Source organism: Crocodylus siamensis, chromosome 11 (genome assembly GCF_052110815.1).
Source record: "Crocodylus siamensis isolate JL-2025a chromosome 11, ASM5211081v1, whole genome shotgun sequence".
Classification (NCBI taxonomy): Eukaryota; Metazoa; Chordata; order Crocodylia; family Crocodylidae; genus Crocodylus; species Crocodylus siamensis.
Window position 1 is genome coordinate 31,109,462 of NC_143405.1, and position 576,716 is coordinate 31,686,177.

General features: G+C 45.7%; 3 protein-coding genes, 1 long non-coding RNA gene and 1 other non-coding gene across 12 annotated transcripts in view; 3 read left to right on the forward strand and 2 right to left on the reverse strand.

Moving 5' to 3' along the window:
• Window positions 1-57,113: 57,113 nt before the first annotated feature.
• On the reverse strand, window positions 57,114-58,472 carry LOC149855707 (uncharacterized). The gene has a single exon (XM_090022023.1). The coding sequence runs from the start codon at window positions 57,962-57,964 to the stop codon at window positions 57,266-57,268; it is 699 nt and encodes a 232-aa protein (XP_089878149.1). The 5' UTR covers window positions 57,965-58,472; the 3' UTR covers window positions 57,114-57,265.
• Window positions 58,473-74,245: 15,773 nt separating this feature from the next.
• On the reverse strand, window positions 74,246-77,517 carry LOC149855708 (uncharacterized). 2 transcript variants are annotated; one of them, XR_016438488.1, is made up of 3 exons: window positions 77,477-77,517; window positions 76,429-76,565; window positions 74,246-75,802 (listed from the first exon to the last, which is right to left on the reverse strand). It is a non-coding gene; the product is annotated as an uncharacterized LOC149855708 (long non-coding RNA). The 2 variants fall into 2 exon arrangements; XR_016438489.1 differs by lacking the exon at window positions 77,477-77,517 and adding an exon at window positions 76,871-77,391.
• A 131-nt stretch (window positions 77,518-77,648) lies between these two features.
• Window positions 77,649-297,799, forward strand: IARS1 (isoleucyl-tRNA synthetase 1). 2 transcript variants are annotated; one of them, XM_090022999.1, is made up of 35 exons: window positions 77,649-77,773; window positions 81,667-81,767; window positions 87,066-87,191; window positions 88,824-88,980; window positions 89,440-89,559; window positions 95,234-95,316; window positions 110,836-110,953; window positions 111,975-112,122; window positions 117,064-117,151; window positions 117,791-117,851; window positions 126,105-126,200; window positions 132,915-133,037; window positions 135,029-135,120; window positions 159,336-159,434; window positions 177,793-177,919; window positions 182,872-182,945; window positions 184,715-184,909; window positions 192,918-193,004; window positions 195,198-195,281; window positions 222,789-222,936; window positions 231,277-231,397; window positions 235,557-235,648; window positions 235,998-236,075; window positions 237,764-237,885; window positions 241,428-241,530; window positions 241,728-241,811; window positions 242,990-243,164; window positions 252,419-252,531; window positions 253,025-253,120; window positions 253,985-254,161; window positions 264,879-264,990; window positions 269,275-269,400; window positions 279,260-279,403; window positions 280,481-280,633; window positions 297,174-297,799. In XM_090022999.1, the coding sequence occupies exons 3-35, from the start codon at window positions 87,073-87,075 to the stop codon at window positions 297,254-297,256; spliced, it is 3,798 nt and encodes a 1,265-aa protein (XP_089879125.1). In that variant the 5' UTR covers window positions 77,649-77,773; window positions 81,667-81,767; window positions 87,066-87,072; the 3' UTR covers window positions 297,257-297,799. The 2 variants fall into 2 exon arrangements, with proteins under 2 accessions (XP_089879125.1, XP_089879126.1); XM_090023000.1 differs by lacking the exon at window positions 77,649-77,773 and adding an exon at window positions 78,053-78,275.
• On the forward strand, window positions 84,398-84,532 carry LOC149855710 (small nucleolar RNA SNORA84). Its single transcript, XR_016438616.1, has one exon. It is a non-coding gene; the product is annotated as a small nucleolar RNA SNORA84 (small nucleolar RNA).
• Window positions 297,800-391,750: 93,951 nt separating the features above from the next.
• ATP2B2 (ATPase plasma membrane Ca2+ transporting 2) overlaps window positions 391,751-576,716 on the forward strand; it is a 1,084,469-nt gene continuing 899,503 nt past the window's right edge. For all 6 annotated transcript variants that reach the window (XM_090021539.1, XM_090021533.1, XM_090021535.1 and 3 more), the window contains exon 1: window positions 391,751-391,936. The gene's annotated coding sequence lies outside the window, so the exon portion shown is untranslated. The remainder of the gene's footprint in view (window positions 391,937-576,716) is intronic.

Sequence of the window (576,716 nt, forward strand, 5' to 3'; positions counted from 1 at the left end):
GCACGCCTCTTGTTGTGATGTGCCGGTCATGGTTGAGGAAGCCAAAGCCTGCCTTGAGACACCGTTCCTGAAGCCACCAGTTGGTCTCTGCAATGCACGTTGCATGCCGTCTTCCATGTCCATGGCTGAAACCAATCTAAAACAAACCTGACAGACTTAACTTATTTAGGTCAAACCAGTTAATGAAACTTCTGTTCCAGATACCCTCCAAATTCAACTTAATTCACAGTCATCCTGCATCCCAGGATGCTGTTCAGCCCAAGGCCTCCCGGCTTCAGCAGAGCAGGGCAGCCCTGCCTTCAGCTGTAAGGGGATTTCTATTCCAGCAGCTGGGAGCTGGGCAGATTCCCCGGCCCTGGCCCCTTCTTGGCTGGGCTCCCAGCTAGGGTGGGGTGAGTAAAGCTCTCACTGCAGGCTTCCCCCTGTGCTGGGTGCAGCCCAGCTGGGGGTCCAGAGCTGGGAGGAGGTGTTTTCCCTCCCACTCCCTCCTCAGCCAGCCTGCTGTCCGAGGCAGTGTGGCTGGGTGATCGCCCTGGCTCCCAGCTCAGATCGGGGGCGAGTAAAGGTCTTGCTACAGGCTCCACCTCTGTGCTGGGCACAGCCCAGCTAGGGGTCTGGAATGGGGGAGAGGGAGGGAGAGGCTGGCTGTTTTTCCCCACAGCTCCTTCCTCAGCCTGCCTGCTGGCTGGGGAGGGGGCATGGCCTGCAGATTGCTCCAGCTTCTGGCTCAGATGGGAGGAGTAAATCCTCCACTTTGTGTTCCCCCCACCCTGCATAATGTACAGCCCAGCATTATGTTTTTCACCCCCACTTCCTCCTCAGCTAGCCCACCAGCTGGGGAAGGGGTGTGGCTGGGTGATCGCCCCAGCTCCCGGCTTAGGCAGGTTGAGTAAGCCCCCTCTACAAGTTTCCCTGCAGCCAGGGTGACCACCTGGCAATGCCCCCTCCCAAGCCAGCAGGCCATTTGAGGAGGATGTGAGGGGGGAAAAGGGCCCTCCCACCTGGCTCTGGACCCACAGCCATGCTGTGCCTGGCATGAGAGGGGAGGGGTAGCCCATAGTGGGGACCTGTAACAGCATGGGGTCCTAGGTGTGGCCGTGAACTCCCCTAGCGCCCCCTAGCTTGCCAAGGTGATATTAAAAGCACCCTCACAAGCTCGCCCACCACGTCTTTGATGTTAATAATGTTTAAGGGAGGCTACCCTCAGTCCTCTCTGACATGGTGCCCTGATGTATCCCATTCTGTGTTCTGTCTTGGGTGGCTCAGTGCACCCCAGCCTTATGGGCTATGCATGGCTCCAACCACCTCTGTACCACAACCCAAGCCTCGCAGATGTACTGGATGTTGTTTGGTCAGTTTCCCTTTCTGCGCCCCACACGCGCCCTCTGGCTTGTCTCGCAACAGCCCGCACTGGGGCTTCTTGCATTTGGGGCTCAGGTGGCTGTAGCTGTGCCTGGCCCCCAAATCCCCTCCTCGGGTCTTAAGTTTCCTGTGGGCTCAGGTGGCCTCGGCCTTACCTGGCCCCCAGTCTGCGCCCCTTCTCAGGGCTGGGGTCTGTGCACCCCTGAATGTTGTGCCCTCACTGGCACCAGGATCCCCACACTACTGTGGAGTCCCTATGAGGCCTCCTCCAACCCCTAATGGCCTCATCTGGTCCTCCAGTCTAACAACAACACTAACACAAGCCCCCAAGCTATAACATAAAGCTAAACCATCTGGTCAGAACAACATCCAATCCCTACCAGGAAATACTCCAACCCATAGCAGCAACCAGGGTATGCTCATGCAGTCAGGCTTCTCCCCTCTCTCTGCATTGGCCGAGCTCCCTCTTTCTTGGCTGCCAGAGGGGAACTGCCCTCTTGGCCTCCTGCCTGGGCTTAAGAAGGGCTAAGCCCTGCCCCTTCCTTCCTAGCAACCAGCACCCGTGCTTCCCTGGTGACTGGCAGGTGAGCCTCCCCCTTCTCGCCACTAGGGAGCCTCTTCCGAGCCATTTCTGCTTTCAGGCACAGGGCACCTAAGTGCTCTGCGACAGGACCATTTTACCCTCCCTTCTCAGCCAGCCTGCTGGTGGAGGAGCAGTCATGGCCAGATGATTGCTCCAGCTCCCAGATGTGGGGAAGCTCACTGCCCAAATCAGGAGCTGGGGCAATCACCCAGCCATGCACTTTCCTTGATTTGCAGGCCAGCTGGGGGCTGGAGCTTGGCAGGAGTGGGGTGTCCCCTTCCCTCCTCAGCTGGCTAGATGGCCAAGGAGCGAGCATGGCCAGGTGATTGCTCTGGCTTCAGCTCTGGGTGCAGGGGATTGGGGGAAAGAGAGGGAGAAACACCCTGCTGGGGCTTTCCCCCTTCCCCCCAACACCAAGGAGGCCCTGTCTGGGGGTCCAGTGCAGGATCGGGGGGTTCTCCCACACCCCTTCCTCAATCGGCTCAGATCTGGGGGGGAGAGGAAGAAATGCCCGGGGGGTGGGGGCTTTCACTCTTTCTTCTGCATAGGGATACCCAAGCTGCAGGGGGGCGTTCCCCCCACATGCCTCCTTAGTTGGCTGGAGGCTGAAGAGGGGTCATGGCTGGGGAAATTGCCTGTCTCCTGGCTCTTTGCGGTGGCCCACACGCTGGGAGACATGATCGAGCATCCCCCGGCTCCTGGTATGGGCCACTGCAGGGGTCTGGCTGCCTTTCAGGTTTGAAAAGTGAACATTGGTTCACTTTCTTACCTGTTCAATCTAGGCAGTTTACAGAAACATGCAAAGATTGAAATGATTCAGCCTCAGGCTTTCTGACTGTCTGTACTTAGCCTTAGAGGGAACACACAGCCAAGCTCAGATAGGAAGTTGACATTGCGATTTATATTGCACTTTTTTGAGTCACTAATAAAGTAAGAATCTTTTTAATCTATTCAAACTAAACTGAAAGAGGTCAGTTTTGAACAGAAATCAGTGTTCACAGAGTCTTCTGCCCCTAATTAAATAAACTACAAATACTATTTTTAGCCTAATTGATGCAACTTGCTCAAGTGTGGAAGGCCCAGTGTTGGCAGTTGGGGTGGAACAGAGTAACTGACAAAGGAGGAAGCTAATTTCTCAGTCATTCAGCTCCCTGGCTTTGTTGTGGGTCCTATGAACAGCATCCCTTCTCTTAGGAAGAGAATCAATTATGCGTTCTTAGAACCTTTCCACTTCCATTTTTACAGTTTCAGCTTCAAGTAGAAGTGCACAAGCCTGCTCAAATTTGTATATAACATATGCAAACACCTACTGTCCTTCTGCATACACTTATGGTAGTAGATAGGCCAGCATAATGATGTGGACCTACATATATCTGAGATGGTAATACAGTATCTAGTCTACCATTTCAAGCACTATTAACACTTACACATCCAACTTTGCTTAAGGGGCCTACCTCCTTTTCTGTACAGCATACAAGTTACTCCCTTAAAGCTAGTAGAAGTTATTTATTTTCTATCCGACAATAATTCAGACCCTTAGAATTTACAGTTTCACTATTAAGCGTATACATATTTTCATTTTTCTGATTTTATTTTCATAACTGAATCTCCTGCCAAAGTAACTTTAAACTTCAATATATTTCAAATACCTACACCAGAAAAGTAGTCTGCCTTAAAGTTCCACTTGGTGTACATTCTAAAGCAGGTCTTGGAGTCATGCAGGCCTAAAATAGATTTGATCTTCTGCCAGACTTTGTGCCAGACTCTCTTTTTCTGTCCCAGATGATGGAAGTGTTGTGTTATGCATTTAAACTGTGGCCAGTAGAGGTTATATTTGGACACAAGAAGGCTATGTGACCTACCTTACTTTTGCTCATTTTGCTGTTCTTTGCTTTCACATAGTATCATTTAAACTTCAGTGTTACTGAAGTCAAGTGCCTTTATCCCATACAACTGATTCTGTGAGGGACTTTGTAACTGGCTTGGACTAAAGAAATCTGACTTGTTTGTGCTGTTACGCAAGAATTTTTACGTGCATGAATTTTTAGAACAAATCAGGTAATTTAATAAGAAATAAAAATAAAAGGAGCAGATTTTCACAAAGCTTCTAGTATCAAATAACTATTTGTGTTGGAAACATCATTTTACTGTATTTGGTGTATTATTGGCTTACCAAACCTGTCACCTAAGAGGGCCAATTCCAGACACTTGCATCCAGGTTTTCTTTCTCTCCACCCTCAACAGTGCAAACAGTCTATTGCCAAATATGTGGGACTGTGTGGGGAAAAGAAATGTTTAACTACTGCAGTAATCACTTTTCAGAAATCTCCTTTAAGTATGTAAAATGCATCAAAAAATGTCACAGTAAGTATGAATTTGTTCTAAAAATGAAGACTTTTTTTATTCTTGTTGCTCCTAATTATCTTTACTGCGCTGAGAAGTTGCAAAGCTGAAGAACAAGTCCAGTCCATAGTAGGAGTGGTACAGACAAGAACTGTCACTGTCACTTTGCACAGTGACAAAAACTGCATATCTCTGAAAGGTAAACTTTTAATTGTTTATTTCATAAACATTTATCAGCCCATTCCTGTTAGCATTCTCCAAATTGTGCAGCATTAAAGAAATACAGAAGATGAAATAAAAGGGCAAAATCAGCCCTGACATGTACAGGCACATCTCTGATTGACTTAAATATGTTTTGCATTTATGCCAAGGCTCCATAGTTCTAGTAGACAAGACTGAAAGCAGCCTGTACAGGGTTAGGCTACAAAGCAGTGGTATAGCCCAGGAATTGTCAACTGGGGGTAAGCATACCCCTGGGGGTACTTGGGAAGGCCCTAGGGAATATATGTGGGTGGGCAGGGATAAAGCGCTGCCACCCACCACCCTGCACTGCCACCTCCCAGGAGCAGGGCCAGGGGGAGCGGTGAGGGCAGCAGCATCCCTCTGCGGGCTGCACAACTGCCACTCGGCTGGTCGGATTGTGCGGGGGCGGGGAAGCTCACAGGAGGTGGCTGCCACTGCCACCCACCACTGGCATAATTGCTTCATCAAAGTAGTCAAGGACTTCCAAGGTGTATGTTGCAATTTAGCACGGTGATAACTTGCACTAGTACAATGCAGCTATATAGGACTTCGCAGTGGCTGAGTAGACATCTTAATTGTCCAATCACAGAAAACTGGGTGCAGGGAGAGGATTAGATAGTGTAGCCAACAAGATTTATGACAAATAGAAACTTCTGTCTAACGTTTTCCCTAGTTTTTCACCTCCTATATCTGGCTGTTGCCCTTGGAAGCTTCACACTGTAGACTTCAGTGACATGAAGGTGTGGGCTGACATGGCACAGGTTGTTTCAGGACTAGATCTTCTTGGGCTCTGCCTACCTCAGGGCATGGACAGCTGTACTTCCTAGTGACTTTCAAAGGGGAGGGGGATCTACTGCTCAGAAGTGCACATCAGTTGTTACAGTTTAACTGTTACATCTGTGGGAACCTTAGTAATCCAACTTGGTTAGATATCCCTCACTTTGACTGTGAATGGAAAATAAACAAACAAATAAACCAAAATCCTTTGTCCTCTCCAGACATTTGGAGTATAGCTACCTTCCACTCATACTTCTTTCCCATCACAGCAGCCTGGCTCCTTGCAACAAGCTGTTACTGTTTGCATCCCTGCACACTATGGTTAGGGACACACATTCAAAAGGTCCAAGCCTGTAATGGAGCCACAGCCATCGGGGGGGGCCTGGCCCTGCAGCCTGGCCCACCTTGGCCTTGCTCAGCCCTGGCTAAGGCAGCCGCTTGGTGGGGCGAGGTGGGGCGGGGTGGGGCAGGGCGGGACCGGGGCCACCCTGGCAGGTGCAGGTCAGTGATGGGGATGCAAACAGTAACAGCTTGTTGTGAGCTTAGCTGGGGAGCTGCTTTACCTGTCAGGGAGCACAGCCCAGCTTGCGTGGCTGGCAGCTGGGTGGGCAGCAGCTTATCTGGGCCTGCTCAGAGGCACCATGGGCCCAGAGCCTGGCAGCCCCACAAGCCCCGGTGGCACCTCTAAATCATCCCTGATAAGCCACTGCCTGGCCAGCCACCATCCATGCATGCTGGGCTGCGCTCTCTGACCGGGAAAGCAGCTGCCCATCTGCATTCACCTCCCTATCACTGAGCTGCACAGCCTGGCCATGCCCCACCAAGTGGCTACCTTAGCAGGGGCTGAGCGAGGCCAGGGCATGCCTGGCTGGGGGGCCAGGGCCACCCCTGGCAGCTGTGGCTCCATTACAGCCACTCCCTGTGCCCTTTCTGGGCAGGGGAGTACCACAAGAGCCTTCCCTCCCTGCCCTGTGGCAGCGGAGGGGCAAGAGCTCCCCTTCAGCACTCCATGGGGGTGATGTGTGCCCCTCTGGGACCAGGACTGGGGCCGGGGCTAGGGCTTGGTAGCCCGAGAGGCAACTGTCCTGGCATAGCCCCATTAAGGTGAAGGGAGCAGGGACAAGGGTTAATCCCTCCCTCTGTCCTTTCTGGTCCCTTCTGTTAACCAATAAAAACTTGGATTCCAGACTAGCCTAGGGCTTGACATGACGCCTCATTCAATGAGTGACGAAGAGGCTTTATTTACTACAAGTATTCAGTCAAATGAACTCAAAACAAAGCAGTTCAGTAATTAGCTATAAGGTGGTCATTTCTCACCAAACAGACAAGAGAGATGATCTGTTTCTTCCAGCTTCTCAAGATAGCTGGGGCACAGCAACAGCTATTGTCAGAGAGATTTTTGATTCCTGAAGTACGCACTGTTAGCAGTTTCACTTCCTTCATGTACCCTTAGTTTAGCACCTTCATATATCTTAACTTCAAAAAAGCCTTTGATCTGGTATCCCATGATCACCTCTTGGCCAAACTGGCCAATTGTGGCCTTGAGTCCACCATGATCTGCTGAGAAATTGGCTCCGTGGTCAGACCCAGAGGGTGGTGGTTGATGGAAGTCAATCGTCATGGAAGTCACTGTGACCAGTGGGGTCCCTCAAGGCTCTGTCCTTGGACCCATACTCTTCAACATCTTCATTAATGATGTGGACATTGGAGTCAAAAGCAGACTGGCCAAGCTCGCGATGACACCAAACTTTGGGGCAAAGCATCCACACCTGAAGGCAGGCAGGCGATCCAGGCTGACCTGGATAGGCTCAGTAAATGGGCGGACGAGAACCTGATGGTGTTTAACACCGAAAAATGCAAGGTTCTCCACCTTGGGAAGAAAAACCTGCAGCATCCTTATAGGCTTGGCAGTGCTACACTGGCTAACACTACGGAAGAAAGAGACTTGGGGGTCATCATTGACCACAAGATGAACACGAGCCTGCAATGCAATGCTGCGGCTAGTAAGGTGACCAAAACACTGGCTTGCACCCATAGATGCTTCTCAAGCAAATCCCGGGACGTTATTCTCCCTTTGTACTGGGCCTTGGTGAGGCCGCAGCTGGAGTATTGCGTCCAGTTTTGGGCTCCACAATTCAAAAAGGATGTGGAGAAGCTTGAGAGAGTACAGAGAAGAGCCATGCGCATAATCAGAGGTCAGGAAAACAGACTTTATGACAGCAGGCTGAGAGCCATGGGGCTCTTTAGCCTGGAAAAGTGCAGGCTCAGGGGTGATCTGATGACCACCTATAAGTTTATCAGGGGTGACCACCAGGATCTGGGGGAACGTTTGTTCACCAGAGCACCCCAAGGGATGACGAGGTCAAACCATTATAAACTACTGCAAGACCATTTCAGGGTGGACATAAGGAAGAATTTCTTTACTGTTTGAGCCCCCAAGGTCTGAAATAGCCTGCCATTGGAGGTGGTTCAAGCACCTACACTGAAGTCTATGAAATCTATGGAATACTCAAATGTTGATGGGTGTTATTGTTAACTCAAGTTTAGAGCAATTTCATGTTCAGGCTAAAAATCTTTTCTGACAGTCCCCAACCTGCACTGCTATGACTAGGAGCTATACCTGTTAGTTGCCACTAGACTCTAAAGCAGGGGTCAGCAACCCCCAGCATGCGTGCTGAGCATGGCACATGAGCCCATTTTCCTCAGCATGCATTGGGGCTGGAGCTGGGGTGGAGAGGCAGCAGCTGTTTGCAGCCTCCCAGCTGAAGCCAGCCCTGCCTCTAGGTAGCTGCTGCCAGCTGGGAGCCTAGGATGCTCCCAGCAGGCGGCTGGGAGGCTGCAAGCCCTGCTGGGAGCAGCCTGGGCACCATGGCTGGCAACAGCTACCCCAGAGCCTGGAATGGCTGCAGCCAGGAAGCTGCAAACAGCTGCTGCCTCCCCACCCTGGCCCCGGCCCCAGTAGGTGCAGTGCCAGCACCTGCTGCCTTCCCAGAGCCGGGAGATAGCTGAGGCCAGGATGGGGAGGCAGCAGCTGTTTGCAGCCTCCCGGCTTCAGCTGGCCCAGCTTCTGTGTAGCTGCTGATAGCCATGGAGCCTGGGCTGCTCCTAGCAGCCAGTTGGGAGGATTGCAGCAGGGCTTCCATCCTCCCAGCCAGCTGCTTGAAGCAGCCCAGGCTCTGTGACTATCAGCAGCTACCCAGAACCTGGGCCAGCTGTAGCCAGGAGGCTGCAAACAGCTGCTCTCTCCTGGCCCTGATCCCGGCTGTCTCCCAGCCCCAGCTGCCTTCCAGCCCCAGCCCCAGGCCCAGGGTCTGGGGAGGCAGCAGGTGCTGGCAATGCTCCCTGCTGTGCTGCCCTCACCGCTGCCTCTGCAGAGCAGCATGTGGAACCCAGGGCAGCAGGGCACAGCGGGGGGGACGAAGAAAGCTGCCTGTACTTGACCAGGAAGGAGGCTCTGGCTGGGAAGGTGCCCGGAGGTGGGCCCGCTTTCCTTTCCCTTGTCCATGCGCATTTCCAGGCAGAGCACCAGTTGGCAGCATCCACTGGCTTCATGAATGCCTTTGAGGACTGGTGGGTTCAGTCCAGGGAGCTCTGCTTGGTGTCCCCCTCAGGCATACTTATTTTCACATTTGAGCCACACAACACTCATATCCTCGTTTTTTTATTAGTTGTCCCAAGAATTTAGTTGTTCCATTCGTCCATTAGCCCCCATAAAAAGAGGCTACTAGTTAGCCAGGTGGGCCTTGCCTCTGGTAATCAGATGGACAAATAGACAGGTGGGGGTGGGCTGGGGAGCTGGGTTGGTGTGGGCAGAAGCATGTGGCTGGAAGGGACAGTGTTTATTGATGGGGACTGGGTAGTGAAATGGGTGGAGAGGAAATGGGTGGGGATGGTAGCTGGGGGCTGGGTGGTAAAATGAAGGAAGTCAGCTACTGAAGCCATGAAAGGGTAAAATAAAAAGAAGTAAAAAAATGTAAAGAAATAAAGAGGAAAGAAATTAAAGGAAGTCTCACATTTTAATAAATTGGGATTGGGATTGGTTCACCCCAGCTCACTGAGATTCCAGTCTAGCTCCCTACCTTGCTCCTCCACCTCCACACCTCAGCCCTCCCTCCCAGACCAGTCTGTGCCCCTGTACACTGCCCAGCCAGGTCAAACCTCTGTATGTTTAAAGTTTAGGGGATAGAAATTTTGTCCAGAGAGAATAGGAGGGTGGGGAAATGGAACAGTGCATCCTGGGATGCTGGAAGATTGTAAGTTAGTGCCTGTGCCACTTCCCAGAGAGAAATTGCCTAAGGCATGCAATTTTATAGCACAGAAGTTGCAAGTTTGAGGCCATAGCAGAAGCACTCATAGAGTAACCCTGTCAGCTTCCAATGAATCTGCAAATTCTGCTGAATACCTTGTCACAAAGACACAAAAAAGGAAAGTACAAAACTAGAGAATATAATTTAGTTATACAGTTTGGAGATTGATAGATTTGTGGTATTTGTCTTTTAGACAGCTACCTTTTAGCTAGAACTATTGAACTTACTGCATTTTTTCACAGATGAGATTGTGCTGGTATTGTGACTAATTACATTGTAAAGAGAGATGAGATATGGTTTGAGTTCACTTGTAGTAAAGTTTTAATTTACAAACCAACTATTCTTACAACCAAAGTTTTCAGTACTCTACTTTGAGCATACATTTTAGATACCGTAGCTTTTAAACCGCATTCTGCTTGGATTCTGTATATTAAGAATAAAATGCAGAATGGAAGAGCAAGTTTCTGTGTCCTTAAAAGAAACAATAGTAAATTCTCTGGAGGCAAGAGGATTGTTCTTCCAGTAACACTGTAAATCAGTTTTCACCAACCAGTGGATCTACCGGTAGATCTTGGAGCCTCTTGTGGAAGATCTCGGAACCTCTTGGAGTCGATCCAAGGCTGAGTTGGGGGACTGAGTACCCGCATGCATGCACATGTGCACCCCAGCCCAGGAGGTCAGTCTGTGGGGGAGGGAAGGGGCGGGGGCTAGATCGAGGCCCCCAAGGTGAGGGACAGTGCCACAGAAGCAGGATCAGGAGTAAGTTGCGTGGGGCCCTGGCTAGGTGGGACTTACCTGCTGGGGAGGTGCAACCCCCAGATAGTTTTTCTCCTTCTGCCTCAGTCTGCCCATATATCAATGTTATATTGATAAATTTACAAGTTTAAAGCAATTTGGAAGCCTACTAGTGTCTCAATCAGTATAATAAAATAAGTTCCAAATACATATGTATTTTGGCATTATTTTTAAAAACAGAAAATCAGAGCTCTCCCTTCCACCTTCGCTTACCATGACGTTGGTCCAATTGTGGCTGCCCCCCTGCTGCTTTGTGGTGTGGAGCATCCCTCTGATATGCTGGTGCCCTGTCCCTGCCCATGCTGTTGCCCGCCCCTATCCTTCCAGTGCCCCTCATTCCCAACTCACAGTTCCCTGTCTTTGCCAGTGCTCCTCACTCCTGACCCACAGTCCCCCACTCTGCCCAGCCCTGCTGGTGCCCCTCACTCTTGACCCGCTGCCCCCAGGCTCCAGCCCCGCAGTGCAAGGAAGGGGGGTGGGTGTGTAGTGAAGGGGGGGATGTGGGCATAGGTAATGTGGGAAGGGCACAGGTGGGGGGTTGGGGACCACATACCCCAGCAGATTTATGCACTGACAGCAGGGCAGAGGGCTGCATCCTGGTCTGGTCCACAAAGTTCCAGCCTGGTTTGGCAACCAAAGCCACAGCTCTGGTCTGGCTGCCTCCATGACCCAGTGGGTGGAACCTAGTGCAGGAGGGAGTGCCACACAGCCTTGGTCACCAAGGTGAGGCACTCCCTGCCCAGCAGCAGTGGGAGGCACAGCTCCATGCTGCTGAGCCTCATCTTGGTGGTCATGGTGGCATGGTGCTTCTTCTGATGCTGGCTCCTGCCTGCTGGGCCATACAGGTGGTTCCTGCCCAGAGGTGGTCCAGCCAGGCAGCATCCCTGAAACCCACTCCCCACTGTGGGTGCAGAAATCTTGGGGGGGGAGTTGTGCCTCTCCACCCCCCTAATGCATTGCCTGTGCTCCCATAGACTTACCTGGAGGGAGCTGCAGGAGCTGCTCTCCACTACACTGCCTGGCAGCCACATGCATATGTGCACATGTATATGTACACGGCACTTCCTGTCCACTGTGTACTGCTCCCCCTAACCCTAAGCAACCCCTTACAGGATGGAACTCTGCACCCTGCAAGGGGAAACTGTGGTTTTCTGTAATTTTCTCCTTTAAAAGAGAAATTCTGCATTTTTCTCTTTTAAAGGAGAAAACCCACTTTTTACCACATTTTTCCATGCCAAACAGAAAACCTGGATCCCTGGTCATAACCTGAATTCTTCATTCTTGGTAACTTACCAGTTGATCTCAGCTGCTGTAGTGAAAAGGGGAAGCATCTTCTAGAATAGCCAAATGTCCTCAGACTTGATAGATGAGGAAGAATATGACCTTGAAACAGGATTATAATATGCTCTGCCTTGTCATTTTTACCAAGCAGGGAGAATGCTGCATAGTAAGCATGATCAGAGTTAGGTTGTGCAACACCGTCTTCTAATAATACATCAGCAGAAGTATGGTGGCCAGAACCAGAGAGGTTACTATCATGAGCAGTAAATATATGCTCTTGGAGACATCCAGGCAATTGTTTAGCAGTTAAGATTAGCTAATGCAAAGCTTGCAAGTTTGCAACCCACAAGTGGAATTTGTCTGTCACAATTTAACCAAAGTGTTGAATGTAGCTGTTTGCACTGATCATGGGCCCCAAAAGTAAGCAAAACTACAAGATTAGCTGATCTAACAGGTTTTTTAAAGGTCAGCCATAACAAGATCTGACCATCTAACATAATTAGCACATTCCAAGGAATCCAAGGAATAAGAAACCAAGGGGTTGAGCTTGGGGAGAGTAATGCTAATTTGAAACCTCAAAGTAATGTGGTATAATTTGCTTATTGGGTGAACCCAAGTTCAGGAGGTAAACATTCATGATAATTTCTAACACCTTTTGATCCCATAAGGTAACAGCTATAGGGCAAGATTTTGAGTGGCTCTAAAGCCAACAGATTAGCATAAGATAAGGCATAAAGGAATGTGCATGTCAAGTAACCAGTTTGAAGGACGAGACAGAAGGACCATCACTGTACCAAACCTGGACCCTGGACTCACAGTGTGAGCAAGGACCAGATCCTGACCAAGGGACCTTCCCGGTGACCCCTTGGACAGAATTGATTGGGGATGCCTGACTTCGCTGGAACAACTTGGTGCACACCTGGCGTAGAGGGACTGCCAATAAATTGCCAACTCCCTGTGGGAACTCTTTGTCATTCTTTCTGTTATTATTCACTATTAGCTCTTTACTACTGTACTATCTGTTTTTCACATTAACCTTTCTGTTAACTGTTTTACGCTAAGCTATAAGTAAATTTGCATTTACTTCACTCCCGACTCACCTCCTCAATCCCAAACCCAGCAGCCTAACGGCTGATACACTCACAGCGCCTAGCTGGCCTGTGACACAAAAACATGAAGGCAAATTATGAAATGGTCTGTGTGAATAGTGTGGATACTAGATGTTTGATTTTCCTACTACACTGTCACTTGGCTGAATACCTGGAGAAAATTCTTTCACTGCAGATTCTGGAAACCTATTAGATTCTAATATTACAGGATAGCAAGGTTTTGACTTTTGACAGTTTGCAGTGATAAAACTATGACAGATGTTTCTAACTTACTGATGTTTCCTAATAGTCTGATTCATTGAGAAAGACCAATTTCATGGATAAAAACTGCCTGGTGAATTAATGGAAATCATCCATGTACATGGAATGTTCTTCCAGGAATACATGATTAGGAAAGTCCATTATCACACTAGATAGCAGCTCTGTTTCTGATAGGCAAGTTGTGGAGTGGTGGCTTTCTGGTTCTCATGGAATTTTTTACATTCCTTCAGATTTATATTATATATATAGGGTGACACCTGATCTGCATTAGACCCTGGAGGGACAAATAGGGCCAATTGTTCCCCTGTCCCTCCCCTCTAGTTCTACTCAGCATCTTGTGGGACAAGTTGTGTTAACAGGACTGACAGATTCATCTAGACCTCTGTGAGTGATACAATTGAATATGACAGTGAGAAATGCCTGTACTTCATTTCTGTTTCAGATCTGGCTTTTCAATGGGACAGAGATTTATTTTGGCATTTTGAATCACTATTTCATTTAATTTAAGTCAAAACTGTTTCAAGTTTCGATGCCGCTTCAATGTTATTTAAGTGTTTTGGCCATAGGCTATAATGGGGAATGACTAAAATGCCTATAACTTTGTCATTTCCACTGGCGATGCATAGGGGATGCATGAGGGTGCATGGAGGTGCACATGCACCCCCTGAGAGCTCTGGTGCATCCCCTGTCAGGCCACACTCTTTGTTTAGGTGACAGGAAGCAGGGCAGGTGGGAGTGCCAGTGTCCCCCTTGTGAGCGCCGACCAGGGAGTGGGGCCACCAGCAAAAGCGGCCGCGGGACTTCTGGAAGTGGTGTGGCTCCTTTTTGGTGAGTGAGATTGGCTATGGGCCACCAGCCTCTCGAGCATCAGGAATGTGGAGTTCCACGGAGTCGCCACATCCTGCATGATTTTGTGCTGCAGGATGTTCAGCTCTGCCTGTTTCATCTATAGCATTGTGCCCACCTTGATGCTCCTGTGGAAGTAGCCTACCACCTTTCTGCATTTCTCCAAGGTGTTCCTGACAATAAGGTGGAATTTATGTGCCACACAGCAGATGCCAGTAAAGTTGGTATCTTGGACCACCTTGACCATATTGGCCCCATTGTTGGTAACCATGAACCTGCAGGTGAGCTCGCCCTGCCCCAGAAGCCACCCCAGCACCAAGCGGTTCATGGCCTCCATGTTCTTGGCTGGCATGTGGGACTCATCAGTCACCTTGGCTTGAAGGAGAGCCCACTGATGGCCTGACTGGTTGCACCAGTGCCCTCTGAGGGAGAGGTACGTGTGAACTCCACCCCAGTTGCTTCAGATGTCCAAGGTGAAATGTAAGGCTACCTGTGGACCTGCCTCGCACAGCTCCTCCCTCAAGTACTGCCTGAATGAGTTATACGAGGAGGGCACCACTGTCCTGCCGAAGGTGGTGCATGTGGGCACTTTGTATGATGGGGCCACAAGCGCCATGAGCCACCTGACTGCTCAACAAAGGAGAAGGGTTGGCCATTGCAAGAAAGCATCCCCAATGCTCTGGGTGACCTTGCTCACCTTGGGAACATGTCTCCCTGTGTGCTCGCCTTTCCCCCATTGTTCCAAGGTGGCCTGCCTTTACTTCGGGAAGATGGGGGCTTTCACCTGAGAGGGGGACTTCTTTTTGGGCACACTCTCACTGGTGCCAGGCTGAGGATGATTAAAAGAACAATCACAGGATGTAATATAATATTTAGGATTTCTGTAGCTGATGAAGCCCTCCCTGTGAAGACAGCACACCACTGATGAGTCTTCATTTGCTTCACTTGCTCTGCTATTTTTAGAATTTCTGACCCTTGATGCAAAATAGCTAAGCTATGTTGTCGCAGAGCCCTGCCCTGCACCTGAGAGCAGAAAACAGCTTGGGACAGACCCCTAGTGGCAAGAAGAGGGAGGCCCAGCTGCCAGTTACCAGGGCAGCCAGAGTAACAGGTGCTGGTTGCAAGGACAACCACTGGGGAGCCAGCTGACAGGAAGGGGCAGGGCCTGGTTTATATAAGCCCAGGCGGGAAGCCAGGAGGGGCAGCTCCCCTCTGGTGGCCAAGGGAGGAGGAGCTTGGCCAGTGCAGACAGAGGGGAGAACCCCAACTGTGTGAGCAGCCCCTGGTCGCTGCTGGGGGTTGGAGTGTTTTTCCGGTAGGGATTGAATGTTGTTCGACCAGACGGTCTAGCTTTTTATGTTATAGCCCAGGGGCTTTGTGTTTTTGTATTTGCTATTTTAACTGGAGGACTGGGTGAGGCTATTAGGGGTTGGAGGAGGCCTCATAAGGGTTCCACAGTAGCGTGGGAACCTTGGTGCCAGAGAGGGCGTAGCATTTGGGGTGCATTGACCCCAGCCCCAGAGCAAGGGGGTCAGTGAGAAGCTCCAGAGCAAGGGGGCAGTGAGAAGCCCCAGAGCAAGGGGGGGCTGCAAGAAGCCCCAAGGGGGTAAAGGAGAGGGCCAAGTCACAGCAGGGCACAGGTCAAAACCATGTCAGGATCATCTGCGAGGCTTGGGCTGTGGTGTATGGTAGGAAAAGGAGCCACATGCATCATAAGACGCTGGTTTGCCTGTGTAAAGAAGAGAGCCCTTGGGCTCATCTGGAGAAAGGAACAAGCTTTGGATCAATTACATCGAATGGTACATGGCCTACTGGACCAAGCCATAAGGCAACAGACCCTGTTAGCCGCCGTGATCAAAAGCACCCAACCCCGGCCGACGATGCAGGTAGGACTGTGCGGCTATGGAGCCCGAGTCGACCCCGAGGTGGGAGACGAGCCACCCACACTGTTAACGGAAGTAATAGTAGAGGGGAAAAGAGTTGTAGCTATACTGGACTCGAGCTCACAACAGATGGTGGTGTGGAGCGACGTACTACCAACAAGGGAGAGGGGAAGAGTGGACCGTGCAAGAATGCAGTGCTGGTGTGGGAACACCCTCTTTTTTGACAGGGTGAGGGTCACTCTACAAGTAGGCAACAAGACGTGCCAGATGCTAGTGGGGGTCTCAGAACATTTACCCTACCCAGTAGTATTGGGGTGCGACTGGCCCGAGTTGCTAGAAGAGATAGTTGGGGTGAGGCGCAAGGAGACCGTGGAGGATTTCGCATGTGAAACCGAGCAGTCTCCCCACGAAGAGGAAGCTGAACAAAGGGTGGATGTTGCCCATTTGTGGGAAGACGAGCATTTTCAGCTGGAGCAGACTTGAGAGACGGACTTTCAGTGGGTGCTGCAGGAACACATTGCTCAAAGAAACAATGAGGTATTGAGGCCAGAAGTGATGAGGAGAACCCCGAGGTTTGAGGTAAGAAACAGCCTCCTATACCGGATTGAGCAAGGGAAACCAGAAGGAGGGGAGGTCGCCCAGCTGTTGGTCCCACAGTGGTATCAACGGGTCTTACTGAAGGTGGCTCATGAGCTCCTCATGGGCGGGCATCTGGGCCGGGACAAAACAGAAGCACACATTCGGGCAAGGTTTTTTTGGCCAGGACTGATGCAGGAAGTCACAAGATATTGCGCTTCATGTCCCGTCTGCCAAAAAGTAAACCCAAGACCGCCTCCAAAGTCTCCTTTAATTCTGCTGCCTCTGGTAGAGGTCCCCTTTGAAAGGGTAGCAGTGAACATTGTGGGGCTACTTCCCCGGAGTAGCACTGTGAACCAGTATATACTAGTGCTATTAGACTATGTGACTAGGTACCTGGAAGCAGTACCAATGCGGACAGTGTCCACGCTGAAGGTGGCAAATGAGCTGTTGAAGATATCCTCCCGATTAGGACTCCCTAAGGAACTACTGACTGATCAAGCAATGAACTTTACATCACGCTTGTTCAAAGGAGTGAGTAAAGACTTTGGGATAAAACATCTGAAGACAACCATATATCATCCCCAAATGGATGGGCTCATGGAACGTTTTAATCAGACACTGAAGCAAATGCTGAAAAAGTTCGTGGTTGAGAGCCCGCAGAATTGGGACAAAATGATACCGCCTTTGTTGTTTGCTGTAAGAGAGGCACCCCAGGCCTCGACTGGGTTTTCACCTTTTGAGTTATTGTATGGCCAGCAACGAAGAGGGATTCTGGACCTAATTAAGGAGAGTTGGGAGGAACAGCAGAATAGAGACCAGAATGTCCTCCAATATGTGATCCAATTGCGGGAACACCTTGAAGTGGCCTGGAACATGGTGGTGGGAAATCTCAGAGAAGACCAGCAATGACAAACGTGGCATTACAACCAAGGCACCTGGGAAAGGAGATTTGACGTGGGGGACCGCATGTTGGTTCTACTGCCAGACAGTGAGAGCAAGTTACTTGCCCCATGGCAGGGACCCTATGAGGTCGTACTCCAAGTGAGGCCCATAGACTATAAGGTGTACCAGACTGATAAAAAGAAAAAGAAGCAAGCATACCATGTCAATATGTTGAAGAGGTGGGAAGACCGGGAGTGTATGTATTTAGCCCCCCCATCCTGAAGAGTTGGAATTGGGACCTACGTTAATGGAGGAAAGTGGGCTGGGGAACATAGAACTGGCTGCATGACTGTAGGAAGAAGAGAGAAGACAGGCTGCCAAGTTGGTCAAGGAGTATGAAGACGTATTCCAGGAAACCCCTGGAGAAGCCCGGGGTATGATGCACTGGATAAAAACTCCTCTGGACCACGTAATACATGAGAATTGGAGGCAGATTCCCCAGCGACTCCAAGACCTGATAAGAGCGGAGATTACAATGATGCTAGAGAAGGGTGTTATTTGTGAATCTTGCAGTGACTGGCAGAGCCCCATCATGGTGGTACCTAAGCCTGATGGGAAAATCCGCCTCTGTATCGACTATCGGAAGGTAAATGCAGTGGCTAAGTTTGACACCTATCCGATGCCCCGAGTGGATGAACTGGTGGAGAGCATTGGGCAAGCTAACTACATCTCCACGTAGACTTGACCAAAGGTTACTGGCAGGTCCCAGTGGCCCCCAAAGACCAGGAAAAGACAGCATTCACCACCCTGTGGGTTCTTTTTCAATTTTGACGAATGTCGTTCAGATTGCATGGAGCTGCGGCCACGTTCCAGCGGTTAATGGACAGAGTTTTGGCTCCCCACGGGGGTTATGCCACGGCGTACATTGATGACATTTTTATATACATGGAGGGCTGGGCTGAACACTTCACCACACTGAGACCAGTACTGTGAGATTTAAGAAGGGGCGCGGTAGGGAAAAAGGAAACGCAATACCTGGGGTTCCTAGTAGGAAGCGGGAAAGTGAGACCTCTGTTGAGTAAAGTGGAGACATTGCGGAGATATCAAGCATCCCGTACTAAAAAGCAAGTGAGGGCTTTCTTGGGACTGGCCAGTTATTATAGAAAGTTTATACCTTGCTTCGTGAATGTAGTGGTACTGTTGACGGACATGATAAAAGCAGGGGCTCCAACCAAAGTGGAATGGACATCAGAGGCAGAAGAGGCATTCCAAGCAGTGAAGGACGCGCTGTGCCTATAACAACTCTTGTATACTCTGGATTTCAATAAACCTTTCCTGGTGCAGACCGATGTGTCAGATGTGGCTATCAGAGCCATGTTGGTACAGAAAGAAGTAGAAGAAGAATACCCTATAGCTTACATAAATAGGAAATTACACCTACCAGAACAGTTACGCCATGGCGGAGAAGGAGTGTCTGGCAATTAAGTGGGCTATTGAGACACTACGATATTACTTTTTAGGGTGGCAGTTCACCTTGGTCATCGACCATGCGCCCCTTCGCTGGCTGCAGAGCTGAAGACGGATAACACAAGGCTGATGAGGTGGGCCCTTAGTCTGCAGCCGTATTGTTTCGAGGTAAAGCACTGCCCTGAAACTTGAAACGTAAGCGCCGACTTCTTCTCGAGACAATACAAGGAAGAAGTGGGGCCAGGGACAACAGGGGGAATGCCAGATAAGGGAGACAAATAGAGAGGTGACAGGGAGGCAGACCCCCAACAACTGCAGTGATGCACATGCCGCCCCTGTCAGAGAGGTACGCTGTGGCCAGAACCATCCACCCGAACTTGAAGAATGTAGACAGAAAACAGGCCTAAACGGCACCCTACCAAGGTTGGCTAGTGTGGGGAGAATACCTGTGGTGGGTAACTCCCAACAAATCCCACATGTTGCGCCTTGGGTAAAAGGCGAGTAGGAGGAGCCTGAAAACTTCTGCCTCCTGTACCTGCTTTGCCAGATGCCCGGGAAAGGGCTGAGAGGAGAGCCCCAGATGGATGGAATACTGGGTGGGAATAAAGACTCGGCTCGGTGAGTCGGGAGTTAAGGGGGGAAGTGTGTCGCAGAAAACAGCTCAGGAGAGACCCCTAGTGGCAAGAAGAGGGAGGCCCAGCTGCCAGTTACCAGGGCAGCCAGAGTAACAGGTGCTGGTTGCAAGGACAACCACTGGGGAGCCAGCTGACAGGAAGGGGCAGGGCCCGGCCCATATAAGCCCAGGCAGGAAGCCAGGAGGGCAGTTCCCCTCTGGCAACCAAGGGAGGAGGAGTTTGGCCAGTGCAGACAGAGGGGAGAACCCTGACTGCATGAGCAGCCCCTGGTCGCTGCTGGGGGTTGCAGTGTTTTTCCGGTAGGGATTGAAAGTTGTGCGGCCAGACGGTCTAGCTTTTTATGTTATAGCCCAGGGGCTTTGTGTTTTTGTGTTTGCTGTTTTAACCGGAGGACCGGGTGAGGCTATTAGGGGTTGGAGGAGGCCTCATAAGGGTTCCACAGTAGCGTAGGGACCTTGGTGCCAGAGAGGGCGTAGCATTTGGGGTGCATTGACCCCAGCCCCAGAGCAAGGGGGCAGTGAGGAGCCCGGAGAGAGGGCTGTGAGGAGTGAGAAGCCCCAGAGCAAGGGGGGCTGCGAGAAGCCCCAAGGAGGTAAAGGAGATGGCTAAGTCACAAGAGGGCCCAGGTCAAAACCACATCAGTACCATCTGTGAGGCTTCGGCTGCAGTGTAGGGGAGGAAAAGGAGCCACAGATAGCACCCCCTGGCACCAGGGCGCATAAAGTGGGCAGCCTCCTGCTAATTACATCAATCAATTAATCAATTAAGATCAAGGCATGGCAGGAGAGTAAGCAGGCAGTTGGCCCATAACAGGAGGGCTGAGTCACCAATAGAAAGGCCCCAGTAGCGATACTCCTGTCACATATATGTTTGTGTTTCTTTTTGTGTAATGCCAGTTAAATGATTGATTTGCTCATTTTTCTGTAATAGATCATATAAGGTTGTCCAATTGACTCCTAAAGAAAAATTATATTCCAAGACATTATATGCATTCACAATAATTTTTTATCTTCATGAATTGGAAAGAAGTATGTTAATGAGGGGTTTGAATCATAGTTACATTACATATACATTGTTGCAGAGGGAGACGAAATGTTTCTTCCCTGCCAAGAAATTTCTTCAAACCCTGTTACACATATACAGCCTTTTTCATTATAATATATTTTTGTCGTTTTATATAATTTTTATCTTGCACTCACCATAGTAAAAGCAGGGAACAACTGTATCAATTACAGTGGATCCTTTTCTGCACCGTGAAGTTGTGGTACGTGTGGTTTACTCATATATGCCATGGCAGGTAATGCCAGGATCCCTGGACTAGTCTCTTAGGTAAATGACACCCCTTTGTTTGGAAGGTGTTACATGTAAGCATTATAACTAATCTTATAAATACAAGTTTAATAATCTTATCTAAATATTTATTATAAACATATAAAGTTATAATATTTCTACTTACAATCAGTCATATTCAATCCATGACAAATAAACACACAGAAATAAAAAGACAACAAATACAGATTAACATTGGCTCTCCTTTCTTGGTATCTAACAGCCATTGGTCTTTTAGTCCATCGGTGTCATTGGGCATCTAGTGGCTTTCAAACAAATTTAAAACATTAAATTTCATACACCATTGAATAACTTTAAGTCGGATAAATGTACCCATTTTAATGTTTCCCCCCAATTGTATTTCATATACCACTGGACTAAGATAGTTAACGATAGGCACCGGTCCAATCCACTTGGAATTCAAAGTATGTTTCTTTATACCCAATTTTAAATATATTACTTGGCCACCAGTCTCCCATAAAGTTGACTGGGCGGCCTTTTGCTTTGGATTTTCAGGTTCATTTGTTCCATTGCCTGATTAATTCTATATTATCGCTTCTCAGCCTCTTGAAGGCTCAGATCGAAAACATTTACTCTTCAATCTGTTCTTATCTTCTTGCAATTGTTTTAACCATTGAAAGTAATCACTTTGAGTTACTGTAGGATGTTCATTGGGGTATTTAATATCCAATATTGAATATCCAATGGGGTATTCAGGATCAATTATTAATTTCATAGAATGTCCAAAGAGAATTTGATAAAGTTGGTGTCAGAGCACTCATAGTGCTCTGCCACTTTAAAAATTGGGCGAGGCAGTAGGCAGGTACAGCCCAGTTTTGATGAGCGGCCATTTTAAGACTTAGGCCAGCAGGATTGGGGGCAGTAGTTTTCTGCCAGAAACTGAGAAAGCAACATCTGCCAGAGGAGCTGCTGCTCTGAGAACAACTAGAAGGTAGGGCAGGAGCCTATGGGGATGGCTAGAAGCCTCCTGGTCCTGGGCATGACCTAAAATTTCACCCTGCCAGGACAGAGAGGCCTGGTGGGGCAGGGCCAGTAAATGCTAGGTTTGAGGACCATCCCAGTGAAAGGTGGGTCGGGGAACCTTAATAACCCCTGCCCCTCTTGGTTGGTTACATGATAACATCAGAAAAAGAGTAGTGGGGCCAGGGACATCTATAGGGGACACCTAAGCCCATTGAGGGTGTAAGACCCCAAAGGGGAGCAGTGAAGGCCAGGTAAGCTTCAAGAAGCGCCTGAGCCTAAAAGTGTGGAAGACCACATAAGACGAGCAGTTGAGGCCCTGGTGAGAGGCATGAGTTGTGGGCCAGACACACTGACGAGCAGCATCTGAGTCTGTGGAGGTTGTTCAACCCCAGAGCACAGGGCCTAGCAGAGACTGGCAGTTTGTGAAGCCCTGTGAGTGAGGGGCATGAGTTTGGGCCCTGAGGGCAGGGGCTTGAGTCATTGGTGATGCGTAGGGGGAGGTGGCAGAGGAGGAGCCGGGAGGAGAACGGGGTGAGGCATCAGCCCCTTGATACCCGGCTATGAGATCAGAGGCAGAGTCAGCATAGGATTTTCTGAACCACCCAGTGCTCGCTCAGATGAGGGTAGCAAGAGGTGCCCCAAAGGCTCTGTGCTTGTTGGCCGGGGAGTGAAGAGTAGCAAGCCTGAGGACTCTCCAGGTGAGGGCAGGGTGAATGTGGTCCCTGGGAGGGAAGGGGCGGTATGAGCAAGGCCCAGGAAGAGTGGGATTGATGTAAAAATCGCGGTTCGTTTCTCGGGAGGCGAAAAAAACCTTCAGCCACAGACACACTCTATTAGCAACACAAAAGGTATATATTTGCAAATAGGGTCAGAGAGAGAGACAAAAGATCAAACACTCTGCTGCCCCCGAGGGAAACTGCCCAGCTGGCTTTATCCCCTCTCTCCTGACCACGTGTGCAGAAGGAGGAACTTTTACAACTCATTTCCGATTCATACAAACATGTATGTGAATACGTCAAATCATGCGTGGCATGTGTATTATAATTAACTACTTAAGTATGCGGGGCGGATAGGCTTATATGTATTAATTCATTGCGCATGGGTAGAAAATATTTGAGGTTACAAGAGTTTGAATTTTCCTTGCTTCAAGGCTAGAATTGCAATTTACTCTTATCTGCATGAGAAAAGCTGAGGAGTATATGCTTTACTGTAACAAAGAGATAGTAACTTTGCAAAACAAAGAGAGAGTGATACCTTAATACAAAGAGCTCTCAGTAGCTCTCCCAGTTCTCTCACCAGGGAGGGCTGACAGCTGCGCTGTTTTAACAAGACTTATTGATAATGCATTTTTAATAATATTTCTAACAATATCCCCCCTCAAGATGCTTTCTGATCTTTACTTCATTTGGGCATATCAAGATAATTACGAGGAATTTTTCTGAGGACCATGACTTTTGCTACAGTCTGTGCTTTCAAAGGAACTGCTGCGACCTGCATTTCTTCTACTGTAGTGGTTATCAATCTAGTGAGACAAGGAATAAGGCAAGGGATAAAAATTAAACCAGTCAGAGCACACAAAAGCACAAATCCTACTTTTTTCCACCAGGGTCCTCCAAATAATTGAAACCACCAGTCTTTACTCCATGTGGGTTCCCACGTTTGTATTGGTACGTGGGCTATTTTCCTAATCTCTTTGGCAATCTCTAAGACTGCTTTTCCGTTGTCGTCTATTTGGAGGCAACAATTAGAAAGGTTGAACTTTCCACAGACTCCGCCATCCTCTGCGAGTAAATAGTCTAGAGCCATTCGATTTTGGTATATGGCTTCCCTCATCTGGGAACTTTGTCGAGCCAGCAACTCGAGAGCAGTGGCAGTCTGGTTAGTAATTACTTCCAAGACGGCCTGCAACTGGATGATTCTATTTAGCATATAAATTGGTGTCCGGTAACCCCAACTTCCATCATTAGCCCATGTAGCTGGTCCATAATACTCAATAATCCTCTGAGGAGGCCACTCATCCTCCTTCCACTTTTGGGAGCCACCCTGTGTCAAACTTACATCAATACTTCTCTTGGCCCTTTTCCAATCATCATACAAAGAGACTCCCAGCTTATTTCCGACCTCAGATGGTAACAAAAAGAAAGATGGTACAATTACTCCAACATAGCAGGTTCTTGTCCACCCTCGTGGTAGTACTGTATAGGCTTTCCTTCCACAAATACAATAATGTCCTTTCAGGGCCCTGTTTTCCCCTCCCAAGGCTAGGGGGTCACGGCTGTGGAAAAGAAGGGGATAGTATTTGTTGCCCGTCTGCCCTAAAGGTTCAGTGTAATAGTTACTCCGTTTAAACTGACATTTCCATACGCCATCTTTATCCCTATACTCGCACTTGGTTATTTCATTTGTGTCATTTAAGGAACTCCAATATGTATTAAACTTTGCCACCGTGCCATTCGGGTGTACCCATTTCCAACTATAGACATAGGTAAATCGTTCACCTCGGGCCTTTTCATATGCCTGACATCTGGTAGGGTTAGAATCGAAAGGTACTATTCTTGTCTTTTTGGTCTGTTGCATCTGCGGGGAGATTGGGATGCTAACAGCAGAATTCCATTGATCAGCATACTTGGTGCATATTTGGGCCCATTTCAATGTCCATGTACACTGACTATGTCCCAAACTTCTCCCCGTACCATTACTGCTAATACAGTACTCTCCTAATGCCACTTGGGAAAGATCCCAGCTGCGGTTTTCATCCCATTCTTAACCAGTACTCTTAACATCCGCCTTGTCACTGACCAACCATTTTGGGGCCAAAGGAAAAGCCCTCCAAGGCCACTGTTCTCTGGCCTCTTGGAGCCCCCCACAGGCCCAGCAGTTGGTAAGATTAAGAGTACTTGCAATTCTTTCCATCATATCAACATACAAATTTGTCCCTGGGGGAGCAATTTGGGAAAGCGAGGGTGTGAGCCAGCGGTTAAGGCTGCTCAATTCTGCCCCTTTCATTATGCAGATAACAACAAGGCACATTAAGATTCCCACCATATTTTCCCTTTTACTTTCTTGTCTAATTTTCTGAGCTTTGATTAAGCCGTCTCAGGTGCATTTGGAGATCACCAGTAGGTTCACAACTCCACTTGCTGGCTTCTTGTTCAGAAGACGACTCAGCTTCCGGAGTGAGTTCGTCTCGGGAGTTGATGTCCTCTAATGCTTGTGGATGTCGCTTCACACGGGTATGGTGTATCCAACGATCATGGCCAGTCATCTTTACAGCGGTGTGGGTTGTTAGAAGTACCTGGAAAGGGCCACTCCACCTCTCAGTCAAAGGCTCCTTTTTCCACCGCTGCACCAAGACCCAGTCTCCCGGGGAGAAGTCATGTACCGGTACATCTAAAGGCAGACGTTGAAAGGAGGCTGCATACCTGTGAAGAGAAAACAAGACAGACTGCAAGGCAATAACATACATATGAAGCTCACTATTACCTAATTCAAAAGTTACATTCTCTCGCATCCCAGGAGGTAAGACTTGAGGCGGCTTGCCAAACATAATTTCATATGGGGTCAATCTGAGGCCCAGTCGGGGAGTGTTTCGAATGCAAGTAAGAGCTAGCGGCAATGCTTGAGGCCGCTTAAGGCGTGTTTCAATACAGATTTTGGTGAGCAAAGTCTTTAAAGTCCTATTCATGCGTTCCACTTGTCCTGAACTTTGTGGTCTCCATGGTGTGTGTAGTTTCCAAGTAACCTTGAGAGCTTGTGCGACTTTTTGAACCACTTTTCCCACAAAGTGTTGTCCTTGATCCGACTCGATGGACTCAGGCAGGGAATACCGGGGAATGATCTCCTGTAACAAATACTTCACTACTGTAGCTGCAGTGGCAGTCCTGGTGGGCCAAGCCTCGACCCAACCAGAGAGCTGGTCTACCATGACAAGTAAAAACCCGTGATGTCCGGACCGTGGGAGCTCGGCAAAATCAATCTGCCATGCCTGTCCAGGGTACGCTGCCCAGGGTCTACCTCCCATTGGCACAGGGGGTTTCCTTCGAGGGTTTACTTTCTGGCATGTGATGCACTTGGTAGCAATGCGCTGAGCTTCTACATATAGCCCTGGGGCTACTGCTTGGCGGATCACTAGATCACCCATGGCCAAACCTCCCATATGGGTTCTTGCATGGAGCTGTTGCAGCACCTCCCGAAGCAATGGCCTGGGTATCATGACTTTTCCTCCTGGTACTATCCACCACCCCTGGGAGTTCTTTTCTGCACAAGCTTTCTGTGCAAATTTATCTTCTTCAGGGGAATACTGTGGGACTAAATCCTGAACGTATGGCCATATGGCATGGGACATGGCCTGCTTGGATACCTCTTCTGCTTCTCCCCCAATAAATGCAGCTTCCTTTGCTGCTGCATCAGCCTTTGCATTTCCAAGCTTATGCTTTTTCTCAACAGCCTTCCCATGGGCCCGCACATGAATGACTGCTACCTCTTTAGGCTGGTGGAGTGCCTCTAGTAGTTTGATAATCTGGGGGCCATTAGCAATCTTATTCCCAGAGGCAGTAATGAAACCCCTTTCTTTCCACAATAGTCCGTGCGCATGGACTGTAGAAAAAGCATAGCGAGAGTCAGTGTATATATTAACCCGCTGGTCTGTCCCCAGCTGTAATGCTCGGGTGAGCGCAGTGAGTTCCGCGGCCTGTGCCGACCATGAGCTCGGCAATGACTCCCTCCATACTACCTTATCCAAGGTTACCACTGCACATCCTGTTCGTCTTTTCCCATCGATGACAGAGCTGGAGCCGTCCACAAAGTATTCAACATCTGGGTCTTCAATTGGGTCCTCAGCAAGATCAGGTCGCACCTGCGTGGTCTGATTCAGGACCTCAAGGCAGTCATGCGTCGGTTGCCCTGGCTCCGGCAGCAAGGTTGCAGGGTTTAAGGCTGTAGTATGTTTGAAAGTAAGTCCTGGATTAGAGAGCAAAAATATCTCATACCGTGATTGTCTGGAGGGGTTAAGAAATTTCCCTCCCTCAGTCCCTAGGATCTGGGGAACTCCATGAGGAGTGAGTATTTCCATATCCGCACCCATGACTATCTTCTGGGCTTCTTCAACAACCACTGCTGTGGCTGCCACAGCCCGAAGACAGGCTGGCCACCCGAGTGCAACTGGATCTAGAACCTTTGAATAATATCCCACGGGTCTCCAGGTCGGGCCCGATGGCTGTGTCAGCACCCCTGATGCAACCCCTCGATTCTCATGAACATACAGTCGATATGGCTTTTTACTGTTTGGGATGGCTAAGGCAGGGGGCTGGGTTAATGCTGCCTTCAGCAGATCAAAAGCATGCTGCATTTCTTTATTCCATTTCCATTTAGTGAGACTCTCCTTAGTCAGGGATTCGTACAGTGGTCTAGCCTTCCCACTGTAATCTGGTATCCATAGTCGACAGAACCCAGTTAGCCCTAGGAATGCCCGCAGCTCCTTGGGTGACTTAGGTGGGGTTAGACCTTGAATCGCCTGTATGCGATCTGCACTCAGGGCTCTGACTCCTTTTGAGAGCTTATATCCCAAAAATGTGACTTCAGGCTGACATATTTGGGCTTTCTCTCTAGAGACTTTATATCCTTTTTTCCCCAGAGTGTTTAGGAGTGACCTGGTGGCTTCCTCGCAGAGCTGCAAGTTTGGGCTTGCAACTAGCAGGTCATCCACATACTGGAGGAGAGTCACTGCGGGGTGTGATCCCTTCCATTCCCCCAAGTCCTTCTGAAGGGCAAGTCCGAAAATATGGGGAACTGTCCACATGAGTTGGGCTTTATGGAAAGTATCTGGATCCTCCTGTAACTGTCTTATAGTTTTTAGCAAAGACTTTATATTATTTTCTCTTGTCTGTATAACTGCCGCGCGGCACTCTCACATTTATGTAACCTTGAAGTAGACTGTTAATCAAAATGAACGCTTTGTACTTCTCTCCACTGGCATTAAGCTACACATGCGCATTCTGTAAATTTCATTTCTTATCTAAAAGTGTCATTTTTGCAGAAATGAAACTTATGTAGAAAATCTGCCTAGCAATAATTATGTAAAAGAAAATTATCCTATCTGTATACTATAGTTAGTGTCATAGAGGCAGTCCAACAAACATTTATAAAAGAGGCAAAAAGCAGGAAGCAGCAGAGACGACAACTGGAAAACTCTGTGGGCCTGATCACCCCGCAGACCGGTTCTCAGCCTCCCCGCCTGGGCGTATCCCAGCGAAGATAAAGGCCTCAGAAATCCGACAACTGACAACGATTCACTGTGTTACAGTATTGCTTTGTGTTTCCCAATTATGAGCCGTTGACCAGTTCTGGGACTTAAGGAGCTGGCAGCCGCACCTAGCTTTGGACTTGTTCCACTGTTGGAACGCAAGGGCTGGCTCTGGAACCTCGTGAACCAACGGACACCCTATAGACTATCCCATTCATGAGCTGTTGACCAGTTCTGGGACTACGGAGTCGGCAGCTGCTGGCTCTGGAACCCCATGAACCAACAGACCCCTTTAGTATCCAACATACTGTAACTGAAGAAACATCGGAGACTCCGCTTCTCGACTGCCTCTCATCGTAGCTTAGACAGCATATCTACGCTCGCTATACTTGTATTTACTGCAACTTCGTTCCAACCGGCCTCCCCTCTTACTTGTAAGAGGGTGAGGCCAGGTGAGTGAATAAATCTTTTTATTTTACTCTATATCTACTCCGTAATAACTTTTATGACTAACATTCCATATCAATGAGCCGTTGACCAGTTCTGGGACTTAAGGAGTCGGCAGCCGCACCTAGCTTTGGACTTGTTCCACTGTTGGAACGCAAGGGCTGGCTCTGGAACCTCGTGAACCAACGGACACCCTATAGATTAAGAGACACTAACTACTTACTCTAAGTCGTCTACTTGTGCCAACTCGGCGAACCTCGAGGGCGGCTAAGAGCTACCTCAATTCCGCCCCACAAGCCGCGCGCTCGCACAACTCCGCAAAGCCCGCGGCTCCCCTAAGCGGTGCCGGAGCCGCTAGCCCGGCATTTCGCCACACCTCCCATTCAAAAGCAAACAATTTTTGACTCTCTCGGTGAAGGGGAATAGAGAAGAAAGCATCTTTCAAATCTAGCACTGAAAATATTTTAGCTTCCCCCGGTACTTGTGTCAAGATCGTGTGAGGGTTCGGGACTACAGGATGATCTGAAAGGACCTTCTTATTTACAGCTCGTAGGTCTTGGACCAGTCTGTATGAGACCCCATCTGCCTTCGGCACTCCAAGGATGGGGGTGTTATAGGGTGAGGACCCTTCCACTAGCCATCCGTACCTCTTGTATTTCTCTATTAACGGCTTGAGTCCAGCTCTGGCCGCTCGGCTGAGTGGGTACTGCTTTACCCGAACGGGCCCCTCCCCATCCTTGAGTACAATCCTTACCAGGGAGACGAACTTAGCTCGCGCAGGGGTTCCATCAGCCCATACCGAGGGGTCTACTCCAATCATGTGATCTTCTGGACTTACTGCAGGGCATCGGTCCTCCAGGAGAGCCATCTGATAGTTCGAGCTCTGCTTGACAGGTAGCTGGACCACCATCTGATCGTCTCTGAAAAATATCTCAGCTTGCAATTTTGTGAGTAAGTCCCACCCAAGGAGTGCAACCGGGCAACTTGGAGAATACACAAAGGAGTGCTCGAGCAAATGGTCCCCCACCTTGGTGAGGAGTGGTTTACAAACAGGGAGTCGGGTTTGCATTCCCTCAATCCCTTCTACAAGTACATGCTGTTCACTAGTTCCTGCACAGGGGGGGTTTTCTGGAATCATTGAAAATGTAGCCCCAGTATCCACCAAGGCTTCAAAGTTTTTGCCACCAACCCTAATGGTTACCATGGGATCTTCTCGGGCTCCAACCCGAAGGGTAGTGGTCTTAGATCCCTGTCCTCTTCATTCTGAATCCTCACCCTTGTCTTCTGCCCGCATGAGGTGACCTCTCGGTTCCCCCTCTCTCTTCTCCTTCAACTTCGGGCATTCCCTCTTCCAGTGTCCTTTCTCTTTGCAATAAGCACAAACATCTGCTCCCACTCTTTCTCCCTTCCTCTTCTGTATCCCAGCCTTTCCAGGGTTCCCTCCAGTTATAGCAGCTGCTAGTGCTGCCATCTGTCGCTGAGCCTTTTTATCCTCCTTGCGCTCCTGCACTTGCTCACGATTCCCATACACCTTATATGCAATTTCCACCAGCTCTGAAATCGGTTTCCCAGCACCTCCCTCAGTTTTCTGTAACTTCTTACGGATATCAGCAGCAGATTGACCAATAAACATAAGATTTACCATGCGCTGGTTATCCGGGGCTTCTGGATCCAGATCCGAAAACCTGCGAAATGCCTCATACAGCCTCCCAAGGAAAGCTGAGGGATCCTCCTCTCTTCCCTGTCTCACCTCATACAATTTAGACAGATTGGTAATCCGAGGCACTGCCTTTCCCATTGCTTCCACTATAATTCCCAGATACCGTGCACTCAGCTCTCTGCCCTCTGCACTATGATTATCCCATCTTGGCTCCTCTACAGGGCAGGTATCATGCAGAGTACGACTAGCAGCACCTTCTGACTCAACTCTAGCCACCGCAATACGTTCCGTTGTCCCCAACACTAATCTCCTCTCCTCCGGGGTTAGGAGGGTCTGGAGCATCATCTGGACATCAGCCCAAGTGGGTCGATGAGTCTGCCCAATAGATCGGAACAGGTCCCTCATCTTTTCAGGGTCTTCACGAAAAGAGGGGCTCTGATTCTTCCAGTTAAATAAATCTGAAGTGCTAAATGGGGTGTAGACAAAAGTTGCAGTGCCTCCTTCCCCAATAACCTCTCGCATCGGACAGTTCAACACCGGCTGTGACTCTACAGGCTTGCGCAAATAATAACCCTTATTTCCTGATTCAGATGAGGCACTTGGCTGAGGCTCACGCTCTAACTCATTAGGTATGCATTGGTACATTGGTGGTGGTCTCTCTAAGGGAGGGGGCGGTGGTGCAGAAGGACTGGACCCCGAGGAGGCATCTGACTCATCTTCGCTACCCGACAGAGCAACCGGAGCGCGGGTCCGGTACTCAGCCAATTCAAAATCCCCCCCCTCATTAGACTCAGGAAGTACAGGCGCCCCCCCCCCGAGTCTTTTTCTTAACAAGCATCACATGAGACTTTACTAAGTAATTCTTAATCCAAGGTGGCTGATTTTGAACCACCCACAACCAACAATCAATATAAGGAAACTGATTCCAATACCCATTCTGCATAACAATTTCATGGATAGCTATCACTTCTTTTAGCACAAAGGATCCTTTCGGGGTCCAGTGGACCCCAAATGTTGGCCACTCGAGTTGACAAAACTTAGTTAAATCACCTTTTTTCATTTTTATTCCATAATCGGCCGGCTTTGCAAATTTATTAAAATGACGTAATAAGACTTTTAGAGGGGTATCAATATTGTTTTCTACACGAGAGCGACTCGTACCCATTTGCCCACAAAAATGCGCCCAAGGCACACCAAATACCAAAAAGATCTCAACAACAGATGATTTACAATGAGAGCTGAGCCTAGAATTTCTCAGCAAACTTACACATCCTTTGTTTTAGATCCGTACACCAGATTGGGCAAAGGGAATTCGTATACTCACTTAGATACCCCAGAGATCTCTCGATCCAAATTCCAAAGTGTGTCTGCCTCTCCAGAAACTCAGAATTTACATGGGATACTTCCTTTAACTTCCCGGATATTCGGACTTAAACCTCAAATTCCAGGGGCGAGTCCAAAGTCGGCTCGGTGCGCACTTCCCCTGGTACCGGAGGCGCTCCGTCACTGAATTCCGGGGTAGTCCTCGAGAAGCCCCACGTTGGGCGCCAATTATTGATGTAAAAATCGCGGTTCGTTTCTCGGGAGGCGAAAAAAACCTTCAGCCACAGACACACTCTATTAGCAACACAAAAGGTATATATTTGCAAATAGGGTCAGAGAGAGAGACAAAAGATCAAACACTCTGCTGCCCCCGAGGGAAACTGCCCAGCTGGCTTTATCCCCTCTCTCCTGACCACGTGTGCAGAAGGAGGAACTTTTACAACTCATTTCCGATTCATACAAACATGTATGTGAATACGTCAAATCATGCGTGGCATGTGTATTATAATTAACTACTTAAGTATGCGGGGCGGATAGGCTTATATGTATTAATTCATTGCGCATGGGTAGAAAATATTTGAGGTTACAAGAGTTTGAATTTTCCTTGCTTCAAGGCTAGAATTGCAATTTACTCTTATCTGCATGAGAAAAGCTGAGGAGTATATGCTTTACTGTAACAAAGAGATAGTAACTTTGCAAAACAAAGAGAGAGTGATACCTTAATACAAAGAGCTCTCAGTAGCTCTCCCAGTTCTCTCACCAGGGAGGGCTGACAGCTGCGCTGTTTTAACAAGACTTATTGATAATGCATTTTTAATAATATTTCTAACAGGATGAAAGAGACTGGGTGAGAGCTGGTGGAGAGTGAGAGGCCTCTGTGAGATGGAGACCCTAGCAGGGCAGAGTGGAAGAGACTCAATGCTGTCTCTGCCTTAGGCTGGAGCTTAGCACAGCTGTGAGCAACAACTGTGAGGCTTGGGATGCAGTATGGGAGTGATTATAGCTGCATACATAGGCCCAAGAGAACAGGGCATTCAATGGGCATCCTCCTGCATAATTACAAGTATAATTGCTTAACAGCAAGGTGTGGCAGATGAGACAGGCAGGCAGTGTGCCCAGAGGCAGTGGAAGACCAGCACTGTGGCTGACTGGGGAGCTCCCATGGTCTCCACAGCTGGATTTTAGTCCACAGCCTGTCACTACTGCGAATTACAAGGGTCATTTTTCAGGCCAGTCTTTACCAGTATGGCTTACTACTTTTTGTACTGCTTCCTTCATAGTGTGATTCATTCTTTCCACCTGTCCCAATGATTGAGGATGGTAGGGAATATAATGTAGATGCAAGGTAGAGAAAGACTGTTGGAAGTGTAAGTGTGTACACTCTTACTGGTAACGGGGGAGGGGGTGGGAATAGTGAGAGAGATTTTTTGCTACCAGGGATAGTATAAAAATCCTAGAAAGGAAAGTGTTAACAGCTTTTTAAGAAAAAAGAAAGGGTGTTTATGGAAACTCAGTGTCTGGGATTAAGGCTCTTGGTGCAATTGATAGGGTTGATCAAGATAAGTAAGTAAAGGCATTTCTTAAGGTGCAGGCAGAAAGAGTTAAAATGTGGTAAGATACAGATATGTGTCTTGACTGAGGAACCATACCCTAACCAACAAAGGCAGCGTAAATATTTACTAAAAGCTAAAATAGGATTATAATTCATAGTACATAGTTTCAGTCAGGTAGTGATAGTACAAATGCTTAGTATGTGGATTTGGTCTGTTCAGAAAGCAAAGGAGAAACCTGGAAACTGACAATAAACCTCCAGGCTTTGAATGCAGTAAGAACTGTTGGAGCTCATGGTATAGCAAAACACCCTGAAATTCCAGAAGCTATAGCAGGATGGATAAATTGATTTTTAGTACTGAATTTAGCTAGTATAGTTTTTGGTTATTTCCTTGGTACAAAAGTGCTGGTATAGTTTGGAATTAATATTCACGAGAACAATAGTATTGTTTTATCCAAATATCTTGAAGATTTTACTATGTCCCAGCAATAAAAATGTAGATAAAGTTTAAGTAAGAATTCTGAAGGAGAAATTCTCCCTTTAAAGGAAAAACTCATGTTTAAAATAACAATGTAGTCAAAATTGTAACAAGGGTATTGGCATCCAACAATCTTACAGTTTAAGCTGCTTGAATCCTCCCCTCCTGTTCCTTTCCCTTCCCATTCCCCCATGTTACAAATATATATGTTCTTTCTTTTATCTACTGTAGCTGCTATGATAACTGCTACGGTATCATAAAATATTCAGGGTTTAGAGTAGCGGGTGGGTGGGTGTTTGTTGCCACCCACTTGATTGGCGATTGCTGTTGGTGGTGGTGGTGAGCTCTTCTGGCTTTCTACTCCCTCCCCTTTTTTTCAGACTACATTTCCCAGGATTCCCAAGCTCATTGATCTTCATACAGTTTCTCGCGGGGGCTCCCATTGGAACCCTCCCATTCCCTGCCCGGGTATGTGGTCAATCTGTTTTTGCAGTGCCACATACGGCTTTTGGAGGTATGTTGTGAATTGTTTTATAATGTTTTTGGAATGTGTAACCCAGGCAATACTCCAACAGATACCCGCTCTCCAATTGAAGGGATCAAAGCGGGTGCACAAGCGCTGTGGGAGGTGTAGGGACCCTCCTCCCCCTATAGAGCAGAGCCAGACCACCAATGGGGACTTAACCATATACCTTTTAATGAGAGAACAGTACTGGGAACATAACAGGTATAAACTGAGGGGTATAGGGTCCTGCTGGTACCTGCAGGTCTCACTCCTTCAGGCTCTTTGAAACTCTTTCCTTCTGGTCTCTTGCTGGTTTCTCCTAAGTCAGCCATGCTGCCCCATTTATCCCCCTCCAGGTGACCCAAGGGGCCAATCAGGGCACATGGAGGGTGAATCTCTGGGGCCTGATTGATGAGGAAAGGGAATCCCAAGCCCTCCAATCATCTTTTACCCTTTCAAAACCCCTGGGCTAAATCACTACCAGCTAGCCTGTCACATGTATTTCATCCTCATTCTCCATTTTGCCCCTCTCTGTCAGCAGTGGCCTCTCACCCATCTGCATCAAGTGGGGGGCAGGGACTGTATGGTGTTTTGTGGTCTGGAGCATGGTGTAGCTGCTTTTTCAACACTTCACCCTGGCACCCTGGGGCATTGAGGCTATGCCTGCCGGGCTTTATTTACCCTGATGATATGGCTCTGGTGTTGCAGCCAAGCCTTAGGGCCCTTAAGGACAATGAGGTTGTTCTTTCCCCGCGTGGCCAATCCCATTCTTGCCTGCCACATCTTGATGTCCCATCAATGGGGGGTCACCTAGCGGGTCCCTTGCTGCCTGGGTCCGACCCAGCAGATGTACACGGGGCTCCACCACCCCTGTACCCCGGCCTCACACCACCTTCCTGAGCCGACTCAGCAGAGTCTTGTGGCCCGTCACGCCTGTCCAACTTCTTCCCTGGCCCCTATCCCTTACACATCTAGGGTTGAGCCCCTCTGAATTCAGAGCTGGCTCCAGGCCCCTATCCCTGGGGCTCTAAGCCCAGTCTGACCCTGCGTCTGCCGTCCAGGCGGCGATCCCGCCCCGATCACAACCCTTTGTCCAGGTCCTCGGCGCCCTTCCGAGCTGGTCGTTCACCTGGGTCTGGCGCGTCCTCTGCAGCTGCTCCCACTCACCGACATCCTGTTCAAGCCCCACTCGCCATTCGCCAGTTACCGGAGACTGCCGCTGGCCCTCTCTCCCTGGAGCTCCTGGCTCTAGCTCTCTGGTCCCCTCAGGATGCTGTCGGGGACCGCGTTCCTTCCACGCAGCTGATGAATTCCCCTCTCCAGGGCTATCCTCCCCTTCCGCCGCAGCTGCTGCCATTTTTATCTTCACCGGCTGGCGTCTGGTGCTGATGTCACTGGCTGGCTGCAGCTGTACATAGAGCCAGCTCACGAGCCCTGCGGGTTCCCCGGGAGTGTCGTTCCCTGCCACAGGTGAGTCGCCGGCATCACCCTGTTCCCCGGGACAGAGGCTTTTGCACATCCTTTCATCCTTAGCTTAGCAGCCACTGGTGTCATGATGTAATCAATTTTGCAAACAAAAAAATGTTTTGCCTGCTCCTTTCCTGGTAATGTAGGCTACTCAAAATTTTTGCCACTTCAGGGAAAACAGGCTGTGCGTCTGTAATACAATTATTTTGCACAAGCAGTCAGGTAGGTATTGATTTTTTGCAACATTCCAAGCCATTGAGCAGCCATCCCAATGTACAATGGCTTGATTTACCCCATCACCATCTTTTTTGTTGTTAACTGGGTGCTTCATCACCTTTGGGTGTTTTGACACTTACAGGTAATGACTTCACCATCCTTGGAATTTCCCCAGATCTTCATGCAAGCACAGCCTGAGTATAAAGGTACACCTCCACCAAAAAGAATTTGCCATACCTCTTTCAGAAATTGCTTGTGCTGTTGACTGCTTCGCCATGTCTCAGAAAGGCAAGACCAGCAGTATGGACCAGCAGCCCAGGAGGTTGATACCTCCAATGCCTGTGGACCTGACTGGGCCTGGGAAAAACTGGAGGACTTAATCAACATTTGGTCAAAGCAAAGGATCATAGACAGACTGGAAAGTAGGAAGAATAAGCCTGTTTATGTCAAGATTGCAAAAGCCATGCAGGCTCAAGGGCACAATCGTGACTGAACCCAGGCCAGGTACAACATCAAGTCCCTGAGATCAGCGTTTTACAGAGCCAAAGATGCAAACTCTCATTCTGGGGCAGGTCACACAATTGGCCCCTTCTATGACAAGCTGTCCGTCATTCTCTCCAAGGATGTGGGCGACAACCAGGTATGGAGACTTTCAGCACTGGGGTTGGGCAGGAGAAGGCAGCAGCAGCCCCTCCTGAGGGTGAAACCATGAGCATGTCTCAGCTGTACAGAGACTGCTCCCTGATGACCATGAGTGGCAGGAAGAACCGTTGGTCACCATACTCTTAGTGCACATAGCCCCTCCGTTCCAAAGACTAGCACAGTTGATGAAGCGGAGGAAGTGGAAGGTCAGGAAGAAACCCATGTGGCCGATACATCATCTACTGTTACTGACTCCTAAGAACTTGCTGGAGCTGGTAAGTTTTATACAGTACAATTGCAATTTACGTGGGGGTTACGTTCCCAGGTCACTGCGTATAGTTGAAATCGCATATAGCTGAAATTGCCGGGCTCAGCGGCAAGCACCGAACAAGGTGGCCAGCTAAACGTCAGCCCCCCAGCCCCCCAGTCATGCTGGCACATGCAGGCAATACCATGTGGTGCTGCACAGTGTCACACTACACACTGTTTCCCAGCCGGCACCCGGCAGCCAGCCCCAGCAGCTGAGCGCATAACACTGAATTTGTGTAAGTTAAATACATGTAAATTGAGACTTGCTTGTAAAGTGCCTCTTGCCACTGTCAGGCAGCACCCAGGTTCGTGCTGGTTCAGTTTGGGGGGTGAAATTCATGTGTTGCTATAGGTGGGTTGCCATGTTCTTTCAGTGGTGGTGCATCAGAAGTTTGATAGCTTGTAATGTAACAGGCACCAAACTAATTATTTGCTTTAATTAATTTTTTGCAGCTAGCATGTGCAGTGGCAGGTGCGGACCTGTTTCTGAAGCGAGTACTTGTAAGTTTTGGGCAGTACGAGTGGTGCCCCACTGTTATGGGGTCTGTTTCTGTGCCTGCTGGCATATTGTGCACTGCATGGTGGGGATGGGGGCGTGTAATTTCCTTCTCTTGGGGGGAAGGTAACCATTGCTTTTTTCTTTGTTTATCAGCCACTTCAACCTATGGCCATCCGGAACAGTGCCCCACTTGCAGTACAGCAGAGCGCTGCAGAGATTATCGCAGCAAACAGAGACAGTCCGGCGAAACCTCACTCGAGGTTTTGGCAGACTCCTCAGTGGCCAGAGTGGAACATGCAGCTGCCTTGTGGAATGAACTCCTTGAGTTGCTGCTGCATAAGGATGATGCTATCCTCGAGGAAGTGCAAGACACAATGCAGAATTTGAAAGACATGGTTGACGAGTTCTGTGTTGAATTACAGAGTTCACAGGACACTTTCAATGATGCCTTTCAGAATGTGCAGGAGTACCTAAATAAATGGGTGCCACGCCCAAAAGGGAAAAGTTGGTCTGCTTGACTTGCCTCTGTGCAAGACGAGCAGAGAATTACAGCCAAGCCTGTTCCCCCTAACTCAGTGGGGTTAGAGGAGGGCTGTATGACTGCCAGCAGGGCCAGGAGGGTGCCACTGGGTTTCAGGAAGTTGTGGGCAGTTTAGGGTCATGGTGGGGTGAAGGCAAAGAAACACAAGTAACTAGTGTGTTGCAAACAATAAAACCTCATGGCTTCCTGTGTCTGCCTCCATATCCACCCTTACACTGCTTGGTTGCAAAGGTGGATTTCATTCATTGTTTGGGTTCATTTCTCTGTTCATTTTTCCTGTCACTTGCTGCATGGTGCTGGGGGGGAGGGGTTGGCAATCTTTCTTGCACAGGTAAACAGGGGAGCTGCCTGGGTGGATTGCAACACACAAGTGCTGGCCTGCACACCAGCGTTTTGCAAAGACTGTGCCCACTCTGCAAAGTCATTTTTGAGGCCATACTTACTTACTGCTTTTGATTTTACCTCCCTTAGTTGGGAAAAGGGAAGCGGTGTGTCACCCCGCAGCAGCCTGGCTTGCTTTTTTGCAAGCCACCAGCCACTTTGCAAAGTCGCCCACAGGGGCGTATGCCTCTTTGGCTTACCCTTCACAAACCTTCCTTGCATTTTCCCTAAACAGAAACTTTGAAAATGAGCTTTTTCAAGATTCTTTTCATACTCTTTTCCGGCCAGGTGCCAGGCACTGTCTCCTTTGTTTTGGAACACCAAAACGAGGCGGTGGGGGGGGGGGTGCAGTGTGGGGTTTAAGACCTGCTTTGCTTGCACACAAACTCATGGACTTTGCAAACTTTTCTGCCTTGCTTTCATGCTCTTTTCCAGCCTGGCACTAGAGAGTCTGGGATTTTTTCCACAACAAAACAGGGCTGCCAGTGGGGTGGGGAGTTGCCCTGCTCAAGCACTATAAATTGGGGGGGCAGAGGTCAGGATGAGCGTTCACTATATTAAGGAGGGAGGTTTGAGGCGGGTGAGGAACAGCAGCACAGTGGGGGCACAGAAGGACTCATCCCAGTCATGAGATTTGCCCCTGGAGGGCACAGTAATGTGAATCCAGGGTTCAAGACGACAGCAGGCTGACCAAGTGGGGTGCAGTGAAGCTTCAAGTGCTATTTGATGCCTGCACCTCTGTGATGTGTGACTTGCAAGAGGATATGGTGATGTTAGAAATATTATTAAAAATGCATTATGAATAGTGTTGTTAGAACAGCACAGCTAGAAGCTCTCCCTGGTGGGAGGAGGAGGTGGAGGAGAGACTACCAAGGGCTCTTTGTATTAAGGTATCACTCTCTTTGTTTTGCAAATTTACTATCTCTTTGTTACAGTAAAGCATATACTCCTTAGTTTTCTCATGCAGATAAGAGTAATTGCAATTTTTAATGATCCTGTCCTTGAGAAAGAGTGAGTTTGAACTTTTGGTAACCTAAAGAGCTTTCTAAGCATGCGTAATCAGCTAATGCATATAAGCCTATCCGCCCCGCATACTTAAGTAGTTAATTATAATACACATGCGACGAATGACGTGACGTCATTTCATATATGTTTGTATGAACCGGAAATGAGTTGTAAGAGTTCCTGCTTTTGCACACGTGCCCAGGGGAGAGGGGATAAAGCCCACTGAGAAGTTTTCCCCGCGGGCAGAGTGTGGTCTTTTGTCTTCGCTCTGACCCTATTTGCAAATATATCTTTTGTGTTCCTAAGAATGTGTGCCTGAAAAATTATTATTCGCGAGCCTCCAAAGAAACGAACCGCGATTTTTATATCAGTGATGTGCTACATGCCACCTTTGGTAAGTGACACCTGACGCTTGTCTGTGCCCTGAGGGTGGCAGGGTAGTTCCTAGGGGGCATGAATACAAGTGACTGCCCTGAGCACAGTGGTTTGGGGGCCCTGCAGAGATGAGTGGAGTGGATGGGGTGACTCCTCAGTGTTGCTGGCCAGCCTTGCATCCAAATGTTCGTCAACTCCCCTCCCTCGCCACTGCCACCGCAGCATACAGGACCAGCTCTGCATGTGTGTGCGGGGGTGTTATTTGCCCAAGGCCCTGCACCAGTGGCATACCATGGGTCTCTGGGGATCAGGAGACAAGCCCAGAGTGCTGCTGTCCTCACTTCCACAAGCACCCTGGACAAGCCACCTTCTGTGGTGGTTTTGGTAGTGGGGTGGGGGAAGGAAGGGTGAGCAGCATGGAGTGATGGTGCCCCCTTCACACCTGCCAATGGCACCTCTTCAGTCTGTGCTAGGGTGGCTGTGCCACCTGCTGCTATTGGTACGCCACTGCCCTGCACCCTAATAAGGTCATCTCTGGTTGGCGGGGGGGAGCATTGTTTTGTTCCGATTTATTGTAAATGGGGCTGGTGGAATTTTGTGGGCGTGAAGGAAGGTATGTGAGGTGCACAAAAGGCACAAATACAATTCTGATGCTCTTTCTATCCTCCCATCCTCTGGTTTTTAGATCCTCTTCCATTGCTAGCTGCAGGCTGATTGATCCCTGTTGGGGTGACAAGAGGCAGAAAGAGAAAGGAAGAAAGAGAAGATGAAGAGGATGATGATACTTCCTTCAGGATTTTCTCAGCACTGAACTATTATGCATTATAAGTATAGTTGACTTTCATCCTGACTTATACAGACTTTTAATATACTATAACAGGTAATACTAATAATAGGAATCAATAATACTATTAATTCCAATAATAATATATTAATAAGAGTTTGTTGTAATAGTAATATTAATGATGATTTATTCATGGTCAATAATAATTGTAATGGTTCAATTCCTTATCACAGCATTTCAAAGCAGGTAGATCTACCTTATCACCCTGCACACATCACATCCTGGGTCTCCACCATATATACATAGACAAAGTATGGTATAGACTTACGTTATAGAGACTTAGACTTATAATTACAGTTTGATTCCTTATGATGAGAAAGCAAATACTGAGTGTAAGGAAAGTGATTATACACCCTCCCTGCCTCTTCCCCCATGGCACTTGTGGGGAAGAAGTGCCCACCTTCTGGTTCAAGCTCCTCCCTAGGTCCCTCTGTTCCCATGGAGAAGAAATGTATATACCCTCCTGCTTTACATACTACCCTTACTGAACTTGTATTACTTCCTCCTCCTGGTTAGTGGCCACAAGTACTGCTGAGGCTTCTTTTCTGTGTACTACTTGAATTGTGGAAACTTTCTTTGCACGCTTTGGCCCAAGCATCACCTTGAGTATGGTAAAAGTTGTACAAGTTCAGTTCATATTATTTTAGCCCTCCTCCTGGTTGCTGGCCCTGTTTACTAATGAATGTATTATGGAGTTGTAATTAGAGGATTGTTGCTGGCCAGAAATGCGGAGGTTTTCTTCTTGGTTGCTGGCCAAGATCTCTGGCAAATTTCCTCCCAAGGTCTGAGTAGTAGGCCCAAGCCTGCAGGCTCTTTGTTTCACTTGCCCACCTCTGCACGTCTCTGGTGCACCCTCATAACTTTTGAATCGTTGCTGGCCGCAAAGGAAGCTGTGCTCCTGAGCTATGACCACTGCAGTGGCAGAAGATGAGGCTTCTTCACTGGCTTTGGCTCAAGCATCAGCTCAATTTGCACAAGTTCTGCAGGCCTATTTCATATAATCTTCTTGCCCTCCTCCTGGTTACTGGCCATGTCTTGCATCAGCATGGGCTGGACAAGTTCTGCAAGCACATTTCATTCATTGCTGCAGAGGGCTTGAGGCACAGGTGGGGCCTTCTGCTAAGGAAGCTGAGGCATGAGTTTCTTTTCTGAATTGTAGAGGCTTTTTTCTTGGTTGCTAGCCAAGACCTCCGGGGTCCAGGTAGTAGGCCCAGGCCTGCGTGTTCTTCACTCCACTCGCCCACCTCTGCCTTATACCTCTCTGTTGCACCATAGTAACTTTCGAATTGTTGCTGGCCACAAAGGAAGCTGAGCTTTCTTCACTGGCTTTGGCCTGAGCATCAGATCAATTTGCACAAATTCTGCAGGTCCATTTCATAGTCTTCTCACCCTCCTCTTGGTACTGGCCATGTCCCAGAAAATTTGGATTGTGTACATGTCTTCTGACACCCACCCACCACTCTGTCTCCTTGAGTTTCTTCTCTGACTTGCGGAAGGAAGAAAGATTTTAAATAAGGATAATAGAAACTAGTTTAAATAAAGTAGAAAGTTGTCTGTCCGTCCCCCAACCTGAGGGGGCCCCTCCTTCCCTACCTAAGCTTTGTGGCCAGCAAAGATTCCAAAGTTACAATGTAACAGAGAGTAACATGCCCCAACTCAACCAGCAAGCTGAGTCAGGCCATACATCCCCACCTGGGGGAACCTTCCCTCTCTAACTAAGCTTTGTGGCTAGATTTGTTTAGTCTTCTTTCTTGCAAGAAATGCTGACTGCACACTAGCACTGGCCAAGCATTCAACCTCCCTCCATCTGATAACAGTCCACCCTGCAACTTCCTAGTAACACCGTGACTCCATGAAAGTCACATGATTGTCATCTCTCCGAAAAGCACCCTGCTCCCCCACCTCCCCACGCCCCCATTGGAAATGCATGCCAGATCAAAAATAAAACACTGCTAGGACATGGCCAGTAATGAGGCTGGTTGCCTGCCTCCCTCCCTTTCACTCTCCCACCATGCAATCCTCCATCCATATCATATCGAGGGATTACTCAAGGGACCTTGGGAGCTTATTGTGAATTGGTGTTTTATTCTATTGTATTGCATTTGCTGGCAATGGCTGTACTGCAAAACAATGTATTCACCAGTTGACTACCAATGGCATTGTTGAGTAAAAAAAAAAAAAAAAAAAAAAAATGTCTATACTGTTTTAGCTTTATTGTGATTTCTCCATTTAATTGATTGCAATTCAATTTATTGGGAAAAAATAAAGACAAGGACCAAAAATTTGTACTTGTCCTGAAATCAAGCAGGAGCATGGACTTGGGAGTGGGGAGCGGTTTGCAGCACGTCAGGGGTGGGAGTGCAGTAGCTTCACAGGCTGGACATAAAGCTGATCAGGGCCCATACTTCAGATTGGTTGGCCTCCCCTCCAGGCACCTCTCAATACTATGTCTGGGGATAGCCATCTGCTGCATAACACTTCTGGCCTCTCTACAGGGTAGTGGCTAGCCAATTACCTGACCGGGTCTAAGCTTATCCTGGCCCCTTCCGGGGCAACTCTATACACACCCAGCTCCCAGCCCTCTGGTTATTCTCCCTCCCACTGGGGCTCCTCATGTCCGGGATCACCCCTCACCTGGGTCATTCTTAACTCACACCACAACTGGTGCTTCAGGGTCTCACAGGGACTCTCACTCCCCACCTGGAGCAGCAGGTCATTGTGTTCTACCCTAGCTCTTATTTTTGACCCACACTTGGCCTCCCAGTGGTGGAGGACTTACTGGGGTCAGGACTTGCCCCTCTCTGACTGAGCCCCCTTTACTCAGCCTCTGGCCCAAACTACAGTCTCAGGCACCCAGAGACTTACCTTGGTCTACTCCCCTCACATGGGGCCACCCCCTCACTTAAGGCTCCATACTGCCCCCTTCACTGGGGCCATGGGGCTTCCCTCCCCAGTGGGCTCAGGTGGCCATAGCCATGTCTGGCCCCAACTACCTTTCCTTGGGGCCCTACACCCCACAGGGCTAAGGTGGCTGTAGCCATGCCTGGCCCCCACTCTTGCTGCTCAGGATCTTGCACCCCACAGGGTGCAGGCAGCTGCAGCTGCACCTGGTCCCACTGCCTCCAATGTTACATAACCCACCTGAAGGTGAGGGCTACAGTTAAAGCACCCTTACCTGGCTTTCACCGGGGTGGTAACTGGCCTGGCATTTTCTGGGGGCTCCTGCACCACTGAGAGCCCCACCAGGCCAGTCACTCCCAGCAGGATGCAGTTGTAGGGCATGCCCAGGACCAGGAGCCTCTAAACCATCCCCTACAGTTCCTGCCCTTACCTCCTGGATGTTGCATGGAGCCTTGCAGCCAAGCAATATTACTGCCTGGCCTGCCAGCAGCGAATTGCCCTGTTTATATAGGCAGCCAGAGATCTAAAATGGCCACTGCAATCAAGCACCTGCTAGTTGCTTGGCTCCACTCTTAAAGTGACAGGCACCAACAGTGCCCTGCCACATACCTTCCCCCTTAAAATAGTTCCTGGGGGAGGTTTCCACTGCTGCTCCTCCAAAACAGGCTCCTCTCAGAATGCACAAAAGCCCTCAAGTGGTGAGCACCCCTAAAGGTGCTCCACCACACACCTCCCTGCTTAGAATGACATTTCGGGGCTTCACTTGGCTGCCTTCTCTGCTGGCTTTGTCCCAGCCTACTGCAGCCCCTGCCATGTGGTGAGCACCCCAAAGGTACTCCACCACATAATGGCAGCCCCCCATCCCCCTCAGCAACCATGCATATGAAATGCATTATAACGCATTAAAGACTTACTAAAGTCTTTAAAGACTTGCTAAAGACTAACGGACCTGGGAGGTCCATACATGAAGAAGTTTTGCATATTGCCTGCTTGCCACTGGGGGTGGGTGAGGTTGTTTAGTCTTTTTTCTTACCAGAAATGCTGGCTGCACTGTACCCTAACTAGCACTTAAAAAGCATTCAACCTCCCTCCCTCTGACAACAGTCCACCCTGCAACTCTTTGCAACTCTCTACAGTAATGACATGAGTCCATAATGCCTCCCCCTCCAAGCACAGCATCTCCATGCTGAGGCGGGCATGGTCTCCAATATCCAACCCAACCACCCCCCACCCCAAAGAAAACGTGACACCTATATAAAGCAAAAGTAAAACACTTTACTGAAAACGCTGCAGTTTTAACAACAACTATATACAACTTAACAATATAAAATATATACAAAATATATATTAAAAAACCCCTGAAGATATTTTCACTTTACTCCTCTTCACTATCTTCACTCTACTCTCCTTGTCACTGGGCTGTGGGCTGGTTGCTGCCCCTGGCAACTTCTGCCCATGACAGTTTTCTGTGAGGAAGGAGGAAAAGGAAGAAAAGGAAGGGCAGGTGTTGGTGCACAGTTGAAAAACCAGACTTTTGCCCCCACCCCTCCACACATACACAAGGTGGTGGGACATATTACCTAAATATCACCTGGGACACTGCATAACCTGGGTGTTGGGTGTGACAGGCAGCATCCTGCCCCTGGACTTCTGGTTGTGGTTCTGAAATGGAATGTGATGAAGTTCAGAAGGTTTGCAATATTGAAGGAAGTCATGTAACTACTCACTCCAAAGTTTCAAACTACCATTATGGAGATGCTGCAGCTGTTGTTGGGAGCTATGTCCACTGCAGTGACAGCACATGATGGGGGTTGTAGGTGGAGGGTACATGGGGGGACGGGAGGACAGAAGGGTACGTGTGTGGTGGGGAGGGCATACATTATAGGTGGCAGGGGGGGTAGAAGAATTAAGAAGGGGTAGAAAATTAAGGGATTATTTGTCTCCCCCATTTAAAAAGAATAATTGGTCTGAGAGGACCTGTCCTGACCTGAACTGCGTACTGTGAGGGAGAAGGGAGGAGTGACGAGTGAAGGAGGGTAAAAAAGAACACACAACAGCACTTATCGCTAAAGGCCATGTGGCAGTGACGATCACGTTGCCCACTCAGGGGAGATTCTAGGGACCTGAAAGAAGGGCTCTGAAGATTAGAAGGAGTGCTGGAGTGGGTGCTCTGGGCACAAATACTTACCTCACAACAGACCCGAAAAAAGGGAGCAGGACACGGGAAGATCAAAGGCACCCCGATTCATTAGTTCCTGTCAGTTTTGGTTGGCTGGGAGCGGGAAGGAGAGCAGTTAAAAGCCGCACCCAACAACAACTGGAAGGAGGAGAGAGAAAAAGAAAGAGAGACATGGGAGAAAGACTGGAGTGAGTCTTGTGAAGAAAAAGAGACAGGGACAATGCCCTGGGAGGGGTAAAAGGGGGAGAGTAGGAAACTGTCTCCTTCTGAGACTTGGAGGAATCTCCATACTTACCAGAATGGGGAAGTAAGAAGAAACAGATGGTGGGATCCAGCAAAGCATTAGTTGTTTCAGCCTGAAATCCTGCATGAACAGAAAACAACTAATCACAAGTGGCTGTGGGGCAGGACAGGGGACCTGGAAGAAACCAGGGATGCATGGTTCTGCAACCAGCCAAGCTTAATGATAAGAATAAGTCTAGAATAAGAACGGAAATAGACAGTCAGTAGCCCCAGGGTTAACCAGGTCATGTAAAAAGGTGGAACTAAGCATGGGGAAAAAAAAATCCTATTTTGGCCAAAAGTCAACAGCCATTACGAACAGCAAGCATCCCTCTTTTTTTCTTTTACATCAAGTCATGGCAGGTGAGATGGGGTGGATGTGCTGAGTAAAAACCTTAATTAAAAGATCTGCTGTGACCTCGAAGCTAGCACGCTTCAAATCCAGAGAGCTAAGTAAGCAAATAACTTAATTGGGTTAACCACACCACTTACAGGCCAGAACACAGCACTCCCTCGTGGTGAAGGGGATTAATTAGAAGTCTTTGGAGTCTCTGGCTGTTTGCATGAACAAATCCACAACTGGAGCAGCGTAACTGGAGAGCACGGCAAATTAACACATCCCAAAGTAGTGTTAGTTCAAGGTGCTAAATGGACTTTAGAGTGGCGGGAAATCCTGGGTCATGCAAATACAAATGCAGTTGTGTTGATGTAAACAGGAAATATCGTTTTGTCTACACACGCCCTTAGATGTTAATTAATAAGGTCCTATACTTTCTACAACCTCCTATTCAGATACCACCTTTACTTTCACACTTGAAAATCCAATGACCTCAAGCCACACAATCCCTATTCTCTAAAAACTTTGCCAATTTCAAACCATCCTAAGCTTGCTGGTTTTCACCCATGATGACCTTTCATTTCTAGGTTTGCCATTCTCAAACTGCACACTGCCTCCCAAACTAAGGCCGTTCCCAAGACTGAACTTCCTAAACTTATTAATCTCAGTGTATAGGTTCACTGGTCACAACCCACACAATATATCTTAAAATCCACAGTCATTAACCACATATCACGGAGTCACGTAGGTGCCCTGTGACTGTGAGGGTGATTGGCAGAGCTGCCAATCACCCAGGCAGCTCAGGTGCTGGTTACCAGGGCGACCAGGCGGGTCACGTGGCCAGAAGGGGGCAGGGCCAGGCCTTTATAAGCAGCTTAGGCCGGAGCCTGACTCACAGTTCCTTTCTGGCTGCTGCAGGAGCAGGAGCTCTGTGGCTGAGCTGAGTGGCCTGAGTTAGTGGTTGCAGCCTTACCACACTAACCGGCTGCGATGATGAGGGGAACCAGATCGCCCTGACGGGAGGTAGGACTGAGAGCCCTGACGGGGCTTGGAGTTATGGTTAGGCGTATGGAGCCTCTGTGTTTATGTTGCAGCCAGATGGCTTGAGTTTGTTACAGTTTGCACTGGAGAACCGGGTGAGGCTGTAGGGGAGCGAGGAGGCCTCATGGGGGCTCCCCAACAGCTTGGGGGTTCCCAGTGCCCAGTAGGGGCACAGTTGCCAGCAGGGCACTACTGTCGGTGCCGAAGAGGCACCGTATTGCGCCAGGGAGGTGCGGGGTTGCAGACCCCAGCCCATAAGGGCGGCGTTTGCCCAGTTGGGCAAATGGACCCAGAGAAGGGTCAAGGGGACAAGCATGGCGGTGAGTGCCTGTGCCCCTAGCGCGAGGCGCGCGGTGTCAGCCCTAGAGAGGGCAAGGCCCCAGAGCGGGGCAGAAACGGAGCGCGAGGCGCGCGGTGTCAGCCCTAGAGAGGGCAAGGCCCCAGAGCGGGGCAGAGACAGAGCACGAGGCGCGCGGTGTCAGCCCTAGAGAGGGCAAGGCCCCAGAGCGGGGCAGAGACGAGGCGCGCGGTGTCAGCCCTAGAGAGGGCAAGGCCCCAGAGCGGGGCAGAGACGAGGCGCGCGGTATCAGCCCTAGAGAGGGCAAGGCCCCAGAGCGGGGCAGAGACAGAGCGCGAGGCGCGCGGTGTCAGCCCTAGAGAGGGCAAGGCCCCAGAGCAGGGCAGAACAAGCGGCGAAAGCGAGCCGGCCCAAGGGCGCCGGGATTAGGGCGGCGAAAGCGAGCCGGCCCAAGGGTGCCGGGATTAGCTAGATGCCGGTGAGAAGTCGGACTCAGGGGGCGCCGGTATTAGGCGGCGCTAGCGAGCCGGACCCAGGGGCGCCAGCGATTAGCTGGATGCCAGTGAGACCGGCCCAGGGTGCAGGGAGCGGGCTGGAGATAGGAGCCCGACCCAAGGGGGCGCCAGGTGGGCGAGGGGCCCGAGAGAGAACGAGGGCACCCGAAGGGCGAGGGACTATACAAACGTCCCCCAGAACAGCTGCGAAGCTTGGGGCATGCTGAAGGGGAGGTTTGGAGGCACGCATAGCCCTTAAGGCGGGACGCATATAGATACCCCATTCTGGAGTAGGGACAGGAACACCAGTACCGTCCACTAGGGAAACAAGCAGCCTCCCATATTACTTATTGGTCATCAAAGTCGTGGCGGGCGAGATTCTGAGGGTGCTATGTTCACCCTAACGTGACGGTAGGGGGCGCTAGGGAGTTCACGGCCATCCCTAGGCCCCGCTCCCTCACACCACACAACACCAGAGAGACACTGAAATTCTGCCCTCCTCTGCCCCCAACAGTCAAAACGTACTACAACCAAGTGCTAGTCCTGAATATCAAAGAAAATCCTAAATTCTGCTCCCCGCCCCCCCACTTCGAAAAAGCTATAACCAACTGTTAGTTATGAGCTTGCCGGTCACAACCTGCATAAGCTTTATACCCAGGTATTCAATCCTATAAACTTTTATATTCTTCAAAATCTACTGATACCAGAGAAGAAGCCTAACATTCTTCACCTATTACCCGGCCAACTATAATGACTGAGGGTGGACCACCAAAATATCAACAACCACAGCATATAACCCCTCCAGCATCCTCCACCAATTAAATGTTGCACAAATTACTAATTAGCTCAAATGATGAGTGAGACCTTATGAGGGGGATAAGGCAAGATGCCATGTTTATTGATTAAAATATTCAAAAGAGTACTCATACATACAGACAGAATCACACTTACAATTACTCTGCAGATGTTATAGTTACCAAAATCTGTTGCTCAGTACTATACACTAGGTGGCTAGCCTAGTTAGCATGAGATCGGGAACAGGAGATACAGATGCATCTGTGTTCCAGTGAAGTTCACAGTGTGTTACCCCACCTGTTGCTGCTAAGTCTCTCTCCTTTATAGGGGTTGACATGCTGAAAAGCTGGCTCTGTGCCTCATGCACCTCCCTGACCCCCATAGTAACCTCATAGCAATGGTTACCTCAGAGAGGCACTTGCCTCAGTAAGCGTGTCTGTGCCAAATAAGGTAATGACATGAGGGCCGAACGGCCGAACATGACTGGCTTAACCGTGTCACTCTCTGTATAAAGACCTCCTCCCATCGAGGCTCGGGGAGAAGCTTGGAGAACCGACATGGACAACTGACTGTTAAGTTGTATGCAGCAGCCTGATCAACTGTTGCTCTTTCCGCTCGCTGCTGTCTCCTGCCACCACTCCCCCTTGGCGTAAAATCCCACCCCGCTATCGACCGTTTCAGCTTGCAAGCCATTGTAACCATTACGCTGCATTGTCAAGTTCAAATACAACCTGGGTCTCCGTCAACCAGGGGACGTAAGTCAATAAATTCGTTCTCTGTTCAAACTGTTACGTGGCTTCTTCACCTCATAAGTCCAGATCCAAACAAACCTGAGGTAGCTCAGCTCCTCAAAGACTCAACAGGGGTTATCAAGTTGGTGTTGGGTGACTGGTCTGCCTTTCCTGATTTTGTGGCTCCTTTGTTTGAAATCTCAGTTTTTTTCCATCCTGACAAGCAGTTAGGCCTATGCATCATTGTCTTTAGGTGTTGCTCTTCAATCACTGTGTTTTACAACATCCTTCCGTTACTGCTGGTGTGCGCTGTATCCAGAGTCTACAGCTTTGAGATGTCGCAGATCTTGCCTTTTCTGTTTACCTTTATTCTTTGCCTGGTACAGACTGTGTTCTTCAGCCACTTCAACATGATTCACCATTTGGTAACTTGTTTGCTGACATATAGCTTACTCTGCTTTTACCATTCACTCTTCATTCATTCATCCATACAACCAAATATATATATAAGAACACAATAACAAAAATAAAGATACAATAACACATTTAATTAATTATATATACACTTTCATTCTTTGTGAGCAAAGACAGCTGCATCCAATGGGGGGAGGGGAGGGAAGAAGAGAGAAAACAAGTGGGAAAGAAAACGGGAAGGAGAAAAGAGAAAAGGAGAAAGAAGGAGAAGGGGAAAAAAGGGAAAGGGAAGAGAATGAAGTGGGGTAGAGGCCAGGTTATTTGAGTAGGTAACTTATAAGTGACTTATAAGTCTTACCTTTGCTTTGAACAATCTGCTGCAGCAGGGTCAGGAGAGTGATGAGGACTGGATATGGGAGGTTTTTGTTTTCCTAACTGTGCATTTCTTCATTGCTTCTGCTGTGCATTGCTTTTCAAAGGCCAATGCTCCGTTCTGGATTTGGGACCTCCAGGATGGACAGTGACGAGTGATTTGTTCCCATGACTATGGGTCGATGCCAAAACTCTTTAGGGACACCATTAGGGTGTCCTTGTACCGCTTCTTGGGTGTGCTGTGAAAGTGTACTCCATTTGACAGTTTGCCATAGAAGACTTTCTTTGACAGGTGAGTATCAGGCATTCTTGAGAGGTAACCAGCCCATCTTAGCTGTGCCAGGTTCAGCAGGGTGTTAATACTGGGAGAGTTGATCTTCTGAGCACCTTGATGTCCAGAATCTTGCCCAGCAACTTGATGTTTGGTGGAGAGGAAGGCGTGTAGAGGAGGTAGAACCCTAGGAGCAACTGTGGTGAATCAGTCCCATCTCTGGGACAGGGGATAAACACCACTGAACCCCTCCTTTCATTTAAAATTCCATCAAGTCGTGGCAGCAAAATAAGGGGCCCAGCTCAGGGAGCAGGAAAATACTCACAGCACCAAATGGGAGTACCATACACTATTATTTCAGAGGGTCCAGAGGAGGGCCACCCGAATGATCTGGGGACTACAGAGCAGACCCTACAATGAGAAACTGTGGGACCTGAACCTGTTCAGCCTTCACAAGAGAAGGCTGAGGGGGGACCTAGTGACAGTCTATAAACTCACTAGGGGGGACCAGAAGGGTTTGGGAGAGACCTTGTTTCCCCTAGCACCCCCTGGCATAACAAGGAATAACTGCCACAAGTTGTTGGAGGGTAGGTTTAGATTAGACATCCATAAGAACTATTTCACAGTTATGGCAGCTAGGATCTGGAACCAACTTCCAAGGGAAGTGGTGCTGGCTGCTACCCTGGGGGTCTTTAAGAGGAAGCTTGATGTCTACCTAGCTGGGATCATTTGAGCCCAGTTTTTTTTCTCCTGTACTGGCAGGGGGTCAGACTTGAAGATCTATAAGGTCCTTTCCGACCCTACTTCTATGATTCTATTTTCTTAAGAATTTCCTTAATTGAGATCAGAACTTTGATATTCCTAATTTATGATCATTGAGTGCCTGTACACGAGCATGGAGGCTGCTCCAACATGCTGTAATTACAGTGTCTGAGCATGGCATTTACTGTGCTTCAGCAACCTTCTGTGTCTTGTGTATTAGTGCATCATTTTGAAGCATGGGGATGCTAATACGAGATGCTGTCATGCTTTAGAGTGGCTCTAAGAGCTGGTCTAATTAAAGAGACACCCCTCCCCCATCCCTGGAGCATGTGTAAAAGTGTCCATTGAGACAAGAGATCTTAAAATTATTTTCTTCAGGGAAAGAAAGTTGGTAAGCCTATGACTAAAACTATTTGTATTTGAGAATCTACCAGGGTTCCTTTATGCAACAATTAATAAATTGCTCATCAAGAATGATGGGGGGAGGAGGGGCACTGGGGACAGAGCCATATATCTGGCCCCACAACCCCCCTCTGCTGCTCCTCATCTGGCCCCGCTCTACCCCCAACCCGTTCCTGGTGTTTCAGGTCTGACGCTACTCCCCCCACCACTTTGGGTCTGACCCTGCTCCGCCGCCCTCGCATTGGGTCTGACCCCGCTCCCCCCCTTGCCACTTTAGATCCAAACCTGCTCCCCTCCCTCTCCCCTGCTTCAGTCTGACCCCCATTCCCACTTCGGATCTGACCCCGCCCCACCCTCACCTCCATGCTGCTTTGGTCTGACCCTGCTTCCTCTCTCCCCCCACCACTTGGGGTCCGACCCTGCTCCCCCTCTCCCTTCTGCTGCTTTGGGTCCAACCCCACTCCATCCCCACCCCTGCCACTTCGAGTCTGACACCACTGCCCCCCTCCCTGCCACTTCAGGTCCGGCCCCACTCCTCCCCTCCCCCTCACCACTCCAGGGCCACCTGGTCCACATCTGCCTGGCTCCCTGCTTCCCTCCCTCCCTGACCACTGCCTCTCCCTCCCTGCTGGCTGTTCTGGGTGGTGTCTGGACCAGATGGCAGGGGGGCACTGTCTCCATCCCACTTCACCTTCAGGCAGGAAGGCATGGGGAAGCCCCACTGCTTGGACAGCTGGGGCATATTCCCCGCCACCAAACTTCCCTGGCAGAAGCACAAACATGGGCCCATGCAGCCTGGGCCACCCAGCCAATTGCCATCCAGCCTCTCAGCATCGCATGCGCAGTTGGCCAGAAGCATTATGGACAGACACACAGACAGACAGACTAAGCCTTTTATTATATTAAAATCTTTGCGCCTGTGGTCCCCTCTCATTGTGGAAGAGAACAAATGTGTATAACTCACAGGCGGAAAATATTTTCATAGGCTATATAGAGAGCATACCACACTTGCATAACCACTAACAGAACTATAGTGTACACACACAGTTGCTGGGGGGAAGGAACTAGAAAACTGGTGTGGCCCTCTGCCAAAACAGAATGAAGTGTGTTGCAATTGGTAGTGTAAATAATACTGGTTTAAATCATTTTACTGTATCTTGTGAAGCCAATTTGAGGAGTCACTGAAATGCAGAAGGAATTAGACAAAAGAGGACATTATGGCAGCTAAGTAATTCATGGCAGTAATAGCTGGAGATGGGGAAAGGCCTGAAGCCATGTAGAGGCACAACGGCTAATACTGGCAAACAGAAGCCCAAGATGACCAAATCCTTTAAGGGGGGTAGAAAATTCCTTAATAAAAGGTGGTATTTTTGCATTGCCTGAGTAGTTAAAACACCAAAATGTAATGTAAACTATGCAACTAAACATTTCCTATCAGTATGCTTAGTGCTGAGCAGGGATCTGTGTTTTCCATTTCCCACAGAAAACTAGGGGGGAAAAAAGTGGCTTTTCCCTTTTAACAGAAGAAAATCCCAGATTTTTCATTTTCATAGATTTCATAGACATTAGGGGCTGGAAGATGTCTCATGAGATGATTGAGTCCAAACCCCCTGCCACGGACAGGAAGTCAGCTGACATCCCAGCAAGAGAAACATCTAAACGCATTTTGAACGAGTTCACAGTAGGTGCTTGGACCACCTCTGGGGGAATCTGTTTCAGACCCTGGACACTTGGACAACAAAGAAGTTTTTCCTTATGTCCAGTCTAAATTGGCATTCCCAAAGTTTGTGGCTGTTAGACCTTGTTACCCCTTGGGGGGCCCTGGTGAACAACTGTTCTCCCAGATCCTGATGCACCTGCCCTTACATACTTATAGGAGAAACACATCAATTTTCTCCTTTTGCAGAGAGTTCTCTGCAGGCTGGCAGAATTTCAGCCTGCAAGAGACTGGGGGGAGCGGGAGAAGGGTAGTTAGACATGGGGCGCCATGTACATGTGTGTGCTCCCACATGTACATGGCTGCCAGACAGCCTGGAGAGCAGCTCTTACAGGTAAATCTGGCATGGGTGGGTGTAGGGGGCGGGGATTGAGGGCCCTGTAGGGAAGAAGGGGGGGTGTTGGGCAGGTCTAAGGCTGGGGCTGCTGCCCAGCTGGGGTGATGTGTGGTGCTTGGGGAGGAATGTGCAGCCTTAGGTCCTTGGCGGGGAGTGGGATGGAACTGTGGGTGGTTCATGCAGGAGATGCGGGGGTGGTGGGGCTGGCTCCCCACTGCTGTGTATGCTCCTGAAAGGGTCATAGGAGTGCATGTGCTCCCCAGATCTGTATGCAGGGTGGGGGTAGGAGCATGGGCAGGGGCAGACTGCCCACTGTGGGCTTGGTCTTCCTGCTGCCCTCCCCAGGGCCTCCACAACCCAGCAAGCAGGGGCCTAGCAAGGCAGGGCAGAGCAGGGGGGGAAGCTCCTTGTGGGCAGGGGGGACCTCGCCATGGAAGTGTGGAGCTCCCAGCGGTGGCAACAAGGTTCTCTGCTCTGCCCTACTCTGCCCTGCTCTGCCAGGTCCTGTCCACTGTGCTGTGGAGGCCCCGGGGGGAGTGCCAAGCCTGCAGTGGGAGGTCTGCCCTCACTCCTCCCTGGGCTTTGCTCTGGCCATGCCGCCTATGGGGCAGGCAGAGACAGGCTCCACATTCCACTCTGCCACAGCAGCTGCCACCTCCCACAGGTGGCAGCCAGGGTTTGGGCACAGCTGTGTGGGACAGGGACTGCAGACCTGGGTCCCTGGCCACGTAGCTCTGGCAGGTGGGGGCTCGCTCCAACAGGACTGGAAGGGCTGTGGGTGGGGAGTGAGGGGCACCAGCAAGGCCCAGGGGCCTGTGGTTTGCGAGTGAGGGGCCTGGTGAGTGAAGGGGGCTGAGGGAGCTCTGATTTTCCATGATAAACCCAAAATCAAATGACAAAATTTATAGGGATTTAGAATTTATTTTATTATAGTGACTGGTAGGCTTCCAAAGTACTTTAAAATTGTAAATATATCAATAAAACATTTTTTTCAATTGATACCTTGTAGCCTTCTGTGCCATTCACCAGTGTCTTGTTCGTATGGGCTTTTCTGGTTTTGCCGTCACTTGAGGAAGAGACAGCTTGTTACAGGGTTAGATTCTGGAATGTCCCCCAGGGGGTCTTTCCTGACATGTCTTGCTGGAATAAATTATTTTAATTGGGTGGAAGATGGTATGTTCCACCTTTCCTGGTGCCTTCCTTCAATCTTCCTGTCCGTCTTTCTGCTTGGGGCTCTGCCTCTCCTACATTCCACCTAATGCCAACCAAAGGTGTCATTTCCTGTTTGCTAGTCCTGGTCTGGTATAGACTCTGATGTTCTGGCCCTCTGAATTTATGCTGGTCAAATTTGGATGTTGCCTCATCTGGGGTTTCCCAGGCTGCACTTGGTCCCGCCAAAGCTTCTCCCTCTCTTGGATCTGTACTTGCCACAGTTCAGATGTCCTTTGTTTCAGATGAAATTACAATATGAAATGTAAATCCTATTAACTGATTGCTCTACACCATAAAATAGAGCAAATATTTACCTTGACATTGCTTGCTGAGTTCTAAGCATAGTCTAGTCAAACAACAGGTTGGAAAAAAAAAGAGTATGTTGGGGAGTTCAAATGATTCACTTAATATGTTGCAGCAGATCTGGATTAGTTAGTAAAATATAGGGAACTTCTGAACACAAATTTCTTATTGTTGCTAACATGAGCTGTGCTTTGGGTCAAGAGCAGGGGTGGGCAATTATTTCAGCTGGAGGGATACTTAATGAGTTTGGTGGAGTTGTTGAGGGCCACACAAATAGAAGTCTTTTAAAAGACAGTCTTTCTTACTCTTGCATATTGTGTGTGGGGATGGGCAGGGGTAGGCATAGGATGCGGGTGTGCGCTTGTGTGTGGGGGGCAACCTGTGTGCTAGGTCCCAGGAACCAGCTGGGGTGGGGGTGTGTGAAAAAGGGTACATGCTGCAGAGCTTGCCCAGGCAGTGTGGTGCAGTTTGTCCCCTCATCTGGCCTATGGCTGTCTCTCCAGTGCTCTGCACGGGGCCGAGCCCTACCCATGGCAGCCTACGCTCCCTCCCCATGCCCACCAAACAGTCCCACTCCAGCCCCAGCCCCAGCCCCAGTATACAGCTTCTTGGCACGGTTGCTGTTACAGCTGCCTGGGTACTACTTAGCTTCCCCCCACCCCTCCCCCTGCCTCCAGCAGCTCCTCCTCCTTCCCCTGCTGCTTTGCTCAGGGCAGCAGGTAGTGCGCAGAAGCGGCAGTGGCTGTGGAGATGTGTGCTAGACACCACATGGGGTGGGGGGGAGCTGCAGGTAGATGGCTCCTGCCCCAGTGCACCAGGCTCTAGCTTCAGGCTGCCTTCTACCCACTACCCATCTGGTGCAATGAGCAACCCGAGTGGGTGGAAGGTAGCTGTGAGATGGAGCCCTGTGTGCTGGGGCAGGAGCTGCCTGGCTGCAGTTTTCCCCCTGCCTGGCTGGGTGTGTAGTGCCTGGCCAGATTTGGCTTGTGGGATGTATTTTGCCTATCCATAGTCAAGAGGCTGACTGTACAGAGATGCAGTTCCTGCCTCACTTACCCCCAAAAAGCAACCTAATAGTTTATAACTCTGCCTTGTGAAATAAGCAAAAGTAAACAGCCTTTTGCCATGAAATAAATACCTCAGCTCAGGTATTAGTACTCAGGTAAATAATTTGAAAACGTTTCTTGTACTTAGTGTGACTGTCATTAAGGCAACCTCCTCTGTTCTTATCCAAATTCAAGGCATGGTGTTTATAAATATTAACAGATTAGTTTCAAATCTGCCTGTTGCACAGGAAGGATGTGCTGGGATGGAGCCAGTGGTGAACCACTGTTTCTAATACAGGAACTGAAGCAGCAGGGCTGCAGGCCTGGGCTTTGTTGTTACACTTTCACAACGCGTTTTCAACAGAATTCAAGTGTTTGGAGACTCCCACACCTCTCAGAGGTCCGGGACCGGCTCCACAACTGAGAGGTAAAGGCTGCCAGGTCCTGGCCGCTGAATAGCCCTCGCGTGCCTCTTGGCAGACGCCTTTCAAGCAGCGCCCTAATGTCTAGCGCCGGTGTACGGAGCCAGCCGAGAGAAGGCACGGCGGGCGCGGACCCGCCTGTGCCCACGCTCCGCCCAAGGAAGGGGGCCCTGAAGACCTACAGAGTCGCTGGTTTCCCGGCCTGCTGCGGCGCCCGCCGCGCCGGCCCCGAGCTCTGCCAGCCTCCAGCTGCGGCACCGCTTGGGCCTGTTCACCCGCCCCGCCCTGCCCGAGCAGCCGCCCTTCCGCCTTTTCCTCGCCGCCGGCCCCGAGCACGACGGGAGCCAAAAGGGGCGAGAGGCGCTGCAGCGCGGCTCGGGCCGCGTCCTCTCAGACCGCGGCGCTGCGGCCGGACGCGCAGTCCCGCCCCTTCGTTATCGCCGCGCTGCGGCCCGCGGCAAAGCGAGGGCCCCACTCCCGCCCCCCCGGGGCGGCCGTTGAGGGTGAGCCGCGTCCCCGCTGCAGTCCAGCTCCTCCCGCGGGGAGCGGAGCTCAGCGCCACCCCAGGCGCCTCCCCACCTTGCCCTCCCCCGGTGCCGACCCCCGCGCACAGCCTCCCCCCGCAGGACGAAGGACGCGGGGCCCGGGCGCCGCAATAAGCGTCCCTTTATTTACAACAGTATAAAACGCTCCGACCCCGCCTGACAAAAACGCAGGCGGGCGGGGCTGAAATAAATACCGACATAATGCCCCCCGCAGGTACGGAGGAACCCGGGCTGGGGGGGTCCTGCCACCCCGTCAGGCGATTCTGCTGCAGAACTCGTCGAAGTCCCGCTCCATGAAGAGCTCGCTCTCGATCACATCGTCCTCGGAGGGGAAGTACTGTAGGCTGTCCTCCTGGGGCGCGCCCGCCGGCCCGGCTCCGGCCCCGGCCCCGGCCAGCGGCGGGGCAGGTGGCGAGCGCGAGCCAGGGGAGCCGCCGGCGCAGTCCATGAGGGCGCCGCGCGCGTTCTCCAGCACCCCCAGGTAGGAGTCCATGTCCAGCGGGTCCATTTCGCAGTCCGAGCCGCCGCTCTCCGTGCCCACCGAGTCCGAGCGCAGGTGCATGAGCCGGTACTTCTCCCGCATCAGGAACTGGTTGGTGTTGCGCGGGGCCCGCATGCCCGGCGCCCGCTTGCCCATCATGTTGACGGGACGCAGGGACAACAGCACCCTGGCGCGGGCGGGTCGGTAGCAGCGCGGGTAGGGCGCCGGCGGCGCGTAGTAGCCGGGCGCCCCTTGGGCCAGCTGCTTCCTGCAGAAGCCGGGGTTCCTGCCGCGCCGGCCGTGGTGCCACCGGGACCTGCTGCAGCCTCTCCAGGCCGGTGCCTCCTTCAGCTGCCGCCGCGGCTCGTAGGTTTCTCCTGGCACCTCGTCCTCCTTCCCCGCCTGGGCGTGCTCCCAGGGGGCACTCCGGGCGCCTCTGCCGCACATGACCAGCTCTTCTCGTCTCAACATAGCAGCCCGCCTCTCACATGCTCCGCGGAGCCCTGGGCAGCTGCCACGAGACCCGGGAGGCACAAATTCAAGTCGCCGTCGTCTTGGTGCGTGTCCGCCTGGGCTGGTTTGTTGGCTGCTGGTTATTAAAGTCCTGTGGGTTCCCCCAACAGAGGGGCCTTACCGCTGCTTCTACCTTTTCACAATCCGCGCTGTTTTTTTCTTGACCAGAGCCCTTCTACAGTGCATAGCCTGGCTGCTCTTCTGGAGGCTGAGGGGCAGCTTGGCCAACTTCAGGCTGCTGCCCTGGAGAGGTGATCTCGCCTTCTCTCTTCCTTGACAGATCGCTACTGGTCTCAGGCCTCTCGAAAACAGCGCCTGGCTACTAACTTGGGCGCGCAGCCGAGCGAGGGCGACGGAGAGGAGCTGAGAAGGCGCGTTCGTGTCAGCTGCCAGCGCCCCTCGCAAAGCAGCAAGAGACCCACGCTCCCACCCCGCCCAACCCCGCCCGCGCGGCAGACTAGCGGCTCTCTTCCGCGCCCCCCCACTACTTATAGGGCCCGGAGCAGTCCACCAGACGCCATGGCGGCAGGGGGGTGCGGCTATTGTCCCACTGGCATGACTTTCCTTCCTGAGCTCTCCATTATGGCGCACAGCCAGAAGGCTACAGGCCTCGAGAGACGAAAGCGGCCGCGGCGCAGATTGTTCCTTTCCGTGTTCCCCCTCCGGGTTTTTTTGGGGGTGTGTGTGCATGTGTTCCCGTGTGTGGACGCTTTGGCTTGGCCCAAACCGCCCAGCGAGTAATGGGATCCAGCTCGTATTCACAGACCGCTCCTACGCTCCTAAATTCTACACGCGCGTGCTTAGCTATGGCGGGATACGTAACGTGCGTAACTGCCTGTGGAAACACAAACAAGAGCTAGCTTCAAACGGGAGGGTGCGGGGGCTGTTCGCCCTGCAGTGGCCGGGGCAGCGGGGGTGGGGACTTGCGCTCTCGGCGCAGCGCGCTACCTGCTGCGTTTCACTGCGGCACTGGTGGGGGCGTGTCCTGCCCTTCAGAGTTAGAGGGACCGCGCAGCGCGCAGGGCGAGCCGGCCTGTTTCCCCACGGTGCAGCGTGGCCTCGGCCCGCACAGCGCCCGGGCAGAGCCGCAGCGCGGGGCTGAGGCAGGGGCGCGAGCTGTGGGGCGCAATGAGCACGGTTTGTGAGGGGGGCGGTGGCAGCTGCGCGCCACGTTCGCTGTTCGCGGGCAGGAAGAAGCCCTCTGCCCCGCCTGTCCCCTCCGGCACCGCGTGCGTACGGGCCGAGGGAGCCGCCAGCCGCCGCGGGTTTGTCGTAGGGCGGGGGCGGCGCCCCGGCGGCTCGGCCCGCGGGTCTCCAGCGAGCTGAAGCAAAGGCGGGGCCTCCTCAGCCTCGCCCACCCTTCGCCCGTAGGCTGAGGAGCGCGGGGCAGGCGGGGCCATAGCTGGCGTTCGCGGGTTCTGTAGGCCAAGGCCTTGAGCTTGCATCTGGTCTTGGCCCTTATTTAATAGCAGGCCTGGAAAGGGGGGTACTGGAAGCTTGAGGGGGGAGGGAGTAAATAATTAGCCTTTCACTAGAGCTAGGAAATTTTTCTTGTGGCAAATTTACTGACATGTCTCCAGTTGTCCTATTTTTTTCAGTTTGCAAATACAGACAGGCCCAAGGCCTACCGAGTGCCCTGAACAGCCAGAACCTAGGACAGGGGTTGTCAACGGGGGTGGAGGCAGGGTGTACCTGAGAAGCCCTTAGGGAGTACGGGACAACAGGCAGAGATGGAGTGGAACCACGCACCACCCCGTGCTGCCACACACAAGCTGCCTGCCCAGCTGGACGCAGGGGAAGCTCACATGTGGCTGTGTGCCACCCCCAGCTCTGCGTCTGGCTGCTGGGGGTACACTGACTTAAAAAGGTTAAAAACCTGTTGTGAAAGGACACAGGTTGCAAGTCCTTTGTCATTCTCTCCCAGAGCAAGCTAGTGCTTCCATCCCCAGGGTGTTGGTCATACTGGCTATTTCTGGCTGGGTAGCATTTCAAGATTTGCTAACCAGTTCTGCATTTATATTTGCATTTCTCAGGAAGCTCTTGCTTCTTTACTGTTTGTGGCTTTTAAGATCAAATTGTTTAGGATGAACACAACTCCTGTGAGTACACTCAAGCAGCAACTTTAGTTGTATTCATTACTGAATTACAGAATGAGGACAGTGGGATTGTGAAATGCACTATTGTTTGTGGTGTGGAAAAGAGTCCAAAATATACAGGATCTAGGAGGAGGGGCAGAAGGATGGCAGGTGATGATGGGAGAAGGAAACGGAAGCTATAGGGGAAGGAAATTTAATTAACTAAGGGAATTCATAGGAAAGTAGGGCTGGAAGGGACCTGCACAGGTCATCTTGTCCCGTGGTTCTTAAACTTTTTTGTACCAGGACCCATTTGTAAACATTGATGGCCAGTCCTGACCCAGTAAATACTTCAAGTAGAAGACAGCCCCCTGGCCCTGCCGGTGCCCCTCCTTCCCAACCCACAGCTCCCCACCCCCCAGCCTAGCTGGTGTCCCTCACTCCCAGCCTGCTGCCCCCCACCCCTAGGCCACAGCCCACCACTGTGTGGGGCAGGGGGTAGATATGTGGTTCATGGGGAGGCTTGTGCCCCCCCAGCTTTGTGTGACCATGGTGGGCATGGGGCTGCAGTCTGGCCAGCCCAGTATGGGCAGGAGCTGCCTCAGCCCAGTGGGTGGGGCCCAGAATGGGAGAGTAGTGCTGGGTGGTGAGATACATTGCAGCTGCCGCTGCCACCAAGACCCCAGTGCCAGCCATGTCACCAGCAGTGAGAGGAGTAATGGATAGAGGGATGGGGGAAGGAAAGAGAGGGTGCACTGCCTTCGCCTCCTCCTGCTGCTGGCCGCTTACACACTGGGTGACAGCTAGACCCTGCCACCGTGGCCCAGTTGCCGCCACTGCTCCCCTCAGGCTGCTCACATTGCCCATCACCCCACCTCCACTCTGGGGTAGAGTTGTGGCCTGAGGGGAACCGCAGTGGCAGTAGCTGCCTCAAATGTCTCAGCAAAACAGAAATCCCCAACTTTGGGAAGGCTGACTTCAAGAAACTCAGGAGACTGGTCAGCCAGGCACTAAGGGTCCATGGCCCCTTAGAAAGCAGAGTCCATGAGGAATGGTTGTCCCTTAAGAGTGCAATCCTTGAAGCGCAAGGAAAGTCCATTCTGTCCCACAGGAAATGCAGTTACTGGGCTGGGGAGCCCCTTTGACCCAACAGAGAGCTTTTGGACCTCCTGAAACTAAAAAGAGAAGCCTACACCACATGGAAAAGAGGAGTCATTGCTGAGGAGGACTACACAGCACTAACCTGCACCTGTAGAGAGCTTACCAGAAAAGCCAAGGCAGAAACCAAACTCAGGCTAGGCATGGGAATCAAGGACAACAAAAAGTCCTTCAGATATGTGGGAAGTCAGAGGAAAAACAAAGGCAACAGACCTCTGCTAAATCAAATGGGGCAGCTGATGTCTGATGCTCAGGAAAAGGCCAGTCTCCTAAACTTTGCGTTGGTCTTCCACCTCTCCCAAGGGGTTATCCTGTCAGATAGGACACAAAACATCCAGGGGGTGGGAGATGGGCCCACAATTGGCGTAGATCAAGTAAGGGAACACCTTGAGAGGATTGACATGCACAAGTCTGTGGGCCTGGATGGAATGCATCCGAGAGTTGACATAGCTGGCAGACATCATAGCACGCCCTATGGCGAAGATATTTGAGAACCCGTGGTGCTTGGGAGACGTACCAGAAGACTGGAGAAGAGTCAATGTGGTCTCATTCTTCAAGAAAGGAAGGAGGGGAGACCCAGGGAATTACAGACCAATCAGTCTGACATCCATCCCTGGAAAGATCCTGGTGAAAATTATTAAGGTTTCCATCAGCAGCAGGCTAACGGAAGGCAACTTTCTGAGTGCCAGCCAACATGGCTTTGTTGCTGGAAGGTCCTGCCTGACTGACCTTGTCTTCTCTTATGACCAGGTGACGCATTGCCTGGACAAGGGAGATGAGGTTGATGTCATATATCTGGATTTCAAGAAGGCCTTTGAGTTGGTCTCCCATGATGTCCTCATGGCTAAGCTGGAGAACTGTGGCCTTGACCATCTCATGGTCCAGTGGCTGGGGAACTTGCTCCGAGGTTGGACCCAAAGAATATTAGTTGATGGGAGCAAATCAACTTGGCGCAAGGTGACCAGTGGTATCCTTCAGGGCTCGGGCCAGTACTCTTCAACATCTTCATTAATGATCTGGATTTAGGCGTCCAATACAGACTGGCAAAGTTCACGGATGACACTAAACTACAGGGAAAGATGGTCACACTGGAGGATAGGCTGGAGATACAGGTTGACTTGGACAGGCTCTCAAGGTGGGCAGACCAAAACCTGATGTCATTTAACGCAGAGAAGTGCAGAGTGCTCCACCTTGGGAGCAAGAACCAGCATTATACTCGTAGGCTTGGCACTGCTACACTTGCTAGCACTATGACCAAAAGAGACTTGGGGGTCTTGACTGACCACAAGATGGACATGAGCCACCAATGTGATGCAGTAGCCAGCACAGCAAACCAAACTCTGGTATGCATCCAGGAATGCATTTCAAGCAAAACCAGGGATGTCATCCTTCCGCTCTACTCGGCCTTAGTGAGGCTGCGGCTAGATTACTGTGTCCAGTTTTGGGTCCCTCACTTCAGGAGGGACGTGGATAAGCATGAGAGAATCCAAAGGAGAGCCACCTGCATGATCAAAGGCCAAGAGAGCAAGCCTTACGAGGAGAGGCTGAGGGACATAGGGCTCTTCATTCTGAAGATTCTGAAGAAGAGAAGGCTCAGGGGGGACTTAGTGGTAGCCTATAAGTATATAAGGGGGGGTGCACCAAGATCTGGGAGAACAGTTCATAAGGGATCCCCAAGGGATAACAAGATCTAATGGCCACAAACTTCTGGAAGGCTGATTTAGACTGGACATAAGGAAAAACTCCTTTACAGTCCAAGTATCCAGGGTCTGGAACAGACTCCCACCAGAAGTGGTGCAAGTACCTACTCTGGACTCATTCAAAAGGTGTTTGGATGCATATCTTGCTGGGATCATTTCACCCCAGCAGACTTCCTGCCTATGGTGGGGGTGGGGGGGGGCTGGACTTGATGATCTTGCAAGGTCCCTTCCAGCCCCTAATGTCTGTGAAATCTATGAAATCTAGCTGAGCTATGAAAGTGGGCTAGAGTTGTGGCTGCAAGTAGCTGGTGGTGGGAGGAGGTGAGGGCAGAGTGCTGCCCCCCCCCCCCGTCCATTACTCCTCCCATGCTGGGTCCTGTCCACTGGGCCGCAGAGGCAGTTCCTTCCCGTGCCAGTCCAGCCAGGCTACAGTCCTGTGTCTGCTGTGGGTGCACAAATTTGCCACCCCAGTGCCCCTGATGTATTGCTTCTGCTCCCCTCCAACTCTCTGAGGTGTCATCTATGCCCCCTCCCCCACTCCATAAGCTTACTTGTGGGGAGGTGTGGGAACTGCTTTCCACGCTACCTGGCTGCCATGTACAGTCTCCTCCCTTGATTGCTCTGAGGGCCTTATGGCTAAGGGCAGGCAAAACTCAGGGGCATCTGAACTCTAAGCCTCCGGGCTTGGGCCTGCAAGTAGGATGCCCGCCAAAGGATTTGGAAACATCTAAAACCCCAGGTGTGGGTGGAGGATGTTTGCCAGTAGTAGGGCCACTGATGGTTCTGGACTCTTGGATTTGGAATTAGTTTTGGCTAATTTGGCTTTGGATACAAATTATTAAAAAAAGAAAAAAAAAGTGTATACATGCACATGGCACCCCCTACCTGATCGCCCTCCTCACATTCTCCGCAGCCCTGTCACAGGCCAGCTGGGCACTGTGAGTGTAGTAATTTAGTTGCAGGCTGACTGGGTGCTGCAACTATATCAGCCACTGGGCTGTTTGGTTTAGGATTGAGGAGGCAGAGTTGGGAGTAAAGCAATGGCAAATTTATTATAGCTTACACACATAACAGTTAACAGAAGGATAAATGCGATAAGCAGATAATGCAGTATTAAAGAGCTAATAGTAAATAATAACAACAGATAATAACAACAGAAAGATAGCTCAATCTGTCGCAGGCCAGCTGGGCACTGCGAGGGAATCAGCCACTGGGCTGTTTAAAATAGACAGACATGGGTTGGCAACTTATCGATAGTCCCTCAATGCCAGGTGTGCACTAGGTGATTCCAGCGAAGTCAGGCTTCCCTGATCAACGCTGTCCGAAGGATTACCGGGGAATGTCCATTGGTCAGGATCCAATCCTCACTCACACCGGGAGTCCGGAGTCTGGGCGTGGAACAGCAATTACTGTTTTGTTCCTTCCTTCCTGCTGGTCACCTGATGCATGCACTTTTTATACCTAGTCTTATGCTAATCTGTTGGCTTTAGAGCCACTCACAATCTTGCCCTATAGTTGTTACCCTATGGGATTGAAAGGTGTTAAAAATGATCATAAAAGGTTACTACCGAGACCCGGGTTTATTCAATAAGCAAATTACAATGCAACATCTTTAGGTTGGAAATTGACATTGCTCTACCTAAGCCCAACCCCTTTAGGTTTCTCTGAATATGCTTTCTTGGGATGTGCTTTCCTGGAATGTGTTGGGTATGCCAGGCGGTTGGATCCAGTTTTTGTCGTCAAGGCTGAACCCCAAGCTAAAAAATGTTAGGTCAGTTAAGCTTGCATCTACAGCTTTGCCTATGGGTCCCAGTCAGTTCCATGAACAGTTAATTTATCATTTTGGTTAAACTTATGACAGAGAAGTTACATTTGTGGGTTACGAACTTACAAACTTTATATTAGCTAATATTACCTGTTTAGGCAAAATACCAAATGCCTCCAAGAAGCACATATTTATTGCTTATTAATCCCTCTGGTTCTGGGCGTCACACAGCCCCTTGCAGGTTGAAACTGTGCCAGCCTGCAAGAAGAAAATCTGTGTTTTTCCACAGCAAACGGAAAACCCAGATCCTATTTATTAGTATGTACAGCGTTAACATATGTTGAAGCACAACCAGCATCTATTTTTTCAAAAATGTATTCAAAATGTGATCCATTTTTACAGTTTGTTCACAACCTTTTCATGTATTCTTGCTACCAACTTTTGGTTCGTGACTCACAGGTTGAGAAATGCTGATCTAGTCCAACCCTCTGCCAGAGGTAGGATAATCCCCTATCTAAACCATTCTAAATAAATCCATTGTCTAACTTGTTAGCAAAACTACACAGAAAATCTGGACACAACCACAAGGCATATCACTACAAGTAAAGCAGGGTGACCATGGTGAGCAATATTTTGCTGTGGCAAAGTTTTTTAAATTAATTAGAGAATCACAGAAGAAGATTATATTGCCTGCTGCAGAGGAAGGCAAAACAACCCCACAATCTGTATCAATCTGACCATGGGATAAAATGCCATCCTTACCCATAATATGGCAGTCAGCCCAACCCTGACTTGTGGAGCAAGATACTTGAGCCAGAAATGTCCAGGTTCAATCCCTGACAGGAGCACTAGCACACCCTGGTCAAAATCCTCATCTTTAGCTGCAGCCAACTCGCAAGGGTTCTGAGGAAGGTGGACAAACCCCTCTGATACATAGCAGCAAGGGCAGAAAATAATTAATTCCTGGCCCCTTTTGTGGCAATGAGTAAAGCCCAGAAGCATAGGAAATACCCATAGTAGAACATAGTTATATTTACACTTATAGACTAGGGACAGATATTCAAAAAGCTTGAGCCTGAATTGATTCAATCTTTACAGGTTAGTTTAACCTGTCTAGGCTAAACCAGTGTGTAATCGTACAGACATCCCCTCTTGACTGAGATAATGCAGGCACATATCTGCAGTGGCTCAGGGTAGAAGCCGGGGAGCGCTAGAGCAGCCCTCCTTTCCCTTTTACAGTGCTGAGTTGAGGGGGGCATGGCCAACCCCCGGGAGGACGCTTTGATTAGAGAGGGGTTCCCCCACTTCTGACCAGCCCAGCAGGGAATTGATAACACAGTGTTTATTCCCACCCCCATAAGAAAACAACAGAAGGACCTTAGTAGCTACCTGTTGATTCTGCCTTTGTCCTGTCTGCCACAGCATGTACTGTAGCCAGCATGTGGTCTGGTAGATAAAGCTGTGTATCTGTAAGGCAGAGGGGACAGAGGAATCCCTGTTTAGAGGGCAGGGAGGGAGCAGAAGCTAGGCAGACACCTGCAGTCTCTGCCAAAGCTGCAGCCAGAGAGCAGAGGGGAGGGACCAGCCCTGCTGTGGAGTGGAGAGCCCTGCCCAGCCCAGAGAGCATGCTGGGATGCTGGGGGCGTCTGATTTAACTTAAACTGGCAAGGGGTCTGGGTCAGACAATGCATAAACTGGTTTGACCCAAATCAGTTAAGTCTGATACTACTTTCTGCCAGGTTTATCTCAAACCGGTTTCAGCCATTTTCAAACTGGTTTATGTGCACTGAACATCTGTTCTGTTACAGGTTTAAACCAGTTTCTGATCACTGAAACCGGTTTATGTGCAATGTTGGTCCCTAGCCACGGTGTCCCTGACCAATGCTTATCCAATCTCCTCTTGAACACCTCCATTGAAAAGGATTCCACAACTTCATGAGGTAGTTGATTCCACTGCCTCACTGTTCTAACAGTGAAGTTTTTTCCTAATATCCAATCTAAACCTAAAAGGTGTTTTTCATCTTCATTATGGCTGCCCTTCAAAACTGTTCCCTCTTAAGCTGTGCCCCAGGACACAACTGGGAGCCACATGTTCTTGCTGCTAGCGGGGATGGACTTGGGCTGCTAGGCATGCCTGCCACACCCACCTGGTAAGTCCCACACTGGGGGGAAGACCCTGCCTACCCTGCCCCTGCCCCTGCCTCCTGCCTCCACCCCTGCCTTCCCCTCCTGCCCAGCCTGGCCACGTTCCCCTAGCCCCAGTTCCCTTCCCATCCCAAAGCACGCAGACTTTATTGAACACTCTTTGCACCCTCAGTTGGGGGGTGGACATGGGCCTCACAGGCAGAGGAATGTGTCGATGTCGGCAGTGAAGCTGTCATCAGCTGTGGGGGCAGGGACATGTAGTGCAACCATGGGTAGCCCTCTAGGTGGCAGCAGAGGTTGTGGGGCAGTGTGGCCCTCCACACCATTGAAGCATCTGGGGCACTGTGGCAATCAACAGCATCAGGATGTGGTGGGTTGGGTACCCCTTGGTCCATGAAAACAGCTCCTCTTGGCATGCTTGGGACACTCTCAGTAGCGGTATGCTTGGGCTACAGAGCTGCATGGGCAGGGTGCCCCATGGCACCTCTCAGATGGGCTTCCTGGGGGGAGGGGAGGGACACCACCAGCTCTGTGTCCCAGTCAGCTGTGAACCTTTCCCCATCCCCACCCCACTGCCCCAGCCCCGATGCTGTGGGATTGGCAGCAGCGCAGGAGACAGGTTGGCCTGCAGGATGAGAAGTGAGAAGTGGCTCTGGAGCCACAGCAGTAGGTGCTGCCTGGAGCCACGCCTTGCCTGGCCTGGCCTGGCCTGGGAAGGGCATGGGGAGGCAGGCTGCCTGTGACCAGCACACAGCAGTCCACCTGCCTCTGTGGCATGCGTGGAGATAGAGGTTAGGCTGGTGGCTACTGCCAGGGCCTGCCTGCCCAACTTACTGTACTTTGTGGGTACCTGTGCACATATGACCCCCAATCTGAGGCCGGGTAGCACACAGTCCCTGGGTACTGAGCAAGTTATCTCAGAAATGTTGCCAACTCTCACAAACAGCCTCATTCTCACAAACAGCCTCTTTCTCCTGGCTCTTCAGGACCTGCAGCTACATGAGGGGGAGAGGCACCAGTTAGCAATTGAGATGAGCCTTCAGGGTCACTGCCAGTCTTGGCAGTGCATATGTAGTCTGGCAGTCTGGGGCCCTGCATATGTATCAGCTCTGGCAGCACAGGACCCAGGACCAGACTTGGCTGCTGGACTGGTTGGTCACAGTGGCTGAGGAGTGGTTGGCAGACTTGTAGGCCTGGTGGATGGAGGACATAATCTGTGAGTGGGAGAGGGATACATGTGATAAAGAGAGGGCCCAGTAGAGGGACCAGGCAGTCCAGGAGTTCAGGGACAGGCTCCTGGCCCTCAAGGAGAGGCACCAGGAGGCCCAGGAGCATCAGGATGCTTGGGTGGTCTGGGCAGTGGAGGCCAAGGAGGAGGACTGCCAGGTGCTGGACACCATCCTGGCCCTGGTGGTCACCTTCATGCTGCCCACTGCCCAGCCACTGGTAGCAGCCCTGCCTGCCCCCTGGCAGCAGCCCACCACCCAGCAGCAAGCCCCCCAGTGGACCTGGGCTGAGATGCAGAGGCACCTCCACCAGCTAGGAGCCCCTGTCCCAGTCCCTCCCCCTGCCCTGGGTCCCCTGCCAGCCAGCCCCACTCTAGGTCCAGCCCCACCACTCATCTCAGCTCCATACTGGCCCGGAACAGGAGCTGCTTGCAGGGGAACCAGCCCCATGCGTGGGCCCTCCTCGCCTGGCCCGCTGGCTGCAGGAGGTAGATCTGGCTGTCCTGACAACAGTGGCTGTCATCACCCCTGGGTGAGCCCCCTGCTTGTTGGCCTCACACACGGGGGTGTGGCTAGAGGCTGGGGTGCTGGGTGCCTGTCCCCTAGGTGCCCCCAACCCCACTAGCCCCCACCCTGGGAAGGCACACACAGTACTGGACAGGGACTTCATGGGGAAGAGGGTGCTTTATTGGTGGTGAGTATGGTGAGTGTTGGAGGGACTCTGTGGGGAGGGGGGCACAGGGGAAAGGCTCTGGTATGGGGGAAGTAGGGGTCTGTGTTTGAGAAGGGGAGTAAAGTGCTTTGCTGAGAACTGTCCACCATGAACATGGTGCTGGGGGTGCATGCTGGGGTCCAGGGCCAGCTGTCCAGGTGGCCTATGTGCAGCCACCAGTCCTGGCTGGCCAGATGGGCCCACAGGCAGTGGGGCTCCATGGATGGCATTGGTGGTGGTGTTTAGGTGCATGTTGGTGTACCTGCCAGGGTCTGGGCAGCAGCAGCGCAGTGGCAGGGGTCCTGGGATGCTGTGGTGAGCCTGGGTGGGTGGCCATACCATGTGGAGGGGCTGCCAGGGCCGAGAGTGTCCTGGGGTCACTGTGATAGTGAAGCAGGGCAACCAGGGTGGCCAGCAGGAGCCCGGGGTGTTGAACATTGCTCCTGGGGCCTGGGAGTGGAGCAGCTATGGTGCATTGGGCAGAGGCTCTGATGACAGAGCTGCTGCATGCTAGCACAGCACTTTGCAGGCTGCTCTGGGCCAGGAATGAAGGTGGCCAGGGAGCAGGGAGCAGAGCTGTCTTTTAAAGACAGATGGCTGCTGGCCGCAGGGAGGTGCGGCTGGAGCTTCCAGCTCCCCCTGGCTGCTGCAGGAGTGGAAGCACACTGCTGCCAGGAGCAGCAGATCTGCTTCCAAAATCTTGCATGTGTAGATGCCTGCCCAGGGTGGGTTTATTTCAGAGTAAATTACTCTGGAGTAAACCCATCCCTCAGCATTTGCACGTGTAAAGGTGCCTTCTGTCTACAACATTTCTTTCACCCACCCAAGCAGTTACCTCACCTGTCTATCATGACTTAATAAATATTATTGCTCAGGGTTCTGAGATCTCCTCTGCCAGTTTCTTCAATATCCTGGGACGAAGTTCATGAGGTCCTGCTGACTAATTCATTCAGACCCATCAAAAACTCTGTTTCTTTTGTTATCTCATCCCTCAGCATGTCCCCTTTCTTATCCAAATAATCCAAATAATTCTGGTTGCAGCTTAATTTTTTTTGTGAGACTGAGGCAAAGTAGCTGTTGTGTAGCTCCACTGCCCTTTGCATCTTCTGTTAAGAGTTAATCCTGGTTATTTAACAGTGGACCCACATCTTCCCTGTTTTTTTCTTTTCTGGCCAACATACTGATAGAACCTCTTCTTGTTGTTTTTAATCTCACTTGCCAGGTGTAGTTCATTTTTTACTTTTGCCTTCCTGATTTTGTCTGTGCAGGTTCTTGGTATTTTCTGGTATATTCTGGTATTTTCTTGATGATCTGCCTATTTTTCCATAGCCTGTATGTTTTCATTTGAGGCATCCTAGCAACTCTTTGTGCAGCTACATTGCTTTCTTACCATTCTTCTTGTGCTTGCATCTTGTCAGAACAGATTCTTGTTAGGCTTCCAATACTGTACCCTTTAGAAGCTTCCAGACCTTCTGGTTGCCTTGATCCTTACCATGGCACCATGCCTATAAATTCCTTGAGTCAGCTGAAATCTGCCTTTTTAAAACGTAGTCTTAGTTTTGCTGACATCATGCTTTCCCCATCTCAGAATTCTGAATTCTATCATATCATGATTGATTCCCCCAAGTTTCCCATCACTTTCATATATTTCACCAATTCTTCCCCGTTGGTCAGGACAAGATCCAAGATAGATTAACCCTGAATTTGTCTCTACAGAAGTTAGGATCTGGCTTGATGTTATGTTTGGTTACATTGTTCTTTTAGCAGATGTCTGGAAAATGGAAGTCTTCTATCAGTACCATTTCATAATTTTTGGATAATATTGTCACCTTCCTGAAGAGTGCCTCATTTACCCCTTTTTCCTGTCTTGGTGGCCTATAATAAATCCTCATCAATATATCAGTGATGCATCTTTCAGCTTTTATCTTCACCCTTCTTATCTGCTATCTTCTTTCTCCTGAACCAGGGAGTAAGTGTATATGTTTCTGACATGCAAGGGCATATTACCTTTTCTTCCAATTCTGTCCTTCTGAAACAGAATGTAGCTCTCAATGCTGACATTCTGGCTGTAAGAGCTGTCCCACCAGATCTCCATGGGCGTTTATAGATGTTACGTTTCTCTATGTTTAACGTGGACTACAGCTGTCACTATATACATGTGGATGTCTGTAGTCCTAATTAAAATTGCCTCTAGTCCTCATTAACTAATCCTCAGATTAGCAGTAGATACCAATCAGATTGTAGTTCCTTTTACAGGCTGTGACTTTACCTCATTTTATTTGTTCCCCATACTTCTCACATTTATATACATACATCAAAGACATTTTACATTTCAACATACTTGCTTCTTTTGGAACACTTGTTGCTATCCTGTGGCTCTTTCCTGGAGTTGAGCTGCTTCTTTTGGTCCTTTCCCCTTTGGATTGTTTGGTCTGCTGTTGGAAGGTTTCATTCACCATCCTCTGTGGAACCTAGTTTAAAGCCCTCCTTACTAGGTTGGCCAGATGACATCCAAAGATTCTAGGGGTGCACTGATAGAGATTTTTGGGGCCAGTACCAATAGCTGATTTTTACAGAGGCATATTGGCCAATATTGATCAGATTGCCAATACAACATGGAGAGCTGCATGCAGATGTTAAGTTTGTCCTGGTGGAAGAGGAGGGGGGAGGGAAGGGGCATAGGGGGCAGATCAAGGCCCCTGTGATGAGAGAGGGAGTGGGCTGGGGCAGACACTACCTAGCCAGGGTGGGGGATGGAACTGCAGCTCATATCGGGGGGGTGGGGGGGCAGCTCCCACCACTACACACACCCTTGGAGGGCATGGGGGGGTGTGCCCCCCCGGATCTGTGTGGGGCGCGTTGCCGCTGTGGCCTGGGGCTGTGTCAGACTCTTCCCGGTAGGGGCCGGGCCAGGCTGCACTCTGGGTGGGTGGTGGCAGTCCTGGGAGGGGAGCTATGGGGGAGGGGAGGGGCTGCATCCACCCCAAAATTTCCCATAGCCCCCCCAACCCTCTCCTTACAGTGCTGCTGCCACTGCCTGCCCCTAGCACAGCCCAGCCTCCCCGCTGGGAAGAGCCCAATGCAGCCCCAACCCCAGTTGCAGTCCATAGTGGCAGCCACCCCACACAGATCTGGGGGGCACACATCCCCCCCCGTCCCTTCCTGGGGTGCATGCAGCAGTGGGAACCACCCCCTCCAATACCCCCCAGACAAGCCACGGCTCTGTCCCGTGTCCTGCCCTGCCCCACCCCACTCCCTCCCTCACCATGGGGGCTTTGATCTGCCCTCCCATGCCCCTTCCCTCCCCCCTCCCCATCCACCACCACAGAGTTACCAGCTGCATGCAGCTCTCTAAGCTGGTGGGTTGTTCTCCTTGCTGCCTATGTGCTGTGTTGCTGCTGCGTGCATGCACGGCCATTTATCTGCCACATTATTGGCCAAATCAGGACGATTTCCAATACAGTCAATTTTCTTTATATTGGTGCCGATATGATATCGGACTGACATAATGGTGCACCTCTAAAAAATTCTCTTTGCAGTTCTGGTTAGATGGATCATGTCTTTTGATAGTAGTCCTCCTACCCAGAATATCTGTCCATTGTTGAAGAACCCAAAGACTTCACGTTATCACTTTACCAGATAAGGATAAAGTTGACTAGAAACGCACAATATATGCAGAGTTTAAAAAACAACTTACATGTATTCTGAAGCTATAATAATGTTTTAACCAATAGTTGTTTATTTTAAAAACCTTTCAGAAAAAGATCTGACAAAATGGTATTTTCTTTAATGGCAAATGGCAGGGTAGATTTACACCTTACAGAGTAACTAAATCAGAGCTGTATAGTGTAAGCTTTTGCGAGCCCTGAGCTCATTTTATCAGATGCGGTAAAAGGACATGCATAGAGCAATGTGTCAAATGGAGAGAGTGACCCCTGGGTCCTGCTGCCCCTGGCTTGTCAGCTTTGACAGGCTGCTGGGAGCAGATAAATATTAATTTTCTAAAATTTTAAGTGCCCCGTGGGCCGAACAGAATGGCCTGGTAGGCTGGATTCAGCCCGTGGGTCGTATTTTGCCTGCCCCGATCTAGTAGAAGCGGGGGATCAGCTGGCCATTCTTAAAACATGGAATGGATCAGACCTTCATGAACTAGATCAAGTCTCTGTGGGCTGCAGGTTGCTGAGTTCTGCTCTAGATGAAAGTACTATAATGTGGGTATCTAACTGGTTGGATCATTATGCTCAAATAGTAGTCATCAATGGCTCAGTGTCTGACTCGGAGGAAGTATTGAATGGGGTTCCCCAGAGGTCTGTCCTAGGCTTAGTACTATTTAACATTTTTATTAATGACTTAGAAGGGATTATGTGTACACTTAATAATCTTGTGGATGATACCAAGCTGTGTAGAGTTGCAGACACTTTGGAGAGTAGGATTATGATTTAGAATGACCATGTTAAACTGGACAGATGGACCAAAATCAACTGAATTAAATACAGTAAGGACAAGTGCCAAATCCTGCACTAAAGATGGAATAGTCAAATGCACAAAGATGAATTTGGGGATGACGGGCTAGGCTGCACTACTGCAGAAAAGGACCTGGGTTTTATATAGTGGGCTACAAGCCAAATATGAGCTAACATTGTAGTTGGGTTGCAAAAAAAGACCAATAGCATACTAAGTTGTATTATCAGGAATATCACCTGTATATCATGGAAAGTGATTCTTATACTCTACTTAATATTTGGGAGGCCTCACCTGGAATACTGGATCCAGTTCTGGACACATCTCCTGGGGACAGAAAGCAATCTCCCAGCCCCTGCTTTGCAGTCTCCTGCTCCCTGACTGTGAGCAAATTTGCTCCTGGTTGGCCACCTACATGTTCCTTACTGTGCAGTTATTACTTGGCACTTAATTTGCTACTTGCATTTGCAGGTAGCAAATTAAGTGCTGAGTAGAGCAAATTACGCTCATCTGTACCCACTCCTGGTCCCATAGAGCAAATTACAGCCCAGCCCCGCTCACCCCCAGCCATTTCACTCCCTTCCTGCCCCTGCCCTGCTCCAGCACCACATGGCTGCCGGCTGTATTGCTGGACTGGGGAGTACAAGGCCGCGCCGGTAGGGTGTATATGTGTAATTTTGCATGTGTAGGTAGGGATGCTTACTACACAACAGTTTGCTGTACAGTGTCTCGTGTAGCCCTGCTCAGCGTCTGTCTGTATACAGGCAAGGTACTTTGGGTAGATGTGATCTTTTATTAGACCAACTGAGCAGTTGGAAAAAAGTTCTTAGCAAGCTTTTGGGTGCAGTCACCCTTCTTCAGGTATAGGGATTCTCTGCTGTTCTGAGACTCCAGAAAATGAGAGAAGCTAGAAGTGTGGCAGGATGACATCTTTTAGCTTCTTTCATTTCTTGGAGTTTCAGAACAGCAGAGACTCCCTACGCCTGAAGAAGGGCGACTGTGCCTGAAAGCTTACTAAGAACTTTTTTCCAACTACTCAGTTGGTTTAATAAAAGAGATCACATCTACTCAAAGAATTTTGCCTGCCTGTGTCCTTAGACCAACATGGCTACAACCAAAAACCCAGCATTGGTATACAGCGTTTTCCTGGAATATGTAACTCCTCTGTGTTAAGAACATTATCATATCTATTCTTAACAATTTCTACAGGTGGCAGGAAGCATTCCCAAGTTTCACAATGGTGTTTTGGCTGCTACTAAGAACATTCAATATTAAAAATTTCCCATTTTCCTTTGTCCTGTGGAAATTTGTTTGCAAGTTGGTTTCTTTTAACTTGAATACAGAACTGTATACATTTTTAACAATTCATAATCTTATAGGAATTTCTATCTCAACATATCAGTGAAGAAGTATTTATACTTTTGTTTGATGTCACTTGGACTTCTAAGATATTGCTTTGGGAAAATGTCTTGAGAAATATTTGCTATAAAATTATTTTTAAAATGCTGTAAGGTATGAGGTTCAACAAGGAAAAGTGCAAAATCCTGCAATTCGGAAAGAAGAATTCCATCCACCACTACAGCCTGGGGACTAACTGTAGAAAAGGACTTGGAGGTTACAGTGCACGATAAGCTGGATATGAGTCAGCAATGTGCCCTTGTTGCCAAGAAGGCTAATGGCATATTGGGCTGCATTAGTAGGGGTGTTGCCTGCAGATTGAGGGAAGTAATTATTCCATTCTGTTCTGCACTGGTGAGGCCACATCTGGAGTACTGTGTTCAGTTTTGGCCCCCTGCTGTAGAAAGGATGAGGACAAGTTGGAGACAGTCTAGTGGAGGGCAGTGAAAATGGTGCGGGGGCTGGGGCACATGACTTCTGAGGAGAGGCTGAGGGAACTGGGCTTATTTAGTCTGCAGAAGAGAAGACTGAGGGGGGATTTGATAGCAGCTTTCAGCTGCGTGAAAGGTTGTTCCAAAGAGGATGTAGGTAAACTGTTTTGAGCGGTGAGAGATGACAGAACAAGGACCAATGGTCTCAAGTTGCAGCAAGGAAGGTTTAGGTTGGATATTAGGAAAAACTCTCTCATTAGGAGTGTGGTGAAGCACTGGAACAGGTTACCTACCCCTTTCATTCAGTAGCTGGAGAAGACAGCTTGAGCAAGGGAACATTGTTTTAAAATCACTTTCTGAATTAAAATCTTATTTCTGTATATAACTTGATTCAAAGCAAAACTTCTAAAAATGCTTGTGAGAAATACAGTTTGAAACTTAGTTCCCCGCCCCCCCAAATGCATCTATGTACACACAATGTGTGTGTTTCTTTCCTCTTCCACATTGGGAAGACCAAGGTGCTCCATCAGCCTGCCGAAGCACAAGCTGCCCCTCTCCTCCAACAAATTACCAGTGCAGAACCCCTGGAAAACGTTGAGCATTTCCCATACCTTGGCAGTTGCCTCTCTCAGTCAGTTATTCTTGATGTAGAAATCAAACATAGAATTTGCTGTTCCAGCATATCCTTTGGAAAGCTGCTTTGCTATGTCTTTGCTGACCAAGATCTGCAGATAGAAAATAAGATCCTGGTCTACAATGCAGTGGTTATCCCTATACTTCTCTACAGGTGTGAGATGTGGGTGACATATCAAAAACTATCTTAAATGCCTGGAACAGTTCCATCAGTGTTGCCTCAGGAAGATTCTTCTCATTACATGGGAAGACCACTGCACTAATGTCAGCATTCTTTCTTCAGCTAACATAACCAGCATTGAGGCAAAGATCATGAAACATCAACTCTACTGGGCTGGCCATTGTGTGCAGATGGCTGACACTCATCTCCTGAAGTGAGTCTTCTTCTATCAAACTAGTCATGGTAAACAGACTTGCAGAGGACAGAGGAATTGCTACAAGGACATCATAAAAGCATACCTTAAGAAGGGTGACATCGACCCTACAAATTGGGAAGTGCTGGCTGGTAACAGGTCTCAGTGGCACTATACCATACATCAAGCTACAACCCACTTTAAAGAGAACCATGTTGTTCAGGAAGCTGAGAAATGGCAGAGGAAGAAGGAAAGCGCACAACATCCTGGTCAACAGTTGTTTCCCCCACCAAGGCATCACTTGTCATACCTGTGGAAAAACTTGCAGAGCATGGATTGGACTCCTCGACCACCTTTAAACTCACCTGTAATCCCTCCCTCTGCCTGCAGACATCATCCTGGTATCAAGGGATAGATAGTTGATAATGACAGCCAGTGACTCTGGAAGGGCAGTGGTGGTGATTGTGGTGGGACTGCTGACAGCATACCAAATGGCCACGTGCTGTTGAAGACAGAATGCAAGTGGTGGTTGGACAAGTGCTTGTAGGGTGAGTGGGGCAGTATCAACATAGCCTTGTGCTCCTTGCCCTGGATTGTGACAGCCCCACCTCAGTTAGCTCCACCCCCGAATTTCCTCATCCACCAGTAGCATTACACGCTGGATGGAGCAGCTGTTTGCTTTGACGCAGTGGTTAACATTTGACCCTCCTAGTTTAAAACACTATGTATAATCTCTGCTGCAAATGAGTTTTGAGTATTTCTATTTACAGTCATAAATTGTACAAGTAATGAACAGCTTTTACCCACATAGTTCTGTGTAAAGTAACTGAAAACATCAATGGATAACGCCAATTGCAGCAGATGCTGTAATAGCACTATCGATATTATAAAACCAGTGAAATGCAATTGAGTATTCCAGTTGTTACTGTCTGCAGTCATTTGTCAGTTTTAGGGAGAAGGCAGAGTGCGTGGAAGACCCATTTTATCTATTGGTATGGAGTACAGCAACAGCACAAGATATCAACAACTTATACATAAGGGCATGGAGGAGTAAGGCCGTTTTAGATGTGACAGCCATTGCAAAGTGCTGCCCGTAGCCCGGTGCGGGTCTTCAGTGCAACGACTGACACGATAACTATGCCATCCCGAGCCGGCTGGTACAGCGTGGGTTTCGCACGCGCATGCGGGGGGCGCCAAGAAGTTTCCATCAGTGCAGCAGGCAGTGACATCCGCCTTGTCCCGTGGAGACCGGGACCGCCCGGGGCCCGTTTTCTTGAGGAATGGACCCTTTCTCCCAGAAGGCCCCACCCGCTTGGCCGAGCACCCTCTCCCGGCCCCGGTCACTAGCTCAGAGGCACAGCCAAGCCAAGCCCCGCCCCCTCCCCTGGCCAATCAGGAGGCGCCGATTCCTACCGCCCCTCAAAGAAACAGCCGGCGCTGCGGCGCTCTTTGCCCGGAAGTGCCCAGCTCTGAACCCCATCCCACCCCCTGGCACGTCACCAGGAGCCATAGTAACTAGCCAACCAGCTTCTCCAATGGTGCGTCGTCTTTTTGAAGCCTGTGTACGAGGCGCGCTGATTGGCCGCGGCATGCAGGTGTGCCCCGCTGCTTCCTGTCATGCTTTCCTCTGTTGGTTACATCATTTGGTCCGGCCGGGCAGGGCGATCCTGGGCGGTTTCCGTCCGCGTGTCGGGCCCGCGCTGAGCTGAGGTTTGTCCCGTGACTCGGGGCGGGGGGAGGTACCGCCGGGCGGCGCGGGCAGGTTCGGGGCCGCCTGTGCGCGGCGGGTCGGGCGCGCAGCTCCTGAGCAGCTGCTGGGGTCGGGCCGGGCGCGGCGGGAGCCCGGCGCTGCGGGCGGCTTGTGGCTGGCCCCGCGGCAGCCACGTGTGGGCGGGGGCGTCGGCACCGCGGAACCTGCCCCGTTCCCCGCGCGATCGTGCTGGTGGGGGCCTGGGCAGCGAGGCGCTTTCGCCGAGCGACTCATTGCTTATTGTGGGGCTGGGCGCTCGCTCTCGCCGCGGTTCGCACTCGCGAATTTGCCAGGCGGGCAAAGGCCGTTGCCGCTCCAGGGTTGGCACCGATGTAGCGAGGGAAGCGGCTGTGTAAGGCGGTTGATACTTGCTTGGCTTGAAAATACTGGGTTTACCACCGCTCCTGGGGCAGCGCTCCCGCCCCGCGTGCTCTGCGGTGGGAGAAGGTGCTGCGGGAGGTGGTAGGTGCTCTCCCCTACTCTGTCATAGCAACTGTAACTCCAGCGGTTTGGGGATCAACTATAACTTGCCATTTACTGATATTTGGGACTATTTTGTGGGTCACTTACACTCACTGCAAAGCTGCCTGTCTCTCCTGCTGATGGAGACTTTCTGCTCAAGCTGGAAATATAGTGGAAATGGTGCAGTGACGGTTTGTAATGTGCACAGCTTCCTGTGCCTACCCCTTGCCAGGCACCTTTGTGCAGCTTTTTAATAATTTTTTTTTTTTCTTCTAATATTTATTTAATAGGTTACTTTCTTCTAATATTCCTTTAATTGCTGTTGGAAGCACTTCAGTTAACTTTTGGAAGAGCTATGGACTTTGTCATTTCTGCTTGCTTTTCATCTGAAGTGGTTTCCTGCAGGGATTAAAACAAACTCAAGTCAATGTGTTCATTAGTTTAAATCTCCTAATTGCTATGCCTAAAATATAGTTTTCCATAACTTGCTATGGAAAATTGAGATGCATCATTTTCTCCATAAGCAGCTCTACTGTGCGTTTCATTAGCAGAAATTGTAGTATAGATATGGTTCTGGTATTTCTAACACCTGTTTTAAGTAAGGTAAGAAGTTTTGTGTTCTAAAATACAGATAATGCTCTTGCTGCCACCAGCAAAGCTGCTCTGATGGAGAAAATACATTTTCCAGTTCTCAGACAGTGGACACAACTTATATAGGTTGAATTTTCATGTAGACAGTATGGTTTAGCGGTGCTCAGCCTTTTTCCCCAGCAGGCCGGATGAACCTGGCCCACAGATGGACCAGGCGCTGCCCAACTGGTGGTCCTGATTCAGCACCTAGAGCAGGTGCATTGTGGCCCCATCTGGCTTGTGGAGGAGACGGGGCAGCCCAAACCCAATCTGGCTGCGGGATGGCGGCTTGGCCTTGTTCCATTGCTGGGGGCGGGAAAGAAGGAGGGAGAGGGTGTGGCCTAACCTGCCTCTGGCCTGCTGTGCGGGGCTTAGGAATTTGGAAGCAGAGGAGGGCTGTGGTATTGTCACTGCTCCCCCATCCCCAAATTTCCCAACCCGTGGAGAGTCCTGAGGGCCAGGTGCCATGGCTCTGCAGGCTTCATCTGGCCCTTGGGCTGGAGGTTGAGCACTCTTGGTGTAGATCATTCTGGTTGGAAAATCCAGGCTTAGAAAGCTTTCTGCAACATAAATCCTCTCTTAACAGTTGTGCAATGAGTTATGGAAAAGGAGAACAGAATAACTCGGCTGCAAGAGATGGTTCTCAGCATATACATCAGGTTTAGATCTTGGAAAATCTGTCTGATTGAGTCCTTTGTAGATCAGTGGTTCTCAGCCTTTCTAGACTCAAGGCATCCCTTGTTATACTCAAAACACCAACTAGAAAATTCTGGCTCTGATTTTTCTGCAGTCAAAAAACGAGTAAAAACTAATAGAGCCCTCTTTTGCTGCAACAAACTCAGAAAACGTGCAACAAATCTGAACACTTTTAGGACTGTGGAGTCCTATTGGAAATTTATGGATTTATCTTGTTAATCGTGTTTATGTGTCTAACTGAGAATTGTGTGGCATTCTCTGGTATCTTTAGGAAGATCTTGGGTTACCTCAAGGAGAATTGCTGATGTAAATAAACTGTTGTAGTTTTATGTGCTGTGTGAACCTTTAGCATAAGATGTTCAGTCTTCAGTCAGCTTTTCTGTGTGGAGGTCAAGAATCTTGAGGCAATTTTTTAATTTTGTTGTTGAAGAAAGTTGTCCTGAATAATTATATAGTTAAATTGTGCCCTGCTTGCACATTGCCTGCCTCTCTTTGTTCCAAATGCAGCTGTTTTGCAATGTTTAACTGTGTTGCTGTACCTCAGGGGTGGGCAAAATATGGCCTGTGGGCTGAATATAGCTTGCCAACTGACTGGATCCAGCCTGCGGCTGCCCCCACAATGCTCCACAAGCTCCTGAGGCCCACCTGTTTCTGCTGGGGCACCTCAGGCCCTGGCCAGCACACAGTTTCCAGTGGGGCCGTTCCCAGCATGTGTGCAGCCAGCCAGATGCTCCTCTGCTCCCTTTACCTTGGGTGGGAGCCATAGGGCTGAAGTGCCCACCCCCTGTACATTTCCCTGCTCCCTGCCGCTTGACCAGAGTGGTCCAGCGGGGGGGAGGAGGAGCAGTTGCTGGAGGCAAGGGGAGCACAGCAGCACCTGGCTGCCTGAAGCTGCACTGGGAACAGCCCCACTGGAAGCTGCACACTGACCCCACCCAGCGTGCAGCTTGTGGTTGGGCTGCTCCCAGTGTGGCTTGCAGTCAGCCAGGTCCACCTGTGCTCACTTCACCTCCTAGTGACAATGTGAACCTGGCTGGCTGCAGCAGTACTGGGAACTGCCCTGCCAGAAGCTGTGTGCTGGGGGGGCCAGCAGGTGTGGGCAGGAGCATGGCATGGGCTGCCCCAGGCAGGCTCAGTTCTGGTGGAGTGCTGTGGGGGCAGTCACTGACTGGAGGAACTCTGTTGCATGTGCCCCCTACCCCCTTCTCCCTCCCCTCTGGCTGGCTCCCAGGCAGTTTCCCACCTTCCCTACTCCCCCATAAACTACCCCCCTCTACAAGGCATGGCATGCAGGGAGTAGATTCCACCTGTCTCCACTCCTGAACATGGCTTCCCACCCACCCAAAGCCCCATAGGGAGTTTTGGTGAGCTGGCTTGTGATACCTCATCAAAACTCCCTATCTTGCCCTCGGGCCCAAATAATTGCCCACCCCTGCTGTGGATAGGTCTGGAGAATGTGCTACCTGCCTCAGTTTATTGCCTACAAACAATGGAAGATGGAATGCACTGGAAAAAGTCTTATATTTTTAAAAGGATCAACTTATAAGTAAATTAATAGGGTTCTGGAGGGAATTTTAGGCTTGGGGTTTGTTTAAGATAAGGCCCAGAACAGCGATTGGGAGAAGATTTACAGCAGCATCAAGGCTTGTATGACATTTGAAGGAATATGGGACCTGATCACAAGTCCACTGAAGATAGCTACAGGCATTAGATCAGTCCTTTGGGACTGTTCCATATATGAATATTCCATGTATATTTTATTTTACCACTGAGTATGATATTTTATTTTTCCCTCATTTTTAAAATCCTTGGGTGAAAGCTGCGGCATAAAATGGTTCTTACATTTTTCTGTTTTATAACCCACAAAATAGGTAAAGTGTCATTTTGTGATCCCTTCTTTTACAAATTAATCTTAATAATTTCCAATAACTGTCAATTTATTGTGCAACTGAACTGATGAATTAATAACAATATAACATGAAAATGTATTGGTAAAGTCTCGTTCTAAATAGCATTTAGTAGATTTCTTGTTTGGATGTTCATGTAACTGTCTTTCCTTTTTTAGGTGAATAGGTGTCAGCTTATGTGCGATTGCAGTAGCATCACCTGTGCAGACTGAACAGCACTGTCCCCAGTGAATGTTGTTTGTTTAAAAAAAAAAAAAAAGTGAGTGCACTTAAAGTTTGTTCCCTAGTAGCTTTTTATTTACTACTTTTCAACTACAGAATTATCCAGTAAAGTGTAGAAGGTATAAGGAGTATATTTGTATTGATGGCATGATTCTTTCTGTCTCTTCCCATCTTTCTTTCACTTTAATTTTTAAATAGCACTTGTTTGAGTCTGACATTCCACATGGAAATACTGTCTCATCAGAAATGTTTGAATTCCATCAAGACTAATCTTCCTAAAAGTGTTTCTCTCATCAAAAAGAAAATAATTAAATAAATTATTTCTGCCAGCAAAGTTGGTATGATTAGGCTCATCAAATGGTACACATTTTTGTGTTGTTTTTCTGTGTAGTGTTTTAGTTACTTCAGAATATATTTCATAAACTGTTTTATTTGTGGATTTTGAGATTGGGGACATTGGGCTATGGTCAGTTAGTGGTGGAAGCAGCAGGAGGGCTGAGCAGATTCTTTTCTTCTGTTTTGATTCTTTATTTCTGTAGCAATTTTAAAATAATGCTATTCTGTATATTTCAGGAATTTTTTGCAGATAGAAACAATCTACCTTCAAAAGAGCACCTTACGTATTAAGTCAGTTTAATTTCTGAAAAAGTGTGCAGATATCCTAGATTTATCTCTTTGGAGATGTCTGTGCAGCAGGTTTGATTTCATGCATTCCCTAGTTTTGGCTGTTAAATATAAAGTCAAGAGGCAGATACTGGAGGTGAAGAGATGCATCAGTCCAGTACTGGATCAGTACAGATATAAAAAAAATTTGCTGTATTGGGTATCTGCCTGATGGGGCCGATAATTTGGCCAATAAATGCCTGTGCCACGCAGAGCTGCAGTGCAGCACAGAGCAGAGCCGGCAGCATGGAGAGCTGCCTCTAGTTAGTAAGCTGGAAGGGGAGGTGGAGAAGGAATTGGCATGGCGGGGCAGGTTAACACCCCCTGCGGTAAGGAAGGGGGCAGGCACTGCTGGGGAGGGTGGGACAGAGGCATGGCTCCCACCACTGCTTGCACCCCCAGAGGGTGGGTAGGGCGGGTGTGCCCTTTGGATCTGTGTGGGGTGGGCTGCAACTGGTGTTGCATGGTTCTTCTTGGCAGGGGCTGAAATTGGAGTGGGCACTGGGAGGGGCTGCAGCCACCCCAAATTTTGCCACAGCTCCACTTCCAGCCCTGTACCACCAGGCGCAGTCCAACTCCATGTCCTGCGTCCACCCACACACTGGGAAGAGCTGAGGCTGCCCTGGGTGGCTAGTGGCAGTGCTGGGAGTAGAGCTGTGGTGAAACTTGGGGTGGCTATAGCCCCTTCCAATGTCGACAGTGCTTGCTCTGAGGCTCTTTCGGTACTGCACTGGGTTCTTCTTGGTGGGCGTGGGCTTGGAGCGGGCAGTGGGAAGGGGCTGCAGCCACCCCAGATTTCACCGCAGCTCTGCTCCCAGCACCGCTGCTACTGCCAGCTGTCTGGCACAGTCTCAGGTCTTCCCAGTGTGTGGGTGGAGGTGGGACGTAGAGCTGGGCTGTGCCTGATGGTACCAGCTCTGAGAACAGAACTGCAGAGACATTTGGGGTGGCTGCAGCCCCTCCCAGTGCTACCAGGAGTCCCGCCTCTCTCAAGAAGAGCCCTGCACAGTGCTGGCTCCAGCTCCCCTGGCCCTGTGCAGATGCGGCAGGGAGAAGGGGGGAGGCACATGCCCCCCTGCCCCCCACCCCAGGGTGCAAGCAGCAGCAGGAGTTGCCTTCTCCCCACTTCCCCTCCCCACCACAAGCTGTACTTCAGTCCTGCATCTCTGCTCCCCTGGGTAGCGCCTGTCCCTGCTCCTACCCTCACAGTGGGGGCATTGATCTGCCCCCCCCATGCCCTTTACCTCCCCCCTCCCCTTTCACTACACTGGATTTACCACCTGGAGGCAGCTGTATTGAATATCGGATCAGTATTGGCTGACATGCCTCCTTAAATATTGGCTATTGGCCCCCAAAATCACTATTGGTGCACCCCTACCAGATACCTTTCATCATTGATTCTAGTTCAGGCTCTCCAGTTTTTATGTTTAGGACTAGAATTGTTTCTTCTACTTTGTGTCTCTGTCATGTAGCATGGGAATGACTTTTTCAACAAATTGATGCATTCTTTATATAATGTATCTTTCATGCTTAGGTGCAGCCTCTTGACTATTACACAGCCTAATCAGGGGGGCATTGTTACCTTCTACATGGTTGTTACTCAGAGACTAAGATTTATTAGGTCAGATTATGATTCTACTGTTTTCATATTATGAAAGGTACTGTTCTTGCCTTTCTCTCTCTCTCATTAAAACAACTATGTTTAACACAGTAAGATTTATTTCTGCTCCCAGCTCATTCAGTTTTCAGCAAGCGTTAGAGCTTGACACCTTTTTAGCCTCACTTTGCTATTTTAATGTTTTACTTACCTGAAGTTGACACACATGGCTACTGACCCTTACTGTAACTCAGACTTTCCTAAATTCCGTCCTTGGGAAGCAAATCTGTAACGATCAGTAACTACATCATTGCTCATCCAGGAACTGTGTAGTTTTTGGTTTTTTGTGGGGATGGGGGTGGAGAACTGAAATAGTAAACTTTGGTCTGCTGTATATGTGAGCTTGTGCCCTGTGGTTACTGGATGCTGTTGCATAGGTACAGTTCTCCAGTTAGTAAAAATGGGCCAAAAGTAATACTGTGATTTGTGCATGGACTCTGTTACATTTCGGCAGCCTCCATAGCCCGGTCATAGATACACTTTAGTACCTTTTGCACAAAACTTTAAAAATATTTACTGTATTTACTCCCTTCTTCCCTTAAGTCAAAGGGAGTTGTGAACTTTGGGAGAAGGAAGTAAAGATCCCTGGTGCTTCTTTTTTGCTCCTAATGAGGAGAAAGTAGTGTGTTTAGAAAGAGCCTGAAGTTAGGGCAGTTACCATAGTTGGGTTATATTCCGAAATTAGACACTAATCAGCTGTGTGGGTCTTTTGGAATTATGATCAAAATCCTGAGTTCTAGCTCAAATTGAGCTAGCATGTAGTTAATTAATATTAGTAACATGTTCCTGTGGTGGAAATTGTTGTAAAAGTGTAGAGTATTATTATTTATAAAACTTAAAGTCTTAACTGCTGGACTTATTCTTAGAATACACAGAGGTTTTGCTTTGTTAAGGTTCTGTTATCTGCTAACGATTTCCCCGGTGAGCTGAATACCAGGAGATAGGTTTGTATGTGATGACAATGCCAGGGCTTAATTTATGTCATTAATCTAAGCAGATTTGCTAAGGTTGCATTCAGTCCCATCAGCCAAATCATTAATGAAAATATTAAACAATACAGCATCTGGGAGAGACCCCTGGGGAACCCTACTTTGTACTTTCTCCCAACTAAAGATTGAGCCATTGACTTCTACTCTTTGAGCAGGATGATCTAATCAGTTGTGTATCCATTATATACAGTGCTTTCCTCTAGTCTGTATTTCCTTAGCTTGTTATTGAGAATATCATGGGAAACTGTCACAAGCCATAGTAAAGTCTAAGTATATCAGATCTGGTACTGTTCCTTCATTCATATAACCTGTCACCTTATCATAGAAGAAAATCAGATTGGTCAGGCTTGACTTTCTCTTGATGCATCCATGCTAGCTGTTCCTAATCACTTTGTTTTTCTCCATGCGCTTCACAATAGATAGCTTGAGGACCTGTTCCATCATCTTTCCAAGTATGGAGGTTGGCCTGACTTGTGTGTGATTTCCCTGGATCTTCCTTCTTCCCTTAAATGAGCACTATATTTGACATTTTCTAGTCATGTGTGATCTTGTCCAACTTCCACAAGTTAATGGATCTGAAATTACCTTGGCTAATTCCTTCAGTACTCTTAGGTGCATCCCATCTAGCCCTGTTGATTTGAAAGCTAGGTCCTGTATGTAATCCCTAACCTATTCTTCTACTTTGGGCTGTTTGTCTCCTTCCCTATCTTTTTTGCCAGCTGTACTTTTTCATTTGGTGGGTGCCCTTGCTAGTGAAGACTGAAGTAAAAAAGGCATTAAGTACTTCAGCTTTCCCTTTATCATCCGTAACTAGATTGTCTTCTGCATTCTGTAGGGGACTTATGATTTCCTTTTCATTTACCTCTTTCTTTTGACATACTTAATCCCTTTCTATTGCCTTTTGTGTCCCTTGCCAGCTGCATCTCAAATTGTGCCTTAGTTTTCCTAATTTTGTCCCTGGAGGCCCATGCAATACTTTTATACTCTTCTTTAGTATATGTATCTATTATGACCAAATTTCCACTTTTTATAGGATTCCTTTTCGAGTATCAACCCTTGAAGAGATCACTATTTAGCAAGGCTGGCTTCCCATTGCACTTATCATTCTTTTGCCTCATTAGGTAGCTTGTTTCTGCACCTTTAAGAGAGTCTCCTTAAAGTACAGTGAGCTTTTTTGGGACTCCTTTCCCCTCAGACTTTTCTCCCAGGGTATCCTGCCCACCGGTTCCCTGAGTTTGTTGGAGTCTGTTCCGAAATCCAGTAGTACTATTCTGGTGCTCTCCTTCCTTCTTCCCCTTAGGATCTTGAACTCTTTATCATTTAATGATCATTGTCACCCAAGATACCTTCTACCTTCATGATTTTCAACAAATTCTTCCCTGTTTCTGAGCAGCAAGTTGAAGCGTTTTCCCCTTAAGTTAGCCACTCTACCATCAAAAAGTTATTCCCAACTAACTCCAAGAATTTCATAGATTCATAGACTAGGGCTGGATGGGAACTCTAGTTTATTTTTAGGTGCTACTGAGAACATTCAACCTGGCTATAGGATAATGTATTTATAATGTGTAGGAGGAGCTGGACCTATAAAATGGAAGAGAAGTCAATGACCAAGGAACTCAGTTTCTCAGCAACCTTAAACCTATTTAACATCAGTTAACAGCATCATTCTCAGTATATACTGTAAGCTCACAAAATATACCTGAAAAGGCAGCTAGTTCCAAGCTGACCAGGGAACTGTCAACAATTAACAAGCATAATCAAGAGGAAACAGAGAATAATTTTACTTTTTTCTCATTCTTCCCATGTAATAATGGTTTATAAGATGCTTAAAATGTATTGCTTACCTTTGCAACTCTTTTGAAACAAGCTCTTGAGCTCTGACACAGAACTTAAGAATGTACATCACAAGCCCACAGGAGACCTTTTTGTTTCATAAGTACATTGGAAGCTGTCTTTGTAAAGCTCTTGATCCTCTGTGTTTTTAAACTCAAAACTTTTCATGTATGATAACTTTTGGTTCTGGCAGGGAAAGAATGGTTCAGCAAGTTGCAGAAAATATTTGCTTTCCATCTGAGGAGGAGAAGATATTGACGTTCTGGAGCCAACTTAATTGTTTTCAGGAATGCTTGAAACAGTCAAAAAATAGACCTAGGTAAGAAGCTGTTTAAATGATATGTTAAGTGTGTATGAAACTTAACTTAGCTGGTTTAGCTGTAGGTCTTCCCCCTTCTTCCCCAATCATACTACAGCTTTGGCTGCTTTGTAAAGCTTGGTCTTAGTGAGCACCACCATCAACAGTGGCTACTATTCCATTACTCCTGCTGAAAAAGGAAGGGATGCATGCTTATCATAGCACAACTGTGATTCTTTGTCCTGAGGCTTACAGGTTTCCCTCACTTTATGCTGTATACATGTTCCTGGAAAATGGTGCATAACTTGAATTCACATAAAGGGAACCCACTTTACAATGTAACACATAGAGATATGTTCCAAGACCTTGACTGTACTGACCCCCAGACCCATTTCTACCACTTCTAGAAGCCTATTTTGGTACTCACCAACAGCAGACAGTACACACAAGCACAGGGTGGTGGTGAATGTTGCCATAAGGGGGATGGCAGCTACATAAACCTGTGTTGCAGACAACAAGCGAAGAGCAGAGATTTATACAGGAGACTGTTTTTTGTGTGCATCACTCCCACAGTGCACCACACAAGCAGCTGACTGTGGGCTTCCACCACACAGATCACATAAGAATGAATTTACCTCGCATATAACACATTTTCTGGTATAAAAAGGGTCACAGCATAAGAGCGAATTCGCACATACAGAACCTGCGTAAAGCGAGGGGAACCTGTACAGTTGAGGCACGTTTCAAGGCTGTAGCTAGTGTTTTCTTTTCCCAAACAATCCATCAGAAGCAAAAAGTTAGCTTCAGTTTTAGCTTTGGTGCTCCTTAGAACTCCTAACTAGGAGCAGAATGTAGAGCAGGTGTGTCAAACATACTGCCTGTGGAGCGCCACCATCCAGCCCTAGTTCTGCCCCTGGTTTGGTGTGGCATGTGCCCATGGCATGGGGCCAGTCCACAGGCCAGATCAGGGCCATAGATTCCCACTTCCCCTTTCCCTACCCCAGCATACCTGATCCAGTGGCCACTCTAGCCCCTCTGGGATCTGTGCTGCATGCAGTGCAGATCCCAGAGTGTCTGGAATGGTTGCTGTGTGCAGTACAGTCCTGCTGGAGCAGCTATCCCATTGCACATGGTTGCCACCCCAGCTGAACTGCGCCAAATAGTGCCTGTTCTGGGATGTGTGCTTCACGTGATGCCTACTTTAGTGGGTTGGGGACCTGAATTGCATGTGCTACTCACAGATGCTACATGCAGTGTGGGTCCCTGAGTGGCTGGAGCCAGGCGCTACATGCGGTGCAGTCCCAGAACTGCCAGACTGGATCGTGTGTGGAGCACATTTCAGCCAGAGAGAATGCTGCATATGGCATGGCTGCTGCACTGGCCAGACTGCCCTGCATGTGGTACCCATTCTGGTATCTATGCAGCATGCAACATAGGTCCCAGACCGGCTGGATCAGATATGCTGGAGGCGCGGCGGGGGGGCGTTCATGGGTCCTATCTGGACTGCAGAGTGGCTCCACACCATAGTTCTGTCCTGCTGAGCTGGATGAGTTTGACACCTGTGATGTAAAGGTCTGATCCTTATGTTTTGTAAGAACTGAATCTTTTGTTTTGTTTTTTAATTAATAATGTCTACAAGCTCTTGTTTCATAGGTTTACCTTCTATGATGGTCCTCCATTTGCTACTGGGCTTCCACACTATGGCCACATTCTTGCTGGAACCATTAAAGACATAGTAACCAGATTTGCCCACCAGAGTGGTTTTCATGTTGACAGAAGATTTGGATGGGATTGCCATGGTTTACCTGTGGTATGTACAATGAATGATCCTGCATGTATTTCTGCTGCCTCAATTCTTAGATTCTAGATGGGCATTGTTTGTTTTTTGTTTTGCTTACCCTTCTTTCTCTTTCGTGTTGTTTCTTTTAGGGGTTCCCCTAAAATCTTGATGGGGACTTTCTGTGAAGTTGCTGGCTTAGAATTAAAAGGCCCATGCCTAAACTCAGTAGAGAGCTTGGGTACAAATTACAGCTCTTACATTTCTTCTTGTTTTTATTGCTAGCACAGTGAGATGGGATAGGGCATTTTACTTGTATTTCAAAATAGCCATGTTGTTTCTGCATGAGTAGTTTGTACTTCCAGACTTGTCAGGTGCTTGGGCTCTGTACCTATAACTGCTGAAACTTGATGGAAAATATGTAAAATTTTGCACTGGCACTGTAAGGTTTTGGGTTTTTTGTTTGTTTGTTTGTTTTTAATTCCCTTCTAGGAGTATGAAATTGACAAAACACTTGGCATCAAAGGACCGGAGGATGTGGCCAAAATGGGGATTGCAGAGTATAACAGTCAGTGTAGGGGAATTGTGATGAGGTACTCCAAAGAGTGGGAGGTAAGCAGTATGTTTTATAAGTATTTTGTCTGAATGTCTAGAGTTGCATCTTACTAAGTTTTAATTAAATTTCACTTCATTGGAACTTTTTTCCTGTGCCTTGGAGAGTGGGAGAAGCAGAGGAAATGGAGCATTGACAGAAGAACTCTCCACGCTCCCTGGCACATGACAGGACTGAGATGAAATGCTTCAGCTATTGGAACTCCCTTCTCACAAGGACATGGGACCCTGGCATCTGAGCTTTAAATGGAGTCAAATGCACAGAATTGCAGCATGGGGTCCTAAACTGCAAATTACCACAAGCTCCAGGAACAAACAGTGAACCTGAGCTGAGCAGAGCCATGGCTGACTGAGAACTTCAGGCCTGGCCCTCCCCACTCTGGGCAGGGTTGTGGGTTTCCCACCCTTTTTGCAAATGGCTCTTGCAGACTGGAACTCAGGCAGCCTGTAGAGCTCTTTGCAAAAGGGGGAAATCCATGGGTTTCTCTGCTAAAAGGGAAAATCCACATTTTCTCTGATTTTTAAAAATGGGAAATCCATGGTTTTCTCCATTTTTCTGTGGGAAACAGAAAACCTAGATCCCTGGTCATGGTAATGCAATGTTAAATCAGAATGTTAGGATATTCCCACAAGCCCTGCCCTTCCCTCCATGCCTCCCCCCACCCCGCGCCGCTTTTCTGCCTTTTTACCTCAGGAGCCCTGCACTAGCCATGCTGCACTTACCCTGCAGCACTGGAATCCAAAGGGAAAGGCAGCAGAATGGAATTTCCCCAAGCAGGGGTGGCACTGGGGCGGGGTGGGCGTTGGGGAGGCTATAGCCACCCCAACATTCCTCTCCCTTTTAGCACCCCTGTACCCACCCCTCCCAGCACTGCTTCTACCTCCCACCCCATGCACCTGAGCCTGCCCTGTTCCTGCCTGCTCTGAGCCCAGCCCAGCCCCCCACTGGGAAGAGCCTGGCACAGCCCCTGGCCCTGAGCCTGCAGTGGGCAGCCTGTCTCTGCTTTGCACACAAATCTGGGTGGGAGCATATGCTTCCCCTGGGGTGAGCACAATAGCGTGGAGCTGCCCACCTTCCCATATCCCCTGGATGAGCCACCTTTGGCTCCATCCTGCTCCTGGCCCTGGGGTCCCATTCACTGCCAGGGCTGGGCAGCCCCTGCCCCTACCCCACTTCTTCCCTTACTGTGGAAGCCTTGATTTTTTGCACCCCCCCCCACTCCTTCCCTTCCATGGATTTACTTGCTGGGCTCTGCTCTCCAAGCTGCCAGGCTGCATTTCTGGATTGGTATTGACTGACCAGGCTAGTTTAATAATCAGCTATCGGTATTGGCGAAGAAGGTCTTTATTGGTGCACCCCTGTTCTTTAACGGTGCCTTTCATTATCAAAGGGAGCCTCAAGAATGAGAGGGCTTGCCAAATTGTGATGTATGGGTTAATGGAATTTTTAAAATGTCAGATTCCTCCGATACATAAGATGGTTTTTTGGGGGAGGACATTTGGTTGTTGGGGTGTTTTCTTCTGTTTTTAAACTCAAATAAAATATATCAGAGCCAACATCTTGGATGCATGTTATAGTTAGTTACTTCCCTTGTAGTACATCTTAGCAAACAGATTTTAAGTTTTGAAGATTAATGAGTTAATTGCAATTAAAATTTTTGAGAGAGAACATTAGGCCTATATTACAGTCTTAGTCAGGATGTACTCTTGGAGCTTGTCTGCATCTTCTTTTTTTGTACATATCTAATTGTGGAGGTGAATGTTAGTATCCATGTATCTTTGATTTAAGTTATGAGATTTTTAACAGTAACTAAGTTATTTTTTGCAGTGGTACAAAAAGGGAGGACAAGCTGAATAATATGAATTACTTTTAAAATTATCTCTAAGCTTTTGCTATTACTACAGATATTTAGGGTGGTGGTGGCTCTTAGTTCCTGCATACATCCATTTTAATCAGTGCCTTCTGTAGTAAAGTTGGAATAAAGTACCAGCTGTACTTAGTTTACCGATACAGGCTCCTGCAGCTGGAGTGTAACAGCTGCTGCTCAGTCTGGAGCAGCATTTTACCCCCACTGTCACCTTTGAAACCACTCCAAGTGAATATTTGTTAACGTCCTAGGCCGGGGTGGCTAACCTGTAACGTGTTTGACATGGGCAGCTTCTGGGAGTGGCATGGCAGAGCAGGGTACACGTTAGCAGGCAGGGCAGGAAGCAGAAAACAGAGCAGCAGATTGGGTATGGAGTACAAGATGGAGTGTGTTTTACATGCGCTTTTACTGCGCACGAATAAACTCTGGAGATTATTGCTCTAGAATTGGTGCACCTGGGAGCAAAAGTTTGAACATGCATGTGGGAGCAGTTAACTCCGGAGCAATCAGCTTTGGAGTTTATTCATGTGCAACACGTGGAGCTGGGTCAGAGCAGCCTTGGCTGGTAGGAGGCCCTGGGGGCTGCTCCCCAGCTCAACATGCTGCATAGGGGCTGGCTAGGACCCAAGGGTGCTTCATTGTGGGGCTAGCCCAGGGGCGGGCAATTATTTTGAGCGGAGGGCCGCTTAACCTTTTGGGCAGGCTGTCGAGGGCCGCATGGGTAGCCCCGCCCCATGACAGGTGCCCCACCCGTGACAGTTGCCCTGCCCCCTGATCACTATCTGGGACCAATGTCCCAATATCTTGGAACCAGTGTCCCAGGGCCAGCACCAGTGGGGCCTAGAGCAGGGCACAGGCTGGCAGGGGTCTGTGGAGCTGGACTGGGCTGCACCAGCAGGGATGAGGGAGCTGGCTTGGCTCCATAGAACCTCAGCCAGCTGGGGCCCTGTGCTTCTGCCACCCTGCTCTGGGCCCCACCGGCACTGGCCCTGGGACACTGGTGTGGGCCCTGTACTCCCACTGGTTCCCTGCCTGCTCGCACTCAGTGCCCCCTAGCCCCGCGGTACAGGCAGGGAGCAGCGCACAGCCCCGACCCCCTGCTTGCCAGTAGGGAAGAAGCTGATGCTGAGCATGGGGAAACGTGTCCCCTTACCTGCCCACGTAGGGCAGTCTGGAGCAGGCAAAGGTAGCCCCAGGCAGGCTGCAAGTGGCTGCAACGCGGGGTGCTGGTCATGGGGTGGGCAAGGGGACACTTTTTTCCCCACGCTCAGTACAGCTTGTAACCCGCCCCACTGCCAGCCTGTGCTGAGCTGGTGCTGAGTTGGGGGGGCAGGGGGAAGCAGCCCTTCCCTGCCCCATGCCCAACGCCCTTTGCTGCAGCCACTTGCAGCCTGCCTGGGGCTGCCTGTGTATGCTTCAGACAACCCTGCACGGGCTGTGAGCGCCTGCAGCGTGGGGCGCTGCTGGGTGAGGGGCCGCTTTTCTCCACGCAGGGAAGGACCCAGGGAAAAGTTGGGGGGCGGGGGGAAGAGGCCCCTCCCATGCCCAGCCTATGCGGGGCTGTCTGGAGTGTGCACAGGCAGGGGGGCTTCTGGCTGGGGGTGGGGCCGGGTGGGCCCCGTTGTTGTGGGAGCCTGCTGGGCTTCCCCTGGGTCCTACTACCCTTGGTTTCTGTCATTTTTGACAGGAACCAAGGGCAGAGAAATATTAATTTTCCAAATTTTTTAGGGCCCCCCTGGGCCAGGCCTGTGGGCTATATTTTGACCACCCCTGGGCTAGGGGTGTATTTACAAGTACTATCCTGCTGCAGAGCAAATTAGTTTAGTTTACTCCAGCCTAGTAGGGATGGACATGTAGATGCTGAGACATTTATTGCACAGCTAATTAATCAACTGTGCAGTAAACATCTCGTGTAGATGCACCCAGGGAGAAGCAGAAAGAGCAGCATATTGTGGAGGGGAATGGAAGTGGCACCTTGGGCATTTCTTATCTTGTGACATGCCTGCCAAAAAGGTTGGCCCTCCTGACTCCAGCCTTCTAATTCCAATATCTGTTTTAAGCCAAAGTGTGGACAGTACCTCAGCTTTTCTTGGGTACCTGAGAGTCAGTCCTGTAACTTGTCCGAGAGATAACTCTTGATCCTGGCTGCATCAGGAGCTACATGGGCACTCAGTGTTAACCAAAGAGCCGCCATAAAAAACTTCCAAGGGAATTGTGGCAAACACTAATGCAAAAGAAAAAAAAATTACAGTACTTGTCCCACAACTGCATGGGTCTTGCATTGTCCATACTTACAGGAAAGCTGCACTTAACGCACACAGTAAAAGAAATAAAAACCTCTTAGGTAGTGGTTTCTGTAATGAGCTGCAGGAGAGGAAGTGGAAGAATTAGTTGCTTGTAGCCTGGAAGTTGAGTTTTGAATATTTATAGGTTAGAACTTTAATTTCCTATTGGGCTAGTAGGAGTGGTGGCAGTGACAGTCTATGCAGTCCTGTCTGGGTGAGAGGAGTGTTTTAGGTAATCAGGAAGGCATTTTGGTAGTTTCTTCTGCTTTCTAAATAGTGCTTCTTTTGTGTGGAGCCACCTGGCTCAATCTTGGGTCTTCTTTCCTTGTTTTTGAGGATGTTTTATCCATCTTCTAACTTGCTGCATTCTTGCCTGGGAAGGCACATGAATCGGGTTTTGTTTGTCTTATTTTGTGTCTTTTCGCATTCTGCCTTACCTGCCCTTCAAAGCTTTCTTTAATGTTGTATCTGGGGCAGAAGCCATTGATTAAAATTGTGCAAATTGCTAAATGAGCAGAACAGGGCTTATCCTTCCAAAGATGGAAAATTATTGATTTATTTCCTAGATTGTTATTTCTCAAATACAATGAGTATCTTTGGTTCCCCTTTTTAATAAACTGAATTGCATCCTTTTAGATTACATTTTGCTTTCTGCTTCTCAGCTCAGTTTTGATTATCATAGACTTTTAGCAGCTGGCATTGCAGTGTGTTAGTTTGTGTTTGGTTCTGAGATTTAATCTTTCAGATGGCAGAAAAAAATGTTTTGTATTAATGCTGTTTAGAGCAATAGTCACTAAACCTAAAGTGGAAGTCAATTAAGTAAATCTATGTAGAGAACATAATAATCAGTAGGATGTGGTCTGTCTACTGGCAAATAGTAAAACTGATTATTCGTATTGTCATTAGAATGCAGGAATTCTTTGCCTTTCTATGGACCACATTTGTTGGAGAATTGATTTTTCTGAGGCCTTTTTCTTCTGTTTTTTAAACCCAAATCAAAGACATCAGACCCAACATTTTGGATGCATGTGATGGTCAGTCCCATTGTAATAGATCTTAGCAAACAGATTGCCATAGCAAAAAACATGAAAAGCCAAACCTTTAAAAGATTTGACAACCACATTTACTGTTGCCAAAGCAAAGTTTTGAGGTGAATCCTGAATTCCCTGGGTTGAGCAAAGTTGTGACTGGTTTCTCTTCAAGTCGCATAAATCTTTCCCCCTTCCTGCGGGTACTCTAGCATACCCTGCACCTATCTTGTTGCACGAAGGGGATATTTTTATATTGCATGGTTTTGGATTTAAGGAAAGGCCTTAATTCATGACCTTTCTTTTGTACTCCATGCTAGATCAAATACTTTACCCTGAACCATTGTCAGGCTTAAATATTTTGTGGGCCTGGTACACTGATGGGGGTAGAACATGTGCTTTTAAACAAGTTGTTAAAGTAATAGATACTGGGAAATATAGTGTAATTGTTGTTTTGAGTTGTTTTTCAAGTTGTATGTTCATATTTTAACAGTTCAATGTTACCAGATTAGGACGCTGGATTGATTTTGAGAATGACTATAAAACTCTGTATCCAGAATTCATGGAATCTGTATGGTAAGTTCCTTTAGCTCACTAAGCTCTTTAAATATATAAATGTTTGAAATTTGCTTTGGTCATTGTAATCGTATGGTCAGCTATATTTCTTTCTGAGAGGAAAATGTTTACTGTATTCCTCAGAGATTTTTCTTTTCTGTTTCTAATTTACTAATTGCCAGTGACTAGAAATGTATAGAATAGGCTAATTTGAATATTTTGCCCCTGCATTTAACAAAGTAGCTTAGATTTAATGTAAATCTTTCAAGGAAGAGACTTAATAACCAGCCTTCTCTTTGTTTGTTTTATAATAGGGTTTTCAAAGAAAGCAAATAACTCATGCAAGTTGTTTTGGCTTTGTAGTCTCATTTAGTAATGTATTCTATACAAACCTAGATCTGAAGAATTACCTGAAAAATGTTCCAGTCTGTGTTACTGTAGCCGCTTCCCCACACAAATGCCATTCTTGCTTTTATTTCCAAGAGTCGTAACCCAAATGCCATTGCCCTAACTGAAACTCATCTGTAAGGCTGAACCTGGAGACATTTAAACCCATTCCTTTTAATTTTGTGTTTTCGGCTCTGGAATTTGGGAACTTCCTGTGATATTTTTATTTATTTTTTTTTCCCCCATGTGAATGACGTAAGTAGGATCATTCTTAGTAAGGTACTTGGCTACGCTGCTATCGCCACCACTTGAACTTACTTGGGTTTCTCTATATGGCATTGCAGTGTTCTGTGTAGACAAACCCAAATGCTTTGTTTGAAGAAGTACACCTTGTGGTAAAATGGTTGTTGTACATTTTTGAATTTGAGTATTTTGTTCCTTTGTAGTTGTGTAGTTCTGTGACTTAATGCATTATGTCACAAATGATGTAAACTTGGGTAGAGATGAACCTAAGTGCAGTTGTTCTTTGAACCATTAAAAAAAAAATGGAGCCCTTTAGCTGCAAGCAGATGTTGCATCCCCCTACTGTGTCCCTGGCTAGAGTGTTTCAGAATCACTATGTGTTCTCCAGCTAGGGGGCATGACAGGGCTGCTGCATGTTGTGGTGCTGTCCCTCAAGGCTTACTCTATCCTTTTTTGAGTGAGGAAATGTCTGGATCTAGTTGGAGATGTGCTTAATATGGATTCAGTTTGTGATTTCTGAAACACCTTTTCTTACTGCCATTGTAAATTCCCCATGTGACCTTATGCTATTGAATGTGCCGAGCTCTATGGCATATATATCTGTGAATTTTAATATTCTTTAGGAAGAATTTAGGGATGAGCCCTCTTGTCTTCACAGGCAAAACAAGCTAGGGTTTTGTGTCCTAGTCTGTATACTGAAAGGCTACTGCATTAACCACTGTATCGGCTAAAGGCCCCAGGGACATACTGCTTATTATATAGGGAAGGACTTCACATAAAAATGGCTTCTATGTGCCTGATAAATTGTGTGTACATCTGCTCTCAATGCTTGGACTTGAGATTAAAGACTGGAGTGCAGTGGGTGCATATGTGAAACTGCTGATGTTACTTTCCTTCAGGATTTCAATGTTTATGCTCTATTAAAAGGCAGTAATGCAAGACCTTTAAACTTCCAATCTGTTAAAATATCTTTTTTCATACTACTGTAGAACTCTTACAGTTGTATTACAGTGCTGGGTGGCATTACAAGGTAACTGCTGTTCTTATCCAAAGATGGCTTCAAGAACACATTGGCCTGATTGTCCAATGGTTAAAGTGCCACTGTATTAGAAATTTGCTGTTCAGTGTAACAGACATGCATTAACTTGAGGTGAAAACTGCTGATGTGTTGTAACTTTAAATGTTAGTTACCTAAGATCATTTTGTACAAAACAGTTCAAATGAAGAAAGATGGCAAACATGCATACTAGTGAAATACGGCATGCTTATTTAACTAATTTAAGTGAAGTTATTGGTATATTAGGGCTTTTTTAGATGGTCTCTTGGCCATTTGAGATATTCCATCCCCAACAGGTTTCCCAACGAATAGAAAAGCGCTGTTTGTGAGATTAAGTTGAATTAAGGAAACATAAACTGTGTGGAGTGCAGCAGATTGGGCATAAAGTGGAAAGCAAAGTGGCAGATCGGCGGGGGAAGAGGGCATGTAGAGGGTGTGGGGCTGACTTTTATTTAAATCCAAGGTGAGGTTTAACATGGGGGGGAACCCCACATTTTGGATTTGAGTGCAAGCTGGGGAGCAGGCAGCTGCTGCGGCTCTGACTCCAAGTCTGGCCCTGACCTAGAATTGGAGCTACAGCCACTCTTTCTAAAGGGAAACGAAAACCATACTGTGGGTTAGCTTTCAGATCAGCAGCTCTAAGAATTAGTATTTGATCATTTTGGAATGTCACTGCATGATGAAGAACAACTTCACCTGAATTAGAAAACTAGTGGACGTGGTATTTGGGGCTAGGGAGCTGCTGTGTAATTCAGGATTGACTGGCAGGCAGTGGGAAATAGCTAGGCTTGGCAGAATTTTATTTTTATTTCAGTGACTAAAATTGATGTTTATTTTTAAGTATTTATTGCACTATTTATTGATTTTTAAAAAAATAAATAAATTTTCTGAGTTGCGTAAAACTAGGGGCACGGTGGGCAGACAATTTAGTAATGATAGTGTACTGTTGAGAGCTTTCTAAAGTCGCATGTCAAAATATAAAAAGTAAATATCCATAATTCAATAATGCTTTGAATCGTTCTGTTCATTTGGTAGTACATTTGTACAAGCCTGGTACCTTCGCTGTCACAGAGCACAGTGTGAGGGCAGGAGCTGGGATGGAGGATAGGCTGGAGTTGCTGGTGGCACTTGTTCTGGGAAGAGGTTTGTTGGGGGACTCCTGACTTTCAAATGCTGCTGAATTCCCTGAGTCCTGCACTGTGCTAGGAGGCAGCAATCACCTTACCTGGGGCAGGAAGCAGCTTCGCATAGCCCTTTAGGGGGTAAACCCTGCCTGGCGGGCACCAGCGGAGTGGCATACCGGCCCCTTGACAGACATGGCTTCCCTCCCCTCTGGGCAGTGCAGGGGCTGCAGGGGCCCTGGGGCACCCCTGTGTGCCCTGTCCGGAGCATACAGGGGCTGGGTCGGGCAGAGTGGGAGTTTGGTGCTTGATCCCTGGCTAGGACCCGGGCAGAGCGAGCAGCCAGCAGCACCAGGCTACCGGCAGCTAACAGCCCTGCCCCTTTGTGGCAGAATCCCTCCCCAGCCCTTCAGACTATGATCCTCAGCTCCTGCAGCAGCTGCCTGTGCCATTGCGAGAGGAGCAGTGTGTGGAGGGTGCAGCTGGGGCTCCCCCTACCCTAGTGTGTGTGTAGTGCACACAGCATTCCCCATCCCAGGTTTTTTGTTTTATTTTTTTTATATCCCCTTTTCATGCATTTTGATTATTATTGATGGAAATATTTTTCTGTTGATTTGTGAGTGTGAGGTGAAATCATGTAATGATAAAAACAATACTGCCAAGGATTCAGCTCCTTTCTATTTACCTTATAGTCCTTGGGGAGTAGTCTGTATTTTTTGCCTTAGGAACTGCTTCACAGAAGGCTTTGTAGTCAAAATATAGACAGAGAAGGTAGCTTTTCTAAGAATGTCCAGGAAGACCAGATGGGAGGTGACTTCCTTTTCTGGCTTGATTGCTCTAGCAGTACTTCCTAAACCCAGTTTTCCATGTCTCTGGGGCAAGATTTTTTTAAGCTGGCTACCAGGCCACTTGGAGGAGGGCTGACACATGAGGAAAAGATGTTGCCACTGGAACCCTTATTTATATAATCTTGACTGAAACTGAAATTTCAGAAGTCTTGCATCTTCCTGAGGAAGAAGCAAATGGGGATCTGGGAATCCTTATTAGAGAAGAGGCTGGGTTCTTCATAGGCCAAAGAGCTGAGCTGGTGCTTCTGACAGTCTTTTCAGTCTTCATTTTTCACATCCTTTCATTTAGTGGCTGGAGAAATACCTGTGTGTACACACTTTTGACCACTCTTCCAGCAGGAACTTATTCTTGTGTATTGCTATGCTTTCCCAAGTTTTAGCATTCAAGTCCATCTATGCGAAAAGTGAGGCATATCTAGGCTGTGTGATATAGTCCTATGTGAAGATACTGGAGCTAACTTGGGCATTCAGAAATAGTGTAACTGATATAGTCCTCTGGTACCCTTTGCCTGATATGCAGTTTTCAGAAGCAGGGCATATTACCCCAGTAGAACAGTGTGTTAATACAGCAGTATCTAGTATCTGAGCTATATTGTGCTAAGTAGGCATGCTAATCATGTCTAGACTTGTATGTGAAAACAGAAATTTATTCAACTTTTCCTTAGCCTTTAAGCTTATGAGGATAGGGACTGTGCTTTGTTCAGTGACTGATTCCTAGGCACTAGAGGAATACAGATATTTAATAACAACTTTTCTAATTTCTAGTCAAGTTTTCCTGGCCTAGTTTACCCCTCTGTAACAGGAGCTCCTCTTCGGGGTCTGTCTACTGGAGACCCTGCCTACCTGTTATAGGCCAAATCCCTGCCTTCTCTTCTGCCATGCCTTCTTGTTAATTGATTAATAGATGCAATTAAGTGGGAGGCTGCCCATTTCTGCCTCGGTGCCAGGGTGTGCTATCTGGCTCCATTCCTCCTTTATACTGCAGCCAAAGCTTTGCTGATGATACTGACGTTGTTTGGTCTGGGCCTTGTTATAATTTGGCCCCCTTGTCCTCCCCGGGCTCTCCGCAGCCCAGTCTTGCGCTGTGCCCCCACTGGTGCTTGGGCTCTCCGCAGCCCCGATGCTGCCCAAAGTAGGTCCCTGCACATGCCAGTCAGGCAGCTGGGTCCACCCTGCACCCCTTCACCTCCTGCCAGGACCTGGACCAGCGTGCGGCCTCGGCTCCCCACCAGGATGCACGCCACGGACCGCTCTCGCCCAAACCACCGGTTAAAACAGTAAACAAAACACAAGCCTCTGGGCTATAACATAAAATCCAAACCACCGGGCTATAACATCAATCACCCTACTGGGGAATACTCCATCCCTCAACAGTGACAGAAGTGGTTCCTGCGGACAGGCCTCCCCCCTTTGGTTGTTTTGGGAGAGCTCCTTCCCCCTTGGTGGCTGGCAGGGAACTGTCCTCCTGGCCTCAGGCCTGGGACTTGTATGTGAGCCAGGTCCAGCCCCTTTCTGCCAGTTACCTGTAACAGGTGGGTGCTGCCGGCTCTCTCTGGTTGCCCTGGTAACTCACAGCTGGGGCTCCCTACGTGCTGCTAGGGCTCTTTCCCTAGCAGTTCCCACACTTTATAGGAGCCGGGCACCTAAAGTGCCCTGCGACACCCACCAAGATTTGTCAGCAGTCCTTTGAGTACATCTTCATATACATTTCTGTAGTGGTGACAGTCTCTCCTTTTTGCCAGCAGATTCACACCACCTACATCACTACACTGAGTAAGGCTTCTGCCACTGCCCAGCAGCCAGTGAAACATGTGCAAAGACACTCCTGCATCACCTGACCCCAGTTGTCCTTCTTGCCTTGTTAATGGGGCTGGACCCAATGATCTTGCCAAGGTCCTTTCCATCGCCTTACAATATATGAATCTATGAATCTTTTGACTACTCAGTCCCTTCAACAGAAGGTGCCTTCTGAGGGCACAGTTTGCATTTTCCTGTTACAGTTGCTGAGTGGATGACCAAGGAACTGCTGGAAGCACCTGGTTGTGCATGTGCATTTGTGGCTTGACAGTAGCAGCTGCTGTTTTCCCCTTGGACTTTTACAGCAGATCTGGGTTAGTGTAGCCAGAGCTCTACTAAAGATTTTTCTCCTAACAGGAAGTTGCATAGATTTGTATCCCCCTGTTGGGCGTACTTATTTCTTAAACTTGATAGATTTCATAGATTTTTATAGACATTTGGGCTGGAAGGGACCCCGAAGGATCATCGAGTCCAACCCCCTGCCCCAGGAGCAGGAAGTCAACAGGGATCATAGGATGGGTGCTTGAACCACCTCTGGGGCAGTCTATTCCAAAACTTCGGGCTCGGACAGTAAAGAAGTTCTTCCTTGTGTCCAGCTTGAGTTGGTCACGGTGGAGTTTGTGACCGTTCGATCTTGTCATCCCTTAGGGTGCTCTGGTGAACAAATGTTCCCCCAGATACTGGTGGTCACCCCTGATAAACTTAAGGGCCACCAGCTCACCCCTGAGCCTGCGCTTTTCCAGGCTGAAGAGTCTCATTGCTCTCATCCTCTTGTCATAAGGTCTGTTTTCCTGACCTCTGATCATGCGTGTGGCTCTCTGCACTCTCTCAAGCTTCTTCACATCCTTTTTGAATTGTGGAGCCCAAAACTGGACGCAGTACTTCAGCTGTGGCCTCACCAAGGCCTTGTAATGGGAGAATGACGTCCTGGGATTTGCTTGAGAAGTTTTGTTCCTCAATCAGGGTCTTTTGCTGTTAAAATATTTAAATTCATTTTCTTCCTCTTCTTCTGTCTCATGATTCTTCTCTTATAGCACTGTCAGCCTCTAGGACAAAACAAGGATTCCAGAGGCATCAGTTTGAGGCCTACTCTGAATTTGTGCTGACAACTTGTCCCTATTTGACCTAGCTGTAAACTGGTACTGGTCATCAGGCTGAGGAATCAAGCATGCTGGCCACATCACTCATCTGCTTTGCAGGATGTTTTTCAAACTGTGTTGTGATAATTCATCTCTTTTTCTATTTTGGTTCTTAACAAATATATCCCACAAAACCTGCTTCCTGAGATTTGCTTTACAAGCAGAGAGATGCTTACTTTGTAAGCTACACAGGAGACTTCATTTTCTTTCTGGACTCTAAAGTACTGTTGTCCTTAAGGACTCTCTAGCCTTTCAACAGTGTTGGGTATTTGAATATGAACTGGCTTCTTTTATGCAATTTGTAGTCTAAATGGAAATAATGGAGTTCAGTTTTATAGAATTGTTACCTAAAGTCCAAGAAATGTTCTCCTTTTTTTCAATTAGGCAGGGGTTGCCTGTAGCACTCCCTTAGCACGCTTAATTGGTTCCTGAAAAACCAAGCCTTAAGCAAAACCAGAGTTAAGTGAAACTGAAAGTTTTTGATCAGCCAAGATGGCGACCGTGAGCGTGTATAGTACTCAGCGAGTTTCATTAAGTGGAATCAGGTATCAATTTGAAATTAGCGCTATTTCGTTAATGCTCAGCAAAACAGTATTAAACAGGGGTTGCCTGTACTTCATTTGTCACTACTGTAAAGATGACATTTATGTTTCCTTCTCCACATGCACCGTTCCCCCCCCCCCCCGGTTTATGGTGGATTTTGCAGTTGTCAAATTCCAGACTCACAGTATTGTTTGTGACTTGAGTCAGGGGTTGGTCATAATGAACAACTTCTTACTTTTAAGCGAGAAGCGCTGATCAGTCTGAATAGCTTGTTTGTGTCTGGTGACTTGATCTAGCTTTATTTTTTAACTGCCTTTAATAGAAATAGGTAAGTTTTTGAATTATTCTGGTACTGTAGTCATGCCGTTTGTGAAGTTAGAAGCCTCATTTTAAAAAGTTTTTGGTACTAATAAGAAATTTTTAATTTTCTTGAGAGCAAACAATCATAAATGGTAATTGCTTGTCAAGTAATGAGCCATTGTAAGCAGGATAATAAAGTACAACTGTGGGATGTCTCCAAAGCTGATGAACTTGAGGAGAAATCTATAATTATCTAAAGTGCTCTATTGAACTACTTTGTGTGTGTGTGTGTAGAAGGTGTATGCTGAACAATATCTTTGCACCTGGGAAGGATGTTCAGGTATGCAGTGCCTGGCAGGATAGCTAGTTGGCTTATAAATGCTGGGTTAATCTTGGCTTTCAGAGTCTCAAGTTTGGGGCTTCTCTGAAGTGCAGATCAGTGGCAGTGTTATAGTTATCTAGATTAAGGATTAATATGATCTGAATTTAGGAAGATTTTTTGTTTTGTTTTGTTTTTTTTTGGTTAATATAGTTCCTTTTGAAGTTCAGACTGAATCTAGTTATGTTTGGGAATTAAAGGAGCTGTGAAATTTGAGGCTAAGTACAGATGGGCAAAAAACCGTAGGCTGAATCAATTCAGTCTTTGCAGGTTAGTCTAAGATGCGTAGATTGAACTCATAAGCAAATGAATAGACATTCACTTTTGATTCTGGAAACGCAGCTATATGCCTGCGGAGGCCCAATTCAGAAGCTGGTGGGGGAGTGGCCGGCAGTAGACCACACTTCCATGCTCAGCGAGAGCAGACAGGTTAGGTCAAGGCTAGCCCACTTACACTGTGAGGAGGAATTTACTGGGAAGGTGCAAAGCATCCTGAGAGAGGGGACTGAGAGTTAACTTGAATGTTCAGGTGATCTGGGCAGAAGTTAAATAAACCAATTTAACCCAATTTGTTAAGTCTGATACTACATCCATCCAGATTTATCTTAAACCGGTTTCAGCCATTTTAGAGAATTTGACATGTTGATTTGTTAAGATCTTATCTCTTATTTTTACAAACTAGATTGAATGTAGGAATTTAGTAGTATCTGTGCAACTAAATTAAGCACCTCAATTTTGAGAGAGAACATTTTGTAAGCTAAGGGAACAAACAGACTGCATTTTTTTTTCTTTTCATGCAGAAGTGAGCTGTGATAATTAAAGTTTTTGTCTCTCTCTCTAAATGTCATAAATATTTTGCTTGACATATTTTCAAAATGACTTTCACAGTTAGTCTGCATAGGAGCATAGACTAATTCACCTTGCTGTCTTTCTACAAGTAGTATGCGGATTTTGATTTTACATTTAAGTGAACCTACACTAATTATTTTAACGTTGGGGAACTAGGCTAGCAAAAATGTTCTTAATAATTGCATCTTGTTTTTGTAAACTCTTGGTTTTATTGCTAGAAAGCCAGTCTGAAATATTTCAAGATGATCAAATAGTTGTGTGTATGCTGGTGATGCAGAGGACTGCATGTAAGCAGAGATCACTTACGATCCTGAAGGGCAGCCTGTTGGAAGCAAAAAAATGTTTAGTTGGGATCAAAAGGAGCATTAAAAATGCAAATGGATAGTTAATGTGAAAGGTGATGATCTCTGCTGAGAGCTTTGAATGGTAATAGGGTCTGAAAGCTAATCTCTGCTCAGCAGTGAAAAAATGTTTAGTCCTAAACTGCAGGTAGATGAAATTGCCACAAGAGCGTGGTGTTGGCTTGGCTTTATTTTTGCAGCTCCATCTCATGGTTCTCCTGATGCATTTTTTTTTTTTTGGTTACATTTTCATCTAAGCAATCATTAAATATTCAGAGATGCTTGCACTGACCTGTTTTTGTCCTATACTATTAGCAGACTATATTCTTTAAAAACAGAGGAAAAGTAGACCAGGTTTTTATATCTGGATATGCATTTTAAATGCTTTCCATTTCGGAAGGTAAGAACAAATGTTGAAGAATAAATTAAAATAAAGTAAATCTAGTTGTTTTGTTATCATTTGTCTGCATTAAACCAACCATAACCAGTATTTTAAAGCATTTAATTAAATGTTTTTTTTCTGTTTTAATTGAGCTACTGAAATACTTGCATATCTATTTCAACTTAGATGTTTATATTAATAGGGCAAACCAGATGTTAAAGACTGAAATGTCTTGTGGGTCAGCTCTGTGCTGTCCCAACCTTAAGAACATTTTTATTTTATAACAGAATTTACATGTACTTTGTGGTGTCTGGAAAAAACATGATCCTCAATATGTTTTTGTACAATTCTTTTGACTTTGGGACATGGCAAAAGGAGATGGGAGATTTGAAATATAGAGTTCAGATTATGTGCATGACTAATGACATATTTTTTTCACGTCTTGAGGCAAACTAAGCTGTTCACAACAGGTTTCAGTAAGATTTGTTGACTTTTCCTTGATTACTCTCTGTGAGGCTCAGCTGCTATACTTTGAACCTTGGTGTGACTCAGATTTCTCATTGGAATATTTGTTTTTCTTCTCTCTCTCTTTGGTAGAAGAGAAGAACAAATATTCCAATGAGAAATTTGAGTTATACCAATGATGAGATATATCTATATTTATAAGACCCTATGCATAGATCTATATTTACATATCGAGATCTACGGAGATACATGTACAGTGTGTGTATGTCCAGGTATCAACCACCCTCCCTCCCCCGCACCCCCAGAAAAAAAGCAGGGCAGGGCATGTCCAGGACTGTGCCATGAGGCAACTGGAGGCTTCGGTCCTCCAAAGAGACACTCTGGTAGTTAGCCATTGTCTGTATGCCTGCCTCTTGCATGATCCACTCTGATACCATGCAGGGCAAACAGCGATGCAGGCTGCAGTGACCTGGACCTGGGTTGCGTATCAGGTAAATGGTGGGGTGGGTGCTGTGAAAGTGTGGAGGACCATGGGGGGGGGGCAGCTTGGGAGGGGTGGGGTCCCCCACAGGGCCCACATGCCCCGCCCCCCAAAGGCCCTTGGAGCCCTGCCCATGCCCAGAGCTGCTTTTGCCTTCAGCTAGTGCCAGTTCTCTGGTGGGGTGGGGTCTATGGGGGACAGGTAGACCCCCAAGTAGAGCAGTGAGCCCATGCTCCAGCACATCCTGTGGAGTGTGGGTGGGAGCGAGCCCACCTGCCACCTGTCACCCACTGCCAGGCCAAAGCTCTTGACCCAGTTGACTTGGGCAGAGGAGGCTGCTAAATACAATGCCTGGAAGGCCTCCACCTGCACCAGGTTGCCTGAGTCCTGGACTGTGAGGAGTATGTTGTTGGCATACGCTGACAGGACCAGCCGCACTGCCGGTTCCCGGAGTGTCAACCCCACCACCCGTCTCTGCAGGAGAACAAGGAAGGGCTCCGGGAGCAAGGCATACGGCTGGCCTGACAGTGGGCAGCCTTGATGCGCTCCTCTCCTGAACAGGATGGGCTCCATCAGGGTCCAGTTGAACTTGACCAAACACTCTGCAGAGGCATACAGCACTTGGAGAGCCAGCATGAAGCGGGGCCTGAAGCCAAAGGCCCACAGCATGCCTGTGAGGTACCCATGATCCACTCTGTCAAATGCCTTCTCCTGGCCCAGAGATAGGAGGGCAAAAGACAGCCACCTCAGCACGCTAGCTCCAGGAGGTCCCAAACCAGGTACAGGTTGTCAAAGATGGAACATCCAGGCACCGTGTATGTCTTGTTGGGATGGATCACGTTTGTAAGCACAGACGGCAGGTGCAGCGAGATGGCCTTCACTGCCCACATCCTCCAGCAGACTGGCATTGAAATGCTAGTAGGCTGACCCTGGACATGCAGGGCCTAGTGTGGCCTGAGTCCATACAAGGTGGTGATGGCTGAAAAGGGTTGGCTGGATGCCAGAGGAGTGGGCCTGGGCAAAGTGCAGCAAAGAGATATAAACCTGGTCCAACTGGGAGTGGCATGCCTGCTTCTCCCCCACACTTACATAGGTGAAGACAAGGGGGTCTGTAGGGTGACAGGCACACCAGATGTCCACCAGGGAGTAGTCCATCAGGATCTCCCCCAGGATGCCCATGGTGGCCTGGTTCTGCTCCCTGCTCGACCGGTCTCGCACATCAAGGGTGATGTTAAAGTCCCTGCCAAGGACGAGGCACTCACGAGGGTATGTGGCCGCCTGGCGGAAGAAATCTGCCAGCTTCAGGTCCCTCACGGGGGTGTAGATGTTCAGGACAAGGCCCTGCACCTGGACCCAGAGGTGCAGCAGGTGGCTTGGTACTACCTCAGTGTCCTGGAGAACCTCTGGCTGCAGGCCTGGAGAGAACAGGGTGGCTACTCTGCAAGAGGTGGCTGAGAGGCGACTAAAAAAGAACCTGACTAGCCAGTGAGTCTACAGCTTGTGGCTAGAATGGAGAGGCATCAGGGTCTCCTGCAAGAATATCATGAGGTACCCTCCCTCCTGAAGGAAGGAGAGCACCCAGCACCTCCAGAGACCCTTCCTGCAGCCGTGGACATTGAGGGTCACGATCTTAAATGACCTTGTGGGTGGGGGGTGTGGAGTAGACAGTTCAGCAGGGCCACAAACATCTAAATGCCTGGTGTGGGGCCTGCAGTCTTGCGTAGCATCCTCCCATACGTATAGAGGGCGTCTATGAAGCTGCGGACCTGCCTATAGATCTGAGTGTTGCAGCTTTTAGGTCCCTTGCCTTCCCCCACCAGCACCCTTACAGTGGTGAGGACGCTGTCAAAATCTCCGCAGCAGTCCAAGGCTAGCTGTACCTTGCTGGTGGATTGGCAGGTGTAGTCAGTCAAGAAATGCAGTAGCTCACCCCCGGGGACTGCTGGGACTGAGAGGTCCACAGGCTTCATGGAGGGTCTCCCCAGGGTTTGGGGCTCAGCGAGCTCCTTAGGGATCATCTGATCATCTGAACCCTGCAGTCTGCTAAGACCCTGGACTCTGGTTGGGATTGGGAGAGCGCTGCAGCCCCTTGGGACAGGGGTGGGGGTAAGGATGGGGGTGGGGCTCTTCACAAGATGGTGGGGTAAAGCTGGAGTTCCGGGGGGGAGGTCCATGTAGGGTCCCTGACAAGATGGCCTGTTGATCAGAGGACCCCCCAGTGCAACCCCCTGTGGTGCGGGACAATGGGGCAGGCTGGAAGTGTGGTTTTTCTGGGAGGGGGAAGGAAGAGATCTGTCAGGTACCAGCATGGCTTTGGTGTCTACCTTGGGGTCCTGGAAAAGGGGACCTCCCTCCTCAGGGCTCACTGGGGTGAGCCCCAGGGCCCCTGTCTCCCCCAGATTGTCAGAGGGGGAGGGCTCTACTACTGGACATTCTTCTGGGTCAGCCTCAGTGCCCATGGTCCCAGAGGGCCAGTGGAGTGAGGGGCTTCCTGCATGGGCTCCTGTTCAGGAGTGTCCAGCAGCCCTGAAGCCTCATCTTCTGGGATAACATGTTTAATCTTCCCTGGGGGTGGGGTGTCAGATGCAGCTGCAGAGGCCTGCAGAAGCTGAACCGCTCCTTTTCCCCATGTGATGGTCTGGGGAGGGTGGCGGCGGTGGGGAGGGGGAGGGGGGTCCTCTAGGTCAGGGCTCTAGCTGTGCCCAGGCTTCTCTCTTGGCTTTGCACCTGGAGGAAACCTGCACCCACTCAGCCATAGGGCAGTCTTCAGGTGAACAGGCTTCAGTAGAAGGTGAGGGTTAGGGTGGTGGGGCAGTTACAGTGGGGACATGGGGGGGGGGTGTCCCTCTCCCTTTCCTTCCCTGGCTGCTGCCCCTCTCCCTGGGACTTTGACATACTTGGTTGGGGGGTGGTCATGAGGATCTGGTAGTTGTGGCTGGGGTGCCAGGAGGGCCCAAGTGGGGAGGGGCACCCCTTTTGCCAGTGGGACCTATGGACACCCTTCCTGCCTGACCCATGGGGCACCCATGATGCAAGTGCCCCAGGGCATGGCACTGGAAGCACCATAGGTCCCTCAGCATATAGATAATCCACACTAGGGCCCTCTTAAAAGGAATTATGAGGCTGCCCTTGGCCTTCAGCTGCACTCCTGCTGCCAGCTGGATCATGACCTGACAATGGAAAGAGTGCATGTGTCAGAGGCTGGGGTCTTGGCACCCCAGCAAGAGGGCCACCACCGGGGAGATGACTCTCCCCAAGGTTGGGAGATGGGGGAGCAGGGCCCAATTGGGGATATAAGGTGGGATGGAGCTGAGGACCAATCTGGTCCCCAGCTCTTCTAGGGGCTTGAGGAGGTATACACCACGAGCCCCCTCTCCACTGCCTTTTGTATGGCTGCTTCTGAGGCAAGGAATAAAAAAAACACTTGCCATGAAAGTGGGAGGCTGCCACAAGCTTGGGGGGCCCCCACTACCTGAGCCAGGAGGGGCCTGGCCAGGGGAGACCCTCTGGTCCTGATGACTCCCTGCTGGAGTCTCGCCTGCCCCTGCAGGAGAGTTCTAAGGCTTCTCTACCCCTGGAGGAGGTTGTTTGGACTCTGCTGGCATGGGGGGCTGCAGGGACATGCATCCTCTTGGGGGCTTGGCTGGGATCTGCTCCCATAGTGGGGGCTGCAGGAAGTTCTGTGAAGGAATCTCTCCCCCCCCGAAGATTCCTGCCCTGCCATTGCTTCACAACAGGGAAGGGAAAGGAGTGGGGGAAAAACAAAACAAAACAAACAAACCCCAAAAAAGTACAGTGGGGCTGGTGACTAATGCGGGCAGGTTGGGGTTGTGGGGGAAATATAGGGGAAGAGGGCTGAAGCTCACTGAGCTACATCCCTGCAGGAAAAAAGCTGAGAGGGCTGTGCTTGCGGAATGTGGGGGAGGGGGGGAAGCATGCACATGCACGCACACACATGTGGATGGGCTGGCGAGACTCGAGCTGGCTTGCTCAGCCCCACAACAAACACCAGGGCAGGGGGAGTGGACCACAGGACTTGTCACATAGGGTAAAATACACAGGGAAGGCTGCTGAGGCAGATGTAAAAGATGGCTGGAGCGGTGGAGGGGCTTTGTTTGTTGGAGATCAGTTCAGGAGCCCCTCAGGCCTCCAGCTAGGTGCTTGACAGTGGGCAAGGAAATAAAGCAGGATCATTTGCAGTTAGGCAGCTGTGTGGGAGGACAGGAGCAATCAATCAATTAGGGAGTAATTCAGTGCAGGTGTGGTGTTGAGTGGTGCAAGGTGGTGTAGTGGGGAATCTCCCTTTCTCTTGAGAGGGGGCAGCAGCAGTGATGGTAGGAGCCATCCACTTCAGCCACTTGGGGTGTGCGTCTGCTGAGAGTGGAGGTGAAGGTGGGGGGTGGTCTGCCATGGGAGCTGGGGCAGGCAAGGCACCTTTAGGCTCCAGCGGTGGTGGTGGTGGTGGTGGGGGAGGAGGGGCCCACAGGCAATATAGGCTCCCTCCCCAGGCTGTTGTGGGCTGGGTAGGTACAGAAGATGGGGTGAGGTGCAGTGTAGGGGGGCCCTCCTCAAGGGGGGCAACAACATGCAGCAGAGGGTCCCCTTTTGGGGAGGCAGCAACAGCAGCAGACCAAGGCAGGAAGGGGTGCAGCCAACTTACTCCCAAAAGCTCTGAGACCAAGCCAGCAGCCAGTAGTAGCCAGAGGCAGGAAAGGGCCTGGACATCTCCACAAACTCCTGAGACCAAGCATGCAGCAGCAGCAGCAGCAGCAGCCTGGGACAGGAAGCAGTATGGCCAACTTCTTCCCAGAGGCTCCCCTCCCCGCCCCCGAAGCTCCTGAGGGCAAGTAGCCCTGAGCTGCTCACCAGGCAGGCCTTTATACTGCTGGGGCCAGTAGCTGGCCCCAGGCTCTAGCGACCCCTGGCTGCAGATCTGGGAGGAGCCGGGCAGGGTTATTTTGCTCCAAGAGGCACAACTTGCCCCACACCAAAGTGCATGTCTGGGCACATGTATTGAGGCAAAAATCCCTGGCTCAGACTTGTGCCACTCTTGTCTGAGCTGCTGCAAGCGCAAGTGCCTGTATGTATAGATGTGCCCACAGAGTTAAAAATACCTCTCTTACTGAATTATCATTCTGTGAGTTTTTGTTTGGTTTTGTTGTTTTGGAGTACATTTTTAACAGCTGTAATATGTTTGTTTACTTTTAGGTGGGTTTTCAAGCAGCTGTATGACAAAGGTCTGGTTTACAGAGGAGTTAAAGTTATGCCTTTCTCTACTGCATGTAACACTCCTCTTTCAAACTTTGAATCTCATCAGAACTATAAGGTATGTCACTACATATCATGTTAATTTGACTGTTGAAACTGCTATTTTGCACTAGAGTTTTTTGTTTTACGTTAAAAAGCTTAAGTTGTTGAATTGGGTGATATACCAGCAGATTTCATTCTGATAACATAATGTTGTTGAAGAGTTGAATTGCTTATGTATAACTCTGGCTTTTTTTTTTTTTTTTTACTGTTCCTTTAAGTCATTATTTATTGGTGCCTTTGTAAATAAGTCATTATACCTTGCTGCCAAGAAACATTATTTCTTGCTGCCAATAAATAAACTTGACTATTTAAATCTCAAGTTAAGTTGCCTGTAAGAACAAAGCTTTCTTAGTGCTGACGGGCAGTTAACCAGGTAGAAAAATAATTGTGACATTCTTGTGACATACAAAGATGAAACCAATGTTATGTCAATGTTGGCAGTTTTTGTGGCCATTTTGTGCTCAAGAACATTTTAGCTCTTCTTTGTATTTGTTAATGACAATTGCTTGTCAGGGGAGAATTTTCTAAAATCATCGGTCCGTCCGTCCGTCGTTCGCCCCCCCCCCCCGATATAAGGTAGAAAAAACTAATAATTTACTCTAGATTTGTAATAACTAACAAACTGCTTATTTTCCTATAGTGTTACCTCAGTTTCAGATTTTAGGTTATCTTAAACTGGGATTGTCAAAAGCATCCATAAGAGTTTGGCTCACAGCTCTCATTCAGTTTCTACAGATTTAACTAACTGCCAATGATTCCTGTGACAATTCCAGCTTCTATACGTTGTGGCTGTTTTGGGTCATTTTGTGATTTGGCCAGTTTGTTCTACAGTAGGAAAGTTGGTCCATATCTGCATTCAGTCTTCCTGCCACTTATTGAGGCTGAAACAGGTCTAATCAAGTCAAATTGGAGGGTGCTAAAACAGCCAGGTACATATGTATGACAACATACTGTCACTGCTTTTTCTTTGGAGTATTTTGTCCTTGACTCATAAGACCAAACCTCTTGTTCCTTCCCCATCCCTTTTTTTTGTAAAGGATGTTCAAGATCCATCAGTAATTGTAAGCTTCCCACTGGATGAAGATGAAAACATCTCTCTTGTTGCTTGGACAACTACTCCTTGGACTCTACCAAGTAATCTGGCCCTCTGTGTTAATCCAGAATTGCAGTATGTGAAACTGAAAGGTAAGTACTAACTTGATATGAAATGCAGTGAAAACTTAGTTCCTTTGGTCACAAGTTCACATACCCAAGTCTCTGTGATAGAAGGTTTTATTTTATTTTCGGCATATAGCATTTCACTGGGGCTCACTGACTGAGGCTTGGAGAATGGTTGGATAATTTACTGCATGGCTGGAGTTTCTACTTTGTGCTCTTGGATTATAAATTACCTATTTTACATTTTACATTTAAAGTACTGATAGTTGCAAAGTTAACGCCATTTTCTAGCAAATGAAAGGCCTTAGTTACCTGATCTCTTACCTTCCTTCGGTTACCCCCCACATCCCACTGTATAAAGTGATTTTTTTTAACTCCATTTTCACTCCTTTCAATTTTTCTACCCGACCTCACTTCTGACTGTATCGGGCCAAACCTGCTTATTATCTTCTGAGGAGAATTGGAGCACATTAGGTTGGCTCAAATGGGATTTTAAGGTAACCCCTTCCTCAGGGAAAGAGTTGTACTACAGCACATTCCTGTAGTTTAAAAGGGGAACCCATGTACAATAGGGTAAGTCGTATGTATGTCTTTTTTTCCTCATTACTTTTGCCATCTTTTTAAGGTTTGCAGTTCCATTCTTTCAGTAGTTAAAGGAATGCTATCTTGATCACTTATTCCCTTGTATCATTTTCAGAAAGGGATTTTTTTTACTACAATGTCCATACTAGTAATGCTGTTTTTACCATGCTTTGTTCTGAAAAATGTCAAAATAGATTATGACAGAATTTTACTATAGCTAGTTTACATAATACATTGTAAATCAGTGAATATGAACTTGAAGAAAAATGATTGCCCCTGCATTGAATTTTCAGAAATTCCAGGACTATTCACTTTTTTCTAAAATTGTGTAACAGCATAAAATGATTCAGCTTTAACCCAGATCAAATGCCATAGTTAAAAATGATAAAATTTCTTCTCCAAAAACCCTTTAAATTTAACTACTACTGTCCTCAGCATGCCATATGTGAAACATAATGTGCCTTAGAGTGGGTAATTTTTCTATATCTTCAGTTGAACTATTTCTCTTTTAAGACAGCTTTTCTGACCTTTCCTTCTCATATTAAAGCACATAGTGATCTTGAGACAGTCAGTCAGCTCAGAAAGAGTTAAGAGTACTTTTAGATATGACATGGGGTGCACCAATAGAAATTTTTGGGCTGATACTGATAGCTGATTTTTAAGGAGACATATCAGCCAATATTGATCCAGTTTCCAATACCAGCCCAGCACCTTGGAGAGCTGTGTGCAGCTGGTAAGTGGTGTGGTGGGAGAAGATAGGGGAGGCATGAGGGGGAGCAGGAGGCATGAGGGGGAGCAGGTTGAGGCCCCTGCGGTGAGGGAGGCATAGGGCAGGGGCTGGGGCAAGTGCTGCCCAGCTGGGTCAAGGCGGGGTGGGTGCAGGATGGAGCCGCAGCTCAGCTGGGGGTGGGGAGGGGAGCATCTTGGCAGGCACGGGGTGGGGGGCATGTGGCTCCAGATCTGTGTGGAGGGGTGGGGTGAGCTGGGGCTAGGGCTGCACCAAGCTCTTTCTGGCTGGGCTCGGCCCAGGTGGTAGTGGCGCTTGGGAGGGCTACGGCGAATTTTGGGGTGGCTGCAGCTCACCCCTGTAGCCCCATGCCCAGTGCCACCACCACCTGACCCCGGGAAGAGCTTGGCGCAGCCCCAGCCTGCCAGGTCCTGTGCAGATCTGGGGCCAGATGAGTGGTGGGAGCTGCTGGATGAGCTGCCAGACCAGCAGCTCCCAGACCAGTGGTGTGAGCTCTTCTCCCTCCCCGCACTCCTTAGATGAGCTACGGCCCTGTCCCATGCCTGCTCCACCCTAGCCCCATGCCTCCCTCACCATGGGGGCCTTGATCTGTGCCCCCACCCCTTCCATCCCCTTCCCTTTTCCCCCCTCCCCTTCCACCACACCACTTACCAGCTGGAGGCAGCTGTCCACGTTGCTGGGCTGTGTTCCTTGCCGCCTGTGCTACGCTGCAGCTGTGCATGTGCACGGACCATTTATCAGCCAAATTGTTGGCCTGATATCGCTGCTTTCCAATACAGACATTTTTCTTTATATTGGTGCCGATCCAATATTGGACCAATGCATCGGTGCACCTCTAGATATGGCACTTGTCTGCTGTCAGTTATTTTGTACTGAAATTTTTCTTGCCACCTGACTATTGGTAAAGGTGTGACACTATACACAACGTACAGTGGGGAGAAAAGACTTCCCCCTCCCTTACCTCTTTTAAGATAAAAATATGCAAAGAGAAAGCATGTTTTTTGTTGTTGGTGCTTGTAACCCTTTCGAACAGTTCATGTACATAATTATTTTAACCCAAAGAGTGTATTACCTATCATAAAGATTTAACGGATTAAAAGTAATTCTTCAGCATAATCAGAGGTCAAGCAAACTTGTCCTTGTATAGAATCATCTTTTAAGTAATCAGAATTTGTGAATCTACTACCTAAATCCCTAAAGTGAATGTGTGATATGAAAGTAAAATGTTTTATTACAGAATTGTTCTCAAACTGTTCCTAAAGTACCTATGGCAGAAGTTGGCAGCTGCCTCTGCCATAATGGCAAAACACATTAGGCTTTAAGAAAAGATGCTTGCTTCTTTGTCACAGTTTAGGACTCTAAGGACTTGATCAGAAGAGGTCTTAGAAATTTCTAACTAAAAAAAGGTGTGATATAGTCTGCTGGAGTCACAAAACTTGTTTTTTGTTCCTGGCTCTGCTGCTGCTTTTTAGTGTGAATTTTTATATTGTATAGATATGTAAAACAAAAGCAAGGCCACATTTAACTTTTCTATAGCCTTGTTTCATATTTATCCTACTTGGCTTTCAGGAGTTTGGCAGCTTCTCATGGTTCTGCACTGCTATACTTAGCAGTTCTGTTGCAGAAGGCCAAAACGTCCCCTGTAAGGCACCAGCCATTGAGGGTACAATGGCAGGCAAAAAGTGCGGGGTGTGTTTTTTGGGGTATGGATATATTTGGGATTGTTGTTAGTAGGACAGTTGTGCAGACTTGGGCCATCTCTTGGTTATCTCCATTTGTCTGCTGTTATAAAGTACTAGCTAATTGCCTGTCAAGAATGACACGGGGCGGGGAAGGGACTGGGATGTAGTGCTGCCACCTAACGCCCCATGCTGCCGCTGTTCTACCTCTTGCAGGGAGCGGGGCGGGGGAGCCGAGGTCAGAAGCAGTGGCCTCAGCTCCCCCACCCCCTGTCCGGTCCTTGGTGCAACTTTAGAATCATGGCAGCATTCCCCCACACTTGGTGCACTCTGATTTGGCTGTTTCCATCAACCAGTCAGAGTGTGAGTAAAGCATTACAGATAGACAGACAGAGACAGACTTAGGCTTTTTATACTAATAGAATTGACATGTTGATGAAAAGTATTGTATAAGAAATTATTACTGTTGTTTATACTAAAAATAACTATATGAAATCTTTATGACTGGTTAGTGGTAATTATGTAGTCCCAAATATGGCAACTTTGCATAATCAGGTGGGGGTACTGACAAATTGACTGTCTGTCTACAGGAGTAGCTCTCAACTGCTTAATTTGAGGTACCCCTCTGTAACTTTTGTGAACTGAGTGGCACCCCTTTGTAAAAACAAACTTATTACAGTGCCTTAGGGTTGTATACTTGACTGGTCAAATAAAGGTCAGTCAAGTAACTGGTCAAAAATTGTAAAAAAATTGCCAATTGATTCAAATAATACACTGAAAATGCACAAATTTTCAATTAAGAAATGTGTTAAAAAACAATAACAATCACATTCCTGTCAAGAAAACTACAAAAATGTTGTGTGTCTGTCTTTGTGTATTTTTTTTTTGTAAAATTGCTATAATTTTTGACCAGTCAAAAATATGCAATCAGTTGACAATATTTGACTTGTCAATTGACTGGCTTTCCATAGTGCTTACCTTCTTGCAGAGGGCCAGGCAGTGGGAGCAAGGAACAGGTAGGCATGGGCTGAGCCAGAGTAGGTACCTATCTGCTAATCTGCTTGCATGTCTTGGCACCTCTGGGTTTCCTGGCACCCTGATTGAGAAACACTGGTCTACAACCGTGCAAGCTGGAAAACCAGCAATCTATTCTGATAGTGAAAATATTTTTAAAGTAAGTATATGGAGGTTAGGTTAAGGTAATGCTTCCTGTTGGCTTCTGTTTTTTAGATACAAGAATAAAGTAGCTAAGAGTAGTTTACCATTTAAAATAAATCTTCAAAGTGCAGTATAATGGGATAGATGGCAGTTGAGCAGGAGCAGGTGAAATAGTTTTGTCCTTCTAAAGGAATAGGGAAGAGAGCAGAACTTCCTGCTTATGAGTGTCAGCTGCCTCATGCATCTGCATCTGAGGCAGCTTGCACCATAATGAAACAATTATTGCGGTTTTAATGTCCATTTACTGTAGGATAGAATGCAGATACTAAATGTTTATAATGATATAGCTTTAAATACGGTGAGTGCCCTGTATCCCCCTTTTCAGTTGGTATGGTTTATCATCTGGCCATACTCATGGCATTAAGTACTGATCCACAAACTGTTACAGTTTTTATTTTAACTTCTCTTAGCTGGTTTGCCCTCTGACTTATCTGTTCATGCTGCAACTGTTCAGTTGCCTTTTACCATAGCATAAATATGGTTAGGAAACTTGCTTATTTGTTAAGGCAGTCCTGATATTTAAAGACAAAGTCTGATTAAAAAGGAGCAGAACAGCATTTGTAATTTTAACTCTTTGGAAATCATTTTTGCCAATGTATGTAAATCTCTCTTTTGGAAAAAAAATGGAAAATGTGAGTCTAGTAAGCATGGCTAGACCTGAATGTGGTATGTTCTTGTTTTAAAATGCCAATTTTTGTAATGATGAAAAACGGGTATTCACTGAAGTTTTTCTTTTGTTAGATAATGCCACAGGGAAGATTTTTATTTTGATGGAAGCCAGACTGGTGGCACTATACAAATCTGAAAATGAATACAAGATCCTTGATAGGCAAGTACATTACTGTGAGACTTTTATTTTTTAACTTCCATTTTTTTAATAAAAATGGATTGTATTGATCTGAATCCATGTCAACTTTGAGTTCAAGACAATATCCCCAATGATTACATTCTGTACATGGAAAATTACAAATTTGTTATAATTTTCAACATGCAGAATCCAATTATTGGGGGATCATATTAAATTTATCTGTCTACTCTCATCAGAGATTAATGAAAATATTAATTAGAGGGAGCAGCCTGGTACCATCCACACCACTGTGTGTACAGCAGTGGTGGGCTGGTCCCCTCCCATTGCACTGCCCTGTCCACAGGAGCAGGGACAGGAACCAGAAGCCCAAGGTAGGGAGAGGATCCTAGAGAACCTGGGCACCTGTAGTTACAAGAGCAATGGGCAGAATGGTGACTGAATTGGAAACTTGGGCCATGGGTTAACTAACTGTGGGCTGCCAGTTGGTCCTTTTTTGAGCTCTTGGTTAAGTATAGAAATAGGAAGGGGAGATTTGTACCTGGAGAAACTTGGCTTCTGGTATGAAAACTAATGCAAAATGAACAGTCGTCTTGAGTTTAATCTTTACCTAGTGCAACTTAAAGCTTATTAATATTAACACATGTGCATCTTTCTCTGTAGGTTTCCTGGCATGGCTCTTAAAGGCAAGAAATATAAACCACTGTTTGATTATTTTATTAAGGTAAGATGCATCAGTCTTCTGTGTAAACACAATTATATGACCACATTAAAAACTAAGTCACCGTAATATTAAATTGTGTGTGCATTTTGCTCCATATATCCTCTTTTTATGAGAATAGAATACATATTGGTTTCCCCTCCATTTAACATGGGGGACAGAGGGGGAAGACTCATTTCAAAATCGCACATGAGGGCAATAGTGGGGGAAGGCAGCTGCTGTGGCTCAGGCTCCAGCCCCTACCTTGGGCTTGGGGCCATAGCCTCAGTTGCTGCCTGTTTCCACTTCTCTCCCTGCTGCTTTTGTACCCTGCTATTTCTCTCCATTTTCCCTCCCCCATACAGCCTATGCTCCTCTGTCTGCCCCCCCCCCCGCCCTTTCCTTTACTCTGTGCCAGCAGGTTCCATGCATGCTGCAGTTGAGGCCACTGAGCACAGCCCCAGCCCAGCCTACAATAGTAGGCATCCTGCACTGGGGCTGGGGCCGGGGCCATACTCAGTGCCCCAGGCTAGAACAGGGACAGAGTCTACTGGTGGGAAGCAGAGGCAGTGAGAAAAGTGGGGGAGCAGAGGCTGTGAAGGGCAGGACAGAAGTGGCAGAGGGGTGGGCACAAGGAGGGGGCAAGCTGCTCCACCTCCCTATACCTCTGTACCACTTGTCTCCCTATAGTGGTGGGATGGGTGGATTAAAGATGACTCTCCAATAATTAGATTCTATACATGGAAAATATAACAAATTTATAATTTTTGTATGTATAGAATCTAATTGGTGGGGGTCATCTTAAATCCAGGGTTGTATTTGATTTAAGTATATACAGTACTGTACTTTTGAACCTTACTTTCCTTTTATATGAAAGCCTTTTACTTGGATGGTATTTACATATTATGCTGGCCATATGTTAAAATAATGTCCGAACAGTTGTGATGTTCGTTTCAGTTTGGAAAATCCACACAATGCTTATGTCTGAGTTTTTCTTAATAACCTTCTGTCATACCAAGAACTTGAACATAGTGTCGTGCTAAGCTCTTGTTCTCATTTCAACAGAACACTATCATACTGCTAGACATGCTTTTATGTCTAGCCTTTATCTTACTTGCTCTTTACTCTGAAACTTCTTGTGTATCTACAGTAACACCATAATGTTAACATCTCTAGATGCCTACAGTCTTCAGCAGGGCTGGTTTTGTTCACTCTGGGGCCAGTTCTGTTCAATATCTTCATCAACGATCTGGAAGACGGCATAGAGTACACCCTCAGCAAGTTTGCTGATGACACCAAGCTGTGGGGAGTAGTAGATATGCTGGAGGGTAAGGCTAGGATTCAGAGAGACCTTGACAAATTGGAGGATAGGACCAAAAAAAATCTCATGAAGTTCAACAAAGACAAGTGCAAAGTTGTGCACTTAGGATAGAACAATCCTGTGAACCAGTCTGGGGGCTTACTAGCTGGGCAGCAGCTCTGCAGGAAAGAACCTGGGGGTTACAGTGGGCAGTAGTAGGTTGAATAAGAGCCAACAGTGTGCTCTTGTTACCAAGAAGGCTAATGGCATACTGGGCTGCATTGGTAGGAATGTCACCAGCAGAGATGTGGGGCAGCACATTATTTCATAGATTTCATAGACATTAGGGCTGGAAGGGACCTCGGGAGATCATCGAGTCCAGCCCCCTGCCCAAAGGGCAGGAAGTCAGCTGGGGTCATAGGATCCCAGCAAGGTAAGCATCCAATCTACTCTTGAAGGTGTTCAATGTAGGTGTTTGAACCACCTCCGCTGGCAGACTGTTCCAGACCTTGGGGACTCGGACAGTAATGAAATTCTTCCTTATGTCCAGCCTGAAACGGTCTTGCAGCAGTTTGTGACCGTTCGACCTCGTCATCCCTTGGGGCGCTCTGGTGAACAAACGTTCCCCCAGATCCTGGTGGTCACCCTTGATAAACTTATAGGTGGCCATCAGATCACCCCTGAGCCTGCGCTTTTCCAGGCTAAAGAGTCCCATGGCTCTCAGCCTATCATCGTAAGATCTGTTTTCCTGACCTCTGATCATGCGTGTGGCTCTCCTCTGGACTCTCTCAAGCTTCTCCACATCCTTTTTGAATTGTGGAGCCCAAAACTGGATGCAGTACTCCAGCTGCGGCCTCACCAAGGCCGAGTACAAGGGGAGAATGACGTCCCGGGATTTGCTCGAGAAACATCTGTGGATGCAAGCCAGCATTTTGGTCGCTTTACTAGCCGCAGCATCGCATTGCAGGCTCATGTTCATCTTGTGGTCAATGATGACCCCCAAGTCTCTTTCTTCTGTAGTGCTATCCAACGTAGCACTGCCGAGCCTATAAGGATGCTGCAGGTTTTTCCTCCCAAGGTGGAGAACCTTGCATTTTTCAGTGTTAAACACCATCTGGTTCTCGTCTGCCCATTTGCTGAGCTTGTCCAGGTCAGCCTGGATCACCCGCTTATCTTCTGGCGTGGATGCTTTGCCCCAAAGTTTGGTGTCATCGGCTAACTTGGCCAGTCCACTCCTGACTCCAATGTCCACATCATTAATGAAGATGTTGAACAGTATGGGTCCCAGGACAGAGCCTTGAGGGACCCCACTGGTTACAGGGCACCACGATGAGTGACTGCCATCAATTACAACCCTCTGGGTCCGACCACGGAGCCAGTTTCCCAGCCAGCGGATCGTGGTGGAGCCAAGGACACAACTGGGCAGTTTGGCCAAGAGGTGATCATGGGATACCAGATCAAAAGCTTTTTTGAAGTCAAGATATATGACATCAATCTCTTCTCCCTTGTCCAGGTGATAGGTCACCTGGTCATAGAAGGAAATGAGATTGGTCAAACAAGACCTACCCGCAACAAACCCGTGCTGGCTATCCCTTAGAGTGTTAGCCTGGGCCAGTCCCTCAAGGATGGCCTCCTTAATAAACTTTTCTAAGATCTTCCCCAGGATGGAAGTCAGGCTAATGGGCCTGTAGTTAGCCGGATCCACTCTCCTCCCTTTCTTGAAGATCGGCACCACTTTGGCCTTCTTCCAGTCTTCGGGCACTACACCAGAGCGCTAGGAGTTTTCAAAGATCCGTGCCAGGGGCTGGGCTATGACGCTCGCCAGCTCCTTGAGTACCCTGGGGTGCAGATTGTCAGGGCCGGCTGACTTGAAGGTATCCAGCTTCTAAAGGTGTTCCTTCACGAGGTCAGCATTTATGGAGGGTAGGGGATCCCCATCACCTGGATCTCGCTGTCCCATAGCAGGCATGGGCGTCCCATGTGACTGATGAAACACTGACGCAAAGTACCTATTTAATAGGTTGGCGTTTTCCTGGGCGTCAGTTGTCAGTTGCCCCATCTGGTTTAGCAGGGGTCTAACGTTGCCCTTGCTTTTCCTCCGGCTCCCCACATATCTGAAAAAGGACTTTTTGTTGTCCTTGATGCTTGAAGCTAGTTGGAGTTCAGTTGCAGCCTTGGCTTTCCTGGTTTGCTCCCTGCAGGACCAGACCAGCGCAGAATAATCCTCCTTGGAGGTGAATCCAGTCCTCCATCCTTTGTAGGCTTTGTTTTTTAGCTGCAGGAGGTCCGCTAGGTCCCTGGAGAGCCAGGAGGGCTGCTGTGCCTTCTTGCTGCCTTTCCTCCGTGTTGGAATAGATTTAGCTTGTGCACTGAGGATCGCTTCCTTGAGAAGCAACCACTCTTCTTGAACTCCCCTCTCCCTGGGGTCATGGTCCCTAAAGGCCTGACCGACAAGCCTCTTGAGCTTGTCAAAGTCGGCTTTTCTGAAGTCAAGGACTTCTGTGTTGCTGACTGACTTGCCAGCTTTTCGGCGGATGGTGAAGGTGATCAGCTCGTGGTCGCTGTCACCCAGCTTCCCATCGATCACTAGGTTGCCGATTAGGTCGTCCCCCGTAGCCAGTACCAGGTCGAGCAGCGCTTTGCCTCTCGTTGGCCCATAGACTTCCTGAGTCAGGTAGAGGTCATCCATGCACGAGAGAAAGCTTTGCGACCGCTCGGATTTTGCTGAGTGATCTTCCCACGAGATGTCCGGGTAATTGAAGTCAGCCATGACAACCAAGGTCCTGGAGCAAGCGGCCTCAGTCAGTTCCTGGGCGAACTCGTGGTCAAGCTCAGGACTTTGAGTGGGAGGTCTGTAGTAGACTCCCACCGTTGTGTCCCCTGTGCCGTATTCCCCACGAATTTTTACTCAGAGGGTCTCTAGCTGTCCATGCCGGTCGCCAACATCAGCTTGCAGGGACATGTAGCTTTCCTTCACATAGAGAGCTACACCCCCGCCCCTTTTGTCAACACGATCCCTCCTGTACAGGGTATAGCCCTCTATATCCGTGGTTCAGTCAGGAAACAACCTGGGGGTTACAATGGGAGTCCTGCACATAGGATGGAGCAATGTCACGCACCACTACAGGCTGGGGATTGACTGGCTAAGCAGCAGCTCTGCAGAAAAGGAGCTGGGGGTTACAGTGGATGGTAAGCTGAATATGAATCAACAGGGCCCCTGTTTCCAAGAAGGCTAACAGCATACTGGGATGCATTAGTAGGTGTGTTACCAGCAGATTGAGGGAAGGGATTTTTCCCCTCTATTCAGCACTGGTGAAGCCACATCTGGAGTACTGTCCCCAGTTTTGGGGCCCCCACTACAGAAAGGATGTGAACAACTTGGGGAGAGTCCAGCAGGGGGCAGCAAAAATGGTGAGGGGGCTGGAGAGCATGACTTCTGAGGACAGGCTGAGTAAATTGGGCTTATTTAGTCTGGAGAAGAGAGGACCTGAGAGGGGATTTAATAGCAGCCTTCAACTACCTGAAGTGGGATTACAAAGAGGATGGAATTAAACTCTTCTCAGTGGTGGCAGATGACAGAACAAGAAGCAATGGTTTCAAGTTACAGCAAGGGAAGTTTAGCTTAGATATTAGGAAGCATTTTCTCACTAGAAGGGTAGTAAAACACTGGAACAGGCTACCTGGAGAAGTTGTGGACTCTCCATCCTTGGGCACCTGGCTAGGCAAAACCTTTGCTGGAATGATCTAGTTGGGGATGGTCCCAGGGAGTTTGAGCCAGGGAGTTGAACTAGAACAGGGACAGGCAATAATTTTGGGCAGAGGGCTGCTTTACCAAGTTTTGGCAAGCTGTCGATGACCACATCGGTAGCCCCGCCCCTTGACAGATACCCCCTCCATCACCATCTTGTAACTAGAAGTCCCGCTTCCTAACCCCTGACCTTGCCACCATAAGTTCTTCCCCTTGCCCCCTGGAGTACTCCTTTCAGCAAGGGGATTTGCCACTTCAGAGCCAGAAAAATACCAAATTATTTTCTAAAAACTGAACGTCTACAACATTCATTAATTTAATTTCAGAAATATTTTTGTCCTGACTTGCATGCGTTTTTGTAGTGTACACAAAGGTGTACAATCATGCCTCCTTCCATGCATGTGTGGCATGGCAAGCGACAGCAGTGTAACTAGGGTGGGGTGAGTGCCTTGTCAGTAGGGGTGTGATATGCTTCGGTTGCTGATTCGATTCAGAGAAGATTCAGCGGTGGCCAAATCGTCAAATATGAATCAAATCAGGAGGCCCATTAAAAGTTCCGAATCAATTTGAAAAAGATTCGGAAAAGATTCAGCGATTCAGAAGGCAGTCTTCTGGGGAAACAGAAACTGAGAAGGGGAAGGCAGGGGAGAAGTGGGGGAAAGACTGCTCTGATATTGACATCTGTAGCTGGCCAGAGACTGTGATCTTTCCTTGAGTTCCCTTCCAATCACAGTGCTCTGGAGGAGGGATGTAGAAACAGCATATAAGGCTCTATGCGAAGCCTCTCTCTGCCTTTTGTGAGTTGTCTGTCTGGAAGCAAAATGTGTGAAGGGATTGGATACACCTTATTAACTACCATTGCCTAGAATCTTATCCTCTACTTTTCTTATGCAATCCATTCCTTTCAACTTATTCTTCCCCCAAAATCCTCTCACTTGTTCATGTTATTTTTTCCCCTACACTCTTTAAGAAGAAAGCTGTGTTTTCCCTGGCAGTGTCTCATCCATCACTGTGCAGGAAAGTGTGTGTGTTGTATTTTACACACACACACACACACACACACACACACACACACACACACACACACACACACTTTGCAGGAAAGTGTGTGTGTTGTATTTTACACACACACACACACACACACACACACACACACACACACACACTTTGCAGGAAAGTGTGTGTGTTGTATTTTACACACACACACACACACACACACTTTGCAGCACAGGAAACATTATGAAGTGTGCTGGAAAGGCAGGTGCTAGGTCTTCTGGGAAAGGAGGGAGAGGGGCTACAGGGGGTTAGGGGAAGAGCTGTAAGTTCCACACCCCCCCAACACAGACACACCCTCTTGCCTGGCAGCGATGACTTCTGCTGCTGGTGGGAGCAGTACCTGTCCCTGTCCCTGCACCTGCACCACCTCCACTAACACCAGAAATAACCCCCAGCACCAGCATGACAGTCTCCTCCATCCCAATTTCAGCTCCCAGCATGAGCCTCCCAGTGCCAGAGGAGGAGCTAAATTTGGGGAAGGAGAGGGAATCTAAGTTTGTGCTCTACACCCCTTCAAGTTCCCTAGAGGCAGGTCTTCTTCTCCAGAAGGCACCTCAGAGGAGGTTGTGGGGCGGGTGGCTCGGGTTCCCCTGTTGTTGTGCCTCTGCCTGCTAAGGAGGGGGATAAGGCAGGATCCCTGCCCTCAATCCAGAAGCGGGGTGGGGTGGAGGGGAGGGGATAGTGCAGTGTAGGATCATTTCAAGTTGGCAGATGATCCCAGGTATGCTACCTGCCAGCACTGCCAAAGGCAGATCAGCTGTGGCAAGGACGTGAAATATTTCACCATGGCAATGCTGCTACATCTCAGGAGGCAGCACCCTCTTGCCCCTGTTCCTCCTCAGCCTGGCACCAGTGGGAGCGTGCCCAGAAAGAAGTCCCCCTCTCACTCTAAATCCCTCCCGTCTCCACGAAGCAGAGGCAGGTGACCCTGAACTGGTGGGGGGAAGCCACAGACAAAGGGGGGGGTGGCGGTTGTTGCAAGGGAGAGCAAAGTCATCCAGAGCACTGGGAGAGATTCAGGACTGAGAGACTGGAGAGAGAGTGGCTCTCTTATGAGAAATGTACCCCCATTCGTAATCGGGTATTCTTGTTTGTAATAGATGTCTGGTGTGCATTCAGTCTGCTACACCTTTGTTCTTTGGTCTCTCCTACATATTCTCAATCAGGGTATTTGGTGCACTGGATGAGATATACAACGTTGAATATATCAGTGTTATTTTTAAATAGGATTATTTTATTTATGTATTTATATTCTAATATAATAAAAGACTTAACCTGAGTATGTGTCTGTGTGTCTATATTGCTTTTTGGCAACTGCGTATGTGCTGCCATGAGGGCAGGTGGCGATTGGCTCCTGGTCCTGCACAGCCCAAATTTGTGACACTCCTGGTGAAATCTTTGGTGAAGGTGATCATGTCCAGGCCGCCTGAGCAGTGGGGCTTCCATGGGGGGGGGAAGGGTAGAGCAGGGCCAGATGTGGGGCGGGTGGTAGACCAGGGCAGATCCGGAGTGGCAGAGAGCGGGGCCAGGCCCCGAGTGGTCAGGGAGGCGGGCAGAGCGGGGCTAGACCCTGAGTGGTGGTGGGGGGAGAATAGAGCCAGACCCAGAGCAGCAGAAGGGAGTCAGCAGTGGGGAAGGGCAGGAGAAAGCAGGGCCAGACTCGGAGCTGTGACAGCGAGGGAGGTAGAGTGGTGCTGGGTGGTGGGGGGGCATGATGGTGGCAGGGGAGAGGGCCGAGGGCTGCACATGGGGCTCCGTCCCCGCCCATGGCCTGTCATTCTTGATGAGTAATTTGCTAGTATGTTTATAAAAGGGTGCAACCTTCTTTCCCGGTTCATAGAATAATCCTATTAATTTGTAGTATCCTAACCAGAACATATTACATGAAGTCAATTAATGTACAAGCTTAAAATTTATTAAGTAGCCAGTGAAGTCTGTGTTTTGGTGTTAGATGTTTGATGCTGTATAAATAAAAATATTAAGTTTGGTATCTTTGTTGAGAATCAGTGAGGAATACTGTATTTATCTCTTGAAAATGTAATTATAAAAAGGAATACTAGCTAATGCAGCTGTTTTGACTGAAAAGGTGATCTGTTAAGATAACGAGAACAACTTTAAGAATAGTCTTTTGCTGATTGACAAACAATATAATGCTCTATATTTTATATTTTAGTGCAAAGAGAATGGTGCTTTTACTGTGGTGATAGATAACTATGTAAAAGAAGAAGAAGGCACAGGGGTCGTGCATCAGGCCCCCTACTTTGGTGCTGTAAGTAAGAGCTTTTTTGTATTTTGTTTCAGATCATTTTTCTCTTATTCTCCAAATGCACAGCTTGCAGTGAGAAGGGTAACCAACTGTTCAACGCACTGTGTTCTGGTGGGTTATCTAATGCAAAGAGTAGAGGCAGTTGGCTCTTGTATGCTAGCAAGTGTAGGTTAGATGTTCCTAGTTTCTGATCATTACTAAGAACAGTTGAGTAAGTCTACTGCTAGACTGGGAAGCCGATGTGTTATGTAGTAAATGGGATAAAAGCAGCACTGCAGTTCATATCTTGGTTCTTTGTAATGATTTAACTTTATTAATCTTTATTTGTTTGGAGTACATAAAAGGAATTTATATGCTCCTGTGTTTACTCTGTTCTTTGGGGGCAAACAAGGCACTTCCTTTTTAGTCTGTTCAATAGGAGTTTTTCCCTCCATCTCCCCCCTCCTCTCCCTTCCCCCCCCCCCGGTTTGCTTCGGTCCTGGAAGAAAGGAAAAGAAAATAAATATTCCTAAGATTCTCTTTACCATTCTTTCTAATTTTCCTAGATTACGCCTGTGCTCAATACAGTTCAGTATCCTGTCTTCCACCTATAGCCATCACCAAAAGCCTGACAGGGAATTACAGTAATCCCTGGTAGTCAGATTTAGCCATTATGGGGATAGGCCAGGGGTGGGCAAAATGTGGCCTGCCAAGCCATTCTATCTGGCCTGCGGGGACCCTAAAAATTTTAGAAAATTAATATTTATCTGCCCTGGGTTGCCTGTCATGTGGCCCTTGGTGGCTTGCCAAAACTCAGTAAACGGCCCTCTGCCTAAAATAATTGCCTGCTCCAGGACAGGCCAAGCATAGTTTGCAAGCCTTACACAGCTCCCATGTAGCTCTACTTATGGTTCCTTAAGAAGGAGATGTAGTTACGTAGAAAATGAAAGTTTTTATTTTCCTGTTTATTTTCTGTTTTTGATTTTCTTCAGTCCTCATTCATTTGGATAATCATATGGGTATTTTGCTAGAACAGATCTATCACTTGTGTTGAGATGCTCTGTACAGATCATTAATTCTGGAGCAGTGGTCTCCAACCTTTTTAAGTCAGAGATCACTTTTTGAATTAAAAAGCAACCCAAGATTTACCATGTGCTGCCACTTCCCCTCCACCATCCCCCCAGGTCAGTCTGTGGGAAGCGAAAGGGGGTGCAGATTGAGGTAAAAAAATTATTGGGGGGCATGCCCCCCAGCAGGTAAGTCTTTAGGGGGAAGGGGTGGGGGGAAGGGAAAGGGCTGTGGCAGAGTGAGGGCAGATTGAGGCCCCAGCTGTGAGGGATGAAGAGGGGCATAGGCAGGAGCAGGGGCTGCAGTGAGTGGGGTCTTGGCCAGGCTGGGTGGTGGAACAAGTGGAGGCATGGGACGATATGTGCCCCCAGGCCTCTGCTTGTCCCCCACTCCTCCCAACCCCTGCTCCTACTTGTGCCCTGTTCCCTCCCTGACTGCTGGGGTCTCAATCTGCCCCAGTCCCACAGCGGTGAGAGAGGGAGTGTGGCTGGAGCAGGGGCAGGCCCTGTATGGGCTGGGTGGGTGGGTAGGGGGTGCACAGCCTGGGGGAGCAGCTTGGGACCAGTGATGCAGGGCTGCGTAGGGCAGGCAGCGGTGGCAAGGACACCCTGGTGCAGAACTCTGCTCCCTGTGGAGCCAGGCTGCATGGCAGGGCAGTGCTGGACCCTGCTGTGTGACCTGGCTCCGCAGGAAGCAGAGATCTGCACTGGGGCCTCCTTGCCGCTGCTGCCTGCCCTGTGCAGCCCCACGTCACTGGAGCTTGTGTGACAGGGATCAGAGATCCGCAGGGGGGTCTCTTAGCCTGCGTGGAGGGCAGCGGCCCTCCCCCGGATGAGCCACCCATGGCCTCATTCTGTACCCTACCCAGCTGGGAAGTAGGGCTATGTGAAGTTTGCAGCCCATTTGAAACAGATTAGGTGGAAACCAAAGAGGAAAGTGATCTGAAACATTGAAATGCATCACTGTCCGCTGAAATACCTGAATCCAAAATTGAATCGAAATGCAGCCGTTTTGCACAGCCCTAATAAATGCCTTAGTCCTATTTTGAGTCTTTTGGGGGTCCTGAAACCCCTGAATTGGATGTCATCCTCTTGAATGAAATACATTTTCATGCTCATTTCCTCTTTTCTTGCCAAGTTGGACATTTTTATCAAAATACTATGCAAAAGAACATCCTGCTTTTTAAATTTTAATTACATACATAAAATGATCAGTGGGTAAAAGGATTCTCAGTTGGTTTAATTTAATAACTGTCTAGCTGTGTACAAAGAAAAGCAGACTGAGAATAAGGTGTTGTCAACTGAAAAATGAACTTGCAGAGCATGCTAATGTGCCATTAGGAGTTCATAGTATTTAGTTATAAAGGTAGTTTGAAAGTCTCACAGGACCTGTTAAAACCAAGAGTTGACCTCCCTTTGCATTGCTTGCATTGTAGGCACAAAAAATGTAAGCAGTAAAGTGCAACTGAAAATCTTCCCTTACCCCATCTGTAGGTTTTGAAATAATTAGTAGTCAATTAAAACAAGACTTTCTAATGGAATCTATCAGTTTAATTTATAACAAATAGTGTGTGTGAACAGATGACTGATTAAAACTTTATACAGCAAACCATGCACTAGTCCTGGAGATTGGTATTTTCTATTGCTTGGCTGTGGAGCAGCTAAATTTCAGAGAGAATGTGGAAAGAGAAAAGAAAGAGAGGATAGAGCAGTATACCTCTTAAGAAATATTTTGATCATCTCTAATACTCCAGATCATGTTACATTTTACATAATATATTGCCCCTGAATAAAGACAAATCCTTGATATGGAATTAATAACATGGTTTCCGTATGAATTATTGGCATTCTTTACCACATCTTGAAGTGTATTATTTTCTATTCTACTTGTGAATAATAAAAAATAAACTACATTTAACCTAAAACAATAACTAGAATACTTTGTTTCTGTTTGTTCTAGAGTGTATCTAGATCCCAGACCAGTTTGCTCTGTCTTTTCCCGATGCAAGCTAATGTAGAGTCATCAAATAACTCACAATTGCCCTATAAACAAAATACACTTTCAAATAATTCAGTGTATCAGAACGTATATGATGCTAAAACTCACTAGCTTCAGTAGCTCTTCTTCAGTCACATGGGTTTATTTTTCCACTAACAGCATAGTAGATGTCTTGTTTCAAGTAACTAAGGTCTGCTTCCACCCATGTCTTAGTAAGCATGTAAGTTTTTGCAGGCCTTAACCTAGCTCCACGTTTTCAGTAGTTTTGGCAAAAGCCTCATAGCTGCTAGATCACCTTGTCAGTGAGTGACAGAATGGAGTGGCTTTCTGATGTTTGTGCATGAGAGCCTTTGCTTTTGCCTATTCACGTTGTTTAGGGATATCACGTTAGAAGCAGGTTTCAACTTGTATTTGTAGATGGCTGTTTTCTTTGTGAAGTAAAAAGTCTTAAGCATGAAATCAGTTTCTCTTAAGTTACTTTATTTTCATTGTCAGTTTTGTTTAAGAAAGGAAACATAACTGCTAGAAACTGCTTATTTTCACTATATGTATATTTTTGCTAGCTTCAGTCATTTTGCTTTTTTAATCTTTTGAAGTCTGTCAAACAGCTTCTGTTAGTGTCCTAAGCATGGACTTTTGTTTCCATCATAGATAGACATAATCACTAGTTTAGTTGTTTTTAAAAATTGTTCAGGTGGTGGGTCCAGGCAGAGCTACACTAGTTCCAATGACAGGTAAGTCTGGAAAGCTTAGGTTCAAGCCTGAGTCCTTTGGAGTAAAGAAAACCAAGAAACCTGGAAAAATGAGAATAATTTTATTGTCTGAGCTTGTGATGCAAATAGAATGCTGATCTCTTGGTCCAGCTCCTTTAGTGCTGTGTGGTCATTGTTGTTCATGTTCTATCATAGCTCTTTTCCTAAGCTTTTTACAGTTCTCAGTGATAGCTGGGATAGGGATAGTATACCCCAGGGGTGGCCGTGACCACTCTCTGGTGGCGCTATGGCTTCTACTCCATTTGATCCGAATGTGACAGGGCCATTCCCCAGGGGTGGTCATAATGCCATTCCCCTGGGGTACCCTCCCTGTTCCTCTTCCTTGCCACGCCTTTATGGAATTATTTTCTGTTGTAGAAAGGAGGCTTCCTCAGAATCCCTGAGCAAGCCCTAGCCTGCCTTGGCCAGTGGGTCTCTCCCATACCCAGCTGACCCCCCAGTCCTGTTCTTCAGGCCGTAAGTGGGGCCCTCCTCAGCCCTGTCAGTGCTTCAGGACAGTAGTCACTTTAAAAGCTATTTGTGGCCTCCTTCCACCCCTGCAGCTACACCCATTCCTAGCAGATGTTACCCTAGATCCACACATTAGTTTATACAGGCTTTAGCCCTCTGGTTATTCTTACTGTTGACTGCCAGCCTAGGCCCACTTCCTCTGGCCCAGCTTCTGAGTCTGTCTTGCCAGGCCCTTGGCTCGTCTTGGTCTGCTTGGGCCTTTGGCCCTTCCCGCTGTGCAGCCTTTGACCCTCTTGGCTGGAGTCTGCCGCCCCAGCCCTCTTGGTTGGAGGCTGCCCCATCTCCCTGTTGGGGCTTAGGTCTTTGGCCTCTGGAGCCTGCCCTGGAAAGGGCTGACAATCTGGAGTGTGTCCCAGACAGCCCCGTGTGGCCTTCTGTCCTTCCCTTCAGCCACTATCCAGTCCTCCGCTCTAAAACAAAAACATCAGTATAACAGAAATATAAGCTAACTGCTTCTACCACGTTCCCAGCCCTAGGTCAATACCTACTACAAGCTATACTTCCCTGTGCTAGGCTCACTCTCACCGTCATAAGGGCTTGCTTAAGGGATGTCTTAAGGGCTTGGTTCCTGCAGGCAGCTTTCCTGGGGAGCATGCAGGGTCTGGCTCAGGCTCTGTGCTTATATGCCTCAAAGCCCCCTTTCTGCCATTCAGCCACACATGGGAGTTTCCCCTTTTAATTAAGGGCTAGCTTGTGCTCCTGCTGCTATACTCCAACATTGCCAGGTTGGCTTGCTGCATTCTCTTAAAATTACAGGAACCCCCTTGGCTTTCTCTTACAATAGTCAAACTGGCATCACTCCAGTTTTGTTACCTGTTACTCATGTTAACTTTACAGTCTGGCTGCTACAAGTAGTAGTAAGATATGATGGAAGATTAACTGGAGGGTAGCCTTGGTTGTGCGATTTGCCTCTTAAGCTAGTACACTAGTGAGACAGAAGTATAATAATGATTGTGTTTGTATATTCAACTTGATCCCTATACAACAGATATTTGAAGCGAGTTTTCTGCCCCCACAATTTTTAGGGGTGCACCAATAGAGTTTTTTGGGCTGATGCCAGTGACCGATTTTTAATGAGCCATATTGGCTGATATCGATCTGATTCCAATATGCAGCTGGGCAGTTTGGATAGCAGCATCCAGCTGGTAAGTCTGTTGTGGGGTAAGGGGTGGGAGGAGGGAAGGGGAGTGAGGGGCAGATTGAGGCCCCTGCAGCGAGGGAGGGACTGGGGCAGGGGCTGGCACAGGCGCTGCACAGCTGGGATGGGGAATGGGATGTGTATTGTCTAGGGGGTGCGGGGTTGGGGGGGGGACCACCACTGCATACACCCTGGGAGGGCATGGGGGGTGAGGTGTGCCCCTAGATCTGTGCACGGGGCAGGGCTGGCTGCCACTGTGGGCTGGGCCGGGGGGCTGGGCTCTTCCCAGCAGGGGGCTGGGCCAGGCTGTGCTCGGGGCAGGCGGCGGCACTGGGAGCAGGCCTATGGTGAATTTTGGGGTGGCTGCAACCCCCCAACCCCCCTCTCCAGCTGGACAGTGCTTACCCCAGTCTCACTCCCCTCCCTCACTGCGGGGGCCTCGATCTGCCCCCTTCCCCCACAACGGACTTACCAGCTGAAGCTGGCTATTCACCATGCTGCTGAGTTGCGCTCCTGGCTGCTTGTGATATGCTGTGGCTGCGCGCATGTATGCAGCATTTATTGGCCACTTCATTGGCCACGTTGGACAGAAAAATGCTGATTGCCAATACGCTCAATTTTCCTCATATCGGTGTCGATCCGATATGGGATTGATGTATCGGTGCACCTCTAATAATTTTACTTGAACTTTTTTCATGATATATCCTATTTATATTTCTGTTGATCAGAAGTTTTAAAGGCTTAATGTCACTGAAGTCATTGGGGAAATAACATGAGTTAAATGCTGAGAGCATGAACCTAGAATCGAGCATCTGTTACACATTTGAGAAATGGAATTTAAAAGCATATACTTTCATCAGATACCAATATCATTTCTCTATTTCATAAAATAGCATTAAATCTCTTTCTCTCTAACTTTATTTTTGAAATGATGGTCTGAAGCTGTACAAAAGAGAATCTTTTTCCTTCCCTGTGAAGCTGGCACAGTTCCAAGTGTTAGAGAACAAATGTCTACCAGGCAAAAAACAAACTCTTCATTCTTACTGATGAGGTATAATTGCTTAACGTGGCACCTTTTTTATATTTTAATGTATATATGTATTTTGGAGTAGTGAATACTAAAAGATACATGATATTTTTTGTACAGTTATGATGTACCTTTTATTTTAAATCTTTTAAATCCTTTCTAGAGCGGAATATTGACAGTCAGTGTGAGGAATAATAAGATTTTGTACTATTTGCTTTTTTTAGGATGATTACAGAGTCTGCATGGATTTTAATATTATTCAGAAAGATTCGGTACCAGTTTGTCCTGTTGATGCTTCAGGCTGCTTCACGGCAGAAGTGACCGATTTTGCCGGGCAATATGTGAAGGTTGGTGGATTTGGGGAAATATTAGATCATTTTTTCTTTTTGATTTAGTAAGTGGTAGAAACTTGCCTTTTTCAAGTGTTTTTTATCTTTAATTTATGTTTGACTGTGTTTCAAAAGATTCTACCAAAAAAAACCCTAGGCTACAATGAAGAATTGTTTGGCCAGATTACACAAATGTACATTGCAGTGCTCAGTAGATACATAACATGAAGTGTTTAGCAGTGGTGCAAATCTGCTAAGAGAGTTGAGAACATAGGCATAGTCCCTGCTTTGTACTATTCCATTTGTGGGGTGAGCCAAGACTTTTAATAAGAAATCTCCCACTCATCTTGTTGCTACCCAAAAACATTCTAAAACAGAAAATTACACAAAAAGTGTCAAACCTTAAGATCTTGCTGCATATAAAGTGCATTGCTTTTTGCCAGCTAGGGCTTATAAGGAAGAAAGAGCAAATAATTTCCTTTTGAGGATCTCCTAGTTTGACAATGTCAGTACTAAGCCTGATAAATCTAGAAATCACTTTCATAATGTGGTATTCGCCTTTCAACATGCGTCATTTATAAAACTTCCAAAGACACTTTTCTTTCAGGGTATGTTATAGCAAGTCACATGTTCAGTAGGCTGTCTTGGAATGTGTCTTTGACTCTTGGCCTAAATTTGAAATAATTGTTTTTTCTGAGCTAACTAGTTAACGAGGTGCTACAGAAATGCTTTTTGTTGCTTTGTGGCCCTTAATTTAAATTTAGAATCACTGCAGGGATGGATCCAAAGGAGTGTGGTGGTGCCATTGCACCTCTTCAGCTGTGTGGCGTTGGCACTGTGAGCTCTCAAAGCTCACTGGCCTGTCAGTGCAGCTCCTGCTGGAGCTCTACACATGCTCTGACCCTTCTGAGCTCATCAGCTCATCTGTACAGGCTCTGACCACAACCCTTGCTTTTAAGTAGCTCCAGAGCCCTGTGGGTGGGTACTGCCATTGCTCATCCCCTCTTTTCCCCTGTTGCTGAATTCAGTGGGAGAAGGTCCCTGGAGGGGGTGGGGAGAGGAAGTGAGAGCTAATAGGGGCAGCGCTCACCCTGGGCTTTGGAGATGTGGCAAAATAGGGACTCTGGCCAAAGCGAATCCTTTGGCAAGCTCAGAGGACTAACTATTGGTGGAACTCCTGCAGGAACTGTTTATACATGCACCTCATGACCAAAGGGCATGTGACTGTGCAACCCCTCACTCCAATCCTGGATCTGCTTATGATTTAACATGTAATTGTCATACCATGGTATATTGCAGCTCCAGTGAGGAGAGGTTTATAGATCATCTAAGAGGCCATTTTATAGCATCAGGCCTCAAATCCAGAAGACATAATGTTCTGCTATCTAAAATTAGACTTCAAACTGCCTGCCTGGCAGGTGTTAGAGGATACATAAGTGTCTGAAAACTATCACATACAGAAAAAAACTAAGGGTACCTACACACATGCTCTGGGATGGTGGTGGGGAATAGGCTGGAGAGGCTCTTAGGAGCCATGGATTAAAAACAGCAGTGTCTTGTGTATTTGGCATCCCATCTTGCAAAATGGTGATGGGGGTGCTTTAATTAAAGCTTGTTCCCCCACCACCATTTTGAAACATGGGACTCTGACTACATAAGATGCTGGAGCATTCTAGTTGGAACACTCTAGCAGACTCAATTATTCTAATAATGCATCTGAGCACATGCATAAATACCTTAAGGTTCACATTAGGGTTCTAGGTACACATCAGAAACTTGTGAGCATGTTATCTTTCAAGGGTATTGGAGTGTTTATTATAAGATATCCAGAATAGATCCAAATCTTTTAAAAATGTTTAAAATCGGTGACCAAACCATGATGTTTTCATAACACTGTGTAGATTCTGGCTTTTTTCTTTCCACTTTTTAAATAACTGAAGGCCTGCCCCTCAAGGAAAACTGCCATTATGAAAATTGTTTGGTAACTTTCACCCCCTCTCCTTTCTTAGGATGCAGATAAGAATATCATCAAGGCTCTGAAAGAGAAAGGTAGACTGGTTCACATCAGTACGTTTAAGCACAGCTACCCTTTCTGTTGGAGGTAAGAACAGAAGTGCATCTGGCTTTAGCTCTATAGAGGAGCATGAGAGCTGTAATGACCAACTAACTTGATGGTTGTTTTCCTTTTTTTTTCCTTTCTTTTGTTTTTTGGTAAGGTATGGAAGTAGAAGTAATAAAGTAAGGCTGAACTGCAAGTGAACTGGAACTGAATTAAATCTGCATAAAATACATTTCAGTTCTTGGGCTGATTTTCATCTTCTAATATAGTTCAGTCATTTAGTTCCAGAGAGTAGATGTCTGACCTTTTTACTATTGCAGCCAGATCTTAGAAAGGAAGTGCAGGTTTAAGTGGCTTCCTTTCACAGTTCTTTGCTCCAAACTTGAGGTAGTACACAAGCAACATGTTTGGTCATAGTTTTGCCAAATTGGCAGAATTATGCTGGGAAACTCAGCTTGGTATCAGTTTTGCTCTGTCTTGTTTTAGATGAGGTGTGCAGTTTCTTATATGAGGTGCATTGGTATTAAACAGATTAACATCTTTTAACAAATCAAGGACAATTGGTCTGTTGGTGAAAACATCAACTTATGGATGAGGTGATATTTTTGATTGAGACCTTTAAAACATTTTCTTGAAGTAATATTTTCAAAATGTTTTACATTCTTCTTTTTATCTTTAGCCAGCACAAGCTTCTGGCAAATAGCTTTGTTCCATTTGCACTGCAATTGGTCATCGTTATTTTACATAAGTTGCGTAAGTTTCCTCAATTATACTGATATCTTTGGAACCCATGAAACCCCTGTAACTTATGGTCTCCAAAATTAAGCCCCATACTTCTGGTATATATTGTTCATTAAAAATAAATATAGCTGTCAGGTTGATCCACAGAAATGTTTGTTAACCTGTTGAACGAATTGATTTTTTTACCCTGTTTCGTCTGATCCTGATCCTGTGGCAGTGGTTCAAAGGCATTAGTAGTTTTCTCATTGATTTAAAAAAATAAATAAATAACCCCCCCACAGAGCCTATGATTTTAAGATATTCATGGATTTCCTAAAAATAATGTTTTTTTTTATTAAACAACACAGGCTATAGCCTTCTGTATTTGTAACTGAAAATTGGTCTGTACTAGTTGTGTGTTCAAACCCTTTGAAGTTCAAGTTGACTTAAAGACTTAGATGTATATATCACACCTATCTTAGTGTATAGTTAGACAGTTTTTTAGAGAAGCATACTTAACCTGTGATCGAAATATGACTTCTTTCAGTTTGTAATGACTCCTAGAAATAAAAAAGGACTGGGGGGATGGGGGTGGACCTTGGGTAGCAAGTTCAAAGGCAACGCATTCACCTGATCAGAATTGTGGTGTATTGCTACCCTAGCTCTTTGCGCTTGGTGCTTTTACCTTCTTAGAGGAACTGGACATGGTACATTTCTCTTCTGAATACTGTTATTACTAGGGTTGAGTAGATTTGTAGAGATCTCTGATTCACTCCTAGCTCAAATAAATATGTTTTGCATGTTAGATCTTGGGTGATGGAGTAGATAGTAAAGTATGTTTTTCCCTGCCCTAGTAGAAGCCTCCGTTAATTTGAAGTTGGTTGGAATTGTTTGAGTTGCTGCTCTGTTTCTTTTATACTGATAGCAGAAAGCTACACAGAGTTAATACCTTTATGCCAGTTGTTCCTGTTGAAGATATGTATGGGGTTATGGTAGTGGTGGTGGTGAGGAGTGACTGGAGATAAACATGTAGGGTGCTTCAGGAACTGGTAAATTTAAGGACTCAATGTTAATATTTGCTCCTTGCTAAATTTCAGTCACCCTGTTAGACATCAGTTTCTAGCTATCTGTGTTATTGTGACTTGCATCCACTTATGTTTTCAAAATGTGCAAATGTAAATAGCTACATACCTGCCTGGCCAGTGCATAGCCATCTGTGTATGCTCAGTTTCTATGTTCATGCTCATGTGGTCACAGTGCAAGGGTAATTGAATGATGACTTCCACATATGTAGTAGCAACATCATTTAAAAAGCTAGAAAATTGTCATGTAGGCTCACAAAGTGTAATAGAATTCCTGCCCATGGTGTTGTCTGTCTTCCTACTTCTAGCTGTTAAATTACACTTATGTCGCTAAAAATTCTTGTTTAAGAGATTGTTGTATTTAGAAGAGAGGCTATTTTTATAATGTCTTTTGCTGTAAGGCATTCTTACAGTTGTACAATCTAGCTTGTCAAAGAGAAGGTTAAGGTGCAACTTTCAGGCTATGGCTACACATTACACTTAAGGGCCTGGGACAGATGTTGCACACAAACTGGGATAAGTGATCAGAAACTGGTTTAAACCTGTACCAGAACAGACAGACAGTGCACATAAACCAGTTTGAAAATGGCTGAAACTGGTTTGAGATGAACCTGGTTGAATGTAGTACCAGACTTAACTGATTTGGCTCAAACCTGTGTATGCAATGCATGTCCCAGACCCTCTGTGGTTTAAGCTAAATTGGAGACCCCCCAGCATGCTCTCTGGGCTGGGCTCTCTAGTTGGAGCAGGGGTGGGGTGTGGCCAGACGCTGGCCTGCCATGGCCCATGAGGCAAATTCCTCCTTCCATCCCCCCTCATTTCTCCCCCACCCCAGCTGGCAAACCCCGTGGGCCTCTATGGCTTTCCTGAAGCCCGGCAGAGATGGAATTACTTTCTTCCTCTGTCCATCTTGCCTTCAGCCAGGGAGGGGGGATTAATTCCACAGCAGTCCAGAGCTGGGGAGAGAGGCAAGCTAGTCCCTTGTGAGCCCAGAGCTAACCTGCAAGACCAGACTGAGAGATATAGGAAGTGTTGGCAAAGATCTGACAATCATCATCACACGTGCTGGAGATGGAATTAAGGGAAGTTGCATACAGCTTCTGGCTGGAATTTGTTGACCAAAGAATGCAGACAGCTACATTTACATTATAAAGCAGACCCTGTGAAACCTAAACAAAGCCTTTCTGAATTCCTGGCTGTAAGGAGACACTCTACTCTTAGGATTAGTAAGACTTATGCAAGGCTTTCTCTTGTCTTCCTGCTTTACATTTTAAGTTAGACTAAGTTGTGTATGCTGTGTTTTATTGGGCTGTACCTTAGCTTAGGCAAAGATATTTTTGTAGTTCCCTGTTGTATGCATTGCAAATTGCTATATTCAATACATGCTTGCTTCAGAGAGGATTTTTTTCTCATCCCCACATGTCAGTCTGGCAGCAGCTTCCTGCCCCGCAGGCTCGTGGCTGGCATCTTGTGTGTCCTGCTAGCCCCAGTTGGTGCCTGGCCATGCCCCCTCTGCTTCACCAGGGAGGGGTGAGAGCCTTGGAGGACATCTCTCTTCCCTCCCCTTCGGTAGTGGCTGGCAGGCATGCTCCAGTGTGCCCTGGCTTCTGGCTTGAGCCACTACAGGTACATGGCTGCATTTCCTGGTTTAACAAAGAATGTCTGTTCAGTTTTATTAATCAGTTTAAACTGAGCAACTTAGACTAACTTGCAAAGAGTGATTCAATTCAGGCTCAGGCTTTTTGAATGTCTGTCCCTAGCCAAGGTGTGATTAACCAGTTAATCATATATTAACTGGTCACCTGGTCACATATTAAATCAGTGGTATGATTAAAAAAGGAATAAGCTACAGAGTTATTCTACAAAATAGGTAGTAATTTGTAGGTGCTTCTTATCATGCCATTAATTGACCATGTGGCCAGGAGCCCCATCAACTGTTTGGCACTCCCATCTGGAAGGCCCCAGTAGTGGGACCTTGCTTCTTGCCAGTGCTGGGGAAGCCCACTGATTGTGATCCCAGGTTTTCTCTGCTCCAGTAGTAAGGCAGAGCAGGATCTGATTTGTGATCCCACAGTCAGCTCCTGCCATGCACTTGTGGCATAGCAGGAAGCGCGTTTGTGTGAATCACACATCAGATCCCAACACATCTTTACCTGTCCATGTAGAGGGGCTCCAAATGTATAAGAACCCGTATGGAAACAGAAATTTACTGATATTCAGAGACCTTCAGAGGGCTCTTGAGTCTAGTAGGGAAAGGTACAGGCAGTCCTCAGACTTACGACACAATTGGTTCCTGAAAACCACATCTTAAGTCAAAACGTTGCAACTCAGAACCGATTGTCCCATAGGAAACAATGTTATAAATGGGGGATTAGTTCCTGAACCAAGGCCCAATTATCTTATTTTCACCAAAAATAACCCAGAATTTGGTAATCAGTCAATTATAGATGAGTAATATAGCTACATTCATGTATTTATATGTAAATAGCAATCATTGATTTGGAAGGATTTCTTTGAGGTGACTGCTGGACTTTTTGAAGAGCTCTTGACTCTAGTCTCTTCTCACGAGTCTTGGTTGCAGGTTTTTCTGGAGTCTTGTCTGCTTTTTTAAAGAAAGTGTCCAAGGAAGTCTGGGCAGGTGTTTTCCAGAGAGATGGGCGACGCATTGAACTTGTTTGCTGGTGTGGCATCACATCGCATCAAGCGTTGTAAAGTCGAAACTGATGTCAAAGTTGAAACAGGGTGTCAATTTATAAATGTTGTAAGTGAGAAATGTTGTAACTCAAAACATTTAAGTCGAGGACTGCCTGTATAACGAGGTTCATTGGCTGGAAGGTGAAACCAGATAAATTCAGATGCAGATTTTTCAATTGGGAGGGCAATTAACTAGTGGAATAATTCATTAAGGGCTATACAGGAGATCAGACTATGATTGCGATGGTTCTTTATTTATCCTTATTACGTATAGACAGATGGATAACCCATACTATCAGAGATAGAAGGGAGGTGATCCAAAAGACAATGATAGGCTACTTTTGTAGGGAAAAAATAATCCTGAAAACTTTTGTATTATGATCACTATATGGTGTTTTGATTCTGGGGTGTAGCTTAAATTTGCATTTGCCTAGATTTTGTTTCATTGAGCAATTACTGTTTAATATTTTCCAAGTTTTCAACAGATGAAGTGGAGCCTTTATTGTTTGGCCCTGAGGAGTTACAGATTGTTCAGGAAGTTTAAGAATCTTGCATTTACCAATTGACTGACAGTGCCAAAAGTAATTCAAGTGGGTTTTGAGGGCAACTACCACTTTGCTCTGACCCAGCATACAGATCACTAAGATGGTCTGAAAGTTGGGAATTCTACTACGATGCATCAGCTCTGAGTACTATAAAATTGAAGCTGTAAGCACACTAATTACAAAAACAGTCCTTTTTACAACAAAATGATTTTCCTTTGTGTTAAAAATGCGGTAATATGATAAACCTTAGCTACTTCAGTGTGTTGTATTGCCAGGTACTTTTGGGTTAAATTTGGTCTGTACTTTAAAATGGGTGAAGTCTTCTGGGACTCCTAAAGGTCTATATATTTAAGGTAAAGTCCATTTTATTGTATGGATCAGAACTATGGGGTGCTGACCCCATGGTTTATTCAAAAATGGAAAACCATTTTTAATGACTTTTTAAAGTGGCTTTTATCTCTACCAAATTCTGTGACAGGTGGGGAGCTCATGCAGTCTGAAACAGGGCTTAGTGTTCTCACTTCACCTCAATTAAGACTGGGTAAAAATTTAGAGACTTTATCCTTGACAGATACCTGAAAAGTGCATTTTAGAAGCCTCTCCTCTTCCAAATAAAGCCTTATTTGAGTAGTTGAATAACATTTTTATTTTACATTCTCCTCTGGACAGATGTCCTGGGAAGCCATGCTGACAGTCACTGACCCAATATTACCCCTGTATTTAGAACAGGGGTGGGCAGTTATTTTAGGTGGAGGGATGCTTACTGAGTTTTGGCAAGCCATTAAGGGCTGCATGACAGGCAGCCAGGGGCAGATAAATATTAATTTTCTAAATTTTTTTTAGGGGCCCCATGGGATGGATAGGATGGCCTGGCAGGCCACATCTGTCCTGCAGGTCAAATTTTGCCCACCCCAATTTAGAACAAGATATACACTTATGAAATAAAAATGCCAGCATATAGGCAGATATTATTGATTGAATATTTTCCCAAATTACTCCTTTTTTTTAGATTAATAAAGCACTTGGCCTACAAACCTACCTATATGAAGTACAAAATTCACTTCAATTAGAGGTACAGTTGTTATGGCATATGGGCTGCTTGCAGGTGTTAAAAAACCAAACAAACAACAACAAAAAACTGCTTTATTTAAAGTTTGTGGGTTCCTGCACTGAACCCAGCACATGCCTAGAAGAGGCATTACATGAGTTGGACCTGGCTCGCCCAGTGTCTGTATATTCGGACATTTTAGTGGGGCTTTTTGGCACTTTCATCTTGTACGCGGTTGTGCCAGTGTAAGCTGTGCTGTAAGATGTGAGCTCCTACCATTGGGACCAGATTGTTTGAGCTGTGACGCATCTTGCGTACAGGGCTTATCCCTCACTTTTCCTGCCATGCCTTGATCTTGAGAATTAGTGAGAGGGTCTTTGGTTATATGTGAGAACCCATATCAGCTGCACATGCAGATGGCTTTTGTGGCTGCTCCTACCCTTTTACCCCTTCCACATGACTACCAGATCCTAAGCTGGGGTCTGTTCCATGGCCCCTAGGGTAAGGTGTTCCCTGGTTTTAAGTCAATGAGTGAGAAAATTAATTCGGTCAAAGAAACCCTGCTGCAATTCACCAAGTCCTCCAATGATGAATCGCAATCAATCCTTCTAAAGAATGAATAGTTTAAATCAATCCCAAATAAATTTAAGCAATTCAGTCAAGCCTGGTGGGCATTCATTAAGTCCTCCAGTCAATGGGCAAATCAGTTCTCCTGTGGAATAAATAGGTCATATAGTTTCAAACCAATTCATAAGCAAATTAATCAGTTCAATCTGAATACCAGAATGACTTTGAGTCACTTATGCACTCAGAACTTGCATGCAGCTACCTCCACTCCCAGGTCCAGTGTGGTTATCACTGGGAGAAGTGGATCCTGTCCTTCACTCCTGGCTAACTTGTCATGTCGTCCTGATCTTGCAGCTTCTGTTGCCCCTCTCGGAGATCTGGACCCTTAATGCCCATGGCACATCCAAGCCTTCAGTCAGTGGAGCCATTCCCTTCACCTATGTGGGAGGCACCAGCTGAAATCTTGCTGCCGTGGAACTCCATGGGCTGCCTACATGCTTCCCGATCTCTCTTCTCTGCCAGTGCTGGGTGCCTGAATACGAGGTCAGCCCTGGCACATCTGTCAGCGCACACTGAGCAGGAACTTACACAGCAGGGCTGCTGCTGGTTTGCCACCATTGTCATTGTTTTAGTGAAAGTTGTAAATGAACTACTCCTCCTGCTACTACTATACTTTAGAATATTGACAGCACCTAAGAATGCATTATAATATCTTCGTGTTTTAAAATTTTTTTTAATTTTTAAGGCAAGCCTCTGAAATGTTTGCAGCATTTGTAACATGCATAAGAATAATTAAAAGTGATTTCATTGGCAAAGCTGAAAAAATGGATAAAAATGGATGAAGGAGGATAAGCAGTAAAGAATATTTTAATTTTTAAAAGCCCAGTTCAGTTCAGTCTGGCAGGTAACATTGCTTTTATTCTCTCTCTTTCTCTCTCCTTCTCTCTCTCCCTCTCTTCTCTCTTCCCCCACCTCTCTACCCACTTCCACCCTCCCCACCACACACACTCTACCATCTCTCTAAGAAACATTTTTGATCCTGTTTCCTTTCTAAAATAGTTTAAAATGGCATAAATCTTACTCAAATATTTTGGGAACAGCATTGATACAAGTGCCTAGATAAATCAAGATATGTAGAGAAGTGCTTTTCCCTTCTCGTTTTTATACCATGAGGGCCTCTGGCAGCTGTTAATATAATAGTGTGATTGGGATCAGAGGAATTTTATGCCCAACTCCAAAAATTGTGTCCTCCTGTGCCCATCTAGCAAGGCAGGATGCACAGTTTTTTGGGATTGGAGTTTAAATTCCTCAATCCTAATAGTGTGACTGACTGCATGGGGAACCTGGCACTGAGACCCAGTCCCTAGTACTTACTATGCTTGCTATGCATCCCCCTGCTTGCTATGCAACCTGACATGAGGCTCCCCATGCTGGGAGGCATGTGTGCTTTTTAAGGTCCTGGGGCACTGTGACTGTGAGTGTGACATTGGAAATAATGGTCCCAGGACCCTATGCATATGTCCACTTTCTAAATGTCCCAGGGTGCTGTAAGCCTATGATAGAGGACAGATCACCCAATCTCAGGGTCACACTGCCCTGGCATCTTTAACCTGGGATTGAACTAGATGCCCTAGGTCCCAGCCCTTCAATTTGACTCATTAGGCTTGAAGCTAATCGCTTTTGGAAATTCATTTTTGCTGTATGTTCTTTGTTCAACCAGGAGATCTTACAACACCTTCAGCTCTCCTGTGAGAGATTAATTTTCATTTCTACCTAGGAGAAATTTTGCAATCTTTGCATTCTTCTATGCTTGAAGAAGGATGAGTGTGCCTGAAAGCTTGCATATAAAGAATTTTTTTGCAAATATCTAGTTTGTCTAATAAAAGATATCCCCTCTGCTACAAGTTCTGATTCCTTAACATTTGTTAGCATCTGCTAAAAACATGTGCCCTGCTACAACTTACCCCCCTTTTGTCTCCACAGTCATAGAGGAGTAAGCCTAGTGTTGCCAGGTAAATTGCCTAAAGGGTTCCTTTGCAGATGTCACATAGTTTTGGGAATGGCTTAAACGTGTGGCAGCTTTCCAAGTAACAACTGTACCTCCACTTGCCCTTCTCTTAAGAAATACACTACTACGGGGCTGTAACTCCTGCTAGCCTTTTCTCTTACAGAGTGAATCATCGATATTTTAACTTTGACATATATGTGAAGTAACCTTTATCACCAGGTATTAAAGGAAATGAGAGAGGGTTTTTTTTTTTTTTTTTTTTAGGGGAGATGGGGAGGGAGAAGTGGGGGTGTTTCATTATTGGGCCTCATGAAATATACATGCACTCGTTGGCTTTAACAAGATTCATTGGTGGAGTTTCGCCTGTTTTCTTCAGTCAGGCAAGAAGGATGGCTCACTGCAGTATTTCCACAGAAGCTGTTTATTTTGCGTTTTAATCTCAGCAGTAGTCTGAATGTCATATCAAGTATGAGTCTGAAATACTTCAGTAGAAGTAGGCTGGATGTTTAAATACTTCAAGATTGGGTTGTTGATGGTAATGGCTTCATTTAGAAGATAATAGTATAGCTAGCTTTCTTCAGGGTATTTGCTTGCAAACTTGCATCAGATAAGTACATTCAAAGGTCCAAGGCAACGGTGTCAGTCATCTAGCTCATGCAGAACTCTGTGGGCCCTATGTGCTGGATCTGGCCCTCAAGGCTGGTGTGGTAGTGCCACTGTGTAGCAGGGCACTGGTGTGCCTGTTCCTTTAAGGGAGCAAGTAGCCTGAGAGGCCACTTGCAGGTGGCAAAGGGTGGTTATTAAGGACTCACGTGAATGGCAGCAGGCCAGGCTGGAGCTATATAAGCCTTGAGCCTGAGCTAGCCAAGCAGCCTAGCCCTGGGAGCCATGAAGTGAGGAGTCTGAGCATCAGGTCTCCTAAATACTGGAAGAAAGCTACTTTGTAGTATTGGGAACAGGCAAGGTACCTGGGGCAGAGATGGGCCTAGTTATGTGGGCAGGTAGCCTAGAGAAGGCTATATGTTAAGCCTAGAGAAGGCTTGAGTGCCTGTGTAACAGTAACAGGCACCACCTCAGGTATTCTAAAAGGGAGAAGACTATGCCATCTTTCAGGCTGTTGATGAAGATACTGAACAAAACCAGCTCAAGGACTGCTCCCTGGGGTACTCCACTTGAGCCGCAGCAGGAAAAGTGGGATGATATAGAGAGCCAGGAGCCCAGGTGCTATCCATGAAGCCCCACGTGAGCTCCAGCAGGGAAATGTGGGGGTCAGGCCAGGTGGATTGGCTCCAAGGGTGAGAATCGGAGGACAAAAGGGGGAAGGGGGCTGAAAAGAAGCACAGCAGAGACAGTGCAGATCAGCAGAGCAGACCCTGCAAAGACTTATGTCAGGAGCCCCACCATAACACAGCAATCACAGGTACTTGCCGGGGGCTGGGAGATGGTGGAGGCATCTGCACCAAAGAGGGATGGAGCATCCAAGGTGAGGGAAGATGGGTGTGGGGCCCTGTCTGTAGAGAGAGAAGGTGGGAGGAGCCAGTTTACAAGATGGCTGGAGTGAGGGTGATCCCCCTCCACTGTGAAGGTGACCCAGAAAAGCTAAAGGCTGAAAGGTGGTTTAAGGGACCCTGGGGGTGTTCCCACCAAGAGGGGAAGGAAGGTACTAGGACCCTGAAAAAACAAGGGCCAGCCAGCCAGGAACACTGGATGGGCTGTGAAGATAATAGCCTGAAGGGGAGAGCCACAGGAAGAGTGCTGGTCAGTTGCAGGAAGCTGTGGTCAGATTCTTAAAGGAACCATTGAGGAAGGACAGTGTTGGGACCAAGCCTGAGGAGAGGAAGAGGGAGAGTCCCATAGGGGGTGCATGTGTCCAGAACATCACAGGTGTGGTGAGGACAGGGTGTAGGGGTTAACGGAGCCCTGTGAAGAGACCCATGGTCAGGACCTAGATGTGTAGCAGGGAGTCCCTGATTAGTTTTCCTTCAATCTTATTTACTTTCCATCAAGCCATGGTAGGAGAGTGAAGAAGGAATGAATCTACCACCTGGAGAGCGACTGCATCATTAAGGCTGGCTGCACAACTTTTACAGCCTGCCAGAGGGCAGGTGCTTGCTATTAAGTTTGTACTAGTTGTTTAGCTTGGAGCCCTTCAAGGGCAGGCAAGGACAACTCAGAGGGCTGGCAGCCCACGAGTGGCTGACAGTGGAGCCCAGCAGGAAGTGTAAGGGTCTAAAGAGTAAGGATCCAGAAAGCCACGATCCCCAAGCCCAGAAAGGGCTGGGAGGGTGATCAGAGGGTCCGAGAACAAAGCAGGGCTGAGAGACCAAGACCCAAGAAGGTCCAAATTTGGGGAAGAGCATCTGAGTGTGGAACCTGGAAGTTCAGGAGCCAGGGATTAGCTCACATTTGGACCAGAGGGTCCGTGGGCATAGCAACAGAGTGAGAGCTGGATGAGGGTCCATGAGCCTGGGGAGAGGGGCTGAGCCAGACCAGGGGTCTGAGAGCCCGGAGAGAGGGGCTGTGCAGAGGGACCAGGAGCCTAGAGAGGGAGGGCTGTATGTGGGACTAGGAGTCCAGAGTGAGGGGCTATGCATGAGACCAAGGGTCTGGGAGCCCGGTGGGAGCTGAATGTGGGGCCAGGGAGTCTAAGGGCCCAGGGAGGGCCAAGTGTGTGAAAGTAACAACCTTAGGGTAACACCTGCGAGGCTTGGGGCATGGTGTAGTGGAAGAACAGAGCCACACAATTAGCCCTTAAGGCTATAGGTGCCCTGCAGGGGTACAGACAGGCTGAGAGGGTTCATTGAGTATGAGGACCAGATCCAGACTAACGGGGTCTGGGAGGGACCTGTTTATGCGTCGATTGGACTCAGGCTCATTCTAAGGCCCATGGACAGCCTCTGTTACTTAATCTCAATAACAAGGTGTGGTGCGCAAGCAATCAAGGGCCATTAAGGACTTCATTGGAGATGGGCAGGGGCTGCATAGCTACCAGGGGGCATCATGCCCTGCATGCAACCCCTCCCCACAGGGTGTGGACCTGTCACATACTGCAGGTAGGTATTCTGGACTAGCTGCCTATACTGCTTGCAGTGTGTACCCTGGCTCCTGTCCCACATGCCATTGCAGCATCTGGTGGTCGTGGTCTTGCACATAGTACAAGGACAGTCTGGGGAGCATGCTACATGCAACATATGGTACTAGTTTGGGGTGCATGCTGCACGTGGGGCCTGCAATGGTTTGGCCCCGAGTGCTGGATCTAACGTGAGGTTGGTCCATGGGTTCTATCTGGACCAGCCCCAGATGAGTGCGTAGGACCAGTCTGATATGGGTGTCACATGCATTATGTGCCCTCGGCCCTTTGCCACATGCATTCTGCTCCACGCAGCACATGTAGCTGGGGCCTGTGCTTTCTGAATGCAGTATGTAGCACCATGGGATGGATGATAGGGCTCCGTGGGCCAGGTCTTTGATACCCATGGTCTAAGGCAAACTAGTTTATAGACCTTGCTCATGTGCTCGGATCAGTATTTTTAGGAGAGGCATTCCTGTGCAGATTTGGGATTAGGAAGAACCTAATCTTAGAATTTCTAGCCTGCTGTGTAACCTTGGGCAAGTCATTGCTTTTGTGCTTTTGTGCCTGACTTCCCCCACTGAAGGCTGGGTTCATAATAACAATACATCACTGTAAAATACTTCTGTGAAGAGCATGTTGTATAAGAAATTATTATTGGGCACCAGAGTGCTCGTGCTGTCTGTCTGTAGCTCATTTTCATAAAATTTCAGTACTTTTAAAACCAATACTGGCTAACCAGGGCATTTTTTCAGACTATAGCCTAGTAGACTTTTCTGAGAAATTTGCTTTGCTGGATAACTTAAGGGTTCTTTCAAAATACATCCCCCCAGCATTACAACACTTTAAAATCCCAGTCCATTTTAGCTAGTCTTGACCCTCCTCATATAGGCTGTACTTCAGTTGGAATAGGGGGATGTATATGTTTTGGAAACGATTGCCGTCTCTTCATTGCTATGTCTTAACCTAAGCGGAACTTTATTTATACTAGGGTGTTCAAATGCAGGCACTCTTCTTCATGAGTAGTCCTTGTTTAGCAGGTAGTTGTAGTTCCTAAAGAAAAAAAAAAAGTACTGTTGACTTTACTGATGAGGATACGTAATTCTTTCTTTGCGGGGTAAAGTTCTTAGCTAGAACCTGGGTACTCTAATTAACAGTCATTTTGCTACTGTGAGTTAACTTCGGTATGTGCATCCCTATTGTAATCCATGTTTTAAAGTGATCTACAAAGGCAAAAGTGCATGTTTTTTTTATTTATGAAGAATGTGTTTAAAATACAAATAATATTTGTGTTCATCTTTTCACATAAGAGGTACAAGTGTGAAAAATCCTCTGGATGGCTGTGAATGAGCAAGTTTGACAAAACTATGTATCAAGGAAAGCTGACCTTGGTCAAAAAGAGAGTGATGCTTATTTAAACTATTCAAATTTTGTAGCATATTTTTGTTAACAGCTGTTTAACTAAATTTCGCCTATGAAAAAAATCTGTTGGTTTAACATTTCTTTTGAAGGTAAAGTCTGTAAAACCTCCCAGCTCACATTTTAAATCATCTGAGAAGTTCTTCAGTGGAGGACTTATTTTTCAGGAAAAAAATCAATATCAATAGAACAATGAATAGTAGAACGTAGATTTAATTCAAAAGGTAAAGGTACATAAGGCCTTGGGAGGAAAAAAGTTCTTAAAAGATCTAAGTGAGGGAAATGCTGCAATGCACAAGCAGTCCAGCAAATTCCTGGAGTGCAATAAGGATAACTTTTTGATTCAGATAGAGGCCAACCAGAGTAGAAGTTCTTTTTTTACTTGCTGTTAACACACAGGGGGGAATTGGTTGAGAATATGAAAGTGGAAAGTAACTTTGGTGACAGTGGTTACAAAATGACACTGACCTGATAGGCAGGATCCCCTGGGAGGCAACTGTGAGAGGAAAAGGAGTATAGGATTGCTGGCTGTACTTTAAGGAAGCCCCCTTTAAGGGCACAGAAGCAAGCTACCTGATGATGCAGAAGAATGGGAAGTGCAACAGGAGACCAGCCTGGAAGTTTTTCAAGTTAATACTCAGAAAGGAATCTTATATAAAGTGGAAACTTGGTCATAGTATGAGAGTATCGCATAAGCATTCAGAGAGAATTGGAAGCCCAAGGCACAATTTGAGATGTAGCTGATGAGACAATAAAGGGATTCTACAGTATGTCCAAAGTAAGAGGACCAGAAAAACCATATGGTTTGTGAAAGGCAATCATGTCATAGATGAATTGGGGAAGTTTGAAGTATTTAATGCCTCTTCACTTCAGCCTTCAAAATAGGGACAGCTACAAGATGCATGCAGTTGGCAGCAGAGATAGGAAAGGAGACAAACAGCCTAGAGTAATTGCAGGCCAGGTTAGGGATTACTTAGAGAACTGAGTTGATTTCAAGTCAGCAGGGCCAGATAGAATGCATCTGAGGGTACTGAAGGAATTGGCAGAGGTAATTTCAGAGCTACTGGCTATATTTTTTGAGAACTCCTGGAGCTTGGATGAGATTCTAGATGACTGCAAAAGGAAAAATATAGTGCCCATTTTTTAAGAAGGGGAAGGCAAATCCAGGGAATTATGGACCAGTCAGCCCTAACCTCTGTACTTGGGGGGGGAAAAAATTATGAAGCAGGTCCTCAAGAAATGCATTATGAAGCAGCTGGAGAGGAAAAAGGTGACCAGGAAGACCCAGCATGGATTCACCAAGAACAAGTCATGCCTGATCAACCAGATTTCCTTTTAAGATAAAGTGGATGAGAGGAGAGCAGTGAATCTGATATACCTTGACTTTGAGACCAGTGTCAAAAACCTTGTTAATCTTCTTATTAAGGAGCTAAGGAAATACAAATCAAACATAAATACTGTAAGGTGTGTCGGGGAAAACCGAAGGATCGGGCCCCAAGGTCACGGTGGGCCAGGGTGGCAATTAGATACGGACAGGTGGGATTAGTGGCGTAGAGTCTGGAGTTAGGGACTCGGAGCGGATTGAGAAAGAACAGGTGAATTTATTTGACTTGCGCTTCAGGCGTAGGCAGAAAGGTCTTCAGTTACAGCTTTGAACACAAACAAATGATTAACAACAAAGGGGTCTGTTGGCCCACGAGGTTCAGTCCGAAGACCTAGTCCCAGGGCTGGTCAACAGCTCATAAATGGGGATCACAAACAATAAAACGAACTGTAACACGGTGATGATGAACCGCGTGATGCCAGTCCACAGCAATGGACAATCGGGTGGTCGAATGAGAAAGCCGAGGTCAGGAGCCAGAAGATGAAGCAGCGGAGACGTCAGTTGGAGGGATGAGCAGAGTTGTAGTTGGTGAGGAAAGCCGAGGTCGATGATCCAGAACCGGGTTAAACAAAGTCCAGAGGGTGATCCGAAATCGTAAGCCGTTAATCAGTTCAAAAGGTAAGTCAGGAGCCAGATGAGTACACAAAGCAAGTATCAACGGAGCCGAAGGAGAAGATCAATAGGTCCTGAAGCCTGACTCAGAGAACAGTCCCTGCAGCAGCAGCCTCTGTCTCTAGTGCACGCGATCTCCCCCTGAGGGAGGGGCTCACAGAACTTTTATATCAATTTGGTAGCCAATCAACGTGCTCTCCGCAGAGAAATTTCTAGTCCGATTACCTCATGTCAGGTTCTGACTGAGCATGCTCTCAGTCAGGAGCTGACACAATCTGAGCATGCGTCTGTGGGGAAAGTAGGTCAACAATGATTGACAGCTCCGCAGGTCACCCAGGGGGCAAGGACTGGGTGAGCCTTGGAAATTTCCACTCACAGCTTCAAACCGCGCATGTCAGTTTAACCTCTTCTGTACTGGCAGCACATACTCAAAAATTTCCATGACAAGGTGGATATATAACTAGTTGGATCATTGTACTTGGTGACTAGTACCTCAGTGTCTAGTTGAGATGTGGTATCAAGTGTGATTTCTGGGGGTAAGTCCTGGATCTGGAATTGGTCAGCATCTTCATTAATGATTTGGGTGATGGGATTGAATGTATGCTTAGCCTATTTGTAGGTTACATCAAGTTGGGTAGAATTGCAGACACTTAGGCAGGTAGGGGTAGGATCCAGAATGACCTGGATAGACTGGAGAAATGTCAGCTGGGGGAATGACTGGCTAGTTTCTGGTACTGCAGAGAAGCACCTGGGGGTTATGGTGGACTGTAAGCTGCATATGAGTCAGCAGTATACTCTAGTTTAAAAAAAAAAAAAAAAAAAAAGACAACAGCATTCCGTGTTGTATTAACAGGAGTGTCATTTGCAAAACTAGGGCCTTGAGCACTAGTGAGGCCTCACCTGGACTGCTGTGTCCAGCTTTGCATCCCCAAACTTCAAGGACATGGACAGTTTGGAAGGAGTCCAGTGGAGAACACCCAGTATGATCAGGGTCCTGGAAGACGAGACTTATGAGGAAAGGCTGAAAGAACTAGGCTTATTTAGCCTGAAGAAGAGAAGACCGAAGGGGTCTTTTGTTACCAGACTTAATGTTAGACTTTAGGTAGTGGCACTGAATTCATAAATGCTTGAACAGGAGTAGTGTGTTCCATGGGTGACTGGTGCTTCTGAAGTCAGGGGGGGCACATGCCCCTGCAGCAGCCAGTCAGTAACGGGGAGGTGCGTGCATACATTGCCTTAAGGAAAGGTGCATTAAGTTTAGGGACGTATAAATACATGTGTAGACATGCCCATTAAGCCAAAAAGACAACAGGAAGCCTTGCATAGATCTTACACAATCCTGAGGGCAGAGTGGCTCTTTCTAGCTATACATTCAGAAAGTCCTTCTGGGGGATCTGCACATTGTCTTGGATAATGAGAAAGAGGTCCCACAGACCTCACCTCCGCCTGGGCTTTTGTAGGTGAATCTGCACCTCCTCCTTCTCCTTGGGTGCTATGCTTTTCACGTTCCTCAAATGTCACATACCCCTCAAGACTCTCATGCATTCAGTGCCTCTGTCTCTACTCAGATATTCCAGTCTCTTACCCTTTACAGGTTTTGGTTTGAAATGTAAATGTTTCTTCCCTGCTTTCTTTGGTTACACCAGCCCAAGCAGTCTGGAACCCTCCCCTGCCACCTTAGGTCTGTCACATAGTCAGAGACCGTATTTGTGATGATTGTGCCAGGTCTTTGGCAACACTTCAAATACCTGAAGGGCTATTACAGAGAAGATGGAAGTTGGACTTTGCTGTGTCAGTACAGGGGACAGGACTAGGAGCAGTGTCCTCAAGATGTAGCAGGGGAAGTTTAGGTTGGGGATTAGGAGGAACTTCCTGTGTGTGAGGGTGGTCAGGCATTGGAAAAGACTACCCAGAGAAGTTGTGGGATTTCTATACTTGGAAACTTTCAAAAGCAGGTTTGATTGCCACAACGCTAGGATTATTTAATCAGGGATGATCTTGCCTTAAGCAGGGCTCTTGACTAGATGACCTTGTGAGGTCCTTTCCAGCCCTACTTTCCTATGGTTAGGGGCCTACTTAAATCACAATTGCATGAATTTCATGGGCAGTCTCTACAAAATCTGCAGGAATCCCTGCCCCGCCCCCACAAAACGAAGAAAACCGTACTAAGAATAAAATACTGGCTCCCCAGTGGGATCTAGCAGTCTTCCTGGCTGCACAGTCTGGCACAAAGTGGACTGTTGGCGCAAAGGTGAGCAGGCAAGATGGCTGTCATTCCTGCCTCTTGCTGCTGATTGGCTGTGGGCTTCCTGTTGTGCAGCCCTGCCCCTCTCTTTATCAATCAGTGGTGAGGAGTGGGGCTGCATGATGGACAGCTGTCTTATCCAGTCAGTGTGGGGAGGGGGCACTGGGGCTACATGGTGAATCAGTGGCATGGGTGGGGGGGCACAATAAGTCCATGAAAATAGAAGCTGGCCCCACAATCTGTCTGCAAAATTGGCAGGCTGTCTCCTTGAGTTGGGTAGACCCCTCCCTATTATCCTCTAAGCTTTGGATGACTTAGTCCCCCAGCTGGCTGAAGTTGGTGACAAGGTGACAAGCTGCTTGTGGGAACTTTGGCTCTGGTTAGAGTCAGATCCTATATTCAAGCAGGTATTGCAGGATAAAAATTTCACTGCATTACTTTGATTATTTTCCATATATTTCTGTCTCTTCCAACATAGGGTAACTTTTTTTATAGAGGTGTCCTGATACATTGGTCCGATATTGGAGTGGTACCAATATAAAAAAAAGTTGTTTATGTTGGATATTGGCCCGATGGTCACTGAAAAATAGCATCTGACATGGGTCTGTTAAATAACTAGACAGATCCTTGTGGAGTTAGTCTGAGGTATATGAGCCAGGTCTTTCCAAATTGATGAATTTACATTTTAAAAGGAGAGACCTTAGCATGAATATCACCTGGCAATTGAAGGAAGGACATTAATCATGGTGGGGAAATTAAGTGAGGGATGGTGTCTTTAACGTTTGTCTGAAAGGATGTAAATACTCCCCAAGTCATAATTGGGTCAGGAAAGACTTCTAGTTCAGTAACCACATACACGCTTGCAGGGCAGAAAGCTATATGTATAGTATGGAGTCCTCAAAGATCCAATGGATAATGTATGTAAATGACTAGATAAGAAACCATACTTAAGTCTTGCCTAGAGACCAAATTCTTGTGTGTTGTTTTTCTGGGCATGGGAAAATGCTTTAGGCCAGAAGTGGGCAAAATACGGCTGACAGGCCAGATCTGGCCCACAGAGGGACATTGTCCAGCCCACAGTAGGTGCCTTGATCCTGCCTGGCCAAGGTGCCATCCAGTCTGTGCCATGTCCCACTGCCCCTGTGCGTGCAATGGGGTTGGGGAGGCTCTGCAGCTGGACTCCATTTCTAGGCAGCCCAGGTGGCGGTGGCTTCTTCTGGCTGCTGCTACCATTGGTGCCAGCCCCGTGGAGCTGGTGGATATCTGCATGCACAGCCCTAGCCCTGCCCTGCACCCATTCTGGACCAGCTGGGACCCACATGCAGAGTCTGGATCCCAGCTTGCTTTGCGCCTGCTCTGGACCACCTGTCCAAATAAGCAGTGGTGGTGGCTGGGTAGAAGCTGCTTCTCTGTGTAGGGGGGAAAGCGGCTGCTTCCTCCTTGCTGCTGCCGGTCCCTTCTTGCAGCCACCTGGAGCCCGCGCCTGTGCCCGGGCTACCCTGTGGCTCTTCTCTATTGGCCCTGTTACCACTCTGGGTGGCCTGGAAGCAGCTCTGGTGGTGGTGGCAGGTGACTGTGGCCATGAAGGAGCCACAAGGCAGCTTCGGTGTGGGCTTCAGGCAGCTGAAGCAAGAAGGGCCTGCTAGTGGCGAGGAGGTGGATGCTTTTCTCCTGTGCCCAACAGAAGCTGCTGCCGCTGCTCAGCCTGGGCAGGCAGTCTGAAGCAGGCGTAGGATGGGTTGGTGTCAATACTCTGTCTTGGATGGTTTGGAGCTGGTCTGCCGCAGTTGTGGGGAGTCTGGAGTGGGGTGGGTCCAGGACTGAGTGCTGGTGGTGGTGCCAGTGGTAGAGGAGAGCCACAGGGTGCACAGGCTCTAGGCTGTTATGGGGGGTGGTGGGTGCTGACTGGCCCTGACAACTCCCCAAAACTGTCTATGTGGCCTGCAGGCCCAAATAATTGCCTGCTCCTGCTTTAGGCCCTCAGCTAGTGGGCTGAGTAGAGCTGCATTCTTGGGTTTAAAATGCAGGGTCAGATCAGATTATTCTCTTATTTTCTTGTTTGTTTGTTTGTTCGTTCGTTTTTATATCTCTATTTGTATCTCTCCTTATTGTTACTGATTTTCTTATGTATGCTTTCATTTTTATAATAATTCCTTTTGTTTTTATATCATGCTTATTGTCAATGATAACTGTGATTTCGGAGCATTTGAGTACACAGGCAGGCCTTTTCGCTAGAAGAGGGATCTAAAATTTCTGAGTGCAATACTGAACAAGGGTGTGATTTTTGGCAAAATTCCATCTGAGAGCTGGCAAGACACAGGTGAAGTGAATAAAGCTTTGTTGTTGAGGTGACCTTTGGAGCATCTCAACTGGTCCTCAGTGGTCAAGCAGCAGGTAGCAGAGAAGGGTTTGAGGCTGAAGGAGATCCGTGAAGGTGAGAGAACACCCCAGGAGCATATCTGAAAGGCACACCTGACCATATCTAGAGTCAGGGTATGTCACAAGCCCCCCAAGTCTGATCCTTCAGGACTCTTAATAGTAACTTCCATCGAGCCCTCTTTTTCGGCATTATTTGGAGGCAACTCCCAGTCCACCTTATATTGTCCAGCGTAACTAATCATTTCTTTGGCGTACTTTAATAAATCATTTGATATCTGTTTGGGACAGAAATTTCTCATCTGGAGTGCAAAGGCAATCTGCGGTGCTGTGAGATCCTGTTAAGGGTGATTTCATAGACATCAGGGCTGGAAGGGACCGTGAGAGATCGAGTCCAGCCCCCTGCCCAAAGGGCAGGAAGTCAGCTGGGGTCAGAGGATCCCAGCAAGATAAGCATCCAATTTACTCTTGAAGGTGTTCAATGTAGGTGCTTGAACCACCTCCGCTGGCAGACTGTTCCAGACCTTGGGGACTCGGACAGTAAAGAAATTCTTCCTTATGTCCAGCCTGAAACGGTCTTGCAGCAGTTTGTGACCGTTCGGCCTAGTCATCCTTTGGGGCGCTCTGGTGAACAAACGTTCCCCTAGATCCTGGTGGCCACCCCTGATAAACTTTTATAGGTGGCCATCAGATCACCCCTGAGCCTGCGCTTTTCCAGGCTAAAGAGTCCCATGTCTCTCAGCCTATCATCGTAAGGTCTGTTTTCCTGACCTCTAATCATGTACGTGGCTCTCCTCTGCACTCTCTCAAGCTTCTCTACATCCTTTTTGAATTGTGGAGCCCAAAACTGGACGCAGTACTCCAGCTGCGGCCTCACCAAGGCCAAGTACAAGGGGAGAATGACGTCCCGGGATTTGCTCGAGAAGCATCTATGGACGCACGCCAGCGTTTTGGTCGCTTTACTAGCCGCAGCATCGCATTGGAGGCTCATGTTCATCTTGTGGTCAATGATGACCCCCAAGTCTTTTTCTTCTGTAGTGCTAGCCAACGTAGCACTGCCGAGCCTATAAGGATGCTGCAGGTTTTTCCTCCCAAGGTGGAGAACCTTGCATTTATCGGTGTTAAACACCATCTGGTTCTCGTCTGCCCATTTGCTGAGCTTGTCCAGGTCAGCCTGGATCACCCGCCTATCTTCTGGCGTGGATGCTTTGCCCCAAAGTTTGGTGTCATCAGCGAACTTGGCCAGTCCACTCCTGACTCCAATGTCCACATCATTAATGAAGATGTTGAACAGTATGGGTCCCAGGACGGAGCCTTGAGGGACCCCACTGGTCACAGGGCACCACGATGAGTGACTGCCATCAATTACAACCCTCTGGGTCCGACCACGGAGCCAATTTCCCAGCCAGCTGATCGTGGTGGAGCCAAGGCCAAACTGGGCAGTTTGGCCAAGAGGTGATCATGGGATACCAGATCAAAAGCTTTTTTGAAGTCAAGATATATGACATCAATCTCTTCTCCCTTGTCCAGGTGATAGGTCACCTGGTCATAGAAGGAAATGAGATTGGTCAAACAAGACCTACCCGCAACAAACCCGTGCTGGCTGTCCCTTAGAATGTTAGCCTGGGCCAGTCCCTCAAGGATGGCCTCCTTAATAAACTTTTCTAAGATCTTCCCCAGGATAGAAGTCAGGCTAATGGGCCTGTAGTTAGCCGGATCCACTCTCCTCCCTTTCTTGAAGATCAGCACCACATTGGCCTTCTTCCAGTCTTTGGGCACTACACCAGAGCGCCAGGAGTTTTCAAAGATCTGTGCCAGGGGCTGGGCTATGACGCTCGCCAGCTCCTTGAGTACCCTGGGGTGCAGATTGTCAGGGCCGGCTGACTTGAAGGTATCCAGCTTCTCAGGATGTTCCTTCACAAGGTCAGCATTTATGGAGGGTAGGGGATCCCCAACACCCAGATCTCCCTGTCCCATAGCAGGCATGGGCGTCCCGTGGGACTGATGAAAGACTGACGCAAAGTACCTATTTAATATGTTGGCTTTTTCCTGGGCGTCGGTTGTCAGTTGCCCCATCTGGTTTAGCAGGGGTCCAACGTTGCCCTTGCTTTTCCTCCGGCTCCCCATATATCTGAAAAAGGACTTTTTGTTGTCCTTGAAGCTAGTTGGAGTTCAGTTGCAGCCTTGGCTTTCCTGGTTTGCTCCCTGCAGGACCGGACCAGTGCAGAATAATTGTCTCTAGCTGTCTATGCCGGTCCCCAACATCAGCTTGCAGGGACATGTAGCTTTCCTTCACATAGAGAGCTACACCCCCGCCCCTTTTGTCAACACGATCCCTCCTGTACAGGGTATAGCCCTCTATACCCGTGGTCCAGTCATGGGTGGAGTCCCACCAGGTCTCCGTTTCCCAATGACGTCATAATTCTTTGCACTGAGCAGGAGGATGAGCTCCTCCTGCTTGTTGCCCAGGCTCCTGGCATTAGTGTACAGGCAGGCAAGTGTTCCCTTGGGGGCTCTTGCCTTGCCCACAGATTGTGCCAAGGCTGGGGCAGGGGTGGGCTCCCTTAAGTGCCTTGGTTTGCTGGCTTTGCAAGGGTTGCTCAGCGGGCCAGCAGTGGGAGTAGTCCCCCGCCATCCCCCAGCGGGCTTAGTTTAAAGCCCGGTGGAGCAGGTCAGCCAGCCTGGCTGAGAAGAGCCTCTTCCCCAGGTGGGAGAGGTGGAGGCCATCTCTTCCCAGCAGCTTGCTGCCTCTTCCCAGCAGCTTGCTGCATTGCCTGTTCCCTTCACGAAGGGGTAAAAGCTCTCCTCCCCCAGTCCAGTGCCTTGTGCCTGCTCCAGTTACTTAGTGGTGCCTGTGAATGTCCCTTCAGCCTCTGTGCTGCCTGCCCCTGCACTCCCAGCAGTATGCTTTGCTGTGGGCTGGCAGATGGGCAGACATGGTATCAGAGCTGCTGCTTGCAATCAGGCTTGTTACCTCAATTCTTCCCATGCTCCCAGGGCCAGCAAGAGGGCTGCGGAGCAGTTGTCATCATGTGAGACCCCACAAGAGCAGCGTCAGCGATGGGACCTGTCTTTGGCCCCTTGGGTATAGCTTGGGTACAGAGTGGGGCAGACAGTGGAAAGGGCATAGCAGAGTTAGGTCCTGTTCTCACTGTTGTCACCTGGCACCAGCTAGATCAGTGGTTTTTAACCTTTTTAGCCTCCAGGCACTCTGCTGTATCTTTGTAGCTCAGTGATTTTTTTGTTTTGTTTTGTTTTGTGTTGTTTTTTCAACTGGTGTGCTGTGAAATTCAGAAAAATTATGGAGCAGTGCTTTAAGGCTAAAAAGGATGAGAACCAGTGGCTTAGGAAGTGCTGCGTTCCCTTTGTTCAGCTATCCTATTGAAAGAAGATATCAGGTTAGTGTTGTGACAGTTTGTTTTTGGTATATCCATTTTGCTTTTTGTCTTTTCTTTATGGTCACATCTTTTAATTACTCTTTCTTTCAACATGTATTCCAAAATTGTACATGCTGTTGAGGTCAGACTAACAGGACTGTAGTTGTCTGGATCATTCTTTCCTCCCCATCTGAAATAGACTGTGACTTCAGTTTTCCCCAGTTGTATAACACTACCCCCCCCCACCGATTTGATGGATGTATTAAAAATACTTGCCACCAAATCTGTTATGTGCCTGTTTTTTTCAAAATCCTGGCACTGAAATTATCTAGTTCTTCTGCCCTGTCTGCCCTATGTATTGTAGCCCTCCTTCTTTATTTATAAAGGTGGAGAACCTTTTCTCTTTAATATCCTTTGCTAGGTGGATCCAGCTGGACTCCTGGCATTTTTCACTTTATTCCTACATTGCTTGACCTTGAAATTTTAGCTTTCTTTGCTGATTAATCGTTTTTCCATCTTTGTAGGCTCTCTGCTTATTCCTAACATGCTCTTTCAGGTTTTTATTAAGTCATTGTTGTCTGGAGCCCTTTCATACAAGTAGCAGGTACCCCTATGTTGTATTTATTTAAATCTATTAATTGAAATGCAACATATATGTTAGTGTGCTTCCTTTGTGTGATACCTTTTTAAGGTTGAGCTCATTTCTGTGTGGTCAGATTACTATAGCATTAACTTGGTTGGAAGGCTTAAGAATATTACACTGATTCTACTGTTATTAAAATAAGCAAAATGCAATGTAGTAAATAGGAATATAAAATTAAAGTCCATAAATATAGTTTGAATTTCTTGCACATTTTTAGATTAAAACTTACTAAACTGCTGCACTTTTCTGAGGGTCTCTAAAATAAGGAATAACAAATACAGTAACTTGCAAATTACTTTCTATCTTTTAATGTAAAAAAAAAAATAGCGTATCAGTACATTAGCTAAAGAACTATTATAGTGTGTATGGAGAGAGAGGCATACAGGAATTGCACACTCAGGGAAAGGACACGTGTTAACTCATTTAAAATGCATATCTCTGAAAGTTTGTTCTTTTCCCCCTTACAGATCTGATACCCCTCTGATATATAAAGCTGTGCCAAGCTGGTTTGTAAGAGTAGAGCACATGGTGGAGAAGTTGTTGGAGAATAATGCTCAATGCTACTGGTAATGTATCTTTTATATATTTTCAGTTTAAGAATTGCTTATTATTAATCTCTCAATTTTTTTATTCAGTAATATACAGTGATACTTAGTAATACACAGTAAAATTACTGTTTATTTCTTTTATATCCTAAGTTACTGAAATGGTGACATGGACAAAGCCCAGAGCAGATTCCCAATTTGAGGTTTGTTTGTAAAACTGGAAGTGGGTGAGAGCATAGAAGTGATGTTTTTGGTGCTAAAAACCAGAGGTTGATAGAGGTTAATACCCTCTGTTTCAGTATAACATTCCAGAAAACATCTACTTTAAGATGGAGCTAGTGTTAGGACATACCAATTACTTAATATAATGCATTAAAGCAGTGTACAGCAGCACTTTCGGCTGACAGTCCAGTATCAACCTGAGTTCTGAGGTAAACCAGCACTAGGACCTAGCTGCTGCTGTTTCCCCCTTCTACCCTCCCCAAATGCTGCTGAAGCCAGCCCCAAAGCTCTGGGCCAAACCCTGTGGGATGAATCTGGCCAGCAGGCCATAGTTTGCCAAACCCTGCATTAAGGTATCTTGCAATTATTTCAGCACCACGTTATAAACCGGAAAAGCCCAAATAAAGTTTAAATCCAAATGTGTAAAAGCATGGAAAGGTTCATTGAGAGCAACCAGACAACCGTAACTCTGTCCTTTAGTGGTACATATGCAATAAGCATATGGTTATGATTTAGGCATTTTATTATGTATAATCTCTGGTAGGATGAAATTGTTTTGGAAAAAAAAGTCTCCCCCATATTATGTTGGTATAGGACGGATATGGTTATTTGAAATGGTGTACTTTATGTATTTCTGAAATGTCAAGAAGTTAAGTGAAAACTGTGATAGATAAAAATGGGATGTTTGGTTAAAAATCACTTAGGAAATGAAAGGAGTGTACTTGGTAGCCGAGTTAGTCTGAGACATGCAAAAAACTAGAAGTCTTGGTTCCAAAATAATACCTTTTATTAGACCAACTGGAAAATGGCAAGAAAATTGTCCTTTTCTGCAAGCTTTCGGGATCAAAGTCCCTTCGTCAGGCTCTGGGAAAAGTGTAGGTGGTACAAGGAACAGACTGCCCCCAGAGGTGGTACAAGCACCTACTCTGGACTCCTTTAAGAAATGTTTGGATGCTTATCTTGCTGGGATCCTGTGACCCCAGCTGACCTCCTGCCTTTGGGCGGGGGGGCTGGACTCAGTGATCCTCCAGGGTCCCTTCCAGCCCAAATGTCTATGAAATCTATGAAAAAGTCCCCATAGGTAGGAAATAAGCTTCATTTTTGCAAAGAGGGAGCTGGAGTTGGAAGTCTGTCCCTCTGGGTCTACGAGAGTGTCTTTGTGAGCTGCGTTGAGTAGCTCTTTGATGTGTTGATCAGGTAGAATTCCTTCCCTGAAGGTGTCAGATGACAGGCAAAAAACCCCCCAAACCTTCCTTGTTCTGCAATGAAGTTTAAAATCCAAAACCGGCTAAAATTCGGTATCTTCCATGTTTCAGGGATGTACTTGGTAGCCGTGTTGGTCTGAGGCAAAAAGACATACAAAAAACCAGAACTCTTGGTTCCAACATGGCTACTAAGTACATCCCTGAAACATGGAAGTTGCTGAATTTTAGCCGTTTTTGGATTTTAAACTTCATTGCAGAACAAGGAAGTTTTGTTTTTGGGGGTTTTTTTGCCTTCCTGCTTGCCATCTAACACCTCCAGGGGAGGAATTCTACCTGATCAACACATCAAAGAGCTACTCAACACAGCTTACAAAGACACTCTCATGGACCCAGAGGTACAGACTTCCATCTCCAGCTCCCTCTGTGCAAAAATGAAGCTTATTTCCTACCTCTGGGGACTTTTTACCTTCTTGTACCATCTACACTTTTCCCAGAGCCTGACGAAGGGACTTTGATCCCGAAAGCTTGCAGAAAAGGCAGTTTTCTTGCCATTTTCCAGTTGGTCTAATAAAAGGTATCATTTTGGAACCAAGACTTCCAGCTTTTTGTATGTCTTTTAGGAAATGAAACAAATTATTTCTACTTTTCCCTGTAAAATGATAAGTTCTTTTTTGAAAAAATATTGAATACCCATTTATTATATTAACCAAAACACATGGAATTATGAGAGATGCTGTTGTTCTGAGAGTCTTGGACTTTATGCATTTTGGAATATGCTGAAAGCACTTGGGGACTTCATCTTGTCCACTGATTCAGGCTGTTTTTCAAAATGTGTTTCAGTATCCCTCTCCCCCCTTAATTTCAGTGCCTGGTTGAGAGAAACAGATGAACTGCTAGTAAATTTGCTATCAAAGAACAGGGGGTACAGGCAAAATTAGAAGAGCCCATTTTGGGTGTACTTGGTGCTACTTCAGTTGTTCTCAAGTGCTGCAATATACTTTGCTGATTGACTCCTCAAAGAGAATCAAAGCTTCTGTGTTGCATGCTTCAGGGCTCTTGAAATGCAGCCTTTCTGAGGGGGTGACTTGACTTTAATGAACAATTTGTGTCATCACAGTGCTCCTGAGTGGTTGGTACAGGTAGCAATTAAAATCTGCCTAAATACTTTTTGTGTAGTTCTGTTTACATGGAAGCCTGTTTTGGTGGTGGCACAATTAGAGAATGTTAATTTGAAAGACAAATTAAGCAGCTTCTTGATCTAGATTGTCCAAAATGCTTCAAAGTTGGCTCATTAGTCTGTAGTAAGCAAATGAGCAACTTGGATTTATAAGAAGTCTCTGTAGTAAGCATAGCTTTCGGTTTTCAACAGCGGAGCATGCTAATCCTTCTGGGAAAAAATGTATAGAGAAAGGTGAAAGCATTTGTCCTGTGCTTTTCTTGCTTCTGGAAGAAACCTCTATTTTTTTTGATGAATACATTATTTATGAGCCAAATGTCAGTCTGGAAAGTACAGTTACTTTTATTCATAAGGGAACAGTTTTCCTGTGGTAAAGACAGCATTTGTTTTTGTTAACTTCCATTCTTGGTATGGAGAAGGCAAAACTTGAAGGCATGTATACAAAGAATGTCATTTCCCATAAGAATTTAGACACTGCTTGAACCGATTTAGTCTTCACAGTCGGGATTTAACTTAAGCCTGCTCTAGAGGTTTTGAATTGGTGGTAAATTTCATCTCCAAATATGGAAGAAAAACTCTTGGAAAAGGTATACTAGTGGCATAAGTCCCTGATAGAAAGTGCTGTCTTTCTCAGTCTCTCATTATTCCTTGCAACCCACTTTCCAAGTGATCTTCTCAACAGGTCATTGTAATTATTCAAGCAGTCATTTGTGTTGTTTGAGGGGAAAATGCCTATTGTGACAGTGCATTCCATTATTTAACTGAACACCTTTTTGCAAAAATAATGTGCAAGTTGAAGCCCTTTCATTTTGTGGTAGTCATCACTGAAGGAAACCTGGCCTTTTCAAACACTTTGTAAAATGTATCTGTTCCTCCGTCCAATGTGTGGTTTCGTAGTAGAAGAAGAAAGGGATGGAGGGGGAAAAATCATATGTACATGGTGTAGTTGTTAAAAAAACAAAAACAAAAACCGATTCTTATGTTAGCAATGTTGAAGTGAACTTTTAAACTCTCTTCGAAAAGACCTGTTCATTTAGTGTGTCTGTCTACATAACTACATGAAGTCTTTGGGCCTGATCTCATAGGTGTGAATAACCTATTTTCCATTACTTCAGTTATGAATATGCTCCACTTCTCAAAACCAAGATATATGCTGAAGTGAATTGGGTATATTGATAAGGTCATGGGAGTAGGGCCTAACTTTTTACATTCAGATTTGGGATCTCAAGGGCTTCTTCATGTCCTAAAATAGGAGAATTGGAAATAATGCCTTTTTAGGCTGAATTAACCTTTGCAAATGAGTTTAATGACTCTGTTTCTTTTTTTAATATTAAAAAGACTGTCCCTTAAGAACAGCCTTTCTCCTCTCTATAGATGTTGCTTTTGATAAAATAGATTGAATATAGTTGGACAAAATTTTATAATTTAATTGAATTCCTAATTAGTTTTTTAATGAGAGAGCTAGCTTTAAAATCCCACTGGTACAAAAACATTTGTAATAAGCTAATTTGAAAAAAAATCTGCCAGTATCCTAAAAGAAATAGTAAATAGAATGATACTTCAGAATGTAAGTACAAGCTCGGAGCTTTCCAAAAAAAATTCTCCACCCCCTTGTATGAGTTGGGTTGATTATTCATTTTACTGGCTGTTGAAGAAAAATTTCCACTGGAATTTTTTGAAGTGGAATTGGACTGTTTTCTGCCTTGTCAAAGGTGTCAGAGTAAGTTTGGGCAGAACAGGGAAAGCCTAAGAGCTGAGATCCAAAAGCTCTAGGAATCTACACTAAACCACCACATGCTCCTATAATAGTCTTGAATTGCTAGAATTGAATTTTCCATGCAACTTTGGGTAAATAATTTAATCTAAATACCTTAGTTTCCCCACTTGTAAAATGAGGCTACTTTCTTAATTTATAAGAGAGTTCAAAGTCCAACTTACGTTTGAGCTGATGAGCAACAAAAAAACTTATAAAAAAATAAAATACATTATTTTAACACTTTTTCTCACAATGGAATTTTATAGTTGTATATTGATAAACACAGGGGTGACGCATAGGGGGTACATGCAGGTGCACGCGCACCCCTAAAAAAAGGCACTGCTGACAGTGTCAGCAGCATCTGCGGGCGATTGCCAGTCGCCACCCCACCAGTGACACTGCCAGTCACGTCTGCAGGTGGTCCACAATCCCCACTAGCTGTCGCTGCTGGCAGCAGCTGTTGGCAGTCGCTGACCCTTGATTGGTGCTTTCCACCCCCCCACTGCCGCCATGCCCTCCCTGCCAGCTGCCAGGGTCATGCGTCATTCATGGATAAACTTGAAGGAAGTAGATGTGCAGATTCAACTGTTGCTTGCAGATTTCAGTTGAAAGTATCTTTCTTTCACCTGTTATTACCTACGGGTTTTGCTAGAATGAAGTTTGGCCAAAGGTGTGTATTTTGACTACTTAGCACAATTGCTACTTTTCAGGCCTACCAAACCTGTGACGTAAAAGATCCTATTAGAGGGGAAAAATTAAAATGATGGAAGGAGAGACATAGGTGTGAAAAAGCAAATAGTTAAAAAACAAACAAACCTAAAAACCTTTTAGATCCTAGAAGAGATAAGCATGAGAACATTCACTCATTTGAAATAGTGGTATTTAATGCCTGATATCTTAGTTGATGCCTTTAAAACCACCATTTATCAATCATGTTTAGTATTTGAAAATTCTTAGTAAACATGTGCTTTGCTTTTTCCAGTTCTTCTAATATTTTTCACTTGGAGTGCAAGTGTGTAGAAGTCTAGGAGTGTCCAGCTTCATATTTGGCTTTTAAAGCATTTTGGCACTGAGCATTCTAAGAGAGGTTTTAACTCACCAGGTCCAGATACTTAATTTTTCCTTGGAGAGTCCCTGCTCTCCCAGGAGAAGCCACAAGGGTGCAGGCATTTAAGAGTTTTCTCTCAGAGCAAAAATGGCCACTCATGGAAAGAAATAACCTGGGAACAACCAGAGCTAAATCACTCTCTGGAGAGTTTTTCTCTTGGGGCTGTTTGGTTCACCTTGTGCTGCTGCTAGTTGCCCCTGGGGAGTGCCTTACCTGGGGGCTGGGGAAGCTGTAGCTGCATAACTCCTGCAGCTTGGAGCCGGACCAGCAGCTGCAGTGTGGCTCCGGCTGGCCAGGCTCCAGTTTTGGGCAGCATGTGCCTCCTCCATGTGTGCCACCCTACTTATTTTCTGCACGGGTCTTTCTGATCCCTGGTTCTCCAAAAACCCCCTTGCGCAGCAAGGTAGCAGCAGAGGAAACGCCTGAATGTGTGGTGTGTGGCACTACAGATGGGTCTGTGGTGCCATGTACCATGCAGCCATGCTTGTCTGGACACAGCCTGGGAGGTTGGCTGTCGGTACACATTCTCTTCAGGGTGAAGCCACAGCAATCTTCCAGTGTCCAAGGTGCTTTTTTTCCCCCCTCCTTGCCCCCTTGGGAGACAGTATGTCACTCACTGGACTGTCTTAACTCCAGTTGAGCAGGGAGCAGAGTAATGTCCCTGTTGCAATGCCCGCATTTTGTAGTAGGGAGATGGGCTGATTTTGAGTAGACGAGGTCAGCCAATTAGGGCTGCCCTCTGCACTGTTGCTATCCTGTCTCCAGGCAGATTTAGAGAGATGATACAGAACGCCAAGTTCTGTGCACAGAGGCCAATTGGTTGCTGAACATCAGTAGTGCAAGCTCTCTGCTCTTCAGAGGCTTAGCATTCAAGTGTCTGTTCAGGCATCTCCAGCTAAGGTTTTGTTTTTTGTTTTTCCTGCCAGGAGAACAAATGAATGCTGGACCCAGTGATCTGTAAGGTCCCTTCAGCCCCTAAAAACTATGAAACTATGAATTCTCTCACATCATTTGATCATGTATTTGGAGTCATAGGTCCTTTCGCTCCTTAACCCAACCCATTTGTCCCCCTTTAACAGTAATCACCCTCATAAAATGTGTGATCTACTTGCATATTAAGTTATACAGTTTGTTAGAGTACACAGAAGAGGTTGCGGGTTTGGAAGAATGGCCACCAAACCTATTGCAATCTGTTGTGAATGAGGGAAGTGTATGTGTTTCTTGTTGGCCTCTTACTTCAGTGTTTCCCAACCTTTTTGTGCCCAAGGAATGCTTACATTAATCAAAACTTTCTGCAGCACACCTATTAAGGCATTTCCCATCCTCATACCTATTGTAGCTCATTGCCATGGCAAAATTCTGTGGTACACCTGTTCATTTCTGATGGCACACTGTTTAGGAAACACTGTTTTGAGCTTCTAAATCTCTTGTTGGATTCCTATGGGTAAGAGGCTAGAGTACCGAATAGTGCACAATGCCTTAAATTGTAGGAAATTGGAGAGAAGATTATCAATCTAGCAGATCTGGTCCCAAAATCTGTATTCAGAACTATTTCAATGAAATATTGAGAGCAAAATATTAGTGCAAAGATTAGGATTTTTCCGATAATATTAGTATTTATGCGTATCCTGCTCGCATAATGATTTTGATAATTGAGATGTATGTACCTTGATTACCTTCCTCATTGCTTTTCTGCCCCTGCTGCAGCAGATTGTTCAAGGCAAAGATTGGGCTTATAAATCACCTACCTACTCATGTGACCTAGCCTTCACCCCACTGCCCTGCCTTTCCCCTTCCACTTTCTTTTCTCTTTTTCTCTTTTCTTCTTCCCTGTTTATTTTCCATTTCTTTTCTCTCTTCTTCATTCCCCCTGCCCGCTGGATACAGACATCTTTGCCCACAAAGTACAACACATTAATTCCTCAAATAATGAAACATACCATTATCCAGAATTGTCAGTGGGTGCAAAGGAACATAACTTAGCAGGTAGAGGTGGAGTTACTGACATGTATGTCAAGATCAGCCTCCTTTATGGTGGAATGGTGTTACGGTATTTCTGCTCTTCATTTTTCATTCATGACTCAAATTTTTCTACAGTAAAATTTATCTTATTGTAGTTTTTATGTGTAATACTTAAACTGATCTTTTAAAAGGATTAAAAATGGGGAATACTGAATTCACTTTTGAGGGGTTTTCCTGGATTTTCTTGATTCTAGAAATAACAAGTCCCACAATTCCTCTTTTGTTGTTTGTTCAGAAAAGTTTTAGTTGATCATAATAAATGGATGCTTTTCACAAGGTTTTTCTTTCAGTGCAGAAGTTGCCATGTTTTTTAGTTTTATTTATTTGATAACTGTAGAATATTTTTAGTTTATCAGCTTTTAATTGTGTGCTTTTTGAAATTTTTAATATGATCTCTGTATTGTCTCTCTGCGTGCTTGCTTTCAGTAATTTAATGTATCTTGGATTCATGTAATCTTGATAGAAATTAGGCTTCTTTTATACTAGTCAGTTTTATAAGCACACAGTAAAGTCCAGACACTAGATGGTAGCATTTGTTGGGAAGAATACAGATTTTCTTTTTTATATCTAGACTGGGACGTGAAGAAAGTCCTACTGCAAAAGTAGTCCCATTAGCATGATATATGAGTGCTTTATTACTGGCTGTATTTGGATACACAGCAGTTAATGCTGAACTTTCAAGATTTGTCTTCCACAGTTGTGCCAGTGCATTTTATTCCAGTATAGTTTATCTGAAATTCCTGTTCAGATGCTTGAGCAGAGGTTGGCAGTTCTGGCAAATATTCAGCAAATACTTTTCTTCCTTTAAGGATGACCACCAAGCTCTCTGTTGTTTGCACCTAAGATGCTGTTTAAACCAAATCTTAATGTATTAACCTATTATGACATCAAGTTCCTGCACAGTTGATTTACCATATCGGCATATAAGTGTTGAATATCATTTCCCTCACAAGACTAAATCTATTTGGCTGCTTACAGATGTTTGAACCCCCCCCTTAACATCCCCCCCCCCCGAAACAGTGTGTTACTTCAACCCGGCTCTGGGTATCTGGGCTTAGTGCCATTTTTTTTTCAGATGTCTGCAAGCAGCCTTTTTTTTTATGTTGAAATACACCAACAGCACGACACAGTGTGAAAATAGTTCTAAATGTAGCAGTTGGCACATTTAAAGAAAATGTATGTATGTGCTTCAATATGACTTCAGCATGCAATTTTTACTACCATTGGGTCAATTAGGAATGTTAATAGCAATTAGCACAGTGTCTGGGTTATGTAAGGTAAATATCATCTTTTCTTTTTCTCTGAATGGTTTTGTGTAAGTATCATAAAATTGGTGAAGAGAGATGAACTTGATCTTAAGTTATCAAGCTGCTATATATTGTTGACAGCATGGTTGTGATGCGGTCTGCAGCAGCATTGCAGTCATGCTCTGAAATGTTTGTTGCTATGGGAACCAGAATAGGAGAGGGTGAAGGGAAATATTGCCATACCAACTGATTGAATATACTATTAATTTAACAAAGGTAGAGTACATATAGGCAGAATGCAGTTTTCTGTTCATGGTGGCAACCCTAACTTTTTACATAGGGTAAATGATGTATGGGCCAGAATAACATTGGCCATCTGTGAGTTGAAGAATGGAAAGGCTTTGGTCCTCGGAATTCTGCACATCTTTGCAGAAGATGGAGTTTTTCTCTTTCTTCCAGTTACTATCAGTTCCCCCACTAAGCAACTAAATTAGGTATATGATATCGGACCTAATTAGTGTCGAAAGGGCATGAGTAATCATCTATTTTTCTTTTTGAATTAGAACCATTAAAAATCAATTTTGAGGCTGACTGAGTGAGGATTATTAGAGGATAAATTAACATAAAGAAGATTTGAGATTTTAATTTTTAAAGCCTAGTTGTACACTTCCAAAAAATCTTGTAATAAATTGTAGACCTAATTTTTTAATTATTATTTTTTATCCAAAATGTTTTTGAATTCAGGTGTTATGAGTAAAACTTCATTTTGTACAATTGAAGGCCTAATAATATTTACTTGGTAATATGTGCTGCTCTGTTAGCTTTTTTTTTTTTTGTGGCTTCAGGCAACTTCTTACATTTTGGTTTCTGTTTTTAGGGTGTGTTGGGTGGATATTATGTATCCTGCCAAATACTAGCAGAGGAGTTGGACCAGGAACACACTTGCACTTGAGGTCTAAGCTTTAATTTGAGTTCTAGAAAAGGAACAACATTACTGCAGTAGCTCAATTCTCATTTATGCTCTTTTTCTTAAACTTATTAAGATAATTCTCTTTTTTTATTTCATGTTTGAAATTAGTTGAACTTTAAACCAGTTACTATTTAAAAAATGCAAGTCTTTCAGGTGGCACATAATCCTCAAAGACTTGTAAAATTAGTAATTGTCAAGGGAAACCATATTGACAAGGTTTTCTTACTGTGGCTTTCAGAAAAACATGGTGAATAAAAATAAATGGTTGGCAACAAGTGAGGGAGAATTAATATACACTCCATTTTAAAGTTATATAATCAGACATGTAATTTTAGATAACATTTAATATTGTTTTGTGGCAATACAGCTGTATTTGTTATTCTTTACTTAAATATTTACACTGGTGTCTAGAAAGACATGGAAATAATAGTTACAAGGCAGTAGTTCTGTATTCCATATAGAGAGGAAGAAAGAAAGGTGAACGAACTCATTCAGTGCTGTAGTTCACATCTGTGGAGTAGAGTAATGAGTTTAAATCAATATTTTGAATTGCAATTTGAGTACTACAGAATGCTTTGGACTACAGTTAGAAGACAGGAACAGCTGTCATAGTCCGCCCGTTGATTAGTTTTTATTTCCTTATTTTGGATTTGCTGGTATTCCTCTACCCCTTGTCTATCTCTCTTTGGGGGTGGAAGGATTAAAAACAAAAAAAACAGTACTTTTTCTAAATGGTATTCCTCCCCCAAAATACTTATGCATAGGGATGCATAAGTATCCCTGCTATCACCAGGAGTGTTGATTATCTATTTTAATTAGTGTAGTGTTAATCCATACTTCGTGACTGAAACTCTTCTATCTTATATCTGACTGTTATCTGGTTTATATCCTTGAGATCTGTCGTACTTGAAAGATAAGGAAAATATTTTTCCTGTGGAGCTTAGCTGACTAAGATAGCATTTGAAGGACTTTATAAGTCTTTGCACTTTCTGCCTTGCTTGTTTCCCAGCTGGAATTTTTGGCATTAGACTCTTCACTTCTGAAAAGGATTGAGGGGGAGGGAAAGGCAGAACCAAGGCAGTGAAAGAGGGAGAACAAACCTGTGTGGAACCTTTTAACACAGCAGGAGTAAGGCTGTTCTTCAGTTATAATTTAATTGTGAGAATAGAAAAAACAAACAGTCAAAATGTGCTTGAGGGTTGGAAAAAAAGCTGTTTGTTAAAAGGTTTGAGGATGGAGAACAGGAGAGATTTTTTTTTGGTTTGGTATATGCAAACTGGAGTAGGTCCACTCAAAATCTTTGTAGATTCAAAATCTGATTTAGCTAAGTCATATCACTTGTTCAGTTTCTCTACTGAAATTCAGTTCTTCACAGCTGTTCAACTTCTGAAACAGTATACAAGTGGAAATTTATGTAGATATCAGATCAGTACCAATATAAAGAAAATTTGCCGTATTGGATATTGGCCTGATGGGGCCAGTAATTTGACCGATAAATGCTCGTGCTACGCACAGCTGCAACGCAGCAGTCAGGCAGCCAAAAGAGCTTGGCAGTGTGGAGACCTGCCTGCAGCTGGTCAGTTTGGTGTGGTGGAAGGGGAGGGAAGGGGTTTGTGGGGGGCGCAGATCAATGCCTCCTGCGGTGAGGGAGGGGGCAGGGGTAGGTGCTGCCCAGATGGGGCAGGGGAGTGGGGCAGCTTCTGCCACTGCTTGCACCCTGGGAGGGCGGGGGGGGGGAGCGCTGGATGGCTGGAGGCAGTGGTGCTGGGACTGGAGTGGCAGTGAAATTTGGGGTGGATGCAGCATCCTCTCAGTGCCGCCAGCACCTGCTCCAAGACCGGGGGCACCCCCCTGTGTCCTCCTAGGTTGCAAGCAACAGCGAGAACCATTCCGCCCTGCTGTCCCTGCCCCACCTGGGCAGTGCCTGCCCATGCCCCTTCCCTCACTGTGGGGGTGTTGATCTGTCCCTCTCCCCGCACCCATTCCTTTCCCCCTGCCTTCCCCCACACTGGTCTTACAGCTTTTTTCCAGCTGGTATCGGAAATCAGATTGGTATTGGCTCATATGCCTCAAGTATCGGCTATCGGAATCGGCCCCCAACATCTCTACTGGTGCCTCCCTATTTAACACACTGTCTAGGTTGCCAAGAAAGTAGAAATTGCTGTTATCCAACAGTGCTCTAAAAACATGAGTCAAGAGCTTCATAACCTGCTGAGATGGCATTCTTCTTAACCTTGTTAAATGTTTAAAAAAAATGAAATCCTAACTGTCATATTGGAGAGAATTTTAAAGGTGAAAAATGATGCAGAAATTACATGATATCTGGGGAGATTAAAAAAAGCTGTTTCCAACAGATAGCACTGGATGGGAAATTGCAGCTGGATCACTTCTAGGTCCCAATCAAAGGCAATGATTTATGAGGTTTTAACTTAAATCAGAAGTACTTGATGTTCTAATGTGGCCATTTTTATGTTGGGAAACCTAAACTGTCATTGTCTGAGCTGTTAGATGTAAGTTGAGGTATGCTGGTTATTGTATCAAGTACCTACTACATCATTTTGTTATGACAATCATCATCATGATCATTATCATCATTGTATAGAATCATAGACTATAGCTAAAGGATTTTGGAGCATATATAGGTTATATAAATGGTTGAAATTCAGCACAGCTGGTATGTTGTGACTTGTGAAAAGTGTCAGTATTAGACATGCCAAAGAATATATTGTGACTTATTTCCTACTACAGTAAAATCTCTGTTATCCAGCATCCCCGGAGTAAGGGGATTGCCTGTTAAGTAAAAACTCTGGTTACTTGAAATAGCCCAGCAGAGTTTTCAGATATTGTGGAGTTGGGGTGGTGGCGGTGGCTGCATACAGAGCAGCAGCAGCTCAGGGTGCTGGGTGGCAGCAGCAGCAGCTGCATGCATGCTTTCCGTTGCAGTTTGTCTCTGTCCTCCACCTCCGTGTCCCCCCGCCCCCCCCCCCCCCACAACCCATGTCCATCTGGCTTGCTGGAAACTCCAATTAATGGAGAATTTCTGTTGGTTAAATACCAGATAGCAGAGCTTTTACTGTATAATGTTCTCTTTGTGGCTGGCCTCTTTTGAGAGATGTTAAGTGAGCATGCAGCAAGAGCAGTGCTAATGTGTTCAAGTCAGGGCATATACATTGGCATAAACCTATAGAAGAGCTAACTTAGCTCTAGTACAAAGATATAGAACTATACCAGAGGTAAGTATAGATGTTTTGCATGTGATTGTACCGTAGCTTAGTAAATGGTATACATAAGCCTTAATCTTTAACATTAGCAATATTAGCCAATTTTCACAATACTTTTTTTGTGACCTCAAAGACACAGGTTAGCTTAAGGCAGTGGTTGGCAGCCTTTCCAGCCTGTGGGCCAGAATGAAGCAACTTCTTCCAGCTGCAGCACAGGTGATGTGCCCTTTTTCACTGCTGAAGCCCCATGTCTGCAGGCCAGATCCAATAGCTCTGTTGGTTGGATCTGGCCCGTGTGTTGTATGTTGCTGAACCCTGGTGAGAAATATGGATGGAAGGATGGCTTATGGAGTTGTGTAAACAAGACTTGAAGCTGATGATTTGCTGAACAGAGATTTAGAGGGACGCCCAAGAGAAGTGATCCATCTCCTACTGCTGCAGGATGGAGGGGAAGGAAATAAATGAATGAGGCCTTATTTATCTGTCCTTTTAAGGACAGATTATGAAGAACCAACATCAGTCTATCTTTCCCTCCCAAGACACTAGCAAGAGCAGGGAAAAGGTCATTGACCTTCTGATAAAGCTAAGATAATGCGTAGGTGGATTTGGGTGTTTTTTGTGAATGGAACAGTAGAGCAGTTTTCTACAGGGTCCATTTTGATTTTTTTTTTTCCTGGTTAAACTGTACTTAGTGGACTTTTCCTTTATGTAATTGCAAGAGTATGTGGCTAGAAGGCCAGGCAGAAAGCTTAAGAGTTTTAACTCAACGTAGCTGATGCTAGTTACAGCATGAAGGACAAATAGTGTTATGGTATGTTTGGAATATTTAGTGTCCAATATCAAAAGTAAAAGATTGAAGTAGAAGATGCTCTTGGTATTTTCTGACATAAAAAAATCTGAGGTATTAGCCAGTCAATTCTGTTGAAGCCAAATAAAAGGGATAGGGTTTCAATTTAGGAGTATGATGGGTGATCGGGAAGATTTTTGCTTATTTGTTTCCATTGACGTAGTTTGTAGGCGTTTTCATCCATTTCAATTGATAAGCTTTACAATATATGTACAGTGTACAAAGGTGGTTTTGTTATATCCAAGTCTTTGAAAAGTGAAGTTTTCCTTAAGAGCAAACACATTTCCTTATTTATTTGCTAAATACTATAGGGATGAATTCCTATTGTGCGTCAGTCCATAGGTTACAGTCCTTATTTTATTTTGTTCTATCTTTTGCACTTATATGCTATTGACCCAAAAGGGTAACAGGCTTTTGCTATAAGTTAATATTATCCGTTGAATATAAATTTCTTTCTCAAGTTACGCTGGAAATCAATACTGGGCAATGACATTTTCCCTACAAAAAGGAAAATGTTCATGTCTTTTTGTAGGCCAAGGAAAGAGACTATTTTTAAATGATTTAAGCTTTCCTGGAGGTGTAACCATAGGGGTAGGGATGGGGGAAGGAAACAATGGGGCAAGGAGACTTTAATTTTTTTGTTTGCATTTTGAAGAAGAAAACCCTTAGAATTTTAATGTTACCAGAGGATTATTTTAGCTCCTAGCCATGGTAAATAACACTCATAAATTTCAGCTAATTGTGGTGTCTAACAGCTTCTGAAAAATGGAAACTAGTTTAAAAGCACTGTTAAAAGAAGTTTTCCATGTTAGTTGGTAAAATGCTAATGTTCTTAATACGGTTTTCACTGGTGAGTGAAGAGAGGGTTTGTTAAGGTCACCATGAAGTGTATCAGCAGTAAGTCCCAGCTCTAAAGTAATAGTTAGAGCCTGCTTAAAATTCAAAATTTCAGTGCAAGCAAGTTGATACCAAATAAAAACTTAAATGCTAAGTTTCTTTAAGCTGTTTCAGCCAGAGTTACGTATATTCCTATTACAAATAAGAAACTATAAATGAGGTCATGGAAGGTGACTTTTGGAGTCTGATAGAAAAAAAAAAAGACAAAATTACATACTGAAAGAACAAGTTAAGTGCTACCAAAAATGTACTATATGCAAGGTAAATTCACTCTTAAGTGATTGGTGTGGTGGAAGCCCACAGTCAGCTGCTTTGTGTGGTGCATTGTGGGAATGATGCACACCAAAATATAGTTTCCTGTGTGGGTCTGTGTTCCTCACTTACTGTCTGCAATGTGTTTATGTAGTTACCATCCTCACTGATAGTGCCCTGTGCTTGTGTGTACTGTCTGCTGTTGGTGAGCACCAAAATTGTCTTGTAAAAGTGGTAGAAATGGATCTGGGAGTCAGTACAGTCGAGGTCTTGGAATATATCCCCCCTATTTTGTTACGTCGTAAAGTGGGTTCCGTCTGTGCCAGTGGTCTCCAACCTTTTTAGGTTGGAGATCACTTTTGGGATTTAAAAGGAACTCGATGTAACCCCCCCCAAGCAGGTAAGTCTGTGGGGAGGGGAAGGGAAAGGGCTGTGGGGGGGACAGATTGGGGTCCCAGTCCTAGCCCCAACTCCCTCACTGCTGTGGCCTCAATCTGCCTCTCCCCCCAGCAGCGGTGAGGGAGGGAGCACAGCTGATGTGGGCAGGGGATGGAGCTGCGAGTGCCTTCTCCAGGGATATGGGGAGGGGGGAGATGCAGCCCTGGAGGGCATGGGGGTGCATGTGCCCCCAGATCTGCCTGCAGGGTGGGGCGGGATGGGCTGTGTGCTATTCCTGCCAGGCTGTGCTCAGGCCAGTTGGTGGTGGTGCTGTGAGCAAGGCCATGGAGGGGAGCCGTAGCCCCTCCACCCCCCGCTCCCAGAGCCACAGCCACCCTCTGTAAGTGCAGCATGGGGCAGGCCTGGTGGGAACAGCCTGGCACAACCTTTTCCTTCCTCCCCGCCCCCTCCCCCCCAGGACATAGGTGTCAGGGGGCTGGTGGGCATGGGGGAGGGTGGGCTGCAGGTGTGGGCTGGGAGGCTACAACAGACTGTTTTCGCCAGGCCTGGCCTGCTCTGTGCTCGGGGTGGGTGGCTGCGGCTCGGGAAGCAGGGGTTGAGGGGAGCTCCAGCCCCTCTCTGTGGCCTTGCTTGCAGTGCTGCTACTGCCACCAGGCCTGAGCACATCCTGGCTGGAAGCAGCCCATCCCACTCTGCGGGCAGATCTGGGGGCAGGTGCCCCCCAGAGAAGCTGTTTGTGGCTCTGTCCCCCATCCCACGCTTGGCTGTGCAGGGCCTGCCCCTGTTCCAGCCCCACTACCTACCTCAGAGCTGCAGCCACTGGCACTGCCCCAGGTTTGCTGAGACAGCCCCCACATCTGTGTACGGCTCCCGCTGCTGGCTGGGCTTTGTGCCCCGAGCCCTGCTGCATGCGCCTCCCAAGCCGCCTCCCCTTCCCTTCTCCACCAAGTGACCTGCTGAGCTGGGGGAGGTGGTTCGTGACCACTGCTTTATGCAAATTTGAGTTATGCGCTGTTTTCCAGGAATGTATGTACAGCATAAAGTGAGGGAAACCTGTATGGTGTTTGATTGCATTTGGATGAATAACCCCATCAGCAATTGTACTTCTTGATATGATTGTTCAATTTGAGCAATTGCTGATAACAGTTGCTCAACTTGTTTGCCTCAGTGCCGTATAAAAAGAGCAAACCTGGGAATGCGTATGTTTTTTAACCAATTACATAAACACACATGTATAATCGAAATTCAGACTAAGGTCTTTGAAGTATATCATAATCTAGTTTCTCTCATTTCATAAATCTTAAAGCCTTCGGGAGTTGAAAGTCATCAGCAAATCTTTGTATTGATCATCAAGTCTTGCAATTTCTGCTTCATTAACACTTTAATACGTGAAGTCTCTTAGATCAAGAAAAGGAAAATTTTGGTTTGTTTTTTCTATACATCTGGATATAGAATGTTTTACTTTCTGTACATGCAAAGGCTTTTTTGAATTGCAGACACTTGGGTAATATGTCAATAGTTACTTTGCTGCTTCTAGTCTGAAATAGTTGGGTGAGTGTTGGGGAGTAGTGCTAGAGGAGCATCTGCACTGTGGTGTTTTTGTGGGACACAGATAAACTTAGGGATAGTAGAAATTTTAGAAGTATCTATGGTATATTTTTAAAGATGTTTGGCTACCAAGTTTCTAACCGCCTTTTTCTCTTCAGAATTTAGGCTCTAGGGTTATGTAGGTGTTTTTAAATATTAGTCTGAATGTAATTTGAAAGGCCAGGCAATTCTGGGCAGGTTTGTATCTACAACTTTATGCTGCTGATTATTTTAACAATCTAATTTGTTTATGTATAACATTTGTCTTAAAACAGTATATTTCAGTGCAACATTATTATTTTTAATAGCTTTTGGTAATACTGAAAGATTCTGAAGCTTGGGGCTAAAAACTGACTTTGCATTAGTGTTCATTCTGGCTGATGGGAATCAACACCTGGGAGAGGCATTAGCCCTTTGCACTTTTTCCCGGGATGAAAGACAATTAACTTAAATTAGCTTGTCCAAGAAAAAGTGTTATCCCAGATACTTCACTGATACTTGGATTGAATTAAACAGTCTGTTCATTTTCACAGAAAATGAACAATCGCTAGTTAACTAACGTTCTGTTTAGCATATCCAAGTAGTCTTTCTTGGAGGCTTTCATCATCTTTGAATTCTGTGAATTTGTAGTAGTATAACAACTCCTAAAGCCCATTAATGACTTGAAACAAGTGAAGTCTAAAAGCAGTATTGCCACTGGTTACACTTCTTTTTGGGGTGGCGGGGGAAGAATTAGTGGCTGTGCTGAGTGTAAGGGAAAGCCATTGCTTTGTTCGAGAATCTGTTAGTCCAGAACTTTGTTTGTTCTCGAGAACACAAATTGTACAGCATCTTGTACAAAGATGATGTAAATGGTACCTTGACCCTGAAAGTAGAAACTGACTGAATGCTAAACAGCTGCCCACAATGTCCGTATGTAGCATTGTATGATGGCTCTTGATACAAGATGCTAATGCATGAGAAAAACAAAACTCTAAACCATTGATGTTTTGGGGAAAAATTTGTATTTAGTATCAGCTTATTTTTATTGAAGACATTTTTATGGTAGAGGAGGGATAATGCTTTTTAGTCTTATTTTGAAAAGTTATTAGCAGGAGTTAAGGCGACCCAGGGAAGCAGTAAACATACCAGTTACCTTCTGCACAAGTACAATACATATTCATATGTTTAGTCAAACTATATACAGATCTTAAGAAAATTACTTTGAATAATAAATACCCTTGCACTCATACAATCCATTTGAAGATCTAAAGGAAGGACAAAAATAATAATAGTTTTTTTCCAAAAGCCAAAAAGAAAAAAATTTAAGTTCCTTGCCAGTTTTATATCTCTGTAGTCCAAGCATGCCAAATTCTAATAATTAATCACTTCAGTTTAAAATGGTGGTATGAATATGGCAGTTGCCTATTATCCTCCTGGAAGCCTTTGGTCAGATTTAATAAACAAATTGTTTTTAATATTCACTGCAGGGTTCCTGACTTTGTAAGAGAGAAGCGTTTTGGAAACTGGTTGAAAGAAGCCCGTGACTGGGCTATATCCAGAAACCGATACTGGGGAACACCTATTCCTTTATGGGTCAGTGATGATTTTGAAGAGGTATGTAAGGCCTGTTATGTTTGTCCAAGGGAGTTCAGAAATAAATGGCTCCAACCACAAGTGTGGGAAAGATGCTGCCAAAATGTATTATACAAGCAGTCTTGGGACTTGGGATGCAATTGGTTTCTGAAAACCATGTTTTAAGTTGAAATGTTGCAAGTCTGGACCAATTTTTCTATAGGAACAAATGTTACAAATGGGGAATTGGTTCATTTACGACAGTTGATACTGTGTGCAGCTGGTAAGTGGTGGAAGGGGGGAGGAAAGTAAAGAGGTGTGGTGGAAGGCAGATCAATGCCCCCTGCGGTGAGGGGTGCAGATCAATGCTCCCTGTGCGGAGGGGTGGGTGGCAGCTTCTGCTGCTGTGCACTGCTTGTCTGGTAGCTCGACTAACGGTTCCCGCCATTGGTCCAGGAGGGCTTGAGAGGGGGTGTGTGTCCCCAGATCTGCATGGGGTGGGGCAGGCAAGTCCAGGGCTGCACTGAGCTGCACTGCAGCCCCCCTTAGCCCCCGCTTTGCTGCCTGCCCTGTCCTGATCTGGGAGCATACACCCCCCCACCCCCTCCCGCTGCTCGCTCAGCTGGGTCAGGCACAGGGTGGAGCTGCTGAGCTGCTCTGGACAAATAGTGTGCAGTCAGGATGCCCATATGATAGAAATGGAAATGACAGTATCCTGAGGTGTCCATTCCTTTTTAACTTCCTTGCTGAAGGAAACTTACGTTAGCATTTTGAAACAAGGCAGGATAACCCACAAGAAAAACATATGTAGGTAAGGAAAAAAAACCTTTTGTTCTATAAAAGTTGCACCAATGTTCAGATCTGTTGGCAGCCTTTGGACCCAGTGCCACAGGTGCTGCACAGCAAGCAAGTCCCAGTCCAACCCAAAGAACCTCATGGGGCCGACTGAATTTGACACTGCTACCTTACCTTACATATACAAGTTATGTGTAAGACTGCAAACCTTCAACCTCAGAAAGCTGAGCCAAAGGAGGCTCTGATTTTAGAACCATTATCTTGATGGACTTATATTTTGATCTTTTACAATCAAAATTCACGTTTTAGCTCAGTTATAAGAAGTGACCACTTGGATTAATCCATTTTGCCTGTCTTTTTAGAAATGCTTTAGGTTCCTGTATGGTGTCTTCTAGTTTTTACACAATTTACTTATTCTGTGCTTTGGGGATACTAGTGAAGCAGGCCACTTCAAGAGTAGTTTACTACAATAGAGAGAGAAACTCTTAGGCAGAATAAATTGTGACGTGACCTTCCTCTCTAGCTAAAATCTTTCTTTTCTTGAAATATAGCCTGCTGTATGTACCCTTTGGGAAAACTCCTTAGGGGCATATTCTCAAATGATGGTCCTTGGACCCAGTGATGGTTTGTGTAGAGCTGTTTGGTCACACTGCTAACAGTGTGTCCCTGCAAGTAGTTAGCTAAATCAATTTATGACAGTTAACAATATGTTGAGTGCTTTCTTGCATTATTCTTCTTTTTGCAGTGATACTGCTAGGTAGGCATGTCATGGCTATGTCTTTGTGATCAACTTGCTGTCACAAGTGGTAGGAGTGAACCTCTCAAGCATGCAGCAGTGCTCCCAGTGGGCTGCCTACTGAGTCAGAAACAGTGTATGTAGTAGCCTCTGTGTAGCACTTGACTAGGCTAATTAGCACTGTCCATTAACCTGCCCATGTGAACACGGTTCAGAAGGCAGCCTTGTGGAGCTGCACCATGTACTTGAAGGCATTGCTTCTGGGGTTGAAAACTTCACCATCTGGATGTAGCCATGTATTGTCAATGGGAGAGAGACGCCTTGAAGTAGTTGGGATCAGGGTCCAGGTGAGGTAGCATAACAACCTCTTTTATTAAAATGCTGTCTGCATGATCAAAATATAAGTCCATCAAGATAATGATTCTGGCTCAGCCTTCTGAGGTTGAAGGTTTGCAGTTTTACACAACTCGCATATATAAGGTAAGGTAGCAGTGTCAAATTCATTCCGCCCCATGAGGTTCTTTGGGTTAGACTGGGACTTACCTGCTGTGCAGCACCTGTGGCACTGGGTCCAGCCCATGCATAGCACATGCCAGTCTGGGACTCATTGTGTACGTGGCCCACAGGGTTGACACACGGGGTGTGCACTGCTTGTGGTGTATGGGCTGAACCTGGCACTGCAGACGGCACACTTTGCAGCTTCTTTGTGTTGCATGCAGCTCTGAGTCTAGCTTGTGCTGCAAGCTGTGTGTACTGCATGTGGCATGTGCTGCACAAGGGGCTGGCATGGGGTGCATGCTGTATGTGGTGTTCTGTTAAACCAGCCCTGTGTGCTGGCTTTGGCAGGGCCTGATCCAAATCAGCCTTAGAGCCAGCATGCAGAGCCAGTCCAGTGGGGTATGTAAGGTACGTGGCTCCAGGTCAAGTCCATGTGCTGCAGGTAGCATGTGGGCATGCAGTCAGTGTGTGGGGCTGGTACAGCAACATGTCTCTATATGCTGGGCCAGATAACATGTCTCTATATGCTAGATCTGGTCTGGAGGCCATATGTTTCACACCACTGAGCAAAGTTAAAATAAAAATGCAGTCTGCACTCTAAGAAGGTTTTGCATTAAAATCATTAGTCTTGCACTAACATTTTTGAAGAACGTTTTGGTTTATAGCTGAAAAGGTCTAGACATGGATGGCACTACTTCTCTATATTGACCTCTTGTAATGTTGCATGGAATCTCTTGATTTCTTCATTTCCTTGTTTTAGTTTTGTACTTGTCTAACCTGGAAGACAGAGTTTCATTCCCTTTTGATTTTAGTGAAAATATTTTCCAGAGTTCAGATATTTGGGGTAGAAATGGTAGAAGTGCTCTTACTGACCTCTTATAATTATTTTAGAGAATTCACCTAACCACTGGCTAGAGATGGTATTGCAGGTCAGTAGTTTGGTATGGCTGCTGAGCCCTTTCAAAATTAAAGCTAGGAATGTTTTTATATTTAGTTAGGTTTAATATGGAAAGAGTTGCCTACAAATTAAATGCAGCATTTAATACTCTCTTTTGTTAAATCAAGCAAATAAGTAAAAAGAAAAATTCTAACCTTAATTTTACTGTGGCACAGTAGCCATACCAGACTACTGTGAATTCCCCCCCCACCCCGTGGAAGAACTGGTTCAGTGCAGGTGTTTGTACTGTGCGTATTAAAACCAGAAGAGATTATGTGGCTTCGTTATTTAATACGTAGTGAAGTGAATTAATTGATATTATGCAGTGAAATGTAATTTATAATTGGTATTATACATTGCAAATCAATATGTAGTCCTCAGTTATTTCAGTTGCATTTACTGGCATAATTATCAAGTAAAGGTACGTAACTGAAGGTGTTTAATTACTCTATCATTATAAATTTAAATTCTCTAATTTCAACTTTCCACAAAAACGACTAAATAGTAGCAAATCGTATTTCAAATATGAATTGAAAAATAGATTTATGCATCATTTAAAAGCAAAACCAAGGAAAACAGTAATTTTAAAAAAGCTATTTCATAGCAGCAACTTAATTTCAAACTCTCTAGCATGTAGGAGCTTAACTTCTGTTGTTTAACCAGGAAAATGTGCTGAAGTCTATGAAGTTTTTCAATATGTGTTTAAAGTATTTTGAGAACCGGAGGTGGTGTTTAATAATATAGGCTGGCAGTTTAATTCAATTGTGAACTTCTTTGTCCTTAAAAAGTAAAATAAAGGCCTCCACTCACAATAGCAATGAACGATGACTTACAAATATAAAACAAAATATGCTCTAGCTTTTTTAGCTTCTCGGAGCACATAAATGTATATGTAGGGTTATCTTTAGCCATAAGGGTTATGATTCATGTCCCTAAAGCACAAGAGGTCAGTTAATATAACCTTGAAAGATAGCTATGTGAAAGGTGTCTAGCTCACGACTCTCATGCTCAGCTGGGCATTACTGTCTCTCTGCTCAACCTTTGCCTCCTCAAACAGCCATTTTTTTCCCCTTCACAATGTAAAGATTTTAATGTGGGGCAATAGCACCTGGGATTTAATCAAACCTCTTATGGCTAGATCAATATTTCCTAGTTGGCCATGAACCAGAAGGTGGCGGGAGGTGGTATGCACACATGCAAGAGGGAGAAAAGGAGGGGGGATCATGAATTCTTTAGTTAGTATTATAATTTAAAGATGAGAAAAACTTTGCTTTCCTATACCCTGCATGTGCTTACTTCTCAAGGTCAGTCCTTCCGAGTGTTGTTAAAAGCCCACATAATTACATTATGTAGACTTTTCCTTCTCCTGTATGTCACAGCAATATAAATAAAAACACCAGATGGAGTTATTTTTCTCTTATGGTAAAAGTGAAGAAACAGTTTGAGTTCTTTGAGCTTAGAATAAGGGCATATTGATGTAAAAAGGTTGTTGAATGCTAGATAGTGACCACCTTCATTTGATCTTAGCGACAACATGCATTCTAAACGGTTAATGATGTTATAAAGCATTTTGTATTATTATCTGAAGGCCTTTTTAACTTTCTTATGAAGCAGCTTGCCTGTTAGTTGAAGTATTAGATTAGGCCTAGTAGATGTGGATTCTGTGCCAAACTTTTACTACCTTTTCATTTTGGTAAGGCAAATCTTTTAGCCTTTCTAGCTTCCTTGTTTAACATAGGCTATCTAGCAGCTCAGTAGAATAATTTGAGATCTTCAGATGAAAGTTGCTATTGAAATACTGTATGTCATATGTAACATAATTGGTTTTGAATTCAATTTTCCCCCCATACACACTGAAGTAACAGAGCAGAAAGTTTCAAGTTTCAGTTTAAAAGGGCAAATTTGACTTCTTTTTTATTGTATACTTAATCTCTGTATTGTCGTAGAAATTGGTCTCTAATATAATGCTGTCATAACTTTTAAAATATCAGTATAACTGGTTGTAAAATAATCGACTATTTTTAACAGGTGGTTTGCATTGGATCGGTGGCAGAACTGGAAGAGCTATCAGGAGTGAAAATCACAGATCTTCATAGAGAAAGGTTAGAACATGCTTCAGCATAAACTGTTCCTCTTGTTAATAAGAAATCGGTAGGCAGCAGTAGCTAGAAATGTTAAGCTTTCATTTTTCTCCCCCAGAAAACCAACTTAGAGGATCATAAGGGGAAGTAGGGGCTTTTGAGAAGCAGCATTAAGTATATGAGTTTTTTCTTTTTTGGGAGTGTAACTTGATCAGTACTCAATCTCCAAATAGTCTTTAAACTTAAGAAATTTGTCAGATATAGTGCTGACTTATGGAAACAACAGGGAAATTCTATTACTATATTTTCTTGAATATAAGATGAGGTTTGCTCCTTCCCCTCCCCCCCCATCAGCATGGGGGGGCAGGGGAGGGGGAGCTCCTTGTCTTGTATCCATACAAGGAAACCTCATTGAATACACTGGGTGCATCTACACAAGATGCTATGTTGCCGTAGCAACGAGCGACATTGCTGTAGCTTATCACTATGGCGACATAACATCGGCAGGCACGAACCAAGATGCTGATGCTAGTGTAGTAGCTTTGATCTGTGTGGCACCAGGACTATGCAGTAACTTGCTTAACCAAGTACTAAATGACTGTGCAGTAACAACTGTAGCCCAGCTCATGTGTAGACGTGCCCATTGCCAAAAGCAGCACATGCTCAGTAATGGAAACCAACTATCAATTTGATTAAAGGCAGCCAACACAGGATAACCATAAAACGCATGGCTCATATTGGGCATACTGATAGGGAACCTTTTTTTGCGGGGGGGCCCTTAACAAACTAACAAACAGAAAAATCCTGCTAGATGTCCCCTCTGCAGGGAACTGGCACTGGGTCTGGAAGTACAGCAATACCAGGCAGTGACACCCTGCCCTTGGCAGTCCCAAAAATGGTACATTTGATCTTAGCCAAAAAAGGCCAAGATACGATGGGAATCTTACATCTTATTAGAAAAACAAAGCCAGACATTCTAAAAATGACCCCAACAGAGGCCTCACAGAAGGAGATAGAACAGAAAAGTATCAAAGATTAAATAACACAAAACATGATAACTGATTTTGCGTGCAACTTAACATATACTATAGCCAGTGTTAGCCATCTACCACAAGGATAGGTTAGTAGAACCTGTCTGAATCAGGTACATGGTAGTGTTCATTCCATCAGCACCAGCTCTTTTTAAAGTCATTATGAGCCACTACATTTAATACATTTTTTGTTCCTTTTCCCTCGCACAGGGGAGCTGTGCTTTTCTGTACCACTTCCAGTGATTTCTGTTTCTTTCCTGGCCTTAAATGTCTGACAGATCACCAAACAGGGCCCCAAATAGTTCACTCAGAATTACTCTGCTGCCCTCAGTCTGTTCTTTGCATATAATTAGTGTGGCCCCACCCTCCATGGTGCTGGACTCAGTTGCCCTGCATCTCATCTGAATATAAATTTTTGAGGATCCCAGGACTTGTGACAAAAACATGTGGTTCCAGTCATGAGTGGAGGGCTAATTAGTACATGGATCCTTTATGCAGGTGTATCAGTATCTGGAAAATAATAAATTTTATAAATTTTCCATATATAGGATCTAATTATAGGGGGTTATCTTATATTCAGGGTTGTCTTATATTAGAATAAATACAGTGGTGGTGTTGATGGTGGTGTTATTGTTCCCTACCTGACATCCAGGCATAATGTGGATTAAGTTTTGTTGCAACCACACTTCTGTCTGTCTAACTTGAGTATTTGTCAAACTCTCTCTCTCTTTGTCCTCCCACCCCCCTTTCACCTCATAGCGTTGATCATCTAACCATCCCTTCACGCTGCAGAAAGGGCATGTTGCACCGTGTTTCCGAAGTGTTTGACTGCTGGTTTGAGAGTGGGAGCATGCCATATGCTCAAGTCCATTATCCATTTGAGAACAAAAAAGAATTTGAAGATGCCTTCCCTGCTGATTTCATTGCTGAAGGCATTGACCAAACCAGAGGATGGTAATTTTTTGTCCCAGATTTTTATGTAGCATTTGCTGTATACATAGTACTTTTTATGTCTGATTAGTCTTTAAATGATGTACAAATTGTAAATGTGTGGCTTTCATTTGGAATACTGGTATTTTGGTAGCATGAGAGAAAGTCAGATAACATGCAGCATGCTGCCCAAAATGTAGGGTAAGATGATTCCTTTTACTTGTGCCAGGTTGTATTGGGTAGTAATACTGACTATATTGAGAAGGCTCCCACAAAGAATGCTGCAAGGAACTTGGTTTATTCACCCCAAACAGATGAAAGGCCGAGTTGGCTGAAAAAACCCCCTGTTATATGGATTCCAAACCTGATGGATAGATCAGTAACCCTATTCCCTGGATGCAATTTAAATTTTCTCTATTGGTTAAATTGGAAAGAATGTAAACAAGCCAACATCTCTGTTCCTGGAATTTTGCTTTTATTTATAGCACCATACACATTGCCTCAAGCCTTCTTCAGGCTTGATTTGCTCTCAGGTTTCCTTCTTCAGAAGCACTCAATGTACAGCTTGAGGGTAGTGGTTCTCAACCTTTCTAGACTGAAGGTATCCCTTGTTAGACTCAAGGCACCCCTCGGAGAATGCCAGCTCTTAGTTCTTCATTTATTTGTTTTACTATAGAAAAATAATAGAGCATTTTTTTTGGTTTGTTTTTGTTGCAAAGAGCCCGGAAAGATCACAACAGGTCAGAGTGTTTTGACTTCATGGATTCCTATTTGATATCTCTGGGTTTATCTTATTAGGCATGCAAACATGATTTATGGGCTCATGTTGTGTGGTACCCTGGGGCATCCTCCTTGAAGGGATCTCAAGGCACCCTACAGTGCTGTGGCACCCTATTTGAGAATCACTGCATTGGGTGCAGGCAAGTGTATACTTGAAACCACATAAAAAAGGGGAGGGAGCTATGAGCCTGTTGCAACACAAATGAGCTCCGTTGCCCAAACTTTGACCCTGGATACAGTCACGAAGAGTCTAGTTTTGAAACTGCTACAAGTATATTTAGCTCATACCCAGAGGTAGGATTTACAAAGGATGAGGAGGAGATTCATTCTAATCCAGTAGTTCTCAACTGGGGTACTGTTGATTACCATTTGGGGGAGCCACAAGGCCTTTTTAGAGGTGATGTAGTTCTGGCACTGTCACCATGGGCAGGGCAGGTGAAACCATTTGGCATGCCATTGTTTCCAGGAAGGGGAGCCAAGTGGACCAGGATGCAGCTGCAGCAAGAGCCAGGTCTGTCCAGCACACCCCTTCCTGGAAACAAGCATGGGGAACAGCTCTGCTTAGTCACAGTTGCGCAACTGGGACATGACATCGAGGTACTGGAAGGAGCCATGGGAGCCACTGACTGGAAAGGGCACTGCATTGGAAGTGGGGGAGGGAAGGGTGCCAGAGTTGACAGCAGAGGTCTGCACGCAGCAGGGGCTCGCCCAGAGGCTGTCAACCCACAGGCAGGGTATCTCTTGAAGCCTAACTTCTCCTTTCCCACAACTGGGGCAACAGTTCCTGTATTAACCCTTTCACAGCACAGCCATGATCTGTATGCAGATCCCTGCAGACCCCTAGCACCTATGAAAAGAGTAATGAAGCAGAGGATGAGTGAGACTGACAAGGGATACTCTGCCTCAGGTCCCTATTATGAAACTGCAGCCCCTAGGTGAACCCACACTCTGGCAGGAAAGACTCTCTGCCTGGCCCCACCACTCCCCCCTTCTGCTTTCAGCACAGCTCCTTCCTCACTCACCTCTGTGCCCAATATGTGGAAATAACTAGTTGTGCCACTGGAACAGTGGTTTTCAAGTCAGATGTTGCCAAATTCAGAAAAGCTGTGGAGGGGTGCCTGGAGTCTGAAAAGGTTGAGAACTACTGTTCTGATATTTAAGTGGATTTACAAGCTGGCTGCCTCAGTAAGTTATGAGAACCTGTGTTATGATTCACTGAGAATGATCTGTTAAAAAAGTGGTGTTTTCATAAAGATGCTATTAGGTGTTATAATTAATATTGCTTTACAAAAACTAAAGTAGTTAAGAGTTGAGAGTTATTCTTTTAGGATAATGGCCACTTCAGGATTTACTAGAGGTGTCAAGAGTTTAAAACTATATTATACTTTCAATGAATTTTTTTTCCAGTCTTCCTAAGTTTTCTGACAGATTGAGATTCTGTGAAACATGACTGTATCTGTCCTTCTCCAGTTATGACAAGCCGCTTTTATAGCACACCACCACTGAATGACTAATTAATACACCAGTTAGCTCTGAAATGTTGTTGTAAGTGGATTTTATTTGAAAAACTCCTGTGTTAGTATTAGAACTTGGGCAAGTCTTTTGGAGGCTGTTTTGACAGTTTCAAGACGGGCCATCTCAAACAATGGCACCATTTCCCATTATCTTTTATTTGAGCATTGGTAATTTTACTTCTAATCTTTTACACCTGCCAGGTGTCTTTTTTTCAATTTATCTAATAATTAAAGAGTGTATCTTGAAAGTTAGACTTTGCCTCATCTTCAGGTTGTCATGTAGAATTATATAGTTAATGAGGCCTTGAAATTCTGTCAGAGCTTTGGGCCAGGATAAGATGCTAGCCTTTTTAGTTCTTTTTTGTATAAAATGTGTGCCAGTTGGAAAGTAGGAGTAACAAAGTTCAATCACCTGCAATTAAATACATGTTTTTGGTTTGGATGTAGATGTACATATTGAACCTTCTACTGATGTAAAGCGTAAACCTCAAAATGTAGTTTGTAAAGCACATCAGACAAAAGAATTTTGTGATTAGGAATAGGTGAACAATACTTTGAAATTTTATAGCAGTTATATTTGCCTTTGAAAGTAACTAATTATGCCATTAATAACACCATTCTTAAGACGTATATCTAAATTAATTTCAGATGCATTCTTCTTCCTTATTGTTGGAATTGCTCTGTTCATCTTATTATAAGCTATTTAAAATTCCCAAAGGAATCTCTTTAGTCACCTATTCCTGTTGTATTACTATTGTAATGCTTAGGGATTCTAGTTGTGGACCCAGGGTACCAGTGTGTTAAGTGCTGTGTACACAGAGCAAGCAGATGAAGGTTCCTGTCCCAAGTTTTCAGACTAAGACAAGGTGACAGTTGTATAGAGACAGGACAGGAAACATAAGAGACAATGAGACCACTGTGATTAGCATGAGGGTCAATGGTCTCAGTGGGCATCGTGTTAAAAGAGAGTTTTGAAGGCATGTAAGGAGCTAGCTTTGCAGACTTTTATAGACTTGAAGGTTCTTATCAGAAACATAAGAGGGCAGTGGAGGCTAAATTTGTTGACTGATCAGAGGTTGAAGTCAATATACAAGAAATAACAGGTAGGCTTGACATTGGATTGCGAATGGCATTACAAAGGGAAGATAAGGAACTGATGTGTGAATGGTAGAAAAGTGGTAGCCAGTAGAGAGATGCATTGAAAATTGTGCTGCGAAGATAATTTTCTTAGTCTCACTTTGACACTTTCTCTTTACATGGCAGGGTACAGGGTTGCATTTGCCAAGGCCAGAAAAAAGCATGTTCAATAATAGACAAGAGATGATGAGAGCTTGGATAGGAAAATCTGTATCTCAGCGATTGTTATGAAGAAATCTAGGCTGTGATTAGGACAAAGGAGACGGCAGGAAGTGCTATAGATAGTAGGATTAAGAGGTCTGTTTTAGACGTGTTGAACTTGAGTAGAAGGGTGCACGTACATGAAAGCTTGTGAAAAAAGATATATTTTTTGTGACTTCTTAGTTGGTCTAATAAAAGGTATCATTTCTGAACAAAGAGTTCTAGAGTTTTGCATTTCTTTTTGTACATCCATGAGGAGATTCCAGGGAGACAGGCCATAGTTTTAATTTGAATAGGAGACAGTAGAGTTAAATCTGCAAGTCATCCAGTCTCAGTGGTTTTGTACATGAGATTTATCCGGAGGTGAGGTGTAGAGGAAGAAAAGGGGACTGGAGACCAAGGAAATGACTCTGTATGTCTACTGTAGATGATTGGCGATATGAGGAATAAAAAAGTTCATCTGAAGGAGTAACTAGGTAAGGAGGAGAAGCAGAGACCCTAGAAGTAAGGCTCAGTATGACCTTAAGAATGCATATAGCCAGCTGTATCCAAAGTGGCTGATACGACAAAGAATAAAGATCCAGTGCTGTTTCTGTTTTTAAGATTTTACAAGGAAGATGTCAGTAGGATTCGGTGAAGAGCTGCAGGTGGTAACTTTGAAGAGCCACTTTATTTGGATCTGTGGTCTGAGCATCACTACACTAGACTCTTAGTGACCTTCCAATCTCTTTACGCTTCATTGGTCTTACTCATATGAGTCAGGTTGAAGGTTTAGGTTTTTCTTTGAAAGCCCCTTACTTACTTGAATACAAGATGAGGTTTTTTCCTCTCCAGTTGGCATGGGGAAAAAAGTCTGTCATTTTATTATCACATTCAAGGAAATCTCACTAAATACATTGCCTATCATTAAACTGCTGCCAAAAGCAGCCATGTGTTTTAGCATTGGAAAGCAGCTACGACATTGAGTAAATGCAGCCAACACAGCATGACTATAAAATACATGGTCCACATGGGGAAAATATGCTGATGGGAACCTATGACGAGGATAGGTTAGTGAATCTGAATAATACATGCTAGTGCCCATTAAGTGCAATTCCCCTCACTGCCAACTCTTATGAATCACGGTAAGCCACAACATTGCGTACAGTTCACCCAGAATCCCTCTGCCATACCCTCGCTTGGCCTCGTGTATGATCAGTGTGGCCCCTCATGAGGTGAAGCCAGACCAGGGTCCTCTGGACTTCATCTGCATATACATTTTTGGAACATCCCAAGACTTGATAGGAACACCTAATTCTAGTCATGAGTGGGGACTAATTAGCACATTGATACTTGGGTGGGGGGCGTATCTAGAATACACACACATATTGAGCAATGCTGAGCTGTGGGGTTACTGTGGAGGGCAAGGCCACATTAATCATATGTGCCAGGCTGCGAGAGGACACATCAGAGGGCTTCTGGGTGAACTGTGTGTGGTGTCATGGCTCACCATGGCTTGACGTGATGTTGACTCTGGTGGGGCCCAGCCCAGTGAATGATATGGTAAATCATGAGCCTTTTAGCTTTGGTCTAATATAATGCTATATTGAGCAGATTCTTTTTGGTGTTGGGTGGTAGAACCGGAGCTTGCTCCATCCACTCCATGCACTGACCTGGCAGTGCTTCCAGGACTGGTGCAAAAAAAATGGGAGGAAAAAAAAAAAGCATGATTTATACTAGATGTAAGCTGGTGCCAAATTGTTGCTCAAGAATGTGTCTATGAAACACGTGTGTTTAAAACTTGTAGTAATATCAAAACAAACAAACAAAAAAAAATGGTAACGTGCACCAGTTCTGGCTGAACAAGGTCTATGGATACTATAACTAAATATGCAAATGGCCATGTTTCATTTTGAAGTTAAATTTTTTTTTTTTTTTGCTGCTCATTTCCATGTGTTCAGGAATAGCAGGATCTGTGCAGTAAGGGGAGGGGGACGGGACTGCCAGGGGAAAAAGTTGACCTCGCAGATTTATTTTCCCTGCTGTAGCAGTGGAAGGGAGACAAAATTCAAGGCAGACCTCCCAATAATTAGATTCTATACCTGGAAAATTTATAACAAATTTATAAAATTCCATATATTGAATCTAATTATTGAGGAGTCATCTTTATATAATCAGGGTCATTTTCTATTCAAGTGAATGTGGTATAAAGATGAAGAAGCCGAAAATGATTCAGATGGGGTGGAAGAAGAACCACAGAGATGTATTAGAGGTATTAAAAAAAAAAAAAAAAAAAAAAAGAGCGAGAACAGCTTAAACTGCAGAGACTTATTTTTTGCAGGTGTGCACACATACATTCACATGCATGTCTGAACATTTGATAAGGGTTAATAAGTTGCTTTGTAATGTTGGTTGGTGAAGAGGCTTTACAGCCTACAGTGCTGCATGCATTGAGATAATTGCATGTGTTGAAAGTCCCCTTACAGAATAAGAATCCCAGCTTTCATCTAAGCCACTTTTATAAATCTAGTAATGCGCATAAGCAACCTTCTACAAAGCTTTGGATAACCAAGTGCCAGGAATGCTTTATCAATTGTATACAGGTTGTTTTCTTTTCAGCTTAAACCATTTCAAAGGAGACAAATGAGCCCTACTTTTTCCCCCGAGTATTTATTCTGAAGTCTTACGTAAATAAAGTCCTTTTGTACCTTAGACTAGGTCAGTCAGCTTTCATAAAATCATCTTCTGTTTTAATGTTGCTAGGCAACAGACCTACACTGTAGATCTTCCTGTATGATGATGTATTTAAGATTCTTCCTTAGTCTTCCTGACAAGGCTGTGTTCTGCTATTTAAAACAACAACAACAACAACATCTGGAAAAACAAAATACGCAACAAACAGTTGCAAAAACCTAGTGGATCTTTTTCCTCTGACAAGCATATTGCTTGTGAATGTGAAGTTACCGAATCCACTTGCATGTCTACTTCTGTTTCTAGAATTTCTGCTACATTTAAATACAGTAGAACCTGGATCATCTGAATCTGGATCATTTGCAACCCACTTAGTTTGCAGTGGGTTGCTAAATTAAGAACAGAGTTGCTTGCTCTGACTTTGTCAGCTGGAGGTCATCAGCAGTCCCCTTACATCTGAGTGGAGAAGGGGAACCCTTTGAAATAAGAGCTTCAGTAAACAGCTGGAGCATCTCAGTGGCTTCAGGCAGATGCTTGCTGTGTTTCTATGTGCTTCCAGATAGTTTGCAGACTGTACATGTATAGATATAAACTCAAACTTCTTGCATATCCAGAATGCTAATATATGTTACAGTAATGCATCAGAAGAAGGAATACACTTGTGTTTCACTGCTTCCCAATTCTTCTGGTATCCTACATTACTGCTGTTAACCTTTCATAGTAAGAGCTGGATGAGGATTGCTTCAGAGGCAGCTGAAAAATAAGTTTATATTGGCTGTCTGAAGTTGTTTGTACTTACTAACTTAGGTTTTCCCTGTAGCAGTCCCTATGCCTCCATCACCTCCCAGCTTGGAGTATGCAAACGTAACTAACTTAAATTTTAGTATTCCATGAAATAAAAACAGTCTTGCCCACCATTAATTTCTGGATTTAATGTATTATGAGTGTATGTATTTGTGGTACATTCTGTTTAAGCTGAGAGATCTGCAGTATGTGGCTTGTAGATAATTTAAAGATATGAAGTTCCTGTAAGACCATTAACATGGTCTTGTTTATAATTTATTGTGCATTTCAAGTGGAATATTTTCTTTGTTTTATTCTGTCATCTTTGTTGATTCTTTCCAAAATGTTCCATTGTCATTCATTAAAATTCTACTACCTGCGTAACAATTGGGGAAAATAATATTGTATACTGTATGGTAAGGACATGCGCCTGTATCGTAAGACTGTACACACAATATTTTTTCCACTTAGCCTCAGTTTTTTCATTTACAAATTGAGTGAATAAATCTAACTATTGACATCTTAGGGCTCCTGTACACATGTGGGGAGCCTGTTCTGATGCGCTGGAAATCCAGCATGTCGGAGCAGACTTGATGAATCAAGTCTGCTGGACCACGGAAATTGATGCGCTCTGGTAGCCTTTTGCCTCATGTATATTAGCATCCACGTGTGTGTCTATGCTGAAAAAATGGCGATGGGGCACTTTGAAATAAAACACATTCAATGAGCTTTAGTTCAACACTCCCCACCACCACTTTTTTTTTTTTTTTCCCAACGTGGGAATGCTGATATGTGACGTGGGTGCTTTTAATTAGTATGGCGTTCTAATTAAAGTACCCAGTGCTGCGTCCCAAAACACGTGTAAAAATGCCCTTAGTTGTGATCAAAGGCCTACTGCTTTTAGGCTAACATGATTAGAATATAATTTAAATTCTCTCTTATTTCAGGTTTTACACTTTGCTGGTGCTGTCTTCAGCTCTTTTTGGAAAGCCTCCTTTCAAGAATGTAATTGTAAATGGGCTAGTTCTTGCCAGGTTGGTATGTTAGTACATTCTTCATATTTATTGTAAGCAAATTATAATAATTCAGATTTGTTGTTATAGATCATAAATTAGAAATTCGGTTGTTTAGACCAGGGGTTCCCAAACTGTGATAGATTGCATACCACTAATTTAAAATGATAGTCAAGTACCACCAGCAATTTTTTCATACACATAGGTAACAGACTATGTATTAAAACAACATCAAAACCTTTAGTAATCATAAAACATTGTTTTATCAGTTACTGTACCCATATAAAACCATTGTAAATTGGGAAAAAAAACCCAGTGTAAACTTACCTGTCCAGAGATGCTTTTGGGGATGTCTTTAGTGGGAGAAGTGAGCTTGCTTGACGGAGCACAGTATTTAGATGTCTGGTAGGAGGCTGTGGGGGTGTGTGTGGGGTTTCGAGCCTGGGGAGGAGGGATGCTTGGTTGGGGGACAGATCAAGACCCACATGGTGAGGGAGGAAGTGAGGCAGAGGCTGGGGTGAATGGGACACTGGGGCTGGGATGGGTTGTGGGACAGCTGCGGGTGGATCGTCCAAGGGTGCTGGGGGAGACCTGGCTCCCCACCATTGTGCGTACCCCAGGGGAGGCATGAGGGGCATGTTTCCCCCAGACCTGTGTGTGAGGTGGAGGCAGACTGCCCACTGTGCACTGGGCTCTGCACCCTGCTATTGCTGGCTCAGGAGTGTTGCATGATGCCACATACCTGTCGTGCTGGCTGTGCTGCATCCCCAGCCTGCCCAGCAGCGGAAGGCAGATGGTGTCCTGCACAGTTCCGGGGGCAGTGGCAGTGGCAGCGAGGTGCAGAGCCCAGCGTGTAGCCCGTCTCTGCCCTGCCCATGAATCTGGGGGGCACGTTCCCCCCATGCCTGCCATGGGTGTGCACAGTGGCAGGAGCCCCACAATGCCCCAGGAAAGCCCCAGGCTGCCTTGGTGCTGGTCTTGCCTTGGGATGGGTGAGCCAGCCCAAGGGGAGTAAACCTCCAGGGAGCAGTGGGCTGCTGTTGTGCTCTGTGCCCTGCTACTGTTGCCTTAAGAGCCATGCCTGACACTATGTGCCTGCCACCACTAGGTGGACAGTGGCCATGGTGCAGCCAGCATGCAGCAGGCACATGACGTTGCATGAGGCTTCTGAGGCAGCAAGGTGCAGAGCCCAGGCTGCAGTGGGCAGCCCACCTCTGCCCCGCACACAGATCCAGAGGACATGTACCCCACATGCCTCCCCTGGACTGTGTGCAATGGTGGGGAATGCCCCCCCACCCCTGGATGAGCCACCTAGGTTCTGACCGTCCCACCACCTGCCCTGGGGCTCCATTTACCTCAGCCCCTACCCCACTCTCTCCCTCACCATGGGGTCCTCAATGTGCCCCCTCCCTTTTCTCCAAAACTGGCTGTGTGCAGCAGGCTGCTGCTGGGTTCTGGCGTGTGTGGCTCTTCCCCCTGGCCTTCCGCATACCACTCCCAGGTCGTCTGTGTACCACTGGTCGTATGTGTACCACTGTTTGGAAACTGCTGGCTTTAAACTTTTGGTTATACTTGTAATATATATCATTTTGGGCCATCACTTGTAACAGAGGAGCAATGTTGTTGTTGTTATTTATTTGTTAATTCTCCAAAAGAGACAAGCTTGTATATCCCATCTAGAAGTTAAGCCTGCTTGTTTTCCAGAAGTGTCAACCCCCCCCCCCACCCATGAGCCATGAAACTAGTTAAATTCAATAAGAGAATGGGGTTGAGAGGGAAACAATATGCTTCAGTGCAGGAGGAAAGATAATTTTTTTTCTTATTTGCGTTTGGACTTGGAGTTTTGTATTTTTATAATATTAAATATGTTCTTCCAACTCCATGTCCTGGTAACTGATTGAAAGTAAATATCTTGTTTCTTTTCCTTCTGTATAGTTACATCTTCATTCCTCCTTACAAGATGAATCCTTCTGTGTTTGTAACTTAGCCAGTTGCTTTCAAGTTTTCTCTGTATTTTAGACTTGTTTAACATGCTGAAATAAAAGTGCCAGATGTCACACTGGCTAGGCCGACTTTGAACATATGATGATCAGTGTTGAGTTTGTCAGTATAATATATGGAAGAGTATTTGGATCTAAAGGGAAACTTGACTAAAACCTTTTGTATTGTGCATAACTAGAAATTTATACCCTGATCTTGGATTTTTTTTTCCAGTGATGGCCAAAAAATGAGCAAACGAAAGAAGAACTATCCTGATCCAATGCACATTGTAAATAGTTATGGAGCTGATGCACTAAGGTAGGTATTGAGTTTTGTTTTTAATTTGCAGACCTAGTACTTAAGCTTTCCAGATTTTTACCAGATTTTATGGTAGATGATTGTTCATGGATTTTGATAAACCTCAGTAGGAAATTTTGTTCAAGATACTTTATGCTCCTTTGGCAAGAAAAATGTTAGAGATGTTTCAGAGGATTGGTTTTGGGTTACAGAGTCCTGAATTCTGAATCAACAATTAACTCTTAACAAATCGAGTAGTATTTGCAATTAATTTCAAGCTGATGGCTTTTGGTTAGTAAATGATTTGTGTCTGGCTCCTAATAAATGCGTGTCCGCTTAAGCTGGTACAAATTGGTATTGTGGTTGGCAATACGAGTATAGAGGTGAAGTACTTGAATTAAGAACCCCCATCCTAAGAGGTGGTTACTTCAGAATGCAGTTGTTGCACATACACTACATGTGATGAAACTTGCATTTTCTACTCATGTTCTGCATTTTTTATGGAGAAAAAGGATTTGATCTTCATTGCCTTCAGCATGCCATTTTTCAGAGGGCCTATGTTATTTTAGAAAAGGAAAGCAAAAGGGCCAATCTGGATACCATCACATTTGAATATGATAAAGAACCATAATTGTGGGGGTGAATTCAGTTCTTTCATTAAAATAAAATAACAGAGGCCTGTAGGTAATTGGAAAGTAGCTCAAGTAGGTACAATGAAATAACCTCAAGCTGAAGGTTTGAGAAGTTCAACATCTTAAATTCTTTTTATTCTGTAGAGCAGAGTTGTCCAGCTGGTGGCATATAGGCTGCATTAAACCTTCAAAGGGTTAACATGTGGCCCAGGTGCTCCTGCCTGGCCACTCCACCTGCCCTCCCCTCATTGTACCATGTTTTGCTGTCATGTGGCAGCGAAAATTGGGGATGGAGAGGAGTTGCACACAGCATGGTCCTTGTGGCATGCAGCCTGTGTGGTTTGCAGCTTGGGACTGATGACCTATGCAGTATGTGGCCCTTTGCATCTCTGAAATTGGACAGCCCTATTGTAGAGAATGGACCTGCCATTTTGAAGTTTTTATTCTGTGGTTTTGAATTTATGTGTATATACATATGCAATTAGAATTGCTTAGCTGTTGAAAACTTTATGCTTTTTTTCTATAAAATTGCTTTAATATCTATATTTGTTTCTTTTGAGAAGATTAAAGTCATTTTGTTTGCATGGCTTGAAACTTAGAGCACAAGCTATACTTTGAAGCCACTTAAAACAAACTATATTCCATTTTTCAAAAATGTAGGAGTAAATAATATTTTTTTTTAGTCCAAGGTAAAATCATAGATTTCATAGATGTTAGGGCTGGAAGAGACTCTGAAGATCATCAAGTCCAGTCCCCTGCCCTGGGGGCAGGAAGTCAGCTAGAGTCAAAGGATCCCAGCAAGATAAGCATCCAAGCATTTCTTGAATGAGTCCAGACTAGGTGCCTGCACCACTTCTGCGGGGAGTCTATTACAGCTCTTGGGGGCTTGGACCATAAAGACATTTTTTCTTATGTCCAGCCTAAAACAGTCTCATAGGAGTTTATAACCATTGCTCTTTGCTTTTCCTTGGGGCGCTCTGGTGAACAGACATTCTCCCAGATCCTGATGTACACTCCTTAAGTGCTTATAAGCAGCCACCAGGTTCACCCTGAGTCTGCGCTTTTCCAGGCTGAAGAGTTGCATGGCTCTCAGCCTCTTTTCAAAGGGCCTATTCTCTTGCCCACTGATTATGTATGTGGCTCTCCTCTGGACTCTCGAGCTTCTCAACATCCTTCTTGAATTGCAGAGCCCAGAACTGGATGCAGTACTCCAGCTGTGGCCTTACCAAGGCCAAGTACAGCAAGAGGATGACATCTTGAGATTTACTTGAAGCATCTAGAGCCGCAAGCCAGGGTTTTGTTTGCTTTATCAGTTGCGACATCACATTGGTGGTTCATGTTTACCTTGTGGTCAGTCGTGACCCCCAAGTCTTTTTCAGCAGTGGTGCTACCAAGTGTACCACTGCTGAGCCTGTAAGTGTGCTGTGGGTTTTTTTTCCCCCGAGGTGGAGTACCTTGCATTTACTGGTATTGAACGTCATGAGGTTTGTGTCCTCCCACTTACTAAGTTTATCTAGGTCAGCCTGGATCCACTAGCCTGTCCTCAGGCATGGACGCTATGCCCCAGAGTTTAGTGTTATGGGCGAACTTGGCCGGTGCGCTTCTGACACCAATGTCCACATCGTTGATAATGATGTTAAAGAAAACTGGTCCAAGGACACAGCTTTGGTGGACACCACTGGTCATGGAGCGCCCTAATGATTTGCTTCCATTGATTGCTATTCTCTGGGTCTGACCTCGGAGCCAATTTTCCAGCCATTGTACTGTGGTGTAGCCGAGGCCACAGTTTGCCAATTTTATCATGAGGAGGTCATGGAATGCCAGATCAAAAGCTTTTTTAAAGTCCAGATATACGACGTCAATCTCTTCTCCCTTGTCCAGGTGATATGTCACCGGGTCATAGGAGATGAGAATTGGTCAGGCAAGACCTACCTGTGGCAAACCCGTGCTGGCTGTCCCTCAGGATGTTGCCCTCAGCTGGCTTATCCAGAAGGGTTTCTTTGATCATTTTCTCCAGAGTCTTACTGGGGATTTAGGTCAAGCTGACTGGCCTGTAATTCCCAGGATCTACTTTCCACCCATTCTTGAAGATGAGTACCACCTTGGCCTTCTTCCAGTCCAGTCTTCAGTTACTTCATCTGAGTGCCACAACTTGTCGAATATTTTTGCCAATGGTTGGGCTATGACACCTGCCAGCTACTTGAGTATAATCTGAGTATTATACCTAGGGTATAATCTGTCAGGACCAGCTGACTTGAAGCCTCTCAAGGTGATCCTTTATTAAATCAACACTGATGCTGGGTATAAATACGCCTTCACCCTGGCCGTCCCGCGTCTTGCTAGACAGGGTCCCATTAGACTGATGAAAGATTGACACAAAGCATCCATTAAGCAGGTTAGCCTCTTCCTGGATATCGGTTATTAGCTGTCCTGTTTTGGTTCAGCAGGAGTTCAGTGTTACCCTTGCTTTTTTTTCCAATTCCCTACATATCTGAAAAAGGACTTTGTCATCCTTGATATGTGAAGCCAGATGGAGCTCAGTTGCAGCTTTGGCTTTCCTGATCTGCTCCCTGAAGGTACATACTAGTGCTAAGTACTCCTCCTTGGTGGTAATGCCCTTCTTCCATCCTTTGTAAGTCTCTCTTTTGAGGTGTACGAGGTCCTCAAGTTCCCTGGTGAGCCCTTTTGCCACACCTTCCTCCAAAATGGGATGGCCATCCCTTGTGCTGTCAGGATCGCTCCCTTGAGGAGCAACCACTCCTTGGACTCCTCTTCCTGTCAAGTCGTGGTCCCTTAGGGCCTCGACAACTAGCCTCCTGAGCTTGTCAAAATCATCTTTCCTGAAGTTGAGGATTTCTGTATTGCTGACTGATTTGCCAGCTGTGCAATGGATAGTAAAGGTGATCAGCTCATGGTCACTATTGGCTAGCTTTCCATCGATTCTTAGGTCAGTAGCTATGTCATCTCCTTTGGCCAGTATCAGGTCCAGCAACACTTTACCTCTCGTCAGCATGTAAACTTCTTGAGTCAGGTAGAGCTCGTCCACGCATGTGAGGAAGCTTTGCGACCGATTGGATTTGGCTGAGTGCTCTTCCCTTGAGATGTCTGGGTAATTGAAGTCTCCCATGACACCAGAGCATGCAGCCTCAGCCGCTTCCCTGGTGAATTCCTGATCCAGCTCTTGTTTCTGGTTAGGAGGTCTGTAGTAGACCCCTACCATGATGTCCCATGTGCCACGTTTCTCATGTATTTTGACCAAGAGAGACTCCAGCGGTCCTTCCTGGGTGCCAATGTCAGTTTGGAGGGACATGTAGCTGTCTCCTGGCATTGGTGTATAGGCAGGCAGGTGTCCCACTGGGGGCCCCTGCCTTCCCTACAGATGGTTTTGGGGCTGGGGTAGGGGTGGGTTCCCTGAAGTGCCTTAGCCTGCTGGATTTCATAGACAAGGATTACCCACTGGGCTTGCAGTGGCCATAATCCCCCTAGCCCCCGGTGGGCTTAGTTTAAAGCCCAGTCGAGCAGGTCAGCCAGTCTGGCTGAGAACAGCCTCCTCCCCAGCCAAGTGAGGTGGAGGCAGTCTGTTCCTAGCAGACCACTGCCTCTCTCACCAAAGAGCAGACTGTGATCGTGGAAGCTGAAGCCTTCATGATGACATCAGCACCGCAATGTTTGGTTGACTACCTCAACCCGTCTCTCCCTCCTCAGCCCATGACCCACAACCAGGAAGAGCAAGGAAAAGACCGCCTGCCCCTCCCAACCACCTAAGCCCTGCTTCCAGCCCCCTGTAATCTCTTATGACATGGCTGGGATTGCTCTCAGCCAAGTCATTTGTGCCCATGTGGATAAGGAGCATACGTTAGTGTGGCACTTGGCAGCTTTCCAAAACTCGGTAAGTGACCCTCCACCCACAATAATTGCCCACCCCTGTGTTAAGGAGTTGAGGAAAGTGAGTCAAGGAAAACTTTAGAGGTAAGGAAGAGCTAGCTAACACTGGTTTCTAATTTTCAGAATTTGGGTCCCATTTTCTTGGGACCACAATGGAAACTAATACCTGCAGAAATAATATCACCACATGTAATCAGTTTTCAGACCTTTGATTTAAGAATGGGCAGTAAGTAAAAAATGGTGTTGCTGTCAGGAAAAGTTAAACCCTTTCTTTGCTTCACCACTTAGTTCCCTTTCAGTTTATGTCTACAGAAAATACAAAGTTAAATGTAATATGTTTGTGTTATACTCCCTAGTTTGTCAGCTTTGTGCTCTGAAGGCAAGATAACAAAAACAATGGCAAAGACTGCACAAAGATTTGGAATCTGTCAGTAGAACTGTTGTTGTAGATATTGTTAATTTGGTATAAAGCTGCCGTATACCTAAGGACCTACTCAATTTATGATTTTGGAGATTTGGTGGAAATCACAAAATTGGGCATTGTCCACAAAATCAGGCAATGTCTGCAAATAATGTGAAAACTGCCCCCCCAAATAAACAAAAACTTATTAAAAATAAAATTCTGGCTCCCTAGTGGAAGTCAGTGGCCCTTGTGGCCGTGCTGGTCCAGACGTATGTTCAGGACGAGTGGTTGCTCCTCAAGGGAGCAATCCTGGATGCACAAGCAACATCTATCCCATCTCAAAGGAAAGGCAGCAAAAGGGCATAGCAGCCCCCTTGGCTTTCTAGGGAACCAGCGGACCTCCTGCATCTTAAAAGGAAGACCTACAAAGGTTGAAGGACTGGAACCACCACCAAGGAGGAATACTCTGCTCTGGTCCAGACCTGCAGAGAGCAAACCAGGAAAGCCAAGGCTGTGCCGGAACTCCAACTAGCTACAAATATCAGGGACAATAAAAAGTCCTTTTTAGTTATGTAGGGAGCTGGTGGGAAAGCAAGGGCAACATTGGACCCCTGCTAAACCAGATGGGACAACTGACAACTGATGCCCAGGAAAAAGCCAACTTATTAAATGAGTACTTTGTATCAGTTTTTCACCAGTCCCATGGGACACCCCTGCCCACTGTGGGTCAGGGATGCCCAGGTGAGGGAGATTCCTTACTCTCCATCAAAGTTGACTTCATGAAGGAACACGTTGACAGGCTGGATACCTTCAAGTCAGCCAGCCCTGATTGTTTACACCCAAGGGTACTCAAGGAGCTGGCTAGCGTCATAGCTCAGCCCCTGGCACGGATCTTTGGGAGCTCCTGGTGCTCTGGTGAAGTGTCCAAAGATTGGAAGAAGGCCAATGTGGTGCCTATCTTTAAGAAAGGGAGGAAAGTAGATCTGGTAAACTACAGGCCCATCAGCGTGACATCTATCCTGACAAAAATCTTGGAAAAGATTATCAAAGAGGCCATCCTTGACAGACTAGCTTACAGAAATATCCTGAGGGATACTAAGCACGGGTTTGTGGTGGGTAAGTTTTGCTTGACCAGTCTTAACTTTAAAAAAGCCTTTGATCTGGTATCCTATGATCACCTCTTGGCAAAACTGGCTAACTACAGCCTTAACCTCACCACGATCCGCTGGCTGCGGAATTGGCTCCGCGGCAGGACCCAGAGGGTGGTGGTTGATGGAAGTCAATCTTTGTGGTGCGTGGTAACCAGTGGGGTCCCTCAAGGCGATGTCCCAGGGCCTGTACTTTTTAACATCTTCACTGATGATGTAGACATTGGTGTCAGAAGTGGGCTGGCCAAGTTTGCTGATGACACCAAACTCTGTTATAAAGCATCCACACCTGAGGACAGGAGGGAGATCCAGGCAGATCTTGTCAGGCTAATGAAATGGGTGGATGAGAACCTGATGGTGTTTAACACTGAAAAATGCAAGGTTCCCCACCTTGGGTGGAAAAACCTGCAGCATGCTTATAGGCTCAACAGTGCTATGCTGGTTAGCACTACAGATGAAAGGGACTTGGGGGTCATGATTGACCACAAGATGAACATAAGCCTTCAATGTGGTGCTGTGGCTAGTAAAGTGACCAAAACGCTGGCTTGCATCCATAGATGCTTCTCAAGCAGATCCCGGGATGTCATTGGTCCATTGTACTGGGCCTTGGTGAGGCCGCAGCTGGAGTACTGCATCCAATTTTGGGCTCCACGATTCAAGAAGGATGTGGAGAAGCTTGAGAGAGTGCAGAGGAGAGCCACGTACATGATTAGAGGTCAGGAAAACAGACCTTACGATGATAGGCTGAGAGTCATGGGACTCTTCAGCCTGGAAAAGCGCAGGCTTAGGGGCGATCTGGTGGCCACCTATAAGTTGTTATCAGGGATGTTCACCAGGATCTGGGGAAATGTCTGTTCACCAGAGCACCTCAAGGGATGACAAGATTGAAGTCACAAACTCCATTGCGACTGATTCAGGCTGGACATAAGAAAGAACTTCTTTACTGCCCGAGCCCCCAAGGTTTGTAATAGACTGCCGCTGGAGATGGTTCAAGCACCCACTTTGAACACCTTCAAGACACATTTGGATATTTATCTTGCTGGGATCCTGTGATCCCTGCTGACTTCCTGCCCCTGGGGCAGGGGGCTGGACTTGATCCTTTGGGGTCCCTTCCGGCCCGAATGTCTATGAAATCTGCCAAGTCGAGGGGTGGGACTGCCCAGTGGACAACGCTGTCAGCCAATCAGTGGTGGGGACGGGACCACCAGAGCCCCTCAGCCAATCAGAGACTCATAGGTTCATAGATGTAGGGTTGAAAGGGACCTGAGCAGATCCTGAAGTCCAAACCACTGCTGTGGGCAGGAATGAATACTAGGCTTATATGACCCCTGGTAAGTTTGAGCTCATATTACCCCAGCTAGGTAATTATCAAGCCTCTTTTTAAAGACTCCTAAGGTAGGAGCCAGCACCACTTCTCTGAGAAGCTGGTGCAAGATCCTCACTGCCCTGACTGTGAAGTAGTGCCTCGTGATGTCTAGCCTGAACCTACTTTCAATCAACTTGTGGCCTTTATTCTTTGTTACTCCAGGAGGTGCTTGGGAGAACAGGGTCTCACCCATTCCCCTCTGGTCCCCCCCCCCCGGGTACGTTTTCATAGACGGCCACTAGATCCCCCCTCAGCCTTCTCTTGTGAAGGCTGAACAAGTTCAGGTCCTCATAGGGTCTGCCCTGCTGCCCCCTGATCATGTGAGCGACCCTCCTCTGGACCCGCTCAATGCTGTCAACATCCCTCCTTAAGTGTGGCACCCAGAACTGGATGCAATACTCCAGCTGTGGCCTGACCGGTGTGGCATAGAGGGGGAGGATCACCTCCTTGGACCTGGTCATGATGCATCTGTGGATACATGATAAGCTGTGGTTAGCCTTACTGACTGCATCCTCACATTGGTGGCCCATTTTTATTTTAGAATCAACAATGGCTCCAAGATCTCTTTCTGCCACTGTGCTTTTGAGACGGGAGTTCCCCAGCCTGTAGGTATGCTGATGGTTCTTTCTGCCCAAGTGCAGTACCCTGCACTTGTCAGTATTGAATCCCATCCTATTCACATTTGCCCACCCCTGTAACCTGTCCATGTCCAGTTGTATCCTGTCCCTCCCTTCTAGTGTGGCCACTTCGCCCCAAATCTTGGTGTCATCAGCGAATCTGAACAGGGTGCTTTTCACCCCCTTGTCTAAGTTACTAATAAAGAAATTGAACAGTATGGGTCCGAGGACCTGAGCCCTGGGGTACTCCAGTGCCCACATCCCTCCAGGTTGAAAATGGACCACCACCACTCTCTGGGTGCAGCTCTCCAGCCAATTTGCAACCCATCTGACTGTATAGGCATCAATGCCACAGTCGCCTAGCTTTTTAATGAGAATGGGGTAGAAGACAGTGTCAGAGGCTTCCTGAAGTCCAGGAAGACTACATTCACTGCAACACCTGCATCCAGTGATTTTTTGTGACCTGATCATAGGAGGCTGCAGAAGGTTGGTCTGACAGGATCTGCCCCTAATGAACCCGTGCTAGTTGCCCTTGAGCATCATCCCCCCTGCTGGTCCCTCACAGATGTGCTCCTGGATAATTTTTCTCAAAGAGCTTCCCCTGGACTGAATTAAGACTCATGGGCCTGTAGTTGCCTGGGTCCTCCCTCCTCGTTTTTTTGAAAATGGGGACCACATTGGCCTTCCAGTCTTCTGGCACCTCGCCAGAGCACCATGAGTGCTCCTAAAGCCGTGCCAGGGGCTCCACAATGACCCCTGCCAATTCCCTTGGCACCCTGGGCTGGAGAGCATCTGGACCTGCTGATTTGAACATGTCCAGCCCCTCCAGAAGTTCCCTAACTCGGTCCTCCCTGACCCTAGGACACAGGCTGGTACTGTCACCTCTTGGGCTCGTAGGATCATCTCCTTGAGGAATGACCACTTGTCTTGGACACCTAATTCCCCTATTCTCTAGGACCGCAATGCCTCTCCTACCAATCTCCTCAACTCATTGAAGCTGGCCCTCCTGAAGTCAAGGGCTACTGCCTTGCTGCAGGCCCTAGGCACCTTGCACTTGATAGTGAATTCCAGTAGGTGATGTTTGCTATCGCCCAGGCGGTCGAGGACCTGGAGTTCCCTCACCAGCTTGTCACCTGTGGCCAGGACCAGGTCCAGTAGGGCATTCTGCCTGGTGGAACTGTACACCTCCTGGATTAGGTGGAGATATTGTATCTCAGCAAGGAACCTATGTGAGCGTTCAGACCTGGCTGACAGCTCCTCCCAACAAATGTCCGGGTAGTTTAGATCACCCATGATGACCACATATCTTGACTTAACTGCCTCTGCGAGCTGACCCAAGAATTCCCTGTTCAGCTCTACAGACCACCCAACCAGGGGGAAGTAGACCCCCACTGTTAAGTCCCCTTCCCCGCGACCCCCTTGTATTCTTGGAGCACTTCAGTCTGCCCCTCCTCTGACCCCATCCTGTTAAGTGTTTACACGTATTGCTCTTTGATGCAGAGCACCACACCCCCGCCTTTCCCCCTGTTCTATGCCACCTGTATAGTCTGTAGCCTCTAATGTTTACTGCCCGATCGGGGTTGTATCCCACCAGGTTTCAGTGAGCCCTACTATGTCTGGGTTTGTATTAGCTATCCAGAGAGTGAGTTACTCCTGCTTATTCCCCATACTTTGATTAGTGTAAAAGCATTACTTTACATTAGTGTAAAAGCATTTAAGGCCTCCTATTGGTGCATTCCACCCCCCCACCCCCTCCGATTCCTGGGACTATCCAGACCCTTGTCACTTGTCACTTACCTGGGTATTTCTTGTACTCGTCACCTGTCTTGGCTGGGAGGTATCCTTGTGTCCTCCTGTGGCCCCATCCCCTGGTGAAGCTAGTTTAAAATACACCGTATGAGATCAGCCAACCTGGAAGAAAAGACGCTTTCCTTTAGGGGAGAGGTGAAGCCATCCCACCTGAGCATGCCCCCCCCTGCGCGAAAATGCGGGTCGTTGTCCAGGAACCCAAGGCCTGCCTGGTAGCACCAACTCTGAAGCCGCTGGTTGACCTCACTGATGCAGGCTGCGTGTTGCTGTCTGCATCTACTCACCGAGACAATAGAGGAGAATACCACCTGTGCTCCTGTTTCCTTGCGCTTGGCCCCTAAGGCCTTGTAGTCCTTCATGATGTGGTCTGGGTTGCTCCTGGCCATGTCATTCATTCCCATATGGGTTAGGACCATGGGGTACTGGTTCAAGGGTCAAATGAAGGCCAGGATCCTCTCTGTGACATCCTGAATCCAGACCTTCATGGTGTCGGGTTGGCAGATGGGACCCTCCATTCCCCTTAGGATGGAATCTCTGATGACGAGGACGTGGCATTTCTTCCTCCTGATGCTCCCTCTCTGTGCATTCTGTGTCATGCGTGGAGTGGCACAGTTCCCACCTGGAGACATCCTATTCGTCCTTTTCCTCCAAGGCTGCCAGGGTCTTGTATCTGCTCCCAAGATGTACCTGCGGAGCCTCCACCACGCTAGCCTGAGCAGCCCTGGTTCTGGTTTCATAGTTTCTAGGGTTGGAAGGGACCTGAGCAGATCATCTAGTCCAACCCCCTGCCATGGCAGGAAAGAATATTGGGGTCAAATGACCCCAGCAAGATGTTCATCTAACCTCCTCTTAAAAGATCCTAGCCGCCCTGACTGTGAAGTAGCGCCTCCTGATATCTAACCTAAACCTACCCTCTGCCAGCTTGTGACCGTTATTCCTGGTCACTCCTGGCGGTGCTCAGGGAAACAGTGACTCCCCCAATGCCTGCTGATCCCCCCTGACTAGTTTATAACAGGCCACAAGATCCCCCCTCAGCCTTCTCTTCTGGAGACTGAACAGGTTCAGGTCCCGTAGCCTGTCCTCATAGGGCCTGCCCTGCTGTCCCCTGATCATACAAGTGGCCCTCCTCTGGCCCCTCTCCATGCTGTTGACATCCCTCTTGAAGTGTGGCGCCCAGAACTGGATGCAGTACTCCAGCTGCGGCCTGACGAGTGCCGCATAGAGGGGGAGGATCACCTCCTTGGACCTGCTTGAGATGCATCTGTGGATGCATGCCAGGGTGCGGTTGGCCTTCCTTACTGCCTCTCCACACTGCCGGCCCATGTTCATCTTGGAGTCAGTGATGACCCCCAGATCCCTTTCCACCTCTGTGCTGACAAGAGGGGAGTTCCCTAAACTGTAGATATGGTGCCGGTTGTTCCTCCTGAGGTGCATCACCTTGCACTTGTCTGTGTTGAAACCCATCCTATTCTCATCCGCCCACCCTTGTGACCTGTCTAGGTCTGATTGTAGCCTGTTGCATCCTTCCAACGTGCCCACGTCCCCCCACATCTTAGTGTCATCAGCAAATTTGAACAGGGTGCTTTTTACCCTTTTGCCACTCCCCTGTTCTGTGTCTCTCCTGGTGGGTCTGTTCACAGGCAAGCTGGTCCTGCATTGAACAGAAATAGGTGTCAGTCTCGTCCTCTGTAGCCTGCTCACCTCAGCCTGGAGCTCCCACACCTGCTCCTCCAGGCCCAAAGTCGGCCACAGGAGGGGCAGGTGACAGAGCCACTAGACCCCTCTCCCTCCACTGCCCTCTGGGCCCCTGCCAGGCCACCCCCACAGACAAGGGGGCAGGGGGCCGCTGATCCCACCATGGGCTCCATCTGGGTGGAGGCCTCAGAGGAGCCCAGGGTAGGTGGTGCCACCAGGGCGGGACCCCTAACAACTGCACTCTGCATCCTTAGCATTACCGTAGAGCTATGAGTCGTTGTCTTCTGTCTTGCTGGAGGCTCCATATGGGTTACTGCTGCACACCTGCTTTGCACAAATGCCTTAAAGCGCACCTATTTGTGCCATCTGTTTGCACATGCTGTCCTCACACGTCTTGGTAGTGTGGCTCCCTGCTGGCTCAGATAAGAGGGATTGGGGGGGCTCCCCCTCCGGATCCTCTACAGCTGTGCTGGCTCCCTTCTCCCCTTGCACTTACTTGGGTCAGCTTGGTTGCCGCCACCGCTGCCTCCTCTGCTGCCAGTGAGTTGGGATGGGGGGCACACATGTGTTGGCTTCTCACATGCATCTGCTCTGCTCCTAAGCCCCGACTGCCTAAGGCATGGGCAAATGGCGGCTTTTAAAGGGCTGTGGTTTGAATTTCCCGCGCTTCCTCCCTCACCCCATCTGGGCACCCCGGGCTTCCCTGGAAGTGACTGCCGGCTGCTCCGCCCCCTCCTGCGGGAGAGTCTCAGATACTGGTACTGGGTTTCTGGGGGTGTCTGGAGCCCAAAAGCCTCCAGAGAACAGTCCCAGGAGTCCCCTCTCTCCCCTCTCCGCATGGGGAAGTGTGTCCCGCTGGCCTGCTCCCCTGCCCTGTGTGCAGCCCTCGCGCAGCTAGGGAACGTGGCTCTCTGCTGGCTCAGATAAGAGGGATCTGGGGGCTCCCCCTCTAGATCCTCTACAGCTGTGCCAGCTCCCTTCTCCCCTTGCAATTACTTGGATCAGCTGCTGTTGCCACCACTACCTCCTCTGCTGCCAGTGAATTCAGAGCAGAGGCATGCCACAATAAGCCCATGAAAATGGCAACTGGCCCTATAATCAGCCTTTGACATCAGCTGCCTGCCTCAATTTTGGTAGGTCCCTACTTATACTAAGGTAATAGACCCTATTTTATGTACTGGGAGAAGTAAGAGTATAGGTAAGTACAGGCAGTCCTCAACTTACGGCATTTCAATATATGGCGATTTATGCACTTGCGGGAACTCCGCCATTTGCACCAGTGTTATTACTTACAGCACCAGATCCTTGCATTTATGACATGACGGCACTCTGCTTCCTGACATGCTCCGGCACAGAAGTTTCTTTTATTCTTTGGATTCTTAGTGCATGTTAAGCTTATTGCATGATAAGGGTGTTTTTTTTATATACTCAGTCCTTAAAAATGGCTGGTAAAGGGAAAAGGCAGTGCTCTAGTGATGGTGACGGTTCTGATAAGAAATGGAGAAAAGCTGTCATATTAGAGGGGAAAGCTAACATGATCAAACTTAGCAAGAGCAATTTGTCGCAAACTAAATTTGGTAGGTGATAGGACCTAGTTTGTACTACTGTGCAAACTATTACTAGAGAAGAGGATAAAATAAGTGATGAAATTAAAAGTGTGGCTGCATTCCAATCCACTATTATAAGGCAACGTTCAGGACTTGTGGCTGAGATGGAAAGACATTGGATTTTGTGGATTCAGGATCAAACTCAGTGCTGTGTGCCTTTGAGTTTAGCCACCATTCAAGCCAAGGCTTTGATTCTTTTTGACACTGTGAAGCAACAATGTGGAGAGGGATCCAATGATGAAAAATTCAGTGCAAGTAAAGGTTGGTTTATGCTTTTTAAAGGTAGGTATGCCTTGCATAACATCAGGGTGTGAGGTGAAGCTGCTAGTGCTGATGAGACTGAAGATTTGTCTGGCACAATAACCTCCCTATTCAATGATTTTAGCCAATTTTTAGGAAACTTTTGAGCTGGAATGTTGACGAGACTGGGCTCTTCTGGAACAAAATGCCTTCCAGGATGTACATCACCCAACAAGAAAAAACTATGCCTGGTTTTAAAGCCGCTAAGGATAGGCTTACCCTTTTGCTTGGTTCAGATGCTGCGGGTGATTTCAAGCTCAAGCCCTTGCTTGTTTATCACACTGAAAATCCCAGAGCACTTAAGGGTTATGTTAAAGGCAGCCTTCCAGTCATTGGGAAATCAAATCCTAAAGCTTGGGTGACTGGGGCCCTTTTCAAGGAATGGTTCACTGACTATTCTGTGCCGGTTGTTCAGAATTATTGTGAGAAGAACAATATTGCACATAAGGCACCTTGCAGATTTACACCCTAACATCAAGGTCATTTTTTTGCCCCCCAACACAACATTGCTGCTTCAGCCTATGGACCCGGGGGGGTCATTTAATCTTTTAAGACTTACTACCTTAGGAGAACCTTTGCCCCAGCCATCAGTATCACAGACCAGGAAGGTGGACCAACCCTCAAGGAATTCTGGAAGGGCTGTCAACATCCTGGATGAAATGAAGAACATTGGAGAATCTTGGAAGGAGGTTAAGGAATCCAACCTGAATGGTGTCAGGGGAAAAAACTGTGTCCAAAGTTTGTCTCTGATTTTCCAAGAATTTGAAGACCAGGTGGATGTAGTCACTGCTGATGATGTGAAGATGCCTGGCCAGCTACAGCTAGAAGTTGAAACAAAAGATGTTGAGGAGCTGCTGGCCTCATTCCCAGCAACTGACCAATGAAGAGCTTGTCCATCTTTAGCAAAGGAAGGCAGAAAATCAGGCCCAGATTCAAGAGAGTCCTGCTCAAGGTACCATGATAAGAAAGCAGATGAGTGAGGCCTTCAAACATTTGGAAGCTGCAATGGCAGTTTTTTGAAAAAATGGATCCCAACCTTGAACAGTTGTTGATCAAAGATCAACAACTTGATCTCTAATACCTATGCGTGCTACAGGGAAATTTACAATGAGAAAGAGAGGGCAACAAAACAAACATCCCTGGATAAATTTCTCAAAAAACCATCAAGTGTTCTTTCACCTTATGATTTAAATACATTTTATAGTTGTTTAAAGATTTGATTTTAAATATAGTGTTTGTTTATGGTCATTTCTATAAAAAAGTTGGGCATCAGGCCCTTGGTCAGGAATGTAACTCCCTATTATAACATTGTTTCTATGGGGAAAATCAGATTCGACTGGCATCATTTCGACTTACATTCCTAGAAAAGGTGCTGCAACCTGCTGTAAGTGCAAAGACTACCTCTAGTAAAACATTTGGAGACAACTCTTAAAAAATGTCTACTTACTACAGTGCAAGGAGCTTGGGCACCGGAAACTGTTTAGTTATCTTAGTATGTCTGCCTGGCCTAATTAGCAGGGCATGTTAGCTTGGCAGAAAGTATTGTGCTAATGTAACATTTTCTAGTACCGGAGCTAAACTGTAATCCTCAGTTTCCTGAATATCAGTGAATCACTGAAGTGTCTCTGAAAATGTAAAAGGAATAAACTTGGGGATTTTCTCCCTCTTGTTATATAAATTCAGTTTTGCTGGGAGTTGGTTTGAAATTAAGAGTGGCGGATGAGGGCTGACTTCTAACGATTATGAATTTTGATGAGAATTCTAGTATTTCATCTCTCATAGTATTCTAAAACAAGAAAATTGCAGCCAAGAAATTTAACATTTATGAGAAGGTGAATAACATTTGAAGGAGAAATACACATCCTCAACAAGTAGCACAAGATCAGAGGAGGGGCACACGGAAGTGCTCTGGGTTAAAATATGAGGAAGTCAAGGGGAAAGGGACTTAACAGTGGGGGTCTACTACAGACCACCCAACCAAGGGGAAGAGCTAGACCGGGAATTCTTAAGTCAGCTCACAGAGGTAGTTGGTCAAAGGATGTGGTCATCATGGGTGACCTGAACTTCCCAGGCATCTGCTGGGAAGAGCAGTCAGCCAGGTCTGGCCACTCATGTAGGTTCCTAGCCAAGATACAGGACCTCCTTCTAACCCAGCCAAGATACAGGACCTCCATCTAACAATGCACAAGCCCAACCAGGGGAGATGCCTTGTTGGACCTGGTCCTGGCCACGGGTGATGACCTGGTGAGGGGGCTGCAGGTGCTCAACCACCTGGGCGACAGCAATCATCCAGCACAAGGTGGCAAGGGCCTGCAGCAAGGCAGCAGCCATGGACTTCAGGACTGTGGACTTCAGTGAGGTGCTGAGTGAATTAATAGGGGTCATTGAGGGACCCCTGGCACAGCTTTACGAGCACTCATGGTATCTCTGGTGTGGTGCCAGAGGATTGGAAAAGGGCCAGTGTGGTTCCCATTTTCAAATAGGGAGGAAGGAGGACCCAGGAAACTATAGCCCAGTTGGTCTTACCTCGATCCTGGGTAAGTGTTTTGAGAGAATTATCCTGGTGCATGTCCATGAGGGGCCAGCAGGGGAGATTATGCTTAGGGGCAACCAACATGGGTTCATTAGAAGCAGGTCCTGTCAGACGAACCTGGTGGCATTCTATGACCAGGTCACCAAATCCTTAGATGCAGGGGTAGCAGTGGACATAATCTTTCTGGACTTCAGGAAGGTCTTTGACACTGTCTCTCACCCCATTCACATTAAAAAAACTAGGGGACTGTGGCGTCGACACCTACACAGTCAAATGGGTCACTAACTGACTGGAGGGTTGCACCTAGAGAGTGGTGGTGGATGGGTCCTATTGGACCTGGAGGGATGTGGGCGGTGGGGTTCCACAGGGCTTGGTCCTCGGGCCTGCACTGTTCAACATCTTCATCAGCAACTTGGACGAGGAGGTAAAAAGCATCCTGTTCAAATTCTCAGACAACACTAAGATGTGGGGGAGAAGTGGGCACATTTAGAAGGGAGGAATAATATGCAGTTGGACCTAGACAGGTTACGGGGGGTGGGGATGAGAACAGGATGGGTTTCAACACTGACAAGTGCAGGGTACTGTACCTGGGGAGGAAGAACCAGCAGCAGACCTACAGGCTGGGGAACTCCCTTCTCATCAGAGGCAGAAAAGGATCTTGGAGTTGTCATTGACACCAAAATGAACATGGGCTGACAGTTTGGGGAGGTAGTCAGGAAGGCCAACCATACCTTATCATGCATCCACAGATGTATCTCAGGTCCAAGGAGGTGATCCTCCCCTTTTATGTGACACTGGTCAGGCCGCAGTTGGAGTACTGCATCCAGTTCTGGGCACTGCAATTCAGGAGGAGAGATCTTAGAAAAGTTTATTAAAGAGGCCATCCTTAATGGACTGGCTGACACCATCATCCTAAGGGATAGCCAGCACGGGTTTGTTGTGGGTAGGTCTTGCTTGACCAATCTCATTTCCTTCTACGACCAGGTGACCTATCACGTGGACAAAGGAGAAGAGATTAATGTCATATATCTTGACTTTAAAAAAAGCTTTTGATCTCATATCCCATGATCACTTCTTGGCAAAACTGGCCAATTGTGGCCTTGTGTCCACCATGATCTGCTGGCTGGGAAATTGGCTCGGTGGTCGGACCCAGTGGGTAGTCATTGATGGAAGTTGCTCATCATGGTGTCCTGTGACCAGTGGGGTCCCACAAGGCTCTGTCCTTAGACCCATATTGTTCAACATTTTCATTAATGATGTGGACATTGGAATCAGAAGTGGATTGGCCAAGTTTGCCAATGACACCAAACTTTGGGACAAAGCATCCACACCAGAAGACAGGTGGGTGTACGAGATGATGTTTAACACCGAAAACTGCAAGCTTCTCCATCTTGGGAAGAAAAACCTGCAGCATACTTATAGGCTCAGCAGTGCCATACTGGCTAGCACTATGGAAGAAAGAGACTTGGGGGCCATCATTAATCACAAGATGAACATGAGCCTGCAATGCGATGCTGCAGCTAGTAAAGCGATCAAAATGCTGACTTGCATCCATAGATGCTTCTCAAGCAAATCCCAGGACATCATTCTCTCCTTGTACTTGTCCTTGGTGAGGCTGCAGCTGGAGTACTGCGTCCAGTTTTGGGCTCCACAATTCAAAAAGGATGTGGAGAAGCTTGAGAGGGTGCAGAGGAGAGCCACACGCATGATCAGAGGTCAGGAAAACAGACCTTACGATGACAGGCTGAGAGCCATGGGGCTCTTTAGCCTGGAAAAGCGCAGGCTCAGGGGTGATCTGATGGCCACCTACAAGTTTATCAGGGGTGACTACCAGGATCTGGGGGAACGTTTGTTCACCAGAGCGCGCCAAGGGATGACGAGGTCGAACCATTATAAACTACTGCATGACCATTTCAGGCTGGACATAAGGAAGAATGTCTTTACTGTCCGAGCCCCCAAGGTCTGGAACAGCCTGCCATCAGAGGTGGTTCAAGCACCTACATTGAACACCTTCAGGAGTAAATTGGATGCTTATCTTGCTGGGATCCTATGACCCCAGCTGACTTCCTGCCCTTTGGGTGGGGGGCTGGACTCAATGATCTTCCAAGGTTCCTTCCAGCCCTAATGTCTATGAAATCTATATCAAACAACACAGATACTTAGCATGTCTGAAGTAAGAAGTACACTTCCTGCTTTGATAAGGCTAGGTTGCATTATAATTTTGGGGTTAAGATTTTTCAAGCCAAGAAAGCGCTGTAAAGACATCAAAAAAGAGCAGACCAGAGGTGGGTAACTTATAGCATGTGGGCCAAAACGAGTCCATGGATCCACTGGATGTGGCCCATGGATGTGGGGCTTCAGCAGCATTCTGCAATAGGACCTTTGCTTGTGGATTCTCTTCCCATGCTGCTTCAGGGACTGGTGGTGGCTGTGCCCTAGCATCTGCTTACCTCTTGTCTTTGACTTGGGTTGGGTCATTCTGGCCTATATCTAGAAAAGATTGTCTACCTCTGAAGTAGATCGAAAGTGAATGTCAGGGGTGAACATAAAATAAATTTTGCCATGATGGCTTTGCAATCAGGCATGATTGGTACTAACAATTTGTTTTGAAGATACTGTTATTCCATAAAAAAGTACAGCTTTGGTATTGCATAATTTATTTTCAGTCTCTTCAGTTGCCTGTTCTGTAACTACCAATCAAAATGACACTAGAAAATATAGAGAGCCCCATCTGGTCCGAAAGCTGCATTCAGGGTGGTTATTTTTATAAGGTACTAATAGGACCTGCCTGTCGTAGTTAATCACAGGACTTGTAAGTAGGTAAAGATTAAAATTACATTATTGTAAAATCAGTATTACTGGTCAGCAACATATGGGTTGTACAGTATATTGTCAGCCCTAAAAATTGAAATAGCTGGAACTGGACCTCTGGGAGATGGTCCAAAATAATATCTATATTGTGTTTCGTTCTGGTCTTCTAGTTTTGCATTTCCTTTGAGCCTGTGTGCATGAGAGATGAGTCTTGCTGGGTCTTCCAAATACACTGAGTATTTTGATATTGTTTCCTGCTACAAGAGGGTGCAAAGCATCCACTTTTTTTCTACAAATTCTAACTATTGTTTTACATGAATAAAATTAAAGGATTTTTCCCCCCTATTTAATGTGTGTGGGGAGGAAGGGGAAGTCCCTCATCTTTTGATTTGAGCATAAGGTAACAGGGAAGCAGGGCAGGGAGCCATAGCTGCTGCCTGCCACGTCCTTCCTCCAATCTCGCCCAGCCCCCCACATCCTCTGCCCGCCCCCCAATATGTTTAGCACACCAGTCCTACAAGAGAGCATGTTTGCTCCAGCCTCATCCTGGTCACATAACAGTAGAAGTGTATCTGCTCCAGCTCCAGTGCCTGGCTGAAACTGCTGCTGCTGTGGGCCTGGAGCTGTCAGACTGTTGCCACTTTTGTGTTGGTACTGAATTTATAACCCAGATACCTTGTTCTGGGTGGACCTAAAACCCTCAGACCAACCATGACCTCTCCATTTGATAGTAGAAAAGTTTTATTGATACATAGTGATATCACATAAGAAAAATGCAAACAATTCTATATCTACCAGTCCTAAAGTTGTCATTAGAGGGAAGGTACATTTGGCCAGTACGACCCTAACTTCACCCTGAGCTTCTCTCTTGAATGTCATATGTCAGCTGCCTGGAGGTTAGAGGCTGAACTCCCTGCCCCTCCCTCCCCCAGTAGGGTGGATGAGACAGGCTGATGGTATGCTGTTTGTCCTTGGTGACCTTGGGTTCCCCTTTCAGGGATCCTTTGCAGCTCTGAAACCCCTCATTTTGTATCCTTTTTCTCCTTTTGATGACTTTTTTCATCTTGGGCATTGTTGATTGGTGTCTCTGTGGTCATCACACTGTCCACATTCTATCCTGTCAGAATATTCCTTTTTCACAAACCCATCACATGCACACATCCTAATTCAGGCATTACTGGTCTTTTCTTAATTTGGTCTGTTCCACAAAACTGGGAATCCCAGGGGCTCTGCACTTGGGCACTGTGACCTGGTGCCACCTTATCTCATGTTATGGAACAGTGAGGTACATGTCTTTAATTTCTCAGCCTGTTTGCTGCTTGCCTGTCATACACAGTGGGCCTTGAGGAAACCTTATCACAAAACAAGCTTTTTAGAAATCAACTCTTGCCTTTGCCCTGCATCATTATCTTCTAATATTATAAAAGCCTTAATCTGTCTGTCTGTTCATAATGCTTTATTTGCACTCTGATTAGCTGACTGAAACAGCCAATCAGAATGTGAATACAGCATTGGAACAGGAGGTGGTAGCACAGCAAAATGCCGCCATGATGGCGGGGACATGGGAGATAGAGCTGGGGTGGGGGGCGAGGCCAGCACAGCTGGCCTCACTTCCCTTCCCTGCTGCCAACAGGCAGCAGCAGCAGAGCGGATGGAACAGAAGGGGCGAGGTGCAAGTAGTACCGATGGAGTGGGGGGGGCAAGGCCACCGGAGCTGGCTTCACTCCCACCCCTTGCTCCTTGGAGGTGGTGGCAGCGGTGCAGGGGAGAGTGGGGTTGGGATGCCATGGTCAGGGGGGAGGAGAGGGCCCGCTGTGGAGGTTGGGGGGGGCGAAAAGTGGACCTGGGCCAACAGCTGGGGCAGGAGCGGGCCCTTGGCCCAATATAGAGGCGGGAAGAGGAGCAGTCCTGGTGGGGGGGAGGGAGGGAGCAGTGGGCCCGGCCTGATCTGACACGGTGGCAGCAGCAGCAGGGGGAGGGGAGGAGCAGGCCTCCTTCCTCCTGTGTTGTCCCTAGCCTGCTCCTCCCCTTCCTCTGCTGCTGCCACATTAGCCCAGCCCCCCCCCCCATGGCAGGCTGGCTTCTGCTCATGCTGGGGCCTGCTTATCTCCCACACCCCTACATCGGTCCATGCCCGCTTCTCCCCTCCCCCCGTCCCTGCAGCATAGAAGTGCAGGGTGTGGGCCCGGACCCCAAGCAACAGAAGGGAAGCGGGGGCACGGGTCTGGATGGGGGAGGGGGGGCTCTGTCCCCATCATCTTTTTTGGGCAGTTGGCTAGTTTTATACATATCTACTTTACCTACAAGTCAATTCCCAAAAGCAAACCTCTAAATACCATTTTCTACCATGTTGTGGGGCTGGATTTCAAACCTGGTCCAACCTAGGGCTGAAACCAAGGTGTAAATGGCAGGTGGAATTGGAGGGGGGCAGAGGTTATGGGAGAGGAGTAAGTATGTTGCGGGGCAAGTGGTGGGAGGGACAAGTGACAGAGAGCAAGGTATGTGAGGGGCAATTGGGAGGGTCAAGCTGCTTGGCCCCCCAACCCCTCCTCTACTGGCTCCCTTATTGCCTCTCCTACTTCTTGCCCTCCTACTGCCTCCCAACTGCCTGACCTCTACTGCCTGCCCCTGCTGCAGTGGGGAAAGATTCTATATGTAGAAAATTAAAACAAATTTATAAACTTTCCATATATAGAATCTAATTACTGGGGGGATGAGGGTCATCTTACATTCGTTTATTAGGGTAAATGTGGTAATTCTGTGTCCTTCCTGCTCAACTCTGGTCCTGCTAAAGCTTCAGGAATTCCTTACTGCGTCAGTCTTACACTTGGCTAGGGGACAGCTGTTGTGGGATCCTCTTTCTTACCTTTCCAGGCCTCGGGCGGGGGCAAGAGGGCTTCTTACCACAGAGAGCCTTTACTTCCCTTTCTATTTTCTGTACCTGTTAAAAGATAGAAGAGTAGAAGGCAAAGGGAGGCAATTTTACCACTTTTCCCCCACTCCTGTGTCCAAAGCTCTGTGCTTATGAGAGGAGCAGTTCTATCTGATTTCTGCAGCAGATGCGATTGGCTGCTCTTCACTAGGCACCAGAGAAGTGAGAGGCAAGAGATGCAGCCAACCGGGGGGGAGAGGGGGGAGCATCTCACCCAGGGGTGGGCAAAATATGGCCTGCAGACCAGATCTGGCCTGCCAAGGGATTCTGTCCAGCCCACAGAGGGTCCATCAGCCCCGCCCAGCTGAGACCCTGGTGTATGCAACCAGTCCCGTCAACCCCAGGTGTGCAGTGGAGTGAGGGCAGCAGCTGGACTCGGCTTCCTAGCAGCGTTCGTGGCACTGGCTAGCTCTGCCTGGTTCCTACTGCCGGTGTCTCTGCTGCTGGACCTGGCCCCACTGCCCAGGCACTTCAGCCCATGTACCCCACACCCACCACTGGGAGTGGTGGATGGAGTGGACTGGCAAGAGGAGGGTGTGGAGGGTGGGTGTGGAGTGGGACAGGCTGGTTGGGGCCAGGGCCCATGGGCCACAGGGTGGTGAAAGCATGTGGCCATGGCCCCCGGGCCTGGGGTTGAGCTGTGATTTATGGTCCCCATGCATCCCTACTCACGGAACTGGTGCCCATGCCAGGGAGCGGGGTCATGGCTCTGCCCTGGGCGTTGCGCCTGTACTGTCGCTGCCTCACAATCCCAGCCTTGCCCATTTTTCCCACTTCTGGACAGCCCCATCCCATCTGCTTGGCCAAGCATTCCCTGCCTGTGGGGGTCCTGGGCCAGTTTTCATGGAGACCCTGCCCTCCTGTTCCATCCAGCGCTGTGGTTGGTGTGGGGTGGAATGGCCTGAGGCCAGATAGGATCAATTGCTGCCCCCCACCCTTTGCCCCCGCTGCACTTTGTCATGCCACACCATGTTACCCCAGGTCAGCACTGCCCCCGCCACATTAGACCACAGCAGCTCTCACAAAGTCCTCAAGTGGCCCTTCAGCCCAAATAATTGCACACCCCTGTCCTAGCCTTTTGCAAACCCCATGTCATTGTAAGAGAAGTTTGTGTAAGCCAAAATGGTGAGACTCTTGGGAAGAAGAAATGTGTGGAATGTCAGTAGCATAAAAATGCGAAAGTGGGGGAGCTGTAAAAAATAGATGCAAGACCAGATTGTTTCACTTAGGGCAGTGGTCTCCAATCTTTTTGGGCAGGAGATCACGTTTTGAATTAAAAAGCAACCTAGGATCTACCCTGCTTTCCGCTCCCCATCCCTTGCAGGGAGGTCTGTGGGCAGGGAAGAGGGGAAGGACCAGATCAAGGCAGAAGGAGAAAAAGATATTTGGTGCGCACCGCCCCCAGCAGGTAAGGCAATTGTGCATGGCAGTGTGGGTGGGAGTGGAGCAGGGATAGACCCTACACAGCTGGTGTGGGTGCAGAATGGGCCCCTGCTCTACTCCTCCCCATCCGTGCTGCAGCTGCCAGAAACCTGCAGCCAGGCTGTCTTGCAGCCTTACTGTTACTTTGTGTAAGGAGGGGCTAAACCTGTTGGCCCCACCTTCCTCCACCTATGCCCCTGTTCAACCTGCCACTGGGTGAGTGGTGCCCCTGCCAGGCTGGGGGAAGGGTTGGAGCCTGGGTGGCTTGTCCAGGCGCATGGGGGGGCTCCAACCTTTGCATGCATCCTGGTGGAGGCCTGGGGAAGGTCGTGTCCCCCTGATCTGTGCCCCAGGCACAAAGCCTAGCATGCCGTGGCAGCCATCTCTGCCCTACACGCAAATCTGGTGGGTACGTGGCCCCTGGGCCTTTGCCTGGATGCATGCAGCGCGGGAGCCCCCTTGCACCTCTGGACAAGTTGCCTGGGCTCCAATCCTTCTCATACCCCTGCTCCTCCCTTACTGCAGGGTGGCAGGGTGCAGAGGGGGATTGCCCTACTCACCTGGCCTAGCCCTGGTGGCAGGGGGTGCTGCTCAGCCCAGCCACGTGCGTCCCGCCACTGTCCTGCCCCCGCCACTCCGCATGTGTGTCCCACTGTTCCCAATGGCGGAGTCTCTGACAGTCTATCTCAGTCTCGGGGGGCTGAGTGTGTATGTGCTAAGCCCTCCCGGACTGAGGTTGACTGTCTGAGGCTCCACTAGTTGATCAGGATCAATCGGTTGGTGACCACTGACTTAGGGCTTTGTTAGCTTATTATATTTGATGAACAGCAAGTATAGAACAGCAAGGTATCAATTGTTTAAATTCATGAGATGTCCTTTCATTTTAAATATTTACTGACATCGGGCTTAGAGTTGAAAGTTAAATCTATGAAAAGTGTCAAGTCCTATACTACCTGCATTCATGCATTACTGTTTGCCCTAACAGTGGAATTGTATGCATTCATGTTTATGTGAGAAGGTCTTTCAAGATGAATTCATGGTCCAATATTTTTGAATGCACTGTCAGCCCATATTAAAATTTTAAAGTGCCCTAAAGGAAAATTCTGTAAAGACTCGGTCTAGAATTTATTTTTTTTTTACTTAAAGCTTATAAAACCTGACAAATTAAGTTCTGAATTAAACATTTTATTGACAAATGTTGAAATACTGTAACATTAAAGGGTTTTTTAGTAGTTGAACGAAGTACTATACAGTTAGTTATTTAAATTGGTTTCTAATTCAAGTTAGTTTAATTGAGTGAGGCACCAGTTCTGACCTAGTTTCTATTATAGTTAAGCTTAAGAAATCAAGATTGTTTTCATAGTCAGAATACTGGCTTAAAATAATACAAATGTAAAGCTTTTAAAGAAAACCTTTTACACTGACAAAGGTGAAAATTATGATGTGTGCCAGGGGTACAGAATGGAATTGCCCAGGAAGAGGGAACCTTGAGAAACATTTGTTTTGCCCTTCCCACATGCAGTCTCATATTTGGATGTACCCTGATGTAGTCGTTTGGAGATTTTTTTTTTTTTTTTTTTTTTTTTTACCTTAGCCATACCAGCATAGGCTGCTCTGACCCTTCTCTTTAGGTTTCACCTATTGGAGGGTTAAAAGGTGGAACATACATCTTTGCTCCTTACTTCCTCAGCTGCTTGGCTGAGTTTAAACAGCTTCTCGTCAGCCAGCTTTCACAGTCTGCACATAGACCCATACGTTTTAGTATTTGTTTTTCTTATGCTGATGTCTTTTCTTTTTGTTCATAATTATTTGCTTCAAAACAATACAAATCCTTAGGTTTCAGGTGGTTTTGCTCCCTTACTTTTTCCTAGGGGGCTTTGAGCTTGTCTCCCTTTCCTATGCCATATTTTTTCTCCCTTGTAGTTGAACTATGTACCACTGCCATTTTGGGGCCTGATACTTTAGATGATGTTGCAGTTCCTTGGGGTCTTTCTGACTCTTTTTCAGAGTCCAAGTCATGGTTCCACCAATTTCAGGCCCATAGATGCCCCCTAACAGGAATATTTTTTATTATTTGTACTTGTCCCGTTTTCCCAGTCAAACCAGTATAAGCTGCTAAAAAAGGTGAGGGTCCATAGGCACCACCGCTCTGATGGTTGCATTATTTTTCTTATGACTTTATAGTAGTGTGGGCCTTATCCATCAAGATGGAAGGAGAATATTGGTTGACATTTAAAAAACTGTTTTTTAAACCGCTGCAAGTTTTAGCACAGGTATTTTATATACATACTTTTAAGCAGCAGTTTTGTACCTACTTATATATATTAGACCCCGACTCCATGTGGTGCCCAACAACTAGGAAGACGATGATTCAGTTGCCCATGGATCCTGGTACTCATTAGCCAGAGCAGAGCAGGGAGCAAACACCAGCACACATTGCTCACAACAGCTTTATTCAGAATGGGGACGGCTTCAGACTAGCTCCCAAAAAACAACAAACTGGGAAGCCACCCTGAACAGTTCTTTTTCACACTTGTACACATTGGTTCATACATATTAACATTTACTCTTCCCTCGTTTCACCTCTGGTTCCACCCATTTCTCCTCCCTTCTCAAGCTCTACCTCTGTTTACTGCTTGCTTCCTTAGCATGTATTGCCTATGCATTTCATTTATTTACATGCCTCTCTGCTAAGACCCCTATCTTCTCTTGGTCACCTGCGGTTTCTTGCTGGTTTTCTTGCTGACTTCCCCATCTCCAAGGCTGCATTTCTGCTTCTGTCTCCTGATGCTAGTTGGTGGGCTATTCTATTTTTAACACATTATGAACTTTGTACCCTACCTCCCCTGTTAAGATTCTGCTTACTTAGCTAAGCTAGCTAAGTTAGTTGCTTTTAATATATCGGCTAGCCTAGTGACCACCAGCTTTTGCTGAGGTTAGCTTTTAATATATCATCCAGCCATGTGACCAGCAGCTTTTTGCTGAGATACAGAAAAAAGCCTTCATTCAGCTGCACACTCAGCACCCTCATATTCCATGTCATTACCCCAACATCCATAATCTATATCATTGCCATAACAATATATAGCACAAAGTACATGATATTAGTCTAAAGCCAAAAAGATCTGATGGACCACATAGTGCGTTGGGCTGGGCCTCAGAAAAAAACAACAGGCTTTTAAGCCATGGTGATCTCACAGTGCAGTGCTACATAGTAATTTGTGTGTATTCCAGGGAGGTCATGTGCTAGTTAGCTCTCCACTCATGACTGGAACTATACCTCAGAAGTACAAGGATGCATCCATTGTCTACTTGTACAAGTGGAAAGGCAATAGACAATCTGGCCACCACCATCAGGGCATCGCCTTGCTGTCAATAGCTGGTAAAATCCTTGCTAGAATTCTGTTGAATCTCTTCGTGCAACACATTGAACAAGAGCTCTTGCCTGAGAGTCAGCATGGTTTCAGGAAGGGACTTGGGACCATAGTCATGGTGTTTGCAGCTCATCAGCTTCAGGAGAAATGCCAGAAACAGAACTCCAACCTATACATGACTTTGATTTGATAAAAGCATTTGATATAGTCAGTTGGGAGGGCCTTTGGAGGATCATGGCAAAACTCGGTTGCCTGGAGAAATTCATTGCAATGGTTCAGCAATTCTGTAATGGCATGCTCACTTGCCTTGTGGATGACTGAGTCCTCTGAATCATTCCCAGTCACCAGTGGAGTTGAGCAGGGTTGTGTTGGCCCCAACACTCTTCAGTATGGTGTTCTCTGCCATGCTTACAGCTATAAAAATGTCCTACTTACAATGGAAAATATTTTTTGGCTTATTTTTATGGCACATGCAATTTAGTGCATGACGGGTCCAGGCTAGAGCTGACAGCTCATTGTCAGCTCCAAGTCCAGGCTAGAGCTGGCACATCATTTGAATGTGTCCAACATGTGTGGGCATATATGGCTTTCAACTTCCTGGTGCATAGTCCAGGACTATTTTTCACCAAAACGATTTAATTTCTTCTTTTTTATACAGATGTCCACCCATAGATTTGAAGGCTTTGGTGTCAAAATAAATCTTTACTAAGAAAGTTTATGCCCCACATCTTAAGCATTCTGTTGGGGGTCTTTTATTTTTATTTATTTATTTATTTACATTTTAAAACATCCATTCTCTCTAATGTATTCCCATACATGTTGTAGCCTTTCAGATTTGCTCTGGCCTGAAGCAAATTTCCATTAATATTTGCAGGTGTAAACCTTAAAAAAAAATTTTCTGTTAAAGGAAATTTTATAACATGAATAATGTAGACAGTAAAGCAGCACGACTGAAGCTATTTCTAATAGACCATTTTGCATTGTTTCTCTGCAGGTTGTATCTCATTAATTCTCCTGTGGTAAGAGCAGAAAACTTACGATTTAAGGAAGAAGGAGTAAGGGACATACTGAAGGATGTCTTATTGCCCTGGTATAATGCATATCGCTTTCTCGTTCAGAATGTTCTGATCCTGCAACATAAGGTACAGATCTTTGAGACTTGTGATGGGTACTATTTAATCAGCTTTCTTATACTAATAATAAACCCTGAAATACAAAGCTAATCACAGTTTAGTCCAGTCCTCTTCACGGTCTCCCCTCTTGGCGTTTTGGGCCTGTACCATGTTTCTTGACAGTTTGCATGCTGCTTCAGTCCTCTGGCAGATATTAATTTAAATGTGCCATGGGATATGATCCTCCATTCTAATGACTGAACTTGGCAAGAAGTAAAATGTACCTGGCGGTACAGGGTATGTGGAGACATGCTGAGCATTTTAGACTGGGGTAAAGGGGAACAGCCTGATTGAACAGAAGGAAAGGCTTACCTTTTTGGGCAACATTGGCAGTGGCAACTGCTGCTGCTGCTATACCAGCATCAGCTGTGCTTGGGCACCAGCAGGCCATGGCCTGGTTCCTTAGGAGCTGACCCTGGTGCCCTTTTCACTCTCTGGTGATGTCTCCTAGTCAATGCCTGAGGCTGACAAGTAGGCCTGTGCTAAGCGGCCAGTATTCGATTCAGATTTGGCTGAATTGGGGGACAGTGATTCGATTCAGATCACTGTCTCAATTTGATTCGGCTGAATTGGATTTGAAAGATTGGGCTCTGATTCGGGGTGATTTGGCCATAGACTATAATGGGGAGTCCCTAAAATACCTATAACTTAGTCTTTTTTTTTGCAGAATTGGATGGAAACAGCAGGGATGGAAACAGCAGACTTCTCAGGGCATGAAGCCTGCCAAGTTCCAAGGAGATTGAGGTGCAGTTTCACAGAAACCCTTGCACCTAACTTGAAAGCAAAACTAGTGTCGTGTGTGTATTAAGACAGAGCAGGGTGAAAGCAGCAGGGATGGTAGCCCCTTCTGATGGCATGGAGCCTGCCAGTTTTCAAGAAGATAGGTGCAGGGGTTTCTGTGAAACTGCACCTCAAACTGTTGAAAGCAAAACTTGTGTCACTTGTATGTGTTAACTGGGTTTCTGGTTGTAGCTATATTGGTGTAAGAAACAGGCAGGCACGGTTCTTTGAGTAGATGTGATATCTTTTATTAGACCAACTGAATAGTTGGAGAAATATATCTTAGCAAGCTTTTGGGTTTAAAAACCCTTAATCAGGCTGAGGAAGCATCTGCAGTTGGTGTGTGCACTCTTCTTGGATGGAATGAATAGTAAAGAAGGCAGAGGCTGATATGCAGGCAAGAAAACATGATGAAAATGTAAATTGAGAGACAGGCTGCCAGGGTTGGGAGGAAGGGGGGTGTAACAGGTAAAAATGGAGAGCTACCTGGGGACTCAAATGTTAGGCAGGTTGTGTCAAATCCAATGTCTATATTGAGTCTATGAGTTTTTGTATCTAGGAAGTTGATGAAGTGAAGTTCATAGGCTCATCTGTGAAAAGTGGTTTGTAAACTCAAACAGGCACCGAATCTCACTAACCACATCACCAGAAACAAACTTCCTACAGCCCAAAATGCACCCAATGGATCCAGACCATGCCAGGACAAGAAATGCAAGACCTGCCAACATATCTCTAGTACACAACAGAACCATCGCCATTCTTGGATCTTACAGCTGTACCTCCAGAAACGTTATATATCTCATCCAGTGTACCAAATGCTCTGATGGAAAATACGTAGGAGAGACCAAAGAACAACTGTGTAGCAGACTGAGTGCACACCAGATGTATATTAAAGACAAGAATACACAATTACGAATGAGAAATGTACCCCTATAAGAGAGCCACTCTCTCTCCAGTCTCTCAGTCCCGAATCTCTCCCAGTGCTCTGGATGACTTTGCTCTCCCTTGCAACAACCCTCCCCATTTATCTGTGGCTTTCCCCCACCGGTTCAGGGTGGCCTGCCTCTGCTTCATGGAGACAGGAGGGATTTGGAGTGAGAGGGGGACTTCTTTTCGGGCACGCTCCCACTGGTGCCAGGCTGAGGAGGAACAAGGGCAAGAGGGTGCTGCCTTCTGAGATGTAGCAGCATTGCCACAGTGAAATGTTTCACGTCCTTGCCACAGCTGATCTGTCTTTGGCAGTGCTGGCAGGTAGCATACCTGGGATCTGCCAGCTTGAAATGATCCTACACTGCACTATCCCCTCCCCTCCACCCCACCCCGCTTCTGGATTGAGGGCAGGGATCCTGCCTTATCCCCCTCCTTGGCAGGCAGAGGCACAACAACAGGGGAACCCGAGCCACCCGCCCCACAACCTCCTCTGAGGTGCCTTCTGGAGAAGACCTGTCTCTAGGGAACTTGAAGGGGTGTAGAGCACAAACTTAGATTCCCTCTCCTTCCCCAAATTCAGCTCCTGCTCTGGCACTGGGAGGCTCATGCTGGGAGCTGAAATTGGGATGGAGGAGACTGTCATGCTGGTGCTGGGGGTTATTTCTGGTGTTAGTGGAGGTGGTGCAGGTGCAGGGACAGGGACAGGTACTGCTCCCACCAGCAGCAGAAGTCATCGCTGCCAGGCAAGAGGGTGTGTCTGTGTTGGGGGGGTGTGGAACTTACAGCTCTTCCCCTAACCCCCTGTAGCCCCTCTCCCTCCTTTCCCAGAAGACCTAGCACCTGCCTTTCCAGCACACTTCATAATGTTCACTGTGCTGGAAAGTGCATGTGTGTGTGTGTGTAATACATCGTGTGTGTGTGTGTGTGTGTAATATATGTGCTTTCCTGCACAGTGATGGATGAGACACTGCCAGGGAAATCATGGCTTTCTTAAAAAGTGTAGGGGGAAAAATAACATGAACAAATGAGAGGATTTTGGGGGAAGAATAAGTTGAAAGGAATGGATTACATGAGGATAAGTAGAGGGATTCTAGGCAATGGTAGTTAATAAGGTGTATCCAATCCCTTCACACATTTTGCTTCCAGACAGACAACTCACAAAAGGCAGAGAGAGGCTTCACACAGAGCCTTATATGCTGTTTCTACATCCCTCCTCCAGAGCACTGTGTGATTGGAAGGGAACTCAAGGAAAGATCACAGTCTCTGGCCAGCTACAGATGTCAATATCAGAGCAGTCTTTCCCCCACTTCTCCCCTGCCTTCCCCTTCTCAGTTTCTGTTTCCCCAGAAGACTGCCTTCTGAATCGCTGAATCTTTTCCGAATCTTTTTCAGATTGATTCGGAACTTTTAATGGGCCTCCTGATTTGATTCATATTTGACGATTTGGCCACCGCTGAATCTTCTCTGAATCGAATCAGCAACCGAAGCATATCACACCCCTACTGACAAGGAACTCACCCCACCCTAGTTACACTGCTGTCTCCTGCCATGCCACACATGCATGGAAGGAGGCATGATTGTACACCTTTGTGTACACTACAAAAACGCATGCAAGTCAGGACAAAAATATTTTTGAAATTAAATTAATGAATGTTGTAGACGTTCAGTTTTTAGAAAATAATTTGGTATTTTTCTGGCTCTGAAGTGGCAGATCCCCTTGCTGAAAGGAGTACTCCAGGGGGCAAGGGGAAGAACTTATGGTGGCAAGGTCAGGGGTTAGGAAGCGGGACTTCTAGTTACAAGATGGTGATGGAGGGGGTATCTGTCAAGGGGCGGGGCTACCGATGTGGTCATCGACAGCTTGCCAAAACTTGGTAAGCAGCCCTCTGCCCAAAATTATTGCCTGTCCCTGTTCTAGTTCAACTCCCTGGCTCAAACTCCCTGGGACCATCCCCAACTAGATCATTCCAGCAAAGGTTTTGCCTAGCCGGGTCCCCAAGGATGGAGAGTCCACAACTTCTCTGGGTAGCCTGTTCCAGTGTTTTCATAGTTTCATAGTTTCTAGGGTCGGAAGGGACCTGAGTAGATCATCTAGTCTGACCCCCTGCCATGGCAGGAAAGAGTACTGGGGTCAAACAACCCCAGCACGGTGTTCATCTAACCTCCTCTTAAAGACTCCCAGGGTAGGGGCCAGTACGACTTCTCTTGGAAGTTGGTTCCAGATCCTAGCCGCCCTGACAGTGAAGTAGCGCCTCCTGATATCTAGCCTAAACCTACCCTCTGCCAGCTTGTGACCGTTATTCCTGGTCACTCCTGGTAGTGTTTGGGGGAACTGGGACTTCCCCAGTGCCTGCTGATCCCCCCTGACTAGTTTGTAACAGGCCACTAGATCCCCCCTCAGCCTTCTCTTGTGCAGGCTGAATAGGTTCAGGTCCTGTAGCCTCTCCTCATAAGGCCTGCCCTGCTGTCCCTTGATCATATGAGTGGCCCACCTCTGGACCCTCTCCATGTTGTCCACATCCCTCTTGAAGTGTGGTGCCCAGAACTGGACGCAGTACTCCAGCTGCAGCCTGACCAGTGCCGCATAGAGGGGAAGGATCACCTCCTTAGACCTGCCTGAGATGCATCTGTGGATGCATGACAAAATATGGTTGGCCTTCCTGACTGCTTCCCCACACTGCCAGCCCATGTTCATCTTGGAGTTTTACTCCAAAATGAGTAAATGCTTCCTAATATCTAAGCTAGACTTCCCTTGCTGTAACTTGAAACCATTGCTTCTTGTTCTGTCATCTGCCACCACTGAGAAGAGTTTAATTCCATCCTCTTTGTAACCCCACTTCAGGTAGTTAAAGGCTGCTATTAAATCCCCTCTTGGGTCCTCTCTTCTCCAGACTAAATAAGCCCAATTTACTCAGCCTGTCCTCAGAAGTCATGCTCTCCAGCCCCCTCACCATTTTTGCTACCCCCTGCTGGACTCTCCCCAGTTTGTTCACATCCTTTCTGTAGTGGGGGCCCCAAAACTGGGGACAGTACTGCAGATGTGGCTTCACCTGTGCTGAATAGAGGAGAAGAATCCCTTCCCTCAATCTGCTGGCAACACACCTACTAATGCATCCCAGTATGCTGTTAGCCTTCTTGGAAACAGGGGCCATGTCAGTTCATATTCAGCTTACCATCCACTGTAACCCCCAGCTTATCTACTTCAACAGAGTTTAGCTCTTTTCCACTGGGGTCATTGCAGCACCTCCAGTTTCGCTGTCACTATGTGTAGAATCACTTGCAGTACGCATTGGTTCCATTTCCGAATCAAACTGAAGCCAATATGATTCCAAACTATTTGAACCACATTCTCTTTCGCTAAAGGATGGTTTTACCAATGAGTCTATGGGCATCGTCAACTGCATGTTCTTCACTAATTGTGCTTCTGACTAATTCTTCAGAAGGAAGAGATTATGAGAAACAGAAATGAGCCTAGCGGTGCCTTCATTTGTTAGTCTATTCCTTTTTTGTCTTTATTGAGCTGAAAGCCTTCCAGTTTTCACCACAAGCTGCTGTTGGTGGAATGCTTTGGATCCTTAGAGCAGTCCTGGACAACAGTTGGGTGTTACAGTATCTCTTCCACCAGGTGAGATGAGACGTATTCTCAGCTGCCTGCCAAATGAGGTCTTTGCTCTAAAGTTTTTCTTTTGCGTGGTACTCGGCAATGTCTGTCATCCCGGCAGCTTCGTCAATGTCAGGGACATTCTTAGCTACTTCCATAATTGTATCTAGAGCAGTAGATAATTCATCTTCTGATAAATGTTGTCCTCTGTGTTGAGGATCCAAAAGGTTTGCTGCCAGATGAACTGGATGAGAGCAAAACTCAGATCTCTTTGTAAACATTTGTTTTACTACTACTTTTTTGGACAGAGGTGAAGGTGGCAAAAGCTCAGTTGGATTTTCATTCAGTTGTCTGAATATCTCTGGAATTTTTGAAAGGCTTGGTATATCTCCTGCAAGTTTCCTGATAGCCATGGAAACTGGTAGTAGCAAATTGAATGCTCCTTGAACTCAAACCCAAACCCAGAGCGCATTGTTGTCGAGAATTTGCTTCTGAACGTTCATGGGAATAATGTGGAATACTGTGTCATCTATTGAAGCACGCTGCTTTGTAGCTGAGCCCAATCTAGCTTCTCCTGGCTGTAAAAGTACATTTTTACCTTCCCCTGCTTCTCTTTCTGTAATTTCTTCGAAGTCTGATTAGCAACGTGACAATTGTTGAATACCTTCACAATCGCTTTGCAGTTTGCCAATATTGTCTTCATTGTATTCACACTTACTGTGTCCTTTGCCAGAAGATTCAACCCATGAGCAAGACACCCGAATACTATTAAATGAGGATACTGTGCCTTTAATATTGGCCATGCAGCTTTCATGTTACTCGCATTATCAGTTACAAGAGCTTGTACCCTAGAGGGACCTTTCAATCTCTTCATTCAGTAATTTGGCTACATGTTCACCTGTACAATGAGAAGGTTTGGTAGCAGCTGCTTTCAGTAACTTTGGTTTGTACTGCTAGCATAATGTTTGATAAAGGATTTCCTTGCATATCAGTCCATCCATCTGACATCAGAGTCAGTGATTCTGCTTGACCCATCCTTTGAATAACCATTGTTTGAATTCTGTCATACTCTGTATCTAAGAGAGAATGTGATAAGTGATAACATGATGGTAACTTATAAGATGGGTGAATTAGCTTGTAATGTTCTCACTTGCAAAAGTAGCTTGAGCTAATGTCTCATCTGCTTTTTCCTTGATAATCCTCCTCCTCTTGAGCTATAAGGCCTGTTTTTTGTTTAAGGTCTCAGCTAGATAATAGGAAAGAAAAGCTGGAAGATTTTGATGCTTCCTTGCTGACCTTTACTCTGGGTCTGTGGTGATATCTTCTTAACTTTGAGAGTGCTCTGGATTAGTGTGTGTATATATACCAAAAAATCTGTGAAGTCCTAATAAACAAGTAGATTTGTTTTACAGGGAGGGTATTACACTGCTGTATTATACTGCTGAATGGTATTATACTGCTGTAAGGTAGTACTTAATGCAGAAATTTATCTTCCCTAAGAACATGTTGCGTTTGCTGTGGAAGCTAACTGAATATATTGCAGATTTGCACAAGATCAGCTTGACTCTGTGAAAGAAGACTGAAGTTTGGGAATACTTGATATTAAAAAATTTTATGCTGTAGAAATAGCAAGAAGACTGTATGCCTGTAATATAATCAGTTTTGCATCTTTGAAAGATAGTTGCTATAAAAGCAGGGAACTGAAATAATGAGAGATTACCTGCAGTACTATGCGTGTGACACCTGCTGATTTGCATTCAAAGACCTAATGAAAGATGGACACTGGAGTAAGTGACATGAGATTCTACCGCTCTGTCAATTCAAAACCAAGATCAAAATGTCTATTTTGGCAATGGTAATTTGTCAAATGTTGAAGATTTAGTATATATGGCTTGTGGGTTTGTCTGACAGCAGTTTCTCTTTCATCCTAGTCGCATGATAGAAAGTTACCACTTACCAATGCAAACATTTTTAAAAGAATGAAAAATAAGTTTAGTCCTCATAGTATACTTGAAATCACCATAGAAGTTGAATCATTTTGGGGAGCTGTCATTTGAAGAATTCAATCAATAGTTACAGAAGTTGCGTTACCTTTTTACGAGTCACCTTTACAAAGAGATTCTGGTGACTTGAAGCCTTATAATCAATAAACTTTTGCTCAGGATCCCCAGTTTTCGTAAGACAAGTGTTCATGTTTTCCTAACAGTATTTTCCCTTCTTATCACCTCTGAATTGTCTGAAATGAACTTTGCAGGCATCCAGCTTGTTCTGTCATTCTGTTTGATCTTGCAAGAGCAGGAGAATTGGGAATGGGAGACCTCCAGGTGCTAACTCCATTTTTGTCATCATCAGTGAATGTAGTAACCCCATGTTACCTGCCCAGAATTCCTCCTGCAGTTTCATTTGGATTTGCTATTTTATTATCTTTGTCCTGAACAATTCAATTGATATGTTCTTGACCAGTTGTTATAAATTTAATATTTTATGAAAGGTGTGTGTGTGTGTGTGTGTGTGTGTGTGTGTGTGTGTGTGTGTGTGTATGTATAAAATATATAAAACCTTGCTTTGGAATCCATGAAGCTTGTTAAATACTTATGGTATTTACTTGAATTATAAGGGGTTAGTTAAAATCAGTCTAATTAGCTTATGTCTACAAATTGTCATTAGAGTACAAAAAAACCAAAAGGAAAAAAATATTGGCTACTTCTGTGCTGTAATACTTTTTCTCTGCTTCACAACCAACTGGCTTTATTTATAGTGGACAATGCTGGGTGAGGACTTACCCTGCTCCCTATTTCTGTTTATTTTTGCTCTTTCAATAAAGCATAGCTAACACATTGTTGTGATTTTAGTGTTGAATAGTCTCTTTCTAACCAGTGCAGTACAGGGAGGATGGGAAATTAATGCATAGATGAAAAATGGCCATAATCCTTAGACAGGATTTGATGTATGCAAAAGCTGAATTGTTGTATTGTATGTTTTTCCAATGTTGCTCATAGGAAGAGGGAAAGGAATTCCTTTACAATGAGAACACAGCTAAGCAGACCAATAACATCATGGACAAATGGATTATTTCCTTCATGCAGTCACTCATTCAGTTCTTCAAGGCTGAAATGGCAGGTATGTACTTCCTTTTTACTTTTTTCATTTGACTGGGCTTGCAGTGAACAGTATACTTCAGAGATTGTCAGGTAAAACTGCAAAAAAGAAATGGGAGAAAACTCTTAACGAGTAGATATGAGAAAATGCACAGGTATAGAATACTAATTTCATGAGTGTATGTACAGTTCTAATCATTATAAGAACTTAGTTCTGATGTATACAACAAGTTTCCACCTTGGACAAGTTCTTCCTAAGTTAAGTCTACAAAGTCACCAGGTTTATTAGCCGAGTAAAATTGTCCAACATTCTGTTAGAGTATACTCTATATCTTTTCATAGGATAGTAGGGCTGAAAGATGCATCACAAGATCATGTAGTCAACCTGCTCAATGCAGGATCATCCCTGACTATATCATTCCAGCCAAGTGTTTGTCCAGTAGGGGTGTACAAAATGGGCCATCTTTGATTCAGATTTGGATTCGGCCTGGATCGGGGGCAGTGATTCAATTGGTTGATTTGGATCACTATCCCTGATTTGGCTGAATCCAAATCTGAAGATTTGGTGCTGCTTCAGAGAATCAGTGATTCAGCCATAGACACAGCTTTAAATGTTTTTTCTATATATCTAAAGGTACCAGGCACAGCTCATGTATGTTGTGATGCTGGGGCAGATGGAGTGTCCCACAGGAGCACAGGGGGGCCTCCCACATGTTCAGCCACGAACGTGGAAGTGGGCCGGAAGTACTTCTGGTCCATTTATGGGTCTGCTGGGGAGCACACTGGGGGGCCCCCACACACCTGCAGCTGAATGATCAGCTGTGGGTGGAACCTGGGTGCCCCCCCAGGAGGCACCAGTCATTGAGGTGGGGGGGGGGGGGGACGGGACTGGAAGTGCTTCTGGTCCACTTCCGGGTCTACTGCCAAGCACACTGGGGACTCCCTTGTGCTCCTGTGGGACACTCCATGTGCTCCAGCATCTTGGCATTCACGAGTCACCTGGTACCTTGAGGTATGTAGAAAAAACATTTAAAGCTGTGTCTATGTCCGAATCGTCAAATCTTTCCGAATCTCTCCGAATTGATTCAGAGGGTTTGATTCTGAGAGATTAAAGGGTCTCCTGATTCGATTTGGATTCTGAGATTCAGCCACCAAATCAGGCCAAATCTCTGCTGAATTGAATCGGGGACTGAAGCTTTGCACAGCTCTACTGTCCAGCCTGCAGTTTCCAGGGAGAGATGCCACAACTTCTTGAGGTAGGCTGCTCCAGTGCTCAAATAACTTCATAATGAGAACATTCTTTCTAATCTTCAACCTAAATTTCCCCTCCTACAGGTTGAACAGATATTGTTTATAGTCCTGTCCCCTATGCCCACAAAGGAAAGCCTATCCCTATTCTCTCTTTAGTTGCCTTTCAGGTTTTTGAAGACTTTATCAAATTCTGCCTTGGTCTTCTCTTCTCCAAAATGCATAACCCTAGTTCTTTCAGCTTTTCCTCATAAGTCTTGCTTCCCAGGCCTCTAATAATTTTTGTTACTCTGCTGGATTCTCTCTCCAATCTGTCAACATCCTTCTTCAAGTGTAGGACCCAAACCAGGACACAGTACTTCAGGTGAGGCCTTACCAGTGCTGAACAGGGCAGAATCACTTCCCTTGATTTGCAAGTGACACTCTTGTTAATACAAAACAGTATAGTGTTTGAAACAAGAACATCCTATGGCATGCTTAAGAAACCTAAAAAATTATCACCAAATAATTGAAAAGGATGTTTGACAAGGTTGGCTCTATCATCATATCACTTGCAACAAAATGAAACAAAGACAACTAACATACTGTAGGATGGCTGGAAAAACAAAATATTTTTTATTTATTCAAGAAGGTTTTGTAAAAGCCCAGGCACAAAGTGAAAATAGGTATTTGAGGAGTGGCACAAATTTGGCTTAGAGGAGATCAAATATGTGCTAAACTGTCTGTGTACTAAAAATCAAATGTGAGCCTCTGAGAGGCTTTTGTTTGTTTCAGTGACTGCTTTTGAGTTTTCTCTCCTGTGACAGAATGTAGACTGTCAGTATGATCACTTGAATGTGTTTCTTTTTTTTTCTGGGGCAGTTGCAGAACTGTATTCCCTTTCCATGACAGACAGTTTGTCATAGCCATGTTGAAACAGTCTAACTTGTTGGAGACAAAGTTATGAAATTATATGGCCAACATGTGAGCGGGCTTCAGAGCATTTGGAGAACGTCACATTTTTTAAAAAGATAATGCATATCAAGGATGGGTGCCATGCCACAGTGGTAGCTGGGTCTTGACATCCACCCATGTACCCACCTCTGACCAGAACCAAAGAATTCCAGCCCACAACCTGAAAAAGTGGATAACTGCAGCAGTAAAGACTCAGCTCTGAAACAATGGAAGTTAAGGGCACAATCAGAAAGCTCGGAAGTTAGAGTCCTGTAGGGGAAAATTTACAGCATTCCCTATGTTGTATAGCTGGCTTATTTTGTTAGTATCAAATTGTGGGTAGGAGGTAATCCTTACTACTTCCATTAATTTCCTGAGCTTCTAAAATGGAGACTTCAGATCAAATTTTAACATTCTTGTATCTAAGATTTGGGCACTTACCACTTCAGTGAATGAAATATTGAATCTCTAGCATATGATACTTGATTTAAAGAAGAAAGGGGAGTTGAAATGAAACTGGAGAATATAGGAAACAATTCTTTACGTTTTCAGTGAGCTTAAATTCCATATTCAGATAATTTACCATGTTTGCTACTTTCACAGAACCTATATACAGCATCCATTAGATGGTTTTACAAAGCAGTGATGGTTTCTTACACTGTTTCAACCAGAGAGAATTGGTTTATTGGTGTGGGTTTTTCTTCCATCCCCCACCCCTCCCCCCGGCCCAAGTTATCTCAAAACAAGACTCCTTTATAAGGGTTACAAGATGAAATTCTGAACTATGAAAAGTTTGTGAAATTTTATTTCCGGTCATGTAAGACTGTCTTGCTGCAAATTTCATAATTATTGTTGCCAAGTTTTTCTTATCTTGCATCATCATTAGATACCTTACTTATTGAGAGAGTACTGGGATTGCTATTATGACATAAAAGACATTTATATGGATCTTTCTTTTTTGGTTGACATATTGCTCCATGTAATTTCTTCTTTAAATTGAAATATCAAGTGCAGTTGTTTGGGGTTTTTTTGGGGGGGGCGAATTTGGAATTACTTTCTCTTTTAGTTGTTATCAGTTTGTGAGATGTGTTTTATGTCTCTTATGGGAAATATGCACAATTCAATAGCTATATGTTTATTAAACTACATTACAAAATTTAGAGCACTCAATTAAAGAAGCTCCTTGTATTTTGAAGTTGTATATACATTGGTATTCTTTCTTTTTAAAATGCATTTGAACTAATTTTTCTGTGAGTATTTCTTGTAGACTGAACACGACTGACCCCCCCCCAGTTGGATTTTAGTGTTTGTGAGGACCTTTTCATTGACTGTGTGTGCCTTTGAGTTTTACTGCACATAAGTTATTTTTAGCTTTTGTTAGTTATTCAATGAAAAAAATATACTATTTTCATCAATACCTTTTCCATTTTCAGTTTACTGTACTATTTAGTTGAATTATACAGGAAACTGTCAGTGAATTGGAGCAAAAGCTTTATTAAAGTTAAATAACGATGAAAATTAAAATGGTATAACGCTTGGTTAATTACAACTTTGGTTCTTTTACAATATTTTTTGATTTTAAAATATTTAGCTTTGTTTTGTCTGGTGCTACCAAATCATAACAGACCAACAGTCCATTTTCTCTACTATGCTTCATGCTTCAGATTTTAAAAAAAATCAAGCATGAAGCTAAGATAACATACCTCTCTGCAGTATTATACCATGGACAGCAATTTATTTCTGATGTGGAGGTATAGACTTCTGTAAGCCTTGAAGCATGACATTTAATAATCCTTATAATTTTATAATACAGTCTAAGTGCAGATTCTAGTAATGCTAATGGATCTAATCCAGTTCTTATCTCACTAAGGTATTTGCTTCTGTAGCATTCTGAGTAGTAAGTTGCCAAGACTTTTAATGGAAATTGTGGTATTTTTTTTAATGAAGATTGTAATGCAGCAGGAAAATATTCTCTACACTTAAAATCCTTTTCCTTCTAGCCTACAGACTATACACTGTAGTCCCTCGGCTGGTGAAGTTTGTTGATATACTGACCAATTGGTATGTTAGAATGAATCGCAGAAGGTTAAAGGTAGGCTGTCTACTTACAGCAAAGCTATAGCCCAAAATAGTTTAAATCCATTAAACTCCTAAACCCTTACAAGATATCTATAGCATGTTTTATGAAATTACATAGTTGCTGGCTGTAATTGCTACCTAATATGCTATCCTCTTTTTTATCTATATATATTTGTTTTTCATAGGAAAACTAAAATGAACAGTACCTGGGACATAGTTTTATTTTGGATGGGACTAAACTATAAATCTTGGGAAGTTAACTTACTAGGTGGGCATGTAAAATATGAGAATGTGGTTAATGATTTAAGACAGATGTTAAGTTTTCTGATCCCTTTCTTCAACTCTGTGAATACTTTCAATAGGGTGAAAGTGGAACTGATGACTGCATTATGGCTTTGGAAACCTTGTTTAATGTTCTGTATGTAATGTGCAAACTTATGGTAAGAGACTTATCATTGTTAATTATTTAAAGTATTTAAACTTAATTCTTTTGAAAACCTTGCTGCACACTTCTCATTGTTATAGCTCTCAGAAACTGATAGACCAGATACCGAAAAAAGGAAAACAGGTATAGAAATTCATCATTACATTCAGTAGTACTGTATTTCCTCTGCTGTTGTTTACTTGTATTAAGCATTGAGTTTGTTTTTTGTTTTTAAAAAGCATATGTTGGCAAAGATATTCAAACTTACCTGAATCCAAGACAACTTTGAATTTTAGACAACTATCCAATAATTTGATTCTGTATATGGAAAATGTATAAACTTTGTTTTAATTTTCCATGTATAGAATCTAATTATTTATTACTAGATCTTCCATATGCTCTTTGTCTAGGAGGGATTGGAGCTGGAGTTGTGCCTGATTGTAAGTGTCAAGGGATAGAGGGAGTTTGAAGGGGTAGGCAGTAGGGCTGTGCAAAGCTTTGGTTGCTGATTTGATTCAGCGGAGATTTGGCCTGATTCAGCAGCCGATTCGCAGCATCTGAATTGAATCGGGAGACACTTTAATCTCTCCGAATCAAATTGGAAGCCTCTGAATCAATTTGGAGAGATTCAGAAAGATTCAATGATTTGGACATAGACACAGCTTGAAATTGTTTTTTCTACATATCTCAAGGTACCAGGCAGCTCGTGAGGCAGATGGAGCGTCCCACAGGAGCACGAGAGGGTCCCCCGCATGCTCAGTTGTGGACCTGGAAGTGGACCAGAAGCATGTTCAGGTCTGCCAGGGAGCGTGCAGAGGAGCCCCTGGCCCCCAACTGGTGCCTCCTGGGTCTGGGGGGGCACCTGGAGTCCCCCTGCAGCTGATCGCTCAGCTGGGGGTGCACGGGGTGGGTCCCCCATGCGCTCAGTAGCAGACCCAGAAGTGGACCAGAAGTACTTCTGGTCCACTTCTGGGTTCACTGCCAAGCATGTGGGGGGGGCCCTCCACACTCCTGTGGGACACTCCATCCACCCCAGCATCGCAGCATTCATGAGCCATGCCTGGTACCTCAAGGTATGTAGAAAAAACATTTAAAGCTGTGTCTATGTCCGAATTGCTGGTTCTCTGAATCAGCATTGAATTTTCAGATTTGGATTTGGCTGAATCAAATCGGGACAGTGATCTGAATCAATTAATTGAATCACTGTCCCCGATTCAGGCCCAATCTGAATCGAATACGGCTCGTTTCGCACACTCTTAGTAGGCAGCTGTTGCAGTTCTGACTCTGGCCCCAATTTCCACCCTGTACTTTAATACAAGACGAGGGGCTCCCCCCTTTTTTTGGATGGGGAAAGGACCCTCACCTTGGATTTGAGTATATAGGGTATATAGAGACACTGCAGTTATCCTTTAGCTACCCCAGAACAATGGATTAAGTCCAAGAGGAAGGTGATCAGCTTCACTTATTCATGAGTGTCTGTTTCTTAATTTATGTTGTACTTCATGGTTCAGAATGTAATGTAAATAGTGTGCTTTTGCAGAGCTAACAGAAATCTCAAGGCAAACCCTTATAATGCAAGGATTCCTGATGTAATAATACTGCAACAGGAATATTGTGTGCTATGATAATGAAAGTTAAATTGGTTGTGGATACATAGTATACTATTAAGTCATTAGCATATTAATGAAACGCATAATATTTCAGGCACCTTATACTCCATTTATTACTGAAATGCTGTACCAGAATCTGAAGACCCTTATTGATCCTGCCTCTGTTCAAGAAAAGAACACTGAGAGCATTCACTACCTCATGCTTCCTCAAGTGAGGTAAGAAACAGCCTCTGTTAATTACGATGACTGTGCTTTCTCACTTGTTTAGGTGTTTAAGTGAGATCTTAATTGTCTGCTAGAACATATGTAGCATACTTTTCTGTAATGGTCCCTTCTGCACACAAAGTTATTTTGTAAATATGCTAGGTTTTTAATACTTCCCTATGTTCTTTAAGAGTCAAAATTTGTAAACAAAGACTTTTATGAATACCTCTGATTAATAAAAGCCCCTTTGGTGAACTAAAATAGTTTCATTTAACAATTAGTACACCAGTCATTCCTGAGGAATTCTAACCTCACAAGACTTGACTAGTTTCTGGAGATTTTGGATTAGCCTTCATATAGTACTTTGAGGAGGAAAGGGGTAGAGCTCACATTTGCTGTTCTCTCTATAATTAGAAATATTAGGGTTGTACAGCTAGATGGGGCCAGAAGAGAGCACAAGGTAAATGAAAGGGTGCCACGGAGGTACAAAGTTTAACCATGTGTTCTGTTTTTGTTTTATACATTCAGAAAGTACACTTAACTAGATGTCTGCCTGCTACAGACCCAAAAGAACTGGTAGGCTCTGGAGCCTACTGTTGTAAGAATACTTGAATTTGTATGGCCATAAGCATTCCTTAGCAAAGTTTTGTGCTAAATCTGAAGCTAAAGAGATTCTCTCCTGCAGGCCCTGTATCAGTTGTCAGCACAGATTAAAAGTCCAATTTCTGCAAATGGAACAAAGCAAAATGCCTCTTTTATAAGAGGTTATCTAGTCAGAAAGAACTCCTCTGACAAGGATCTTGCCATTAAGTTCACTTTGATTCTGGTATGGTCCAAGCGTAGCAGTGGGGTCATCTTAAAGTGAGGAAATGCTATTTCTTTTGATATTGTGGCTCAGTTTAATAACCTAGTAAGACTGCAGAAACACCATTGGTCCCTTACTTGTTGATTTTGGGCAGGGTAGAACTTACATTTTAACATGGTTCTTTCTTTTTATGGTATCCCTTCAGGGTTCCCTAGTCAGGTAAGAGAGATGAAAAGTGTTCCTTTTGATGGCTTCACAATAAAAGAAAGTATTGTTATGAGAAATCTGAGATTGATTTAGTTACATTCTGGATTTTCAGGACTGATGACATGTTGCTCATGTATGCTTTAGATTAGAATTTGAAACTGTTAAGTTGCTATTATGAATGCTGTTAAACTGGCAGTATGTCTGAAGTATGGAAGGGATGTTACTTACAGAAAGACTGTTCAACTTCTGAGCAGCTGAGCTCTGTGTGCTGACCAGACTCCCCAGGCCATGCTGCCCCAGGAGGCAGGTGTGGAAAGTTGAAGCCAGAGAAGGAACAAGGGAACTGAAGGCTTTGGCAGCAGCAGAAAGAGCAGTGCAGGGGAGAAGCAGCTGGGCAGGAACTTGTAGGCCACAAGTTAACCATTCATGGGCTGCCAGTTAGACATCCTGATGTCTAGGAATTTAACTAGATTTGTACAATTGATTGGGTTTATTGTTCCTTTAAACTAACCAAATAAAAATGGATCAGATTTAAAAAATAAATTACTCTTCAGGTTGTGTCCAAATGTCACTGGCTGTAAAACTGGCTGCTTGGTCTTTGTTCTGCTTAACTATTAATTTAAAACTTCTTGAAGACCTTCTAAGAGAGACAGATTTTTAAGAGCTCAAAACTTCAAAATAGGCAACAACATCAGTCCAACAATTCCAAGACTAATGGATTAAGTTGTAGTTAAACTTTATTCTTGTACCATAGGCTTTGTTACTCTCTCAACTACATATTTTTTATCTCACAAATTTTTCCTCTTAGTGATGCAGTTGGCAACCTCACACCTACAGTAAGGTTTTTACTTTGTTCGCAACTGTTTCTGATGCAATTTTGCATCAAAACAATAATGACTGTCTGGCTTGATAACTTGTAGCCTTCAAGGAAATTTACCTGAATTTAGGTACTCAACAGAATCCACCACCCTCATTCCCAAGGAACAGATAATTATTGTTTCATTCTGATACGAGCTTTGACTGAAAAACAAGCAACCTGGAAATTAAGTTTTCAAAGCGATGAAGACTGACTATTTTGCCTTGATCATTAGGTTTGAAGTGCAAAGGCTTCCTGAAATATATAACTAAAGCTATCTGCTCTCTCTCTAATATCATTCAGACAATCACCTGAGAGTGCTCCTCTGTCTACATTGGCCAAATGGGCAATCTCAGTGTAAAAAAAAAAAAATGAATGAACACCAATTTGACATTAATTCTAGAAACACACAAAAACCCATGGCATTACACTTTAACCTCCCTGCACATTCCATCATTTGTTTTCTTAACAAAAATTTGCATACCAACTTGCATGTGAAATTGTGGAGCAACAAATTATCCACAGAAGAGACTGTCTCAACAGATACTACAGCATAGTCTCAGAACAGACTCTGGATTCTTATCCCAGTATCTGGACTAGCTATTAACTCCTGTTGTTTACCCCTATAGCCCTATGTATATCAGTATGTTAACTGCCTTTTTTTATTCCTCTGAATCTCTTCAACACACTTTGACTGTGTCAGCAATGGGTCCTCCTCTGTCCCTTTCTTTTGCATTTACCATATTTTCTTGCATACCATATGTCTCCAGATAAAATGAACACCTTGCTTTTGAAAAGCAGAATGTAGAATTTTTTTTCCCTGGAGTTATGGTTGACTGTGACAGTAAGTCCTCCTGGAAACAGATTTTCCAGGAGGGATGGCATCCCAAGAGGCAGTGTGGATGAAGCAACAGGAACTTTGTGGTTTGGACAGAACAGCAACAAAGCTAGGCTCTAGTGCCTTGCAAGGGCAGTAGCAAGACTTAGTACTTTACCATAAATTGTTCACTGTATAAATTTTCAGACCACAACTCTCATCAATATACTATAGACTGCAGGGAGCAGCTTGCACACTCTCAGCCAGTTCAGTTGCTAATCAGCCAAAAGCTACTGCCTCACAAGTGGTCATGAGAGGGTTAATACCGTATTCTGTCCCTGCTGTTTGCATCCACAGGAGAAGTAGAAGCCGTGAGTCAGTGTCATCTTGTTCTTTTGCCCTCCTTCTATTCCAGTGAAGAAAAACCAGCGTCCTAAGATGTGTACCCTGATTTTTGGAGAGCTTATTTTGGAGGGGCTAGGGGGAGGCATGAGATGGGGAGGTATGCTTGGTATGTGAGTAAATATGGTAAAATCCTTTCACTAACACCTGCCCCCTTTTTTTTCCCCCAAGTCCATCTATAGTATCTGATGAAATAGGGTGTTGCCTATAAAACTCATATCACTCTGAACCAGCTAGTCTCTAAGTTGCCACCCTGACCTACTTTCTCTATAACCAAGGTGAAATCCAGCTAGTTGACTTTGAGAGAGATTAATGAAATCTCTAAAGTTGATGACTCTTTTCTTTTTGCATTACAGGAAAGAGACTATAATATGGTTTCCTGGATGTAATTTTTGAGAGGTAATAGGTAAATGCTGCTTAAGACATATAAAAGGAAAAGCAATTTAATGTTTTTCTTTTTACTCTAGGGAAGATCTGATTGACAAAAAAATTGAAAATGCCATTTCCTGTTTGCAGTCCATTATTGAGCTTGGCCGTGTAATACGAGACAGGAAAACCATTCCAGTAAAGGTTGGATATCTTGCATCTCTATTCCATAAGTATTTATTGGCTTTACACTTTCTGAAGAAGGTGGGGTTGGGGAGCATAAATAAATGCATCTGTTCTAACAAGCAGTATTATCAAGGAAAGATTTAAGATGATCAGATAATACTCTCTGCCCCTTTATTTTCTCCTTCAGACTGAAAATACGTTCAATTTTGTTTCAGTATCCTTTGAAAGAAGTAGTGGTTATCCATCAGGATCCAGGGGCTCTGGAAAGCATTAGGTCATTGGAGAAATATATACTTGAGGTAAGAGTAAGATCAAAAAACACATTACTGGAATTTTATCATGGAAGTTGGATATAAAGAAACTCTCTTACTCTTCTACCGAACTATAAGCTAGAATATTAATACTTTACTTCACTAAATTTCAGTAAGATACAGTTCTCAGTAATGTCAGCAGAAACTAAAGGTAGTATATGACCAAAAAAACTACCAATAACGTGAATAAGAGTTCCTTTCTCTCAAAATTGACCAATATAATTTCAGAGTACTTGAGAAATATGCTGTTTCTTTATTTAATTGGTAGAAGGAATGTTTTCTGAATGAGATGCATTAAATTGGTAAGCACTGTAAGAGTACATTGTGGCAAAATTTCACGCATGAAATTGTAAGAGTAGTTAATTTTTCTCACATAAAGTGCATTTAAATGCCATGATCAGATTGTGTGTTGAAAGATAAGTCAGTTGGGGCATTCCAACTGAAATGTAAAAGCAGGAAACAGTTTGATATGTTCCAGGAATTCTCAGAGCTGGAAGTGTTTTTCCCATGTTTTGTTATTAAAAAAATAAGAACAGTGAAACAGGTAAGGTCTTACAGTCTATAGAACTCCCTCCAGTTATTTTTTGCATCCCCTGCTATGTCCGGCTGAAGTACTCTGTCTTTAATCTGAGTCCATTAGCAAGTCGGGGGGACTTGGGGGGGCAGGATGCAGGTATGGCAACGCTCGGAGCAGGGGGCAGAAGTTGGAAAGCTCTGTTTTGAGTAAAAAAAAAATGACAGAAAAAAAGTAAGTCTATCTTGAGATATAGTTCTAGGTTTGAAATGGTCCGGAATAGCTTTCTAATTCAGTTTTACAAAGCAGATAGCCAGTTACTGCAAGCCTTTTAGAAAGCCCAAAGAACTTGTGGTTAAGTTTTACAGCTAGATATAGTGTATTCTTCTATTAAGTCCAGTACATAAGAACAACAGTTAAAAATGGCAACAAGATGAATATCGCAGAGAATAAGCTAACTGTTGTCTTGATGATATGTTGTTACACTGGCAGAAGATTACTCCTGTTATTTGTTGGCACATCTAGACAGTGCCCAAGATTTGGGGTTTTCTGTAATTCCTCTTGTGCCTCAGCTCTTTTTCTGTCATGTGTTCTAGTAATACTGGCTTAGAAACTTGTTCTTAAGTCTATTTTCTTTGGTGAATTTCTACAGGAGCTTAATGTGCGGCAAGTTACACTGTCTACTGATAAAGATAAGTATGGAATCCGGCTGAGAGCAGAACCAGATCACATGGTGCTCGGAAAGCGTCTGAAAGGTGCCTTTAAGCCTCTAATGGCTGCTATCAAGGAGCTGAAGAGTGAGCAGCTGGAGAAATTTCAAAAGACAGGTGTGTGGAAAAGCAGGTTACTGACTAATGGCAGAGAGGCTCATCTAAAGAAGAGGAGTCAAAAGGATTTCAGGATTCTCGTGGTACAGACACTCCCCAGAGTAAAATACATGGTAGTAAAGGTGAACCATTACAGAGGGTGCAGACAGAAGTAACTTTTGAAGCCAACATATCCAAGCAACAGATCCTATGCGCAGCCCCTGTGGTATCTCTCCAGCTGGAACACTTCAAAATAACAGTGGCAGCGTGGAGCTGTGGCCAGCCAGGGCATGCTACAGGAGGCTGCAGTAACTTGTGACACCACTCTTCCCTTCTGCTGCAGGGCAGTTGACTGGAGAATCTTGGTGAGGGGTTGAAGCTGGAGAACCACTGCTAGTGCCAGGCTTTCCAGCCCCAGTTTCCCAAACCTCTCCTCTCCCCATCTCACCAAAGCAGAGTTAGATGGCATTGGGGATGGAAATTTGGTACCAGTTGCAGTAGGGTTTGTTGAGTGCCACAGTGACCAGGATCAGGGAATGGCACCCAGGGGCTGGACAGTCTCCTCCTGTAGATGGAGGGGAGAACAGAGAACTGGAGTTCTGGGGGGACCTGTGGTTCTCCTGCCCTTATGCACACACAAGAAATGAAATGCTTCAATAGTGCCTCATTTAAGAGGTACTATTCTGGAATGTTTCAGCTACTTTTGGAAAACTATAATAGGCATTTATGTTTGTATAGGTGGCATTTTAAAGAGTTTCAAAGGCATTTCAAATGCCACATGTTACTTTTGTCCACAGTCTGAGTAAATCACTTAAATTCTGGTAAAGTGATCCATGGAAAGATTGTAGTAACATTAACTTGGATATCTTAAAGATGTGTTTTGTATCTGTACCTCTAACCAATTTCATTTGGAGTAGTTGCTTCTACAGTGAAAATAGGCAGTTAGTAGCTCCCCTTTCATCTCCCTGGCAAAGTGCTATTGCAGGTAGCTGCTTCAAGAGAGCCTGGTTGTTATATCTGCTTGGTACTCTAGTGTTATCTTCCTCTAGAATAAAAACTGAGAAAAGCTCCCCTGGGGTAAATACTTTGCATCTTCACCCTTTGGCTGTTCAAGCTATAGTTCTTAGTTTAAATATATACTAGTCATTTGAAACTACAGGAGATTTTAAGGCACTGCAACCAATCAACATTTCTAGCAAATTTATGAATTCTCCATATATATGAGGATAGACGGGAGGCTGTGAGCTGATTCTGAATCTGTTGGTTTTATACTTTGCTAAATTTATAATACTTCCATGTTCCCTAACAATGTTGGACAGCATGTACTAGACGTAAACTGCTATAAGGTTTGGGTATCACCTTGTTGTTGCTGCTAAAAGAAACATGACAGGGTGTGAGCTCCACATTTTTGAAGGTTGATACTAATACATACTTTGTGCAAGAGTTGGGTTTAGGATGCATATTGCCATGACTTTGAAATGCCTTGTTCACCAGCAAGCTAGTATTGTGGTTGGTGTGAGCAAGGGGATGGGCTTGCCTAAGCAGAAAGACTAGGCCTGCCATATCACAGCAATACAGGAGCCAGCGGCACAGAATCAACAAACAGGGGAGTTTGGGGAGTTTGCCCACCTTCTTTCTCTGGGAGCTTGCTAAGTGGAAGCAGGTGAAGGAGGAAGAGGGAATTTTTTTCTAGGACATAGTAGCATAAGAAGAAGAAAGTTAGCAGGAAAAATTATAGGATTGAAGGGAGATGTTGCAGTGCCAAAGCCTGTGCTACTGCCAGTCCTTTCTCTGCCTGCAGCTGTGCAGGGTCTGTCTATGCATGCCCCCTGATTGTGAAGGCTTACACCCAGGTTATAGCCTGACTTTGAAGTGACTGCAATCTGCATGTTCTTGCCAGGGGCATGCTTTTGGGGGAGTGCTTGTGGTGTAAGAGATGCTTCTTGCTGGATTCTCTCAGGAATCAGGTATGGGAGCTGCAGAAGAAGGTGAATAGCTCTGGAACATCTGTAACCCAATGCACAAAGTTCCCTCCAGCATCATGGGAGAGGGACAGCCAGAGAAAGCAATGGAAGACTGACCTTTGTGCAGCATGGAAGCTGGCATCTTGTTACTTGTGGAAATGAACAGCACTTCTTCCTGACCTGCAGCTGTCCAGCTAGAGAACGGGTAGGAAGCCTTTACACTGGATGAGAAGGAGCCGTGTCCAGTGGCAAGGAAGGCCAAACCATGCACCCCAAAGGGAGGGAGGATCAAGACCATCGCTACCAAATAGAAGCAATGGGTGATGGTGGTTGGCGATGCTCTCCCGTGAGGTGTGGACGCATACACCTTTTGGCTCAGAAGTTCTGCTGCCTGCCAGAAACCAGTATCCAAGATGTCACAGAAAGGTTGTCCAGATTCATCTGGTCCTCTGGCTACTACTCCTTACTGCCCTAGAAGAGCTTGAGTAGATCAACAGTGACTATATGGCTGTAGGCGTAAAGGTGAAAGGGATGGGGGCCCAGGTGCTGTTCTCCTTGATCTATCTGTCAAGGTAAAGGCCCAGCGAGACACAGATGCATCCTAGAGATCAACACATGGCTGTGTAGATAGTATTATCAGCAGGGCTTTGGCTCTTTTGACCATGGGATTGTGTTCCAGGAAGATGGACTGTTGGGAGAGTATGGGATCCACCTGATGGAGAGAGGGAAGAATGTCTTTGTGTACAAAATCTAGTGAGGAGGGCTTTAACTAGGTTCCTTGGGGGATGGAGACAAAAACCCAGAGGTAAGTAAGGAGCCTGAAGATGGATAAAACTTAGTAAGGGGAAGCAATAATGGAAGCCTTGGCAATGTTCTCAGGTAGAGAATAGGACAGTTAGGTGCTTGTGTTGAGGATAACTTCTTGATTCACATAGTAGAGAGGCCAATGAAGTGGGAAGTTTTTCTTGACTTACAGGGAGGAATTGATGGAGAAAGTGCAGGTTGAAGGTAAACTGGATGACAGTGACCATGAATTGATAGAGTTCAAGGTCCTAAGGGGAGGAGGGAAGGAGGGCACCAGAATAAGGACCCTGAACTTGAGAAAAGCAGACTTCAACAAACTCTGGTAGGCAGGATCCCTTGGGAGGCAAGTCTGAAGGAGAAAGGAGTCCAGGAGAGCTGGGTGTATTTTAAGGAGGACCTCTTAAGGGGACAGGAGCAAGCTATATTAATGAGGTGGAAGAATGGGGAATGCAATAGGAGACCAGCCTGGCTGGATAGCCATCTCGTCAAGGAGTTGAAACTTGAAAAGGAATGCTGTAAAAAGTGGAAACTTGATTATAGTGGTAGGGAAGAACATGAAAGTATTGCACAGGCATGCCAAGGCATAATTTGAGATGCAGCTGATAAGGGATGTAAAAGGCAATAAAAAGGAATTCTATGGGTATATCAAAAGTAATAGAGGACCGGAGGTTCCATAGGTCCCTTAAGTAATGGAAAAATCTATCTGGTCATAAACAATGCAGACAAGGCTGAAGTATTTAATGCCTTTTACTTCAGTTTTCATAAATAGGGAGCAGCTACCAGATGATGAGTGCCATTGGCAGCAGAACTAGGAGAGGAGACAAACAGCTTAAAGTAATGGCAGAGCAGGTTAGTGATTACTTGGGGGGCTAGATGCTTTCATCTTGGTAGGACCAGATGAGATGTACTTGAGGAAAGAAGAAACTGACAAAGGTAATTTCAGAGCCAGTGAGAACTCATGGAATTTTGGGTGAGATTCTGGACGACTGGAAAAGGGCAAACAGTGCCCATGTTCAAGAACGTGAAGGAGGAGGATCTGGGGAACTACAGACCAGTCAACCTGACCTCTATACCTGGAAATAACATGGTGCATGTCCTCAGGGAATCTATTGTGAAGCACCTCAAGAAGAACAAGGTGATCAGAAGCACCAAGAGCAAGTCATGTCTGACTTCCTTCTAAGGTGACGGGCCCTTTGGATGAGGAGAGAGCAGTGGACCTTGGTATATCATAAGTTTAATAGATTTCTGGGTTTGGAAAGGACCTTGTAGATCATTGAGTCTGACTCCCTGCTCTAGGCAGGAAAGAGCGCTGGGGTTAAATAACCCCGTCTAGGTGCCTGTCTAATCTTTTCTTGAACACCTTCAAGGTAGGGGAAAGCACCACCTCCCTTGGAAGCCCATTCCATATTTTGGCAACCTTCACTGTAAAGAATTTCTTCCTGATAGCCAATCTAAATCTACTCTCCTTAAGTTTACGGCCATTATTTCTAGTAACCCTAGGGGTGTCCTAATAAATGGAGTATCCCCTATTCCCTGCTGACCCCCTATGATGAGTCTGTAGATGGCCACAAGATCACCTTTCATTCTTCTGTTGCAGAGGCTGAAGAGATTCAGGTCCCCCAGTCTGTTTTCTTAGGATCTTACCTGCAGGCCCTCAACCATATGAATAGCCCTTCTCTGAACCCTCTCAAGGTTATCCGCATCCCTCTTGAAGTGTGGCCCCCAAAACTGGATGCACTACTCCAGCTGCAGCCTAACCAATGCTGCACAGGGCGGAAATATCACCTTCCTAGACCTGCTCGTGATGCACCTACTAATGCAAGAAAGAGTGTGGTCAGCCTTACTTATTACCTTGTCACATTGGCGACTCATGTTCATTTTTGTGTTGACCAAGACTCCAAGATCCCTTTTCCCTGCCATGGTACTCAGAACAGTACTTCCCAGTCTATAGGTGTATTGGAGATTTTCTCCCCAGGTGCAGCACCTTGCACTTATCCTTGTTAAATTGCATCCTATTCCGAACTACCCACTTCCCCAGTCTATCTGAATCCACCTGGATTCACTCCCTGCCCTCCATTGTGTTTACTGTACCCATAGATTGGTGTCATCTGCAAATTTGGACAGAGTGCTTTCAACCCTCTCATTCACTGATCATTCATCAATCACTGATGAAGATATTGAACAGCACTGGTCCAAGGACAGAGCCCTGGAGAACACCACTGTCCACATCTCTCCAGGGAGAAACTGCCCCTTCCACTATCACTCTCTGGGTGCATCCCATAAGCCAGTTTTTCAACCACCTCATTGTGGAAAAAATCCACATCACAGCTACTCAGTTTGCTTGTAAGAATTGGGTTCAACACTGTGTTGAAAGCCTTTTTAAAGTCCAAGTAGATAGCATCCATCTCCACCCCTGCATCTAAGCACTTTGTGACCTGGTCACAAAAAGAGACCAGGTTAGTTGGGCAGGATGTGCCTGCTATAAACCCATGCTGGTTTCCCCTTATCATTGTGTTACCTGCTGGCCCCCCACAAATGTGATCCTTTATGATTTTTTCTAAGATCTTGCCAAGAATAGTTTCATAGTTTCATAGTAGCTAGAGTCGGAAGGGACCTAGGTAGATCATCTAGTCCGACCCCCTGCCTTGGCAGGAAAGAGCACCGGGGTCAGATGACCCCGGCAAGGTGCTCATCTAACTTCCTTTTAAAAATCCCCAGGCTAGAAGCCTGCACCACTTCCCCTGGAAGCTGGTTCCAGGCCCTAGCCGCCCTGACTGTGAAGTAGCGCCTCCTAATATCTAATCTAAACTTACCCTCCACCAGCTTGTGACCGTTATTCCTGGTCACTCCTGGCAGCGCACGGGGGAACAGGGACTCCCCCAATACCTGCTGAGGTAAGGTAATAGAGGTAAGGCTAACTGGCCTATAATTCCCTGGGTCCTCCTTCCTCCCCTTCTTGAAAATACAGACCACATTGGCCCTTTTCCAGTCTTCTGGGACCTGTTCTGAGTGCCACAAGCACTCGAACACTTGCACTGACACCAGCCAATTCCTTTAGTATCCTTGGGTGAAGATAATCAGGGCCTGCCAACTTAGTGGACCTACTGTGGCTAAAAAGGAAAGCCTACAAAGGATGGAGGACGGGATTCACCTCCAAGGAGGATTACTCCGCGCTGGTCCGGTCCTGCAGGGAGCAAACCAGGAAAGCCAAGGCTGCAACTGAACTCCAACTAGCTTCAGGCATCAAGGACAACAAAAAGTCCTTTTTCAGATATGTGGGGAGCCGGAGGAAAAGCAAGGGCAATGTTGGACCCCTGATAAACCAGATGGGGCAACTGACAACTGACGCCCAGGAAAAAGCCAACCTATTAAATAGGTACTTTGCGTCAGTCTTTCATCAGTCACACGGGATGCCCATGCCTGCTATGGGACAGGGAAATCTGGGTGAGGGGGATCCCCTACCCTCCATCAATGCTGACCTCGTGAAGGAACACCTTGAGAAGCTGGATACCTTCAAGTCAGCTGGCCCTGACAACCTGCACCCCAGGGTACTCAAGGAGCTGGCGAGCGTCATAGCCCAGCCCCTGGCACGGATCTTTGAAAACTCCTGGCGCTCTGGTGTAGTGCCCGAAGACTGGAAGAAGGCCAATGTGGTGCCGATCTTCAAGAAAGGGAGGAGAGTGGATCCGGCTAACTACAGGCCCATTAGCCTGACTTCTATCCTGGGGAAGATCTTAGAAAAGTTTATTAAGGAGGCCATCCTTGAGGGACTGGCCCAGGCTAACATCCTAAAGGACAGCCAGCATGGGTTTGTTGCGGGTAGGTCTTGTTTGACCAATCTCATTTCCTTCTATGACCAGGTGACCTATCACCTGGACAAGGGAGAAGAGATTGATGTCATATATCTTGACTTCAAAAAAGCTTTTGATCTGGTATCCCATGATCACCTCTTGGCCAAACTGGCCAGTTGGGCCTTGGCTCCACCACGATCCGCTGGCTGGGAAATTGGCTCCGTGGTCGGACCCAGAGGGTTGTGATTGATGGCAGTCACTCATCGTGGTGCCCTGTGACCAGTGGGGTCCCTCAAGGCTCTGTCCTGGGACCCATCCTGTTCAACATCTTCATTAACGATGTGGACATTGGAGTCAGGAGTGGACTGGCCAAGTTCGCCGATGACACCAAACTTTGGGGCAAAGCATCCACGCCAGAAGATAGGCGAGTGATCCAGGCTGACCTGGACAAGCTCAGCAAATGGGCAGACGAGAACCTCATGGTGTTTAACACTGAAAAATGCAAGGTTCTCCACCTTGGGAGGAAAAACCTGCAGCACCCTTATAGGCTCGGCAGTGCTACGTTGGTTAGCACTACAGAAGAAAAAGACTTGGGGGTCATCATTGACCACAAGATGAACATGAGCCTGCAATGCGATGCTGCGGCTAGTAAAGCGACCAAAATGCTGGCGTGCATCCATAGATGCTTCTCAAGCAAATCCCGGGACGTCATTCTCCCCTTGTACTCGGCCTTGGTGAAGCCGCAGCTGGAGTACTGCGTCCAGTTTTGGGCTCCACAATTCAAAAAGGATGTGGAGAAGCTTGAGAGAGTCCAGAGGAGAGCCACGCGCATGATCAGAGGTCAGGAAAACAGATCTTAGGATGACAGGCTGAGAGCCATGGGACTCTTTAGCCTGGAAAAGCGCAGGCTCAGGGGTGATCTGATGGCCACCTACAAGTTTATCAGGGGTGACCACCAGGATCTGGGGGAACATCTGTTCACCAGAGCGCCCCTTGGGATGACGAGGTCGAACGGTCACAAACTCCTGCAAGACCGTTTCATGCTGGACATAAGGAAGAATTTCTTTACTGTCCGAGCCCCCAAGGTCTGGAACAGTCTGCCAGCGGAGGTGGTTCAAGCGCCTACATTGAACACCTTCAAGAGTAAATTGGATGCTTATCTTGCTGGGATCCTATGACCCCAGCTGACTTCCTGCCCTTTGGGCAGGGGGCGGGACTCGATGATCTCCCGAGGTCCCTTCCAGCCCTAATGTCTATGAAATCTATGAAATATGTCCAACCCCTCCAAGTGCCCCTTCACTAGGTCAGCACTAACCATAGGTGGATTGGTATTTCTTTCACACCAGACTAAAGTCTTATTGGGAGGTGTGTTTGTATCGGTGTCCAGGAACAAAGATGCAAAGAAGTCATTTAAAAGCTCTGCTTTATTCATCCTGTCTGTTACAAGTTGCCCTAGACCATTCTGTAGAGGCCCTATGTTACCCTGCACCTTCTTCTTGCTCCCTATGTACTTAAATAAGGACTTTTTGAGGAACTCCCACCCTTGACTTAAGAAGGCCACTCTTTCCTACAGCATTCTTATTAACAAACTAAGGAAATACAGACTAGATGCAAGTACTGTACGGTAGATACATAACTGGTTGGATCATCATGCTCAGTGTGTTAGTAGTCAGTGGTTCAATGTCTAGTTGGGATGAAATATCAAGTGGGGTTCCCCAAGGGTCTGTCCTGGGTCTGGTATTGCTCAACATCTTAATTTAATTGTTTGGATAATGGGACTGAGTACACGCTTAGCAAATTTGCTGATGATACTGAGTATAGGTGGAAGTGCAGACATTCTGGAGGGTAGAGCTAGGATACAAAATGATTTGGATAGATTGGAAAAATGTTCTGCAGTCAATCGGGTGAGATTCATCAAAAACAAGTATAAAGTCCTGCACTTGAGATGGAATAACCACATGCACAAATATAAACTAAGGAATGATTGGCTTTGTTACAGTATTGCAGAGTAGGACCCAGGGTCTGTGGTTGACCATAAACTTCATGTGAGCCAACAGTGTGCTCTAGTTGCAAAAAAAGCCAACAGCATTCATTTATGTGTTGTATTAATAGGAGTGTCACTTGCAAATCAAAGGAAATGATCCTCCTGCTCTGTTCAGAACTGGTGAGGCCTCTCTTGGAGTACTTTTGAGACTCAAACATCGCGAAGGATGTGGACAGTTTGGGAGGAGTGCAGTGTAGAGCAGCCAAAATGACCAGGGGCCTGGAAGACATGATTTACAAGGAAAGATTGAAAGAGTTAATTTTATCTGGAGAAGAGAAGATGGAGGGGGAAATAGATAACACTTCAAATACCTTAAGAGTGATGCAGAGAGGATGGGGATAGGGTTTTTCTCTGTGGCTGTAGGGTAGGGAAAGGAACTAGGAATAGTGGACTCAAACTGCCGCAGGTGAAATTTAGGCTGGAGATTAGGAGGAACTTTCTGACTATGGGAAAGTTCAGGCATTTGAACAGGCTACTTAGAGAAGCTGTGGAGTCTTCATCCTTAGAAGCTTTCAAAAGCAGGTTACACAGACACTTAGCTGGGATGGTTTAGTCAAGGATGCCCCTGCCTTCATTGAGGAGCTGGACTAGATGACTTTATAAGGTCCCTTCCAGCCCTACTTTCCTATGATTCTATGGTCCTGTAATTGAAATAATTGTATTATTATACAGGGATTATTTTAGTGGAAGGCCACGAACTACATGAGGAAGATCTTCGTCTCATGTACACCTTTGATCAAATCACAGGATGCTCTGCCCAGTATGAGGCACATTCTGATGCTCAGGTATTAATAGTAGTAATTATTTTTTATCTTCTGGTTTATTCAAAAGTTATCCCAGTGAAGAAATATTTTAACAATTTTGAAGAAATGTTTTAACAATTTAAGTAATGAAGACTCATAGCACAGTAAGTGATTCCACTAGACTTTCACTTTTAGACTTTTATGAAAGTTAGTGCATAACTGGAAATGAGATCTTTAATCTCAGTTAATTTTTCTGGGTGTTTGTCCATGTCACTAGAATTGCCACCAAAAATCCAATATAATGGGTAACTTGGCCTCCTCGATAAGGATTGCGTATGATGCAGTAGTTTGTATAAGAGGAGTGAAGGCTGATTTTGGAAATTAAGAAAGATGACTTTGAAAAACATACAGGGAATTAATCTTTCAAATAGGATTAACTCTCTCGCCTCCCCATAATCAGAATTAACTGAACAGCTTTGTTTTTAATGCATTTATTTTAGCATATTTTACTAATGATTCTGATACCTTATTTTAGATTTTAGTTCTCTTAGATGTCACCCCAGATCAGTCAATGGTTGATGAAGGAGTTGCCCGTGAAGTGATAAATCGCATCCAAAAACTTCGCAAGAAAGTAAGTAAGGAAACATGATCTTCCTAAAATATGTCCTTAGGCAGTATACAGAGGGAATTGAAATGACCAAACCGAAATGCATCCTCATGTAATTCAATCTTATGTGGAGGGCTTGCAACCTGCTGATCAGACGTAAATGGAAACAATCCATGTTGAGATAACTTATGGTTTCTTATCTCTCAGCAACTGGGAATACAACCATTACTTATGTCTAGGGATGTACGACGTAACGTATCAGCAACAGGAATAAAGGGTTGACAACTAAAAAAGCATATTTTAGAAATGACATAAAGACCATTATATTTTCTTGTTCATGTTCTTTTCTAGTTTTATTGCATGTCAGTATTGGTAATGTTATTATCTTTAAGATGTTTAATGCTGTTTCTGCACACCTTTAGTTTACTGCCATAATCTAGGGCCATAAATTCTTGCCATTGGGTTACTAAACCTTTTTTCCTGTTCTCTGTGTTCAGTAACATAAAGCATATGTCAATTTCAGTACATGGTTATGACAGCTGCAGATTGACCCAAAACTATAAATTTAATTTGTCAAAGTTTTGGTCTGAGATTAGTCTTTGATCCCCTTTGAATTGTTTTGCATAACGAAAACGTGAATTTTTATAAAATTAATTAGTTTGATTCAGCAAAATATGATAGTGCTTGGTAAAACACAGCTTTTATAAAAAACAAAAAACCAAAAACACACAATACCCCTGTTTTCATTTTTAGGAAAACTTTAAATTTATTGCTAATAAATATATGGTTAATACTTTAAAATATTTTTTAATGTTTTAACAAGTATCTCTTAGAAGCAATTTGTACAGATTATTTTCCTGTCACCTAATTAAATTTTTGGTTTCTTAGCGCAATCTGGTTCCTACGGATGAGATTATAGTGTATTACAGATCAACTCCTGAAGGTGACTACTTGGAATCGGTTATTAAAGGGCACACAGATTTCATTTTTGCAACAATAAAGGCTACTCTGAAGCCATACCCAGTGCCTACCTCAAAAGAAGTGCTCATACAGGAGAGAACTCAAGTAAGAAAGAAGAATCCTTCTTAACATGCTGTCCTCTGTATTGATTGGTTTTAACTGAGTGATGTATTGGATTATAAGTGATACTTTATGTTCTTGGTAGTAAATATTCATTTTATCAGGTGGCTGAATCTGTCTCAGAATTCTCCATTGCTATAATTAACATGTCTGAGAAAAAAGTCAGTTATCTCTTTGTCCAGTATCTTTGAAAATTAGGCTACATATTTAAGTGTAAAAATATTTATGTAGGAGCTGTTTCAGACAGCCTCTTACAAAAGTTTTGATTATAATTTCTTGGACTAATGTCCCCTGCAACCATAGAGAACAGTCATGAACAGAATACAGGGGTAAAGATACATTGCTTCCCACTAATAGTTATCGTGGATCAGACATCAGACAAATCTCAGAGGCTTTATATTAGGCTAATTTGTTAATTTAATGTCAGATCTGTCTTCGCTTAATCAGCTGTATTTTGCATTTCATGTGAGGTAAAGATGAAGTAGAGCTAATGGATCAAGTTCATATCTAATAATTTGTATCCCTATAACAGTGCTGTCCAACTTCAGCACAGCTGGGGGCCGCTCTTACCTCTGGTACCATACACCATGAGGTTGGACCCCAAGAATGTCCTACCTACTGTTCAGGTGGACAAATGGTATGCAGCCCTTGGCTGCATTTACTACAACATGGGGTAGGTCAGTAGCCCCCTGCCACAGAGGCCTTGCCAGTGGTGCGTGCTCCCTGCCCTCTCACCCCACATTGTATGGTAGTGGGAGAGCTGACTGTAGGGGTCTGTGGGCTGCAAGTGGATAGTCTCTGCTCTCTGAAGAATCATTTAAATCCTGTTTTTAACCAGAGTTACGTTTTGAATGATCACCTTGAGCAAAAGAATATGATGAATTTTAGTTAGTTAGCCTACTCTTTCTCAGCTTTTTTGGATTGCGTATGGTCACCTCCGTATCTTTACCCCCCCCATTCTGTTCAGACTTAATAGTTTCATAAACATTCTTTACAGATTTTTTTAATAAAATGGAATCTTTGACCCAAATGTCATACAGAATTTCAAGACTAAATAGATTGTATCTGTATATTATATTTTGCAGAATGCCATATATCCTGGCTGTGTTTGAAAAGGAAGTGGGAGAGATTTCTGTCCATCTTTATTCCCTCTCTACCAGTATAGAGTTAAATTTCTGTGAGACATTTCATGACAAGGCATTGGGAAATTTTATGGAAAATTAGAGAGTATAGTAAAAACTGGGTATTGGGAAGAAGATTGAGATGTTTCTTTTAGATATTTGCTTGGTTGCAGTGTTTATTGGGCAGTTTGACCTTAGAAAGTTGAAATGTTTGAATTAATATTGGAGAATGTAAGGACTCTAAAAATTGAATTTAGTTCAGGTGAATTTGTGATAGTGGTGAAAATGGAAGGAATGAGGAGATTTTAAGAGGTATGATTTTCAAGGCCACCAAATCAGGAAGAGGAGGTGGATGAGCCGCACTTCAAGCAGGTGACAAACCTATCCAAAAGCTATAGCAGCATTTCCCAACCGGTGTGCTGCTGGAGCCAGCCCCCTTCCCCCCTGCTGCTGCTTCGCATACAAACAGACTGGGAGCATGGCTCTAGCTAGGCAGGGGGTGTGCCTTTAGCCCAAAATGCCATCCGGCTGGCAGTGTGCCACCCCTCCGTGGTCAGTGCGCCTCCTCAACCCTGCTTGCTCCATGTCTGGTGTTCCACGGTGCTTTTTAATTTAGGTAAGCGTGACATGGGGGGGAAAGGTTAGAAAACACTGGGCTATGGGATGGTACTGATGGCAGACTATAGTTTTCCAAATGTGCTGGAAGAACAGTGCAGCCAAACATGAAATGTCAGGCTGGTTCCAACTTGTGTGGAGGACAATATTCTGTTCCGTAAAGTAGAGGATACAACTAGGGGATCATCAATCTTGAATCTTTTCCTGACCAACAGGGAAGAACTGGTAGAAGATATGAAAGTGATGGAATTTGGGAGGAAGTAATCACAATATGATAGAATTTAAGATTCTGAGACGGGGATAGCAAGAGGTCAGCAAAATTAGGATGCTAGGTTTCAAAAAGTTGGATTTAATCCAGCTCAAGGAGCTAATGGGCATAGTGTCATAGGTGGATAGACTGAAAGATAAAGGAGGGCTGGCAGCTTCTAAAAGGAACAAAATTGGAAGCTTAACAAAAAACTGTCCTGACACAATGGAAGCATAAGAATGGCAAGAGACCAATGTGGCTGCACGAGGAGCTTTTAAAATGCCTCAAATGCAAAAGGAAAGTATACAGGTATGGAAGAATGGGCAGGTTGTCAAGGAAGCATACCAAGAAATAACAAGAACCTGCTGGGACAAAATCAAGAAAGCAAAGATAAAGAATGAGATGCACCTGGCAAAGAATTTAAAGGACAACAAGAAGTTCTATAAATGTGTTGGCTAGAAAAGAAGGACAAAGGAAGCTGTGGGCCCTCTGTTAACAAGCCAGGGGGGACACCTAACCGAAGATTCAAAGAATGTAGATCTACTAAACAGGTGCTTTGCCTCAGTTTTCACCAAAAAATTAAGATGCAGCCAGACACCTAATAAGGATTATCTGGGTAAGGAAGGGGGCAAGATGAGGGAGGAGATAACAAAAGAGAGGTTGTGTTAGCTCCAAATGAATTCAGGTCAGCAGGGCTGGATAAACTTTATTTAGGAACTGACAGAGGAGATATTGGGGCCTTGTCAGTGTTCTTCATTAAGTCATGGGAGACAGACCAGGTACTAGAGGACTGGAAAGGGTCAACATAGTGCCCCTCTTTAAAAAAGGCAAAAGGAAGGACCTGGAGAACAACAGACCAGTAAGCCTTACCTCAATACCTGGGAAATTACAAGAGCATATCCTAAGGAAGTCCATTTGCAGGTATTTGGAGGAGGAAAGGCCAATTACAAGGAGCCAGCCTAGATTTATGAAAAACAGATTGTGTCAAACTTTTTCTTCTTCTTTGACAAAGTAATTGCTGATGAGAGTGCTGTGCTTAACATATCTGGACTTCAGCGAGGCTTTTGACAAGGGCCTGCATGACTTTCTCATGAATAAGTTAGAGAAATGTGGGCAAGATAAAACTATGATAACTATTATATATGGACCACATACAGAAATCCTCTCAAGAGCTTGGAAAAGTACCACCAATGGTGCCTTCACAAGATCCTTCGGATTAGCTGGGAGGATGGATACTCAAACATCAGTGTCTTGGCCAAAGCAAATTCCAACATAATTGAGGCCACAATCATCCAAAACCAACTTCACTGGACAGGTCGTGTTGTTCGCATGTCTGACTCCTGCCTTCCAAAGAGAATCTTTTTCTCACATCTGAAAAAGGTCAGCAAAGTAGTGGAGGGCAAAGAAAGTGCTTCAAAGACGCCCTGAAGGCAAACATGAAGAGTTGTAACACCAACATCAACACTTGGGAGATCCTTGCTCAGGACCGACCAAAATGGAGGAAGGTTCTTTGGGAGGGACCTCAACACTTTGAAACAGCTTATCGACAGGCAGAAGAGGAAAAGAACAGGCAAAAAGAACATCAGAACATGCAGCGCAGCAGCACAGTGCCCATCCTTCCTGGAAATGCCTGTCGTCACTGCAACAACACATGTGGATCTGGAATTGGGCTATGGAGCCACCTGCAGACTCACTATTAAGATCCTTGGAAGACGATCTTACTCGTTCACGAGTGATTGCCCATCAATCAATATAAGGTAGATGGATAATTGGCACGATAGCTGCATGTAGGAGGTTATTATTAATAGGTTCATGTTAGAATGGCAGGAGGTTTCAAGTGGAGCCGCACAGAGGTTTGTTCTGGGCCCAGTACTATTCAGTGTGTTTTTTTAGATGGAAGCATAGAAAGTTTCTTTCTATTCACCAGGGCTAAGCATACAGTCAAAAACCCCAAGGCTGAATCTATTCAGTCTTTGCAGATTATTCTAAGCTGCATAGGTTGAACTGATAAGCACATGAACAGACCTTCACTTGATTCTGGAAATGCACCCACATGCCTGCAGTGGCCCAGGCCAGAAGCTGAGGGGTGCTCGAACGCACCTCCCTGCTCAGCTGGAGCTGACAGCTTGGGCCAAGGCTAGCTAGGTCACCCTGCAAGTGGGGGCTTGTGGAGGAGGTGCAAGGCATCCTGGGATGCTGGGTTAACTTGAATCTGGAGGGGAACTGGGACAGAAGTTTGATAAACCAATTTAACCTGAATCACTACATCCATCCAGGTTTATCTTAAACTGGTTTTGGCTATTTTGGAAGCAGTTTATGTGCACTGAACTTCTGTTGTTACAGATTTGAACTGGTTTCCAATCACTTATACTGGTTTATGGTTAATTTCTGTCCATAGCCAAAGGGTGTGAATGCAATTCAGAAAGATCTCAACTAATTGTAAAGTTGGGTTAGAGTTAACATAATGAAGTTCGGTGCAGATGAATGCAAGATGCTTTACCTCATGAGGAATAATCAAAAGGAAATATAAAATGGGTTACATCTGGCTGGATGGTAGCACCATGAAAAAGGACTTGGGAGTGTTGGTAGATCACAGACTCAATACGAGTCTGCAGTTTGATGCAGCTCCACAAAAGGCAAATATGGTTTTGGGATGTATCAATAGAAGCAATAGGTGCAGGACATGAGAAATGATAGTGCCTCTCTACTCAGCATAGGTTAGGTCTCATCTGGAATAATGTGTGCAGTTCTGGGCTTCACATTTTAAAAAGAACATGCAGATTTTAAAGAAGGTCCGGAGGCAGGCAACAAAGATGGTAAAGGGCTTGCAAAGCAAGTCATACGAGAGGCTGAAGGAGCTAGGCCTATTCAGATTGCGGAAAAGGCATTTAAGAGGGGAGTCTTCAAATACTTGAAGGGTTGCCATAAGAAAGAGGGAAAGTATCTTTTCTTTCTTTTTGCATAGAGAAGGATGTGGCCCAATGGCTTAGAGTTGCAGTGAAGTAAGTTTAGATTGGATATCTGGAAAAACTTCTTCACTGTTAAAATAGTGTAGCAGTGGAATAGACTACCTAGGTAAGTTGTGGACTCTCCATCATTGGAGATGTTGAAGAAGAGGTTGTCTAGTCACTGGTTGGGTGATCTAGGTGTTGCTATACCTGTGTTTTAATGTGGGTATTTGCTATGCTTCTGGGTTTTGCTGGTGGGCCTGTCCACCTCCCCTGTTTTCTGCTACATGTGTCAAACTGTTTTTAAGCCTTCATTGGAGACATAAGGCTGGGGACTTTGACTAGGGTGTGCCTACTGGGACCAAAGCTGGAGGTTCCTGGCGACAGGGTCTTGCTCCTCCTCTCAGAGTCAAGCTGATAGCCCTATTTGAGGTCAAGAAGGAATTTTACCACAGATTGATGTGAACTGTGGGGGTTTTTGCCTTCCTCTGTAATGGGAGGCATGGCCCTCTACCTCTTATTATATTGACACCATTTAATAGAAGCAGGACATTGGCTGCTGTGGTTCCCCTGATTTACCTGTGGCAGGCTAGGATGTTAGGTCTATGTTGTGTCAGGGTTGACAGTATTCTTACGTAGACCTTATATTATGGCTTGTACAGGATGGTTTGGCTAGAGATCATTCTGCCTCGGGCAGGTAGTTAAACTAGATGACTTCTGGAGGTCCCTTCCAGCCCTACTTCTCTATGATTCTGTGACTGCAGAGTTTGACTTCTTAGCACTGGCGTTATTCTTTATAGCTGCAGTGCTCAGGAGACTACCCACATTTTTCTGTAACGGTTTTGTCATATTTAGAGTGGCCAGTAAAAATAACTGAAATAAAATGGAGAGAACACCCTCTGGAAATATTTTTCAGTGAATAAATATATTCCTGTGTTGCTCGATGGAGATGTATACAGCTTTAATTTTGCTTTCACTTGTTATCATTTGTTATATGTTAGCTGCAGGTGTTAAAAACTACATGACTTTTCAGGGCTCAGCTTATAATTTTTGAAGTTAGAATAAGGATTGTGAAGACTTTAAAAATAATAAACATGTGGGGTTCTCTCTTTGCCTTTCAGTTTTGAAGCATAAAGGTCATATTTTCAAGTTTTCTGTCTGCCACTGTAGAGAGTGGAAACTAGTGAGGGGCAATAGGTAGTGAATGTGGAGATTCTTTTATAATTGGTCTGTAACTCAGATCTGTAACTCAAAGAAAAACATGAGGCAATTCCAGTGATAAAAATCAAGAGAGTTGGCACCACTGAAATTGACACAAGCAGTTGCTGCATTTTTACGCAAGTTGAAACAGTAAGAGAAACATCAGCTTTTAGTTGTGTTAAAATTTATTTTCTTCTGTTTCTACCATGCAACAGGTATAATGAACTGCATTCTGTAATTCAGCTGAATATTTCCTAATTCAAAAGAGAACTAATCCAAAGTGAAGGCAAGGTTTGCACTAGGTATAGGTTAATACCCATTGCGTTGTCAGCAGTTTACACTTAAACTCCCGTTGCGGTAATTTTTGTAGGAAGGTAAAATATGAAGCTGAACTCCAATCTGATATCCACTAGCATTTGTGAAGTTTCCTACTCTGAAAGTTAGAGTACACAGTAGGAAGATGAGGGTGAGAACCTCTTATAAATTGAGAGAAGCTGTTATCTATGCCTTCAAAAACAAACCTTTGCATTTCTGTCACAGTTGTTAATACCTTGTATTTCACAAAGCACTGCTGAGTGTGCATGTGCTTGTTTGGGGGCGGGGAGGGGTGGAAGGAAGTGGGGGAAAGGGAAGTTACCTCACACAAACTTTAGTTTCACAAATTCACTGTTTCATATTTAGCTTATAGTCTACTGCAACCTCCCAGGTCCTTCTCTGCAGTACTGCAATGTAGCCAGTCATTCCTTGTCTGTATTTGTGCATATAATTGTTCCATCCCAAGTGCAGGGCTTTGCCCTTGTCCTTGCTGAATTTTTTCATCTGATTAACAGTGTAACTGCGCGGGGTCCTAGGGGTGGCTGTGAACTCCCCTAGCGCCCCCTACCATGCCAATGTGATAGTAAAAGTACCCTCACATCTCGCCCACCACGTCTTTCGTGTTAACAGTTTAAGGGAGGCTGCCCTTAGTCCTCTCTGACACAGTGTCCTGATGTATCCCAGTCTTAGTTCTATCTTGGGTGACTCGGTGCACCACAACCTTATGGGCTTGTACCACACCCCAAGCCTTGCAGATGTACCGGACGTTGTTTGGTTGATTTTCCCTTTCCGCGCCTTCTGGCTTGTCTTACAACGGCCCGCTCTGGGGCGTCTTCCCTTAGGGCTCAGGCGGCCTCGGCTTTACCTGGTCCCCTTCCAATCCTCTGCTCCCCTTCTCAGGGCTGGGGTCAGTGCACCCCTGAATGTTGTGCCCTCTCTGGCACTGGGGTCCCCATGCTACTGTGGAGTCCCTATGAGGCCTCCAACCCCTATTAGCCTCACTCCATCCTCTGGTGTAACGACAGCAACAAAACAATAACACAAGCCCCTGGGCATTAACACAAAGTTAAACTTCCTGGCTAAACATCCTCCAAACCACACCACCTCTCACCCGTGTGACTAGCAGCAGGTACATTCAGGCCTTATTCTCCTTCTCACCTTCAGGCAGTACTCCTTTTTCCTATTGGCCAGCAGAGAGAGAGAGCACTCACAACCTCCAGCCGGGGTCTTATAGTAGTCAGCTCTGCCCCTTCTGGTCAGCTGACTCACCAGGTGTGGGCCCTTAGATCCTCCTGGGGGCCCCTAGCAACCAGCACCTGAGCCCATACTATTGCTTTTCAAGTAGCAGGCACCTTAGTGCCATGCTACACACTGGAAACCATTTTTCAGGTTGTTCTGGACCTGAGCCCTGTCCTCCAAAGTGTCTCCAAATGTACCCAACTTGGTATCATCCACAAACTTTAATGCACTCAATCCCATTGTCCAAATCATGTAATGAAGGTTTTGAATAATACCAGACCCAGGACAGTCCCCTGTGGAACCCCGGTTGATATCTGCTCCCAACTAGACATTGAGCTATTGACTCATTAATTAGTTCTTATAAAGACTTGAAAAATTCACCCACTGCAGATAATGTTTGCTAAATTTCATGGAAATTAATATTAATGTAGCATAGGCTTCAAACTGGGTTATTTTGAATCACTTCACTGTGGAGAGCTATGCTTATAGGCAGAGCATGGGACTGAGCCTCTTGCTCTTGTTGCAAGGATGAATTGTTTCAAATGGTCAGAGCATACCGTGAGTATGGAGAATTTGCTTATAATCAGTGCCATTTTTTATTCAGTCTTTATATGTATGATCTCATCCTACTTCAACAACCTAGTAAATACACTATCATGAAGTTATTTCTACATCTGTGATGAGATATTAATTACATTTCTTCATCCTAGTTTTTATTATGCTTTTTGTCATGCATGTTCCTGAACAAATTTTGGGTTGGGGAGAAACTAAGTTACAAAATATAAAACCTGAGAGTGATAAAAATAGTGTGTTACTTGTAACCATCTGAGTTTTGTTCAGAGGAATTCAATAACATGCGCATTTTGAAATTTGCATTATGAGATGTTATAGCATATTTAAACAGGTTGTTTGGTGGGATATGTATGTATATATCTAAAGAACATTTGCTACTGGATGTACTGAGAGATGAAGTCTATGGGTCTCGGACTGAGCCACACCCAGAATTTATGTTTGGAATGTTGAGGGATTTGTGGGGAAAATTAGTTGGTCTTAGGGAGAGAAAAGAAAGATGATTGGGATGGGGGAAAGAGATGGATTGTTTGGAAATTAAGTAATATGTCACAGAAGAAATAGTCTCTTTTCTGCTGGCAATAGGAAAGAAACTTATTGATGGTTAGTGTTCTGTTTACCGTGTGGTCATTCTGGGTAAAATAACAAGTTTAGTGTTTGCTTCAAAACCCAGAACCTGCACCATAGTGAAGTTGAAGAATTTTACAGAATTTTCAACACGGAAAAGGAACAGCAGCCCAGATTTCCCAGTATTCACAGACCCACCTCCAGAGAGAAACTAAGAATTGGAAGGACCTGCATCGTGATCAGAAAGCAATAGTGCATACCCAAAAATCGTTTAGAGGATGCATACCCAAGAAACACTTTCCTGCTTTTTCAATTCCTTGAACTCAACTCCTCCTCTCTCCCCTTTTCTCTCTTTTAATGGGGCATGGTTTGAGATTTGGGAGATCTGAGAGGGTTATTTTTGCTTGTTTCTTTGCTTTACAGTTCTGTTAGGCTTGTTCGGTTTTGAGCAGATCACTCACTCATGGTTACACGTTTTGAAAGCTTGTAGTCTTTGACACCTCTGGCACATGTTCGTTTTAATGGTGCAATGAAATTTGATTCTCAGTCCCAAGAATCGCACTTCCTGCCATGCTACACATGTATGTGTAATTACAAGACGTGTAATTTTGGGATAAGGAATCAGATCCCAATCATGTTGTTACTGCTTGCCAGTGCTGGGGGAGCATGATACCAGGCTTCTCCTGCACTGACTAGTTGAAAGCCAGGTCCTAGGGCTTGGACTGAAAATCAGCTGGTTTGTCAGTGTTGGCCCCAGGACCACACCAAAACTAATTTGATTCCAGTGTAGTCCCAGGTCTATGGCTGACAGTCAACTGATAGTCAATCTCAGCACCAGAGGTCCACCAAAGTCTGTTTGAAATTTTGGTGGCGTTCCAAAGGACCCAAAATCAGCCGATTTTTGTCAGTCGCAACCCCAAGACCTCATGGGAGCTAGTTTGAGGCTCCAGTATCATCCCAGGGCCAGGATTGGCAATCAGTGGATTGTGGGTCTCTACCCTAGGACTGCACCAGAACCAGTCCCAGAACCTTATGCACCAGGATATCAGAAAACCTTATGTGCAGCCCGCTGTATACATGGTTTTTATGGTCCTGACACCCTGAGATCCAGGAGAAGTTCCTGATCCCAGGGTTCCCTTGCACTAGGGATGTCCAATAACTAACTGTGTGTGCAGCTGGGCTGCCTACGTGTTTTTTAAAGGTTCCCAGTACACAGGGACCCTGGGATCAGGGAACCTCTCCTCGATTCCAGGGTCCCCATGGCCCTGATGTCTTACCACCTGGCATTCTAGCCTAGCTGATTAGACCCCTGTGAATCAGCACCCTGAAAAGAAACATGAGTGCTATCAGCCAATGCCCCTGTGCAACTAGTATCAGGGTACATGGTGGCGGACCCTGCTATTTAAGGTGCCATGGAAGCGAGCCACAAAAATGTCGTGCATATTGTGTGGAGTATTTTTGTGATTGGTTTCCCATTTTGTTGCATCATTAATTATCTGAAAGTGTGACCAGGTTACTATTTTAAAACATAATTAACAGGTTAACAATATTTTGGGGCCAGACCCAAGTAGGATTTGTGGCATTCAGCATTTCTGAAAATTAGGTCTTTTACCCTTCTGTGCTTCAGGTTTCCTGGCATATAAAATACTGTTTGAACAGGCAGGTCTTTTTATAGTAAATTTATTCAGATTCATAAAATGTTTTGAGATTCTCTGATGGGAAGACATTAAGAATATAATCAAGGAGTAAATTCTACATTGTAATTACTGTTTAATTAATGATCCATAACATTGTCTAAATGGAATTATTTTAGGAGAAATGTTTGTTTTGTTTTGCATCTTTTTTAAAGCAAAACTTAAGTAATGTTCTTGTTTCTGTAGCTGAAGGGATCGGAACTAGAAATTACACTTGTCAGAGGAGGTTCGTGTCATCACGTGGGTCCAGCATGTGCATATGTCAATCTCAACATTTGCGTTAATGGTACAGAGCAAGGTAGGAATGAGTGTTGCTTTAATTATATATTATTTAATGTTTCAGTTTTGTCCCTGAATAAAAAAATTTAAGAAATAGATTGATGGATGTAAAGAATGTAGAGGTTATATTTGTAAGTGGTGCTGTTTCTCTTTGCATAATAGTTCTAAATGAAGGTATTAGTATGAAATGGATAGTTAAAGAAACAGACGGGGAGAGAAAATATTGTCCTCTATCTTTAGTATCTTAATTTGTTCATGTAATACAAAAGTGCACACTATGCTTTACTGAAGAGGCAGTGACCTAGCTAGAAGAACTTGCAGTGTGGGTATCCAACCTGGAAAATACTTTATCACAGGATAGTGCATATGACTTTGACTAGCCAAAGAAACTGGTCAGAAATGAGCAGTTTGCTTGATAAATGAATTGTATGGTTGGGTCCTAAATTGAAACAAACCACTATATGGTGCAAATCAAGGATGTGTGCCAGTTTTTTTTTTCTCTTTGCCACCACCAACTATCAAATAATATATGTAGTAATCAGTTTTAAAAATTAAATTTGTGATCAAATATTTGTCACTATAAAGTCCACAGCAGTTGCATGCATCTTGTAAGATCAAATTCTTTTGATTAGCAGTGTCCATTAGAGCTATGCATGTGCCTTGGTGCCTCATTTGTATATGAAAGCCTAAAAGGGAAGGTGGCTGTTCTACTTCAGTCTTATTACTTGCATCAGCCAGATGGAAGTATACAGAGTAACTCATTTTGCTTAGGTAAGCTTTAGGCTCTGGCTTTAGTTGCTAGATCCAGGTGTCTTTGGGTTGTACAGGCAAAGGGGGCATATGCACAATCCCTAACCAATTTAGCTTTTCAGAAGAATGCAATCTTGGTAAAATGGTACATATGGTAAAATCTTGGTACATATGGTAAAATTCACAATGACTGCAACATCTTAAAGAAACAAAGTTAATTTAGAGTAACTAACCAGTTCTTTTTAAACTCCTTAATTAATAATACACTGTCAGAAATAAACTCAGAAGTGTACCGATTTAGTGAGTTAAACTGCTAATTCAGGTACCAGTAATGATTTGGTTAGCACCCAGATTATTTTGTAAAATATTGATATTCAGTTAATTTGTATTTTCTCAAACAGTTTAATCTCTGTTCCTCTTGAGAGAGGTCTATTTCTAGCTTATATTTAGTAATACAAATATGAGCTTGAAAACAGCCGAGGCTTTTCCTTTTGCTTAGTAGAATGAGGAACTTCTGCCATCTGTTTGAAAACTCTAAGCCATCATTTATTTCTGGAATTAAACTTAGCTCTTTTTTCACAGAACCTTCCCAACTAAATATTAACTAATGCGTAGTTTGTCTTTTGAAAATAGAAGGTTTTTAATGTGTGAATTCTCATTCATCTCATCCATGTTAATTCTAAAATGTATAATTTAGATTATCAGCATATAACTGCTGAATATTTAGAAAAGACATTCATCTCATGTAATGTTCATTGCTGGTACTAGTACTGGACTATAAACTCATATTCTGTTCATTGTTAGTGCTAGTGTTGCATTGTTAGCAAGTGGCATTTCAAACTTCTTAATACAGTCGCATAGTAGCTACACACACCTGGGTTTTCATTTCCTTTTAACTTTAAGCAGCAAACTTCAGTCTAAGCTTTCTGAATTTGGCTGTTTCCTCCCTGCAGAGCCTTCTGTCTTGTCCTCTGTTTACTTCACCCTTCAAGCAGCTCTTATTCATTGCCCCTTTAATGCTCCTTGTCTGGGTTTTATCAGTTCTGCTTGACTGTCACAGAGTCAGTGTGCCAGAACGAGCTGACAAAGTGAGTAAACTGAATAGTCTTATCTCTCTTGATTGGATTTTTATAAACTTACTTCCTAGAGTCAAAATTGAGGAGGGGACATAAAATTAGGAAGTTTAACCCTTCATTCTGCCCATGTCCAAATCTCAAATTATCAACAGACTTTTTTTTGAGAGGAGTGGGCTTTAAGGGTAGGTAAAAAGCCTGAGCCTGAATTGATTCAATCTTTGCAGGTTAGTCTAACCTGAGTAGATTGAACCAGCAAGCAAGTGACTCTGGAAATGCAGGTACATGTCTGCAGTGGCTCAGGTTGGAACCCGGGAAGCCCTAGAGTGATCGTCTGGCTGGAGAGAAACTAAGCCGAGGGAAAGTGTGGGCAGGCCTGAGTGATTGGAGAGGGGTTCAACCCCAACCCTGGCCTACAGGGGCACCAACATCGTGCCCTGGGCTGAGTCCCTGCAAGGAGGTTCCAGGCAGCCACAGGGAGGGGATGTGACCTGACTGCAGGGCGGGGGATGGAGCCAGGGCTAGTTATGGAGCCTGACTCTCACCACTACCTCCCACTGTGGCAGCTTGGCTTGGATTAGGGTGGTCTCAGGGGGCAGAGGGCAGCATCCGCTACCTTCAGCATCATGTGGGGGCTGCAGTTCACAGGTGGGCTGCAGCTTCAGTATGGCTCCCTACCCACTCCCTCTCCCAATGAAGGGAACCATCATGGCGGGGGGAGGTGAAGTACCTGTCACCTGCCGCCTGCTTGAGGCAATGCTTAGAATGGCCAGTAGTGGAGGGAGGCAATGAAACAGCCCAGGAGCACAGCTCAGTCCAGCCCGACCCCATGGCCCAGGGGCACAGGCAGCGACTGGCTCACAGCGGCCTTCTTGGAGCACGTGGTGCCACTGCAGGCAGGCAGTGGGTGACAGGTGTCTTGCTTCCGCCCACCATGATGGTTCCCTCCACTGCCACTAGGAGAAGGAGGGGTAGACTGCTGTGGGCTAGTCACTGCCTATCTCCCTGAGCCATTGGGTTGGGCCAGACAGGGCTGTAGCAGTCCATTGCCGCCTCCTGCTGCTGCCCACGCCTCTGGCCCACAGCAGCCCACCTCAAGTGCCCAGTACCGCCGCAAGCTGGCAGCAGACAACATGTGCCTCACCTCTGCCCACACTGATGGTTCGCTCCGGCACACCCACTACTGGGAGCGGGAGGGGGCGGAGTATCGTGCTGCAGCTGCAGCCCATCTGCAAATGGGGCTGGAGGTGGGAAGTGGCAGGTGCTGACCCCTGCCCCATCAGGCACTCCAGCCCAGGCTGTGCTGCCACAGCAGGAGGCAGCGGTGAGTCGGGCTCCGTAAGCAGCTCTTAGGCTCCCCACTCCCTACCCACCACAGCCAGGTCAGAACCCCTCCCCTTGGCTTGCTGGCTGCTCTTCTGGGGGGTCTTGGCCCAGGTGCTGCAGCATGGACCCTGCCTGAAGGGATGTGCAGCATGGGACAGGTCTAATGCCTTGTTGGTGCCCCTGCCGCTGCTGCCCGCAATGGGAAAGATTAAACCTCCCCTTCCCCTTTGGGCTACTGACGTCTGGCCACCATGGTACACAAGTGGAGCCTATTGCTCTGTCGGTACCCGTGCTCCCCCATGCAATGGGGGAATAAACTCCGCCTCCTGCTTAAGCTACCAAGGTCTGGCCATGCCCCCGCTTCTGCTATTGGAGCAGTGACGGGGTGGGGGGCTGCAGACACCTGCCAAGGGCTGCTGCTTTCCTGCCAGGCTGACCTGGCACACTCAGTTGCAGGGTTTCACACCCCCATCCCTTTCTCAGCCAGCTGCAGCAGTGATAGTGCTCTGGCTAGGGAAGAGAAGGGTGAACTCTGCTTGAGTGGAACAGACAGCCCAGCCCAGGTCTGCATAGCATACTGGGATGCTGGGGGACTCTGATTCAGCTTAAACTAGGAAGGGGTCAGGGACACAAGTTCCATAAAATGGTTTGACCTCATTGGTTAAGTCTGATACCACTTTGAACCAGGTTTATCCCAAGCTGGCTTCGGCCATTTTGAAACTGCTTTAATATGCACTGAACTTATGTTCTGTTACAGGTTTAAACCAGTTTCTGAAAACTTAAACTAGTTTATGTGTAACTTCTTTCCCTAGCCTAACAGTTCCTCTATAAAGCCTCAGCTGTCTTCTTAACTGAAGATATCTGGCAACTCTACCTCTTTTCTTTAATGCCAGTAACTTCTCCTTATATAGCTCCTATAAAACTTTTTACTTTACTCCTAATGACTTTTGTAGTATATCTGTGTTGCCATTACATAATTTTGTGCTCCTGACTTAAAAATCAGTATAAATTACACTACAAGTACTCCGCCAATACGTCTACTTTCATATTTCATTCCATAAAACTCATCTTCTGAAAGTATTTGTTGTTGGATTTGTTGCAATCCAAACGCATACATTTTTTAAAATTACATTTTAATTCTTTTTTGTTGTCAGATGGTATGTTGCTGCTGGAAAATCCAAAGGGCGATAATATGCTGGATTTTACCAAATTTGTGGATGCTGTGACCTGTATTTTCAATCTCAAAAATTCAAAACTGACCATTTTTAATGGAAAAACAGGTAAGATGCCAGTGAGGATGGATGCTGAGGGTGTGCATAGAGTAGTGATTGTTGATTTTAAAAGTATATATGTATATTTATGAATTCCCATACCTTGGTATGTGTGTGGAATCTTCAAGAAAACTCCTAAGAAATGTCTAGTTTTCAAGGTTTGATTTTTATTGAGCATTTAAGAATATGTTCACAGCTTGTTTAAAATGGTTGAAAGTAATTCTACATGGTTTTAAATGATTTTTCTAAATGATGCTTTTGTTTCTTTTCCAATTTGTTTCTCTTTTTGAGTTTTTATTAGAGTGAAATTTGACCCACTGCAGGAAGCATTTTATTAGTTGAATATTATATTATATTGTATCATGAGAAAGTACTATGAAATAATTATTTAACCTGTGATTTTGCAAACACAGTAGTAGATGAAGTTAGAACTTAAATTGAATGCAAACTAAGTTTTCTTGTACTCAGATTCTTTGCTGCTTATGTTTTTACATTTTATAGCAGAATGGCTCTATCTCCAGACCAGAATCCTTTTGTAAGTTTGAATCTGTGCTCTGTTAACAAAACAAAATGTGAAGTGTACTTAAGTTACATACTTAAATTATGTACAGAGCACGTTTAGTTCAGCAATCATGCAGAAATAAAGTGGTAGATACAAGAGAAACAAAACACTGAAAAGTTAGTATTAGTGACAGTGAAACCTTAACGAACAAGCTAGTTTATTTTCTTTTCCCTGAAATGAAGATTCTGTTGTAGAAGATTTACTTTTCACGTTCTCTTATATTAGAATGAAGTATCAATCATTTGGCTGGCAGCACAAATTGAGAACAAGATACAAGATAGTAATCAAGCCAGTCAGTGAATAAATGAAACAAATAAAAAAAAATATCTGTAGCAGATTAAAAAGTTTGATTAACAGGAATGGTAAATATTTTTATATTAATTCAGTGTTATTTAGAGACCTGTCAGGTTGAAACATTGATGTTGAAAGCTTTAAAAAAAAGGTCAGCATTTGAAATTAATATGGACATGGTGAGGTAGGCAATTCAGAGTTCAACTACCATGAATACAAGAGAGGATAATTGACAAAAGTTAATTATTATAGAATGCTTACTTAATATGAAGCAGCTTGAGCTTCACATTAGAAAATACTAAGGGGAGGAGGAAGCTGGAGGTAATAACAGCCTAAATCATAGTGAATGGAATATGTGTACAATTGGGCTGGAATTCCTACACAGCTATTAAAAGTGGAAGAGTGGCTGCTTGCAGACATTAGAACAAACAAACAAAACTTGCGCTTTACCAAAAGCAGTGCATTACTTTGACCCAGCTCCTCAGTGTCTGTATAGATTGAGCACTTCAGTGGGCCTTTTTGTCACTTTTATCTGAAGCTGATTAAATCAGGTATTGGATTAAATGCTTCAAAAAAGCCTCACTAAAGCCCCTGATCTATACAGATGTTGGGCAAGCTGGATGCTACTGATGTGCTGCTTCTTTTGGGCATGCACTGGGCTCTGTGGGGGGGTGCACCAAGATTAAAGTAAAGCACCAGGTTTTTGAGGTTTGTTGTTTTTCAATGTCTGGAAGCAGCCAGTATGTCTGTGTATTATGTCATTTAGATTAGTAACTTTGCTTAGGTATGTTGTATGTCACTGTTATCTGTGCACTTCTGCTTTTCTTTTCATAGCATGAAAAGAAAGCACTTTTAAAGGTAGAAGAATTTATGCCCACATTATATACTGTTCAATATAGAAAAACTCAGTTCAGAGACTAACTGCTGGGAGAAGGGGCACCTAGGGCATCAGCTGTGGGCATCACCTTTGGGGAGAACAGAGGGTGCAAACACAGACACTATTACTAGCAGCATGGCCATTGCCACTGCTGCTCAAGATGCAGAGCTGCCCTGTTACCTCTGATATTAAGCATGCTCCTTTTTATCTTAATTTTCATGTTAATAGATGGGACTGTCTATAGAACCAAGCTGAATGTTTCTGCTATGTAGAAAGAACATTGTTTTCCCTTCAGAATTTTCTGCTTAAACCATCAAAGTGGGTATTGGTTTCAGTTACAATCACTAACACAAATTTGATTGTGGAGGGGAAAAAAAATTGTACCAAATGGATTGGGAGTGTACTTTTACCTGAGCCAGCAGGGAAAAGAAAATCCCTGTTCCCTTTTAGATTATATATAACTCCCTTTCTTGTGAAAAATTTCTTGGCATCTGACTAGGTTTAGTATAACATTATTAGCTCTTGAATACTTAAAGAGAGATTTTTATAAGTCCTTCTCTGTAGGAACAAGCCTTGAGGCTTTATTGTTGACATCATGCCAGTTGCCTTTTAGGGCTGGGAAGTCAATATTAGACTGACCTCAGCAGGGTAGAGTGTTTCCTTTCCTTTCAGTGGCCAAATAGGCTATAAAATCCATTGCATCTCAACTTGGAAGGTTCCCAGTAGAGTTAATAGTTCAGCAGAAGATCTGGTTCTTTAGTAAATTGCAATTAGAAGCAGTTTAGAAAACCTGAAATGAATGAAGAATAGGGCAGGGGTCCTAATATCCAGTATGGGAAGAAGACAACTCCCTTTCTTTTTGCTGCGTCATTCTTGAGTGAGTTAGAAGAACCATAGAGGAGTAAGCCTGGAAGAGACCTCCATAGGCCATCTTGTCCAACTCCCTTCCTGAGGCAGGAGCATGCCCATCCAAACCACCCTGTACAAATCCATTGTCTAACTTAGTAACAAATCTACACAGTCAACCCTAATTTAAAGCCACAAGACATAACACTCTAACCTGACACAGGTGTCAAGCAGGGGGACCATGGCACCCAACGTCCTGCTGCTGCATTGTTGTTAAAGTATGCTCAAGAGATCCAAGAGATGGCCATGCTCCATACTTCAGAGGAAGGCAACCCCCCTCCCCCCCCCCCACAGTCCATACTAATCTGACCATGGGGTAAAATTCTTTCCTGACCTTAACTGTGGTAGTTGGTTTAACCCTGAGCAGAGGGGCAAGACCCTAGAGCCAAGACCCTCTGGGTTTAAACCCCAGCAGAAGCACTGGCCCATCTTAGTTGCAGCCAACCAATGGATAATGGTGCAGTGGTTCTGAGGAAGGTAGGGGGAAAAACCCTGACATATGTAGCTGCAGGAGGGGCAGAAAGTTCTCTCCTGCTCCCATGTGGCAACTAGTAGAGCCCAGAAGCATAGGAAATACTCATGGTTATAGCATAGGTATAGGTGAAATTGTGGCTTTGTCAAAGCACATTTCTAGGATCTTGTGTTTCTTTCATTGGTTTCCAGGTCAGTCAACTTCTGTAATAAAGTTCATATGCTTCCTGATTGGAAACATTTAATTTTCGGTTTGGATAATAGTTTAAAACTATTCAGTTCTTCCATTAACAAGGGATAAAATGTATAAACTTTTCCCTGTTTGTGCATTATTTCAGCGCTGTGATTATGACATGCTTTTCAAGCCATTGCATGCCAAGGGATTCTGAATAACAGCACAAGCCACAGGATCAAAGCATCTCAACAGCATGACTTAGGTTTAGGAAGCTTTCGGTTTCAAAGGTGCAATGGAGGTTTAGGAAATTATGGAAAATAGTATGTCAATTGTTTGGGGGAAAAAGCTTTAAAAATCTTGTCACTTAATATTCCTTTCCTCTGTTTCTTTCAACACTATAGTCTTCACTATGTTCAGCTCCACTTTACCTGATTATTGTTATTGTACAGTTATTTTATAGACAAGTATATAAGTGCTCGTGTGTTTTTGGTTGGTTTTTTTATAAACCTATTTTATGGATTTTTTTATATTGTCCCACTTACCTATTCATTAGGGCTGTGCAAAACAGCACCATTTTGTTTTGACTTCTGTTTCACCATTTTGATGGGACACTATTTTGTTCTGAGTTTTTAGTTTTGAAGCTGCTGCTCCACTTCATTTTGTCAAAAGTGTTCCTCTGTTTTTACATTTTGCCCATCGGCTATCATGGGAAGCATGAGCCTGGCTATAACTTTGTCATTTTTTGGCAGATTTGAATGAAAACAGCAGGGATGGTAGCTCCTTCTGAGGGCATGACGCCTGCCAAGTTTCAAGGAGATAGGTGCAGGGGTTTCTGTGAAACTGCACCTCAGATTCCTGAAAGCAAAACTCGTGTGTGTGTGTGTGTGTGTGTGTGTGTGTGTGTGTGTGTGTGTGTGTGTGTAGGCACAGGAGGGTGAAAACTGCAAGTATGGTAGTCCCTGCTGAGGTCATGAAGCCTGCCAGGTTTCAAGGAAATGGGTGCAGTGGTTTCTGGAAACTGCACCTCAAACTGCTGACAAGCCAAACTCATGACGTGTGTGTGTGTGTGTGTGTGTGTGTTAAGGTGTGCTGGGGTCTCTGTACAACACAGTAGTGTGCCTCGATTAGGTCTCCTCCTCCCCTACAGCCTCATTCCAGTCCACCACTTTAAATAACAACAGATGATAATTTAGTAAGCAGTACTGTAGCACTGGCAGCATCTCGGGCAGCTATCACAGAGCCCTTCTTTCCTTTCCTGCAGGAGCTTCTTCTCCAGCAGCTGCCAGAGAAATCTCCCTGCCAGCTCCAGCCTTGGGGCTTAGATTTGCTTAGGGCCTCGCATCGTTGTGGTCAGCTGACCAGGGACAGGTGCTAGGGGTGTTGGTATAAGGACATGGCACTGGCAGACAAGGTTCTTTAGGTCAATCTAATCTGGTGTCTTGTAGTAGACCAACTGAATAGTTACAGAAATTTATCGTAGCAAGGTTTCGGGTTGAAAAATCCTTTTTCAGGCTGAGGAAGCACCTGCAGTTTGTGTGTGTGCTGTTTCCGGATAGAAGGAATAGTAATGGAGCCAGAGGCTGGCATGCAATGCAGGCAAGAAAGCCAGTCAGTGAAAATGGAAATGGAGGCATCAGGGGGTGAGGGACAGGCTGGGGTGGAGGATGTAGCAGCCCAGGTAAAAGTGGAGAGGTACCTGGAGAGTCAGATGTCCGACAGGTTGTAGTGTGTCAGAATTCCAGTGTTTATATTGAGTCCATGAGTTTCTGTACTTAGGAGGTTGATGAAGTGCAGTTCATAGGCTCGTCTGTGAAAAGTGGCTGTAAATTCCCTTTGAGGATCAGGCCTGAGAGGTTGGAGACAGGTGGTGTTCTGTTCTTGTCTTTGATAGCTTTTTGGTGTGCGGTCATTCTGGTGCACAGTTGTTGCTTGGTGTGTCGCCATGTATTTTCCTGCTCAGGAGGCATGTCAGGGAGGCCCCAGGGGGAGGGGAGTTCAGGAAAAGTGGTTGCTCCTCAAGGGAGTTATCCTCAATGCACAAGCTAATTCTATTTCATCTTGGAGGAAAGGCAGCAAGAAGTCACAGCAGTCCCCCCCCCCGGCTCTCCAGGGATCTAGCAGACCTCCTGAAGCTAAAAAGAAAGTCCTACAAAGGATGGAGGATGTGATTCACCTCCAAGGAGGAATATTCTGCACTGGTCCGGTCCTGCAGAGAGCAAACCAGGAAAGCCAAGGCTGCAACTGAACTCCAACTACCTTTGAGTATCAAGGACAATAAAATGTCCTTTTTCAGATATGTGGCAAGCGGGAGGAAAAGCAAGGGCAACATTGGACCCCTGCTAAACCAGATGGGACATCTGACAACTGATGCCCAGAAAAAAGCCAACCTATTAAATGGGTACTTTGCATTGGCCTGCCTCTGCTTTGGGGGGACAGGGGCTTTGGAGTGAGAGGGGGACTTCCCTTTGGCATGCTCCTCCTGGAGCAAGGACAAGGGGTGGTGCTATGGAGATGTATTAGCATCCCTGTGGTGCTCATGTGTTTTGTTCCCTTGCCCCAGCTGGTTTTGGCTTAGCAGTGCAGGCAGATAGCATATGTGGGATCATCTGCCAGCTCAAAATGATCCCAGACCACACTACCCACTCGCTTCTGGGGTGCGGATGCATGGGTGGATGCTGCTGCACTTTCCCCCTCCTCAGCAGGCAGAGGCACAGCAAGAGGAGGAGCAGACTCAGCTGAGGTGCTAGCCTCTGCAACTTGTACCTCAACCTCCTCTGAAGTGTCTTCTGGGGAAGGAGACCTGGCTCTAGGGGAAATTTGAGGAGTATGGAACAAACTCAGGTGGTTCCCCCTCCTTCCCCAGAATTTCCCTTGCTAGGGCACTCAGATCCAGATCCAGTTCTTCATTTGGGTCTGGAAGGCTCAGCATGGGAAGTGAAATGGGGGTTCAGGAAACTGTCATGCTCACGCTGCTGCTTGATGTCATGGTGGTGGCGGCAGGGGTTATGGCTGGTGCTCTTGAAGAGGATACAGACTCAGGCACAGGCAGTGGCACTGGCACTACTCCCCCCTCCTTGCTGTCTGTACTGGTAGAAGCTTCATGCCTGCTTGTCATAGCAAAAAGGCTGAGTCTCAGTTTGTGGTGGGGACTTATACCTCTCCCTCTACCCTCTCTTCTGCTCCTCCCTGTTTCATAGTGTCTTGTCTTTGTCTTGGTGTGCTGGAAAATCTGTCTCTTCTTCTGTAATGTTATCTATCTGATTTATGCAACATATGTAGATATTAAGATAATTATATGTATGTGTATTTATGGAATGTATGTATGTTTGTCTTTATGTAATAAATACTATAAAAATATAAATGTATACATGTGTGTTCCTATACAAATTCTATATTATAATATGCAATATAATTATGCTGTGCTTGGAATGAAATGCACACTGTCAGAGAAAGCACAGATATGAAAAGAATCAAAGTAAACTAAACAAAAAGAGGATTTTGGGGGAGGAATAATTGAAAGGAATCAACTAATGAATATAATACAGTAAAATCTCTGTTAACCAGCACCTTATAAACTGGCATGTTCTGTTAACTGATATGCCAGCTTGTAAGGTAAAGTGAAACCAGGAGTGCCCACCGTGGCACTTCCGGTTTCTCTGAGCCCCCACAGCCCTGGGCAAAGCAGCCTGCGCTGCCGAACCTCCATGGCCTGGGGCATAGCAGGCTGCACATGGGCCCCCTCCCTGTCCCTCAGGGCCCACAGGAGGGTCAGTGATGCCGCAGGTGGTTCAGCGATGCCACAGGAGGGGCAGCAACGCTCTGGATGCAGCGGGAGAAGCGGCGGCCAGAAGAGGCAAAAACACCTGTTTGGACCTCTCAATTAACTGGCACATTTTGTTATCCAGCACCCTCACATTCCTCATGGGTGCCGGATAACAAAGCTATTGTTTAATAAAATAAAGGGCTATAGAAAGAAAGCAAAAGGTATTGCTGAATCCCACTTGCTAGGCTAGCAAGTACGAAATCAATGGCAGTAGCCTTTGTTGTCTAACAAAGCTGCTGAGGTTCTGGAAGATAGCTCAGTAACTGATCCTGAGGCAGAAAGCAACCCTGTTCAAACAATGCTGCCTTTTATGCTGTTTTTCCATCCCTCCCCAAGAGCACTGGGATTGGAAAGGACCTCAGGGAAGGATCACAGTCATTGGCCAGCTACACAGTCAATATCCTAGCAGTCCTTCCCCCTCCCTCTCCTTACTTTCTGTTTTCCTGCAGGCAAGCCCAGCTTCAAAACTCTAAATGTTTCAAAAAGTTTCAACTGCCCTCATTTCGTTTTGAGACTTTTTCAAAGACCTGTGTTTCATTTGGATTTCACTGTTTTGAGCTCAAAATGAGTCGAAACAGCATCGGAATGAAATAGCTGGCAAAATTTCACATAGTCCTACTATTCAGCTGTGTAAACATACAACATGCTGTTTTTAAGAGCATCTTCTAGTTTTTGTAGAAGTGCATAGAGCATTATTGTGTTTGAAGATTTAGACTTTCAAGCATTTCATTTGCAGCTAGAATCCATCCCTTGAGAATTTTGGTAGACTTTTGAAAACGTGCAATATATTCAACTACTTTCTTCACATTTAAAATATATTTGTACTTACATTCTTATTTCACAACTGCATCAGTTTCCTAATTTTGTATGCCGGTTCCAGGCCCTAGCCACCCTGACTGTGAAGTAGCGCCTCCTAATATCTAATCTAAACCTACCCTCCGCCAGCTTGTGACCGTTATTCCTGGTCACTCCTGGCAGCGCACGGGGGAACAGGGACTCCCCCAATACCTGCTGATCCCCCCTGACCAGTTTGTAGCAGGCCACAAGGTCCCCCCTTACCCTTCTTCCTATCTAGGAACAGGGCACCTAAGTGCTCCTGTGACACGCACAAGTTGGAGATGAATCAAAATCTGATTGACATGGGAGTTTGGTCTCCTACAGTAACTCTTGAAAGTTTCAGTGTATTCTGCTTTTTATAGGATATTCAGTTTGGGAAAAAAATGTAAATAATAGGCCTGGGCGAAGTGGCTAATGTTCGCTTTGGATTCAGCCAGTCTGGGACAGTGATTCGATTTGATGATTCAAATCACTGTCCTGATTCGATTTGGCCAAATCTGATTCAGAGATTCAGCTACTGCCAAAGCTCTGAATCAGCCAGGCGCATCCCCCCCAGCTTGGCAATGACTGCTGTGCCTGCCTCAGCTCCTGGCTCTTTGGGGAAAAAAAAAAAGCCCTGACTCAGCGGGTGCTGCTGGGTGTGGGGCGAACCCTGCTGTCCCCCACTGCCCCACACTGCATGGGGCCCCTGTCCTGCCCCCTCACTCCCCCAGCCCCCCCCACAGGTTTTCTTCTCACTCCTCACTCCCGCTGTTTTTTTTTCTTAAAGGGCCAGAGCTGGCCTGGGCGGGGCACCCGTGGGGTGGGGGGCCGGAGGTCTTGTGGAGAGCCCCCCCATACAGTGGGGGGTAGCAGGGATGGCCCCCCTGCCCGGTAGCACCCAGTGAGCACCAGGGCTTTTCTTTGAAGGTCCGGGAACTGGGGAAGGTGGGGCAGCCTTGGGGGAGCAGGGGGAGTCAGGGGGGCTGACAGGATCCCATGGTCTCCTCTCTCCTCCCCCAGCCTCCCCTTTCCCTCCCCTAGTACTTACCAGCTCAGAGTCAGCTGCAGCTCCCTGCTGCAGCCATCGAGGACTGCCCGAATCATCAAAGATTCAGAGAGCTTTGAATCACTTTAAACCTTTAAATTGGTCCCCTGATTCTATTCGGATTCAGAGATTCAGCCACCAAATCAGGCTGAATCTCCTCCGGATCGAATCACCACCTGAAGCTTTGCACAGCCCTAGTAAATAGACCTTGCAGAATTTAAAGGGTAATCTTTTGGGACTATTTGTTAGAACAATTCTGGATATATACTGTCCTTTTATAGTGCTTACTTACGTCTGTTTTTATAAACATTTATTTTAATATTTAGATACTGTAAGATTCTTCTACATCTTTGCAGTTCGACATTAAATGCAAAGGTTGCAAACTCGGTTCTAAAACAGGTCTAAAGTATAGATTAAGGAAATGCTATCCTTAAAGAGCAAATTTTATTAGCTACTTGTTTCAGAGTGTAGTTCAGGAGGTTAGGGTTAAATTTATGAAGTCCATAAGAAGTTGGTTCTGTCTGACTACTTATTACATTACATAGTGAACTAAATACCTCTAACTGGGAACTTTCAGGATTCCTGCAGAATCATTCAACCAGTTTGGGGAAATGAATGCAAGTATCAAGAATATTGTCCATGGTGAAGTCATTTTATTAGCTGTTTGTTTTTGCATTAATTGGCATAGGGAGCTTCAAAGGTGTTTCTTTACTAATTGCAAAAATCACTTCTGCTTTCCAAAATGAAGGAATACATATCCATTGAGAAAGTAATGCTAAAAAGGAAAGCATTCCTATAATGGAAACAGCATCCAGAAAGATACTTATTGTCATTTAATCAGTTGAGCTAGATATTGGCTTCCTTGTTAATGGCCTGACTGGTTTCATTTTTCTTTTCAGAACTGATGGACAAAACTGACTTGCTGAGTCTCAGTGGAAAGACTCTTTATGTGACATCAGGGTCAGCTCCTGCTTTGATCAACCCCCCTGATGCTCTTGTCTGCCAGTATATCAACTTGCAGTTAGTGAACATGAAACCACAAGGTACTGTATGTAGGAAACTGATAATTGCTTTTCAGTTACTGGTTGATCTGTTGTGATTTAAGTTTGGGATAGCACTGTTTGCTTAGCTCTATACATATTTGAATTAGTAAGGGGTGATTTTTGTTCTGCTTATGAAATAAATAAATGCTTTTTCATACAGAATGCAGAAGCTGATTATTTCTTTCACTCTTTTTTTAAAGCTGCCTGTGTTCTGTTTTTTGTAAAAACGAGAGTAGAGACTAATTGAGATATGGGGTGATGGTCTTATTGGCATGCAAACATAAGTCATTGGAAATTGTTCTCCTCTGTCTGACTATCAGTTAACAAGTGCAAAAGTTGTTCTAAAAGGCTGCACGTTTAAAATTGACTAGAAAAGGTCAGCTCTATTAAAAAATCAATTGCCATCGCTTATGAGAAATTGCAAGCACTGCTGATTAAAAGGAATGTTAATTACTTTGTCAGCCTGGTGACTAGACTATAACTACATTTGTATAACTTGGTTTGATGCACATTAATGTCTTTTATATGGTCTCTACTCTTCATTGAAAAATAAGCTTTTAGTAGTTCCATGTCTTAGTTCCTTGTACAGAATTTGGAACTATCTTATGTGGACCTGGATGCTAGCAGGGAGTGCTGGTCAGGATGCAGGGAATCTGCTTGGGACAGTCTTCGCATAAAATAGTATGCACCCACCCAATGAAGTGGTTGGTGCTTTTCTTGAGCAGTTATCTGTACTTCGGCTTTGTTTCTTGCTGAAATATTTTTCAGTTTCCATAATCCATCTGCAGATACTGCAGCATCCAGTTCCTAGAAAAGAAAACCACTAGTTAACTTCCTTCATTTGCTAATTTGTTAATAGAATCTAAAGTTAATGGATATAGAGCCCCAAAAAACAGCTCTCCAGTCATCTGTGATGGGCAGTTATGTGCAGTATTTTTGTTCTGGATGTAGATAAGTGAATGCTGTGGAAGAAACTGGTAAGTTGGAAGGAAAAAAAAAGTAAATGTGTCAGGATAAATGCAAATATGACAAGGAACTTTTTTTTAAACCTCAAACGGTAATAATTTATTTCCATAGAGTGTCTGAAAGGAATGGTTGGAACTCTTCTCATGGAAAATCCAGTTGGTCAGAATGGCCTGACCTATCAAGGTCTTCTGTATGAAACAGCAAAAGTGTTTGGGCTCAGGAGCAGGAAGCTAAAGTTGTTCCTGGATGAAGCACAAACACAGGGTAAGTCTCTCAGGAAATGTTTTGCCTGCATACTCTGGAGTTTCTGCTGAATAGCTGCTATATAATAAACTAGAATTCCAGGTAAAAGGTGAAGTCTTTGATGTACATTTCACTTTATTTTTCCTGCCAATTCATCTTCTGCTTAGCTTTTAAAATCTTTAATATGCAAGTGTTTGCAGGATCCGGGCCTTGATGTGTTGAACAGAATTGAACTATCTGATTTTAGGTCTCATGCTGTAATCCCCGGTAAATTTTTTTAGCTGAAGTAATTGTACTTATGCAAAGAGATGGCACTTTTCATTTAATATCATTTTGCAGACACTACAGTTAAATGGGATGAAATGGCTAAGAATAGTTTTCTAAGAGCTTCTTTCTGCTGAACGTGAAAGACCAATCAGTAATGAAAATATTAGCTCCATGCTGATATGTTAAGTAAAAGGGAACTCTTTCTGCAGAGATAAAATAATGTAAATAATGAATGTATATAATAAGAAGCTTTTCTCTAGTAATGTGTACATTATAGAAATTATTTGCTTGGATAGGTGTGGGGGAGGAATGGAGGCAAAGAGTACATCATCAAAATCTCAGAGTTGTACTGCTCTTGATAAGTTTATACTTCTTGGCGGGCATGACAGTCGTGTAACCAGTTAACTGAAACAATAGGAGTACCATCCAAAACATCTTGCATGTGGCAAGGTTTGAGCAGAAGTAAAATTGTGCAGCCAAAGGGGAAGATATAGAAAGGGATGCAGGCAGCACACAATGCTGCCAGAATAAGTACTAAAAATGTAGTGATTTGGGTCTAAGTGCTAGCTACTATAGGGAGGTTGGAAATGTGGATTGGGATGTTGTCTTTTTAGGTCTCGCTATGTTTTGGGGGCAGGACTTGGAAATAAACAGGTTTCCACCAATAAACATAGATTTCATAGACATTTGGGCTGGAAGGGACCCCAGAGGATCATCAAGTCCAGCTTCCTGCCCCAGGGGCAGGAAGTCAGCAGGGATCACAGGATCCCAGCAAGATAAGCATCCAAATGTGTTTTGTAAGCGTTCAAAGTGGGTGCTTGAACTACCTCAGGTGGCAGTCTATTCCAAACCTTGGGGGCTCAGACAGTGAAGAAGTTCTTCCTTATGTCCAGCCTGAATCAGTCACAGTGGAGTTTGTGACTGTTCGATCTTGTCATTCCTTGGGGGGCTCTGGTGAACAGTCATTCCCCCAGATCCTGATGAGTACCCCTGATAAACTTATAGGTGGCCACCAGATCACCCTTGTGCCTGCACTTTTCCAGGCTGAATAGCCCCATGGCTCTCAGCCTCTTACCATAAGGCCTGTTTTCCTGACCTCTGATCATGCGCATGGCTCTCCTCTGCACCCTCTCAAGCTTTTCCACATCCTTTTTGAATTGCGGAGCCCAAAACTGGACGCAGTACTCCAGCTGTGGTCTCACCAAGGCCAAGTACGGTGGGAGAATGACATCCTAGGATCTGTTTGAGAAGCATCTATGGATGCAAGCCAGCGTTTTGCTCGCTTTACTAGCCACAGCATCACACTGAAGGCTTATGTTCATCTTGTGGTCAACCATGACCCCCAAGTCCCTTTCATCTGTAGTGCTAACCAATGTAGCACTACCGAGCCTATAAGGATGCTGCAGGTTTTTCCTCCCAAGGTGAAGAACCTTGCATTTTTCAGTGTTGAACACCATCAGGTTCTCATCCGTCCATTTCATAAGTCTGTCCAGATCCACCTGGATCACCCTCCTATCCTCAGGTGTGGATGCTTTACACCAGAGTTTGGTGTCGGATTTCCTCAGTCTTTCCTAACTGAAACGACTTGCAGGAAGCTGAATTTTCTTGAAATGTTCAGGTCAAAGGAAATACTGTAGCATAAATTAGAATTATATCAAGTGACATGCATGCTTTTCTTTTCCCAGTTTGCCACACTGTTTTAAAATATTCATTAGCTATCCCTTGTGTAGTTATAGAGTACTTTTACTGTAATTCATTTATGATTTCCTTAAGCCAGTGTTCAAAGTACTGCACTCCATTTGCTGCTAACTACCAAGTTTTACAGCACAAAGCTTTTCCTGCAGAAAGTATCAGTGTATTTTCCTTAAGTCAAATGTCAGGAGTGCTTTAATTGTATCAAGGGAAATATATATATTTTTTTGTTATTTTGGAGTCCATTTGGGGGAGACTATAACGTCAGTGTTGCCTGCTTGTTTAATTCTCCTAATCACGCTAAATTTACTTACATCAACACCCAAAAAGCAAACTTGCTAACTGGGTACTTTGCATCAGTTTTTCACTAGTCCCGTGGGACGCCCCTGCCCACTGTGGGTCAGTGAGGCCCAGGTGAGGGAGATTCCTTACCCTCCATCAAAGCTGACCTTGTGAAGGAACACCTTGACATGCTGGATACCTTCAAGTCAGCCGTGATGGTTTACGCCCAAGGGTACTCAAGGAGCTGGCAAGCATCATAGCTCAGCCCCTGGCACAGATCTTTGAGAACTCCTGGTGCTCTGGTGAAGTGCCTGAAGATTGGAAGAAGGCCAATGTCATGCCTATATTTAAGAAAGGGAGGAAAGTAGACCCAGCAAACTACAGGCCCATCAGCTGACCTCTGTCTTGGGGAAGGTCTTGGAAAAGATTATCAAAGAAGCCATCCTTAACAGACTAGCTGATGGCAATATCCTGAGGGATACCCAGCACAGGTTTGTTGCAGGTAGGTCTTGCTTGACCAATCTCATTTCCTTTTACGACCAGGTGACCTGTCACCTAGACAAGGGGGAAGAGATTGAAGTCATATATCTCAACTTTAAAAAAGCCTTTGATCTGGTATCCCATGATCACCTCTTGGTAAAATTGGCTAACTGTGGCCTCGACCTCACCATGATCTGCTGGCTGGGGAATTGGCTCCACAATTGGACCCAGAGGGTGGTGGTTGACGGAAATTGATCGCCGTGGTGCTGTGACCAGTGGGGTACCTCAAGGCTGTGTCCTAGGGCTTATACTTTTTAACATCTTCATCAATGATGTAGACATTGGTGTCAGAAGTGGGCTGGCCAAGTTTGCTGATGACACCAAACTCTGGGGTAAAGCATCCACACCTGAGGATAGGAGGGTGATCCAGGTGGATCTGGACAGACTCATGAAATGGGCGGATGAGAACCCGGTGGTGTTCAACACTGAAAAATGCAAGGTTCTTCACCTTGGGAGGAAAAACCTGCACCATGCTAATAGGCTCGGTAGTGCTATGCTGGTTAGCACTACAGATGAAAGGGACTTGGGGGTCATGGTTGACCACAAGATGAACATGAGCCTTCAGTGTGATGCTGTGGCTAGTAAAGCGAGCAAAACGCTGGCTTGCATCCATAGATGCTTCTCAAACAGATCCTAGGATGTCATTCTCCCACTGTACTTGGCTTTGGTGAGGCCGCAGCTGGAGTACTGCGTCCAGTTTTGGGCTCCGCAATTCAAAAAGGATGTGGAGGAGCTTGAGAGGGTGCAGAGGAGAGCCATGTGCATGATCAGAGGTCAGGAAAACAGACCTTGCGGTGAGAGGCTGAGAGCCATGGGGCTATTCAGCCTGGAAAAGCACAGACTCGGGGCGATCTGGTGGCCACCTATAAGTTTAACGGGTGTTTACCAGGATCTGGGGGAATCTGTTCACAAGAGCGCCCCAAGTGATGACAAGATAGAATGGTCACAAACTCTGCTGCAACCAATTCAGGCTGGACATAAGGAAGAACTTCTTTACTGCCCGAGCCCCCAAGGTTTGGAATAGACTGCTGCCGGTGGTGGTTCAAGCACCCACTTTAACGCCTTCAAGACTCATTTGGATGTTTATCTTGGTGGGATACTATGATCCCTGCTGACTTCTGGCCCCTGGGAAGGGGGCTGGACTCGATCCTCTGGGGTCCCTTCCAGCCCAAATGTCTATGAATCAGGATCATAAGCAGGGTAGACTTTAGTACCAGGCCATGCAAACCAAATGCCAATTATCCTAAAGACATTTTCTAGAACTGATAAGAGTTAATGCTAAAAATAATAGTTTTCCGGATGAGGTTAATGGATATAGAGAAAATAAAGTTACTATTAAAGTACTGTAGCAGACATAAGAACAGAATATACCCAGTAAGGCTGTGTGAAATGGCACCATTCCATTTTGCCTTGAGTTTTGATTTTTTGACAGAACAGTGTTTTGTATCTAATTTCATTTCAGTTTGAAACAGCTGTTCTGTTTTGCTTCTTTTAAACAGTGAGAGTGTTTTGACTCTGTTTTGACATTTCACTAGATTGGCCAGGGCTGGGAAGTCAGCCCAGCTGGACTGACTTCCCATCCCCAGGGCTCTGGTCAAAACGTTTCAACTTTCAAAACATTGCGACTCGCTTTGTTTTGTTACAAGGCTGTTTCGAAGTCCTTTGTTTCATTTTGATTTTGCTGTTTCAACCTCGAAATGAGTTGAAACAGTGTCGAAACGAAACAGCCAGCGAAATATCTCACAGTCCTGATTACCCAGCATGTATGGCTTTCATAAATGAAAAATGAGGCTGTATATGAAATATTGCTGACTAGAGAAATGCTGCCACTTGGTAGCAGTTGATGCTCTACTTTATTAAAACCCCAAGTGTTTTTTTTGCTTTTATCAATAACTGTTGCAGGACAGAGAGGCTTCACAGCAACAGATAATTTGTGCAAATGCCCATATAATTATTAAGAGAAATTACTGACTAAAAGAATGAAATAATTTATAGATGTAGAATAATATACGTTGATTGGATTCTGGTCATGGGGGAGAAAAATCTTTCATTTATAAAGAAAGTCATTAAGATATTTTTCTATGTAGCTAAAAAAACAAACAAAAAAACCCAGAAAAGGTTCATAAGGGTAAATAAAGTATAAATTTACATAAGGATAGTCATACTGTTCATCAGCAAATAGCTAAATCATAATTATGTGTTAGATGCTCTTAATGTGTTGTAGTATCTTGTAAATACTCTGTTCATATTAGGTCTTGTTGCCTTTGAAGAATTGTTCTAATCGCACCGCGTCTCAAGAAAGACAGGACTGTCGTTTGCATTACGGTTCCTTTGTATAGTTAGCATGTAAGATGGTTGCAGTTCTGATGCCTCAATTTAAAATCTTGCTTATTTTTTTCCATCTGTGTAATCCTTCAGAATAGGCTATGAAACCATATGTCTCTCTGAACCAGTTACTCTAAGATGCCAACCTACCCTGCCTGCATCTTTTTAATAGATGTAATTTAGAAAGTGATTATGTAACCTCATCTGTCGTATAACTAGCAAACTGCCCATCAAGAATGATGGGGAGGGTGGGAGAGGACAGAGGTCTGCATGGGGCATAAAAGTACTCCTCCCACACATCAGGCCAGGGCTGCAGCCATTCCTTCCCCACTTCCAATTCAGGCTGGGGCCAGGGCCATTCCTTCCCCTCCTTCCCCTCCCCCCTCAAGCCACTTCGGGCTGAGGCCAGGGCTGGGCCTGCTCTCCACCTCTGCTTTGGGCTGGGGCCCACGATGGAAGTTGCAGCGGTTGCAGCAGAGGTCACAGCCACGGTAGTGGTTGTGGCTGGGCACAGCCACTAGTCACCGCCCCTTCCCTTTCCACTCCCCTCCCTTACTTCCTCCCCGCTTCCCTGGGGCCTTACCCTCCCTGCCAGCTGTTGGGAGAAGTGGGGGTCCGGCCCCTCAGTCCGCCTCTGTCATGGTGGTGCTCCACCATGTGTCTGTCTGTCCAGAGCACTCTGAGGCAGCCAATCAGAGTGTGAATAAAGCATTATGAACAGACAGCCTAAGGCTTTTATAATATTAGGATACTTTAATTGAATTACCTGCAGTTGGATTATATTTATTTTGTAAATGTAATATTTACATGTAAAAGTCCACGAGCTGCCTTTCGTTTTTGGTAAATGTTGCTTGTGCTGTTTAGGATGGCGCTTTTGTAAAATATTTTAGCACAGTCGATATTTACCATTTGTGTAAATTAATGGTAACCCAGATTACTTTTAGTTTTTAATTTGTCTCTTCACTTTGTTCCTGTGCATATGTCCTTAGAGCAGTGATTCTTAACCAGGATGCCTACAAGTTCCTTTTAAAGTGCTGTGCCATATTAGCCCTGTTCAATATAGTTCCTGCCACTCAGAAGTTGGACAGCTCCCCTGTGTGTTGTTTGCAGGAGTAAGGGGGTGGGGGGAGGGGACAATAGAAGGTAACTGAGAAAGTTAAATGGGATTCTGAGATACAGAAGCATACCCAATACCAATTAGCACTTTCAGGTGAACTTTTCAGAGTAAAAGTTTTAAAAATAAAGTTTCAAGCTAAAATGTATTTGGAGTCTAGTCTTCATTTACACACCTTACAAAATCTCCACATAGTTCTTTCTGGTTAGCTATGAATTGGCAGCAAGCCCAAAGCTAGAACAATAAAAGCATTGGGAGCCAGGATTGTGGTACAGTAATAAAATTATATCCATCAAGTACTTGCACCCTGTCCAAATATAGCCAGTGTTGTGTTTTATCTGCATGGATTTTGCTGTCCAATGTAACACAGTTTGCAGGACCCTGATGTCCATTTGTCACAAATATTTGTTTAAAACTATTTGGAGTATCCTTAGCACCATAGTTACTAATATAGTCATTGCTGAGATGGTAAGGGCTGAAAAATGGTCTCGTGTCTAACTGAGCTGTCTATTCATTGTTGTTTTCTCTAGCCAATGTGTAGAAGGGGGCCTGGAGATTAGAGGCACATTTACTTCTAAAAATCATGCCCTTCATGGGAGCAAAATGGAGAAGGATCTTGCCTGTTACTTTTTTTGCAGTTAAAACACAAGAGTATCTCGTAAATAACTAGCCATTGTCTCTGAATTGACATTTTAGGAATATGTTTGATTTTACGTCCATGTCGCTCACTTGTTCTCAACAAAAAAATTGTTGGTAACATTTACCCATCAGGCCATGTCATGCTGTTTGAAAATAGTATAAAAAACTGCTGCTCTAGAAGATAGCTTATACATAAAATATACTGTCAGCAATCTGAATCATATAGGCCCCTGGCAGATGTTAACATAATGATGCCATTGGGATCTGAAGAATTTTATGCCTCATCCAAAAAATTGTGAGTCTTGCTGTGCCACATATGTATCACAGGATGTGTGATATTTGTGATGGGGCATAAAAGTACTCGGATCCCAGTGGTGTGACTGCCAGGGCCAAGGACCGCCTGTGCCTGAATCCGATGCTCAGCACAAGACATGCAGCCCAACATGCTTAATGGTTAAAAGCTGAGGCACTGTGACCTAAGACTGGAGAGCTTATCTTGGGTTCCTGAACCCCAAGTTTTTAAATTCTACATATGCAGCAGAGGCATGGGCTGTCCACTATTCCAGAGCAGGTCTTACTCCTGACACCAACTGAGTCTTCCTCGTCTGAATGCTGGTCATAATTGTCTTCTATCACCATTTCCAGTTCCTCTGGTGCCTATAAGCTGTAAGTTAGAGAGCAACACTATATAGACTAGCTGATAGACCCCAGTCTATGGCCTACAGAGTACTCTGATGCCAGTGTAGCCACATTGGCATTGGGGTTTCCAACAACTCCTCCATGGTCAAGGGGTCTGTTGAGATCAAGGACCTCTTCTGAGGGACCTCTTCTGCTTTTCCCAGGTTGTCATGGCTAATTACTAATAATAGTGAGGGTTGGAAGAATTGAGACCCATCCCCCCCCCCCGTGGAACTTTGGTTCAATCAGCTCTCTGAGTCTTAGCAGACATAGGGGACTTTTAAGAACTCATGATGACTGTGACACACTCACTGAAAACTTCCTTGCAGGTGATATGAGAAGTCGCATTACCTCATGTTCCACCACAGCCTAAACGACTCCTCTAGCATCCTACATAACTGATATTTTCAGGGTCGCTACCTGGAGTCCATTCATACCTTTCTGAAGCATTGTGCATGCCTCTAAAGGCGATGCCAAGCTCTGCAGAGCACTACCATGTTTGTTGCTTGCATAGAGGCCTCCAAAACCCCACTATCTGGTATGTGGATGCTATTTTGGAGTCCCCCACAAGTGAGTAAATGAACAAACAACTTGAAGGAGAAAAGGGTGTTATCTTTCAGTAACTAGATTTGTTTAATATGTCTTGTCCATATACAATGCATACCAAACCCAGCAACACCAGGACCATTGAATAAGCCAGCAAAGAGGAGAGTTTGAATGAGGAATTTACTGGGGAGTTTATCCAGCCACTTTGTTCACTGGAAGGAGGAAGAAGGAATTATTTAAAGAAGTAGCAGCAGAAAAGAAAGGAGTTAGCAGGAAAACCAACAGAATGGCTAGAGGATTTTGCAGTGCCAAAACCTCTGCCACTCCCAGTTCTTCCTCTGCCTCTACCTGTGTGGGCTTTGTCCAGGCACAACCACAGACCATCAAGGCTTTCACCCAGGTTCTGGTTTTGCTTTGTGGTGACTGCAGCCTGCATGTCCCTACTAAAGACAGCCAGGTGGGGGAGGGTGTGCAACGTGAGAGAGGGGCCTCCAGGTTGATCCTCTCAAGAGTCAGGTAACGGAGTTTCAGAGAGAGGTGAATCATCTCCAGACCGTCCATGAGTATGAGGCCTTCTTTGACTTAATGCACAAATAGACCTTCAGTATCCTCATGGAAGAGGAACAGCCATAGAAGGCATTGGAAGATGCAGATACTCAGGAACATGGAAGCTAGTCACCTGTGGCAACAGACAGCGCTCCTCTTTTGAACCTGCAGCTGTCCAGCAGGAAAACAGGCATGAAGCCCTGGCAGTAGATGAGAAGGAAGTGGGGTCAGCTACCAGATGATGTGCATAGTTGGCAAAGATGGGGAAGAAGCCAAACAGCCTGTAGTGGAAGAACAGGTCTGGGGGATTACTTGGAGGCTGCTTGCAATGTTGGGCGGGTGAGGGAAGCTCTTTACTTGGCATGTTCCTGCACTGAGCCCAGCACATGCCCTGAAGAGGCAGTGCCTTAGTTGGTCTTGGCTCACCTGACATCTGTATAGATCAGCTGCTTTAGTGAGGCTTTTTTGGTGGTTTTATCTAATAGCTGATTGAATCAGCTTTAGCTAAAAGTAGCCACACCAAAATGCCAAAAAGCCCTGCTAAAGTGCCTTATCTGTACAAAGGCAGGCAAGGTTCTTTGGGTAGATGTGTGATATCTTTTATTAGAACAACTAAATAGTTGGGGAAAAGTTATTTGCGAGCATGTGGGCACAAACACCCTTCTTTAGGCAGTGAAAGATTCTGCTCTGTACAGACTGCAGAGCTGGGTTGAAGTCATGCACTACTGATTCTAGTAAAGCACATGGCTCACAGACCTTCCTCACTTGCATTGAGGAGCTCTATCTAACTCAGGAAGTTTACGGGCCGATCAAGGGAAGGCGCTTCTAGACTTGGTTCTGGCCAGATGATCTAGTGAACAACCTGAGGTTTGAAGGGAAACTGAGTGACAGTGACCATGAGACGATCACTTTCTCCATCCACCATAAGTCAAGAAAACTGGGCAGTAGGGTAGAAATCTGTGATTTTTAGGAATGCTGATTTCCACAAACTCAGGAGATTGGTTAGTAAGGCCCTGTGGGATGATGGTCTGAAGAGAGTAGAGGAAGAGTGGTTGTTCTTCAAGGAAGCCATCCTAAAAGCCCTAAGAAACTTTCTTTTTGCAAAAAAAAAAAAGGCAGCAAAAGAGCTAGAAGACCCCCTGAAATTAAAACAAGAAACTTACAAGGGGTGGAAGTCAGGAATAACAACCAAAGAGGAGTATTCAGCAACAGCCTGCACGTATAGGGAGCAGATCAGGATGGCTAAAGCACCAACCACATACAAATTGGCAACTGGAATTAAGGACAACAAAAAAGTTCTCCTTTAGTAGGAAGTTAAAAAAAGAACAAGGGAAGAATGAAATCAGATGACTGATAACTGACGCTCAGGACAAAACCGAGCTTCTGAATGAATATTTCACTGCAGTATTCCACCAATCCAAGGCTGTTAGCCTGCTTCATATGGTACTGGATCATTATGGGGGGTAGGGTGACCACTCTCCCGCAGTTGGCATAGATCTTGTGGGGGAACACCTACACAGGCTAAATATCTACAAGTCAGCAGGACCAGATGAACTACAGCTGAGAATGCTAAAAGAACTGGCTGATGTCACTGCATGACCAATGGCAGAGTTATTTGAAGACTTGTGGCACTTGGAAAAGGTCCCAGAAGACTGGAAAAAGGCTAATGTGGTACCTATCTTTAAGAAAGGGAGAAGGGAGGACCCAGGAAATTACAAGCCAGTTAGTTTGACTTCAGTGCCTGGTAAAGTCCTGGAGAAAATTATCAAAGAATTCATTATACACAGGCTAACTGAAAGCAGTATTCTGAAGGATAGCCAACATGGCTTTGTTACAGGCACATCATGCCAGACCAACCTCATTTCCTTCTGTGACTCGCCACCTGGATAAGGGAAATGAGGTTGATGTCATATACTTGGACTTCAGAAAGGCTTTTGACCTGGTCTCCCATGATGTCCTCATGGTCAAATTGGGAGAATGTGGCCTTGACTACTTTATGGGCTGGTGACTAGCCAACTGACTCCATGGTAGGACCAAAAGTGTATTGATGGAATTCAGTCATCATAGTATAGTGGAAGGTGTCCCTCAGGGCTCAGTACTTGGACCAGTGCTCTTCAACATGTTCATTAATGATTTGGATTTGGGTGTTATAAGCAAACTGGGAAAGTTCGCTGATGACACCCAAACAATGGGGGAGCATGGTCACGCTCAAAGTTTGGCAATACAGGCCGAACTGGACAGGCTCTTGGGGTGAGCAGACCTCAACATGATGTCATTTTAACATGGAGAAATACAAAGTGCTCCACCTGGGGAGAAATAATCCACGATGCACTTAAAGACTTGGTGGTGCTATGCTTGCCAGCACCACAACCAAATGAGACCTGGGTGTCATGATTGACAACAAAATGCTGGCAGAGGTAATCGAACACTAGCATACATCCACCGAGGCATCTTGAGTAGAGCAAAGGATATTATCCTCCCACTCTACTCAGCCTTAGTGAGACCGCAGCTGGAGTACTGCGTCCATTTCTGGGCGCCACACTTCAAGAAGGATGTGGAGAAACTCAGGAGTCCAAAGGAGGGCCACATGCATGATTAGTGGCCTTGAAACCAGGTCATATGAGGAGAGGCTGAAAGACTTGGAGCTGTTCAGCCTGGAGAAGAGAAAACTCAGAGGGGACTGGTGGCAGCCTATATTGGGGTGTACATCAGGGCTTGGGGGAGCATCTATTCACCAAGGGCCCCTAGGGCAGGACAAGAAATAATAGACACTATATGACAGGTCTGGCCCACTCACTGCACTGCTGGGCTCCAGGTGGCCAGTCTGCACATGGCTGCTCCAGCGCTCCACAGCCAGAAGCAGGGCCACAGATTGGTCAGGCTCTTCAAAGCTCCTGGGATAAAAGGAGCCAGCTGGACATGCACCAGGGGGAGCAGGATGGAGGGAACACTGGCAGCCCCTCCAGACACCTTCCCCACAGCCAGCATGGGCTGGCAGCACTGCAGGCCAACAGACTGCCAAGCAACACATCACCTTCAACCATGGTGGGGCTTCCCCACTGCATCTGAGCTCTCGGCTCTTAAAGGTATGTAGTACACCCAAACCATCCCGTACCAACCTGACCGAGACAAGAAAGGACCCGGGGTCCTGCAGAGTGGCAGTTGTCCTTGGAGCCAGAGGCTTGGACCCTGCCAAGACCACACCCGTGCCAGACGTGACCCACAGGTATACACAGGGTGGCCAGAGCAGGAATGAGGCATCCCACGATGCACCAACTAGTCCTGCCTGGGAAGCGACCCCAGCAGGGAGCCAGGCTACAGAACTCACACATTGTCACACCTTCAGGCCCTGAGGCCCAAGAGTGGGCAATGCTAGACTTGCAGGAGAAGCAAGAGCATGGGAAGTCACCCCATGGGGTGCTATCGTATGTAGCCAGGGGGCAGCTGATCCAGAACCCAGTGCTCTTGAGGTCACAGCCCCAACACAGAAGTTACTCAATGGGCGCACAGTGTACCCCATGCATAGGTGAGGGCCAAAGAAGAGGCGCCCAATGCAACGAGCATCATTGCCCTGGTCACAGCCACCCTACTGAGAGTTTCAGTTTTGAGTATTAATAAGTTGCTCCTTTTCTGATTAGAGACGCTTGTACTACCATCTGGGTAAACTGGATGGAGACAGATGGCCCAGGAGGAGCAGAAAGTGCCCCACAGCACATCCAGATCTTGCTGAGACCCTAGTGGAAAGGGGTGGGGTGAAGGGGAGGTAAGAATCCCCACAGAAGAAACACCAGCCAAGGTTTTCAGGGTTTGGAGACACTAAACATCCACCAGTGGAACCTCAAGTAACATCAAGTCATGGCAGGTGAGTAGACCCTGGTGCAACATACCGAGGTGAGCAGAGCAGGCCAGCAACAATATGGTGAGTGTGGGTCTGCCACACACAAGCTAATTTTTGGGTTTCAAGAAAGCCTTTGACCTAGTGTCCCATGATGTCCTCATGGGAAAATTGGGGAATTGTGGCCTTGACAATTTCATGGTCTGATGGCTTGGAAACTGGCTCCGTGGACAGACCCAGAAAGTGATAGTTGATGGAACCAAATCAATATGGTGCATGGTGATCAGTGGCATTCCCTAGGGCTCTGTTCTCGGACTTGTACTCTTCAGTGTGTTTATAAACAATCTGGACTCTGGTGTCGGAAGCGGACTGGCTAAGTTCACTGATGATGTCAAACTATGGGGCAGTGCAGTCACCTTAGAGGATAGGCTGGCAATCCAAGCCAACCTTGACAGGCTTACGAGGTGGGCAGATCAAAACCTGATGGCATTCAACACCTGAGGAATGCAAGGTGCTCCATCTCAGGAGGAAAAACACACCATACTTATAGGCTCAGCAGTACTACACTGGCTAGCATCACAACTGAAAGACACTTGGGGATCATGACTGACCACAAGATGAGCATGAGCCATCAATGCAAATGCCACAGCCAGCAAAGCAAGTAAAACTCTGGCTTGCATCTACTGATTCATCTCAAAGACGACCCAGGAAGTCATCCTTTCACTGTACATGGCCTTGGTGAGACCACAGATGGAATAATGTGTCCTGTTCTGGGCTCTGCAATACAGAAAGGATGTGGAAAAGCTTGAGAGAGTCCAGAGGAGAGCCACACGCATGATTAGAGTACAAGAGAGTAGGCCTTATGAGGACAGGCTGAGAGACATGGGACTCTTTTCAGCCTGGAAAAGTGTAGGCTCAGCAGTGACTTGATGGCAGCCTATAATTACATAAGAGGTGTGCATCAGGAACTAGGAGAATGTCAGTTCACCAAGGCATCCCATGGGAAGACAAGGTCCAGTGGTCATAAACTCCTGGAAGACTGTTTTAGGCTGGACATAAGGAAAAACTTCTTTACTGTGGGAGTCCCCAGGGCCTGGAATAGATTCGCCCCAGAGGTGGTGCAAGCACCTGCTCAGGCACCCAAGTGTTTTTTTGAAACTATCCAATCTTGCTGGGATCATTAGATCCCTGCTGACTTTTCCTGCCCCTTGGGCAGGGGGCTGGACCCAATGATCTTGCGAGGTCCCTTCCAGCCCTAATGTCTATGAAATCTATGAGTGAAGATTGCTTTAGGCTAGACCAAAGGAAAAACTTCTTTACAAGTTGAGTGCCAAGGGTTTGGAACAGCCTCCCCCCAGTGGTGGTATAGTCACTGACCCTGGCAATCTTCAAAAAGTGTCTTGACACCCATCTTGCTTGTTGATCCCAGCAGTCTTTCCTTTCCAAGTGCGGCAGGTCTGGACCCAATGATGTGTAAGGTCCATTTCAGCCCCTAACAACTATGAAACTGTGATGGGATCCAATGTGTGATTGTGTGGCCTCCAATGTGTGACTGTGGGATCATTAGATCCCACCACACCTTTGGTGGCTCCATGGCTGTATTTATATGAGTGTCTGGGAATTGAACCCAGCTCTTGTGTGGCAGGCGGGGATTCTACCACTGAACCAGAGAGGAGTCCCCAGCTACACGTGCAAAGAAGCTATCACACAATAAAAAGCTCTAACCAGCTATAAAGTTAAGCCTTGAAAATGTGTTAACTTTTTAACTGTTTGCTATTGAGCTTTAATTTGCATGTGTAATAGGATCTCTCCTATGGCTGGGAGCCCCATCAGCTGGCAGGGCTCCCAGCTCCAAGGGTGCACCAGGCCCAGCATGAAACCCACCACTGGGAATCACAGCAGCCATGATCCTTAACTTGGGGGGGGGGGAGGGGTGCATGGAACTACCAGGCCTGCATGCACAGCTAGGACTGAGTCATCAGGCCTGAGACCTGTCTGGCATAGGTCTCACTCCAGGGAGTCCTGTGAAGCACAGGGTTGCATGTGTAGTAGGCAGGAGGCATCATTGTGTGGATTTCACATTGGATCCAATCATGTCTTTTTACCTGCATGTGTAAAGAGAGTCCCAAAGTTGGCAGCTGCTGGGGCTGAGAGTCTTCTCAGTTATGGGACTCCTAGCCCAGCTGGACATGGTGCACCCCTTTGGCTGGGAGTCCCATCCGCTGACGGCATTCCCAGCTGCAGAAGAGACACCATGTAGAAGAATGAATGCAAATGAATGTCTGAGGTCCTGGACGGATGTAGTATTTGGAGTGCTTAAAAAACCTTTGAAGCACTCCAGGTAGCAAAGGTACCAGTGAGCCTTCTGCTGTGTGCTCTGCTGTCCTTGTTAACTTCTGAAGTCCAAGAGGCATGTAAGGAGTTTTCTCTCCAGAGCCCTGGCTGGAAAGTAGGAATCCCTGCACACCTCTGTCATGGTTCTGGCATAGCACTAGGGGATGACAGAGAACCAAGCAACCCCCTTATTTTTCCTTTACTGGAGAGGACTGCTGCTGCATGCTAACACAGTGTTTGTTGAAGTGCTCTGGCAAGGGGACATATTGGGGGGCTGTATATTTGTATGGTACTGAAACATATTGGAGCAGACCCTGTAACATTAATCAATGGCCCGAGTGTCCCTCCAGTTGAGAACTTCCCAAACAGCCTTGAACACTATGCTGATTTTTAGTTGGAAGACATGCAATGCCCAGCTCTAGCAGGAGAGAGGTTTTTTTTAGAAGGAAGATGCAGAAAATCTATTGATTAGATTCATAGTAATGTAGTTAGCTATGTTTAGTCAAGTAAGGGGAAGGGTAGATTTGTACCTTATTAACTAACTGAAGAGTGTGTGTGTGTGTGTGTGTGTGTGTGTGTGTGTGTGTGTGTGTGTGTGTATACATATATGTATACACATAAACGTACATTATAGTACAAGTTTTTGTAAGCTAAACTCACTTCATCAGATGCAGTGTATAAAAAGGAGAGATACTAGAATACCCTACTTGCATGCAATACAATGTCACTTTATTTACATTAGAATCTGTGGAGTCAGGATTTCTTGTATTTACACTGAATGTCAGTAATTAAAACTACTGTTTATAGATGGTTTTTAATCCTTAATGCTGCAAAACAGAGAAATGTAAAGAAATTATGGGTACTGACAGATGTGGGGAGGGGGACGACTCACTGTACTGGAAGCAGCTGTGTTACTTTGATCCTGCTCTGCAGCGTCTGTATAGATCAGGTGCTTCAGTGGGGCTCTTCGGTGCTTTTATCTAAAACTGACTCAATCACCTATTACATAAAAGCACCAAAAAGGCTCCACTAAAGCACCTGGTCTATACAGATGTTGGTAAAGCTGGGTGCAACTAAGGCGCTGCTTCTTCTAGGCATGCTCTGGGCTCGGCACAGGAGCACACCGAGTATATAAAGTAAAGCACCATTTTGTTTTGTTTTGTTTTGTTTTTGTCCACATCTGCAAACAGCCTGTTTAGTCAGTCTGTCAGTTCTAGCGTGTAAGTAATAAAGATCAAAGAAGAAATAGAATTTGGGGACTTTAATACTATGCAAATAATCAGCTTCTGTTTGGCCAGAAGGATTCCCTTACCACTTGTAAAAGTCTGCTTTCCTGGCTAGTTTCATTATATTGTTGTACTTCAGATACCCCATGACATATCCCATTGTAACATCATCTTGTTCAAGCAAATTTAACCACACAAAACTTCCAGGACCTAAGGCTTTGACCTGAAACGTGGTTTGAGAAGCATGTGGGCTTTTCTTTTACCCAATGTTAGCTTTTTTTTCCATATTCTAATGGTACCTAAATGATGGCATCTAAAATGAGAATTTAAAAAAGCTTGCTACTCATCAGTGTTTAACCTTTTATTTGATAATTGCATTGTCAGGACATGATTTAACTTCATCTGAGAAATTCTTGTTCCAGATGCAGTTTGGGTTGCATAAAGAAGACTGTCTAAACATGGAAGTAAGAGGGTTTGTAATGTTTTGCTATATAAAGGTTACTAATTTTGTTCCATGTTCTCTCATCTTTTGTTTAGAGATTACAAAAGACACCTCCATGAAGACACTGAATATGAAGACTGTCTATGTTTATGTTATACCAACAACTGCCGAATGCTGAGAATTCCATTTTTATGAATGAGCCTATGTAGACCTCTTTTTTTTTCACAGAAGAGAAATCTTATTTAAATTAGTATACTTTTTAATAAACATCCAAGTTGTGTACTGTACTTTCAACATCTTCAATTGTACACTGAAGATGTTTTCTACCAGTGCATGTCTAATATGCTGCTTTTGGTTTCAAATACAATTTATTTTCATTATGTTATAAGATGCTTTAAAAGTTTTTCACAATAATGTCAGATCTTAACCCTGGATATCTATGCAGTAACTTGCCTGAAAGAGATGGGACTCTAGTACCTCAGTGATGCCATTCTCAGCCTGTCCTTTATACAGAGACCACCTTTAGTTTTCTAAATCATGGCTCACACAAGGATCTGTGATATCTACTATGTTCTGATAGCTTTGAAACTAATTAAGGAAGTGTTATCCAGTTTTGTGACTTCATACCAATTGGGTTTTCATAAGGTTTGTGGCATTGATGAAAATAATTCTTGATTTCAGAAATGTTGAACAATAAATTTGCGCTTTCTCCAAGACCATATTTTCCTGAGTTTGTTTAATATTTTACTTTCCCAAACCTTAGAGAGATGGTATTTTTTAATTCCTTGGGAAACACAAGCAGCTAAAAGAACATTGAAACTAATAGTTTTCATAACTGGGTTATTTTAAGTGTTTTGGTTGTGATGTTTGCAAGTTCTTGGTTTGTGTAGGCATATATAGCTGGCATTTTGCATGCACGCACACTGAATTTAGTAACATAAGTTAATAAAACAACTACTTTGAACTTTCAGTGGGTCCAAGGATGGAGAGGCCAAATAAATCTAACTAGTGACCTTGCTGGTTTGGTGGCAGACTTTAGATTCATTTTCCAAGCATACTGTATTTACTTGTGTACTACACACACTTTTCCCCTTAAAATGAGCTTTCCAAAATTGATGTATATGTCTTAAGCAGGGAAGCTCATTTTTCTTCTTCACTGGAACAGAAGCATGGAGATGCTGTAGTCCCATGGTTCTCACTTCTCTCTGCCCCAGCAAGCAGAAGGGGCAGTGTCCAGTGTTAACCTTCTCATAACTGCTAAGGATTTGGAAGTAGCTAATGGCTGAGAAATGAAAAGCTGCTACCAATTCCTTAGCAGCTATGAGACTGTTAACACCGTTGCTCATGCCTGAAGTAGCAGTTGAGCTACCTGAGAGAAAATGAGCTGCTGCATGCAGTCAGCCATGACTCTGGAAGCCATTCTTTTTCCACCCCTCCCCACAGTCTGACTTCCAGAAACAACCTGCACCTTAGGGGTGTGCAGTATGTGAGAAAACGCAGTGTTTTATTAGCTCTCAAAACTTTAAGGAATTAAAATAGTTGCTTGAGGAATTAAAATAGCTGCTGACACTGGGTAAAAAGAAAAATCTAAAATTAGTAAATTTCTGACTGACACACACACCGGGTAATGAAAATAATAGATGTCACCTTGAGTGGAGAAAGCTTTTTGGGTTTTTTTTAAGGCTGGGATTTTCAAAGGAACCAAAAGGAAGGTAGGTGCCCAAATCACTGAATTTCCTGACATTACTTATTGTTTTTGGCATGTGGAACAATCCTGGATTCTTTATTGCTGGGTGTAAGTTCCAGTCAGCATCCTTTTACCTTACTCATTCCCCAAGAAGAAAGCTAAGCAAACTGTAAACAAGCAAGATTACAGAGACTATTTCATAAGAATAACTAGGAATTTGTTAAAATTCTTTTTCATGGTACTCTCCATTTTCATTATTATGCTAAGTACAGATATAAAATAAGGTTTTTCCTTTGATTTATAGTACTACCAGAAATATATATATCGGTGTTTTGTTGCTTGCTTTTCATTAGTGGGACATGCAGAATTCACTTGAACAACTGTCCAGCGCTATCAATTCATTTACCTGTAATGTGATAAAATCCTTTAAATTTCCAGTATCCCCTGAATAACTAGGAAAGCATGGTTCAGTGCCCGGCTGTCTTCCTTTAAGAAACCTTTCTTATCTCTTAATTGAGAGCTAACATGAAAATCAAGTAAGACTTCAATTTGTGTGGACATGTTTTTTTGCACACAAAGTAATATGTTCTGCTTATGCCTTTTGTGAAGATGAAATTGCAGATTCCCAGCTAATGATGCTTCAACTTTTATAGAAAATTAAACAAAAGCTATGTAAAAGATTGAAATTTAACTTTATTATTCATGAGGTGAGGAATCCATTTTAGTGACAGTTTTTAGAAAGAGAATGTTATTGCTTGCATTTTTAAAGCTATTTGGGGTATAGTCAATTATTTAGCCAATATTAATAAATGATAAATGGGTATGTCCTGGCCATTGTTTTAAAAATGCAGGGTATGGACTGGCAGAAAAAAAAACAATTTCTAACAGAATCTTTACCCTTTTGCAGAATTGCACGTGATGCTGATTATTGCCAAAAATCATATCTACTTTCCTGAAATTTAGTATCTTCTATGGGCTAAATCTATTAATTTCCAAATAAACTGTTGCGAAAATATTCTGCCGCGACCTACTGTAGAAAAGCAGCTGATGCATTCCAAAAATGAAAACAGCTGTTTTTTTTTCCTTTCCTCTGAAATAACAGAAGTGTAATACACCGCGCGGTGTTGCACCATTACAAGCAGGGCTTGTTTGGTGTTTCAATAAAATTTATCTTTAGAGCTAACTGGTTTGGCTATATCATTTTCTTGTGGGGAGGAGGGTGAGATGGGCATGTTTCATGTGTGCCAATATCACAATAGAAATATCTTTATCGTGCTAATTGTACATTTTCACAAAAATGTTGAAACCAAATGCCTATACCTTAACTAAGTACCACAGCAATGGCTGAAAGCCGTGTTAGCAGCAACTGTACTTTTTCTCTTTCCATGCCTGAACTTGGCCTAGAGGGTGAAGTATGAAGTCAGACAGAAGGCATCTCCACATGTGCTCTCTTCCTGCTGGAGGAGATTATGGCCATCCTCAATACCTGAGCTTTCTGGAGAGGGAAAGTCTGCTTTGATTAGCCCTTGGGAAAGAAGAGGCTTCCTTTTCAATGTGAGGTGCCAGCTGACAGACTGGCTGGGGCTAAGGCTCCAGTACCTGTCACCAAACAACTGAGAATCACTAAAGAATACCACTAACTCTTTCTTTGCCCAGGGATAGCTGTAAAACCCCTGTGGTGACAGCACACACCACGCAGAACAGGTGTTCCATCGGCATCCCTCTCACCATGGCTGCAAGCTTCCAGAGGATCCTGATCACCACCCAAGCAGGTCTTCTCTGCTGAATCTCTATAAGTTCCCCAATACATCCACCTGAATCATCAAGTATTGTTTTCTTCCAAATGATTGCCACCCTCCCTTTGCTGCCCCCCCTCCTCCTGTCCCCTGTGTCACTGGATTGCAGGCATTGTAGTAAGAACCCCTGAAGACTGGTGGCAGCTGCTGCTGCATTGACAGACACTGGATTGAGCTGAAAACAAAAAACTGTTCCCTGGTCATCTGAAACCATTTCGCCTGGCAAGAGATTTCTGCAGGAAGTGCCCACAGGATATCCTGTTGTACAAAATGTATATTTCTCCATTTCTCCCTACTGCCCTGAAACTCAGCCCCTGTGTTACCTGATTCCAGCAAAATGGGGAGCAATGGGGCGGGTCAGGATTTGGGAGTGGAGTTACTTAGCACGTCCTGTGCTCTCAGTGGGTACACAGTGTGCTGAGTGAAACTGAGACTAGGTTCTGTGCCTTCAGAAAGTCCTCCCCTGCTGTGACCCATAGTGATCTGTTGCGATTGATTGGTGGTTGGGCATGGCAGAATCGTTGCAGTCTGGCGAGCATGGTTTCCCTCCACTACTTTCTTTTCTCTCCTTGCTGCATTGACTGAGATTACGGGTATTACCAAATCAAAGCACTACCTTGAATAATTGCTCCCTGCCTTCACCCTACCATCCCTGCATAGTCTCTTTTCTACAATCACTTGTACTACTGTATTTATTTGAATCTAAGATAAGATTAGGCTTCCCCCTAGTCAGCATGGAGGTGGGGAAAAGCCCCTCCTCTTAGATTCATGTACAAAGCAGGGGTGGGGTTGAGGATGGGATGGGCAGGCAGTTGCTGTGGGTCTGACTTTGGTCTTGAGCCCAGGTCAGGGCCAGAGTCAGACCTGCAGCAGCTGCATACCTATCCCCCCTCTTGCCCTCTGCAGCATCTGCTCTCCTCTTTCCCCACTCGCTGTCAGGCACAGATCAGGATGCATTCCCTCCCAAGTACAGAGTACATGGAAACTCCATCCCCTGCCCAGCTTATCAACAGTGCTGACACTGCTGCATGGCCTGGCAAGGGCTCTGCTTCCATGTGCTGTGCTCTGGGGAGGGGATAAAGCCTGAGCAGTGCCTGACAATAAGGGGGATAGAGGCAGAGACCATGAGGAGTTGTGGGTGGGGGGGAGGTGGGAAAAGGCAAAGACTCAGGGGGCGGAGGGGGAAGAGGCAGAAACTAAGGAGCATGTGGGAAAGAGGCAGAGATGATGGAGTGGAGGGGCAGAGGCTGTGGGGAGCTGGGGGTGAGGTGCAGGGGGTGGAAAGGCTGCAGAGGGAATAAGGGGGGGGTTACACAAAAAGGGAGCTGCTTGACCCCTCTTCTCCCCTGCAGCCACAGCTTTCCCTGCAGTAGTGGGAAGGCGGGGGGCGGGGGGAGGCAGGGGGTGATGAATTCAAGACAGTGCTCCAATACTTAGATTCCATGCCTGGAAAATTATAACAAATTTATAATTTTTTCCATATATAGAATCTAATTATTGGGGTTGTCTTAAATTCAGGGTCATCTTAGATTTTAAAATATATATTACTTTGACACGGCCTGGGGAGGCACAACTGGCAGTTTCAAAAGCACAGGTAGGCAAACTGGCAATGTTGGCTTTGCTGATGTGGCTGACCCAAACAATAGGTAGCAGTGGGAAAAATATGGAGCGCTGCTCAAAGAGATTACAGAATCATAGGATTTGAAGGGACCTTGAGGATCATCTGGTCCAACCCCTTGCATGAACTTGGATGCTTATCTTTCTGGGATCCTATGACCCCAGCTGACTTCCTGCCTTTCAGGCGGGGGGCTGGACTCGATGATCTCCCGAGGTCCCTTCCAGCCCTAATGTCTAGGAAATCTATGAAAGCAGTAATGCTGCTCCTAAAGCATCTCTGATTTACTCAGCTGCCTCTTGACAACTTCCAGTGAAGGAGATTCCAGAGTTTCCCTGGGCAGTCTATTCCGCTGCTTTAATCATTAGCAGTAAGGAAGCTTTTGTGGAGATATAATCTACTTTTGCTTCAGTTGAAAGCTCGTATTTCCTGTCCTGAGCTCTGCAGCAAGCTCCTCTTTATGGCAGCTTTTCAAATATTTGAAAACTGCTATCACCTCATGCCTTAATCTCCTTTTCTCCAAGCTGAATGTACCTAGTTCTTTAAACTTTTCCTCACACAGCTTGCTTTCCAGCCCCTTTTATCATTTTTGTGGTATGCCCCTGGACTCTCTCCAGCTTTTCCATGTCCTTCTTAACATGTGTAACCTAGAACTACACACAGTACTCTAGGTGAGTCCTAACCAGTGCCAAGCAGAGGGTCCTGTGGCTTATACCTCACACTCCTTATACCTAATACTTATACCTCATCCCCTGTTTCTTAAGCCTGGTATTCCTGTTGATGCAGCTCAAACAGTTTTTGCGGCTGCTTCATATTTCTGATATGTCTATGATATACCAAAACCTTCAGATCCTTCTCAGCAATGTACCTCAGCCAGTTATCTCCTATTCTGTATGTGTTTGTCCTGCTGAACTTCATTGTATTGTCCCTAGCCTACTCTGCAGGCCAGCAAGATCCTTCTGAATTCTGCTTTTATCTTCCAATGTGTTTACAATCCTTCCCAGTTTTATGTCATCTTCAAACTTGGTCAGGAAGCTATTTTGGTCTCCAAATTATTATTAAACATAATTGGACAGCACCAGACCCAGGATAGACTCCTGTGGAACCCAACGTGAAACCTGCCATTATGGATCTAATTATAATGACCCTTTACTTGTGGTTGAGTCAGTTATGTGTTTATTGTATGGTAATTTTATCCAGCCTACATTTCTTTGGTTTATTTAAGAAAATATAATGTGGGACTTAATCAGAAACCTTACTAGAGTCTAAGTATATTATGAACGCTTAATTCCCATCATCTATCCAGCTAGTTACATTGTCAAAGAAGATCAAGTTAGGGCATGATTTATTCTTAAATGCATACTGGCTGCCAGTTGTCAACCTTTTCTCCTCAAGATGTTTACAGATTGACTTCTTTATAATTTGCTCCAGTAACTTCCTAGATATCAAAGTCAGACTGTAATTAACCTGCATAATTCCCTGAACCAACCATTTTGCCTTGGTTAAAGATGGGCACTATACTGTCCTTTTTCCAGTCCATTTCATCCTTTCTCCACAGCAATCAATGGAGGCCATGCAATTTGTGGGGGTTCTTTTGCTGCCTAGGATTTGGGAGTTGGGTCTAATCAGTGTTAAGCCCTTAAAAGAACGAAGCAATGAAGTGCTAAAAGTAAGTACCTGACAACTGCTACTGTGGTTCACAAAGAGTTTGGAATAGGTAACAGTACTTTACAGAGAAGAAGATCCCCATTTCTACCTCTCAATTACCCCAGGTCAGCTCAGTTGCCCCCCTGTGAGCACAACTATGTACTTTGATCCTGTGGGGGGGTGTTAATTTACTTCAGAAATGGCCTAATGCGAACACGCCAAGACTCAGTGTAGGGGACCATGACATGGGCTGCTTAGCATCCCATCTTGCAAACTCTGAGGATATGACCACCCCTGATCCACGAATGGTAATCCATCCACCCAGACCTGGCATGCTACTCTCAACAATGGCATGCAACAGAACTTCTTCCCTGGCATAATTCAAAATAGGCCTGCTTCCTGTCCTTTTCCATTTACTCTGTCGTCTTGTTCTCCTCAAGTGCAATGCTGAGGCTGTCATCCTCAAGCAGCTCTATGAGGCTAGGGGTATAGAGGAGGGTTTAGGATAAAAGCACATTGGAACTGTTACTGTGCTGAAGCCTGCAATGAGGATGCATGGCTGTCCTTCCTGTTTGTGTCTCTGGTTGGCTTTGTTTCTAGTGAGGGGAAGAAGAGGGCTGGTTTGTCACAGGTGACTTCTGCCAAATCATCTGCAAGAATGGGAGAGTAATTAGCAAGAATGTGGAGGGGAGAGTTGTCTGTGAGGACAATGGCTTAGCACAATGTAGTATTACAGAGCTTAGGGGCGGAAGAGACCTAAACAGATCATCAGATCTGACCCCCTGCCCTGGGCAGAAGCAGGTGCCAGGGTCATATCACCCCAGCCAAATATCTGTCCAGCCTCTGCCTGAAGACCCCCAAGGTAGAAAAGAGTAACAGCTCACTTGGGAGCCCATTCCAGAGCCTGGCAGCCCAAACTGTAAACATCTCCTGATGTCCAGCCTGAACCTTGTCTCTAACAATTTGTGGTCCTTATTCCTAGGAACCCCGGCTGGTGCCCAGGGGAACAGAGCCTCACCCAATTCTCACTGGTCCCCCCGGTGAGTTTGTAAACATCTACCTGATCCCCTCTCAGCCTTCTCTTGTGAAGTCTGAATAGTTTTGGGCCCTTCACCCTCTCCTTGTAGGGCTTTCTCCACTGCCCCTTGACCATTTGAATGGCACTCCTCTGGACCCTCTCAATGCTAGCCACATTCCTCTGACTAATGCTGCATAGAGGGGAAGGATCACCTCCCTAGGCCTACTTGTGATGCATCTGTGGATGCATGACAAGGTGCAGTTAGCCTTACTAACTGCTTCCTTGCGTTGGCAGCTCATGTTCATCCTGGAGTCAACAATAACTCCAAGATCCCTTTCTGCCACCATGTTGACAAGAAGCATGTTCCCCAGCCTATAGGTGTGTTGCTGGTTCCTTCTCCCTAGATGCAGCACCTTGCACTTGTCTGCATTGAATTCCATCCTATTCTCATCTGCCCACCTCTGTAACCTGTCTAGATCTAGCTGGATTCTGTCTCTCCCCTCCAGCGTGCCCACCTTGCCTCACAACTTGGTGTCATCAGTGAATTTGGACAGCATGCTTTCCACACCCACATCCAGATCGCTGATAAAGATGTTGAACAGTACAGGCCCCAGAACCAAGCCCTGGGGGACTTCACTGCTCACATCCCTCCAGGTTGAAAACAACCCATCCACCATCATTCTCTGGGTGTGGCCATCTAGCCAATTTGCCACCCATATGACTGTGTAGGCATCAATGCCGCAGTCACCGAGTATTTTAAGAGAACGTGATGGGAAACAGTGTCAAAGGCCTTCTTAAAATCCAGGAAGAGGACGTCTACCCCAACACCCTCACTTTGTGACCTGATCATAAAAAGAAACCAGGTTAGTCAGGCAGGATCTGTCCTCAGTGAAACCATGCTGGTTGCCCCTGAGCATTACCTCCCCTGCTGGGCCCTTGCAGATGTGCTCCTTGATAATTTTCTCAAAGGTCTTCCCAAGGACTGAGGTAAGACTGACTGGCCTATAATTGCTGGGGTCTTCCTTTCTCCCTTTCTTGTAAATGGGGACCATATTGGCCCTTTTCCAATCCTCTGGTACCTAGTCTGTGCCCCACAAGCACGCATTGAGCCGTGCCAGGGGCCCTGCTCTGACCCCTGTCAATTCCCTCAGCACCCTTGGATGAAGAGCATCTGGACCTACTGATTTAAACATGTCCAGCCCCTCCAAATATTCCCTAAGTCATCCCTGACCCTAGACATGGCAGCGCCTCCCCTGGGTTCATCCACAGTTCTAGTGGGGGAGATGTCCTGGTCCCTGTTCAGGAATATGGAGGCAAAGAACTCATTAAAGAGGTCAGCTTTTTCATTTGCCGTAATCACCAGATTGCCAAGCCTATCCTGTAGGGGCCCCACATTACCCGGTGCTGCCTTCTTACTTCCTATGCATTTGAAAAAGGACTTTTTATTATCCTTAATTCTGGTCTCTAGCCCTAGCTCCATCTCTGCCTTGGCCTTCCTAACAGCCTCCCTGCAGTCCCAAACAACGGCAGTGTAATCCTCCTTGGTGATAGCCCGTTGCTTCCACTGTTTGTATGCCTCCTTTTTTGCCCTCAGGCATTCCTGGATGCCTTTGCTGAGCCATGGGGGCTTCTTAGCACTCCTGCCTCCCTTGGTGCAGATTGAGGCTGACTCCCTTTGAGCTCGGAGGAGCATCTCCTTGAGGAACAACCACTCGTCTTGGACTCCCATCTCATTGAAGCACTGAGACCCCAATGCCTCTCCTACTAATCTTAGCTTACAGAAGTTGGCCCTCATGAAGTTGAGGACCTCTGCCTTGCTGCTTGCTTTCACCACCCTGCACTGGATAGTAAATTCCAGCAGGCGATGATCACTGTCACCCAGGTGGTTGAGTACCCGCAGACCCCTCACCAGGTCATCACCTGTGTCAAAGACTAAGTCCAGCAGGCATTTCCCTTGGTGGGACTATGCAACTCCTGGCTTAGGTGGAGGTCCTGTATCCCAGCTAGGAACCGACATGAGCATTTGGAGCTGGCTGACTGCTGCTCCCAGCAGATGTCTGGGTAGTTTAAGTCATTCATGACAACCAGATCCCTTGACTTTACAGCCTCCATGAGCTGACCTGAGAATTCCAGGTCCAGCTTCTCCCCCTGGTGAGGTGGTCTGTGTCAAGTCCCTTTCCCTACGAGCCCCTTGCATTCTTACCCAGAGCGCCTCATTTTGCCTCTCCTCTGACCCCATTCTGCTCATCAATGCATACTGCTCTTTGACGTATAGCACTACCCCCCCACCTGTCTTTTCCCTGCTCTGTCTTGCCTATACAGCCTGTATCCATCAGTCTGCTGCCATGTATCCATCAGTCATGGGTAGAATCCCACCAGGTTTCTGTGAGCCCCATTAGGTCTGGATTTTTGCTAGCTAGCAACAGGGTGAGTTTCTCCTGCTTATTCCCCATGCTTTGAGCATTTGAGTAGAGGCATTTGAGGCCTCCTGTAGGTGCCCGTGCCACCCCTTTGTTCCTAAGTCTGCCCTGGCCCCTGTCACTTACCTGAGTACTACCTGTGCACGTCACCTGGCTTGACGGTGAAGCGTCCTTGTGTTCCTCTGCATCCCTGTCCCACAGCGAACCTAGTTTAAAGCTCGCTGTACAAGATCAGCCAGCCCGGAAGAAAAAACATGCTTACCTTTTGGGGAGAGATGAAGCCTGTCCCACCCGAGCATGTCTGCTGTGCAGAAATGCGGGTTATGGTCCAGGAGCCCAAGGCCTGCCCAGTAACACCAGCTCCAAAGCCACCAGTTGACCTTGCATGTCTTGTGACACCATCCACATCTGCTCACTTGAAGGATAGGGGAACAGGTGTTTTTTTCTTCTATCTCCTTGAGCTTTGCCCCTAGAGCCTTGTAGTTTCTCATGATGTGGTCTGGGTTGCCCCTGGCCACATCATTCGTTCCCACGTGGATAAGGACCATGGGGACCGTGGATGAGAACCATGTTATTGATGGTTTGATCTGTTGTGAGGTTGAGGAGATGGTCTGCTAGGATAGGCCAGGCTGGCCAATAGCTCTCACATACAGATGTATGGTAAGGCTATTGATTGGCACTATCAAGCAGAAGGAACTCCCCAGATCATCTTGTTCCTCCTGTATTTGCTCCTAGCATGTGGCAAGGGTAGGAGCCAAGGGTTTTCTGATCCTCCTAGTTAGAGCTCTGAATCTTCAGTGTTTTCAGACTGCACCTGGAGTTGTCCCTGGATTTGTCAACACAGTGGGACTCACTGGAGTCATCCCCTGATGGAATCTGCAGCTACTTGTTATGGTCAGTGAAAATCACCCTCCAAGTGTCTGAGAGCTGATTTGTGTCTTAGGCTTTATACTATATGTTCAGTACATTGGCGTTGGCACAGATCAATGACAATTTCACTTGTGATCCAAAGCAGCAATCTTGGCGGCGGTATAATAATGTGGGGCCTAGTTCTGGTGCCTTATCCTGTATGAGTGCTGGGTGTCCTCCTGTGATGGACTATGGGGTTTATTAACATATTTGTGTTAACTGTGCTCATGTTTATAATAATGTTGCAAACTTCTGCTTCCCTCTGGCTTGCTTATACCAGGGGGAGAGGGAGGGGAAGAGAAGAATGGGTTAGAGACAGTAAAGCTAGAGTTGCATATGTGCAGGACAGGACAAGATGGAGAAGCAGCATCAACAGGCTTTGAATAGGTTTGTTAACACACCAAGCCTTTTCAGATCCTGGGATAGCCAGTGATAACCAGAGGTTCCTGAGAAGCAGAAGAAGTTAAACATGACAATGGACAGGGGGCTATGAATAAGCAGGGTGTCTGGCCAGGGAGACAGTCCAAAGAAAGTGACCATCAAAACAACTTTGGTGCTCGGGATGGAGGGTTGGCTTAGGGACAGAGGAACTGCTTAACCTTTTGGATGGGGCTGGGTCTTGCTCTGTGGCCTTTGCCCAATAGATGCTTTCATTGAAGAGGAGTTGGATGTCCTTCTGCTTTTTAACTTCAAGCTACATTTGTTCTCCTCAGCAAGAAATAAACATGAGCTGAACTGGAAACTGGCTCCTTGATTCACAGCTACTGACAACCAGGTTGGGCCAGGGTCTTAGAGTGGAAAGGAGCCAGGGCTCCCCCTCCCGCTAGAAGCCACACTTGGGTTGGCTTCGGGGGGGCACTGTCAGAGACCAGACAAGGCTTTGGTGGTCTCCAAGCAAGCACCCCCCCTGGGAGAATGCTGTGACTTATTCTCATTCCAGGTGGCAAAGGGGTCCATTATCTCTGCCTACCTCCAGTTGGTAGAGCACCTCATTTGCAAGCAGAAAAGGTGGCATAGACATTCTGGGTGTAGGCCTCAGGTGACATGCTTCAAAAAGGTCCTTATCAGTATCCTTTTAAGAGGGGGTAGAGTCGTCAGGGTAGATGACCAGCAAGCTGTGGGTGTAGGATGCCCCTGTACCTGAGAGTAAATAGTCACATGCCAGTCAGGTCATAGATTCATAGATATTAGGGTCAGAAGGGGCCTCAATAGATCATTGAGTCCAACCCCCTGTATAGGCAGGAAAGAGTGCTGGGTTCAGATGACCCTAGCCAGATGCCTATCTAACCTCCTCTTGAAGACTCCCAGGGTAGGGGAGAGCACCGCCTCCTTTGGGAGCCTGTTCCAGATTTTGGCCACTCTAACCATGAAGAAGTTCTTTCTAATCTCCAGTCTAAATCTGCTCTCTGCTATCTTATGGCCATTATTTCTTGTAACTCCCAGGGGCACCTTGGTGAGTACAGCATCACCAATTCCCTTCTGTGCCATGATGAATTTATAGGCAGCCACAAGGTCACCTCTCAACCTTCTCTTGAGGAGGCTGAAGAGGTCCAGGTGCCCTAGTCTCTCCTCATAGGGCTTGGTCTGCAAGCCCTTAACCATACAAGTGGCCCTTCTCTGGACCCTCTCCAGGTTATCCTTTGAACCTTCAGCAGTGCAGCTTGCTGTGAGTATCAGAGGCAGCTCCTTGGAGCAGTAAAGGATGGAAAGTGGAGCACTGTGGGATTCTGGAGGACCAATCAATTCCTTATCACACTCTGCTGGAGAGTATGGATCTTACACAAAGTGCTTACAGTGAAGTGCTTAAAAGTTGTTTCTGTGTACTCCAGGATTGGTTTGAAAGAGAACAGACATTTTTGAAGAGCTTTATTAGGTGTGTGTTTGAAGGTATTTGGAGCACTTTAAATATGACATCTGTCCATGGTCTTAGGGCATTAGTATGTCTGCTACCACAGCTGGAGAACATGTGGGAATGAGGAAAATTTGCAAGTAGCAGTTCCACAGAGAAATGGAGCTGTTCATGGAGCTCTATAGTGTGATTTTCAAAAGTGTTTAGAATTAGCCTAACTCAGTTTTCACTGGTTTCTAGAAAAATTCCAATGGACTTCAATGATGCCAGAGTTAAACTAATGTAGAGCATTCTTAAGATGCCTTTCTTTAAGATGCACAAGTTTTTCCTCCCTTCTGTCCTCTTCAGCCATCTTTGAGGATCCAGGAAACAATAAGTTCACTAGCAAAAACACATAAATAAGAAGAGGGCTTCTGGAGTGCCACTTGGATATTCCCTTGCTGTGCTAAATAAACTTCTGGATTTTGTGCTTCCAAAGTGTTATTTATATAGTACATGATGCCTTCAGCAGCCCTGCATAAAGTATTACCTTTACTTGAAGGAAACACCACAGATTCCCAGAACTAGAGCCAAGGCCAGAATATAGCTTGAGAAGACATCCAAGCAAGTGTCTAGGAAGATGCCCAGGAAAATCCAAATAGTGAAAGTATTTGTATACATTAATGGTATTATGAGTCACACTCCACATGAAAACAATAGACCTACAGATAGCAGAAACATTAACTAGTAAAACAATGAGTAATTAAGGAATAAATAGAACAGCCTAATCTTTAGGAAAGGACTCTAAAACCCAAGTATTCAATAGGAAGGAAGAAACAGGAATGTGGCTCTTCCAAGAAAAGGAACAATAGTGAACAGTAAGATGCAATGTCAATGAAAATAACTGTCATTTATCCACTACAGTGTGCTCTACAAACATACAGGATAGCATTGCTCCTGTCTGAAGACAGAAACATAATCAATAAAACCATGAAGTTTTAAGCTACTTATACAGAGGGATCATAGAATGGTGCAACTGAACTTGAAATATAGCACCTATTTCTGGACACCATATTAACAAAAAGATACTGACAACCTGCAGGCAATTCAGAGATGCACAATAAAAATAGAATAATATTTTTTTCAAGGAAAAAGTATAACCCCTTGCATAGTAAGGCATAAGCAGTTTTCTGACTGGTGAAGTGAGGGAGATTATTTTAAAATTGTCAATAGATTCTTTTTTTTCTCCTTTCCCTGATTAATATGGAACTGATAACTGTCAGAGATGAAAATGAACTATCCAGATCACTAATCTTCTATTTTTTTGCAGGTTCAGAATAATAGGAAATAATTGCACTGCAGTTAAGAGGACATGCAGTCTATAAGAGATACAACAGTGCTAACAGTTTCTCAATGAGAAACTGTAGAAACTTGTCTCAGTAGAGTCTTTCCATTAGCTTCAGTAAACTTTAAAATAGTTAGCATTGGACAAGACATATTATAAGTAAATAATCTTGCATTGGCATGGAAATGGATTGAGTCCTAGAAAGTTGCATTTTCCCCATCTAACTTAGAACCGTCATATAGTAGGGTTGGAAGGGATCTGAGGAAATTGACTTGTCCAAATGCTTGCTCAAGGCAGGATAATCCCATCATAGTCTGCTGTGTCTCTAACCTGCTCTTGAGAATTTCCAGCAGTAGAGATTCCAGAATCCCTTTAGGTGGACTGTTTCAGTGCTTAGCCATCCTCAAACTGAAGAAATTTTTTCTGATCTCCACTCTAAGTTTCTTCTGCTGCAGTTTGAGGCCCTTGCTCCTAGTTCTATCCCCTACAGGTACTGAGAATTGTCTATCTCCATCTTCTTTATAATGCCCATTCAGGTGTTTGAAGACTGTTTTCAGATCCCCCTGTCCCCACTTAGTCTTTTATTTTTTAGACTGAACAGCCCAAGGTCTTTCAGCCTTTCTGCACAAATCATATTTCCTAGGTTTCTAATTATTTTAGTCTCTGTGGACTCCTACCAATGTTAGTCATCATCATCATCATAATCACCACTATTAACAGTTCCTCAATATGAGGATGACCGTCTTTCAGAAAATAGGGAAGTTTTTGATTGGTAAGTCCACAGATGACCAAGGAGGCCAATCCAAGACCTGTAAGTTTCACTGCAGATGTGGCAAATAGTCCTGGAAGGGAAGAGTAGACCTTGGTGGTGTTAGATCACACCTCCTTCACCTTGCCTCTCTTGTCTGTCTGCCTCCATAGTGAGGGGAATTTGCTCAACATGCCTGAAGCCTCATTGAAAATTGTGGGTATGTGCACTCATGCAAACAAGTGCCCTTGCAGTAACTCAAAAAGAATTGGTGCAAATCTGAGCTGGGGCTTTTTGCCTCAGTGCACGTGCCTGGACATGCATTTGTTCTGGAGCAAATTGTGCCACTTGGGGCAAAATAACCCTGCCTGGCTCCTCCTGGATCTGTAGCCAGAGGGAGCTAGCCTGGGGCCAGCACCTATGCTGGTCCCAGAAGTATAAAAACCTGCCCTGGCCAGCAGCTCAGGGCTACTTGCTCTCAGGAGCTTCTGGGAGAGGAGCTTCTGGGAGGAAGTTGGCCATGCCTCTTCCTGTCCAAGGTTTCTGCTGCTGCTACTGGTTGCTGCAAGCTTGGTCTCAGGAGCTTCTGGGGAGAAGATGGCCAGGCCCTTTCCTGCCTCTGGCTACTATTAGCTGCTGGTTTGGTCTCAGAGCTTTTGAAGAAAGTTGGCCACACCCCGTCCTGCCTTGGGCAGCTGCTGCTGCCCCCCCCAGTGGGGAGTCCTCTGCTGCATGCTTCCCCTTCCCCTCAAGGAGGAGCCCACTGCACTGCACCACACCCCAGCTTCTGCACCCTTGTTTCAGCCTGCTGCCCAGTTTGCCACCAAGCCGCAGTTGGGGGACAGCCTGGGGAGCGAATGTGCACTTCCTGTGAGCCCTTCCTCCACCATCACTGCCGGAGCCTAAAGGAACCTTGCCTGCCCCAGCTGCCTTGTCAGGCCAACCGCCACCTTCACCTCCATTTTCACCAGAAGCACATAGACATTTCATAGATTTCATAGACATCAGGGCTGGAAGGGACCTCGGGAGATCATCGAGTCCAGCCCCCTGCCCAAAGGGCAGGAAGTCAGCTGGGGTCATAGGATCCCAGAAAGATAAGCATCCAATTTACTCTTGAAGGTGTTCAATGTAGGTGCTAGAACCACCTCTGATGGCAGACTGTTCCAGACCTTGGGGGCTCGGACAGTAAAGAAATTCTTCCTTATGTCCAGCCTGAAACGGTCTTGCAGGAGTTTGTGACTGTTTGACCTAGTCACCCCTTGGGGCGCTCTGGTGAACAAACGTTCCCCCAGATCCTGGTGGACACCCCTGATAAACTTATCGGTGGCCATCAGATCACCCCTGAGCCTGCGCTTTTCCAGGCTAAAGAGTCCCATGTCTCTCAGCCTATGTCGTAAGATCTGTTTTCCTGACCTCTGATCATGTGCGTGGCTCTCCTCTGGATTCTCTCAAGCTTCTCCACATCCTTTTTGAATTGCGGAGCCCAAAACTGGACGCAGTACTCCAGCTGCGGCCTCACCAAGGCCAAGTACAAGGGGAGAATGATGTCCCGGGATTTGCTTGAGAAGCATCTATGGATGCAAGCCAGCATTTTGGTCACTTTATTAGCCGCAGCATCGCATTGCAGGCTCATGTTCATCTTGTGGTCAATGATGACCCCCAAGTCTCTTTCTTCTGTAGTGCTATCCAACGTAGCACTGCCGAGCCTATAAGGATGCTGCAGGTTTTTCCTCCCAAGGTGGAGAACCTTGCATTTTTCAGTGTTAAACACCATCAGGTTCTCATCTGCCCATTTGCTGAGCTTGTCCAGGTCAGCCTGGATCACCCACCTGTCTTCTGGTGTGGATGTTTTGCCCCAAAGTTTGGTGTCATCGGCGAACTTGGCCAGTCCACTCCTGACTCCAATGTCCACATCATTAATGAAGATGTTGAACAGGATGGGTCCCAGGACAGAGCCTTGAGGGACCCCACTGGTCACAGGGCACCACGATGAGTGACTGCCATCAATTACAACTCTCTGGGTCCGACCATGGAGCCAATTTCCCAGCCGGTGGATCATAGTGGACCCAAGGCCACAGCTGGCTAGTTTCGCTAAGAGGTGATCATAGGGTACCAGATCGAAGGCTTTTTTGAAGTCAAGATACATGACATCAATCTCATCTTCCTTGTCCAGGTGATAGGTCACCTGGTCATAGAAGGAAATGAGATTGGTCAAGCAAGACCTACCCACAACAAACCCATGCTGGCTATCCCTTAGGATGTTGGCCTTGGCCAGTCCATTAAGGATGGCCTCCTTAATAAACTTTTCTAAGATCTTCCCCAGGATAGAAGTCAGGCTAATGGGCCTATCCACTTTCCTCCCTTTCTTGAAGATAGGGCCCACATTAGCCTTCTTTCAGTCTTTGGGCACTACACCAGAGTGCCAGGAGTTTTTAAAGATCTGTGCCAGGGACTGGGCTATGATGCTCGCCAGCTCCTTGAGTACCCTGGGGTGTAGATTGTCAGGGCCAGCTGACTTGAAGGTATCCAGCTTCTCAAGATTTTCCTTCACGAGGTCAGCATTTATGGAGGGCAGGGGATCTCCCCCACCTGGACCTCCCTGTCCCATAGCAGGCATGGGCGTCCCATGGGACTGATGAAAGACTGATGCAAAGTACCCATTTAATAGGTTGGCTTTTTCCTGGGCATCAGTTGTCAGTTGCCCCATCTGGTTCAGCAGGGGTCCAATGTTGTCCTTTGTTTTCCTCTGGCTCCCCAGATCATCTAGTCCAACCCCCTGCCATGGCAGGAAAGAGTCCTGGGGTCAAATGACCCCACCAAGGTGTACATCTAGCCTCCTCTTAAAGACTCCCAGGGTAGGAGCCAGCACCAGTTCTCTTGGAAGTTGGTTCCAGATCCTAGCTGCCCTGACCGTGAAGTAGCACCTCCTGATATCTAGCCTAAATCTACCCTCTGCCAGCTTGTGACCGTTATTCCTGGTCACTCCTGGTAGTGCTCGGGGGAACAGGGACTTCCCCAATGCCTGCTGGTCCCCCCTAATTAGTTTGTAACAGGCCACTAGATCCCCCCTTACCCTTCTCTTCTGGAGGCTGAATAGGTTCAGGTCCCGTAGCCTCTCCTCATAAGGCCTGCCCTGCTGCCCCCGATCATGCGAGTGGCCCTCCTCTAGACCCTCTCCATGTTGTCCATATCCCTTTTGAAATGCAGCACCCAGAACTGGACACAGTACTCCATCTGTGGCCTGACCAGTGCCGCATAGAGGGGGAGTATCACCTCCTTGCACCTGCTTGAGATGCATCTGTGGTTGGCCTTCCTGACTGCATCCCCACACTGCCGGCCCATGTTCATCTTGGAGTCAATGATGACTTCAAGATCCTTTTCCACCTCTGTACAGACAAGAATGGAGTTCCCCATCCTGTAGGTATGGTGCCGGTTGTTCCTCCCCGGTGCATCACTTTGCACTTGTCGGTGTTGAATCCCATCCTATTCTCATCCGCCCACCCCTGTAACCTGTCTAGGTCAGATTGCAGCCTATTCCTCCCTTCCAGTGTGCCCACATCCCCCCACATCTTAGTGTCATCAGCAAATTTGAACAGGGTGCTTTTTACCTGCTCGTCCAAGTCATTGATGAAGATGTTGAACAGTGTGGGCCCGAGGACCGAGCCCTGTGGAACGCCACTGCCCGCATCCCTCCAGGATGAAAATGACCTATACACTACCACTCTCTGGGTGCAGCCCTCCAGCCAGTTGGCGACCCAATTGAGTGTGTGGGTGTCGACACCACAGTCCCCCAGTTTCTTAATGAGAACAGGGTGAGAGATAGTGTTGAAGGCCTCCCGAAAGTCCAGGAAGACTATGTCCACTGCTATCCCGGCATGTAATGATTTGGTGATTTGATCATAGAAGGCCACCAGGTTGGTCTGACAGGACCTGCTGCTAATGAACCTGTGTTGGTTGCCCCTAAGCATGATCTCCCCTGCTGGAGATCATGGATATGCCCCAGAATAATTCTCGTGGATATGCACCAGAATAATTCTCTCAAAAAGCTTGCTAGGGATCGAGGTAAGATGATGAACATCTTCATCAATGACTTGGTAAAAAGCACCCTGTTCAAATTTGCTGATGACACTAAGATATGGGAGGATGTGGCACACTAGATGGGAGGAATAATCTGCAATCAGACCTAGACAGGTTACAGAGGTGAGTGGATGAGAATAGAATGGGATTCAACACTGACTAGTGGAAGGTGATGCACCTGCGAAGGAACCACCGGCACCATACCTACAGGCTGGGGAACTCCCTTCTCGTCAGTACAGAGGTGGAAAAGGATCTTGGAGTCATCATTGATGCCAAGATGAACATGGGCCGGCAGTGCAGGGATGCAGTCAGGAAGGCCAACCGCGCCTTGTCATGCATCCACAGATGCATCTCAAGCAGGTGCAAGGAGGTGATCCTTCCCCTCTGTGGCACTGGTCAGGCCGCAGCTGGAGTACTGCGTCAGTTCTGGGCGCCGCACTTCAGGAGGGATGTGGACAACATGGAGAGGGTCCAGAGGAGGGCCACTTGCATGATTGGGGGCTGCAGGGCAGGCCCTACGAGGACAGGCTAAGGGTCCTGAACCTGTTCAGCCTCCACAGGAGAAGGTTGAGGGGGGATCTAGTGGCCTGTTACAAACTAGTCAGAGGGGACCAGCAGGCACTGGGGATTCCCTGTTCCCCCAACCACTACCAGGAGTGACTAGAAATAATGGTTACAAGCTGGCAGAGGTTAAATTCAGATTAGACATCAGGAGGTGTTACTTCACTATCAGGGTGGCTAGGATCTGGAACCAACTTCCAAGCAAAGTGGTGCTGGCTCCTACCTTGGGGGTCTTTAAGACAAGGCTAGACAATCACCTTGCTGGGGTCATTTGACCCCAGTACTCTTTCCTGCCATGGGAGGGGGTCGGACTTGATGATCTGCTCTGGTCCCTTCCAACACTACTAACTATGAAACTATGAAACAGGGTGGGGATTACAACAGCATGGCAGATGAGTAAATTGGTTGGATCCCAATGACCTCATCAAAAAAGATATGCTTTTGGAGATGTCCAAATGCAGCACTGGCAGATTTTGTTTCGTGTTAGATATCATTACCTATATTTACTTTTGGGGAAAGGTGACTACCCAGGTAAGGGAAATGCACAACCTTCTCCAATGATTGCCCTCTAATTGCAATTGTGAGGAAATGTAGCTGTTGGTTTCAGGTGGGTTGGTAAAGCATCTTGGTTTTTATGAAGTTGACAGTGAGTCCAAGCATTTCATACACAGAAGGAGTCAATTGAGTGGGTACAGAAGACACAATCATCAGCATATTGTAGATCAGTAATGCACGATCTGACTGTGGCGGTGCAGGTGCCAGGTGGCTGGGGCCATTCCCCGCTTCCCCCTGTTGTGCAGGTGGGCTCTGCCATGAGGCCCCAACAGCCACTGCTACAGACTGTGAGTGTGGTTGTTTTCTAGTTTTTTTTTTTATTTTTTTTGAGTGCCGAGAAGCTGGCACTGGGCGAGCCAGTGATCAGGGGCTGGGACCAGGTGAGTGAATGATGGGGAGGTCTGGGGGAGTGAGTGGAGGATGAGGCTGGGTGGGGGGTAATGGGGCTGGGCAGGGGGATGTTGCTCTGTGGGGGACAATCTGTGAGCTGTGGTGGGGGGGCTGCATCCTGTGGGGACAGGGGACCCACCCCTCCTGAGTACCACTCCCTATATTCCCACATAACTAGCCCTGTGACTCAGAAATGAGGGGACTGGGGTGGGGGACAGGCTGTGGGTTGAGAGTGAGGGGCAAGGGCAGAGGCAGGGCATTGGCATAGCAGTGCTGCACATCCTGGTGAGCAAATGGGGTAGGGGCAGCTCTGATTTTTCTATGACAAGAAAGCCAAAAGTCAATGCCAAACACTTGGGCCAGGAGGACATTCTTTGACAGCTCAAAGCAGGCCACTACATAGGAACATCTTTTGGGTGGTAGCTGCCCAGATGGCTGGGTGGTGTCACACATGGCAGTTGTGCTGCACAAAGGCCAACGCTGCAGCCACAGCCTGCTGGCAACTGGCCCAGAGTTGCAGATGCCTCGAATGGCCAAGTTGTCCCCTCTGGGTCTGGCAGGCATACAGCCTTGGGGCCATATGCTGTCACAGGTGGCAGTAGGTCACAGCCAGGCAGCAGCCCCCACTGCCAGACTGCTGCAGTGGGTGGAGGGTGCAGGGAACTCTCAGGGCTGCTTCAGCAGTCCAGCTGGCACAAGGGGTAGTGTCCCCAGGTACGAACTGGCTGGGCTCCAGAAGCTCCTGAGAGCAAGTAGCCCTAAGCTACTTGCCAGGGCAGCTTTTTATACTGCTGGGGCCAGCATAGGTACTGGCCCTAGGCTCTAGCTCCCACTGGCTGCAGATGCAGGAGGAGCCAGGCTGGGTTATTTTGCCCCAAGTGGCACAATTTGCCCCACACCAAAGTGCATGTCCAGGCATGTGCGCTGAGGCAAAAAGCCCTACCTCATATTTGCACCACTTCTATTTGAGCTGCTGAAAGAGCACATGCCTGCACGTGTGGATGTTCCTATCAGGCTCTTCCATAGGATCTCTCTATTGATTTAATCAAAGTCTTTACTTAGGTTAATGAAGACTATTTAAAGATGCTTGTGTTGCTTGCAGCACTTGTTCTGCAGCTGTCTGGCAACAAAATCATATCTCTTAAACTTTTGAGTGGTTTGAAGCCACATTTGGTCTTGGGTAGAATCTCTGCAGTGAGGACATGAGTCTATTAGAAGAATGTGATGAGAATCTTCTCAGCTAAAGGCAGAAGTGTTAAGAACAATAATTGCTACAATCCAGTCTTGAATATAGCAATGATTCTGTTATCTGTCAAGTCACTAGGAATCTGTTCTTGTTTCCAGATTTTTGATAATTATGTCACATAGTTGTTAAGAGGCCTTTTTTACACCTTGCTTCTAAATGTCAGATGGTATTTCATCAGAACCGCATGCTTTGTTGTTCTTCATCTGCTTAATGGCTATCAAGGCCTCTTGAGAAGTTGGTAGATCTGTGAGCTGGTCCTTAATGTGGTGTTGGATTGGCTTTGGTATTGTCTTGAACATTAGAATCTCAGTTTAGGAGTTCTTAAAAGTGCTCCTTCTACCAAACATGGATGGTGAAGCTGTCTTCAGAGAGTCTTGTTTTATCCTGAATGTCATTCCTCAGAGGAACAGCTTCTTATGTTTGGCCCAAAGATGACTTTGGTTGCATTGAAGAAACTACATGTTGTGGCTGTTGGCAAATTTTTAAATTTTTTTTGCTTTGCCCTCTCACCTCTTATTATTCACTCAAATTTTCCTCTGGTTCTCAGCTTTAAAGTAGCAATAAGTGGCTTGCTTCAGCAAAGTCCACATTTTTCCTTGAAGTATGGGATACAAAACTGGACATAGTGCTCCAGGTGAGGCTTTGCCAGTGCTGCACAGAAGAGAAGAATCACTTCCTTCAATTTGCTAGTGACACTTCTATTAATACATTTCAGTATACTCTTGGGGGGTGGAGGGGAGGGTTGTAACAACATGGTTGGCTAATATTCAGTTTATGATTCCCTGTAATCCCCAGGTCCTTCTCTGCTGTTCTGCAGCCTAGCCATTAGTTCCCCAGTCTGTATTTGTACATGCAATTATTCAATCTCAAGTGCAGGACTTTGCATTTGCCCTTCTTGAATTTCATCCGATTGATTTTTTTGGACCATTTCTCTAGTCTATCCATATTGTTCTGGATCCTCGCCCTGTCCTCCAGAGTGCCTGCAACTCCATCTAGCTTAATGTCAAAATCTGTAAATTGGAGGACTTGACCCATCCTTCAAATAATGAAAATGTTAAACAATCTGATACCCAGGAAAGACCCTTAGTGAGCCCAACTAAATACCTCCTTCCAACTAGACATTTGTCCACTGATTACTACTACACTGGTTTCATTCAGGTTTGGATACAATTAAAATGATCTTTTCCTAGCTTTTGATTTGTTTTAAAATTAATCTTATCTTTGATTTTTAATTGTTTTAACATTTTTAATTTTTTCCCTTTATTGTAATGGGGCATGTATTTTGATTATGTGCCTTTGGGCATGTCTACACATGCATTTTAAGCACGACTAAATTTAAGTGATTTTTGGCAGGTGTCTGCATGTGCAAGGACTTGGGACTAAAGTTGGTCCTAAGTTCCTGCAGTCCTACCATGTGTCCCTGTGGCTACTGGGGAAGTTCCAGCCCCCAGCCACATGGCTGCCAGCACTTGGCCACCATGTTGAAGCCAGAGACAGATTCTAGCACTTGGCAGACATCTGGGAAACTCTGATCCCAGGCCAGCCCCTTCCCTATCCAGGAGCCCCTTCCCTATCCAGTGCAGTGGCACTATGCAGTAGCTCCCTCCTTGCCCATCCTGCCTCTTTGCACCAGGGCTGCTCCAGCCTCTGCTCCTCCCTCTGCCAGCAATGACCAGTTCCCCATGATCCTGCTGGCCGTGGTGCAGACCCTGCTGGCCCTAGCAGGCCCTCCCTCCTATCTCCAGGACATCCATGCACCTGTCAGCAGGGGCCAGCATTGTACGCACAGAGCATACACTGTCAAATAAAAGAAGCATGATTCTTATCAGGGGGTAAGGCACAATGCCGCATTTATTATAAATTAAAACAAAAAGACAAACATAAAAAGTGATCTGTCTCTCTCTCTGTCTATGAAACAAGAGAGAGAAACACATAAATAGTCCTGCAAGTATTAAGATATTACCAGTGCTTGAGTTGCTTAAGTTAGCTTGGTGACCAGCCAAGCCAGCTATGAGGGCAGAGCTGGGTCCCGTTGGACGTGTTCTGATGCTCCTTCTCTTCTTGCAGGATAGATCCAAAGCCTTTCTGTTCTTGTCCATATTTGTAGTGATGAGTCTTGCTGTGTCACATCCCCTTGATAATGAAATTATCCTCCTCTTCTGTTGTGATGCTATGATTGGTAGATTCTTCTGGCTTTGTGGTCTGCAATTTTTCCATCTTTTGACTGCAACTCTTTGGCCATTGTAACAAAGCATGATCTTGGACATTCTTGTAACCTTTAGCTGTCAAACCAGAAGGCTCTTTCTATCCTAGTCTGAGGTGTAAGACAGACTGTCTCAACATATGCAAGCTGTAATTTCTTCAAACAATTCCACTGTGTCATAGGCCATCTTGAGAGAGCACAGGGATAGATAAGTACCTGAGCCAGAGGAGAATTCAGACAAGGGGCCAAGGCTGCATGAAATGGTCAGAACTGGAGAAACTTGCCTGTCATTACAATTTCAAGAGTAAATTGGATGCTTATCTTGCTGGGATCCTATGACCCCAGCTGACTTCCTGCCCTTTGGGCAGGGGGCTGGACTCGATGATCTCCCGAGGTCCCTTCCAGCCCTAATGTCTATGAAATCTATGAAGTCATTGCCTCTGCTACTGTCCCCAGCTGAACTTGATTCCCTGTGCAACCAGGCTGGAGTGGGGCAGGAGCAGCTCTGGAGGTCCCCAAACCCCTGGGGACAGCTGGATGCAGTGGGGATAGTAGCAGCAGTGGGTGGGGAAAGGGGGTCATGCAAGGGGATGGATGTGCTGCTGAGCTTGAAGGGGAAGTGTGTTGGGCTGAGGGGAAATGATTAGCTGATTCAAGGACTTAAAGTCCCTAAGTGCTGCTTCCAGGAAGTGGTCACTATACCCCTTCTGGATCTGCTTCTGACAATGCACTGAGGAGAAGTGGGGAAGGCAGAGCAAGCTTTCAGTGGGGACTTTCCTGATATTCTGCCTCTACTATCATGGAGCATCTCCCCTCTCCCTTTACTCCCAACTGCTAGAACCAAAAGGTCAGAGATTTCCTTCCTCCCTGCCAGAGCTAGAGACTCCCCCAAGCTAGTCTTTATTTCTTCCAACCTGATCATGTCATAGATACAAAAATACTCTTCAATGCTGTTTCCATCCTCACTAGGATCAGTCACAGCATGCACCATAGTCATACACCAAGTTTCCTTGCAGGGGACTCTTGAGCATGATTGCTAGAGCAATTAGGTTTGCATCCATTTTTATATATATTTAACAGTGTGCAATAAATGATGATTCTCTCTTTTGCAGAATTCAGTTTCAACTTTACTTTTGGCTGTAGGAGTCTTAGTTGATTGACTTCTCAGGCCTTTAAAATGAACTCTGAAACATTATTGGGAACAAATAATGACCTTTTGTGTTGCATTTTTTTGTCTCTCTCTCATTTCCCTATCCACTTCTAGTTTTCATTTTTGTAGGATAATATCTAATTATTTTTGAGTGATCTTGTCTCATGGGCACTCATGAAACGTTGAAAATTTCCTAGTTATTTTTAAATGAGTTTTTCTTCCATTTTTGTGCGTACTCTCTCATTGTTCCATCTAGATTAGGCTAAAAATAGTTATTTGCCTTGATGCAATGCTCTTCAGGATTTATGTACTTCAATTAACTTCCTCTTAACAGTCTTTTGTTATATAAATGAGATCCTGGACCACTGCTGCCTCTTTCCATTTTGATAAAATACTAGTAGGCATCTGCAGAAACCTGTATCAAACATAAAGCATATCCTTGTAAGAGTTTTCAGTTTGGTGACAATCCCCTGACCTTCTTGTCTTGCTTTTCAACTGATGGCAATAATACAGCTTCTCATTTTCCCCATCTCATTGAAACACAAGCTGCATCTAGTAATTTGCAAGAGCTGAATTCTGCTGAGCTTGGCTTTTTGCTGCAAGGGAGCTGTAGGCAGTGTAACAGAATAGATTTGTCATTGCAGCTGTTTCCAAAATCATGGTGCTATGGTTTTTAGAAAGTGTGTAAAAGGATGGTTGCCCTCATCATCAATATTTTTCTTATATACCTCTTCCTTTCCCCAATTGTGATGGCTAATGAGATGGATCCAACCTCCACACTAGCTTCCCAAGATGGGATTGAGGTCCACTGCCAGTGCAGCTTTATGGGACCATAGCTCCACTGTGGCCTGCACTGCACTTGTTCTCCCACTGAGAGAGAGAGAGACAGAAAAACAGAGAGATATGTCAATTTAGCATTACATCATCAGGAAGGCCAAGGCAGAGATGGAACTGGGACTAGCTTCCCAGATTAAAGGACAATAAGAAGCCCTTTTTTAAATACATAGGGGGTAAAAAGAAGGTTCTGGGTAACATGGGGCCCCTGCAGGACACGTTAGGAAATTTGGTCGTCACACCAGACGACAAAGCCAACATATTTAACAATTTCTTTGCCTCCATTTTCCTAAGCAGGGACCGGAACAGTCACCTCCCTGCTGGGCCCCCCTCAGGCCCCAGGGGAGGCACACCTAGGCCAAGGGTTAATGAGGAACTAGTTAGGGAAATTCTGGAGGGACTGGGTGTATTCAAGTCAGCTGGTCCAGACGATCTCCACCCTAGAGTACTAAAGGAATTTAAGGACAATCTTCATCAGAATTATTACTGCTCTTCTCCTGGGTAAGTACTAAAGGAATTGGCTGAGGTCATTGCAGGACCCCTGTCACGGCTTTACGAGCACTCGTGGTGCTCTGGTGTGCTGCCAGAGGACTGGAAGAGGGCCAACATGGTTCCCATCTTCAAAAAGGGGAGGAAAGAGGACCCGGGAAACTATAGGCCAGTTACTCTTACCTCGATCCTGGGCAAGCTTTTTGAGAAAATTATTCTTGCACTTATCCACGAGGAGCCAGCAGGGGAGATCATGCTTGGGGGCAACCAACACAGGTTCATTAGTGGCAAGTCCTGTCAGTCCAACCTGCTGGCTTTCTATGATCAGATCACCAAATCATTAGATGCAGGGGTAGCAGTGGACATAGTCTTCCTGGACTTTCGGAAGGCCTTCGACACTGTCTCTCACCCTGTTCTCATTAAGAAACTGGGGGACTGTGGTGTCGACACCCACACACTCAACTGGGTCACCAACTGGCTGGAGGGCTGCACCCAGAGAGTGGTGGTGGATGGGACATTTTTGGCATAGAGGGATGTGGGCAGTGGGGTCCCCCAGGGCTCAGTTCTTGGGCTCACACTGTTCAACATCTTCATCAGTGACTTGGATGAGGGGGTAAGAAGCACCCTGTTCAAATTTGCTGATGACACTAAGATGTGGGGGGATGTGGGCATACCAGAAGGGAGGAATAGGCTGCAATCTGACCTAGACAAGTTACAGGGGTGGGCGGATGAGAATAGGATGGGATTCAACACCGACAAGTGCAAAGTGATGCACCTGGGGAGGAACAACTGGCACCATACTTACAGGTTGGGGAACTCCCCTCTCGTCAGTACAGAGGCGGAAAAGGATCTTGGAGTCATCATTGACTCCAAGATGAACATGGGCTGGCAGTGTGGGGGTGCAGTCAGGAAGGCCAACCGCACCTTGTCATGCCTTCACAGATCCATCTCGAGCAGGTCCAAGGAGGTGATACTCCCCCTCTATGTGGCACTGGTCGGGCCGCAGATAGAATACTGCATCCAGTTCTGGGTGCTGCACTTCAAGAGGGAGGTGGACAACATGGAGAGGGTCCAGAGGAGAGCCACTCGCCTGATTAGGGGGCTGCAGGGCAGGCCTCATGAGGAGAGGCTACGGGACCTGAACCTGTTCAGCCTCCACAAGAGAAGACTGAGAGGGGATCTAGTGGCCTGTTACAAACTAGTCAGGGGGGATCAGCAGACACTGGGGAAGTCCCTGTTCCCCTGAGCACTGCCAGGAGTGACCAGGAATAACGGTCACAAGCTGGCAGAGGGTAGATTTAGGTTAGATATCAGGAGGCGCTACTTCACAGTCAGGGTGGCTAGGATCTGGAACCAACTTCCAAGAGAACTGGTGCTGGCTCCTACCCTGGGAGTCTTTAAGAGGAGGCTAGATAAACACCTTGCTGGGGTTGTTTGACCCCAGGACTCCTTCCTGCCATGGAAAGGGGTTGGACTAGATGATCTACTCAGGTCCCTTCCGACCCTAAAAACTATGAAACTATGAAACCTTCCCTCAGGTCATAACTCAGAGGGAAATGTTGACTCAATGCAGTCTTGTTACAGGACAGTGGCAATGCATAGGGAGTGCACAGGGGTGCATGTGCACCCCCTGAGAAGTGAACCCCCTGACTGGCTGTGCTCATTGCTTAAGCGATGGGCAGGGTGGGGATAGGTGGGGGCACTGGTACCCCCCAGCGAGCAATGGCTGGGGAGTCGGAGTCCTGTGGTGCTCCTGGAAGTGGTCACAGTGATCAGCTACCTTGTTATTAGATGCAGGGGGACCTCCCCCTCCTGTTTGGTGAGAGTGGTCCATGGGGGAGACCCCCCCGGTCAACAAGATTGGCTGCAGGGGTACCCCCCAAGGTCACTGACTGGTTGCTGGAGGGGCACATGTCCCCCCCTGACTAAGGTGGAACCAATCCCAGGATATTGTTTTTTTTTTCCCAGGTGGATATCCAATGCAAAGAAGCTGTTGATGTGTATTTTCATGTGTGCTAAATAAAATATTTAAGACAATCTTCATCAGGATTATTACTGCTCTTCTCCTGGGTAAATACACAGGAAAGGGAAGTCCTTTAGAATATTTTGAGTTTCACCTTCATCCCCTTTAAGTTTTATCAGCAATTGAATTTTGTTTGTAGAGCACTTCAAATACTATCACACTATGTAGTAGGCCTGTGGAAATAGAGAACTATTCAATTCAGGTTGAGATTTGGCCAATTCAGAGCTTTGAATTGGTTTCCCGCTTCAATTCAGCTGAATTAGCTCTGAAGCTTTGGAGCTGATTCAGAGATTTGGCCATAGGGTATAATGGGGAATCAATGAAATATCTATAACTCTGTTGTTTGCTCTATTATTTGGATTAAACTTGCAGGGATGGTAGCCTCTGCTGAGAGCATAAATCCTGCCATGTTTCAAGGAAATAGGTGTAGGGGCTCAGGGGGAATTGCATCCCACATTCCTGAAAGCAAAACTCATGTCACATATATGTGTTACACCACAGGGGGGTGAAAACTTCAGGAATGGTAGCCCCTGGTCAGGCTACAGAGTCTGCCAAGTTTTAAGGAGATAGATGCAGGGGTTTGGCAGAAACTGCACCTCAAGCTGCAAACAAGCAAATCTTGTGACATGGGTGACACTGTGTGTGTTAAGGCACAGCAGGGTGACAGATGCAGGCATGCTAGCCCCTGTTGAGGCCATGAAGTCTGCCAGATGTTAAGGAGGTAGGTGCAGGAGTTCTAGGGCCTGAAACTCTAGCTGCTGACAGCCAAAACTCATGTCATGAGTGCTTGTGCAACTGTGTCCATCTTGGGGCACTGTAGCAGCGCAGGGTCCTAAGGGTGGCTGTGATCTCCCCTAGTGCCCCCTACCATGCCAAGTTGGTGTTAAAGCACCCTCACATCTCTCCTGTCACGTCTTTGATGTTAACAATGTTTAAGGGAGGCTGCCCTCTCTGACACAGTGCTCTGATGTATCCCAGTTTAAGTTCTATCTTGGGTGACCTGGTGCACCCCAGCCTTATGGGCTATGCGTGGCTCCAACCACCCCTGTACCATGCCCCAAGCCTCGCAGATGTACCAGATGTTGTCTGGTCAATTTCACTCTTCTGCACCCCACTGGCACTTCTGACTTGCCTCGCAACCGTGTCCTCTAGCACTCAATCTCTGCCCCTGCTCTGGGGCTTCTCACAACTGGGACTCAGGTGGCCGTAGCTGTGCCTGGCCCTCAAATCCCCTCCTTGGGTCTTAAGCCTCCTGTGGGGCTCAGGTGGCCTCAGCCTTACCTGGTCCCCAATCCTCTGCTCCCCCTCTCAGAGCTGGGGTCAGTGAGCTTTTGAATGTTGTGGTCTCTCTGGCACCAGGGTCCCCACACTATCGTGGAGCCCCTATGAGGCCTCCAACCCCTAATAGCCTCACCTGGTCCTCTATTCAAAACAGCAAACACAAAAACACAAAGCCCCCAGGCGATAACATAAAAAATAAACCATCCAGCTGAACAGCATTAAATCCCTACTGAGAAATACTCCAAGCCATAGCAGTAATCAGAAGATGGTCAAACTTCTCTCTTCTGTCTGCACTGGCCGGGTTCCCCCTCCCTTAGCTGCCAGAGAGGAACTGCCCTCCTAGCCTCATGCCTGGGGCTTAAGAAGGGCCAACCCCTTCCCCTTCCTGTCAGCTGGCTCCACCGGTTGCCCTAGCAACCAGCACCTGTGATTCTGGCTACCCTGGTGACTGGAAGCTGAGCCTCCCCCTTCTTGCCACTAAGGGCCTCTCCGGAGCTGTTTTCTGCTCTCAGGCACAAGGCACCTGAGTGCTCTGTGACAGGCACAGTATGGAGGCATGGGGGAAACTACTGCAGGCCTGGCTGCTAAGCCTTGCTGCAGCCACAAAGTCTGCCAACTGGTAAGGAGATAGGTGCAGGGGGGTTCTGGAGCCCTGCACCCCTAGCTGCTGACACAAAACTCATGACTTGGGTGCTTGTGCCCAGATTGTTTCTGTCTTGGGGCAGGTGATTGTCTGTATTGATTATTTCCTCTCCTTAGTCTCTGCTTTTGTAGGTGTTAATCCTTGCTCTGTAACTCATTACATTAGCTAGGTACTGTGTATTGAGCTGGTCGGTGAGTGAATCATGATTGATTGGTAACACAGTAGCTTAGCAGCCAGGCCTGCAGTAGCTTCAAACCTCGCCCCCCCACCCCCCGCAGACAGTCAGCAGCACAAGCACCCATGTCTCAAGTTTTGCCTGTCAGCAGCTAGAGGTGCAGGGCCCCAGAATGCCTGCACCTATCTCCTTGACAGCTGGCAGACTTTGTGGCCTCAGCAGGGGCTAGCATGCCTGCAGTTTCACCCCGCTGTACCTTAACACACGCAGTGTCACCCATGTCATGAGATTTGCTTGTCTGCAACTTGAGGTGCAGTTTCCCCCAAATCACTGCACCCATCTCCTTGAAACTTGGTCAGCTTTGTGGCCTCACCAGGGGCTACCATCCATGCAGTTTTGACCCCATTGTGGCTTAACACACACATGTGACGTGAGTTTTGCTATAAAAAATTTGGGGTGCAGTTTCCCCCAAACCCCTTCTCCTATCTCCTTGAATCTTGGCAGGCTTTGTGTCCTCAGCAAGAGCTACCATCCCTACAGTTTTCACCCCACTGCAACTTAACATACATACGACACAAGTTTTGCTTTTAGAACTTTGGGGTGCAGTTTCCCAGAATGCCCTGCACCTATCACCTTGACCCTTGGTGTGCATCATGCTCTTAGCAGTGGCTACCATCCCTTCAAGTTTCATCTGAATCAGCCAGAAGACAACAAAGTTATAGATATTTCATTGATTCCCCATTATACCTTCTGGCTGAATCTTTGACTCTTTTCTGAATCGATTCAGAAGCTCTGAATCGATTCAGAAAGCCGAAAGCTTCCTGCAATTTGATTTGGATTTGTAGATTCAGCCTCTGAATCATCTCCAAAACTGAATCATGACCTGAAGCTTTGCACAGCCCTATTATGTAGGCACTTTGCCATTGTAACTGTTTCTACTTTTCTTTTCCCTTCATCATTAATGAAAGCTGAGTCTAGACATCTTTTTTACATTGGTTACGCAGGTAGCAATTATTCAGCACATCAATCAGCAGTCTCCATCTTTTGGTAGTTATTTATATGATTTTATGTGGAGTGGTATTTGTTGGTACAACACCAACAAAATAGCTAACCCTCCCCATGCATAGTTGTATAAAAATAGATTATATTTTAAATATTCCCTAAGGATTTTTTTCTATAAAAGCTTTTTCCTTCAAAGACAGAATGAAAGAGAACAAGCAAACCACTATATCATACAAATGCAAAAGCAGCTTAAAGTGCAAGGTCCTACTTGCCCAGTTGATGTTTTTCTTTAGCTGTGCTAGAAGTGGTAGCTGATGGGGGCTGGGGGAGGGTTTGCCTTCAATTATCTAATACTTTTTCCCCAGTTAAAATGTTTATATAACCAATATAATTATAGTTTGCATGTAACTAGAAATAAGACTTTCTTATTTCAGTTAATTTCCAGTCTCTGTCTTTACAGAGTTGTAATTAGGGGTCACACATATCCTCAGAAGATTTTTTTTTTAATTCCTTGTAGGTGCAATTAAAGTAAAGCCAGCCACAAATACATATTTCTATTAAGTTTAAGAGTTTCTTGATTTGGAGATCAGGGAATTCTGTGAAATTGCCCTAGTTTTGCTATTTGTTCCCAATAATGAAAACAGTGACATAAAAATGTCTCAGATATGGTGTCAGATATGGTACACTTATAATTTGCTTCGTTAGATTGACTGTTACAACCAGACATCTGTGCATAAAGTATTCCCATGGAGTATCTTCTGTAGTACACTTGAAGGACAAATCAGTTTCTTTACTTTGCAGATTCAATAACTTGGAAAGGAAAAACAGAACAAAAAATTGAAGCATATATTATCCGACCATCAGTGCAGCCAAATGCCAGTATTTTATCAGCATCTTGGGCTCTGCTGATTTTATAATCTTGTATAAAGGGAACATAGCATGTATGTCATTTGAGTTTTTGCAGAGATTTCCCCCTTCTAATTCTTAATCTCCAGTGAGTAGTCCCATAAACTTTCACAGCATTAAATAGCTTGCCAAAGACTTCTGGCAAATACAACTTGTTACCCCCTGTAGCAGGGCACTAAGGTCCCCGTTACTGACAAACAGTAGGAGGCTCAGCTACCAGTCACCAGGGTGGCACAGGTGCTGGTTGCCGGGGCAACTGGTAAAACCAGCTGACTGGAAGGGGGCAGGGCCTGGCCTATATAAACAGCCAGGCTGAGGCAGGAAGGTCAGTTCCCCTCTTGCAGTAGAGGAAGAGGGAGTGCTGTTGGAGGCGAGGCGAGGCGAGGCAGCCTGATGGCCAGAGCAGTGTCTGCTTGGTGATACTGGGCGGAAGAAAACCCTGATAAGGATATGCATGAAGGATAGCCAGGTTGGCTTGGAATTCATGTTGGAACCCAGGAGTGGGAGTTTTCTGTTCTGATGTTGTATAAGACCAGAGGACCGAGTGAGGCTGTAAGGGTTGGAGGAGACCTCATAGGGGCTCCCCAGTAGTGTGGGGATGTCTGGTGCCAGAGAGGGCACAGTAGTTAAGGGCGCACTGACCCCAACCCTGAGAAGGGGGGTTTGGTGGATTGGGGGCCAGGTAAGGCTGAGGCCCCCTGAGCCCAATTGTGGGAAGCCCCAGTGGGGTGGGGTGCAATACCTAGAAAAGGAGGTCTGGGGGCCAGGCATGGCTATGGCCACCTGAGCCCCAGTGGCAGGCGTGGGCATGAGCAAGGCCCCAGAGAGGGCAATCGTACACAGACCGCAGGGAAAAGGCCCAGGGCAGGCAGCAGCCGCGGGAGAAGTTGAGCGAATAGCTCTGGAGCGGGCATGAGCGTACAGAGGCAAGCCCGGAGGATGTCCACAAGAGCATGGGCAATGGTAGTTTGACTTAACAGGGTCTGGTACACCTGAGAGGCTTGGGGTGTGGTATTAGGGGTGGTAGGAGCCACACATAGCCCATAAGGCTGGGGGCACCAAAATCAACCTATGTGGAACAGGGACATCTCAAGACCCCGTGCCAAAGTGGGGAGAAAGGCAGACTCCCTCTAACAATATACCATCAAAGATGTGGCGGGTGAGATAGTGAGGGTGTGTTGAACCTGATTTGGCACAGTAGGTAGGGTGTGCTAGGGGAGTTGACAGCACCCCTAGGTTGCATCCTGCCACACTCCCATAAAAGGACCATTGGTACTCATGTAGGTGGGAGAGAAAGCTCTCAACTACAAGAACAGAAAAAGGGAGAATGCATATATTAGGAAAATGACTTAATAATTAACTGTACAAAAGTTTTTGGCCTACAGTTTGCCTAGTTATGAAGACTACTGAAAAAAAGAACTCCATGTGGATTTTGAGAGAGTTATTCTATTCTGATTGTATCACTATGGTATCTGTGTGCACACTTGCTACTACATTTGGTTTAGTTCACAACTTGATTTTAGCTCTCTTTTTCATATGGTCTACTTAAAAAAGGGGGGGGGCAGGAACCTCCCTTATCTCTTGTTAGGAATTCCGAACCTGCGTTGTCAAATACAAGAGTTGCATATTAATTTTACCAGCTATTACATATACAAACTAGGTGCGTGGACAGATTTTGCTATTTCCATTTGGGACCATCAAGAATTTGGTCATGACTTAGTGCTAAGGCATATGCAGGAAACACTAAGGTAAATCATTAGTTTTAACAGAGGAGTCAAAAGGTGGTTATATCAAAACCATATTACAGAAAGGATAAATAAAATGCCATTATGTAGGCATTATTTCCATTTGTTTCTCATCCCTGAGTAGTGTGATTTAGTTTTCTGTGTGTTAAATACAATCAATGGGGAAGCTAGCTGCAGTTATGCCTGAGGCTATTACGAGAAGAGAGGGAGTTAGCTATGCTGATCTAAAGTCAAGAAGAAGGCAGAATAGAGGTAGACAAAGTGGGATGTAGTTCATGAAAGACTATGCACTGTTTCAGGTAATGTTTTTAATGTGCACTTCTATTACCCTGCCTTCTGCTTGCAGCAACAGGTGTGGGAGCAGTTTGCTCCTGAATTTAGTGCCTTGAAGCACTTATCACGGAAAGTAATTTTTCTTGGGTTCCCTTCGGTCTCCTCTTTGTGGTCTGACTCATGCTGAGCATCACCCTCCTGTTTCTTTCCAGTCCTAAAGTTATGTTAAATGTAACCTTTTAACCATTCTGATGGCTGCTTTGTCACTGACATAAAATTAATCTAAACTTTTATATTGGTAGTTTAAAATTGGCAAAGCGTGTTGATTGGTGATTTGCTACAGCAGTTCTCATTTCCCACTTTTAAGCTGGAATTTTGGAGATCCATTTCAATGCAGTTTGAGGAGGCCCCAGTCGTTCATGTAGCCAAACATACCCAACACTGCAGGATAAGTATTTATTGTAACCTGGTAGGAAAAGTGCCTTCCTATTGTTTAACATCAGTTTATTCTTTCTTTCGCTAGCTGTACGATACTGAGTTCCAAACTGCAATTCCCATAGCAGGCATTTTATTTTTTCTGCTTCATTGCTGAGCTCAGCTAGTACCATATCACTTCATGCTCTGATCTTATTGCATCTATTTTTACCTATAAAGTTAAAAAAACAACAAAAAAACCCCAACCAATTCTAGCTTCTCTTAATGGATAACAAACAAAACAAGCAAATTTTAAGCAAAACACCAGTAGCCAATTAATAACCCTCACTCTACAATTCCTTATCTCATCTACAAACTCTAGTTTCATGAGACTACTGCTGTGGCCTTTATCAGTGTGATGCATGTGGTGTTCAGGTGACTATATTATTTATTACCCAGCTAGATCAGCCTTCAACAGACATATTTGTATAAAAGAGGACATAGTTATGATAAGAATAACAACCAAAACTGTATAATGCAATTTTAAGGATCTCAAAATCTGTTTGTCTTTTGTAAAATGTAAACTTAGCTTCTTGATTGGATGCTTCAGGCCAGATTCTATTTCACCTGCAGCAGGGGTGCTCAGTCTCCTACCTGTGAGCCAAATCCAGCTTGTGGAACCATGATGTCCAGCCTGTGGGGATCTCCACTGCGCAACAAAAATTTGCCAAAAATGAAGCTCCTTGAGGCCAGCTCCAGCCATGCTTGGGCCATTGCAGCATGGCAGGATCAGGTCTGGGCCCACCCCCTGCATGTCCAGATCAGGCCAGACTGCTCTCCATCCTCACATGCGTGGATAGTGGCTGCTTCACCTTTTTCTACTGCTCTCTGGCATCTAAATCAGGGTGGGGCTTCTCCTCCCCCCATGCATTTGAATTGGTGCTACTCTGTTCCACTGCCCCAAGGGTCCAGATTGATGTCACCCTACCTTGCCTTGCCTGACATATCTGGATTGGGACCAAAGTACTCCTTCCACTCCCCCCAGCACATCTAAATTGGGGCCAAGCTGCTCTCAAACATCAAGATTTTGGCTGCTCTGCTTTCCTTCCCTCTCCACAAGCATCCAGATCAGGATTTTATTCCACTGTACACAAGTCCCTAAAAATCCATTAAAGCATCTACTTTTGTAAAACACCATATTTTACCCTTAAAGTTAAGTTACAAAAGTATCAGAGAGGATGAAGAAGACTAACCCGCTGTTTGCATTACTGTTTTTCAGGGACTTGAGCAAAGTGGAACAGAATCTGCCCCCTTGCATCTCCGGCACGGCTTTCCACGTTCTGGATTAGAATTTTTTTTATTACAGGGTTAAAAGCAATTTTTCACTTCTGAATTTCTTTTCCAGTTTTTCCCAGGTCTGGACTCAGGGTTATTGTTTCTTGAAAGATACATTTTCAAAGCTGGGCCTGCCCCTGAGTTGAACTTGAAAAATTTACCCAAGTCCAAAACTGGAATGTACTAAAGCTGGAGTGTCTTTTCACCCCACAGTATTGCCTTGTTTGTGCTTCAGATTCCTATATACAGAATCTTAGAGGAATAAATTATTTGGTGTACAGGCTTGACAGTGGAAATCAGCAAGGTGAACAAGCTCTAATTAAAATAAGTAGGGGCACAGGTTATATGAAGTAACTTTCACTGCTTTAACTGTTTTTGCCTGTGAGTAGGTGAAGTCAAGAGTTGGAGATGATCTTTCCAGCTGCACTGGATGGATATATATAATTTTTTTTTTCTTGCTATAGTCTTAATGTAGTGTGCATTTTGCAGGCTAGTAACTTTAAAAAAAAAAAGGAAAGAAAGAAATATTAAGGGCCTCTGAATAGGCTTTGATCCTATCACATCACTCCACTTAACTCCAAGACTCATTACATTCAGATGACTTTTTATGTGGGTGTGTTGCAAACTGAAACCAGTATTTTATCAATTATTATACCTTATAATACCTTTGTTCAATTATTATACCTGTAACAAACAATGAAGTTCTTGAGGGGGAAAAAAAACAAAGTAAATCATTTCTTACTTTCTGGGATTCAGGAAAAGCCTGAGTACTCTCCATGACTGCATATGTTAAACAACAGCTTAAGGGCCTTTTTTCTGTTTCTCACTAATGTCAAAAGCAAAACTCCCACAAGGCTAGACCTAAACATTTACTTCTACTTCTTCCTGTTGTTTTCTACCCAAAGACTAACTTTGAAAGAGTTGGTCTCTAAGGATGTGTCCACATGTGCAGTTACATGTGCGTGCAGCAGCTCAAATAGAAGCAGAACTCCTGGCGCTCTGGTGTAGTGCCCGAAGACTGGAAGAAGGCCAATGTGGTGTCGATCTTCAAGAAAGGGAGGAGAGTGGATCCGGCTAACTACAGGCCCATTAGCCTGACTTCTATCCTGGGGAAGATCTTAGAAAAGTTTATTAAGGAGGCCATCCTTGAGGGACTGGCCCAGGCTAACATTCTAAGGGATAGCCAGCATGGGTTTGTTGCAGGTAGGTCTTGTTTGACCAATCTCATTTCCTTCTATGACCAGGTGACCTATCACCTGGACAAGGGAGAAGAGATTGATGTCATATATCTTGACTTCAAAAAGCTTTTGATCTGGTATCCCATGATCACCTCTTGGCCAAACTGGCCAGTTGTGGCCTTGGCTCCACCACGATCCGCTGGCTGGGAAACTGGCTTTGTGGTCGGACCCAGAGGGTTGTGATTGATGGCAGTCACTCATCGTGGTGCCCTGTGACCAGTGGGGTCCCTCAAGGCTCTGTCCTGGGACCCATACTGTTCAACATCTTCATTAATGATGTGGACATTGGAGTCAGGAGTGGACTGGCCAAGTTCGCCGATGACACCAAACTTTGGGGCAAAGCATCCACACCAGAAGATAGGCGGGTGATCCAGGCTGACCTGGACAAGCTCAGCAAATGGGCAGATGAGAACCTGATGGTGTTTAACACTGAAAAATGCAAGGTTCTCCACCTTGGGAGGAAAAACCTGCAGCACCCTTATAAGCTCGGCAGTGCTACGTTGGTTAGCACTACAGAAGAAAAAGACTTGGGGGTCATCATTGACCACAAGATGAACATGAGCCTGCAATGCGATGCTGCGGCTAGTAAAGCGACCAAAATGCTGGCGTGCATCCATAGATGCTTCTCGAGCAAATCCCGGGACGTCATTCTCCCCTTGTACTTGGCCTTAGTGAGGCCGCAGCTGGAGTACTGCGTCCAGTTTTGGGCTCCGCAATTCAAAAAGGAAGTGGAGAAGCTTGAGAGAGTCCAGAGGAGAGCCACGCGCATGATCATTGGTCAAGAAAACAGATCTTACAATGACAGGCTGAGAGCCATGGGACTCTTTAGCCTGGAAAAGCGTAGGCTCAGGGGTGATCTGATGGCCACCTACAAGTTTATCAGGGGTGACCACCAGGATCTGGGGGAACGTCTGTTCACCAGAGCGCCCCATGGGATGACGAGGTCGAACGGTCACAAACTCCTGCAAGACCATTTCAGGCTGGACACAAGGAAGAATTTCTTTACTGTCCGAGCCCCCAAGGTCTGGAACAGTCTGCCAGCGGAGGTGGTTCAAGCACCTACATTGAACACCTTCAAGAGTAAATTGGATGCTTATCTTGCTGGGATCCTATGACCCCAGCTGACTTCCTGCCCTTTGGGCAGGGGGCTGGACTCGATGACCTCCCGAGGTCCCTTCCAGCCCTAATGTCTATGAAAATCTATGAAATCTCAGCTGGAGTTTTTAGCCTCAGCACACATGCCCAGACATGCACTTTGGTATAGGGCAAGTTGTGCCACTTGAGGCAAAATAACCCTGCCTGGCTCCTCCCGGGCCTGCAGCAAGGGGGAGCAAGAGCCTGAGGCCAGCACCTGTGCTGGCCCCAACGGTATAAAAACCTGCCTTGACTAGTAGCTCAGAACTACTTGCCCTCAGGAGCTTCTGAGGGAGGAGCCTCTGGAAGGAAACTGGTTATGCCCCTTCCTGTCCCAGGCTGCTGCTAGCTTGGTCTCAGCAGCTTCTGGGGAGACCACGGCCAGGCCCTTTCCTGCCTCTGGCTACTACTAGCTGCTGGCTTGGTCTCAGAGCTTTTGGGAGTAAATTGGCTACACCCCTTCCTGCCTTGGGCTGCTGCTGTTACTGCTCCCTGCCACAGGGGGGTCCTGCTGTGTACTGCTGCCCCCGCTCAGGGAGGGGCCCACTGCTCTGCACTGCACCCCAGCACCAAGTCCCAGCTTCTGCACCCCTGTTCCAGCCTGCTGCCAAGTCGCTGTCGGAGGACAGCCTGGGAAGGGAGTCTGCACTGCCTATCAGCCCCTCCTTCTCCACCATCACTGCCGGAACCTAAAGGTGCCTTGCCTGCCACAGCTGCTTTGACAGGCCAACCCCCACCTTCACCTCCACCTTCACCAGAAGCACATGCTGAGTGGTTGAACAGGACAGCTCTTACCATCACCTCTGCTGCTGCCTGCTCTTGAGAGGGAGATTCCTGGCTGCACCACCTGACATCACACCTGCACTGGATTACTTCCTAATTGACTGACTGCTCCTGCCCTCCCCCACAGCTACCTGACTGCATCTGATCCTGCTTTGTCTTCCTGCTTCCTGCTCTGCAGCTGAGCACCTGGCTAGAGGCCGGAGGGGCTCCTGGACAGATCATCAACAAATAAAGCCCCTCCACAACTCCAGCCATCTTTTTGCCTCTGCCTCAGCAGCCTTCCCTGTGTGTTCTTGCCTTTGTATGGTAAGTCCTGTGGTCCATTTTCTCTGCCCTAGTGTTTGTTGTGTGGCTGAGTGAGACAGCTTGAGTTTCCCCAGTGTGTGTGTGTATACGTGTTCCCCCTCCCCCCCACATTCCCAAACCATAGCCTTCCTGGGTTTTTTTCCTGTGGGGCTGTAGGTCAGTGAGCTCCTGCCCCTACTAGATTCACCAGCTGCACTGGTGTGTGTGTGTGTATTTCTTGCCTGCTCTCATGTGAAACAATGGCAGGGCAGGAACCTTCTAGAGGGGCAGATACCCTCACAGAGCTTCCTGCAGCCCCTACTATGGGAGCAGATTTCAGCCAAGCCCCAAAGAGGATGCATGCCCTTGTGGCCTCCACTCCGGAGACAGAGTCTGACCAACCTCCTGTGGGGATGGAGAAGCCTGCAACCTCTGCTGCAGGGACAGGCAGGACGCCAGTAGGGAACTGACAGGGCCAGGGGGTCTCCCCTGACCAGGCCCTCGGCGAGGGGGATTGGGAACCCCTTCGATATCACCAGGGACTAAGAGCAGTGGAAAGGGCTCCTCTTCAGCCTCCTCCACAGTGGAGGTGAGAAGGGCAAGTGCCTTGCCTCCAGCAGACCACCAGTGCCTGAGGGGACCAGGTGTGCACTACATCAGCCAGCACACCCACTCAGACTGTCACTGGCCCTAGCCCCAGCCCCACCAAGATCATGGTAGCCTACCATTTTGATGGCAAGGGGGTCTTTTTCCTTGCCTCTGAGGCCACCGCACAAAAGGTGGTGGAGAGGGGGCTCATGGTGGGGGGTGAGTACATCCCCCTTGAGATTCTAGAAGAGCTGGGGACCAGGGTAGTCCTCAGCTCCATCCCTCCTTATATCTCTAATTGAGCCCTGCTCCCCCAGCTCCAAACTCTCCTCAGGATATCTTCCCTGTGGTTGCTGTCTTGCTGGGGTGCCGAGACCCTGACATCTGCCAGATGCGCTCTTTCCATCACCAGGTTATGATCCAACTGGTGACAGGAGCATGGCTGGAGGCTGAGGGGTGCCTGACTTATCAGGGGACCTGGGTGAGGTTTTCTGTACACTGGGAGACCTGTGGTGCCATGCCCTGGGGCACTTCCATCATGAGTGTCCTGTGGGCCAGGTGGGGAGGACATCCATGGGTTCCACTGGCAAAAGGGGTGCCCCTATGACTGGTAGGCCTCCCCTGGCACCCCAGCTACAACTATAGAATCATAGAAGTCAGGTTGGAAGGGACCTTGTAGATCTTCAAGCCCAACCCCCCGCCTGGGTGGGAGAAAAGACTGGATTCATTTGAGTCCAGCAAGGTAGTCATCAAGCCTCTTCTTAAAGACCCCCAGGGTAGGAGCCAGCACCACTTCCCTAGGAAGTTGGTTCCAGCTCTTAGCCACCCTAACTGTGAAGTAGTTCTTGCGGATGTCTAATTCACAGTTAGGGCGGCTAGGAGCCCATGGATGAGCCCTCCCCCATGAGCCTGAGAGACTCCACCCCCTAACCAAGTTTGGCAGAGTCCTGGGGAGGGCACCAGCAACCAGGGGGCAGGGAGCAGGGCCCCCCTGCCCTGGTGATGCTTCTATCATGGCTGCCCCCCAACCCTTACTTTTTCCTACTGGAGCCTGCCCTCCTGAGGACCACCCCAGGACTGAGTGGGTGCAGGTCCCCTCTGGCCATAAAGGCAAGAGGAAGGCTCAGGCACAGCAGGAGCCCTCTGACATGGAGGACTCCTCTCCCCCTCCCAAGACCACCACATGGGGGAGAAAGGAGTGACCCAGCTTCTGGGGGCCTCCCCAGCTATGCCTGACACTTCACCTCCAGGAAAGCTCAAACAGGTGATCTCCATTCAGGAGGTTTCAGGGCTGCTAGACAGTCCTGAACAGGAGCCCATGGAGGAAGCCCCCCATTCTGCTAACCCATGGTCTCATTGCCCTGGTACCGGGGCTGAGACTGAGGCCTACCCAAAGGAAGGCCTGGCAGCGAAGCCTCCTCCCTGTGACAATCTCGGGGATACAGACGCTGTGGGGCTCACCCCAGTGAATCCTGAGGGATGGGGTTTCCTTTCCCAGGACCCCAAGGCAGATGCTGAAGCCACCCCAGTGCCTGACAGGTCTCTTCCCTCCCCCTCCCAGAAAAACGTCACCTCCATCCTGCCCTATAGACCTGTACCAGAGGGGGTCGCTGTGGGGTCCCTAATCAACAGGCCAATTTGTACAGACCCCCCTGGGGCTCCAGCTCTACCCCATCATCTTGTGAAGGAGCCCCACACCCACTCTTACCCCCACCCCTGTTCCAAGGGGCTGCAGAGCTCTCCCAATCCCAACCAGAGTCTGGGTTCTTAGTGAACCAGGGGGTTCAGATGATGCTTAAGGAGTCCACTGAGCCTCAGGACCAGGGGGAGGATGCCTGAGAACCAGCAGGCTCCATGACGCCTTCAGACCTCTCAGCCACAGTGGTCCCCAGGGATAAGCTACTTGCATTTCTTGACTATGACTGCACCCACCAGTCCACCAGCAAGGTACGGCTGGCCTTGGACTGCTAGAGATATTTTGACAGCATCCTTGCCACTGTGAGGGCACTGGTGGGGAAAGGCAAGAGGCCCAAAAGTTGCAACACTGGGATTTATAGCCGGGCCTGCAGTTTCATAGACAGCCTCTAGACATATGGGACAGTGCTACACAAACTGGTGGGCCCCACACCAGCCGTTGAGAAGTGTGAGGCCCCTGATGAACTGTCTACTTCACGACCCCAGCCATGTGGTCATTTAAGATCATGACCCTCAATGTCCACTGCTACAGGAAGGGTCTCCAGAGGTGCCAGGTGCTCTCCTTTCTTCAGGAAGGAGGGTACCCCATGGTATTATTGTCTGATGACTCCAGCCTAATTGGCAGCTGTAGTGAAGAGGCAGGGTCTTTTTTTAGTTTCCTCTCATCCACCTGTTGTGGGGTGACCACCCTGTTCTCTCCAGGCCTGGAGCCGGAGGTTCTCCAGGACTTTGAGGTGGTTCTGGGCAGCTTGCTGCACCTCTGGGTCCAGGTGCAGGGCCTGGTCCTGGACCTTCTGAATGTTTACACCCCTGCAAGGGACCTGGATGTGGTGGATATTTTCCACCAGGCAGCCACATACATTGGCACTCACAACCCTTGCGAGTGCCTAGTCCTTGGTGGAAACATTAATGTCACCCAAGAAGCACAAGACAGGTTGGGCAGGGAGCAGAACCAGGCCGCCGTGGGTGTCCTTGGGGAGATCCTGGTGGACATCTGGTGTGCCTGTCACCCTACCGACCCTCCCCCCCGCCTTCATCTATGTGAGGGTGGGGGAGGAGCAGGCATGCCACTCCCAGTTGGACTGGGTTTATATCTCTTTGCCACACTTTTCCCTGTCCCACTCCTCTGGCATCCAGCTGACCCCTTTCAGAGATCACCACCTTGTCTGGGCTCAGGCCACACTAGCGCCTGGACATCCAGGGTTGGCCTACTGGCATTTCAGTGCCAGTCTGCTGGAGGATGTGGGCTTCGGTGAGGCCTTCCAGGAGTTCTGGCTGGCCTGTCAGGAGCAACGGACAGCTTTCCCTTTGGCTCAGAGATGGTGGGATGTGGGGAAGATGCGTATCTGGCTTTTTTGCCACAGCTATACTCAGAGGCACACCCAGCAGAGGGAGGTGGTCCGGAAACAGCTCAAGCGGGAAGTGCTAAAGTTTGAGAGGTGCCTGGACACTGAGCCAACTAACCTGTCCCTCTCTGGAGAGTGTTGTGAGAGGTGGGAGGATCTTCATGTTCTAGATGACCACGCGCCTGTGGTGTTTGTCTGCTTATGCATTCAGCTCCTTTGGAAGATGGACCATGGCTGCTGCTTCTTATATACCCTGGAGAGGAGCCAGGGGGCCAAGAAATGCATCAGCTGCCTCCTGGCAGGTAGTGGCATCCCACTCATGGATCCAGGTAAGATGCGCCAGTATGTATGGACCTGCTATGAAGAGCTCTTCTCCCTGGATCTGACCAACACTGAAGCCTGTCAGACCCTGTGGGAGAGACTCCCACAGGTCAGTGAAGTTGACTGGGACCAGATGGGAGCTCCTCTCACTCTGGCTGCGTTTTTGGTGCCAGGCATCAACAAGGTGCCGGGCATCAACAGACTGAATGTAGAGTTCTATCGGGCCTTCTGGGATGTCCTCAGCCTGGACCTTGCTGTGGTCTGGACTGAAATCAAGGGAAGTGGGGAACTCCCCCTGTCATGCCGGAGGGCTGTGCTGACCCTCCTGCCAAAGAAGGGGAATCCCCACAACCTGAGGAACTGACATCCTGTGTTCCTCCTCTGCATGGACTATAAGGTGGCAACAAAGGCCATCTCACTGTGCCTGCAGTCTGCGTTGACGGACGTGATCCATCCTGACCAGATGTACATGTTGCCTGGACATTCTATCTTCAATCCGCACCTGGTTTGGGACCTCCTGGAACTAGCATGCCAGGAGCATGAGCTCCAGCAAGAGAGCTCCAGCATGAGCTCTTTGCAAAAGCAGAGAATCCACAGATTTCTCTGCTAAAAAGAGAGAACCACATTTTGTCCAACTAAAAACAAGGAATCCATGGTTTTCTCCATTTTTCTGTGGGAAATGAAAAACCTGGATCCCTGCTCATCAGTCTGTACCTCGAGGCAAACCTCTGAACTTGGCTTTCCAGGAGTTTGAACAAATACCTGCCCAGTTTCATAGTTGGTAGGGTCAGAAGGGACCTGAGCAGATCATCAAGTCTGACCCCCTGCAGTGGCAGGAAAGAGTACTGGGGTCAAATGACCGTGGCAACACGTTCATCCAGCCTCTTTTTAAAGATCCCCAGGGTAGAAGCCACATCACTTCTCCTTGAAGTTGGTTCCAGATCCTAGCTGTCCTGACAGTGAAGTAGCACCTCCTGATGTCTAGCCTGAATCTACCCTCTGCCAGCTTGTGGCTGTTATTTCTTGTCACTCTTGGTAGTGCTTGGGGGAAGAGGGACTCCTCCAATGCCTGCTGGTCCCCCCGATTAGTTTTTAACAGGCCACTAGATCCCCCCTCAACCTCCTCTTGTGGAGGCTGAACAAGTTCAGGTCCCTTAACCTCTCCTTGTATGGCCTGCCCTGCTGACCCCTGATCATGCGGGTGGCCCTCCTCTGGACCCTCTCCATGTTGTCCACATCCCTCCTGAAGTGTGGTGCCCAGAACTGGACACAGTACTCCAACAGCGTCTTGACCAGTGCTGCATAGAGGGGGAGGATCACCTCTTTGGACCTGCTTGAGATGCATCTGTGGAGGCATGACAAGGTATGGTTGGCCTTCCTGACTGCATCTCCAAACTGTCGGCCCATGTTCATTTTGGCATCGATGATTACTCCAAGATCCTTTTTTTGCCTCTGCACTGTTGAGAAGGGAGTTTCCCAGCTTGTAGGTATGCTGTTGGTTCCTCCTCCCCAGCTGCAGTACCTTGCACTTGTCAGTGTTGAAACCCATCCTATTCTCGTCCGCCCACCCCTGTAACCTGTCTAGGTCCAATTGTAGCCTATTCCTCCCTTCTAGCATGCCCACTTCTCCCTACATTTTAGTGTCATCTGCGAATTTGAACAGGGTGCTTTTTGACCCTTGTCCAAGTCGCTGATGAAGATGTTGAACAGTGTGGGCTGGAGGACCAAGCCCTGCGGAACCCCAGTGCCCATACCCCTCCAGGTCGAAAATGACCCATCCACCACCACTCTCTGGGTGTGGCTCTCCAGCCAATTAGTGACCCATCTGGTTGTGTAGGTGTTGATGCCACAGTCTCCTAGTTTTTTAATGAGAATGGGGTGAGAGATAGTGTCAAAGGCCTTCCTAAAATCCAGAAAGTCTATGTCCACCGCAACACCTGTGTCCAAGGCTTTTGTGACTTGGTCATAGAAGGCAACTAGGTTGGTTTGACAGGACCTGTCTCTAATGAACCCATGTTGGTTGCCCCTAAGCATAATTTCCCCCCTTGTAGACATAAGCCAGGATAACTGTCTCAAAAAGCTTACCCAGGATCAAGGTAAGACTAACTGGCCTATAGTTTCCTGGGTCCTTCTTCCTCCCTATTTTGAAAATGGGAACCACATTGGCCCTCTTCCAGTCCTCTGGCACATCACCAGAGCACCGTGAGTGCTCTTAAAGCTGTGCCAGGGGTCCCGCAACAACCTCTGCTAATTCCCTCAGCACACTGGGGTGGAGATTATCAGGATCTGCTGATTTTAAATATGTTCAGTCCCTGCAGAAGTTTCCTGACTAGGTCTTCTCTGACCCTAGGCCTGGGTGCAACTCACCTCGGGCCTATGGTGGTCCCAGTCTGGGGAATGACCTACTCAGAAAAATGGGGGCAAGGAAATTGTTAATAGGTTAGCTTTGCTGTCTGGTGTGATGACCAGATTTCCTAGCGTGTCCTGCAGAGGCCCCATGTTACCAGGTACCTTCTTTTTGCCCCCTATGTATTTAAAAAAGGACTTTTTGTTGTCCTTGATCTGGGTAGCTAGTCCCAGTTCCATCTCTGCCCTGGCCTTCCTGACTGCCCCCCTACAGTCCCAAGCAACTGAGGTATAGTCCTCCCTAGTGATGGCCCCTCCCTTCCATTGGGTGTATGCCTCCTTTTTAGCTAGGAGACATTCCCGTATGCTTTTCGCCCAGGTGGTTGAGCACCCACAGACTCCTCACTAGGTCATTGCCCGTGGCTAGGGCCAGATCCAACAAGGTGTCTCCCCTGGTGGGGCTGTGTACTTCCTGGGTTAGATGGAGGCTCTGTATCTCGGCTAGGAACCTACATGAGTGGTCAGAACTGGCTGACTGTTTTTCCCAGCAGATGTCTGGAAAGTTTAGGTCACTCATGATGATGACATCCTTTGACTTAACTGCCTCCGTGAGTTCAATAAACAATGTTGTGATGTGGTTGTTCTGGGCCCAGCAATATTATTGTTGTCTTGGTGCTTACCCCTTTAGAATTAGAGGAAGCCATGCACTAGTAAGCAGTCCACAGAGACAAATCCCCATTCCTGGTGGTGTGGGTCAGGGACCCCTGGCTGACAGGGAATGGCCTTCTCACCATCCACTGTTTTGGGGTGGCCAACACCAAGGCTACATGTTATAGTTCATGAGGCTGCAGTTTGTTTCTTTAATTACCAGGTCCTTATTCTTGGTTCCCAGTTCCTTTTTTCAAAGCTAATCTATACCCAATAAACGCTTCTTATTAATGACTTGCACATTCTAAAGAGAGAATTTCATTAGTGATGCATATTTACCAAATAATATGTAAACTAATATACTGAATCCATCATGCCTGTGTACCATCAGGGGATGTTCCTGGACCAGAGTCTTGCCTGGCCCAAAGTGTTTTTTGTTCATGCCAGGCTGCTGACTCACAGCCCCCCATGCACACTATACTAAGTATATAGGCTTGAATAAGGAATTGGTTTGTGGGCTGGCATAACAGCTGGAAATCCTTCCTTGGTCAGGGGTGTCCAGGAGAGTCCCCAGTGCCAGAGGCATGGCATGGGGTGGTCCTAGCTCTGGGGTGTAATGGGCACATATAACACAGTGCATAGGGAGGGCAGAGATATGCCTGGCTCTGGGGTGTAACGGCTACATATAACAATGTATGGGAAGGGCTGAGATACATGTGGTCATTGCACCCAGCTCTGGGGTGTGACATTTCATCACAGCCCTCACCATACACTGTTATACGTGGCCATTACACTCCAGAGCTGGGTCAACACAGTTGTGTCCGGAGAGATGAGGAGACAGTACCATGGTCTGCTACTGTGGGTGGTGTCAGGGGAGCTGTCCTGGCAATGAGGGAACTGCCTAGGTGGCCAGTGAGGTCACCCTAAAACCAGTACCCCAGTAAAACTGACAGATGAGACGTGAAGCCCCAGGTTCAAGAGAGTCCCACAGAGGCATGGTATGGGGTAGCCCTAGCTCTGCGGTGTAATAACTGCATATAACAGTGTATGGGGAGGGCTGAGAGACATCCCAGAGCTGCATGCAACATTCCAGTTTAGCATAGCCCTCCAGTATACACTGCCAGGGCCCTTCATTCCTTATTTGCAGCCCCCTACCCTACCAGGAGTGGTGTGCGGTGGGTCCTGGAAGGATCAAAGCCCTGAGCTGCAGGTGGCAGCTCAGGTTCTTTTAACCCCTCTCTGGCATGAAGCCAGGCAGCTCAGTGTACAGACAGCACTTGGAAGATTCCGGAGTTACTGGATCCTGGAGCTGCAGTTAGTAGTCCGGGTATTGATAGCTCAGTGATACAGCTTTTGTCTGCCACATGGGAGACCTGGGTTTGATGCCCAGCCAGTGCACCAGAGGGTTGAGTTGGCTGTAAAAGGGAATCTGCCGTGGGGAGAGGGGTTCCTTCACCTCTTTCATCCCACCCCACCCCACCCCACCGGGGTGCCTTGCCTGTGGAAAATAAAGACATTGGCTTAGGAACAACCAGCAACAATGTTGCCCTGAGGGGTCAGGCCAATGCTCAGGATCTCAATATTGTGCTGTTAGACAGGAGGGTGTGGTGTACAATTGCACATGCACACATAAAAATCAGTTAAGCACACATACACTCACTAGGTGCATACACCCCTACTAGGCATACACACTCACACTAGCAACTTAGATACAAACATGTTCAAAATAACCAGTCTAGGCTCATGTACTCCTATCACCAGTTTAAGCCCATACATGCTCTACATACCAAATTTAGACAGAATCAGTTACCAGTTACCAACACCTGCACATCCAATACACATACGTGGATTACTAATTCATATACCACACACACACAATGATATCTATATATGTGTATTCACTAATTCACACACATACCACCCACCTACACATACACACAAGTGAGTTCCTAAGTTGGGTGTTGTGATATGTATGTATGTATGTGTGTGTTTGGTGTACTTGGGATACCTGGGGAAAGGTTAAGGTAAGAAAGTAGAAATGCAGGGAGTGGAAGTTGCTGGGAGTGAAATTTACCGGGACCGGGATTAGAACCAGTAGACTAGAGAGGGGCCTGGGCTGAAGAACTGAGGCTTGGGGGTAACTTTAAGTTAATTGATCTTAATTGATTAAAAGACAGTGTCCAAAGCCTGCAGAACAGGGAAGCAATGCCAGCACAGAGGCTGGAACTGGAGCCAGAGCTACGGGGGAGCTGAAAAGGTACGTGGGGAGAGGGAAAGTGTGGGTGTTAAAGAGGGGCTCAGGATGTGGGGAGCCAGAGGATGGCTCCAGGGCAGCTAGAGAAGTTGCAGGCAGCGGCAGTAGGTGCTGGGAGCTGGAGAAAACTGCAGGACAGCCACAAGGAGCTGGGAAGCTGCTGTGGGGACGGGGGAGGACTACAGAAGGTGCAGGGGAAGCCTGAAAACAGAGAGAGAGACAGCAGAAAATCATAGGAAAAGCAGCAGGACAGACTGAAAGGTGGCAGGAAAGCAGAGAAAGGCAGCAGAAAGTCGCAGGGAAAAGGCAGTAGATGGTATGGGAGGCTGAAAGGAAGCGGGGACAGCAGGAAAGCAATGAAAGGCTGAGAGGTGGCAGAAAAGGGAAGACAGAATTAGGAGGTGATTGGGAAACTAGTGGGGGGGCTGGAGCTGAGCGAGAGAGAGAATGAGGCTGGAATATAACATAGGGAAGGGACTGGAGTTCAGTAAAACATGACCCAACTAGGGGTTGCAAATGACAGTGGTTTATTGAACAGGGGAAATGGTGACAATGTCTTATTGGTTCCCTTGCACCCACACAATGGCAGCAGGGGTGAGAGAGGCTTGGTGCAGGGGCTGAAGTCCACTGAAATCCAGGAGGAAAGAGAGCAACAGAGAGGGAGAGAGAGTCCAAATTGTAGGAGGAGTTGTGCAGGTAATATCTACCTATACTAGGCTGGAAGTTGATCCTTGATGGCTAGTCGGGGTCTCCTTCAGCTCGGTGTTGTCCAGAGTGGGTCACTGGCAGGACCTCTGGGGTGGATATGTGACATGAAGCTGGTCTGTTCTGGATGGAAATGGCATTCCCACTGGGTCTGTCTTCACTGCCCCTTTTTATAGGCGGACCTTGTGTGACCCTAGTGACAGGAGGCATGCCCAGGCAAGGGTCAGCCCCTGGTGTACTGAGCATGTGTGCTCTATGTAGGGATGTGCAGTTTTGGGTGTCTGTAATGGTGGGGGTACAATGGTGGAGTTGCTGGTTCTGCAGGGTCTTTTGTCTTTCAAATGCTGGTCTTGTCTCTGTTCCTGGGTGAGATCCGTGTTCCTGGATGAATCAATGCAAGGCGATGGCCCAGTCATTACAGGCTATTCAGTAGAGGCCTGCTACCATTGTATTTCAATCATTCCCAATCATTTCTCATTCATCGGGGAACCAATTTACATGGGAGGGGTACAATGAATCATATTGTTGCAACATGGGATGCCCAGGCAGAGGACACAAGATGGAGGCTTGACATATGAAATGGAAACTTGTCATGACTTTGGTTCACTTACAAACACAGGCCTAAACCATACAATATCCATATGAAACAATATAAATCAATATAAAAATGATAATTATGCAATATACAACAGTAACAATCAATAAAAACCTAATAATTATACAATATAAAACAGTGGATATTCAAAACCGAAAACTTGCTATCAAAAAAAAAATGTTAAAGCTTATCCTAAGTCTGAGCTTACTTATACTTATCTATAGGGAATAGAGAGGGAGAAAAAAAGTCAGAAATGGTTGGGGAAGGGGAGGGAATGCATTTTAAAATAAAGAAAAAAAGAAAAATTATGGGTTTTGCTACAGCAAAATAGCCACAAAAACCTGACACAGTTTTCCTCCTCATAAAATGGAAGGGAGGACAGATAGGCTGGTTGGACTAAGATATAACTTAATTCCACAAATCTAGGCATAATATGAAAGGAATGTAAGTGAAATACAGCCTATGTTTAGGCTTTACTGCAAAGTTGCCTTCTCAAATGAATGTTTTCAAGGAGAGGCTGGAGTGGCAAGAAGCGAAGGTATTTTATTTGGGGTAATAAAATACCAAGCCGGTTTTATATACCTTTGTAATAGTCTTCCTAAAAAATATTACCAATTTAACACTATTTTTGCAAAAAATAAGGAGCATTTTTAAAAATGTATTGTTCTTCTCAAAAGGTCCATTAAAATACCTTGCCGTGATAGCTATCAGTACCTCTGTGGCTGGCATTTGTCTATGTTTACCTTTCTTATGCAAAGAAACACCAAATTACAGACCTTAGATCCCAATCCTATTGCATGCCTTTGCAATATGCACTGAAGGGCAACTGTTCTGGACTATATGTTGGGTCAATTTTTGAAATAGAAGTTGCTTTTTTGGGAAGATCCTGCAACCAGGATAAAAAAGATTGCCTGTCACATCTTATTTGCATTTCTCGTCCTGAGATGTGGGAGTGTGGCATCTTTTATATTGCCTATCCTTGCAATAAAGTTATTAATAAATAAGGCATAAATCTCTCTTTTTTAACACCTGATACTCCTGTAACCTACTTTGCACAAGAGAAAAAACAACATTATTATTCAAGGTTTTCATTTCCATTATAATCTTTTCCTTATCCAATCTTCAGTGTTTGAAAGGGTAAATTCATTTCAAGCTGGAACGTAGTAGGAATCCTTAGCACAGGTCAGAGTTGTTGTAGTAAAATTCTGCTTTACCCTTATACAACATAGACCATCTGCTGATTTAAAAACTTTAAAAAATATTAAATTACTTAAGACTCAATACTTCTGTGATGCATTTTATAAATGGGTAAACAGAAGCATCTAGAGGTCTTATTGACTTGGTTAAAGGCATAGTTAGTCTATATTCAATAGATTTCAGCATTTCTATCTTTTAGTGCCCTGCTCTAAGAACAAGGCAATGATCCTCCCAAAAAGTGAAGGCAAACTGAACATGAAGTGAAGAAAGCACAGCTACAACAGGGGTGCAAGAGCAAGCTATCCCAATGTGAAGGAAGTTAGAAAGTGAATGAGGAGAGTGGCCTGGCTAAATGGAGAGCTCTTCAGTGAGTTGTAACTTAAAAAGGAAACTTACAAAAAGTAGCAACTTGGCCATTTTACTAGGGATGCATATAAGAATATTATGTTGGAATGCAAGGGGTATGGGGGTGGGGAGGGAAGGCCAAGGCACAAGTTGAGATGGAGTTAGCAAGAGGTATAAAAGGCACAAAAAATCTTTCCACAGTATGGTAGCAGTGTTAGAAGAAATCCAAGGAAAGTGGTACCTCTCAATGAATGGGGAAGACCTTCTGTTAATGGGTAATGCAGAAATGGTTAAAATAATACCTTTTTTATTTAACTTTTATCAACAGGATCAGCTCTGATGATGAGCCCAGTTAGTAGTGCTGATATGGGAGGAGATAAGCAGCCTAGAGTAGGTAAAGAACAGATTAAAGATTACTTAGAGAAACTGGATGTTTTCCAGTCAGCAGTGTGGGGAGGGGGGTGATGAAATGATGTCAATCATCATTTCAGAGCTACCAACTATTCTGTTTGATAACTCCTGGAGGTTGGGTGAGCTCCCAGATAGCTAGAAAAGGGCAAATATAATGCCCAGGAAGAAGGAAGATTCAGAGAATTACAGGCTGGTCAGTCTAACCTTGATACCTGGAAAGTTCACAGAGCAGATCATGAAAAAATCTGTTTCTAAGCACCTGGAGGATAACAAGGTGATTAGGAACACCAAGCAGGGATTCACTGGGCACATCCACACATGGGAGCGTGTGCTTTTGAAGCAGCTCAAATAGAAGCAGTATAAATTTAAGCTGGGGCTTTTTGCCTCAGCACACGTGCTTGGGTATGCACTTTGTTGTGGAGAAAATTGTGCCACTTGGGGCAAAATAACCCTGCCTGGCTCTTCCTGGATCTGCACCCATGGGGATCTAGAGCCTGGGGCCAGCACCTGGTCCCCAGCAGTATAAAAAACTGCCCTGTCCTGGCCCAATCAAGTATGAAAGCTGCCCTGTCAAGTAGCTCAGGGCTACTTGCTCCAGGAGCTTCTGAGGCCCAGCCAGTTGGTACCTGGGGACACCATCCCTTGGGCCAGCTGGACTGCTGAAGCAGCCCTGAGAGTTCCCTGCACCCTCCACCCACTGCAGCAGTCTGGCAGTGGGGGCTGCTGCCCAGCTGTGACTTGCTGTGCACCTGCCAGACCCGAATAGGGACTGCACAGCCAGTAGAGGCATCTGCCCTTCTGGGCCAGCTGCCAGTGGGCTGTGGCTGTAGGGTTGGCCTTTGCGCGACACTACTGCTGTGTGTGACCCTGCCTGGCCATCTGGGCAGCTGTCACCCAGAAGATGGTCCCAGTGTGGTGGCCTGCTTTGTACTGTCAAAGCAGGTCCTCATGGCCCCACTTGACCAGGAGGCCAGCCACCTTCAGCTGGGTCCAAGATGCCAGCTCTGAGCAGGCAGGGTCCTGCCACTGGCCTCCCTAGCAGGAATTCTGCTGTTCCCTATTGGAAAACTGAAAAATACCTGATAAAAATTCCCAAAGTCACTCTGTAGAATACCCTGTTCCTCCACAATTAAACAAAAGGCCACTATATATATAGAGAGACAGAGTGAGAGACAGAGAGAAAGCAATCAGTTGGGCATGTATTATTGATATATCTACAGTGCCTGTTCAGAGCTGGGTGGGGAAGGGATTGGGTAGGCTATGGTAGTGGACAGGGCCAGCAGCAGTTCCCCCCTATGGTCCCCTCCACCTCCTCTAGCCCCCCGACCCCTTACTTCCTGGCACTGGAGCCCTGCTGCTGGCATGCTGCCTGCCCTTCACAGGCAGGCAGCATGCTTCAGCACCAGGGTGAGGGCCAACCACAGAGATACTCTGGCAGCCAGAGCATCTCTGTGGAGGACCCAGACTCCAGTTGCCCCTTTTTTTTAGCTCTATTTTTTTTTTTTATCCCTGGATATCCAGGGGTCTAATTTTGCCCCCATGCTGCAAACTTGCAGTAAGGGGAACCTTTTCCTGTTCCTACACATGCCTCTTGCAGTGTCTCAAAGGGGTTTGAGATGGTGCAAGAGGCATGTGTGGGCTTGTCTGGATGTGCCCATTAAGAACAAGTCATGCTTGAACAACCTGGTTTTCTTTTATGATGAGGTGGCAGGCTCTGGATGGAGGGAAAGCAGTGGATGTAATATAGCACAATACCCTAGCAAGACACTGTCTTCCATGACAGTCTCATCAATCAGCTAAGGAAATACAGTTTAGATTAGTGATTCTCAGATCAACCACAGCACACTGGGGTTCTGTTGTATCCTTTGAAGGGTGTCACCTGCTGCCCTAGAATCCACACTGGGAATGCTACCACCACAGAGAGGATACAGTAAGTGCCATTCCTGCCCTTGTGCTTCCTGGCAGGTGAGGGGTGTTACCTGGGCTTTGTGCACTGAGGTGAAGGCAGGGGGCATGTCTTCTTTGGGGTGAGGAGAAGGATAGGCTCCCTCTACCCACATCTACAGAGGATGCCATTAAATTCAGAAAAGTTATGAAAGGCTGACTCAAGTCTAAAGGTGGAGAACCACTGGTCTAGATGGAAGTACTGTAAATTGGATACATAACTGATTGGATCATCTCAGCCAAGACTTCATCAATTGTTTTATGTCTAATGGAGAGTAGATGTTGAGTGCAGTTCCCCACATCTGTCCGTTGTCTAATGCTGTTTAATATATGGATAAGATGTAATGTGTGATTAAACATTTGTGGATGACATCAAGATGGATGGAGTTGCAGACACCTTAAAGGATAGAATTAGAATTCAGAATGACTTTGATAAACTGCAAAAAGTGGTCTGAAGTAAATCAAATGAAATTCACTGAGGATAAGTGCAAAGTTCTGAATTTAGAGTGAAATCATCACATGCATGAATACAGATTCGGGAAGGCTAGGGTGAATTACTACAGAAAAGGACCTGGGTGTTATAATGGACCAAAATCCAGTCTATTGTAATCTGGGAGTTAAAATGGACTGAATATAAATCAAGAATGTGGTCTTATTACAAAAAAAGTCTAATAGCTTCCTAAGTTGTATTATCAGGAGGTTTACTTGCAGGTCCAGGGAAGTGTTTTTTATACTCTATTTAGGACTGCTGAGGTTTTACTGGATGAACTGTGCAGTTTTTGAAAAACAGCTGCTGCCTCCCTGCCCTGGCCCTGGCCCTGGCCCGGCCCCAATGGGTGCAGTGCCGGCACCTGCTGCCTGCCAGGGACTGGGAGACAGATGGGGCTGGGGGCAGGAGGACAGCAGCTGTTTGTAGCCTCCCAGCTGCAGCTGGCCCAGTTTCTAGGTAGCTGCTGATACCCATGGAGCCTGGGCTGCTCCCAGCAACTGGTTGGGAAGGTGGAAGCTCTGCTGCAAGTAGCCCAGGCTTGTGACTATCAGCAGCTACCTAGAACCTGGGCTGGCTGCAAACAGCTGCTGCCTCCCAGTCCCAGCCCCGGGCTCTGGGAAAGCAGCGGATACTGGTGATGCTTCTTGCTTTGCTGCCCTTGCTGCCACTTCTGCAAAGCAGCATGTGGAATCCAGCATGGCAGGGCACAGCAAGGGGTGCAGAAAGCTGCCTGCCGCTCTGAGGTCCCTGCTGCCCTGGCTACACTTCCCTTGCCAGTGGGGGGGCTGCACTGCCACTCCAGGTCACACATGCAGCACTCTGGAGGGCCCAGGGGAGGGCAACAGGGCCAGGAGCACAGCGTGTGTGACCCAGAGCAGCAGAGCACAGAGGGGCCACATAGGGAAGCTGTGTGCTGTGGCAAGCTCCGTGCTGCTGGGTCACACTTCCCCTGTGTGCATGGGAGCAGCATGGGCAGCACACAGGTTGTGCCCCTCACTGCTGCCCCCGCCTGCAGGGTAAGTGTGGCCAGGGCAGTGGGGAGCTCGGAGTGGCAGGCAGCTTTCTGCATCCCCCGCTGTGCCCTGCCATGCTGGGTTCCACATGCTGATTTACAGAAGTGGTGGTGAGGGCAGCACAGTGGGGAGCATTGCTGGTGTCTGCTGCCTCCCTGGAGGGCTGGGGCTGGGAGACAGCTGGGGCCAGGAGTCAGCAGCTGTTTGTAGCCAACCCCAGTTCTTGGTAGCTGCTGATAGCCACAGAGCTTTGGATGGGGGGGCAGGGGCTTTGGGTGAGGGGCAAGGGTCAGCAGGGCTGGGGGGCAGGGGCTTTGGGTGGGGGCCTTGTACCCCCTGCCCTCATTTTGTTTTTCTGGCATGCCGGCACTCTGGCACCTTCCAAGGTAGGTAATGTAGGTTTTTTGCACTCCGACCAAAAACCATTGCCTACCCTTGATCTACTGGATAGATCATAGACTAAATATAGACACTGGATTTTTGACACACATAACCTGCCTAACATGTGACTCCCCAGGTAACCTCCCCACTATTTATCAGCTATATTCATTCCCCTTCTCCCCTCTTCTCTCATCCATTGACTACAGCTACATTCATTCCACTTCCCCCCACCCCACCTGTCTCTTATCCATTGACTACCTCAATTTACATTTTCACTGACTGGCTTTCTTGCTTGCGTACTGGCCTCTGGCTGCTTTACTATTTCATCCAGGAAGAGAACAGAACAACAGCAGATGCTTCCTTTGCTTGATGAATGGCATCTATACCCAAAAGCTTGCAAAGAAGAATTTTTCCAAATATTTGAGTTGGTCTAATAAAAGATATTGGATTTACCTAAAGAACCTTGTCTTCCAAATACATAAAGAGTGGTTATAAGAAAGAGGGTGACAGTCTATTCTCAGTAGGCAAAAACACAGAAAAAGAGATAATGGTCTTAACATGTAGCAAGGGAAATGTAGGTTGGATGTTAAGACAAACTTTCTAATTATGAGGGTAGGTAATTATTGGACCATATTACTTAAAGCACTTGTAAAAACCCATCACTGAAAGTTTTTAAGAGCAGGCTATACAAAAACTTGTCTGGAAACATCTAACTAGGGATGATCCTATCTTGAGCAGGGGCTGGGCTATTTGACCTCCCAACTTTTCTATAATTCTATGATATGTCAAGAGAACGCTCACACCATTCTTATGTCATATGATTTTGTCTTTATGTTGCTCCATACATGGAGTTCTTAACATCTGGATCAGTCCTCATGGGTCGTGCATGCATGGTGTTTAATACCAAGGCAAAACAGTTTCCTTTAAGGGAAAAAAATTGAAATAAAGTTAATTTTCATGTTGTTTGTTACCTCTTCCTCCCATATCTGTAGATGTTTATGGCAGCAGGCTGTAACTATCATATTTGTGATGCCTACCTGATTGGACATATTTCTGTCTTTTCTATGATTTTATATGAAGTAAAAGCACAAGCTCATTCTTGGGGCTCCCCAGCTTGTGTTGAAGGGTGGGATGGGTGAATTGGAGCTTTCCCACATCAGGGGAGTTGCATTACATCTGACCCACCCTCTGCGGGGCCTGAACGCCCCCCACCGACTGAACTCCCTCCTGTCCCTTCCCCCATTCTGAAAACATTGACAGGCTGGGAGCTCAGCAGACACAAGTTACAACATTATGAAACATCTTTGTCTGATACCTCATGCAATGAGGGCTCAGATTTTCACCCAATCAATCATTTTTGAAACTGTTTGTATCTGTGCACTTGTGTTTGGTCACAGCTATACACTGCTTTTTGTGGGCAGATGATATGAAAATTGTCACTTGTCTGTACCACAAAACATCAGAACCTTTTCAAAATTAACACTCTGTGCATATCTTTCTTGAGGTTTTTGTTTGAAAAAAATATATATGAAAAATGGTTTTGGTTAGGTTCTCTCCATGGTACACTCCTACCCATTTTTCATGGTCAGAATCTCTCCACTTGCTAAATGTCTCATTAACTTCTAACCATCTAATTATAATTTTTTTTCAAAGCAAGTTCTCATCCCAACTAATATATGACTGTAACAGGGGTGCCTCTTTGGGGTCTGTCCACTGGTGACCCCACCCACCTGTTATGGGCCAACTGCCCACCTTCTCTCCTGCCATGCCTTGTTGTTAATTGATTAATAGATATAATTAAGCAGGAGGCTGCCCATTTCCTGCCCCGATGCCATGGGGCACTATCTGTGGTTCCTTTTCCTCCCCTACACCACAGCCCAAGCCTCGCCAATGGTACTGACTTTGTTTGGTCTGGGCCTTGTTATAATTTGGCCCCCATGTCCTCCCTGGTGTCTCCATAGCCCTGCCTCGCACTGCACCTTTACTGGTGCTCAGGCTCTCCATGGCCCTGTCTCATACTGTGCTTTTACTGGCGCTCAGGCTCTCCACAGCCCTGTCTCCCACTGTGCCCTCACTAGCACTTGGGCTCTCCGCAGCCCTGTCTCGCACTGGGGTTGGTGCCCCCCCAAAAATGCTGCACCTTTCGTGTGCCAGGGTCCCCTACGCTGCCATGGGTCCCCTATGAGGCCTCCTCCTTCCCCTAATAGCCTCACCGAAGCCACCAGCTAAAACAGCAAACAAAACACAAGCCCCTAGGTTATAACATAAAATCCAAACCATCCGGCTATAACATAATTTATCCTATCGGGGAATACTCCATCCCTCAACAGTGACAGAAGCGGTTTCTGCGGACAGGCCTTTCCCCTTTGGTTGCTCTGGGAGAGTTCCTTTCCCCTTAGTGGCTGGCAGGGAACTTCCCTGTTGGCCTCAGGCCTGGGACATGTATGTGAGTCAGGCCCTGCCCCTTCCTGTCAGCTGACTGCTGTCAGTTGTGTGCCACTATCTCACTTTGGTTGCCCCGGTAACCCACAGCTGGGGCTCCCTACTCACTGCTAGGGCTCTTTGCCCAGCAGTTTCCACTCTTTATAGGAGCTGGGCACCTAAAGTGCCCTGCGACACACCTCCCCCCTTATAACCCTCACTCACCCACGTGGGTCTTCACGTTTTTGGGTACCACATCCATCCTGGGCTTCTCTTGGCTTTTCTTTGGTCACCTGGCAACTCAGGAACAGGAGGCAGAGGATTTCAGGTGCCTCCTATTTGCCTTTTCCCCAAGGTCGCACCATGTGGGATTTGCTGGGAGTTACCCCACCACAGCTAGTCCCCCCCACATTTAGCAAGCCTTGGTAGGGTGCCACTTAGGCCTGTCTTTTCTCTACAGTATTTAAATGATCGTGAGGATGGCCCCAGGCATGGTGTATTCTTCCGACCAAGACGGCAGCTGCAGTACCGTAGCCACTGAGAGTCTGCCTTTCTGCCTCCCCTCTGTCCTTCTCCACTCACCATTTGTAAGGTCTTGACCTTGCTCCTCCTGTCACCTGACTGGCTGGCAGGGCTTGAGCCTTGACCCCTACTTGACCAGCCAGCCATGACTGGAAGGTTCTGGACTTAGAGGGGCCGTCCTGCCTCCTAGTAACAGGGTTAGAGTTCCCTGTTACAGTGACAAAAGTACTATGTTGTGGCATTGAGACATTAAAATTAATTACTTACGTGAATTCTCTTGTGGTGTAAGGTACTATTCAGCATGAGTTCGGATGTCACAATATAACCCAATAGATATTACAAAAATAATGTTCAATTAAGTGAGATGATAAAGTAAAAACTAAGCAACCAGCCAATCTAGTTCCAAAACAAGTTAACAATCAATACAGAAAATTAGACATATTTCTTAAAAGTAGGGAGAAATCAGTGGAATATAGTCAAAAGGATGTTGTAGAAGTATAGTAGTTGTCCCTTATAGATCAAATAACAGAATCAAAGTGTATATTAAGCTGTGATGTAACAATGTGTTACAAATTATGGGAAATTCTGTTGGCAAACTAAGGACTGGGAATGCAGCATTTATGAATATGTAAAATGGAATCTCTTTTCTCCCAAAATATCTATATTCAGCCCACCAAAATACACTGGATGAAATGATTCAGTGCTATAATGTTAATTTATACCGTATGGAAAAAACAGTATGAAGGAAAGTCCACATGGGTGCTTGTTGCTAGGTAAAGAACATTTTATTTAAGATTTCAGGTGAAAGAACTAGCATCCAAACATACTAAGACCGGTTTTCCACAATAAAAGAAGTTTTCCTTTCCTGTATCCATTTTGAAGTTGAATCATTTCCTATAAGTACACAGAGTATAAGTGAGGATTTGGGCATGAAACAGTTTGTACTAGCATTTTTTTTTAAGTTTTGCATTATTGTTTTTGTGCACTTGAAATACATGCCAAGCTAATCTTAGAATGCCTTTTAAGCTTAGCAAGGTGAAGTAAGTGCTTTGTACAGTCACACACATACGTTGTATTAAACTTTATATTTGTTAACCTTTTACTGTTCTCAAAAAAATTATAATTCATCTCCCTGCTGCTTTTATTGTAAGTATATGATAAATGAACAGAAAAAAGGAAATGAGAGACAGGTGAAGCTTTGTTATGAATGCTTACTACTGAAAAACAAGTAAGTTTGTCCACTCAAAGAGTTTGCCACAGTATAACTTCATTTTTATTCAGATCCCGTAAGTTATATCAGGGGTTGTCAACTGGGGGTACTTGAGAAGGCCCCAGTGGGTACGTGCAGGCGGGTGGGGATGGAGCGCCACCATGTACCGTCCTGTGCTGCCCACTCAGCCAAATGCAGGGGAAGCTTGCGCCACCCCCCCGCTCTGTGTCCGTTGCATGCCAGCTCCTTCCCTCCCTCCCACCCCCCCGCTCTGCGACCAGCTACCTTGCTCCGCAACTGGCTGCTGGGGGTACATGGATCCAAAAAGGTTTAAATCCCCTGAGTTATATAATTAAGGGAATATTAATCTGTACCAAGTACCTCTACTTGAACACCTTATAATTGTTAAATTTTGTAATAATTATGGTGCAACTTTAGTGTAGAATTTCTGATTAATGTGTCCCATTGTAGCTCATTAAAAGAAAGTAGTACATAGATTTAAAAGTTTCAGGGTATAGTTGGTGATTTGTTTGCATCATAGAATCATAGAAATAGGGTCGGGAGGGACCTTGTAGATCTTCAAGTCCGACGCCCCACCTGGGTGGGAGAAAAGACTGGACTCAAATGAGTTCAGCCAGGTAGTCATCAAGCCTCTTCTTAAAGATCCCCAGGGTAGGAGCCAGCACCACTTCCCTAGGAAGTTGGTTCCAGCTCCTAGCCGCCCAAACCGTGAAGTAGTTCTTGCGGATGTCTAATCTAAATCTACTCTCTAATAATTTGTGTCCATTGTTCCTTGTCATGCCAGGGGGCGCTAGGGGAAACAGTGTCTCCCCGAAACCCTTCTGGTCCCCCCTAGTGAATTTATAGATGGTCACCAGGTCCCCCCTCAGCCTTCTCTTGTGAAGGCTGAACAGGTTTATGTCCCGCAGTCTTTCAATGTAGGGTCTGCCCTGTAGTCCCCGGATCATGCGGGTGGCCCTCCTCTGGACTCATTCAATGTTGTCCACATCCCTCCTGAAATGGGGTGCACAGAACTGGACGCAGTACTCCAGCTGTGGCCTGACCAACGTCGCATAAAGGGGGAGGATCACCTCCCTGGCTGTACTTGTGCATCCACAGGTGCATCTCAAGGTCCGGTTAGCCCTGCCAACCATGACCTCGCATTGTCAGCCCATGTTCATCTTGCTGACACAGCATCTTTTTGCTGTGCTATAGAGTTGCTTTTCCCTTATCAGTACAATGCTGTCTTTTGCAATAAATCAATCTTTTTCTCAATATTGCATCTAGCAAGTATGCTTCTCAGTTGGTTTTGCTTTCTTGGGCCTTACATAACCAAACATACAATCATATCTATCTGCTTTGTTTGTCTGCAGCTCACAAAACCTCTGGGAAGCCACTACCCCCACAACAGTTCCTTTAGACTCCACCACACTTATCTCAGACTTACAATTCTTAGGTTTGCCTTAGTGTAAGAATTTCAATGTCCTTATCAAAGTTTGCATAAAATTATACCCAGCATGGGATATTTTTAAACTCCAGATTTGAACTTCTGCAGGCAGAAATGGTGCAAGATGTAATATTTGCAGAATCTCAGCACACGTGCTAATTAGAAACACAGCAAATACTGCTTTACAAAACCTTAACAATGTTAGCCAGCAACAGGCGGCAGGAGGCACTATCATTAGTTCTTTATTCAGTGCTCTTTTGGCAGTCAAACTTGGGCACTTTCTATCCTACCAAAAACTATTTAGTTTCTTTCTATACCTTTTCAAAGAAAACACAAAGCACTAGGGGGTGAAAACTCAATGCAATTAGATATAGAAAAACTTACTTTATAGAATCCCTGTTTCTAATTTTTGATGGAAAAGAGCAAAGCTAAAGAAGAGTGCAACACACAAAACATTGATTGAAATCTAACTTTCCCAAAGGTGTTCTTCAATGTTGCTTCCAGTACCTGAGCTACCTCTTTTAGAGAGAACTTGGGTATTACTAGATTATACTGCATTATGCAATATAGACATATGCTTGAAGTGCTCTCTTATCAAAATTCTCTCCTGCAGCTAGGTATTTATAGAGCAACTTGTGCTTTTTTCTTTGTCAGTCCAAATGAATTGAATGCCTTTAATTTGTCACTGCAAGTCATGCTTCACAAATCTTTAATCATTCTTGTGTCACATTTTTTTAACCCATTCCAATTCAGCAACATCTCCTTTGGATTGTAGACAATAGAAATGAACAAAGTATTCCTGTACTGGCTGTGATATGAAATATAGCTGTGATATGATCTCTCTGTCTCTATTCCCTATTCTGTGATTTCCCTGTTTATACATCATCTAAAGGTCACAGTAGCCCGGGAGTTGGCAACGTATAGCCCGTGGAGCCTTTGGATCCAGCTGGCAGAGCTGTACCCTTGGCAGAATTCAGTGGCAGGCGTGCTGTATCTGCACCACACTGCAGTCAACCATGTGGGGCTCCAGTGGTGAGGGAGCTCTGACCATGCAGGGCTGCAGTCAGGTATCAGGACTTCAAGCAGAGGGGGGCTTCCACTGTGCTGCACTGTAAAGTGGCAGTGCTGTCCTGCTCCTCATGCTCTCCTGGCTCTGACCCAAGCTGGGTCACCCTGGCCAATTTGCTGGAAAATGTTACAGACTTCTGCATTAGTTATATAGGCTGCTGACAGATGTTCATGTAAAAGCACACTGGGCTCTGATCCCTGATCCCAACAATTGCGCCTCCTGCTGTCCCATACATGCATGGCAGGATACATGATTTTGGGATCAGGGATCAGAGCCCAATTGTATCATACTTACCAGTGCAAGAGGATCCCAGGATCATGATTCTGGGTTTTCCTTGCACCAACAAGTTAAAAGCTGGATGCCTGACAATCAGCTGGTTGTCAGTCCAGCAGGGGTCAAGCCATCCAGGGCAGTTCCAGACCCTGGGGACCCTTTTGGCTTCCCCCTTCTGGCCTCTAGCCAGGCAGTCAAATTGAAGGCACCATACAAATGAGCCATAAAAATGTATTACATTATGGGCACATCTACAAGTGCCTCTTTTAAGCAAGCTTAGCCTAAAATTGCCATGTTAAAGGCACATTAAGGGCACTTGTCTACACATGCGTGCCCTTAATATCCTTAAAAATGGCATATAAAGCAGGTATCAAATTTAGGTATGAATAGCTAAGTCTCAGTGCACAGATAGAGGCATTAATGCACATTAACACGGTGTGCATCAATGGATAGACACTGCATTAAAGCACATTAGCTTGTCTGCACATGTATTAATGCAACTTAGCTATTTGCATCTAAATTTAATGCACCTTAATACACGTTAGCACATCCATGTGTAGACACTCAACTAAATCACTTTAATGTGCCTTAAGCAAAGACACATTATGTTTAAGCATGCATAAATACACATGTAGACATGCCCAAATGTAGAACATTATGTCTCATCCTCATTTTATGGCACTTCAAATCAGGTTTACAGTTAACACCCTTCCTACTTATGCTGCAATTTACATGTTAATTGTGTCATTAATGTAATGTGCTATTATGGCAGTGCACCCAGAGATCAGCTGCAGCTAATTATTCACCATGACCCCTATGTCCTTTTCAGAATAACAACTTTGTAGGACAGAGTCCTGCAAGTTCCCCAATATGGCCTACATTCTTTATTCTGGGATATATAGCTTTACCTTTGGCCATAACTGTTTGCTTACCCCCAGACCAATGAGCAATGCAGGTCACTCTGCTTTAATGACACACCCTTTTCATTATTCACATCACTTCATCTTTTGTATCATCTGACAATCTTACCAGTAATCATTTTATTTTCTTCCGAGTCCTAGAGAAAAATGATAACTGATAAATATCATAGGAACAAGAATCAATCCCTTTGGAACCCTAGTAGAAACATATCTGCTTGCAAATGATTCATAGTTTAATTTTGAGAGACTATATTTAGCTAATTTTATTTTTTTTAATATGTGTCATATTGATTTTGTGTTCTTCTAGCTTCATCCGCAGAATGTTGTGCAGTACAGGTCAAAAGTCTTTCACAACAGAATTCTCATAAAAAATTATATCCTGTTAGTTTGACAAAAGTTATTCTTTGATCAGTACCAATCTGATGGGTGTGTTATTATGTGGGTTGCTCTCATTACCCTTTTAAAATATTAGCTCAATTTCAGTTTTTTCCCCCCCAAGTAATCTTGATCTTTCTCAGTGTTTTTGCAAATCCAAATGAATAATCATAGGAACATCTTAGCTCTTTTAAAATACTGAGCTGAAAGATATCTAGACATGCTGATTACAAAATGTCTACTTCCTGCTGCTTAACATTTCCTTAGGACAAGGATGGGCAATTATCCCATCCCATTATTTTGGGTGGAGGGCTGCTGTGAAGGGGTCAAGGCCCCGGGGGGCCAGGGTCAGGCGGAGAACGCCGGAGTTCCGCCCAACTTCCAGGTGCCGACCTGGAAGTGGGGGCGGAAGCTTGTCTCTTCCCGGAACTCGGACCGGGACGGGCCGGGACCGACCCGGAAGAATAAAAGGAGCCCACCTACCCCAAACAGGAGAGGGGTGAGGCTCCAGCCGGAGCCTATGCCAGCGTCTGCAGACCCAGGAGCCGCAGAGCCGGGAGCCGTGCAGCCGGAGCCTACACCGGCATCTGCGGAGCCGGGAGCCGCGGAGCCGGAGCCGGAGCCGGCGGCGGTGGAGCTGGGAGTCGCGGAGCCGGGAGCCGCGCAGCCGGCACAGGGAGCCGCACGGCAGGAGGCAACAGAGGTGGGAGCCGCGCTGCAGGAGCCAACGGAGCCGGGAGCTGCAGAGCCAGAGGCGGCGGGGACCAGAGATGAGGAACCAGTACCAGTGGAACCGGTGGCAGCCACTCCGGAGGGGCCCGGGGCGAGACGCCCTGAAGGGAGGACCCTTCTCCGATGGCTGCAAGCCGTGTGGCCACTTAAGAGGACCCGTGGGCGTGGAGGTAAGCCCCATGCACCCGGGTCTCGAGAGGCGGGCAGTAGGGGTACGGTGACCCCAGAACAGCCGGAGCTAGCGGCACCTGGCCAGTGCCAGGTACCGTGAGGATTCCTACAGAGTCCTGCCTTGTGAGGACAGAACCCCACTGCAGGACTGGTGGATGGACAAAGGGGCCAAGAGTCCTTACCTGACGGGGCTGGAGGTTATTGAGAGTAGGGAGAACACCCTCCACCCCAGAGAAGCGGACGCTGACGTTGTACGGCCATTATACTACTTCGGTTTCTATATCTTGTTACCTTGCAGGGGTTAACCCCTGCAGGGGAGCCCTCCCCAGATGGAGGCTACCCCGGAGGACCGGGCGATGGTGTAGGGGAGGAGGAGCCCTCAGGACCCCTGGACTTTGGAGACGAGGGACCGCATCCAGACTGCCAGCTTCCCCGCATGGGTGAACTCCTAAATTACATCAAGTTGTGGCAGGCGAGACTGGTGGAAGCGGGAACGGACAGCCGAGTACCCCCTCCTCTCCAGGGGCTGTCGAGGGGATACGGGGACTCACATCAGGTGACACACCCCATCCCCTCACAGCTGCTTACCAAGTTTTGGCAAGCTGTTGAGAGCCACAAAGGTAGCCCCACCCCTTGACAGGTGCCCCACCCCCTGGTCACCATCTTGGGACCAGAAGTCCCACCCCCTAATCCCTGACCTTTGCCACCAGAAGTCCCTCCCCCTGTTTCCCCTAAGTACTCCTTTCAGCAGCCTGTTTGCCATCTTGGAACCAGAAAAATACCAAATTATATTGTGAAAATCAAACATCTACTACAACATTCATTAATTTGATTTCAAAAAATATTTTTGTCCTGATTTGTTTGTGTGTACATGTGTTTGTGTAGTGTACATAGAGGTGATAGTATGAAGGTGATTGTATTGATTGCTTAAAATGAAGTCTTACTCTTGTATATTGTGGGAGGGTGTGGAGGGTATAGGTTTGTGGGGGGATGTCGGTGTGTGGGTATGTAGGGTGCAGGGGGGTGTAGGTGTGTGTGGGGTTTGCGGGGAATGGATAGGCATGGGGGTGTGGGTGGGTATGGGGGTAGGTGGGGTGTGTGTGTGTGTGGGGTGGAGAAGCATGTGTGTGTGTGTGTGTGGATATGTGGGGTGTGAGTGGTTATGGGGTTTGTGGGGGCCTGTGTGTGGGGGGAGGGTGGCTGGGCAGAGTTCTGGCATGTGAGAAGGGGGAGGGTTTGCCAACTGCCCCCCACAGTAGGCAAGACCCCTGTCAGCACTCCTCCAAGCCCAGGCTCTGCACTCCTGCTGCTCCTGGCCCTGGGGTACTGGCATGGGCCCTGTGCTCCTGCTCACTGCCACTTCCCCCTCATCTGCCACCACTGCCCTTCTCCTGCCACTTCCCCATTCCTTCCCTGCACTGCTTGCCACTCTGGCACCATGTCCTAGTAACCATTTGGGCTTTTGGGGTATGTTGTAAAAAGTTCTTAAACATCCCCAGTTATAGTTTACATTTTTCTGCTTAGATTCTTAAGACTGATAACTGTTTTCAACTTTGTATAATTGGCCCTTTGACTTTTCAAACACCATATTTGTTTGTTTGTAGCTATATGTGTATATGTATATACACAAATGGAAGTCCCAAATATTTTGATGGCTACATCCAGGAAAAATTATTATTAACTAACTGTACAGGAAGTTAGGTTGATAATTATTTTGGTTAGGAAGCCCTTTATTAATCTAAATGTGGCTGTAGGTACAGTATGGATAATATCATTACATGACAGAAAGTGTACAGTGTCAGTTCTGAAAAATTAGCTATCTTGTTTTTTTGTTATTGCTCTCTTATTCTATCTTGTTTTCTTGAAGAAAGGTAGTGGAATTTAAGTATAAGCTCCCAGTGAAACTATGCTAGATTTTAAACACTGTGGTGCAGAAGGTGATCAGATGGATATGGTGTGTAGATAACAAGAGCACACAAAACTTGAGATGAAAATCTATTCTCTGCAAGAGCAGACCTAAACATTTCAAATCTCAGAAGTGTAATCCAACATAATGTGTTGATGGCCTGCAACTAAGACAAAATTTACAAAAAACAAATAAAGTTGGAAATTTGAACTATATGTATTTCAAAACACATTCATTCTTATATATAAATTTATTGTGTTTTCATGGTATTTGTATTCATACCTAAAATACCATCTATTCCAGATTTATACTGACAAAGGATATGCACCAAATTGAAGTGTACTAAGTGATCTAGGTAATCATGTTAATACAAGGCTAAAAAGTTCAAGCTTGATTTGATTTTAAGATGGTACGACTGGGTGCACATGCAAATTTAATGAATATGTATACTAGGTGGATAACTGCAAGTACAAATGAAATGGTTAACTATGGGCACTTGCATATACAATTAATAACAAGGTAATTAAATGTGCAATGCATGTCACTGTAAAACTACTTAAAAATAAATCTCATTCTCAAACTTTCTATTTTTAAAAATAGTTGACAAAGTAAGATAATAGCAAACCCCTAATATTCCCATATGTACATGGATATGATGCTTTCTATACATCTAGGCTGTTTATAACTGTCACGGAGGCACTGGGGTGCTCCGTGCCTAAGAGAGAGATAAGGTGAGCTGTCAGTCACCAGGGCAGCTCAGGTGCGGGTTGCTAGGGCAACCAGGCGGGTCAGGTGGCCAGAAGGGGGCAGGGCCGGGCCTTTATAAACAGCCCAGGCCGGAGCCTGAAGAGCAGTTCCCTTCTGTCTGCCGCGGGAGTGGGAGCTCTGTGGCAGAGCTGAGCAGCCTGAGCTGGTGGATGCTGCCGTTGTTGCGCTGGCTGGCTGCGATGATGCTGGGAACAAGAACACCCTAAAAGGAGGTAGGATTGAGAGCCCTGGTGGGGGCTTGGAGTTTATGGTTTGGAGTACGGAGACTCGGTGTTTATGTTACAGCCAGATGTCTTGAGTCTCAGTTATAGTTTACACCGGAGGACCAGGTGAGGCTGTAGGGGAGTGAGGAGGCCTCAGGGGAGCTCCCCAGCAGCTTGGGGGTCCCCAGTGCCCAGTAAGGGCACAGTGCCAGCAGGGCACAACAGTTGCGCCGGAGAGGCACGGGTTGTGCCAGAGAGAGGTGCGGTGTTTGCCCAGAAGGCAAAAGACCCAGAGAAGGGTCAAGGAGCCAGGCATGGCTACGGCCACCTGAGCCCCAAAGTTGGTGCTGGAGAGGCACGGGGTGTGCCCAGAAGGCAAAAGACCCAGAGAAGGGTCAGGGGGCCAGGCACGGCCACGGCCACCTGAGCCCCAAGAGTGTAGAGTGCGGTATAGGCCTGGGAGGAGGGCAACCACCGTGGAGAGCACGGCGTGGGCCCTAGAGAGGGCAAGGCCCCAGAGGGGGCAGAGAGAGCACGCACAGAGAGCGTGGCGCAGGCCCAGAGGCTGGGCAACGGCCGCAGGAAGCGCGGCGGGTGCCCTAGAAAGGGCCAGGCCCCAGAGGGGGCAAAGCGAGCGCTTGCCAGGCGGGGGTTGGAGCCCCAGGTGCTTGCCAGGCGGGGGTTGGAGCCCCAGGTGCGAAGAGCACAGTATCGGCCTAGAGAAGGCACAGGCCCCGGAGCGGGGCAGCGGGCGCAAAGGGGCGCGGCACAGGCCCCGGAGCGGGGCGGCGGTGGAGAGCCAGGCCCGAGGGGCGCCGGTGACAGGGCGGCGGCGGAGAGCCAGGCCCGCAGACGGGTAAGGAGCCCGGGTTGACAGAGAGGGCACACATAGCCCTAAGGCGGGGACATATAGAGGCACCCCTTATGGAGTAGGGGCAGGACACACTTACCAGTCACCAGGCGGATAAAGGCAGCCTCCCATTTAACCATTTAACAGCAAAGTCGTGGTGGGCAAGATTCGAGGGTGCTTGGACCACCTGAAGTGATGGTAGAGGGGTGCTAGGGAGTTCACGGCCGCTCCTAGGCCCCACTCCCTCACAATAACCTTACCAAAAGGCAGGGTAGACTTGCACCTTATGCACTAAATAAACTTACAGTCTTTGCTCAAATACAATATGAGGTTTTTTTCCTTTAGTCAGGTTTGAGGAAAAAAGTCCCTCATCTTATATTCACATACAAGGAAACCTCATTACATGCATTGCCTTTCACTAAAGTGCTGCCAATGTGTTCAGCACTATGTGTTCAGTAGTGGAAACCAAGTCTGAAGTTGATTAAATATAGCCAACACTGAGCATGATTATAAAATACAAAGTCCATATTGGGCATGTATTTGGGAAGCTTTGGACTGGACATTCTAATGGGAACCTTTTCTTTTCTTTTTTTTTTGTGTGTGACCTTAAAATAAACCGGCAGGTGTTCCCTCTGCAGGGAACTGGCACCAGGCCTGGAGGTACTACAATATCAGGCTGGCATCAGTATAACTGCAACCAGCGGGCCTCAAACATGAGGTCTCATGCTGCTTGGCCTCTGGCGTGTGGGCCTGCTGGCCGCTTCGTCCCTGGAATGGTCTATTTAGGATGTGATCTTAACGGTAGTCTCCGCCCCTATCTTTCCTGCCATGACTTTGCTGGAACCTTCAGTGAAGAGGCCAACTACTTCAACTTATCTGGGGTTGGGACCCTCCGGGGCACCGGTCTTCTGTGAGGCTCCACCCTCCCCTACACCTCACCCTTAAACCCAGCCACACCGAGTTGCTTATGATTCCAGGGGCCCGTCCCTCACCTTGTGGTGGCAAGAGATATATGGTGGTGACTTCGCCGGTTTGGCTTGACTCTAGACTCTGTGTGTCAAGAATCTTTCTGAGGTTCACCTCCTGGACCTCCAGCCATAGGCTACTCCGCCCAAAACTCCCAAAAGAAAAACAATGCCCGCAAGTCTCTCGGGCTTACAAAATCAAAGTCTGGACTCCCCTGTCCGGAGAGAACCCTGTCCTTGCTTAATTTCCCCTGCGGCACCCCCCCGGCTGGGTGATGTGTTTTCTTAACAATCCCTCAGGACTGCTCCTTGGCACTCTGGTTCCCCTCTTCACTCCGTCCCTCGCTGAGTGGTCCCACCTGGCTGGATCCCGGACTCTGCAGTCCCTCCCGCTGCTCAAGTAATGATTCCCTGCCGGGATGGGCTCTGGGGTGACCTCCTGACCTGCGCCGCTCCCACTGGACCTGACGGGTCTTCCTCTGTCCCCCTCTCTTCGGCTTCTCTCAGCCCCGGACTCTGTCCCCGGACCCTTGTGCCCGGCTCCGCTACCGCAAACCTGGGCATCCGGCGCTTTTCCCTCGGCACTCTCCATCCCGCAGCTGGGGGATGTGTTCCAGCCTCGCAGATGGCTGCTGGTCTCTCCCTCACCTCCGGACAAGGAGCCAGGCTTGGCTCCCCTCCCAGCTGGTCTCCAGCTCTCCTCCCCTGCTTCTTCCCTCGGGGTGTCCTTTATCGTCCCATGCCGGCTCTGATCATTATTGATCGCAGCTGGCCACGGTTTTAAAAAGAGGCGGCTAATTAGCCACATGGGTCCTGCTGCCACTTCTGCCATTCCTGCGTCGTTGGCTGCTGGTAAGGAACGCCTTGATTTCTTTCTTCCCTTCTCTCTCTCCTCCACCTTATTTAGGGTCCTGGAGCACCCCTTTTCCCCTTTGGGGCCATATTGTGCTGTCCCCCTGCAACAATAACCATAGCCAGCCCTGACACCCTCCCCTTGGTGCCTGTAGCAGGGTGCTAAGATGTGCCTGCTCCTTTAAGGGCAGAAGCACCAGAGAGCCCTGCAGGCTAGGCAGAGGTCCATAGCTGCAAGTTGCCTGAGCAATAGCTGAATGGGGTAAATGTCCAGCACCTGCAGGTAGTCAGATGACTGGAAGAAGGCACAGCCCAGGGGACATATAAAGTTAGAGCTCGAGCTAACAGTTTCACTATCTCTGGAGACTGCCAAGGGAAGGATCAAGGCCTTAGAGAGCTACCCTGAGATGTTTGGTCACCTGCTTCATTGTCTATAAGAACTAAGGCTTCAGAAACCTACAAGGTGCCCAGGGCTAGAAGATGTGCTGTCTTAGGTTGGAAGTTTTGCTTTCTTAAAGGGGCAGAATACAGTCTCCATTGTAATTGTTATTGTTATTGTTGTGTTGTAGCCCAGGGGCTTATGTTTGTGTTATTATTTCACCAGTGGTTTTGGGATGATGCTATAAGGGAAGGAGAAGGCCTCATTAGTGCTCAGAAGGCAGACAGCCTAGTGTGTAGAGCCCAGCACCAGGAAGGCACAGCTACAGGGGCCAGAGGACCCAGCACCAGAAGGGCACAGAGATACGGGGGCCGGAGGGCCCAAAACCAGAGGGGCATGACAGACAGATGTGAAAGAGGCCCAACAAAGAGGCAGAGTTCAGTCCCTGGAAAGGGCTACATGAGTCAACTGTTGTTATTACATCTAAGAAGCACGGGGCATGGTAAAGTGGGGATTTGGAGCCATGCAATTAGCTCATAAGGCTTGAGGTGTCCTGTGAGGCACCATCTGGGAGAGGGACCCAGCAAGGGGTCCAAAGGCCAGTATGGTTGAGTAAGGTTTCATGGGAGTGGGAACCATGCAAAGGCTCAGGGGGTGAGGGTGGGGCTCCCTATTTATTATTATGCCAACCAGGTGAGGTGGACAAAATAAAGTGGCAACCTTGGGGCAGAGCAGGCCCAGTCACGGGGCACCAGGGAACATCATGGCCCCCACCTGACAGAGTGCCAAAAAACAGATGTAATTTATTAGAAAATGTTAAAATTCAGGAGACAAGGTTCAATGCAGAAGGAAATATACAGAAGCGCTAAGCAAGGGGCTACATAGTAGGGGGTGGGGTTGGAATGTAGCTAATTTACATATAAAACATGCATCCAAGAATGTCAGGGTGAGGGATGGGAAGGGAGGAAAGAGGATGGGGAACACTATGCTTATTTAATAAGCAATATATAAAAGACCCTGTACAATGATGCTGTATTCAAGTTATGAGATGGTTTTTAAAAACCTTCGCACAGTTATAGATACTAACATGTGGGATACAATTGTGGGGGTAAGGAGGAGTCCAGGATGAACAAAGTCCTTGGAGTTCATTAGGTATAGCAGTGGTGGGCAGTCAGGTGATTTCCACCCCCACATTGCTTCTGGTTGTCTGTCTGGTGGGTTCTTATCCAAAAAGACCAAGATGCTAGTGGATACCAATCACAAAGATATATTAGTGAAGTCTACCTGAATACAACATATGGTAGTACCCATTGCACTCAGTCTGTCTCAGCACCAACTTTTTTTGAGTCATGGTGAGCCACTGCATTGGATACATTTAGACTTTCTCTTTACTACCACAGCTGAGCTTCACCTTTCTTTCCCATTTCCAATTATTCCTGTTTTTTCACCAGCCTTAAACTGTCAGATCATCTCTCAGCCTGTCATATATGGTTAGTGGGCCCCTGACTGCCATGAGGTGAAGCTGGATCAGATTGCCCTGAGCCTCATCTGCATATAAACTTTTGAAGCATCCCATGACTCGTGACAAGAACACCAGTCTCCAGTCATGAATGGGGGGCTAATTAGCACATGAATCCTTTTTGATGGTATCTGAAAAACACATGTGTACTAAACAGTGCTGAGCTGTGGGGTCACTATGGCTTGAAATCCAGTTGATTTCTGGCGGGGCCCAGCCCAATGAACTGTATGGTAAATCACGAGCTTTTTGACTTAGTGCAAACTATGCAAAATATTAGTTCTATATATAAGTAGGTGGTAATGTTCTGCCTAAAAGTGTGTTTCTGGTGTACGTGTGCTAAAACTTGTAGCAGTTTTAAAAAAAAAGTAACATGCATCAATTCTGTACGAATTAAATCTATGGGTGCTATATGCAAATTACAGAAGCTATGTTTAGTTTCAAGGTCAGCCTTTTTAGATTTGCTCCTCCCTTCCATGTGTTCAGGGAAAGCAGGGACTGACCTGCTTTTCCTGTAAAGTAAAGAAGGTGGGGAAAGATCTGAAGGGGGAAGAAGTGTGGGGAAGCAGAGGGCACAGGGGCTACTTGACTCCTCAGATTTATTTTCCCTGATGTAACAGTGGGGGAGGACAAATGCAACCCCCCCTATAATTAGATTCTGTAACTGGAAAATTATAACTAATTTCAAAATTTTCCTTATATAAAATCTAATTATTGGTGGGGGTTGTCTTAAAATCAGAGTAATGTTCTATTTGAGTAAATATGGTAATTAGTCTGTGAGGTGAAAATTTGTCTGCCTTCTGCCTGACTTTAGACTAACATGATAACTGTGATTACCTCTGGCAGCTTGCAGACATTTAAAAAACCTGCAAAAAACAGCACTTTAAACTCGGTGTATTCCCATGCTGAGTCCAGCATATTCCTGGAAGAGGCAGGACCGTAGTTGGACCCAACTCACCCAATGTCTGTATAGACCAGGTGCTTAAGCATGGCTTTTTTGGTGCTTTTATCTAATAGCTGATTGAATCAGCTTTAGCTAAAAGCACCAAAAAGCCACACTGAAGCACCTGATATATACAGAAGCCGCAGAGCCAGGTTGAAATAATGTGCTGCTTCTTCCAGTTAAGTGCTTTTATTTTTTTTCCTTCTGTTAACATCTGCAAATAGCCTTTCTCTATAACCTCACCAACATAAGCAAAGGCTACTGAACACAAGGCCACCCCCTTGTGTGATGTCAAGGAAGGTAACATCTTACCTGCAAGGCTCTAATGAGACTTGAATTCAGGACACATGGCTTACTAGACCAGTGCTGTCATCCTGAACAATCAAGTCTCATTAGGGCTTATAGCCAAGACTAGCCAATTGCCTGTCAAGAATGGCGGGGGAGGGGAGAGCTGGTGGGGATAGAGCCCCATGCCCCCCACCCTCTATCCAGGCCTGCTCCCCCTTCCCTCCTGCTGCTTGGGGGAGCAGGCCACACCCTCCTCATTCCCCCCATCCCTGCTGCAGCAGCGGGGGGAGGGGAGGAGCGGGTCTGGACCTGATGTGGGGGAGGACTGGGCCTGAGGGTGGGGAGAAGCTGGGCCGCCACAGGTGGGGGGGAGCAGCGGGCCTGGGCCAACCCGGCGGCAGCAGGGGGACAGGAGGAGTGGGTTCGGGGCCAACGCAGGGGAGGAGGGATGGGGTGGAGTGTGCCCAGGCTCGAGGAGGCCTGCTCCTCCCCTCCCCGAACTGCTGCTGTGTTGGGCCATGTCAGGATGGGTCCATTGCTCCCCGCTCACACCAGGCTCCTCCCCACCCATGTTGTGCCTGGGCCCACTCCTCCCCTTCCCCCGTTGCCACCACCACCGCAGTGGTGCACCCGCTCCTCCCCCCCTGTGTCAGGCCTGCTCCTCCCCCCACCACTGCTGGGTCAGCCCTGCAGGTGGTGATGATGGAAGGGGGGAGGGGTGGGCTGAGGCCAGCACCAGTGGCCTCGTCCCCATGGTCCTGACCACATTCCCCTCCCACGCCGATGCCACCACCTCCAAGGCGCTGGCGGGGGGAGTGAGGCCAGCTCTGGCGGCCTCACCCCTCCCCAGCTCCATCGTTACCACCTGCAGGGAGCAGGGCAGGGGGCTGAGGCCAGTGCTGCTGGCCTTACCCCTCCCCCCATATTCCATCTGTTCCATTGCCATTGCCTCCAGGGAGCAGGGCGGGGTGGGGGGGCGAGGCCAGCTGTGCTGGCTGCCATCATGGTGGCATGTTGTTACCTGTCCAAATGCTGCTTTGCACTCTGGCTGTTTGTCAGCAATTTAGAGTGCGGATGAAGTATTGCAGACAGACAGACAGATTAAGGCTTTTATAATATTAGACTGTTACCCTCCTCCTTGTCTTCATGCTGTCTGGCTTCATCAGTCTTTGCTGATGAACACACTCGTTTACCAACGTTGTTATTGATACTAACTAGATTTATATCTGTCTCCCCAAAAAGCCTTTTGGGGGCTCCATAAAAATAACTTGGATGCTCCTAGTTATTTTTTGAGAGAGAAGAAAAATTACCTTAAACAGTAACTCTGGCACCAAAGTTAAGAAAATGAAAAATAAATTATTACCAGTATTAACTTCTCTTTACAGTGATGCGGCTTCTGCTGAGGAAACCAAATTGTTTTCAGACTCATTTCCTTGCCACTTGCTATTCTAAAAGGAGTCTTTGTTTCCAGAACCCTCACTTTACATTAGATAATACATACTTTGCTGAAGACTGTTTCTAGGTAGCATTGCCATTCCTGTGTCATGTTTGATTTTTATGATGAATGCCTTAAGCTAGCACTACAAGTGCTGTAAGTGCTAAGGGGTAAGTGGGCATCCCAGTGAAATAGCATGAATGTTGCAAGCAGTTTTCACTTGAAATGAAGTATTTTAAGACTCCAGCACCTACAAACTAAGAATGTTATCCTTTACTAAAAAGAGCAGCAAGCTGACTCTGGCATTCATAATATGACTATTGGGACCTTTCTGGGTCATTTGTTTGAACTTGCTAAATACATCTTTCTTCTTGAGAAGACTTCTGTAAGAAAGACAAAAAGAACAAAGGAAAGAAAACAGTTTAAAGATGTGCTGGAACCACTGATGGCAACTAGCAGTAAAATCAATTAATCCTTTTCCCCTGAGAAAATGTTGTAGACTGCAAGGGATTTACTTATTAAATCACTGGACTGCTGAATCAAACTTGTAAATAATGATTTTTTTTCATTATCAACCTTTGCACATTCCCTTGTGTCCCTAATATATGTCCACCTCACTTTTGAGATGGCTCCTTTCCTGGTCCCACAAGGTCTAAGGGTTTATTCCTTAGCCAAGTTCAAAATGTGGCAGCTTTTACCACAGTCTCCAGGACACTGAGATACAATCCACTCAGATTCCCTCATCAGTACCTGACTCTGAATGCAAGCCCATGTAGCTGGGGGGGGGGAGAGGAACTATATATTATATAAGTGTGTGTGTATATATGTATGTATTTATCTCAAAAAGAGAAAAGTCTTTCTATAGAAGCTTTATTCGTGGTTATGTTCTGTTCCCTCAAAATAAATGTCAACATTGCTTTACATCTAAGCTGTAAATTAGCTGTTACTGTAACTTAATGGCCAATAGCACACTGTCTTGAGTTCCTGAGATCTCCAGTATCTTCGTTGTACTTAAGTACAATTGTGCTTTGCTTCAACATTTGGCAATCAGGCATATTCCCTTTCCACTTACCTTTACTTTGGTAAATAGATTTCTAAAAATCTGGATACATTACTGGCTGTGTTGAGCTGTTATTATTGGATAGTATTTTGTTTTTTATTTCAATTAAAAGCCACTCCCTGATAAATATATTTTTAACTTATGTGAACTTCTGAAATATTTTACAGAAAATTGGAACACCTAAATTATTGCATTGAAATCTATCTCTCAGTCTTAAAACCAATATCAGCTTCTTCCAGTTTTTACTCTGTTCTGCATACACAATGCTCTATTAGGACGAATAAGTTCTAGTGATTTTTTTCAAAAAAAAATCTCACCTTCCTGCATGGATATTCACATATAGCCAGCAAATGAACCTGAGAAGGAAAAGCAAGTTAAATTCTGCATTTGATGACGTAGCCTATGGCGCCTTAAAAATTAAATATAGGAAAATAACAACTTACTTAATTACCCACTCTTTGATATGGTTCAAAACCTAAGTTTTTAAGGTTAAGGGTGTTTTAGATGTTTCTAAATTCCCCATAAACTTTCTCTTCACATAGTTTCTGAATAAATGGCTTTGGGTGCAAGATCATCAACTTTTATGTCAGGTTTAACAAATTGCTTCACAGTGTTGCCAGAGAAGTGCCAGATTAATTTCAGAGAGCAATCAATCAGTAATTTTTAGTCGTTCATATCTTTATCTGGGGTTGCCACGTCAGCAAGGTCAGCAATTAGGGGCACTATTAGATTGTTATGCCTGGGCTGTTTGCTTCTCACACTGGATGGTGGCTGGAGTAAGCTGAACATAGGCCACTTCAAGGGCATTTCAAGTAAGTATGTACCAGATGTACTGTGTCAAAGAATCCCTTTCCAGCCTTTTCTCTTAGGTCCCCCCGCCTTTCTCTTTCATTGTCTTTTCACGTGTTTGTCAACCTGGTTGACTCGGCAACCAGGTTGCTGCATACATGACCACACAACATGGGGGTTAGACTCAAGCCCATGTCACACCAGTAGGTAACAGTGATGTTTTTCAAATTGATTGGCTGGCATCAAATAACACCTGTCCCTGACTGGCTGCAGCTGGTGAGGTCATGAGGGCTATTTAAGAGGGTCTCTCCAGGAAAAAGAGGGACATTTTAAAACACATGCATAGAAGCATTGTTTTCACAGTGCTCTCTCATACTCAGGATGCAGAAGTGAGTAACTTACCGAAAACCTAACTAGAAGCTCAGTTTAATGTACTCTAGTCATGTTTCAAAAGGCTGACAAGCCACTTAAATTTGCTCAAGCTTGGTTGTCTTTCTATATTTTGTTACTGGTATTTCTTCCCCACCCTATCCCCCTGGGATCAATAAATCTATCTGTTTTAGCAAGCCTCTCTGTGTGTGCTTAAGACAGAAGGGACCTGCTGAGGTGGGGCTGGCTATTTTACTTTCCTCCTGCATGGGAGGCTGCTAGTGAATGCTTCAGGCTAATAAAAGCACCCCCCAAGATCCCAAGGTCTATTTTCCCAGGATACACAGGCCTCAGACAAAGGACCTGTGTACCTGAGGCTTCCAGGTTTGCTCCAGGAAGGGGGCCAGCCAGATGTGAGGCGCCCCAGGGGAAGCACTCAGAGCTTGATTTTTACTTTTTTTTTGGCCAGGCGCAGTGAGGCAGGCAGGTCAGTGCAGAAGTGTCCTACTGGCTCGCCACATACTGTAACTAGTCTTCTGTGACACTTGACTCTGGCTGCATCTCTTTTGCTTTGATGCTGAATCAGAGGTGATGAGGAATAGAATGGGAAAACAATGAAATCCTAGCAGCAAAGTATCCTGGTATATTTAAAAGTCTAACAATCATGAATTACTTATCCCAAAACAAAAGTCGATTTTAAAGATCTCTTTTCCCAAGTTTCTTCTATGAAATTAAATATTATGCAGAGAAAGCAGTTTCTTCATGCAGAACTTTAAAAGGATTATTTAATTGATTTGAATCTTCACGAACAACCTTAAAGCATGTGTTACTGACAGCAAATTAGGCTGTAACTATCTGGGTTCTTAAAAGCAAAGCAAAGACTAGTAACTTTTTGAATGGAAGACATTCAGGGGCATGCCAAGTTATTACAGGAAATTATGCTGGCACAATGAGTGGTATTTTTTCCTCCAGGTCCCTATTGTGAAATGCCTTGGCATAGACCTGAGACTCCTTGGTGCTGGGACTGAGGTTTTCAGAAGAGACAAGAAAGTGTCTTGAGTATCTCTCTTAATTACATATTGTCTTTATAAATGTTTAGGATGATAACTGCGTTAACCCTGCCAAATTCCAGCTTAGTTATAATTATATTTTACCTATTTCACTCATACCACCGTGTTGTCAGTTGGATAAAATATTGTTCTCTTCTTTCCTATATTAACAGCTGTATTTGAATATTAGGCTGTGAAAGTGATAGCCATGTATAACTTGAGAGTGCATTGAGATTCTATGGGATGGAAGGTATTATGTACAGTTTTGTTGTACTCTTGTTTCGGGAAATTCAGAGGGAATCGTTAAATGTGAGCTATTAATTCTAATGTAATTAGCTTAAAAATAGGTCAGTTCAACAGGACATTGCATGAACCTCCACAAGACCCTGGCTTTATAGATTTATTAGGGGCTGGAAGGGACCTCATGACATCATTGGGTCCAGCCCTACCACCATAGGCAGGAAGTCAGCTGGGATCAAGTGACCCCAGCAAGAAATAAATCCAGCTGTTTTTTGAAGCAGTCTAGTGTAGGTGCTTGCAGCACCTCTGGGGGGAGTTTATTCTGGATCCTGGACGCACACACCATAAAGAACTGTTTTCTTATATCCAGTCTAAGAAATGTCCTGAAAATTATTCTTCTCTGCTCTGGGGCGATGTGTTGGGGGTGCACACAGGTGCACATGCACCCCCTACATAAAGGCACTGCCGACACAGTTGGAGGTATCTGTGGACAGTCAGTGATCCCTGCTGGCCACTGGTGCCAGCCAGTGGTCACTGACCCCTGATTGGTGCTTGCCCCCCCCCACCAGCGGCATCTGTGGGAGCTCCCTGCTCATCGCCACAGGGCTCCCACTGCCATTGCCATGCTCCTACTGCTGTCATGCTCCCCCAGCCACCAGGGGCATGGGTCATTCATGTCTCTGCTGATAAATATAAAGAACCAGGTAGTGATGTTTCCATGAACAAATGAGGTGGTGAAGTTAGGAAGGCTGGAGAAAACTGTGTGACAGTCACATCTGTCTTTGTCAATATGTCAATCCCAGAGAGTTTGACGGGCGGAAAGTGAGGGCAGAGGGTTCTGATTCTTTTCATCCTATTGACTAAGCAGTCCTTTACAAAATGCATCTATTCCTCATTGACCCAGAAAAATGACCGGAGAGCTTCCACAATATCCCTGAATATCCAGGTCTCAAGAATAAGAGCGGTAGGGTGAGTTCAGAAGAAGCTAACAGGATCTAACAGGACCTATGCTGCAAAACAAAGGGAAGCAGAGAACTGGGTATGTTGAAAATGTTTAGATTACTTAGAGCAGTGATTCTTAGCCTTTCTAGACTGAAGGCACCCCTTTGAAGGTGCCACTTCTGACCTTTCACTCACTTTTTGACCATAGAAAAATAATAGGGTAATTCTTCTGTTGCAAAGAACCCAGAAAGGCTACAACAGGTCAGAATGTACTGGACACTATGGATTCCTATGTAAAATCTCTGGATTCATCATATGAATCATGTAGGTGTCTGAACACCTAAACAGTGATAATAGTATATGGTACCATGTGGCACCCTTGAAAGACTCTCATAAAGCCCCAGCTGAGAATCACTGATGTAAATTTCTTAGCTTCAAGATCATTTTTGAGAATCTTTGTAGTAAATGGAACTGCCCCTTAACTCCTGTATTTGAGAGTTTTAGCTGACCAGTTATATTGTAAAAATAGGGAGGGAGGAGAAAGGGGAGGGGGAAGGGGAAGAGTGTGTGAGAGAGGAGCTAATAGACCATCAGAGATTTCTGTGGTGGGCATAATATCCAATACAAGAATGGGATAATTTAAAAAAAATAGTTATTTAAAAGACATATTACACATTTTTAAAAATGAAATAGATTTTCAAAGAAACCTGAGATGGGCAAAGGGCATCTTGGATTCTTGTGCAATTGTCACCACATGTGGTGTAGTGAGCCATTTGCTTCTGCTATTTTGCAGGTCAGGTATCTTGAATTCAACCTGAGGTCAGGGGGTGAACAAAAAAGGGGTGAACAGCTACTTTTATTGGTGGTGTGTGTTCATTTCTGCTTGAAGTTAACAGATTTGCTATGGATCTTCTAATGTACTCCCAATACAAAATGTGCTTCTTGATCCTTATTACTTATCCTAGATGTTATTGTGGAAAGCATTTTAATCTTACATAAAAATAGACCTTTAGATATAAAGCCTGCATTTGGCACAGAATTAGCAGTTAAATACGCACACATACACAAAAAGAAAGAATGCACACCTAATGCTTTTCAACTTGTATTACAACCATCTGCTTTAAATGATTAATAAGCACAAGCTGAAAATAGCCCCAGATTTACCTAATGCCCACATGATTTTTTTTTTTTTTGCAAACATTTCATTTTGGCTTTCTCTGAAGTCCATTCTAAATGTTGTCAAAGTTTAGATTTAGTTTTCCTCAGTGTGTCTGAACTTCATGTTGATACAGAGACATATTGGGGGAAAGGATTGGAAAATACTGTTTCTCAGCTGTTTATATGCTTATTGTTGAAGAGCGAGAAAAACCTGGTCAGGATACTTAGAAGTAGTCTAATATTTAAGTTTTTAGAAATAGCTATATTTCCTGCTATTTTAAATAATAATTTAAAAATATGTAGAATGACTTGCACCTTGATTTCTTTTGGACTCCACAAGAACAACAGTTAAGATTGGAATTATATGGAATTGATCATAATCAGAATGATGGGACCTTACAGTATAACATCTCATAAATAACATGGACCATAAAGCAGTGGTACAGACCACTGGGGAATTTGGATTTCTAAGGAAATCTTACCCTGTTACAGTTCAATAGTGGGTGCATCTACAAATAGTTTACTGGGCAATAAGCATGTGTATCTACATGTCCACATGCTTAGTGTGCAGTAAACCTTGCTAATCCTGAGTAAATTTGTTACCTGCAAATGCCAGTAGGAAATTTACTTGTGATTACAAGTTGTGCAGTAGCACTTGTATAGATGCCTGACCAGGAGCAAATATGCTCCCAGTCACCTGGCCACCAGAGGGTGGGAGATAGTCCCTGCCCAGGCTCCACTGGCAGAGCCCTCCTAGGGGCAGGGAGCAATGTCCCTCTACCCCAGCTGCTGGGAGCTCCAAGCCCGCTGGTCTGAGGTTATAGAACCAGCACTGGGAGATAAGTTGTAAGGCTGGGAGATCCTGATCTGGGAGATAAGCTGGGAGAAGAGCACTACCATGGAGCTGGTGCTGGGAGACTCTGGGGAATCCTTGCCCAGCCTACTAGCTGCCCCATCAGTGGATCAGGGTGGAGGACTGTGACCTGCCCCTCCCCTGCAGCTCCTTGCAAGCTCCCTGCCCTGATCAGGGAGCTGGGGCTGGGACATAGTCTCCTGGCCTGGTGCTTCTTGTCAGCCCCTGGGCTAGTACTCAGGGAGAGCCTAGAGTTCCCTTGGTGGTGGCAGCAGCAAGGGCCCCATTGAAGGGCCCCAGGAAGCGGGAGGAGCTTGCTGCCATTAGCAGCAAATCTGCTTCCGCTTCCCTACATGTATAGATGCCTGCCCAGGAGCTTTTATTCATGAGTAGTTTAATCAAGAGTAAACTGTTCCTGGATGTAATGCATGTGTAGACACACCCAGTATGTATCCGAATACTACATGAGATGTTCTTTAAGACAAAGTTTGTTTCTTTAGACCTGTAGAATACTAACCAAGACTTTTTCTGTAGTCAGTGTATTCTGAATGGGGCCTGTTGCTAATCTGACAATGCAAATAAGAAAACATCAGAATATCTAAAGCACTGCAGAATGAGGAATAATTTTACAAATACTTTTTCAGTGAAATATATGTAGCATTTTAGTAGTCAAACCATGAGAATGAGACTGGTTGGGTGCTAGCCATGGGTGGAGTTAGGATTTTGAGAAGGGGGTGCAGATGGCAAGGTGCATCATCACCTGTAAATACAACACACCAGTTAAAAATAAACTAGAAGCTTTAATAATATACTGGAAGCCTAGGGCTATATTTTTCAGTGTAATGTTGAAACAAAAACAAATATAACTTTATAGAATCATAGAAAATTGGGGTTGGAAGGGACCTTAAGAGGTCATCTAGGGAGAAGACATGGGTTCCCAGGAAGCTGGAAGCTTGACATCTGGCAGCAAGCAGAAATTTTCACCTCTCACCTGCAGCAGTTTGTCTGGAGAATAGATATGGGCCCCTAGCAACAGCGAGCTAGGAGCACATTCCATTGGTGGGCCCACTCAAGGTGGGAAGGATTAATACTGCTGCTACCAACAAGAAGCAATGGGTCATGGTGGTTGGAGACTCCCTTCTGCGGGGAATGGATAGATTGATTTGCTGACCTGACCTGTTGTTTCAGGCCTGCCTCCAATTTCATACTGGAACTCTGTAGGTATTGCACTTTATGTAAAAGAGCCATTGCTCAGAGCTCCAGTATGAAATTGGAGGCAGGCCTGTTGCTGAAGTCAGCTGCTTGCTTGGAGCCTGGGTCCAAGATGTCACAGATGAGTCTCAGTAATCCATCTGGCCCTCTTACTACTACCCCATGCTGCTCCTGGATGTGAGCACCAATGATACTGCCAGTAGAGACCCTGAACAGATCAAAAATGACTACAGGGCTCTGGGTGCAAGGGTAAAGGGGATGGGGGCTCAGGTGGTGTTCTCTTTGATTCTTCTGGTCAAGGAAAAGGGCACAAGCAGGAGTGGGAGCATCCTGCAGATCAATGCCTGCCTGTGCATGTGGTGTCACCAGTAGGGCTTGGGCTTCTTAGACCATGGGATGATGTTCAAAGAAGAAGGATTGCTAGGAAGGGATGGGATCCACCTGAGGGAAGAGCATCTTTGCAGACAGGCACTCATACTTAGTGAGAAGGACTTTAAATTCGAGTCGCTGGGGGATGGAGACCAAAGCCCTGAGGTAAGTGAGGAAGTGGGTGACCTGGAGGAAGCACAAGCTGGAGAGGGCCACAAGGGAAGCATTCTCATTTTTCCTGAGAAATTGGGGCAATCAATTTGTTACTGTAGGTGCCTGTACATGAATGCATGAAGCCTGGTAAAGAAGCAGAAAGAATTGGAAGTCCTTGCACAGGTATGGAACTCTGACATAATTGGAATAACAGAGACTTGGTGGGATAGCTCACATGATTGGAACACTGTTGTGGATGAACATAAACTGTTCAGGAAGGACAGGTAAGGGAGAAGAGGAGGAGGAATTGCACTTTATGTAAAAGAGCCATATGATTGCTCAGAGCTCCAGTATGAAATTGGAGGCAGGCTGTTGAGAGTCTCTGGGTTAGGGTCAGAGGGCAGAGCAACAAGGGTGATGTCATGGTGGGGGTCTGCTAGAGACCACCAGATGAGGAGGAAGTGGTAGATGAGGCTTTCTTTAGACAGCTAGCAGAAGTTTCCAGATTACAGGCCCTGGTTTTCATGGGGGACTTCAGTCACTCTGACATCTACTGGGAGAGCAATACAGCAGTGTGCAGGCAACCCAGGAAGTTTTTGGAGAGTGCTGTGGACAACTTCCTGGTGCAAGTGCTGGAGCAGCCAAATAGAGGCTGTGCTCTTGTTGACCTCCTGTTCACAAATGGGGAAGAATTGGTGAGGAATGTACTAGTAGACGGCAGCATGGGCAGCAGTGACCACAAGATGATTGAGTTCAGGATCCTGAGGAAAGGAAGGATGGAGAGCAGCAGACTATGGACCCTGGACTTCAGAAAAGCAAACTTTGACTTGCTCAGGGAACTCATGGGCAGGATCTCCTGGGAAGCCAGACTGAAGGGGAGAGGAGTCCAGGAGAGCTGGCTGCACTTTAGAGAAGCCTTACTGAGTGTGCAGGAACAAATCATCCCAATGTGCAAGAAGGACTGGTACATATGGCAGAAGACCAACTTGGCTAAGCAGGGAACCCTTCATTCAGCTAAATTACAAAAAGGAAGCATATAAGAAGTGAAAAACTGGATGAACAACTGAGGAGGAGTATGAGGGTATTGTTCAGGCATGCAGGGATGAAATTAGGAAGCCAAAGTGCAACTGAAGTTGTAGCTAGCAAGGGATATGAAGGATAACAAGAAGGGTTTCTACAAGTATGTCAGTAAAAACAGGAAGATCAGGGAGTCCCTTACAGATTTGGGGAGGCAACCTAGTGACAGATTCAGAAAAGGCTGAAGTACTCAATGCCCTTTTCACCTCAGTCTTCACAGGCAAGGTCAGGTCCCAGACTACTGCACCTGGCAACAGTTTGGGGAGGAGGTGAGCAACCAACTGTAGCAAAACAACATGTTAGGCACTACTGAAAAAAGCTGGACATGTACAAGTCCACAGGGCTGGATGGGATGCACCCAAGTGTGCTGAGGGAGTTGACTGATGTGATTGCAGAGCTACTGGTCATCAGGGCTGTGCAAAGCTTTGGTAACTGATTCAATTTGGAGGAGATTTGGCCTGACTTGGAGACCAAATCTGAATCAAAATCAGGAGGCAGATTAAAAGCTCTGGATCTATTTGAAGCATCCAAATTGATTTGGAAAAGATATGTAAGATTCAGCGATTTAGCCATAGACTAAACAGGCAACTGTGCTGTCTCCAACTGGTAAGTCTGTTGGGGTTGGGGGAGTGGGGAGGGAAGGGGTGTGGAGGAGGGAGGGATTGGGGCCGGGGCTGGAACAAGCTGCCCAGTTGCGGTGGGGCATGCAGGACTTGGGAAGGGGGCACGGGATGCAGGTGTGGCAATGCTCTGAGTGGGGGCTCTGCCCTGCTGCTGCTTGCTCAGCCAGGGTGGGGGAGAGGTGTAGGATGCGGATGTGGCCCCCACTCCCAGCACTGTTGTGCCCACATTTAGCACCCTGACACACAGGCTGGCAAGTGGTGGCAGTACCTGCCTCCCCTGCACAGGCTGGCAAGTGGTTGCAGTGCCCGCACCCTACCCCCCCCCCATGGTCCCTTCCATGCCGGCTGGCCAAGCAACAGCAGCAGCATCTGCTTCCCCACCTTTCTGCACCAGTTGGACAAGTGGCAGCAGTGCCACCCCCCCATACCAGCTGGAAAGCAGTGGCAGGGCAGAGTTCCTGCTCCCAGTCTGATGTGGGTGCAGTGAAAGGTGCTGGGAGTGGGGGCTATACCCTGCTGCCACTTGCGCAGCCAGCACAGGGAGGGAGTGTGATGCAGATGCAGCTCACTCTGGGTGGAAGGGGGCAAGTGGCAGCAGGGCATAGCCCTTGTTCCCAGTGCTGTCACACCTTCATCAGCACTAGGTGTGGGAGATCTTCCCTGTTCCCACTTGCCCAGCCTGGAGGCATCCCACCCCACACCCACCCCAGTTGGGCACATAGTTGCAGGGCAGAGCCCCTGCTCCCAGCACTGGTGCACCTGCATCCCAGCCCCTGTCCCCCCCTCCCTGAGTAATACACCCCCCCCCACCCCAGCTGGGCAGCTTGCCCCAGTCCCAATCCCTCCCTCCCCCATATCCTTTCCCTCCCCCTCCTTCTCCCACAACAGACTTACTAGCTGGAGGTGGCCATGTCAGCTGCCTGTTTTGTCTATGGCTGAATCCAAAGCAGCACCACATCTTTTGGATCAGATTTGGCTGAAATGAATTAGGACAGTGATTCAAATCTCTGAATCGAATTACTGTCCTCCAAACTGGCTGAATCCAAATCAGAAGTGAATATTTGCCGCTTCCTCCAGGCCTACTGGCCATCGTCTTTTAAAACTTATGGCAATCAGGAGACGTCATGGATGATTGGAAAAGGGCAAATATAGTGCCCATATTTAAGAAAGAGCAAAAGGAGGATCCAGGAAACTACTGACCAGTCAACCTCACCTCAGCGGCTAGAAAAATCATGCAGTAGAACCTCAAGGATTCATTTCTAAGCACTTGGAGGAGAAAAAGTTAATTAGGAATAGTTAGTATGGATTCACTAAGGGAAAATCATGCCTGATCAACCTGATTGCCTTCTATGATGAGACAACTGGCTTTGTGGATGCGGAGAGACCAGTGGATGCGGTATACCTTGATTTTTAGCAAGGCTTTTGATAGTGTCTCCTACAGTGTTCTTGAAGGCAAGCTAAGGAAGTGTGGGTTTGCTGAATAGACTGTAAGGTGGATAGAAAACTGGCTGGATTATCAAACTCAGAGGGGAGAAGTCAATGGCTCAATGTCTAGCAGGGGTCGGTTCTGGGGCTGGTTTTATTTTGTACCTTCATCAATGACCTGGAAGATGACATAGAGTGCACCCTCAGCAAATGTGCAGATGACGACAAGCTGGGGGGCGGGGAGTAATAGATATGCTGGAGAGTAGGGCTAAGATTCAGAGTGACCTAGACAAATTGGAGGATTGGGCCAAAAGAAATCTCATGAGATTCAATAAGGAAAAGTGCAAAGTCCTGCATTGAGGACAGAACAATCCCATGCACCAGGAAGGCTGGGTGCTGACTGGCTGGGCAGCAGCTCTGCAAAAAAGGACCTGGGGGTTACAGTGAACAATAAGATGAACATGAGCCAACAGTGTGCCCTTGTTACAAAGAAGGCTGATGGCATACTGGGCTGAATTGGTAGATGTGTTGCCAGTAGGTCAGGGGGAGTGATTCTTCCCCTCTGTTCAGCACTGGTGAGGCCACATCTGGAGTACTATATTCAGCTTTGGGCCCCCCTGTTTCAGAAAGCAAGTGGGCAAATTGGAGAGAGCTCAGTGGAGGGCAACAAAAATGGTTTGGGGGCTGGAGCTCAGTGGAGGACAACAAAATGGTTCAGGGACTTATGAGGCGAGGCTGAGGGAACTGGGGCTATTTAGTCTAGAGAGGAGAAGACTGAGGTGGTATTTAATAGAAGCCTTCAACTGCCTGAAGGGGGGGTTGAAAGAGGATGGAGCTAGATTGTTTTCAGGGTGGCAGATGACAGAACAAGGAGCAACAGACTCAAGTTGCAACAAGGGAAGTATAGGTCAGATATTAGGAAAAAGCTTCCTCACTAGTAGGGTAGTAAAGCACTGGAACATTACTAATAGAAGTTGTGGATTCTGTCTAGCTGCATCTTAAATACCTCCAAGGATAAAGTCTTGTCTGGGATGTTATAGTTGGAGATGATCCTCCTTTGAGTGGGGGTTGACTAGATGACCTGCTGAGGTCCCTTCCAACCCTAATTTTCTATGATTTCTATGATCTAGTTCAATCCCTTGGTCAAAACTATATCATCCCAGCCAAAGCTTTGTTTAGCAGGTCTTAAAAACTTGCAAGAAAGGAGATTCCACAACCTATCAGGATAACCTGTTCCAATGCTTTACTAAATCCTAGGGAGTGAGTTTTTTCTAATATCTATTCTAAACATTCCTTGTCATGTGCCCCAGCCCACTAACCATTTTTGTTGCCCTCTGTTGGACTCTCTCCAATGTGTCCACACCTTTTCTGTCATGGGTGGCCCAAAACTACACTTCGGACGGAACAATCCCATGCACCAGTATAGGCTGGGGGCTGACTGGGGGGCAATTTGGGTACTGATACTGAGACACAGTTCACACCTTCAAAGGTTCTATTGGCATATCCATATAACTGCTCTCAGTCAGAGGCAGAAAGCATCTTGTGACTCTGGTCAGAGCATAGCGACCCCTCTCATTTTGGCCCTGAAAATGTACTCAGTGGAGGTGCTGAAGAACAAGCCATGTCTGCCAGGCATGGAGCAGCAGCCAGATCCATCTCAAAGCCATGGCCCCAACTGCACCTGGGAAGAACTGGCAAATTTGATTGATATTTGGGGGGACTGAAATGTTCTGGAGCAGCTGGAAAATTGATTAAATAAGCCCGTCTATGTGTCCATTGCTGAAGAAATGAAGGAATGCAGCCACAGCTGGGATGGGGCACAGTGCTGCAGCAAGATGAAGGCCCTGAAATGTGGTTTCCATTGGGCCAAGGATCAGAATTCTTGTTTGGAGGTAGGACGCACAGTAGCCCCATTCTATGAGCAGCTGTTCTGCATTCTCATGAAGGATGCGGGCAATGCTTGCCTCCGATCTTTCAGCACAACAGGAGTGCAGGAAGCCACAGTGTCACCTAGCCCACAAGAGTCTACAGACTGTCATGGCACTGCCACAGGCAGTGTGATATGCACTGGTCAGCCTTCAGGAAACCGGTCGGAGACAGGGGATGAGTCCTTGAAGCAGCTGCAGGACAGAGAGAACCAAGATGAAATTGTCTTGACCAATACCCTACTCTCCCCGATGCTTGCCTGCATAACCCAGTGGAAGAAGATGCATCAGATTCCATGACGGTACTGTCTCCAGATTTGTGCAACACACCAGAAATTCCAGAGACCCAAAGATCAGTGTTGGTGCTGGAGAGACCCAAGGACCCACACCCAGGGACTTGCAAGTTATGGGGAAAGGGCATTAGATGGGTTTGGGCAACTAGGGCTTATGTGGATCTAGCTCTGCTTTTGCACCAGGGCCAAGTGTGGTGAGGTGGGATGGAGAGAGGGCATTAATAGTGTAAGTGACAAATATGTCCGTTGCTTGCCGTTGTGCAATCTTTTGCTTGCATGGGGGTGGACATCCTGGGCCCTCTCTAAAAGTTGCTTGAGGGGGGAGTGTTAATTTGTTTAGCAACAGGAATTTGTGCTGCTGGGAGATGTACAATGAACTCCTTAGTGGACCAGGAAGACATCTGGGTTCCTGCATAATCATCCTTTGCAGGTGGCTGAATTAATTTACCAAGTGGCAGGGATGCTGCTAGGTGATTGCCAATAGTCCATCTGCTAAAGGGAGTGGGGACAAGATCTTTGACTATGAACCCCTTTTTTCCACCCCCACTCCTGTTACCAGCTACTGCATCCTCTGGATGGTGGGGACATGAGCCTGAAGTGTGGACACCAGCACAGACTGGAGATGAGCAAATGAGCGAACACTGCCACAGGCAACAATGGTCAAGAGAAAGCAAGATGGAGGCTTTGGGGGCAGCCTATAAATTGAGTACAATCCACAGATGAATGGTGGGATGAACCCTGGGAGGTGTATAAAAAGGTTGAAAAGTGAGAGGCATCAGTGCAAAAGTATATCATGGTGGAATTCCTTGACCTGGCCAATAAGTGCTGTCTGATTTACCACCTGGAGCCAGTGAATGGAGGGCAAGTTTAGATCAGAGCTCCTTAGATGCATGACCCCAGCCCCCATTCAAGAGCTGCCCCTCCTGCCCTGGACCACCCAAGCAACATCCACTGTGAGTGCCCCTATTTGTGAGCTGACCCTCATAGAGACTCCTGTTCATGATCAGCCCCCCACAACCACAACCTCAGTGATAGCCACTGTGCCTGCAAGCAAGTGGTGCCCCTACTCTAGCAGGACAAGGAGAAGTGCCACAACGCTTTAGGCATTAAGAGGAGGGTGAGACAGGTTCTTCTTCTTCCCCAGTGCCCTCTCTATCAGGAGTGATGGGTTTTTAGTTGTTAGTGCTGTTCTGATGCTTCTGCAGCAAATCAGGGAGTGGGCATTGTGTTCCTGAATTTATTTTGGTTCTGCTTTGGTTAATGACAGTAAAATAAACGCTTTCATAAAATTCAAATGAATTTTGATCCATGTCTGTCTGCTGACATGGGAAGGGTTGTAGAGGCATGGGTTGTAGGGGGAGGGAGAGTAAGCCAAACCAAAGAAAAACAAGTTTGTTACAGACACATTGCACTAATGCAAGAGGACATGCCCACCTCTGGACTGTGGGGGTGGAGGTTTACCCAGAATGTGGGTACCATAGGATACAGTGGTGAGCAATAATCAGGGCTGCTGCACTGCGCCCATAAAATCTCCTCAGAGTGCATGCAGCATTCCCCAGCCACCCCACCCAAGGGGGAGTTGGGGGGGTGGTGCTTTTGAGGCCTGGGCTTTTATCATTGCCACCAGAGAAAGACACAGAGGCCAAACTAAGGCCAGGTGGTGGTGGGCTGGCCCAGAATTTTGTTAATGCAGGGAAAGCTAATTGAGTGGGTCCCCTGAGTGCATCAAGCTTATCAGGGGTCTGAAGTTGATTGACAGTGTTCAAGATCAGAGCAACTTCAAAACCTGCTAGGTCCTTTACTCCTGTGTATGCCATGGCACAGTAGCAGGCTGCCCAGTGACCCATTGTGTGTCAAGACACTGCTCTCAGCAGGACATGGTCTGAAATGCTGAGCACTTGAGACATAGTCTGTGAGGGAATGAATGGTGTCAGAACTCACCTGCTATTCATAAAGTGGGTGCACTTAAGGCTTATGATTGGGTTCACAGAACTCCACTTGTTGGGTTCATGTAAAACCGGTGACCAAATTAATGGCATTAGGGTGACAATTACTCTGCAGCTAGCTGAAAAGGGATGTTTTAGAGATGCAGGGTGCAGAGGTTTATCAGGGTTGTTTGCGAACCAGGAAAAGTGTCTGTCATCCTGGAACTGCGGGTTGGCTTTGGGGGAGGGGAAGGGTCTGCACACCGAAAAATGCTATGATACCTCCAAGGCTAGTATCTGTCATCCTGAGAGTGGGCACTTGTTTACTTCGTTTAACAGCAAATAAACCGTGCTTGGCAGCTCACATAAAGTGTGCAATTGGTTATTAATTCTGTTCAGTAGCCCCAATCCCCCAATTAGGGGAACAGGATATATATACCTTTTGCCAGCACAGGTTATTTTTATTCTATTGAGTGTCTTTGCAACACCACTCACAGCATTAACCCCAAGTTAGGTGTCCAGAATTCAATAGCATGATTCACTGTACAGTATTTCTATAATAGCGCTGTGGGCGTCAGGGTACCACACATCACATTATTCCCAATAATGGAAAAAAGGAGCACATTTAACACACGTTGATCAGTCTCCAAAAAAGTCCAGGATCACCCCAATTTGCAACTCTCCAGCACACCCTGGGGCCCTTTGAACACAACAAGTGATATAGAAGACAACAACAGATTGGTGTCTTTGAATTTTTTATTTAATAAAATAATAAGTCAGCAAAAGATTGATTCATGTTGGGCTCTGAAGCTACACCTGGTGTCCTAAAACATTCATTACATACAAATACCTGAAAATTGTAGTAACACTTGGTGGACTAGGGGCTCACTACACAAAAATTGTAGCGACACCCAAAGAACAAAGGGGCTCAGTACGCATCATTCACTGACCTGCCACACACACGTGACAGATTAATAGTCGCACCTCTCCAAGTTGCATCATTCAAGCTAACTACGTTGGGATGTGATTTAGTTTGTGATGATGCAAACTTGTGTATGTGTAAAGTGTGACACCATTAAGCCACACAAAGGAAAAATTTTGTCACGTGTACATCATCTGGGCATCACATGTATAAGTGCCCTAGGTTGCCTCTCCCATTCAGTTAGGGACACATACTTTCCCTGATCTTTCTCTTGTTGCTGACATGCTTGTAGAAACTGTTCTTGTTACCCTTCGTGCCCCTTGCAGCTGCAACTCCAATTGCACTTTGGCTTCCTTGATTTTATCCGGGTATTAGCTGAGCAGTATTTTTGTACTCTTCCCTAGTCATTTGTCCAAGTTTCTACTTCTTGTAGGCTTACTTTCTGTGTTTTAGGTCAATTAAGATTTCCCTGCTAGGCTAACCTGGTGTTACCATACTTGCTACTCTTCTTGCACTTCATTCCTGTTCCCTCAGTGAGGTTTTTTAAAAGCACAATCAGCTGTCCTGGACTCCTTTCCCTTTCAGACAGTCCTCCCAGGGGATCCTGCCCATCAGTTCCCAGAGTGAGCTGAAGCCTGCTTTTCTGAAGTCCAGGGCCCTTACTCTGCTGTTCTTCTTCCTTTCCTCAGGATCCTAAACTCAATCATTAGGATCCTGAACTTCATTATAAAACAATCTGCACTGCTGTGAAATAGGAGCTTCATTACTCAGACCAGCTAACAGGCAGTAGATTTGCAGAACAAAGGATAGTTTGATTGGTGGAACTTCAAGATAATTAAGAAGAAGAAAGGGTCAATAACACCTGGACAATGAATCCTGTACAAGGGATCACGTAGATTATAATGAGCCATGAAGCCAATTAACTCCATCAACACCACCTAATGAGAAATGCTGCTGCTATTGTCAAGCAGCTGCTTTTAACCTTTGAGTGGACCAGGAATCAAAGTGGGTACAAGTGTACCAGTGCAGCCCCCTGGATCTTCCCCTGGTGCTAGTACATTGTAAGCATAGGAGAGGGTCCAAAAAGTGATCAACACATCAAAATTTTGTAGTGTACAAAAGGCCTTATACATTCAAGTGCCATCAAATGTCAAGGCAATTTGACATCTGGTGTTAATTATAGATCTTCAGTTAAACCAATTCAAAGAGTTAGTTTAATATTCATGGAAGAAAATTACATAACACCATACAGTTTTTACGATAGAGCCCGATAAAATCCCAGACATTGGAAATGGCTGAAAAATAGGACAGAATTTTAGAGAGAATTCTCACAGAATTTCTCTCTTCTTTTTTGTCAGTATTTTGCAGAAAAGATTTTTTTCATATCCACATTTTGAAATATTTTTACCACTTTTAATTAAAAAGGCAATTAACATAAAGTTTTTATTTTAAATAGAGTTTGCCTTCTGCCCATTACTGTGTATTTTACAAGCCGTGTTATGTTTGGTGCAAACTAAATTGCAGTGTTTTATGGATGTATTAATTCATATGATTTCTAAGGCTTTGAGCCTTCACCTGTTAAAATCAATGTATGGGTCTGGCTGTTATAAACAGGGCACATCTACATGAGACATTTACTTTGGAGCTGACTCATTAGCTCTGCAGTAAATGTCTCCATGTCTACACATGTGCCCCAGTTAGAGTGCAGGCAAGGCTCTTTGGGTAAACATGGTATCTTGTATCAGACTAGCTAAATATCTGGAAAAAAATGTTCTTTGCAAGCTGTCAGGCACAAAGACCCTTTTTCAGGCATAGGTAAAGTCTGTTGGTGTTTGTGTGCTCTCCTGGGTGCAACAGAAGCCAATATGCAAAATGCAGGTCTGTGAAAATGCAAAACAGAGTGCAGGAAAATAATGAATTCCACAGTAGAGTAGTACTTACAAATACATGCACTATGCTGCTGCAGAGTTTTTGCGTGAGCAGCAGTGCATGTACTGACTGACTGGCTGGGGCATTACAGCACTTCAGTGCAGGGGTTGCCTGCCAGCTAGTCCTGCACTGAAATACACTTGTGCCTCTGGCAGCCCCTCTGCAGGGCATTGAGCCTGGTCAGAGCAATTCTGGGCTGGCAGGCTGACCCAGGGTCCCTGTGCCACCTGGGGCTGCTCTGATCAGGCTTCACAAGCTTGTGCATGAATAAACTCTGGAGCTGATTCTCCAAAGTTAATTCTTCCCAGGTGCACATTCAAAAGGTACACCTGGGAGCAAGAACTGCAGCAAAAAAAGTTGCAGGGAGCAAGCAGACTAGCATGTATTAAGTGCCCTCTTGGTACTGTGATGTGTCCTTTCAGGTGAGGATTACCTCCTTAACATAGCCTGACTTTAATAGGTCACAACCTAATGATTTGCACCTGCTGCAAGCGGAGGTGGGACCAACCCTAAATTAACAATACCTTATGTGGGAGAATTGTCATCAAATTCTTAGATAATAACTACACATTTTATGATGACAATTAAAGCAAGGGCAAATTTCCCCTTCTCAAGGTCCCCTCTGCATGCATCTTTCTTTACACATTATTAAAGAGAAGGACTAGAGTCCTAGTCTTCAGAGTATGCTGACACACCTCTGTTAGCAGCAGGGGACTGACTAGTTACCTGCTGACTAGAGTGGCAGGAAAGAGTTAAACTGGGAGAAAGAGGAGGTTGAGGGCATTGGAGGCCCTCAGGGTTGGAGAACACAAAATTGCACATCATGGTCCTGCCTCTTGGCTATCTTCTCCATGTCTCCCTTGACCAGGGAAATGAAAGGCTGGTATGACTGGCTGCATCTCAGTCCCTAGGGTACTCAGCCGGGCTGGAAAGCCCCATGAATGGCGGTGGGAGGCTCTGTGCCAGCGGGACGAGGGGCTAATGAGCGGCCGGCACAGCTCCAGTCCCCCAGCAGCCCCTCGGGCGCCGCAGAGGAGGGGAAAGGTGCGCCCCGCCGAAGTTTGCCGGGAGCGGCGAAGCGCCAGAGCGCAGTAGCGGCGCACGCGGAGTCGGCGGCGCGGCGCTGGAGTCCCCGGGCGCCGCCGCCAGCCGCTGCCTGCGCTCGGAGCGGCTCCTGCGGCCGCCGGGGTGACTTAGCAACAGCTGCAGCATCTGTGCGCCCGCCTCGGCCAGCGGCAGCCGCTGCGCCCGCCGCCGCCGGCTCAGGTAAGGGCACGAGCATCCCGCGCCGGGCCGTGGCGGCGACTGCGGGTCCCCGTGGGGAGCGGGGGCAGTGGCCCCCGCGCCCACTGCAGCAGCCGGGCGGAGAGGAGCGCTCGGCGGCTCCCCCCAGGTGCTGCCGGCGTGTCATGAGGTGACCTTGAGCGGCTCCGCAGCGCTGGGGCTGCCGGGCCGGGAGACTCGCGGAGCGGCGCGCGTTGCGGGGCTGCGGCGGCCGGCGGGGGGGAGCCGGCGGCCGCGGCGGAGCGGACGGGCGAGGGTCCAAGGGCTGCGGGCGAGCCGGAGCTGGCCGCAGAGGCAGCGGAGCGGGGTGCCGCGCGAGGCCGAGCCTCTCCGGCGGTGCTCGCGGTGCGGGCGAGAGGCGGCTCCGGCCGGGGCTGTGGGGACCCGGGCCGCCCTGCAGGCCAGTCCAGACGCTGAGCTGCGGCAGGCGAAGCCCGGGGTGGAGCTGACCCCGGGGGCGCAGCGCTGCGGCTGCCTGGCGCGGTCCTGCCGGGGCGAGAAAGCGCTGAGGGCCGGGCCCGGCGCTGCGCGCCCCCGCCGGGAGCAGGAGCGAAACTTTGCCAGGGCCCTGCCAGCCTGCGCTGCCGTCCCCGTCCGGCCCCTTCGCAGCGTGGGCTTTTTGTTTGTTTTTTCTTTATTTCAAGGAGAAACTGGGACCAGAGACTTGTTCTTTTTGTACCGAGCTCTAGAGCGCCTCCCCCCTCCCCCGGCTGGGGCGCGGAGGCTCGTCACGCAGAGCCCGCGCGCGCCCGGGCAGCCCGTCGCTTTGCTCTGGCTGAATAGGAGTCAGAGGTAGAAGGAGAATCGCAAGAAATACCCGCGCTTTATTTTCCAGAGGTTGGGGTCGCCTTTGTGGCTCGGCGTAGACTGTTGTGACCCTAAGTCCCCGTGCGGCGTTATTGTCATCTGGGGATTTCGAAGCGTTTACAAACGGTAACGAATGCAGCTTCGTAATGCCGGCATGTGGTGGTGCTGGCATCGGTGTGCGTGTTGTATATGCGTAGCTAAAGCCAAGTGAAGAAGGATAGCAGTTTGTCACAGGTCACCTAGGAAGTTGGTAGCTAAACTGCAAATGTAATTGGCTCAATCACCTGCTTTAACCTCACCTCAGTCCATTTCCCCCACCCCTCCTATTTGCCCCATGACCCCAGATTTCTGCTGGCATTATTGCAAGGTAGAATAAAAACTAATTATGGTTTTCCAGTGAAGCAGTGACTTAATTGAAGAATACTTCATTTTTGTAGTGTGATTTCAGAATGTAGATTAGTGTGGGGCTCTCTGTATGAGCAGCATCCAGAAGGTTGTTTGTAAAAATCCAGAAGGTTGTTTGTACGGGGCAGAATCATACCTGTCACTTAGTTCTGTTTGTATCAGCATAATCATCAGTGTTTTCAAAATTTAATTTTCTATGCATGTAACAAAAAACATGAGCAAGTTATCTCCATATACAAGCACAAAGAAAGAAAGCTAACTTTTCATTAGAAATTTTAACTATGTTGTACATCCCATCTCAGAAAATTACATTTTAGAAAAATATTTTTGTACCTAACATGTAATTTCTAGCATAACTTAGACGTAGAGATGTTCGCTACTTCTCCAAATAGAGATGTTCTAAATGACTGTATTAAAAAGATGCAAGAACTACTAGCAACGATAGTCTGGGAATTGTAATGTGCTTCTAAAGCAGTAAAACATACATTAGAAACAGTTCAAATGTTAAGACTGCTACTATTTGCTTCTATGAAATTTTTGTTGTGAGGAAATAAGCAGTTCTCTGAAACAGCTTTTAAAACGATGATAATATTTTGGGGACAAATCTGGCAAAACTTTTTAATCATGTCCTCCAAAGTCCTTCTAAGTCTGGTAGGACTACTTGCACTTGGAAGTGTTTTCAGGATTAAGAACTTGGTATGTCATCCTGCAAATGCATACACACTGGAGTAAGTTTAGTTTGACTACTCTCATGAATATGACAACTGTACTCCTATCATAGTTTTTTGTAAGATTCACATTTGTGACTAATGGCTGACGTTGTTTGCATGGGGTCAGATGTGTACTTGTTTGTTCTATGGATAAAGTATTATTTGGATTCAGGATGTGATGCCCAGTTCCATCCTTTTACTGCATGAAGCTATGGGAAACAATACTGGTAGCTTCTTAATATGTATTTTGCCTTTATTTAAAAAAAAATCTGTCTTGTTTTGCTCAAACATGAATTACGGTGACTTTCTTGAATGAACTGTTCCATATGATTTTCGGCTTACATTATTTCTTTACTTTGCTCATGTGTCTTAACCAGTACAGCACTCTTCCAGCTATCCAAACTCTGCTAATCTGACACTCATCCAAACATCCCTCAACATTATTCACACACTGCTTTATCTTATCATCCAATCATCTAAATTCCTTTTTATCCAAATATTTTGTGTATTTGACACTTGTCATTGTAATGAGTTGTGATGCTGTCACATCCGTATTTAATGGGTTTGTTTTGTCAACTGATATGGTGCTTGGCATGTTTGAATGTTACCTTTTTAGTTGTTGCTGATGAAGGAACTAGTGTTGCAAAAAATTAATACCTCAGTAATTCTACTGTTGTGCATTGCCTGGTTGAAGTCGATGGGACTGCTGAGCAGAGTACAGAAAACCATGTGGTTAGATGCTTCCTAACCTACGGCGTACCCGAATAAACAACGAGAGAAGACAGTGCTGCTTTTGTATGTCTCTAAATTACAAATAGACTTTTAAACAGAATAAATGAACATGAAGTTAAAGTATATGAGATTAGAAAACTCTATACTTTTCAAATATGCCTTAGAAGCTTACGATTAATAAAGGTTGATGAAAATACAAAAAAGACCTATGAAGTTTATACTAGTATTAAACAAGGCAAGTCTTCAACCATTAGCTAAATCAGGACTTAAATAAAAGAAACTTCATTTAAATGTAAATTTTCTTAGTTTCCTTATTCCCTTCCTAAATAATCAGCTCACAGCAGTCCAGCTATCTCAATTCAATAGCAAAACTTACTATGTTGTGGTCTAAAAAAAACCTTTGTTTTTGTGGTCTAAAACAACAGCTATGTAAGACCTTAAATGCCTATATACCAATGTTTGTAGTATGGGGAACAGACAGGAGGAACTCACCCTCAGAGTAGCCAGTTCAAACCCAGACATCATAGGGCTTATAGAAACATGGTGGGATTCATCCCACGGCTGGGCAGTTAGCATTAGGGGCTATAGGCTTTACAGGCGGGATAGAGTGCCACACCCCAACCTTTCCTTTCTTCTCTGTCAAGGAGCAATACACATCCTCCGCCAGCAGAATGGGGTCAGAGGGAAGGGCAAGCTGAAGTGCTCTGGGTCAAGATACAAGGGGGCTGTGGCGAGAGGGATCTAATGGTGGGGGTCTACTACAGACCCCCCAACCAAGGGGAGGAGCTGGACTGGGAATTTTTGGGCCAGCTTGCACAGAGGCACTTAAGGCAAGGGATGTAGTTGTCATGGGTGATTTAAGTTACCCGGATATCTGCTGGGAGGAACAGTCAGCCAGGTTGGACCGTTCCAGGAGGTTCCTGGCTGAGATACAGGACCTCCACTTAATTCAGGAGGTGCACAGTCCCACCAGAGGAAATGCCCTGTTGGGCCTGGTCCTGGCCACAGGCGACAACCTGGTAACGGGCCTCCAGGTCCTTGACCACCTGGGTGATAGCAATCACCGTTTGCTGGAATTCACCATCCAGCGCAGGGTGTCAAGGGCCTGCAGCAAGGCGGTAGCCCTAGACTTCAAGAGGGCCAACTTCAATGAGTTGAGGAGATCAGTGGGAGAGGCGTTGGGGTTCTTGAGGGCAGGGGAGCTCAGTGCGCAAGATGAGTGGTCATTTCTTAAGGAGATGATATGCAGGCCCCCCTTGGGCCCTGAGTATCAACAAGAAGCAAGGGGGGCAAGAGTGCCCAAAAGCCCCTCTAGCTCACCAAGGGTGTCTGGGAATGTCTCATTGCCGAAAAGGCGGCGTGCACCCGGTGGAAGAGGGGGTGCTATCACCAAAGAGGAGTATACCTCCTCTGCTTGGGCCTGATCTTAGTGTCCAAGATCAAAGATAATAAAAAGTCCTTTTTCAAATATATAGGGAGGATGAAGACGGCACTGGGAAACATGGGGCCCCTGCAAGATTCTTTGGGCAGTCTGGTGGTTGCGCCAGAGGAGAAAGCAGACCTCTCTAACCAATTCTTCACCTCCATTTTCTTGTGCAGGGACTGGGACTTCCCCACTGTGATGCAAGATGGACTTGAGGGGAATGCCTCCAGACCTCAGGTTGGGGAGGACCAGGTTAGAGAGCTTCTGGAGGGGCTGGACATGTTCAGATCAGCAGGTCCAGATGCTCTCCACCCCAGGGTGTTGAGGGAGCTATCAGAGGTTATTGCAGGGTCCTTGGGACGGCTTTACGAGTGCTCGTGGTGCTCAGGCCAGGTGCCAGATGATTGGAAGGTAGCCAATGTGGTCCCCATCTTTAAAATAGGGAGGAGGGAGGACCTGGGCAACCATAGGCCTGTCAGTCTTACCTCAATCCTAGGGAAACTCTTTGAGAAGATCATCAAGGAGCACATCTGTGATGGGCTGGCTTCAGGGATGATGCTCAAGGGCAACCAGCATGGTTTCATTAGGGGCAGGTCATGTCAGACCAACCTGATTGCCTTTTATGATCAGGTCACAGAAGCATTGGATGCAGGTGTCGCCATGGATGTAGTCTTTCTGGACTTCAGCAAGGCCTTTGACACTGTCTCCCACCCCATCATTATTAAAAAACTAGGCGACTGTGGCATTGATGCCTACACAGTCAGATGGATTGCAGATTGGCTGAAGGGTTGTACTCAGAGGGTGGTGGTGGATGGGTCGTATTCGACCTGGGGGGAGGTGGGAAGCGAAGTCCCCCAGGGCTCGGTCCTTGGGCCTGCGCTGTTCAATCTCTTTATCAGCGATTTGGATGATGGGGTGAAAAGCAACCTGTTTAAATTTGCTGATGATGCCAAGATTTGGGGTGAGGTGAGCATGCTAGTAGGGAGGGAAAGACTGCAGCAAGACCTGGATAGGTTACAGGGGTGGGCTAACAAAAACAGGATGCATTTCAATACTGACAAGTGCGGGGTGCTGCACTTGGGCAGTAGTAACCAGCAGCACACTTATAAGATGGGGAAACTCCCTTTTTGAGAGGACAGAGGCAGAAAGGGATCTTGCAGTCATTATTGACTCCAAGAAGAACATGGGCTGACAATGCGAGGTCACAGTTGGCAGGGCTCACCGGACCTTATCATGCATCCACAGATGCATTTCAGGCAGGGCCAAGGAGGTGGTCCTCCCCCCTCAATGCAACAGTGGTCAGGCCACAGCTGGAGTACTGTGTCCAGTTCTGTGCGCCCCACTTCAGGAGGGATGTGGACAACATTCAGAGGGTCCAGAGGAGGGCCACCCGCATGATCATGGGACTACAGGGCAGACCCTACAATGAGAGACTGCGGGAGTTGAACCTGTTCAGCCTTCACAAGAGAAGGCTGAGGGGGGACCTGGTGACCATCTATAAATTCACCAGGGGGGACCAGAAGGGTTTGGGAGAGACCTTGTTTCCCCTAGCATCCCCTGGCATAACAAGGAATAACAGCCACAAGTTGTTGGAGGGTAGGTTTAGATTAGACATCCATAAGAACTACTTCACAGTTAGGGCAGCTAGGATCTGGAACCAACTTCCAAGGGAAGTGGTGCTGGCTCCTACCCTGGGGGTCTTTAAGAAGAGGCTTGATGCCTACCTGGCTGGAGTCATTTGAGCTCAGTTTTTCTCCTGCCCGGGGGGTGGGGTGGGGGGTCAGATTTGAAGATCTACAAGGTCCCTTCCAACCCTACTTCTGTGATTCTATGACCTTGCAATCTGGATGGCAAGTTGCAGTAAATGCACGCAGTTCTTAAATTTCAAAACACAAATTTGAAAAATCCCAAGTAATGTCTTTTCAAAGTAAAATAAAGCTTCTAAGGACATTTGGACAGCAATCTTAACAATAATACTGAATACTTAGCAAATGCTTTAAGTGTTTTTTGTTTTTTTTTAAATTGGGGCTCAGATAAATATTGAGATCCTAAATGCATTGTTCATATTGTAATTACTACTTTTCCAATAAGTGGAGGGGTTTGATGTTTTCTCTTAAATGTAGTATTAGTAACATTTCTAGCATTGCATCATTAGAGTTCTGTAGTGAAACCTCTGAGTTTAAGGTTACCATATTTCCAGGTCCAAAAAAAGAGGATACCTGTGTGTGTGGGGGGGGGGGGCGGGGAACAGAATAATTGCATGCTGCCACATGTATCAGGGTTGTCTTAAAGCTTCTTCAGAGGCATTGGATGTTGGCTGCAGCCAAGGCTGAGATTTTTGGCTTGGGTGTGCCAGTGTTCTCATGGGACCTTATCCTCTAGTGAAACCTCTGAGTTTAAGGTTACCATATTTCCAGGTCCAAAAAAAGAGGACGCCTGTGGGGGGGGGATGGGGAAGGGAGGTATGATGGTGGGGGAGCAGTGATATGCTGGTGTCCTGCTGCTGCCTATTCTGTTGCCCCTCACTCCCAACCCATTGATCCTAGCCCTACCAGTGCACCTTACTCCCAAAAAGCAGAACCCTGCCCCACTCTGCCGCTGGTGACCCTCACTCCTGACCTGCAGCCCCCTGGTACTGCCAGTGCCCCACACACCCAACCCACAGGCACCTGTGGCCCCTCAATCCTGATCCACAGCCCCCTGCCCTCTTTCCCCCCCAGCCCTGCCAGTACCCCTCACTCCTGACCCTCTGTGCACCCTGCTACCTCAAATTCTGACCCTCTGTGCACCCTGCTACCTCAGATTACCCTCCCCCTGCTCCCACCAGGAGAGCAAAGCAAAATCACAAACTCAGCTCCCAATCACATGTATACTGTGCTATGTATTCTGGGAACTGCAGTTCTACCTAGCAGCAACCATGTTGAAAACAGACCAGGGGAGGAAATCCCGGACTTCTTGCTTGCATTTAAAAAAATCCACCCACTTGCAGCACAGGGGGCCAAAAAAGAAGATGCATCTGAGAAAAGCCAGACATATGGTAAACCTGCTAGAGGGTCTTGCCCCTCCATTCAGGATAAAACTGATCTCCATATTTGGAATCAGAAAGGAATTTTACCCCATAGTCAGATTGGTATGGACTGTGGGGGTTTTTGTCATCCTCTGTAGCAGGTGGCGTGGCTCTTCCTGGGATCTCTTGAGCACGTATTAACAGCCTTTAACACCAGCAGGACATTGGCTGCCATGGTTCCCCTACTTTATCTGTGGTGTGTCAGAGTTGATGCTATAGTTTTGTTAAGAAGTTAGACGGTGAATTTGTATAGGGTGGTTTGGATAAAGATCATCTTGCCTCATGCAAGGGCATGGGTGACTGGTGCGTCCTGAGACTGGGTAGGCACAATTTGTGGGTGGCAGTGTTGGTGGGGTGGGAAGCAGTAACTGCCTGCAGGAGCTGGTGGCAGTGGTGGGGGTGGTGGCTAGCAGTGACTGTCTGCAGAAGCCAGTGTTGGAGGTGGCCAATATCAGGGGGGCATGCCCCCCCACCAGGTGCCTATGTGCAGGGGGGTTGGACTAGATGACCTGTGGAGATCCTTACATCCCTGTTTCTCTATGATTCCTTCACTGAATTCAGCACTGATGAGGCCTCACCTGGAGTACTGTGTCCAATTCTGTACCCCATGCTTCAAGAACTCTATGGGCAGGTAGATCCAGAGGGGGTGCAGTGGTGCAGTTCCACCCCTGCTTTGATTCCTGTGCCACTCAAACTTTAAAACTTGATACAGGCAGGGACATTTCTATTCAGTCAGAGCTGGCACAGTCATTTGACTTAATGGCTCATTATTTCCCTGATTCCTGCTAATCATTCTCCACTCCACAGGTGTTAACAACCCTCCCTCCTTTCCAATGCTCTTGAAGTTCCATTATTCAAGCTATCCTTTCTTCTACAGTTTTGCTGCCTGTTAGCTCTTCATGGCAATGTCTGTCTTCTGAGAACTGGACCTGTTTGTGCTTTTAGGTCTAACTCGCGGCATATCACAAAAAGTGCCATGAATTAGATTGATCCTCCCAACCCAATAGAGGTTAGCTGTGTTGCATTGGGAAGGTGGGAGGATCGAGCTCCAATCTGGAGCTGATCCAGGGAGAGAGCCTTAGTGGGCAGCCCGCTCTCACCCCTCACAAACCTGGGGCTATGTGCAGTGGCGAGGAGCCATCCCCCCTCCTCGCTCTCCTATGTGCCCCGGATGAGCCGCTTGCAGCTCCTGGCCCTGGGGTTGTATTCACTACTCTGTCTGGGCAGCCCCTGCTCCTCTTTCTCCCTCACTGTGGGGGCCTCGATCTTCCCCCCACATGCCCCTTCCTCCTTCCCACCACAGACTTACTAGATGCTCCGACTTACGGCAGCATTCCTGGCCGTAAGCATACTGCAGCTGCATATATGCACTTGGCATTTTATTGGTAACACTGTCAGCTACACCAACCAAAAAAGTCTATTACTAGTAATGCTAATTTACTTTTTGTTAGTGCTGATCTAATATATCGGTGCACATCTGATGACTTACGAGGAACAGTTGAAAAAACTAGGTTTATTTAGTCTAGAAAAGAGAAGATTAAGGAGAGGGAATACGTGAAGAGAGATTATAGAGAGGCTGGACATGGGCTTTTGTCTCTGGCCATGAAGGACAGGACTAGGAGCAATGGCTTCAAGCTGCATAAGGGGAAATTTAGGTTTGAGAGTGTTTGTTTACATGGCCCCCTCCCTTCTCTCCCTGCTCACCCTTCAGGGCCAGCCATGTAAAGACTCCCTCCGCTGCTGCCACCACCGCCTCCAGTGTGGGGGGGCTCTCTGCCCCTGCCTGCCTCCGCCTTGCAGCAGGGCTCCCCTCCCCTCCCTCACTCTCCCTGCCAACTGTTGTTGGGGCCAGGTGGTAGGGAGGTGCCACCTCTATGACCCCCTCTCCCTTCCACTCTTCTCTTCCCTCCTTCCTTCCATGCTGCCCAGCCCCAACACCAGCCACCACCATGACCCCCTGCTTCACCTTCCCAGGCCTGCACAGCCTTCATCCCTCCCCACTGCCTGCCCTTCCATGCCAGCTGTTGTCAGGCCCCCTTCCTGCTCCCCTCCCTCCCTGCCTTCTGCCTGGCCCTGACAACAGCTGCCCCCTTTGCCTCCCCCTGCCCTGCTCCTTTCCCTCCCTCCCTGCCTGATGCCTCCCCCTCCCTGCCAGCTGTTCTGGGGGACATCGGGGACAGGAGATGGGAGTGGGGGGGTTGCCACTATGACCCCTCCCTTTGCCCTCAGGCAGGGAGATGTGGGGAAGCCCTGCTGCTCCGGCAGCTGGGGTGTGTTCACTGTTGCCACAAGCTTCCCTGGCAGTGGCTCAAACTTGGGCCCATGCAGCCCAGGCTTGCATGGGCAATTGCTGCCCCCACCCTCTAGGTGGCTCATGCACATTTGGCCAAAAGCATTACAGACAGACAGACAGACAGACAGACACACAGACCTTTATTATATTAGAATATTATATTAGCCCTTTTATTATATTAGAATACTGAAAAAATGTATTCAAGGAACATAATGAATTTTAAATAATCCCTCAAGAGCCTTTCTTTTTCAAAGTTCAGTTATGCCTATCCTATAGTATGCTGATCTTGCATCTGAAATGTGTAACTTCATCTGTGTAAATAACTATATTTGAGAAATTTGATCTGTTTTAGGATTTGATTAAAATGATGACAAATTGACATACAAATTTGAAAATAACTAAATATTTAGTTTGTTTAATTAATTGGGAATAGTAAAACTGTGACTGATAATGTAACTGCATTCTCTGTCCTCCCCACTTACAACTTCACTGGAGTATTGAAAGATTTTTCTGAACTGATTATAAATTCCCTGGCATAAAAGAACAAATCAACTATCTTGGTTTACAAATCTTGAAGGTACATCCATCAAATAAAACAGAAGAAATAGGAATGCTTTTGAAAATTAGTCATTGATTTAATTTTTTGTGGGGGAAGGTAAAAAAATTGATCTTTCAAATATACATCAGATGGATTTTGTTTAAGCAATGGGATAAACATGTAAAGCATTCTATTATTTATGCAGTAGTTTTATTTTTCTCCCATTCTTCTAGATTAAGATTTGTATAATAGATGGAGCTGGTAGACCCTTATCAGTTTGCTAAACCGTGTCTTATTTTCAGCCCTTTCTGAAAATAAGTCTTTAAAAATAATGCTATTTGGTCAGTGTTAAATATGGTGAAATCACCATTTATTTGTTCTTATTTAAGCTTCTTAGAAGCTTACTGCTAAAATCTTTGAACATTCCATCCATGCTGAGTATGTTGAAGCCTTATGGATAACCCTATTTGCCAACTGTGATAATCATGTGATCATTTTCCTAGCCTCCACTGAGCTTTTCATGCATGTAGTTTTAATCTTGATTGGGATGAGGGAATTCGGCCATGTCTCACTTTTTGGCTTGGGGAACATGCACTAAGTTGGAACCCAGAAGTAAACTATAAATCCTGCTAAGGACATCAAGCCTATCTAATTCTTAACAATCATTGTAATAATTGAAGCTGCAGTCATTGGCAACTGGAGAAAGCAGTTGCACCGTGGAACCACTGTAACATGACCATAACCATTGAGCCTACTGCTTGTAGTTATGTCAGTTTTCATGAAAACAGTTCTGCTATCATCAGTGGGACTACTTATTGGAGCAAGGGTACTAGACCTCTTAGTGTTGAAATTTCTCTGTGATCATTGATTTTTTTTTTATTTTCCTGGTTGACTATACCTATCTAATTGCGTTTTACATGCACACACATGCTTAAGCCAATGGCCAAGAGGTGTCCCTGCTCTGTCATAGCAGATCTGCAGATTGATATGAGCTCATTAGGAAAACATTATTTTAAATTCAGCATTAAATATGGGGCACAGTCCAGAGCTGCAAAAGACCAATGCCTCCTTATCCTCACATTTGACAATCATTTAGATCTGGATGTGAATTTATTACTTAAATCTTTCTTTGAAACATGTAGCCTACAATTGGAAAGCCAGTAATGGGAGTGGGTGGCAGGTGAGTAGGACAGCAGCTCCAGTTGCCTACTGGGGGGGAAGGGGGAGGCACAAAAAAACCAGCCAGAGTAGTTGCTGAATGGCTGCACTCTTGGCAGCCTGGCACTGCTGCCGCCCAGGATGTGGAACTGCCCTGTTATGCCTCTGCAGGAAGTCACTGCTATTCCAGGCACTTAGGTACCTGCTTATAAAATTAAAGACCTCATTAATTTTGTGGGTTTTTTTTATTGATATCTTTAACCCAATATCTCTGTTGAAGTGCCTGAAATAATTTATGCTAAGTGACCTTAGTAAAGCTGTTTTTGATAGTTTAGGAGCTTTTTGGTTCCCAGGGGCTGGGGGGAATGACGGCATGGTCAGGGGATGTGGTCAAGTAGGAAGGAAGGACACAATTGGTGGTTAGAAAATTATTTGAAAAAGCTGTGCAAGGGAGCTCATTAAAAAAAATAATCAAAGGGGCCAACAAAAGGGAGAGAGAAAAACGTGGTAGTATAATACTGGTTTATACTAGTTGCCGCAGTTGGAGAAGAGGTGATGCGGTGTGGGATGCCTGGAGGAACTAGTTCAGAGCAAACTGGTTCACAAAAGAGTACTTGATTTTCCAAATACAATTTTGAGCCATTCCAGGAAGCTTTACATTTCTTTACCAGGTTTATACATCTGTCTGCTTCAGGTTTAATAAACTGCATCTAAAGTGGTTTAAGTGTTAAATGTGTTGATAAGTCCAGTTGTTGCTTCTTATTGTCATGTCACGTGAAACAGTTTTCCATATCCTTCAAGAATCTACATCGTGAATATTAGGTTTTATTTCTGGTGTCTAGTAATGAAGCTGCCGGTAGAAATACAGGTAAAAGACACTTTTCAAATGCCTGTATAGCTTCACCATGTGATAGTGATGGTGCTACTTTGAGCATATCTTATGATCATATATATTTAGGCCTGAATTTTGAATGAAGGTTCCTCTCCATCAATAGGGGTTATTTCTGTGAACAAGAAATCTCCCTTTCAGGCTCATATGAATGCAGTCATCTGAGCACACAAAGTATTCTCATATGGTAGAGCACTAAAGGCCAGACTCTGTTTCACCTGTTAAGCATATAAGTGGACTTAAGTGTGATCTTATTCCATCTTGCTTGAATCCTTGGAAAACTGTTAATACAAAAGGTAGGTGGATCCTCTTCCTTCTGCTATTTATATCTCAGACTTAAGGGTAAGATGTTGGTGTGTTACAGAAAGAGATGTATTAATGTATTTTTCAGGAACTTCAGGATTGAGTAGAATCGAATATAGATGCAAATAGATGGAAAAAGAGTTGGCCCAAATCCATTAGCATATTTGCAATAAAGATGATGCCAACATCTATTTGTTGTATAACACCTTTTTAATATTGTGAGTACAGATTGGAATATATTATTCAACAAGAAATCTATATTTGGAGTTAAATTTTTTTTTTTTTTTTTGCATGACCAAAATTGGAGTCAGCTCTAAGAGTGTGGGAAAGAGAGTTTTGGGGAGGATTTTGATGGTGAGAGGTCTTGAGTGCTTTTTTTTTTTTTTTTTTTTACTAGGAATAGTATAGGGACAGATTAAAGAAAATTGCATGAATCTCACAGTGTCCTTTGCTGTTGTCCTATTGTTTAATGCTTTAATTGACAATAACTATTGCACTTTAAAGCATATTCAGCTGTGATAAAAGAAAGTTTGTTGATTTTAGTCACTAAAGGGAATTGGGTTGTGAATTTTCAGGTGTTGGTATACAGCAGTAGTAAAAGCTAAAATGTTGATATCAATCTTCTGAGCAGGAAGTGCACCAGAAAAAGCCAATTAATGTTATTTACAAATATATGGTTCTCTAACTATTGCTGGTATTTTCTTGGGATTTTAGTTTGGAATGCAAAAGTGGTTTTAATGTGTGGTTGATTGGTTCGACAAATCTGGTCAACAATATTTTGCTAACTAGTGTGATTTGTCTTTTGAAAAAAAGAATACAAGTTCACAACTCCTTTAGAAGAATGGAGGACAGAAAAGGTGTATTAATTTACACACAGAAAAAAGCTAATTTAAAAACAATGTCAAAACACATACCTGTCTAGAAAGAATATTTAAAAATATTTAGGTGGTTCTTATTTATTATTTGCAAAAACTATAACAGTGCTTCTCAAAGGGCCTTAATAAAAACGTATAAGCAGATTCATTGGTGTAATTTTACATCTCCTTTTTTTTAAAAAAAAGTTTGAACTGTTCTCATTATAGGTTAAATACTTTTGACAATGCAATGTAGACTTCCCTTCTCTGTTCTATCAAGTAGGTGTTAAAGGGTGCATTTATACATGCAATTAACATAACGCGATTAAACTCTGGCACACTTCACTCCACAATTAATGGCTCTTGGGTACAGTGTCTACATGTGCATCCAGGACCTCAGCAGTTTGAGCTGGAATGGAGCAGCCCTGGCTCAGAGGGTCAACCCTGTGTCGCATCGTTTGGCGGCAAAGGGGCTGGCTGGGGCACGAGAGTGCCAAAGAGTGGAGCTGTGGAGCTACATGGCAGGCAGGGGTCTGGCCTCCCGTTGCCTGAGCTGACCAGGTGCAATTTATGCACTCGCGTTAGTTTCAATGCCGTAAGGTAGTACTGTCTCTGATAGCGCTATCTTACAATGACAATAGTTAGTTTCCTGCAATCTAGTGTCTCGCATGTAGTTTTGTGATGTTTATACTGCGGCAAATTGCATGCAGTTCAATACATGTATAGATGACCCAAAAATTATAAAGTGCAAAAGATTTGAAGTATAATGGAAACAAGAAGATGCCATTAAAGCCATCAAGTTTTAATTGTGGATGTATTCTTTCGTGTAGAAGATATCTGTTGCTCTTTTTTTTGCCTGACCTTATGGTATTCACCTTGTGTTGGAAAATCATTGCTAACACATATTGCTCTATAGCTGAAAAATATGATGATCCATAGATTCATAGTCATAAATTGTAAGTAGCTGGAAGGGACCTCACCAGATCATTGGGTCTAGGCCCCCCCGTACTAGGCAGGAAAGACAACTGGGGTTGGGTGACTCCAGTGAGGTGACCATCCAATCTCCTCTTGAAAATTTCCAGGGTAGGTGATTGCACCACCTCTGGAGGTAGTTTATTCCACAGTCTGGACACTCTAATGGTCAAGAAGTTTTTCCTAGTGTTAAGTCTGAAATGGTCCTCCAGGAGTTTGTGGTCATTACCCCTGGTTTTCCCCAAGGGTGCCCTGGTAAACAGGTTGTTTGCTGAGCCCTTGATGTATTCCCCAGATGTAGCAGTAAGCTGCTACCAAGACCCCTCTCAGTCTTCTCTTTTTTAGGCTGAAGAGGCCCAGATCTCTCAGCCTTTCCTTGTATGGCTTGCCTTGAAAGTCTCTGATCATAGGGGTGGCTCTTCTCTGGACTGACTCAAGCTTTTCCATGCCCTTGTTGAAGTGGAGTGCCCAGAACTGGATGCAGTACTCCAGCTGTGCACGCCAGCCTCTGCTCAATGATCTGCTCTTGCGTTGCCTTTGCACAGGCAGCTGGTCTTGTGCGCTAAGGAGCCTCATGTAGGTCCCGGAGGATTTCTCAGTCACCTTCGGAGTGGCCCCCAAACTTGCCTGCCATGACTTCAGATGGATTCAGTGTAGAGGGTCTCCTTTTGAGGGCGCCTCCAGAGTTATTGCGTTCCTTGGCGAGTGTGTGTGGGGCTCCAACCTCCCATGCACCCCAGTCATATGCCACCCTTTGAGATGGGCCTCTGGATCTCTTTGCAACCAACCCTTGGATGATGTCCTCCTCTGCACCTTTGTCCCCTTCATTGCAGAAGAACGTCTAAGGGTCCACCTGGGTCTGGGGGATTCGAGGCGTTCTGTCTTCTGAGATGTTCTCTGGATGTTCCAGGAGGATGCCACTGATGGCTCATGTTCATACTATGGTCTGTTATTACCCCTACATCCCTTTCAATTGTGGTGCTAGTCAATTTGGTGCCACTGAAGCTGTATGTATGTTGGGGGTTGTTTGTCCCCAGATGGAACACTTTACACTTCATAATGTTGAACATCTGGTTCCGATCTGCCCAACTTGCCAGCCTGTCTAGGTCCACCTGTATCTGCAGCCTATCTTCAAGCATGACCATGTTCCCTCATAACTTGGTGTCATCCATGAACATGGTCAGGGAGCTTTTCATCCCAACATCTAAATCCATTGATAAAGATGTTGAAAAGTGCTGGACCAAGCACGGACCCTTGAGGGACACCACAGGCCACTTCGCGCCAGGACGAGACAGATCGGTTCATTAGAACTCTCTGGTTCTACCCCACAGGCAACTTCCTACCCCCTGACTGTTGAGCAGTTAAGCCTACAATACTCCAATTTTCCCAATGAGAAGATCATGGGATACCAGATCAAAGGTCTCTTGGAAGTCTAAGTATACAATGTTATCCTCCTTTCTCTTATCTAGGTGGCAAGTTTCCTGGTTATAGAAGGAGATGAGATTGGTAAGATAAAACCTGCCTATGATTAAGCCATGCAGTTGTTCGGAATCCTACCTTCTGCAAGCATATTGTATGTAGACTTCTTGTTTAATTTTTCCTGTGTTAAAAGTTGGGCTAATTGGCCTGTAGTTGTCCGGGTTCTCTCTCTTCACCTTCTTGAAGATGGACACAACATTAGACCTCTCCCAAGTGCCATGAGTCTCGGAAGAATTTCATCAGAAGTCCTGTGATTTACTTTGTTGAGGTCCTTCAACACTTTCAGATAAAGTTCATCTGGACTTGCTGACTTACAAATGTCTAACTTTCCTAACTGATCATACACTAGCTCAATGTCAACACTAGGAAGGCGGCCATTCTGACCATGCCCACTCTGAATCTTATCTGGTATGATTTCCTCTTAGTCCAGTTGAAATACTGAAGCAAAGTAGTCATTCAGGAGTTCAATTTTGGACTTTGAGAATTGTGTCCTTGAGGAATGACTGCTCTTCATCTACTCCTTTCACCTTTGGTTCCTAGTCCTGCAGTGCTTCCTCTACTATTGCTCTGAGACTGTTGAAATTCACTTTTCTGAAGTCCAAAACTTCAACTCTGCTAACTTATTTGCCTACCTTGCAATTGGATAGTGAACGTGATGGTTTCATGGCTGGTGTTGCCTAGGCTACCCTCTATATTCAAGTTGCTCACCAGATCATCTTTGGCCAGGACCAAGTCTTGGAGATCATTACCTCTGGTTGGCCCATGCACTTCCTGCATCAGGTAGAGCCTTTCAATATAGGTCAGGAAATGACGCCACCGATCTGACTTAACTGAGTGTTCTTCCCAAGAGATGTCTGTGTAATTGAAGTCACTCATGATGACTGTCCCATGTGTGCATGGCCTCTGTAGTTCTTGAGTGAACTCCAAATCAAGCTCTCCCCCCTGGTTTGGTAGTCTGTAGTATACACCAACAGTTGGGTCTGTCTCGCCACCTGCCCCCACCCCAGTTTGACCCAGAGGGTTTCGAGCTGCTCTTCTTTAGAGTCAATATAGGCCTCCAAGGAGCTGTACTGATGCCTCACATAGAGAGGTACAACTCCACATTTCTTCCTTATTTGGTCCCTTCTGTGCAGGGTGTAGCCCTGCATGGCTGCATTCCAATCCTGCAAAGAATCTCACCAGGTCTCTGATCTCTACTAGACTGCCGTGCCCACTGGAGAGTAGGAGTGCTAGCTCTTCCTGTTTGTTCCCCGTGCTCCTGGCATTTAGTGTACAGGCACCTGAGTCCTTCAATTGAGACCATTGATTGCCTGCCATGTTGAAAGAGAGCCATTCCTTCAGCTCTTGCAAGAGTGGCTCTCCTGGTGTCCCCAACTTTGGAACTTTCTTGTGTGCCAGAACTCTGGTATGGTTCAGCTAGTGTTTCACTGGTGGTCTTAGTTTAAAGCCCTATTTAGAAGACTGGCTATACTGGCCAAGAACAGGGACTTCATTCACCTCAGGTAAAGAGGTAAGTCCCTTTCCAGGAGTCCTGTCTCCCTGAAGTGTGCACTGTGGTTGAAGAAACCAAAGCCCTTTCAGTAGCACCACTGAGGGAGTTGTTGGTTCACTTCTTCAACACATCCTTCCTAGGTCTGTGGCCTGCAACCAGGAGCACAGAAGAAAAGACTACCTGTGCCCCCAACACCTTGAGCCCAGCCCTCAGTGCCCTGTAGTCACTCATGACCCACTCTGGATTACTCCTGGCCATGTCATTCATGCCCACATGGATGAGGAGCATGGGGTAGTGGTTGGAGGGTCAGATGAGTCTAGGGATCTGCTCTGCAGCATCCCAGATGTGGGACCCAGGGAGGCATCAGATCTCATGGGCTAGGGGGCCCAGATGGCACATGGGTCCCTCGGAGCCCTGCGGGAGGGAGTGTCCCGTCCCCCCGCCCCGTGTCTCCTCTTGGGGGTGGCAGTTCGCTGACTACCCATCTCCTCCTCTGGTGTCGTCATTGGAGCCACATCATGCACGGTGAGGGGATCATACCTGTTGTGCAATGCTAGGGCAGGTCACCGTAGCTGTTGTGCAATGCTATAGTTGTATTTATTTTGAATGTACTCACTGTTTTTATATCCTTGTGTGAATTCGTGCTGCACATACATGGAAGGGAAAAAGTAGCTCTCTTAACATCTCACTTCTATTTTTGCTATTTATTCCTTTTTTTAAAACTATATTTCATAAACTCCAGGGCTAGAATGGCCCTCAGAGATCATGTTGTCAGTCTGCTTTCACTGAGGTGGGAAGAATATATATATGCTATCCCTGACATACTTTTATCTAAGCTGTTCTGAAAAAATAAAGGAAGAGATTTCATGAAGAGGCATAGCTATCAAATTTGACTCCCTGGGCAAAACTTCCCTGTAGGAGGTGTGGTAGGGGGCATGATGGTACTGAGCACTAGAGAGCAGGGGGGAGGAGAAAAGGGAATGAGGAACATCAGTTTTCCTTGCCCCAGGGAGTCAAAGGCCCCTGCTGCTCCTGCTGTGATCTTGTACCTGGCTCCTAGGCCTGGGTGCTGTGTGGCTGCTCCTACCCTGTCCCTATATTCAGCATGTATGGTGGGGCAGTATAGAACTGCTTCTGATGCAGCAAAGACTTGGTGGGATGAAGCCACCATTCCAGTGCTCCCCCTAAATCAGCACTCGGGGCTGGTGCTCTTGCTCTTCTTGCTCCTTAGTTGTGCCATTTGATTTTACAATCGCCCTCTGCAGCTTGTTCCAGTGCTATCCTTATCATTAGAAAATATTTCCAGATAACTAACCTACATCTTCTCAACTTCAAATCAACTAGATTTCTTTTTTTGTTCTACCATTAGAGGACATGAAGAACAATTTATTGCCATCATTATAGCAAACAAGTGTGTATTCAGCAAATTTGCACTAAAATGGTTATTGTAATAGAATCTCATGCATAAAGCAAAAGTTCATTCTCAAATTTCTTAATCAACTGCAAGTTCTCTGAAGTCTTAAAGCTAAAAGATCATAAAATTAAAGGAAAATAGGGGACCTCACAAGGTCATCTAGTCCAGCCCCCTGTGGAAGGCAGGAGCATACCTGACTAAAACATCCCAGCTAAATGTCTGTCCAACCTGCTTTTGAAAACTTTCAAGGATGGAGATTTTACAGTTTCTCTAGCACCATTTTCCACTGCTTGATCACTCTCATATTCAGAGAGTTCCCCCTGATTTCCAGCCTAAATTTCCTCTTCTGCAGTTTTGAGGCTATTGCTCCTAGTCCTATCCCCCATAGTCATGGAGGAAAAAAAAAACAACACATCTTTATCCTATCTATAATTGTCCTTCATGTATTTGAAGATTGTTATCAAATCTCCTCTGTCTTGTCTTCAGACTAAATAACTCTGGTTCTTTCAGTCTTTCCTCATAAGTCTTTCCTTCCAGGCATTTAATTATTTTTGTTGCTTAGCACTGGACTCTTTCCTATCTGTCCATGTCCTTCTTGAAATGTGGGGTCTAAAATTGGACACAGTACTCCAGGTGAGGCTTCACCAGAACTGAATAGAAAAGAAGAAACACTTTCCTTGTTTTGTGAGTGGAACTTCTGCTAATACAACTGTGTATGCTGTTGGCCTTTTTCTTTTCTTTTCTTTTTCCTTTTTCAACAAGACCACACTTGGCTCGGGTTGTAACACAAGGTCAACTGCATCTTGCTGATGATCAACTTCAGCTTATTTCATTTGTTCTTGGCAACTTCTGTTCTTCCATCCTTTATGTCACAGTTTTTCCTTTTAATGTTTGGCTCCTTTCTCTTTTTTTTTTTTTTCTTGCTGATCATCAGCCAAATTCCATTTCAAGTTTGCACAAAGTTCATGTTAAAATCCTTGAAATCAGACTAGGTTGTATTTTTAGGCAAAACTGTAGCAGTTTTTCAACTCTTTACAACCTTACTATACAAATGATTGAATGATCAATGAAATACCTTGAAGCAAATTACTTTAACATAATCCTAGGTCAGAACTCGGGTTAAAAAAATATACCAGAATTGTCCATTTTTTAAAAAGGAACTCAGACCTGCTGCAGAAGGGCATTCAAATGCATAATTTAAACAAATATAAGCAAGCTCAAACATTTTACCAGTCATGAAGGGGAGATAAACAGCATTGGTATTGAGGTGGTGTATTCAAATTATGAATTTCATTGGAGGATTTCGCCACATTTTTCATGTAAACACCTCCCCTGTTTGGCAATATTCCTTGATCATTTGTCTATATGATTTGGATTGTCAAATGATTTCTCTCTTGGCATTGCAACATGTAGCTGGTGATTATCAATGCAGTAAATCTCTTTTCTGGAATTCTTTTCACCAAATATTGCGTACCTTGTTTTGGTGATAATTCTGATTTGTCTTGCTTTTGTATGGAATGCTTTGGTCCCACTATCAGGACTGTGTTCAATCTTTGGTAAAACAGGGAGCTGGCAGTGAACTCCTGTCACTTAAGGTTGCAAGTAAAGGTGATGGATCTGTCTGGCTTACTGAATTTTCCACATCTTGGTAGTTTTCCTGCATATTCCTTGGATGACCAAAAAATGTTGAAAGGACTGCAACAGTTCCTGCTCTTAGACCTTCTCCTTTTAGTCTGCAGCACATCTCCTAATCCCAAGTAAGTGTCAATGCATGGTGCAACATATGAAAGAAAACAAAGTTGCATATTATATGCCTCTATCTTACAATGTACATCAACAAAGTATTGATGTGTTGGTTTACCAGATGAATGCAGTAAGCTGGTCATAGGCATTCTGGCCAATACAGTAAGATACAAATTGAAGTGTACAGTAGTTTTGTTTTGCACTCTTGTTCAGTTTTCCTAGCTCTGAATTTCTTGGTGATGGTATGTTTGCTCCAAATGATACAAACACCATTGCATTGTTAAAGCTTAGGATTTTGCTGAAGCAGTGTTTTGCAAGTGTTCTACCTGAAGTAATCAATTTTTCAAGGAAATTTAGTATATGCAAACATGACATTTACTTGCCACTGTGCCAGCATCCTTTGAAATGGTCACTAATAAAGTGGCTTGCACCACAGTAGTGGCAAACTAATGACAATATCACGTATGTCAAATAGTATTGTTCAATACAGGCTGAAATATAGATCTCAGAAACTGGTGAACCCTGGACAGACTTTCATTGTGGAATTGCTATATCTTTAAATTTTTGTGACCACCATAGTCATGGCTTACCACTACTTCTTCTGTTAGTCTTCTATTTGCATGCTAGGATTCATTATGTATCAAACTATTTCCTTCATATGCCTAATATTCAGGAACAGCATGCCTGTTTCACTGACCATTATGTTGACCTATTAGCATTCAATATCTGTATGAGGGTGGTTGTCCTACTGGCATATTTTCTGTTTTTAATTTTATTCTTCAATGACTAGATAAACCACATATTCAAGCATGAACCACAATTTGTTTTCCCAGTAGGTTTTTCTATCAGGATAGCACTGTAGAAATGGTAAAGGAGCTGGGTGTTACACAGCCTGTATTGCTGATGACATGCAGCCAGGATGCTTCTGTGTGTGCATTCCAGCCTGCTCTGCAGGTGTCCCGGGCTGCCAGAGAGTGCCAAGACCAGCTGAGCAGAGAGGGCAGCATCTCATGTACCAGTGTCCCCTCAGTTAAAAATGGTCGTGGGGGCACTTTTAACTAAAGCTTGCTCAATGAGCTTTAGGTGAAGTGCTTGTCACCATTTTTAAGTGTGGGGATGCTGATGCATGAGACGCTCTAGCCATTTTAATTAGAGTGGCTCTTGGAGCTGCTTTAATTAAAGCATCCTTCCCCCCACCCCCACCCCTGCATCCCTCCTGGAGCACATGTATATATGCCCTTAGGGTTTCTTCCCAGAGGAAGAACTCTGATTCTCCTGGTAGAAATGTAATGCTTGCATGTAGCCAATGTTTTATGTTTACACAGTAGGAATAAATATTTAATCTGTTCAAAAATGTTAATATGTAGGTAGTTAAGAAGTTACTTTTAGATTGGAAACAAAAATGTAATTATTTGAGCAGTTGTTTACAGTGTAAATAATAAGTGAAAAAATAAGGCCCAAACAGTAAAGAAACTGCAATTAAAAAGGTTTAAAGGCATGCACACAACTTGTTTGAAGTAGGTGGTGTTAGTGTCAAGTGAAAATCAGGGAGATATTTGCTTCATGTGAAATCCCACAGTGGACTGAAGCTCAGCACTGCCTGCCAGCTTGCTTAAGAGTTCATAGGTGGCACACGTGCTTGGTATCCCAGAACACTTTTTCTATGGCCACTTTTGTATTCATTTCTCATGTTTTTTCAGACGTTAATGATTTTGTGCAAATTCACACTCTCTTTTTAAGCTTTAAAATGATACATAATATATAGGTATACAATAAGTGCAAATACCCTAATATTCTTAGACTATCTACTCCTTAGCATATCGATTTTTTCCACTTATTAGATCTATTATGTTGCAGCCACAACTTGTCTTTTCAGGTTAAACAAACTTAGTTTCTTCAACTTCTCTTCTTTGTTCATATTTTTCTCTTTATGCCTCACCTCTTAGCTTTTCAGTTTGTCTCTCTCCTTCTTAAATTAAGGTGCCCAAAACTGGACACTGTAATTTATCTCTAGACTTACCTAGTGCAGAACAAGGAAGCAACTTTACCTATTTGATACTCCTAATAATACTTGCCTTTTTGTAATAGTGTTAGATTGTTGATTTATTCAGTTTTTTGCTCCAGTGAACTCTTCAGATCTTTTCCTGCACTACTACTGCCTAGCTGGTTATTCCCCATATTGTATCTGTGCATTTGATTGTATATTTCTCAGCCTCACTGTAGTATTTTGCACTTGTCTTTTCATTTTGTTGATATTGAACTGTCTCCAGTTTGTCAAGATAAATTTTAAATTCTGACCCTTTCCTTCAGAGTGCTTGCAATTCAGCTTGGCATAGTCTGCACATTTTGTAAGTGTCCATCATCGAAAGTGGTGAGGAATATAACCAGGAGGCAATTCTGCAGGACTTCCCAGGCTGTCAGGAAACCACTGAAAAACACATTGAAAGAGTAGTTGCACACTAGTGGTGCGTATAATACTTTCTTTGATTCAGTTGTCACAATCAATGTGTTTTGTGATCAGATATTTTTAGTAATGGAGTTCTACTTTGCATTCCAATTATCATTAATGACTTTATGAAACCTTTTTTTGTTGCCTTTTGCATCTCTTTTGTAACTGAAACTCATTTTTGTACCATAGCCTTTCTGATGTCTTCCTGTGTGCTTTTCTTCTCTCGTATTCATGCTTTGTCATGTGCCCGTACTTTCTCTTTTTGTAGTATTCCCTGTTTTTAATTTTCTGACCTTTTAAAGATCTCTGCTGTATCCACATTGTCTCAATTTTTCCTCTTAAAATACTGAATTTCATTGTCCCATGTTTACTTAAACCCAAATTACCTTCCACCTTTAGGTTCTCCACCAGTTTCTCCATAGTAATCAAAATAACCATCCAGAATCTTCCTCAGAGAAACCAAAATGTGTCCTTGATGCACTCCAAAGATTTGACTGCTTGCACCTTGTCATATATTTTACAACAGATATCTAGGTTATTTAAATTTTTGCATTACTACCAGGACATATCATTTGGATGTTTATTAGCATCTGAAAAAGCCTCTTGTAATTTATTTTGATTAAGTTGATTTTAGTAAATCTCTGCTATAATTAGAGACCTAACAAATTCACAGTTGTGCAATTTTTGCAGAAAACATGAAAGCAGGCAGGCTCTACAAAAAATGGTAGACTGTGATTTTTGATGAGTTTTCTGTAAAAATAAATAAATAAATAAATAAAATAAACAAATAACCAACACCCCCCCTCCAAATTTACCAGCAAGTAGAAAAAAGGGCAGGAAGCTTTGCAGTTTAGAAGCATTGGGAGGGAGGAGCTGCTCAGGGATGCCTAAAACTGGCCTAATTACCCTGATATAGGCATATGTTTGACAAGTTCCCTCATTCTTCATCTTGTCTCTCCTTTGATTGCGTATCTGGCAATTCCTTTTTAATATGCTCATAGTTGAATGAATTGATCTTGGAATTGTGTTCCATTTCTTTGTCACAATTGGACATGTACATTTTATATCTTTTTGTATGTGTAGTTCTTTCAAAAGCATGTTTCTAGACTGGTATAATTCTGGGAGAAAATATTTGTCCTTTGTTTTACTATCTTAGCCTCTGCCTTATTTTTACCCATTTGACTAAGTAGTATGTTGTAACATAGTAAAAAGTATAAGTACTCAATGGTTGGGGCATGGGATCGGGAGCCAGAACCTTTTGGGGTCTTTTTTCTTATGTTTTTATTAACTTTTTCTAATTTTAGGGAAGTTAGGTGACCTCCTTTTGCCAAAATAGGGTAGACTTGTATTTCACATAGTGGATGATCAAAGTGTAGCTTGAGTCAGGGAGCACTCTAACTCATGGCATGGGGCCTTAATGTCCGTCTATGCACAAAGTATTTGTCTGCATAGGGACAGGTAGGAAAGTACATAGGAAGGATACTTTCTTCATAGAAAAATTGTATATATTAATCTTGTGGCAAGACTTTTTTTACATGAAATCCCTGACAATATGCATAGAGCAACTGGGTCTGTGAACTACTGTATTTGCATGTCAGATTTTTTTCACCCCTCCCTAAGACTATTTAGATTACAAAAGTGAATTGTAACTATAGTAGTTACAGGAGTGAGTTGCAAATATCTCAGCAGTGTTAAGGTCAGTCTTATTCATCAAAAGATGGAATATGGTAACAGAGTGATTAAAACCATCCTGCTGGCAGCATCATTCCTTTTTGTTGTATTCCCTGTAGAATGGTCTGCTATAAGCATATTAGTCCCATGAACCACTGGTCTTGGACAGCCTTTTGATTTAACCTTTTGTTCATCAAAGCAGATTCTTAGACTACTTCATATTCATTTTTCTGTGACATCAGTGGGACTTGTTAGTGTCGCGGAATGCCGGGCTTGTGATTCTGGCACCGCTTGGGGAGCCACGGGCTTTACGGAGTGGGCGAGCGTGCGGCTTGTGGAGCAGGATTGGAGGTAGCTTTATAACCGCCTTTGAGGTTCGCCAAGCTGGCACAAGTAGACGACTTAGAGTAAGTTGTTAGTGGTTTTTTTTTTTTTTTTATAATAAATCTCTAGGATGTCTGTTGGTTCACGGGGTTCCGGAGCAAGCCCTTGCTTTCCACCACTGGAACTAGTCCAATGATGGGTGTGACTGCTGACTCCTTAAGTCCCAGAACTGGTCAACAGCTCATTGAGATGGGATGTTAGTAGTAGAAGTTAGTAGTAGATATAAAGTGAAGTAAAAATTTGTTTTATTCACTCACCTGGCCTCACCCTCTTACGAATAAGAGGGGAGGCCGGCTGGAACAAAGTTGCAGTAAATATAAGTATAGAAAGCATAGATATGCTATCTAAGCTATGAAGAGAGGCAGTCGAGAAGTGGAGTCTCCGATGTTTCTTCAGTTACAGTATGCCGGATACAAAGGGGGTCTGTTGGTTCACGGGGTTCTGGAGCAAGCCCTTGCTTTCCACCACTGGAGCCAGTCCAATGATGGGTGCGGCTGCTGGCTCCTAAAGTCCCAGAACTGGTCAACAGCTCATAAATGGGATGGTGAATACAAAACTGTAACACGGTGAATCGTTGTCGATTGTCGGATTTTCGAGGCCTTGGTTTTCGCTGGGATACACCCAGGCGGGGAGGCTGAGGACTGGCTGCAGGGTGATCAGGCCTGCAGGGTCGTCCAGTTGTCATCTCTGCTACTTTCTGCCTCTATGCCTCTTTTATAGATGTTGGTTGGACTGCCTCTGTGACACTAACTATGATATAAGCCAAGCATACAGGGATAGGATAGTTTCTTTTACACAGTAGTTACTAGGTAGATTTTCTACATAAGTTTCATTTCTGCAGGAATGACACTTACAGATAAGAACTGAAACTTACAGAATGCGCATGTGCAGCTTAATACAAGCGTAGAAAAGTACAAAGTGTTCATTTTGATTAGAAGCCAAAACTTCAAGGTTACATAAATGTGAGAGTGCCGCGCAGCAGTTATACAGAAATAAAATAAAATCTTTACAGTTAGGTACTCAACAATTCTGAGAGTTAGACTGTTTAGAAATCTGTTCAAGATCCTCAGATGTGGCTAGTGATAATTTTGGATGCCAAGCTTCAGATAACTTTCTGAAAATCAAGTGTGTAAAGATATTAGGACTCGTCTTCTTAAAATGTGGTTCCTTGAAAGCGTCTTAAATTGGGAACCTAAAGAGTGAGGAGTATAAAGCCCTTGTCCATAAGACTTTCACTATAGATGCCCGTTTTTGGTAGTCTTTGCTTCTGTAAATTTCATGGAATAAAATATTTTCCAAAAAGTGTATTGCTAGTCAGGGCTGCTTATCTTGATCTTGGAAGATGTATATATATTTTTTTTTTTATAATTACTCGCATATGCTTACTGGTCAAGATAAAGTTATGAATATACAGTTGATCCTACAGAAATCATGGTAGACAGCCTGGTAGGAAAATAAAGTTTTATACTTCCCAGTATAAAATATATGTTTGCTTAGCTTGAAACTGGGTGCACACTGCTCTATAGTCAAGCTCTGAGAAACTTGTGTTGCTCAAATAGCCATTGTAACCACCCAGCTCAAGAGAGTCCCTGGTACTTGATTGCTGTTGCACCCTAGAGCTAAAAAGCTTCCTAAAAACTTTCAAGTTTTGTTGAAATGGATCTGTTTCTGCAGTGTCTTGGCTTTGACAAAATAGTATTTTGGTGAAAATCTTTTCAGCACCTCTAACTGACAGCAGCCCTGTTCATTCTGAAGTGAAACGGGTTAGCTTGGCAATGAAATAATATCTTGTCAGCTAATAAGTAGGTCCTAAATAAGGCCATTTTGGAGACGGCTACTGAAAAGTTTACTGGTTACAGATTCTATTTTACTGATTTTAAGCACCTATGTGATTATACTCCACCCTTCTTGAGTCTCTGAAAAACTGTAATGCAAAAGATGGGTAGGTCCTTTTCCTTGCAGCCTTTTGTGATTTAGGCTAAGTACAGACAGTCAAAAAGCCTGAAGCTGAATCAATTCAGTCTTTGCAGGTTAGTCTAAGCTGCATAGATTGAATTGAAACAAGTCAACAAACCTTTCAAAATTCAAGAAATGCAGCCACGTACCTGCAGTGGCTCAGACCAGAAGCAGGGGAGGGGTGGGCAGTGCTAGAGCATGGCTGTCTGGATATGTTCACTTCTTCCTGCTGCCCCTGAGGTCTCCAAGATTTGCAGTCCAAAAATCAGAGCAGTAGGACTCTGCAGGGTTGTTCATCACTTCCTGCTCTCTGGTGCCGCTGAGATTTGCAGTCCACAGTTGCAGCCAGGAATAAATTTGAGCAGGGGGAGGGGTATTTAACCGCTTCCCTGACCCCAGTCCCCAGCTGGGGTTTGCCTGGAAGAGGCAGTTGTTCCCCGCTCCCCCCACCCTGTAGACTGGGCTGCATCCAGTTGGACTTGCCCCTCCTACCCTCTTGTCAGCCAGCTGGCATTGCTTCAGGTAGGGAGCAGAGGGGTGGGGGTCAACCCTGCTCTCTGAAGCAGACAATAGAGTCCAGCTCAAGGCTGAAAACATGCTGGGGATTCTGATTTAACTTGAACTGGGAAAGTCTGGGACAGAAGTTTCATAAACTGGTTTGACCCAAATCAGTTAAGTCTGCTACTCAACCAGGTTTTATCTTAAACCAGTTTCAGCCATTTTTAAACTGGTTTAATGTGCACAGAGCTTCTGTTCCATTCATGTCTACACCAGTTTCTGATCACTTAAAACAGTTTGTGTGCAACTTCTGTCCCTAGTCTTAGGGATCAGATGATAATATGTTATGAAGTAGACACATTTAATGGATTTTCAGATATTGAGCAGGGTGGAATAGACATCTAATGGATAGAATTGAATCTGATCATAAAATTGTAGTTTTTAACTGCATTCTATACAACAATGTATCCCTACTGTCAGGCAGACTTGTATACATAAAACCCCCCCAATACATGCTTATTTATTTTTATCTAGTGCTTTAATTAAGAAAACCTGGATGCCTGCCCAAAAGAGTAGGCAGTTTAAATATACATTTCAGTTGATTAAAGTTTAAGAGAACTGTTATCTGATTCTGTAAGAAAGAAGCCATGGAGTAGATGAATGATTCAAGCCACATCAATTCTTTGAAATTAACAATAAGATCAGGAAAATCTGTTTTCAGTGTGATAAAGGTTGTTTGGATTGTTTTTTGTTTTTTTGGTGTGTGGGGGTTTTTTTTTTTGTGGATAATTTTTGAAAACTTTGTAAATATCTAAACTTTTTTTGTTATTACATTGTATTTGATTAGACCAAATAAGGTTCTGAGGATGTTCCATTTTGATCTGTCACAGGGTACCCCCCAATTTTTCTTAAATGCCCTGTTCTTGGCTGCCATGCTGTTATGTTAATAGATGCATATATTGTGGGAGGCTGTCCTGATCTTAGTATAATAACCACCCAACTTGTGGTTGTGGCCTTATGGGCCAATTACATGGCTCTGTACCTTCCTTACACCATATCCCATGCCTTGCAGATGGCATCCATATTGATTTCAACCTACTGCTGAAATAGCCCCTAACTGGGCCTTCTGACCCCTTGGCCTCTCTCAGCCCCACTCCAGGCCCACAGACCCCTTGGTCTCATGTAACCACTTCTGGGCTACCAGGCCTTTTGGTATCTCGTGGCCCCTCTCTGGGCTGTCAGCCCCTCTTGGTCCATTGCTCTGGACCCAAATTGTTCTCCATTTTCCTGAAAATTCTCCAGGCCATCAGGCCCTGTCTCACTGTGCCTCACTATGTGGCTCAGGCCTGTCTGGCTGGACCTTACTACCCAGGCTCTTGGACCTATCTGTCCTTGCACTCCATTCCTGGCCCCTTGCTGGAATGCTGGTCCCCGCTGGGCCTTATTATGCAGCTTAGGCCCCTCTCACTGAGACTCTGGACCCACACTGGTCTTTTCTGACCTCTTGCTGGGCCTATAGAGCCCCTGTGGTCCATGTGGTCTTCCTTGCCAAGTACTTTCTTGCAAGGGTTTGCTCCCCTAGCCTTCTCGTTCCATAGGGGTAAACAACAAGGTAGTGCAGCTGAGGCTTTCTGGTGCTTCTTCCTCACCTTTCCCTGGAGTTGACCATTCATGGCATTTCATGGAGGCTTCCCTGCCACACCAACAAACTCCAATAGGGTACAGTTTTAAGCCTTAACTTGGACCAGTCATGAAGCCTACTGGATATGATGTGTCCCTTTCTGGGCTCCCCCTAGATGTCCTACACCCCTCTGAGGCTGCTTACTCCTGTGCCCCCTAGCCCTGGCTCGATCTCCATTTTGAATCTTCCATTTCTGGCTCCCAGCTTGCTCTCAGACCTCTGTCCTTGATCTCTCATCCACAGATGGCCTGCACCAGCCACAGTCATCCTGGGCTGCCTGGTGTTTGACTCCTCCCTCTCAGCTGTGCCCACCCTATAGGGACCTTTAACCTTTCCTAGGCTCTGGCCCTGTCTCTAGGCCAGCCAAGACACTTGGTTCTGACAGTCTCTTGCTATGGGCTATTTCACCCTTCAGCCCCTCCTGGGCCCAGCTTGGACCAATTGAGGTTCCCAGGGCTAGTCCCCAAGCAGTCAGCCCTTTCCTCTCTGTGGGTCCATCCACTCAGGCCCCTCTATAGATTGTTCATTTGGTCTCTGGGCTCACCCAGAGCTCCCAGTAGAACTTTTCTATTAAAGAAAGCCCCTTTCTTTCTTTGGGCTCATCTGGGCCCCTCAATAGGCCCTTGATTCAAATATCAGCGGCTGTCACGTATCATAGGTTTGGTAACATTTTCAGCTCTCCGATTATGCAGTCTGTTAATGCATATGGAGCAGGATTGTAATTCTTCTTCACGTGTCTAACTGATCCTCTTCTTTGTCATGGGAAATGTTCAGAACATTTTTATAGTTAAAGTTTTAACACTTTTATTCAGTTCATTATCTGAATGATAAATTAATTTAGTTGTATTGGGTTATAATAAGAGCTAAAGCTGTATTTCAAATGAGTGCAAACCCTCTTACTTTCTACATTAAGCTTTTAGCTCCTAAACAGTATTTCTTAAAACCTATATGGTTCTTAAAGAAAGTATTTAAACCAAGGTTCTCATCAAAGAAGTTATTGTCTTTTACCAGTCTTTGGAGAGGCAATTCTTAGCTTCCTGAGCTTTGTCAGAAAACTGTTTAGGTACTGTCAGATAACAAATGAATTTTTCAGTCAGTTATGTCATCAGTCTTCTGATATCGGCACCTAGAACATCTTGTTATACATATAATGTAGGCAATTATTATGTAAAGGCATGCATTTACATAAAACTATTTGTAAACATGTATTTCAAAAGAAGCTTTTATCTTAATCATTTGAGACACAAAGTTTTTCATCTTTTTAAGAAGAAAGATAAGTTAAAAATAATCATATCTTCTATAAAACTTTTCCTAGCCATAAATGATGAGAAAATTTAAACACTAAAGACTGTTGAATGTTTCTAAAAAAAAAAAACAAACAAAAAAAATCAATTAAGGATATTGTTTTAATTTTTATATCCATGTTTCAAAATATAACATAAAAGAAAATAGTACAGAGCATTAAATAAAAAAGTTATAAATATTTATTTCAGAGTCTATGCAAGTATATGTGGAGGTAATAAATATTGTTTTATGTCTAAGGAAGTGTTACCTTTTGGACACTTGGTATCTGTCATGAAGTAACAGGAATTGGAGACTTCATAGGAATTTCCTTAGTGTGATCATTTCTTTAAATAACCAAAACCATGAGCGTATGAATTACCAGGCTCTCCAGGCACTATAGTTATGAAAATAATAGTACCTCATGAAACACAGGCAAGTCAAGGTTGTAACAACCTAAAATTATCAGAATAATTTTAGTGAATAATTTTAACATCAATGTTAAGGTCACTTTTAAGCAACTATTTAGTTTTAATACTCAAAATATATTTGTTTTTTCTTGCTCCTCTTTTTACACTGTCAGTTTTTTAATAATAAAGTTAAAATAACATATAGAAGGTACTTTTTCACAGAGTCACCAGAGATGTGAAGAAACATTAATTCAGACAGTTCATCTTCCATTTAGAAATATATTTTGTATTATTTTTATGTAAAACATGTCAGAAAAAATATATTCACTCCACACGTTTCATTTCCATATTTCGTATCTTAAACTGGAGCTACATTAAAAATGTGGTAATCTGTGGGAGTATATGGACCTTTTCTGTCTTTGGAAGTTTAGTTTTTATTTAAAAACTGAAAGTTTCTATTCCTTGTGGTTGCAGAGAAAAGATTAAAAATATATAGTGAGAAACTCAAATATGAAAAGCACTCAAAATGTCTGAGGGTGTTTTAGAAACTAATAAGAAAATGACTGCCCATGTTGTATGTCTGTGGAAAAGTGGGAAACTACACAGCAGCTTGAAACATTGATGTCATCACACCCATCATTTCATACCAAACACACATGTGATGCTAGTGAACATGTAAGCAACATGGCCCTGTAGCTGTCAGTGTGCACCCAGCAGCAGCAGCAGCAGCATACTGTCATCAATGCTTTATGGGGCAAAATTGTGCCGCCTAGAAAAATCACTGTAGGAGTATGGTGCAATACATTGAGAAGGTGTATGAGCAGGCAAAGAAATTTAAAAGATGTCCACACATCTGTAGTGGATGAACCCCAGGCAGAACACCCTGACAGTCATAGTAAAAGACAATGTTGCTGAGGTCTACACCACTGTGTGTGTAAAGAAACAAGTTAGTGTTCATGAGCTAGTGGTTGGAGGTAGGCTTGAGTATACATAATGTTTTGCATAGTCACTCAAATTACCAGAAAGTGTGTATCCACTGGGTACCAAATAGGGGTGTGCGAAATGGGCTTTATTTGATTCAGATTTGGCCTGAATTGGGGATAGCGTTTAGATTAATTGATTTGGATCACTGTCCCTGATTCAATTTGGCCGAATCTGAATCTGAAGATTCAATGTTGATTTGGAGAATTAGTGATTTGGACATGGAGATAGCTTTAAAAGTTTTTCTACGTACCTTGAGGTAGCAGGCATGGCTCATGATCACTGCAATGCTGGGGTACATGGAGTGTCCCACAGGAGCATGGGGGGGGGGGCCCTCACATGCTCAGTGGCGAACCCAGAAGTGGACCGGAAGTACTTTGGGTCTGCTGGGGAGTGCACTGTGTCCCCCCCCCCCACCTCCCTGGCTCGGTGATTGGCTGCAGGGAGACCCTGGGTACCCTCCCAGACCCTAGATTCATAGACATTAGGGGCTGGAAGGGACCTCATGAGATTATTGGGTCCAGCCCCCCTGCCATAGGCAGGAAGTCAGCTGGGATCAAGTGACCCCAGCAAGAAATAAATACAGCTATTTTACGAAGGAGTCCAGAGTAGGTGCTTGCAGCACCTCTGGGGGAAGTTTGTTCCAGACCCTGGACACACACCCTGTAAAGAATTGTTTTCTTATATCCAGTCTAAATCAGCCTTCCTGGAGCTTATGGCTGTTAGACCTTGTTATCCCTTGGGGAGCTCTGGTGAACAGATGTTCTCCCAGGTCCTGATGTAACTCTATGTAATTGTAGGCTGCCACCATGGTGCCCCCCAAGCCTTCTCTTCTCCAGACTGAAGAATCCCAAGTCCCTCAGCCTTTCCTCATATAGACTTCCCTCCAGGCCTTGGATCTCATGAGTGGCTATTCTCTGGACTCTCTCAAGCTTCTCCACAAGCTTCCCAAAGTGGGGGGGCCCAATATTGGATGTACTCCAGCTGCGGTCTCACCAGAGCCAAGTAAAGTGGGAGGATGACTTCCCTGGTTTTACTTTGAGATGCATTGGTGAATGCACGACAGAGTTTGGTTAGCTTTGCCTGCCACCACATCACATTGGTGGCTCATATTCATCTTGTGGTCAATGAAGACCCACCCCGCCCAAGTCCCTTTTGGTCATGGTGTTAGTGAGCGTAGCACTGCAAAGCCTTTAAGTATACTGAAGGTTCTTCCCACCGAGGTACAGTACCTTGCACTTCTCTGCATTGAAGGCTATCAGGTTTTGGTTGGCCTACCTTGAGAGTGCATCCAAGTTGGCCGATATTCCCAGCCTGTCCTGCAGCGTGATGGCCCTTCCGCATAATTTGGTATTGTCCATGAACTTGGCCAGTTCACATCTGACTCCTGAATCCAGATCATGGGTGAAAAGGTAAAAGAGTACCGTGTACTGAGCTCTGAGGGACTCCACTGGTAACCCTGTGCCATGCTGATTTGCTCCCTTCAACTAGTACTCTTTGGGTCCGACCCTGTAGTCAGTTACCTAGCCATTAGACCATATGATGGTCAAGGCCACAGTTCTCCAGCTTAACCATACGGACATCACGGGGAACTAGGTCAAGGCCTTCTTGAAGGCCACATATGATGTCCACATCATCTCCCTTGTCCAGGGCACATGTTATCTGGTCATAGAAGGAGATGAGGTTGGTCAGGCAGGACCTGCCAGTCACAAAGCCGGGGTGGCTGGCATTCAGAAGCTTGCCTTCCATTAGTCTAGTGTTGTTGGATCCCTTGACAATTTTCTTCATGATTTTTCCAGGGACAGACATCAGACTGATGGGACTGTAGTTCCCTGGGTCATCCCTCCTCCCTTTCTTGTAGGTAGGGACCATTGTTGGCTATTTTCCAGTCATCTGGGACCTCTCCCGAGTACCATTAATTTTCAGATATCCCTGCCAAGGGGGATACAATGATGTCTACCAGGTCTTTCAAGACTCTCGGGTGCATTCCATCTGGACCTTCAACCAGTTCCCTATTGAATTCCCAATCTAGGTCTTCCTCTTGGTGGGGAGGTCTATAGTAGGCTCCTACGAGCAATAAAAGCAAGTCATCCTCCTCATGTTCTCCTTGTATCTTGACCCAGAGGGTCTCAAGACACTGTTTCTGGTTTGGAAACTCAATCTTCAGGGAGGTGAGCTGATCCTTGATGTAGACAGCAACACCCCCACCCCTCTTCCCCACATGGTCTCTCCTATACATGGTGTAACCCTCTACTGCCACTGACCAGTTCCACCAGGTGTTTGTAATTCCTACAAGGTCATAGTCATTATCACATAGGAGAAGAGCAAGTTCCTCATGCTTGTTTCCTAAATTCCTAGTGTTCGTGTACAGGCAGTTAAGTCTGCCATGTGAAACCCAGTGCTTCCCTGAGGAGCTAAGAGGGACCTTTCCTCAAGCTGTTGCCAGAGCAGGACCTCTTAGGCTGCCCAAGTTATTGGTAATGTGGCTGTCATATGTCCATGGGGCCAGATGCACTGCATCTGAGGGTGGTAAGAGTTGGCTGATGTGATTTGCAGAGCTGCTGGCAATTATCTTTTGAAAACTTGTGGTGATTGGGGGAGGTCCCAGATTGGAAAAGGGCAAATATAATGCCCATCTTTAAGAAAGGGAAGGAGGAGGATCATGGGAACTACAAACCAGTCAGCCTCACCTCAATCCCCAGAAAAATCATGGAGCAGGTCCTCAAATAATCCATTTCTAAGCACTTGGATGAGAAGATGATGATTAGGAACAGTTGGCATGGACTCACCAAGGGCAAGGCATGATTGCCTTCTATGATGAGAGAACTGCCTCTGTGGGTGTGGAGAAAGCAGCGGACATGGTATGCCTTGACTTCAGCAAGGCTTTTGATACTGTATCCCACGGCATTCTTGCAAGCAAGCTGAGGAAGTATGGGTTGGATGAATAGACTGTAAGGTGGATAGAAATCTGGCTGGATTGTCAATCTCAACAGCTCAATATCTAACTGGCAGCTGGTATCACGTGGAGTGTCCCAGAGGGTGGTCTTGGGGCCAGTTTTGCTTAATATTTTCATTAACGATCTGGAAGATGGGATCAATTGTACCCTCAGCAAGTTTGTGGATGATACCAAGGTTGGGGGTGTAGTAGATATGCTGGAGGGTAGGGCTAGGATTCAGAGTGACCTAGACAAATTGGAAGATTGGGTCAAAAGAAATCTCATGAGGTTCAACAAGGGCAAGTGCAAAGTCCTGCATTTAGGATGGAAGAATCCTGTGCACTGCTTGCTACATCCTGGGGACTGACTGGCTAAGCAGCTGCTCTGCATAGAAGGACCTGGGGTTACAGTGGACAATAAGCTGAATATGAGCCAACAGTATGCCATTGTCACAAGAAGGCCAACAGCATATTGGTCTGCATTAGAAGAAGTGTTGCCAGCAGATCAAGAAAAGTAATTATTCCGCTCTATTCTGTACTGGTACTCCACATCTGGAGTACTGTGTCCTGTTTTGGGCCCTCCACTATAGAAAGGATGTGGACAGTTTGTAAGAAAGTCCAGAGAAGGGCAACAAAAATAGTGAAGGGAATGAGGCACATGCCTTATGAGGAGAGGCTGAGGGAACTGGGCTTATTTAGTCTGCAGAAGAGAAGACTGAGGGGGGATTTAATCATATTCTTTAACTACCTGAAGGGTAGTTCCAAAAAGGATGGAGCTAGACTGTTCTTAGTGGGCACCTTGTGATTGAGCCTTCCTGGGGCCTAGGGCAGTCTGCCCTGTCTTTTCTGCCATGACTCTAATGTTACTCTGATTTATTAAATGGGAGGCTACCCATTCACTAGCCTGATGCCAGGGCTCTGAACCTATCCTACACTGTGGGCCATGCTTTGCAGATGGCATCCAGATTTGGTATTGCTCCCTGGTCTGAGGCTGGAGCAAATTCAGTCCTTTTTTTTTTTACCTCCTTCACATACACTTGCTTACGCTGCCCCCCTCTCCACAGAGGCTCTTGCACTCTGCCCCCCTTTCAAAAGGGCTTCTATCATACTCCCCATCTCTAATGCCCTTGCTCCCTTTGAGTGACCCCTTTGGGCTTCACTACTCACTCTCCTTCCATGCAGCAACTTCAGATCTCACAATTTTTGCCTACTCTCTACATGTTGTAACTTTGTGCTGATGCTGAGCTGCTTTTGCCCCTAGCCCCTCACTGGGAAACTAGTTTCATACTCTCATACTTGGGGTTGGCCCATGTACTGCCATTCAAGCTCTCACAGCCCTACTCGGTACAGCCCTGTGCAGCCATTCAAGCTGCCCTCTGTAACCCTGCTCTGCACCCCACTAGGGTAGTCCCTCAGGTGCCCTATTGTACCCTATTCTACATGGGCCCACACAACAAAATACCTCCTCTGGGGCCTCGGGGGTCCCGCACACCTGCTGGGCTCAGGCCTCCTTATTAGTGCTCCTGGCCCAGACTGCTCCTACTACTCCCACCATTACCCACCAGATGGTGGGGTTGGGGTTAAGGCACCCCTACCTGCCTTTCACCAGGGTGGGGGGGAGTGGTAACTGGTCTGGTATTTCTTGGGGGCTGTCCTGCCACAGACAGTTCTGCCAGATCCCTCTTCCTTGGCAGGGTGTAGTTTCAGGTCATGCCCAGGACCAAGAGCCTCCTGCTATCCCCATAGCTCCTGCCCTTATCTCCAAGATATTCCAGGAGCAGTAGCTCACCCAGATGATATTCCCTCAGCAGGTGCCAGCAAACTGCTGCCCCAGGCTGTGTGAGTTGGGTCCTAAAATGGCTGCCCTAATCAAGTACCTGCTGGCTACCTGCCTCCAGCCCTTCAAGTGGCAGGCACCCATAGGTACACTGCTACACACCTATACATGAGCAGCAGGACTGCTCTGATGCACTATAATTACAGTGCATGGTAGCAGACTTTGATTAATTGAGTCTGCTGGAGCATAGTAATTACTGTGCTCCAAGAGACTTCAGTGTCTCTGCACTGAAAAATGGTGGCGGGGTGCTTTAACTAAAGTTTGCTGAGGATGATGAAACACAAGATGCTTTCAACACTTTAATTATTGTGGCTTTCTGAGTCTCTCCAATTAATGCACCCCCTGTTCTTATTCCCAGAGCATGTGTATAAGCACTAAGTGGTGACAGATGACAGAACAAGAAGCAATGGTCTCAAGTTGCAGCGAGGGAGGTTTAAGTTGGATATTGGGGGAAAAAGTCTTACTGTGGTGGGGGTGAAGCAATGGAACAGGTTACCTAGGGAGGTGGTGGAATCTCTGTTCTTGGAGGTTTTTAAGGCCCAACATGGCAAAGCCCTGCCTGTAATGATCTAGTTGGGGATGGTCTTGCTTTGAGCAGGGGGTTGGAGTAGATGATCTCCTTAGGTGCCTTCCAACCCTAATTTTCTATGATTCTATTGTGCCTGGAAGGGACTGTGAAGTTAAGTATAAAACGGGAAAGCTGCACATGTGCAGTATGAATTTGCTGAAACTGTACAAGTTATTCTGCTAATCACTTTGTGAATGAAAATATATAATTGATTATTCAATTTACCATGTGTCATAGGCAGAGGAAGAAAAAAAATTGGGGGGGAGCTGAGCACATGCACACGTGTGTGCCCTCACCCCCGCTAAGCAGGTGAGTCTGCAGGGGGAGGAGAAAAGGGCAGGAGCTGAGGCAGGGCACTGCCCAGCTGGGGCAGGGTAGGGCATGGGATGGAGCTGTGGCTCATCTGGGGGATGGGTGTGGGGGGGGGGAGCCTCTACCACTGCATGTGCCTTGGGAAGATGAGAAAATAGGATGCAAAATCTCCTGATTTACACTTCTAGAATAATGTTTAGATGTATTTAATTGCCTGTTCCACTAGATATGCACCACAAGTGATACTGACTGTGTCATCCACACTGCTAATTTGAAAATTGGCTTATTTTTATTATGCATGCTTAATATTAGTAACTACAAGCCTGAAATTGAGACTGTGTGTGCAATTATCCCCTTGTGGAGTTATAAAATGTATCTTCAGTGTGTTCAGTATTTTATCTTTTTTTCTCATGGATTAGGAAGGTAGCCATCACTTTGTGTATGTTAAATGTGCAAGGATTCCTTCCTAGAATTTGATCACTTGTTAGATTCTATTACTGATAGGCTCTTTGGAAGCACAGGGTGAATTTAATAAAGGAACATCAGTATGCTGCACCCATAATTTATCACAGACTTTTTTGACAAATGAATTAACTGCCCGTTAAAACCAAAAAATTACAACATGGATACATTTAGAGTGAAAAGGCAGAGGGATGAAGTAAGAGCCAAAGGCCAAGTTATATACCTCCTGATCTTTCCATGAAGGAGTTCTTCTCTTTTTCTGTGTTCTGCCAAGAATCAAGAGAAGGGACCCAGGGGCTAAATCTAATGCAAAAGCACAATATTATCTTCAAATTGTCTTGGCCTTCATTTCCCTCACAGGATACATTTGTATCTAGGAATAGGCCATATCCCCCTTCCACAGGAGTGTACAATTCCATTCGAGGCCTCTTCTGTGATTCTCTTGAGAGACAGGCCTTATGAAGAGATATAACATGCAGTTTCTGTGCCTTGTGCAGTTGTGGAAACTGGACAGGCGATTGAGCTGGAGGCTGCCTGCTGGCAGCAGAGGTGGTGGCAGCCTCTCAAAATTGGCACCAGAGCCTGGTGCTGTGGTTCCTTACTCGGGGTTTGATAGTTTTAATAGATTTCAATGGTCAGTTCGGAAGGGACCTTAGACCATTGAGTCTGACCCCCTGCTCTGGGCAGGAAAGAGCACTGGGATCAGATGACCCCAGCTGGGTGCTTGTCTAGTTTCCTTTTAAAGACCTCCAAGGTAGGGGAGAACACCACCTCCCTTGAAGGCCCGTTCCAGATTTCAGCATCCCTCACCATAATTTTTTTTTCCTAATGTCTAATCTAAATCTGCTCTCCATCAGTTTATGGCTGTTGTTCCTAGTAACCCCAAGGGGCCCCCTGGTAAACAGAGTGTGCCCTATTCCTTGCTGCTCCCCCCCCACTGATGAATTTGTAGCTGGCTACAAGATCCCCTTTCAGCTTCCTTTTGCTGAGACTGAAGAGATTCAGATCCCTCAATCTCTCCTCGTAGGATCTTACCTGCAGACCCTTACCCATATGAGTAGCCCTTCTGTGAACCCTCTTAGGGTTATGCACATCCTCCTTGAAGTGTGGTGCCCAGAATTGGACTTAGTATTCCAGCTGTGATCTTACCAAAGCTGTGTAGAGGGGAAGTATTATCTCCTTAGACCTGTTCATGATGTACCTTCTAATACATGGAAGAGTGCAGTCAGCTTTACTTCATTACATTGATGACTCCTGTTCATTTTGGAGTCAACTATGACTCTGAAATCCCTTTCTGCTGATGTGCCGCTTAGAAAGTCACCTCCTAGTCTGTAGGTGTGTTGGTAATTCTTTCTCCCTAGATTCAGCACTTTGCACTTACCTTTGTGTTTAAGCTGCATCCTATTCTGATCTTCCCACTTTCCCAATCTGTCCAAATCTGCCTAAATCTGCTCCCTGCCCTCCAGTATCTTTACTTTGCTCCATGATTTGCTTTCATCCATGAAATTAGACGGTGTTTTCCATGCCCTCATTCAAGTCACTGATGAAGATATTGAACAGACCTGGTCCAAGGACTGAACCTTGGGGAACTCCACTGCCCACGTTTGTCCAGGTTGAAAATGACCTGTCCACCACCACCCTCTGGGTGAGTGCCATAAGCCAATTCTCCACCCAGATGACTATGTAATAATCTATGTCACAACTGTTGGTTTAATTCGTAAGAATGGGATGTGACACTATATCAAACGCCTCTTTAAAATTCAAATAGATGGCATCTACTTCAACTCCTGCATCCAAGCAATTTGTGGCCTGATTGTAAAAAGAAACAAGGTTAGTCAGGCAGGATCTACCTGCTATGAAGCCATGCTGGTTGCCCTTCAGCATTTATTTTTTTCTAGTGGACTCCCACAAATGTGATCCTTAATAATTTTTTTCAAAGTGTGGCAGCGAGCTGTTAAAATGGATTGCATATGTGAGGATTCCCACAAAATACTTACTGACCAGGGGACTAATATTATAGCTAGTGGATAGGGTGTAGGGGAGGCGGAGCCCCGAGGAACACCACTATGCACCTGTGCGTACCCCATCTTCAGATCTATAGGGGACAAGAACACCACTGAACCCCCTCCTTCTTTACATATACTGACAAGTTGTGGCAGGAGAGTGGGGGGACCCTGGCCTTGGGGGTGGAGTTATACTCTCAGCACCTACTCGAGCCATGACGCAAAGGCTTTCCCAAGGATAGAGGTGAAGCTAACTGGCTTATAGTTACTACGTCTGTGCAAATTGGCCAGTATTCAATTCAGATTCAGCCAATTTGGGGGACAGCGATTTGATTTGGTGATTCGGATCACTCTCCTGAATCAATTTGACTGAATCCAAATCAAAAGATTCGGTGTTGATTTAGTGTGATTCAGCCATAGAGTATAATGGGGGTCACTGAAATACCTATAACTTCATTTTTTTTTTTTTGGCAGAATTGTATGAAAACAGCAGGGAAGGTAGCCCCTTCTAAGTGCATGAAGCCTGCCAGGTGTCAAGGAGATAGGTGCAGGGGTTACTGTGGAAGTGCATCTCAAGCTATTTACAGCAAAACTTGTCACTCTGTGTGTGTTAACTGGGTTTCTGGTTCTAGCTGTGTTGGTCTAAGGAACAGGCAGGCAAGGTTCTCTGAGTAGATGTGATATCTTTTATTAGACCAACTGAATAGTTGGATAAATATGTATATAAACCCAAAAGCTTGCTAAGATATAGTTGTCCAACTATTCAGTTGGTTTAATAAAAGATATCAGATTGACCCAAAGAACCTTGTCTGCCTTGTGTGTGTTAAGGCAGAGCAGGATGAATATAGCAGGGATGGTAGCCTGTAACAGGGGGCCTTCCTGGTGCTGGTTAGATCTCAGCCTGCGCACCTGTTTCTGTGCCAACCACCTGCCCCCCTTTCTTCTACCATGCCTTGATGAAAAACTGATTCAGATGTTACTCAGGCAGGAGGCTGCTCATTTAGGTCCTGATGTCTAGGGATGACATCTATTCCATGGCTCCATACCTTCCCTGCACTGTGGCCCATGCCTCATAGATGGCTCTCCTCAGCCAGGAATGTGCATGCATGTGGTGCCTGGAGGTTATCAGGTGCCCCCTTAGCTGCCTTTCACCAGAGAGGTTAGTGGTCCTGGCATTTCCTGGGGCTGCTGTGCCACCGGCAATCCCACCAGGCCTCCCTACCATGGCAGGGTGAAGTTTTAGGTCATGCCTAGGACCTGGGGTCTCCTCCTTCCTCATAGCCCCAGCCCCATACCTCCAAGTTCATCCTGACATGGGAGCTCAGCAGAGACATGTTCTTTCCCTGCTGGCTGGTGATGCAGTGAGTGCCACCTCCAGCTCTGAGAGTGGTTGTGAAAACAAGTAAATTAAGGAAATGGGTGTGGAGTGAGGAGGGTGGCACTCATTCCATCTGCCTATGGAACTTGGGGAACCCAAGCAGAGGGAAGTTCATCTTCAAAAATACCAGCTGCTCCACCAAACCAGAATCCAAGGAGGTGCGGTGCAATGTCACAACATCCCCAGCGATGCTGAACACCCTCTTGCTTGGAACACTGATTGGTGGACAGGACGGGTATTCCTGGGCAACAGTGTCCATATCTTGCCACATGTGGCTGTGGGTTGCCCAATAGGCCAAGGGGGTGCAGTGCAGTGGCTCCATGTCCTTAGTGAGATAGGTTAACACCGAGGTCTCCGCAGTACCTGCCATATGGTGGGGTCTGGTGCCTCTGGACCTCAATGTTGAAACCAGGCCCTTGGCCCACATTGGCAACAGATGTGTTGGAGGAGATTGGCTGGTGCTTGGAGTGTTGGCATGGGACAGCAGATCACCCTCTTCCACATCTTCCTGCCTCTGCTTTTCTGCCTCCCTGACCCTGTTCACCAGCACCTCCATCCAGTGATTGAGGGTTTTTCTGTTGTAGATGTACCTCTTCACTCTTGGGTCACACATGCCCAGCTTCATGTGAACCATAATGGACTGCAACAGATCCAGCTGTTTTTTGACGCCCTTTTTCAGCAGCTTCACCATACTCCATGTCTGGTGAAAGTAGCTTGTCCCAGCCAGGAACATTGATTCCCTGGAACGTCTCCATTTGATTCTCAAGCTCCTTCACTATGGGGATCACCTGGCTGAGGAGGGCATTGCAAGTGCTGAGGCTCTCGGTGGCATCAAGGAAGGGCTTGAGGACCACCGAGATCTGGAAGATGGTATCCCACTCAGCTCTGTTAAGGGGGCTGCTGATCCAAATCTCCCCGAGCAAGGCCATCTCATGGATGGCCTTCTGTTGCTCCACCAGACTTTTGAGCATCAGGTATGTGAAGTTCCACCACGTCTCCACATCCTGTCTGATTTTTGTGCTGTGGGATGCTTAGCTCTGCCTGTTTCTCCTGCAGCATCTTGCCCCGCTTGATGCTTTGGGGGAAGTAGCCCGCAACCTTTCTGCATTTTTGAAATGAGCTGGTTGATCATGGTAGTGCCAATGCCATCACCGGGAGCCCTGTCCCCTTCCAAGGTGTCCTTGACTATGAGGTGGAACTTGCGTGTCACCCAGTAGATGCCAACAGAGTTGGGATTGTGGACCACCTTGGCCATATTGGCCCCATTGTTGGTGAGCTCACCCTGCCCAATGAGCCACACCTGCATCATGCAGTTCATGGCCACCATGATCTCCCTTGCTGTGTGATACTCATCCATCACCTCTGCTTGAAGGAGAGCTCACTAATGCCATGACTTATCACACCAATGCCTTGTGAGGGAGAGGTAGGCATGATCTCCACTGTGGCTGCTCCAGATGTCTGAGATGAAGTGTAAAGCTACCTGTGGCCCTGCCTTGCGCAGCTCCTTCCTCAAGTGCTCCCTGAATGCCTCATACAGGGAGGGTACCACCATCCTGCTAAAGGTGGTGTGTGTGTGGGCACTTGGTAGGATGGGGCCATGAGTGCCATGAGCCACCTGAACCCTGGACACCCAACAAAGGAGAAGGGCTAGCCATCCAGAGCAAAAAATCTCGCCAGTGCTCTGGGTGAACTCTTGCTCTTTCTTGCAGTGCACCCCACTTTGTCTGCAGCTTTCCCCCACAGGTCCAGGGTGGCCTGCCTCTGCTTCATGGGGATGAGGGCTTTGGAGTGAGAGGGGGACTTCTTTTTGGCATGCTCCCACTGGTGCCAAGTTTAGGAGGAACAAGGACAAGGGGGTGCTGCCTCAGATGCAGCAGCATTGCTGTGCTGGTGAAGTGTTTTACCTCTTTGCCATGGATCATCTGTTTTCACCAGTGCTGGCAGGTAGCATACCTAGGTTTATCTGCCAACTTGAAATGATTCCACACTACACTACCCACTCGCTTCTGTGTTGAGGTTGGGGATCCTGCCTTATCTCCCTCCTCAGCAGGCAGAGGCACAACAACAAGGGAAGATGAGCCACCTGCTGTCACAACCTCTTCCAAGGTGCCTTCCAGAGACGGATACCTGCCTCTAGGAGAACTTTGAGGGGTGTGTAGTGCAAACTTTGATTCCCCCTCCCTCCTTGGAATTTTCCTGCCTATGGCACTCGGCTCCATTGGTTCCAGATCCTCCTCTGAGATGAGATAAGCCTCTCATTGGGAGGCTTATCCTGGGAGCTGAAATTGGGGTGGAGGAGACTGTCATACTGGTGCTGGTGGCTATTTCTGGTGTTAGTAGAAGTGGTATAGGGACAGGTACTGCTCCTACCACCTTGCTCCCACTGGCAGCAGAAGACACCACTGCCAGAAAAGAGGGTGCATCTATGTTGGGTGGGAGGTGGGGTGGGGCTGGGACTTGCAGCTCTTCCCCTGCCCCCTGTAGCCCTTCTCCCTGAAGAACTGGCACTTGCCTTTGCAGCATGCTTCATAATGTTTGCTGTACTGGTAAGTGTGTGTGTGTGTATAATATATATGTGTTTGTGTGTGTAATATACCTTCTATCTGTTTAGTGTGTGTGTGTGTGGATGAGACACTGCCAGGGAAAACAGCTTTCTTTTAAAGTGTGTGTGGGGAAAAATAACAAGAACATATAGGAGGTGTTTTTTGGAAGAATAAGTTGGAAGGAGTGGATTGGATAAGGATAAGTAGAGGGCAGTGGTAGTTAGTAAGGTGTATCCAATCCTTTCACTCGCTTTTGTTTCCAGACAGACAACTCACAAAAGGCAGAGAATGGCTTCACACAGAGCCTTATATGCTGTTTGTGTCCCTCCCCTAGAGCACTATGACTGGAGGGGAACTCAGGCAAAGATCACAGTCACTGGCCAGCTACAGATATCAATATCAGAGCAGTCTTCCCCCTGCCTTCCTCTTCTCAGTTCCTGTTTCCCCACAAGACTGCCTTCCAAACTGCTGAATCTTTTCCAAATTGATTTGGATGCTTCAAATCGATTTGGAGCTTTTAATGGAACTCCTGATTCATTTTGCATTCAATGATTCAGTCACCGAATTGGGCTGAATCTTCTCTGACTTGATTCAGTAACTGAAGCTTCGCATACCCTTAATAGTTACCCAGATCATCCTTTTTTTCCCTTCTTGAAAATAGGGACCATATTGGCCCTTTTCCAGTCCTCTGGGTCCCATCCTGAGCTCTGTGAGTGCTCAAACAACCATGCCAGTGGTTTTGCTATGGTATTGGCCAATCCCTTCAGCACCCTTGGATGAAGATCATTGGGGCCTGATGACTTAAATATGTCCAGCCCCTCCAAGTGTCCCTTCACTAAGTCAGCACTAACCGTTGGTTGATTGGAGACCCTCTTGTGTGTATTTTTGGCCCCTTTGGGAGATGTCTTTTTATCCATGCTCAGGAATACAGATGCAAAGAACTCATATAGGAGCTCAGCTTTATCCCTCCTATCTGTTACCAGCTGCGCTAGTCTGTCCTGTAGGGGTGCTATGTTGCCAAGTGCCTTCTTTTTGTTCCCTATGTACCTAAAGAAGGGCTTTTTGTTGTCTTCAATTTTTGTTGCCAGCCTGAATTCCATTTCTGCTTTGGCCTTGCTAACTAATTACCTGCTTGGCTTGCACTTGCAGGGATACTTCTCCTTGGTGGCTACTCCCTGCTTCTACACTCTGTATGCCTCTCTTCCCCACTATGCTGTCCTGGATTTCCCTGTTCATCCAAGAGGGTTTCTTGGCTCTTTTGCCTCCCTTTATGCGCATTGGGATGTTCCCTTTTTGTGCCTGAAAGATCATTCCCTTGAGGAATGCCCCACCCTTCTTGGACTGTCATCTCATCAATGTTCTTGCTCTTCAGTGCCTCACTTACTAATCTCCTGAGCTCATTGAAGTTGCCTTTCTGAAGTCTAGCACTTCTGCCCTACTAGTTATCTTTCCCACCTTTTGCTGGATAGTGAATTCTAACAATCGGTGGTCGCTATCCCTTGGGTTACCCTGTATCTGCAAATCGGCCACCAGGTCATCTCCTGTAGCAAGCACCAAGTCCAGTAAGGCATTTCCCCTAGTGGGACCATGTACCTCCTGTGTTAGGTGAAGGTCCTGTATGCTGGTTAGGAACCTACATGAATAGACACATCTAGCTGATTGCCCCCACAAGAGATGTCAGGGTAGTTTAGGTCACCCAAGAAAACCATGTCCCTTAAGTGTACCACCTGTGAGAGCTGCCTTGAATTCCAGGTCTAACTCATCCTCCTGGTGTGGCGGTCTGTAATAGACACCCACTGTCAAGTCCCTTTCAGCCCAACCCCATGTATTTTGACCCACAGTACCTCAATTTGCTCATCTTCTGATCCTGTTTTGAAAAATGAAGATGTGTATTGCTCCTTAACAGAGAGAGCAATGCCCTGCCTCACCTTTTCTCCTGCTTTATCTCATCTGTACAGTAGATGGGTAGGGTCTCACCAGGTTTCTGTTAACCCAATAGTTTATACTACTGAGTTTATAGAGGTTCCCCACTCTCCTTCCTCCACTATTTCCCTTCTTTCATTTTTAATATGCAAAAGAACAATCTTATCCCATTTTGGTGTACGCAGTGCATGCAAGATGGATGCAAGTATAAAGTCCATCTGGGAATTGACAGACATCCAACTCATCTCTGTAATTTGTGGTGCTCCATAGGAAGTGCCATGAATTGTAGCAACCCTTTCCAACCCAACAGATGTACACTGTTGGATCCAGAGGGGTTGGGGGATTGAGCTCCAGTATGGAGTGGCTACATGTCTGCAGCTTCTCTGCCTTGGCCCTGTCCCCCCTTCCCAGCTCTGATGCAGTCTTCAGGATGGGAGAGGGGAGAAGGGAGGGGAGGGAGCTTAGGCTGGGATTTGCTCAGCCTGCACTGGAGGGTGGGGTGGGTGGATTGGAGGTCCCCACCATAGGAAGGGGAGAAAGCTGGGAGGGAAGACCGTCCAATCCACCCATCCCACCCTCCAGTGCAGGCTGAGCAAATCCCAGCCTGAGCTCCCTCCCCTCCCTTCTCCCCCACCCATTCTGGAGACAGCAGTGGGGTTGGGACTCAGCTGCAACAGCATAGCCCTGCTCCTGGCAGGGACTTACAGAAATTAATGAAGGTACTCCATCTGGGAATGCCTTCACCTCAATCCTCACGTAATGATGGCTCAGATTATTGTATGATTAGGCAGTTTTAAAATGGTCTGCAACTGTGCACTTTTATTAGGGCACAATTGTAGTGTAGCAAACCCCCCAGTTTTTCTCTCCTCTTTTTTTTTTTTTTTTATTTCCTCCCCTTCCCCTTCCCCTTCCCCTACCATTTCTGACTTTCTCTCTGCCCTCTCTATCCCTTATAAGTGATTACAAGTAGTACTAGGTAAGAGAAGATAAGTTCTTGTATACTATTATTGTAATAAACCCCCTTTTTATATATTATAAATACTGTTCTGTTCTGTTTGTAGTGATTTTTACTTTTTAATATTGTATTCTTATCATTTGTGCATTGATTTTTATTGTTTTATATTAATATTGTATAGTTTAGGCCTGTGTCTGTGAAGTGATGTCAAGTATTCATTCCCATCTTGTCCCCATGCCCTGTTGTGTAAGTATATAGCAATTCTGTAACTTCCTATGTAAAGTTGTTTTCCTTGAATGTCTGAAACAGAAGAGTGAATGGATGAGGGAAACACAATCATAGCAGGACCCCTGCTACCAAGTCACCCCACCATCCAAACCAATACCTGGACCAACAACCCACTCATTGGAACCACCCTCAGCATTCAAGAAACAAAAGTTGAGGCAACCCACCATTGTGCCAAGGATGCAAATACTCAGTATGAACATCTGGAACCCTCTGGAACAGGGCTGACATTGCCTGGACATGCCCTCCCCATAGGAGATCATGGGTAGTCTGCCCCATAAAAAAGGTAATGAAGACTGACTGCTTGGGATGCCATCTTCACTTGGACCAGACCTGCTCTACGTCACACTGCCTATCAACCCTGAGGCCCTGCTAGCAACCACCTTCTGGACAACATCTGCTGGAGAAAGACCCCAACTGGCCACTGAGGACCACATCCCAGCCTGGATAGGTAGCTATCACTCCCACCCTCTCTTCAGCCGAGGACTTGGACTCTGTTTCTCTTTTCTACCTGGACTCCAACCCTTCCATTTAGCCTTTCTCCTGCTACCATTGTGTGAGTGTGTGTGTGGGAGTGTTTGTGTGAGTGTGTGTAGGAACCAAGCTGTACAATACAGTGTTCATTTAATGAAACTGTTATTTGGAACCCTGAGCTGGGTTTTGCTTTACGTCGGTTCTGGCCCTGCTCCAATCTCTGCTCATTGTCCCTCTAACTTCTGTCTTATTTCTCCCTCTCCTGCCTCTGGCTCACCGCCATCTCCAACACCTGTCCTGAGCTCCTCTCTGTCTGCAAATCCTGTTTCTTTGCTACTGCCTTATCCCCACTGCCTTTCCCCAATCTGTGCCACTGTTATTGCCTTGTCCACACTGCCTTTTCCCTTGATCTCTGCCACTTGCTCCTTAGTTACGAAGCACCCCAAGCATAGGTATCACTCTTTTTAATTAAACACTTTTATTTAACTGCATTGAGAGAGATTCTGTAAGTACTCACTTTTTAGTATACAACCATTCATTTATATGAATGCTAGTGGAATAACTAAATTTTGAGAGAGAAATAAAGTTCATTTTCTGCTAAGTAACCCTTTGCATGGCTCAAATGTGCAACTAAAAAAAGCAAACCTTTACAGGCCTGCATATAAATAGGTAAGTAACCTTTAATATAAAACTGTAACCTTACTAATCTTGTTCAGAACAACTCTGGTTGCACTGATACCAACTATAAAACTTTACAAGTCGGAGGCAGAGTAAGTAAGAAATGTCAAACTTTGACCTAAGTGATGCAAGTGGGAGGGAGGGGTAGTTATTTAATCTGAGCAGAGAATATCAAAATATTTGAAATGGGTAAAACAGGTCAAAATTCTATGAGGGAGGATGGCAGCTATGAGACCAATGTAGTTTTAGGAAAGAGATATTATCCCATTTGTTTAAAATTTCATTCAGAAATCTTTTTGGAAAATGTAATTAGATGAATGTTCTGTTACAGTTAAAACTCCTTATAAGATTTATTTTGTATTATCTCTAGAATATAATTGAACTGATTGGGTCATTTCTTTTTCCTTTGAAGCCCATGGCAGTTCATATGAAGTCAATGAGTTGCCATATGAAAATATTTTTCATTTATATTTCATATAAATATCTCAGGCATAGGCTAGTAAGGTAATTTTCCCTGGGAGATGTGGTTTTATATTTGACTACCGAATAGTAAATAAAATTTACTGAAAGGCGTAGAAATATATAGTACCCTCTTCAGTAACAGAAAATGTTTGGATTGCATAAAATCATTTGGCATTTCTTTTGTATATCTTCCCAGCATCTTACTAATACATTGTACATTTATGTATGCATGGCTAGATAACTCACTTGAGATCTTTTCAACTCTGTTAAAATCTGAATCCAGCCTTGATTCTTGGCTATAAAGAAGCAATGGAAATGCTGATATCTAGGCCTGTGTTTTTATATTGGTACTGATGTCTTCATCTGTCCTGTGCTCCCAGCAAAAATTCTGAAAGGAAGATACAAGTAAGTTGCTCAGTCTGCTGGCTTGTGCAGACAGGTTTTCTCTCTGAAGAGCTCCTCAGCCACTTCTTCCAACTAAAGCACAATATTTAAGATACTAACAAACAGACAAATATGGAAACAAAACCAACTCCTTATGCCCTGTCCTGGGCACTAGAAGGGGGCCCCCTTTTGGCTCTGTCCCTAAGCACAGCATCCTGGCTCCAAGCTATAGAAAGCTGTTCTGCTCAAAGCTAACTTCTCTCACAGTTTGCCCCTTCAAGCCCTCTCCCTTTGGTTTCTCCCTTATTAGCAGCATGCCTCACAGCTGATAACTAACAGGGATGACTGCCCTTTCTTAAGGGCAAAGACCACCCTGTTACAGAAGGATAAAAATAATTTGCATGCACACTTTCATATGATTTGGAAGAATTCTCCCAGGTTTGTTCTGGTAGAGAAACTTTCCCAGAGCTGTTCATATAGGCATTTGAATGCTGAGGTTTTGAGGAGTCGAGAGCTTGTAGTACTGACACTGTGTAGCCAAGAGGGGTCCCTGTGCACACATCTTGCCATGCTCTGCAGGCTCCCTTACTTTGCCTGGCAACAGATGTTAGCAGTGCCTAGGGTACTCATGATTGGCTGAACTGGATTGCCTATGGTCAGCCTGTGTTTCACTGCAGTGCAATGTGGGGACTGCAAAGGGGGCATGTTTTGCTCCCTGTCATAGCAGCAGAGTCCAGTGAGTGACAGACTGTCTGTCTCGTGGGGGTAGGGTGTAGAAAAAGCCTGAATATCTGTACATTTATGGGTTCTTCTGAGAAACCAGTGAGTTTCCTGTACAAGACCAGAGTCTTCTAGTTTTTGTGAATCAAGTAATAGGCCAATCTTGACTGCATAAAGCAGCTTTTCATGATTTTAAAACATTTTATTCTAATATCCACATTGTGTTCAGAATACATTAACTCATCATATTCAGTTACTGATTTTTTTTAAATTGACACATGCTAACTACCAAATACGTAAAAGGTGCCTTAATAATATGCCAGAAGCACAGACAAAATTGATAGTAATTTTTGTCAGTTTACAGATTCTTGGGATGTTATGCTTAAAAATGGTGGTGCATAGGCTTAGGTGTTTACGTATATCAGTAGCCTGTTTAAATAAGCAGTTAGGAAAAACATTAAATGCACTTGAAATATTTAACTTCAGAAGATTGTAGATTGTTCAACTTAAAGCTAGCTTTTCTGAAAAAAAACTTTGCATAAATGAATAATTTATATAATCTTTTAGGATATCTGTTGCAAAAAGTATTAACACTTGGCTTTTAAGTTGAGAGAGCATTTTATTTTATCTTCAGAAATAAATTCACAAAAAAGGACCAAAAACAAATGGATAGCTTAGGGTGAGTTTTAACATGCTATACTTTTGTTTTTGTTTATAATGTTGGCTTAGCTTGGTTTGGTTATTATATAATGGACTTAAAAATAAATGTAGAGGTTTCAATTTCTTACATTGTCGGTGGATATTTATGATGAAAATTAAACAACTAATAAGATTAGACTCCCCATCCCCCCAGCTATAAGTAATGAGTATCTTCTTCTTAGGCTTAGCATTAAGGCCATGGAGATCGAACTTATGCTTGCATAGTGTCTGGGTGCTACTCTGATACAATGCATAACACATGAGCTGCCTTCTTGTCCTTAGAAGTAGTTCTTCCGGTTCTGGTTTGGAGGTGTATTTGTGTAACACACACAACTTGTGTTTTTCTTTTGGAGGTAAATAATGGCTCTCAAGCTTAAGAGTCATTGATTGGCAATTTTTTTTTCTTTAATCAGCACTAAAACATTAGTTACTTCCATCATTTAATGCTGAAAAGAAAGGGGTTAAGCTGAAAATACTAATTGTTGGATCAAAGTGAAGATGTTCATGGGAAGGCAAGGTTCTTTGGGTAGATCTAATATCTTTTATTAGACCAACTGAGTAGTTGGAAAAAAATGTTCTTTGCAAGCTTTCAGGCATAGGGAGTCTCTGCTGTTCTGAGACTCCAAGGAATGAAAGAAGCTAACAGTGAGGCAGGATGTGTGAGAGAATGTAAATAGGTGGAAATTAGGAAAACAAAAGGTAGAGGGGGAAATGAGGTGGGGGGGGGGAGTAGAAAGCCAACGGTAAGTAATGGAGATACTACTGTAGTGGTTTTCCAAGATGGAAAAGAGGCTGTCTGTGGAAAAATAAATTAGCTGGAATTTAGGAAGGCAAAGGATAGAAAAGGAGGGGAGGGGAGGAGAGGAGGGGGAAAGAGAAGTGTGAAAAGTCAGGTCTGGCAGGTACCTGGTGAATCAGATGTCAGGCAGGTTTGTAATGTCTCAAATACAATGTCTATATTGAGTCCATACAAACAATAGAACTCTTGGTTCCAGTTATTGAGTCCATTATTTTTGTGTCCAGTAGATTTATGAAGCAAAATCCATAGGATCATCTACAAAAGGTGTTTTGAAAGTTCCCTCTGAAGATTAGAACTGAGAGATTGGAGAGGCAGTAATTATATTGTGAGACGTGTGCCCCCACAAGAAGTTGGATATTCTTGTCTTTTGATAGATTTTCAGTGTGTGTTCATTCTGGTGAACGGTTGTTGTTTTGTTTCTCCTATATGTTTTCCATCAGGGCATTTGATGCATTGGATGAGATGTATTACATTTCTGGAGGTGCAGGTGTAAGATCCAGGAATGGTGATGGTTTTGTTGTGGGGTGTGGTTATTGTGGGAGTGGTGGAGATATGCTGACAGGTTTTGCATTTCTTGTCCTGCTATGGTCTGCATACATTAGGTGTGGTCTGTGTCATAAGGAGCTTGTTTTTGATGATGAGGTTGGTGAGGTTCAGTGCTTGTTTAAAGGCTAGAATGGGTAGTTCTGGAAAGATCTCTTTAAGAATTGGGTCTCCTTCTAGTTTGTGTTGCAACTGTTTGAGGATTTTCCATGTAGGTTCCAGGAAAGGGTGGTATGTCATAACTAATGGTGAGCGATTTTTTGGGGATTTTCTTTTTATACTGCAGTAAATCTTCACGTGGTATCTGGGTGGCTTTTTCAAAGGTGCAGTCTATATCTTTGGAGGAGTGTCCTTGTTGACTGAAAGCCCTTTTGAGATTTGTGAGGTGGTGATCACAGGTTTTCTCCTTGATGCAAATTTGGTGGTATTGGAGAGCTTGGCTGTAAATCGCAGCTTTCTTGGTTTGTTTAGAGCGATTGCTGGTTCTGTGCAGATATGTATGTTGGTCCATGGGTTTCTTCTGTATGGTAGTTTGTATTTTCCCATTTTGGATAATTGATTATGGTGTCCAAAAAGGAAATGCTGCGATAGTCTGATGGAAGGGTGATGATTGTTGAATTTCTAGTGGAAGTCCATCAGGAACTGTAGGGTTTTGGTCCAAATGATGAAGATATCATCTATGTATTTTGGGTATAGCATGGGTTTAATGGTGCTGTTCTTGAGGAATTCTTTTTCCAGTTGGCCCATAAAAAGGTTGGCATATTGTGGGGCCATTTTGGTGCTCATAGCTATGCCCATGGTCTGGAGGAAGTGTTGGTTGTTGAAACTGAAGTTGTGTGTGAGGATGAAGTACATGAGTTCAGTGATATCCTGAGGCCTGTACTCTGGTCTGTAATCTCGAGTTCTAATCTCACTCTTGTAGATATGTGAGGCAGGCTTGGATGCCATCATGGTGTGGGATGTTGGTGTATAAGCTAGTGAAATTCATGGTGGCTAGGAGGGTATCGCTGAGAAGGTGGTTTATGTTTTTGAGTGTTTGCAGGAAGTCTGTTGTGTCTTGGATAAAATTTGGTGTTTGGGTGACGAGTGGTTTTAGGATGGATTTGATGAAACCTGATATTTTTTTCCATTAGGGTTCCATTTTTTTTTAAATGATGGGTCTGCCGTGGTTCCCTTGTGTTTTGAATTTTAGGGAGCATGGAAAAATCCCTGAATTGGATAGTGGAGGGGTTAGGGTCTGAAGTTTTTCTTGTAGTTCAGACGGAAATGATGTGATGGTGGTTTTGAATTCTGACGTGAAAAGGGGAGTTGGATCTTCCTCTAGTTTTCTATAGTAGGTAGTGTCATAGAGGTGTCTGTTGGCTGCTTTTATGTAGACTTCATGGTTAAGAATAACTATAGCTTCTCCTTTTATCTGCTGGTTTTATTACTATTTGATGTTTGGATCTTAGAGATTCTATGGCCCTTTTTCCTGAGAGGAGAGGTTGTTATGGTGGTATTTGTTGTTGAGTATTTCATTTTTCATTCTTCCTCTGAAGCAGTCAATGTAGTGGTCAAGTTTTTGAGTTTCATCCACTGTAAGGTGTCCAATCTAGGGTTTTTTAAAATACTTTTTGGTGTCAATTTCTTCATATTGTCAGCAGATGAATTTGTGTTGAAAGTGATTACTTTTCGTTGTGGATATATTACTTCAGACGGAGGCATCAAATTCTTCTAGTTCTCCACATTGTAGTATCTTCTTTGAGTGTTTTTCTGAACAAAGTAAAGCCTTTGTGAAGAGGACAGATTGGGACAGGGGGCTGGGACCTGCCTCTCCCCTGCAGCTCTTTCTAAGCCCCGTGCCTTGATCATCCAATTGTGGCATGAGTCTGGGACCGGCCCCTGATTAGGACAGTTCCCGGCCATTTAAAAAAAAAAAAGTCTGAAACTTTTAAAATTATTTTTAATAATTATTTTTAATTATTTGCAGAAGGAAAATTAATTTTGACCTTTTCACATTTTTACCTGCATTCTTTTCAACCACAATTGTTTGCTGAATTTAATTGGATTTAGTGAATATCTTTGGTCTCTGTACCTTTTTTCATTTATTTATTACTAATAATATCATGTATCTGACCATCAGACCCTTTTTCCAAGTAGCTTTTTCTTTTTCCCCATTCCAATATACTCTTCAACATGAAATAAAGTATAACTTGGGGGATATAACAGAGATCCTTTGCTTTGTGTTCAATTGTGTCAATGCGTCTACTTCCCATGTCCATTTACTCTTGGCACGAATGGGATGAGGAGCATTTTTAGCTGCTTTAGGGCTAGTCACTCTTTAGCAGAATTTTCCAAAAGTCTAAAGCACATATTATTTTTAGGCTCTTGGAAATGTCCACATGCATAAGTTAGAATAAAATAGAACTATCCTTCTTTGCCAAGAGTCTCTATTAATAATAAATGTAGCTATTCATTCATCGGGGGAATATTCTTCTTTGTCCAAAGTCTGGTTATTATAGTAATGTATGGATATCAACACAAGGTTTAAAATCTTTTTATTGTGTAGCTACAACATTTTTATTCTGTACCTACAATCTTTTTAAAAGATCTACACTTTGAGCCCTATAGAGCAAACTTGAAGTGCAGTGCTGGCTAGTTTTTCTTCGTTAGATTTTAGTTAAAGTTAATGACCAACCATTGAAATTACATTTCTGACTGGGGAATTCTCTTTGCGTAGGATGGGAAATGGTAGAATAATAATAAAGTTCCTAATTTAGTGATGTGTTTTTTATATATATTTGATAGTGATGTCTCCCAGAGTCTGTTGCGGTGACATATTTGTATCTGTTTGTGACAGAGCACCTTTTGGGTGCCTGTCACTTTAAGGGCCGGGGGCAGCCAGCTGGCAGGTGCTTGACGAGGTGGCCATTTTAGAGCCCTGCTCTCAGGGGTGAGGCAGCCATTTGATGCCAGCTGCTGAGGGAGTAACAGATGAGGGTTGCGGGAGAGGCCCAACAGGCTGCACCAGGGCTGGCCCAGGAGTAAAGAGACTCCCTGCCCTGCTCTCTTTGAGTGACTGTGTGGGCCTGATGGCCCACATGGTCAGTCAAAGGGAGCAGGGTGGGGTGTCTGTGGCACAGGGCAGTGTGAGAGGCCTGGTGAGGGCAGGCAGTGTCAGAGGCCCCAGTGAGAGTGGGCCAGAATGTATGAGGCCTGAATAGGGCAGTATGATAGAAGCCTATACTGAGTTTGGCCTGGCCTCAGGCCGGAGATGGAACAAAACTGTCTCATCTGCGAGGCATGGGACACGATAGGGAGAGGTAGGAATTGTGTGAATATTGCCTGTTGACATCAGGATGCCTGAAGGGCATCCTCCCACCTAGTTAACATCCAGATTATTTAACAGCAAGGCATGGAAGGTGAGTGAGGTGGGTGGCTTGCCCATAGACAGGTGGTGGGCTGGAGCTGGGACTGAGCCTGGGAGTTTGCCCCGTCACATTGTTAATAATCAGTTTAATTGTTAAATACAAAATAGTTCCAGCATGATACATGAAGCTATTTAATTGTTAAATACAAAATATTTAGCTAAGAGGGCTTCTCAGCCCTTCTGTTATCTTTTCTCTGCATGGGAATGGACTTCCTTTGTGCTTCAAGGATCGTGTCCTTAAGGAACAACCCCTCTTTTTGCAAACCTTTTGCCTTGAGTTTCTGGTCCCATAGCACTTCTCCTCCTACTAGTGACCTAACATTGTTGAAATTTGCATTTTTGAAGTCCAAGACTTCAATCCTCCTGTCAGATTTGCCTGCCTTATGTTGAACAGTGAACATGATGGCTTCATGGTCACCGTCACCCAGATTTCCCTCTGTTTCTGTATATTTGCCCAGACTTCCCTCTATATTCCTACCTAACACATCTGCTAAATAGTCTTTTCATAAGTCAGACATATTTACATCAAAGATCTGGAGAAAATGGCTGCCTATACTTTCAGCATATACCAGACTCAAATCTTGGTTTTTCCATTTTCAGATTTTTGCCCTGAGGATCTTGTGTCTGGCAATGAGCTAGTCATACTGCTGTACTTCTCTTACTCCATTTCTTAAGAAAAATCACTTGTATAAATCATTGAAATTTACTAAACTGTGGCAACTGGTGATGCAATGTAATTTGCAGTCTAACATTGATACATCCTTGGATCTGTCCAATGTCTGCAAAATATAGATGAAAAGAAAAATCAAATCAATTATTTAGAAGCATTTCAGTGAGGACACCAAACAGGTCTGGCTGAAGCCCATTGACTAAATTGCTGGGTAAATGCTTTGATAATGGCTCATACCCTCCCCAGGAGTATACTCAGGCAACCTTTTTGCAACAAGTACTATCTGGGTGAAAAGCTCCAAATCTTTCCTTGGAAATCTCAAAAGAATCTAGAAATTGCAACTTCCCCCAACATCTTTGAAAAGAAAAGAGTTGTTTTGCTGCTTCATCTCTTGGAATGTAAATTTTAAGAATTCAAAGACAAAGTAACAATACATAAATCGGATGAGGATCAAGTTGTTTCTACAAGACCATCTCTTTTCCCCAGGAGAGATTTTATTTTTGTCCTTTCCAAGACAGAGGGGAAAGTAGCTTCTATCTATCTTGGGGAAGCCCACAAAATATCATGCCAAAACACTAATGCAACTATTTTCCTTTTTTTGGAAGTGACAACAAATGAGTAGTTTAGTATATGGACACTCTTCACAGTGGAATAATAGAGAAGATGATCAACATCAATATATAATGGCAAAGCTGTGCAGGTATAGTAGCATAGTACCTGCCCAAACTAGAGCACGTTATCTGTAGCAAATGCTTTTAGATTTTCAGTTTCATAAGCATTAACATTAAACACCAAATGTGTCAAGTGCACTGAATTAAATGACCTCTAAAACAATCAAGCTAAAAAAACGATTTAGAGGCTTAGCATTTTCATATAAACTATAGCTGATATTTTTAATAGAAATTAACTATTTTGTTTTAAAAAAAAAATGTAAACATATTTCTTAGTTTTGCTGTGCCTACTGACTGAAAGGAGTCTGAGCTCTCTCATTGCCAAGAAGGAGGGGGGAAAAAACTCTGGATCTGAGGCAAACAAAATGTTTTGGTGAAATAGGATTAGACCTTAAATCTCAAAAAGCTTGTGGAGTCATGCAAAACAGAAAAGAGAGGTTTAGCCTGCATAGAAACAGAATCACATGAGTGAAATATCATTTAGACTTTTGCTCATGTGATGTTTGGTTGTTGTTGGAGACAAATCTTTGAGAAAAGAAGTACAGTAGTTTTTATGGATAAGGAGCTCAATTTCCTTAGAGTTCTGTGGTGCATAAATGTAATTATTACAAGGAGGATGAAATAAAACTATGGGAAATACTTTTTGTGTGCTTGTATGTATTTTTCTGTTTAACTGTATCATTTTTAGGAATATGCATTATATGGTTAGCTGGATGCAACAGAAAGTGCATCGTTTGTTAAGACCAGGACTTGATGCTCATGCGAAAACACTGTCAGAAGACTGAGGGGAAATTTTAGACATCCTCTAAAGAACACATATATTTAAAAGTCCTGGGATAGTCACTGAGTGAGAGTAAGAAATGAATTTGTAATAGTATAGGAATCAGGCTGTCTGTTGTCTTTTCGTTTGAGTGATTGTTCTTATTCACATTTCACTGTGGATGGTTATATACCTCACGTACTTGAGCTCAGAGACTTTTCAGCTACTGTACCTATACAATTAGTATATACCATTTGGTTTCTCCTGCTTCACACAGCAAAGCCCTTCCCATTGTATCTCAGTTCCTTTCAACCACCTCTTGGTTTGAGATGGATGGTACTTACATTCAGACTTCAAAAACTTTTTATCTGCTTTGCTAATTTTAGATAGCTTTAATAGTTGGGTCTGTAGAGATTAGTTTTACTCTGCTGCTTATTTCTATGTGCTTTTTGAAAATCATCCCTTGGACCCAAAATAGATTCCTTAATGTCACATGGAGTTACATTTTGCACGTCATACAAGCAGCTTTATCAGCCAACAATTGATATTGTACTTCCTCAAGACTCTTAAATCTCAAATTCTTTACCTCCTGAACTTGCAGTCCTTTACCTCCTGAACTCCTGAGCCCTCCCCTGTCTCCCTGAGCACTCAAACCTTGGTGCAGCCCCTTCTATCTCCTGGGCCACTCCTTACCCACAATCCCTTTTTCTGAACTCCTCCCATACCACATTTCACCCTCATGGCCCCATAGCCCTCTCAGATGCAAACCCCATCTATTTCTCACTCTTCTATACTTATAATACCTCAGCGCTCCCCTCCCCACTTGACCCTGCAGGAAGGCCCTCCGGGGGGAGGGGAAGGAATGCTGAGAGGACTAAGAAATGAGAGGGGGCAGTTTTGGATTCTGAGGAGAGAAGAGGTTCCTAGGGTGAGTGTCCCCACATGCGTGTGTGTTAGGGACACTCATCCCAGGAACCTCTTCTCCCCTCAGGTTGGGGTCAAGTGTGGATTTGCTCTGGCCACTTAGAGCACTTCTGCCAACTCTGACCAATCCCTCTGGATCTGCCTATGCCTAGCCTTATGCTGCCCTGGTTGCTTCTTTGATTCAGCCTCAGTCTGCTACAATGAATAACACAGGAAAGGGTTATTGCAGTGACTTACCTCTTTGCTTCACCTTTGCAATTTCCTTCTGCCGCTGACTAGCTTAACCCTTCCCCTCCTTTCTCTGTCTTTCTTGCCAGGAGTAGATAACAAACAGAATAATTGTAAAAAGAAAGGATAGCTTTATTTTTGGAAGATCAAGGATGGTTAACACCTCCTAAAATGAAGAGATTAGCAGGAATTGGACACACAGTAAATCAAAGTCAATTGGCTCCCTCAGCTCTGTCTGAATAGAAACATGTCTATCACTGCTGGGCAGTTTGCTTTAAACTTTGAATGAAGCAGGAAACAAGGAGGGGATACCCCTTGGAGCTCCCCCTGGTTCCGATTGCACTTTCTGTGAAGACAGCTGTCTCCTTGGTAAGAAGAGTTGGGGAGATCCATATCGTGATGTGGATGTTTTTCAGTCTGAACAAGGTATTTAAAGAGGCATCCTAAGTTCCTGTGGAAGATTACTGTGCAGTTTCTCCTACTTCGAATAAATTTGCTTTATGACATTCTTCCAAAAAACTCATGTCCAAAACAAAGGTATTGGTAGTCCATCTTTGGATACGATACACAGTAATGCCAACTGTCACAACCATCACAAAACTCAGGGTTTCAAATTCAAAATAACTCCAACTTGTGATCTCCCAATCTAACCCTCAGATCTCCAGATTTTCTCAGCTGATAAATGGAGGAAATGGGACTGGGGTAAGATCCGAGGCCTCTGCAGTGAGGGAGGGAGTGGGGCAGGGGTAAATGGGGCCCCCAGGTTGGGGTGGGTTGTCCAGACGCATGGCCCCCTGCAGCAGTGCACACCCTTGGGGGAGCCATGGGGCTATGTGCCCTGCGGTGGGGCAGAGGCAGGCCCCCTGCAGGCTCAGAGTTCTGTGCCCTACTGCCTTGTCCCAGAAGCTCAGCTGTGTGATGACATTGCTGCCCTCCAGGCAGGCAGGGGACATGCTGGGGTTGCATGGCTGAGCTCCCAGGGCAAAGGCAGCAGGGAGCCCGCATGCCTCCCCTGGGAGTGTGCACTGCTGTGGGAATCCATGCCCTTTCCCCATGCCTCTGGATGACCCACCCCAGTGCCATGGTCCCATTCATCCCTGCCCCTGGTCCTGTCCCACTCCTTCCTTCACTGCAGGGGCCTTGACCTGCCCCCAGCTTCTCCCGCCCCTTTCCTTCCACTTACCAGATGGGTGCTGTCTGTGTGTCTGTCAGTGTCTGTGTGCATCTCTCTCTGTCTGCTCTTCACTCTGAAGCCACAACCCATCCAGCCTCATTGCTTCTTCTCACTCCTGGTCCACATGTGGGGTACCACATCCTGCCAGGGTGTGTGGGGACCTTCCCTCCCCAGGTTCCAAACCTCCCACACACACCCACAGCTTCCAACATCTTCACAAATAACTACCCCCCCACACATACACACACTTCAGAAATAGCATCTCATAATTTGTGCCAATCTCTTGATATAGATATAATTTTTTTTTTTTTAATTGTGTTTTTTTTGGTGGGTTTTTTTAAGAGTTTGTCTCCATGATTTTTGGCATGGTGGGGTTGGCAATACTGGAGACATTGTTTTTGCTTATGAAAAACAAAACCATTCAAATCATCCTCTCAGCTTTTTGGGCCATAGTTGAGAGGATAAAGAGCAAGCCTGTCTCCATGAGATGGTCCCCAGTTTGTCCTCAGACTATAGAGAGACAATATAGCCAAAATCAGGGGTGGGAAATTATTTGGCTGGGAGGGCCATTTAATGAGTTTTGGTGGGCTGTTGAGGGACGTGTGTGCATGCACTCCCTGCAGCTGTCAGCCACTTTAGTTTCACCCAGAGTGGTGCATGGGAACATGGTATAGCACCAGCCTGGCCCAACTGCATGATGCTGACTTGGGGCAGGGGAGCAGTGCAGGGAGAGCTGTGAGGAGCAATGGATTATCTGGGCCCATGAAAGTTGGTGCTGTGCTGTTTCCTCCTTCTTCCTGCACCTCCTCCCCTGCCCCTGCCCTGAGTCCCTGGTGCACAGCTGGATTGGGTTCCTGCATGCTGCTTTAGCTCACATGGGTGTGGTTGATGTGGCTCCTACCTGACCTGGCTGCATGTTGGGGACTTGGGGTCAGACAGAAGGCATGCTAGGGCCAGGCAGGAGCCACTCTACCTGCGCCTATGTGGCACAGCCTGAAGTGGAACATGGGAACACAGTGCAGCTTTGCATTAGCAGTGCTGTGACCTTACCAAACCCTGGCCTGACCTAGCAGGGCCCAGGTAACTGGCAGCTCCTGGCCATCTTCCCTCTGCATCCTCTCCCCTGCCACTGAGAAGAACCATACCTGAGCTTCAACTCTTGCCAGGGGCTGGGCTGTCTGGTCTGCAAATGACTGCAGGGTCAGAGCTGCACATAGACAGCCTTGGCAGGCAATTATTGTCTCCAACACCCAATTAACTCAGTATTTTTCAGGTTTATATACATACACCCAAATATGTCTGCGTATATGTCTAGAGGTGCTTTTCAGTGCATCATATTCCTTAGGCACTAAAATCAGCAGTATAACTAACAATATCAATCATTTTGTTATGGTCTGAAAAAACAACTAATGATCAAAAACCTGTCAGTAGTGCATTGGAAAAACCTCAACATTATTGGGACTGATATGGTAGCAGGACTTCTTACCAATCTATTTTGTAATACTTTTTCTCATGTAGTGGTTCAGTGTTTATTAAATCCAAATATGCTAATGAAAAACTATCACATTCTCTAGACAACTGGCAGGAGCAGTCCCAAAAAATTCTGGTACGAATTCAATAAGATGAATCAATTTGCACCGATGTATGATATTTATCACTGCTGAAAAGAAAAGCAATGTGAGGGAAAGGCCTTGAAATGAATTACAGTCCAGTGCAGGGATGGCAAGCTCCACATTTTTTGGTAGTGATGTAGCTGGAATAACTCTCTTAAATTCCTACAGAATTTACAAGCATGGCTGGCTCTCAATTCCCAGGAAAGAAACAAGCTCACTGCTCTGAAATATCACACTTCTACAGACATGGTTGTTTTAAAAAGTTACTGTTACAAAAAGTGATCTCAAATCAAGGAAACTTTCCCGCCAAAATTGTTAAGGTAAAGATAAATTAAGAAATAGATAATTCATTTCCAACTTGCTGCAAAACTTATGTGCCATTTTTAAAGGTCCGGTTTCCCTTAAAAGCAATGAGGACTCATAGTAGAGATGATATCTTTTGTTAGATCAACAAGATTTTTGCAAAAAAGAATCCTTTAATTGCAAGCTTTTGGGTACCCTTCATCAAGCATCTTCGAAAAGATTGTAAAAATTCTCCTGGGCAGAAATGAAAGTTCATATTTCATAGAATTTCACAAAGGAGTCAATAGATGGAAGACTCCTCTGGGCAGTCGGTTCATAACTGCTATGGAGTGTCTCACCTCTTGTGAGGTTCTGTGATGATTCAGATTACCTTGAAACAAAGGCAGAAGCAGTGTCTTAGGGTTGTGAGACAACTTTTCTCCAGTGCTCTTGGATCTGCATGGGGTGGGGCAGGTGGCAGAGTGGGGGCAATGAAGGGTTGAAGGCACCTGAAAATATGCTGTAGCCCCCACCACTTGCCTGAAGTGCAGCTCTGGCCCCATCTGCCCCGCCGCATGATCTGCGCCCCCCCCCCCCCGCCACGCCCCTTCCCTTCCCCTTCCCTTTCCACCACTTAGCAGCTGCATGCAGTATTGACTGTCATAAAGACAAAACCCACGTTGGAACATCAGAATGGGCTGTCAATTCATAAATGTCTTAACTGATGTTTGTTGCAACTCAGAGTTGTAAGTTGAGGACTGCCTGTATTGAGGATGCAAGCCCCAAAGTGACTCTTGAGAATTCTAGCTGTAATCAAGTAAAGTATAACCATATTTATATGCTTTGGCCCCTATCTCATGGGCTGAATGATTGGGCCAAAGGAAAGCCAAGGTTTTTAAAAAGAAGGGCCTAGGTTGAAATATAGCAACTACCACTTTTTTTACTGTGCTGTGCTTGACTTGTTCTGGTCAGACTCATTGAAGAATTTTTTGCAGTTGAAAACTTGTCTCGCTCTACCCCAACTATACAGCTGGTCCAATAAAAGATATCAGTCTAATAAATCCTTGCCTTTTGCAACTACCAACAGCATACAGGCACTCACATGGATCTTATTTGGTACCTTTGACCGTCAAATTGAGGCTCCATTTGCTAATAAACCTCACTGCAGATATTGTAACGGGTGGGCAATTATTTCAGGCGGAGGGCCACTTACTGAGTTTTGGCAAGCCATTGAGAGCCGCATGACAGGCAGCCAGGGGCAGATAACTATTAATTTGCTTAATTTTTTAGGGGGCTCACAGGCCAGATTGAATGGCCTGGTGGGCTGCATCTGGCCTGAGGGCCACATTTTGCCCACCCCTGTATTATAATTTGTTTATATCTGATTTCTGGTGCAGGGAACATAACCTGATAAGATGTGTATGTGAATAATCAATACCATTAGTCACCAAAAAAAGTCTAAAGCTATACTGCATGAAAGGAGAAAGTTAGAAAAAGAGGCTGTCACTTGAGTGAGCCAAAATTGCAGATATCTTGGAAATGAAGCCCTCTTTTGCCTGTTGAGATCAAATAACAAATACTTCCTTCACTGAAGCTAGTATTTATTATTTTTGGCTTACTCTATTTTTTTATGAGCAGATCTTTTTCTCTTGTGGTTTATTTTATAGCATTTCCATTTTTTTTCTCTGCTGGTTTATGCTGCAGTTTCAAACTACTTATGTAGTATATTAATATGTTTTCAATTAGTGGATTTTAACTAAGGTGATCAGTTGCTCAGGTAAAATGCTAGTAGACAAGAGTAAAATGTGTGAAATAGTATTGTGTAGAAGTTGGAAATTTTTTTTTCCCTTCATTGCTCTGATCTCTTCTCTAATGCTTCAGTTTAAAGATTTCAATTGATTTTGGAACTGGAAGGTATGGATATCTGTAGTGAGCATATACCTAGCACTGAAAACTCCATGAGCTATTTCTCTTAAAATTTTTCTCGTCATTAGTTAACATTTTTGTAGTAAATGCTTGTCTGACTTCAGTTTTTGGATGGACATGATATCTGCTAAAGCTTTATATGTGGGACTCATGGGACCATTCCAAGAGACTTGCTCAACTATCAAAACACTGAATAAACTATACTTGCTGCAATTTGATGGTGAATCAGGATGACATTCTGTCAATTTCTGTGTTTTGCATTGCAGAACTGCAATTTAGTTGAACCAAAATTTCAGTAAAAAACTTGTTATGGCACCTCCATTTTGTTTTCACGTCACACCTGGGCGAGTGAAATTAAGGCTTGGGTATCAGTGGGCGCATCAACACAAGATGCTTGCTTTGGAGTTGCCTAGTTAACTCCACAGCAAAGTCTCAGCATCTACACGAGGGGCCCTATTAGGCCACTTAAAACTATTTAAATACAAGTACTGTCCTGTAAAAGCATTATTTAGTGCACAGCAACAGAGGTGTAGATGCTGATAGGGTTGGCTCAGGCTTGAGACTTCTTCAATCCAGGGGCTGCCTGCTGGCTAGCCCTGCATTGGAGCACCCTCATGCCCCAGCCCAGCCCCTCCACAGGACATTGAGCTGGGTTGGAGCAGCCTTGGGCTGGTAGGCTGCTCCCCTGAGCTTGCTGCCAGCCACAGATTCTCTGATGCAGCTCCATGGGCTGTGATTCCAGGCAAATGTGGAGATGCAGCACCTGGAAGCAATACATTCCAGCACAGTGTGTGTCAGTTTATTGCATCACATTAATTTTGTGTGTAAATGTGCCCAGTGAGTACAGTTTAAATGCTGTTCATAGCATAACACTTATCTTAAATGTAGTCCACATATTGGCCAGAAAGGAAAATAAACAGTGAATAAATGGACAGAAATACAGTGAAAATTATCACTTTTTTTATTTACAGGTTTAGCTGCAAAATTGGAATATGTCCAGTGCATAATTGCAGTACTTTCAAATCCTCCTAGTATTTTTAGTTCTTTGAAGGGAAAAACAACTTCCATATTGGAGGGGCTTATTTTCTTTGAATTAACTATTAGGCATCACTTGTATACTGAATGAGAACAATCAATTCTGAAGAATCCTATATTTTGAACAAGGCACTGTGCTGGGTAATAGAAGATTTTATTAGGTAATACAGTATGCTTAAACTTTTTTCTGCTAATTTAGGAAGCCTTTTCAGGTGTATACTAATGCCCAATTTTGAGAGAGATGGCACAGTGATCCAGTTTGAAAGTAACCTGGATTTTTGTATCAAGAACTATGATGCTAGTCACAAGGATGGAATACATGCAGGCAAATCTTTGCTTTAAAAAGATCATTTTCCTGTCTTAGATTGCATGTTTTAAATTACATTTTTTTATTGTGGATAACGTGTTTTGAAGTGTGTGTAAACTTGGTGAGTGCCACGTGCAGGCATGAAGGGATTTAGAACAAAAACAATCGCTGCATGTTTCTGGTGGGTGTGTGTGTGTTGTTTATTTTAATTACTGCACACTACAATTAACCTCAGAGGAACAGAGTCTGAAAAACACTTTTTCTACTGAGCTTTTTACCTTTTAAATATAGTAACCTCAAAGGGATTAAGGTAGAGATGGGCAGTTATATGTCGGGACATACCTAAATCACAGTGAGAAAAGGCCACAAAGGAATTTTTGTAGCCTTTTCAGTGAGCCCTCCCTCATTGCTGTTAGGCTGAAGGACACTGGCAGGCCCACCCCTCACTGCTGATTGGCTGAGAGGCCAATCACTCATCTTCAGACTGCAGCATTGCATCTGGCTTTGTAAAAAATGCTGCTGAAACCCTGCTGCTTTCCTGACTGAAGGCATTGTTGTGCTCTTTTTGTATTCCAGTACGCCATTTTTCACAGTGATCACAGAAACCACTGGTTTTCATGGCTTCTGCAAAATTGCGAAACCATATTTTAAGTAGGTCCCTAGTTATATAGATTTAATAGATTTTTAGGATCAGATGGGACCTCAGTAGATCATCAAGTCTGATCCCCTACCCTGGGCAGGAAAGAGTGCTGGGGTCTTTAAAATGGTTGTGTGTGTGTGTGTGTGTGTGTGTACTACTCGCATATTTCTACATACATACATACATACATACATACATACATAGGCTCACCACCCTTCAGTGCAAATGTGAAAGGTGGGCGGGACCAGAAGTCCTGCCCTTTAGCCCCACCCCTTTCCCCTTCTATGGTGCGTGATGTCAACCATCCTGCCCCCTGACCCCAGTCATGTGGTGTTTGACATCAGCAACTCTGCCCCCACCCCCAGTCATGTGGTGTGTGATACCACCACCACCACCACCACCACCACCACCATATGGTCCATGACATCAGAAGGACAGCTCATGCAGACTCCCAAAGCTCAACCTCTAGGGCAGTTCTTGCAGCATGAGATCACGTGGTACAGTTATGACCTATCAGGTCCCAGACTACTCTATCCTGCACGTCCGGAGTCTGGTGTGTCTCTCTTTCTTTTAAGGCTCTTTCTTTGAATATACACAAGGTCGGACCCTTCCTGCTTTGCCAGTTTGACCACCTTACCCAGGACAGCTTGGGAGACATGATCGATCACATCTTTGGCTATGTTTTGTGCTGCATTTTTAGCATGTGCCTTAATAATCTCCAGACCCGTTCTCAAAAGCGGAACAGCTTTTCTGAACAACTGTGTTGGGGTTTGTGGGGGTTTCTGGGGGGGTCTGTTCCAGCAGAAACAGGGTTTATTTCCCTCTATCCAGATCGCCCTGCTTTATGTAGGTCAGGTATTTCTGAAGCATGGATGCATACAGTTTAGCCTTATCATATTCTGTTAACCCTGGCCTTTGGAGAATATCCATCATTTCAGCATCCAATAAGTGGGTTGCCTCAGTTCTGATATTTCTTGAGGTGGTTGGGGGAGCCCTTAATTGTTCCAGTTCATGTTTGGGCACCAGGTACATTTTTTATGCATGCTCTATCACCGACTAGCCAAAAGTCCCGTAATCAGAGGAAGAGCAAAATTTAACAGAGATCCGATAAATCCCCCAGACTGTTTCACCAGCTGTTTCTTTTTTTTAAGAGGCAATCTTTTGTTACTTAGGTTTTTTATGATCCCACGTCTCTTTCAGCATGCAAATTTGATGTGGTGTCAAAGGGATGTTTTCTTTTAAGGTGTTCAGAGCAATTTCTGAAATGGCTGCTACTAAATCATCAGAGGCCGAGCAGAGTATAGCTTTTCTCTGCTGTGGGGAGGATTGAAGAAGCTGTTTTAAGACAGCCAAATTTCTTTTTACATGGTTAGACATGTTCCCCTTCCACCGTCTCGAGAGCTAAGAGGCTGCTGCTACATCATCTCTTTTGATTCCTACCTGCTGGTTTTTTTTTTAAAGTGTAAGCAGCTGGGTGGTCGGGAGGAAAAAGCTGGTTCTTAATCTAAAAGCATCCAGGGTAGAAGGGTTTAAATCAACCACTAGATACCCATAAGGTATTTTAGTGGCATCCTCAAAAGCTTCTAGAAAGAACTGGGCCTTACCCGGGTACATCTGCCACTTGACCGACACTATCTGTATCTTATCCCTGGGGTTTTTAAACAAAGCCATGTATTTTGTGTTAAGGGTAATGGTGCGGCTCCTTTTCCCTTGACAGAAAACATTTTGAACCATATACATAATGCTCAGATTCCGATGGTGCATGTACTTGGTAAAGGCTTTCTCGATTTCACTGCTGTCACAGGCAAAGTCCATGCAGAGGCGGCACAGCGTGAACATATGTTTCCCGTTCACCCTGGTGGGTAGCACAGGGACAAAAAGGTTTTGCAGTGGGTACAGTTTCACCCTGGCTATTCCAAAATAGCTCAAGAAGGTTTGAAAATTGTTATGAATGATTTCAGGGTGTCCGGTTGGGTATTCTATCATTTTATGAAGGGATAAAGACTGGTAAAATGGTGATAGTGTATTTGTTCACCAGGTTTAGTTTGGTAATATAGACAGATGGCATTAGTTCTCCCCCCAAAAAGAGCATCCCTAGGCACCAATGGAGAAGGCAGCGGTGTTCTGTTTTAAAAAAAAAAAAAATCTGCCAGTTCCGCATCCATTTCTAACAGAGCCCTCCACTTGTGCTCCCAAATGGTCCTAATGGTAAACTCCTCTCTCTTGAGATAATCAGTCTTGTGCAATGCCTGATGATTCAGAAACCCGAAGGTGGTCCCTGTCAATGGGTTCTGGTCTTTCTCATTTGTAGCAAGTGACACAACTGTGGGGGGAAAAAACATCCGTTAAATGCAAATGCCGTAGGTTCCCCATCAATGTTGGCATAGCCGTCTAAAAAATAGGGGTCTACCTGAAATTCCCCACCCAGCAAGGCATGTGAAATTTGAATATTTTCTTTCTCCAAAATGTACGTTAGCCACTGGATAGATGGGGTTGAAAACCTCTTTTTCTGTCTGTGATAGCACTTCTCCCCCCGGACAACTATGTTCTGTAGTTCCAAAAAACATAAACCTGTACACGGCCATGCAGGCGGAGGCCAGGGTGATGTATTGGAAAGGCTCTATGCAGCACACTATGTTTTTGGAGTTCACCATCTACTTTCACTTGGTCTACCTGCCGTATCATTTTCATAATCTCATCCCTGTAGAGGCAGCAGGCCTCTTTCAAAATTTTTATATGCCAATAATAAGCCAGCTTCTTTTGTATGTCAAAGGTCTTATCATACTTATACTGATACCATTCTAAAAACTGTCCTTTCTCACCAGACATCATATTTTCAATGCTGTAGTATTCCACCTTTGGGAGAGGCCCCACATAATTTGGGGTTTCTGTCATATTAAAAAAATGTAGGAAATAACCTTTGCATCCTTCAAACCCCATTGCCTGTGGAAATCTGCTAAGTTTCATTGGCAAAAAGTTTAAAGAATTTATGAAACGGATGACTAGCCTAGTCACATCAATGCACATGAGTTTATTGCCCTGAGTGATTAGTTTCACCTCCATTTTTTCCTTCAATAACTGGATAACAGTGAAGTAACTATCGTCGCCTTTGATGTTGTGAGTTATGAAGGTGTAGTCCTTGAACTTTTTATCCATAAAGACCTTAATAAAATCAGACAGACACTCTTCACCCTTAAACTCTCAAGTGCTTTCCGGCCTTTTGGGCTTAGCTTTACAAGCCTTTTGGGGGTTTTTGCCTGTGGCTTTCTGAGAGGCTTGCCTCGGCCCCCTGTCTTAGCTCCATTGCAGAAATGTAGTTGGGCACATGCATCCCCACCTTCTGCACACATTCAAAATCATAAAAAATGTACCCCTTGCCTTCAGGCTCTTTAATCTGACACACAAAGCACCAGTGCTTGTTTACATCCATGATTTTCCCATAACACTGTTTGCACTGCTGCCCTTTGTACTCATGCTTTTTGTCCACATAAGATTTACGCTCATCACACAGAGTTTTAGTCAGACATTCAATCCAATTTTCAGAGACCAGAGCCACATGCCTTTCTAAGCACTCTTTGGAACTACAGAACAGCTTACAATTAGGGCATCTCTGTGTCCTGCTCATGTTTTCAGCACAGTTTTTGGGCTCAGGCAAAGATGACATTGGAACCTGCACGTGTGGCTATGGCTGTACAATGTCTGACAAAGATCCCAATAATTTCTTATGCCAAACACCTTTTTCACATCCAAAATACCATCATAATGTTCACCATGCAGCAGAAGAAAATAGGTGTTGAGGTATCTGGGTGCATCCTGCGTTTTTAAATAAATTCCACCCAATTTTTTCCTTATGCATCACTATGTGAATGTTAACCTGTTTAAAGTCTTCAAACAAAGGTACTTGATGGAACATAACCTTTTGATAGATAGACATGCCTAATTTCCTATGCAGTTCTTTGGCACTATCTAGCAGTTTGGCATCTCTGGCCCCTCTACGTTTTGTAATAGCCAATAAACTGCCTGCAAAGCACAGGTTAGTATCATATGTATTCATGTCGATTTAAATACTTCCTCTTTTTAGCAATGATCAGGGAATAGGGGATAGAGCTTATAACCTGATGGCTCCCACCTCCCTGGCCTCTCACAACAATCAGCCAAAATGTCAAATCAAGTAATATTTCTCTCTGGCTTTGTAACAGGTTACTGAACCACTCTAAAAACAGCTCTAGCACACACTCCAGATTCACAAAACAGAACTCCTCAGTGTACTTCATGCCTCCAAATCTGGCTACAGACTACTCTTGTCTTCTCACCCGCACCATATGTACATCTGGTAAAACATCCTCTGCTGACTCAGGAGACATGGGGCACTTGAGGGGTCCTCTAAACTGTCTTCTACACCAGATTCATTATCCCAGCTCTCTGACCCTTCAGGTCTTGGTGGTGTGAGAGGCCTGGGAACACTTGAGGGGCCCTCTAAAGGACTTCCTAAATCATAGTCACCATCTCCCCTCTCTGGCTCTGTGGGTCCTGGTGAAGGATCAGGTCTGGAAGGAGGAGAAGCATTTGAGGGGCCTTCTAAAGTGCCATTACTAGGGGATCTCTTATTTTTTCTCAGCTGGTGTTTAGCCTTCCCAACACTCCTCTTTAACCAGGTCCTTACTTTTCGCCCCATGAGCCACTTGCTGGTTCATCACCCATTCTTACCCCTGCATTTACGATACAAGCCATGACTGCTGTTCCAGTTACACAGACTGCCTCCTTTCTGACTAAAATTTACCCTTTTGCTCCAGTAGTAATGATCTTTCAAAGCATTCTGCACACTCTTTCTGAGATGTATATGCCTGTCAGCACCACCCCAAGTCCCCCTTTTTTTCCACAGTAACCCTGATCTTTCAAGACCAAGGTGCTTATACCCACCCTGGAAACCTGCCCTCTTTTCCAAATAATCATAATCTTTCAAAAAAGGAGAGAGACTCTTCTCTTTCTCTAAATTGTGAGAGCAATCAGTCTTGGGTTTCTTATTCACGGGGCCCAGATCACCTGTTTTGGGGGGTGTGAATCCTTGTCTTTTTACATATGGTTTTCTTAGAGGTAGGTGGCTTGTTTTCCTCTGAGGAACCATGACCTTCTGTTCTGTCCCAATGGTCTTCTGATCCTTGGGTGTTATGATCTGCAGGCATTTCTGGGTTTTTTTTCTTGTGCTTTTAGAGGTCTCTGCCTAGGCACTGTGCCCCACTCTTCTTTGGAAGTGGTGCATGTGAACACTTAGGAAATCTAAAATTTGTGTCTCAGCATTGAGAACTCACTTTCCTCAGATGCTACAAATTTAAAATTTGCTTAACCCCTACCCTCTATATTTGTGGGGGTGGGGGGAGGGGATCGCACACACAGACACTAAATAATACAGTAAGGAAAATAGTGTATGTATAAAGTAAAATATAACTGTTTTAAAATCGTCACCACTAAAAGACAACTCCACCCCTTTGGTCTTAAAATATGTGAAGATCTGGACATACAGGCCAGCTTTTTTTTTTTTTTTTTTTTTTGATCTGGTTTATCTTTATGATGCACACCTGCCACCCCATGCCATACAAAAATCTGTGAGAATATGCAGAGTCTGAAAACACAGGTCAGCTTTTTTTTTTTTTGTGGTCTGGTTTATCTTTATAGCCCTCCAACATCACCACCCCATACCATACACAATCTGTGAAAATATATATTTTTAAATTCAGTCTTTATTTCCATCAAAAACTTTTACTAGTTTATTTTGTTACCCCTTTTCCAAAGAAGGGTTTTTTAATCACTTCTAGTGACCGTTAAGTCCCATTGATTTTCTCTTTACAAAAAACCCTATATGTATGTGATTAGAGATTCAAGACACTAAAGCAAATGCTAATCTACATTAGATGTAGAACACTGTTGATGTGCTTTATGACCCCCACATCCCCAGCCTCCCACAAAGATCAGCAAAAGATATAAACCCTCCCATTTTAAATTGTTTTTGCTAAGCCCTTCTCTTAAACGGGTTTTTTAGTCTCTAGTACCAATTAAGCATTCAGTATGGGGTATGAGAGTTTTATCTTCCTCACTGATCAAATCATGAAGGGCAGCGTTAGGATCTTCTGCAGAATACACAGCATTTAGAAGCTCTCTAACCTGAATTAAATGTTTCTCAGTAATTCTGAGAATATAGCCATTGGGTTTGCCAGGAACAACAGCATTGAAAATGCTATCAAGACATATTTCTGGCAAAGTTCCTGGATTATTTGATGTATGTCATCATCTAACCAAGTAACACAATCATGGGCTTCTTGACCCCCTAGGTCAAATGTGCACCCCCAGCATAGGTTAAAAAGTCTCTTCCTCAAGCTATATATCATTATGCCATAAAAGGAAATGTGTACAAGAGACTTCCATGAAGATTTTACATTCACGACTTGAAACAGGACCTGTTGATTCAATGCCTAACTGTCTTCTGAACACTTCAACCTCATCTGGTCTTTGTTCTCTGCAGAAGCATACACTTCCTTCTGTTGTACTGGTGAGTAGGTTTTCTGGTTCCATATCATGTGGCCCTAGATCACGTGGTACAGTTATGACCTATGAGGTCCCAGACTGCTCTAGCCCCCAGAGCATAGGAGGTGGCCGATGGGGTGGCAGGGTGGTGCTGTGAGCCCTCTGACAACCTGCCCCACCACCCCCAACCAATTGGCGGGGGTTTCAGCCAAGTTGTCCGCATAACTTATTTTGATATACAAAAATGTGCTTTTAAAAATCTCTGTTGACATGTTCTTAAATTCTCTGCGTGATGGTGAAAACTTTTTCTGTATTGTGTCTGTGCTTCACTTTAAATGCTATGCGAGGGTGGAAGAAGTGGGGACTGAGTTGCAGATTGAAAATCTTGCCCAGAGCATTGTTAGTGCATCACAGAGACTTTCTTTTCACTGGTACTTGACTTATGCATGGTTGGAGAGGAAGCTGTTTGTGATTTTGGCTGGCAGATTTCAAATTAGATATTTTCCAGACTTAAAGTATGATTAGGGGATAAACAGTGGTTTTTGTTAGTGTCTTCTGCCTGTTTTAGGAAGTTACTCAGAAATTAATTCTGATGGTATTTTCTGTTTTGGATTAAGAAATTGAATCAGCTGTCTCTTTAATGTATGCAAATGAAGTCTGAAGTGAGACAGCTTACTTGTACTTTGAAGACTCTATAATAAGCAAATGTCAGTCAGTCAGTAATTCATATTGTTAGTGTTGGTATATTTGTACAGTAGCATTTATATCTAGGGTTAGTACTTTATCTTACAGTGAAGCTGTAAACAACAAAACACATCGAAAAAGTAAGGTGTTTTAACTTGAGCTGTAACTTTCCAGCAAGCAATATAATTCTGTCAAGTACATTGACCATGTAGGGGGCAGTCTTCCATGCAGATGTTAGCACAAAACATTTAAAGATTTGGATCACAGTAGAACAGGGTGGTATTATTAAATATATAACAGGAATTGTTTAGAGATGTGCCCAGAATGGAGTCAATTAAAAATGTTTATTGCTTTAAGGCTGACAGCGTTCAAGTGGAAGCCTTGTCTGGGGACTTGAACCAAGAACAGTACTGCTGCTTTCTGTTTTAAGGCAGGCAGCTCAGGCCAGTAAATAGTCACATTTTTGTTTCCTTGTCACTCTTCCAACTAGATGTCTTTAGGACATCATACCCGTTGTCCACTTAACTTATTTTCAATAGCAGAAAACAGTCTTTACATTGATGCAATCCTTCTAGTGATCCTAACATGCTAACTCAACTATATTTATGCCTTTTCCATACTTCATTTTTCTATTTATCTTTCCTTCAGGGGTAAGTAAAAGTTAGGTTAAGTTACAAACACTGTGCTTTCCCAAATCATAGTAGTTTTGTGTCAAGCTAAATCTTATAACTTGCATATCACATTTTTATATTTTATAAAGATTTGACCTCTATCTCCAAATTATGTTTTAAATCAATTTTGTCAATGACCACCCTGTTTTGACATTTCTATATTACTCTTCACTTCTTATTGAGAATTAGCTCACTCTAATTGTTGACTAGGGTGCTCTTAAATTTTCCTTTCCTATATTTTGTTTCCCTTTGCCTTTTCTGTAGCAACTATGCCTCTTCTCAAGCCTGTTAAACTTCTCTCTGAACTCCATAGTTGTCACTTCCCTGGCATAGAATTAGCTATTTTTAGTAACAGCAACAGTTGTTCTTGGCAAAGTTTTGATCCTTTCTTGCAGGTGTGGGTTTCACTGCTATTATCTCAAGTGCCTTTGCCATATCAAGACGGGAATATTGGTGTTGCTCTTCAAGAGGCCATTTTGAAAAATTTGCAGATGAAGTTCAGGAAGAAGCAGTGATACTTCACCCAAGAAATACTTCCTGCCTATGCTTCTAGTCAATGGGTTTGTTGATTCACTTTCAAGAATTTGTCCTTGGTCTAAAACGTACTAGATGGCTTATGGAAGTCTGCTTTTCGAAAATCACTTTTTCTCCATCTAACTTGAGTTGTAACCAGTGAAGGGCACTTATTGGACCATGCAATGCATTCTGGGAAGCATTTAGGACCCAAAAGTACTCTCTAGAGCTAACTAGTCAAACTGGAAGAGGATTATTTTGAGGAAAAAAATCATAGCGATTTGAATGGGTTGCTAAAACTAAAGGAAGGAAAGGTTCAATAAGGGAGTAACTGGTGCCATAAGGTTAGATCTGCTGGTAGGTATATCCTAAGTTCACACCTGGGCATTTCCACTGAATTCCCCTCTTTTAAAGCATTGGCCACCAGGAGGGGGCAGAAGTTAATAAGAACTTATGGTATGGACATGGGATAGGAAGCTGTTGCTTGTGATGAGGCTGCAGCTGTTAAACTGTAACAGTTCTTTGTGCATGAGCTTACTGTGATACAAGTGTAACAGAACTGCTCTAACTTCAAAAGAAGCATCAATGTTGGGGCAACTTGCTATGTTTTACCTGAATAGAAATGGCCATGAGTATCTAATTATTATGGAAAAATTATAAATTTCTTACAAGTTTCCAGAGATAGGATATGATTATTGGAGATTTGTGTGACAGGGTGGCCAAGACTCTTTGCCACAGGACAGCAAGGAAGAATACAAAGAAACAAAACTTACCCAGAGATGCTGAAGAAACCATCCCGAGCCAAGGTGGGAGAGATGCCGTGCCCTGGCTAATTAAAGGAGGCAGCTGGGGCCATGGGAGTTCAAAGGCTGCTGCGCCAAGCCCAGCTGCCAGAGTTCAAGCCTGGGACAAGGGAAAACAGCACGGCTGAAGAAGAGTAAAATAGCACCGAAAAAGTACAAGGAAAACAGCTGCATCAAGGAGACAGTGAATCAGATGCTGCCACAGGAGGCACAGCAGAGGAGAGAGAGAGAATTTAAAGGGATGCAAGGAAGCATCTGGGGTTGTTTCAGAGAAAAGGGGAGCAAGATGCAGATAGATGAAGAGAAGAGGAACTGACCCTGGGGCCTGGAGAAAAGCCTTGGTCTCGCAACTTACCTGGAGAGAGCCAGAGAAGCAATGGAAGAGACCACTCTGTTGGTGAGTCCAGTCATGAGGGGTGGGGATAAGTGCTTCAGGACCCTAGAAGAGAATATAGACACGGAAGAGATTACACCCCAAGGAGGGGTAAATTCGTCCCAACCCTGAAGGTAAGGGCAGGATTACAACTGAGAGGTGGTTGTCTTGGGACCCTGTGCAGGGAAGAATGGGGCAAGTAGCCAACTTAGAAGGGGAACCCCCCAACAAGGGAGTCTACAAGACTAAGACTGGACCCTCAGTCCAGTAGGCAAGCAACAACAAACAAGCAACACACATCTGGTGTGGTTAGGGCAGGGCATGGGGTGGTAGAGCCCTGCGAGGATAAGCTGACCTCCTGAGCTTTTAAGTAATCCTTTTTGTCTCCCAAATGTGTTTGGTACCTCTCTCTCTAACATCAAGGTGTGGCAGGAGATTTTTTTGAAGGACAGAACACTATTATTACATCAGAGAGACAGCTTCAGGCAGCATGACCCAGTCCCCTTACAGTTTGCCTTGAATTTGTCCCCCTCCCACTGATACAGCAGGGAAAATAATTTTGGGGATCAGGTAGCCCTTTAATCTGTGCTTCTCAACTTTTTTTCCCTAGAAGCCCCTTTTCCCTCTTATTACTGCCAGATCCTGCTCTACCTGAGCACATGGAAGTGAGGAGAAAATTTGAAAATCTTGAAATTAAACATGGCTGTAGTAGCAATTTGCATATAGTATCCATGCACTTAGTTCATTCAATTGATGCATGTTCTATTTTTCTTAGAAACTGCTGCAAATTTTAGCACAGGTACCCAAGCCTAAGTTTAGGTAGTACTTGGGCATCAATAGTTCATTGGGCTGGACCCCACCAGAGTCAACAGTGTTTCAAGCCATGGTGACCCCACAGCTCAGTACTGCTCTGTGTGTGTGTGTGTGTGTGTGTGTGTGTGTGTGTGTCTAATCCAGATTCCTCCCAAGCCCCCTTCCAAAGGATCTATGGCTAATTAGCCCCCACTCATGACTAGAACCAGTGAGGAAACAGGGGCAGCAAACAGGGAAGGCAGTTGACAGGCAGTTTATTGGGAGTAAGAGGAGGAAGTGGAAGAGGAAAAGAAGCCAGGCACCAGATCCTTCCCAGGGAAAGTAAGTGATCCAGGGCTGCCTGTACCTTTGGCTTGCTGAATGTTTTTGCTGGGCTGTGTGTGTGTTTTGGGCTTGTGCTCTGAGAAGCTGGGAGTGTTGCTAGCTGAATGATTGTTGCCTGGGTCTGACAAAAGCCTTAACAAGTGGAAAGAGCCAGTCCAGGCCCAGGGAGGGTATAAAAGGAGACTCCCTGAACAATCCCCTGCAGGGGCAGCAGGCATGGCAGGCACTTTGCAGGTAGTTGGGTGGTCAGTACATAAGTCAGTTCTCCCCCACACACCTTGAGGGGGGAGCCTTTAAGTTTGGTGTGAGGAAGCAGTAAAAAAAGGGACAAGGAACAGTAAACAGGCCAGCTTCCAGGTGAGTTTGCTAAGGAAGGTGTTCTTGGAAGAAGGGCAGTAAGAGAGAGGAGGCAGATTAAAATAATCAAGGAAATGGCTGGAGAATGTCACAATGCTAGAGCCACTGCCTTTGTTTACACCTGTGAGGTTTCTGTGCAGGCAGGACTGTTCAACATCAAGGCTTCTATTCAGGTCCAGCTTAGGTGTTGTGGGGATTATGGCTTACGGGTTCCTTCTGGTGATGGCCAGGAGGGGAGTGAGTGCCTGTGGTGTAAGTGGTGCCTCTCAGAGTGGGAAAGAGAACTAGAGGAGGAGGTGTGCTGGGGGAGACCTCCAGGACTATGGAGGGAGAACTACCAAAGGCAGCTGTAGAGAAGGGAGAGGACATGGACTCTGGGGAAGGTGGAAGCTAGAAGCTTGTGATCTCTGGCTGCAAGCAGAAATCTTCATCTCCACCTGCGGCAGTATGTCTGGAGAACAGATATGGAGCCCTAGCAACATAGGGGGCTATGTGCACCCACTGTCCAACATAGGGGGCTATGTGCACCCACTGCCCACCTCCTTCCAGGCTGAGGATGACCTGTCAACCACCACTCTCTGGGTGCAGTCCATACACCAGTTAGCCACCCACCTGGCTGTGTAGGCATCCACTCCACAGCCCGTTAGCTTCCCTATGAGAATAGGATGCGAAACTATGTCAAAGCCTTCCTAAAATCCAGGTAGATGACATTGGCCTCCACTCCTGTGTCAAGACCGTATGTGACCTGGTCATAAAAGGCTATAAGGTTTGTCAGGCAGGATCTACCTGTGACTAATCCATGCTTGTTTCCTTTCAGCATAGTTTCCCCTGCTGGGCTTTCACAAATACACTCTTTGTACACTCTTTGATCATTTTTTCTAGTATTTTTCCCAGGGATAGATTGACTGGCCTAAAGTTACCTGGCTCCTCCCTTCTCCCCTTCGTAAAAATTGGCACCATATTGGCCTTTTTCCAGTCCTCAGGGACCTGTCCGGAGTACCATGAGAGCTCAAACAGCCATGCCGGTGGCTCAGCAATGACACTGGCCAATTCTTTCAGCACCCGTGAATGGAGGTCATCTGGTTCAGCTGACTTGTACCCATTCAGCCCTTCCAAGTGGTCTTTAACTAAGTCAACACTAACCTTTGGTGGTCTGGTGTCTTTTGGACATCTGTTTATGCTCAAGGTGGGGGGATTGTCATGGTCAGTATTAAGGAATGCTGAAGCAAAGAACTGATTGAAGAGCTCTGTGATGAACTCATTGAAGAGATTCAGACTTCACTGGATCTCTTTAGAGAAATTTACTCCAACTTTGGGCCTCTCTGTCAACTTCAAGAAGACTGAAGTTCTCTATCAGCCTGCCCTGGGCCATGAATGTGACCTTTCCCTCCCTACCTCCCTAAATTACCATTGAGGGAAAGACTCCAGAGGTAGCCGAGTGCTTCCCCTACCTTGGTATCCACATTTCTTAGTGAACATTAAGGAGGAGTTCCAGCCCAGTATCCAGTGTGCAAGTACCTCCTTTGGAAAATTGCTTTGGCATATGTTTACTCTTTACAATCTCGGGAAAGACACCAAATACAGATCTATAATATAGTCACCATCCCCACTCTCTTCTGTGGATGTGAAATGTTGATGACCTACCATCATCATCTCAATATATTGGAGAGGTATCACCAGTGAGTCTTCTGGTATCCTCCACATCAAATGAGATGATTGCCACACAAATGCCAAAATCCTTGCTGAAGCTGAAGCTACCAGGACCAGCTTTGCTGGACATGACACTGTGCACATGCCTGACTGTTGACTCCCAAAGCAAGTGCTTTACTCCTAGCTTAGTAATGGTCTGAGAGTTCTTGGTGACCAGAGAAAATGCTACAAGGACATGTTGAAGTCATACCTCAATAAAACAGGTGCTGACAATGAATTGGGAAGAACTGGCTGCCAACTGACCCCAATGGCACCACAACCTCAAACAAGTGGCAGCCTATTTCAAGCTTTGAAATATTTGAAGCAGAGACAAGAGAGTGGAGGAAGGAAAAGGAGAGGAATCCCAGCCTGCGCAGCCTACTCCCCCCCGCTCCCCTACAACTTCTGTGGGTGGATCTGTGGTTCGAGGATTGGACGCTTAAGTCACCTCAAAAGCCATCGATGAGCAGTGGGTGAGCATCCTCGAATTGAGGGATTGCCAACAATGACATCTGTCAATACCCTGAACCTTGTCTTCTGAAGATAGTCACTTGGCAAGAAGTTGTGTGAATGCTTTTTGCTTAGTTTATTTTATATGGCCTCTGTACTGGGCAGCTGGTACACTTCTCCTGTACTATCCTTGCAGCAGTTTGCTAGTGAACTGATTGCTTCCAAGCCCAAATCCTTCATTAACATTGCCTGGAGAATGAATGCCTGTTCTTATTTGTTGTTATCAGTAGGTGCATCCACATGTGCAATTAGGGCAAAAAAATAAACTCTGGCACAGTTTTCTCTGAAGTTTATCCTGGGTGAAGTGTTTATGTCTGCCTGGGACTGCAGCACAATGAGCTGGGCTGGAGCAGCCTCAGGCTGGCAGGGGCCCTGGGAGGGTCCGCCCTGGGCTCTGGGTGGTGGTATTGGTTGGTGGAGGAACTGGATGGGGCATGAGGGTGTTACAGTGTGGGGCTAGGTTGCAGGCAGCCCCCATACTGTATCATTCTCATACCTCAGCCAACCCCAGTCACCATTAACGTGTGTGTTCTGATGATGTAAATTACTCCAGTGTAGGATAGTGTTTGTCCTGGACAAGTACTACCCTATGGCAGAGTTAATTAATTTACTCCACCTTAATATGGACACGTGTAGACAATGATGCTTTACTGTGGAGTAAAGCACAAGTGTAGATGCACCCAGTGGGTGTATCCGCATATGTAAGTATGTACACTTACAGAAGATCAAATAGTGGTGCAAATTTGAGCCAGGACTTTTTGCTGCAGTGCGTGTCCAGACATGCACTTTGGTGTGGGACAAATTGGGCCACTTGGGCAAAATAACTCTGCCTGGCTCCTCCTGAATATGCAGCCAAGGGGAGCTAGAGCCCAGGGCCAGCACCTGTGTTGTCCCCAGCAATATAAAAAGCTGCCCTGTCCTGGCCCCAGAAGTATAAAAAGCTGCCCTGGCAAGTAGCTCAGGGCTACTAGCTCTCAGGAGTTTCTGGGGCCCAGCCAATTGGTACCTGGGGACACTACCTCTTGTGCCAGCTGGACTGCTGAAGCAGCCCTGAGAGTTCCCTGCACCCCCCACCCACTGCAGCAGTCTGGCAGTAGGGGTTGCTGCCCAGCTGTGACCTGCTGCGCACCTGCCAGACCAAGATGGGGACTGCACAGCCAATCTACTCCCCTGGGCCAGCTGCCAGTGGGCTGTGGCTGCAGAGTTGGCCTCTGTGTGGCACTACTGCCATGCATACCTCTGCCCAGCCATCTTGGCAGCTATCGCCTTGAAGATGTTCTGGGTGTGGTGGCCTGCTTTGAACTGTTTCATTGTAATCATGGAAAAATGTGGATTTTGGGATCTTAATTGGAGAATTTTGGTTTTTTCTTAATTAGACAATTTTGGAATTTTTAAACGGAGAAAACCAGAATCCCTGGTCATTAAGATATAGCTATGATACAGCATATTTGAATCATCTAAATTAAGGTCTCCCTTTTTAATGCAATCTTTCAGGCCTTGTGCTCTGTTTAATCTGATTCAGTAGGATATGTTAACTGCTTTCTTTCCTTTGGTGACTGTGCTAGTTATGTCCGAAAAGGTTCACTCTGTGGTCACTAAGAAACAGGTTTTTCGGGCCTTCTGCGTTAGCCATACTTTGTAGCTTTGCATAGACTTCTTGAAAATAATTTTTACTGGCAACAAGTAATTATACATTTCTGCCTTAATTCAGTCAACAAAAGCTCACCATCTACATGATTCAGTTCTTCTAATCAAATGATAAAACATTAAGGTATTCCAGCTGCTATTTAACTACTATTAGTGTTTTGTAAAAAAAACCCAATTATTTGCATGTGGTGTGGCCCTATACTAGTGTTCTTGAATAACAGACTTTATAACTTCTTTTTTTCTATCACTTACAGCTAATAATGTATGTTTAAGCATGTAGTATCATAATTTAGGCTTATGCTAGGTCCAGAGTATACACTTGTTAATATGGTATGCCAGTCACTGACCACATGTGAGGTTTGTTGATCATTTATGGTTTGTAGATCATTTACTGCTATAATTTAAAGCACTAACGATTGTCATATGTGTTTAAACTAGTGGTGCTCAACTTTTTTCCCTGATGGGCCACATAGGCAGTGCTTGGTGTGACCGTGGGATGGATGGTGGTTCCAATATGGTTCCTGAAGGTGGCATGGGGAGGGCACTGTCTGGCTGTGTGTAGAGGTGAGGGGGATGGCCCAGCCTGAGCCTGGTCCTGCAGAGGGGAAGAGAGATTTGCTCGGCTGGTGGGGGGGGCATACTTGGCCCCTTGAGGGGGGTGAGGGCATGGCTTGACTCCAACATGGCCCCATGGGGGAAAAGGGAGAAAGGCCTGGCCCCCTGGGTGGGGGGCATGGCTTGGCCCTAACTTGGCCCCATGTGGGATAAGGATGTGTGGCCCAGCTTTGTAGGGGGAAGAGGGTATGGCCTGGCTCCAGCCTGGCCCTTCTGGGGGAAGGGGGGCAGCCTGGCTGTGACTGGGTATGCAGACTTTGGGAATTTGGCAGGGGGGAGGGTGGCTGCACCCATGCCTAATGGCCATGCTTCCTCTGCTGCCAAGTTTCCTAACCCGTGGGGTCCCTCATAGGCCAGATGCAATAGCTCTATGGGTCGCACTTGGCCTGTGGGCTGGAGGTTGAGACCCCCTGGTGTAAACAGAAGTGTGGTTTTTTTGTTTTGTTTTTTTTAATTCCCTTAACTGTCCTCTGAGAAACTGAATTGGGATACAGACACCAAGGTAATATATGCATTAGCTTCTTATCTTGTTCTCTTTTGTAAACTACTGCTTTCAGTGCATTGGCTTAGTAAAGTGAGACCTCACACTTAACTGGATAGCATTTCTCTGTTTACATTAATACCTGAGCAAAGAATTCACACCCAGGGAAAAACTGTGATCTTTATCTTGTATTCAGAGTACGTACTGATGAAAATTAAATAAAGCTGTAACAAGCACAAAGTTTAGTGAGAACTTGTTTGTTGCAGAATAATTCCTCCAAGCATGAGATTTTTTTTTTTTTTTTTTTTTTTGGACGATGCTTCTGAAATGGCACAGTAAAATTGTCATACAAATGAGATGCTCATTCGGAAGTAATATTTTTGGAATACTCCAAGTCTAAGAAAGTAGTTTTCTTGTAAAAGAGCTTTCTTCACATTTAGAGAATGATTTGTAAAAAAGAAAACGGAACTGATCATTCTTATTTTAACATGAGACAAATCTTTTCCCAGATCTGCCTGTTAGAAATGAAGCTGTTACATGATCTGCCAAAGTTTTTTCCACAAAATGGTCTATGTTTAAAAGGCTTAGTTTTACACCCTAAATTTACCCCATTTATCTACCTTATGATACTGCATTACACCACAAGTAGTCAGTGTTCTTCATATCTACTTTGCTGAAAGCGGAGAGGTTGTTTTACCAGCTTTTGTGTGGAGTAAGGTACAGTTGCTGTGTTGACAATTTTTAAGTAAAGTTTCTGCTGAGGACCTCCAGGAGGAATCAGTATTCTTTGGAAATCTGCCCCCAGTTCATAGTTTCCTAGTTGGTAGGGTCAGAAGGGACCTGAGCAGATCATCAAGTCCGCCCCCCTGCCATGGGAAGAAAGAGTACCGGGGTCAAATGACCCCGGCGACATGTTCATCCAGGTTTATCTAAACTGGTTTTGGATATTTTGAAAGTGGTTTATATGCACCGACCTTCTGTTGTGTTACAGATTTGACCTGGTTTTCGATCACTTATACTGGTTTATGTGAAATTTCTATCCCTAGCCTCAGAATTTTCTAGATTTGCATTTTGAATAATTTTTTTTTAAAACTTCTAACCTAACATTCTTGTAAACAGCATTCCCTCCAAGCTGCATGCATGTGTGGCTGCATAAGCTAAAATATCATGCTGCATAAAACTTTTTAATGCTGCGCACACAGTAGCATACTGATGAGGGGTACATAGGAGGCTATGGCCCCTGGGTGCTGGCCTGTGGGGGAGACCCACTGCTGTAGCAAGGGGGCAGCAATGCTCATCCCACCACTGCCACTGGCGTTGCGTTGGATAACCTGGCCACAGGCTGCTGCAGGAGTGGGGAGGGGCAGACGCACTGAGATACCTGCCCACTCCCAGCCAGGATTGCTCATGGATCTCTAAACTTTAGTGGGAACATTGCTTGTAAACTCTGGAGTAAACATTACATAGGTGTTTGTTCATAGTCATTGGGTAATTCTGTATAAAAAATACAATTGCATGATCTGTCAAAACATCCATACAGTTCTAAACATAATTAAGGTAGGCTTCCAGGTATACTGGCTTATATCCCTAAGTTTCCTACAACAGGGCATTCTTTACATTACAAAACCAGAATGAATCTGAGAAACTGTATTTTTATATCATTAAGGCAACTCTATAAATTATACAGTTGCTGCGGACCACTCTTTTTGACTAAGTTTTCAAGCAAGATTTTTTTTCCTTAAATAAAATAAATTCAGATAAACTGCCAAAAATGAATTCTCCCCATCAGTCTATATTTTGCTTAATGACTTACAGCCCTCCACTTTGTAAACAATGGATTTTCTGTATGCAGGAATTGAAGTCTAGAATATACCTGTTTATTTTTGGCTACTGAAAAGAAGCAGTGACTGTGAGAGAAAATATTGTAGTGCCATAGCTGATAAAGGAAATTGCAAACTTAATTGTATGCATTCTGTTTTCAGTGTAGCAGGTATGCTTTAATCTAAACACCTAATTTATGTTATAAAATAGATGAAATATCTAAATGGAGGTAGTGAAAGATAAAGGATATTATAGTCTCCATTACTATTTGTTATGTAACGGTTGTCAGTATTCAAAAGGTGTACAAGTTTAGACAACACAAATGGTGCCTTAAAGAGCTTACGCTTGAAGTTGGACACAGACAATGCACTTAACACATCACACATACTTGCTTAGATTGAAAGTACGATCTTGAGTAGTATGGATATTTGAAAATAATTCTCCTTTGGATTTTTAGTGGAGAGATTCAAAGATGACCTCTAACAAGATACCAAACAAAAAAAGGAGCTTTCTTACTTTGCTCACAATTGACTTGTACTTATGAGCCAGTTTTTCCTTCTGTAAATTCCAGTGTCTATTTCCAGTCTAAAGATGCATTATGACAGATTTGCAGAGTAATGTCTCTTGTCTTCTATTGATTTGCAGTAGAGTAACAAAAAAGGCTTGCAATCTCAATTTACTGAATTGCTAGCAGCAAAGTTTAAAGTTCTGGGGAAAATAATGTGAGGCATCTAAAGAATGCAAATATTTTGTTTTTTAAAGAAGCTAAAACCTTTCGATTGTAGAAAGAACAGAGTGCATCCTCATCTACCCTCATCCACCCTCAGGGCAAAAGTGGCCCCTCTCCCTCCCACTGCCAGAATCTGCAGCTGGATCTGGAAGCACTGGCAGCGGGGCAGGGAGGGTTGGCTTTTACGGTGCTCTGAACAGACCCGGATAAGTGCTGCCCAACCAGCCACTGGCTGCATTTGCTGATGGGAAGCAGATCACCTCTCCATCACTGAGCTGCACCTGCCGGGGTGGCCTCATCCCTGTGGCTCGACCTGGCCCAGCCCCACCAAGTGGCTGCCTTAGCCAGGGCGAAGCAAGGCCAGGCCAGCCCAAGCCAAGCCAGGGCTGGGGCCATCCCTGGCAGCTGCCACCCCTCCCTGACTGGCAGTGGTGGTGGCAGCAGAGGGTGGGGAGGGGAGGAGAAGGGGGAAGAGTTCCCCCCCAGCACTGAACAGAGGACCCCCACTTCCGCATGGGGGAGGGAAGTGTCCCCCTCCAGGGCTGTGGCCTGGGCTGGGCAGCCTGCAAAGAGCCCCTTCTCTCTCTTTGGTGGCAGGGGTGGGAGCAAGGGGTGGAGGAGGAGCCAGTGGCAGTGGTGGGGTGAGCATTGCTGCCCCCTTGCTACACCACTGGGTCTCCCCCACAGGCCAGCACCCAGGGGCCATGGCCCCCTATGCCCCCCCATCCCATCGGTATGCCACTGCCACCCCATCCAGCATGGAACAGAGCCACCCTCTGGGGGAGAGTTGGGGAAGAGTCCCCATCTGGGCTGGGCAACATTGTGTGGAGCCCCCCTTTCCCAGCCCATGGCAGTGGGGGAAGAGCAGGGGGAAGATGGCATGGGGGTTATATGCAAGGTGGCCTGGCCCAGCCCAGGAGGGGGGATCTTCCCCCTGCCCCTCCCCTCCACCATGGAGTGAGAGGGGGGGCCCTGTGCAGCACTGCCCTGATAGGCCATGAGGAGTGGCTGTAACAGCTGCAGCCACAGAGGGTGATGAGCAGGGGAAGAGTCCTCCTCTGGGGCTGGGCAGCCTCGCATAGAGCCCCACCCCTCCCAGCACTGTGGAGGCAGAGCGGATGGGGGGAAGGAGTAGTAGTCCCGGTCCAGTGACCCACAGAGGCCCCCTTTCCCACCTTGTGGGGGAGAACGAGGAGGGGGAAGAGTCCCCGCAGCACAGAATAGAGCTCCCCTCCCTCCTTTGCAGGAAAACCATCCCAGCATGGTGCCACTAAGGGGAAGGGGACAGGAAGAAGGGTTAATACCTCCCTCTGTCTGTTCCGGTCCCTTCTTCCCCACAGCTAGGGTCTGTCAGCCCCAGGGGCCACCACCACAGCCCCCTCTTCTCTGCTCCCCAGCTGACGGGGAGACCCCAGCTGTGGTGGGGGAGGAGGGGAAGGAGGGAAAAATTAATTCCTTCCCTCTCTACTTTGCCTTAACAGGGTCATGCTGCCCTGTGTCCCACCATTTTCTGTCCCTGCTCTGGCTAGAGAGCAGAGCCCTGCCCAGAAAGCATGCTGGGATACTGGTGGTGGTGGTGGTGGGGGGGGGTCTCTGTGGTTTTTTTTAAATCAGCAAGGGGTTTGGGACAGGCATTGCATAAACCAGTTTGAGCCAAATCCATTGAGTCTGATACTACAACCAGGTTTATCTTAAACTGGTTTCTGCCATTTTCAAACTGTTTTATGTGCACTGAATGTCTGTTCTGTTACAGGTTTAAACCAGTTTCTGGTCACTTAAACCAGTTTATGTGTAATGTCTGTCCCTAGCCCTTAAAACAAATCTGTGTTTTTGGGATATTGAATTCACAGGTCAGCGTTTGGAAGAAGTTAAAGGACAAGGGGTTCTATTCTTCTGGCACTTTTGAAAAGTCTTACTGGCAACTAAGGAAAATTCCATTCTGGATCAATTTTAGTTTCTAATGAAACTAAATGCTCTGTACAGTATACACTGGAAGTATCCAGCTTGTTCAAATGAGGATCAAATATCATATTTTAACAAGGTCAGGCTAACACTTGAGGCAGGCTCTCTGTTCTGATTTATTCTCTGTGTCTGGTCATTAAAGCAAATCGATTCAATACCACCTGTGGTTGCCCTGCATCCTCTATGCAATCCCTACTGTAAGGGAATCTGGCACTCTTAAACTTCCTCTCTGTAACCTCTGGTGCAGGTTTCAGTAGGGAAGGATGACTAGGTGCATAGCATAGCAGAGGTTCCTACTCCTATCCTTATGATGCAGCAGGAGGCTATCAGGGAAGTTTCTGCCTAAAGTGCTTTCAACTTGCATCTGAGTTGCTTCATCTGAGTGCAGGAGGTGTGGGGAGGTTCTCCTGGCCATTGTGCATACCCTCAGGGAGGCATTCAGGGCATGTGCTCCCTGGCTTTGTGTATGTAGCAAGGCTGGCTGCCTACTGTGGGTTTGGGACCAGGGGCTGCACTCGGGGAAGGTGGGGCGGGGGTGGGGTGAGTGGCAGCAGTGCTGGGAAGAGGACTATGGGGTGGGCTAAAGCCATACCCAGATTTGCTGTAGCCTCCCCTGTAGCCCCCCCAACCAGGGAGAGGCTAGTGTAGCCCCTGGCCTTGAGCCTTCAGTGAGCAGTCTGCCCTCATCTTGTGCATAAATATGGGGGGCATATGTCCCCCATGCCTCCCCGAGGGGTGCTTACAGTGGCAGGGAACTGCCTACTCTCCCACAGCCTCTGAATGAGCCACCCATGGCTTCATCCTGCACCCCACCCTAGCCCAGCTGGGCAGTGCCTACATTTGCCTCAGCCCCACTCCCTCCCTCACCAATTACCCCCCCGGGGTCTCCATTACCCCCCCCCCCATGCCTCTTCCTCCCCCACCAACTTATTGGCTGGATGCTGCTCTCTAAGCTTCTGGGCTGACTTCCTGGCTGTGTGTATGCTGCAGCTACATGCATGCATGCAGCATTTATCAGCCACATCAGCCAATAATGTCAATTTTCCTCTTATCATTGCTGATATGGTATGGATCTATATATTGGCGTACCTCTAGTAGTTTCCTAGCCTGCAGTCTAATTAGCCAGGGTTTCATAAAATTCATTGTTTTATATCTGAGGTTTCAGTTGTTATGCAGAGTGTATAGTTAAATTTGTCTGTCATGCTGAAAAAGGACAAGATCATCCTCCTTGGAGACTTCAGTGTGAGAGTTGGCTGGGAATTTAACATGTGGAGGGGCACCATTGGGAAGGAAGGAGTGGACAAGGCCAATTCCAGTGGCATCTTTTTACTTGATAAATGTGCAGAGCATGACCTTGTCATTCCTAACACTATCTTCAGACAACATGACAGGTACAAAACAACATGGCAACAACCCCGCTCAAAACAATGGCAGTTTCTTGACTACATTGTAAGAGCGCATGATTTAAAAGTCATCCGTATCATGTGTCATGAGAGGAGTCAATGACTGCCAAACCAATCATCATTTTAGTGGGATCAATCTTGTCTATCAGGGTTGCATTAAAACATCAAAAACAACCCAAATGAGTCTGATCATCAAATGTGTTCAGACCCCTAGACACTGCAATGCCTTCCAAATACATCTCAGTAAGTAAATCACCAATCTTAGGACTTAAAATGATAGCACTTGTGTTGAGGAAGATTGGAAAGCTCTAAAACAGACAATCCACAAGGCTTGCATGGAATCCATTGGCTTTATTACCCAATGCTATCACAACTGGTTTGATGAAAAAATGCTGAGATCAAAGCCCTTTTTGATTGGAAGATAAAAGCTTTCTCTGACTGGCAAAACCATCTTATGTTTAGTCAGAAGCAGGGAATTTTTTGACAGTTTAAAGCTGAACCCCAGGGGAACATTTGAGAAATCAGAAAACAAATGTTGGGAAGAGAAGGTGATAGAAATCCAACAACTTGTTGAGTCACGACATGCGGAACTTCTTCAATGCAATCAAAGCTGTGTATGGACCAAGCTCTTGTGTACTTACCCTGTTTAGATCTGAAGAAGGCAGTATGCTCCTCAAAGACAGTGAGTCCATCAAAAACTGCTGGAAGGAGCACTACCAAAAGCTCTTAAACTGAAAATTGATGATGACTGATGAAACCACTGAATCCATCCTGCAGCATCTGTCAGCTACAAAGGATTAACTCACACGATCAACATAAAATTCTAGTTTATTGGATGGATGCAAAAATCAGACCATAAACCTTGGTGCTGATCCCCTCAAACACACGCGCACGCTAGCTAGGAACACTAATCACCAGTGTCAAGATATACTTATCCCCAAGTGCTGGAGTCCACTGTCGATGGCTGGTCGAGGCTTCTTTCAGTGTGATGTTGCTTCAGAAGGGGGTCACCAGCTGGTCTTTCTGGCCAGGTGAAAGAGGGCACCCTTGAGGGTCATTCTTTGCTGCCTTTTATCCCTCTGTGGCAGACTTTGGTGACTTCCCAATTCTTGGCCTTGCCCAATCTAGGGGTCGTTGACCTCGAGGGACGTCCCTATTGGTAGCTGCTGGATGGTCACGTCCGCAGGTACATGCAGTCTTGGGAATCCATTGATGAATTTTGATTGATTCACTGCTGTGATGAATGGAGCTCTGGAAGTGGTTGATCAGGGGTATTTCAGCCCCAAGGGTCTGTTTCCAACATTGATTAGTTCAAACCAGGGCTTCCGTACCTTTAACAGTGAAGTTTCAGGGAGTTCCTGGCTATGTATTGATTCTTTCCTCTTCTTGGTCTGTAGCTTTGTAGGTGTTAATAGCCACTCATTAACTTGTTTATCCAAACTAGCTACTGTGTTACACAATCAACCATGATTCATTCAGGGACCTGCTCCATACAGAGATTCCTGCCCTTGCTAACATTGTTACATGGTACAACTTACTTTTAAACTTAAAGTACATTTGTAAAAACATCTACAAGCTCTATTTTCACTACAAGTACACCTTATATAAAAATAATCATAATATAATAAAAAAAAGGAGGAAGGAAGAAAAAGTAGAAAAGAGAAAGCATGCCCAAAAGGGGGCAACTACTGCAAAAAGGGCTTTTGCCATATGGAGGAGCTTCACATTGGGGGGGGGGGCAGGAAAAAAGGTTTCTTGCTACACATCCTTTAAGGGAAGCACTTATCAGTCCACCAACCTGTGAAGAAGTCTACTGGGCAACAAGACAGATGAAGAACAACAAATCATCTGGCCCTGATGGCATGCTAGCTAAATTCTTGAGCTTAGGTGGGGAAACTATGACCAACAAGTTCCACACAATGTTTCTCAAAATCTGGAACACTGAGGAAATTCCCACTGACCTAAAGAATGGCACTATTGTCATCAATTTTAAAAAGAGAGAGAAATCTGACTAGAATCTTTGGAGGCATTGCCCTCTTCTGCATTGCTGGGAAGACCCTCACTTGAATCTGCTGAACCAAATGGTCCCTCTTGCTGAGGAAATCCTTCCTGAGTCTCAGTGTGCCTTCAGACCATTGTGAGGCACCGTGGACATATTTTTGTGGCCCTGCAGACCCAGAAAAATTGCTGAGAACAACCTCAGGAATTGTTTATGGCCTTCATTGATTTGACCAAAGCCTTTGACTCTGTTAACTGTGAGGCTATATGAAAGATTTTATCAAAATTTGACTGGCCAGGGAAATTTATCACTATCCTAAGACTCCTTCATGACCAGATGACTGCCTCTGTCTTATGCAGTGGTTCTGCTACAGAGCCCTTTGACATTTAACCTGGTGTCAAACAGGGCTGCATGATCACACCATTTTGTTTTCCATCTTCCTTGTGGTCATTCAGATGCTTCTCATCTGACCATCTGCCACATGACATCAGCATTGAGTACAGGGTGGTTGGGAACCTTTTAAATCTTTCTTGCTGCTGTGTCGAAAACAGAGTTACTTTGGCCTTGATTTTGGAACTTCAGTATACTTATGATTGTGCTGTTGTTGCAGATATGGAAGACCTACAAATGGACCATAACTGCTTCTTTCAAGCATATCAGTGCTTGGGACTGACCCTTAACATCAGAAAAAAAAGGTGCTTCATCAGCCTGCGGGCAAATCAGCACCCCCTCAGCAAAGATCCTCATTAATGGACAGGAGGTGGAGAATGTTAAATACTTTGCATACCTCATCAGCCATCTTTCGAAGAAAGTGAAAATTGATGAGATCCAGTATAGAATCTGATGTACCATCTCTGCCTTTGTATCATCATCTGTTGAGTGATCATGACCCAAAACTCCTACTATATAAGGCTGTGGTAATCCCAACTCTTCTTTATTGCTGTGAAGCTTGGATGATCTGTAGGGATCACTTGAATGCTATCACCAGTGCTACCTCTGGAAGATCCTTGGCATAAAGTGGGAGGATCATCGTACAAATGCCTGTGTCCTCACTGATGCTAGCATTGATTGTTCAACATCAGTTGTGGTGGATATGTCTGATGTATGTTTACCAAAACTACTGCTATACTCCCAACTCAGCCAAGGCCAAAGGGTATAAGATGGTCAGAGCAAATGCTTCAAGGATGTCCTCAAGCAAACATTAAGAAGTGTGGCATTGACACCACAAATTGGGGAAAGCTAGCCTGGGACAGGGCTACACGATGATGCCTTGTAAGAGAAGATGCATCTTACTTTGACAAAAAAAATGGTTCGTAGGGCTGTGTGAAATTTTGAAGCATTTTGAGGCTGTTTCAATATGTTTTGAGCTCGAAACAGTGAAATCTAAATGAAACGAAAGCCTTTGAAACAGCTTTGAAAAATAACAAGGGCACTCAACATTTTGAAGCAAGGCTTACTTGGCTTCAGTGCCAGTCCCAGCCAGCAGCAGCAGCCTTCTGTTATCCAGCAGGCAGATCGGGGGTGCCAGCCCACACCCCTGGGAGGGTGCAGGGCTGTGCTGGACTCCTCCCGGGGGTGTGGACCACCAATCTGCCTGCCGGATGACAGGAGGCTACTGCTGCTGGCTGGGACTGGTGCCCAGCCCACACCCAGCACTGAGAAGATTGGTGATGTTGCTGGCCCCAGCCAGCAGCACCAGCCTCCTGTCATCTGGCCAGCATATTGGGCGGCTCCCCCACACCTCTGGGAGGAGTCAGCAGTGCCCTGCAGCCCTCCTGGGGATGTGGGGGCCCCCCGATCAGCCTGCTGGATTACAAGAGGCTGCTTTTGCTGGGTAAGGCTCACACCCAGTGCTGGGAAGATGGGTGATGCTGCTGGGCCTAGCTGGCAGCACCAGCCTCCTGTCATTCAGCAGGCAGATCAGGGCCCACCCGCACCCTTGGGAGGGCTGTGGGGGTTTGTGCCAGACTCCTTCTGGGGGTGAAGGCCCCCAATCTGCCTGGCAGATGACAGGAGGCTGGTTCTGCCACCTGGGGCCAGTGGCGGAGCCTGGGACAAATCAGTTCATGCCAGAAACTAGCCTGGGATCAGAGCAGGAGTGGGTCTCTGCACAAGCTAATTTGCCTCAGGCCCACACCCCCTCCGCAGGTTGGCTGTGGTACGGAGCCTGGGGCATATCAGCTCATGCAGAGACCCACCTCTGCCCTGTGATCAGGGTGGGAGTGGATCCCCACACGAGTTGATTTGCCCTGGGCCTACACCCTCCTTGGGTCAGCTGTGCAGCTGGCATAGAAGTCCTTGTGGTGGTGGTGCCAGCAATGATACCTAGTGCTCCCTTTTACCCTCACAAGCTGGGAGAGGGAGGGGGGGAGCTGCTCTCCACCATGCTGCCTGGCTGTATTTCTGGCCACTTGCATCTGTGCATGCGCTTACATGCACTTGGTGCCCCTTGCCTCCGATTGGCCACTGCCCACTCTCTGCAGCCCATTGAAGGTTGGAACTCTGCCAGACTGCATGAGGAAAGCCATGGTTTCCCATATTTTCTTCCTTTTAAAGGAGAAAATCTGCATTTTTTCACAGCAAACAGAAAACTTGGATCCCCGCTTATCACTTGCATGCATACGGAAGAGGCGGTCAGAATATATCAGTAGGGGCCAACCTTTTTGGCATGCCACAAATAAGCTCTGGACCCTACACAAGTGCCAGTCTGATCCTATTCCCCTGTCTGATCTGCTGCTCTGCTTTCTGTTTCCTGCCCTATTTGCCTGTCCCCTCCCCAATCTACCATGTGCCATGCACAGCGGCTGTCTGCTGCTTGTGGCCACTCCTGCCCAGATACACTATAGTGGCTCCTTTCTTCAACCTGTTGCATGAATTCTATACATATGGAGATTCAGAAATTTCTTAGGATTCACTGGCTGTATTTTCCATACTGTTACGAGAAATGTCATGGATAGAAAACAATGGCACGATGACTGCATAAATGAGGTTTTTCTTTCAATACCGAGTTGTGTTTTTTAAAAGCAAATGACAGTAAACAGAACCCCCAAATGTTAAACAGCTACCCCTGGGTTTTAAAAATGAAAAAGGTTTAATTTGCTCTTTCTGAGTACAGTTAGAGTGTACATCATGCATTAGATAGGCACAAAAGGAGAAAAGCGACGGAGCTGTGTGCTGCTCAGGACTGACTGACACAGGCGAGGGGAAAGTGCAGCTGAGCCCCTGCCACTAAAGCCGGGCTTGTCCCATCCCAAGTGGCCCATGGCTCTGCTGCTGCTTCTGCTGGCCATTACAGACCTGGCTGGGTTCCTCCTGTCCCCAGCAGCATGTGAGAAGCTGGCTTCAGCCGCATGCTGCTGGGGACAGGAGAAGCCCAGCTGGGTCTGCATCAGCCAGGAGAGGTGGCATGCAGCTGAAGTTGGCTCCTCATGTGCTGCTGGGGATGGAAGCAGCCTGGCTGGGTCTGCACTGGCCAGCAGAAGCAGGAGCCGTGAGCCACTCGGAACTGACCAGTACAGGCAGGGGAAAAGTGCAGCTGAGCCCCTGCTGCTCCAGCTGGGCCCATCCCATCCTGAGCGGCTCTGCCGCCACTTCCGCTGGCCGGTGCAGACCTGGCCAGGCTCCTCCCATCCCCAGCAGCATGTGGGGAGCTGACTTCAGCTGCATGCTGCCTTTCCTGGCCAGTGCAGACTCCCATCCCCAGAAGCATGTGAGGAGCCAACTTCAGATGCATGCCACTTTGCCTGGCCAGTGCAGACCCGGCCAAGTCCAACCCATCCAGTGTAGCATGCATCTGAAGCTAGCCTACCAGGTGCTGTTGGGATCGGGGCAAGCCTGACTGGGTCAGTACTGGCCAGCAGAAGTGGTGGCAGAGCCTCCTCCTTTTGGGACCAGTTGGTATAGGTAGGGGAAAGTTCTGGGGGAGGTCTGCCCCTGAAGCCCCACTGCTGGGGCAGGATGTTAGAGGAGTCGCAACTCCTTGCTACCTGGTAAGTTGTGCAAGGGGTGGGGCTTCTGGTGGCAAAGGTCAGGGGGCAGGACTTCCAGTCCCAAGATGGCAAGAAGGGGGTGGGACAACAGAAGGGGCGGGGCTTCCCATGTGGCCTCCCCGACAGTTTGCCAAAACTCATCAAGTGGCCCTCCACCTGAAATAATTGCCCACCCCGTTCTAATGTGAGTTCTTTTCACTTCTGAGCTAATCTACGGCTCTTAGAAAAATCCACAAAAATTAGTGTGGAGCTGCCCTGGGCTTTTTGAACCTCTGTACCTATCCTAATAGAAAATTGCCACTAAGGTTTTGGGAAACCGTTTTTTGTGCCTAGCAGTGATAATAGCTATTTTCGTAGATATTGAATGTTTCTAGGTGGTTACATGAACATGGAATGTAAAACGTTTTTCTGTGAAATGTTGTGGTTGCGTCTGAAAAATATAAAGCAACTCATTTTCTTTTTTATCTGTTTTATATGCCTGTTTGGTGGCACCCATGACATCACATTCTGATTAATAAATATTAGGAAATTCTTTATATCATTAGTATCAGAAACAATTAATTACAAATCTTGTAGTTTTCAAAAGGTAAAGAAAGCTTCTGTCAAACCTTTTCCTGGTAGGAACCAATGAGAGCATTCCTTGTTCCCAAGGTTTTACTTCTGCTAAGTGATATTGGACACCCATATTTTTGTTTTTATTCATGCAGGCTTAGATCAGCAATTACACTTTCATTAGAACTTTTTGCATCAATCTCATTGTTGAATTGGGCCCTTAATTTTAGCAATCATTATCTGAATATATAAAAGTTGGTTCATCGATATTTGTTGCTGAAACATTACAAGCTGATCCTGAATTTTTGTACGTCTAAGCTCAATGTCGTTTAAATATAGAATTTTCAGATGTCACTAAATCCAGTGGCTAAATGAAATTTTAACGGTTGTGATACTTGAGAAGCTTCGTAGTGGTGAGAGATCATTTATCAGGCAATACTTTGAGGCCTGTGTTATTATTCAGTAATTAAAAATTCACAGGAGTGAAAAGATACCTTGTAAATATTTTATTCCCTTGTTTTTCTTAGAAGAATTTTGACAACATTTATACTTCTTAAGTAAGATTGGTAATGTTTTATGGTTAACTTTATTGTAAAGACCTCTTTAATTTTGGATATTATGCAGCCCTAACCAGAAGACGTTAGTATTTTAAAACATGTGGGTCACAGAGTTGGAATCTGCAGATATTTTAAGATATGTTTTCACAGGGTTCTGAAACAGATGAGTTGGGATATTTAAAATAGGGTTATTGTATTTTGGTTTTCATGATCTGTTGCATAGATAGAAAATTTTGAATGGACCAAAGCTGAACTCTGTAATTAAAGGGTTTTTTTAGTCCCTTCCTTTCTCTTTCATCCAGCCACTGATATTTGTTGGTGTATGTGTTTGTACCCTACTTTAACATGCTGTTTTACCTTTCCTTTTGGGAGGGTGAAACAAGTGCATGAACCTTATGTTTACTTTTGCTAAGTGTTGTGCAATGGTATCCTCAGCTGAAAGAAAACACCTTTGCCCACCTTGGTGTGCAGACTTAGAATCTAGGTCACAGGCTAGCATGTTTCCATCTGGTGTACATTCAGAGCATTGTGCCACTAAAGCAGATGGATCACTTTTCTTGTGTAGAGTTTTGTTTGCTTTCATTTTTGCTCCATCATTACATTCCTCAGTGTTATGTTGTCTTTAATATTGTATATTTATCTCTGTTCACTTCTGCCACATTTTATATATTTAGGATCAGGGTAAATTCTAGAGTGTATAACCCTTTTGCCAATCCCAGAAAACCAGTAACCAGGGTCAAGTTCCATTTAGGGTTTTATAAAAACTTTTTCTCTTGGCTTGAGACCTCTAGGTAACTAGATGCTGGGTACCCAGCATATTATACATGCTATCCAGGAGTTCTAATGTGACCAGACTTCCCTGCTCACAAGCAATATTAAATTATGACAGGGTTTATTGAAGAGGGAGGTAAATGGGACAAACCCATAATTTGGGAAGACCCTTAATTGTCAGTAACCTACCTCAATCAATTATTATCACTTGATAACAGTTGATGACTTCAGAGTTCTGTCTTAGCCCCACACCAGGGAACTTGGTAGCCAGTGTATCTGCTAGCCTAAGCTTTCCCCTTCCCCCACCCACAACAGCAGTGAGGTGGTGGTGCTATTCTGCCTGTGTTGGTGCTACTCCTTATTGCCACTGTTGTCTTTCCTCACTAGTAGTGGGGCACACTGCTCCACTACTACTGTCCCCACGCCTCACCTCTGTTTGGGGGTGCTGGCCAGTTGCTGATGCAACCCAGCTCTTTTAGACCTTTACCAAGCTCAAGGATTTCAGTTGTTTTAGTAGATACAGGCCTCAACCTGATTTACTACTTTGTGTACTCCAAACATTTCAGCTTTTTTTAGAAACAACTGGATAAAATCTTCAGGTCTTAATCTGAACCCATTATAGCAGGGGTAGGCAACGTTTTTTGGCCAGGGTACTGAAAAAACCACAGTGTCTACCTTGGAAGGTGCTGGAGTGCCAGCATGCCAGAAAAACAAAATGGGGGGGGGTGGAGGAAGGTGGGGGGCACATGACAGGATGCACTGCATATTAGTATATTTGATAATCGTAAATGTTGCCTTTGTTGTGTATTCCTTTTTTGTTAAGCATGTTGCAATGACAGAGAGGAAAAAAGAGAGAAATAAAAGGAAGAGGAGAGAGAGAAAGCAAAAGAGAGAAAGAGAAAGAAAGAAGAGAGAGAGTAAGAAATATTAAAAATGAAACACCCCCTTTGTTATTTCTTTCTGAAATTTTAAATTTTGGAGCACAAGATGCCAACCTGAAAAGATGCGCTTGATTACCAACTGAGTACAATCCAATCCAATTCAATTCCTGAATGTTTATTTTCAGGCATGTTACCAGCTAATGTTTATGTAGGAGTCTTTCACTTTTTTATGTTCATATCAACACTTGTTCTGTACTTTGTGCTTTGGCTGCATAAAATATTTTAAATGGTCAGAACAATGGCAAAAATGTTTGTTTTGCTTAATCATGTGTAACACTAGTGGTGGTGCTACCCGCAGCCACGTCCAAATTTTTGGGATCCTAGGGTACCAATAGGTCTCAGCCTACTCCCATTCTGTCTACAGGTTGGGAGCAATACTCATTGGAATGCTCTCCCATGGTCCTCCTCACACCAGACCACACACTAAATAACTATTTACAATAATAACTAAGAGAGTGACAAATTCTACCTTCCATAAATAACAAACAAAATATTTTCAATGAGGTCAATAATAATCTATGCCAGCTAATAAAGCAAATGCTTATCATATAACAAAAGCCAACTATGTTATCAACTTTAACACTTGAGCAACTTATAACAGGTACATATACACTTAATCAGCCAGGTCTCTACAAAATCACTCTGCCTGCAGCAAAGTAGCCCACTGTGGAGTGGCTGCAGCGGAGCCCCAGGGAGTGGTGCTTGCTCTGCCTCAGAAGAGATGTTGTGATGCTGTCATCAGGACAGAAGATGGGGGGTGCCTGTCAGGACCTCAGGTGTGGCTGCTCCAGAGACCAGGGTCTCTTCCCTTGACCAGTCTTTCCTGGGCACCTGCAATCAATCACTCCATTCCCCAGGCACTTCCCAAGGCAGCTCCCCTGTGTTGGGCACCTGGAGTGCTCCTTGTCAGCTGCACTTTATTGAGCTCTCTACTGGAGCTCCCTCACAGCCATGATTCCATGCTGCCTTCTCCAGCTCTCTCAGAAAACCTCCCTCCAGTGACTCCCTGCACCCAGGGATCTTAAGAGTGAGGAGGGTGACCCATTTGCACAACCTCTGTTTCTTTAGGAAAGGATACCAGGCAATCCTGGGTACTCATTAGCTGGTGGCCCCTCTGCCCTTAGTAGCTGCCCTCTAGGTCACAATTCTTCTGTCAGTCACAATCTCAGAAGCAGTTGTCCTGGTAGCAGCCCCCTCAGAAGCAACACTTCTCAGTGCAGCTTCAGCTATCCTCTCCCTAGCTAGTCTCCCCTGTTTTTTTTCCTGGGCTTCCAACCCTGGAGTTACAGCTGTCCAACAATGTGCATGCATTCTGTATGCACAGCCTGCTGCAGATCCTTGTCCCAAAAATGTGAACACCCTGATTGAGCTTGTAAGCTCTGAGGAAACCCTTCAGCACATTTACACATGTTTAGGAGTTTGGTTTTACACTTATAAAATATTTTTTTAAAGTATAATAATTAACTTTTTATTGTGGTGACTAAAGGATGTGCTTTGGCTGTCTTAGCTGATATTTAAGACAGTGTATGCTGAACTGGGAGAAGAACACTGTTCTTCTGATCATCAGCCCAACCACCCAGCCACCCCACACAGCTAAGCTTGCAAAGGTACAGTGATCCTGGAAAAGGGCAGTGCCAGCCTCATCCCAGTGGCAGTTGGGACTGGGTCAGGACTGGGCTCAGAGTGGGTGGGAGTCAAGTGGGTTCAGCTAGAAGCCCTGCTGCAAGCAGTCTGGGCTGCATAGCTGGCAGCAGCTATCCAGAGCTGGGGCCAACTGCAGGTAGGAGGCTGCAAACATCTGCTCCAGTCTTTGGCATCAGCTCTATACCAGTACATGCACGTGTGCCTCAGAGCGGACAGTGGGGGAGGGGCCTGAGGCAGCGCAACCCTGGTCTCTGCCTGCTGCCAGCACAGAACTGACAACTGGGCTCCAGAGCCCAGCGCAGCTGTTTGTAGCCAGCCTGGGCTCTGGGTAGCTGCAGCAGGCAGAAGGCAGGCTGCAAACAGCTGCACCAGGTGTCACGGTCCCAGCGTCAGCTCCATAGCAGCAGGTACATGCGCACCTTAGAGTAGACAGTGGGAGGGTTGTGCTACCTCAGGCTCTATCCATGCTGTCTGCTCTGAGATGCGTGTGCACCTGCCAATACACAGCTGTATGCCAGAGCCTGGAGCAGCTGTCTGCAGCCTCCCAGCTGCAGCCAGCCCCAGCTCTGGGTAGCTGCTGCCAGCTATGGAGCCCAGGCTGCTTGCAGCAGGGCTTGCAGCCTCCCAGCTCCCTGTTGGGAGCAGTTCAAGCTCCATGGCTGGCAGCAGCTACCCAGAGCCAGGGCTGGTGGTGGCATGCTGAGCAAAATGGCCTCATGTGCTAAGCTCAGCATGTGTGCTGGGGGTGGCCAACCCCTGCATTATAGGGATCTGTACATTACAAGTACTCTTCTCTATAAGGCTTGATGGCGCTGTGCAGTGCCATCCCAGGGGGTGGCTTCTAAAAGGAGCTTCTCATGCCTCCTCTGTCACCCTTGAGCTGAGTGTCCCTCTATATAAGTCATGGTGAGGGCTGATCCCTCAGGAACCTATACCTAATTTTCTCTTATAGCATCAGTACTCTTCTAAACGGTACAATTTTAGAGTGGGCACCAGTGCACTCAAAATCTAACTCACCTGGCCTCTTATAGTCAAACTGTTAAAACATAGATAAAACATGTCAGGGCAGTTAAAATAAGCACAAACACTAGGGGAATAGGTGACACACAAACCAGTATAAGTGATCAGAAACTGGTTTAAACTTGTAGCAGAACATAAGTTCAGTGCAGATAAACCAGTTTCAAAATGGCTGAAACTGGTTTGAGTTAAACCTGGTTGAATGTAGTATCAGACTTAACTAATTTGGGTAAAACTGGTTTACAGAACTTTTGTTGCAGACCCCCTCCTGGTTTAAGTTAAATCAGAGGCCTCCAACATCCCAGCATGCTCTGCAGCCCTGGGCTGGGTTGTGCAGTCTGTTCCAGAGAGCAGGGCTTGCACTGCCCCTTTGATTTAGCTAGAGCAGGGGTGTGGGCATGGCCAGATGCTGGCCCATTATGGCTCCTTGAGGTGGAGGAGGCAGGGACGGGGCTTATTCCCCCCCCTCCTTCCCTTCTACCCCCGGGACCTCAGCTAGGGTCTGCCTGACTTGGGCACAGAAGCCCCTGTTAGGGCCCCACTCCCTTGGTGCTGCATGGCCAGATGCCAGCCAGCATGGCAAAGTGGGCAGGGAGGAGATTTATTTTCCCCCTGCCAGCCCCAGCTGGTTCTTTAACAACTGCATGGGAAACCACTGCCTGAAGAGCAAAGGTAACCAACACCTCATTAAAAAGTTAATCCAAGAGCCATCAAGACTGTAGCATAGGGCTAACAGCTTTGATTATTTCTCAATTACTGACCCACCTACTTAGCAGAATGTGTTTTCCTATCCAGAGACTTATTGTAGGAAGGGAAAGACCTTCTTAAGGAGAAGGCTCCACCCCTCCCACCTCTGGCAGAGACTGAAGCAAGCAGTTGATAAGGAGCGGGAGAGGGAATGTGAGCACAGTGTGCCACCTGTGAGCACAGAGCCAAGCCCTGCAGGACCAGACTGAGAGGTGAAAGTTGCTGGCAAAGACCTGGCACAATTACCACATGCATGTGCTGGAGACTGAGCTAAGGGAATAGGAGAGGGTTGCAGACAGCTTGTGCTAGTGTGACAAAAGAAAGCAGAGAACTACATTAACATTATAAAGCAGAAGCTGGAAAAGGTGGGAGACTAGAACGCCTAAGCAAGGACTTGTCTTCTTGGTTTATTACATTCCATTTTAAGTGCTCTCACTATGCTTTACTGGGATGTAGCTTAGCTTAATTGACGATTTTTGGTGCTCTGTCATGTGCTTGAGGTTGCAAAATGTTGTGTTCAGTACATGCTTGCTTCATAGAAAGAACTATTTTTGTTCAAGCTCTTATGAATTCAATGCCACTACCTTTTCCCCACCCCCTCTCCTCAGTCTAGTAGCAGCTATCCCCCTCCCTTGAGCTGGGGTGGGTCAGAAGCCTGGCAAGCACTGCCCCCCCGCCCCCCCCCCTTGGACCCCACTCCAGTGTGCTAGCCTCAAGCTGGTGCCTGGCCACACCCCCTCCACTCCAGCAGGGAGGGGGGAAAAAGTCTCTCTTCCTTCTTTGGCAATGGCCTGTAGGTGTGCTCTAGTGCCCGCCCCCCCTGTGCTTCTGGCTTGAGCCACTGCAGGCAGGTGGCTGCATTTCCTGACTCAAAAGTGAATGTCTGTCCATTTGCTAATCGGTTCAAACTGTGCAGCTTAGACTAACTTTGAAAGACTGAATTGATTCAGCCTCAGGCTTTTTGACAGTCTGTACCTAGCCAAAGTGTTTCCACTCTGTCAGCCATGTATATCAATAGGGAAGTGCAGATAAGCATCACAGTAAGGTGGTCACGCAACACAGGTACCTTAATTGAATCCTCTGTGGTTGTGCTTTTGAGAGCACAATCATTTTCTTGTCAAACATGTAGTTCAAATTTGGTTGGGAGTGTATACTAAATCAAACATAAACATCTGGCAATGGAAAGTACTTAAAGTAAATCCATTTTTAATATCATTTTGGCTGGTACAGGGCATGTGTCAATCAACTTATAGAACTTTAGGTGCTATTTTAAAGTACCATGGAAAGACCCTAGGAGGTTGTTCTAGCTACAAGGCTCTGGTACCTGGATAAACTTCTTCTAAGGAACAATTAAATATAACTTGGACTATAACCTGTGAAACATGGGGTCATCCAAATAACCTAGATGTCCTCTCCCACAAAGCAAAGCAAAACATCATTCCAGTTCCTCATTTCTTCATGCACAGTTTTGTCTTTCTCCCACTTTGTAGTCTTCAGTCTTCATCTCATTTGGTGTCTCCCAGCTCATGACTGCCCCAATGAAACAGTAGTCAGCCGCATATTGCATCATTTAGTGCTGCTGCTGTTTTTAGCACACTGCTATGTCTACCACCTTATTCTGACCTTTCTTCCTGAATCCCATGAATTCTTTCTTAATTTGGTCCTTTTATAACTGTATTAAGCTTATCCTTAAGATGAGCAGGGGAAAAAAGAGCTGAAGAGAAGACCACATGGGCAACCTTCCAGTTATCTACAGTGGCATTAAAATATATGAAATAAATTGCTCCTGGGCACTTGTCTGAAACATTATTATTTCTAAGAGGGCTAAACATGTTTCATCTCAGATATCTGTATTTTAGCAGAGGCAGCGTAGTATCTTGGGACGGAAGCAGGCTAATAACAAAGCCTGTCTGTGTGTAATTAATTTGGGCTTTAACCTGTAGTAGAGCATATTGCTACTCCTACAGGAGTTTTTGCCATTACACTCTACATATGTATAGTGTCTGCAATACGAAGTTCCAGTTGTAGCAAGTGAGAAGGTCATTCAGTGCTGCAGCAAGAGCTTACACGATTTTAGTATCATCGAGGCAGAACCATTGAAGGAATTCATTCTGGTGAACCCACTTGTGAGGAAAATTATGCTCACTGAAGCATACCCATCTCCTTTGGGAAGTGTGGTGGGGGCAGACTAAATCCATAGTCCTACCTTTCTGCCACTTCTCCATGTGTTTTTTTTAGAACAGTTAGCAGCAGCTGTATCCTGGAGTAGCCTTAGCTCAGGGATTGTAAGTTCTTTGAGGCCAAGTACAGAAGTGACACTTATTGTGCAGAAAACACTCTGAAGCTATAACCAAACAGATGGTCAGGGCATATAGAAAGCTGTAAAAATAGCAGATCCCACTCTAAGATAACCTTGGATGGAGGGGGTATCATACTTCAGTGCTGTAGGTTAGAACACAATAATGGACATCTGCATGATATCCCATTGTGACTCATGTTGGGTTGCATTCTGCCAGCAACCCATGAGGCTTTGCACCACTCTGCTCACCCCCTGGCTAAGGGCAGCACTCTAATCTTGGCCAGACCTTGAGTCCTCTGCCTGAGCACCAGTTTGGCCCTACATCTGGGCTGTCACTGACAAGAGTCAGAGAAGCCTCTGTTCCCAGGTTTACCTGTGTTGTCCTTTTGGTTATCATAGATCCATCCACACAAAGCAAACTGCTTATTGTTGAATTTATCTTATTGAATATTGTCATGGGTGCAGGTAAGTATTGAATGTGGGTCAGCTGCTCTTTTGCCTCTGCTCACAGCTAACCTGTCTTAGGAACCGATTTATCTGCACTGATTTCTGGCAATGGGCAAGTTCCCTAATGGAAGTAAAAAATGTACTTGAACATACCCAAAATTTATATCAGCACATCTTTGCATACTAATATGTAGCATTACTACAACTTGTCTGGGGAAACAGAATGCATGTGTAAAATGTATATTGTGAGAAGCACTTACAATTTCTGTGCTCAATACAGGATGTAGAAACAGAAATCTATGAGTCCACCTCACATACACAGTCCAAGAAATCTTGGATACATTCAATGGCCCAGAAAGGCTAGGGACAGACATTAAAAAAACCTGAGCCTGAATTGATTCAATCTTTTCAGGTTAGTCTAACCTGCCTAGGTTGAACCAGTTTGCAAGTGAACAGGCATTCCCCCTGGACTGAGGAAATGCACTTACATGCCTGCAGTGGCTCAAGCTAGAAACTGGGGGGTGCTAAAGCAGCTCTCCCTTCCCTTCTACAGTGCTGAGCTGAAGGGGGGCATGGCCAGGCCTAGGCAGGACACTCTGATTAGAGAGAGATTTAAGCCCAGGCTTAACCTGGGTTTAAACTCTGCACAGTCCAAGGCTTTTCTCCTGCTTGCTGCTCAAGGGGTGGGAGTGCTGCCAGCCCCCAGGTAGCACTCTGAGGCAAAGGTGGGGGAGTGGACTGCATGCATCTGTTGATGATACTGAGCTTTTCAGTTTCCCTCTCCATGCTTTTTCATGCTGTCTGCAAACCCTACAGGTGAGAGAGCCAGCAGGGAGCTGATATCACAGTGTTTAACAGCCCATCAAGAAAACAAAAGCCTCTCTCATTAGTTCAAGCTCTTCTTAAACAGCTTTTTCCAAGGAAGAAATGGAGGGACATTACCAGCTGACTTGTTGATTAGCTCCAAAAAGCCCTAAGCAGAAACTGTCCTGTCTGCCTTTGTCCTGTCCCAGTGAAATTAGAGACACACACACAGACACCTTTCAGCATTAGCTAGCATACCACGTGCTGGCTGGGGTCTGTGTTGTGGGAGATGGGAAGGAAGAAAGGGGGGCCCCTGCTTGAGCAGCAGTGGGGTGGGGAGTGGGGCAGGGAGAAGCTAAACCCTGCTGTGCCTGCAGTTTCTGCTGGAGCTCTGGCTAAGGAGCAAAGGGGAAGAGCCAGCCCTGTTCTCTGGAGCAGACAGCCCAGCCCAGCCCAGGGCTGCAAAGCATCTGGGATGCTGGGGGACTCTGATTTAACTTGAATAAGGAAGGGATATGGGACAGAAGTTGCATAAACCAGTTTGATCCAAATCAGTTAAGTCTGATACTACATTCAACCAAGGTTATCTTAAACCAGTTTCAGCCATTTTGAAACTGGGTTATGAGTACTGAACTTATGTTCTGTTACAGGTTTCTGATCACTTAAACTAGTTTATGTGTAATGTCTGTCTCTAGTCAGAGTGTTTCTTTGTTCTCATGTCTTAAAGCCAATTTCTAATAATTATGGTCACTCAAGTAATGGTCTGGAACCATGTACACTTGATAGAAAACTGGTTCAGACAGTGTGTTACAGAATTTGAGGTATGCTGCTGTGAATCCCACAGAAGTATATGTAGGGCACCTGACTTTTTTGTCAAGCTCCTGCACTGCTTAATTTATTGGTTACTGTTTTTCAGTTGTCGCTTTTCCTGGCTATATGAATAAAAATATCTAGTGGTCTTTCTAGCTTTAATGTAGTTCTTTTCTTACATCCACTCAGTAATTAAAATAAAAAACCCTCTGGGATACAGACACTGTATGATGTTCCCCTTAGGAAACACCTCACATTCTTCAATAGGAGGAGAGGAAACTCTTTCCCTGCCTTCCCAGTCTGCTGTCTGCAAAAGAAGCAGTGATTTGATTTTTTTCCTTCTGAACCTAGTAGATCACCTAAAATCTGTACAGAATTTTGGAAGCCACCAGACATGCAGATTCACTTTCCTGAAGCCCTAGTGAGTGGAGGCAGTCAGGATGTCCCATTTGCTGGCTCATGCCCCAGAAAGGATTACTTAAATCACCAGGTACTTGGTATGGTGACAGTATTCCAGCAGTTCTTTTTTTTTAATTGCTTAATTAGCTGGTGCCCTAACATTACAAGCCAATGGAAGGCATCATGTGTTTTCAGGACAGGCAGTGGAGCCATGATCCCCCAGCCCAGGACAATACATTGCTTACCAAGAAATTGTCCAAAGGTTTTAAAAGGCATTGAATGTTTGCACTCAGGGCAAATACACTTCCAAGTACAGTATATGTTCTCTAAAGTGGTCTAATGGATAGTGCGGTGAACTTTGGGGTGGAGGGGTGTTGTTTTTTTTTCTAAGTTTATCACAGTCCTTCAGTCAGATACAAGTTGTTGAAATGCAATAACACTGAAATCTGAAATTGGGGTAATTTTCCCTTTTTTCAATTGGAGCAGCATTCAGGTTTTTTTTACTGTACTGTTTACTCTATAAGGTACATCTCTAACCTTCTCTTATTCTGTCTCCTTGCAGTGAATTAGAGAAATTGCTTCAGCGGGGGAAAATCACTTCCCAATCTGCATAATCATTAAAAGCAGTTACAAGTATGCAAAAATTTTGCAGTTTGGAAGGGGTGGGGTGGGGTGGGGTGGAGAAGATAGCACACTCAGGGGTGAATGAAGCCAAGTGACCCTTATGAGGTGACACTGCTGAGTTTCATACATCTGTAAAGAAAATAAAAATATCAGACAGGTGTATATGTGGGAGCAAATTAGGAAACAAAACCTTGCCTGAAATATTTTAATAGGACTCTACTTTCTACATCTGAAGGCTTTTGTGGGGAAAAATATAACCAAAAAATAAACTGTATTTCTTGGTTTTGGTACCTACAATACATATTTTTTACTATCCTGCATTCTCCCAAGTGATTTCAGAGACATCTGGTGCAGTAAGCAGCTGTTTACACTCAGAGGGCACGTCCAAATGTGCAGGTACATGCAGCTCAAATAGGAGTGGCACAAACTTAAGTCAGGGATTTTTGCATCAGCACACATGCCTGGACAAGTACTTTGGTGTGGGGCAAGTTGTGCCACTTGGGGCAAAATAATCCAGCCCAGCTCTTCCCAGCTCTGAAGCCAGGGGGAGCTAGAGCCTGGAGACAGCACCTGTGCTGTCCCCAGAGCTATAAAAACCTGCCCTGTGCTAGCCCCCGCAGTATAAAAAGCTGCCCTAGCAAGTAGTTCAGGGCTACTTGCTCTCAGGAGAGCTGGGGCCCATCCACTTGGTATCTGGGGACACTACCCCTTGTGCCAGCTGGACTTTATAGAGTGCCAGTTATGGGATGGGGAAAGAAGAGGTGAAAGTGGAAAAAAATTTGGCAAGTATTATTTCAGGTTGAAATTCATAACATGCCAATAGTAGAATCTACTACACTAAAGTCCTCTGTCATATAAGGATGTAAAGTATGGGTGGTTGAGTTGGGCCCTAAATATTTGCCATGCCTGTTTTCAAATGCTTTTGTAGGGAAGGCGCCTGCTGTGTCCTTCACTCTCATTCAATGCAGATTGATTCCCCAACTTCTTGATCACTGATCAGATAGTGAGTTGGTATCTGATCACTAAGATGATCAACTAAGTAATTTGGTATGTGTGTGGGAGGTGCGGTGGAGAGTGGGATATGGTTGGTGGGGATGGTGCACTGAACCAAGCCAGGTGAATAGAGATGCTCTGTGATTCTGAGGCACCAGCCTGAGTAGCATGTGTGACATTGCCAGAATCATGGTTTTTCAGCTGAAAGCCCCTGGACATTTTGAGATTCTGGAGGTGACCTAAGTAGTGGAGGCCAGGTGCCACAGGAGCAGGGGCCCCAAGCCTCTGAAGTGAGAGCAAGAACCACATGCTGGGAACTGAAGCCTCATGCATCCATTGTTTCCATCCTTACATGAACCCTTCCAGTCTTCCATCCACTCCCTTCCAGCTGGATCTTCTCCACCTCTAGACATCAAAATCCAATGGGGAACACTGCAGACTATGGATGAATCTGGCCCATGTGCTACGACCAGCCAAGCCTGGGAATGTAAGTGGCATTTCAGATAAATAAAGGATCTTATTGCCATCTGGGGCAAGTGACAGCTCCAGGTAGTATATCAAATCAGAGATATCTTCAAATGTATTGTCCAGGAGATGCAGGTAAGGGGTCACAACAGAGACTGGGAATAGCATCTCACCAAGACCATGCTGATGAGACAATATTTACACATGCTGGACACTAGAAAGCAGCCTATAGGCCAGGGCAGACTATGCCATTCTACAAGGACCTGTCCCATTTCCTCTCCAAGAACAGGGCAGATGCTCCTTTCCATGCACATGGGATCAAGGTTCTTCTGGAGGAGTTTCCCAGAGGGACCCTGTCAGAAGCAGGTGGCTGAGGGAGCCCCCACAACACCAATCCCCATGTGGGGGCCATGGCTGTTCCAGACCAAGTCCTGTCACTCCTCCAGAGAGAGAGATCACATGTTTGAATGATCCATCCAGATACCGTGTGAAGAACTGCTGGAGTACAGATGAAACCCCCCCACAAATCACATGCCATTGGTTATGACATATCACCCCTCCCTCAAACCTGTATGGAAAATCCTCAAACAGTTGCAACCCATATTAGAAAAGGACCCTATTCTTAGAGAGATCTTCCCAGAGCCACCCATCCTAGCCTTCAAACAAGCACCGAACCTCGCTAGCCTCATCACCAGAAGCAAACTTCCTCAGGCTCAGAACACGCCAAATGGATCCAGACCATGCCATGACAAGAAATGCAAAACCTGTGTCGCAGAGCATTCAGGTGCCCTGAGACTGAGAGCAGAAATGGCTTGGGAGAGACCCCTAATGGCAGGAAAGGGGAGGCTTAGTTTCCAGTCACCAGGACTGTGCAGGTGCTGGTTGCTAGGGCAACCAGTGAAACCTCGTGACAGGAAGGGGCAGGGCTTAGCCCTCCTTAAGCCCAGGCAGGAGGCCAGGAAGGCAGTTACCTTCTAGCAGTTGAGGGAGGAGGAACTTGGCTAGTGCAGACGGGGGGGGGGAAGAAATCTGATGGTGGGAACATCCCCTGGTTGCTGCTGGAGTTGGGGTGCTGTCTTTCTCTTGTAGGGATTGAATCTTGTTTGACCGGACAGTCTAGCTTTTATGTTGTAGTCCAGGGGTTTTGTGTTCTTGTGTTTATTTTTTTTTGGCCGGAGGTCCAGGTGAGGCTATTAGGGGTTGGAGGAGGCCTCATAGGAGCTCCGTGGTAGTGTGGGGACCCTGGCACAAGAGAGGTCACAGCGTTTTGGGGGTACATTGACCCCAGCGCTGGAGTGAGAGGTGGGGGGCAGTGAGGAGCCCTGGAAATAAAGGAGAGGGTCAAGGCATAACAGGGCCCAGGTCAAAACACGTCGGTACCATCTGTGAGGCTTGGGCTGCGGTGTAAGAGGAGGAAAGGAGATGCAGATAGTGCCCCAGGTGCTGAGACAAAAGAAGGGCAGCCTCCAGCTCAATTAATATCTTCCAATAAAACAAATAACAAAAAAGGCATGGCAGACAAGAAGGCGGGTGGTTGGCCCTTAATCAGTGTTGTGGGGCACTAGTAGACAGACGGAGGAGGCACAACTGTCACAACCTGCCAACACATTGCCACCACCCCCACAATTACTACACCCCACAACAGACCCATCAGCATTCTTGGATCTTACAGCTGCACCTCCAGAAATGTAATGTATTTCATCCATTGCACCAAATGCCCTGATGGAAAATACAAAGGAGAGACTAGACAACAACTGCACACCAGAAAGAACGCACACCAGAAATCTATCAAAGATGGGAATACCCAATTACCTGTGGGGGCACATTTCTCACAAGAAAACCACTCTTTCTTCAATCTCTCAGTCCTGATCCTCAAAGGAAACTTACAAAACACTTCCCAGAGAAGAGCCTATGAACTCCACTTCATCAACCTCCTGGATACAAAAAATCACAGACTAAATATAGACATTGGATTTATGACACATTATAACCTGCCTGACATCTGACTCCCCAGGTACTTCTCCACTATTTATCCCTCTTCTTCCCCACCCCCTAGCCTGTCTCTCACCCATTGACTCCTCAATCTACACCTTCACTCACTGCCTATCTTGTATGCATACCAGCCCAATCTCTGGCTTCTTTACTTTTCATTCCATCCAGGAAGAGCGCACACCAACGGCTGATACTTCCTTAGCCTGAAGAAGGGTTTTTGAACCCGAAAGCTTGCTTAAAAATTGTTTTTCCAACTACTTAAGTTGATCTAATAAAAGATGTCAGATTCAACCAAAGAAACCTGTCTGTTTACTTTGGCTTTTATTTCAAAAAGTGTCATTTTTCCTATCAGCTGTGTGGAACTGATGATAAGCTCTAGCTAATGGGAGAGGCAGACCCTTTGAATTAAAAGCCACTGAGCAGCTTGTTTTTTATTTGGTAATCCACTGTGAATTACATCAGTTGCAACTGACTCTGATTCAAGAATATATCAACAATATATTATTAAGGATATTGATGATTAACATATACTTGTATTTTACCCTTTTCTGGCTATGAAGGATTCATAGACTGAGTGTATGGCATACCTAAACAATTCTCCATTGCAAATCTATAAAATAAATAAATAAATAAAAATAAATCTTATATTTAATCACACTCTTTAGTCTGAGGTTGTCCTATTTTTTTGTAAATGATGTTTTTTCCCATTATCATGATAAAACTAGATTATGTCTGGATTTCAGAAACCATTCAATTCTTCCATTTTCTTCTGCTAACAGAAAAAAGTTCTGCTAACAGCTGATTTATTGTCAGCAAATCAGCTCCTGAGTGTTATTTGGTACCTACAGCATATATGAATATTCCAACCTAGTTGACTTAGTACAAAATACTATATAGAAAATTAGAAATAATACTGACACTGGTTTAATTCGCTGCAGAAATTTAGGTAAGTTATATTACCTATTATGCTAATTCATCTGACAGGATTTCATGCCATTAGTAAATTGACTTGGTCAGTTAAAGTTGAGTCGAAACTCCAATATTTTGTGCAAATCCTGTCAGGAAATAGGTATCACCCTGGTAAAGAAAGTGTTTGATTCATTTCAATAGTTTCATAATGGCTTTGGCAAAGCAAGTGTCCTCTGTGTTTAAGTAGGTAGATAACTAATATATTTAACAATCAAATGCAATTTTATTCAGTAACAAGGAAAAAGTTATTACCTTTCTCACATTTTGCATCTTTGCATATGTATTTTTCTGCTTCTTGGAAGATTGTGTCATTTCCATAAAATGCACATTATCTAATGCTACCATTAGTACAAAAACCAGAGCTAGTAAAGCTGCATTTCCACCCATAGAAACCCTAGGTATACCAGTATTCAAGCAGTTTCTACTGGACCAAAAATGGCAAGGCTGATAGAAACTTCTACCTTGTCCAATGAAAAGTGGTCTCTGGTAGAATTTTTTTTTTTTTTAAATCAGATAAATGAACACTTGTAGACTTACTCCTATGATAGAAGCCTCTGTGCTGTCCTGTAGTATCCCAGTGCAGTTTGCTCCAACTGCCACTCTCCCCCCACTGTATCGCTGCAGATGTGACACAACATTCCCTGACAGCTGAGGGATTGGGAAACCCAAGTCCTTATTTTGGGGCTGGGTCCTGATCATCCAGGGCCTAGCCACACACTCCTTTCCATGTCCACAGGTCAAACTCCTTTCCCCTTCCAGGTTCCTTTCCCTTTCCCCCCCCTCCCCCATGTGGCCAGATAGTGCCTGCCTGGACACTGGATCAGGAGCACCAGCTGTATTTAGCGTGTTTATGGACCAGAAACTGTCAATGACAGACAAACTATGCCACTGCAGCCAGAGTTCTGGATCCCTAGCTACGATGGCAAAGCCCCACCACCAAGCTTAGAGCCCCAGCTCTGTCCATGGTGGCTGGACTCCTTGTAGTGCTGCCCCAGCAGCGCTACAGGTAGAGTCCTGCTACTAACACTGGAGCTGTAGTTGCAGTGGCCAGGCTTCTCATGGCGGCAGCCTGCCCTCTAATGATAATCAGGGTACTGGCAGACACAACATCACCATAGCCAAAGTCTGCCGCTGCAGCCACCAGACATTGTTCCTTTCCCTCCCAGTAATTAAACAACATAAATGTGACTCCTGCCCTATAAGGAACAGAACCCTTAGCTCCTGCAACAACAGGATTCATCCTGCCAGCACCTGACCCCAGGCAGACTCATTCAACCTGTAATAGCATTAGATCTACCTGACAACTAGGAAGGGCGGAAGTGTTTTGAGGAGCAGGGTTTGATTTCCCTGGGCCAGTCAGCCAATCAATCCTGACCTGTGCCCTTGGGTGCTGTTGACCGTTGGGTGCTGTTGACTGTTTCCAGGCAGACAGGGAGCCTGCAGAGCATGTTAGGATGTATGCTTTTGGGCCTTGTGCCTGGGTACTGTCAACAGTGCAGGCTGCCTGTAGAGCTCCCAGTGAATCCCCTAAAATGCTTGTACAGTCCTCTGCTAGTAGGGTTTTTAGCTGCTCAAACTAAACTGCTAAATTTCATTTGAATGCTTGCATGCATGCTAAGTGTTCAGATTTGGTCATCTGCTTGACATTTTTGGTTATTGAAGTGTCAAAAATGTCAGTTATGCACTGGTTGGAATTCTGTTCCTGAGCATGTAGCTGATGTAAAAATCGCGGTTCGTTTCTTGGGAGGCGGAAAAAAAACTTTCAGCCACAGACACACTCTATTAGCAACACAAAAGGTATATATTTGCAAATAGGGTCAGAGAGAGAGACAAAAGATCAAACACTCTGCTGCCCCCGAGGGAAACTGCCCAGCTGGCTTTATCCCCTCTCTCCTGACCACGTGTGCAGAAGGAGGAACTTTTACAACTCATTTCCGGTTCATACAAACATATATGTAAACATGTTGCTTCATACGTCCCATGTGCATTATAAGTAACTACTTAAGTATGCGGGGCGGATAGGCTTAATATGTATTAGGTTATTGCGCATGGGCAGACAATATTTGAGGTTACAAGAGTCTGAATTTTCCTTGCCTCAAGGTTAGAACTGTAATTTACTTTTATCTGCATGAGAAAAGCTGAGGAGTATATGCTTTACTGTAACAAAGAGATAGTAACTTTGCAAAGCAAAGAGGGAGTGATACTTAATACAAAGAGCCTTTGGTAGTTTTCCCTTCAATTTCCAACCCCCCCTTCCCTCTCCCATTAAGGAGACAAGGAGGGCTAGCAGCTGTGTTTTTTTCTAAATCTGCTATTGATAATGCATTTTTAATAATATTTCTAACATAGCCCTGCATACAGGGACAACTGTGTATAACTGTAGTTGTACATAAGTAAGTGGGACATGTCTACGTACCCCTTGTGGATACATAGCAGCCCTAGGTTCCTGAAAATAGAACCACATAAAACCTATGACTACTAGATTTAGGATGGAAAAAGGTCATGTGTGTGCACATATGTTTTTTTTCCCCAGTAGCTCAGTGGTTAGGGCACTCGCCTAGGAAGCCAGACAGGGTTTTGGGTGCTCCTTACCTGGGAAGGGTGGAAAGATGGGAACACTGTTTCTCTCTTCCATTTTGATGCCTGTTGCAGGGCACTAAGGGATGCCTGCTCCTTTAAGGGCACAGGCAGCTTAGCTAGAGGGGCACTGCAGGCTGGTCAGAGCTCCACAGGTGAAGGTGGCTTGAGCAAATGGCTAATGAGATTATTAGCACCTGCAGGTTGGTCAGCTGACTGGAAGGAGGCAGGGTCCTGGGTACATATAAGCCAGCATATAAACTGGCATGGTTCACTCTCTCTGGCAGCTGCCAGGAGAAGGAGCTCCTGCATAAGACAGTTACCCAAGACATTTTGTTGCCTGCTTTGCTACCTCCAAGTATAGTAAGGCTCCAGGAGCCCATAAGGTACCGAGGGGTAAGAGGCACACTATACAAGGGGAGACGTTTGCCTTCTTAAAGGGGTAGAGCATGACCTTTTTTGGTATGGTTATGTTATAGCCTAGGGCTTATGTTTGTGTTATTCTTTTAACTAGTGATTTGGGATGAGGCTATAAGCAGAGGTGGAGGCCTCATTAGTGCCCAGGCAGGGGCACATGGTTGATTAGAGCCCAGCAGGGTGCAGATACAGGGGCTGGAGAGCCTGGTGATAAGAGGAGATTGATTGGAGTTAGTGACCACAAAGCCAGGCCCAATACAGTGGGTCTAGGCTAGGAGGCCTAGCTACATAAAAGGGGTGGAGGCCAAGTAGGCTGAGATCCCAGCAGAGGGAACAATATTCATATAACACCTGCAAGGCATAGGGCATGGTAAATGGGAGGTCTGGAGCCATGTAATCAACCTATAAGGCTTGGCGTGCTTCGTGTGGCACAGTACTGAAGAGAGGTGCAGTGAAGAGGTCAAGGACCAGTGAGTGCTGGTGAGGTCCAGCAACCCGGGGCCATGTGAAGGCCTGTGGGCAGCCTCCTGATTTATTTTCCCAGCAAGACATGGCAGATGAGATGAGAGGGCACTCTCGGGGTAGAGCTGGCATGATCATGGAGCTGCCAGGGGCATCACGGCCACCCCTGGGGATCCCACCGCATGACAATGCCAGTATACATTGGCAGCCTGCACACATATACAGTGATCCATTTGTGCAGGGCTATGCGGCCAGAAATAGAATGACAACCTTTATGCAAGTGTTATTTTTAGCACTTAGACAACCAGATAAATGAACAAATCAGACATTCCTCTGTTTATACGGCTTGTGAGCCCTGATTCAGTCGGTGTTATCAGAGCAAGTCTAATGGATTAGGCTATATAAAACAGTTTCTGGGTCACTGAATATTTGCTGATTTTATTTTAATTAGTTATTGGAGAGGGGTCTTTTCTCTCACATAAATGCTCTAACCAGTATCTGTAAAGTAATGCCATCTTTCTTTCTCTGTCCCAATGAATATTTTTACAATACAGTATTTGTGTTCTATGCAAAGTGGTATGGTTTTGACAGGAACAATAAATATACATTTCATCCCATCCTGAATTTTTCCTGTGGCCTTGTAGTGAAGGCAATTTCTTGGAAGGTGTAGCTTGAACCCAAACATGTTCAAGTAGTTGCTGAAACTGAAATATAGAACATAGGGCTATGTGAGAGAAGTCCCCTTGTTTAACTTCATGCTCAAGGTTGGATCATGCCTGTCTAAACCATTCTGGACAAGTGTTTGTCTAACCTCCTCTGACAGACTTCCAAGGACGAAGATTCTACAGCTTCCGTAGGTAACTTGTTCCGAAGCTTAACCACACTTACAAGAAGAAAATTAATATCCAACCTCAATTTACTTTGTTCTAATTTACATTGTTAGTTTTTGTCTTGTCCCCTCCAACCACAGAGAATAGTTTATCACCATTTTCTTTATTTTTGAAAATGGCAATCAAATCTCCCCTTTACCTTGTTTTCTCCAAATTAAATAATTCCAGTTATTTTAACCTTTTCTTGTAAATTAGATTTCCTAGACATGTAATATTTTTTGTTGTCTACTGATAAAATCTTTCCAATCTGTCCACATTTTCCTTGAACTGTGGTGCCCAGAATGGATGCAGTAAATGAGGCCTCAGTAGTGCTGAAACTAATGAAAGAATCATCTCTCTTGACTTGCAGGCAGTATTCTGCTTAATATAATCCGGTATACTAGTGGCTTTTTGATAACAATAACACACTGTTGCCTAACATTCGGCTTCCATTCCATTATGACCACCAGGTCCTTTTCTGCAGTACTACAGCCTGATCAGCTGTTTCACAATTTGTACTTTTGCATGAAATTTGTTCTGTTTTAAATGTAGGACTTTGTACTTATCCGCACTGAATTTCATTCATTAATTTCAGATCATTTCTCTAATTTGTCAAGGTCATTCTGAATCCTAATAATTTTCCAGAGTGTCTGCAACCCCACCCAGCTTGGTGTCCACTCCATATTTCCTAAGTTCACTCAGTCCCATCATTCAAATCCTAAACAGTATCAGACTCAGGACAGATGCTTGATTAAACCCATTAATACTTTATTGCAAATAAACATTGATCTACTGATGAATACTCTCTGAGCGCAATGATCCAATCAGTTATGCATACTCCTTACAGTCGTTTAGTCAGTTTTTTTTCTTGGTTTAATAATGGAAATGTCATGGAAGCCAGTACCAAGCCTTGTGAAAGTCAAAAAATATCACATCTACTGCTTTCTCCAATATAAAACATCTAGACCCTTGTTGCAGAAGGAACTCAGATTGGCAAAGCATTGCTTACTCTTGATAAATCCATGTTGGCTGATCACTTCGTATTCTTAGGGGTGAAATTGTTTTCTCTAGGAATGCCCTTTATGCATCTAAGTGGCAGTTTTCTAGTTCTCTACCAGGCCATTTTTAGCCCTTGCTTTATGAAGTCATAAGAACATAAGGTCTGTTTAGCCCAGTATCTCTGACAAAGGCAGGGTAGATGCATTGGAGGGAAAGCATTGAACCAGATATATCTAGAGTAACTTATTCCGTATTTATTACCTTTCCTGGCATTCACCATTACTGGTTTAGAGTTGCCATTTCCAACTGTTGCATTCAACAGTATTAAACGGGTATTAAAATATCTATCACACACAAATTTATCTAGTCTGTTTTTGAACCTGGCTATGCTGTCTGCCTTTACCACCTTCTGTGACAATGAATTCCAATAGTTAATTACATGTTGCTTCCCTTTCATTTATTTGCAATAGTTAAACATAGAAAAAACACAGCTTTGATCAATTTCCATTTAAAGTGAAGAAAAAATGTCTAAAGTTTATGAACTATCAAACCTCTTGTCAACATGTGGGGTGCAGCCAGAACCTTGAGACCCATCAGGGACAGGACTCTTGGTCCTGGCTGCCTGTGGTTCCTGTGGCTGGAAGCCTGGTTAGCAAAGGGGACTCTGCTTCTTGCCAATGAAGGGAAAGTCCAGGATTGGGCTCCCCCTGCACTGAAAATAAGGCACAATTGGGTGTAATTCACAATCACACAATAAGGCCTCCTGCCATGCATGTATGGTATGACAGGAGGCACAATAGTGTGTGCACCCACCCACCTGGCTTCGAACACCCACTCCCGTGCGGCCTTGGCCCGTGCTGTAGAGGGCGCACACTCTCTGGCTTCGTGGGTACCCCAAGGTTGGTTTCAGTTGTCCCTCTGGCCCCCCCTGAACTTGCCTGCCACATCTTTGAATGTTACTTCAGTGGGGGGGATAGCCTCAAAGGTCCCCTCAGGGATGACCATTCCACTCGTGGGATGTCCGTGGGCTCCACCTCCCCATACATCCCAACCTTACACCAACCTCTGGTCGGGCACCAGGTCTTAACACAGCCACCTCCCTTCAGTGGATATTCCTTGTGCCTGATTGTGTTCCTTTCTCCTCCTCAAGGCAGGATCTTTGGTTCTTTCTAGCCCTATGCCTGAGGCCCCTTTCAGCCTGTCGGCTCTATTCCTGGGGCTGGCACAGGTTTCCCTGTTGAGCAGGGGCAACGAAGTGAAATGAAGAAAAGAAAAAAAAAGAGAACCCCAAAAGGCTCTTCCCGTCTGGTCTCCTACCAGCTCGTTCTTCCGCACTCCTGCCTACACTTGGCAGTACTCCCCTGATGCTGGTCCTGTGGAGTCTCTCTCCCCTTTCCGCTCTCAGCCCAGGTTCCTAACCCAGTACCTGGGAGTGTTCAGGTAAAAAACCTTCAGGTTTCTCCAGATAGGTCTCAACCTGTTCTTCTGGGTTGCTGCACTGGATGCTCCATTGTTTGGAACCTCCACCGCCGAACCTCTTCAACGCCATGAGGAGAAAGTCACCCCCGACACTCCTCCCCTCCTGGGGTCCTGCCTCAGTCCCCTCAGTGCGAGGGAGCTTTGTTGCCCCAGCTGCTGCCCATCACCTGGGCGTTCCCTGTTCATGCCGGCTCTGCCTGATGCTGGCATGGACAGCCTCTGCATCCTGCCTTGCTCTCCCTGCCTCACTGCTGGTGGCCGCTTTTATCCCTGCTGGCCGACATGTCTCCGTGACGTCACCCGCCGACTTTAATTGTACAAAAGCGCGGCTTGTGAACCACATGGGCTCTTCTTCTCGTCCTTCTGGTCTTGCTTTTCCTGCAGATAAGTAGGGGTTTTTTTGTGTGTGTGTGTTCCCTTCTTTATTTCCCTTTTTTTTTTTTCTGTGCCATGCCTCTTGGGTGGGGCTCCCCGATTCCTCTTCTCTGTCATCCCAGGACACAACCACACCCCTTAAGCTGCCTTGGGGCATTTCTTTCTGTTTTGTTGGGTTTCTGCCTGTGTCAACGGTTGTTTCTTTAGTCTGTTGTTGGCGTCCGTCATATTAGGAGTAGTCCCCACAGCTGGATTAAAAAATCCTCTGTTATGATACTTTTTCCTGTGTGGTGCAATATATGAAATTTGAAGGGTGGGTGTGCTAGGGCCCATCTTGTAATGTGGGTGTTATCTGTTTTGGTTGATTTTAAGGGGCATGATCTGTTATTAATGTAATTCTTTCCCCATCAGATAATATCTGAAGTGCTCTACTGCCCATCGTATTGCCAGACATTCCCATTCTATGGTGGCATACTGTGTTTCTGCAGGCAGTAGCTTTCTGCTGGCGTAGGCAACTGGCTTTTCTATTCCATAATCTTCTTGGGTTAATATGCCCCCCCCCGCTGTTTCAGAGGCATTGGTTTGTAATATAAAGGTTTATGGAAGTTAGGGGCATGCATGACTACCTCTTCACATAAGGCCTTTTCTAATAGCTTGAAGTTCTGCCTCATTTCAGTTGTCCACCTTATCCCTCCTAAATACAGAATAAGTGCTCGTGGTCCCTTTAATGCATGTGAGAGGGGTGCTGCTATTTCTGCAAATTGCGGCACAAACTGCCGATAATAATTGGTTAAACCCAAAAAGGATAGTAATTGTTTGCTGGCTTGCAGTGCCTGAAAATCATGGATGGTTTTCACCTTATCATCTGAAGGCTGTATGGTGCTCTGCTCAACTAGAAACCCTAGGTATTTAGTTTGTTTTTGGGCTACCGCACATTTTTTTTGGATTCACTGTCAGGCCTGCCTTCCTTAATTCTGTGAGTACTACTCACAGGGGTCCTCTGTGCTGGGCCCATGTTTGGGTGAATACCACGACATCGTCAATGTAGGCTGTGGTATATTCAGTGTGTGGGGCCAATATCCTGTCCATCAAATGCTGAAATGTTGCAGCCACTCTGTGAAGCCCAAACGGCATCTGGACAAATTCATATAGCCCCCATGGTGTCCCAAAAGTGGTTTTATGTCCTTGTGCGCCACTGGAATTTGCCAGTATCCCTTTGCTAAGTCTAAAGTCGAAATATACTGGGCATTACCGATGAGCTCCAACAGCTCTGTGACAAGGGGCATTGGGAATGCATCAAAAATCGTCATGGTGTTTAACTGCCAGTATTCTATGCATAGTCGCAAGGAGCCATCGGGTTTCAGCACCAGTACAAGGGGACTATGCCATGGGCTACGGGATGGATGTATGACGCCCTGTTCAGTCATTTTTCTGATCTCATCCCGTATTTTGCTGGATAGATGGCAGGGCACCAGTCACCATTTTTCCTGTACTATAGCCCCCAGGGGTGTTTGTATAGAATGATAGACTCCTCAGGCCCACCTCGGCTTCTTCTTGAACATGTCTCAGAAATCTTCTATTAGAGCTTTTACCTCCTATTCCTGTGTCTTCGACAGTTCCTCCCCTATCTGGATTTGTTTTTCCAGTTCCTCCATGACTTTTTGTTGTGTCATGCCCTGTAGCCCCAGGTCCTCTATCTCAGCTTCCAAGAAGGCAGCCCACCCCTCAGGCCCACACCACTCCCATAGGAGCTTAATATGATATATTTGTTTTTCTTGGAGGTAGCTGGGGCGGTGTACCTCATAGTCTGTTGGGCCTACCTGGCAGATCACTTTGAAGGGGCCTTGCCATTGAGTTAACAGCTTACTGGAAGACATAGGTAATAATGCCAGAACCTTCTGCCCAGGTCTGAATTCCTGCTCCTTGGTGTGGGCATCGTACTGGTACTTTTGGCAGAGCTGTGCTTCCTGCAGGTTACTCTGAGCAAAATCCTAGGCCAGCTGTACTCACCTTTGGAACTCCTGGCAGTATGACAACAGGTCTCTTGCTTCTCCGGTGTCGTGTTCCCAGTCCTCCCTCAATATCTGCAAAAGGCTGCAAGGGTGGTGACCTAGAACTAGCTCAAAGGGGGAGTATTTCAATGAGTCTTGTAGAGTGTCCCTCAGGAACAGAACCAAAGGGAGGAGTAGGTCCCATTTTCTAGGATCTCCCTTTATGTAGCACCGTAGCATTCTCTTGATCATCCCGTTTAGTCTTTCCACTAACCCTTTCATTTGTGGGTGGTAGACTGAGGTATGCACGTGTTTTATTTGGAGGGTACGGCAAACCATCCGCAACACCCCTGACAAAGTTGCATCCTTGGTCGGTAAGGATCTCTTGAGGAACTCCCATCCTGGATATCCATTTGAGGAGCTCCTCCACGATCCATGGGGCAGTCACCGTTTGCAAAGGTACAGCCTCCGGGTACTGGGTAGTGTAATCAATTAACACCAATATGTATTGGTGGCCAGCACTAGTACAAGGAAGAGGGCCAACCACATCTAAGGCCATCCTTGAGAAGGGCTCATCAATAATAGGTAGGGGCTGAAGAGCCTCCCTAGCTTTCTGACACTCCTGACAAGCGGCACAGTGGTGCGCAATGTCTTCCTCCAACCCAGGCCAAAAAACCACCGCACTATGTGGGCTATGGTTTTGTTTCAACCCATATAATCTCTAGTGGGGTTGGAATTAGTGAGGTGCCAGATAGTATGGCGGAAGCGGGTGGGCACCACAAGCTGTGTTTTTTCGGGGTCCCCTCTCCTTCCAGGGTGAACCTGGTACAGGAGCTGATGTCTTACCTCAAACCGAGGAGCATCTTCTGGTCCCATTGCTGGGGTGTTCAAGAGGTTCAGGGCCTACATCTTCAGCTCCTGAAGGCTGGCATCCTCTTCCTGCACCTCTTGGAATTGGTGGCTGCTGGCTACATCCTGGAGGTTGAGTGCCTCCGTGTCACACGATGACTCCTCATTATCTTCAAGTTCCCCAAGCCATCCTTCTCTATTTTGTAGATTCTTCCCCACCATTTCAGTGTCTCAGACTCTCTCCAGCACATCAAATATAGGGGTCCAGTCACATCCTAGCAGCATGTCACAAGCCAGGTGTGGTACTATCCCCACTAGTAGCTCTCTCCAGAATTCCATGACCCCAAGGTGTATCTACTGGCAGTTAACATGCTTAGTTTCCCCATGGAGACATGACACTTTCACCGGGTCTGCCTCCCTGTCTGGCTGTGGGTTGACCAGATCTGCCCTTGCCAATGACTGGGCACACCCTGAATCCAGGATGCTTTGAATGGAGCATCTTCCAATCCAAGCTTTTACTACCGGGCACTTCCACACATCACTCTCCACCCCCCCCGGTGACGTAACTACAGTCCATGGGCTCCATCTGGTCCCCTTCCTTTCTTCACTCCATTGCTCCTCTCATTGCATTATCAGGATGCCATCGTTCTGTTGGTTCACTCTGACAGTCCTTGGAAAAATGGTTCACTTTTCTACAATGGAAACAGATCACATCTCTGATTGCTCCCTTGAACGTGGTCCACCTCTTCTCTGAATTCCTTGGGTTATACGTCAGGGGGGCAGGAGCACATCTCTCTCGACCATAACTAGCTTCAGAGGCTGCGAATGCCTCTGTGAATCTGAGGGCTTCCTCACAATCCTGGGGTGAATGTTGGCGCACCCAGCACTGTGTGCACTCTTGTAGATAATTGATGAACTGCTCCAGCAGTATCTGGTCCGTTAAAGTGTTTTGGTCACTGGACGCAGGGCTCAGCCACTTATTGAAGAGATCCCGCAGCAACTGTAACAAGTCAGGGTTGCTTTTCCTCTGGTCCCTTCTTGGCCCAAAAGAGCCACCTGTAATATTCTGGATTAATTTCCAATTGGTACAAGATCACGGATTTAACCCGATCAGAGTCATGGGCCTCATCTCAGGGAAGGGCCCGGTAGGTGGCCTGAGCCTTACCGACTATGAAGGCCCTGAGCTGGCTGGCCCAATACCCCTTATTTAGGCCTGTTATAATTGTGTGCCGCTCTAAGGTGTCGATGTAGGCCTCTGGGTCATCTTCATGTGTCATCTTTGGCATCCTAAATGTGGTCAAGCCATGCTGCAGCCAGTCCTGCTGCCATTCCATCATTTGCTGCTGGGCATCGAGGATTTGTGTTAGGGCTTGTAGATTCTGCCCCAGTGCATCTGAAGGGACCATGGCTGCCAGCTGCATTGCGAGAGGTCCTCTAGGGGCTGGATCTTTGCTGTGCTTCCCAGACAGTGCATCACTTTGCACCCGCCTGGCTTTGAAGACCCGCTCCCATGTGGCCTTGGCCTGTGCTGTAGAGGGCGCATGCTTTCTGGCTTCGTGGGTACCCCAAGGTCGGTTTCAGGTATTCTTCTGGCCTCCCCCAAACTTGCCTGCCACATCTTTGAATGTTACTTCAGTGGGGGGGATATCCTTAAAAGTCCCCTCAGGGATGACCACTCCACTTGTGGGATGTCTGTGGGGCTCCACCTCCCCTATGCTCCAACCTTTGCCAACCTCTGGCAGGGTGCCAGGTCTTAACACAGCCACCTCCCTTCAGTGGATGTTCCTTGTGCCTGACTGTGTTACTCCCTCCTCCTTGAGGCAGGATCTTTGGTTCTTTCTGACCCTATGCCCAAGACCCTTTGAGCCTGTTGGTTCTATTCCTGGGGTTGGCATGTGTTCCTCTGTTGAACACCGGTAATGAAATGAAATGAAGAAAAGGAAAAAAAAAAAAAGAGAACCCCAAAAGGCTCTTCCCGTCTGGTCTCCTACCAGCTTGTTCTTCCGCACTCCTGCCTATGCTTGGCAGTACTCCCCTGATGCTGGTCCTGCAGGGTCTCTCTCCCCTTTCCGCTCTCAGCCCAGCTTCCCAACCCAGTACCTGGGAGTATCCAGGTAAGAAACCTTCAGGTTTCTCGAGATAGGTCTCAACCTGTTCTTCTGGGTCACTGCACTGGATGCTCCATTGTTCAGAACCTCTGCCGCTGAACCTCTTCACTATGAGGAGAAAGTCACCCCCGACACTCCTCCCCTCCTGGGATCCTGCCTTGGCCCCCTCGGTGCAAGGGAGCCTTGTTGCCCCAGCTGCCACCCATCACCTGGGCGTTCCCTGTTTGTGCTGGCTCTGCCTGATGCTGGGACGGAGAGCCTCCGCCTCCTCCCTTGCTCTCACTGCTGGTGGCCGCTTTTATCTCCGCTGGCCAACATGTCTCCATGACGTCACCCGCCGGCTTTAATTGTAGAAAAGCACGGCTTGTGAACCGCACAGGCTCTTCTTCTCATCCTTCCGGTCTTGCTCTTCCTGCAGATAAGTGGGGTTTTTTTATGTTCCCTTCTTTAGTTCACTATTTTTTTCTGTGCCACGCCTCTTGGGCGGGGCTTCCTGATTCCTCTTCTCTGGCACCCCAGGACAGCATGGATTGTGCATTAGATCCAATTGCACCTTTTATCTGCACATGTAGAGGGGCCTAATACCCTCTATTCATGGCTTTTTTGTGGGTGCAGTTTTATTACTTGCATTCAACCAGTGTATATGTGTGTAGCTTCCTAGCTAGCAGCGCTTACTGTGCATGATTAGTAGCCATGTGGAAGCTTACATGTCCACACTGTACATGGAATAGTGTTGCAACCTCTGGGCTACTGCCAAAAATGGCAGTTGTGCAGCTGGGTAGCTGCCATTTTGGCACGTAAAGTGAAATAAGAGTATGTCTTTTTTGTCATTATAGTTTCATAGTTGGTAGGGTCGGAAGGGACTTGAGCAGATCATCAAGTCTGACCCCCTGCCATGGGAGGAAAGTAATGACCTCTGCAAGGTTTTCATCCAGCCTCTTTTTAAAGATCCCCAGGGTAGGATCTAGCACCACTTCTCTTGGAAGCTGGTTCCAGATCCTAGCTTCCCTGACAGTAAAATAGTGCCTCGTGATATCTAGCCTGAATCTACTCTTTGCTAGCTTGTGACCATATTTCTTGTCACTCCTGGTAGTGTTTGGGGGAACAGGGACTCCCCCAATGCCTGCTGTTCCCTCCCTGACTAGTTTGTAACAGGCCACTAGATCTCCCCTCAACCTTCTCTTGTGGAGGCTGAACAGATTCAGGTCGCACAGCCTGTCCTCGTAGGGCCTGCCCTTTTGGCCCCTGATCATGCAGGTGCCCCTCCTCTGGACCCTCTCCATGTTGTCCACATCCCTCCTGAAGTGCGGCACCCAGAACTGGATGAAGTTAACTGTGTCCTGACCAGTGTTGCATAGAGGATCACCTCCCTGGACCTGCTTGAGATGCATCTATGGATGCATGACAAGGTATGGTTGGCCTTTCTGACCATGTCCCCACACTGTCCACCCATGTTCATTTTGGCATCAGTAATGACTCCAAGATCCTTTTCTGCCTCTGCACTGACAAGAAGGGAGTTCCCCAACCTGTAGGTATGCTGCTGGTTCTGGCACCTTGCACTTGTCAGTGTTGAAACCCATCCTGTTCTCATTCAACTACCCCTGTAACCTGTCCAGATCTGAATGCAACCTATTCCTCCCTTCTAGCATGCCCACTTCTCCCCACATCTTAGTGTCATCTGCAAATTTGAACAGCAGCTTTTTCCCCCCATCCAAGTTGCTGATGAAGATGTTGAACAGTGCAGGCCTGAGCCCTGTGGAACCCCACTGGCCACATTCCTCCAGATCGAATAAGACCCGTCCACCATCACTCTCTGGATGTGGCCCACGAGCCAACTAGTGACCCATCTGACTGTGTAGGTATCGATGCCACAGTCTCCTAGTTTTTTAATGAGAATGGGGTGAGAGACAGTCTCTAAGGTTTTTCTAAAGTCCAGAAAGACTACATCCACTGTGACACCTGTGTCTAAGGATTTGGTGACCTGGTCATAGAAAGCCACCAGGTTGGTCTGAAGGACCTGCCTCTAATGAACCCATGTTGGTTGTCCCAAGCATAATCTCCCCTGCTGGCCCCTCGCAGACATGCCAGAATAATTCTCTCAAAAAGCTTACCCAGAACCATTAAGGAGTGGAAAAAGGATGAAAAAGGCAGTGTAAGGATGAAGTGAATTATTCCTGGATGGGATTGCTGGTTCAGAAAATTTCCAATAGTACAACCATCTGTCTTCACAGTTACTGCCAGTAATTTATTTTAATGTATCAGACATGAAATCTTTCCTTTTCTTTTAAAGTAGATGGTGACTATGAAAATCTAGGCCACTTATTCATATACTGAATATAGGTATAAGACTAACTTTGGGCACTTATTTTCACAACCAGGATTTTCAAACGATACCTTGAGAACAGATTTTAATTGGGCTAACTAATCACCGAAATGCTTATTAGTGATTAAATGCAAAGCAGGTATTTTTATGCCCTCAAGAGATATTTGTCAGTAGAAGAGATAATGAGTAAAGCAGTTGTAAAATCATAGAAACTGCATTCATTGTTATGCCTATGAGTCATATGTTGTTAGGCAAATGATTGTGTTTATTATTACAAGTGGATAGAATAAAAATAAAACATGCTTGGGAGCTGATGGTTAAGACGAGCAGTGCTTCATGAAGAAAGAATAGCTACCCCATTTATTTGTTCTCAGTAGGATGTGACCTTACACCAGTCATGCTAACAACAAAAAGCCCCCTCACTTAAGTTAATAAAAGAAAGGGGAATGTGATCATTAGCATCATCTTCAGCATCTCAAACAACAGCTTTCTGTTTTAGAGACATGACAGCAAAATTATTTTTCTGATTTTTTTTTTTTCTATCTGCTGTACTGTATATTTTACTTTTGGCTAGGTCAAAGCCCTTTTCCTGCACAGATCAATTTTATTCATTCTTGCACAGAAACAACCAAATTCATTAATTATTCCTGCTCCTTATGTCAGTGAAAGCAAGCATATTACTCAGGAAAACGATCTACTTTAAAATTAATTTTTAACAACCCCATCCATCAAATTATTTTAAAAGATTGTTTACTTAATGTACATTTTACTATACCCATTTCTTTGATATTGGCTGGTTTTGAAATATTTATCAAAACATGTCTCCAGTGTTAACCTGGTTATATTTAGGGCCTATTTTTCTGCTTACAGAACATTTACATTGTTATTTAAATCATGTGAAGATCTTAATTTCTGATGTGGCATAATGACATTGCTTTGTGTCAAGTGGAGGGAGCAGAGACATCGTGCCCTGACTAATTAAACAAGCTAGGTGGGGCCGCAGCAGAACAAAGGCTGCCATGGCAAGCCCAACTGCTGGAGTTTGAGGCCAGGGGAAGAAAAATAGCATGGCAGGGAGCAAAAAGAAGAGCCGTGCCAAGGAAGATAAGGGAGAACAGTTGTGCCCCGAGGACAGCGAATCAGACGCTGCCAGGGGGGACGAAGCAGGGGAAGAAGAATTTAAGGAGATGCGAGGGAAGTGCCTATGGTCAGCCCAAGGAAAAGAAGAGTGCGCTGCAAGAAAAAGGAGGCACCAAGTGTGGAGAAGAGGAGCTGACTCTGAGGCTTGGGTGAAAGTCTCAGCCTCCAGACTTACCTGAGAGGAGCCAGTGAAGTGGTGGAGGTCCCTTTGTCCATGAGTCCAGTCTTGGGGAGTGAAGAAAACTGCCTCAGAACTCTAGAAAGAAGAAGAGTCATGGATGGGATTATCTCTTCAGGAGGAGGGGGTTCATCCCGACCCTGAAGGTAAGGGCAGGACTAGACCAGAGAGGTGGCTGTCCTGGCACCCATTCAGGGAAGAACAGGATAAGCAGTCAGCATAGCAGGGGATCCTGAATAGTGTATTCATAGGACTAAGAGTGGATGGACCCTCTATTTAGTAGACTAAGGACATCAAGCCTGGAACATCTGGTGTGGTTAGGGCAGGGGTGGGGATGGGGGTAGTGGAGCCCTGTGAAGAAAAGCAGATGTCCTGAGCCTCTAACCAAGTTTTTGTCTCCCAGAGCATTTTGGTACCTCTCTAATCACCAACAAAAGCATGGTAGATGAGTTACAAGGGCAGACATGGCTTGACTCCAGGCAGCATGACCCTGCATACTTTCTAATCATATTGGTATGAACATCCCAGTTTTAGGCTTGGAGAATTGGCCAACTGAAGGGTAATACTTCAAAGAAGAAAAAATATCTGGGATTGATTTTTGGCTATCTTCCTGGATTATTTTTTGAAACAGGAATTATTTATCAATGTGGTGAAGTATAGCATAGTATGAATGAATACAATGTGGCTGATTACTCTGGTTATCTGGCAACAACATGGAAATTAAAGAATTTTTTTCTGGTGATATTTTAGAATTCATTCAGCTCCTTTTCATTATGAAAACAAATTGCCTTCTCTACTCTATTATACTCTGATATGGTTGATTTTTCACCCACTGTATGGAAATGTAAATCAGTAAAATATAAAATGTATTGCATATGATTTTTTTTGCTAATATGCCTTGTATTAGTTATAGTAGACACTATTCAAATAAATATTTATTAGGTTTCCACACAAGGCTCTAATTTTATGGAAATAACAATGGTAGATCAGGTATGGTGAATATTGCTAGCCTTTTATTGACTACTGTATCATCAAATCCCTTTTAGTGAGCAGTAGAAGAACAAAACAGTTTTTCCATTGGCATGATTTGCTGATGCTGAAAATCTTTAAGATGTTGTCAATACTGCAGACTACGGTCATCTTTTCAGAAATATGTCATCCTTCCAGGCAGGTCAAAGATGCTTTGCCCCATAGCTCCTTCTCTCTCTTCTCTGATTAAACCTGTCTGGTTGTGAATCATTGTAAGCTAAAGACTGTTCATGGCTGTGTTCTGAGATGCAGCAAATTGCCCTGTGAAATTTATGCTTGTATCACTGGCACAAGGAAAAAAAATCAGTCTTTGTTTGCATATTTAAAGACACAGTTTGTTTTGGGTTCTAAATCTGTCTGAAATATAAAACCGGTTCATATTTCACTTAGCGAACAATGTAAGCATAAGTTGAAACTAACTCTGAGTTACCAACTAAAGCATAGGAATAATTCTGTTATCTACTGGGTGAATCTACATGTGTCAAATTAAGACACATTAGCTATTTTTAAGGTGCATTAAGAGCATGGGTCTACACATGTATGCCCTTAATGAGTCTTAAAATGGTGATGTGTAGGTGCGAATAGCCTAAAAAAGCAATATCAAATTTAGGCACAAATAGCTAACGTGCCTTAATACACACGCAGATGTTCGAAGGCTCAATAATGCTGTGTATGCCCCAAGTCAGCCTGCATACCATGTTAATGTGCCTGAGTGCATGCATGTGTAGACATGCACCTAAATCACTTTAATTAACATTAAGAAAATACACATTAAATTCAGGTGCACGTAAAAGCATGTGTAGATGCATCCACTGTTGTGCACAAAGGCCTCCATTGTAGGAACTGAATTACTCTACAGAATAGTGAAGATATCTCTGTATTCCTATAATGGGGGAACTTATGCACCCGGGGATAATAGAATTGTTTCTACGCAATAAAAGTCTCAGTCTACACTTTGGTCACCCACTAAGTGAAACAGAATTCTGCTTGTGGTATTTCTCAGTTGAACTGAAATTAGTGGGTCACTCACCCAAACCAAAAATGCTAAAAGATTATAACTCAACAACATGTAACAGATTAAATTTTTGCCTTGCCAAAAGATGTTTTTTTGATTTCACAGGAGCAATACTGGATGATAACACTAAATTATAGTGAAAGCAGAATATGTGGAGTCCAAAATGGCAGGATGTCAGTGATGAGTGCTAATTTAATGGTTAATGATAATGTTTCAATTTCCCACTTCATCAGTGAAGAGATTTGAATGTTCTACAGGAGAAATTCAGTAATTCTGACCAATTGCTAGAGTGTACCGCAAAGTAGTTATGAAAACACAGCTCAGGCAAAATTAGAATAGAAAACATTATCTTGACTCTTGATGATGCCCTGTAGCAGTTTTGGCTGACTTCTCTTTGTAAGGTATTTGGGGGAGGAAGATGTTTCTAAAATGTATGAGAAACCAGACTATGTCAAAATTTGCAAGAACCTCCAAAGTGTTTGTTCTACATAATTTCTTTAAAAACTACTTGTACATACTAGTTGCCTCATTCTCCTATAAAAACAAGAGGGTTTTTCTTTTTTAAATAGAAAATTAACATGTACTAGAATTCAAAATCTTTCACATCAAGGTCAAGTTTAATATTATTTATGTGGTATTAGAACAAAGACCTCTTATCCCTTTATTGTCCAAGGTTTCGTACAAACACCTAAGTAATCACTGCCACAAAAATCTTAAATTAATTTAAACCTTTATATAAATATGTAGTATAGCTTTTTTATGAGTTTATCTATTACATTTTATACTTTTTGAGTGACATTCTATTATTCTGGAGACACAAAAATCAAGGGTCCTAACAAAGCTATGTGGGTGTTAAAAACATGAGTGGCATTCTACTACTCTCTGGGCATGTTTAGAGGTGATATTAATGCAATGCAATAAACTCTTGTGCAGTTCATGCCTGAGTTTATTTCTCCTGAGCACAGTGTTTACATATGTATCTGGGATCACAGCTGGCAGGTAGCCCAGGGAGGTCAGCCTGCCAGCTTGGGGCTGCTGTGACCCAACGCAGCATGCTGTATAACACTCTCATGCCTCAATGAAGGTCTGGGGGGTCAGCCTGGGCCTGCTCCCCCTTGGCTCAACATACTGTGGAGGGTGTGGCTGTGGCATGAGGATGCTACAGTGCAGGACTAGCTGGCAGGCAGCACCCTTGTGCCCCAGCCAGCCCTGTCATCATCTACACATGCATTTCACTGCATGTAATTACTTTGATGTGGGATAGTATTTGTGTTGGGCAGTACTATCCTACAGAGGAGTTGATTAGTCTGCTGTGGCCTAATAGCACCACGTCTGTAGATGGTGATGCTTTACTGCAGAAGTAATTAGTCAGCTGTGCAGTAAAGCATCTCATGTAGCTGCACCCTCTGTGGGCTTGTAGGCTGTGATTATAAATATAGGAATCTGTGTAGGTATCCACAGGGACACAATACTTCACATGTATCCAGAGCTCCAGACCTCCAGGCTGATTTTTGCATGTGGCTGTCCAGAGATGTTATGGGAGGACAGTACCTCACTTGGGCCTACTCTGAGTACCCTTGTTTCTGCTCCTCCTCCTGTGCACACAGCAGTTGTTTGCAGATAAAAGACTTCACAGAGCAAGGCAATTCTCAGGAGCCTGTCAAATACATATAGAAAGACAAGGACTGTTTGTCTAGACACCCAAGTTACCTAGGGCCAGAAGGGCAAACTAAAGCAAAGTGGTGTTCTGTTGTGATAGCTAAATGGGCTAATAAAACGCCACTGCTAATATCTAAGACCCTTGTAAATTCTTGCCATGTTTTCATGGATTCTCAAAAACAGAATAGCAATCTTCCCAGAGTAATACCCTGAAAACTGTAAAAGGAGGAAGTTCAGCAATCTCCTAAGTTTTAGACTCTTCGCTCTGTTCAATAAACCTAATTTTCTGTAAGTGCTTGCTTCCTTCAACTCAGATGTGACATCTTGGTGTAGTGTTGAGAAATACTGAATCTTATGCTAGATGATGCTCCAAGGTAGTGTTCACTGATGTAAGATTTGAGGCTGTGAGATTATGAGATTTGCAGCATTTTACAGACCATTACAGGCTGCTTTACACTTGATTCCTATTCAGTTATGCATGATTTGATGTTGGCATACCTTAAATCAGTAATGACTGGGTGATCGGGTATGTGTGGAGTATACAGGTAGATATAATGGGAGTAGTCATGTGTTGCTGTAAAGCCCTTTAAAATTGTTTAGGCAGATTAAGGCATGAGAGAGAGCAGTAGGACATGAAATCCTATTCCAGCCTGCTCAAGTCCTGTTAATACAAACTGATAACACAAAAGGTGGCTGTGACCTCCTCTTCCTTCCTTCCTTCCAAAATGGCCAATGGCAGGAGCATTTGCTTAGAGCTCTGAGACCTTCTCCCTGTTTTGTGAGTCTTTCTCCTTCTCTTGCTTTGTTTTCTCTCCCCCAGACAGTCTGACCCTTTCCCACCATAGCCGCTAACTTCTTATTACTTTTTCCTGCCCTTTTTCCCCTTTGCTAAGTTCTTTCTCCTGAAGTAACCGTCTCTCCCTTCCCTTCCCCTCCCTAAGGTTACATTTTGTTTTCCCTCCCTCTCCCTGCAGCTGCTTTGTTATTTATTGTTTCCCCTTGTCTTCCCTGCCACATTGCTTACCTTTCTCCTCTCCCCTGGGGTTAATTTGTTTCCAGCTTCTTTGTTCCCTGTGCACTGGGACTGCCCATCCCCCACTTCTCTGGGTTCCTTTCAGGGTTAAGCCTTTTTTGCTGGAATGGCTGAAGGCAGGTCCCAGCAGTTCAGTGCTGGGGCTTCAGCCCCTCTAGACCATAGGTTGGTCTCTGGCTTCATGCCTTTCCCTCCATTGGAGTGGAAGAGTGTGCTGCTGCTGTGGGGGTGCTTGTGGGCTGCAAACATGTCCTCTATGCTGCCCAGGTGAATTTGGTAACCATCATCTTCCTCAGCTCCCTTGCTTTAGTGCATGAGGTTGTGGTAGCAGGTGTTTGTAGGAGTGTTTTTTGCCTTATAACACCCCTAGACACACCAGCTATTTGTGTGGTAGCCTCAAACATCCCCATTTCTCTCGGATGATGACCTCACTAACCACCCTGTGCCCTTATGTCATGGTTACAGGGCCAGTCCATAGACTGCTGCTTGGCAGCAAGGTTCCAGAGCTCTGGCATGACAGCTGTTTATGATTCTCATCAGAGAGGGTCAGGGTTTGCCCCACTCCATGTCCTTCCTGTTTGATGGGCAGCATTATGAGGTCTATCTTGCCACTGGAGACAACTCATGTTTTCACTGTGGTAGCAAGTCCCACCTGGCTACCCAGTGCCTGAGGAAGAAGCTGGATGCAGCAGAGCTTCCTGTGGCTGTGCCCAATGGTGGCTCATCCACCTCTGGTGCAGCAGCTCTGTTGGGTAGTGGAGAAAGGCCTTCCTTCCAGTTGCTCCCTGCTTCATTGGAGTCAGTTAGCTCTGTGGCTGTGGACCCAGCCCCACCTTTTCTTCCTTCCTCTGGGGAGGATTTTCTCCCTCCGGCTGCGAGGGGCAAGTCCCAGAAAAAAAGGGATCTTCTAAAAAGGTCTCGTTGTCACCTCAAGACCTCCCCACCACTTTGAGGGGATCTGAGGTTAGTGAGCAGGGCCCTCCTCTCTGCCTATCTCCTTGTCATCCCCCCCAGACTCTGTAGTGGTCAGGGGTGACCTGGGGGTGGGTGAAGTGGTGGTGGACTCTGGCCCTCCCCCACCTCTTAGCTCTTTGAGGCTGACTAGTTTGATATGGAGGTTGGACCCTCCAAGAGCTGCAAGGGGCTCCAGGAGCAAGAGTGCCTGGTCCATGAAAGCACTCCACCCAAGAGATCAAGGACTAATATCCCCCCTTGGAGGATGCTGCTCCCACAGGGCCTGATGCTTAGAATCCTAGTAAGGGGACAAGTGATCCTCCCAGGACTTGGTGGTTCTCAGTGCCTAACATGTACAGCTCCTCCTCCTTGGGATTGGATTTTGATTCTGCCTCTGAAGATGAGTTAACCAAAGTCCTGCCTCAGGAAGTGGTGTCCTCCAATTCAGCTCAGGTACACCCCTGAATAAGGAATGTCCCCATCCAAGAGATAGAACCTGTTCCTGCTTCCGAGGAACCTCCCTGTGTTGGTTATTCTGTTGAAAGCATTATTGAGTCTCTTGACCATACCAAGCACCTTCAGGGGGTTGCACAGCATATACATAAGTGGTTCCCAGAACCTGAGACATTTGTGATGTCTGCTAAGGCTGCAACAGTGGTGCTGAACTCCACTGTGGGGATGCAGCAGTATAGTTTTTGCCTAAACAAGCTTGTGGGTGATGTTGGGTGTTTGTTGCAAGCTGTAGGCCTGGCTTTTTCCTTGTCCTGCATGCTTTCTCCTCCCGACTGTTCCTCTCTGTTCCCTTGACTTGGCCTGTCCCCCTTTTCTACATCCTTCACTCATGGCTGCCAAAACCTTTGTTTCACTCAACGCCAATGGCTGCAGAGATCCTGTGAAGCAGATGGCACTCTTTGATTTCCTGTGCCAGAAAAACCTGGACATCACCTTTCTGCAAGGAACTCGTACTGATGCCACTAGTTAAGCTGACTGGCATGCCACCTGGAAGGGCCATATGTTTCTGAGCCATGGCACCTCTCTCAGAGCAGGAGTCGTGATCCTCTTATCACCATAGCTGATGCCTGACTCAGCAGTAACCCAAGAAGTTATCCCTGCCCACCTGCTGACTGCTTGTATCATGTTAGCACAACATCGCCACCTCTTAATTAACATCTATGGCCAGATGAGAATGGATCACCTTTGAGACCCTGGCCAACTTTTTTTTTTGAGCAGTGCAGCTGACAGTGATGACCTTCTCCTGGGCAGGCCCCACTTCCATGCTGATGCAAGGCAGTACACTTGGATAAAGGCAACTGCTGGTGGAATTGCCATGGCATGCCTTGACCACTTCTACTTCACCAAGCATTCCCTGAGCTGCAATAATCCATCTGGACTCTCAGATCACAGTCTTATTTGCTGTGAGCTGAGTCTCCATGGCAAAGCACATTCCTGGGCACCCTACTGGTGTTTTAACAACAGCTTGCAGCAAAACGCTAATTTCTGTGAATACTTTACCTATTTATGGTGGACATAGGAGACTGTGAGAACCATCTTTTCCTCCTGGAAGTAATGGTGGGATGTGGGGAAGGCACAGATCAGAGCTTTCTGCCAGGAATATACACAGCTGGCAATGAGTGAGCTCCACTGCCATGCCTGGTGGTTGGAGGAAGATGTAGCAAAGCTTGAGGTGGCCCTATGTGATGCTGTCAGAGACACAGGACTACTTTAGAGCCTTAAGCTTCAGAAGAAGCACCTGTAGGAGCTGGTGGTGGTTGCAGCCTGAGGTGCGAGGATTCATGCCTGCTGCCAAGAGCTGGCAGAGGCTGATGCCCTGACCCAGTTCTTTTTCAACTTGGAAGAGTGATGGGCCCTGCAGGAAACCCTTGACCATCTCAAGACTCCAGATGGCTGGATACTCCTGGATCTGGTTGAGATCTGCTGTCATGCTGTAGCCTTCTATCAAAACCTATTTGCAGCAGAACCTCTCTGCCTGGAGTCCACTAAACGCTTACATGATGGCCTCCCCAAGCTGTGCTCATTGGTGGCTGATGAACTTGAGCAAGAGCTGTCCCTGGAGGAACTCGCAATTGCAGTGGGGTGTCTCACTGCAGCCAAAGCCCCAGGGCTCAATGGGTTGCCCGCTGAGTTTTATAAGGTCTTCTGACTCCTCCTTGGCCCCTGCCTCATGCATGTGTTTCATGAGAATGATAAGATCCTGCCTGTCAGCTGTAGCTGGGCAGTTCTCACCCTGCTACCAAAGACAGGGGACCTTGGCTGCATTAAGAACTGGTGACCAGTATCCCTTCTGTGTGCTGACTACAAGATTCAGGCCAAAGCTTTAGCCAGTCAGCTGTGTACTGTCATAGCCTCTGTCATTGGTCCCAAACATAGCTACTGCATGCCAGGCAGGACCATGCAGGACAGTCTGTTCCTGCTTTATGACCTGATGACAGCCGTGGACCTCTTTGGACTGAGTGTCAGGCTTGTCTCCTTGGACCAGGAGAAAGCCTTTGATAGGGTTAGCCACAACTGCCTTTTTCAGACCCTAGAGGCTTTTGGCTTTGGTCTGGTCTTCACTTGCACCCTCCGGTTACTGTACTGAGATGTCTCGAGTCTTGTGAAAGTGAATGGCATGCTCTGTGCTCCATTCCCAGCTCACAAGGGCATCCACCAGAGCTGCCTCCTCTCAGGCATGCTGTGCGCTCTGGCCATTAAGCCCCTGCTTCATGTGCTGTGACAGCACCTGACCAGCCTTGTTCTTCCATTGGCCTCTGGTTTGGGTGGTGGCCTGCCAGTTAGGCTGATGACATATGCAGATGATGTGACTGTTCTCCTCAGCACCCAGGGTGATGTCCAGTCACTGGTGGACTGTCAGAGTGCTAATGAACATGCTTCCTCAGCTCATGTTAACTATCCCAAAAGCAACACCCCACTCCTTGGTGCGTGGACCAATCATCCTCTCTCATCCCCCGCACACAGACCTGCCTGGGAATCTCACCTGGCAATGCAAGGGCCTTAAAGCTCTGGGAGTATTTCTCAGCCCATCAGTCTTCCCAGTCCAGAATTGGGAAGGCCTCAGTGAGGAGGTGGAGGCATACCTGCAGCAGTGGCACTGGTGTTTGCCCAGCCTCTCCTACTGTGGGTGGGTCCTCATTGTGAACAGTTTGGCAGCCCAAGGACCGAGCCCTGGGGGACTCCGCTGCCCACTTCCCCCCAGGTCGACTATGACCCGTCCACCACCGCCCTCTGAGTACGACCCTTCAGCCAATCTGCAATCCATCTGACGGCAATCAGGTTGGTCTGACATGACCTGCCCCTAATGAAACTGTGCTGGTTGCCCTTAAGCATCATCCCTGAGGCCGGCCCATCGCAGATGTGCTTCATGATGATCTTCTCAGTTTCCCTAGGATTGAGGTAAGACTGACGGGCCTATAGTTGCCCGAGTCCTCCCTCCTCCCTTTTTTATGGATGGGGACCACATTGGCTATCTTCCAATCATCTGGCACCTGGCCCGAGCACCGCAAGCACTTGTAAAGCCATGCCAAGGGCCCTGCAATAACCCCTGCTAGCTCCCTCAATACCCTGGGGTCAAGAGCATCTGGACCTGCTGATTTGAACACATCCAGCCCCTCCAGAAGCTCTCTAACCCAGTCCTCCCCAACCTGAGGTCTGGAGGTGTTCCCCTCGAGTCCGTCTTGTATCACGGTGGGGAAGTCCTGGTCCCTACACAAGAAAATGGAGGTGAAGAATTGGTTAGAGAGGTCTGCTTTCTCCTCTGGCGCAACCACCCTCCCCCCCCCCAACTGCCCCATAGCAGTGGGAAGCAAATAAATTCGACCTCCAATAGTTAGGTAATTACAATTAATAATAGTTGTTTGGAAGAACACGTGGAATAGTTGGAAAATTACAACACATTTAGACATTTTCCATATATAGAATCTAATTATTGGAGGAGTATTTACTTTTTATATTAAGTAAATACAGTATTTAGGTAATTTTTCCATTCTTTTGGAATGGTAGATGGAAAATTAAAAGATAGACAGTTCAATTGATAGTCTTGAGAGGGGGCTTTGGACAAAGTTTGAGTAAGTACATCACATCAAATAAGCAGACAAGATTCTTTGGGAAAATTCAATATCTTTTATTAGACCAACTCAAATAGTTGGAAAAAATTCTTCTTTGCCAGCCTTTGGGTACAAATACCCTTTGTCAGGCTGAGGAAGTGTCTGCAGTTGGCCTGTGCAATAACATGTATGAAATATTTAAACTGACATACAGAAATACCATTTTTGAACCTGGTTTTTTTTTCCCCCATGGCCTGTCCTTTGCACCTGGAATATGATAGGTTACCCTCAGATTTGAAACATTTGGCTTTGCAAATGTTCTTTCATTCCTTCTCAGTTGTCTGACACCTAGTCATATAAATAATCCTATGTTGATTAACGTCATATAAAATTAATAGTTTAGGAGTGGCTTTAGTTTTAGATTAATAGGATCTGATTCATCCAGCTTTGGAGCATAGGTCTGGTCTGCAGGCCAGAGTCTCGGAGCATAGAACCACCTCATCTAGCCTGTGGGGCTGGAATTTGGTGGTGGCAGGGATTAATTATTGAATTTCCTAGAGGTGCGGCAATTAATGCTACCCCTCATGCTGCTGCCAAATTTCCAGAGAGGCAGAGAACCCTGTGGGCTAGAAGACACAGCTCCATGGGCCAGATCTAGCCTGCAGACTATATCTTGATTAACCCTGATTTAGATAGATTTATTTTTCTTATTTCATCACTTTGCATAATAGTTTTCCTGCTGTATATTTTTTTTTCCATGTCTCATGGAAACTTTTGTTATTATTCCTTGAGGACACTGAAAAATGTTAAAATGCACATGCGTTATTTTATTTAAAATTGAGAAAATATTTTAAAAATTCTTTCCTATAGTTTTTAACTACATGTGGAGATGTCAAACAGATAGTATTCTATTTCTCAAATTTAATTTTTTTTAGCTATGAGCTTATAGTCATTTAACTAATAATATTCATATTCCTGCTAAATATTGATGATTTCAGCTTTCTCTGGTTATTACAGTTTTAGCTACTTATTTATCTTAGTTGCTCAGATACTTTGTGTGCACTGATACTGCACTTGTAACTGTAGTAGGCATCCATCTGTCTCATGAGCAATAGAATTATGCTGAGTGAGACATTAGTTCTGGCCACTGGACTCCATTTCCCAGCAATCCCCGCCTGTGTGGTTGAGGCCAGTTTCCACAGAGACTCCAGCAGCAGCTCTGTTATAATAAGGTGGGGCCAGGGTATCCATGGAGACTGGCCCCAGCAGTGCTGGCAGGCAGCAGCAGTGCCAGCCTCTTCCTGGTATGGGGCTGAGGGGGGGCTGTGCTATGGGTGGGAGTGGCATGGGTTCAGCTACCACCACCTGTGTGGGTTGGGTGGCAGCGGCACTGCTGGGAGGGGTGACTACAGGGGGCTATAGGGAATTTTGAGGTGGCTATAGCACCCCCCCACCCTGAAGTTCCCTCCTAGCACTGCCTCTGCTGGCAGGGTGCATGGCAGGTTGGGGCGCTGCTTTGGAGCCATGCTGGAATCTTATGGTGGTGACAGCATGGTCCAGACCCAGAGCAGAGCTGCAATCTGTAGCCTGTATGTCCAGGTAGGGGTGTGAAAGCAGTGGATCACAGCTCTGCCCCAGCTCCAGACCATACTGTATTCACTGCAAGGACCTGGGGTGGATCTGTGATCCGCTGCCTGCATGTCCATGCCCAGGGCATGCAGGCTGCAGATTGTGGCTCTGCCCTGGCTCCAGAACAACTCCATGCTCCGTTGCATGCCCTGTAAGTGCTGCTGAAGCCAGTCTCCACAGAAACCCCAGCCTCACAGTGTGGCTGCTGCTGGGGTATCCAGAATCTGCCATTTTGCCCACCCCTCCATTAGTTGGATGTGGATTACTATTGGCATTTTTCTTAAATGTTTCCAGTGAAGTTGCAATGTCCTCTGCAGGACCTTATTAGTGGAAATAATATTTATTATTAAAGTCTGTATTAAGAAAAACCTGTTTTTAATAGCAGACTGCAAAAGTCTTACCAATACGTAAGATTTGATGGAAGAGGCAATGGTTGACTAATTAGGTGCACAGTAAACATGTCAGCATCTACACTTATGCCTCTATTAGGTTGTAGTAAAATAATTTACTCCTCAACAGGCTAGTACTTATAAATACAAGTACTATCTTGCTGTGAAGTAAAAAACTCCACAACAGCACATGTGTAGATGCTGTCTGGGTGGCTGGGGCCTGAGGACATTTCAGTGCAGGGACTGCTTGCTGGCTAGCTCTGCAGTTTATTCAGGTACTGTAATTGAATGTGTAGATGTGCCCAGTAGGATTAGGGCTTTTGATGGTGATTGTTCTTGAAGATGTTGCATTTGATTGTAAATAAACTGTCAAAGAGATAATTGCTACATCTTCCACTGATATGATCAATTATATCTAAGAAAAAATGTAAATATTTGTAATCTGGTTATGTAATAAGAATTTATTTATTTTCATATGTGCTAAGTTCTTTAGCTATGTTTTTTAAATATCATGATATGATATAAAAGAGACTTCTAGTACATTTGTCTTGTAAAAGTCACTTAACTGAAATGACCTCTGTGTACTGCATACAATTTATATGCTTCACTAAGTAAATCTGTTTTCAGGATTTATCTTGCTTGTGAAAAAACTTATCTGAGGCAGCATTCCCCTTCCAACCCCCACTTTCACATGGTATGACTTTGGTCTGTAATGGTTCTTTTACTATTTCTTGTTGGCCACCCTCTTTAGGCTAAGCATGAAGAGTTTAGGAAAAGTATGAAAATAGAACCATTTTACAAGTTTGGAGGAATATTATGCATTATTTTATATGTATTAAATGTCTGGTTGAATGCCAACAGATAGATGTAGTTAGCTGTGTTAGTCTGAAATCAAATAAAAGTCAGGCTAGATTTGCACATTATAGACTAACTAAAATATATATAGGACAAGTTTTCATGGGCTGGAGCTCACTCATCAGATACAGGAATGGAAGTGCAGGGAGCAGTTTATAGCAGTTTATATTTGTATACAAAGGCAAAAGGGATAGGGAGGGGGTTATGTTGACAGTGCTGGGAGAACAAAAAAGCTAAGAACCCATAGGAATAAAGGGGTTGAAGAATCTGCAGTCCATGTTTAACATGATCAAATCTATGGGTGATTCTCCTCCTGCATAATTTCCCATTCAACTTGGTTTTTAAAGGCTTGCAACAGCAACCCTGAGGTCAATGATGGAGTTAAAAAGTTCTGCCATAGGCCTGCTTGTCTTTGTGTAGCTGATGTCAGATTGGTGTTCATTCATTTTTACCACATAAGGACCACGTGGTCTATCCAATGCAGACTGCAAAGGGGCACTGTAAGTAAATAATGAAGTATGACATTGGTAGATGTTATAAACCATGTTATTTGGTTCAGTGATGATGTGGTCTGTATTGGTGTTGGGGCACAGAAGGCATTTGGGTCTGTTGCAAGGCTTGCTGCCTTGGTGAGACTGAGAACAAAAGTAGCCTGTTGCTAAGAGATACTGCTTGAGGTTTGTGGGGAGGGGGAGGCTGCCTATGAGATAACACAGGTTTGTCTCCCATGGCTACTTTGAGATGTTTATGCTTTTCCAAGAGGTCTTGGAGGTTATTAATGATGAGTCTAAGCGTTCAAGCTAGGGAGTGTAGGCGACAGCCAACAGGACACTGCTATTCTCCTGGGGCTGGTAAAGTAGCAGTCTGGAGTGAGGTCTGAGTCTGGCTTTGTTGATTTGAGTGGCAACATTTTGGGGATTGTATTGTAATTGTAGGAATCTGTGCTCTGTATCCTTAAGGTGAGCATCCCAGTTGGTGGGATCAGAGCAGATATGGTGGTAATATAGAGCTTGGCTGTAGACAATGGATCTAGTAGTGTGCTTAGGATGAAAGCTGATGGCATGAAGGTAGCTGCCATGGTCTACTGGTTTCCAATATAATGTGGAAATGCGATGTGGCCATTGCAAACCTTCACTGTAGTGACTAAGAAATGAATTTGATGGGTGGAGTATTAGTTTGATAAAGGGGTGGACATTGTTAAAGTTGAGGTGAAATTTCTCTTAGACATTCTTTTTCATGTATCCATACAATGAAGACACCTCAGGTAGTTTAGGGGGTTGAGATAGCAGCTGCGAGGAAACAGACTTCAAGATCTGTCATAAATGTATTGGCATATGGGGGAGGTATATATGTGCCTGTGGCAGTGCCGTTCATTTGTAGGTCTAGGGTATTTCCAAACCTGAAATAGTTGTGCATGAGGACAAAGTGGGAGAGTGCAATGGAAACAGAAACAGTTTTCTCATTAGGGATAATGTTCCTTATAGCATGTCCTAATGGGGGAAGTTGGTGTACAGAGATGTGCATGGTTGCTAATATAATAATGTCTGGAATCTAGTCAAAGAAGACCAGTTAACTTACGAAAACTGTGGTGTCTTTCAAATAGCTGGCAGCTCCAATGGCATATGGGAATAGGATTGAGGGTAGGCAGAAATTGCATTCATGATGGTGCCAGTGCCAGAGACAATGGGGCATTTTGTATTGCCACATTTGTAGACCTTGGGAAATATGTAAAAATTGCCTGGCCTTGTGTTCCTACGAAGTGGAAGTAGTTATGCTCTTCTTTTTTTCCAGAGGTAGATCATGTAAGAGTTTAACTTCCCATTCCTCCTAGTATTGTGGTGTAGGGGCTTCTGTCAGGAGTTTGTAAAGCTCCATATTGGAAAGTTGTCTCAGCTTTTTACAGGTATACTGTCCATGTTAGCAGTGGCACTCCCCTTATCAACTTCTTGTACGATAATATCTGGGTTGTTTTCAGGCTGAATATGGCTTTCTGTTCCTCAGTACTGAGATCATAATGTAAATGTTGTTCTTGTGCAATCTCAGAGTGGGCATAGAGGCAGAAACAGTTTATATATGTCCAGAGTAGAGTCTAGGAGCTGGTCTTCTTGTGCTGTATGTGTGTTGGCCTGTGGTAGGTTGGCCATTTAATTTTGTTGATGATTAAAGGGTAAAATACTGTGTTATTTGATATTCTAATTTTTGCCTCATAACAGCTCTATACATCATTTTAGTGAAACTGCCTTGTTTTCATGTCCCATAATGCAGAATTCATAATTGTCTATGAATCTCTAAGTCCTTTTTTTAATACATAGGGGGTAAAAAGAAGGTCCTGGGTAATGTGGGGCCCTTGCAGGATGCGTTGGGAAATTGGTCGTCTCACCAGATGGCAAAGCTAACATATTTAATGATTTCTTTGCCTCTGTCTTCCTTAGTAGGGACCAGAACAGCCACCTCCATGCTGGGCCCCCCTCGGGCCCCAGGGGAGGCACACCTGGGTCACGGGTTAGTGAGGATTTAGTTAGGGAGCTTCTGGAGGGGTTGGACGTATTCAAGTCAGCCGGTCCAGATGATCTCCACCCTAGAGTTCTAAAGGAACTGGCCGAGGTCATTGCAAGTCCCCTGGCACAACTTTACGAGCACTCGTGATGCTCTGGTGAGGTACCGGAGGACTGGAAGAGGGCCAATGTGGTCCCCATCTTCAAAAAAGGCAGGAAGGAGGACCCGGGAAACTATAGGCTGGTTAGTCTCACCTCGATCCTAGGCAAGCTGTTTGAGAAAATTATGCTGGCACACATCCAGCAGGGGACTGCATGCTTAGGGGCAACCAACACGGGTTCATCAGTGGCAGGTCCTGTCAGATCAACCTGGTGGCCTTTTATGATCAGATCACCAAATCATTAGATGCAGGGGTAGCAGTGGATATAGTCTTTCTGGACTTCCGGAAGGCTTTTGACACTGTCTCTCACCCCGTTTTCATTAAGAAACTGGGGGGCTGTGGTATAGATACCCACACAGTCAAATGGGTCGCCAACTGGCCGGAGGGCCGCACCCAGAGGGTGGTAGTGGATGGGTCCTTCTCAACCTGGAAGGACATGGGCAGTGGCGTTCCGCAGGGCTCGGTCCTCGGGCCCGCACTGTTCAACATCTTCATCAGTGATGTGGACGAGGGGGTAAAAAGCACCCTGTTCAAATTTGCTGATGACACTAAGATGTGGGGGGACGTGGGCACACTGGAAGGATGCAACAGGCTACAATCAGACCTAGACAGGTTACAAGGGTGGGCGACGAGAATAGGATGGGTTTCAACACAGACAAGTGCAGGGTGATGCACCTGGGGAGGAACAACCGGCACCATACCTACAGGTTGGGGAACTCCCCTCTTGTCAGCACAGAGGCGGAAAAGGATCTTGGGGTCATCATTGACTCTGAGATGAACATGGGCCGGCAGTGTGGGGATGCAGTCAGGAAGGCCAACTGCACCTTGTCATGCATCCACAGATGCATCTCGAGCAGGTCCAAAGAGGTGATCCTCCCCCTCTATGCGGCACTGGTCAGGCTGCAGTTGGAGTACTGCATCCAGTTCTGGGTGCCACGCTTCAAGAGGGATGTCAACAGCATGGAGAGGGTCCAGAGGCGGGCCACTCGTATGATCAGGGGACAACAGGGCAGGCCCTATGAGGAGAGGCTACGGGACCTGAACCTGTTCAGCCTCCAAAAGAGAAGGCTGAGGGGGGATCTTGTGGCCTGTTATAAACTAGTCAGGGGGGATCAGCAGGCATTGGGGGAGTCACTGTTCCCCTGAGCACCGCCAGGAGTGACCAGGAATAACGGTCACAAGCTGGCAGAGGGTAGGTTTAGGTTAGATATCAGGAGGCACTACTTCACGGTCAGGGCGGCTAGGGTCTGGAACCAACTTCCAAGAGAAGTGGTGCAGGCTCCTACCCTGGGGGTGTTTAAGAGGAGGTTAGATGCACATCTTGCTGGGGTCGTTTGACCCCAGTACTCTTACCTGCCATGGCAGGGGGTTGGACTAGATGATCTGCTCAGGTCCCTTCCAACCCTAGAAACTATGAAACTATATAAGTACTCTAAAATTAGTATATTGGGGTACATTGTATAAACCAAGTCAGAGAAGTAAAATATAGAATTTTTTTCCTCAGGCTTTCAAAATATAAATACGGTCCATCTGGACAGATTGGCAGAAGTCAGCCATTCACTGTGGAGAATTTATCAACATATACTTACACATTCTGTTCTTCTAGCTCTTGCTGTCAGTAGAGCTTCTTGGGGAATACTTTCATTGCGTTGATGTCTCAGGTGGTTGCATATCTGGAAAAAGAATTTCATTATGGAATATCTGTATTTTTCTTAATATTAGCATTTTAATAATCAGGTTTTCCTATTTTTAGTGATAATATGGGTGTTTCATTGGTAGCCCACCTTTTAAAAACATCAGCTTAAAAATGAAAATAATACTCAAGATATTTTTGTCCTTTCTTCTTCCTTCATCGGGTCATAATTAAGATAGAGGATCCATTAAGTTATGCGCTGTATGTAACCATTGTCTGCTATTTGGAGCAGGGACTGTCTCTTCACATCCAGACAAAGCAAGGGAAGTATTACTATGTTCATTGTATGTATTGTATTTCAATGATACTGGGATTATGACTTGCTCAACATCACACAAAGAGTCTGAGACAAACCCAGAAACTGAAAGGGGATCTTATTCATCTTTGTGAATGCCTTGTAAAAGACCGTTTGCTGTTGAATGACCTGCACTCCATGGCTAAGGACAAAAATTACATAAACTGGCATAAGTGATTTGAAACTGGTTCAAATCTGTAACACAACAGAAACAGCACATAAGTTGCTTTCAAAATGGCCGAAACCAGTTTAAGATAAACCTGGATGGATGTAGCATGAGACTTCACTGATTTAGATTATTTTATTGAACTTCTGTCATAGATCCCCTTTAGATTCAAGTTAACTCACAGTCTCCCAGCTTCCCAGGATGCTTTGCATCTCCCCCCAGCAGAGGCAAAGAAGAGTCAGATGTCAGCTGGCTAGGGAAGACAGAAAAGAGCATCAAGCCGGAAGATCCTGCCTGAGAAATCATTGCTGGGAACATGATTCAGGAGCTGGCACGACTTCAGGAAACAGAGGGCAAGCCAAGAAGAGACAGCTAAGCCCTATAGGGACAAGTAAAACTTTTCTGATTATTTATTTATTTTTTATTACAAGGTCAGGTCAGGCTAGATCACCTTTGTAAAGAAAAAACATAAATACAATAAACCCAACACTGTTTAGGGTGCTTAAGGAGGAAGGCACCTATTTTTTGTTGGACTTGAAGAAAGAAAAGGGAAATTAGGCTCCTCGAGCCCAAAGGACACTAACTCATCTTTATTTATGATACCCGCGTTTATTTTGGGATCCTTAGATAGGGGTCTTGGACAGAATAATTATCTCAATGGGAGAATGCATTTATCAGTAGCTTGGGGAACAGGCTTCTGTCATTTCCCCCAATCCAGGATGTGGCAATACCTAGAAACAAGAGAAAACAATAAAAAAAAGTAAGATACAGTAAAAACTGTTACCTGGCATCCCCTGGGAAATATGCTGGTTAACAGAGCGGCTGCCACTTCTCTTGCTGCATCTGTGGTGTCCCTTCACCCCTCCCGCCACATTGCCCTGCCGACAGAGCGGTGGACCCACATGGCCCTGCACAGCCAGTTATGCCCCCAGGCTGTGGGGGTTCAGAGAAACTGGAAGTGCCATGGTGGGCACTTCTGGTTTCACTTTATCTTACAAGCTGGTATGCCAGTTAGTGAAGCATGCCAGCTTGTAAGATGCTGGATGGTGCAGCTTTAACTGTAGACACCTAATAAAAGAACCTTATCTTAAAGAACACAGTGTGAGTTTTAATTTTTTTGGTCAACCAGTTCATTTTATAAGAAAATTGAAAACTCAAGGGAATTGATCAGTATCCCATTTGTCCAGTGGTGTTTAAGTTGCACATGCCCAGTATAAATCCTTTAACATCAAGACATGGCAGATGAGATCTGGGGTCATCATGGAGAAAAAAAGTGGAATAATCTGATAATTTGAGACCTAATCTGGGTGACATACACCAAGAGACTAGAAGTATATATCACAGCAGAAGTATATATCACAGTATATAATGTACAGGTTTTTGTCTGTACATGTCAGTAGTAGTTTTCTAGTTGTACAAATAGCATTGCTAGTACTTATGCACAAATAATGATTCTATCACTTCTTCACTGTAGGGGCGTGTCCAGACAAGCGTGCACATGCCTCTTGTCCCATCTCAAACCCTTCTGAGGTGGGGCAAAAGGCACATTCAGGAATGAAAAAATGTCCCCCGCACTGCAAGTTTGCAGCATGGGGAGAAAGTTAGACCCCTGGGTATCCAGGGGTCTTAAAAAAAACCCAAACAAAACTGAAGTTAAAAAAACAGGGCAGGGCCTGGTCCAGGACCTGAGGTAACCAGAGGCTGGGTCCTACATGAAGATGCTGTGGCTGCCAGACCATATATGGTTGACCCCTTGCCGATGCTGAACGCATGGCCCTGTGTTCAGTACCAGGGCTCCAGTGCCATGTATAAGGGGTCAGGGGGGCCAGAGGAGGGGGAAGAGAACTATGGGGGAGACCCCCACCATCCCCGCCAACTCCCCCAGCCCCCCCCCGACCCCAGCTCTTCCTGGCCCCATCCCCCACCTGCCCCCCTAAAGCCCCCGATCCTCAGGGTGCCTGGCGCCAGCCCTCTGAGCCCTCCCCTTCCCTGCTGTGCCAGGACCCATCCCCCTCCATTCCCCCAAGGTCCCCACCCCCTGCCCCCCCACCCCAGCATCAGCAAAGTAAAAAATGAAGACCCCCCCCCCTTCCCCCAGCACTTAACGGTTGTAGCTGACATCTTTATCACTGGGGCACAGTGTGGGGCAGAGGGATAGCCCCAGTGGCCCCAGGCTGGGCCCTTCTGCCCTGTGCTGCCCAGGGGAGTGCTGCCAGGAGCCCCTGGAGTGCCCCCCCAGCTGCTGCTTCTAGGGTAAGTAGAGACTTTTCCCATCATTTGTTTCCCCTGTTTAAAAAAAAAAAGTGACAGTGGCTGGGGTTTGGAGGGCAGCCCTTGGGAGGGGGGGAGTGTGCTAGCCCCTGCGGGGGCCATTTGGCCCTTGCTGGTGGGCCATAGCCCCCCAACAGGCAGTGCTTTAACACTGTAGCTGTATCAACGATACATTGCCCAACTGATCTTCCTCTCTCTCTCTCGTTGTAAATTGTGGAGGAACATGGATTTTGGGGTATTTTACAGAGTGACTTTGGGATTTTTTATTTTTTTAAACCAGGGATTTTTCAGTTTTTCCAATAGGGAACACCAGAATTCCTGATAGGGAGGCCAGTGGCAGGACTCTACCTGCTCAGAGCTGGCACCTTGGACCCAGCTGGGTGTGGCTGACCTCCTGGCCAGATGGGCCAAGGAGGATGTGCTTTGACAGTTTAAAGCAGGCCACCACACCCAGAACGTCTTCTAGGCGATAGCTGCCCAGATGGCTGGGTAGGGGCACACATGGCAGTAGTGCCGCACAGTGGCCAACTCTGCAGCCACAGCCCACTGGCAGCTGACCCAGAGGAGTAGATTGGCTGTGCAGTCCGCATCTGGGTCTGGCAGATGTGCAGCAGGTTACAGCCAGGCAGCAGCCCCCAATGCCAGACTGCTGCAGTGGGTGGGGGGTGCAGGGAACTCTCAGGTCTGCTTCAGAAGTCCAGCTGGCACAAGGGGTAGTGTCCCCAAGTACCAACTGGCTGGGCCTCAAAAGCTCCTAAGAGTGAATTGCCCTGAGCTACTTGCCAGGACAGCTTTTAGTACTGCTGGGAGGAGCACAGGTGCTAGCTCTGGGCTCTAGCTCCCCCTGGCTGCAGTTCGGGGAGGAACCAGGCAGGGTTATTTTGTCCCAAGTGGCCTAAGTGACCTGACTCAAGAAGTCTACAGGCCAATGAGAGGTAAAGCACTGCTTGACCTGGTATTGGGTACTGGGGATGACCTAATCGGTGACCTAGTGATTGATGGGAAACTGGGTGACAGCAACCACAAGCTGATCACCTTCACCATCCACTGTAAAGCTGGCAAGTCAGTCAGCAACACTGAAGTCCTTAACTTCAGGAAAGCTGACTTTGACAAGCTCAAGAGGTTTGTCAGTGAGGCCCTAAAGGACCATGACCCCAGGGAGAGGGGAGTTCAGGAAGAATGGTTGCTCCTCAAGGGAGTGATCCTCAATGCACAAGCTAATTCTATTCCATCTCAGAGGAAAGGCAGCAAGAGGACACAGCAGCCCCCCCGGCTCTCCAGGGACCTAGCAGACCACCTGAGGCTAAAAAGGAAGATGGAAGATGGGATTCACCTCCAAGGAGAAATAGTCTGCACTGGTCCGGTCCTGCAGGGAGCAAACCAGGAAAGCCAAGGCTGCAACTGAACTCCAACTAGCTTCGAGTATCAAGGACAATAAAATGTCCTTTTTCAGATATGTGGGGAGCCGGAGGAAAAGCAAGGGCAACATTGGACCCCTGCTGAACCAGGTGGGAGAACTGACACCCAGGAAAAAGCCAACCTATTAAATGGGTACTTTGCATCAGTCTTTCATCAGTCCCATGGGACACCCATGCCCGCTACGGGTCAGCGAGGTCCGGGTGATGGAGATCAATGCTGAACTTGTGAAGGAACATCTTGAGAGGCTGGATACCTTCAAGTCAGCTGGCCCTGATAATCTACACCTCAGGGTACTCAAGGAGCTGGCAAGCATCATAGCCCAGCCCCTGGCATGGATCTTCGAGAACTCCTGGTGCTCTGGCATAGTGCCCAAAGACTGGAATAAGGCCAATGTGGTGTCTGTCTTCAAGAAAGGGAGGAAAGTGGATCTGGCAAACTATAGACCCATCAGCCTGACCTCTATCCTGGGGAAGGTCTTAGAAAAATTTATTAAAATTCCATCCTTAATGGACTGGCTGACGCCAACATCCTTAGAGATAGCCAGCATGGGTTTGTTGCGGGTAGGTCTTGCGTGATCAATCTCATTTCCTTTTACAACCAGGTGACCCATGACCTTTGATGAGGGAGAAGATATTGATGTCATATATCTTGACTTCAAAAAAGCCTTCAATCTGGTATCTCATGATCACCTCTTGGCAAACCTGGACAGTTGTGGCCTTGGGTCCACCATGATCCACTGGTTGGGAAATTGGCTCCACGGTCGGACCCAGAGGGTAGTAATAGATGGAAGTCACTCATCATGGTGTCCTGTGACCAGTGGGGTCCACTAAGGCTCTGTCCTTGGACCCATATTGTTCAACATCTTCATTAATGATGCGGACATTGGAGTCAGAAGCGGACTGGCCAAGTTTGCCAATGACACCAAACTTTGGGGCAAAACATCCACACCTGAAGACAGGAGGGTGATCCAGGCTGACCTGGACAGTCTCAGCAAATGGGCGAGCAAATGAGAACCTGATGGTGTTTAACACTGAAAAATGCAAGGTTCTCCACTTTGGGAGGAAAAACCTGCAGCATCCTTATAGGCTTGGCAGTGCTACGCTGGTTAGCACTACAGATGAAAGGGACTTGGGGGTCATCATTGACCACAAAATGAACATGAGCCTTCAAAGCAATGCTGCAGCTAGTAAAGAGACCAAAACACTGATTTGAATCCTTACATGCTTCTCAAGCAAATCCCAGGACATCATTCTCCCCTTGTACTTGGCTTTGGTGAGGCTGCAGCTGGAGTACTGTGTCCAGTTTTGGGCCCCACAATTCAAAAAGGATGTGGAGAAGCTTGAGAGAGTTCGGAGAAGAGCCACACACATGATCAGAGGTCAGGAAAACAGACCTTATGATGACAGGCTGAGAGCTATGGGGCTCTTTAGTCTGGAAAAGCGCAGGCTCAGGGGTGATCTGATGGCCACCTATAAGTTTATTAGGGGTGACCATCAGTATCTAGGGGAACGTTTGTTCACCAGAGCTCTCCAAGGGATGACGAGGTTGAACGTTCATAAACTACTGCAAGGCCGTTTCAGGCTGGACGTAAGGAAGAATTTCTTTACTGTCCAAGCCTCCAAGGTCTGGAACAGCTTGCCATCGGAGGTGGTTCAAGACCCTACATTGAACACCTTCAAGAGAAATTTGGATGCTTATCTTGCTGGGATCCTATGACCCCAGCTGCCTTTTGGGCTGGGGGCTGGACTCAATGATCTTCCGAGGTCCCTTCCAGCCCTAAGTCTATGAAGTTTGCTCCACAACAAAGTGCATGTCTGAGCGCACGCGCTGAGGCCAAAAGCCCCAGCTCAAATTCACACCACTTCTGTTTGAGCTGCTGCAAGTGCATGTGCTTGCATGTGTGGACACACCCTAGATGTATAAGCATGAAACATGCAGTAGGGTCTGCACATGTGTGCCTGTTCTGGATGTTTAAGTGAGTGAAAGTTACAAAAATGTAGTTGGTGAAAAATCCATGACTAAGTAGTATTAGGAGGAGCTGGATGCTCCTGTGTCTCAGCCCTTATAGATGAGTGGTTAGGTAACTCATCCAAGAAGTAGGAACCTAGGTTGAAGACTTGCATTTGTCTGTTTTCTCAGCACATTATGGGTAGGAACAGACTTTACACACAAACTGGTTTCACTGATCAGAAACTGGCTTATAGCAGAACAGACATTCAGTGCACATAAACCAGTTTGAAAATGGCTGAAACTGGTTTGAAATGAACCTGGTTGAATGTAGTCTCAGACTTAACTGATTTGGGTCAAACCAATTTATGCAATGTGTGTCCTAGACCCCTTCCTTGTTTAACTTAAACCAGAGTCCCTCAGCATCCCAGATGCTTTGTAGCTCTCAGCAGGGCTCTCTACTTCAGAGAGCTGGGCTGGGCCCTCCCCTCTGCTCCCTGACTGGAGGTTCAGCAGAATGGGCAGGCACAGGAGTGTCTGCCTGGCTTCACCTTGCTGCCCCACCTCTCCCTGCTCAAGCAGGGATTCCTATTTCCCTTCTCCCACATTATGCAAGGTAGCCAGTATGTGGTATGCTAGATAATGCTGTGAGGTGTTGGTGTACGGCAGACAGGTCAATGTCCACTCAAGGCTTTTTGGAGCTAATCAACAGGTCAGGTGTCCTTCATTCCTTCCTTGCAACAAAGTCATTTAAGAAGAGCTTGAACTACTGAGAGAGGCTTTTGTTTTACTGATGAGCTGATAAATGCTCTGTTATTAACTTCCTGCTGAGCTGCTCAAGAGCAGCTAGGTTGGGAAACCCCTCCATAATCAGAGCATCCTGCCAGGGCCTGACCATGCCCTTCTCAGTTCAGTACTGCAATATGGGTCTAAACTTTGGGACCAAATCATCCCTGGTTTTTGATGCTCATAGTGTACGGTTAAGTGCCAAACCACCCAGATATGCAGCTACATAACTACCATTTAGGGGAAAAGGGGATATATAATTTTACCCATAATCCTTAAATTAGACTCTGATTAAGATAGCCTTATTAGACTGGAATCATGACAGGATATTCAAATGCTGAAACATAATACAACTATTATAGAAAATAATGGAAAACAGGTCAGTGGCATATATGGGATAATGGACTCAAATATGTTTTGGTTTGCTGTACTGATCAATTTTCAGTGGGTTAATCTGGTATATTCAGATTAAGTCAGAAGCTTTCAACCAGAAGTCTGAACAGGCAATTCAGAAAAGTACCTGGGACAAAACAAAGTGAATTTGTATGCTTTGTTACATGAGGCAGAGGTCATCAGGTGATTTACACCACCAGGCTATAATTCATGACTAAGGCCTGTGGAATCAAACTTTTTAAAACATCAGTTAAAACTTCTAACTGGGGCAAACACACTGAAGACAGATTTGAGGGGAGGGAGGGAGAAAAAACAACAACAACAAAAAAACCAAACGGTGGCCACTAGGAGCCATGTAATCACACTGGAGAGCAGCAGCTGGAAGTCATTGATGCTCCAGGCATCCAGCTACATTACTATGCTGCACTTCCAACTATTTGCAGATGAACAGTAATGGAATAGGTTCTTTGGAGACTTAAAAAGACATAAAGCTGTCTGGTGTCTTGTGTGTCATGTCGGCAAACTATTTTGAATCTTCCATATTTTTGGCTTTTTTATTTTAGGAATTTGTGTGTTTTGTCTTGTCCATTACTTAGTCTGGTGATATTGTTCCAATTCTTTTTATTTTGTATATCCCAAGTATCCCAGTACCTGAGAGAGACTCATTACTAGGAAAGGAATGGTATAAAATTATTTCCCAACTACATTTGCCATTATTGGTGGTATAACACAAACTTTAAACTTTATTCTCAAAACTAATTGAAAATGAAGGAATTTATGATTAAACAGGCTGCTTTGTACTTTTATGTTTTCTTCCCATTTCATAGAGCTTCAACAAAATTCATTTTGCACTTCATATATTAACGGTTTCCCCTCACCTTATGCTGTACATGCATTCCTGGAAAATGGTGTATAACTCAAATTCTCATAAAGGGAACCCTCATTAAAATGTAAAAAATAGGGATAAGTTCCAAAACCTCAACTGTATTGACCCCTCCAGACCCATTTCTACCACTTTTACAAGACAATTTTGGTACTCACCAATAGCAGACAGTACACACAAGTACAGGGTGGTGATGAATGTTACCCTAATGGGGATGGCAACAACAGAAACACGTGTTGCAGACAATGAACAAGGAGCACAGTTCCACACAGGAGATTATATTTTGGGGTATGTCACTCCAACAATGCACTGCACAAAGCAGCTGTCTGTGGGCTTCAACCACACCAATCACATAAGAACGAATTTAGCTCTCAGATAATGAATTTTTGGTATAAAAACGGTCATCGCATAAGAGCTGATTTGCACATACAGAACACACAAAGTGAGGGAAACCTGTAGTCACTTGTCTGATGCATCAAAAGGTTGAAAGGCTTTTCCAGATACTAACAGCCTGTTTCTTTACTCTATAAAGATACTGTAGAAAAGTAATAGAATATACATGTCAAACTGGACCGTTCTTAGAAGGTACAACTTTGCTTTCCTTATATTGGGTTTTAAGAAAGCACAGCCTGATCTACCAAACATTTTCTTATCCATTATATGCATCGTAGTAACATGATTTAGAAATATCTATAATTATTATAGCTGATTCAGTACTCTGTCTTATTAGACTTAATAAGAATTGTTCAGGTGCATTGCGTGTGCCTAATAGCTACTACAGTAATATTCCCAGACCATTTGAAAAACAGTTCTCTGCTAAAAGATATTAGTTGTTATGTTTTTCTGTTTATAATTCTATCTAAATCAAGCCCTACAGGTATAAATGCTTAAGTGCTTTTCCACTTAGAAAATAAAGTGTTTGTTGACTGATCCCTTTGTTGATTCAGGAGTCACTGTTAAGAATTATCCCAATGATTAATCTGTGGCAATGGGGCACAGTAAGCAGTTTGGCCACATGGAGAGGGGTAGGAGGCAGTTAAATCCAAACCAGATATGCAGGGAAAAGGGGTGTGACCTGCCAACTTGGCTCTGTGGAGGAAGGGGACATAGCCTGGTTCCATGGGAAAAGGGGTGAGGCTTGATCCTAGAAGAAGGGATATAACCTGTCCCCAGACTGGCCCAGATGGGGGGAAGGAGAAGGTAGGGGGTATGGCCTAGCTCCTGATTCAGATGTGGTAGGGGGAAGTGACACGATTGCCTGGCAGTGCAGGGCTTGGGGCTTGGGAATTTGGCAGGGGGAGGTGACCATATTAATGGCTACTATTCCCCCACTGCCAAATTTCCCACTGCATGGGGAGACCTGTAGGCCAGATGCAATGGCCAGGTGAGATTGAGGAAGGGCTGGGAGATTACAGGGGTTCTGCTCTGGATGCATAAGGGACAGGTATCCTACCTGATGCTTTCTTGTTAGTCCTATCTCTTGCCTTCCCATCTCCTAACATAGAGATGGGGGTGGGGAATCATAAGAGGCTGTCATCACTTATCTTACTGGTCTGGGAGAGAGAAATTCTGCCTTCAGAGTTGCTTTGCCTGTCCCCAAGTACATAGATTCATAGATTCATAGATGCTAGGGTCGGAAGGGACCTCAATGGATCATCGAGTCCGACCCCCTGCATAAGCAGGAAAGAGTGCTGGGCCTACATTACCCCAGCTAGATACACATCCAACCTTCTCTTGAATACCCCCAGGGTAGGGGAGAGCACCACCTCCCTTGGGAGCCCGTTCCAGACCTTGGCCACTCGAACTGTGAAGAAGTTCCTCCTAATATCCAATCTAAATCTGCTCTCTTCTAGCTTGTGGCCATTATTTCTTGTAACCCCCGGGGGCGCCTTGGTGAATAAATACTCACCAATTCCCTTCTGTGCCCCCCTGACGAACTTATAGGCAGCCACCAGGTCGCCTCTCAACCTTCTCTTGCGGAGGCTGAAAAGGTCCAGTTTCTCTAGTCTCTCCTCGTAGGGCTTGGCCTGCAGGCCCTTAACCATACGAGTGGCCCTTCTCTGGACCCTCTCCAGGTTATCCGCATCCTTCTTGAAGTGTGGCGCCCAGAATTGCACGCAGTACTCCAGCTGCGGTCTGACCAGCGCCCAATAGAGGGGAAGTATCACCTCCTTGGACCTATTTGTCATGCATCTGCTGATGCACGATAAAGTGCCATTGGCTTTTCTGATGGTTTCCTCACACTGCCGACTCATGTTCATCTTGGAGTCCACTAGGACTCCAAGATCCCTTTCCACTTCCGTGCCACCCAGCAGGTCATTTCCTAGGCTGTAGGTGTGCTGGACATTTTTCCTCCCTAGATGCAGCACTTTGCATTTCTCCTTGTTGAACTGCATTCTGTTGTTTTCTGCCCACTTGTCTAACCTGTCCAGGTCTACTTGCAGCTGCTCCCTGCCCTCCGGCGTGTCCACTTCGCCCCATAGCTTAGTGTCATCTGCAAACTTGGACAGAGTACATTTCACCCCCTCGTCCAAGTCGCTGATGAAGACATTAAAGAGTATCGGTCCAAGCACCGAGCCCTGCTGCCCACACTCTTCCAGGTCGAAACCGACCCATCCACCACAACTCTCTGGGTGCGACCCTCCAGCCATCTTGCAGTCTCCAGAAAGTTACATAAAGTGTAATTTAGTTCAGCAAATTTATGATAGATAAGTGTCCTTCCCATTTTGGAGGGTAACATTTCTGCAAAGGCTGGCTTAGAGAAATACGAGTTAAAGGGGTATGAGACCATAATAAATATTATTATTGCTAAGGCAGAGTTGTAAATTACTGTTCCCCCAATGCCAGTTCAGTTACCTGAAGCTATTCTTGAGTGGTTAAAAATTCACAAAAGCTGTTTCTCAGGATGATGTATGCAAATTGGACTATATTTATTTTCTTTTGGTAGAATGTCAGCAAGTACTTGTTTTTTTTTGGTTTTTTTTCCAAAAATCTTTTTAATACATACCTAATGCCCTTGATGATAATATTCAGTGTATCACTATGATTAATAAAGAAACAAGATTGATCTTATACTCCTTCACCCTCATCATCAGCTACAGCAATTACAGGAGTTTCTGTATGTTATTAAAGAGATATTAGTTCAAAAGGGAGCTGTATTATCTGCAGTATATCACTGAAACCTTCAGATAGAATAAAATGGATATAATACAGAATAATGTGTAGTAGCTGCAAACTGAATAATCATTAAAGTTTATATTACTGCAATGATAGCCCCAAAAGGTGAAGTCTGTCTTATGTCACTACTTAAAAAAAAATAAAATTATATGATGCCCAAATTAAGCTGTTCTCTTAGCTCATGAGACTAAAAGACTCTTTTTCCAGAGGACTTGAGTACAACAGTCACAGATTCTGGGAGTCCATTTTAGGATTTTCAGGCTCCAAGGCAATGAATATGGAAGCTCCAAGAGCCCTGGCCATAAAACTGGTGTTCTCATAGCTTGCAGGGTGCTTACTATGGAACTTGGAGTTGGAGATCCCAGAGCTTTCAGGGCATGTCCACACCATGCTGTGCTCAACCTAGAAGCACAAGTGAGAAGTTTGCTCTGTCCCCTTGCTCGTGTTCTGTACAAGCTAAGTCCAGAAAAGGCAGTGTTGCCACTTTAAAGTGGTGCTAAGGATTCACTCAGAGTTATTGTCAGGCTACATCTACATGGTAAACTTAGTTTCCCTGCTAGTGCTCCATCACTTGGCCTGCTTCTCTGGAGAAACTGCCTCCTACAGCAAAAGCAGCATAGCTGGCTCTGATACCAGTAAAAGACCAGTTATGTTGAGGAGGGCTAATTGGCATCATCAGTCCTAATTATCCTGCCCAGTGCATCACCTAGACACAGGCTGCCTCCCACACTAGAAATATTGTATCTATCTGGAAGGGCACAGCAAATTTCAGGGTGCTGCTGCTGGGAATGGTAGGTGTATAATACACTTGCTGTATATATATGGCCTTAGACTCCCTGTCTTGAATGTGTTTACTGGGTCATGTTCAGGGTTGCTCTACAGCAGCTACATTGCCTTATTTCCAGGGTTTGATACACATGAAGCAGGAGTGGAGTGACTGGATGGTGTGTGCTTCTTACTGTCACCATCAGACTTGGCATGGAGGTAGTGTAAACTGCTCTCACTCTTGGACCCTTAGGATCCTGTGGTTCCCAGCTCTGGAGCATTCTGTCTGATGGATCGGCCCCAGGACCATGGGCATCAGAATCCTGCCATGCGTAGTGTCTGACAAATAATTCACATGCTGGGAGCATGGGGCATGTGGCTCTCAGGAAGCCTGTTAGGTTCCATTAAAATCCTTACTTTCACCATATCAAAGTTTGGCAAACCTGAGCTGTTTTGAATTAACCATTTTGAACTCAGTCATTTGGCAATTTTTTTTGACTAGCTAAATTTGGGGGCTAGGGACATATACTACACAAACTGGTTTAAATGATCAGAAACTGGTTTAAACCTGTTTTAGAACAGATATTCATTGTGCACAAACTAGTTTGAAAATGGCTGAAACCGGTTTGAGATAAACTTGGTTGAATGTAGTTATCAGACTTAACTAATGTGCATTAGTTTGACCCAATGTCTGTCTCAGACCATAAGGAATCACTATGAATACAAACTTGCAGATTTTCCAGGTATTGGGTCCTAAATAATGACAAACTATGCCTAAATTCAATTAAGTGTACCTTTTCCCCCTTTACCATCTATGTGAAACATAGAGCTTTTGGGGTTTGCTGGCTTGGTTTTGTTTTTAGCTCTTTCCATTTTACAACTTGCTACTTCTATGTGTCAAGTATTTTTGCAGAATAATGCACCATGTTTGGCTGTGGTTCCAGGGTTTGTGTATAATTTATACTTGACTTTCTGCCATTGTCAAATAGTATGGAATATGAGCTAGAGCTGAAGAATGACTGCTTTTTCTCTGCTGGCTTTACAATTTACAATCCAAATCATTTGCTACAATTCACTTTGTTTTCTGGCATGTCAAGATTCAGCATTGAACTGTAGCAGGTATTTTGTTTTCCATTACTGAAGCATCTTAAATTAATAACTATGTACTGATAATGACCTTGCATATAGTCTGTTCCTCAGTTAGTGTTGTAGGAGGAAGAAAATCTGCTTTGTGGAGAAACAGGTATTTGTTTTATATTCATGTCGATATGACTATAGGTTAAGTTTCTACATAGTGGTGCTTGTTAGTTTCATCTCTTCAGCTGCTGCTTTATTTATTGTCATGGTGAAATGCATTGAATGAGTTGGATTTTCCTAGAGGATGACTGGAATTTGAGTAGGTGAGCTAGCTTATCAGGTCAGCTGCACGATGCTAGTCTTTCTAGATATCCAATTCTTGCATAAAGGAGCTGGGAACATGATTTGCAGTAAATAGTTTAGAGCCAGGGTGCAAGCTTAGAAATTCTTCCCACTCCCAGATTCTTATCTCCCAGCCCTGGCCTTGCTGAGAGATAAGAATCGTATAAGATTCTTATCTCCCAGATAATCTTATTTCATAAGAGAGAAGTCTCTTGAAATCTTGGTGGATCACAGGCTCAATACAAGTCTAATAATAGACTCTCCTGTATGCATCACTGCTGCTTGGGTATTGTAGCATATTTACCAGTTTTTAAAATTGGCTTGTTTTTGTTAGATTAGATGATGTTTTGCATCTGAATTTTTCATTTTCATTCTAATGTGCCGGACTTCCAGTGCATTGGAGCAGCTTCTGTATTCGTGTATAGGCACTCTAAGTGTCTAGGCTGACTTAGTAAGGGGTTGGGTGTTCTTGTAACCATGATGGTCCAGGAAATACGAGAAACAATTTTTTTGGGGTGATATCTTTTATTGGACCAACTATATAGTTGGGAGAAATTAGATAAGGTTTCAGGCACAAAGTAACGTTCCTCACATTAGGGCACTTAATCTTTGTTAAGTCCACTTAGGCATCTAATAGCTGGAGTAGGATCTGGCCCAAAATGTCTGTTGAAACTCACTGTCCTTTTTTGGGTGTATGCTGAATAAAGGATTGACTTCAAAAAGGATTGAACATGTCTTGACTTCCAAAATTTCTAGAACTAATGTTTAAACAAGTATTACTTTATTATGTTACTTCAAGATGTGTGCAGTGAAGTCCCATATTTGAGAGAGGTTGGGCATGTCTACATGGAATGCTTTACTGTGCGTTAGGCTAATCTCATACTCAGTAAAGCATCACTGTCTACACATGTGCAGCAATTATTGCACAGTAAGCAAGTCTAATGCATGGCTTGCTAGTACCTGTAGATACAGATACTAGATTAACCACACATTGGATACTGCACAATAGCACATGTGTAGACAGCCCAGGAAGCAGGGGGTGGGGAAACTGTTCCACCTCCTGAGCAGCTGCCTGCCAGCCCTGCATCTCAATCTGCAGGGGGTAGAGTTCAAGATGAGGTCATGGTTAGGGCAAGTAGTTAACTGAGGCCAGGAGAGGAACTGAAGCAATCCAGGACGGGATCAATTTAGGAATAGGCAGGAGGGTTCAAACCAGAGTTTTAGAACATGGGCTCAGGTTCTGAGCAGGCCAGAGGCACAGCAAGGGGAGATGTTTACTAGACAGGTCTCTCCTGTCTGGTCTAAGCTTATATAGCCAGGGTGGGCAGGGCCTTTCCCTGAAGGATGACTTAGCCTGGAACTGGATGAGCCCTAACTGGGCCTTGGCTCATTACAACACTGAAAAGATTGACATGGCCAGACCATTTTCCTGACACTTCTATGCCAACTGTTGGTCTTCTGTCTGGAAGTCAGAGCACTGAGCCTAACCTGAAAAATGCAGCATTACTGACTGTCATTGTCTCAAAAGGATTTTGACATCGTTTGCTTACTTATGTCCCTGGGCAAACCCTGTAAAAACGGATTCACTCCATGTGACAGTGAGATGGTTTCATTTCAACTGATACAAATCAGCTGCCAAAGGGATTGCAGTTTATGTGCTTCTCAGACAAATAACACAGCTTTACAGTTATTTTGATACCAGTCTTGAGTCTCTACGGACGAATTGACTTATGCTTGGGTGAAGAAGCCATGACATTCAGATTCCTGTGAAGAAGAGCTTCCTCATGAAGCTGTATCTATGCATCGTCTGTGAAAGTGTCACCTGAGACTCTCCAAATGCAATCCAAAGGGAATTTTTCAAAGACATTACCATTAGCTCACAACAAAATGCCTTTGTCATCCCAAGGAATGTACTATAGCTGCTGAAGCCAGATTCAACATATGCGGTTTCCATGGTACAGAATGCCATTATTGCAAGTGCAAGTGCCACACCGAATGAGTATGTCACCAGCCGTACAAGCCATCTGAAAAGAAGAAGTCAAACAAGCATGGTACATTTCTGGCTACTGTAAGTTCTGTTGCTGACTCCATTAGAATTTCAGTGCTCATAAATATCTACATTAGTTGGTTTGTCAATGGCATGGAAATGCTGCTTCTATAGAAAACTTATACAACAGTGATGCTAGAAGGTGTTCTGTGAGTCATTGAGATAGATTCAGGATCTGTGTTTGCCTTAATTTTAGAGGAGACATATTAATTACTATGGCTTTAACAGTCATTACCCACTGGGCTGACTGCACAGTAGCCAAAAAATACTGGGCAGCAGCATGTCGCAGCAAGGACAGTACCAATATGCTACTGAACACAATTATTAGGCTACTGCACAGTAGCATCACCTAAAAGAGTTTTGCCTGCACTACTGCACAGTAACTCTGGTTACTGCACATTTATTTAGTACTTGCTAATACAAGTAGCATTCTGAGCCAAATGTCTACAGTTTGGAGTTAGGATTATACTAGAAATTTCTGAAAGTTTATAGAAGACTTGCAAGTTTAAAGGGAGTTGTGTCATATTTTGTTGATGGCCGTATCAAAGCAGAACCCATGAAAGAATTACTTGTTTGGCTGCAAAAAAAGTATTGCACCTTATCATCAATGCCAGCCTAAAACTGAAAAAAAGAGAAGTGTGTTTGCAAGACAAAAGGGGTCTGGGCAGACAAGAGCTTCAGTAAGGTCAAGTATAGTATATTTTTTCCAATTATTAGTATTCAACAGAAGGAGGCACTTTTGCTTGTAGTTTTGTTCTGGGTTAAATAGTGACTGATTTGCAAGAGTAAGTTCAGTACTTTTAGCTGAAGGTTATAAAAAATTGTGAAGATTATCTGCCTTTGGAAAATTGTCTTGTTGTCTATTAAAAGTGGGCACAGAAATGTTATCTAAAGTTATTGAGGCTTTACCTAGGAACACTGCCTTATTACAGCTGGCTGGTCAAGCCAGAATTATTATTATTCAAAGGCTGCAAATCTGGCTGTGTTACTGTTTTTTTAACTCATTTATTTGGCAAACGCATACGCTTTTGACTCTGTTGTGCACATTGAAATTAGCAGCAGCATTTATATGTTGCTCTCAAAACAGTTGGCAAGAAACATCTAAGGCATACATATATTAGTATGCATATTGTACTAATATTTTTTGAAAAAACCCCAAAATGTTAGGAGTAGCTTTTGATGAGCCACGACCTTCTCTCATGAATTATCTGAAAATATTACCTAGTTGCAATTTTTCAAAGTGGGCAGTGTGTACAAAATTTAACCACAGGCTTACAGTTAATAAGCTAGGTTGATTAAGGCTACTAAAATTTTTTACAAGTGCTGTTTTGTACAATTTGCAAGTAAAGGTTTCCTTTGCTAGGTGCTGTTTTCCAGGAACAGCATAAAACTTGAACTTGCATAAAGGGAACTCACTTTAGCATGTAACAAATAAGGATACATTCCAAGACCTTGACTGTACTGACCCCAAGACCCATTTCTATAAGACAATTTTGGTACTCGCCAACAGCAGACAGTACACATAAGCACAAGGTGGTGGTAAACATTACTATCATGGGGATACCAACTACAGAAACACATATCGCAGATAATGAATGAGGAACACAGATCCACACAGGAGACTATTCTGGTGTGTGCCACTCCCACAATGCACCAAACAAAGCATCTGGCTTCAGGCTTCCACCACACCAATCATGTAGGTGTGAACTTACCTTGCACATAACAAATTTTTAGTACAAAATAGAGTTCTTGTAAGAGTGAATTCGTACATATAGAACCTACGTAAAGTGAGGGAAACTTGTAGTAATGTGTGTCTAACAGCTGACTGGCCAAGTCTGTTTCTGTTCTCCAATCTGACAAAGCAATAGAAACAGGAGAAAGTTACCTGCAAATGTTTGTGATCAGAAAATAGCGTGAATAATAATAATACCCATTCAAAATGCCACAAAAAATAATCTTGTGTATATATATTTGGATGAGACTTGGGTGATGCTTCCATTTCCCTTGTATGTTCTTATAAAGAAAAAAAGTACGTCAGTGTCAGTGAATAGAAGCAGATGTAAAGACTATCAAGGGTAGTCATTGCATTTCATTTGCAAGATACTAGGATAGTATGTTACCAAGCTGAATGTGTTTCTGAACTACTACACAGTTCTGTATTGCTTCTTCATTTTTCCAAAGCATCATATTACAAAGACATCCTCTCTGCCAGTTAATTTTCACATTTTCCTGAAAGTGAGCAACCTGTTATAATGGTGCCACCTGCAGTCATCCTCCTTGAAGAGCTAGGGAATATGTAAGAGACTAGTTGAGTTCTTCAGAGGTAGATCTTATTCTTTCAGGTATGACTATTAAGGTATTTATGGTGAATTGGACTCTACAGGTCTTTCAGGGAAAGCAGCCAGCCATACTTCCAGTCAAAATGCTTTGCACCTGTACTTAGAGAAGACTTTGTATAGATACAAGATGTTATATTACATTTGTACAAAACTGTCCTACTCAAGTAGGCCCAAAGTTTTATTCAAGCTCAAGATGCATCTGATTCCATATAAAACTAGAGTTGAATTTTGGTAGAATGCTGTACTGGGGTTGGGGTTAACTAGCTCTTCCCACAGTTCCTCAGTGTCAGGGCAAACTCTCTCTTGGCAGAAGTCAATCAATATGTACACTTCACACTGTGCAAATAAACCACACATGGTCTTTTCTTGGACCACCAAGAGCACCTGGCCTTGGATCTGTTGCCACCAGCCTGCACTCCCTCCTTGTGTCTGCTCATGCTAGCTGTATATACCATTGCTGATACACTCAGTCTCTTCACACCCCATGGTTGTCTTCACAATCACAGGCCAACTTTCAGAACAACAGGACTCCAAATGTGGTCCCTGGGCTCCACCAAGAGCTGAGCAGCTGGCTGTCTCCCTCTTGGTTCTCAGGTACTTGTCTCAGCCCTGGCTCTTGACTAAGACTCTGGGAGCTGGGACTGGGGCTGAGAGCCATTTGCCAGCCACTGGCTCCTTTCCCTAGAAGCCCAACTCATACCCCTCAGGTTCTTTTCCTTGAAAGTCTCTCTGTCTGGCTTCAGGAGCTCTATCAGCTTCCTGTGGGCCATCTAATTAATCAGTGTAACCCAGGTGGTGGCCCAGTAGTTGCCACACCATCCCTGATATTGGGGGTGGGGGGTGGCAAGAGTGGGGCAGGTCTTCTGGCCAGCACCAATTTGCTTTCCAGCCAGCCCCTGCTCCCCACAGAGCAGCCTGTGGTCCCAAGAAGGTCTAACACTTAACTGATTTAACTATTTTCAAAACACGAATAATAGGAAAGGTTATTTACAAGTGAGCTTAAAAGGCAAAACCAGAAGACCAGAATGCATCAGTCAACCCTTGACTCAAGAACCACAGGTAGGGTAACTGGCAGTTTTCAGCCACTGCTAAGATGCTACCACAGGGAAGCAAGGTGGTCACTCCCTGTAGCTACAACAGGCTTCCCAATAAGTGACAGACTGCAACAGGTTAAGCTCTTCTGATCTGCAGCAATCAAATTGTATCAAACCCCAGCCCACTTGTAACAGGGGGCCTTCTCAAGGCCGATTTCCCTGTGGCCCACCCACTTGTTTCTGGGCTAACCACCTGCCTTCTCACCTGCTATGTCTTGTTGGTAATTAGTTAATTGATGCAAATTAAGCAGGAGGCTTCCCATTTCCTGCCCCAATGCCAGGGGGCACTATTTGTGGCTCCATTCCTCCCCTACACCACAGCCCAAGTCTCACAGATGGCATCCATAGTTCTCACAATCACTGGCCCCCAGAATCCTACCATTGAACCCCATCCCACCAGCAGCCTAATTCACCTTCATTCTTGGCAACATAGCTCCCTGAGCTGCTTCCCCCTCATGGATGTGTTTCCCCGGGACCTTGGGCTATTAGCACTGGCCCACCTCCAGTGGAGTCAGAACCTCAGGTCCTCAGCTCTTGGGCATTACTCACAGTGGGCCTCTGGCCCTTTGACCCTTTTGGTCCTGGCCCCAGCATTGGCCAGTTGGGGGAAGTGTTCAGACAGGTTCATGAGTCCATGGCCTCATACTCTTCCTCTGGGGTCCACCTCCCAGACCCTACAAAAAGGGGTAACACACCCAGTTGTGGGGGCTAGGGGTATGAGGCCAGTAGCGGCCCCCGGCGCGCCGGGACTGGGTCTTCTTGGAGTCGGGTTGCTTGGGAATGCGGCCCAAAGCTGGTGGTAAACTCCATCTAAGGCTAAATACCGGCCGTTCTCCCCAGCTTGGCTGCCTTTCCGTCTCGGACCTCCTCCAGGACCGCGGAGGGGGGCGCTGGGTGCCACCCACTCCCAGCAGAGCACAGTTTTAGGTCATGCCCAGGACCAGGAACCTCCTGATCATCTCCTACAGCACCTCCCTTACCTCCAGATAATACTAACAGCCCTGAAGCCAAACAATGTTGTTGCCTAGCCTCCTAGCAATGAAATGCCCTGCTTTTATGGGCAGCCCTGAATCTAAAATGGCTGCCCTAATCAGGCACCTGCCAGCTGCTGTCTTCTGGCTCCTTAAAGTGGCAGGCACAAACAGTGCCCTACCCACCCCCAAAGAGGCTGAAGGGTGACCCTCTGTGGCAACAAAAAAGGCAAGCAACAGAGTAGGCTCCTGCAGCAATCAGCATGACCCAAGCACAAAGCTCAGGGACTCCATTCAATGACAATCAGCTACAGAATAAGGGACAGGACTGAGTCCCCTCTGGGGCAGTCAGTGGCAGAAGGTCAGCAGCACAGGCAGCTCCCAGGGGTCATTGCTCCAAATCCCTGCTCCAGATGACTGGCCAGGCACTTCACACACCTCACGGCTTGCCAATCCTGCTCCAAGCGCTGGCCTGAGCCCTGAGCTCCTGGGGACCCTCATCCTGGTGATCTGCCTCTCCTCAGGATCCCAGTGCCTTGCCTGCTGCTATCCTGCCTCCCCAGGGAAGGTGAGGGGTTTCCTCAACTCACTGGCCCAGCTCCTGCTCCGGATAAGGATGCTGCCTGCACTCCTGGCCACTGCTGCTTCTCCGCAGTGGAGTGGGGGGCTGACTGGCACCCCTAGCCTCCAGGACACCTGGCACATCCAGCACAGTGTGATGGGGCCTTGGGGCACAAGCTCTCTCCCCAAGCCCTAGCCGCTGCTCCCTCTGTGCCGCAGGGCTGGAGGCACGGCCGACAAAAAACAGATTACAGAATATTTAGCTAAATTAGAGGGATTCATGTCCTCAGGGCTTCAAGATATTAACCCCAGAATACTTAGGAAACTAGCCAAAGCAATCTCTGAATTGTTAGCTCCAAATCTAACTCCATTTTTGGAGATTAAGTAGTTTTGACCTATTTACAGAGACTTTTATATCCACTCCCGTTAAGCAATGTGCTTTGTCTTGCTGAGCACGTGGTCGGAAACTTTTTTTGCATCCTAGTTCCACGCAGGTAGGAATGTAAACTCCATATAAGTCCCTGCAATGATAAGTACAGAGAAAACACAATTAGCAACTGTTTGGATCAGCAGTTCTCAATCTGTGGGTACCACCAATGGTATGCAGTCAACCTGCCAGTGGTATGCGTTAACAGATTTATTATCATTACTTTATATGACAGAAATTTCCTGGTGGTACTTAAGTTTGTGTCATTTGAAACTGGTGGCACGCAATCTGTCAGAATTTGGGAACCGCTGGTTTGGATGAAGAATAAGGACCTCACACTTTCTAGTTTAGTTGCTTAGTGAATAGGGCATTTCCTGAGAGAATGGAAGACCCAATATTTAGGCCCCCCTCATCTGGAGAGGGTTTGAGACTATATTTCCCACTTCCCTAGATAAAGGACCCTAAAGTAAAGGACCCTAGTTAATAGTGGCATAATTGCTGCCTCACTGGGGGGCACCAACCAGAAACCACGGTTCTTCCCTTTAACAGAGTGCCCATCTCACTGAAACACTTCTAGCTTGCTTTCTCTTTTGGTCTTAAGTATCTTTCCCTCCTGGATGCTCAGGAGGCTAGTAACGGGACAGAAGGGGGTCCTTTTGGGAATGCTTAGCCAGTGTCCTGGTTGTTTGGGCATTTTGTTACCTTAATACTTAAGCACTGACCTGGGTTTCTAGACATCCTGGGCCTCCCTCATCCTGAAGCAGTTGGAACTAGGGTCACTTTCTCTTCCCAACACAGCAATTTTAATTAAAGGTTATGATAGGGCAATCACCTGGGGACTTGTAGCAGGCCCTCTTTAGCTTCCCAGCATAACAATCTAAGCAACACATCTTAGATCAGCAATTATGCACTCCTTTCTCCACCACACTTTTGCAAGATGAGCCACTAACATAGCCCTTATAAAAAATGGATAGAGGACAGTTCAGGGGGGAAGCTTCTACCTGCCTTTTGAGGCCAGCAGCCATCTCAATGAACCACACACTTTTTCTCTTTTCCTCCTGGTCTCACATGCCTCCCACAGACCTCTCTTTCATGGCTGTCCAGGGGGTCAGTTTCAAAAGGTACACAGGGAGGAACCTGTATAACAACTAACCTGTGGTGTGGTGGCTAGCATGATATGCTGAGAAGGCAGACAGACCCAGGTTCAAACACCCTCTGGGTGAGAGTAGAAGCCAGAACCCTAGCCACTGAGTTATTTGGGGGATGGGAGTTTTCTCTCTCTCTCTCTCCCTCCAGCTAGTGTGCATGCATTTTCAGTTATCTATCTACATACGTAGGGCTGTGTATCCAGGAATAGGATAGTAGTAGGTAATCATCAATCCTTCTTGAATCATGCTGTATGCGTTAGAAATCACCAGGACCTTCATCACATACACCTAGGCAGCAATAGGGAGCAGAGGCTGCCCAGATCTTCCATCCCCACTTTAGACCATTGATATGGAAACTAACAGGCAGACTGAGTCTGGTTGCTCAGTGCCTCAATGGCTGTTGTGATAGGCACATCTGGGAATTAAACCCAGATTTCTTGTATGGCAAACAAGGATTCTACTACTGAGCCACAACATATCTAGATGTGTAAATACTCAAGATAATTAGACTAGAATGCCACACCTGATCACTCTTCCATCTGTGGATTTCACAGGAGGTTGAGAATTGGCACTGGGAATAGGACTTTACAATTGCAAGGAAATACGTGGTTTGGTACAAATCTTAGTTTGAAAGAATAGCATTAAAGGAGAACAGCACTTGAAGGTAAAAAATGGGAAGTGGTAGACCTACTGGGTATCAAAGCTTTGGGTAACCTCCAGTAACACTTTGATACTTTCTACCGTCCAAAAGTGTAGCAAATTCACAAAAGCTCTAACCTAGTTTTTGTGTAACTTTATATTTTTATTAAACTTAAATAATTATTTCAAACTGTCAGAAAAATGAGTGATTTATAATATTTGGAGGAGAGGGCAGTGTAATTATGTTCTGCTTAACAGAGCCAAAAAGTGTTATGCAGTTTAAACCCCCACCACACCCCTCTAATATATCTAATTCAGATATGGCAATTAGCTAACTGTCTTTGTAATAAAAAATGCTTAGGCAAACACAGACATAGAAATCAAGCCAAGGAATTATTTTTAATGCAAGCATAAACTTTTCAGGATTTATAAGAGGAATGTTCAGAGCTCATAATGAAAGTTTTAAAATTGTCACTGCATTTACTGCAGATTGCATAGGGAAGAATACTAAATAAAACAGCAAAGCAAGTCTGAATATTGCTTATTTTCTAAAATCTGTGCACTTTCTCATTGATTTGAACTTTTCTACTTCATTTATTCAGCAATGTTTTGTCTAAGTAAACATTCCATTCCTTCCATTAGTCTGTGTGTACATATTTACATGTCCAATGAATTGTGCCTATTGAATGCTGGCTAGATACCACCCATCAGAATATACTAATTAAACTCATTAAAAAACATGAATCATAATGTCAACTAAGCAGCTTAAGATTTATAAATAAACTGTGAAGTTATTATTTACTTCAAAGCCTTGAATTTAAAATCTTGTATTTCTTTGTGACACTACTTGGCCTTTTGCATTATTTTGACATGTTGCATTCTGGGACAAATGTTAAGGTGTATTTTCAGCTACCTTGTTAAGCTAGGAAGAGTCCCATTCCTACAAATCAGTAATAGCAACATATTTTTTAATTAAAAAAAACCTAACAAAAAACATAGGTATGGTCATTTGGGTTATACTTAAGGATTTAATTTACAATTGATTAACATAAAGTGCTAATAAATGATTCATAGAGAGTCTAATAAATAGAAAATCAAGTGATATTGTGGCCACTGGTTTACTATGTATTTTTGTAACATGGTTATTTAGGGCTGTGTGAAGCTTTGGGTGGTGATTTGATTCGGAGGAGATTCGGTCTGATTCAGTGGCCAAATCTTTGAATCTGAATTGAACCAGGAGACCAATTTAAAAGTCTGAATCAATTCAAGGCTCTCTGAATCTTTGATGATTTGGGCAGTCCCTGGTGGCTGCAGCAGGCAGCTGCAGCTGACTCTGAGCTGGTGACTACTAGGGGTGAGGGAGGGGACACTGGGAGAGGGGGTAGGGAACCATGGGGAGACCCCTGACAGCCCCCCAACCCCCGCTCCCCCAGCCCCCGCCATGGCTGCCCCACCCACCCCAGCTCGGTACTTTTAAAAAAAGCCCCGGTGCTCATTGGGTGCTGCCGGGTAAGGGGGTGATGCCCGTTGCCCCATGCTGCATGGGGGGCTCTGCCATAAGTCCCCCCTGACCCCACCACTCCCCCAGCCCCGCCACAGGTACCCCGCCTGGGCCAGCTCTGGCCCTTTAAAAAAAAAAAGCCAAAAGAATTACTCTTTAACTCTTGCTCCACAGTGCAACAGCATTGGTATTACTATTTAAATAGGCAAGGGACTCAGCTGACATAATGGTCTGCTTTTCAAAAACAAGGGGTGTAATATTTTCTGGGCCATGTTATACAGGAGAAAATATGGTATATATAAGGCAATTAATATATGAGAGCTAAGTGTTAAGGTTTGCAAAACCAGGCTAACAATGTAGCATGGGTTTCATTTGTATCATATTTTGAGGGTTTTCTTCACAACCGTGGCAGGCAGGAATTAATTTTTTAATGAAAATAAACTCTGCAGGGCAGCTAAAAGTTTTTCTGCACATGCTGCTCTCACATTTTGGAAATCAACACTTGCCAAGGAAGCAATATTCAGTCCTTTCAGCCTGCCTGTGCTTCTGAAAATTCTAGGAAGGTTTACAGAGACATACTGCTCCTACTCCTGGCTGCTAGCTGCCAACCTTCACTTTCCCAGTCACTGGTCCCCATCACACTTCGTGAAGCAGATAACAGAGAAATCTCCATGCCAGCCAGTCAGTACTTAGGATTTGTATAGGTAAATAGTTTCCTTTCTTCACTGACATTTTCCTCATATGCAATCGCAAGAAAAAATATTTTATTCGTTTTACGCACAGTTTTGATTATGTCATAGTTTCATAGTTGGTAGGGTGGGAAGGGACCTGAGCAGATCGTCAAGTCTGACCCCCTGCCAAGGCAGGAAAGAGTACTGGGGTCAAACGACCCCAGCAAGGTGTACATCTAGCCTCCTCTTAAAGACCCTCAGGGTAGGAGCCTGCACCACTTCTCTTGGAAGCTGGTTCCAGACCCTAGCCACCCTGACCATGAAGTAGCGCCTCCTGATATCTAGCCTAAATTTACCCTCTGCCAGCTGGTGACTGTTATTCCTGGTCACTCCTGGCAGTGCTCGGGGGAACAGGGACTGCCCCAGTGCCTGCTGGCCCCCTCTGACTAGTTTGTAACAGGCCACTAGATCTCCCCTCAGCCTTCTCTTGTGGAGGCTGGACAGGTTCAGGTCCCGTAGCCTCTCCTCGTAGGGTCTGTCCTGCTGCCCCCTGATCGTGCAAGTGGCCCTCCTCTGGACCCTCTCCATGTTGTCCACAACCCTTTTGAAGTGCGGTGCCCAGAACTGGACGCAGTACTCCAACTGCAGTCTGACCAGTGCCGCATAGAGGGGAGGATCACCTCCCTGGACCTGCTTGAGATGCATCTGTGGATGCATTATAAGGTGCAGTTGGCCTTCCTGACTGCATCCCCGCACTGCCGGCCCAAGTTCATCTTGGCATCAATGATGACTCCAAAATCCTTTTCTGCCACTGCACTGACGAGAAGGGAGTTCCCCAGCCTATAGATATGGTGCTGATTGTTCCTCCCCAGGTGCATCATCTTGTACTTGTCGTTGTTGAATCCCATCCTATTCTCATCCGCCCACCCCTGTAACCTGTCTAGGTCTGATTGAAGCCTATTCCTTCCTTCTAGCATGCCTGCATCCCCCCACATCTTAGTGTCATCAGCAAATTTGAACAGGGTGCTTTTTACCCGCTTGTCCAAGTCACTGATGAAGATGTTGTACAGTGCGGGCCCGAGGACCGAGCCCTGCAGAACCCCACTGCCCACATCCCTCCAGGTCAAAATGACCCATCCACCACCACTCTCTGGGTGTGGCCCTCCAGCCAGTGGGCGACCCATTTGACTGTGTGGGTGTCAACGCCACAGTCCCCCAGTCTCTTGATGAGAACAGGGTGAGAGACAGTGTTGAAGGCCTTCCAAAAGTCTAGTCAGTTAGGTTTTCAATTTTGAAAAAGGATTATGGGCAGCATCTGTGCTTTAACATCTTAGAACTGGGCATAATTGGACAGGAGATTGTAATTGAGACAAACATTAAAATGTAATGTAGACATGTTGAAAGTGATGGCTTAACAAGCATGTTAAACAGGCCCGGCCTTGAAATAACTCCTATAATATTTGACAATTGAAAGCTAAATGCAGACATTTGTGGGGTTTAATGGGAAGTTAGTTTGGGTTAAAAATGGCCACCCAATCGCACTTAGCTCGCCCCAGAGTGGACCTTACACTTAGACCTGGTCTCAGTGATTGGAACTCAATCTAAACCCATGACTGTACAGAAGTCCTGTGCACATAGACCATTCTAAAAATGGCAGAACCCAGTCTAGGGTAGACCTGGATTAATGTACACTCAAACTTAATCAATTTAGGTTAGACCGGTATGTGGAACTTTTGTACAAGTACCTGTACAAATTCTATACAACTGTACCTGCACAGCCCCAGGGCTGGGAAAGCCCAGGTACTGGCCTCAGCTCCAGGGCTGACTTTTTCCTACCTAAACCCCTGGCACCAGGCAAGTTTTAGCACCCCTGGACCTCACCCACACCCCCACAATGGACCAGCCACCACCTTGAAACCCCACTTCCTACAAGCCACTCCAGATGCTGGCTTTATAATTTGCTAGTGTTGAGAGCTGAGAAAGTAAGTATTGGTTGGGGGGAAGGGTGGGGAGAATGAGTGTATAGTCTAAAAATAGCCCCTGGTCCTCCCCAGGCCCTCCCCATGGATTCTGCACTCCCCCTGATCCTGCCAAACAGTTCTGGACTCCAACCACCACCCCACAGATTGTGTCTGCCCCTGATGTCTCCTGTAGATCACAGCTTTTATTACACATCTGATAGTGCCAAAAGACATGCATCAAGAATCTCAGGGTGCATCCAAATGAGTGGGAATGTGCATTTTGTGGCACCTCAAAGGGTTTTGAGGTGCTGCAAAACATGCATGGTGTATGTCAAAACGTGGAAAGCATGCACCAGGCCCCATGTGCCAGGCTCTGTGTGCCTGGATTGCTGCTGCTGCAGCCCTGTGAGTCCCCCAGGACCTCAGATAATGCTGCTGGGACCAGCCCAGGTGCTGGCCCCAGCCTTTCCTTCCCCTCTGGGGCAATTTGTTTTGTGCCTGTATGCAGGGGTGTTGTCTGGAGACAAATAACAATGGCACAACTATGTGCCACTGCTGTTTGTCCCTGGGGAAATGCATGTGCACGCTCATCTGGATGTGTCCTCTGAGGTGAAGAAGGGAAGATCCATGCCATGGGCAGCTGCTGTGCCCTGCTACCGTGGTCACCCCCCATACCCTCAGGTATGCAACTGGGTACTCTCGACGTGTGCCTGTTGGCATTATCCGATGTTTTAAAAGCTGTTGTTTACACATTCATTGCTAACTTAGCATCATGTGTGTTTTCCATCTTTCCAAAGGAGGCATCTAGCAGAGACTTTTAGGTTGTCATTTTTTGTAGGAGTTTCAGAAATCAATGCTCTAGGTTAGCTGGAGGTCCAAACTGGAATTACAAACTATCTCAGAGATATTTAGGCTTATATAATGTCAGTCTGTACTAGACTCAGAACACTGCTGCACAAAAGAAATAGCCAAAGGCAGCAATTACATTCTCTGAGTGATGTTTTAGAGTGTAGTTGCATGCTTCAGCCTTTTCTTTCTGATAGACTTGTTTAGTGAAACATATGCTGCAGCTTCACAAGATGTGCATATGAACTGGCTAGTCTGGACTTTTATTAAAATTCCCACTAGTGCATTCATTTATTGAAGTTCACACATATATGTTTACTTATTTGTTAAATCCTGTCAGTCACCAAATATTTTAAATATATTGCCCTAATGAATAACTTTATGCATTATTTTAAGAAACAGTGGGTGAGAGACAGGTGGGGGGAGGGAAATGGTGAGCTAGTGATGGAATGTAGCCAGTCAATTGTAGAGGTCATGTGGGGTTATCAGGTGACAGGCAGGTATAATGTGCCATAAATCCAGTGTTTATATTTAGTCCATGATTTTTTGTATCCAGTAGATTGATGAAATGAAGTGCATAGGTTCATCTTTGAAAGGTGTTTTGTAAATTCCATTTGAGGATTAAAACTGAGAGATTGGAGAGAGAATGGTTGTCTTGTGAGAAATGTCTCTCTGATAAATTTTCTGTGTGCATTCATTCTGGTACACAGTTGTTATTTGGTTTCTCCTCCATATTTTCCATCATGGCATTTATTGCACTGGATAAGGTATATATCCTGAAGGTGTAGGTGTAAGATCTAGAAATAATGATGGTTCTGTTGTGGAGTGTGGTTACTGTGGGACTGTTGGAGATGTGTTGATAGGTTTTAAATTTCTTGTCATGGCATGGTTTGGATCCATTTGGTGTTTTGAGTCATAGGAAGTTTGCTTCTGGTGATGAGGTTGGTGAGGTTCATTGCTTGTTTAAAGGCTAGGATGGGTGGTTCAGGAAGATCTCTTTAAGAATTGGGTCATCTTCTAAGTATGGGTTGCAGTTGTTTGAAAATTTTCCATACAGGTTCCAGGAAGAATGGTATGTCATAACTAATGGTGTGCGATTTATGAGGATTTTCTTTTTGTACTGCAGTGATTCTTCACGTGGTAGCTGGGTGGTTCTTTCAAAAGTGCAATCTCTCTCTCTGGAGGATTGTCTTTGTTGAGTGAAAGCCATTTTGAGATTTGTGAGGTGATGATTATGGGTGTTCTCCTTAGTGCAAATGTGGTGGTATTGGAGGGCTTGGCTGTATATTACAGCTTTCTTTACATTTTTAGGGTGCTTTCTAGTTATGTGCAGATATGTATGTTGACCCATGGGTTTCTTGTATATGGTGGTTTGCATTTTACCATTATGGATAGTGATCATAGTGTATAAAAAGGAGAAATGTTGGTGCTGGAGTATTCAAGAGATAGTCCGATGGAAGGGGTGATGATTATTGAATTTGTGATGGAAATCAACAAGATTGCAGGTTTTCAGTCCAAATGATGAAGATGTCAGTTTATATATCTTAAATATAGCCTGGCTTTGGTGCAGTTCTTGAGGAATTGTTTTTCCAGATGGGCCATAAAAAGGTTGGCATATTGTGGGGTCATTTTGGTGCCCATAGCTATGCTCATGGTCTGGAGGAAAAGTTGGTTATTGAAAGTGAATTTGCTGTGTGTGTGGATGCAGTGTATACGTTCAGTAATATCTTTAGGTCTTTACACTGGGTTGTAATCTTGCTCTTGTCTTCTGGGTAGAAATTGCAGAGGGAGGAGCAGGGACAGATCTAGGATTTGGCAAAGAGCACTATGGAAGCAGCAATCTACTACAGGGATGGCTGTAACCCCCACTCCAAACCTCTTCCACCCTCCCTACCAGTAGGAGCAGACCATGCTGCAGGAGCCTTGGAGACTTTTAAAGTCCTCAAAGCAGGTAAGAATCCCCCCTGACTTTCCCTTCATGCTCAGAGGCACCTTTTCTTCCCTTTCCCTTCTCCTCCCACCTGCTGCTGCTGCTTTCCCTGCTGTCCCTGGGAGCAGGCAAAACTTCAGAGCTACTCCTTCCTTCTCTAGCTGGGCTGTACAGGGATGGGATCAGCATGGATAGGAACAGCAGCAGTAGCAGTGTGATGGAAGGTAGGTTCCCCCAGGTACAAGAATGGGGAGGTGGTACTCCTCCTTCCCTTGCTGCTGCTGTCCTTAGCCCAGCGCTCACCCAGACCAGCTGGAGCAGGTAGGAGCAACTCTGAAACTTTCCCTATCCCCAGGACAGCAGGTACAACAACAGTGGCAGATGGGGAAGAGGGGAAGGGGAGGGAAGGAGAAATGCCACTGAGTATGGAAAGGAAGGTGGGGCAGATTTTCACCTGCTTTGGGAACTTTAAAAAAGTCACCAAAGCTCCTGTGCTGTGGCCCACTTGGAAGAGGAGATGCAGCCACACCACCAGACCCCAGCTGGATCCACCCCTGTGGAGGAGCTAAAGACTGTTGGATACTTCTGGGCTGACCAGCTCCCTAATATACATAGGTAGAGAAGACTTATATAACCTGAAGTGATTTTCTTTATCCCTGTTCCATCCAAGGTGTGTTTTGATGCAGGAAGTGTGTGAAAGTGCAGTGCATTGTCTGTTTGCTGACTTTATTACAAGTTTAAGCTCCTTAATGCATAATAAATGCTACGGGCCAAATTCTGCTTCACTTTACATGTCCAAATGGCTATTTCAACAATGTAAGTGGCATGTTTGACATTCATATATGGTTCTTATGCATTGTCTGAATAGTCCCACACCCCAGAAGCACCTCTGCATGCCCACCTCAGACCTGGGAGGACTCACCAGAGGATGGGGAACCAGGGGAACCTGGGAAATAGTGAGTCTCCCAGCAAGGGAGCTGACAGGTGTGGGGAGTGAAAGAGAGTTAGCCACATGTCCCCGAGTGGGAAGGATAAAAGACCCTGAAAGCAGGCTCAAGAGGTTGGCCAGGGAGCAGGCTACCTACAGCTCAAGGTTAAGCAGCCACTGGGAAAGCCAAGTGCAAGGCATTTTTGTTTGTTTTGTTGTACAAGCCTGAAGGCTCTGCAAAGCCTCTGAAATATGAGAGACAACCAGAAGGCAAAACCTGGGAGAACTGCTGAAAGAAAGCTAAGCAGTAGCTTATTTGTTTAATGTCTTTTGTTTGTTTTACATTGCTAACAAGCCCAGAGTGGTCTCCAGTAGGGGTCTGCGAAGTGAGCCCTATTTAATTCAGATTCAGCCCAAATCAGGGTCAGTGATTTGGTTAATTGATTCAGATCACTGTCTCTGTCCAAAGAAGCAAGCCAGTTGTTCAGCTGATTGATCTGGCTGCTACATTGCTGGCCTAGCAAGAAGGATCCTAGCCTGGGCCTTTGTCCCCAGTGGGGCAAAAGCTTCCTCCTTGTCCTACACTCCATGTCTTTTTTCTTCCAAAGATTATGTTAGTGGCTCAGCTTCAAAAGGAGCTCTGGAGAAGGGCCTAGGAGCTGTGGTGTGGTAGATCAAGTGCTGGGAAGTAAAAGAGACCATGGCTCAAACTCCCTGTGGATAAAAGGGACCCAGGAGCTCCAGCTTCCTAGTTAGGGAAATAGCTTTTGAGGTCTGAAAGACCCATCCACCCATTTTTCAAAGAGGCATAACTAGGAATTTTTACACCTTAGGCAAAGATGCCAAATGATAGGGGAGAGGTGGTGACTGACAGAGCATGGGGAATCTTACTTAACCCCAGAGGATCAAAGATGCCAGGCATGGCTGCTGCATCACAGGTTCCCCAGATCCAGGATGCTGGTGTCGCAACATTGGCTCTTCAGGGGCCACCATTCTGGTATGACCACAAAATTAGTGCCTGAAGCTAGTGCCCTGTTCACCTACCCCTAGTTACACTACTGCATTTTCTGTTCCTGAAGCTAAACCTGACAGTTTGGAATTTGACTGATTCCAGGGATCCAAGTTGGTTGTCCACATACAGGCTCACATACATGCTATGGCCATGGGTGCGAACCTCAATCTGAGTGACTACATAGTTGCACAGTTGCGCATACGCGGGGCTATGGGTCCAGGAATAGAATTCCTCTGCGTGAATAAGTGTCAAAGGCTCTGCAGATAGCCAAAACATGGCCACTTGAATTGCCAGGAAAGAATATATGGTCACCCCAGATCTCCCCTTTTGAAGAACCAATGCCTTTTTAAAATCTATTTAGCTAAGGGGGGGTTAACTTGCAAGGAATTTAAGGTCTGCTCTAATTTCTATTTTGACAGAATCCATTTGATTTTAATGGGAATTATATTCAACACCTGTGGCCAAATTCCATTTCACTTTACTCATCCAAATGGTAGTTTTCCAGAGGAGAATATAGCCTTTCTCATGTTCTAGTCCAAATAGTGGAATGATCAGGATACTTCTCTGGGAAGCAGGAGACCTGGTTTCCAGACTGCTGAACCCAAAAGGGAACCATGACCTGCACCTCTCTGACTTCCCTGCATAGTGCTCTAGCCACTAGACCATAGGGTAAGCCAAAGGTTCTCATCCTTTTAGAATCAAAGTACCCCTCAGAAAATGCCAGCTCTTAGCTTTCACTTGTTTTTTTTTTTTTACTACCGAACAATAATAAAGCTATTCTTCTGTTACAAAGAACTCATAACACAAGAGGTCAGAATGTTTTTGACACGATCGATTCCTATTTGAAATCTTTGGGTATATTATGTGAATCACATGTAGATCTTTGCATACCTCTCATGGCACCCTAGGGCATCACAGTACCTTGGTTGGGAGTTAGGCATTGTTTTACCTTTGTCCACCCTCCTTTTGAAGCCTTTGAAATTGTGTGTGTGCACGTGTGTGCACAACCCAGACCCTTTTGCTTCTTACTTGTCCCCCCCAACCCTGCTGATGCCCCTCACTCTTGACCCACAGCCCTCTGCCCTGTAGCTCTGCCAGTGCTCCTCACCCCTGACCCTCTGTGCTCCCTGCTGCCTCTGATCACCTTCCTCTTGCTCCCACCAGCAGAGCAAAGCAAAATCATGAACTCAGTTCCTGATTGTGCAGGCACCATGCTAAGTGTTCTGGTAACTGTAGTTCTACCTAGTGGTGGCTATGTTAAAATGGACCTGGGGAGAAAATCCTGGACACTTAGCTTGCATTTAAAAAATACTCCTGAACGCAGAACAGGCGGCCAAAAAACAGGAAATATCCAGGGAAACCCGGATGCACGTGGGACTGGACAAGGGCAGGTAGTCAGAGGGTGTGGGGTTCCAGAGCCTGATCCTTGCACATGGGGCTGGGTAGAAGTGGCATGGGGACAGGGCTTGATTCTGCTGGGCAGAAGCAGCAGGGCTCCCTGGGGTCTGATCCCAATGGGCAGAGGTGGCACAGTGCCCCAGGGCCCAGTCCCTGGGACAGCTCTGCACCTCTTGTCTGGCCCACAGGGCCAAAAGGTTGAATATCACTTCTTCTAGGCTAGGGACAGACATTACACATAAACCAGTTTAAATAGTCAGAAACTGGTTTAAACCTGTAAGAGAACAGATGTTCAATGCACATAAGCCAGTTTGAAAATGGCTGAAACTGGTTTGAGATAAACCGAGTTGAATGTAGCATATCAGATTTAACTGATTTGGGTCAAGCCAGTTTATGCAATGCGTGTCCCAGACCGCTTCCTAGTCTGTTAAACCAGAATCCTCCAGGATCCCAATTGCTTTGCAGCTCTGGATGGGGCTCTGCTCTCTGCTCTGACCCAGCAGGGCTGGCCCCTCCCCTCTGCTCCCTGGCTGCAGCTCAGGCAGAGATTTCAGATACAGGGTGTCTTCCTGGCTTCCTCCTGCTCCCCTCAAAAGCAGGGGAGGGATTCCCCCCTCCCCTCTGCTTTACACAGATGCTTCTCAGCATTAGCTAGTATACTACATGCTGGCTATGGTCCATACTGTGGGAGACAAGGCAGACAGGACCGAGATTTTGGGAGCTAATCAACAGGTAGCTGGCAATGTCCCTCTGTTCCTTCTTTGGAACAAGTTGTTTAAGAAGAGCTTGAACTAATGACAGATCCTTTTGTTCTGCTGATTGGGTGATAAATGCTCCCTTCTGTGCAATTATACCTCTTCTGGCTCCCTTGCTGACCAGTAAGGGCGGGGACCCTTGCCTAATCAGAGCATCCTGCCATGCCCCCCCTCAGCTCAGCATTGTGGGAGAGAAGGGAGGGCTGCTTTAGTGCCCTACCCAGCTTCTAGCCTGAACCACTGCATTTCTTTAGTCCGGAGGGCATGTCTGTACAGTTACAAAATGGTTCAGCCTAGCCAGGTTAGACTAACCTGCAAAGATTTAATCAATTCAGGCTCAGGCTTTTTGAATGTTTGTCCCTCGCTCTAGTGTCCAGTTCCTCTGAACCTAATCTTCGGGGTGTAGCATTTGAAGGGCCATATCTTCCTGGTACATCTTAATGCTATAAATCTTAATAGATTTTTCTGACTTCTTTGTTCTGAGAACTGCAGCCTGAGCAAATACAGTGCAAAATAACACCCAGAAAAGGGTTAATGAAGATACTCAAGTGAAAGTAGAACAGAACAGAAAAATATTAAGCCATCACATGCTTTGATATTTTTGTAATCCAGTGGTGGCAGAACCAGAGAATAAAAATATAGTGGCTGTAATGCAGCTTCCTAATGTTACTGCATCCAAGAAACTCTTCAACAGAACAGAAATTATTTTTTTTCTAAAGGGATAAGTTTTTATTTTTACAGTGAAATTTCTTTCTAGAACACAAGTGTTAACTGGTGGTGCAATATTTTATGGAATAATTCTGTATATTGTTATTCTCTCATTCAGTGTTAACTTCAGACAATTGAAACACAAGTATAAGTGAAAAGACTGTATTCTGTGCAGATAGTGTTTTTTGGGGTAGGAGGAACAAAGAGAGAGAGAGGTCCAAATAGAAATGAAATCATCTCATGCTGTTCTGACACACAGTTGGAGATATATTCCATACAGGCTACGTCTATGCAAAATGCTGACTGTGCAGTAGCCTGAGACTACTGCATAATAGTGTTGTGTAGCAGAAAGCAAGATGCTACATTGCAGTCAGCATCTTGGAAAAGCTGTTCAGCGATGCTACTGCATAGTAACGTGGGTTACTGTGCAGTTATTTAGTACTTGTTTATACACCGTACTTGTTTATACAAGTATTAAATGACTGCACAGTAATGACCGTGCAGTCAGCACCTCATATAGATGCAGCCACAGGCTTTTAAAATAAATGAAATCTACTAGCCTGGGCTTAATATGGAGTTTCTTTATTTTTCATAATATACATGAGTATATATATTTATTATACGAATCTGGTTTAGGGCAAGATGGCCCATGTTCTGGACTACGTTTAATGTTTTTATCTAAGAATTCTTCCATGTAATAAGGATTAGATTCCCCCCTCCCCATGGGAACCACTTTTGTTCCCAATGCTCCCATTTTTTTTTTAGTGAAGAAGTTAATCTGACATTTTAAAAACACAACTTGTCTATATAGGAAGTGTGACAAATGAACACTTCAGTTCTGACTGGTACATTTTAAATTATACAATTACAAAATTAGATCAACAGCAGTTCTTTCTTTTCTTTGGGTTGCATACAGAATTGCTCAAATATTTTTCAAAAGATCATAGGATCATAGGAAACTAGGGCTATAAGGAACATCTAGTCCATCCCCTTGCTCAAGGTGGGATCATCCCTGACTAAACCACCCCAGCCAAGTGTCTGTCCAACCTGCTCTTGAAAATTTCCAAGGATGGGAATTCCACAACTTGTGTGGGTAGCTTATTACAATGCTTGACCATCCTCATAGTTCTTCCTAATCTCCAAACTAAATTTACTCTGCTGTTTTGAGGGCATTGGTCCTAATCTTCTTGTTGTACAACTACAGAGAGTAGTTTTCCTCCATCCTATTTCTAATCACTGTTTGAAGGTGCTCAGCCTTCAGGGGCTGAAACCCAGCTTCAAGTAGTTAGCACCTAATAATCTACCAAGATGGCAGGCAGGGACCCAGCTGCAAATGACTGGTAAATAAGGGTGAAGCCACAAAGAAGGTTAAAAAGCTCCAGGAGGAGAGTACAAAGGGAGAGAGAGAGGAGGTGGGTGTGCTGAGAAAGAAAGCTAGAGCTCTGGTTGTTGCCTTTAGGTTAGGAGGAAAGACCACAGGTTTAGGGTTTGCTTGTTTTTGGTACACTTGCTTATTTTGGTTGTTTTCTATGGGATACTTGATGGTGAACCTTAATTCAGAGGTGCATGGCTTAAAGGGTGGGTGAGTGATATGCTTATGATCACCTTTCAGGTATTTGAATGCCGTTATCAAATCCCCCTCAAGCTCTTCTTCTTTAGACTAAGCAACCCTTGTTCTTTCAGAGTTTCCTCATGAGCTGTGTTTCCCAGGCCTCTAACTTTTTGTCACTGTCCACTGGATTTTTTTTTAAAGTCTGTCCATATCTTTCTGGAGCTGTGGGACTCCAAACTGGATACAATACTCCTAGATGAGAGAAAGTGATGATATGCACTGTTAAGGCCTCAAGTGCACTTATTCTTGCTAAATTTCATCTGATTGTTTGTTTTCTGATTTGCTTCTCTAGTTTATCCATGTCATTTTGGATCCTAGCCTTGCCTTCTAGAGTAGCTGCAATTCCACTAGATTTGATGTAATCTGAAAATCTGCTAAATATGCACTCAATTCCATCATCCAAATAATTAATGAAGCTGTTTAAACAATACACTTGATACCACCTCTCATCTAGGTGTTGATCCCTTGATGAGTAGTATATGATACTTTCATCTAATCTGTTCTACCTTGGCTTATTAATTGAAATGCTGACACATCAAACAAGAGAGAAAGACACTTCCACTTTAAAAATCTGCTGAAGGGCCAATGGTGTTTGAATTTTTCTGCTGTATAAACTATCTAATATGTATTGATTTCCTTGATTCAATATGCATTGTCCTAGTTACCATGTATATTATTTGCATTTACATTGCTGCTGGAAAAAGGGTGTAGTTTTATCTGGGTGTAATTGTCACTAGCTTTGTTTACTGATTTAAATTGGCCTGGGATCAGGAAAGGAAAGACATGCATCTATTCTGGGATAGTATGTTATAAAATGCCTTTCACTGGTGGCAGGAAATACACTACTTTTCAATTCACATTTAATAAATGAGTATCCTAGGAGAGAAGTGGACAGATGAAACATGTATGTTATACCAGTTGAATATGTATTTCTTATACTTCTTGAGGCAGTTCTTCACTGGACTAGGCAGTCTGTTTAGAGGGGTTGTTATCTATCTGATTTTAGTAATGCAGGTGCAACAGTGTAAGCTGCTTTCATTCATATAAATGTTTCACCTCTCCACACAAAGTTTGGTTTGTTCTTTTTTTTGTTGCAGTCATGCTTTAGAAATTTATTTTTTTTCATTTGCTATGAACATGTTAAATAATAGAAAAACAAGGCTGGATGGGACTTAAGGAGTTCATCAAATGCAGCCCGTTCCTCAGTACAGGGGCATCATCCCAGATAAACATTTTTCTAACCTCTACTTGAAAATTTCCAATGAGAGATTCCACAGACTCTGCAACTAGTCTGTTCCAGTGCTTACCTGCCATCGTAGTTGGAAAGTTCTTCCTAATATCCAGCTACATTTCTCTTTTTGCAATTAAGACGGTTATGTCTTGTCTTGTTCCCTGTAGTTCAGAGAGTAGTCTACTGCCATCCTGTTTATAAAAACTCTTTATATATTTGAAGACTACTAGCAACACTCCAGCTCTGAATTCTCATTTCCAGACTAAATAATCTCAGTCCCTCTAACTTTTTTTCTTGTAAGTAAAGTATTTTAGACATCAAATTTATTTTTGTTGCTCTCCTCTGGAGCCTTTCCTTATGTCCAGATCTTTCTTTAAGTGCAGTACCCAAGATGGACACAGTACTCCAGATGAGGCCACCAGTGCTGAAAAGACCACTGCCACTTGCATGCTACTGTCTTGTTAATGTATCACATTTATGTAGCTTTGCTATGTATTGTTAACAGGCACAGTACTAGAGAACTGACTGCACTTCAGTGTTTGTTCCCCAACCATAATCACACAGCTATTATGAAGTTGGCAAAGCAATTTTTTATCATTTCAGATGATATGTACCACTAAGAGTAGTAACTAACTTACTGTTGATGAATTCAACAGATGTAACAATCTGCCTGTACAGACATTTGGTCTCCTGGGAGAAAATTACGAATATCTGTACAAATTGTGGTTTCTCCTGAAACAGCAGGGGCTCTCCCTGGAGAAATTGAACATCTGTGCTTAGCCTATATCAAGGGTGGGCAAAATACAGCCCACTGGGCTATTCTATCTGGCCCAGAGGGCCTGTAAAAGTTTACGAAATTAATATTTATCTGCCCTTGGCTGCCTGTCAAAGATGACAGGAGCCAGTAGCAGGACAAAGCAGCCCAGCAGCAAGGCTCACCCCTGCAGGCTGGGACCCCACTTTGCATGCTGGCATAGCTTGGCTCTATACAGCCCCTGCTGGCCTGTGCCCTACAACCCTGCCATTCTGCACTGGGCCCCTGCTGGTGTGGGCCCCATGCGCTGGCCCAGCTGTTGCTGTACTCCATGCACCCACTTGCTGCCCTTCCCCCTGCCTGCCACAGACATTTCCCTGCTTTCTTGTCTACTGCTGCCGCTGCTCATCTCCACCCCCCGTCCTTCTGTCCACTGCTCCAGCACCACGTGGTTCCCGGATGGGTAGGTGATAAGTGATTGCTGCAGCTACTGAGTTCTGTGGTGCTGTGCACAGGAGCTGGGTGGCAGGCTGACAGCCTGGCAGCACAGCAATTACTCCTGTGTCTGCTGTGTGCTCAGCTGAAATGGGAAGTGGCTGTGTTTCTGTGTGTGTATGCACACGTGCATGTCCCTGCACCCCTAATTTTACACATCCCTGAACACTTGATAACATTTTAAATAAATATTTAAAAATAAATAACAATATTATCTATCAAAATTATTACAAATAAAAACTGAATTCTGTCAAACCTAATCATCATATAAATATGCATCATATTTTCTCTTAAGCTGCTAGGGGCCTAGGGCTATATTATTCAGTTTATGATCCAAGCACAAACAAGTTGGGGCAGACACTTGGTGCCAAGGGATTACAGCAATTACCCTTCACAGCCCCTGATCATGATAGTGTCTATGAGCCACTCATATCCAGCCCATTGTGTTAAGACCTGTACCAACACAAAATGATCACTGAAAATCTTTTAAAAAAACTAATGGGATTCAAATTAAATCTTATGAGCATAATGTCAGATTCTTTTGTTGAGCAGGAGAGTTAGGACTTAACACCTTCCATGTTTGTATGCCTGAAATGACCAGTGTAAAATTTTGTGGAAAAACAATTTAAGCAGTGTCCTACTGGCATCAGCATACTTTTAAAATTACTTTTGAGATTCTAGTATTGATTGCAACACTAACTAATCTTCCCAATATCCCTGTATAGAAGGCAGCAGTCTAATTTATAGGGGCATGTGTAAACACACAGGTGGTAATTTAGAGAGCCTGAACATTTTAACATGGCTTTTTTTTTTTTTTTTGGTGCAGTGCATTTGTGTTTGCACAAATTGAGCAAGTTAAGCCTCATGTGTCATTCTCTGAAGATTTCTGTAGGGGGAGTAAAATACCAATTTGCCGCCTGCAATGTCTTTCCTTTTATTTATTGCAGCAGGAGGCACATGTAAACCAACCAGTCTCCCCAGTCCCCACCCCTGGACTCTCACTGGACAGTTTGGACTCTTACCGGGAGTCTGCCCTGGGCACGGTCACCCCCAAATCCTTGTCACTTGCACCCACCTATGCTAGGTCACTCTGGTATCTCTCCATCAGTATGCAATCCTGAAGACCCTATTGCAATCCCAAAGACAAGCCCCATGAATCCTCCCCTCCCATTCCTTTCCCTTCCCATCCCACCACGTTACAAATATATGTGTTTTTTCTTTTATTTACTATAACTGCTATGATAACTACTAACTACCTGGTGGTCTCAACCCCCTGGTTCTTGCTTGGGAAAAGCCAACCTGACTTTACACACTGTAACTTGCGATTTCTTGCTGGCCACAACTGCAGCTGAGGTTTCTGTCTCCTTGAGTTTCTTCTCTGAATTGGGGAGGCCTTCTTTTCTGGTGCTGGCTGAGCCCTCCTCCAAGTTCCCTCCCGGGGTCTTGTAGTAGGCCCATGCCTGTGGGCTCTTCACAGAGTCTTATAACAGAAGGGAAGTTTTCCTCCCCAGCACCTTTACAATGTAAAATGGTGGAGAACTCTCCCTCCACCTCATTAACATTCAGGTGATGCTGCAGCGTGTTCGGGATCTATGCCCACCGCAGTGGCATACAGCGGAGGGTGGATGCAAGGCCAGCCAGCAGAAATTTGAATTCTTGCTGGCCATAATGGAAGCTGAGCCTTCTGTCTCCTTGAGTTTCTTCTCTGAACTGGGGAGGTCATCTTCTTGGGTGCTTTTTGCCCCACTCAGCCATCCACCAGTATTTTTTCTGGCTAAAAAATTTCTCCCTTACACACTATAACTTTCAAATACTTACTGGCCAAAACTGCAGCTGAGCCTTCTGTCTCCTTGAATTTCTTCTCTGAATCTGAATCCATGTTTCTTCTCTGAAGCCTCCATCCATACATCAAAATGCTGGCTGCGGACTAGCATTGAACAAGCATTCAACTTCTCCCTGCTAACAGCCCACCCTGCAAATATTTCCAGGAATGGCATGACTTCATAAAAACCTGCAAGCAAAGCATTCCCACGCTGCGGTGGTCATGGTCATCAGCTCCCTGAAACCTCCCCCAGCCACCCTCCCATTGGCCATGCATGCCAATGCTGCCTATCAAATAAAACATGACATGTATATAAACCAAAAATGAAACAAAATCCCAGGATGGTGGACTGCCTGCCTGCCTGCCTGCCTCCCTCTGGCCCTCCACCCATGCAGCCCTCCATCCATGCATCCCTCTCTCCCTACCTCCATCCCTCAGCTTTGTGGCCAGCTAAAATTCAAAAGTTACTGTATGTAATGGAGATTAGCCCTAGGTTCTGTGTGGGCTATGGGACTTCACCTGACTCAGCCAGCCAGTTGAGTCAGGCGAAATCCAATGGGGAAAACCCTCCTGGGACCCTTTGGGCCCATGCCTGGGGCCTAACCCCCCCCACCCTGAGTTACCCACCCATCTCCTGTTGGGGAACATTCCCTCTGTCCCTCCACCCATGCAGACCTAACCATGCAGCACTCCCTCCCTGCCTCCCTCCCTAAACTTTGAGGCCAGACAAAATTCAAAAGTTACTATATGGAAAGGCAATTAGCCCTAGGCAGGCCCTAGGTGTGGGATTTCACCTGACTCAGCCAGCTCAGTTGGGCAAAATCCCACTGAGAGAATCCTCCTGGGGGGCCATATCTGGGGCCTTACCCTACCCCCACCCCCATTAGGGAGCAGAGTGCTTTTTGAAATTAAAATAATAATAACAGAAATAATATACAAAACAAGGAGTTTTCCTCCCCCAGCACCTTTACAATATAAAATAAAAATATATTTATACAGAAATATAATTTATACAAAGACATACATGTAATAACATATAATTTATAAAGATAAAAAAATGTAAACAATTGTAAAAAAAGTATTAAAATACTATCAAAATAATATGTGAAAAATATATAAAAACTATTTACAGCTCTGGACAGGACTAAAAATGTTCTTTACTGCTCTTTTTTTTTTTTTTTTTTTTTTGGTTCTTTATCCTTATCCCTGTCCCTGGTGATTTTGTCCACGGAAGTTTTCTGCAGAGAAAAAGGAGAAGGGGGTGGAGTTTGGAATGCAGTTAAAAAAAAAAAACAGATTCTCACCCCCCAGCACCTCCCCCAAGGTCTTTGGGACATATTACCTAAATATGACCCATGACACGGTATATCCTGGCCAGCGGGTCTGGCAGCCAAATTAAGAGGGGGTAGTATAATACTTAGGGTTCTGCTTGGGGTAGATGATAACCCCTTTTCAGGATGAAAGTAAAAAAAAAAGGGGGGGGGCAACAAAAACCACAGCGGCACCTACTAGTTAGAGGCAGGAACATAATGCTACCTGGTAACAAAGGGGATTAATTACAAGTTTTTGTGTCAATGGCTGTATGCATGAAACAATTCCATAGCTGGGGTGGCTTAACTATGGAGCACTGCAAAATACCACATCTCCAAGCAGTGTTAGTTTAAGGTGCTAAATGGACTTTAGAGTGGCAGGAAATCCTGGATCGTGCAAACGCTAATGCTGTTGCGTCAGTGTAAATGGAAAATATTGTGTTGTCTACACACTCCCTAGGGTGCTGAAAATGTGCTAGCGGGTTAAAATTAACATAGCGATGTTAATGCTCATAATGCTGTTAACACTTGTTTAGATGTACTGATATTATGAATGCAGTTTTAAAACTCTTTGCAACAAAAGACTTAGGGTAATAAATTAAATTCTATTGCAATGTCAGACTTAAGGTGGAAAAACAATTCTTGAGTTTTGCATAGAAATTGGACAATATGTTCCAAATATGTTAGCAAAAATATTTGTACTTTCCTGAGCTAATATTTGTTTGATTCTATTTACATTATATAGTAGCTTATTTTTCTTCCTAGATAGCTAAGAACCAAGGAAGAGGCTTTTTCCTAGTCTCATAGCTGACGTATACTAGTATAAATGGCTTACTGAGAGTGAAAACTATATGTCCTCAAATTACTTACACTGCAAGCACATTTACAAAGTTAAGCAGTTGCTGTGTTACCTTCAAAGCACAATATAAAATGTTCAACTAGTGGGATTCCCATAATATTCATTATTGTTAATGTAACTGCTAAATACATGTCCTTGATAAAAGAAAGAGAAAAGCTGAACTTGGACCATTTTTAACTCTTGCTTAATGCTCTAATACCATGGTTGAGTGCATTTTAAATAATGAGATGGCATAATGCAGAAATTTTATAGTGATGCTTTGAACAAATAGAGCTTGTTTAAAGGTCTCTTTGAGTAATAGGCAATAAATAATGTAGAACAGATAAAAGCTTAAAGAATGGTAAACAGGTTAAAAAGTA

Bases quoted from the DNA above. Each gene is read 5' to 3' on its own strand.
- LOC149855707 (XM_090022023.1), bottom strand. From the start codon at position 57,964: ATGTTGAGACGAGAAGAGCTGGTCATGTGCGGCAGAGGCGCCCGGAGT.
- IARS1 (XM_090022999.1), top strand. From the start codon at position 87,073: ATGGTTCAGCAAGTTGCAGAAAATATTTGCTTTCCATCTGAGGAGGAG. The intron at 117,852-126,104 runs GTAAGATGCATC...TTTATATTTTAG, and splicing joins TGTTTGATTATTTTATTAAG to TGCAAAGAGAATGGTGCTTT. The intron at 177,920-182,871 runs GTATGTAAGGCC...TATTTTTAACAG, and splicing joins TCAGTGATGATTTTGAAGAG to GTGGTTTGCATTGGATCGGT.